Source organism: Saimiri boliviensis, chromosome 12, assembly GCF_048565385.1.
Source record: "Saimiri boliviensis isolate mSaiBol1 chromosome 12, mSaiBol1.pri, whole genome shotgun sequence".
NCBI classification, from domain to species: Eukaryota; Metazoa; Chordata; class Mammalia; order Primates; family Cebidae; genus Saimiri; species Saimiri boliviensis.
In genome coordinates, this window is record NC_133460.1 from 42,596,923 (window position 1) to 43,098,436 (window position 501,514).

The 501,514-nt window shown below is 39.7% G+C and overlaps 2 protein-coding genes, 4 long non-coding RNA genes, 3 other non-coding genes and 2 pseudogenes across 17 annotated transcripts; 6 read left to right on the forward strand and 5 right to left on the reverse strand.

The window, feature by feature from the left end:
- The first annotated feature begins 976 nt into the window (after window positions 1-976).
- Window positions 977-1,095, forward strand: LOC120367419 (5S ribosomal RNA). The gene has a single exon (XR_005581809.1). It is a non-coding gene; the product is annotated as a 5S ribosomal RNA (ribosomal RNA).
- Window positions 1,096-56,629: 55,534 nt separating this feature from the next.
- LOC120367424 (U6 spliceosomal RNA) lies at window positions 56,630-56,737 on the forward strand. The gene has a single exon (XR_005581814.1). It is a non-coding gene; the product is annotated as a U6 spliceosomal RNA (small nuclear RNA).
- Window positions 56,738-75,942: 19,205 nt separating this feature from the next.
- Window positions 75,943-121,603, forward strand: NRBF2 (nuclear receptor binding factor 2). Of its 4 annotated transcripts, none has more exons than XR_012512825.1 (5): window positions 75,943-76,173; window positions 94,217-94,301; window positions 110,306-110,346; window positions 112,893-118,331; window positions 120,181-121,603. XR_012512825.1 is itself a non-coding variant. In XM_039478098.2 (4 exons), the coding sequence occupies exons 1-4, from the start codon at window positions 76,144-76,146 to the stop codon at window positions 113,598-113,600; spliced, it is 864 nt and encodes a 287-aa protein (XP_039334032.1). In that variant the 5' UTR covers window positions 75,943-76,143; the 3' UTR covers window positions 113,601-119,159. The 4 variants fall into 4 exon arrangements, 2 of the variants coding, with proteins under 2 accessions (XP_039334032.1, XP_074238397.1); XR_012512826.1 differs by lacking the exon at window positions 120,181-121,603 and having other exon boundaries at window positions 112,893-117,755; window positions 118,168-119,137; XM_039478098.2 differs by lacking the exon at window positions 120,181-121,603 and having other exon boundaries at window positions 112,893-119,159.
- Window positions 88,613-88,739, reverse strand: LOC120367522 (U4 spliceosomal RNA; annotated as a pseudogene).
- Window positions 121,604-121,611: 8 nt separating the features above from the next.
- Window positions 121,612-134,573, forward strand: LOC141580576 (uncharacterized). Its single transcript, XR_012512827.1, has 2 exons — window positions 121,612-122,888; window positions 126,515-134,573. It is a non-coding gene; the product is annotated as an uncharacterized LOC141580576 (long non-coding RNA).
- Window positions 128,612-462,603, reverse strand: JMJD1C (jumonji domain containing 1C). 6 transcript variants are annotated; one of them, XM_039477778.2, is made up of 26 exons: window positions 446,675-462,603; window positions 359,702-359,866; window positions 232,227-232,340; window positions 186,423-186,528; window positions 182,823-182,947; window positions 181,168-181,311; window positions 180,878-181,070; window positions 179,093-180,771; window positions 173,835-174,007; window positions 171,369-173,575; window positions 165,126-165,327; window positions 162,301-162,515; window positions 160,533-160,685; window positions 155,578-155,667; window positions 154,941-155,068; window positions 154,551-154,764; window positions 152,498-152,712; window positions 151,242-151,520; window positions 147,347-147,515; window positions 146,703-146,793; window positions 145,847-145,977; window positions 144,985-145,107; window positions 139,346-139,485; window positions 137,559-137,735; window positions 129,832-129,963; window positions 128,612-129,522 (listed from the first exon to the last, which is right to left on the reverse strand). In XM_039477778.2, the coding sequence occupies exons 1-26, from the start codon at window positions 446,840-446,842 to the stop codon at window positions 129,433-129,435; spliced, it is 7,623 nt and encodes a 2,540-aa protein (XP_039333712.2). In that variant the 5' UTR covers window positions 446,843-462,603; the 3' UTR covers window positions 128,612-129,432. The 6 variants fall into 6 exon arrangements, with proteins under 6 accessions (XP_039333712.2, XP_074238396.1, XP_074238391.1 ...); XM_074382295.1 differs by lacking the exons at window positions 359,702-359,866; window positions 446,675-462,603 and adding an exon at window positions 313,090-313,120; XM_074382290.1 differs by lacking the exons at window positions 359,702-359,866; window positions 446,675-462,603 and adding an exon at window positions 236,564-240,491.
- On the reverse strand, window positions 141,155-144,975 carry LOC141580578 (uncharacterized). Its single transcript, XR_012512829.1, has 2 exons — window positions 143,388-144,975; window positions 141,155-142,677 (listed from the first exon to the last, which is right to left on the reverse strand). It is a non-coding gene; the product is annotated as an uncharacterized LOC141580578 (long non-coding RNA).
- Window positions 161,165-162,294, reverse strand: LOC141580579 (uncharacterized). Its single transcript, XR_012512830.1, has 2 exons — window positions 162,040-162,294; window positions 161,165-161,319 (listed from the first exon to the last, which is right to left on the reverse strand). It is a non-coding gene; the product is annotated as an uncharacterized LOC141580579 (long non-coding RNA).
- Window positions 264,271-264,387, forward strand: LOC120367524 (U5 spliceosomal RNA). The gene has a single exon (XR_005581892.1). It is a non-coding gene; the product is annotated as a U5 spliceosomal RNA (small nuclear RNA).
- On the reverse strand, window positions 297,647-313,083 carry LOC141580577 (uncharacterized). The gene is made up of 2 exons (XR_012512828.1): window positions 297,969-313,083; window positions 297,647-297,907 (listed from the first exon to the last, which is right to left on the reverse strand). It is a non-coding gene; the product is annotated as an uncharacterized LOC141580577 (long non-coding RNA).
- LOC120367341 (high mobility group protein B1 pseudogene) lies at window positions 363,698-364,278 on the forward strand (annotated as a pseudogene).
- Window positions 462,604-501,514: the final 38,911 nt, after the last annotated feature.

Sequence of the window (501,514 nt, forward strand, 5' to 3'; positions counted from 1 at the left end):
CTACCAAAGGACATTTATCTTTTTTTTTTTTTTTTTTTTTTTTTTTTGAGACAGGATCTCGCTCTGCTACCCAGGCTGGAGTACAGTGACATGATCGTGGCTCACTGTAGCCTCAACATCCCAGGCTCAAGTGACCCTCCCACCTCAGCCTCCCAAGTAGCTGGGACTATAGGCACATGCCACCACACCTGGCAACTTTTTTTTTTTTTTTCTGTACAGACAAGATTTTGCCGTGTTATCCAGGCTGATAACAAACCCCTGTGCTCAAGCAATCCTCTCACCTAGGATGAGAGGATTCGGTGCATGAGCCATGGCACCCAGCCTATCATTTGTTCTTTATATATGTATCAGTATTTTTTCCCATGATTTTGCCATCAACTTTTTTATTCTATTCAAAAGTTTCATGCAATCAAAGTTATAGAAGCTTCCTTTGCATTTTTTTGCACTACTTACAAGTTTAGGAAATCCTTTCCTATTTTAAGCTCTGATAAATATTTACTTAAATTTTTGAGTAATTTTTATCATTTCTTTTTCTATACATAGCTATTTAACTCATCTGAAATTTATTTGGAGTATGTGATATAAAGGTCTGATTCCTATTTTCCCAAATAGTTAATTAATTACCTAAAAAAAAATTTTTTTTAAGAGATGTGGTCTTGTTCTGTCACCCAGCCTGGAGTGCAGTGGTGCAATTATAGCTCATCTCAGCCTCAAACTACAGGGCTCAAGTGATCTCAGCCTCCCAAGTTGCTGGAATTACAAGCATGAGCCACTGTGCCTTGCTAATTGCCCAAAAATATGTTAATAAAACTTTCTGTGAAGAAAACTACTTTGTTGAAGGTGGTTAATGAAGCAAAATTTCAATAAATGAATAAATGTGGCATATATCTAGACAAGAAAATTAAATATTATGGAGTTTTCCATTGATAATTGCTATGTATTATAGACTGAGGACAACTTAAAAAAGAAAAAAGAAATCTACGGCCATACCACCCTGAACACACCCGATCTCATCTGATCTCGGAAGCTAAGCAGCATTGGGCCTGGTTAGTACTTGGGTGGGAGATCGCCTGGGAATACCAGGTGCTGTAGGCATTTTAAGATTTAAAAAATTTTAAAAAAGAAAAAAAGATGCTATGTAAAAGCAATGAAATATCAACAGAATATTTTTTATCTGACAGCAAATAATAGAATATGTCTGGAAAAATTAACAATGAAGGATAAGTTATGAAAAGTGCTAAGCTAAATATTATTAATTACAATTATTAAATATTATGATTTTGGTGGCAAGAATCTAAAGACCAGTAGAATAAAATAGTCTAAAACATATAAAAATTAAGTATATGACAAAGAAAACAAATCAGTAGCAGAAAAGAAGGTTAATTTTTTAAATAAGAGGCAAGTTTCTTTAGGGAAAAGATTTGCTTAATACATTTTGCTAATTATCCCTCTGGGATCAATAACAATAGTAAAATTACAGCCATATATCCTTGGTATACCAACATAAATTCCAGACAAACTGAAGTTTTAAATGCATACTCAGAAATTAAACAATGAAAATAGAAAACGTCAGGAGAATGTTTGCGCAAGTTCAGACCTGGGAGTTATTCTTAAGGAAAAGTGAAACCTACATAACAAACCATTAAGAAATGTAATTACATAAAAATTTAAACTGTCTGTGTGGCATGTGAGACCATACCTGGCTAATTTTTGTATTTTTTGTAGAGACAGGGTCTCTCCATGTTGCCCAGGCTTGTCTCAGTCTCCTGGGCTCAAACCATCAACCTCCGTTGGCCTCCCAAAGTGCCGGGATTACACTCATGAGCCACCACACTCAGCCAAAATGGATCTTTTTTTTTTTTTTTTTTTTTTTTTGAGACGGAGTTTCGCTCTTGTTACCCAGGCTGGAGTGCAATGGCGCGATCTCGGCTCACCACAACCTCCGCCTCCTGGGTTCAGGCAATTCTCCTGTCTCAGCCTCCTGAGTAGCTGGGATTACAGGCACGTGCTACCATGCCCACCTAATTTTTTGTATTTTTAGTGGAGACGGGGTTTCACCATATTGACCAGGATGGTCTTGATCTCTTGACCTCGTGATCCACCCGCCTCGGCCTCCCAAAGTGCTGGGATTATAGGCTTGAGCCACCGCGCCCGGCCTTTAGTCTTTTTTTTAATTGCATTTTAGGTTTTGGGAAACACGTGAAGAACATGCAAGATTGTTGCATAGGTACACACATGGCAGTTTGATTTGCTACCTTCCTCCCCTTCACCTATATCTGGCATTTCTCCCCATGCCATCTCTCCCCAACTCCCCATGCCCCGCTATCCCTCCTCTATGTCCCCCCGACAGACCTCAGTGTGTGATGCTCCCCTCCCTGTGTCCATGTGTTCTCATTGTTCAACACCTACCTATGAGTGAGAACATGCGGTGTTTGACTTTCTGTTCTTGTGTCAGTTTGCTGAGAATGGTGGTTTCCAGGATCTTTTTTTTTTTTAACGCAAAACACTACCAAATAGTGTTTTGTATTAAATAGATAATATGAATAGCCATATAACTATTAAGAAAGTTTAATTCATAATTTTAAAACTCCCAAAAAAGAAATAACCAGACACAGATGGTTTCACTGGAAATTGCAATCTTGTGCATTCCCAAGAGAAATGAAAATTTCTTTTCACACAAAAACCTGTACATGAATGTTTATAGCAGATTTATCCATAATAACCAAAACTGGAAACAACTCAGCTGTCTTTAAATGAGTAAATGCTTAAACAAACTGCAGTATATTCATACCTTGGAAAACTTCTCAGCAATTTGAAATAAATTATGGTTACACACAATATTTGAACAAATATCCAGAGAATTATATTCGGTGAAAAAGAAGCCAAACAAAAAGGTTACATACTATATTATTTTATTTATGTAATATTCTTGAAATGACATTATAGAAATAGAGAAAAGGGCTGGGCACGGTGGCTCAAGCCTGTAATCCCAGCACTTTGGGAGGCCAAGACAGGTGGATCACAAGGTCAAGAGATCGAGACTATCCTGGTCAACATGGTGAAACCCTGTCTCTACTAAAAATACAAAAATTAGCTGGGCATGGTGGTGCATGCCTGTAGTCCCAGCTAATCAGGAGGCTGAGGCAGGAGAATTGCTTGAACCCAGGAGACGGAGGTTGCGGTGAGCCGAGATCGCACCATGGCACTCCGGCCTCGGTAACAAGAGTGAAACTCCATCTCAAAAAAAAAAAAAAAAAAGAAAAAGAAATAGAGAAAAAATAGTAATTGCCAGGGATTAATGATATGGAGGGGCTGAGGAGGGAAGTGGGTGTGTCTATAAAATAACAACATGAGGGATTCCTGTGGTAATAGAAATGTTCTGTATCTTGACTGTATTAATGTCAGTATCCTTGTTTTGATGTTGTACTATGGTTTTGCGATACATTACTATTGGGGAAAACTGGGTAAATTTTACACAGAATCTCTCTATTATTGTTTATAATTGCCTGTGAATCCATATAAAATTGTCTCAAAATAAAAAGGTTAATTTGTTTAAACGTACATAATTTATGATTCCACTTACATGAAGTTTCAGAATAGGTAAAGTTAGCCTATGGCGATAGAAATCACATCCATATTGCTTCTGATTGGAGGGGAGAGATGAATGGATTGGGAAGAGGTACAAGGGAACTTTCTGTTTTCAAGAAAAACAAATGAATATTGGTAATAACAGTGAGCTTTGTGGCATTTTATCTTTCCCTAGACCCATCCCTTACTCTCCAGTTAAGCAATATCCTTAAAAATAATAGCCCACATTCTTGGTAACGTAAAGAACAGACAGACCTCACTTGAAAAAAATTGTCTTTATATGATCTGTCTGATGGCTTCCCAAAAGACCCACTCAAAAGGCTTATCTTTATTTTGCCTAATTGAGTAACTAAATATTAAATCCACTACCCACGTGTCATTTGTCAAATATATTTCCAGGCAAACGTTTTAGTTGCTGCCTGAGACAATGGATAACATTTGTAGCAAACAATACATTAATCAAAATCTTGAGAAGAAAGCCAGGAGAATGAGATTTACATATGGGCTTTGATTACTTCTGGGAATCTAGATGTCCACATGCATATCCAAGGCAATGTACATACTCAGAAAAGACCAGAGAAAGCCCTAAGACCTTCTCTCTGACTGACCTCATGGCTGTGCACAAGCAGGAAGTGAAGGCAAATGCAGAGTCATCGATTGTCTGGCTGAGTGTTGGAAGGCATGCCCCCAAACATACACATGGCCCTTCCACAAAGTCTGGAAGAGTTTTAAATTCCATGCATCTAAGGCAACTGTTCAATCGTTAGCCGACTACTAAACTAATAGAACAGAGACAGCATTGGCCACACATAGCAAAAAATGCAGACTTGGTTCAGTAAAGTCACTAAACACACAACTACAACTACAACAAGCAGTGGCAAAAATAAACCTTAAGAAGGAGGTCGAATCTGATTTCCAGAGTTGCCACATTATATTATTCAAAATATCCAGTTTTCAACAAAGAAAAACAGTAATGAGGCATTCAAAGGAACAAGAAGGTATGGTCCACAAACAGGGAAAAAAAAAAAAGACATCAGTAAAAATTATGGAACAAGAAAGTATAGTCCATCTACAGGAAAAAAAAAAAAGAAGAAGAAGAAGAAAGAATTCAGTAAAAGTTGTATCTGAGAAAACCCAAATGCTGAATTTACTAGCCAAGGAACTTAAACCACCTGTTTTAAATATGTTCAAAGAGCTCAAGGAAACCAGGTATAAAAAACTAAAAGGTTTAATGATGCCTGATCAAATAGAGAATATCACTAAAGAGATACAAACTTTTAAAAAATGGAAATGTGGGGTTGAAAATACAATAACTGAAGTGAAAATTTCATTAGAAAGACTCATCAGCATATTCAGGCAGGAAGAAGGAAGATTCCATGAACTTTAAGGTAGATCAGTTAATATTATCCAGTTTGAGGAACAAAAAGAGTGAAGAAAACTGAACAGAGCCTAAGAGATCTGTGGTACACCATCAGGCATCCCAATACATGTAAAACACAAGTTCCAGGAAAGAGGAAAGAAAGATAAAGACGGAGAGAATGTTTAAATAAATAATAGTTGAAAACTTCCCACATTTGACATAAGACATAAATCTACACATCCAAGCAACAAACTTCAAACAGGATAAACTCAAATTCACACCAAGATACATCATAAACTGTCAAAAGACAAAGAAAGGATCTTGAAAGCAGCAACAGAGAAAGTGATTCAACATGTAACAAAGCATCCTCAATATGATTAATGGCTGATTTGTCATCAGACATCATTTAAGTCAGAAAGCAAGGGATAATATTGAAAGGGCTGAAAGAAAAAAAAAAAAAAAAAAAAAAAAAAAAAAAAACTGTCAACCAGGCACAGTGGCTCACACCTGTAATGCCAGCAATTTGGGAGACTGAGGTGAGTGGATCACTTGAGGCCAGGAGTTGAGGAGTTAAAACCAGCCTGGCTAACACGGTAAAACCCCGAGTCAACTAAAAAAAATAAAAAATCAAAATTTAGCTGGATGTGGTGGCTCACACCCATATCCCAGCTACTTAGGAGGCTGAGGCATGAGAATTGCTTGAAACTGGGAGGTGGAGGTTGCAGTGAGCCAAGATCCTGTCACTGCACTTCAGCCTGGGGCGACAGAGCAACTTTTTTTTTTTTTTTGAGACAGTCTTGCTCTGTTGCCCAGGCTGAAGTGCAGTGGCACTATCTCAGCTCACTGCAACCTCTGCCTCCCAGATTCAAGCAATTCTCCTGCCTCAGCCTCCAGAGTAGCTGGGACTACAGGCGCACACTGCCACATCCAGCTAATTTTTTTTATTTTAGTAGAGACAGGGTTTCACCATGTTGCTCAGGCTGTTCTGTAACTCCTGAGCTCAGGCAATCTGCCCACCTCAGCCTCCCAAAGTGCTAGGATTACAGGCACTGCATCCAGCCAGACTCTGTCTTTAAAAAAAAAAAAAAAAAAGTTTCCAGAATCTGTTACATAACATTTCCACTCACATTCTGTTGGCCAGAATGTAGCCACATAGCCACACCTAGAATAAGAAAGGCTGGAAAATGCAGAGTTATTTATAACATCAGCAACCATGTTACCAGATAAAAATTCTACTCATTATACTATTGTGAGAGGGTGAATGGATAATTAAGGTCAATTAATGGTCTCTACTGCACCAGGTAACCTGTGTACAAAGGAATGAAGATGAGCCCTAAAATGACAGCTGTAGAGTAGGCCTAGGTAGCTCATTCCTGATTAGAGCAAATGACAGAAGGGGACCAGGGAGATATTTTTAAGGGAAAAATGTAAAGTAGAACTAAGAGATTAGGTGATGTGTGTGGTCCCACTGAGAGGCATTTCATGGTTCTAGTAGAGAGTTTGGAGAAGAATTAGTGATTAATACTTAGAAAATAAAATATATTTTAAAGGCAATCATTAATTTCAGTAATAATAAAATAAAGTTGTATTTAAGGCCAGGCACAGTGGTTCTCGCCTGTAATCTCAGCACTTTGGGAGGCCAAGGTGAGCAGATCACCTGAAGTCAGGAGTTCAAGACCATCCTGACCAACATTGTAAAACCCCATATCCACTAAAAATACAAAAATTAGCCAGGTGTGGTGGCGAGCACCTGTAATTCCAGCTACTAGGGAGGCTGTGACAGGAGAATCAGCTTGAACCCAAGAGGTAGAGGTTGCAGTGAGCCGAGATCGTGCCATTGCACTCCAGCCTGGGCAACAGAGCAAGACTACTTCTCAAAAAAAAAAAAAAAGTTGTATTTAAAAAGAAAATGCATTGTTAGTATGTGTCATGTATTATTTACGTAGTCATAAAAATCAAACACTAAATATGATTTTTAAAAAAACGCTGATGTATGTGTATTAGAAGGAGGCATGTGGGGGTGGCAGGAAGTGTCAAAGAATGCTGCTTTCTAATCTTGCATAGTTCAAAGTCAGTAGACAGTTTCTAAAGCTGAAAATTTAAAAATAAGCTGACTGGGTGTGATGGCTCATGCCTGTGATATCAGCACTTCGGGGGGCTGGGGCAGACGGATCACCTGAGGTCAGGAGTTCGAAATCAGCCTGGTCAACATGGTGAAACCCTGTCTCTACTAAAAATACAAAAATTAGCCAGGCATGGTGATGCACACCTGTAATCCGAGTTGCTCAGGAGGCTGAGGCAGGAGAATCACTTGAAACCGGGAGGCAAAAGTTGCGGTGAGCTGAGATCATGCCATTACACTCCAGCCTGGGCAACAAGAGTGAAACTCCATCTCAAAATATATATATATTAAATTAATATTTAGAAATGGAGGAAAATGGTGAACAAAACAGCTAACAAATTGAAAAGCATTATATTGGATGGGAAGGGATAGGCAATAGTTGTTTTATGTTAACTGCCTTCAACTTGTAAAGCAATGTTTATATGAACAGCATTCGATAAAAATAAAAATCACATTTTTAAAAAGGACTAATAGCAGTTTTTATTTCTAAATCTGTTTCCCAGTCAAAACTTTGTCAGCTTCAGTAGAGAATAATAGTATTCATGCTACATGGATTAGATACCAAACCTGGATTTACTTTTAAAACTCTTCTTCCTCCAATTGTTAAAACCTTTCAAGATCTCGAAAAATAACTTTAGGTGCAGAAGAAACTTTATTGACTGTATTTCTCTGAATGTCTTCAAGTTACCAGTCTATCTTTTTTAGATGTCTTTCTTAATTATTATCTCAACATCAAACTTTCCATTGAATCAAACTCTATGAATAATTCATAGTGGCAAAATAAATGGGATTAGTGCTTCTAGCTTTCGGAGTCTACAAATCTCAGGATCAGGGAGAATGTCGTTTTCCAATGTCAATTCCCCTCAGGAATAACAATCCAGCTTGTGGCCAGCAGATATTCAGAGTCCATTATCCAGTAGTTCTAATTCATGTAGGTCAAGTCACCAAACAGAAAGTCACTTCTCTCATCGACGGCAGCTGGCTTATTTTTGCAGGTTCCAGAGCTTGCCCTATCATCTCCTAACCTATAGCTTTATTTTCAGCAGCCACAACCCTAGTCTCAGATGCTTTGTAGAAACAGCCTCATTATCTGTAGTGTTGTAACAGCAGTTAGAAACCGAATGACATTCAATTAAAATGATATTAGCAGCTCAGGAGTGATTTTGTTTAATTTACTCCTACTCAGATGTAAAAACATTAGCGACTTTTAAAATTGGACCTCATAATGTCTAACTCCTACTCGAATGCAATGAAATTAAAGACTTTGGTGCCTAAATACCGCTTAATTTACTCCTACCCATCTATAATGACATTAAAGATGCTTTAGGGTAGATATTGTTTCCAATCAATTTTATTCAAAAGAAATCTGAGCTCACAGGTAACTATTATTAAGCATATAATAAAATCACACAAGAAATATATCTTTACAATTGGGGATATGATGGTTTCCAGCAATATTAAAAAGTAATCATTTTAATTTAATGCAAGGATATTAAAAAGTAATATCTTAAATACAAGATTTTGTAAAGTTTCCAATTGTTTAAACAAATATGTGATTTCCAGCCTGTTAAAGAAATGTGCATTGTTCCATGTGAGGTTGAAGTAAATTTTATACAATTACGGCATGTGATCGGTTTATGCTTGATGAGAAATTTTAGCTTAAACATGACTTAGAGAAAAGCAATTTTTGCAAATCCAATGTTAATAATTTTTTTAAATTCCTACCTTAGTTTAAAGGATGAAAATTTGTTAACCTTTATTTTCCTGAAAAAGCTATTTTTAAACCCAGCAGGATTTTGAGTCCATGTATGCTTGGAATAGAGTAGGTATTCAATAAATAGTTATTGAAAATTGGAATTAAAACTATCATTCAGAATTGTAGCCAATATTTACAAAGTTCATACTATGTGCCAGATATGATTCTGAGTATTTTAAATGTATTAACTCATTTAATCATTTGAATTAAGTAATATTCCTAGTATACAGATAAAAACAATACAAAGAGGGGTGGATGGATGCTGCTGTTACAATTCTTTAGGTTGTCTTTTGTTTGGGAAGACTTTTAAGCACTTAAAATTTTATACTCTATAATAGGACTTTTCCTTCATAAAATTAATTTTTAAAATGTGATGGCAAAATTTGAAGTATTCAATGAGCACACACTCATATGTATACATAATCATACATGGGATATTGCAGCCCAGAAATACAGCTTTCTTTTACTTTGATATTTAGAAATATTTTATTTGAAAAAAGTTGATAACTTTTTATTTTTGAGATGGTGTCTCACTCTATCACCCAGCCTGGTGTGCAGTGGCGAAATCTCAGCTCACTGCAACCTCCACCTACCGGGTTCAAGCAATTCTCCTGCCTCCGTCTCCCAGGTAGCTGGGATCACAGGCGCCCACCATCATGCCCAGCTAATTTTTGTATTTTTAGTAGAAACGCGGTTTCACCATATTGGCCAGGTTGGTCTCAAACTCTTGGCCTCAGGTGATCCACTCACCTCAGCCTCCCAAAGTGCTAGGGTTATGGCCATGAGCCACCGTGCCCAGCTAAAAATTTGACGATGTTTTAAAAGAACTAACATTAATATTAATGTGCCTAGATGCTCTCAGCAGTTAAAACATCCTGGTCACAGCTCCTGGCTGTGCTCACAGATGCTCGCAGAAACAGAGTAGACATTTTAGTCTCTCCAATAGTACTGCTGTGGCTGAAATGTATGGCTCCTCTCAGGCAGGAGCTAAGGTTAAGTATATCTTAATAATAGATATCAAGGTAAGTTGCATAGCTGCCTGAATTTGAATTCTTGCTCTGCCACTTGTTGGTGATTTGATCTTAGGTAAGATAGTGAATCCTCTCAACCACAGTTTTCTTATCTGTCTATACAGCTATAAACCCCATTGTCTTCTCAAACATACTGCTCATTTTGTATTTCCTATTTTGGCAACTATCATTCAATTCATTTATAATAGCTTGATCCAGACTCTTAGAAGTCATCTTTAATCTCACCCCTTCTTTCTCTCTCTTTTTTGCCACATCCAATGAATCACCAAATCTCCTAAATATGACTCAGAGTGTCTAAGCTTGCAATTAGACAGTATAGAATATGTAAATGATAAAAGGCTGCTATTCACCACATTTATTCTCCTAACATTTATAAAGTGCTAGCTTTTTGCCAGGAGGTGCTAGAATACTGGGAATGCAGAGATGATAATTTCTGAACTCAAGGAGCTTGTGTTCAATAGGAGAGGCACACAGTAAAATTTCAGGTTTCAATATTATATAATAACTTCCTTAACAGTATGGGAATAAGGCCATGCCTTACTGTAGAAAATGTCCATTTGGAGTGCATCTGTCTGCAAGTAACAGAACACCCAACTACAGGGATTGCACCAAATATGGGTTCATTTTTCTCAAATAAAAAAATGTTCAAAGTGTACCAATTTTTTTTTTACTGTGCTTCAAATAAATAGAAAAATAATTATAATATTGATCTTCAACTTTGCCATTCATGCTTCTATGCACATTAGGCTAGGTATTCTACATTGAAAGCATGTGAGTGTCTAGGCCTTTGAATGGCATATGCCATTTCTGGGAAATGTATCTGGAGGCTGAGTATTGCTTTCTACAGATAACTGCCCCCTTTGTTTTAAAAAGAAAAAATGCATATTGAAGTAGTTTCATGATTTGTTTGGCATTACATAGGAAGCACACTGGTGCTAAGTATTTTTTAAATGGTTATGTAAGCAAAGCTGAACTGTAAATCTTAATTCAGGAATATGTATTAAGATTGCGGAATGGGTGTAAGACAATTGGTAGGGGGTAAAAGTGGGTTTGATTTAAACTGATCTTTTATGGCCCTATGATCTATCCTTTACTTGAAAGCTTTTGAAAAGTGGAAAGATCATTTTGTTGCATTTCCCCATTTCTTGTTTTTAAAAGACCAACAAATCTCAAGCCCTATAAATGGCTTGTATTGAACTTTTACATTTGAATTAAAGATTGTTAAACATGAAAAAAAAATGTTCAGAGTTGGGCAGTCCAAGACTGCTGCATTAACTCAAAGAATTCAAGTCCCTAAGATCATTCTAACTTCCTGCTTCACTAGCATGATGGTTAATATTAGATGTCAGCTGGACTGGATGGAGGGCTGCTAGATGACTGGTAAAGTATGGTTTCTGGGTGTGTCTGTAAGGATGTTTCCAGAAGAGATTAACATGTGAGTCAGTGGACTCTCCCTCATTGTGGGTGAGCACCATTCAAATGGCTGCCAGCTCGGCTGAAACAATGCAAGCGGAAGAAAGCCAATTTCCACCTTGCTGAGTTTCCTTACTCCTCCTTCCCAAGAGGGAGGCTTCTCCTCCTCCTGCCCTGGAACATCAGACTCCAAGGTCTTTGGCCTTGGAACTCAAGGACTGACAGCAGCCTCCCAGGGGCTCTCAGGTCTCCACCCTCAGACTAAAGGCTGCACTCACTATAGACTTCTCTGGTTTTGAGGCTTTGGACTTGCACTGAGCTATACTACCAGCTTTTCTCATTCCCCAGTTTGCATATAGGATATTGCGGGACTTTACCTTGCAACCATGTGAGCCAATTATCTATAATATACTCACATATATATGGGTAAAATTTTAAAATATATACATTTATAAAATATATATAAATGCATTATTTATATTATTACATACTTCTATTGGTTCTGCCCCACTGGAGAACCCCAGCTAACACAACTAGGGCATGACTTTCGTCTTCACAGTCAAAAAATGGTTACACCACCTCCAAGTATTGCATTGCTGACCTAGATGGGAAAAAGTTGGAAAAAATCTCCAAACGTCTTTCTCCACATCTTGTAGAAATTCTATGTGACCAATATCCTTTTTAATAAACCAATGTGCTGCTTATAGTAACAACAGTCAGTTTCAGAAGCTGGTGGCTAAAACATCACTGATTTATACCTTTACTAAATTTGATCTAATACTAAACTACCTGATGTGCCTTTGGTACATAAATCACTATTTAAAAGTGAAAACAGTCACAGTGTGGTAGCTCACACCTGTAATCCCAGCACTTTGGGAGGCCAAGGCAGGTGAATCACTTGAGGTCAGGAGTTCCAACACCAGCCTGGCCAACATGGTGAAACCCCGTCTCTGCCAAAAATACAAAATCAGCCCGGCATGGTGGTGGATGCCTGTAGTCCCAGCTACTCGGGAGGCTGAGGCACGAGAATCACTTGAACCCAAGAGTCAGAGGTTGCAGGGAGCCAAGACTGTGCCACTGGACTCCAGCGTGGGTGACACAGTGAGACTCTGTCTCAAAAAAAAAAAAAAAAAAAAAAGTGAATAGAAATAATTTAAAAATAATTTTAAAATAATTCTAAAGTTGTAATATTTTTAGGTAATTATCACATTTACTACAAATCTGTAACCATTTCTTTTTATTTTATACAAAACTTATCTGCATACCAAGCTTGTCTTCAAACTATCTGGATCACTTTTTAATACACAGCTGCTTAATTTTAACATACAACACTCTACGTAGAGCTGCTTAAGAAGGAACTGAATAGCAAATGAAAGTTTCAGAATGGAAGTGTCAGATACAATTGTGACATATCTTCATGGCAAAGTAGGTGCTCATTAGGAACCACAAACATTTAAAATTGAAGGGGAGCAAAGCACAGTGACTAACGCCCGTAATCTCAGCATTTTGGGAGGCCAAGGCAGGAAGATCACTGGAGCCCAGGGGTTGAGGGCAGCCTGGGCAACACAGGGAGACGCCGTCTCTACAAATAATTTAAAAGTTAGCCAGGAGGCCAGGCTTAGTGGCTCACGCCTGTAATCCAAGCACTTTGGAGGCCAAGGTGGGAGGATCACCTGAGGTTGGGAGTTCAAGACCAGCCTGACCAACATGGTGAAACCCCATCTTTACAAAAAAAAATAAAAATGTAAAAAAAATAAAAATAGGCTGGTGCAGTGGCTCACGCCTATAATCCAAGCACTTTGGAGGCCAAGGTGGGTGGATCACCTGAGGTCAGGAGTTCAAGACCAGCCTGACCAACATGGTGAAACCCCTTCTTTAAAAATAAATAAATTAATTAATTAATTAATAATAAAAATTTTAAAAAGTTAGCCAGGCATGGTGGTGCATACTTGTAGACCTAGTTACTCTGGAGGCTGAGGTGGGAGGATCTTGTGAGCTCAAGAGGTCGAGGCTGCAGTGAGCTGTGATCATGCCACTGCACTGCAGTATGGGTGACAGAGTGAGGCCCTGCCACAAAAAAATAAAATAAAATTGAAGGGGCAGTTTTGAGGGAATGGCTGGAAGCTGGGTAATAAACACTGATTTCTGCTTTTGTTTTGTTTTCTTGTTGTTGTTTTTGGTCTGAATTCTAGGCATCTGTCTGTTAAGAAAGACTTTCACACTTGGTATGGGTGGTCATGATCAGCTCCTACAGGACTTCACCTCTGAGCCACATATCCCTTCCTCAGTCTACAGAGGCATGAGTTCTAATTACTCCTCAAACCCACTTCTCCAAGAGGATTTCACAGTCAGATCATATCAGTCATACTACACAAATTTTATGGAAATCCAGTCATTTTCACACAAACCAAAAAATAGACTGAAACAATGTCTTTTGTATAGATGAAACGCATGCTGTGGTCAAGATACAACAGAAAGATATCCTCAAAAAGGAAGGATAATTAGAAAAGAAATCAAGAACTAGTTTTGGCTCTTTTAAGAGTAATGATTTAAGAGTTCTAGAAAAACCATGATTAAGAATGTCAACCAGGCTGGGCACAGTGGTTCACACCTGTAATCCCAGCCAAAGTGGGTGGATCACTTGATTCCAGGAATTTGAGACCAGGCTGGCCAACATGGTGAAATCCCCATTTTGTGTTTTTATATCAAAAATCCAAAAAATTAGTCGGATATGGTGGCACTTGTCTGTGGTCCCAGCTACTTAGGAGGCTGAGCCTGGGAGGTGGAGGTTGCAATGAGCTATGATCATGCCGTTGCACTCCAACCTGAGTGGCAGAGTGAGACCCTGTCTTAAAAAAAAAAAAAGAAAAAAAATGTCAGCCATGAAAGTATGAAAGTACTAGCTGAGCCTGAACCACAGCTGTGAAAAGAAGAAAGACAAAAAAGTCAAAGTGATGTGCAAGAAATTGACTTACAGGATTATATTAGCTACATCACGGAAAATGACATAAATAATCTGTGTTTCCCCATGCCCAAGGAGACAACATTTTAAAAATAATAGTAGCAGTAGTGGTGGTAGCAGTTGCAGCAGTAGCAGCAGTGAGAGTTCCAGCAGTTGTAGTACAATCAGCAGCAGTGGCAGTAGCAGTAGTAATCCATCATGACAATAAGAACCCTATTCCCCCAGCTCTTTGTTCAATCAGTATTTTGGTACCACCAGCCCTCCCTGGAAAGTTCACCCACAATGATTTCTGGGCATTCCCCAGAGGATCTTCCTAAGCTCTTAGCTCTGAAGGTTACCTGCCATTTCCTTCCTGTTATGAAGTGAATGTTTATGCCCTGCCTCCATCAAATTCATATATTGAAGCCCTAACTCCCAATGTGATGGTATTTGGATAAGAGACCTTTGGGAGGTAATTAAATTTAGATGAAGTCATAAGGGTACTATCCCCTTAATGGAATTAGTGTCCTTACAAGAAGAGGAAGAGAGACCAGAATGTGCTCGCTGTCTCACGCTCTCTTGTGCTCTCTCTTTCTCTCTCTCTCTGCTTTCTATGTGAGGACACAGTAAGAAAGCAAGAAGACAGCCTTCTGCAAGCCACGAAGACACCCTCACCAGGAACTGAATTTGTCAGCACCTCAGTCTTGGACTTTCCACCTCCACACGGTGAGAATTAAGTGTCTGAGTGTAAGCCACCCAGGCTGTGGTATTCGGTTACAGCAGCTGCAGCTAACTAGGATACCTCCTCTCTTGCTCCAGCTGCCCATGACCATAGAGAAACCCCAGCTCCTAAAAGCCACAAAAGCCCAGTTGAGAGCTGATGTCCCTGCTGCAGGTGTGCAGACCAGAGCCCCTGGAGTCAGGGTCTTATTCTGTCACAGGAATCCTACCGCAGCACCGCCAAGTGCTCCCTGAAGAGCATGGGGATATTTTTCAGACAATAGCAGTGACTTTCGAATCACATCCCCTCTCCCTAAGAAGCCGGCTCAAGTCCATAGGGCCAGGCCAGAGGACAGTCTGCCCTTCCTCATCTTTGCTCAGCTACAATTTCATGCATCTTTTCACTGTTGTGTCCTGAAACTATCCAAGCACCCGACCTATAAAGGCCCTCAATACGGGAAGCGGGTGTTGAATGAATGGACACACAGGCATTCGTTTTGGGAGGGCGCTCCTTTCTCTCCTAGGGGATTTCTCACTCCCTCATATAAATAAGTTCCTAGTGGGGAGTTTCTTGGGAGGTAATGATCTTTAAGGAGGTAGGGGAATGTGTGTTATTATCCTCATCTCATCGATGGAGAAACTGAGATGCAGAAGGGTTTTAGTGACTTGGCTGGGAACTCCACTGCCTCATTATGTTGACTGAGTGTCTCGCAGTTTTTATGAGTAAAGCATCCCATGCTATTTGCCTTAAACAGCTTTTTAAACTTAGTATTTATTCAGAGTAATGGGGAAAAGTGACCGTCTAGAAGAGATTAACAAACAAGTTCATAGAAAAAAAAAAAAAAGCTTAGTTTTTGGAAGTTGATGACTGGGCTTCCCCCAAAAGAGTGCCTAAGGGCACTCCAGCCATTTACTTGTCCTTACAGTTAGATGAGAGCATAAGCCTAGTAAAATTTCTCACACTGCCTGACTGGGCGAGCTTTTCAAGGAGAAAGGAACTCTCTATTAGCCTCTAGTCTGATTTCTATGCTTGGGCTCTGAATGCTCAATTGTCAGGCAGGATTCTGGGGTGTATAAATATAAAATTATACTGCATAGCAAGAACCATTTAAATAGGTCGGGTTTTGGGTGAGATCCTCAATTATGATCTTCAATTTCTAGTCAAGTGGTTTAGACTTTGGATTTCTAATGCTTTATGGAAATACAAATTTTACATCACAAGTCTGTTTTCTTTTAAAGGGCTTAAAAATTAGATAATTTCAGTATTTTATTTTATGGTTTTATAAATTTATTTTCATGTGACACACAAACAACTACATGTTAGGCTTCACCTCACCAAATAATGTAATAGTTCTATTTTCCTATGAATAATAAAAAAAAAAAAAACACAACCCTTGCACGATACTAGTCATTCAAGAATTCCCTCCCACAAGAGAAGCAGCCTTTTACAGGGTGAGGAGCTCTGTTTCCCTTGTATTCACAGAATGTTAAATCCAGCATCCCATATTGCGTTGGATTTAAGAAGAATGCCCTAGCCAGAGAACTCGGAAGCCTTCTTGATACATTATCCTCAGGAGTTATCACCTGCATGTGAACATCATAAACGGCAGAGATATGCAGGGAGGTTAATGTCAGTCTGGCAATGGCAGACATCAAGCTAAAGTTTTCTGACTCCTTGACCCATGTTATGGTGATCAACGTAGTTACTATTCTGCTAAGCAAAGACACTGTGTTGGTCTATATAATAAACGTAATAGATATCATAAGTCTGCAGCAATTGGGAATGGCTATGAAAAGTCTTATTTTCATAGCTGCCCCATTTGAAGTCATTGTAGGTCGGTGGCCTTTGGCCTCCCGCTGTGGGTCTTCAGAGTCCTCCCACGCCCCAGCTTCCTTTCTTTTCATCTCCTTCCTTCTTGAAAGTCTAAACTCCCATCTTTGAAGACCAACCCTGGCACTATGCTACAGGGAACCCTTGGCTTCCGAATGCATCCGAGACACCAGGAGGGAGCAGCCAGATGACAGAAGACTGTGTCTGTGTGGTGCCCAAACTGCTCAGGCAATTACGCAGATCAGATGCTCGGAGGCTTTGGAGTCAGGAGATAAAGGAACCAGCAAGCAGTTGTTTTGTGCTTTCTTTTTCATTCTTCCTTTTCCAGTGCACATCTTGGAAATGGGAATGGCATAAAGTAAGAGGCAAAAAAGAAAAAGTTGCAACTATCGAGGCAGGGCTGGATTTTTTTCTTTTTCTTTTCTTTTTTTTTTTTTTGACACAGAGTCTCTCTGTTGCCCAGACTGGAGTGCAGAGGCATGATCTAGGCTCACTGCTACCTTCGCCTCCCGGGTTCGAGCAATTCTCGTGCTTCAGCCTCCCGAGTAACTGGGATTACAGGTGCTCACCACCACGCTGGCTAATTTTTGGTTTTTTTGTGTAGAGACGGGGTTTCACCATGTTGGCCAGGATGGTCTCGATCTCTTGACTTTGTGATCCACCCTCCTCAGCTTCCCAAAGTGCTGGGATTACAGGTGTGAGCCACCACACCCAACCAGGGTTGGATTTTTAAAAATCATAACTAAGAGTTTTTGTAGTAAAGTTCCTACTGAGTGGACACTTCCCAAATGTCTCTGTCCGCAACCAGATGTTTTCTCTGCTTTCTCCAAAGTCCCCTGGTGCCATGTTTATGCTTTTATGGCAATTTTTACATTCTTTTTAGAAAAGTCATTTCAGTATATGTTGTAGGTCCCTTGTTAGGCTGTGAGTTTCCTGGGGGAAGGAACCAGAGCCCGTATGTCTTTGTGCTGCCTACCAAGCCCAGGACCATAGCCGTAAATCATAATGAATAGTCGCTGAATTAAGGTTTGCTAGTTTTCTTCAGAATATTTTATTTTGTAAGCAAGTGTGGCTATTTGTGCCACCTGAGCACCACTGTGATTTAGCAAGAGTTGGTAGTAAGTACGGGGGAAAATCTATTGATTTGGGGCTTTAAAGCTAACTCGTTTGGGGAAAATATACTGATTATCTTATGATAAGAGTTAAGAATTGCTTTGTAACTCAGGGAAAGTGTCAATTTTCAATAATAAGTTATTATTTTAAATATTCCTTATGACTACTTCTGGGTAAACTGTAATTAAAAAGTAGGGGCCGGGCGCGGTGGCTCAAGCCTGTAATCCCAGCACTTTGGGAGGCCGAGGCGGGTGGATCACGAGGTCAAGAGATCGAGACCATCCTGGTCAACATGGTGAAACCCCGTCTCTTCTAAAAATACAAAAAATTAGCTGGGCATGGTGACGTGTGCCTGTAATCCCAGCTACTCAAGAGGCTGAGGCAGGAGAATTGCCTGAACCCAGGAGGCGGAGGTTGCGGTGAGCCGAGATAGCGCCATTGCACTCCAGCCTGGGTAACAAGGGCGAAACTCTGTCTCAAAAAAAAAAAAAAAAAAAAAAAAAGTAGGGCAAAGCCATGCGTGATGGTTCACGCCTGTAATCCCAGCACTTTGGGAGGCCAAAGAGAGTGGATCACTTGAGCTCAGGAGTTTGAGACTAGACTGACCAACATGGTGAAAGACTGCCTCCGCTGAAAATACAAAAATTAGCTGGGCGTGGTGGCACGTGTTTATAATCCCAGCTGCTCAGGAGGCTGAAAAAGAAGAACTGCTTGAATCTGGGAGGCAAAGGCTGCAGTGAGCCGAAACTGCGCCACTGCACTCCAGCCTGGGCCACAGAGGGAGACTTCATCTCCCAAAAAAAGGGCGAGGTAGGGGAGTAAAAGGCCAGGAGCAGTGGTTCAGGTGCAGTGGCTCATGCCTATAATCCCAGCACTTTGGGAGGCCAAGGCTAGAGGATTGCTTAAGCCCAGGAGTTCGAGGCCAGCCTGGATGACATAGCGAGACCCCCATCTCTATAAAAATAAAAAAATTAAAAAGAAAAAAAATTAGAGGAAAGGGAGGTAACAATATATGCCTCTTTAAATCCTTTTTAGGAATAGGGAGGACTTTTAACGTAAAATTAAAGTTTTGGAAAATTGGCTGTTAAAAAGTAAAAACTAATTTTTGATCCGCATCAAATTCCACAGGTCTGTGTGATGCCTTGAGAAGTAGAATTCTACTACTCAAAAATGAGCACAAGAATGGTTTCTGTTGAAAATAGGACTCTCAGAAGAAAAGAAGCATTATGTTGAAAGCCTTATTTGCCTGATGCTTCTGAGATAAAGGGAATAAGACAGATTTTGCATCAAAATAAATTGCTATCGAAATTTATTTTACTTTAAGCTGCTGAGTTCAAATGTTTATTACCTTCTCAGTGGAAATTAACTTCCACTGGGAGCAGCCCAGCATCCTGCTAGGCGTAGTAAGGACCCTGGCCCAGAGCAGGTCTTCCTGGGTTTCAGTGCTCATGCACATCACCTCGGATTTTACTGAAATGCAGATTCTAGTTCAGAAGGCTTGGGGTGGGGCCTGAGACTCTGCACGTAACGTCACCAGCACCCAGGTGAAGCCAACCCTAGCTCAGGACCACAGCTTACATTGTGACTGGTGGTCTTCAGGGATTAACTGTAGGGCAGGCAGCTCCCAGTGAGGGTCACTTCCTAATTCAGCCCTTTGGGATGAGAGGCTCACAATTCTTCCAAAGCCTATGTTGTTAGAAAGTTGTTGATCCAGGCAGATCAGTGCCACAGGGAAGACAGAATCCAGAAATGAGCTGAAGTTTAGAAGGTGAAAAAAAACTGTGAATTGTGGTCAGGTACGGTGGCTCACACCTGTAATCCTAGCACTTTGGGTGGCCGAGGTAGGCGGATCACTTGAGGTTAGGAGTTCGAGACCAGCCTGGCCAAGATGGTGAAACCCCATCTCTACCAAAAATACAAAAAAAAAAAAAAAATTAGCCGATGTGGTGGTGTGCACCGGTAATCCCAGCTACTTGGGGTGGCTGAGGCAGGATAATTACTTGAACCCAGGAGGTGGAGGTTGTAGTGAGCTGAGATCGTACCACTGCACTCCAGCCTGGGCGACAGAGTGAGGCTCCAGCTCAAAAAAAAAAAGAAAAAAAAACAACCCTGTGAATTAGAACACACAGGCAATAGAGAAAACCAGAAGTCCAAGACTGTAATTAAAGACCAAAAGAAATACACAGATACGAGAAGGGAACATGGGGGCAATTCTGAAGCTAATGCTTTGTTCTTTGTTGTTGTTGTTGTTGAGATGGAGGCTTCCTCAGTCGCCCAGGCTGGAGTGCAGTGGCGTAATCTCTGCTCACTGCGCGACCTCCGCCTCCCAGGTTCAAGCAATTCTCCTGCCTCAGCCTCCTAAGTAGCTGGGGCTACAGGTGTGTGCCACCACACCCAGCTAATTTTTGTAATTTTAACAGAGATAGGGTTTTCCCGTGTTGGCCAGGCTGATCTTGAATTCCTAAGGTCGGGTAATCTGTCTGCCTTGGCCTCCCAAAGTGCTGGGATTACAGGTGTGAGCCACCGTGCCCGGCCACAATTCAGTTTTAGATCTACAGAGTGCATTCATTTTGTGTGCAGTCTGGCTTGTTTCTCTTGGTCGTAGGCTAGCTTTTAAAAGGGCTCATCTGGGTGAGACAAAAATAATATGGAGGTAATCTGGGCAATGCAAAGCATCTGTATGGGTTCAACAAAATCACTGGGGCCAGGTGTTTTTCTGAATGTAAAGATTTTCGGACTTTGTACTTTATACTATATAACATCCCCAGCATGGCCTGGGGAAAAAACAGCCTATAATCATAATCAAAGGCATTAATATTCTGCAGCAAAACCTGTGAATATACGGTTACACTGAGTGGGGAAAATAAGGACTCTAAATAGCCTCGCATCCATTCAGGGCAGATTTTGTGGCCAAAGGAGTTCAGGTCAAGTCAGGTTTTGTCACCAAATGAGTTACAAAAGTATCCTTTGACTTTCAGTGCTTTGGGAATTTCAGTATTACAGTTTAAGGTAGTGTGCACATCTTTTCCAACTCCTCAGTCTCCTATTAGGGGTGTTCAATCTTCTCCAACAAGGCAATGCTCACACAGTTCTTCCTCTCTTTTTAAAATAAACCTCTTATCTTTTTTCAGTTATACTAAAATGTAAATGACTAACAGCTGGCTCAGATATACTTGCAATTTTTTTTTTTTTTTTTTTTTTTTTTTTTTTTTTTTTTTTGAGACAGAGTTTCGATCTTGTTACCCAGGCTGGAGTGCAATGGTGCGATCTCAGCTCACCGCAACCTCCACCTCCTGGGTTCAGGCAATTCTCCTGCCTCAGCCTCCTGAGTAGCTGGGATTACAGGCACGCGCCACCATGCCCAGCTAATTTTTTGTATTTTTAGTAGAGACGGGGTTTCATCATGTTGACCAGGATGGTCTTGATCTCTTGACCTTGTGATCCACCCGCCTCGGCCTCCCAAGGTGCTGGGATTACAGGCTTGAGCCACCGTGCCCGGCAATACTTGCATTTTTAACAGAGATAAAACTCCATCCTGAGATGGAATTTGGGGCATTAACTAATAATTAATTTGATCTAGGAATTTACCATCCAGCTAGATGCTAATTAAGAAAGAAAAGATTAAGTGGTTCAATTCAATTAACTAAATTGTAGCTAATCAAAGTTGTCTCTTGCCTTTGACTTAATTTACTTTGAAGTAGCCTACAGTTTTAAAAGTCCTTTTGCAGTCATTATCTCATTCCGTGTACATTAGCCTCTAGTTTTTTTTGAGGGGGGAGGAGATGTTGTTGTCTTTTCTTTGAGGAAAATCAGGTTCAAAGGAGTGACTCAACCAAGGTCATGGAGTTGAAAAGAGGCAGAACCAGAAATTAGACCCAAAACTTTGCTCAAATTAAATCCTTTCTATAAACGTTGGTTAGAAAATAAGGCGACAGTGTTTGTTTCCTCCCAGTTGGTGAAATGCAAATGTGAACTTAGATGATGATGATTCACTGTGGAAGCAGTAAAAGATGTAAGAGAAAAATGTATATGTTCTTTTCCAAAGTGATCCCACTTTGATGATAGCTAATAGATCAACTTTGAAGCAAACGTTCCTTGAGGTATTGTTACTGTCTCCACAACGTCTGGTGGTGACAATAAAGTCGTGGACTCTGAACCCCCAAACAAAATTTGCTTGGGTCATATTTATTTTAACCATCTGACATAGGAAGCTTAAAGCGTGGAGGTGGCTAGAGATCAGTTCCACAAACATGCGCTTATTGCACACACTGCCAAGCTAACAGTAGGTGCTCAATAAACATTAGCTGAATGAACATATCCCTTGTGATGACCACATTCCCTCCTGTCATTTTGACTAAGACAGTGGCTCCTCTCCCTCTATTGCTTGAGTAGATACAACATTCGCTAAAACAAATGCCCAATTCAAAGTGTAGGAGTAAGGTTAATTTGCTTTAAGGAACGAATCTGGAAGTTGCTTTCAAAAATAATACCATCTCTATAGGAAAAGCTTCAAGATAAATATAGAGCGTACACAAGCAAAATGGAAGCTAAAGCATATCATCTGTTTCTCTTCTTTAGGAAGTTCCTTATCACTCATATTTCACTTTCTCCGAGAGGAAGTCTCCCTTGATTACACCCGTTGTATTCCTGTTCTACGCCTAGTGGGGTATACTGTAGTAAAATTTTGCTGGGATGCATACCTCACTCTTGGCAACGATACTCCTTTTTATGTTTTACTTAACAAAAGGTGTTCATGAATCAGCTCGAAATCTCAGTTCATATTTAGATGACGCATTTTCTTCAACTGAACAACAGTCCACAGTTACAAATGCCAAACAGGAAGGGCACATCTGCGAAAAAAACAAGCCTCTTAAGCTGGAAGAATGAATAATGATGATGTGTGGGCTGTGCTTTCTATACAGCAAACTCTGAGAAGACCTTTCTGTGAACAGCTATCTGATAACAATTGAAGAGGCTTTGTGCTCCCACCCACCTCCCACTCTCTTTTGTATAAGTAACTCCACAGGGGAAAGGAGATTGGTAGTAAAGATTCCTTGGTCATTAGAAACTCAGGTATCGATTCAGAATCTCCGAATCTCCAAGTAGTCTTTTTTTCATCACTTATAGTTTTGAATATAGAGTAAATCCTTGAGTGTTTTCTTTGGGGATATGAAAGTTGTTTCTACTTTGAGTCTTAAATCCCCAATAGAAGCTTCTAGATAATGAACCAGATACTTAAATAAAATACTGGTTCAGTTAGGATTTAATTAAAGTTTATGGTTATAAAACAATTCCATTTTCATTATAGAAATTATATGTGCAGTTTCGCATTCTTATTTTGCATAAATTTCTGTCATTTTAGAAAATGTATAAATTTGCTTCTAATTTGAATCATCTGTGTGTGTCTTTGTGTGTGCCTGTGCGTGTGCATTTAACAAAATGAGCTTACTGTTCAGTAAAATAATAAAATTTGAGTGTGGCTAAGCAGTCAGCAAATTAGCATGCTTTGTTGCCGGATTTGATTCATGGTAACATTTATAACTAACTTTCTTTAGTTTATAGATCCTTCTCTGTTACTGTCATACAATTGCCATAATCATAAAACCCCTCCTTCCCATACGGAATTCCATTAACAGTTTGGCTACTCTGATTATTGCTGCTGTTTCATCCATCATGAGAAGAGTTTGCTACTGAGGAAGATGCTAACAGTATTAACCCTGGAACCTCCCACCTCCTCCCCCCATCCCCAAACGCAATTAAACCAGCATCACACCAAGACATCACACAAAAAAGATGCCGCCTATTTACATAACACAATGATCAAGTAATAAATCAACATTAATCATGAATGTTGCAACAAGTCACTGAAAATGATGTTTGACCTCACCATGGACTGGACTCATCCATCCATGAACAGCATTTATTTCCAACTGGGAGCAACTTCCCACACCCAAGAACAGGGTCAGGCATTTCGGATATATATGACAGGCAGGTTTGATCTTTCCTTCCGGGTTTCACTTTCCTTTTTTCCTAACTTCATTACCTCCTAATCCTGCAACAGTCTTATCACAGAAATTATTCCATTTCCAATGCCCTGAGTCCAATTGTCCATTTTCTTCCAATCCCTTCTTGATGTCTACTTTCTTATGATGCCACTGATATAAATATAGCTTCAAAGTACTATGTAGTCCTAGGCTTCCTGATTCACTCTACAATATTATGTTTGGACATTTAAGAGAAAAACTGAAGTTAATTATTTGGGGTTACTTCTGGGGAGTGTTTGATGAGAGCTAATTCTCCAGGGCATGGTTCAAGGATTTGCTACAGTAGGAGCTGCCTGTGTGTCACCCCCACCCGTTCTCCCCATCCTTGTCTTCTCCTATAAGCCCCCAGCTGGAAAACTACTCCTGTCTACAGCAGGCCAAACAGCAACGACCTCGCCTTTGGGCTTGGAATGAAGTCATAGTTCAGCTTGCAGCACCCTGAGGCAATCTTGACATCTCTATCACACCATTCGTTTGAGTACATATCCACCAGAGAGAGAGACAGGAGTGAATTTCTCTTCTTCTGGAACTTGCTCTGTGCCTTATCAAGCCTCTGAGCCTTTGCATATGTTGGTTCTTTCTAGAATACCATCCTCCCCTGTCACCAATACTCCCACCTCCATCGTTGTCTGTCACACTTCCAGTCTCCACTCAAGTGAGTGTCAGCCCCTGCAAAGTCATTCCAGTCACCCTCAGGCTGACTTTGACACTCCTCTCTGTGCCCACTGTACTTTGCCCAGACTCCATTTCGGAGCTCATCTCTACTCGCATTTGTGTGTCTGCTCATCACTAGACTGTGAGCTAAGAGAAACCAGGGGCTGTGTCATTTCATTTCTGTATCCCAGAACCTAGCACAATGCCTGTCATGGAAGTGTTTAATGAAAAATTTAATGAATGAATGAGTGAATGAATCACAATTCAACTGAAGCTAAAAGAGCAAACAACTAGGAGGATAATTGGGTTTAAATAATCAACGTTCCTCTATCAAGTCCAAATTAAACTGTCTTGCAGTTGACTTAACTTTTTATTCTGTTCAATTATTCCTCCAAATGTACCTCTCCTTAACCATTTTGATGAACAGAGCAGACAGGTGTTTGATACCAGTTGGTCCCTCATTAGTTTACTGATTAAAATGACAGTATTAAAAGAAACAAGGTATAACTAATTCAGTGTTTTAATAGGAAAAAAGTACATTTGCATACAAAAATCAGCCTATGTCAGACATAAATTATGCACCGTCATACTGATTATCTGCTATGGTCAATGATATGGAAGTTGAAATTGATAGAAATGTGATGTAATATTTAAATTGGTAACTTACACACCCGTATGTTAAATATATACTATTTCCCCCATGACAAACTGATTAAATAACTTAGATAATGTTTTAACATACATCATTATACAAAAAAATTAGAATAAACGATGAATCATTATGTCAACTTGCAATTCAACAGAATAATGTATATTTTTCATGGTTATTAATATTTAATGTCTTTTAGTAAATTAAAAATCAAGCTTAACAAAGGTTAAAAATATCTGATGATACATAAAGGATTGTAAAACTAATATATATTAATGAACCTTTGTATGACTGACTTTTTTTTTTGATTAATCACTCACAGAATTATGTCAAACATATATCAAGACTGGCTGCTTTTTCAGCCAACCTTCCGGCATTTCATTACTATAGTTACCTGATTAATGGATGCAATAATATATATGGCATGATATGATATGTTCACATTAAATTTTAATCAAATATTACTAAATTCAGAAAACATTAAGTAAATCATGACTGATGAGGCAATATTGCTGTACTGTCATATTGATGACTCTGAAACTTCACTACTGAGAGTAACAGATTAAGCACAAGAAGTGAATTTTATGAGGAAACATAAGTATCTCAACTTCCACAGTTGTGTTTTTTAATTGCTTTACGGCCACCAGAGGAGATGTGAGATCCATCAAGTCTATTGGTGTCACAGATCTCATAATTCCCTTTCTTGGTTTCAAAAATCTTATTTGCAGTGATAGAGGGGCCCATTCATTATCTATGGGGGTTTGTTTTTTTTTATCATAGTTTTAAAGTAAAAGCTATTGTTATTCCATTTATATGAGACATCTAAAATAGTCAAATTTCTAGAAACAGAAGAAAATAGAATGGTGGTTGCCAGGCACTGAGGGAGGAGAAAATGGGGAGGTGGTGTTCAATGGGTATAGAGTTTCCGTTTTGCATGATGAAAAAGTTCTGGAGGTCTGTTGCACAACAATGTGAATATACTTCCCACTGCTGAACTGCACAGTTTAAAAATGGTTATGATAGTAAATGTTACGTTATGTGGTTTGTTTTTTGTTTTTGTTTTGAAACGGAGTCTCGCTCTGTCGCCCAAGCTGGAGCATGTGATGCAATCTCAGCTCACTACAGCCTCTATCTCCCAGGTTCAAGAGATTCTCCTCCCCCAGCCTCCTAAGTACCTGGAATTACAGGCACACACCACCACACCTGGCTAATTTTTGTATTTTTAGTAGAGATGGGGTTTCACCATGTTGGCCAGTCTGGTCTCAAACTCCTGACTTCATGTGATCCATCCACTTCAGCTTCCCAAAGTGCTGGGATTACAGCCATGAGCCACTGTGCCCAGTCATGTTATGTGTTTTTAAATCACAATTTATTTTAAGTTGTTGTTTTTTTTATATATATATATATATATAATATAAAATGTAACATATATATCAGGCATCCCCAAACTACGGCCTGCAGGCCACATGCGGCCCCCTGAGGCCATTTATCTGGCCCCCACCCCTCCGCACTTCTGGAAGGGGTACCTCTCTCACTGGTGGTCAGTGAGAGGAGCACAGTATGTGGCGGCCCTCCAACGATCTGAGGGACAGTGAACTGGTCCCCTGTGTAAAAAGTTTGGGGACACCTGATATATATTATATACACACATACACCCCCCATATATATATATATATATATATATATATATATATATATATATGTATACATATACACATATACATATATATGTATATGTATATATACATAATTTTTTTTTTTGAGACAGGGTCTCTGTCACCCAGGCTGGAGTGCAGTGGCACTATCTTGGCTCACTGCAGCCTCTGCCTCCCAGTATCAAGCAGTTTTCTCGCCTCAGCCTCCTGCGTAGCTGGGACTACAGGCACACACCACCACACCCGGTTAATTTTTGTATTTTTTGTAGAGATGTGAGGTTCACCATGTTGGCCAGGCTGGTCTCGAACTCCTGACCTCAGATAATCTGCCTGCCTCAGCCTCCCAAAGTGCTGGGATTGCAGGTGTGAGCCACCTGTGCCTGGCCAAGATGTTGTTGTATTTTAAATAGAACTTAGAACCTAATGCCGACTCCTTAGTCTCGCCAAGTGGGAAAGAAACAAGAACTATCACTTGCTGGTGACAGATGCACCACTTCTGTAGAAGGTAGGTCAAACAGCAGCAGCCTCACCCTAGGGCTTGAAATGAGGTTGCAGTTGACTGCACAGAGCCCAATGTTGGCATTTCCATCACATCACAGTCTTTTTGTCTTTTTGTTAATTAGATAGAGGCAGTAAAGCATGAGGCATTTATGTGCATTATCTTATCTAACCTCACAACAAAGTCACAAAGTGGGCATCTGTATGCCAGTGTCATATATGAGAAAACACGTAACTGGTGAGTGGAAATACAAACTGTTGGCTTTCAGAAGTTGCGTTGTTCTTACTGAGACTACCAGTGCTCTTCCATACCCCTTTCTCCTCATTCATTTTCCTGAACTCCCTGAGGAAAACATAACCCAGCCACTCTTGCTGTCAGGCAGGGACATGTAACCCACGTGGGTTCCTCTGGGTCTGGGGCAGTGAGAAGCCCCCGTGCAACTCTCCAGGTGCTGGGCAACATGGAGAAACCCCATCTCTACTAAAAATACAAAATTAGCCAGGTGTGGTGGCGCATGCCTACAATCCCAGCGACTCTGGAGGCTGAGGCAGGAGAACAGCTTGAACTCGGGAGGCAGAGATTGTGGTGAGCCAAGATCATGCCGTTGCATTCCAGCCTAGGCAACAAGAGCAAGAGCAAAATTCCGGCTCAAAAAAAAAAAAAAAGAAGAAGAAGAAAAGAAAACTATTGCATGTGAAGCCACGAGGACTTCAAGGATTTGTGTTACTTCAGGATTGCATATCCTGGTCTGCCTAATACACTGCTGTAGACTTGGAAAATGGTTGGTTAGAAGGTGCCATGGCCTGCAAGTATTTGTCCATGTAATAATCAAAAATGCTTTTTACCAGCTGGGCCCAATGGCTCACGCCTGTAATCCCAGTACTTCGGGAGGCAGAGGCGGGTGGATCAATTGAGGTCCAGAGTTAGATACCAGCCTGGCCAATATGATGAAACCCCTTCTTTACTGAAAATATAAAACATTAGCTGGGCATGGTGGCTGGTGCCTATAATCCCAGCCTTGGGAGACTGAGGTAGGAGAATCGCTTGAACCCAGGAGGCAGAGGTTGCAGTGAGCCAAGATTGTACCATTGCACTCCCTCCTGGGAGACACAGTGAGACTGCATCTCAAAAAAAAAATGCTTTTTACCTGAACCTTACTGCTCAAGTCCATGTCCATCTTTTACAATCACCTTGCATCCTAATGACAAAACATCTCCCCACCCCCTTCTCCTTTTCCCTTTCCTTCTTCTTTTTTTTTTTTTTTTTTTTTTGAGATGGAGTTTCACTCTTGTTACCCAGGCTGGAGTGCAATGGCGCGATCTCGGCTCACCGCAACCTCTGCCTCCTGGGTTCAGGCAAATCTCCTGCCTCAGCCTCCTGAGTAGCTGGGATTACAGGCACGCACCACCATGCCCAACTAACTTTTTGTATTTTTAGTAGAGACGGGGTTTCACCATGTTGACCAGGATGGCCTCGATCTCTTGACCTCGTGATCCACCCCCCTCAGCCTCCCAAAGCACTGGGATTACAGGCTTGAGCCACCGCGCCCGGCTTCCTTCTTCTTTTTTATTAAGATGAATGGAATCTTGAGTCTCATGTTAGTACAACCTAGAATCAACTGGTTTTACTTTACCCTCCTCATACAGACAGGGGATGGTGTTCTCGACCAAGCATGTCATGTCCTCCAAAGGCCAACCTTACCGCAGTTTTCCTAAAATGGGGAACTCAAACAAATTTTAGGTACTTCACAAATGATTTTTTAGTAGTTACATGTTTATTTGAAAATGTATTAGCCGGGTGCGGTGGCTCAAGCCTGTAATCCCAGCACTTTGGGAGGCGGAGGCGGGTGGATCACGAGGTCGAGAGATCGAGACCATCCTGGTCAACATGGTGAAACCCCGTCTCTACTAAAAATTCAAAAAATTATCTGGGCATGGTGGCACGTGCCTGTAATCCCAGCTACTCAGGAGGCTGAGGCAGGAGAATTGCCTGAACCCAGGAGGCGGAGGTTGCGGTGAGCCGAGATCGCGCCATTGCACTCCAGCCTGGGTAACAAGAGTGAAACTCCGTCTCAAAAAAAAAAAAAAAGAAAAAAAGAAAATGTATTAGAAAAATATGCATAAGTATATAACATATGCATGTGATGCCATGCTTACTGCTGCTTACAACAATGAGATATTTGTGTTTTTAAAGTAAATGTATGTTTTTAGAAAGTAAAAAACAGCAGGGTAGCCTGTGCACTGGTATGGCAAAAATCCTGCAGCCAAGAAAAAGCTGCCAAATGTGGCCCTGAGCCAGGGTGAGATCCCTCTAAGCAGAGTCAGTGCTGGTCATGCCAGGTGGTCAGGTCTCCCTCCTCCCCTCTAGCCTTTGGAGAGTGCAATAAAAGGAACGTGCCCTTGTCTGTGTTTCCTCCCACCACTGGGGCAGATAGGCAAAACCTCCCTTCCCAGGCTTTTCCTCCTAGCACCAAACAGCTGTCCATGAAAGCCCTCAGGTCACCAGACAGAGCTATGAAAGCATCTAAGAGCTGAATTCAATATCAGTCTTTTCTTACTAGAGCTTAATTAAGATCTCTTTATCGGGAATGGAGCTGATTGTTCAGCTGATCCCGTAAGGGACCCTGCTGCATTCTGCTGGCAGAGGGAGGAGGTGCAGGGGCAGAACCCTGGGCTAAGGCTGAGCCTCTGTTGCTCAAACATTGCTATAATGTTTAGCCTGGGTCCCTGCCAGGTTCTCTGGAGGGGGCAAGTCATCCAACTGGGTGCAGTCTGAGCACCTGGGTTCTCTGGCAAAAGGTAGTATAAAAGTGCAGAGATAGGCCAGGCGCAGTGGCTCATGCCTGTAATCCCAGCAATTGGGGAGGCCAAGGAAGGTGAATCACTTGAGATCAGGAGTTTGAGACCAGCCTGTTCAATGTGGTGAAACCCCGTCTCTACTAAAAATACAAATAAATATATATTAGCCAGGGGTGGTGGTGCGTGCCTGTAATCTCAGATACTTGGGAGGCTGAGGAAAGAGAATCGCTTGAACCCAGGTGGTGGAGGTTGTAGTGAGCCAAGATCCCACCACTGCATGCCAGCCTGGGCAGCAGAGTGAGACTCTATCGCCCGCCAAAAAAAATGCAGAGATAGGCAAATTGATCCCATTTCCCATGTGTTTAGGCGTTTAACACAAACTGAAATACTTGAATAGCTTGCTGTAGTCAGAATTCCAAAGACTGCTTTAACATTAGCAGCACTACCTCTGCGCTATACTGTATTTACATAAAGTGCCATCTTGCTTTTTGCACAATTCTCTCCTTCCTTCTGCCTTTAGTTTGACTCAGGGGAATTCACAGCACATTCTGGGTTCTTTCTTTTTATTTTATTTTCTTTCCTTTTTTTTTTTAAAGATGGGGTTTCACCATGTTCGTCGGGCTGGTCTTGAACTCCCAACCTCAGGTGATCCGCCCGCCTTGGCCTCCAAAGTGCTTAGATTACAGGCGTGAGCCACCACCACGCCCGGTCCATTCTGGGTTCTTATCGTCAGTAGAACGAGTTGCAGTTTCCTCACCACCTCAGCCATGTTACCTCCTCCCTCAGCCCTTGGTAATTTGTCAAATGACACTGGCTGGGTCTTGGCTCTGTCTCCCTTTCTCTGGTCTTCCAATAACAATCCATAACTATTCTTTTTCGTGGACCTAAATCAAACAGAATTCAGGCCCAAAATGGAAAAGGAGAAACAGGGTCATGGGACGAGAACATTGATTTCCTCCCATCGGACACCAGCCTCATCCACAGCCAATCACCTGGGCCCCCAGGGTGGGGTGAAGGGGAAGAGAGGAAGCTCTCCTCCCCAACCTAGCTAGTATGGCCCACTGAATTTCTGCCATCATTCATAAAAGTCATCTATAAGCCAGAGGAGTCCCTCTGGAATAAGAAGGGGAAGAAAAAGGCAAGGGAAGCAGCAGGAACAAGAGATGTTTTGTTTGATTGTTTGGACAGGATCTCACTCTGGCCCAGCCTGGAGAGAGGTAACAGGATCACAGCTCATTGCAGTCTTGAATTTCTAGGCTAAAGCCATCCTCCCACCTCAGCCTCCTGAGTAGCTGGGACTACAGGCACCAGCCACTACATCCAGCTAATGCTTTTGTGAGTATTTTTTTGTAGAGTCGAGTCTCACTGTGGTGTCCAGGCTGGTCTCAAACTCCTGGACTCAAGCCATCCTCTTGCCTTGGCCTTCCAAAGTCCTGGAATTATAGGTGTGAGCCACCCCACCCAGCCTAGAAAAGTTTTCCCAAAGGAATTTTCCCAAAATGGAAAAGGGTAGACTGCTAATTTGTTACTCCACTTGGAAGCCTGGAGCGATTGTGAAAGGAGCTATGTGAGCAAGGACATTTTGAATTTGTAGGTGAGCTGGGTATCAAGGTGGAGAATATGTGGCCCGAAGTGGGAAAACAGGAGTCAGACAAAGAGCCGGAGAGAAAACTGATGGAAAACCTCTGGAATCGGTGTGACTTCTGAGCTTGCTTAGGACCTGCTGGGGCAGCATGAATTTCTGCCCAGGCCCTCAGGGACTCTCATGGGGCACCTCGCGTGGTTAGTGGGAGCTGCCGTGGGCACGTGGGCTGGGCCTCCTGTTGTCTCAGCCTGTGCAGCAGAGCTTCCAACAGGAGAGGCAGCCAGCCGAGCGTGGGTGGGCAGACACGCCAGGAACGCCCCAGAGCCACGGCTTCCCTTTGCATCACAATCTCCTGCGACAACCAATTTAGTTCCCACCTGAACTTGGGGTAACACGCCGATTGGTGGATTGATGTGGGACCAGAGGTCTGGACAAGACGTGGGCTCTTCCACTCCACGAGAAAAATGAGTTTATTTTGACACTGATCTGGTACTTCAGGTTCCTTCTTAGTTGGAAGACATCAGCAGTACCATTCCCTGTTGGTGTGGATCTGCTGAGCGTTACCCAAGATACTCAGTGTGTGTGAAGCAGGCATCTGGGCATCCTACCAGCTGTTTCCTGCTCTGACTATGCATGCAGTTCTATTATGTCTCAGAGAATAGATTTTGATCTGTGGCATACCTGAATGAACTACCAATAATCCATGAAATAACCAGAGCTATCATATCAGGTGTGGGTCTATTTTATTTCTGACACATATTTAGTCTGCTTCTAAATCTGCAATTTCATCCTTGCACCTGAACTTTAAAATGAGTAGAAACTAGAGCCTAGACTTCCAAGAATTTATTTATTTATTTAGCAACATACAGCCTGAGAGGTACAAATAGACATTTGTCTGCAAGTCCTATATGAAGTGGTGGAAAAGAAAGAATTGCTGGGCACACCAGCATACAGGGGAATCCCTTTTGTTTAAAAAATGCGTCTTCAAAAGACTCGGCATCCAAGACTCCCTTTGAGGCCGTGGTTGCGTGGGAAGCTCTGTGGGTCCCCCTACAATGACAAAACGGAGGAGCTTGCTTGGATTGGTGCTTCCCTCAAAATGCACAGACAGGGCAAAAACTGCAGACACAAAGCACGGACAGAAGAGAAGTCAGTGTTGAGCAGAGTGTGGGCTGAAGAATCCTGCCTCCTAAGGAGGTGACAGTCAAAGGACGCTGGCTCATCAAGTGTGTCAAAGGCAGCCTTCGGCAGGTAAATAGCAATTAAGCATTTCCCACCCACTCACAAATTCCACGCTGGAAACGCTGGTATTGCAGGCGCCTCTTCCACTATTGGGTCCATTCATAGCCAAGCTCTTTTTAAGAATGAAACAAACTTCTAAGATATCAGACACTATTTCAGGGTGTTTTCAATCATAACTCCAGAAAAACTGTAACTTTTCCTCTTATGCCTTGGCATTTAATCACTGATGCTGGCCTTACTTTGCTTTCAGTAAAATAAGATGAAAAGTCAAACTGTAACTATCGGATCAATGTGCAGTGTAAGAAAACCTAATCAAGCAGGACCTCATTTGAGCAGGACATCAGTTCCCCTAAGCTTTGTACTATTACCTAACACAGAACCAAAGTTTTCTCATTTGGACAAAGTAGGAAACTCTGAAAAGCAGATACAAGAAGATTTTCATATACCTATTACTTTCTAAATTATCTTTAAAATATAGTGCAAAGGCTGGGTGCGGTGGCTCAAACCTGTAATCCCAGCACTTTGGGAGGCCGAGGCGGGTGGATCACGAGGTCGAGAGATCGAGACCATCCTGGTCAACATAGTGAAACCCCGTCTCTACTAAAAATACAAAAAACTAGCTGGGCGTGGTGGCGCGTGCCTGTAATCCCAGCTACTTAGGAGGCTGAGGCAGGAGAATTGCTTGAACCCAGAAGGCGGAGGTTGCGGTGAGCCAAGATCACGCCATTGCACTCCAGCCTGGGTAACAAGAGCAAAACTCCGTCTCAAAAAATAAAAAATAAAAAAATAAAATAAATAAAAAATAAAATATAGTGCAAATCTTAATTCCATTGAAGTAATATTTGATTTGATAAGTAGTGTATCTACCCATGCCACTTAAAATGTTATCTTTCAAACAGTTGATGTCAGAGTCAGTCAATGACATCTATATTAACCAAAAGTTATACTCTATAAGAAAATATAACTTTGCCTGTGAGGCTTCTACTTTAGTTAACGTTGCTTCTTACTGAAGTAAAACAAAAATAGGAGACAGTCTTCTCTTTTTCTCTTGAAACTTCCCAGGGAGGTATAATTGCATAATTTAACCCATTATGCACTAGAGATCTGGGATTTATTTATTTATTTAGAGATGGAGTCTCACTCTGTCACCCAGTCTGGAGTGCAGTGGTGTGAACTCAGCTCACTGCAACCTCTGCCTCCCGGGTTCAAGCGATTCTCCTGCCTCCGCCTCCGGAGTAGCTGGGATTACAGGCACGTGCCACCACAACCGGCTAATTTTTTGTGCTTTTAGTAGAGACAGGGTTTCACGGTGTTAGCCAGGATGGTCTTGATCTCCTGACCTCATGATCTTCCCTCCTCGGCCTCCCAAAGTGCTGGGATTACAGGTGTGAGCCACTGCACCCAGCCATGATCTGGGTTATTTTTAATGGAAAGAGGAAAGGTGGAAAGGAGAAATAGTGAACACCTAGTGATAAAATTAAATAAAACAAACTGTGGTTTTGGGGTTTTGGTCTACAACCAGCCAGACAGTGAGGGAAAGAGAAATCATTGGCAGGTGCTGCATTTTGGATGAAGGTTTTTGCAGGCTGGGTAAGTCAGCCCAGTGCCAGCCTTATGTGTAGGAAGAAGGGCAACCACCTATGTGGCATAATTTGAGGTGTACAACAAGGCCCTGCTGGCCGTAAAATAGCTCTTGCATGAAACTACAATGGCCCAGAATTCTCCTCAACTAGTAAGTGTAAATCAAACAGTTACTCTATGCCCAATGGTGGCTGAACACAAAAGCAAATATGAGATAGTATCCCTGCCTTCAAGACCTAACAATTTTATCAGAGAGAGACAAAAATAAAGTCAATGATATAATATCAAATATATTAAGACAATGTATAGATAAATTTGTGTGATAAAACTTTCAGCTGCTATAGACTTCAGAAAAGGAAGGAAAAAGTGGAGCGATCACGGAAGGCTTTGTCCATGGATGAGTGAGTAGAGGAATAGGATCTTGAAGGATTGCAAGGATTAGAAGAAAGGAAGAAAGATCAGAAAATGCAACAACCCAGAGACACAGGTAAAAGGGGCTTTCTTATGAAAATGAGACACATCTGATTAAAGGAGTGCATTCCAGGCAGTGTCAAGAGATACCTGAATCAACAGAACAGGATCAGATAATGGGAGACCCTCATTTGTTGTCAAAAACCACTTTCACAGCTTTGTCTTTGGTAAAGACTAAGAAATAAATCCTGGCCGGGCGCAGTGGTTCATGCCTGTAATCCCAGCACTTTGGGAGGCCGAGACGGGTGGATCACTAGGTTAAGAGATTGAGACCATCCTGGCCAACATAGTGAAACCCCGTCTCTACTAAAATTACAAAAAAATTAGCTGGGCGTGGTAGCGCACGCCTGTAGCCCTAGCTACTCGGGAGGCTGAGGCAGGTAAATTGCTTGAACACGGGAGGTGGAGGTTGCAGTGAGCCGAGACTGTGCCACTGCACTCCAGCCTGGTGCCTGTCGACACAGCGAGACTCTGTCTCAAAAAGAAAAAAAAGAAATGAATCCTCCTCCCCAGTTACACTTTATATCACCACTCTATTTATTCTTTCATAAGGATTTATTATTATATTCGATTATCTTATTTTTAATTCATTTATTTCTAATACTTCTGGACTTATTTACTAGTTATTGTACATCTCCTGCCTGATACATGTGGACCAATGGAAACTATTCCAGAAGACACTTGGTGGAATTGGATGGAATGGTGTTTAGCTTTTTTTTTTTTTTTTTTTTTTTTTTGGCAGGGGGCAGACAGAGTCTTGCTCTGTCACCCAGGCTGGAGAGCAGTGGTGTGCGATTTTGGCTCACTGCAACCTCCACCTCCTGAGTTCGAGTAATTCTCCCATCTCAGTTTCCCAAGTAGCTGGGATTACAGGCATGCATCACCACACCTGGCTAATTTTTGTAATATTTTTAGTAGAGACTGGGTTTCACCATGTTGGCCAGGCTGGTCTCAAACTCCTGAAGTCAAGTGATCTGTCCTCCTTTGCCTCCCAAAGTGCTGGATTACAGGCGTGAGCCACGGCACCCAGCCAGCTCTCTTTCATTATCTCAAACTCACTGAGTACTTTATGTTCCTGTTAATGACAGAAGGAGCCCAGTCCTGAAGAATCCAGAAGAAAATATTCTTTCTGAGGAGTATGGGATGGGGATCTTTAGGATTAAGGCAAGTCATGTGAAATTTAAAATTGAAAGAGTGCCACAAGGGAGAATTCCATTCATTCATCACAGGGAGGCTGAAACGGGGATCCCTTGAGCTCAGAATTGCAAGTCCAGGCTGAGCAACATAGTGAAATCCTATCTTTAAAAATTAGCTTAGGCCGGGCACGGTGGCTCAAGCCTGTAATCCCAGCACTTTGGGAGGCCGAGGCGGGTGGATCACGAGGTTGAGAGATCGAGACCATCCTGGTCAACATGGTGAAACACCGTCTCTACTAAAAATACAAAACATTAGCTGGGCATGGTGGCGTGTGCCTGTAATCCCAGCTACTCAGGAGGCTGAGGCAGGAGAATTGCCTGAACCAAGGAGGCGGAGGTTGCGGTGAGCCGAGATCGCGCCATTGCACTCCAGCCTGGGTAACAAGAGCGAAACTCCGTCTCCAAAAAAAAAACCAAACATTATATGTTCTCACGCATACATGGAAGCTAAGTTCCGAGTACACAAAGGAGTAAGAATGATACAATGGACTTTGGGGAATTGCAGGAAAGGGTGGGAGTGGGATGAGAGATGACTACACATTGGTTCATCAGGATATTCCCAGAAAAAAAAAGAAGAAGAAGAAAGACTATACATTGGGTGTAGTGTACACTGCTCGGGTAATGGATACACCAAAATCTCAGATATCACCACTAATGAACTTATTCATGTAATTAAACACCACCTATTCCCCAAAAACTTATTGAAATTTTTTTTAATTAAAAAAATAAAAAATAGGCTGAGCACGGTGGCTCACACCTGTAATCCCAGTACTTTGGGAGGCCGAGGCCAGTGGATTATCTGAGGTCAGGAGTTACAGACCATCCTGGCCAACATGGTGAAACCCTGTCTCTACTAAAAATACAAAAAGTTAGGCATGGTGGCTGGCAGCTGTAATCCCAGCTACCCGGGAGACTGAGGCAGGAAAATTTCTTGAACCCAGGAAGCGGAGGTTGCAGTGAGCCAGGATATCATGCCATTGCAATCCAGCCTGGGCAGCAAGAGCAAAACTCCATCTCAAAATAATAATAATAATAATAGGACAATGGGGGGAAAATGTGCTTTCTTTAGGCCCAGAGGGATTTTTTAAAACAATTTAACCTAAACCATTTGCATTAGGAGAAACTTTCCTGAGTAGTCAACATTGTAGAAATATAAAATCAGTATTTTACCTAAAATTAATGTGAAAAGTTTATTAAATACTTAGAAGTACTTGTTACCCACAATACTTCATTCTAGATTATCAAAATGCTCTAACTTGTTCTTACCAACTGAGCTCACACCGGCCAGCTGGCAGAAGTACTCAAAAATCTCCACGAATGCTGGTCACTGAAGACACCTAGAGGACGTATTTAGAAATGACACAAAAACAGGACAGCAAATGTTCAACAGTTCCTGTCTATGTGTTTTAAGGAGCATATTTGTTCAGGATGCCCGGTGGGAGAGGAGAGCAGAGTGGGGAATCAGGCCTTTAGTGCCAAAAAACTGAGAATCAGATTCTTGGCACACGCCAGAGTAATTTTCAGAATGTGCTACATTCGGAAGTTCCATAAGAGCATGTTCTATGATAGTCGTGTTGCGATAGATGAGAATGTGTGTCTCATTGGCTAAAAAAGAACATCATTGAAAACCTATATTGTGATGGACAGTGGTCAAAGAAGCCAGGAAAATCTTTGCTTTGCCCTCGTTTCTAATTTGCTTTCTTGTTGCTCAGTCCTATTTGCACCCATGAATTGTGGAAAATTTTTAAAGTTATGTTTAAGTCATTAAAAACTCTCCTTTGCCGGGCGCGGTGGCTCACGCCTGTAATCCCAGCACTTTGGGAGGCCGAGGCGGGTGGATCACGAGGTCGAGAGATCGAGACCATCCTGGTCAAAATGGTGAAACCCCGTCTCTACTAAAAATATAAAAAAACATTAGCTGGGCGTGGTGGCTCGTGCCTCTAATCCCAGCTACTCAGGAGGCTGAGGCAGGAGAATTGCCTGAGCCCAGGAGGCGGAGGTTGCGGTGAGCCGAGATTGCGCCATTGCACTCCAGCCTGGGTGACAAGAGCGAAACTCCGTCTCAAAAAAAAAAAAAAAAAAAAAAACTCTCCTTTGACCTTGCTCCTCTAGCTCTTCCAATTTTGATGATAGGGTGTCCATTTTAGATCTCTCCTTTCTTCTCATGTGAGCACTCATTGCTATATATTTCCCTCTAGAGACTGCTTTAAATGTGTCCCAGAGATTCTGGTATGTTGTGTCTTCGTTCTCGTTGGTTTCGAAGAACATCTTTATTTCTGCCTTCATTTCATTGTTTATCCAGTCAACATTCAAGAGCAAGTTGTTCAGTTTCCATGAAGCTGTGCGGTTCTGAGTTAGTTTCTGCATTCTGAGTTCTAACTCGATTGCACTGTGGTCTGAGAGACTGTTATGATTTCCCATTCTTTTGCATTTGCTGAGAAGTGATTTATTGCCAATTATGTGGTCGATTTGGAAATGGGGGAGGGACAGGGAGGTGGGAAGGTGGGAAGAGATAGCATGGGGAGAAATGACAGATACAGGTGAGGGGAAGGAAGGCAGCAAACCACACTGCCATGTGTGTACCTATGCAACAATCTTGCATGTTATTCACATGTACCCCCAAACCTAAAATACAATAAAAATAATAATAGGCCAGGCGCGGTGGCTCACGCCTGTAATCCCAGCACTTTGGGAGGCCGAGGCGGGTGGATCACGAGGTCAAGAGATCGAGACCATCCTGGTCAACATGGTGAAACCCCGTCTCTACTAAAAATACAAAAAATTAGCTGGGCATGGTGGTGCGTGCCTGTAATCCCAGCTACTCAGGAGGCTGAGGCAGGAGAATTGCCTGAACCCAGGAGGCGGAGGTTGCGGTGAGCCGAGATCGTGCCATTGCACTCCAGCCTGGGTAACAAGAGCGAAACTCCGTCTCAAAAAAAATAATAATAATAATAATAATAATAATAAAATAAAATAAAATGAAAGGAGAAATTAAAAAAAAAAGTATGAACATCAATAGGGCAGAGCTAATGTTGCACAGGGGAGGGTCTAGGAGGCTTTCCATCCCGCAGGGTCATCATAGCGTGTTACAACTCTTTGTCCTTTAAACTCTGTGTATTTTGTGCTTTCGGCATTTGCTTGCATTTACAGCATTCTCTGTCATACTTACAGCTTTGTGTCTGTATCCACACAGAGAATATTTCTTCTAATAAGATGTAAATTCCTTATAGAAAAAAAAAAAAAACTCTCCTTTGGGCTGAGTGCAATGGCTCATGCCTATAATCCCAGCACTTTGGGAGGCCGAGGCGGGTGGATCACCTGAGGTCAGGAGTTTGAGACCAGCCTGGCCAACATGGTGAAACCCTGTCTCTACTGAAAATACAAAAATTAGCCAGGCGTGGTGCACATGCCCGTAACCCCAGCTACTTAGGAGGCTGAGGCAGGAGAATTGCTTGAGCCTGGGAGGCTCAAGCTGCAGTAAGCTGAGACCACACCACTACACTCCAGCCTGGACAACAGAGCAAGACTCCATCTCCAAAAAAAAACACTTTCCTTTGACTGACCCAAAGCCCCCACTATGGTCTACCCTTTAATAGAAAGGAGAGATGACCCATCTTGTCCCCTTTGGCCCAAAAACCTCCCAGTCCTCTTCCCAGTTAATAGCAAGCTGGTAAGAAAGAGTGTTTTGTTCCTGCTTTAGGAACTAAACTTTTACAATCTGGGTGAGCAGCAATGTGCCATCACAGCAAATGTAACAATCATTTAAAACACAGCTACAGCTATCACAAGAATGACTATTTTTAACACAAAATTCCGTGACCCAGAAAGAAGTTTAAATATTTTAAGCAATATTTATTACAACAAGAATGCAGGCTGTGTCTAGCAGTCCTTGATAATGGAATTTAACCAGGGCCCTCCTGTGGAGTATCACACTACTTTATGAGAAAATTCTCTTTTCCTATGTTACAGAGGTATCAGACCATGTATGTATAAAGGGTATTACTTCAGGAACATCTGCTTTAGTGACCAATTATTGATTTAAAATATATGAGCTTTCCTTATAAGAACTATTTGAAAACTTTAGCTTAAAAGTTTTCATCTCTTTTGTTGGGGTGAGGATCAGGGAACAGAAAGAAGTTTCTTCCCATGTCTGGAAGTACTTACCAATGACAAACTCGAATCTGAGGTTGCATTTTTATGTCCAGACAGGGTGTGGTCGGACATAGACTTGGAACTGGGGAAAATGTGCATTTGGCAATTTTCAACTTTTTTTTCAAGGAGGAAAACAATGAATAAGACTGGTTAGTTTCTGGCTGGGTGTGGTGGCTCACGTCTGTAATTCCAGCACTTTGGGAGACCAAGGTGGGAAGATCACTTGAAGCCAGGAGTTCGGAACCAGCCTGGGCAACAGAGTGAGACCCCCACCTCTACAAAAAAAAGTAACTGGGTGTGGTGGTGTGCGCCTATAGTTCTAGCTACGCTAGAGGCTGAGGTGGGAGGATTGCTTGGGTTTAGGAGGTTGAGTCTGCAGTGAACCATGATTATGCCACTGCCCTCCAGTCTAGGCAACAGAAGGAGACCTTCTCTCAAAAAAAAAAAAAAAAGAAAGAAAGAATTGTTAGTTTTACCAAGGTTAAAAGGAATATTTGCTAATATACATGGGGATGGCATTATTGCTCAAGCTTTACTTGATATGAATAATTATGATTTCCATACATAATATGTTTCAGTCTGGGGCTTGACTAGCACAATTCATTTAAATCCATGTAAAAATAAGCACAATGGAATCTTTTTAGATGGTTAAATTTCATATGATGTTAAAAGATTTTGAATTAAACTTGAAACAAGTAACTATGAATGTGATATTTAATAAGATAGCAGAAATCGCTGGGAGTGTTGACTTAACGCCTGTAATCCCAGCACTTTGGGAGGCCGAGGCCAGTGGATCATGAAGTCAGGCATTCAAGACCAGCCTGGCCAACATAGTGAAACCCAGTCTCTACTAAAAATATAAAAAATTAGCCAGGCATGGTGATGGACATCTGTATCCCAATTACTTGGAAGGCTGAGGCAGGAGAATCACTTGAACCTGGGAGGCGGAGGTTACAGCGAGCTGAGATCACACCACTGCACTCCAGCCCAGGCGACAGTGTGAGACTTCACCTCAAAAAAAAAACAAAAAAACAAAAACCAAAAAGCAGAAATCCAGGAGACTCATAAAAAGTGGAAAAAACAAAGGCCTCATTCAAAACATATAAGCTGGTGTAATTTTTTTCCTCTCTTAAGAAGTAGGGTTGCCGGGCACGGTGGCTCAAGCCTGTAATCCCAGCACTTTGGGAGGCCGAGGCGGGTGGATCACAAGGTCAAGAGATCGAGACCATCCTGGTCAACATGGTGAAACCCCGTCTCTACTAAAAAATACAAAAAAAATTAGCTGGGCATGGTGGTGCGTGCCTATAATCCCAGCTACTCAGGAGGCTGAGGCAGGAGAATTGCCTGAACCCAGGAGGCGGAGGTTGCGGTGAGCCGAGATCGTGCCATTGCACTCCAGCCTGGGTAACAAGAGCGAAACTTCGTCTCAAAAAAAAAAAAAAAAAAAAGAAGTAGGGTCGGGTGCGGTGGTTCACACCTATAAATCCAGAACTTTGGGAGGCCTAGGTAGGTGAATCACCCGAGGTCAGGAGTTCAAGACCAGCCTCACCAACATGGTAAAGTCCCATCTCTACTAAAAATACAAAATTAGCCAGGTGTGGTGGCACATGCCTGTAATTCCAGCTACTCCAGAGGCTGAGGCAGGAGAATCACTTGAATCCCAGAGGGGGAGGTTGCAGTGAGTTGAGCTCTTGCCACTGCACTACAGCCTACAGTTGGGCAACACAGCAGGACTCCATCTCAAAAAAAAAGGCATTTTGTACATCTAGGGCATCTGAGATAACAAATGCTATTTTATTTTGTTTTTAGTAGTCTAAGGGATTTTCTCTAATTGTTTTAAATTTTAAATACATAATAGACCCACATGAGTTCAAATTTTTGGAAGAAGAAGATATGCTATAAAAAATTTTCTGAGAGAGATCCAAGATGGCTGATCACTAGCAGCTCGGGATTGTAGCACCCACTGAAAGCGCAAAGAAGGAGAGGACGCCACACCTTCACATGAATTCTTGTTGCTCACGCACCAGGAGATTCCCAGCGGAGGAGCCCCACGGGTCGCCAGCGCGACTCTTGTGACCGGCGAGGCGGTTTTGCCGGCGCCTCTGAGCGTCGGTTCTCGGTGCAGAGTCGGAAAAGCACCATCAATCTTAACACCGCTGATTTAGTCGGTGCAGTGGGTTGCTCAGATTTTGGCGCTGAGAATCAGTAAGTCGGACGTCCACTCAGAAACCCAATTACAAAGACGGTAATTATAAAGACCACAGATGGATAAATCTACAACGAAGGGAAGAAAACGGTCAAAAAAGGCTGAGAATACCCAAGATCAGAACGCCTCTTCCTCAGCAGGGGATCCTAGTTCCTCATCAGCAACGAAACAAGGCTTGATGGAGAACGAGTGTGTTCCAATTACAGAAGCAGGCTTCAAAACGTGGATAATAAGAAACTTCTGTGAATTAAAAGAACTTGTTATAACACAATCTAAAGAAACTAAGAACTTTGAAAAAAGGTTTGACGAAATGTCAACAAGAATACAAAATTTAGAGAGGAAAATAAGTGAATTGATGGAGCTGAAAAACACAATACGAGAACTACGTGAAGTATGCACAAGTTTTAACAGCCGAATTGATCAAGCAGAAGAAAGGATATCAGAGGTCGAAGATCAACTCAATGAAATAAAACAAGAAGACAAGACGAGAGAAAAAAGGATAAAAAGGAACGAGCAAAGTCTCCAAGAAATATGGGACTATGTGAAAAGACCTAATCTACGCTTGATAGGTGTACCTGAATGTGACGAAGAGAATGAATCCAAGCTGGAAAATATGCTTCAGGATATTATTCAGGAAAATTTTCCCAACCTAGTAAGGCAGGATAATATTCAACTCCAGGTAATACAGAGAACACCACAAAGATATTCCTCAAGAAGAGCAACTCCAAGGCACATAATCGTCAGATTTACCAGGGTTGAAATGAAGGAGAAAATATTAAGGGCAGCCAAAGAGAAAGGTCAGGTTACTCACAAAGGGAATCCTATCAGACTTACAGCAGATCTCTCAGCAGAAACCCTACAAGCCAGAAGAGAGTGGGGGCCAATATTCAACATCCTTAAAGAAAAGAACTTTCAACCCAGAATTTCACATCCAGCCAAGCTAAGCTTCACATGTGAAGGAAAAATAAAGTTTTTTGTGAATAAGCAAGCACTCAGAGATTTCATCACCACCAGGCCTGCTTTGCAAGAGCTTCTGAAAGAACCACTACACATATGAAAGGAACAAACAGTATCAGCCTTTCTAAAAAAATTATCAAAAAGAGCATCAATATAATGAAGAATTTACATCAACTAATGGACAAAATAGCCAGCTAATGACAGTATTAAACTCACATATATTATTATTAATTCTAAATTTAAATTGACTAAATCCCCCAATCCAAAGACAGGCAATTTGAATAAAAAACTAAAACCCATCAGTATGCTGCATCCAGATCCATCTCACATTCAAGGATACACAAAGACTCTAAACAAGGGATGGAGAAAGATTTACCAACCAAACAGAGAGCTAAAATAAATAAATAAAAAGCAGAAGTTACAATTAAGCAACAAAGATCAAAAGAAGCAAAGAAGGACATTATATAATGATAAAAGGATCAATGCAACAACAAGAAGAGCTAAAGATCCTAAATATATACGCACCCAATACAGGAATACCTAGACATACAGGACTTATAAAGAGACTTAGACTCCCACATAATAATAGTGGGAGACTTCAACATTAATATTAGACAGATCAATGAGACAGAAAATTAACAACGATATTCAGGTCTTGAACTCAGATCTGGAACAAGTAAATGTAATTAACATTTATAGAACTCTCCACTTTAAATATACAAAATATACACTCTTATCAGTACCACATCATATCAATTTAGAAGTTTAAATGAAATCTTGGTTGGCTCCTTGTTTGTTATTCTCTTCCCTCATTTTCTTTCATGTCTCCATTATTAAGGACAATTATAGGCATACCCATATTTAGACTGCATTCTAGCCTGGGCAATAAAGCAATACCCCCATCCTCTCTCCCTCTTCCTCTTTCTCTTTCTTCCTCTTCTTTATTCTAAAAAAAAAAAAAAAAAAAAAAAAAAAAAAAAATTTTCTTCCCACTTCTGTCCCTTAGCAACCAGTTTCCTGACTCAGAAACAACCAATCTTATCCGCTTTTTATGTATTATTTATTTTATACATAAACAAACACACACACATACACACACATCATCTTTCTCTTGCTTTTTGTGCTCTTGTGAGCATTCTAAACATTGTATTCTGTCCCTTGCTTTTTCCACTTAACATATGTGCAAACAAGGCTGGGCGTGGTGGCTCACGCCTGTAATCCAAGCACTTTGAAGGCCAAGGTGGGCAGATCACCTGAGGTCGGGAGTTCAAGACCAGCCTGACCAACATGGTGAAACCCCGTCTTTAAAAAAAAAAAAAGTAGATTTAAAAAAAAAGCATATGTGCAAATGTGAAGTACATACACCTCTCTCACTCTTTCATTCTTTCCTTTTTCTTCTTTTAGAAATGGTGTCTCACTCTTTTACCTCGACTGGATTCAGACTCCTAGGCTTAAGTGATCCTCCTGCTTCAGCCTCGCAAGTAGCTGGATTACAGGTGCATGTCCCAGCTCTCATTATTTTTGTATAGCCACACAGTATTCCATTATATGGGTGTACCATACTTTATTTAATGAGTCCTCTATTAGTGGATCTTCGAAAGTTGTTTTTAAATTTTATTTCCAATCTTTGTTATTACAAGATTGGCATCGTAAATAATTTTGTGTGCATACATTCCTTGCAGTAGAATTCTGAGTCAAAGGACATGTGCATTTGTCATTTTGCTAGATACTGCCAAATTTTCTCCAAAGAGGTTGAGCCATTTAAACTGCACCAGCATTGTACAGAGGTCCCTGTTTCCTCATTCTCCCCTTTAAAAAAATATTCGCCAGCCGGGCGCGGTGGCTCAAGCCTGTAATCCCAGCACTTTGGGAGGCCGAGGCGGGTGGATCACGAGGTCGAGAGATCGAGACCATACATGGTGAAACCCCGTCTCTACTAAAAATACAAAAAAGTAATAATAAATAAAAAATAAATTTTAAAAAATGCAATCCCATATGTTGGAATGTATAAAACCCATGACTTCAGGCCGGGTGTGGTGGCTCATGCCTGTAATCCCAGCAATATACAAGGCCAAGGCAGGTGGATCACTTGAGCTCAAGAATTTAAGACCAGCCTAGCCAACATAACAAAACCCCATCTCTACAAAAAATACAACAAATTAGCCAGGCGTCGTGGTGCCCACCTGTAATCCTAGCTACTCAGGAGGCTGAGACAGAAGAATCACTTGAACCCAGAAGGCGGACATTTCAGTGAACCGAGATTGTGCCTCTGCACTCCAGCCTGGATGACAGAGCGAAGCTCCATCTCAAATAAATAAATAAAGCCCATGACTTCATGCATGTGTATACTCATTGTAGAACTGTTCAGGTTTCTGCCCTAGAAACAGGAATTCTGACAAATTTTATTTTGCCTGATGCTCATTTTTTTAAAAAACAGTGTATTTTTAGATATATATGCTGCATAATCAAGTATATTCCTAACATAAGAGAATTTCTAATTTGATATGCTGTCAGTGAGAATCTAATTCTTCTGCTTGCAAGTTTATATGCTTGAAATTGGAAGAATTTTTAACAGATTAGCTTCTGGTTCTACATGTTTCAAACATTGTATTTCCCCAACTTTTTTTTTTTTTTTTTTTTTTTTTTTGCAACAGAGCCTTGCTCTGTCACCCAGGCTGGAGTTCGGTGGTGTGACTCAGCTCACTGCAACCTCTGCCTCCGGGGTTTCAGTGATTCTCTCTCATGCCTCAGCCTCCTGAGGAACTGGGACTACAGATGTGCGCCACCATGACCAGCCCATTTTTTTGGTTTTTTTTTTTTTTTTTTTTTTTTGAGGCGGAGTTTCGCTCGTTACCCAGGCTGGAGTGCAATGGCGCCATCTCGGCTCACCGCAACCTCCGCCTCCCGGGTTCAGGCAATTCTCCTGCCTCAGCCTCCTAAGTAGCTGGGATCACAGGCACGCACCACCATGCCCAGCTAATTTTTTGTATTTTTTTTTAGTAGAGACGGGGTTTCACCTCGTTGACCAGGATGGTCTCGATCTCTTGACCTCGTGATCCACCCGCCTTGGCCTCCCAAAGTGCTGGGATTACAGGCTTGAGCCCCGTGCCCGGCTTTTTTGGTATTTTTTGTAGAGACAGGGTTTCACCATGTTGGCCAGGCTGGTCTCAACTCCTGGGCTGAAGTGATCTGCCCCTCTCAGCCTCCCAAAGTGCTAGGATTACAGTTGTGAGCCTCCATGCCAGGCCCCCAATTTTATATACTCACAGAGCAGAAAGCCATAGACATGTTAATGTTATGATATGACCCTGCACCTTCATGTCACAACCCTGGGTGAGATGGTGCAGAAACAGAAGTACTATTCTTGAAATTCCTTCTAAACTGGTATGACCACACTGGTACCACCAAATCCAAACTAAGTGTTTGTAACTCAACTTTCTTGAACTGGATTCCAAAATGCAAAAAGATATGTGATGGGGCTGGGCGAGGTAGCTCATGCCTATAATCCCAGCTCTTTGGGAGGTGGATCACAAGATCAGGAGATTGAGACTATCCTGGCTAATATGGCGAAACCCCATTTCTACTAAAAATACAAAAAATTAGTCAGGCATAGTGGTGCATGCCTGTAGTCCCAGCTACTCAGGAGACTGAGGCAGAAGAATCCCTTGAACCCGGGAGGTGGAGGCTGCAGTGAGCCCAAATTGTGCCACTGCACTCCAGCCTGGGTGACAGAGAGGGATTCTCTCTGAAAGAAAGAGACAGAAAAAAAAAAAAAAGAAAGAAAGAGAAAGAGAGAGAGAGAGAGAGAAAAGAAAGAAAGAAAGAAGAAGGAAAGAAAGAAAGAAAGAAAAAGAAAGAAAGGAAATGTGATTAAAAGGAAGTTAGAAGGCTGGGCGCAGTGGTTCACGCCTATAATCCCAGCACTTTGGGAGGCCTAGGTGGGTGGATCACGAGGTCAAGAGATTGAGACCATCTGGTCAACATGGTGAAACCCCGTCTCTACTAAAAATACAAAAATTAGCTGGGCATGGTGGCGCGTGCCTGTAATCCCAGCTACTCGTGAAGCTAAGGCAGGAGAATTGCTTGAACCCAGGAGGCGGAGGTTGCGGTGAGCCGAGATCACGCCGTTGCACTCCAGCCTGGGTAACAAGAGTGAAACTCTGTCTCAAAAAAAGAAAAAAAAAAAAAGAAAAGAAAGAGTGAAAAGACACAGTGGTCTCAACTGACTGCAGTAAAAAATAGTTTGCATGCAGAGGTAGTATCAGAATGGAAAATTTAAAAAAAAAATTAGTTTGCAAATTATACAGAATTACATGACCCTGAGAACTCATGGCTAGAATTCCTTGTAGGTTGTTGGAAGGAGTAGGTGCCAGTGAAAAGCCTTATGTCCTATGCTTCATTCTCTTCACAGAAAATTCTTCTCCACAAGGCAATAAAGTGTTTTAAGAGGAAGATAGGGTTTGCTGTATCAAATGCTGCCAGTGTGACATAGCTAGTCTAGAGTTAGAACCTGAGCAATGCCATTTTATAAAAGACAAAGCTGTTTTTGAAATAAGTTGTAACAGCTGCCCCATTCTCCTCACAATAACTGCTGGCCTTGGCTTCTGTAAATACAACTGTTAGTTTACTTTGCAAAATGCAAAATGGTAAAGCAGCTTATCAGTAACTGCCAGAGTTGCTAGTCTTTGCTTACTGATAATAACCAGAATAGGCATCCCCATCTAATTCCATCCTGGCTCCTGCAGCTTGTAATAAGTGGCTAAGATCTGCTATTTCTACCTTAACTCAGACAATGTGCAAACTAACGCTTATCTTGACTTCTGTAAGCCACTTAGGTAACAATCCAAGTGACAACAAGTCCTCTAGCCCACACCCTCCTTCCTGCCTGGGAAGTGATTTACAGAATCCCCTGGCCCTCAGAATGTCTGAATCCCTTCACCTCTACTCCCACCCCACACCCTCACCCCCAAAAGTGAGCATAAAAGGGTCTTGTCACCCTCCTTTCGGGGCCACGGGTTGGAGAGACACGAGTCCTCCGTGGCTGCCGGCAACAATAAACCCTGCGATTTGGCATACTTTTGTCTTGGTGTTGACTCTCTATGCTCGGTCCAGTACAACACCAAGAAGTATAATAGGATAAAGACTGGCACAAAACTATTGGATATGGCAATGGGTCTTTAGTGACCTTGAAAATCGTGATTCCATTCGAAGATACAGAAGCCGCCGGGCGTGGTGGCTCACGCCTGTAATCCCTGCACTTTCAGAGTCCGAGGCGGGTGGATCACGAGGTCAAGAGATCGAGACCATCCTGGTCAACATGGTGAAACCCCGTCTCTACTAAAAATACAAAAAATTAGCTGAGCATGGTGTCGCATGCCTGTAATCCCAGCTACGCAGGAGGCTGAGGCAGGAGAATTGCCTGAACCCAGGAGGTGGAGGTTGCGGTGAGCCGAGATCACGCCATTGCACTCCAGCCTGGGTAACAAGTGAAACTCCATCTCAAAAAAAAAAAAAAAAAAAAAAAAAAAAAAAAAAAAAAGGAAGATACAGAAGTCATCTTCAAATAGATTAAGGAAAGAATGGGAGATTAGAAAGATAAAACAATGACAACATGCAAAAACTTCCCTTTGGCTATGGTCTTTCTGTACTTATAGAGAAAGATCTCCAGGATTTATTGTTTAGTGAAAGGTAGAGAATAGTGTGTACACTATACTACTCTTGCTGTACGGATTGATATGTGTATCTCTCAATGCCCATAGAAGATGCCTCCAGAGAGGGAAATTGACCTTTGGATTTTTTTTTTTTTTTTTTTTTTTGAGACAGAGTTTCACTCTTGTTACCCAGGCTGGAGTGCAATGGCGCGATCTCGGCTCACCGCAACCTCCGCCTCCTGGGCTCAGGCAATTCTCCTGCCTCACTCAGCCTCCTAAGTAGCTGGGATTACAGGCACGCGCCACCATGCCCAGCTAGTTTTTTGTATTTTTAGTAGAGACGGGGTTTCACCATGTTGACCAGGATGGTCTCGATCTCTCGACCTCGTGATCCACCCGTCTTGGCCTCCCAATGTGCTGGGATTACAGGCTTGAGCCACCGCACCCGGCGACCTTTGGAATTTTTAAAGCATGTGAATGTATTATCTATTCAAAACATAATTTTTAGCCAGGTGCAGTGGCTTTTAACTGCCTGATGTGTTCACCTTGCATGCTGCCCAGACAGAGCCAATTTATCGGGAATTGCAATAGTGAAAGAGTAATTCCTGGTTTTATTATTATTCAATTCAGTCTCCCCCAGCAATGGGGATCCGAGTTTTTAAGTACAGCTTGGTGAGCTGGCGGCGGAAGCCAGTGAGCTGGGAGTGCTGATTGGTTGGGTTGGAGATGAAGTCATAGGAAGTCGAAGCTGTCTTCTTGTGCTGAGTCAGTTCCTGGGGGTGGGAGTGTCACAAGATCAGATGAGCCAGTTTATCAGTCTGGGTAGTACAGTGATCCATCAAGTACAGGATCTGCAAAATATCTCAAGCACTAATTTTAGGCTTTCCAATAGTGATGTTATTCCTAGGAGCAAGTTGGGAGGGTCAGAATTTGTAGCCTCCAGCTGCATGACTCCTAAACCAGGATTTTTAATCCTTTGGCTAATTTGTTCGTCCTATAAAAGCAGACTAGTCCCCAGGCAAGAAAGGAATTTGTTTTCAGTAAGGGTGTTTACTTTAAACAGTATTGGACCAGCGATGTAGCCCACACCTATAATCCCAGCACTTTGGGAGGTGGAGGTGAGGTCAGGAGTTTGAGACTGGCCTAGCCAACATGGTGAAACCCCATCTCTACTAAAAATACAAAATTAGCCGGGTGTGGTGGTGCATGCCTGTAATCCCAGCTACTTGGGAGGCTGAGGCAGGAGAATCGCTTTAACCTGTGAGGCGGAGGTTGCAGCAAGCTGAGATCCTGCCATTGCATTCCAGCCTGGGCGACAAGAGCAAAACTGCATCTCAAATAATAATAATAATAATAATAAACTGCAAACTATAAAGTTTACAGTTCCTCCCAAAGTTAGTTCAGCCTACACTCAGGAAGGAACAGAGACAGCTTGGAAGTTAGAAGCAAGGTGGAGTTGGGGGCCGGGCACGGTGCTTCATCCCTGTAATCCCAGAACTTTGGGAGGATGAGGTGGGAGGATTACTTGAGGTCAGGAGTTCAAGACAAGCCTGTCCAATATGGTGAAATCCCATCTCTACTGAAAATATAAAAATTAGCCAGGCATGGTATTGGGTCCCTATAATTCCAGCTACTCTGGAAGCTTAAGCAGGAGAATCACTTGAACCCAGGAGGCAGAGATTGCAGTAAGCTGAGATGGCGCCACTGTTCCCAGCCTGGGCAACGCAGAAAGATCAAGCTGCAACTATATTTACTGGGTCAGAGAGGGAACTATGAGAAAATTATTTTCTTTTTGAGATGGAGTCTTGCTCTGTCGCCCAGGCTAGAGTACAGTGTCATGATCTCAGCTTACTGCAATTTATGCCTCTCAGGTTTAAGCCATTGTCCTGCCTCAGCCTCCCCTGTAGCTGGGATTACAGGTGTGTGCCACCACACCCAGCTAATTTTTGTATTTCTAGTAGAGACGGGCTTTCACCATGTTTGCCAGGCTGGTCTTGAATTCTTGACCTTGTGATCTGCCTGCCTCGGCCTCCCAAAGTGTTGGGATTACAGGCGTGAGCCACCTCATCTGTCCTTAAATTTTTGGTTTTTTTTGTTTTGTTTTTTTGAGACAGTTTCACTCTTGTTACCCGGGCTGGAGTGCAATGGCGCCATCTCGGCTCACCGCAACCTCCGCCTCCTGGGTTCAGGCGATTCTCCTGCCTCAGCCTTCTGAGTAGCTGGGATTACAGGCACGTGCCACCATGCCCAGCTAATGTTTTGTATTTTTAGTAGAGACGGGGTTTCACCAAGTTGACCAGGATGGTCTCGATCTCTTGACCTCATGATCCGCCCTCCTCGGCCTCCCAAAGTGCTGGGATTACAGGCGTGAGCCACCGCGCCCAGCCCTAAATTTTTGTTTTTTAAGCCTCCTGAGGAGCTAGGACTACAGGCACCTGCCACTGCCCCTGGCTAAATTTTGTATTTTTAGTAGAGACAGGGTTTCACCATGTTGGCCAGGCTGGTCTTGAATTCTGGGAAAACTCAGTTTATTATTTACAGTTTAAACAAAGACAATAACAGCACTTCCCCAGTATTTTGTTATGGTTGCCCTCACACATTGACATACAACCCTTCCTCGGTCTTCTCATAGTGTGCCTTAGAACCTTGACCACGCCGGGCGCGGTGACTCAAGCCTGTAATCCCAGCACTTTGGGAGGCCGAGGCGGGTGGATCACGAGGTCAAGAGATCAAGACCATCCTGGTCAACATGGTGAAACTCCGTCTCTACTAAAAATACAAAAAATTAGCTGGGCATGGTGGCGCGTGCCTGTAATCCCAGCTACTCGGGAGGCTGAGGCAGGAGAATTGCCTGAACCCAGGAGGCGGAGGTTGCGGTGAGCCGAGATCGCGCCATTGCACTCCAGCCTGGGTAACAAGAGCGAAACTCTGTCTCAAAAAAAAAAAAAAAAAAGAACCTTGACCACATGATATTGTAGTTATCTGTTTTGGCCTTTGTGTCTTCCTTTAGACTAGAAGCCATCCAAGAGCAAGGATTTGTCTAGCCTCTTCACCACCATAGCCCTAGCACCTGCATAGCAGCTAGCACGTTGTATAGAAGAAAAAAAAAAGGCCGGCGTGGTGGCTCACGCCTGTAATCCAAATACTTTGGAGGCCAAGGCACATGGATCACCTGAGGTCGGGAGTTCAGGACCAGCGTGACCAACATGGTGAAACCCCGTCTTTACATAAATTTTTAAAAACTAAATAATTTTAAAAGAAATTAAAAGAAAAAGTTTTTCTTTCTACTCACACCCAACACAAAACACTTCTGTGAAGAGATGTGTGGGTTTTTTCACCACACACCAAGCAGTTCTCCAGCACATGCCAGCTGATGTCCTATAATTCAGTTCCATCCTGACACTGCCTACCTGGAGATTGGGTCAAATCCCACAGGTTAAGGATTCAGTCCCAAAAGGCTGCCCTGCTTTAGACACCATTCCCCAGTCCCAGATTTTGACCTGTGTATCCGGCTGACTGATTGCAAATTGGGGTTTCCATAATCCTCCTTCTCCAGGATTTGGCTTAATGGTTTACATAATAAAGGGTACAGGGCTGGGTGCAGTGACTCAGGCTTGTATTCCCAGCACTTTGGAGCTCTTGAGGCCAGGAGTTAGAGACCAGCCCGGACAACGAAGGGAAACTCTGTCTTTACTAAAAAAACAAAAATTAGCTAGACGTCGTGGCACACACCTGTAATCCCAGCTACTTAGGAGACTGAGGCAGGAGAATTATTTGAATCTGGGAGGCAGAGGCTGCAGTGAACCGAGGTAACACCACTGCATTCCAGCCTAGGCAACCAGAGCGAGACTATGTTTCAAAAAAAAAAAGAGAAAAAAACAGATAAAGGATGCAGATGAACAGCAAGATGAAAAGATGCATAGAATATGAGATGGGGAGGGATGCAGAGACACCTTCCTAGTGTAACTGCACAAGGGGTTTGTTCACCTTGCCCGCGGCGCAGGCAGATCGATTCAAGACAAGAGAATTGCAACAGACAGAGTAATTCATGCAGAGTTGGTTGTGCGGGAGACCCGAGTTTTATTATTACTTAAATCAGTCTCTCCGAGCATTTGGGGATCAGAGTTTTTAAGGACAACTTGGTGGGTGCAGGGATGCCAGTGAGCCAGGAGTGCTAACGGTTGGGGATGAAATCATAGGGACTCGAAGCTGTCTTCTTGTACTCAGTCAGTTCCTGGGTGGGAACCACAAGATCAGATGAGCCAGTTTATCCATCTGGGTGGTGCCAGCTGATCCATCAAGTGCCGGGGTCTGCAAAATATCTCAAGCATTGATCTTAGGTGGCAGATCACTTGAGGTTCAAGACCAGACTGGCCAACATGGTAAAAACCTGTCTCTACTAAAAATACAAAAATTAGCCAGGCGAGGTGGCTCACGCCTGTAATCCAAGCACTTTGGAGGCCAAGGCGGGTAGATTACCTGAGGTCGGGCGTTCAAGACCAGTCTGACCAACACAGTGAAACCCCGTCTTAAAAAAAAAAAAAATACAAAAATTAGCCAGGCACGATGGTGGGCACCTGTAATCCCAGCTACTTGGGAGGCTGGGGCAGAAGAATCGCTTTAACCTGGGAGGCAGAGGTTGCAGTGAGCTAAGATCATGCCATTACACTCCAGCCTGGGAAACAATACCAAAACTCTGTCTCAAAAAAAAGAAAAACAAACAAAAAAAGAAACGGGAAGTGTGAGATCACTTTTTTGGTTTTCTTTTTTTTTTTTTTTTTTTTTTTTGAGATGGAGTTTCGCTCTTGTTACCCAGGCTGGAGTGCAATGGCGCGATCTCAGCTCACCGCAACCTCCGCCTCCTGGGTTCAGGCAATTCTCCTGCCTCAGCCTCCTGAGTAGTTGGGATTATAGGCACACGCCACCATGCCCAGCTAATTTTTTGTATTTCTTTAGTACAGAGGGGGTTTCACTATGTTGTCCAGGATGGTCTCGATCTCTTGACCTCGTGATCCACCCGCCTTGGCATCCCAAAGTGCTGGGATTACAGGCTTGAGCCACCGCACCCAGCCTGGTTTTTGAGACACTGTCTCACTCTGTTGTCCAGGCTGTAGTGCAAAGGCATGACCACCACACCCAGCTGTTTTTTAAGTTTTATGTAGGGATGTGGTCTTTCTCCTGTTCCTGATTGATTTTTCCTGTCACCAGCTCTAAAGGCTGAAAGGTAGAGACCAGGTACCAGCAAGGCTGGTTTATCCTGGTCTTTCTTTTTGGCTTGCAGACAGCGGCTTTCTGGCTGTCTCCTCACATGGCCTTCTTTGTGAAACCACCTTTGCAAAATTACGACAATAAGAGAAATCTGACAAAGTTGCCTCCATCTTGCTTCTGACATCCGAGCTATCCTTGGTCATTCCTGGGCACAGGCCAAGTTCTATTTCGGAGCAATTTAGTTTAACTTTGAAGTAAGGAGGACCATAGTCCCTCCCTAAAATGAATCCAATCCCTATTCAGGGGCTGAAACCAACTTCTCGCAAGACTAATTAAAGGCCACAAGATTAGGATTGAGGGAATGATGTGAAATTAGCTAAAATGTCCGTATAGTTCCTGTAATCCCTTACGGTTCAGGGGTACCACCATGTGGTACAAGATCACAAGACTTATGACTTCCCCAGTTGCTCCTATGGATAACATCACTATTGTAGAACCTAAGATTGTTTTGTTTTTTTGAGACAGTCTTTCACTCTTGTTGCCCAGGCTGGAATGCAATGGCGTGATCTCCGCTCACCGCAACATCTGCCTCCCAGGTTCAAGCTATTCTCCTGCCTTAGCCTCCCAAGTAGCTGGGATTACAGGCGTGCACCACCATGCCCAGCTAATTTTTTATATTTTTAGTAGAGACAGGGTTTCTCCGTGTTGGTCAGGCTAGTCTTGAACTCCCAACTTCAGGTGATCCTCCCACCTCGGCCTCCCAAAGTGCTGAGATTACAGGCGTGAGCCACCACACTCAGCCTAAAATTGATTTTTTGAGATATTTTCCAGACTGACTTCACCCAGGCCCATGACTGACAACTCAGCTGGTCCCGTGGCCTCACTGACGGACTCAGCATATAAAGACCATTTTCTACACCCCTGTGATTTCATCCCCAACCAGGTAGGAGCATCTACTCCCTAGGTCCCTCTTCCCCTCACCCCCACCAAATTGTCCATAAAAATCCTAACCTCTGAGCATTTGGGGAGACTGATTTGAGTAATAATGTTATGTTCTGCATGGCCAGCCTCATGTTGATTAAACTCTTTCTCTACCGCAATAGCATGGTCTCACAGAACTAGTTTTCTCTTTGCAGTGGGCAAGAAGAACCCATAAGGTAATTACATCTGTGCAGACATACCCCTGGTGTCTCTACCTCTTTTTTTTTTTTTTTTTTTTTTGAGACAGGGTCTTACTCTGTTACCTAGGCTGGAGTGCAGTGGTGTGATCTTGGCTCACTACAACCTCTGCCTCCCAGGTTCAAGCAATTCTCCTGCCTCAGTCTCCTGAGTAGCTAGGACTACAGGCATCTGCCACTGCACCTGGCTAATTTTTGTATTTTTAGTAGAGACAGGGTTTCCCCATGTTGGCCACATTGGTCTTGAACTCCTGACCTCAGGCGATCCACTGAGGTGGGAAATGCTGGGATTACAGGCTTGAGCCACCTCTCAGAGCCTCTCTACATCTTTTTTTTTTTTTTTTTTTGAGACGGAGTCTTGCTCTGTCGTCAGGCTGGAGTGCAGTGGCGTAATCTCGGCTCACTGCAACCTCTGCCTCTTGGGTTCAAGCAATTCATCCGCTTCAGCCTCCTAAGTAGCTGGGACCACAGGCACATGCCACCACACCTGGCTAATTTTTTTTGTATTTTTTTAGTAGGGATGGGGTTTCACTATGTTGGCCAGGATGGTCTCAATCTCTTGACCTTGTGATCCGCCCACCTCAGCCTCCCAAAGTGCTGGGATTACAGGCACGAGCCACCACACCCAGCCCTCTTTACATCTTCTTACACCACCTTTATTGGATTAGGGCCCCACCCTTATGACCTCATTTAAACTTAATTATCTCCTTAAAAGCCCTATCTCCAAAAATGGTCATATTAGTAGTTAAGACTTCAACCTATGAATTTTGGGAAAACATAATTCAATTCATTAACAGGTTAGGTTTCCAGAAAGAAATCTCATCTGAGGCAAGGCTTGAAGTTTGTATGAAATTAGCCAGGTAAAGAGTGGGGAATGATGGGTGTGGTGGCTCATGCCTGTAATCCCAGCACTTTGGGAGGCTGAGATGAGAGGATCTCTTGAGGCCAGGAGTTCAAGACCAGCCTGGTCAACATGGTGAGACCTCCCCGCCATCTCTAAATTAAAATTAAAAAAGAGTGGGGCAAAGGTGCTCACTTTGGCAGCATATATACTAAAAACTGGAATGATACAGAGCAGATTAGCATGGCCCCTGTGCAAGGATGACATGCAAATTTTTGTGAAGCAATTAAATTTAAAGACAAAAATAAAGCATGGGGAAAAGAGTGCTTCAGACTGCAGGTAAAGGCTGGTCAAAGGCCAGGGGACAAGAAAGTATGGCATATCAGAAAACCAAAAGTATTTCTAGATGATTCCAGAGAGATCCACAGAGAACCTTGGAAGGCCTTGGAAGTCTTGATAGAATTGGGGCTTTGTCTCAGGGCAATAGGAAGCCAGCAAAACTGTAAGCAGTAGACTGATAGAACCATATCTGTATTGATCACTTTAGCTTTAACGTGGAGAGTGAAGTGAAAAATAGTAAAATTGGAAATAGAATGACAAGTTAGGAGGTTTTTATAATAAAATGGGGAGGATGGGAATAGAGAGAAGTATACAGAATTGAGAAATCTTCAGCACCTAGAATTGGCAGGACTTGCTAATGGGCTAGAAAATAAGGAATAAACTGAGCATGATGCTTAGGTTTCTGAGTTAAGCCAGTGGTTGGGCAGTTAGTGACATGCCCTGAGAAAGGAAACAAAAAAGCAGATGATCAGGGGGAGTGGTGAATGGTAAACTCAGTGTTCAATACAGTACATTGAGTTGTAGATTTGTGAGTCATACAATTAAGGATATTCACAGCCTTATCAGCTAGCTATTTTCATTCCTGTTTTAGAAATAAAAAGCAACAGGCCAGGTGCAGTGGCTCATACCTGTAATTCCAGAACTTTGGGAGGCTGAGGCACATGGATCATCTAAGGTCAGGAGTTTGAGACCAGCCTGACCAACATAGTGAAACTTTGTCTCTATTAAAAATATAAAAATTAGTTGCGCATAAGGCCCGGCACAGTGGCTCATGTTTATAATCCCAGCACTTTGGATTGCCAACGCGGGCAGATCACCTGAGGTCAGGAGTTTGAGACCAGCCTGGCCAACAGGGAGAAACCCTGTCTCTACTAAAACTATAAAAAGTTAGCCAGGCTTCGTGGTGGGCATCTGTAATCCCAGCTACTTGGGAGACTGAGAGGCAAGAGAATCGCTTGAATCTGGGAGACGGAGGTTACAGTGAGCCGAAATTGTGCTATTGCACTCCAGTCTGGGCAACAAGAGTGAAACTCCATCTCAAAAATAAAATAAAATAAAATAAAAAGCAACAATAACTGACATTTCGAGACATTAGTGAAATGGGATCCATGCCCAGGTTCATCAGACTCTGAGGGCTATGCTTTTTCAACTACAGTCCACAAAATTTTGCCCAAAACTCCATCAGTCAGATATATTTCAGAATTCGGAATTTGCTGATTTTGGAAACATAATGTAGTGCCTATATTCTATATTACAGAACAGGGACTGGGAAAGTATCTCACAATCAAACAAATTGATAAATCTCTAATGATTCATGTGAATATTCGTAAGTGGGGTAAAAGAGGATCAAAAACAGTCTTGTGATAGTTCAGGATGACTTTGCCATTTAATGAGTATATAGAAATTTCACCAGCCTGGTCAATATAGTGAGACCCCATTGTTACAAAAAAAATTTTTTTTTTTTTTTTTTGAGACGGAGTTTCACTCTTGTTACCCAGGCTGGAGTGCAATGGCGCGATCTCGGCTCACCGCAACCTCCGCCTCCTGGGTTCAGGCAATTCTCCTGCCTCAGCCTCCTGAGTAGCTGGAATTACAGGCACGTGCCACCATGCCCAGCTAATTTTTTGCACCTTTAGTAGAGACGGGGTTTCACCATGTTGACCAGGATGGTCTCGATCTCTTGACCTCGTGATCCACCCGCCTCGGCCTCCCAAAGTGCTGGGATTACAGGCTTGAGCCACCGCGCCCAGCCTGCTACAAAAAATTTAAAAATTAGCTGGGAGTGGTGGTGCATGCCTGTAGTCCCCGATACTCAGGAGGCTGAGGTGGGGGATCACTTGAGCCTGGGAGGTAAAGGATGCAATAAGTCGTGATTGTGCCACTGCACACCAGCCTGTGAGACAGAGCAAGACCCTATCGCAAAAAAAAAAAAAAAAAAAAAAAAATTTAGGCCAGGTGTGGCGGTAATCCCAACACTTTGGGAGTTCAAGGGAGTGATCAGGAGTCTGAGACCAACCTGGCCAACATGGTAAAACTCCGTCTCTACTACAAATACAAAAGTTAGCCAGAAGCGGTGTTGCAACACCTCTAGTCCCAGCTCCTGGGGTGGCTAAGCACGAGAATTGAACCTGGGAGGCAAACACTGCAGTGAGCCAAGATCATGCCGCTGCACTCCAGCTTGGGTAACAGAGCAAGGTTCTGTCTCAAAAAAAAAAATTTAGTTTCAGGATATATTGGATTTGGGAATTGTGGATAAATGATAAATGCACACTTTCTTGGATAATGCTGTAGATAGAGGTAAAAAAAAATAGAGTTTCAAGAAGAAAGTGGTGGTTTTTGTTTTGTTTGGTTTTGTTTTTCAGGATAAGTACAAGATTATTATTATTATTATTATTGAAAGTGGTGTTAAATATTACTGAGAGATGAAGGACAAGAATTGAAGAAAGGTCATCAAACTTGGTGATCAGGAGCTTAATAGAGATATTGTCAGAAGCACACTCCTTAAGTATATAAAGTAATGAGAGCAGAAGTCAGCCTTTTTTTTTTTTTTTTTGAGGCAGAGTTTTGTTCTGTCGCCAGGAGCCAGGCTGCAGTGCAGTGGTGCAATCTCGGCTCACTGCAACCTCCAGCTCCTGGGTTCAAGCAGTTCTCCTACTTCAGCCACCTGAGTAGCTGGGCATGGGCCCAGCTAATTTTTGTATTTTTTAGTAGAGACGGGATTTCACCATGTTGGCCAGGATAGTCTCCATCTCTTGACCTTGTGATCTGCCCACCTCAGCCTCCCAAATTGTTGGGATTTCAAGTGTGAGCCACCAGGCCCAGCAGAAGTCAGCTTTTAAGAGGGTTAAAGAGTAAGACAATAACCCTTTTAAGAGGGTTAAAGAGTAAGACATATTCATGCCCAGAAAATGGTTAATTTAAAAAGACAAAGAATATAAAGTATTGACAACCACTTAAAGCAAGTGGCATTTATATTCACTGCTGGTGGTAGTGCGTTTTGGAAAATTGTTTGGCAATCTCTGCTATATGCATAACCCCTGATGCACCAATTCTAGCCTATGTAAGTGCTCAGCAAAATGCATGCACATGAACTCAAGGAAACATCTACAGGAATGTTCACATCAGCTTTGTTTTGGAATAGTGGTGGGTATTCATTACATTATATTTCTTTTTTTTCTTTCTTTCTTTCTTTTCTTTTTTTAACTCAAACATGGCAGCATAGTTCTCCTAGATCATTATATTGTAAATCAAATTAACTACAAATAAATAAAATGCACCATACATGAACCACTGACAACCACTGGTCATGAACCAAGGATTTTAATTTATTCCAAACTGTGTGGTGAGGTTCATAAGAAAAGGTGAAGAATGTAAGTCCTTAATGAGAATGCACCTATCCAAAAAGGGATTAGGCCAGGTGCAGTGGCTCACAAACTGTAATCCCAGCACTTTGGGAGGCCAAGGCAGGCAGATCACTTGAGGCCAGGAGTTTGAGACTAGCCTGGCCAACATGGTGAAACCCTGTCTCTACTAAAAATACAACAATCAGCCAGGCATGGTGGCACGCACCCGTAATCCCAGCTACTAGGGAGGCTGTGGCAAGAAAATCTCTTGAACCTGGGAGGCGGAGGTTGAAGTAAACTGAGACAGTGCCACTGCACTCCAGCCTGGGTGACAGAGTGAGATTCTGTCCCAAAAAAGTGGGGGGAGGGAGTTAATTATGCATACATTTACAAAATAAACATCTGTCAAAGCCAGCCAAGAATATTTGCTCCATGATGCTGGAAAACGTCTAAAGAGTTCTGCAAATCATTTCAATATTGTGACCAAAACTTTTCCAATTGGTCCATTTCTCCAATTACTTTGCTGCCTTCCCCAAAACCCTGAACTGGAAAAAAAAAAAAAAAAAAAAGAGTATGATATACATGACAATCATGCTGGGAAAGTCAGAGCCCTGCAGATTTTAGAACTGGCAAAGGAGAACTCAGTGTAGAATAACCCGTGTCTGGCCAAAGCTGAAGCCTGGCCAACCTCCCTGGATGCTGTGAAAATTCTTTGGCCACAGTTCTGATGTCCTAACATCTGAGGTTGCATCATTCTTCCCGTAGTTGCTTCTGGTCTGAATATCAACAGCATATGATGAAAACATGTCAGGGTAGAGGCAAAAGGTATTTGTCATATTTTTTTTTTCTTGCTTTCTCTTCCTTCCTTTTTTCCACAGAAAAGTGGAGAAAATATTTTAAAAGACCACCTCAGAAATCAAGAAGACAGTGAAAATGAAAGGTAGAAAGTTCAATTCATGGTAAAATTCTTATTTTTCCTGTGCTGTTTGGCCTGATCCTTCCCTTTCCTGAAGCCCTCATATGGCTTCCCAGGATTGTCAAATAGATATTTCCTGTGCTAGTACGGCTCAGGAGGGACAGCGGCAGGCAGCATGGAACACAGGAGAAACAGAATAGATTAACAGTGGATTGAAGAATCTTGGCAACTGTGGAAAATACTTTTTTTTTTTGGAGACGGAGTTTCGCTCTTGTTACCCAGGCTGGAGTGCAATGGCGTGATCTCGGCTCACCGCAACCTCCGCCTCCTGGGTTGAGGCAATTCTCCTGCCTCAGCCTCCTGAGTAGCTGGGATTACAGGCACGTGCCACCATGCCCAGCTAATTTTTTTGTATTTTTAGTAGAAACAGGGTTTCACCATGTGGACCAGGATGGTCTCGATCCTTCGACCTCGTGATCCACTTGCCTCGGCCTCCCAAAGTGCTGGGATTACGGGCTTGAGCCACCGCGCCCGGCCTGAAAATACTTTTAAAAGGAGGCTGAAGGCAAATTTCTCTTAGAAAACTAAAGAACCGAGGCAGGGCACAGTAGCTCACATCTGTAATCCCAGCAGTTTGGGAGGCTGAGGCAGGCAGATCACTTGAGGTCAGGAGTTTGAGACCACCCTGGCCAACATGGTGAAACTCCATCTCTTCTAAAAATCCAAAAATTAGCCAGACGTGGTGGCAGGTGCCTGTAATTCCAGCAACTCAGGAGGCTGAAGCAGGAGAATTGCTTGAACCTGGGAGGCAGAGGTTGCAGTGAGCCCAGATGGCACAACTGCACTCTGGCCTGGGAAACAGAGAGAGGCTCCGTCTCAAAAAAAGAAAAAGAAAAGAAAACTTAAGAGCAGTTGTTGAATTTATGCCTTATGATTTCAATCATTTCTCTCTCTCTCTCTCTTTTTTTTTTTTTAAAGATGGGGTTTCACCATGATGGCCAGGCTGGTCTTGAACTCCTGACCTCAGGTGATCCACCCAACTCGGCCTCCAAAAGTGCTAGGATTACAGGCATGAGCCACTGCACCCAGTTGATTTCAATCATTTCTAAGTGTCCTCTCACTGACATTTACTTAAGGTCATCATACTCTACCATCTTTTAATATCTCATGATTCTCTTGATCCTTTCCCAGTATATGACCACTCTTTTTGAAATGAAGTCCAGATTGACTAGCATTTTGCCTCAAAGGATCAGAGGAAGAGATAGAGCTGGAAATTTGAGGTCTGTATAATTGGGGGTAGTGAATAAAATGAGTGGAAAGGATTTGATCAGGATGTCTCAGTGTTCTGAAGTACCTAGAAAGAAAGTGTAGGTGAAAAGGATTTCCTTCGTGCCCAACCCAGCATAGATCAACAGGTGAGTTATAGTTTATAGATAGAAAAAAGACAGGCCTACTGGTACACCAGAAGCTGCACAGTCCAAGGACATTAGGATTCTGGAGTGCTGGCTTCAGCTTCCTTATTTGAGAAACACTAACCTAATACGAAGTTGATTGAATCATTGCCTTTCTGCATTTATTTGACTGCCTTTTCCCAAGTGTCAGCTTACTGAATAAAAAACCTACCCTGAAATTCTGCTTTCCTTGGCCTCTCCTCTGTTGAACTTGGTTGAATAGAATGCCTGACTCCTGCCTAACTTGGCTTTGTTCACCTTGGCTTAGGCTGAAGCAACTGGACAAGTTGGCTCAGAGTCTGAGGAGTTAGAGCCTGCTGACCTCACAGCTACCCTCCCACTTCTCACATGGCCAGTTCCTGCCCAGTCTGGTTTGTGAACAGTTCTTGGCAAATACCCTGGAGGAGAATAGCGCCACTAACAATAGCAACTCTCTTTTTAGCCTGAACCTCTTAGTACTCAGGACTGTGAATCTAGGGAAACCAAAAATAACATATGTAATTGCAGTGGGTTACCCTAACTGTCTACTTCTAGTCTTAACAACATCCAGTTATTCCAGTAGATATTTAGCTGCTTGTCGTGGAAAAATAGCTGGGCTTATAGCCAGGCAGAGCTAGTTTCAAGACCTAGCCCAGCCATTTACTAATTTTGTGACATTGGCCAAGTTCCTAATTTGAGCCCGTTAGAATTGAAAGAGGGAATGTACATGTAAGTGCTTGGAAACGTCCAAAGTATTATACATCACAAAGTTAAACCATTAGTACTGGGAAATAGGGATAATTTGACTGTTTCAGGAAACAGAGTAATTTAAACATTCAAAAAGCACTTGAAGCAGCCTGAAGCAAGATGGAGCTTACTAGTTGACACCAGTCTTAAAAATAAACAACTAAACTATACTGTAGTTAAAGGCACTCTTCCCTTTTATTCATGATGAAGTTGGAAGTGGGGAAGGACTTACCAGATCCATTCATATCAAGGAATGACACAGAAGGAAGATGGGCCCTCACACCTAGTAAGTAGAGGAAAGGTGGTCATTGCTTACATGCCAGCTATGCTGGCAAACTGGTTTTCTCTGAAGTTAAGCCCTTGTTTTTGTCATTTAGAATTTTATTTTATATATAATAAAACGGGTTGGTTCCTCAGACTTAGGCATATTTTTTTTCCTGTATCACTCTTGTGCCTATATAAAAAGGAAAACAGGCCAGTCACAGTGGCTCATACCTGTAATCCCAGCACATTGGGAGGCCTAGACAGGCGGATTGCTTGAGCTCAGGAGTTCAAGACCAGCCTAGGCAGCATGGTAAAAACCCATCTTTACCCTAAAAATACAAAAATTAGCCTGGAGAGATAGTACAAGCCTGTAGTCTCAGCTACTCGGAGGCTGAGGTGGGAGGATCACTTGAGCCCAGATGGTTGCATCATCAGTAAGCCAAGATTGAGCAATAGCATTTCAGCCTGGGTGACAGAGCAAGACCTGTTTGGAAAAAAAAAAAAAAAAAAAAAAAGATACTCCTCCAAGTCCAGATCCCTATGGTGGCTTCCTGCTTTAGTTGTTCTTTTTTTTTTTTTTTTTTTTTTTTTTTGAGACGGAGTTTCGCTCTTGTTACCCAGGCTGGAGTGCAATGGCGCGATCTCGACTCACCGCAACCTCCGCCTCCTGGGTTCAGGCAATTCTCCTGCCTCAGCCTCCTGAGTAGCTGGGATTACAGGCACGCGCCACCATGCCCAGCTAATTTTTTGTATTTTTAGTAGAGACGGGGTTTCACCATGTTGACCAGGATGATCTCGATCTCTTGACCTCGTGATCCACCCGCCTCGGCCTCCCAAAGTGCTGGGATTACAGGCGTGAGCCACCGCGGCCAGCCCTAGTTGTTCTTTAACAGGCTCAGCTGCAAAGATTACCATGTACCCCATTGGTCTCATGTCCCAGTACAATGATCTCTAGCCCCTGGCTACCCTCTGCTATCTCCAGAGAGCCCCAGGTTGCTGCCCTCTATAGTCATAGACATGATGTCCACCTCTCTACGGTGTAGTGGGGCCACTGTTCTTGTAGTCACACTGGCTCTGCAGTAGCTTAAGAGCCTATCCTGCTGTGGTATCTTACTTGCAGAATCTGTACTAGTTTGTAGAGCAGCTTTCCAATCCCAACGGTGAAATGTCCTAGAATCTTTTATGGTGGGATTGTGCCTGAAGCTCTTGCGAGTGGAGAAGCTGTGGCTGCTGCCTCCTGGGCTTGTTCTTTTTTAAATTTATTTATTCATTTTTTAGAGACCGTGTCTGGCTCTGTCACCCAGGCTGGAGTGCAGTGGCCCAATTATAGCTCATGGCAGCCTCAAACTCCTGGGTTCAAGCAATCCTCCCACCTTGGCCTCCCAAAGTGCTGGAATTACAGTTATAAGCTACCATGCTTATCCCTTTTAATAATTTCTTTTTTTTTTTTGAAACAGAGTTTCGCTCTTGTTACCCAGGCTGGAGTGCAATGGCGCGATCTCGGCTCACCGCAACCTCCGCCTCCTGGGTTCAGGCAATTCTCCTGCCTCAGCCTCCTGAGTAGCTGGGATTACAGGCACGCCCCACCATGCCCAGCTAATGTTTTGTATTTTTAGTAGAGACGGTGTTTCACCATGTTGACCAGAATGGTCTTGATCTCTCGACCTCGTGATCCACCCGCCTCGGCCTCCCAAAGTGCTGGGATTACAAGCTTGAGCCACCGCGCCCGGCCCCCTTTTAACAATTTCTAATGGTATTCTGGCTAAGGACTGGCAGGAAGGTAATTTTCAGATTTACTTATCTTCATTTGTCCTGCTGCTACCTTCACACATCCTCCTGTAACGGAGGATTCTCCAGTTTAGAGTTCTGTGTTCTGTACCTTCCCCGTGCTTCCTATCTTTCCATCTGGGTGTCAGCACTGACCTGGGAAACTCTCTATCATCCCATTCATTTATGTAGCCTTTACTCTATTATTATTATTATTATTATTATTATTATTTTCAGATCCAGACCTACAGATGCAGCCTTTACTCTGTAAGGTTGAAAGGAGAGACGGCCGGGCGCGGTGGCTCAAGCCTGTAATCCCAGCACTTTGGGAGGCCGAGGCGGGATCACGAGGTCGAGAGATCGAGACCATCCTGGTCAACATGGTGAAACCCCGTATCTGCTAAAGATACAAAAAATTGGCTGGGCGTGGTGGCGCATGCCTGTAATCCCAGCTACTCAGGAGGCTGAGGGAGGAGAATTGCCTGAACCAGGAGGCGGAGGTTGCGGTGAGCCGAAATAGCGCCATTGCACTCCAGCCTGGGTAACAAGAGCGAAACTCCGTCTCAAAAAAAAAAAAAAAATTTAAATAAATAAATAATTAATTAATTAAAAAAGAAACCAGGATGCACAGCAGGAGGTGAGCAGCAGACAAGCAAGCATTACCACCTGAGCCCTGTCAGATTGGCAGCATTAAATTCTCACAGGAACACAAACCCTGTTGTGAACTGCACATGATCTATGTTGCTGAGGGGTCGAGGTTGCTGGCTCCTTATGAAAATCTAATGCCTGATGATCTGAAGTGGGCAGTTTGATCCCAAAACTACCCCCCAACCCTGGTCTGTGGAGAAATTGTCTTCCACAAAACTAGTCCCTGATGATGTCAAAAAGGTTGGGAACCACTGCTACAGAGCATTTAAGGGGAATGATAATCTTGTAACAGGGTCTATGTAATTATGAGGCAATAGGCAGCAAGTAACTATGAGGCAGCAGGTTAGGGAGAGCAAGCTGACCTAATAATTCATGCTGAATGTGCTGTAAACCTGGTTTATTTTTGTTTTTTCCCCTTTCTTCTTCCCTGATTAATTTGTAAAGTTTATAGGCATAATTTCAGTAAGAAGGCCCTCACCAGATATGAGCCCCTCAACCTTCGACTACCCAGCCTCTAAGACTGCAAGAAATAAATCCCTGTTCTTTACAAATTACCTAGTCTCAGTAGTCTGTTACAGCAGCACAAAATAGGCTAATACAGTAAGTTTATAATCTCTTCCCTTAATAGCCTGGCCAGGTCCAGCATGCTCTTCTCAGTCTGTGACTGACTGGCCAACAGCATGACATCAAATGGCAGAGGATGGCACTGATGGGTGCTATGCCCATCTTCACCATTTGGACATGGTTGTAAAATTCTATCCTTTCTCCTCTTTTGCTGATCCTGATGAAGTGGTTCTCAAACATCAGTGTGTTTGGCATGTACCTGAATATATTGCACTTCCCTTCCTTGCTGAGTAGTTGCTGAAGTTGCCCTTAGAGATATTAAACAAGCCCACTGTGCAGCAGCCACTGTGGACTGAGTAGTCCAATCACATGGATTCACTGCTCATGGTTATCGTTTCTCCCTTCCCTCCCCCTCCCCTCCCCTCCCCTTTTCTTTTCTCTTTGAGATGGAGTTTTACTCTTGTTGCCCAGGCTGGAGTGCCATGGTGCAATCTCAGCTCACCAGAACCTCCGCCTCCAGGTTCAAGTGATTCTCCTCCCTCAGCCTCCTGAGTAGCTGGGATGACAGGCATGAACCACCACACCCAGCTAATTTTGTATTTTTAGTAGAGACAGGTTTCTCTATGTTGGTCAGGTTGGTCTTGAACTCCCAACCTCAGATGATCTGCCAGCCTTGGCCTCCCAAAGGTGCTGGGATTATAGGCATGAGCCGCCACACCCACCCATGGTTATTGTTTTTCAAGAAAGTTCTGCCTCTGAATTCTATCCTCTTGAGGAGTCTGCAATAGTTTTCCATGCCACATAACAAAGCCACAAACTTAGCAACTTAAGACAACACACATGTATTACCTCATAATTGTCATGGTTTTGACAGGTCTTCTGCTCAAGATCTCACAAGGCTGCAGGCAAGGCATGGGCCAGGGCTGGGTCTCAACTGAAGCCTGGGGTGAAGACTGGGGACCCCTGCTGTGTCGATAACAACTTGAACATTACAAAACATTAAATTTTCCTCTTTGAGATATTCTGTCAAGTACCGCAAATACCAGTGAAACTACTGATACCAGCTAGTCTGAAGGACCCCACAAGCTCACATGGCTTTTGAAAAAATTCATTTCTTTGATGTTGTAGAATTTGCAGTCGCTTCCTTTCTCAAAGCTGGTAACAGAGCACCCTCTCTTCAGGAAGATTCTAGCCCCTCTTTTTTAAAATTTTTAATTATTTATTTATTATTATTATTTTTTCTTGTGACACAGCCCTCAGGAGGTCCTGAGAACATATGTCCCCCCTCTTTTTCTTTTTTTTTGAGACGGAGTTTCGCTCTTGTCACCCAGGCTGGAGTGCAATGGCGCGATCTCGGCTCACCGCCACCTCCGCCTCCTGGGTTCAGGCAATTCTCCTGCCTCAGCCTCCTGAGTAGCTGGGATTACAGGCACGTGCCACCATGCCCAGCTAATTTTTTTGTATTTTTAGTAGAGACGGGGTTTCACCATGTTGACCAGGATAGTCTCGATCTCTTGACCTCGTGATCCACCCGCCTTGGCCTCCCAAAGTTCTGGGATTACAGGCTTGAGCCACCGCGCCCGGCCTTTTTCTTTTTTTTAATGAGACGGGGTTTCACCATGTTGGCCAGGCTGGTCTCGAACTCTTGACCTCAGGTGATCCGCCCATCTCAACCTCCCAAAGTACTGGGATTACAGGCAGGAGCCACTGTGCCAGCTCTAGCCCCTCTTTTAAGAGATTGTACCTGACTCAAGAGAATCTCTTTTTTGATTAACTTAATCAAGAAGCCACTTGCTTATCTATTTGCAAACAGGACACTGTGTATTATGCTAACTGATGTCAGCTAAAGAATAATGAGGTTCATAAGACTGGAAAGAAAAGATTTCTTTCTTTTTTCTTTTGAGTTGGAGCTTATTCTGTTGCCCAGGTTGGAGTGCAGTGGTGTGATCTCCTCTCACTGCAAACTTCGCCTCCTGGGCTCAAGCGATTCTCCTATATCAGCCTCCCAAGTAGCTGGAATTATAAGCATGTACCACCACGCCCAGCTAATTTTGTATTTTCAGTAGAGACAGGGTTTCTCCATGTTGGCCAGGCTGGTCTCAAACTCCTGACCTCAGGTGATCCAGCCACCTTGGCCTACCAAAATTCTGGGATTACAGATGTCAGCCTCTGCACCTGGCTGAAAAGATTCATTTCTCATAAATGGTTGCAGCCTGCAGAGTGGCCATTCCAACAGGCTGGGAAATGTAGTCTCTGAATAGAAGTTCTGCACTTCAAAGGAAGGGCAAAAGGAGTAAGAGTTGGCCAGGCACGGTGGCTCACACCTGTAGTCCTAGCACTTTGGAAGGCTGAGGTGGGTGGATCACAAGGTGGAGAGATGGAGACCATCCTGGTCAACATGGTGAAACCCTGTCTCTACTAAAAATACAAAAAATTAGCTGGGCATGGTGGCACATGCCTGTAATCCCAGCTACTCAGGAGGCTGAGGCAGGAGAATTGCCTGAGCCCAGGAGGCGGAGGTTGCGGTGAGCCGAGATCACGCCATTGCACTCCAGCCTGGGTAACAAGAGTGAAACTCCGTCTCAAAAAAAAATAAAATAGGCCGGGCGCGGTGGCTCAAGCCTGTAATCCCAGCACTTTGGGAGGCCGAGGTGGGTGGATCACGAGGTCAAGAGATCGAGACCATCCCGGTCAACATGGTAGAAACCCCGCCTCTACTAAAAATACAAAAAATTTAGCTGGGCATGGTGGCACGTGCCTGTAATCCCAGCTACTCAGGAGGCTGAGGCAGGAGAATTGCCTGAACCCAGGAGGCGGAGGTTGCGGTGAGCCGAGATCGCGCCATTGCACTCCAGCCTGGGTAACAAGAGCGAAACTCTGTCTCAAAAATAAATAAATAAAAAATAAAAAATAAAATAAACAAAATAAAATAAAATAAAAAGGAGTAAGAAATTATGCTGAACTGAGTGGCCAAATACACATATTTAATAGCTACAGGAGGAGTCATAAATATTTATGAAAAGAGAAACATACACAAGGGCAACTGAGCTTCATGACTCTTCATGGAGGCATGGAGGCATGGGTGGAGTTTTCAGCTCTCTGATGTCAAAAGGTGAAGCATTGGACGCTAACGGTACTCAGTGTGCATCCTCTCTAGACTGGCCAGAACCACTCCATGGTCAGTGGTCTATTATCAAGAAGGAATGCTGGTCAGTTGTTGTGTCTGATTGTTGTGTTGAAAACACAAGAAGGGGCGGAGTGAGTTTTTCTGTTTAACCCCTAGGGAAGAAAGCTTAATGGTGATTAGCAAGGGAGAGGGTATAATGAGGCATTTATGTCCAACCTCCCAACCCATCATGGCCAGGAACTCTGTTTTTAAGTTTTCTCTGGGGTCTCCTTGGCCAAGAGGGAGTCAGATCAGTTGGTTGAGGGCCTCAGGATTTTATTTTTTTCACCTCTTTTCTCATCACACCTCAGGCCTGCTGTCTCTGAGAGGTAGGTGGTAGTGTCGATGCTTACTGTGGGATGGGGCCAAACCGCAGCTCAAGGATAACGTTTGCCTCATACTACTGCTCAGGGTCTGGTTTTTAGGTCTCCACTGAAAGAATTAGAAGATGTAGTCAGTGAATTCCGGACATATAAGTCTCCCACAAACTGTCATTCATTCTCCCCGAGTCTCCTCTGTACTAATCCTACCTCCACCAGACCTGAGGCCCAGCTCAAATGGCACCAACTCCATGGTCTTCTCTGGCTCAACATCTAAAAGAAACCTCTGCTCCCTTAGTACTATCTTTACTCCTCTTGGACATTGCTTTTTGCCCTTTTTTATAATTCCATACCTCAAACGGGCACTCAACAATACCCACAAAATAAAGTTTCTCTGGCTGACTTTCTCACTTTGAGTGGAAAAGTTTAGTGTAAAGTGTTAAGTTTAGGGTAAAGCTGCTTCTTACATGTTTTAAGTGTGGCCTCTATACCTAGTGAACTGTAACCTCACTGGATGTGTAAACACACTGTAACACGCTCTTGTAACAAGTAGCTGAATCTCAGCCAATTACAGTAGCCATACTTCAACCATTCACAGGTGGCCAACTGTTCAAATTTGAATTGTGTTCAAGCTTTAACCAATCCACCTGTTTCTGTACCTCCCTCCTATTTTCTGTATATCACTTTCCTTTTATTGTCCAAAAATTTTCTCCCACCGTACAGCAGTAGTAGAGTCTCTCTGTATTTATTTTGAATCATGGGGTCTGCTTGATTCAAGAACCTTTCTTTGCTCAATTAAATTGTTTTAACTTTTCTTAAGTTTTTTGTTAATGTTTTTAGATAAACTCTATCCCCTATATTCTCTGTTAATAATTTTATTTTATGCTTCATTTTTTAAAAACCACTAATAGGGCCGGGAGCAGGAGAACTGCTTGAACCCAGGAGGCGGAGGTTGCAGTGAGCCAAGATCATGCGCTCTAGCCTGGGCAACAGAGAAAGACTCTGTCTAAAAAAAAAAGAAAAAAAAAAAAACCATTATGAGATATGTATAATTTTTTGTGTGTTTTGCTCATCAGCTATTAGTGTATTTTATGTGTGGCCAAAGTTAATTCTTTTTTCAGTGTGGCCCAGGGAAGCCAAAAGATTGGACACCCCTGACCTAGACCTTTCCTGAGCTTCAGTTTACGTATCTTTTTTTTTCTTTTTTTCTTTCAGTCTTGTATATCTAACTGCCTACCTCACATATCCACTCAGATATGTGAAAACAATTAATAGGGACGCTATTAGGCTGAGGTTGCTCCAGTCTTGGGTTCCTGCTTAAGCAAACTAAAACACAATTCAGTGTAAACACTAAGACAAAATGACTGGACGTGGTGGCTCATGCCAGTAATCCCAGCACTTTGGAAGGCCAAGAAGGGTGGATCACCTGAGGTCAGGAGATTGAAACCAGCTGGGCCAACATGGCAAAACCCTGTCTCTCCTAGAGATACAAAAATTAACCGGGTACACTAGGGGGTGCCTATAATCCCAGCTACTGGGGAGGCTGATGCAGGAGAATTGCTTGAACCTGGAAGGCAGAGGTTGCAGTGAGCTGAGATCACAACATTGCACTCCAGCCCAGGTGACAAGAGCAAAACTCCATCTCAAAAACAACAACAACAACAAAAAATAAACAGTAAGACAAAAAACAAACAGACAAAAAATCCAGTAAGACAAAACTTACCCGGTTAGAAACCACCAACCAATCTCTCACTAGGAACTCTCCACTGGACCACACCCAAAGAGGGCAAAGGCTTAGCTACAGCCAATCAAGTAATTATTTCCACGTTTAGCCAATAAAGTTCACTGCCTCTGCTGCTGGTGGGGAGCTCTCTGAACTTTTGAGCGCTGCCTGATTCACGAGTCCTTCTTTGCTTCAATAAATTCTTCTAAATTTAATTCATCTGAAGTTTCTCTATTAACAGATGTTGGCTGGGTGCAGAGGCTCACGTCTGTAATCCCAGCACTTTGGGAGTCCAAGGAGGGTGGATCACCTGAGGCCAGGAGTTTGAAACCAGCTGGGCCAACATGGTGAAACCCCATCGCTATTAAAAATATGAAAATTAGCTAGGCAAGGTGGCATATGCCTGTAGTCTCAGCTACTCAGGAAGCCGAGGCAGAAGAATCCCTTGAACCTGGGAGGTGAAGGTTGCAGTGAGCTGAGATCGCACCACTGCGCTGCAACCTGGGTGACAGAGCAAGACTCCATTTCAAAAACAAAAACAGATGTTAAATTTTTCATTTGTATGTGCCAGATATTTTGTATTAGTCTTTCCAGATCCGGTTTCTACCTCTCACTACCCTATTCCCTGCTCTTGGAGGCTGATTTTTAAGAATTACATCAGTGGACTCCCTTGTCTTCTTGCTTCGGCTTGGGTTTGGCCAATGGAGGTCAGAGGAAGAGGAAATAAGGTTATTTCCCTGGGTGCTCCCTGCAAGCAAGGTCACCTCAGGATAAAGTGTCCTTGATTGATGTCAGTGTTTCTTCAGAGTATAAATTTTTCTCATCTCAGCTTTCCCTCTTATTCATTTCTCTTTTTTTTTTTTTTTTTTTTTTGGAGACAGAGTCTTGCTCTATCTCCCAAGGTGGACTGCAGTGGTGTGATTTGGCTCACTGCAACCTCCGCCTCCCAGGTTCAAGTGATTCTCGTGTCTCAACCTCCAGAGTAGCTGGGAATATAGGCATGTGCCACCATGCCTGGCTAATTTTTGTATTTTTGATAGAGATGAGGTTTCACCATGTTGGCCAGGCTGATCTTGAACTCCTGGCCTCAAGTGATCTGCCTGCATCGGCCTCCCAAGGTGCTGGGATTAAAGGTGTGAGACACTGCACCCAGCTCCTCCTATTTCTTTCTTTATAGCCCAGGAGTTATTGCTTTTTCTCATGTAACTACCTAAACTCGGGCCACACCTTTGTAAGTAGTCCCTTTGTTAAAACTCTTCTGGGATTATTTTGAGTATGTCATTGATTTGCCTTAGATACAATGCCTCTGGTAGTCTGAATAATGGTCCCCAAAATATCCAGGTCCTAATCTGTGGAAGCTGAGAATGTTACCTTATCTGGCTAAGGGACTTTGTAGATGTGATTAAGTTAATCTTGAGATAGGAAGACTATCCTTAATTATTTGATGGGCCCAATGTATTCACAGGGTCCTCACTAGAGGGAGGCAGGATTTTAAGAGGAAATGACATGACAAAAGCAGAAAGAGCATTGAAGATGCTGTGCTGCTAACTCTGAAGATGGAAGAAGGGGCTGTGAGCTAAGGAATGCAAAGAATGTAGCTCCAGAGGCTGGAAAAGAAGGGGGCGAGGCCTTACTGTATACCTTGGTTTTGGCGCTATGAAATTATTTTGGACTTCTAGCCTTCACATTTCTGCTGTTTTTTTTTTTTTTTTTTGAGACGGAGTTTCGCTCTTGTTACCCAGGCTGGAGTGCAATGGCGCGATCTCGGCTCACCGCAACCTCCGCCTCCTGGGTTCAAGCAATTCTCCTGCCTCAGCCTCCTGAGTAGCTGGGATTACAGGCATGTGCCACCATGCCCAGCTAATTTTTTGTATTTTTAGTAGAGACGGGGTTTCACCATGTATGGTCTCGATCTCTCGACCTCGTGATCCACCCGCCTCGGCCTCCCAAAGTGCTGGGATTACAGGCTTGAGCCACCGCGCCCGGCCACATTTCTGCTGTTTTAATCCACTAAATGTGTAGTAACTTCTTACAGCAGCCATAGGAAATTAATACAGTGCCCAAAATAGAACTTTCGATACTCTGTGCAAACTGGCTCCTATCTTGTCCACTTGGTTGTTTAATTTTTTTAATTTTGGAGACACAGCCTCTCTCTGTCACCCAGGCTGGAGTGCAGTGGTGTGACTGATCTCAGCTCACTGCAACCTCCGCCTCCCAGGTTCAAGCAATTCTGCTGCCTCAGCCTCCCCAGTAGCTGGGATTACAGGTACATACCACCACGCTTGGCTGAGTTTTTGTGTTTTTAGTAGAGATAAGGTTTCACCATGTTGGCTAGGCTGGACTCGAACTCCTGACCTCAAGTGATTTGCCCTCCGCAGCCTCCCAAAGTGTTGGGATTACAGGTGTGAGCCACTGTGCCAGGCCACTTGGTTGTTTGAACAAAAGATTTTATTCTTCCATTTTCTGTATGCTTTATTTCCAATCCATCACCAAGTGCTTTCAATTCCATGCTCAAAACTATATCTTGAATATCTCTACTTCTCTTCTAAAGTTTCTGGCACATGGCAGAAACACAATAACCATGTAAACAGTTGATGCATGACTGAATCTTCCTTACTTCCATTCCAGTCTAAGCTTCAATAATTAGTCAATCAACTGGCTTGTCTTGGTTCTTTTCCCTTAGGCCTCCTACAATCTGTTCTTCGAATTGCAGGGAAATTAATCTTTTCAAAACTGTAAATTAAAGCAGATTATTCTGTGGCTTAAAATCCTTTTACTTATTTCCCAATGGACTTTGAGTCAAATTCAAATGCTTCATTGTGCACTACAAAGGCCACCTATGTTTTGGAAGTCGCCTATCTGTCTTCTTTTGCCTCTCTCTTGCATCCTAACAATGCTGCAGCTTTCCCCCTGCCCCCCACCGCCTTTAGAGTAGAGACGTAAGACATTTCCTTTGTTGAGAAAGGTCTTTGTTTAACTGGAATTTCAAGGTTTCATCTTAAAGATCACGCCCTTAGCCAGGTGCGGTAGTTTACGACCATAATCCCATTAGTTTGGGAGGTCCAGGAAAGCGAATCGTTTGAGCTCACTTGAGCTCAAGAGTTCAAGACCGGCTGGGCGCGGTGGCTCAAGCCTGTAATCCCAGCACTTTGGGAGGCCGAGGCGGGTGGATCACGAGGTCAAAAGATCGAGACCATCCTGATCAACATGGTGAAACCCCGTCTCTACTAAAAATACAAAAAATTAGCTGGGCATGGTGGCGCATGCCTGTAATCCCAACTACTCAGGAGGCTGAGACAGGAGAATTGCCTGAACCCGGGAGGCGGAGGTTGCGGTGAGCCGAGATCGTGCCATTGCACTCCAGCCTGGGTAACAAGAGCGAAACTCCGTCTCAAAAAAAAAAAAAAAAAAAGAGTTCAAGACCAGCATAGGCAACGTGGCGAAACCCCATCTCTACAAAAAAAAAAAAAAAAAATTAGCCTGGCTTGGGCACCTGTAGTTCCTAGCTTCTTAGGAGGCGGAGGTGGGAGGATCCCCTGGGGGAAGGGTGGGTAGAGGGAGGATGCAGTGAGCGGATCTCATCAGTAAGACTCCTTCTCAAAAAAAAAAAAAAAAAATCACGCCCCCCTGAGAGGCTTTTCTTTACCACCCAACTCCACCTTGATTACTCACTGTCACAGCTCCCTATGTATTGCCTTTCCAGCGTAAATCGCAACTGTTTGTCAGTGAATTCCATGACAGAAAGAACCTAGCTTTTGGTTTGGCACATAATTGTTAAAGAAATCGAGTACTATATTTGGCTAGGCCGAAATTATTTTGCTTATCAGTTTGTGAGCAACTTGAGGGCAGAGTCCTGAATTATTCGAGTTTGTTGACCTCTAGGGGGGTTAGTCCAGTACATGGTCTAGAATTGCTCATATCTGCCTTTTCAAAAATGAATCAAATACAAGGATAAAGATGTGGACAGGAACGCAAGAAAGGGAGCAACGAAGATGAGTAGTTTCAGGGAAAAGTCAATGTAGAAGGAAACTTGAGAAACGAATTGCAGAAGGCAGCCACTTCAAGTCATCAACGAGGCTGTACCTCCTCACGAGACGTCAAAGGAGACGTCAAGAAACTCAACCAATGCTTCTCGCGAGAGGAAAGATTGACCGCTCGCAAGCGTACGTCAGCTGGTGCCCCGCCTTCCCTGGGCCCCACCCACTCCCTGTCCTCCCACCTCGAACCAGCCATTTGGGCGTGTGACGTCATGGCGCTGTGCGTGGCCGTGGCGGCGGCGTAGGGGGCGGGTCCGCGACGCAGCGCAGGAGGAGGAAGTGGTGAGGTTGTTGCTCCCTCTGCGCCCACCACTGGCTCTTGGGGCGCAGAGAGGGGCCGCGGTATCCGCGGCTGCGTCGAGCTACCTTGCAGTTCCCTCCATGTTCCCCGGCGCTACCGCTTCCCTTCCTAAGGCCACCGCTTGCCCCGGGGTCTATGGAAGTAATGGAAGGACCCCTCAACCTGGTGAGTGTCCCACAGCGTCTGTCGTGGGTGCCTTCGCCTCAGGAGCCCGGCCACGTCCCCGGCGCGTCGGCTAACCTTTGAGGCCTGGGGGTTGGTTTGGCAGAGGTGGGCGGTTTGGCAGGGGTGGGCGGTTTGGCAGGGGTGGTCGCAGAGGCTCTGAGTGGGTGCTAGGCAGGCCCTGGCCGAACTGCGGCTCCAGACCAGCCACTTCAGACTTTGCCTTCCTGGGGGATCCCTGGGAAGCTCTTGGCGCCCCCTGCCGCGGGGCTCTGGGCGAGGGGATGCCACCAACTGGGGCTGCCACCTCCTCTCTGGCTGGGGGAAGTCCTCCTAACGCCACGTAGCCACCCTCCCTACAGCCTGGAGAGGCACTGAAGCCGGCCAAGGCAGAGATGGTGTGTGATACTGATTTTAAGTTCAAACAGGAGGGCCTAAAACGCCCCGCTTTGGAGAGAGGAATGAAGAGCCTCCTCACCCCTCACTTCTCTCTCATTTCTCACATATATTCACATGCATAAAGTGAGTCTTCTCCCAACTATATTAGAGGGAGCTGGGGAAAAACACAGCCATTGTTGTTGATTGATGCCTAAATTGATAAATCTGAGCTAAAAAAAAAAAAAAATCCTATTTTTAGCTCAGATTTATCAATTTAGGCATCATTAAAGTGTAATAGGTGTTTGCTGTTCTCAGGAAAATGGCTGATAACCTGTTTACTTATGTTTTAAGGCGTTTCAGGTGTTGCAATTAGAAAAAAGCAGAACCCCACTAACAACAGGAAACAGGAATTCTTTCCAGACTGGCCACAGCATCTTTTAGTTTCTCAGAGAGGTTACCCATTTTGGATTCAAAAGTTAGGTTACTAAGGTTGCACACAGGAAGAACTTTTAAGTCGCAGGTTTACAATTCATTTGCGATGGTGGGATTGAAAAAAAGCACTATAGAGGATTCTTCTCTCTCAGAACTCTGAGCCCTAGTAAAGCAGTAGAGCCTGGTGGCTTAAGATTATAGGTTCTGAAGCTATGCTACTTGGATTTGAATTCTAACCTTGTCACTTGATAGCTATGTTACCTTGGGCGAACTACTTGACCTCACTCTGCTTCAGATTTGTTGTCCGGATTAAAGGAGTAAATAGGTGTAAAGCACTTAGAACTGTAATAAGTACATAGTACAGTGTAAGAGTTAGCGATTATAGCCAGACCATAAGCCCTTAATTTAAAATCTATTTGTAGAATAAAGGTTTGAAATTGAGCTTTAAAAGTGTAAGATTATTGGACCAAATCACTGGTTCCCGGTTAGCTGCTGTGAGGAGCCCCTCCCAGTTTTAAGTTGGGCCTTGTCCCAGGTGGTAAGAGTTATTTACGCTTAATAACTTTTACCTGTAGAATTGGACTACATTTGTGAGGTTTTTTTTGAGACGGAGTTTCGCTCTTGTTACCCAGGCTGGAGTGCAATGGCGTGATCTCGGCTCACCACAACCTCCGCCTCCTGGGCTCAGGCAATTCTCTTGCCTCAGCCTCCTGAGTAGCTGGGATTACAGGCACGCGCCACCATGCCCAGCTGATTTTTTTATATTTTTAGTAGAGACGGGGTTTCACCATGTTGACCAGGATGGTCTCGATTTCTTGACCTCGTGATCCACCCGCCTCGGCCTCCCAAAGTGCTGGGATAACAGGCTTGAGCCACCGCGCCCGGCGTTTTTTTTTTTCTTTTTTTTCTTTTTCTTTTTTTTTTTTAAATAGAGACGGGGTTTCACCCTGTTAGCCAGGATGGTCTCGATCTTCTGACCTCGTGATTCACCCGACTCAGCCTCCCAAAGTGCTGGGATTACAGGCGTGAGCCACCGCGCCCGGCAATTTCTATTTGTTTTTAAGACTAGTCAAGTGCAGTAGTGAGAAGCGGGGAAAGAGTAGAGCAAGGAGTTCGATCTGTAACTGACTGAACAATCAGTTGAGATAGCTCACCACCTTTGGACCAGCCATTTGTGAGTTGTTGTTAAACCAGGGAACTGGCCAGGCACCGCAGCGTGGCTCATGCCTGTAATCCCAGCACTTTGGGACACCGAGACGGGTGGATCAGGAGCTCAGGAGTTTTACACCAGCCTGGGCAACATGGTGAAACCTGATCTCGACAAAAACAAAAAAAAATACAAAAATAACCTGGCGTGGTGACGCCTGCCTGCCTGCCGTCCCAGCCCCGGAGGCTGAGGTGGGAGGACCACTTGAGTCCAGAGGTGGAGGTTGCAGCAAGCCGAGATCGTGCCACTGCACTCCAACCTGGGCGACAGAGAGACTCTGACTCTAACCAGGGAACTGTCTTGCACTTTTCTTTTTTCTTTTTATTTGTTTATTTTTTTTAAGATGGGGTTCCACCATAATGGCCAGGCTGGTCTTGAACTGCTGACCTCAGGTGATCCACCCACCTCGGCCTCCCAAGTGCTAGGATTACAGGCGTAAGCCACTGCACCTGGCCTTCTTTTTTCTTTTTTATTTTTTGTTTGTTTCTTTTTTTATTTATCAACCCTTCTTGAATACCAAACTTTGTTGTTGTTGTTTTTATTTATTTTTTTGAGATGGAATTTTCCTGTTGTTACCCAGACTGGAGTGCAATGGCACGATCTCGGCTCACCGCAACCTCCGCCTCCTGGGTTCAAGCAATTCTCCTGCCTCAGCCTCCTGAGTAGCTGGGACTACGGGCACGCACCATCATGCCCAGCTAATTTTTTTTTTTTTTTTGAGATGGAGTTTCGCCCTTGTTACCCAGGCTGGAGTGCAATGGCCCAATCTCGGCTCACTGCAACCTCCGCCTCCTGGGTTCAGGCAATTCTCCTGCCTCAGTTTCCTGAGTAGCTGGGATTACAGGCACGCGCCACCATGCCCAGCTAATTTTTTGTATTTTTAGTAGAGACGGGGTTTCACCATGTTGACCAGGATGGTCTTGATCTCTCGACCTCGCAATCCACCCGCCTCGGCCTCCCAAAGTGCTGGGATTACAGGCTTGCGCCACCGCGCCCGGCCTAATTTTTTTTGTATTTTTAGTACAGACGGGGTTTCACCTTGTTGACAAGGATGGTCTCGATCTCTTGATCTCGTGATCCTCCCAAAGTGCTGGGATTATAGGTGTGAACCACTGCGCCCAGCCCAACTTTTCTTGTTTTTTTTTTTTTTTGAGATGGAGTTTCACTCTTGTTACCCAGGCTGGAGTGCAATGGCGTGATCTCCGCTCACCGCAGTCTCCGCCTCCTGGGTTCAGGCAATTCTCCTGCCTCAGCCTCCTGGCGTGAGCCACCACGCCCGGCCCTTTTCTTGTTTTTAAGACGACATGTAGTTTGCAATGAAATATAATGGATGTCTCAATACTGAAACTTCATAGGAGTGTTCCTAGAAGTAATCAGCTGTTTACAAAGTGCTTCAGCATTCAGGTGTCCTTGCAAAATGATCATTGGTTCAGTTCCAGTAGTTTCACTTTATTTGGCTGCAGCATAACCCCAGCCAACTGCTCCACGAGTGTGTGGTGTTTTGTGAGAAGACTGGAACTGGGTGACAGTTGCAGATGGAACTGCAGAATCACTACCAGTTTAGGAAAAATTAGTTAAATGGTGGCAAGACTGTTTAAATTCTTCTTTTTTCTTTCTTTTTTTTTTTTTTTTTGAGACGGAGTTTCGCTCTTGTTACCCAGGCTGGAGTGCAATGGCGCGATCTCGGCTCACCGCAACCTCCGCCTCCTGGGCTCAGGCAATTCTCCTGCCTCAGCCTCCTGAGTAGCTGGGATTATAGGCACGCGCCACCACGCCCAGCTAATTTTTTGAATTTTTAGTAGAGACTGGGTTTCACCATGTTGACCAGGATGGTCTTGATCTCTCAACTTCGTGATCCACCCGCCTCCGCCTCCCAAAGTGCTGGGATTACAGGCTTGAGCCACCGCGCCCGGCTTTTTTTTTTTTTTTTAAGATGGGGTTTCACCATGTTGGTCAGCCTGGTCTTGAACTCCTGACCTCAGGTAATCTGCCTGCCTGGCCTCCAAAGTGCTTGGATTACAGGCGTGAGCCACCACACCTGGCCTAAATTCTTTTTATAAAACTGAGTGAATGTCAACAGAGTCTTTTTTTTTTTTTTTTTTTGAGACGGAGTTTCGCTCTTGTTACCCAGGCTGGAGTGCAATGGCGTGATCTCAGCTCACCGCAACCTCCGCCTCCTGGGTTCAGGCAATTCTCCTGCCTCAGCCTCCTGAGTAGCTGGGATTACAGGCACACGCCACCATGCCCAGCTAATTTTTTGTATTTTTAGTAGAGACGGGGTTTCACCATGTTGACCAGGATGGTCTTGATCTCTTGACCTCATGATCCACCCGCCTCGGCCTCCCAAAGTGCTGGGATTACAGGCTTGAGCCACCGCGCCCGGCCCCAACAGAGTCTTTTAAGCAGGCTAGGATAACTACGAATTCCAGCCATAAAATTTATGTGGGCAAATATCAGAAATTTGGCACCTTGAATTCTTTTTTTTGCGACGGAGTTTCGCTCTTGTTACCCAGGCTGGTGCAATGGTGCGATCTCGGCTCACCGCAACCTCTGTCTCCTGGGTTCAAGCAATTCTCCTGCCTCAGCCTCCCGAGTAGCTGGGACTACAGGCGTGCGCCACCATGCCCAGCTAATTTTTGTATTTTTGGTAGAGACGGGGTTTCACCATGTTGACCAGGATGGTTTCGATCTCTTGACCTCATGATCCACCCGCCTTGGCCTCCCAAAGTGCTGGGATTACAGGCATGAGCCACCGCGCCCAGCCACCTTGAATTCTTGAACCATTTGAAGCTTCAAAGATCTGATTTCCAGCATAATTGTTTATTCGAAGATAACAATAGAACAGACATTGACAGTTAACTTGATTGAGGACCAGTTACAGCCTCTGGCATTCAGAATTGTCACTCAGTTTTTTTTTTTTTTTTTTTTTTTTTTGAGACTGAGTTTCGCTCTCGTTACCCAGGCTGGAGTGCAATGGCGTGATCTCGGCTCACCGCAACCTCCGCCTCCTGGGTTCAGGCAATTCTCCTGCCTCAGCTTCCTGAGTGGCTGGGATTACAGACACGTGCCACCATGCCCAGCTAATTTTTTGCACCTTTAGTAGAGACGGGGTTTCACCATGTTGACCAGGTTGGTCTCGATCTCTCGACCTTGTGATCCACCCGCCTCGGCCTCCCAAAGTGCTGGGATTACAGGCTTGAGCCACCGCGCCCGGCATCACTCAGTTTTATAATATGGGGTTTTTTGGAAAATTCTGACATTCTTTTATGTCAATGAACACCTAATATCTAGTTGACTCAAGATGAGAGAGAGTCCTCAGTGCTATAATTTGAATGCCTTTGAGAATTCCGTTAGTATTATACAAGCTTTTTTTTTTTAATTCTCAGAGTTGCTAATGCATTAAGCTTTGTCTAATGACATCATAGTGTATTCCAAATTCATTGTATATAAGGACTCATGGTACATGGATTTGTAATCATGTGTCCTCAGAGCATCCTCAGAACTTAGTAAGATGTGTTTTCCAGTTTTACAGATAAATAAGCCTAAATGGAGAGAATTAGGTAATTACTTAGGTCAGTGACTTAAATACATTATGAATCACGACTTGTTTTGATATCAAGACCTCTTGATAGTAATACTGCCAGATTGTACTCATGTTCATTTCAATGTGGTTCTCATCTATTACTGAACTGTAGATTCTGTGTTAGCATTTAGTACCTCTGCTCCAGTATTGATCCTCAGAAATTCCTCACAGTGAATTTTTAATATCTGGAAGAGACTAGTTTGAAATATTCATTTTAATATGTACCACAGATAATGCATTCTAATTCTCTGGTTGAAGTTTGTCAAAAGAAAAATTATACTTAAGAAAAGAATAGCTAGTCTTTGCACTCTGAATAAGTTTGTTTCATTAAGGGTTTTTGGTCAATTTTTCTTTTCTTTCTTTTTTTTTTTTTTTTAAGAGTGGGTTTTACCATGTTAGCCAGGATGGTCTCGATCTCTTGACTTCATGATCTGCCCTTCTGGGCCTCCCAAAGTGCTGGGATTACAGGCATGAGCCACCATGCCTGGCCTTGTCTATTTTTCTTTTAAGAGGCAGAGTCTTACTCTTTCGCCCACACTCAAGGGATCCTCCTGCCTTAGCCCTCCCCAGTAGCTGGGACTACAGGTTTGTACCACCATGCCCAGCTAATTTTTAAAAAAAACTTTCTGTAGACATGGAGTCTTGCTGTGTTGCCCACGCTGATCTTGAACTCCTGGCCTCAAGCAGTCTTCCTGCCTCAACCTCCCAAAGTGTTGGAATTGCAGGGTGTGCCACTCTGCCCAGCCTGTCAATTTTAAATAGGAAAAAATTATGACTTATAATTACTTAGTGTATATTTAGGTATGTATTTCCACATACTTTGTCAGTGTGACTGTTGGTAACAAATGTCAAAACTTGTGTGAAATAATTTCTAGTTCTTTGGTTTGCTGCTGATTTGGAAAGTGACGTTAGACCTTCATTTGTATGCTCATGTTTTGCTTTCCTCTGCTGCAAAGACAGGGTCCATGTGACTGCCTGGCCACAAACATTTTCTATGTGTTTAGCCCTTAAGAGTGCTGAGAATGTTTGAGTAACAGCTTCCCTCCAGAGTGGTCAGTTTGTTTTTTTTTTTTTTTTTTTTGAAACGGAGTTTTGCTCTTGTTACCCAGGCTGGAGTGCAATGGCACGCGCCACCACGCCCAGCTAGTTTTCTGTATTTTTAGTAGAGATGGGGTTTCACCATGTTGACCAGGATGGTCTCGATCTCTTGACCTCGTGATCCACCCACCTCGGCCTCCCAAAGTGCTGGGATTACAGGCTTGAGCCACCGCACCTGGCTTAGAGTGGTCAGTTTTTAAATCACTTGAGGGAGTTAATGAAGCAAGTCTTTTGCATTCCAGCTTCTGTTAGAAAAGTAATCAGGTATCATGGTCCAAGGAATGGCCATGTACATGCCTGGAGCCCTTATAACTATCCCTTGTTAATTATGTTGGCTTTAAAATCTTCAAGGTAAAAAGAGGCAGTTTGAACCCCTTGTTTGTTGCCCTGAAAAATTCCAAGGAAAATTTCTTTGCCACAAGCTGGGCATAATGGAAGCACTCTGGAAAAAGGAGGTAGAGAGCACTAAGATATCCAGCAATTATTGCTGAGTGATGGGATTGGCATTGGACATGTCATGTGTATTTTTAATCTTTTCCTCTTAATAGCTAAATATGAGATATTCCTCCCATTTTACAGATGAAGACTTTGAAATGCTGGGTCAGTGGTGATAGTGGGATTTGAAAGGAAGATTAGGTTGGGTATGGTGTCTCACATCTGTAATTTGAGGACTTTGGGAGGCCAAGGCAGGTGGATCACATGAGGTCAGGATTTTGAGACCAACCTGGGCAACATGCTAAAACCCTGTCTTTACTAAAAATACAGTTAGCCAGGTGTGATGTCGCATGCCTGTAATCCTAGCTACTCGGGAGGCTGAGGCAGGAGAATCACTTGAATCTGGGAGGCAGAGGTTGCAGTGAGCAGAGAGGACACCATTGCACTCCAGCCTGGGCAAAAAGGGCGAAATGACATCTTAAGAAAAAGAAAGATTCAAAGTAGAATATTGAGCTTTCTATAAATCAGTGTTTATGTGTTTTGATTGTGGTCCACAAAGAAATTTTTGCAGAATGACAACACAGAGTATTACTGTAGAGCTGCTCCATTGTAGAAAATGGCTCCTGGAATTGTGCAAAACTGCAGGGCTCTCATAAATTTCACCAAAAACAAAACTTTTTGCTGTATGTGATGAACTCTACTATTTACAATTAGATATATATATTTTTTTGAGACGGAGTTTTGCTCTTGTTGCCCAGGCTGGAGTTCAACCTCCGCCTCCCAGGTTCAAGGGATTCTCCTGCCTCAGCCTCCTGAGTAGCTGGGATTACAGGCATGCACCACCACACCCAGCTAATTTTTGTATTTTTAGTAGAGATGCAGTTTTTCCATGTTGATCTGGCTGGTCTCAAACTCCGGACCTCAGGTAATCCACCTGCCTCAGTCTCCCAAAGTGCTGGGATTAGAGGCTTGAGCCATTGTGCCTGGTTTACAGTTACATATTTTTCTTTTTTTTGGTAGAAAGTGATTAAAGAGAGAGAGAAACAGGAGGAGAGAGAAATGGCCAACTCTCACACTGAGAGAATCCAGAAAGATGGAATCTAGGAGAGGAAAGCAGCTTCCACACTGAGTGGAAGGGAAGAGAGAGAGAGATGGAGTTTAGAAGGGGAAGACAGGCTTCCACGAGGGAGTGCGGAAGGGGACTCCAGAGGGGAAATCCAGGATAGAGAAAAATGGCTTCCACAGGAGTGTCCGTGGAAGGAGATCCAAACATGGAGTCCAAAGGGGTGTGGAAGAAGGGGACTTTTAACCTGGGAGGAACCCCCACCTTCTCTAAGACCCCAGACCAATGAAAAGAGTTCCTTAGAACTTCCACTGGAGTGATTGACTTTTTGTTTCTTCTTGTGCCCGTGAAATTTAAACATTAACTTAAAAAAATTTTTTTTTTATTTTAATTTTTTTTTTTTTTTTAAATACGGGGTTTCACCATGATGGCCAGATTGGTCTTGAACTTCTGACTTCAGGCAATCCACCCACCTCGGCCTCCCAAAGTGCTAGGTTTGCAGGCGTGAGCCACCATGCCCTGCACCATTAACTGTTAAATCTCCCAGATGGAGAGAGGTGGGAGGGGGTCATGTCGCTGGGAAGTCCTTGCCCTTAAAACTGCGCCCCCTTGTGGACCCATTCCCCCTTCTCCCCCTTCAAACAGGAAAGCTCAATTTCTGTTTGGAACACGGGCGTCAATCCTCTAACTACTTCCTGCTGAGATGGGGCCTAGAATGGGCCCTGCAGTTGAGGTTTCCTCCAGAGGGGAGCTTTTCAAGGGTGCAGGTTGATCTAGAGGTCCACAATAGAGCCCACAAGCCAAGGACATCTGGGGTTCCACCAGCAGGATTATTTGTGACCTTATGGTTCTAGAAGAAATGAATGTGACAAAGTGGTTAAAGATGAGAGGCCCAGAGGCCAACAAATATAGAATGGTTATAAATGAGCCTAGGAGAGAATAGAGCCAGGACAGCCAGTTGTTAAGCCTCACAATACTGTTTCTGGAAGATTTTTAGCCCTGTGTTTGATTGATTCCTGGGTTCTGTGTTCAAAACAACATTTACCTGGTTTATAAAATAGCAGCATTTTTCCTAGAAAGAGGCAGGTTCCTTTCCCACTATGAAAAAGATGATGAGAGTTTGAGAGAGAGCAAAGTTGAGGGTTATAGTCCTTTTAATGCCAGGATATAAATTAGGCTTATGAGTGGTTGCTTCCCTGAAGATCTTGTTGGAAAAACATGTAGATTTTCTTTTTCTTTTTTTTTTTTTTGAGATGGAATTTCGCCCTTGTTACCCAGGCTGGAGTGCAATGGCGCGATCTCGGCTCACCGCAACCTCCACCTCCTGGGTTCGGGCAATTCTCCTGCCTCAGCCTCCTGAGTAGCTGGGATTACAGGCACGCGCCACCACGCCCAGCTAATTTTTGTATTTTTAGTAGAGACGGGGTTTCACCATGTTGATCAGGATGGTCTCGATCTCTTGACCTTATTTATGATCCACCCGCCTCGGCCTCCCAAAGTGCTGGGATTACAGGCTTGAGCCACCGCGCCCGGCCAACATGTAGATTTTCTAATGGCTCACAGGTGGATGAAGGGTAATCTCCGGGAACTTCAGCCTGCAGAGTGGAGGGTCTGACTTTCCCCAGGAAGTATCCAAGGCTTCAGCTGAGTGTGATGAATCCACGAGTCTATTTCCACTACCTTAACTAGGTTTTGAAGTCATTGTCTTCACCTGTACCCCTTCCCTGGCTTTACCCCTTTTCTGGCTGTACTACTCTTCTGGCTGGCTCTTCAAAATGTAATATTGGGGTTAAGAGTGCCCTCAGCTCCCCTGAGAGGACGTTTCTCCAGGTTCTTGGTCTCCTGCCCTCTCAAGAATGAGAGAGGGAACCATGACACAGCGCGCAGTAAATGCCTGATTCAAAAATGTAGAAAGTGATTTATTTAAAGAGAAACAGGAGAAGGAGAGAGAAGGAAACAACTAACTCTCACACTGAGTGAGAGAATCCAGAAAGATGGAATCCAGGAGAGGAAAGCAGCTTTCACACTGAGTGGAAGGCAATAGAGAGAGATGGAGTTTAGGAGGGGAAGACAGGCTTCCATGAGAGAGTGTGGAAGGGGACTCCAGAGGGGAAATCCAGGATAGAGAAAAATGGCTTCTGTGAGTGTTCGTGGAAGGGGATCCAAACACGGAGTCCCTACAGTTACATGTTTTAAAAATACTAGTTGTGGCTGAGCACAGTCACCCAGCCATTGGGAGGCTGAGGTGGGCGGATCACGAGGTCGAGAGATTAAGACAATCCTGGCCAACATGGTGAAATACGGTCTCTACTAAAAATAACAAAAATTAGCTGGGCATGGTGGCACTTGCCTGTAGTCACCGCTACTCAGGAGGCTGAGGCAGGAGAATCCCTTCAACCTGGGAGCCGGAGGTTACAGTGAGCCAAGATCCTGCCACTGCACTCCAGGCTGGCGACAGAGTGAGACTCCATTTCAAAAATAAATATCCAGTTTCAGCTTTCTGCATTAAAAAAGAATTAACAAAAAAATAAAAATGCTAGTTGTAACCTGCTAAATGGACTTCACAACCAATTAGTGGGTTGCATCATGTAATCTGGAAGAGACTGCATTAGATTCTCTCTGTCCTCATAGCAAATGGTGACAGTTCTGGAAAAAAAAAAAAAAAAAAAGCTAAACTAAAGGTTAAAGGAAGCAAAAAGATGCAGGCTGACCTGCATATGGGAGAAGTTGATCTTTAGACTTAAAAAGAGGTCTTCCTGGGGCTGGGCGCTGTGGGTCAACGCTTGTAATCCCAGCACTTGGGAGGCTGAGGCAGGTGGATCACAAGATCAGGAGTTTGAGACCAGCTTGGGCAACATGGCAAAACCCCATAACTACTAAAAATATAAAAATTAGCCTGGGTGTGGCGGCTCATGCCTGTAATCCCAGCACTTTGGGAGGCTGAGGCAGGTAAATCACCTGAGGTTAGGAGTTTGAGACCAGCCTGGACAATGTGGTGAAACCCATCTTTACTAAAAACAAAAATTAACCAGGTGTGGTGGCAGGCGCCTGTAATCCCACCTACATGGGAGGAGGAGGCAGGAGAATTGCTTGAACCTGCCAAGATCATGCCATTGCACTCCAGCCCGGTTACCGAGTGAAACTTCCTATCAAAAAACAAAACAAAGATTAGCCAGGCATAGTGGCTCATGCCTGTAGTCACAGCTGCTTGGGAGGCTAAGGAAGGAGAATCGCTTGAACCCCAGACACGGAGTTTGCAGCGAGTCAAGTGCACACCACTGCACTGTAGCTCTGAGTGACAGAGCAAGACTTCATCTCAAAAAAAAAAAAAAAAGGATTATTTCCTGGAATTCTCTAAGAGTTATCTTGAGCAGTTATCTTCAATATAATTGCATTATATTTGTAAGACAGTCAATTCAGTGCTTATTGATTTGAGATATTGTGTGCTACTTGTTTGTAGGAGACTCACACTGATTGGGAAAGGGAGAGTGAGTGAGGTTTCTCTTTCAACTGAAGACTCTACCGTAAAGTCAGGTATATATTAGATTTTACTTTGGGGACTTTTCAGTACGTACTGTGTTCATGTGGTGTTCTTTGTCTTTTCCTCTTTACGAAACAGCTTTCCCCAAGGACACAGAAATAAATCGAGAGTTATAGAAAGTAGTAACGTTTTCTTTTGGGAAAGAAGGTAGTATTGAACATGTATTTTTTTTCTTTTTTTTTTTTTTTAAATCAGTCTCTGTAGAGACTGTCAAAAATTCAGTGCCGACTATATTTCAAGGCATCATGGGCGGGGTATTGGGAAAAGTTTTCTTTTTTTTTTTTTTTTTTGTTTTTTTTGAGACAGAGTTTCGCTCTTGTTACCCAGGCTGGAGTGCAATGGCGTGATCTCGGCTCACCGCAACCTCCGCCTCCTGGGTTCAGGCAATTCTTCTGCCTCAGCCTCCTGAGTAGCTGGGATTACAGGCACGCGCCACCATGCCCAGCTAATTTTTTTTTTTTTTTTTTTTTGAGACGGAGTTTCACTCTCGTTACCCAGGCTGGAGTGCAATGGCACGATCTCAGCTCACCGCAACCTCCGCCTCCTGGGTTCAAGCAATTCTCCTGCCTCAGCCTCCTGAGTAGCTGGGATTACAGGCACGTGCCACCATGCCCAGCTAATTTTTTTTTGTATTTTTAGTAGAGACGGGGTTTCACCATGTTGACTAGGATGGTCTTGATTTCTTGACCTTGTGATCCACCCGCCTCGGCCTCCCAAAGTGCTGGGATTACAGGCTTGAGCCACCGCGCCCGGCAAGGGAAAAGTTTTCAATTAGCAATAATCGTGCCTTGGATAAACCTCATTGGCTATGATACTGCCACTGTGCAAAGCTGAACATGTATTTTTTTCTCTCCTTTTATTTTTATTTATTTATTTATTTTGAAACGGAGTTTCGCTCTTGTTAGCCAGGCTAGAGTGCAATGGTGCGATCTCGGCTCACCACAACCTCTGCCTCCTGGTTCAGGCAATTCTCCTGCGTCAGCCTCCTGAGTAGCTGGGATTACAGGCACGCGCCACCATACACAGCTAATTTTTTGTATTTTTAGTAGAGACGGGGTTTCACCATGTTGACCAGGATGGTCTCTATCTCTTGACCTTGTGATCCACCCGCCTCAGCCTCCCAAAGTGCTGGGATTACAGGCGTGAGCCACCGTGCCTGACCCAGAATAAATGTTTTTTGTTTTTTTTTTTGAGACGGAGTTTCGCTCTTGTTTCCCAGGCTGGAGTGCAATGGCGCGATCTCGGCTCACCGCAACCTCTGCCTCCTGGGTTCAGGCAAATCTCCTGCCTCAGCCTCCTGAGTAGCTGGGATTACAGGCACGTGCCACCATGCCCAGCTAATTTTTTGTATTTTTTTTTTTTTTTTTTTGTAGAGACGGGGTTTCACCATGTTGACCAGGATGGTCTCGATCTCTTGACCTCGTGGTCCACCTGCCTTGGCCTCCCAAAGTGCTGGGATTACAGGCTTGAGCCACCGCACCCGGCACATTTTTTTTTTTTTAAGACAGGGTTTCACCATGTTGGTCAGGCTGGTCTTGAACTCCCAACCTCAGGTGATCGGCCCGCCTTGGCCTCCAAAGTGCTTGGATTACAGGCATGATCCACCACGCCCGGCCTGGACTCTACATTTTAAGGGAGTTGGGAGAGCCATGAGGACCTGCTCTCACTGTTTGAGAACTTTTTATTTTTTTAGTGTTAATAATTCTGTCATCACAGGTTTGAAGTTTAATTATGGAACTACATAAATATCCATAGCATAAGGTAGAAAGTGATTGAGCTCGTCAGGGATACACACAGATAGAAAACAGTGTTAGAATGAAGTAACCTCAAGTAGCATCTCATCCCTGCTTCTTAGAGGGTATCCATGAGCCAGCCAGCAACTTTGGCTTTAACTGGGTGGAATCTCAAGCTCTATTTTTCTTTTTCTTTCTTTCTTTTCTTTTTTTTTTTTTTTGAGAAGGAATTTCACTCTTGTTGCCCAGGCTGGAGTACACTGGTGCTGTCTTGGCTCACTGCAACCTCTGCCTCTCAGGTTCAAGTGATTCTCCTGCCTAGGCCTCTGAAAGTGCCGGGATTATAGGCGTGAGCCACCACCTCCGGCCTTTTAGAATCTGTATTTTAACCAGATGATTTGTATTTTCTTTTTTTTTTTTTTTGATACAGTTTCACTCTTGTTACCCAGGCTGGAGTGCAATGGCACGATCTTGGCTCACCACAACCTCCGCCTCCTGGGTTCAGGCAATTCTCCTGCCTCCGCCTTCTGAGTAGCTGGGATTACAGGCACGCGCCACCATGCCCAGCTAATTTTTTGTATTTTTAGTAGAGACGAGTTTCACCATGTTGACCGAGATGGTCTTGATCTCTCGACCTCGTGATCCACCCGCCTCGGCCTCCCAAAGTGCTGGGATTACAGGCTTGAGCCACCGCGCCCGGCCTTGATTTGTATTTTCGTTAAACCTAGAGTCTTAACTGATTTAATGCCACTTGTTTTAACAGTATCAAAACATGTTCATTAGAGAAATTAGATTAATTATAACTGCTTGAACATACTAGCTTTCTTCTTAATGTACATTCTCTTCCCAAAAGATTTGTATAATTTGTGGGTACTAGAAAATGCTCATGTGTTCAGAATGTATTTTTTGCTCAGTCCAAGGCTAAAATTTGTCCATTATTTTAAGCCTCCAGCCATTTCTTTCTTTTTTTTTTGAGGCAGAGTCTTGCTCTGTTGCCCAGGTTGGAGTTCAGTGGCAGAATCTCAGTTCATTGCAACCTCCACCTCCCAGGCCCAGGGAATTCTTATGCCTCAGCCACTCGAGTAGCTGGGATTACAGGCATGTGCCAACTCGCCTGGCTAATTTTCGTACTTTTAGTTGAGATGGGGTTTCACCGTGTTCGCCAGGCTGATCTTGAACTCCTGGCCTTGAGTGATCTGCCCTCCTTGGCCTCCCAAAATGCTGGGATTACAGTCGTGAGCCGCTGTGCCCAGCCCTACCCAGTTATTTCTTGTAACCTATTATTGTTCCCAGGAATATGTTAAGACTTAGAGAAAAGTTTAATTACTATTTGAAGAATAAAAAGTCTCTGAAATCCTCTAATTGAAAGGGACGAATCTTATCTTTAAGATTGTTGCTTGTATGCTGGGCGCGGTGGCTCAAGCCTGTAATCCCAGCACTTTGGGAGGCCGAGGCGGGTGGATCACGAGGTCAAGAGATTGAGACCATCCTGGTCAACATGGTGAAACCCCGTCTCTACTAAAGGTGCAAAAAATTAGCTGGGCATGGTGGCACGTGTCTGTAATCCCAGCCACTCAGGAGGCTGAGGCAGGAGAATTGCTTGAACCCAGGAGGCGGAGGTTGCGGTGAGCCGGGATCGCGCCATTGCACTCCAGCCTGGGTAACAAGAGCGACACTCCGTCTCAAAAAAAAAAAAAAAAATATTGTTGCTTGTTTCTTACAGAAATGGAAGTGGCTCACAGCAGTGCATTGCTGGAAGTGCTGTTTTCTACTTTTGTTTTCACCTGTGTTTTATACTGAGTATGATTTGCAAACATACCCAGAATATTTATAGTTTGAATTGCAAAAGTGATTCTGTGAAGTATTTTTATGCAGCATAAAAGGAACATGTGTTTAAAAAGCATCCAGGACGAATCATTTTTCAGCTAACTGACAGAACAGATAAGCTTTTCACTTTTTTTTTCTTTTTTTGAGATGAAGCCTCACTCTGTTGCCCAGTATAATAATGTGATGTCGGCTCACTGCAACCTCTGCCTGCCTCCTAGGTTCAAGCGATTCTCCCACCGCAGCCTCCTGAGTATCTGGGATTACAGGCACCCACCATCATTCCTGGCTAATTTTTTATTTTTTATTTTTAAAGATGGGGTTTCACCATGTTGGTCAGGCTGGTCTTGAACTCCTCACCTCAGGTGATCCGCCCACCTTGGCCTCGAAAGTGCTTGGATTACAGGCGTGAGCCACCACACCTGGCCAATTTTTGTATTTTTATAGAGACAGGAATTCACCATGTTAGCCAGGCTGGTTGCAAACTCCTGACCTCAGGTGATCCACCCCCACCTGCCTTGGCCTCCCCAAGTGCTGGGATTACAGGCATGAGCCACCACACCCAACTTTTTTTTTTTTTGAGACGATCTCTGTCACCCAGGCTGGAGTGCAGTGGTGAGATCACAGCTCAGTGCAGCCTCAATTTCCCAGGCTCAAGTGATCCTTTCACCTCAGTCTCCTGAGTAGCTGGGACTACAGGCAGGAGTGCCACACCTGGCTAATTATTGTATTTTTTGTAGAGATGGGTTTTCACTATATTGCCCAGGCTGGTCTCGAACTCCTGAGCTCAAGCTATCTGCCTGCCTCAGCCTCCTAAAGTGCTCAGATTACTGGCATGAGCGACTGCACCCGGCCACTTTTCACCTTTTTTTTTTTTTTTTTAAAGACAGGGTTTCTCCATGTTGGTCAGGCTGGTCTCGAACTCCTGACCTCAGGTGATTTGCCTGCCTCGGCCTCCCAAAGTGCTGGGATCACAGGCGTGAGCCACCATACCCGGCCCACTTTTCACCTTTTTTAAGTAATATTAAAAAGTATATATATGTAAAGTTTACCCTCTTAACTATTTTTAAGTGAGCAGTTTAGTAGCGTTAAGTATATTCATATTGTTGTACAACAAATCTCAAGAATTTTTTCATCTTGAAAAACAAACTATATCATTTGAATACCTACTCCCCATTTTAGAGTTGTTCCACCTTTCAACTTCCCTGTTTTTATGAGTTCGACTACTTTAGATACCCCAGTAAATCGATTTGTATAGTATTTGTCCTTTTATCATTGGGTTAGTTTACTCAGTCTAATGTCCTCACAGTTCATCCATGATGTAATATCAGAATTACCTTCCTTTTAAAGACAGTAATATTCCTGTGTTTAATACTGACTGCATTTATCCATCCTTGTGTTGATGGACATGTGGATTGCTTGCACCTTTTGGCTGTTGTAAATAAGGCTGTTATGAAAATGGGTGTGCAGTGCTTTTCAGTTTTTTGTGAAGCTGTGAAGCTTTGCTAAATCATGTGTGAGTTTGTTATTGAGGAAAACGTTACATGAGGTAGAAAACTTGAGCTAATCTCTGCTTTTTTCCTTGCTGGTTAAATGTATAAGCTTAATGGAAGTTACGTGACCACCACCAATCTAGGGCCTCCTTATGTAAGCACAAGAAAAGCATTCACAAAGTCATAGTTGAAGCAACTGAAATAATGTGTATTAAAGCTTGCTGTCTTTTTTTTTTTGAGATGGCGTTTTGCTCTTGTCACCCAAGCTGGAGAGCAATGGAGCAATCTCGCCTCCCTGCAACCTCTGCCTCCCAGGTTCAAGCAGTTCTGCTGCCTCAGCCTCCTGAGTAGCTGGGATTACAGGCGCCCGCCATCATGCCTGGCTAATTTTTGTGTTTTTAGTAGAGATAGGGTTTCACCATGTTGGCTCAGCTTGTCTTAAACTTCTGACCTCAGGTAATCTGTCCGCCTCAGCCTCCCAAAGTGCTGGGATTACAGGCTTGAGCCATTGGACCTGGCTTTAAAGTTCTTTTGAAATTCTTAAAGTGTAAGGAGGCCAGTGACTGCTTATTTAATCAATTTTCCTTTGCAATTCAAGAGCAGTTACATTATTTGCTGTTAGAACTTCTGATTTTTTTGACTTTGTTCTTTTGATAGTTATATCTTTAAAAAAATCTTTGTAATATTAGATGTTTTGAGGAAAGTATTGTGAATTCATCTACTATACAATGTCCAAATTTTTTATTTTAAAAACAATAACTTTTAGTATTGGAAGAATGAGATGTTACAAGAGAAGCTTAGATTTGCTACATGATGAGTGATTTTCTGATTATAGTTTTTTAAACTATACAGGCTACTGAAAGTATCTACAAAATAGCTCTTGTTTTGAAAGGAGCTTGTTAAAAATCAAGAAAGTAGACATTTTGAATAACAATCTATGTAACTTTTGGTTAATCTCCAAAGAGTGGAAAAATGTGAGTCACTGAAGGAGTTAAGTGCCTGGTGTTAACCTTCAGAGGGCTTATTGGTAGAACTCAAAGAAAAAGAAGTTGGCATTCCTTTCAGATGCTGCAGTTCTAGGCTCTACCCATTCCATTTATCCAACTCTACGCATTACGTTTATCTAACTACAGATAGAGCTGCAATAATGGTTTGATACGTGGCAACAAAAGGTATTTTTATCTTCTTAAAAGGTAGTTGCTTTTGAAAAGAAATCATGTTTTATGATCCAGAGTACCTAAGGGATGTTTGTCTTCTAGGCTCATCAACAGAGCAGACGAGCAGACCGTTTATTAGCTGCAGGCAAATACGAAGAGGCTATTTCTTGTCACAAAAAGGCTGCCGGTGAGTATTCTTTTTAAGTACTCAGTGTAAAACTGAAGAGCAAAAACCAAACAAACAAAAAAACTGAACAGCAGTCACAATAGTAATGGTGTGTGTTGCTCTTCATACGCAGGACTGGTACTGCTGACCCACTGGAATGTCAGTCTTGGTTATTTTGCTTTTTTTTTTTTTAAGTTATCATTAATCTTTATTGTGAAGATTGGTGATAATGTAACAAAGTGCTTAATATCTGGCATATAATAGTTGCCAAATAAATGGTGGCTATTCATTATGTTGCCTTTGTCCTTGTGAACAACCAGTCAAAATTTATCTCCAAGGCCTGAGGCTAAATATAACTAGAGTCAATGGATTGTTATAATATTAGTAAATTTTAGGTGGCACTTTTTTTTGGGAAACTCCGCAATTTATTTAAGAGGAATGTCCAGTGGGACAAGAAAGTCCTTTTTAGATGGTAAAGGGAAAACTACAAAACTTTCTGCTTCAATATTAGAAATTTTCTCTAGCTCAGTCTCCAAGAAACCTTCAAATTTTCAACAATATGAAATCAATTCATAGCTGCTAGGTATCAGCCTACTTAAAGTAATGTTAATTTTACTCTTAGCAAGTATCATGAGAACATTTTTTGAAGGAATTTTGAGCTGGAGATCATGCATTTGCATTATATTCATTCATTTATTCAACAAATGTTTATTGAGCACCTGAATCCAAGCAGGATTCCAGGTTACAGAGGATGCAGAATGAACCAAACCTGTATGGGGCCTGCAATTAAATAGCCGTGTGACCTTGGACAAGCCCCTTACCCTGCATGGACTTTACTCTCCACATCTTTAAAATAAGCTGGCTGAACTACATTATCTCCAGAGATCCTCCCAGATGTATCATTCTGTGCCTGTCCTTAATGCATTCTTCTTTTTTTTTTTTTTTTTTTTTTTTTTTTGAGACGGAGTTTCGCTCTTGTTACCCAGGCTAGAGTGCAATGGCGCGATCTCGGCTCACCGCAACCTCCGCCTCCTGGGTTCAGGCAATTCTCCTGCCTCTGCCTCCTGAGTAGCTGGGATTACAGGCACACGCCACCATGCCCAGCTCATTTTTTGTATTTTTAGCAGAGACGGGGTTTCACCATGTTGACCAGGATAGTCTCGATCTCTTGACCTCGTGATCCACCCGCCTCGGCCTCCCAAAGTGCTGGGATTACAGGCTTGAGCCACCGCGCCCGGCCGGCTAATGCATTCTTTTTTTTTTTTTTTTATTGCATTTTAGGTTTTGGGGTACATGTGATGAACATGCAGGATTGTTGCATAGGTACACACTTGGCAGTGTGGTTTGCTGCCTTCCGTCCCCTCACCTGTATCTGTCATTTCTCCCCATGCTATCTCTTCCCACCTCCCCACCCCCCCGTCCCTCCCCCATTTCCCCCCAACGGACCCCAGTGTGTAGTGCTCCCCTCCCTGTGTCCATATGTTCTCATTGTTCAACACCCGCCTATGAGTGAGAATATACGGTGTTTGATTTTCTGCTCTTGTGTCAGTTTGCTGAGAATGATGGTTTCCAGGTTCATCCATGTCCCTACAAAGGACGTGAACTCATTGTTTTTGATGGCTGCGTAATATTCCATGGTGTATATGTACCACATTTTCCCTAACCAGTCTATCATCGTTGGGCATTTGGGTTGGTTCCAGGTCTTTGCTATTGTAAACAGTGCTGCAATGAACATTCGTGTGCACGTGTCCTTGTAGTAGAATGATTTATAATCCTTTGGATATATACCCAGTAATGGGATTGCTGGGTCAAATGGGATTTCTATTTTTAGGTCCTTGAGGAATCGCCACACTGTCTTCCACAATGGTTGAATTAATTTACATTCCCACCAGCAGTGTAAAAGTGTTCCTATTTCTCCACATCCTCTCCAGCATCTGTTGTTTCCCGATTTTTTAATGATCGCCATTCTAATTGGTGTGAGATGGTATCTCAATGTGGTTTTGATTTGCATTTCTCTGATGACCAGTGATGATGAGCCTTTTTTCATATGTTTGTTGGCCTCCTGTATGTCTTCTTTTGTAAAGTATCTGTTCATATCCTTCGCCCATTTTTGAATGGGCTTGTTTGTTTTTTTCTTGTAGATCTGCTTTAGTTCTTTGTAAATTCTGGATATCAGTCCCTTGTCAGATGGGTAGGCTGCAAAAATTTTTTCCCATTCTGTTGGTTGCCGATTCACTCTACTGACTGTTTCTTTTGCCGTGCAGAAGCTGTGGAGTTTGATTAGGTCCCATTTGTCTATTTTGGCTTTTGTTGCCATTGCTTTTGGCGTTTTGGTCATGAAGTTCTTGCCTAAACCTATGTCCTGAATGGTTTTGCCTAGATTTTCTTCTAAGGTTTTTACGGTATTAGGTCTGATGTTTAAGTCTTTAATCCATCTGGAGTTAATTTTGGTGTAAGGTGTCAGGAAGGGGTCCTGTTTCTGCTTTCTGCACATGGCTAGCCAGTTTTCCCAACACCATTTATTAAACAGGGAGTCCTTTCCCCATTGCTTGTTTTTGTCAGGTTTGTCGAAGATCAGATGGTTGTGGGTATGTTGTATTTCCTCTGAGACCTCTGTTCTGTTCCATTGGTCTATATCTCTGTTTTGGTACCAGTACCATGCTGTTTTGATTACTGTAGCCTTGTAGTATAGTTTGAAGTCCGGTAGTGTGATGCCTCCTGCTTTGTTCTTTTTGCTTAGAATTGACTTGGCTATGCGGGCTCTCTTTTGGTTCCATATGAAGTTTAAGGTGTTTTTTTCCAGTTCTGTGAAGAAGGTCATTGGTAGCTTGATGGGAATAGCGTTGAATCTGTAAATTACTTTGGGCAGTATGGCCATTTTCACGATGTTGATTCTTCCTAACCATGAACATGGAATGTTTCTCCATCTGTTTGTATCCTCTCTTATTTCGTTGAGCAATGGCTTGTAGTTCTCCTTGAAGAGGTCCTTTACGTTCCTTGTTAGTTGTATTCCTAGGTACTTTATTCTCTTTGTAGCAATTGTGAATGGCAGTTCGTTCTTGATTTGGCTCTCTTGGAGTCTATTACTGGTGTATAGGAATGCTTGTGATTTTTGCACGTTGATTTTGTATCCTGAGACTTTGCTGAAGTTGTTTATCAGTTTCAGGAGATTTTGGGCTGAGATGATGGGGTCTTCCAGATATACAATCATGTCACTGCAAATAGAGACAATTTGATTTCCTCCTTTCCAATTTGGATAGCCTTTATTTCTTTTTCTTGCCTGATTGCTCTGGCTAGAACTTCCAGTACTATATTGAATAGGAGTGGTGAGAGAGGGCACCCTTCTCTAGTGCCAGATTTCAAAGGGAATGCTTCCAGTTTTTGCCCATTCAGTATGATATTGGCTGTTGGTTTGTCGTAAATAGATTTTATTGTTTTGAGATACGTTCCGTCAATACCTAGTTTATTGAGGGTTTTTAGCATAAAGGGTTGTTGAATTTTGTCAAAAGCCTTCTCTGCATCAATTGAGATAATCATGTGGTTTTTGTCTTTGGTTCTGTTTATGTGGTGGATTACGTTTATGGACTTGCGTATGTTGAACCAGCCTTGCATCCCCGGGATGAATCCTACTTGATCATGGTGGATGAGCTTTTTGATATGCTGTTGCAATCGGTTTGCCAGTATTTTATTGAAGATTTTTGCATCTATGTTCATCATGGATATTGGCCTGAAATTTTCTTTTCTTGTTGAGTCTCTGCCGGGTTTTGGTATCAGGATGATGTTTGTCTCGTAAAATGATTTGGGAAGGATTCCCTCTTTTTGGATTGCCTGGAATAGTTTCAGAAGGAATGGTATCAGCTCCTCTTTGTATGTCTGGTAGAATTCAGCTGTGAACCCATCTGGACCTGGGCTTTTTTTGGGTGGTAGGCTCTTTATTGCTGCCTCGACTTCAGACCATGTTATTGGTCTATTCAGGGTTTCGGCTTCTTCCAGGTTTAGGCTTGGGAGGATGCAGGTGTCCAGGAATTTATCCATTTCTTCCAGGTTTACTAGTTTATGTGCATAGAGTTGTTTGTAATAGTCTCTGATGATGGTTTGGATTTCTGTGGAATCTGTGGTGATATCCCCTTTATCGTTTTTTATTGCATCAATTTGGTTATTCTCTCTTTTTTTTTTTATTAATCTGGCTAGTGGTCTGTCTATTTTGTTGATCTTTTCAAAGAACCAGCTCCTGGATTTATTGATTTTTTGAAGAGTTTTTTGTGTGTCTATTTCCTTCAGTTCTGCTCTGATCTTAGTTATTTCCTGTCTTCTGCTAGGTTTTGAGTTTTTTTGATCTTGCTCCTCTAGCTCTTTCAATTTTGATGATAGGGTGTCCATTTTAGATCTCTCCTTTCTTATGTGGGCACTCATTGCTATATATTTTCCTCTAGAGACTGCTTTAAATGTGTCCCAGAGATTCTGGTATGTTGTGTCTTCGTTCTCATTGGTTTCGAAGAACATCTTTATTTCTGCCTTCATTTCATTGTTTATCCAGTCAACATTCAAGAGCAAGTTGTTCAGTTTCCATGAAGCTGTGCGGTTCTGAGTTAGTTTCTGCATTCTGAGTTCTAACTCGATTGCACTGTGGTCTGAGAGACTGTTTGTTATGATTTCTGTTCTTTTGCATTTGCTGAGGAGTGATTTATTGCCAATTATGTGGTCAGTTTTAGAGTAGGTGTGATGTGGTGCTGAGAAGAATGTATATTCTGTGGATTTGGGGTGGAGAGTTCTGTAAATGTCTATTAGATTTGCTTGTTCCAGGTCTGTATTCAGGTCCTGGATATCCTTGTTGATTTTCTGTCTGGATGATCTGTCTAATATTGACAATGGGGTGTTAAAGTCTCCCACTATTATTGTGTGGGAGTCTAAGTCTCTTTGTAAGTCATTAAGAACTTGCCTTATGTATCTGGGTGCTCCTGTATTGGGTGCGTATATATTTAGGATCGTTAGCTCTTCTTGTTGCAGTGATCCTTTTACCATTATGTAATGTCCTTCTTTGTCTCTTTTGATCTTTGTTGCTTTAAAGTCTATTTTATCAGAGATGAGAATTGCAACTCCTGCCTTTTTTTGCTCTCCATTTGCTTGGTAGATCTTCCTCCATCCCTTTATTTTGAGCCTTTGTGTATCCTTGCATGTAAGTTGGGTTTCCTGGATACAGCACACTGATGGGTTTTGACTTTTTATCCAATTTGCCAGTCTGTGTCTTTTGATTGGGGCATTTAGTCCATTGACATTTAGGGATAGTATTGTTATGTGTGAATTTGATACTGTCATTTTGATACTACCTGGCTGTTTTGATGGTTAGTTGATGCAGATTCTTGATTGTGTTGATGCTCTTTTACCATTTGGTGTGTTTTTGGAGTGGCTGGTACTGCTTGTTCCTTTATATGTGTAGAGCCTCTTTCAGGAGTTCTTGTAGAGCAGGTTTGGTGGTGATGAAATCTCTGAGTGCTTGCTTGTTCACAAAGGATTTTATTTTTCCTTCACTTATGAAGCTTAGTTTGGCTGGATAGGAGATTCTGGGTTGAAAGTTCTTTTCTTTAAGGATGTTGAATATTGGCCCCCAATCTCTTCTGGCTTGTAGGGTTTCTGCTGAGAGATCTGCTGTGAGTCTAATGGGCTTCCCTTTGTGGGTAACCCGACCTTTCTCTCTGGCTGCCCTTAGCATTTTCTCTTTCATTTCAACCCTGGTGAATCTGATGATTATGTGCCTTGGGGTTGCTCTTCTTGAGGAATATCTCTGTGGTGTTCTCTGTATTTCCTGGATTTGAATATTGGTCTGCCTTGCTAGGTTGGGGAAGTTTTCCTGGATAATATCCTGAAGAGTATTTTCCAGCTTGGATTCATTCTCTTCATCACATTCAGGTACACCTATCAGACGTAGATTAGGTCTTTTCACATAGTCCCACATTTCTTGAAGATTTTGTTCATTCCTTTTTGCACTTTTTTGTCTGTTCTTGCCTTCTCTTTTTATTTCATTGAGTTGATCTTCGACATGTGATATCCTTTCTTCTGCTTGGTCAATTCGGCTGTTGAAGCTTGTGCATGCTTCACGAAGTTCTCGTGTTGCGTTTTTCAGCTCCATCAATTCACTTATACTCCTCTCTGTGCTGTCCATTCTCGTCAGCAGTTCGTCCAATCTTTTTTCAAGGTTCCTATTTTCTTTGCGTTGGGTTAGAACGTGTTCTTTTAGCTCATTGTTACTACCCACCTTCTGAAGTCTGATTCTGTCATTTCATCACCCTCCTTCTCCATCCGGTCTGGTTCCCTTGCTGGTGAGGAGTTGTGATCCCTTTTAGGAGGAGAGGTGTTCTGGTTTCGGGAGTTTTCATCCTTTCTGTGCTGGTTTTTTCCCATTTTTGTGAGTTTATCCACCTGTTGTCTGTCTCTGTCCCAGGGAGTTGGGGCTGTATGAGTTTCCGTTGCACTACTGCCTTTTTTGATTTTTCTTTCAGGTCGGACCCGCCCAGCTAGCAGCACGCCTAGCCACTGCCTGCCCGCAGGGGCTTTGCTGAGCTGCTGTGGGCTCCGCCCAGCTGCCCTGAGCTCTTCCCTGTAGTCCTTTTTATATGGGCGTAGTTAGAACTGTCTCGGCAATGGTGGCCCCGCCTCTGTTATGGCGGACTCTCTCTGTTGTGGCAGGTTGCCTCGGCAACGGCGGGTTGCCTCGGCAAGGGCAGCCTGCCTCCGTAGCGGTGGAGAGTCTCAGTAATGGCGGAAGCCCCTCCCCCACGGAGCCGGACCGTCCTGGTTCAGCTGTGCTTGGTTTGGAGGGCTCAACCCAGAGGGTTTCCAATTACTGTTTTTGTTTTCGTTGTTGTTGGCGGTGGAGGGGTGGGACCAACCGAGCCTGATCACCTGGCTCCCTGACTCAGAGTCTTTTCTTTTAAGTTGAACGACCCCGCGTTCTGGTAGCCTGCTGAAAAGGCGCCGGGATCTCCCGTGCTGCGACTCGCGGAGTCGGCTCGAACTGCGGCGCTGGCTCCTGGCGGATTTTTTGCCTAGGAATCTCCTGGCCTGACTCGCTATTTCAGATGAGTGGACAACTCTGCCGTCTCAGGGCTCTGCTCGCCAGCTAAGAGGGCTCCCAGACCAGTGGCTTTTGTACGGAGAACCGCGGCAACAGGGAGTGGTCACAGCAGCCGCGCGGGCGGAATCAGCCCCGCAGGGGCCAAAACAGCTGCACCGGCTGGGACTGCGACGCTGGCGACCCCTCTGCCTGGGTATCTCCTGGTCTGTGGGCAATAAGAGTTCGTCTGGAAATGCGGGGTCCACTCACCCTCTGCACCTTCACTGGGAGCTGAAGTCCTGAGCTGTTCTTAGGCGGCCATCTTCCCAGCATTCTCAGTCTTGGTTATTTTTCAAGTGAATGTATTGGATTTCCCAGCTCTTCCTAATTCAATCTTCTTTCTAAACCATGAAGATGGCATACATGTGATAAGTGTTAAACAATTCCTAGACACAGCTTTCTGATCCTAAAGATCCCTAAAACAGGAGCTGATTGTAACAGGTCTGCCATTTTATCTTAGATATTGTAAAAAAGGAGTTGGCCATTTTAGGTTCTAAAAATAATAAGTAATTCAATACCAACCAATTCATTTTCACTGAGTTTCTGTTTTCTAACATGCTGATAATGCAAAACTTACTACAGACTTTTGTTACCTAAAATCCGAGAAAATTTTTCCTGTGGTCTTTTTTTAGCTTCCCTTCTGAGTATATCATTTCTTTTTTATTTTTTCATGAGGACTCTCAGTAACTGAATATATCATCTCTACACGCGTGCTTATAGTAACATGCTGATGATAGCTTTCATTTTGGTATGAATTTTAGAATTGTTGGCTTCTTATCAAAGACCTAATTTTACCATAGTCAGTCAAGCAACCTAGCATATGTTGAACTCAGAAATAGATCTTGGGGGCCTGTTTTGCTTAGACCAGTTTCTGTTGGCTGAGTAACCAAAAAGCTTTGGGTCCTTGTTAGTGTAGTGGTAAGTATAAAAATAAAAATTAAAAAATCTTTGGGGAAGGGATGTTTTACTCATGCTGCATCCAAAATTAGTGCAGGTCACCTTTCTTTTTTCTTTTTTTTTTTCCTTTTCTTTTTGCATGCACTTAGGGCATATGTGCAGGTCACCTTTCTTAGGGCAAACCCTGAAGTCTGCTGGCAGGCAGAGCCATATTTTGTGACAGAGGCTGCCCCAATGTATTTACTGCAGAAATACAGACTGCAAGGTGGGCAGTAGTTTGGATAAGTCTTCTTACTACAGTGACTTTTGCCTACAAGTTGGTAATTTTCAAAGAAAATTTTAAATGTATGGGTTTTTGTTTTTGTTTTTTTGAGACAGAATCTTGCTTTGTCACCGAGGCTGGAGTGCAGTGGCACAGTCTGGGCTCACTACAACCTCCACCTCCCAGGTTTGAGTGGTTCTCCTGCCTCAGCCTCTTGAGTAGCTGGGACTACAGGTGCCCACCACCACACCTGGCTAATTTTCATATTTTTAGTTGAGATGGGGTTTCACTATCTTGGCCAGGCTGGTCTTGAATTCCTGACCTTGTCATCCACCAGCCTTGTCCTCCCAAAGTGCTGGGATTACAGGCATGAGCCACTGAACCTGCCCCCTCCCCCCCGCCTTTTTTTTTTTTTTTTTAAATAGAAATAGTTTTGCCCCTGAAGTGTACTGGAGGTGTCTGCTCCAGGGCCAAGCACATAGCAGATATCCCGTAAATCTTTGGGTGATTTTTTTATAATTGCATTTTACGTTTTGGGTACATGTGAAGAACATGCAAGATCGTTGCATAGGTACACACATGGCAGCATGATTTGCTGCCTTCCTCCCCATCACCTATATCTGCCATTTCTCCCCATGCTACTTTCCCTAACTCCCCACCCACCACTGTCCCTCCTCTATTTCCACCCAACAGACCCAGTGTGTGCTGCTCCCCTCCCTGTGTCCATGTGTTCTCATTGTTCAACACCCACCTGTGAGTGAGAAAATGAGGTATTTGATTTTCTGTTCTTGTGTCAGTTTACTGAGAATGATGGTTTCCAGATTCATCCATGTCCCTACAAAGGACACGAGCTCATCGTTTTTGATGGCTGCATAATATTCCATGATGTATATGTACCACATTTTCCCTATCCAGTCTATCATCGTTGGGCATTTGGGTTGGTTCCAGGTCTTTGCTATTGTAAACAGTGCTGCAATGAACATTCGTGTGCACGTGTCCTTGTAGTAGAATGATTTATAGTCCTTTGGATATATACCCAGTAATGGGATTGCTGGGTCAAATGGAATTTCTATTTCTAGGTCCTTGAGGAATTGCCACACTGTCTTCCACAATGGTTGAACTAATTTACACTTCCACCAACAGTGTAAAAGTGTTCCTATTTCTCCACATCCTCTCCAGCATCTGTTGTCTCCAGATTTTTTAATGATTGCCGTTCTAACTGGAGTGAGATGGTATCTCAGTGCTCAAGAAGTTTTGATTTGCATTTCTCTAATGACCAGTGATGATGAGCATTTTTTCATATATTTGTTGGCCTCATGTTTGTCTTCTTTTGTAAAGTGTCTGTTCATATCCTTCGCCCACTTTTGAATGGGCTTGTTTGTTTTTTTTCTTGTAAATCTGTTTTAGTTCTTTATAAATTCTAGATATCAGTCCTTTATTAGATGAGTAGACAGCAAAAATTTTTTCCCATTGTGTTGGTTTCTGATTCACTCTAATAACCATTTCTTTTGCCGTGTAGAAGCTGTGGAGTTTCATTAGGTCCCATTTGTCTATATTGGCTCTTGTTGCCGATGCTTTTGGTGTTTTGGTCATGAAGTCCTTGCCTATGCCTATGTCCTGAATGGTTTTGCCTAGATTTTTTTCTTCTAGGGTTTTTATGGTGTTAGGTCTTATGTTTAAGTCTTGGAAATACATTTGGAGTTAATTTTAGTGTAAGGTGTCAGGAAGGGGTCCAGTTTCTGCTTTCTGCACATGGCTAGCCAGTTTTCCCAACACCATTTATTAAACAGGGAATCCTTTCCCCATTGCTTTTGTCAGGTTTGTCAAAGATCAGCTGGTTGTAGATATGGTGTGTTTCCTCTGAGGCCTCTGTTCTGTTCCATTGGTCTGTATCTCTGTTTTGGTACCAGTGCTATGCTGTTTTGATTACTGTAGCCTAGTAGTATAGTTTGAAGTCCAGTAGTGTGATGCCTCCCGCTTTGTTCTTTTTGCTTAGAATTGACTTGGCTATGCGGGCTCTCTTTTGGTTCCATATGAAGTTTAAGGTGTTTTTTTCCAGTTCTGTGAAGAAGGTCATTGGTAGCTTGATGGAGATAGCGTTGAATCTGTTTTTTGTTTTGTTTTTTCTTTTTTTAAGATGGGGTTTCACCATGATGGCCAATCTGGTCTTGAACTCCTGACCTCAGGTTATCCACCCACCTCGGCATCCCAGAGTGCTAGGATTACAGGCATGAGCCACCTCGCCCAGTCTCTTTGGGTGTTTTTATGGTGAGCTTTATGAGAGCTTTGTAACAGCATTAAATATGTCAACTAGTGTTCTTTAAATCTTCCCTAAACCATATTTTGTTATGAGTCAGATGAATAAATCTGTAATCACTGCAAAGACGATGTACTATGTTTATTTAAGAAAGTCATGTTTTATATGAATGCCCCAGTGAAACAATACCCTGTGTAACCCAAAATGGTCATGGTTACATATGTATAACTATGTTAAGTGGAGTAACAGCGTATTTTATGGACTGAGCTATGGGATGTTATGAGTATATAAAGGGAAGAAAGTTTTAGTCCTAACCTAATCCTTGTCTTTGAAGACTTAAAACTAATCTTGGCCTTCAGGTACCTCTCCCACCCCCAGTCTAAATTCTATGACATTCTCAGGAGTAGAAAAATAAGGTAGTCTATTAGATCCCATTAGCTTCAATTATGGAGGTAGAACTTAATGTGATTAGTAAATCCCACTGAGTTGTTGGGGGTTTGTTTAAACATGTGTTATGTTTTAGAATGTCTGAGTTGAAAATTGATATGGTGGAAATGAGCTCACTTTTTGAAACTGACTTACATCTAGGGCTTATAACTGGTCTTAGAAGGTATGGATGTAGGTGTATTCTGAAAGGAAGCAACTTATTTGGAAATAATTTTAGAGATGTGAGAAGGAAAGATCAACATCTGAGAAAGACTAATAGGATGGAAAAGCTGAAGTGAGAGAATTTAAGGGCAAACAGGGGAGGGGGCCTGTGTGTCCAGTTGTCAGAGATCAGAGGAGATTCTGAGACTTAAAAACTTACCCTAAAATTACATGGCTAAGGACTTTATGGCCTCTTTGTAGTGTTTGTATTATAAATGTGTTGAAATAAGTTGCTTGATGTCTCTTTCCTTTTGAGGAAAGGTAGGATTTACTCTTTAGGTGGACAGTGGCTGAATTAATTGAAAGTGTGAGCATTCATGCCACATAAGCACATCAGGAAGGAAAAAAGCTGTCTAAATCTGGCAGGAGGTGGGGAAGGGAAGGTGTCTACATTCTCCTATTCCATGTTTAAAAAGGTAAGTTTAAGAAGCCACAGACTCCCAGAGATTGTACTGCTTTAAACCCTTGATTAGTGGCTGTAACTTGATTGGTGTAATTTTCTTTTAACCCTTCTCATGCATTCCAGTTCCCTAAGTGAATTTCTCTTCGTTCATACACAACAAAAGATCAAAAGCTTAAACAAGTAAGTTAATAGCCATTGACAGTGCTTAGAACTCAAAATGAACATTTCAGAAGATGATCAGGCCCCAGAGTCAGTATTTGTATGGATTTGATCAATACTTTGGTTGAAAACAAATGTTAAGCCTTTTGAAACTGCGGTAACATGAAAATGATTCTAGATCTGATCAATCCTTATCATTCAGAGGCAGTATGTTGCTGCACCTTGTGTGCTTTGGTACTAGTTTAACAGATTCCTGATAGAAGAGAAATATGTGTTAGCATTTTTTGTTTTTTGGGTTTTTTTTTGAGATGGAGTCTTTTTTTTTCTTTTTCTTTTTCTTTTTTCTTTTTTTTTTTGACCCACCACTGATGAGATGGAGTCTTGCTTTGTTGCCCAGGCTGCAGTCCAGTGGCATGGTTTCACCTCACTGCAACCTCTGCCTCCAGGCCCAGGCGATTCTCCTGCCACAGTCTCCCGAGTAGCTGGGAACTGCAGGCATGCACCACCATACCCAGCTAAGTTTTGTATTTTTTAGTAGAGATGGCATTTCACTATGTTGGCCAGGCTGGTTTCAAACTCCTCAGGTAATCTGCCCGCCTCGGCCTCCCAAAGTGTTGGGATTACAGGCGTGAGCCACTGTGCCTGGCCAGACGTTATGATTTTAAAACATTCTTGATATTTCCTTAGTTCCTTTATTCTATCACTTGCTTAATATCTGCTTTAAATTTTAGCCTCATGTCATAATTAAAGTAAGTAGTTTAACCGGAATTGTTAGCAGTTTTTGAGATAGACACTGTTTCTAGATTTCTGTTGCTATACTTTTGTTTCTATTGTAAGTCTGTGGAGGAAATCCATGAACATGGAATCAGATTTTTTTTTTTTTTTTTTTGAGATGGAATTTCGCTCTTGTTACCCAGGCTGGAGTGCAATGGCGCGGTCTCGGCTCACCGCAACCTCCGCCTCCTGGGTTCAGGCAACTCTCCAGCCTCAGCTTCCTGAGTGGCTGGGACCACAGGCATGTGCCACCATGCCCAGCCAATTTTTGTATCCCTAGTAGAGACAGTTTCACCATGTTGACCAGGACGGTCTCGATCTCTTGACCTCGTGGCCCACCCGCCTCAGCCTCCCAAAGTGCTGGGATTACAGGCTTGAGCCACCGTGCCCAGCCGGAATCAGATTTAAAATATTTTTTTTCTTTAAAAATAACTTTAAAATGCACCATTTGTAAGGTTTAAACATGGGGAGTACTTCAAATGACAGTGTGATTCTTGTTGAATTCTTTCTGCTTTGGGATATCCTTTGGTAACTTCCTTTGTCAAATACAATTTTTTTTTTTTTTTTTGAGACAGAGTCTCGCACTGTCACCCAGGCTTGAGTACAGTGGTGTGATCTCCCTGGCTCACTGCAGCCTCCATCTCCCAGGTTCAAGCGATTCTCCTGCCTCAGCCTCCTGAGTAGCTGGGATTACAGACACACGCCACCACACCCAAATAATTTGTATTTTTTTTAGTGGAGACAGGATTTCAGGCTGGTCTCGAATCCCTTACCTCATGATCCACTTGACTTGGCCTCCCAAAGTGCTGGGATTACAGGTGTGTGAGCCACCGTACCCAGCCTTTCATATATTTAAGGTTCTACAAAGGGAGGCCCTTCAGTTGGCTTAAGCTTGGTTTTGTGAAATCTGTTCCCTTTGTTAAGAAAGTGGATTTGGCCAGGCGCGGTGGCTCAAGCCTGTAATCCCAGCACTTTGGGAGGCCGAGGTGGGTGGATCATGAGGTCGAGAGATCGAGACCATCCTGGTCAACATGGTGAAACCCCGTCTCTACTAAAAATACAAAAAATTAGCTGGGCATGGTGGTGCATGCCTGTAATCCCAGCTACTCAGGAGGCTGAGGCAAGAGAATTGCTTGAACTCAGGGGGCGGAGGTTGCAGTGAGCCGAGATCGCGCCATTGCACTCCAGCCTGGGTAACAAGAGCGAAACTCCGTCTCAAAATAAATAAATAAATAAATAAGAAAGTGGATTTAAAGCAAACAGGGAGACAAATACAGGCAAGTTGGAAGGGGTGTCTGAGAACATTTGTCAACAATGTATTGGAACATGAGCAGAGCAGTTAGAATGTCTCCACAGATTTAAACATGAACAAAAGGAAAAGAAATAGTATGCAGCTATACAGACTTAGTATAGGAATGAAAGACAAGAAAGGGTTGTGGAGCAAATGTAATTATTTATGGTGAGCATGACTGGAGCAAAGACTATTCGATCAACTCTTTTTTTTTTTTTTTTTTTTTAATCTTTTTAACTTGATACAGGGTCTCACTATGTTACCTAGGCTAGTCTCGAACTCCTGGGCTCAAGCAGTCCTTCAGCCTCAGCCTCCCAAAGTGCTAGCCACCATGCCTGGCCCCACCTCTCTTTTTTCTTGGAGAGGGAGCATGTATTCCAGCAGTCCTAACCTTTTTGCCACCGGGGACCAATTCTGTGGAAGACAGTTTTCCACAGACCTTGGATGAGGAACTCACCATAATATACAATCAGTAGGAGCGCTGAGCTTGTTTTCCTGCAGCTAGACAGTCCCATCTGGGCATGATGGGAGACTGCAACAGATTATCAGGCATTACGTTATCATAAGGAAAATGCAACCTAGATCCCTTGCATGTGCACTTCACCAGTAGGGTTTGTGCTGCTATGAGACTCTAATGCTGCCGCTGATCTGATGGGAAGCGCAGCTCAGGCGGTAATGCAAGCAATGGGAGCAACTGTAAAAACAGATGAAGCTTTGCTGGCTTGCCTGCTGCTCACTTGCTGTGTGTGTGGCCCAGTTCCTAACAAGCCACAAGCAAGTATCAGCCTGGGGGTTTGGGACCCCTGATCTAATTAATCTCTACCTCAAGGACTACGATAGAACCTAGCAGGCAAGAACTCTTAAATTATGACATCAAAATTACTAAATTACTTGGATCAAGACTGGACAGAAAGCAATTCCTTGTAGTATCTGCAGAAAGGCAAAAGAGGAACTTAATGTAGGGATGAGAGATGCCAAAAATGTTTATAGCAAGCAAGATAAACATGGAGATTTATTATGGACAAGTCTTTATTAGTGACGCAGAACTTGTTATTTATACCTAACCTTGTTCCAGAAAGGTTACAAAATGTCTTAAAGAGGAATGTATAACGGAATATCAAATGTAATGAGAGATACATAGATAAGGAAATCCATAGAGAAAATGGGAAAGGACTAGTAATACCGTTCACAAAATGTACCATTAGTTCTGGCAATTTTTTTTTTTTTTTTTAAGAACTTGCCTTATGTTTTCTGGCAGTCATCCTAAAGAGGGAAAATAAGAATTTTTACATTGGCTATTAAAATTCAAACATGGTCACCAAGGATCTGATTCTGAGATCAGAGAGAGAAGTTTATTGAAGTTCATCATCAGTGACATAATGTCCTCAATAACTTCCTCACAGTAAATATGTCAGCAAGTTCTTAGGGATTTTAACCCTAAAGCTGCTGGCCTGGCTCAGAGACAGTATTCATTAAAAGTGATTCTATAGGAGTCCAAAATGATAGGTTCCAGGTATTCAGGTGGATATAAAGTCATTGATAATCTCATGATATTTTTGTGAGTATAATGAGTAATAGGGTTTTGATAGGTTCTTGTTTGATTTTAATCTTCCATAAACCTGTTTTTCTCATTAGGCCATCTTCGGTTTCTGAATTATAAAATCTACAGGAGTTTTAAATAACAAAACTTTCAAGAATGGGTAGGGAATATTTTCATTTTATTGCCACTGACATCATTTTGGGGAAAAAAAAGCTTATTTTTAAAAAAAAATCCCCGGCTGGGCGCAGTGGCTCAAGCCTGTAATTCCAGCACTTTGGGAGGCCAAGGCAGGTGGATCACGAGGTCAAGAGATCGAAACCATCCTGGTCAACATGATGAAACCCTGTCTCTACTAAAAATACAAAAAAATTAGCTGGGCATGGTGGCGCGTGCCTGTAATCCCAGCTACTTAGGAGGCTGAGGCAGGAGAATCGCCTGAACCCAGGAGGCGGAGGTTGCAGTGAGCCAAGATTGCGCCATTGCACTCCAGCCTGGGTAACGAGAGTGAAACTCCGTCTCAAAAAAAAAAAAAAAAAAAAAAAAAATCCCCAATTATAGCAGAATTATTTATCAGACTGGTTTTCTTTGTCATATGAGGACTATTAAAACTCTTCCTTTTATCTGTTAATTACAAAATGATGACACATATTGACTTGATTTTTTTTTTTTTTTTTTTTTAACAGCATATCTTTCTGAAGCCATGAAGCTGACACAATCTGAGCAGGTGAGACATGTTCCTAATATTTGCAACAAGGGTTAGAAAGGTTTTCTTCGCCGGGCGCGGTGGCTCAAGCCTGTAATCCCAGCACTTTGGGAGGCCGAGGTGGGTGGATCACAAGGTCGAGAGATCGAGACCATCCTGGTCAACATGGTGAAATCCCGCCTCTACTAAAAATACGAAAAATTAACTGGGCATGGTGGCGCGTGCCTGTAATCCCAGCTACTCAGGAGGCTGAGACAGGAGAATTGCCTGAACCCAGGAGGTGGAGGTTGCGGTGAGCCGAGATCGCGCCATTGCACTCCAGCCTGGGTAACAAGAGCGAAACTCCGTCTCAAAAAAAAAAAAAAAAAAAGAAAGGTTTTCTTGTAGAGACTTGAATTGTTATAAAGCATTGTGTCCCTCTCAAAATGCTATGGTCAAAAATATATAAAATGGGCAAAGAGTACTTCAGAAAGGAAATTAAAACTAAATGAACTGCATTTGATGTCCCAGACATAGAATGCAGAAACTTCTTTTTTTTCTAGTGGTTACTCACAGATTGCCCAGATGTATCTTTTAGAGAGACCTCTTAGGACCCCTGATCATTAGCTCTAACATGATCATTAGCTCACAGTCAGTAAACAGGCCTGGCCAAGAGGAAACCAGTTGGACTACTTTTTGCTTGTCAAAGATAATTTCAATCTGACCAGCTCCTCACTTGCCTTTGCTTGAATTCTTTTTATTTACTATTTTTATTTTTTGTATTTTATTTATATTTTTAAATCTTTGCTTGAATTCTTAAGCAGTTCAGGTACTTTTAAATTTGTTTCATCAATTTTTTTTTTTTTTTTTAAAGGTGGGGTTTCACCATGTTGGTCAGGCTGGTCTTTTTTTTTTTTGAGACGGAGTTTCGCTCTTGTTACCCAGGCTGGAGTGCAATGACATGATCTCGGCTCACCGCAACCTCCGCCTCCTGGGTTCAGGCAATTCTCCTGCCTCAGCCTCCTGAGTAGCTGGGATTACAGGCACGCGCCACCATGCCCAGCTAATTTTTTGTATTTTTAGTAGAGACGGGGTTTCACCATGTTGACCAGGATGGTCTCGATCTCTTGACCTCGTGATCCACCCGCCTCGGCCTCCCAAAGTGCTGGGATTACAGGCTTGAGCCACCACGCCCGGCCAGGCTGGTCTTAAACTCCCAACCTCACGTGATCTGCCTGCCTTGGCCTCCAAAGTGCTTGGATTACAGGCATGAGTCACTACGCCTGGCCTCATCAATTGTTTTAAGTTGTCTTCTGTGTTTGAGGAGGACCTGCCAAGTATTTCAAGATACATTTATTCATAAGACTGGGCATGGTGGCCCATGCCTGTAATCTCAATACTTGTGGAGGCCAAGGCAGGGGATCACTTAAGCCTAGGAGTTTGAGACCAGCCTGGGCAACATAGTGAGACCCCATCTCTACAAAAATTTTAGAAACTATCTGGGCATGGTGGCACATGCTTGTAGTTCTAGCTACTTGGTAGGATGAGGTGGGAGGATCACTTGAACACCTAAGTTCAAGGCTCGAGTGAGCTATGACTGTGCCATTGCACTTGAACCATGTCTCTAAAATAAATACATACAAAATATCTTCTTAAAAACTTTATTGTGGGCTGGGCGCGGTGGCTCAAGCCTGTAATCCCAGCACTTTGGGAGGCCGAGGCGGGTGGATCACGAGATCGAGAGATCGAGACCATCCTGGTCAACATGATGAAACCCCGTCTCTACTAAAAATACAAAAAAATTAGCTGGGCATGGTGGCACGTGCCTGTAACCCCAGCTACTCAGGAGGCTGAGGCAGGAGAATTGCCTGAACCCGGGAGGCGGAGGTTGCGGTGAGCCGAGATCGCGCCATTGCACTCCAGCCTGGGTAACAAGAGCGAAACTCTGTCTCAAAAAAAAAACAAAAAAACTTTATTGTAAGCCGGGCGTGGTGGCTCATGCCTGTAATCCCAGCACTTTGGGAGGCTCAAGTGGGCGGATCACCTGAGGTCAAGAGTTCGAGACCAGCCTGACCAATATGGTGAAACCCCATCTTTTTAAAAAAAAAAAAAAGAAAAAAAGAAAAAAAAACTTTATTATAAAAGTATCAGTTAAAGAAACGATTTCTGTGAGGTGTATCAGTGGCAGGGAAAGCCATTAGTTTCTCAGACTGAACCAACGGACTTTGAAGTTGTGTTCTATCCCTTTCACTGCCTTTGAAAGTATAGAATCTGCTCGTGATAACAGGCTTGTATTAAGCTATCTAAACATCCTGTTGATAGAAAGACTTTCTTTATAGCTGTTGGTAGAATTAGTATGTCTACAGAGGAAAGATTTCTAATTTTAAGTTGAGTACAAATGGCATTACACATGGGGTCAGGCACATTGAGGAAAATGTTAAGTTTTATTCAATTGCAAACATATTCATAAGTTGTAAGTGTTGTTGGTTTATTCAGAAAGGAGGAATTTGGAGTAGTATGTGTTGGACATTACTAAGACACTTACAATGGTAAATTCTTCAAATTTTACCTTTCCTTCTGTGTAATAGGCTCATCTTTCACTGGAATTGCAAAGGGATAGCCACATGAAACAGCTCCTCCTCATCCAAGAGAGATGGAAAAGGGCCCAGCGTGAAGAAAGATTGAAAGCCCAGCAGAACACAGACAAGGATGTAGCTGCCCATCTTCAGGCATCTCACAAACCCTCTGCAGAGGATGCAGAGGGCCAGAGCCCCCTTTCTCAGAAGTACAGCCCTTCCACAGAGAAACGCCTGCCTGAGATTCAGGGGATCTTTGACAGGGATCCAGACACACTACTGTATTTACTTCAGCAAAAGAGTGAGCCAGTGGAGCCATGTATTGGAAGCAAAGCCCCAAAAGATGATAAAACAATTATAGAGGAGCAGGCAACCAAAATTGCAGATTTGAAGAGACATGTGGAATTCCTTGTGGCTGAGAATGAAAGATTAAGGAAAGAAAATAAACAACTAAAGGCTGAAATGGCCAGACTTCTAAAAGGTCCAATAGAAAAGGAGCTGGATGTAGATGCTGATTTTGTAGAAACTTCAGAGTTATGGAGCTTGCCACCACATTCAGAAACTGCTACAGCCTCCTCAACCTGGCAGAAGTTTGCAGCAAATACCGGGAAAGCCAAGGACATTCCAATCCCCAATCTTCCTCCCTTGGATTTTCCATCTCCAGAACTTCCCCTTATGGAGCTCTCTGAGGATATTCTGAAAGGATTTATGAATAATTGAATGGAAGGCCACAGAAGAGGAGGGGAGAAGAGGAAATAATACAGTAATCGTTAATCCAGCAAAACAAAAGAAAAGGGAAAAACCACATAGAAGGGTCATCCCGGAAATGCTTGTCATCTGGCAGACTGTGAGAAGAGGCACTGCCAGGACTTGGGAAACAGTCACTGTGAAATGTGTCTCGTATCTGATTCACTGACTTGTGCTAATGATTCCGACTTGGCAGACACTAAACTCATGGAGGGTTCACTTTCTCCTGATACAAACCAAATGGCTACCTGGAATAATTTTTTTCAAGCAACAATTATTTTTCTTATCTTCAGGGTTAAAATGTTTAAAAGTATGTTATGCGTAATTAATCTATAATGCCATAAATGATAATGCAAAACCTAAATAATACGGTGGCCCGAGGGGCTGCCTTCTATTTGAAACAAGCTTTCTATCATGCATTGACTGTGTGCATTTTATTAATGCACATTTTGTTTGTTTAAATAAGGTGTGTAAGATACACACCCTTCTAGATGAAACTATATGTGCCACACTTTGCACTACTCATAATGATAACCTCAAGACTATCAGGAGAAATATTTAAATTTCCATTTTATGAAGAAAGGAACCAAATTATTATGCTTTTTAAAACAAATTACCAGTTTACATAATTAATCAGGGTGCATTTTAAGTTCTAACTTTGTTTATTGTATAATGCATCATTTGAAAATACCGAGGAAATACCCTTTGTTTTTAATGATGCAAGAGTGGGAGTAATGCTAGTTGGCAGTATTTGATTGTAAAAAATCAATAAAGTAATTACGTTTTATACCTTTGTTGAATGTGGTTGATAGTTAAAAAGCAAAACACTGATTGGCTTCTCTTTCTGCGTTGTAAACTTTGAACAGATGCGGTTAGATGATTACTTTTTTGCGTCACGGATTTTTTTTTTCAGTATGGCGTTGTCCATTTTCCCTTCTCTGTCACTAGGGTGATGGAGAGTCCAGAAGTTCCTGAGGTTTAAATGTGTTGTTTCCAACCTTTTTCCTGACCGCCACATGGAAGATGCTTAGGGCTGCTCTAGGCTGGAGGCAGCTGTCCCTTGGGCACCTGCCACCGTGGCAGAGCATAGTGTGGGGAAGCACTGCTTTGGATTCTCTCTACCAAGCTGGATGATATTCCATGAGAAGTAAGGGGAAGAGGACAGTACAAGCAAAACATTTGGGTGCAAGCTGCTGGGTGTGTTTAAAGCTTGGAATTGTTGTGTGGAATTACAGAAATGAGATAAATATATTGCCTCCTCTGAGGACAGTTGGGTTAGGCTCACACGTCTAGTGATCAAACTAGTAGAAATAGGGCCAGGCATGGTGGCTCCTACCTGTAATCCCAGCATTTTGGGAGTCTGAGGTAGGAGGGTCATTTGAGCCCAAGAGTTTGAGACCAGCCTGGACAACACAGTCAGACCCTGTTTCTACCCAAAAAATTTGAGCTAGGTGAATGGTGCGCACCTGTAGCTGTGGTTAGTCTAGAGGCAGAGATAGGAGGATGACTCCATCCTGGGAGGTTAAGGCCGTCGTCACACCACTGCATTCCAGCCTGGACAGCAGAGTGAGATTCTGTCTCAAAGAATCTTTAACAGTAGAAGTGACCATGCAGAAATCATATTTTTTCTTGTCTGATCTTGCTGCAGATGGAACAAAAAATAAACTAGCCTGTTTTGTTATACTTTCTTAAAAGTTACGTTAATTTGCTGGGCATGGTGGCTCACTCCTGTAAATCCCAGCACTTCGTGAGGCTGAGGCAGATGGATCACCTGAAATCTGGAGTTCGAGACCAGCCTGGCCAATATGGCAAAACCCCATCTCTACAATACAAAAATTAGCAGGGTCTGGTGGCATGTGCCTGTAATCCCTGCTACTTGGTAGGCTGAAGCAGGACAATCACTTGAACCCAGGAGGAGGCGCAGGTTGCAGTGAGCAGACATTGAGCCATTGCACTCCAGCCTGGGCAACAGACCTGGACTCTGTCTCAACAAATGTTAATTTGTTTATCCCAGTGGTTTCCCCCGTGCCCACCCCATGTTTGGTTGACTAGAATTTCTGTTCTGCTGAAAATCTCAGTGTTTTAATATCCCAGACTCTGAGGACATTTTACTTACTTACCCTTGCTCGTAAAACTAGACATTTAAAAGCTTGTGCCAAAAATAGTCATGCGTTGCTTAACAAGGATGTGTTCTGAGAGATGTGTCATTAGGTGAACATCCTAGAGTGGATTTACACAAACCCTAGAAGGCATAGCCTACTCCAGACCTAGGCGGTGAGTCTTGCTGCTGGGCTACAAACCTGTGCCGCATGGGACTGGACTGACTAGGCAGTTGTAACACAATGGTATTTGTGTATCTAAGCATAAAGGAATGGTCTTTACCTGTCATGTGGCCCGTCATTGAAATGTTATGTGGCACATGACTGAATTTTTGTTAGCCTACCCGTTTCTCTCTGAAAGATGAGCTCTGTTACATTTTGTTACATTTGACAAGAAATCCCTTTTATTTTTTCGAGATGGAGTCTTACTCTGTCACCCAGGCTGGAGTGCGATGGCGCTCTCTCGGCTCACTGCAGCCTCTTCCTCCTGGGTTCGCAAGATTCTCCTGCCTCAGCCTCCCGAGTAGCTGGGACTACAAGCATGTGCCACTATGCCCGGCTAATTTTTTATATTTTTACCCTTTTCTGTGCATTTCTTTAACATATTAATTTGGACTAATTTTACTGTTCTGTTGTCTTTGAAGCTCCTGTTCATGGTATTTAATAGGCTCATCTAATTTGGTTCTTAAGTTTTGTTTTAGAATCTGTTTTTAGGCTTTATGTGCCTTTTGACCAGGACTATGTGGTACTTTTGCAGCATCCTACCTAGCATCATGTCTTCTATAGAGTAGATACTAACTCAAATCCAAAAAACTCCAAAACCCCACTTGTTTCATTCGTTCTTAAGACCTAGCCTCTAGACTCACTGCCCCTCTCCTGGTTGGGGTTGTTAGGTTTTCTCATGTCTTTGTCTAAAATAAAGCACTGAAAGGGATGTGAGAATAGCTTGCTTCCTCTAAATAGTGCATGTGTAGGAAGTTCAGCAGGCTCTTGTCCTTCATTCAGTGGTGGCCTCTTGCTGTTGAATCCAGATAACTAGCTGGGGACTAAGAAGTCCAGAAAAGACCAGGTGTGGTGGTTTGTGCCTGTAATCCTAGCAATTTGGGAGGCTGAGATGGGAGGATTACTTGAGTACAGGAGTTCAAGGCCAGGCTGGGCAACATGGTGAGACCTTGTTTCCACATTAAAAAAAAAAAAAATTGGTATACGGTGCATGCTGGTAGTCCTAGCTACTTGGGATGCTGTGGTGGGAGGATCATTTGAACCCATGAGTTCAAGGCGGCAGTGAGCTCTTACGCCACTGCACTCCAGCCTGAGCAACAAGCAAGACCTTGTCTCAATCAGCCCAGAAAGCCTAGCTCTGAGTTCTCATTGTCATCTTTTCACAAACTAACAACAAAAGAAATATGTATTTTTTGAGACCTTGAACCTCTGCTTCCCAGGTTCAAGTGATTCTCCTGCATCAGCCTCCTGAGTAGCTGGGATTATAGGTGCATACCACCACGCCTGGCTCATTTTTGTATTTTTAGTAGAGATGGGGATTTTCCATGTTGGTCAGGCTGCTCTTGAATTCCTGACTTCGTGATTTGCCCACTCAGCCTCCCAAAGTGCTGGGGTTACAGGCATGAGCCACCATGCCTGGCCCAAAAGAAACATGTATTTCATAAATAGTGTGTAGTAACAATTTTAGCTTTACCACAGGTAATCCATACTACCCTAGAAAGCATGTTTAAGAGAAAGGGGGATGGGAGGAATAATGTTTTCAAAATCATGTCTATTCCAGGTGTTTTATCAAGGTTATTGGAATAATGAAAATGTTTTGTCTATAGGCAAGTCAATTCAAAATGTTAAGTACGTTATCTTTCTGCTTTTAGAACTCTGTGGGGACCTTTTTGTTGGAATATATTTCGGATGTTACTATCGTTAGAGTCTTTAAGCAATGTTATTTTATATATAAACCACCTGAGGCCCAGAAGGTTATGAGTTCCATGAAGCGATGTACCAGACTGGGAGCAGAGCCAGGAGCAAGGTATGGCCTTACTACCATTGAGACTGGACTGCATTTACTGGGCCATACTGGGGCTGGGTTGTCTAGCTTTCCTACTGTGCCAAGGGACCTGGTTTTCATGTACACGATACCCCACCGTACCTCCGCTACTCTGCTACCCAAGGAGGCATTGGAGACTGTGATATTGTGATCTATAAGAAGTAACTGTTGCTGTTTGTCTCTGGTTCCTGGCACAGAGCTTTAAGTCTCCTGTAATTTCCTGGCTGGTAGGAGCTTTTGTTCTAATACCAATGACTCAGTGGGCTCCTGGACAGGGACTGGTCACCAGAAAAATCAACCCAGGATTAGAAGCTTAGAACTTACAGCCCCACCCCCAATCCTTTGGAATGGGGAGAGAGACTGCAGATTGAGTTACAATTGATTATGCCCATAGGATGAAGCCTCCATAAAAATTCCTGAACTACAGGATTCTGAGCGTCCATGCGACTGATCATGTGGAGCTGGTGTGCCCTGAGAGGACACAGAAGCCCGTGTGCCCCTGCTCCAAGTCTGTCTCCCATCTAGCTGTTGTGAGAAGTACTTTTATAATGGTTAAACGTAAGTAAGGTGTTTCCCAAAGCCGTTCTAACAAATGATTGAATCCAAAGGTGTAGGGCGGTGGGGAGTGCTGTGGGAACCTCCAGTTTACAACTGGTTGGTCAGAATAACAGGTCAAACCTGGGACTTGTGATGGGGTCTGAGTGAAGGGCAGTCATGGGACTGAGCCCTTAACCTTCAGGTGGGTAAAGTCAAGAGTTGAGATTCACCTATCAGAATTGATGTGGGAAAAAAACGCACATCAAGTGTTGTAAGTGAAGTACTGAGAGTGAGTTGAGAGAGAATAAAAGTGTTAGTTTTTCTTTCTTTTTTTAAAAAGACCATTTTATTTTTTGAGACGGTCTCACTGTCACCCAGGCTAAAGTGCAGTGGGTCAGTCATGGTTCACTGCAGCCTTGAACTCCTGGGCTCAAGGGATCCTCCCACCTCAGCCTCCTGCTGCCACACCTAATTTTTAAATTTTTTGTAGAGATGGGATTTCACTATGTTGCCCAGGCTGGTGTTTTTTTTTTTTTTTTTTTTGGTCTGTCATATTCCAGTTTGTTTGTTTGTTTATTCTTTTGAGGTAGAGTTTTTAGCTCTTGTCACCCAGGCTGGAGTGGAGTGGCGTTATCTTGGCTCACCACAACCTCCGCCTCCCAGGTTCAAGCGATTCTCCTGCCTCAGCCTCCCAAGTAGCTGGGATTATAGGCATGCACCACTATGCCCGGCTAATTTTGTGTTTTTAGTAGAGACGGGGTTTCTCCATGTTGGTCAGGCTGGTCTCAAGCTCCTGACCTCAGGTGATCCGCCCGCCTCGGCCTCCTACAGTGCTGGGATTACAGGCGTGAGCCACCGCGCTTGCTGTGGTTTTTCTTTATTCACAGACCGTCTTGTGAGAGTTGAGTTTGTCCTTTACACTCAATAGAAAAAAGCTTCATGCCCATTTTTAATGGTAACCCTTCATTTGTGAGCAGTTGTGGTTAGAATCTTGTTTGAAAATGATTAGGATGGCCGGGCACGGTGGCTCACGCCTGTAATCCCAGCACTTTGGGAGGCCGAGGCGGGTGGATCACGAGGTTAAGAGATCGAGACCATCCCGGTCAACATGGTGAAACCCTGTCTCTACTAAAAATACTAAAAATTAGCTGGGCATGGTGGCGTGTGCCTGTAATCCCAGCTACTCAGGAGGCTGAGGCAGGAGAATTGCTTGAACCCAGGAGGTGGAGGTTGCGGTGAGCCGAGATCGCACCATTGCACTCCGGCTTGGGCAACAAGAGCAAAACTCCGTCTCAAAAAAAAAAAAAAAAAAAAAAATGATTAAGATGAATGCATGTGTGAGGCATCTGCCACAGGGTGTTTATAACCTATTTGAAGAGTCAAGATGTAAGCTAATAGCAGCTATTATTCATTGATTCATTCCAGATCATAGGTTATGTAAAGACCAAAGTGTTTAATTTTAACATCATTATATTGTGTCATAATCCCAGTGTAGCCTAATCAAAGATCTCTGGGAGTGCATGGCGTGGCTGTTTAAAAAAGTAAAGGGTCCTCAGATTGTGTATCCCAAGTGCAAGTTTGTCCTTTTAAGAGCTACTGCTAGCCAACACTGCCATCTGGTGGACTGTAGGAAAATGTTCTGGTTCTTGTTGGGTCCATTAGCCCGGAACGGTGTCCAGACTCAAAGCTAGGCCGTGCCAGTCACCGACGTGGAAGAAGGAATCTGTTGAGGTCTTACTTGACTTCCTGTCTAGAACAGATATGCAAAACCAATTCAAAAAGAAAGTGTCTTTAAGAGGCCTGGGCGAGGTTAGTGCAGGCGGGGACCGTAGTCCTGTACACTAATTTCCTGTCTGGTATGACCTTTCAGGTTTTGCTGCCTGAAGAAGCGAAGAACCTTCTCAAGAATGTTGACCCTCAGTGGTCCTGGAAGTCCCTGTGGGCTAGGTTGAAAGCTATCATTAGCAAGCCTTGCTCTAGCTGGGGAGAAGGGTTTGCTCATCTGGAGAATTTGACAGTCAAAGCAGGCCTGACCAATCCCAAACTATTTCACTTTTTTTTTTTTTTTGACACAGTCTCATTCCATTACCCAGGCTGGAGTGCAGTGGTGTGATCTCAGCTAACTTCAGCCTCCGCCTCTTGGGTTCAAGTGATTCTCCTGCCTCAGTCTCCCAAGTTGCTGCAATTACAGGTGCTCACACCCTGCTAACTTTTGTATTTATTAGTAGAGATGAGGTTTCACCATGTTGGCCAGGCTGGTCTCGAACTCCTGACTCAAGTGATCCACCCACCTCAGCCTCTCAAAGTGCTGGGATTACAAGCATGAGCCACCACGCCTGACCTCCCAATTTCTTTAGAGAAGAATGAACTTGATCCTGAAATACCACAGGGGGATAAATCAGTTTAAAAAAAAAAAAAAAGATGTTTGCTCAGTACCTGGGAAGGAGGTGTGATGGACCACAAAGAATTAAACAAAAAAACCTAAGGACACCAGTCCTTAGGCTGGGTGCGGTGGCTCATGCTTGTAATTTCAGCCCTTTGGGAGGCTGAGGCAGGTGGATCATTTAAGGTCAGGAGTTCAAGACCATCCTGGCCAACATGGTGAAACCCCATCTCTACTAGAAATACAAAAATTGGCTGAGTGGTAGTGGTGCCCACCTGTAGTCCCAGCTACTCAGGAGACTGAGGCAGGAGAATTGCTTGAACCCAGGAGGCAGAGGCTGCGGTGAGCTGAGATCATGCCACTGCACTCCAGCCTGGGTGACAGAATGAGACAATAGCTTAAAAAAAAAAAAAAAAGTTGGATGCTAGTAAATATCTCATAGTAAGAGTGGTTTATAAACATCTTGCCTTATGCCACTACAAATACAAAGTGGCTGGCATACTTCTCACTTTTGTGGAAGTATCAGGGATCAAAGGATGGGGAAATGGCTTTCTAGGTATTTCTAGAACAGCAGGAACAAAGGCATGGAATTAGAAATAGGGAGATGAGTAAGCTTGGTCAGAATCATATAATTGTAGAACAATATGGGTGAAATTTGAGAGAGGCTTAAGTAGATTAGCCTTTTACTTCCTTCCTACAGGTGAAGGGGCCAGGATCAGGTTCTGGTCTTGAGGAATGGAAAATACTTGGAATAGGCCCTCAAAGTTAGAGCCAACAGAATCCAAGTGAAGGCAAGTTGAGTGTTTGCAGTCTTAGCCTGTTTCTCTGTTGTGGGCACATGACATTAGAAAGAAAGTGGGACGGGCAATCCAGATACGACAGAAGGATAAAGGGTGAAGGAATCAAGAATACAAATTTGCCAAACACAGATTTCAGGATATACAGGAAGACAAAGGAGACAGGTTAATTAGGGAGTGGAATAGGATCGAGGGACCAGTGCCTCCTAAGGGATGCCCAAAGGTGGTTTCCAGAAAGAGGGAGGAAAGGGAGTTTGTCATCTGAGAAAGTTTGTCATTCTTGACTTGGTTGATTTGAAGAACCAAACAACGATTTTAGGCTTCCTCCAATTAAATTCCCTAAAGAAAAGTCTTGCTATTCAGAGTGTTATTAAATCCCAGGTTCTCCGTGCCACTAATAGATCTTTTTGGAGGGCCTGAGATCAGATTATTTCCCTATTCTTAGAAGGAAATGGCTGTTTAGGGAAGGCCAGATGTTAACAGATTGAAGAGAAGGATATTAAACATGCCATTAAGCTGGTAACTGCAAAAGAAAAAAAGTTCAACATCACCACAATCCTTCGGTTTCAGTGTTAAAACGTAAGTAAAACTCTGGAGGCAGCAAGATGGTAAGTGGGGCAAGGGGGTCATAGACCAGTTTTGATCCTTAGGTAAGTTTCATTTATTTGAAATACCCACACTTGGGGCACTGTGGTAAATTCCAGAAGGGCACTTGTAGTTGGTTGAATACAGTACTTGAGGTATTGGTTGGATTTTTGAAATGTAGGCTCATTTATTGTAAGGCTGGCAACAAACAATAGGCTCACAATTCAAAATGGAGGGAGAGAGACTTACATTGCTTGTCCATGGTTCTGTGATGGAATACACAGAAAAGAGTTGTGAGAAGTAAGCCAATAACTGTGATCACCTCTGGGTGGGAAAATTAAGAGGCGTCCCCACTCCAGGTACCCTCCCTATATAGCTGGGATTACAGGCACGCGCCACCATGCCCAGCTAATGTTTTGTATTTTTAGTAGAGACGGGTTTCACCATGTTGACCAGGAGATCTTGATCTCTTGACCTTGTGATTTACCCACCTCGGCCTCCCAAAGTGCTGGGATTACAGGCTTGAGCCACCGCGCCCAGCCTGAAAATGGCACCTCTTGAACCAAGCTGCAGGGAAACACATAAAACACAGGCACACACCTCCAATAGACACCAGCTAAACGTCTTTCACAGTGGTGGTGAACTATATCCATCCACGTTTCCTTTCCCTGAGTCCAGATAGCTCACCTTCCAGATAACCCACCTTTCCTTTCCCTCTATTCCAGATAGCCCAGCTTCCACAGGAATTCCAAATCACAAACTGCAACCCTTCTGAGGCCCACTTCCACAAGCACGTTTTGAGTCTTCTTCAAGGTAAAGTGCCATATTGATTTGTGGTGTTTATATATTTCTTAAATGTTTAACATGCGTAAACCTACTGTTTTTAAATGTGTCACTGGTGAAGTTTTTTTTTTTTTTTTTTTTTTTTGAGACAGAGTTTCGCTCTTGTTACCCAGGCTGGAGTGCAATGGCGCGATCTCGGCTCACCGCAACCTCCACCTCCTGGGTTCAAGCAATTCTCCTGCCTCAGCTTCCCAAGTAGCTGGGATTACAGGCACGCACCACCATGCCCAGCTAATTTTTGTATTTTTAGTAGAGACGGGGTTTCACCATGTTGACCAGGATGGTTTCGATCTCTTGACCTTGTGATCCACCCGCCTCGGCCTCCCAAAGTGCTGGGATTACAGGCGTGAGCCACCGTGCCTGGCCTACTGGTGAAGTTTTAAAGTGCTATGCCTTAAAATAATTTTTCATATAAACCCTATGGTTTGTATTTGTGGGACTTTTCATAGTGCCGTGATTTTTAGAAACTAAAATGGAATTCAGTTTCCTGAAAGATTGTATAAGCTGGTCTTTTCCCTTTCTTTTTTTTTTTTTAATAGATGTGGTTTTACCATGTTGGTCAGGCTGGTCTTGAACTCCTGACCTCAGGTGATCCGCCCGCCTTGGCCTCCAAAGTGCTTGGATTACAAGCATGAGCCACCACACCCGGCTGGTCTTTTTCCTTTCTATATTTAATGTTTGCTTAACAAAATATTAATTTTCTTGTTCAACATAATTTGATTCTACAAAACAGCAGTAAATTCTAGTTATTCAAAAATTTGGGGAATGAGTCCCCACATATGGATTACACAATCCCAAATAAATTAGGAGATAAAATAAATGTATTAGGTTGGCTATAAATCCAGTTTACTGATTTTTTTTTTTTTTTTTTTTTTTTTTGAGACAGTGTCTGGCTCTGTCACCTATGCTGGAGAGCAGTGGTGTGATTTTGGCTCACTGCAACCTCTGTCTCTGGGGTTCAAGTGATTTTCCTGCCTCCCAAGTACCTGGGATTACAGGTGCATGCCACCACGCCCAGCTAACTTTTGGATTTTTAGTAGAGATGTTTCACCATGTTGGCCAGGCTGGTCTAGAACTCCTGGCCTCAAGTAATCTGCCTGTCTCAGCCTCTCAAAGTGCTGGGATTACAGACATGAGCCACCAAACCTGGCCTCAGTTCACTGATTAAGAAAAATGCCTCAGGCGAGCCGGGCGTGGTGGCTCAAGCCTGTAATCCCAGCACTTTGGGAGGCCGAGGCGGGTAGATCACGAGGTCAAGAGATCGAGACCATCCTGGTCAACATGGTGAGACCCCGTCTCTGCTAAAAATACAAAAAATTAGCTGGGCATGGTGGCGCATGCCTGTAATCCCAGCTACTCGGGAGGCTGAGGCAGGAGAATTGCCTGAACCCAGGAGGCAGAGGTTGTGGTGAGCCGAGATCGTGCCATTGCACTCCAGCCTGGGTAACAAGAGCGAAACTCCGTCTCAGGAAAAAAAAAAAAAAAAAGAAAAATGCCTCAGGCTACCACAGTATCTTCTAGATGTTTAATGTGAAAATAGTGTGATTATATTTTATCTATAGAATGGGGGAGATGAGACTACACTGACTTGCCTATGACATCCTGGTAGTTGTTTACTGGACAACTTTGTTAGGAATTTGTCTATTTGACATTTACCTCTTATAAAGTCCATTCCAAGAAGCAGCTCCTTCCCTGCTACCCTTCTAGAACTAGAATTGAAGAGTGAATGACTTTGTAAATCACTCTTGAAAAGTGTATGGAAATCTCTAATGGTGAATGTGTTTATGCAAAAAGGCTGAAAGGAAAACTAGGTATGTACACATTTGCTCTGGCCTTTTTGTTACTTGGAAGCATTTGTTTTTTTGAGACAGTCTTGCTCTGTCTGCCATGCTGGAGGGCAGTGGTAGAATCTTGGCTCACTGCAACGTCTGCCTCCTGGGTTCAAGTGAGTCTCCTGCCTCAGGCTCCCGAGTAGCTGGGATTATAGGCCGCACTACTACGCCTGGCTAATTTTTGTATTTTTAGTAGAGATAGGGTTTCACCATGTTGGTGAGACTGGTTTCAAACTCCTGACCTCAGGTTATCCACCACACCCAACCCAAGATAGTTCTTACATTTATGTAGAGCATGGCAAGTGCAGCTGGGAATAGCGATCCCTAAGTCCGCTCTATCGTGAATGTCTTCCACTTACTAAAGCAAACCTGTATCACCTACCTTAAACTGTTGTTTCCATATTCCACAGTAGCCCCACCTGTCAGTGAACATCCTTAATATGCTGCCAGAGGACCACAGTGGCTCTCCTTGGGGAAGTAGTCCGCACCTGATCTTATACTTCCTTCCCGTTTTTCTTCTGTTTTTTTTTGAGACAGAGTCTTGCTCTGTCACCCAGGCTGGAGTGCAGTGGCACAATCTCGGCTCACTGCAACCTCTGCCTCCGAGGTTCAAGCAGTTCTCATCCCTCAGTCTACAGAGTAGCTAAGACTACAGGCCTGTGCTACCAGGCCCAGCTAATTTCTGTTTTTAGTAGAGAAGGGGTTTCACCATGTTGGCCAGGCTAGTCTCAAACTTCTGGTCTCAAGTAATCTGCCCACCTTGGTCTCCCAAAGTGCTGGGATTACAAGCATGAGCTACCATGCTCAGCCTCCCATCTGTTTGTTTACTCATCCAGCTCTCCACATTTTTCGTCATCTGCAAACTTTGGGTCAAAGACTGTGAGGTAGTGTTGGCCTCTGTCCTCCTAATGCCCTTCCTCTCAAAATGGAGTCCAGTTGACCCACCCATACAACACATGTCCTTGGTATACCCCCAACTGGCCCCAGGGCTGAGGTCTTTTTCACAGACAAGACACAGAAAGGACAATCCTGTTTCAGCTGCAGCCAGTTGTGAATACCACCCCAGCCAAGAAAGGGAACTAACTTACAAGGCATGCAGCCAGTGACCCGGAGCCTGCCAACATGTTATTTTTATTTAAAAGTCAATTTTCATTAAAAGAACCAAACTGATAACTGTGGGAGCCAAAGTACTTTGTATACTACTCACATTTGCTGTATTTTTATATGGTTTCAAAGCATATCTATCTAGATTTACATAATAATTGCATAACCAGGCCATGCCATAACTTTTGCAGTTGGTAAGATCGGAGTCTGCATCCTGGTGACAGGCTGGGCAGCATATATAACCCTGTCTTGGCCAACTTGCTATCCTGATTCATACTGAATATTGTATTGAACAGAGTAGCTAGCTGGGTGCGGTGCCTCACATTTGTAATCCCAGCACTTCTGGGGGCAAAGGTGGGCAGGTCACCTGAGGTCAAGAGTTTGAGACCAGCCTGGCCAACCTGGTGAAACCCTTTCCCTACTAAAAACATAAAAACTATCTGGGCGTGATGGCATGGGCCTGTAATTGCAGCTACTTGGGAGGTTGAGGCAGGAGAATCACTTGAACCTGGGAGACGGAGGTTGCAGTGAGCTGAGATTGTGCCAATGCACTCCAGCGTGGGTGGCAAGAGCAAACTACATCTCAAAACACACACACAGAGCAACAACAAAACAGCAAAATGAATACAGAATAACTAAATCACTTTTTCCTCTCCCAAGGCTGACTGCTGGTCTCATTTGTGAAAGCATCTTTGAGAGGCTGGCATCTAGAAATAGAACATGTTGAATCCATCTATCAATCTACAGTATCTATGCACAGAGCGAAGTAAAGGTATGACAGCACTTTCCTGAAGCTTATTAATTTTACCCAGATGTTATTAAACCCATATACCATCTACCAAAAGGAGAAGTGACAGGAAACCAGACAGATTTGTCTGAGTATTACAGTCCCCAGATGCATGGTAGAAGATAAATGGATTTGAATCCATGTAATTGATTATTCACGAAAAGAAATCCATATTCCAGTAAAAACTATTAGGGCCAGGTGTGGTGGCTTACACTTATAATCTCAGCACTTTGGGAGGCTGAAGTAGGAGGATCGCTTGAGCTCTGGAGATAGAGACCAGCCTTGGCAACATAGACCTCATCTCTACTAAAAAATAAACATTTTAAAAATTATGCCTGTAATCCCAGCACTTTGGGAGGCCAAGACAGGCAGATCACAAGGTCAGGAGTTTGAGACCAGCTCGGCCAACACAGTGAGACCCCATCTCTACTAAAGACACAAAAAATTAGCCAGGTGAGGTGGCATGTGCCTGTAGTCCCAGCTACTCGGGAGGCTGAGGTAGAAGAATCACTTGAACCTGGGAGGTGGAGGCTGCAGTAAGCTGAGATTGTGCCATTGAACTCCAACCTGGGTGACAAAGTAAGACTCCATCTAAATAAAAAAAAAGTAGCTGAGCATAGTTATGTATGCCTGTAGTCCCAGCTACTTGGGAGGCTGAGGGAGGAGGATCACTTGAGCCCAGGAGTTCAGAGCTACAGTGAGTTATGATTGCACCATTGCACTACAGCCTGGACAACAGTGAGACTGTCTCAAAAAACATTATAGACTAGAATGGGAAAGAACTAAAAAGTATTTACTACAACTTTCCCTTTAAAAAGGTTCTTTGATGTTTCCCAAGTTATTGTACAAATTTAAGATTTCACCACCATACCACTGTCTGGAGAAAGCTGACATTCAGACATACTCATAAATGAGGAGTATCAGAGCCAACCAAAATGATGGAGAGAAAAAGGTCAGAGGAATTCCTCCAGTAATTAGGGAGCAATCAGTAATCAATTCCCCAGCCTTCCAAAAAGCCTACAAATGTCTTTAAGGATATAAGCATTATGGTCATCTGTCTTCACCCCAGACTTAAAAAGAATCAGGTTAGTAGTGTGGAATTCAGACTATGGACAGAATACTCTCATTAGGTGGGTTTGTACTGAAAGCAGCACATTGCCTGGCTTTATCTTCATTAGCTTCAGCTATTCTGAATAAGTTGTAAATATGGTTTAAAAAGGTGGCTCATGCAAGAGCAAGAGAAGCAAAAGCTTTTGAAGAAAAACCACCACCACAGACTTTGGGATCCTGGCAGGCTTTAGGGGACCAGCAGGTGGTACTCTACTAACACCTTGGCTTTAACTTAATTTTGTATCAAATTAAATCGGATGGAACATATGAAACATTAGGCAAAAGAAACCACTTCATCAGCTGAGGCACATTTGGTAAAATGGTATTACAAAAATCAAAACCTCACAAAAGAAGGTTCACAAAATCATTTGAAATATTCCTCAGGCCAATTTTTCTTTCCAGCCAAGTAGTCATCCATTCTATGAAAGTGTAGGTAATTAATGTGAAACGTAATTGTTCACATTCCTGGCTGAACCTTTCCTGAAATGGAAGGTGGAGTAACAGATTACATGGAGCTAAAGGATGGTGATACATAAGGAAAAAGAACAAGCAACTTGCAAGGAGTTACAACTTGGGCTCCCACTTTTTTCTTTTAAGCTAATGTTTTCAGATGAGAAGGAAAGGCTATCCTCTGAATATCCTGCAGGTGTCAGTGGAGGCCTACATCTTTCCAGTAACTTAAAGGGTTAGGGCTATGTAAGCCTGAAGCAACCAACTGCCAAGAGCAGCCAGCTATTAAAACCAAGACTTCAAACTAAAACAACTTGCTAGGGTCATACTTATACCCAGAATGACTGACTTCAGGCCCTTCTCTGCCCCCAGTGGTATGCTTGTCAAAAGAGGGAGAACTCTGGAAAAAGTCAATTTTTGATAAAGTCCTTTTAATGGAAAATGTAAAACCCCTTTCAACTTCAATGTACAAAGCCATATGTAACACTTGCACTTTAACAAAAGCAAGCCAATGTTTTAAAAAAATACATCATTAAATGTATATATGTATATATTTACATAGCATATTAAGTTTAATATTTAGCTTTAAAAGTTCACATAAATTTTACCAAAATGAGACAATTTTAAATAAATTACACCTTTTGAAAATGTTTAATTGTACAGTCAATAGCTTCAACAAAATATTGAAGTGTCTGTATTTAGTATCTACTTTATATACTTTATACTTTACAAATTTTACAATTATTTGGCAGTAATTTTCTGATTATGACATGACTGCTGTGCGATTCAGCAATTTCCCAGATGCAGGCAATAGCTGGTGTTTGTGTCCTATTCTCACAGTAACTGTCTCAATGTAGTGAAAAATATCAGTAATTTTAGTAAACTGTACAAGGTCACATTTACACTTGATCAACAATATAGCATAGAATTTTTTTTATTTTTTACCAAAAATAAATACATCATTTTAAATCTGGCATTTTCACAAACATCATGTACATTATAATACAAAACAGCTATATAGTGCTGCTTTTAAAATTCTGCTTGTCTACAACATTGAATCACAGGAGCTGTGACATACGCTATACTGCTGCGGTGTCAGTAACAAGTCATTACTACAAAGAGAATTTCTTGGCACTGATGGTTTTATGAAACTTAAGTCAATGTGCATACATATCATTCAAGGTTAAGTAATCCCAGTTCAATGACCTAAAAATATCAAACTGGATCACACTTAATTTTCTTCCATATCCACTACTTCATCCTCATGTATCTTCAAGGCTCTCACCATTTCTTTGACTGCATGATACAAAATATTTTTAACCTGAAAAAGATGTTAATATTTCTAATCACTTCAGTTGGACAGAAATTAACAAATGACAACTTCCAGATTAAAAAAAAACAATTTTAATGAGGACCTAGGATAGCCAAATATAAGAATAATGTTTAAAAGTGTTAAGGCAAAAGTTAAAATAAGGGACAATATAATTCATACAATTAAATACATGTTGGTGTTAATCTTTGGTTGTTACCCTAATGTGACCAACTAGGCACTGACTGCCTGTTATACATGTATCATATTTCTAAACAAAAGCCTACAGAACAGGACCTAGTTAAAACACCCATCTCTTACCTGTAGTTTATCATCATAATTGATTTCTTCCTTCAAAAGTCTCAGTTCCTGTGTTAAATGAAATGACTCTACAAGATGTTCTGGAGACACGAAGTCTTCAGTTACCTGAATACAGCTGTGAAAATTCTGAACCTATCCCCAAAAGAAAAACAGTGAAATATAAATTTTAAAAGGTGCGGAGCAAAGAAAAGCCAAGTTATTTAAAATCAATAAACATGAGACAGTTCTGCTGGAGAATTTACTTTCTCCAAAACATCGAATGGATTTTAAAGCAGAAGACCACATTTTATGAGAAAGTTATGTCACTGAAAAGCTTCATGTAAAGTGACTTTGTAAATGGAATATTTTTAAATGATAAAAAGAAAATAACTTTTCCAGGAATCCTTTGGAGAGGCTGATAATCAGATATTAAATTATCAATTGTGCCAAGGTGGACTTTTAAAAAAATGTGTTACTTTTAAAAACTAACTTGAAAGAATTTACGAGGCAGTCTATCTGAGTGTGTTTATCGTTGCTCCATTGGCTTTCAGGATTTTGGTCATTTCACTGTTAACTCTTACATCAGAGAACAAAGAAAAGGAAATGAAACTTGGTTAGGAACTGGGATGGAAAATGTAGTTCCAGATAGGTCTACTGACCTCAACTGAGTTTCAGACATATCCCAGGATTTTGGTTATCCGTGCCTTTCTTTTGTGACTTTCTTTCAAATTAGCCAATTAAAGATACTCCTTCAATTACTAGTGACATCAGTACAACAGTTTTTCCACAGTGTTCTCTCTCCTGACTAAACAGTTTTCCCAAGAAGCCAGTCAGTAGTCTTATCTGTTACTTGTTCAGCATTTACAAACTGACTTTGGACTTGACTATTTCTTAGAGCTGCTTTCTATTAATGCTCAGTAAAACAACAGAGGAAGGCCCAAGCTGATACAATCTGGGATTTTCGGTGTTTCTAGATTGTCTTCTAGTGATATTTTAAAACGTCACAAAAATTCCTGGGAAAGGAGAAATAATTGAAAAACTAAGCATTTAAAGTTACTCTAATTTTAAGTATGCAAAATAAATTTTTGGGAGGAGTGAGATGGAGATAGTAAGTGGGAAATGGAGACTGTGGGAAAAAAAATCTAATTGATGATAGGGTGATGGAATTCCAGAGGGGCTAGAATTCCTCCTCTGGGCATAATGACCACCTGAACAGCTGCTGAAGTCTGCAGAGTTCTTTAACTCAAGCACTGTGCCTCTATTGATAACTTGGTAGCATAGTAAAGTAAACATTCTTTCTTTAATCATTAGGCTGGTTCCTCTGGAGGATGAACATAGTGGATGCCTCACATTTTCAGCATTTCTGTACAGTCTCACTGGCTCTTCATAATGTGTCTGTAGAACAGATGCTCTATTTCACAGAGCAGGAAACTATGGATGAGATGTTCAGCGCCTGTCCCAAGACAAATCAGCCAATAAATGGCAAGTCAACAGGAGCCCAACTCCTGTGATGTCTTGTCTAATAGATGCTTTACAGTCCTACTTATTAACTCTCATACAGCATACACAGTCTCCAAATACCCTCTCTCTCCTTACGTCTTTCATTAATCTGAACTTAAGGAGACTTAAGTCTTTCCAAAGTTTTAGCATGAAAAAAACCTCTTGGTAGATCTAGCTCTAGCATGTCCTAAAATCACTTGTAGCTCCAAATTTTATACTTGGTTTAAAAAAAAAAAAAATTCTCTTTACTGATATTCTCACTTTGTTCATCCATCATTTTCCTGGTTTCCGTTAGCTTTGAGCATATTTAAGACAGTTGTCTAGTAAGTTCAATGTCTGGGCTTCCTGGGGAAGGTTTTTGCCAATTTATTTTCTCTTTGAATAGGCCGTACTTTCCTCTTTCTGTGTATGCCTTGTACTTTTTTGTTGGAAACCGGGCATTTGAACGTAACAATGTGTTAATTCCGGTAATCATATTCTTTCCCTGCCTCAGGGTGTGCTGTTGTTGATTCATCCATTTGTTTAGTGACTTTTCCAAACTGTTTTTGCAAAGGCAGTATTCCTTGTTGGTGTGGTCACTGAATTCTCTGTTCCAGTATCTCATTAGTCAGCCAGTGACCTAACAGAGATTTCCTTAAATGTCAAAAATCAGCTGCCCTTTTCTTCATTAAGCTCTTGGATGCTGTATAAGTTTTGGATTAGATTCCAGAATTCTGAAAAAATTCATTCTGTCATGTCTTTGCCAGCTTACGGTTGTTTTAAAATGGCTTTCACAACAGTGACCTTTATTAGTGCTTTCAAGATGCTGCTAGGTTTCCTAATGACCCCTACCTGATATATTTTATATAAAGGCTTGAGGGTTAGTTTGAAGGACCAAGGTTCAGTTTTAAAGCAGAATACAACTAAACTTCTCATTCTGATTATTCCTTTTCTTTGCCACGTTTGAGTCATTTATATTTCACTTCCTTGACATTGTCTTATTCATACTTGCCTTAAAGCATCAGTTATAAGTAATGCTAAGAAAATATAATTTGTATTCATAGTAGGAAGGTTATTCTCTTAACACTGTCATTGCTACTATTCAGGTTCTTCATGAGAAGTTAGTGTGGAAAGATTTTGTCAAGAAGACCTTTTGATCATATGAATACGAAGAATTACAACTTTAAAATTTTATAAACTCATGATAAATGACCAAATGCAATAAATTAAACTTAGTATTTTGGGGCAAATTTTGCTAAAGATTTTGTGTTAACTTAAAAAAAACACTGTTGCTGTTTTTAAGTAAAGGCCACTCTAAACCTTGGAATACTACAGCTGAGACAAAATAAATCCTGGAGGTCAGGGTCACTGATCTATGGAGGGATGTACAGGAGTTTCACAGACTGAGTCCCAGTTACCAAGAGAAGATTTCTAAGTCTCCAATTCTAGAATAGTTCTTACCATATAAAGAGGGGTGTGGCTATGCTGCTTTCTTTCAGCTTGCTAAGATTATACGTCTGAGTTTCCTCGAACAGACAGCCCACTCTTCTCTCAATTTGGCTCTGGCAGTGGTCATTGTTGACAGGCCAAAGAACAGAATGTTGTTTCTTCCCTAGCACTGCTGGCCTTTGTCATGTGGTATCACTTGGTTGAAAATATTTTGATAGGTGCCTTGGGTTTGCAAAAGATTCCTATTTGTGTGGTTTCTAAAGTGTAGTCCCTGGACAGTAAAATCAACATTTCCTGGAAACCTGTTAGAAATCTATAGTTTCAGGTCCCTCCCCAGACCCACTGAAATCAGAAACTCTGGTGGCAGAATATAGCAATCTGTTTTATCAAGCCCTCCATGAAATTCTAACATATGCTAAAGTGTTCTTTATATTCTCACTTTGTCAGAACACTTTAGCATACGTTAGAATTTAGAGTCTGGAATTATTTTGAGGGCCACCTGTAGTCTACTGGAAGTATTGAAGCCATGAACAGTTTTCAGAACTTCTAAGACCTGTATTACTACAGGTTGTAAGTAATAATGCATCTCAAACCCAAGTTAATATTGTAAACACTTATTACTTCCCTTGAATTTTCTCTTAAAACTGCATTACCACCAGTCGTGAATTGTGGACAAGATCCTTTCAACAGAGTTTAGAGAGCTGTGCTGTTGTCATCACACCACACAGGGGAGGGAAAGTAGAAATTCCCTTTTGTATAGCTGGCAATTTCTGTGCCAAAATATGTAGCAAAGAAGTTAGATCGTGTTTTGGATCACTCAGCAATTTAGTGGCAGATCTCAGAATAATCTGTCAGTCTAGGTCATATATGCTGCCTTAGTGTATTCAGATACAACATTTTTTTTTCATAGATGTAATCTTTCTAAAATCTATGTAAATTTTCTAACTATCTCAAAGAAAATCTGTATAGTCATAAAGTGCGTTCCAACCTAAGTAAACTTTTAGAAGTGGCCAGAGAAAGTACATATTATGGGAAGAAGTAAAAATTTATATGTTTTACAAAAAGCCCAATACATATAAATTATAGAAAGCCATAAATTTGTTTTCATCTACCCTTGTGTAAAAACATGTTGTTATTGAGAATGTATTTTCAGGCCTTCAGAATAGAGACTTAATACAAACATTAAATGCATTATTCTAGGCATGGAAAGAGCAATGAAAATATGAATCTCTTACTTCATTATGCTTACATACTAGTTGGGGGTTAAGACAATATGCAAAGTGAGAAAATTATAAAGCATATTTGAAAGTGATAACTGAAATGGAGAAAAATAAAACAGGAAAGAGGACAAAGTTGGGGGACACAATTTGCAGCTTTAAACTAGGTGTCAGGGAAGACCTCACCAAGAAGGTGAAATTTAAGCAAAGACTAGAAATTGTGAAGAAGCAGGTCTTACAGATAGCTGAAAGAAAAAGGATTCCAAGCAAAAAAGATGAACAAGCACAGAAGCCCCGGGGAGGAAACATCCTTGGTGTGTGTGAAAGCAGCAAAGAGGGCAGGATGGCTAGAAAGGGACTAGAAGAGTACGAGAGGAAGGCCGTGAAACAGGAGGGAAGTGTGGGCGTGTGCAGAGGGGTGTAAATGACCTGACTTTTTATCACGGTCACTTTGAGCCTACTGAAAGACCATTCTTCCCAAAAAAGTAGCAGCGAGACAAGTATAAGCACGGAATCTCTTTGGGGTAACAATGATTGCAACTGGGGGAAAAATGTGAGATACTGAATTTTCACTGTGAACTTTTTACACTTTTGAATTTTTCTGTTTATGTATTACATATTAAAAAGAAAAATATTACAAAGTAGTCTTTCAACAAATAGTACTGGAACAGCCAAATGTCCATATGCAAAAGATTAAACCTCAATCCATACTAATCACTACATACAAAGATGAACTAAATTACATACCCAAATGTAAGTCCTCAAACTATAATGGTTCCACAAGAAAATGTAGAAGAAAATCTTAGTGATCATGGGCTAGGCAACAATCTTGTAGATACTACGAAAATATGATCCATAAAAGAGAAACTCATCAACTGGACCTCATCAAAATGAAAAAACCAACCAGGTAGGTTGGCTTATGCCTACATAATCCCACACTTTGGAAGGCCAAGTTGGCAGGAGGATTGCCTGAGCTCAAGAGTTTGAGACCAGCCTGAGCAACATAGCAAGACCCCATCTCGACAAAAAATGTAAATCAGCTGGGCATGGTGGTGCATATCTACAGTACTAGCTACTCAGGAGGCTGTGGTGGGAGGATCACTTGAACCAGGAATTTGAGATTACAGCGAGCTACAACTGTGCTACTGCACTCTTATCTGGGCAATAGCAAGACCTTGTCTTTTAAAAAATGGAAAAATGAAAAAAAAAAAAAAAAAGTCCGCTCTTTGAAAAGAGAAGCTACAGGGAAGGAAAATATATTTGTAAAATACGTATCAGATAAAAGACTTGTATCTGAAATATGCAAGAAATACTCAAAACTCAGTAAGAAAAAAAGCAGCTAAATAGACAAAATATTTGAACATATTTAACCAAAGTAGACATACAGATGGCAAATTAAGATATAAAAAGATGCTCAATGTTTAGTCATTAAGAAAGTACAAAGTAAAACCACCACAAGACACCACTGTACACTTATTAGAATGGTCTAAAAACAAAACTGACAGTAACATGCACTAGTTAGGAAGCAGAGGAAATGAAACTCACAGAACCCTGCATTGGGAAATGAAACAGAACAATCAATTTAGAGAACAGTCTGGCAGCTTCTTAAATTTAATCATACAATATAATATCACCAGGCAATCCCACCATTCAGTATTTATTTAACAGAAATAAAAATCTATGTTCACATAAAACCGTATATATGAATGTTTATGACAGCTTTATCTATTATTGCCCCGAACAGGAAACAACCCAAATGTACTTCAGCTGGCGAATGCATAGATTTAAAAAATGAAAAAAATATTCATATGACAACTACCCAGCAATAAAAAAAAGAATCAACTGATAAACACAACAATAGGGATGAACCGCAGACGCATTAAGAAAAGCCAGACTTAAAGGGTACATACTGTGTGTTTCCAAATTTATGGCATACTCATAAAAGAGGAACTATAGGGACAAAAAAGCAGGTTAGTTGCAGGAACTTTGGGTGGGAAGAGAGGCTGACTATAGAAGTGCAAGAGGGAATTTTTTTAGGAGTGATGACATTGTTCTATATTTTGTTTGTGTTGTTACCTAACTATGCATTTGCTGAAACTCACAGAACTGTACATTAAATAAGGTAAATTTTACTATATGCAAATTATATCTCAATTTATAAAAAACAACTGCATTACCTAGCTTAACTTCATTCATTTACAAGTGAATACAGATTACCTGTTTTTTGCTAAGAGGCTAGAAGTCAAAGAAATGGTGTATAGGGTGAATCCCAGTTAAATAGGAATCATAAATAATATGACATCTCAAATAATCATAAGTCCATGGGAAAATATAAGCATTTAATCTAAATACATTTTTTTCTCTATCACAAAGAAAAAGGTACATATATTATTATGACATTTGTATTTTACTCCTGTATCATAATGCCATTTGAGATCTAATAATAATAAATCTGATCCTGAATCTGACACATTCTAAAACCTAAGCAACTATTACCACCTAAGTAGTAGTTGTATGGAATGGGTCATAAATGCTGAACAGTCAATGACTATACTTATATAAAATGTGAGAAACTTTTCTTGATAAACTAATATACATCAGCTACATCTCAACTATTGAGGAGTGGAAAAGGTGGAGAACCAATTCTTGAGGCAAGTCAGCTTTCTGAGTTTTTTTCTGGTTTCCCTGGTCACCTTGTTAATACAAGGGCTAACCTGGGTTGTGGCAGCCCCATTCCACCGATAGGAATCCCCTTGTATACTTTTAATAACCATAATAATCCCATAACCCACCCCACCTATTCTATGCCATTTTTCCAGGTGCTGGAAAAATTAGGTATTTTATAATTTTTAAAAAACATTTTAAGATTCTGCTTTCATAGAATTAGGTATTTTAAATTAGGCATTTATTTTTGTTTTTCTGTTTTGTGGACAGTTATATAAATTACATACCATCTTTCTTTAGACGGGCCCTTGCTATACTAGCATGCTACAGAGATAGGAGGTATGCTTCAAGCTTGATACAAGGTCTGTATACTGTGCTGTGAAATCAGAGACAGTATACAAATAGAAATCTGACTCATGTTATTAAAACAACTTAAATTTTTTTTTTTTTTTTTTTTTTGAGATGGAGTTTCCTTCTTTGTTACCCAGGCTGGAGTGCAATGGCACGATCTCGGCTCACCGCAACCTCCGCCTCCTGGGTACAGGCAATTCTCCTGCCTCAGCCTCCTGAGTAGCTGGGATTACAGGCACATGCCACCATGCCCAGCTAATTTTTTTTTGTATTTTTAGTAGAGACGGGGTTTCACCATGTTGACCAGGATGGTCTCGATCTCTTGACCTCGTGATCTACCTGCCTTGGCCTCCCAAAGTGCTGGGATTACAGGCGTGAGCCACTGCGCCCGGCAACAACTTAAAATCTTAAGGTAATTATGTCAGATTGCTTCAAGCACTGGGATGTCATTTTAATAAAGGCAGACTGGTGCAGGTAATTCTCTTATTTGTGTCGTCTTTCATTTATATCTAACTAAGACCAATTTCTTTTTCAAAAGTAGTTCTTTCAATCAATAAAAGACATGTTAGAAGTTAAGTTTGTATATACCTGATGAAGGGCTCCTGCTGGCAAAATAATAGCATCACCAAGGAACTGAATAAGAGTACAGGTTCTGACTCCATATTCTTCAAGCAGCCTTTGGCGGAGCTTTTTGTTCACATACCAACTTTGGTCACGTATTGGATCATGTTCTGGTAGAACTTCAAGGCCTTGTTCTTTTGAAATCTGAAATATAAATTTAAACACCCCAATTTAAGTAAGGAAATGGTAAATCCTGTTCAGTTAAATTTCAATTTGATTTGCGATAACAAGAGTCTTTCATTTTCGGAATCAATGCAACAACTGAATGAGCTTCTTCAGTTAAAAAATAACATTCTGGCCGGGTGCGGTGGCTCAAGCCTGTAATCCCAGCACTTTGGGAGGCCGAGGCGGGTGGATCACGAGGTCGAGAGATCGGGACCATCCTGGTCAACATGGTGAAACCCCGTCTCTACTAAAAATACAAAAAATTAGCTGGGCATGGTGGCGTGTGCCTGTAATCCCAGCTACTCAGGAGGCTGAGGCAGGAGAATTGCCTGAACCCGGGAGGCGGAGGTTGCGGTGAGCCGAGATTGCACCATTGCACTCCAGCCTGGGTAACAAGAGCGAAACTCCGTCTCAAAAAATAAATAAATAAAAATAACATTCTGCAATACTTTGGAAAGCCCAAGAATAACAATACAGCAATACGGAAATGCTGTTATTAGAATATCTACTACTTCCTTCTCACCACCTCCTTCCATCATGAAGTTTTTTCCATCTGTCTGGTTTCCTTCCTTACAATTGTTTCCAAAGTCTAGCACATGGACGAAGAACAAGGTAGTTGTTTCTTTACCAAAAGCCAAATCATTCATATGTATGGATTTCATAAACATTTACTGATCCCTTTTTAAGGTAAGTATAAACACAAATACCTTTACATGGCTACCATTCTAACCCTTGAAAAATCAATTTCAAAGGACTCTTTAATCAATGAAATAATCTGCTTTAGAAGGCACAAATTATCATATTTCAGAGACAGAACTTATATCCTTTCAGAAAGATGATGTATCAGCACTGAAGATTTCTTAAAAGAAATCTCCAGCTGGGCATAGGGGCTCATGCCTGTAATCTAAGTACTTTGGAGGCCAAGGTGGGCGGATCACCTGAGGTCGGGAGTTAAAGACCAGCCTGATCAACAAGGTGAAATCCCGTCTTTATTAAAAAAAAAAAAATTAAAAAAAATCTCCATAATTATTAAGTTTAAAAAATATCTGAGCAAAGGGTCTGAACCAATTATTTCAGGTTGATGGATATTTTTCTTTCAGAGTATATGACAACTACAGTCAAGGTATGATTACTCAAAATTTGAGTCTACTTAAATAAGTATCATAGTATCAGATGTGATACAGTAGAGTCATTCTCTAGGTCAGCAGCCACAAATATCCATCAGATTCAAAGAAAATAAAGATCCTACCTTCTTTAGGTGTTTCTATGAAACATTAGCTTATATATCCTGCAACTTCAGATAGCTTTTTGCCACCCATCTAATATCTGGCTCATCAACAGATTAGTCCTTTATTATCAGGGAATGGAGGAGCACTACTGACTGACAAATCGCCATTCAAAACCCTCAACATGAAACCGACTTTCAAAGAGGAGAGCAAGAGAAAGAGGCTTTTGACTTTCAGCAAAAACTGCCATCTACCTTGAAGTAAAAATCATGCAATGATCTTATATTGCTGAAAGCCAGGCGAAGTTATGCTAATAAATCCTTGCACGAGGTGAAGAGATGTTATTTGCAAACAAAATTATACCTTTTGAAGAAATTCTCTTATCTTGTCAACATCTTTCCCAGCATAAATATGCCACAGAGCACCAGGTATTTCACTTGAGTCCTTCAGTCTTTTCCTTAAAATGTCATCCAAATCTTCTTCCTCAAATTTCTTGAGTATTCCTGAAACAAAGGAGCACATTTTCAAATTGTGAGTGAAGACTACCAGAAAGCTAAGTCTCTAAAGTTGATCTATCAGAGCAGCAGAGTGCCTGACTAGGGTCAGTACTTTTTTTGTTGTTGTTCACCCAGGCAGGAGTGTAGTGGTGTGATCTTGACTCACTGCAACCTCTGCCTTCCAGGTTCAAGCAACTCTCCTGCCTCAGCCTCTCCGGTAGCTGGGACTAAGATACGGGCTGCTACACTTGACTGTTTTTTTGTATTTTAGTAGAGGTGGGGTTTCATCATGTTGCCCAGGCTGGCCTTGAACTCCTGAGCTCAGGTGGTCCACCCACCTCGGCCTCCCAAAGTCCTAGGATTACAGGCATGTGCCACCGTGCCTGGCCAGATCAGTACTCTTAAAAAGGAGTCAAACCTAGTTATATGTTCATAACTTTTAGGACTATAAGAATAGTTAAGTGAGTACAAAGCAATAGGGATTTTCCCAGTTTGTTTTCTGCAAACGAAGATGTAGGAAACGGGAAATTTAACAGCTACTATGTAAATTTAACCACCTTCTTCCCTGTCCCAAGGGAGTGGTCCTAACAATGATTTGTACTCATAGCATTTCCCAACTTAGAAAGGTCTTTTTTTTTTGAGACAGAGTTTCGCTCTTGTTACCCAGGCTGGAGTGCAATGGCGCGATCTCGGCTCACCGCAACCTCCGCCTCCTGGGTTCAGGCAATTCTCCTGCCTCAGCCTCCTGAGTAGCTGGGATTATAGGCACGCACCACCATGCCCAGCTAATTTTTTTTGTATTTTTAGTAGAGATGGGGTTTCACCATGTTGACCAGGTTGGTCTCGATCTCTCGACCTCGTGATCCACCCACCTCGGCCTCCCAAAGTGCTGGGATTACAGGCTTGAGCCACCACGCCCGGCTTTTTTTTTTTTTTTTTTGAGGCGGAGTTTCACTCTTGTTACCCAGGCTGGAGTGCAATGGCGCGATCTCGGCTCACTGCAACCTCCGCCTCCTGGGTTCAGGCAATGCTCCTGCCTCAGCCTCCTGAGTAGCTGGGATTACAGGCACACGCCACCATGCCCAGCTAATTTTTTGTATTTTTAGTAGAGACGGGGTTTCACCATGTTGACCAGGATGATCTTGATCTCTTGACCTTGTGATCCACCCGCCTCGGCCTCCCAAAGTGCTGGGATTACAGGCTTGAGCCACCGCGCCCAGCACAAAGGTCTTTTATGGTCACTGTTTATTAGTTGGCCCCTATACCTACTGAAGAGAAAGGGATAACCTCTATTTTATGCCTGAGTAAAAAGTTTTCATGGTGAAATCATTACTGTGACTAATAAATGGCAGGGCAAAATGTACTCTGATTGATTTCTAGGGGATCTCATATTTGATAATGGTTAATCTGTAATCAAATGCAAATGCTTCATGAACAAAACTGTGGTCTTGAGGAGAATCCAGCCATTCTTCTAAAATACAAACTAAAATCCCTACGCATGTAAGTATGTGCACAAAAAACTTTGGAAGTGTATAAGCAAAAGTAGTAACTGTGGTTGTCTCTAAGTATAGGACCACAGGAAGATCCTTTCTTAAAAACTGAGTTTATGATAGTGAACATTTAAATAAAGGTTCTTTTAAAAAATTTTGTATACATTTAAGGGGTACGACGGCTATTTTGTTACATGGATATACTACCTACTAGTGGTGATGTCTTAGCTTGTAGTTATCATCACCTAAATAATGTAACATTGTATCCACTAAGTAATTTCTCATCACCCACCCCTCTCTTAACCACCCTCCTCTGAGTCTCCAGTATCTATCAGGGATAAGGATCAACCTAAGTTTCCATCAATAAAGAAGGACTGGATAAAGAAAATGTGAGGTATGTACACAGTAGAATGCTATTTAGCCATAAAAATGAAATCATTACTGGGTAAGGTGGCTCACACCCGTAACCCCAGCAGTTTGAGGCTGAGGCAGAGGATCACTTGAGCCCAGGAATTTGAGAACAGCCTCAGCAACATAGTAAAACCCCATCTTGCCGGGCGCGGTGGCTCAAGCCTGTAACCCCAGCACTTTGGGAGGCCGAGGCGGGTGGATCACAAGGTCAAGAGATCGAGACCATCCTGGTCAACATGGTGAAACCCTGTCTCTACTAAAAATACAAAAAATTAGCTGGGCATGGTGGCGGGTGCCTGTAATCCCAGCTACTCAGGAGGCTGAGGCAGGAGAATTGCCTGAACCCAGGAGGCGGAGGTTGCAGTGAGCCGAGATCGTGCCACTGTACTCTAGCCTGGGTAACAAGAGCGAAATTCCGTCTCAAAAAAAAAAAAAAAAAAAAAAACAACAACAACAACAAAAAAAACCCCATCTTTACAAAAAAATTTTTAAAAATTAGCCAGGCATGGTGGCACCTGCCTGTAGTCCCAGTTACTCCAGTGTCTGAGGTGGGAGGACTGTTTGAGTCCAGGAGGTTGAGGCTGTAGTGAGCCGAGATTGTGCCACTGCACTCCAGCCTGGACAGTAGAGCAAGGAGACCCTGTCTTTAAAAAACAAACAAACAGAAAAACAAACCCAAAAAACATGTCTTTTGCAGCAACATGGATGGAACTAGAAGCCATTATCTTGAGCAAAACAACTTAGAAAGTCAAGTACCACATGTTCTCACTTGTAGAAAAAAAAATTTTTTAAAGAAAGCTATTACCTGCTACAAAGTACACATTAAGCAGATGTTTCCTAACTTGACAGTAATCTCATTTTTATATCCAACCTTAGCTGTAAGCATTTTTGTTTTTTGAGACGGTCTCCTTCTCTCACACAGCTGCAAGCATTTCTTATTGAAACATTTAGTAAGTCTTTACTATGTGTCAGCTACTGTCCTAGGAAGTTGGGGATTAGGGTTAAGAAAGATCCATTCAAGAGCTCATGGAGCTAAAGAGGGTCCTAGTAAGTCTAGGCAAATAAACATCACAATGTGATAAGGGCAATCACATCAGTAAAGCCCTCTACTGTTATATCGGTGACGAAGTTTTTTCCCAGTCCATGGTAAAACAAGAAAATTAAGGACAATGTAGAAAGTTGATTATAAAAAAAATCATCCTTTACTCTGATACTTTTCTCTTTTTAGTTTTATGAGATGGAGTTTTGGTCTGACACTCAGGCTGGAGTAGAGTGGCATGATCTCGGCTCACTGCAACTTCTGCCTCTCAGGTTCAAGCTGTTCTCCTGCCTCAGCCTCCCAAGTAGCTGGGACTACAGGCACCTGCCACCACACCTGGCTAATTTTTGTATTTTTAGTAGAGACAGGGTTTCAACATGTTGACCAGAATGGTCTCGATCTCTTGACCTCGTGATCCACCCGCCTCGGCCTCCCAAAGTGCTGGGATTACAGGCTTGAGCTGCCGCGCCCGGCCTTTTAATGAAGACTTCTAAGGTGAATGATAATCTGAGTTACATTTGGAAGAATGAATAAAGGAGTTTGCCAGGAAGACTTGGAGGTAAGAGACGCATTGCAGGTGAAGAAAAAAAAGCCTGTTCTTTATTTCTCAGTTTGTTTTAAACATTAATAACCCTAAAATGTTGCTTTGTGACCACCTATAAAAAGAGACAAAAACTTTTTAGATGAAGAGAGCCAAAGGATTATTTAAAATACTGAAATTCGGCCAGGTGCAGTGGCTCACGCCTGTAATCCCAGCACTTTGGGAGGCCTAGGTGGGCGGATCACAAGGTCAAGAGATTGAGACCATCCTGGCCAACATAGTGAAACCCTGTCTCTACTAAAAATACAAAAATTAGCCGGGCATGGTGGCATGTGCCTGTGGTCCCAGCTACTCAGGAGGCTGAGGCGGAAGAATTGCTTGAACCAGGAGGCAGAGGTTGCAGTGAGCCGAGATTGCGCCACTGCACTCCAGCCTGGCGACAGAGCAAGATTCCGTCTCAAAAATAAAATAAAATATTGAAACTCTCCTGAAATTTTTGCAAAAGAAATATGCTAGAAACAGAAGCTGGGGGATATGCATAAACAAAGATAAGGAAGAAAGTTCTAGCTTTTAAGGACATGAATGAATAGTAATGGAGCAAAGCAGGTTAACTTCTGTATTGTACTTCTAACTCCTATATTGTAATTTCTAAGTGCTACAGTGAAAGATCTGAACAAACTATAATGAGACACAAAGGCTGTAACTCCATGGCATCACAGGAGATTAGAAAGGATAAATAATCTGAACCACACGGGTCACACTTCTGTGGCAATACTCAGACTATAACTCAAGTGTGCCCACTGACTCTTAAATCTCTGGGGGATGGAGGTGTTTACCTATTACAGTCAATAGTGTTATTTAAGAAAGCTGAGTAGCATAATGTAAAAATGAGTTTCTACAGTTTTGAAGGATTTTAGGTTGTGTATTATAAAATTATCAAAAGTACACAAACGTGGAGTGAATACTATAATGAATGCCATGTCCCCAGCACCTAACCATTAAACTATAGAACCATTCTGGGATCCAGATATACAACTGATGATCTATTTCATGGTTGATGTCATGTACAGAATTTCACAGAAAGTTCATGTGAAGTAGAAAAGGTACAGAACATCTGAAACTCCAAAAAAAAGTCTCTAACTCCATAATGTGCCAGAATCAGAAGTGGTATCACATCAGTAAAGAACTATATTCAAAGAGGTAGTGATTAATGGTGCCATTTATTACAGACAGGGGTGAGTATTAAATGAACCAGAAAGATACTCTGAATTATCCAAATGTGTGTTGAGTGGCAGCAATAGCAATAGTAATTTTAGACTGGTATAGAACAAGACTGCAATGAGTTGAAATGTCAAAGGAAAGTGACAGAGATGGTAAAATATTTCTTAGAGGGTAGGAGCAATAGCATGAAAAGGTTTAAAGGATGTTTACTTTCAAGAAAGCAAAGATATTCTTAGACTCTACTTCTACGGTAAAGAGGAAAAAGCCAATGGAGAAGAAAAGGTTAAAGACCTATGATTGTATCTATGTCTTTATAAAGAACGGAGTAACTGACAGGGCATGGTTTCAGAAAGAAATTCAAGAGACAGAAATGAAAACCTATGTATTGGATAGAAAAAGGTTACTTCCACTTAAAAGACCCCCTTCTTCCTCTTTTTAGTAGAGGGGAAAAAAGAATGCTTGAGGCACAAACCATGTTTTAATCATCTTTAGAGCCCTAGGACTTAGTTTCTATTCTTCAATAAATGTTTAAAAGTAAGCTTAACAGTGTATTTTCATTGACACAATACTTAATGATAGAAAAGAAGTTAAAATATTAACTTTTAAAATTAAAATTTCATTTACATAGAAAAATAGGAAAATTATTCAGTCTTAAAGTAGTAATGGCTAAAATGCCCCTATATCCATTGCAATTATTTTTGAAATCTTTGCTGTTAACGCAGAAGCTGATATTCTGGACAGTATCAGTGAATGTGATTATTCAACTGTTATTCCAAAGACTATTATTCTTTAAGTTTCTTTACCTGCTTTTGAGAGAATGCCATTTCCTTTTGCTATGCCAACATAGACTAGAATATTTACAACATCAGAAACTTCAATATGGAGATTTGTCGTTCCTATATCATGATCTTTAGCAGCAACTACACCTGTGTATAAAACAAAATTTTACTTGACAAAATAATAGTAATCAGATATTCCCCCAAATGAACTCCATATAATTTGTTAATTTGAGTTTTAGTTTCCTTATTACAAAACCTGTTCCAAAAGCCACAATCTATAAAACACCCTATTATTTCAATAATTATGTTTGTATTATAATAAAATGTCCTATGGTTAAAAATCAAATTAATAAAAAAATTAGCAGGTACTTAACTATATATTGGCTGTTAATTCCTAACATGTTGCTTAATATAAAAAAGGGTTTCTATGGATTATTAAAAGAACAGATTTAGTAGAAACTAAAAATCATTAGACAATTTATAAGAACAGAACTTTTTATTTTATTATTTTTATTTTTTTGCTCTGTCACCAGGCTGGAGTGCAGTGGCACGATCTCGGCTCACTGTAACCTCCAACTCCTGGGTTCAAGCAATTCTCCTGCCTCAGCCTCCCAAGAGCTGGGACTACAGGCAAGTACTACCACGCCAGGCTAATTTTTGTATTTTTTGCAGGCCCAGCTGTTGAAATTTTCGTATTTTTAGTAGAGACGGGATTTCATCATGTTGGCCAGGATGGTCTCCATCTCTTGAGCTTGTGATCTGCCCCCACTCAGCCTCCCTAAGTGCTGGGATTACAGGTGTGAGTCACCACGCCCGGCCTTAAACAGAAATGCTTAAAAATCCAATATAATTCCTACTTGGGAGAAATATAAATATATATACCTACCATAGGCACTGCACAACCTGGGTCCTAGATCAGGACGTACAAAAAATCCTGGCAAATGAGAGGCCAAATTGAATTTTCCTTCTGGATTACAATATTCTGGCAATGGTAGACTTTTTAAAAGATCTTCGTATCTGAAGAATAACAACATTGCCTTCTTATAAATAAAAGACTTGCATTGGTAAGTATTTTCACATACATAATTTTCAAGTTGTTCAAAACACCAGACTGCCTTTCCGTAAGACAGGTAACAATCTTCCTTGAATCAAGTGATACTATAATAGCAATTCCGCTTCTCTAATCATTAAAACTTCCAACAGAAGGGAGGTCCTAAACAGGGTCCTCTGTTCTTTAACATGAACATTCTTTCCTTCACTGTCCTAATACAAAGGCATCTCCCATGCTGAGGCTACCGACTGAGTTTTGTTATCAATCGATCAGTCAGTCAGAGAGGGTCTTGCTCTGTACCCCAGGCTGGAATGCAGTGGCATGATCTCAGCTCTCTGCAGCCTCTACCACCTCAGCTCCAACAATCTTTTCAACTTGGCCTTCTGAGTAGCTGGGACTACAGGTGCCTGCCACCATGCTCGGCTAATTTTTGCATTTTTTGTAGAGATGAGGTTTTGTCATATTGGCTAGACTGGTCTCCAACTCTTGGACTCAAGGGATCTGCTCACCTTGGCCTCCCAAAGTGCTGGGATTACAGGCGTGAGCCACTATGACTGCTCAGCCTTAAGTTATTTATTTTTAACTGAGGAAGAAAAGGTCTACAGGTCACATTTACAGTTACTTATCCTATCTATGGGATAGTCTCAGCTCAATCTCACAAAGTCAAGAGTCAAAATGAAAAGTTTCAAACCTTGTTGGCATCATAGTCTTGAAGTCTTCTCCTGAAGGCCAATCTTTCAATTTTAAAACAACTGTTTCTCCACTTTTGTTTTTCTGCCGTTCTATAAGGAATGCAGTTAATTACTAAAAGGGTAATTTCTGTCTTTTTACTGACATTTGGAGAGAAAGAAATGTAAATGAATGATTTGATTGTTGCACATTACATGCTTAATGAAAGCTTGCTTATTGACTTATTACTTATGTAGTATTAAAACCTTTGTTGCTTTTATACATCAACAGAATTCATTCAATTACTCACTTGTAATATCTCAAATTGTTTTTAAAAATCTTGGTAACATCACAATCATACATTTACACTTTTAATTTTCAAAGTATTTTACATAAATAATTCAATTTTCACAAGCTTATGGAACTGCCAAACATTTCTCCACAAATAAGATAAAACGGTATAAACCGCATCTTTAAGGTCAAAAGAAATTAGTGTTAGAGACAGGGATTAGGACCCAGTATTTTGTTTCCAATTACTATTTTCTTTTTTTTAGACAACAACGTAAAATACATCTTTCAAAGACTAAAAATCTGTTAAGTTACATTTGGAATTTATCACTTTGAAGGAGTACAGCAGAGAAAATAGTAAAATTAAAACGAACGTACTTGAAACTTCTTCAAAACCATCCCAGAATTCCTTAACATTGGCATTTGAAATGATACTATCTTTGCAGTTCAGGAGATCAGCTTGGTGGTCTCCAAAATCAAGACTAATTGATTCCGCCTTCCATAGGCTAATGTTCATTTTCTTATGCACACCAGAAACCACTGCAGGCTTATAAATAAATAAATAACAGTTAAAAGATATACAGACTTTTTTTTTTTTTTTGAGACAGTCTCCCTCTCTTACCCAGGCTGGAGGGCAGTGGCCTGATCATACCTTAGTGTAAGCCTTTGGACTCAAGTAATCCTTTCACTTCAGCCCCTTCAGTAGCTTCAACTATTAAATTTCAAGCCTAATGAGTGATTCTCTGAAAGTTAATGTCTCCTTTGAAATTACATAAATTCAAATTCCCTCAAAGCTTTCTTACACTTGCTGGTGGCGTAGGGGAGGAAGGGGATGGAGATGTCCTCTCCACTCAAATTCCCTAAAAGCTTTCTAATAACCCGGCAAGATTAATAACTTCTAAAACTACAGTAAATGATATAAAAATATATCTAAGATCATCTGATGTATTATTCTCAGGTTTAAAAAACAATCCTGGCCGGGCGCGGTGGCTCAAGCCTGTAATCCCAGCACTTTGGGAGGCCGAGGCGGGTGGATCACGAGGTCGAGAGATCGAGACCATCCTGGTCAACATGGTGAAACCCCGTCTCTACTAAAAATAAAAAAAATTAGCTGGGCATGGTGGCGCGTGCCTGTAATCCCAGCTACTCGGGAGGCTGAGGCAGGAGAATTGCCTGAACCCAGGAGGCGGAGGTTGTGGTGAGCCGAGATCGCGCCATTGCACTCCAGCCTGGGTAACAAGAGCGAAACTCTGTCTCAAAAAAAAAAAATAAAATAAACAATCCTTTATTCTAACAAACCAGAAAATAGAGAACACAGTAAGCTAAGCTGTGACTTAAAAGGCTGAGTGTGGCAGTGCATTCCTGTAGTCCCAGCTACTGCAAGGCTGAGGTGGGAGGACTGCTTGAGCCTAAGAGTTTGTGTTCTGCCTAAGACGACATAGCAAAAGCCTGTCTCCACAGGGAAAAAAACATTTAGTGATTATTAGTATTTTTTTTTCTTTTTCTTTCTTCTTCTTTTTTTTTTTAGTTACTGTGCCATCTGGATAGCCTTGCTGTAGATTATTAGTATTCTTAAACTTGTAAGATAATTAAAATTTAGGAACCACAAAAGCAGAATATCTACTTAGAGATTTTTTTTTTTAATCACAAAAGACATCTCAAAAAAGAAAAAAACACCCTAAATTCTGGTTTACTACATGGTTCAATGTTTCATTAAACATTTTTTTTTTTTTTTTTTTTTGAGATGGAGTTTCGCTCGTTACCCAGGCTGGAGTGCAATGGCGCGATCTCGGCTCACCGCAACCTCCGCCTCCTGGGTTCAGGCAATTCTCCTGCCTCAGCCTCCTGAGTAGCTGGGATTACAGGCACACGCCACCATGCCCAGCTAATTTTTTGTATTTTTAGTAGAGACAGGGTTTCACCATGTTGACCAGGATGGTCTCGATCTCTTGACCTCGTGAGCCTCCCAAAGTGCTGGGATTACAGGCTTGAGCCACCGCGCCCGGCCTCATTAAACATTTTTTTTAATGAGCTAATAATATATACAACTTTAAAGATAGGTCCAGGTATTAGTTAACTCCTGCTGACAATTCACATATTAATTCCTAGTGCCTACTACCTATCCAATAATATTCCTGCTATTCAGTCTTATGCTACCATTTCTTATTGTAATCAGCAACTTGTTAAAATCTATTTTTTTTTTTTTTTTTCAGACAGAGTCTCGTTCTGTCACCAGGAGTCAGGCTGGAGTGCAGTGGCGTGATCTTGGCTCACTGCAACCTCTGCCTCCTGGGTTCAAGCAATTCTTCTGCCTCAGCCTCCCGAGTAGCTGGGAATACAGGCACGTGCTACCACGTCCAGCTAATTTTTATATTTTAGTAGAGACAAGGTTTCATCATATTGGCCAGGATGGTCTCGATCTCTTGACCTCATGATCCACCCACCTCGGCCTCCCAAAGTGCTGGGATTACAGGCATGAGCCACGGCACCCAGCCCAAAAGTTAAGTAATCTTCTTTTTAAAAAGATAAGGGTTAAGCTAATTAGTATATTAATTCAAAGCAGAATTCTCAGGCTATCACAATGATCTTCTTTTTTTTGGAGACAGGTTTTCACTTTGTTGCCTAGGCTGAAGCATAGTGGCACAATCACAGCTCACCACAACCTGGACCTCCTGGGCTAAAGCAATCTTCCTGCCTCAGCCTCCCAAGTGGCTGGGACTACAGGAATGAACCACCACGTCTGGCTGATTTTTGGTAGAAATGGAGGTCTCACTATGTTGCCTAGGCTGCATTCAATCTTCCTGCCTTGGCCCCCAAAATGTTGGGATTATAGGCATGAGCCACAGCACCAGGCCTTTAAGGATTAGACTCCTTGGCACTGGTTTTATTCTCTTCTAATTCAACTTCTAATCCACCTTGCTGTCAGTTATTATAAAATGTCAATTTAGTTATACAGATTCTACAATTAAAACTATCACCTACAGTATAAGATTAAAACTCTTCAGTACGATATATAAGGGCATCTCATAATCACTCCTCTAGCCATCTCCTTATACCACTCTCTCCCATTAGCCCTCATTTATGTTGCCGATAATCACACCTACTCAGAGAGTTCCTTAAACACCTGATGTTTTTGTATATGTCAAGCCTCTTGTCCATCTAGAAAAAACTTCACTTAACTTGTAAAGAATCAATTTAGACCAGCCTTTTTGAAGTAGTAATTTCCTAGCTTTGAGATTTCCTTTTCTGGGTTCTCATAGGGCCTTGAACAAAGTTCTTAAAACAACATAATTATGAAAACAATTATTTGTTTGATTCTTTTGTACCTCAAAAGCCCACACAAATTAAATAAAATTTCAGCCCAGTAATGTGATCAGGGCTTCAAGAAGACCCAGGTAAAAAAGACATGCTACAACTTGTGTATGTGCAATGCACAGAATGTATTTCTTTTCTGGGGACATAGACTCAGCTTTCATTAGATTTTGAAAGGGGTTAGTTATCTAAAAACATCAAGAAGCATTGCACCAAAACGGTTCTTACTCATTTGTACATAGCTTACTCATTTTTATATTCTTAATGCCTATAACACAGACTGGATCTTATTAGATGCTCAATAACAGTTGAATGAACAAAGTAAACATTTTCCAGAAAACAAGAAATTTAACAAAATGATATACTGTAATACAAATACTTAAATTTGTTGATAATTTTTGCATTAATGTAAATTGCAATCTGAAATGTGTATCAAACATTATCAAAACTTTTGTCTAACAGAAAATAATTTATATTAGCAAATGAAATAATGCAGTTTGTCATTCAAGATTTGATGAACTTAATTTGTAAGTAAATGGTCTATATATAAATATTAAAGACAGAAACACCTATATAGGTTCATGAAAAAATGCTAATATTAACATTTTAATAGTAGAAATGGATCTACTAACTGGACTAAAATACCAATCTAAAAAAGAGGAGAAAGGAACTAAATTTTGCAAATATAAGGTGTTACTACATGTCTGTTCTCTGATAGATCAAAAAATAACATAAAACATTCAATGTTCCCCTGTTAATTCATATTAAATCTGACCAAAAACAGGAATTGAGAAACAATCATTCTAACAATCTTTTTGGTACTTTTGATATCTTATTGCCCTCCAAAATGTGTTAAGTACTATTTCTTCTCCCCTCTATTTCTATACCTAAGGAGGGAATCATTCTATTTAATAAGCTTCAGTTCCAGCAAGAGTGTTCTTAATCAGCCTAAAATACACACCTGTCCTTGTTTCCAACATTCTTTGAAAAGTTTCCAGTTATTGCTATTCTTATAATCCTTAAGCCATAAAATATGCTTCTCACAGATCCAAGAATGTGGTATATCGCTGTACAATTTATTATTTTCATCCACTGCAGATATTCTGCTTTCTTCAGGCTCTTCTTTAAGCTCTGGTTTTACATTTATCTTGGAGGTTTTACTTGGTGGAATTTTGTTTTCAACAACTGAAGCAATTATGTCATCAAGAATGTTAGGCATACTCCGTCCACTTTTGCTACTCTATTAAGGAAAAACAAACAAAAATCTGTTTTTGACAGAAAGCATATACATTTTCCTCCCACAGACTTGTTTTTTTAAAAATACCCCTATACTCCAGAATACGCAGTTATCTTAGTAGATATTACTTCCTATATTCCCGACAAAATGCAAACCAGAAGTTTGATTGTGTGAAAACTGCCAGGTCTACAGAACTTAGAAGTACAGCCTTTCTGCCTTTTACATTATTATAGGCCTGGGACAGAGAATACAGGTAGGTGGCACTCCCGTGTGTGTGTGTGTGTGTGTGTGTGTGTGTGTGTGTATAAAAGTATATGGGGGGGGGCAACCATGCCTGTGAGTCTTACTCTGTCGCCCTTGCTAGAGTAGAGTGACATGATCTCCGATCACTACAACCTCTGCCTCCCAGGTTCATGTGATTCTCCTACCTCAGCCTCAGGAGTAGTTGGGATTACAAGCACATGCCACCACACCTGGCTAACTTTTGTATTTTTAGTAGAAATAGTGTTTCACTATGTTGGCCAGGCTGGTCCCGAACCCCTGACTTCAGGTGACCTGTCCACCTCAGCCTTCCAAAGTGCTGGGATTACCAGCATAAGCCACCGCGCCCAGTTCCCATATACTTTTGAAAGCAATTATACTGCTCTTCTTTTTTCCTAGTAAATAATTAAAGCAAAATTTCTAATTATTTTAAGTAACGTATAACATTCACTGCATGTGGGTTTTTCCCTTCACTAAGAGTTTCCAAATTCTAAAGGGGTATCTTAGGGCTCTTCTGGTATCAAAGAGCCCCCTCCTCCACCTTAATGCCGGCTTTCAAGGTAAAGAGAGTTATAATGCAAATAGAAACATGCCTAGCAATTTGGTACACTTGATTTCATCTGCATATTGGTAGTTCAGAGCCAAAAACCAAGTCTCCAAATCATATCTATTTAAAATTTTTGCCCACATTAAAAGCAAAAATTTGGCATCACACTCACTGGGGCTCCCATTGAATATACTGGGGCAAAGGCAATGCCAGCATCTGTAGAGCCCACACGTAGCTTTCCAGCTGTTGTAGTCAGCAAATCCCGTAAGGTTGAGCCTTGTTCATTATTCTGGGACACAAGAGGTGATGTTCTGCCATTTGGAGATTCAGAGTTGTCTTGTTCTCTCTCTTCTTTAATTTGTTTTTCAAGGGTAAGTTCTTTGTTTTCTGAAATAAAAAATTCCACAGATTTTTGTTTTGTTTTGTTTGAGATGGAGTCTTGCTCTGTCACCCAGGCTGGAGTGCAGTGGCGTGACCTCGGCTCATTGAAACCTCTGCCTCCCAGGTTCAAACGATTCACCTGTTTCAGCTTCCCAAGTAGCTGGGACTACAGGCATGCGTCCCCACACCCGGCTAATTTTTCTGTATTTTTAGTAGAGATGGGGTTTCACTATGTTGGTTGGGATGGTCTTGAACACCTGACCTCAAATGATCTGCCCACCTTGGCCTCCAAAAGTGCTGGGATTACAGGTGTGAACCACCATGCACCACTGCTACTAATTTTAATTCTATTAAGCATGGTGCTAAAGTAGAGACACAACTGGCCCCCTGCATTGTCTAGTGGAAGATAAAAACTGAAGGCAGCATTGTGATTTATTCAGCTAAACACAAACTTGAGGATGAGTTAGACCCTTCAAAATGGATTCAAACAATTTAAATATAAAAAGACCTTTCTCGATATTTAAGATAAGTTTACACCTGTCGCAAATGAAAAACACTATGGCAAAGACAGGTAGAAAATACAGGTAAGTTGGCTGGGCATGGTGGCTCACACCTGTAATCCCAGCACTTTGGGAGGTCAAGGTGGGCAGATCACTTGAGGTCAGGAGTTCGAGACCAGCCTGGCCAACACGCTGAAACCCCATCTCTACTAAAAATTAAAAAATTAGCTGGGTATTGTGTCACATGCCTGCAATCCCAGCTACATGGGAGGCTGAGGCACAAGAATTGCTGTAACCCAGGAGGTGGAGGCAGTGGCTGCAGTGAGCTGAGATCGTGCCACTTTACTCCAGCCTGGGCATAGAGTGAGACTCTGTTTCCAAAAAAAAAAAAAAAAAAAAAAAAAAAAAAATACAGGTAAATTACACATCTAGTGCTCTGGTGGCTTTATCAATATGCTCATCCACAAGCAATTCTGTAACTAACTTCCATATGTAGTCAAAGGAAGGCTATGGCTGGGTGTGGTGGCTCACATCTGTAATCCCACCACTCTGGGAAGACGAGGTAGGTAGATTGCTTGAGCCCAGCAGTTCAAGAACAGTCTGGGCAACATGGCAAAACTTCGTGTCCACAAAAAAAAAAAAAAAAAAAAAATTTGGCCAGGCATGGTGGTTCACGCCTGCAATCCCAGCACTTTGGGAGGCCAAGGCAGATGGATTACCTGAGATCATGAGTTTTGAGACCAGCCTGGCCAACATGGTTGAAGCACTGTCTCTTCTAAAAACAAAAAATTAGCTGGGCATGGTGGTGCATGCCTTTAGTCTTAGCTACTCGGGAGGCTGAGGCAGGAGAATCGCTTAAACCTGGGAGGTGGAGGTTGTAGTGAGCTGAGATCGTGCCATTGCACTTCCGACTGGGCAACAGGAGCGAAACTCCATCCCCTAACCTCCCAAAAAGAAAAAATTAGGCATGGTGTCACATGCCTGTAGTCCCTGCTATTTGGGAGGCCAAACTGGGAGGATCACCTGAGCCTGAGAGGTCAAGGCTGCAGTGAGCCATGATTGTGCCACTGCACTCCAGCCTGGGTGATAGTCTCAAAACCAAGAAAACAACAACAAAAAGGCTAGTTCCTAATAAGACAAAATGTTTACAGCGAATCTAAGCCATAATTCAAGCAAAAGACCAAAGTAAATTATTTACCTTAACATTAACAGTACCTGTACAATAGTACATTGTTGGTTAGAAATACTATACTCCTTTACTCCTTGGAAACCTGGATAGTATAAGTTAAAAAAAAAAAGAAATACTATACTCTCACACATACCTAGATAATCAATGATGTTTACCTTTTTTTTCCTCTCTGGCTTTTTGCTCTGCAAGATCTGCTAACCAGTGCAGTGGTGACTGGGATTCTGGAGGAGTTAACTTGTTATCTGTGCCTACATCACTCTCTGGGCTGCTGCTGCCATTTTTCTCAGACTTCTGAGGAGTATTTTGCTGCTGAGACTCAGGCATGCACAGAGAAATTTTATTACCATGATTAAGAACATTCTGTAATACCTACAAAGGTAGAACAATTTCATTTTTAAACACTTTCTTCAATTATTCAATTAGTAGCATAGATATAAGAAATTTACACACACAGAAAACATAAGTCATACACAAGTCCTATATCAAATTTCAAATACGTATCTTTAGCCATAGATTTTATTTGAATAATCAGATTCTTTACTCACTTGAGATACACCATTCATTGCAGGAAAATTTCCAACTTGTAAATTCTGTTTGTTAGTACAATGACAATGAGATTTAATACCATATTTTTCCCTAAGAGTGTGCATGGCATCTAGAAGATCTGTCAAAACTACAAAATAAAATGGTGGTTAATAAAAAGATTACCACTAGTTGTTAATGCTGTAAAAATTTTTTCTTACAATACTTTATAATATGGAACAATGGAAGTTTTCTTGTGCCCTTTAAATTTCTTCCATTTTTCTCCATTCTCTTCCATCTATTACAGATTTGATTATTCAACCAAATTTATGTTCTCTATTCTTTTCTCTTACCTCTATTAAAAATCAGATATGCTCAAAATCTGTAAAAAGCGTTCACTGGAAATCTAATAGGACTTTTCATTACACTCTAGCTTTCCCCTTTTAATGGTGAACTTTCTTTATAACTGAGGCTTGGACTTATCTTCTGGGGTTTATTACACAGAGGATTTCCAATAACTGAGCAAGATAATTAATCACTACTAGTTAAACCTTCTCTCTCTCCATCTGGTTATACTTCTAGATACTCCCTTAAGTGTTCCTTTAATCTGGAGCAACCAAGAGCAGTTATATTACATGAAGAAGGTATATTTATACTTACTAGAACCAGGTATAATTTGGGTTGGCATTAAATGTTTGTGATCATGAGGCTGTCCCTTCACACACTTCATCCAAGCATATAATTCTTTATCTGTAAGATAATACGCCTTGTTGTATCACACTCATGGTTTCATAATTATAAATTGATGGTGTAAAGAATTTAACGATTATATAAAATGTCTCAGTGGCTAGAGTTACAGCCAATGAGGAAAAAAAAATTAAAAAAAGAAAATGTCAATGATATGCTTTAGAAGTTTGCTTCTTAAAGAAGTCAGGAAAAACAGTTCCACCATTCCCTGAATTTTGTAAAAACAGTGATATAAAATGGATATAATAGCCTTTTCTAAAATTACCAGTTATTATCGTTATTAGTCACCTCCATCTGCTCTGTAGCTAATCTCCTTTTATCTCATAGCTGTTTTCTGTGCCAAACAGAATTTTTGCCTGATCCTAGTACATCAGACTGACACAGTTTGAGATGACTATTAATTCATTTTCCTCTTATGATTCAAAGACATGTAGAGGAACATGAGACATGTGAAAAAGCTGGTACCATATAGTTATTAATTGCTATTGCTCACTTCAAGTAAGGTTTCATCCCTAAAGTTGTAAGCAATTAAGGCATAGCATAGGGCATAACATAAAGATTAAACGTGTTTGATACCCTGATCTCAAGAACTTTCTCTATAAATTTAGTGACAGACAGCTACTTTATGAGGTAGCCATAACACCTTCAGTGTCGCAAGACTCAATAAATTCAGCATTAAAAAATCTAGAACTAGGCTAGGCACGGTGGCTCACACCTGTAATCCCAGCATTTTGGGAGGCCAAGGAAGACAGATCACGAGGTCAGGAGTTCAAGACCAGCCTGGTCAACATGGTGAAACCCCATCTCAACTAATAATACAAAAATTAGGGGGGTGTGGTAGCACATGCCTATAATCCCAGTTACTTGGGAGGCTGAAGCAGGATAATCACTTAAATGGGGTGGGGCCGGGGGCCGAGGCTGCAGTGAGCTGAGATTGCACCATTGTACCCTAGCCTGGGCGACAGAGCAAGAAAGACTCCATCTCAAAAAAAAAAAAGAAAAAGAAAAAGAAAAAAAAAATCTAGGACTACTATTTCATAAAAATATACATTAAATAAAATTCATACCAAGTCTAAAACTAGTTACCTTTAAAAACTGACTTTCCTCTGCAAAACCTACGTAACTTGCAAACATTTTATCTATTGCTTATATTTTAGAAATTTATGTTGATTACCACTATATGAAGCTATATATTAAACCTACTCGGCTGGGTGCAGTGGCTAACGCCTGTAATCCCAACACTTTAGGAGGCTGAGGCAGGCGGATCACGAGGTCAAGAGATCGAGAGCATCCTGGGCAACATGGTGAAACCCTGTCTCTACTAAAAATAGAAATATCAGCTGGGCATGGTGGTGGGTTCCTGTAGGCCAAGCTCCTCAGGAGGCTGAGGCAGGAGAATCGCTTGAACCCAGTAGGCAGAGGTTGCAGTGAGCTGAGATTGTGCCACTACACTTCAGCCTGGTGACAGAGCAAGACTCAGTCTCAAAAAATAAAAATTCTACTAAATCTGAGTTTTACCACAATATTTAACAATAAAATAGATACATAGGTAGCACAGATAATAACCCAAGGTGTAAGTTACACTTGAAAGAATGATATGGTAACTAACAGACTATACTTTCAAAATTAATACTACTATGCAAATAGCAGGCTGGGCATGGTGGCTCATGCTTGTAATCCCAGCACTTTGGGAAGCCAAGGTGGGCGGGTCAACTGAGGTCAGGAGTTCGAGACAGCATGGCCAACATGGTAGAACCCCATTTCTACTAAAAATACAAAATTAACTGGGCATGGTGGCCCATGCCTGTAAGCCCAGCTACTGAGGAGGCTGAGGCAGGAGAATTACTTGAACCTAGGAGGCCGAGATCACGCCCCTGCATTCTAACCTGGGCAACAAGAGTGAAACTCCGTTTCAACAACATAAAAAGAAAAAAAGAAAATGAAAATCAGCAGCAATATCACAATTTAGTTTTAATATAAATACTCTTTATCTTACAAAAAGAGTTTACAGTAACTCATGTATACATACATACATACAACACAGCAAAATAGAGTAAATTAAAATTAACTTTTTTAATTTGGCAAAGGAAAACCAAAAGTACTATGAAATCAGGAAAAAGGAATTTGAAATGCATGTCATGTGGTCAAGTTTTATAACAACTGAAAATGTCAAAATACATTTATTACTGTTTCATATTTTACTAATAATAGCATATTTACTGCACATCCCAGAAACACTTAGCTATGTATGTTCAGCTACACTTCCACATTTGCTCAGGTTTCTTTGGTAATAAAGGGTAAGAGACTTTGGTAATTCTATCAGTAGAACATGGTGATTGTTAATCATGTTTCATCTACCTGGTATACTACTCTGAAAAAAGAGCTGCCTGAAATGAAAATGACATTCACTACTTTGAGACAATCTATGCTAAGTACTTCTAATGCTTCCACAATTCTAATCCTCTTATTGCATCAGAAGTCTACTCCTAACAAAAACTCAATACCAGTTTTAGGTAGTCACTTCCAAAATTGCCTTGGATAATCTTTCTAAAACATTTCTGACTCATGTAATTACTTCCTTTTTTTTTTTTTTCTTTTTTTTCCTGATACTGTCTCACTCTGTCACCCAGGCTGGAGTGCAATGGCACCATCTCGGCTCACTGCAACCTCCACCTCCCAGGTTCAAGCGATTCTCCTGCCTCAGCCTCCTGAGTAGCTGGAATTACAGGCGCGTGCTACTGCGCCCAGGTAATTTTTGTATTTTTTTTTTTTTGAGATGGAGTTTCACTCGTTACCCAGGCTGCAATGCAATGGCGCCATCTCGGCTAACCGCAACCTCCGTCTCCTAGGTTCAAGCAATTCTCCTGCCTCAGCCTCCCGTGTAGCTGGGACTACAGGCGTGCGCCACCATGCCCAGCTAATTTTTGTATTTTTAGTAGTGACGGGGTTTTACCATGTTGACCAGGATGGTCTCGATCTGTTGACCTCGTGATCCACCCGTCTCGGTCTCTCAAAGTGCTGGGATTACAGGCGTGAGCCACTGTGCCCAGCCTTAATTTTTGTATTTTTAGTAGAGACGGGGTTTCAACATTTTGGCCAGGCTGGTCTCAAACTCCTGACCTTGTGATCCATTCGACTCGGCCTCCCAAAGTGCTGGGATTACAGGTGTGAGCCACAGCACCCGGCCATTACTTCCTTTTTGAGACAGGGTCTCACTGTGTTGCCCAGGGTGGAGTGCAATGATGTAATCACATCTCACTGCAGCCTCCATCTCCTAGGCTCAGGTGATTCTCCCACCTCAGCCTCCCAGGAAGCTGGGACTATAGGCACATATCAGCATGCCTAGCTGATTTTTTTTTTTTGTGTATATATATATATATATATATATATATATATATTTTTTTTTTTTTTTTTTTTTTTTTTTTTTTTTTTGGTAGAGATAGGTTTTTGCCATGTTGCCCAAACTGGTCTTGAACACCTGGGCTCAAGCAATTTTTGAAGGCCTGCCCTGGCATCTCAAAGTACTGGGATTACAGGCATGAGCCACCATACCTGGCCCACTTCTTTTTTAAAACTTTGTATTACTTCTAGCTGTATCAACAAAGATAACACTTTCTGTGACATTTATTTACCTAGAAATTAGAAATAATTGAAAAGCTGTTTCCAAATTACAAAGATTTATTTTCTAAAAACTGGAGTCAGCCTGGGTGACAAGATGAAACCCTCTCTCTAAGAAAAATACAAAAAAAAATTAGCCAGGTATGCTGGTATGTGCCTGTAGTCCCAGCTACTCAGGAGACTGAGGTAGAAGGATCACTTGAGCCCAGGAGTTCAAAGCTGCAGTGGGCTGAGACTGTACCACAGTATTCCAGCCTGGATGACAAGGTGAGACTCTGTCTCCAAACAAAACAGAAAAATGGGGATAAATGGGGAGGGTGGCAGCATATTCTTCAACATTTTTATTTGTACACTACAGATTAATATTTAGAAAACTCAACTTATATTTACACTAATAAGTACTCAACTGTGACTTATATGGTATGACACTGTAATTCACAGGTCCTAGAAGGGCTTCAGGCTTCTACACACTGCAGTCTTTTAAAAAAAATTTTAAAGAGAGACAGAGTCTTGCTCTTCTCCCTACACTGGAGTACAGTGGTACAATCAAAGCTCAGTGTAACCTTGAACCCCTGGGCTCAAGTGATCCTCCGGTCTATGCCTCCCAAAGCACTGGGATTATAAGCATGAGCCACAATGCCTGGCCCACACAATGAAATCAAAGCAACAAGGCCTAACCTAAATTTGGGCTACATTAAGGAACTGACTGAAATGAGAAGATGGATACTCTCAAGAGGCTGATGGGTATAGATGCAATTTAATTCTAGAAAATACAACCATTAATAAACTGTGATTACGTCTCCTCTTAAAAACAAACTAAAAAAAATTCCTTACTACACTATTAAGGAAGTTAGGAGCCGGGCACGGTGGCTCAAGCCTGTAATCCCAGCACACTGGGAGGCCGAGGCGGGTGGATCACGAGGTCAAGAGATCGAGACCATCCAGGTCAACATGGTGAAACTCCGTCTCTACTAAAATACAAAAAATTAGCTGGGCATGGTGGCGCGTGCCTGTAATCCCAGCTACTCAGGAGGCTGAGGTAGGAGAATTGCCTGAACCCAGGAGGCGGAGGTTGCGATGAGCCGAGATCGCGCCATTGCACTCCAGCCTGGGTAATAAGAGCGAAACTCCGTCTCAAAAAAAAAAAAAAAAAAGGAAGTTAGGAATAGAAAAATCATCTCATGTTCTAGATTAGTGATCCTAAAAAAAATTATTAAAAAACTTCTATTTATATAAACTTATATACCAACCTCTAGAACTCTTCCTTTCCTTTGCCTTGTAACAATCTAAGCAGACCACAAATCCACATTTTTGGCAGACCCAGTGAATGTTAAACAATGTTGCTTCACATGCATCACACATCTCCCGGACTCCTCTCACTGCTCTTTTCCAGGCAATTTTGGCTGAAATACAGAAAAAACAAAAAATTTAAAGGCAAACATGCTCTTTTCCAAGATAATTTTGGCTGAAATACAGAAGAAATAAAAATATAAAGGCAAATGAAGAACTTTCTAGGCTATATTAACTAAGGACCAAGAGATTTCTTGAAGTAATTAGTAGTTCTCTTCAGAAGACTCACAAATGATCATAAGCGACTAATAAAAATGGCTTATATCTAAGGCAGCGTTTCTCAACTCTGGCACTTTTGACATTTTCGGTTGAATAATTCTTTGTTTTGAGGGATTATTCTGTGCACTGCAGGGTGTTCAGAGGCATCTGTACCCTCTACCTGCTAGATGCTTGGCAGCATATCCTTAACTCCCTCAGTTATGCAACCAAAAATGTCTCCAGTCATTGCTAAGTGTTCCCTGAGAGGCAAAACAAGTCATTTTAAAGAAGGGAAGGAAAAGAAGCTAATATTTAGAGCATCTACTATGTGAGGTCCTATTAAGTACTTTACATAAGTTAACATAATTAACATAACTACTTTTTTTTTTTTTTTTTTTGAGACGGAGTTTTGCTCGTTACCCAGGCTGGAGTGCAATGGCGCGATCTCGGCTTACCACAACCTCCGCCTCCTGGGTTCAGGCAATTCTCCTGCCTCAGCCTCCCGAGTAGCTGGGATTACAGGCACGCGCCACCAGGCCCAGCTAATTTTTTGTATTTTTAGTAGAGACGGGGTTTCACCATGTTGACCAGGTTGGTCTCGATCTCTTGACCTTGTGATCCGCCCGCCTCGGCCTCCCAAAGTGCTGGGATTACAGGCGTGAACCATCGCGCCCGGCCCAACATAACTACTTTCTAAATAAATTAATGAAATAGTTATCCTTCCAATTTTATAGACCTGCCTGATATCCAGAGAGGTTATTTGCCAAAGGTAACAGTTAAACAGGAAGTAAAGCTGAGATTCCAACACAAATAATTGAGGTAGATTATGTCTTTATAGGCCAAACACTGAAATTTTACAACAATGCATCCAAAGTAGGTTTAACACATTAATTTATGTTGCAATGGGAGAAATAGCAAAATACTATTGTGATTTCATAAATGGTTAACTGACTCAATTCACCTTCTATAGGAAAACACATGTAACCTTAAATACATATGGGTGGCAGGCGCGGTGGCTCAAGTCTGTAATCCCAGCACTTCGGGAGGCCGAGGCGGGCGGATCATGAGGTCAAGAGGTCGAGACCATCCTGGCCAACATGGCGAAACCCCGTCTCTACTAAAAATACACAAAAAAATTAGCTGGGCGTGGTGGGCGTGCGCCTGTAGTCCCAGCTACCCGGGACGCTGAGGCAGGAGAATTGCTTGAACCTGGGAGGTGGAGGTTGCAGTGAACCGAGATTGCCAGTGCACTCCAGCTTGGTGCCTGGTGACACAGCGAGACTCTGTCTCAAAAACAAAAAAACAAAAAATAAAAAAACATATTGGTACATTCATTTGTAAGAAGGTATCATTATCATAATTAAAAATCAGCATGATAAGATTATGGATTTCTTTCATAGATCAAACATAATTCAAAGAGAAATCTTAAAATAAAATTTGTACAGTTCATATTATATTTAACTTCCTTACCATCCTTTTTCACCCAAGACAAAGCTGTTTTTTCAGATGTTACTAATTGACAGAACTTATCACCTATTATATCCAAGATATATTTAGAAGTTTCTATATCTAGTTCATCATCTTCATAATTTTCATGTGTCCACAAACTCATAGCTTCATCATCATATTGGTCAGGAGAAGAGAAACCATCTATTCTAACTACTCCGTTTTTACTAAATGACAACCTGAAATATTAAAACATAAAAGCATTAGGTGCCAACATATTAAAAAAACATAAGTCCAGTTTTTAAAGTTGTAAATTTATAATTGTTTATACTGCATTTTAAAATATGAATTACATTGAAAACAGGAACACAGGTTAATTCTTCACACACTAATATTTGAATTAATTTAAAAAACTAATAGGTGTTATGCAAATAGCAATAAGTAGTGCCAGTCTTTGGTTATTTCAAGAAATAAAATCACATATACTTAATTACTTAACTCCAACAAAATAAAACTGTTTAAGTGTTTGATGAGTAACAAGAGTAAAAATGTGGGCCCAATGTTGCCCAGAGCAATGCTATTATTTTATATATAACCTAAATCAGGAATCATTAAAGCTGAAACGGCCTAAATCACCTGAAGACTTTGACCAGGAGGACTTTAAAAATGCCAACTACAGACACATTTTCATTCATTGACACATTATTAAAGTGATTTAGGAGACCAAGACTGAAATTCTTAATAGTTTTATAGGAAGTGCATTAATGTGCTTACTTGCTCTGGGCTTCTGATGTCCAAATAACTACTCTATTCAGAGAAGTTTATGGTAAATGGAAGGCAAAACTACCATTTTCTTACTGGCTGGTGGTTATTTCTCAATTATCTTGTACTTAACTCTCTTTACTCTCAAATAGGTGATGTCTAAAATACAAGTCATACTGTATTTTTCATATGAACAGCAACACTTCTTTTATTCCTATTTTTTCTCTTTATTATCAAAGTTTCCTTCTTTTTAAATGAAATTTCTCCTTTTGTCATACGCCAGCATGTTATTTTGACTTTATGTTACAATCTTTGCCTGAACATTTCTTTCCTTCAGACCTAGATTTTCTTATCACCTCAAACCCACTTTGCTTTTGACTCCTTTTTTCATTTTTTCTGCACTTCCATATGTATTACCTCCTATAATCATTCCCTGAAGTTGTCTGTCCTTTGGGGACTGCTGGCTACAAAGGAAGAAAGATGACTTGGTCCATTCTTATCAATACGTATTTTTGGATGTCTATACTTGGCTACCAGCATATTGTACTAAGCAGAATAAAGTGTCTCAACTTCTTAGGAAGATAATTACAGCTAACAATAGAGCATTTCATATGTGCATGGGACTACCTTAAGGACCCGGGATACTTTATCTCATTTAACCTTCATTATACCTCTCTTAGGTAGGTACTAACATTTACATTTTGCAGATGAGACAGGCTTAGTTGTAGTCCTACCATAGTTAATAAACTCATATCGGAACTAAGGGACAGAGATGGAATTTACAACTAGAAATGACTGACTCTCGAGTGTGACATGTTAATTAGTCTTTACTGTCTGGGTTATCCAACTATTTTTCCCCCCACCACCAACTATTCTTTATTTGAACTCTTACAAGTCCACCTTTAAGTTTTTAACTTTAAAATATTACTTGGTAATATCGATATTAAATTACTATATAGATTAACAACTATTAAGAGGTTTTCGTATTTTACTACAGTAACGTTAAAATATGACAGGGTACTAAAAAAATCCTCCTTGCCATTTTGTAACTTGTTTTTTGAGATAGAGCTTCACTTTTGTTGCAGCAATGGCACAATCTCGGCTCACTGCAACCACCACCTCCTAGGTTGAAGCTATTCTCCTTCCTCAGCCTCCCGAGTAGCTGGGATTACACTTATGCACCACCATGTATGGCTAATTTTGTATTTTTAGTAGAGACAAGAGTTTCTCCATGTTGGTCAGGCTGGTCTCAAACCTCCGACCCCAGGTGATCCATCTGCCTTGGCCTCCCAAATTGCTGGGATTACAGGCATGAGCCACTGTACCTGGACATTTTATAACTTATAATTACAGCTACAAATGTTTCATGTATGTTTGACAAAAGTATGGATACCACAATGTAATGCAATGGCTTCAGTTTAACTGCCTAGATTGTTTACCTAGATTTAAAGTCTGTGACTATTAGCTAAAGCACAGAGAGAAATACTTACTTATTTTGGCCAAAGTATAAAACATTTTTTAAAATCCTTAAATAAAAAACTGTTATTTCCTATCATGTTCTTTAAAAAAAAATCATTTTCTTTTTTTTTTTTTGAGACGGAGTTTCGCTCATTACCCAGGCTGGAGTGCAATGGCGTGATCTTGGCTCACCGCAACCTCCGCCTTCTGGGTTCAAGCACTTCTCACGTGCGCCACCGTGCTCAGCTAATTTTTTTGTATGTTTAGTAGAGACGGGGTTTCACCATGTTGACCAGGATGGTCTCGATCTCTTGACCTCGTGATCCACCCGCCTCGGACTCCCAAAGTGCTGGGATTACAGGCGTGAGCCACCGCGCCCGGCCCCATTTTCTTATTAAGAATAAATCTCAGAATAGAAAGGTCATACGAAACATGAGTAATAATGTATTTAGTGTAATAGTTAGAAACTGTTAAAATTTAGTACAAAAATGTTTAATGCTCTTTTATAGTGTTTCAGAAACACAGAGACTCAAAGATTCATCCCCCCATCCAAAAGGGACACTCAGAATTATCATTTCCAATATAAAATTAATAAATTATTTTTTTCATAATTTCATATTTTCACTTACCGTCTAAAGTAGTAAAATCTACAAAATACCGGTGAGTGAGCTGGTTCTTCTCCTTTTTTACTGCGAATAAGTCTGCATTCTCGGCACTTTTGTAAATTAGGCCCTATCTCACAGCAGGAGTCATCCTGTAAAAAGGATTCCCCAGTTTGCTTCAGCTTCTTGACTTTACGCCAATCTTTTAACACTGAACGAGGAATGCCAGCTGTAAAATCAGTAGGAGAGTTTTAGCAAGATTATGCTTTGTAGAAAGTTAAACTCCTTGAGATGAAATTCATTCAAGATGAAATACAACTGTGATAATACAGTAAGACTGTAGTGAAGAAGTAAGACATTAAGAGCTCTAGGTACCAACTAATGACTAAAAAGTTGGCAGCAGCATTTCTATTTACTTACTATCCAATTCCACTAACCAAATGAACCACTCTTATGTCAGTGTACTGAAAATGCAGAACCAAGTTTTCCAGCTGCCTGAACTCTTTAAATCTTAAATATTCATATAGTATAATAGCAAACATGAAAATTATTTATATATTGTGTATATCAATAAGTGAAAATACAGTCCTTCTATACCAAAAGTTGGTTTATGTAGAAGAAAGCTCTTTCAAGATCCACACCAAGGACGTAAAGATCAAAGGTTTATTTACTTAGAAACTACAGGCTGGTTTCAACATATTTCTATTGAAATATATAATTAGATTTTCCAGGGTAGTGTGGCTCATTAAGACAAGTGGTAACTGTATAAAACCTGTATTTGGGAGAAGAGGTGCTAAAATATTTCTCCTAACATCTTTCCTTTATTATAATGCCCTGTGCATTAAATATCAGCATACTGATGGTGGCAGTATCTTTTAGAAAAATAAAAGAGTTTGAAGAAAGTAAAGGAAAAATAAATTAACTTGGCTACCTCTATTGATGAAGGACAAAAAGACATCAAAAACGTGAAAACGACAAAACTCTAATGAACTATCCAGTCTAATATGTGGAAAAAAAAAAAAACTAATTTACTGACTTATGCTTAATAAGTGTAACACTAGCTGAAGTAATCATCATCTAGAGAGTAGGAAGAATTTCTAGACTGAGAGGATCTTCAAAAATTAAATGTTTATTAAAATTTTTAAAAACATATTCACTTCAAAGCAACCTATGTTGGGGTCCAGGTGCAGTGGCTCACGCCTGTAATCCCAAAACTTTGGGAGGCAGAGGCAGGCAGATCACTTGAGGCCAGGAGTTCAAGATCAGTCTGGTCAACATAGTGAAACCCTGTCTCTACTAAAAATACAAAAATTAACCAGGTGTGGTATCACACGACTGTAATTCCAGCTACTGGGAGGCTGAGGCATGAGAATTGCTTGAACCCAGCAAAGGAAGGTGCAGTGGGGCAAGATCACATCACTGCATTCCAGCCTGGGTGATGGAGAAAGTATTTTTTTTTCCTGTTTAAAAAAATATGTAAACAAAATAAAAGCAAGCTATGTTGGGATCAGCAGTTATTTGTTGGCTCTAACTTTTAAGTGTACTTACTGCACCCATATAATGTATCTATATGTCAGACATTAGATTTACATAGTTTGCTATTTCTGTCATGCTGAAAGAATAAACTGTATTTCCTACCCTGTGTTTTCTAATCATGCCCAATGTGTGGGTCAGAGGTACAGCAATTCTCCTGAGACTACATACTTCCTGCAGAAACTTAGAAAGTACTGTGTTTAAATAAACTATAAGGAGTGGCCCATTTGAAATCAGGTCCAATTATTAAGCACCTCTAGAACTGCTGCCTCGTTCTTTACAATTATGTGTTTTCCCCTCTTCTGTCTCTTACGTAGGGCAAGGAACCATTTGGCTTAATCCACTAGAGAAACACCCATGTGTATAACCTCATACCACATCTCCCATTTATGGTATAAACCCATTTCCAGAAGACTTACAAAAAGGTTTCTGATTTCCTCTATTGTGCAAAAGACAGATTCTTCCTACGAACTGTGTAAAATATTCAGAGCTTTTACAAGTCAGAATGAATGACAGAATTGTTATAATGCTGATAAATTTTTATTTGGTATACTTTCTTCTAGTCATCTATTTACTTTCAATTTATGACACAGAATAAACTAAATACAGTCAATTTCTATTTTTATTATATGCCTTTAATTCCAGATAATGGAACAGTTCAGAGTATGGATCACCATACCACTGTGAACAACTTAGATAATACTATAGAAAAGAATCAGACATTTAAAAGCAAATCTCAATTATGTGACACAAAATAGGCACTTAAAGCTTTTTTCCCAATGAAAGAATAAATGAGCACAAAGACATTAAGGACACATTCATATGGAGAGATTTAGATGTTATAATTTTTGCTTCTAGACGAGGTCACACATGACTGTAGCTATCTGTACAACAGCTGTAGTATTTGTACAATAAATTTTTATTGTATAAATACAATAATTTTATTATGCAAATACTACAATAATTGTATTGTTCAAATACTATGTAGTATTTTTCAAATACTATGTACAAATACTATGTAATATTTGTACAACAGCTGTAGTATTTGTACAATAAATAAACCTTAATCCTTCAATTCCATATATATAATTTACTGACGATATGTAAAATGTAAGTTTGAGATCAAGACACTTAGTCAACAAAAAATACCTAACCCAATGGATAATTGTTCACTTATAATAAGAACCTTAGTTCTCGATTAGCAAATCCATAAATAGCTGCTCTAACAGAAAACTGGGAAGGAAGAAAATAAGAGCCAAAATATATGCCGAACATTAATCTCTGATATGCCACCCCCTTGAAAACATATTTTTTTGGAGATACGGAAATTGCTGTGATGATAAACCACTGGTTTTGTGTATCAAAGAATTTATATATTTAAATATAGTGGCAATTTCAGATTATAAAATTAAATGCAAAAATTAGATAAAACATAAGATAAAAGTAAATAAAACATAAACATTAGTGGAAGAAAAGCAGCTGACTTTTAATTCAGAAACAGATAGCAGATGGGAAAACATTCCGAAATAGCAGGTACAACAAAATCTGTATCTCACTTTATAATGTACTAAAGAAACACTATTATACATGTATGTGTGTTTAAAATATATAATTATACATGTATAATGATGTATGTAATCATATTACATAGTTGAGGTGTAAGCCTAACTCATTCTTTTTGATTGGCCATGACTGATGACAATTCTACTAAACATTAGAAGGAAAATGGACATATTTAATCCATGAAGTAGATAATTCACTCATATTTAGAAGTTCCCTGACTTACGAAAACTCCCAAATTCAAGAACTTTCCTATGCTCAGGAGGCTCAGGAGGCTGAGGCAGGAGGACTGCCTGAGCCCAACAGGTTGCTGTGTACTATGGCTGCACCTGTGAATAACCACTGCACTCCAGTCTGGGCAATACAGGGAGATTCTGTCTCTAAAAAATATTTAAGAAAAAAAAACTTTTCTAGGCAGCCTAGAACAAAAGTCAGTCAACTCTGCCCACAATTAACTATGGTATCTAATGTTGACTTAATATTACTTTGGAATTGGTGAACAAATGAGTCATAAAATAGTCTCTCTAAAGCTACATGCTAATCACCAAGCAGGCAAGATTTGACTAAACATTACAACCTGGTGAAGGGTAGAGGGGAGGCACTCAATCTGGCCCTTGTCTTAGAACTCTTACTTATGAATATGTATATTCATCTCAAGATGAAAACAGAGTATGTATTTCACTAAGACTTAATTTTATAAATATAACTTCACAAGAGTTTTCTAGGTATTAAAACCTGGAAGGTTTTAATAATAGGAATCTGCTATTAATTTAAGTTTAACTCAAGTATTTGAACACCCAACACCAAAGGAAATGTCATATAAGACAGAAGAGAAATAATTAAACTGCTCACACTAAGCCTATTATGAATTCATTGGGGCAGTGAGGGAATAAGGGGAACACGTAAGAAAAAGCAACACTGTGTATAATCCAATATTCAAGTAAATGGCAGGTATCCTTCGATGTTAATCCCCCTCTCTGTCTTCTGACTATGCTTGCATTTCAGTCTGTCAGTCTCTGGCTCTAGTTGAGTTTGTCCTTTGTTCTTTCACTTTCTGACTGTCCTTTTCTATGATTCCATCCTCCTGTTTTCCTCTCCTTCACTTTGCCTCTGGTTTCCACACAGGCATGTGGGAAAACCTCATTCAGTTAAAAGGCACAAATGAGAGCCTTCAAGCATCCGAATGCTTGTGAAAGTACTTCTTGAGTGTCCACATTGTCACAGATATTTCATATATTGTATGTGGATGAACACACGGATATAGTGAAACTAAGTGCTTTCTGCATTGTGCAACATACCTAAAAAGAAATAAGCAAACTGAGAAAAACTACTTCTAGAGCAAAATAATATAGAAATACTTTATAGTGAATATTACTGTTAAGTATCCCTTATTTTTTCCAGCTGTAGTCACAAAGGAAATATAATCAGTTTTGAAGCTATTACTTAATATGGCAATTCTTTAACATCAAATTAAAAACACAAAACCACAAGCCACCCCTTATATTTAACTTTTACCCATTGTTAAGGACTATTTGAATGAGAAGCATTAAATAGATGGTAGTTGCCATAAGCTTCCCATTTTTGTCACCAGATGTTATAAAAGTGAAATACAGGCCACATTCATATTACTCTGAAGTAGGACTGACCCTCCGTAACTGTGGTTTCCAAACCCATGGGTTCAACCTACCATGGATCAAAATACTCAGGGAAAAAAAACATCCTACAAAGTTCAAAAAAACACAAACTTTAACTTGTCATGTGCAGAGTACTATGTTCAATCATGCCTGAATGAAGTGATGTGTGGGCACTGTGTTAGGCATTACAAGTAATCTAGAGATGATTTAAAGTATATGGGAGGATGTGTGTAGGCTACATGCAAATATAGTCATACACTGTTAGGCAATTTCCACATTGTGGGAACTGCATAGAATGTACTTACACAAACCTATCATACAAACCTGTACAGTATGTTACTATATATACTGTAGATAATTGTAACACAGAGTATTTATGTATCTAAACATAGAAAAAGTATAGTAAGAACACAGTCTTATAATCTGATATGAGACTACTGTCATATATACATTCCATCTTTTTTTTGGGGGGGTGGTGGGGAAACAGGGTCTTGCTCTGTTACCCAGGCTGGAGTGCAGTGGTGCAATCATGGCTCATTGCAGCCTCAACCACCCCAGCTTAAGTGATTTTCCCACCTCAACTTACCAAAGTGCTGGGATTACAGGAGTGAGCCACTGTGCCCAGCTGTGCATTTTGTCACTGATTGAGAAGTTATTATGTAGCATACGACTGTACTATGCTATTTTATATAATGGATGTGCACATCTGTGAATTTTGGTATCCATGGAAGGGTCCTGGAACCAATCCCTGACAGGTATACCTAGGGACAACTGTAATTCTCTTCTAGAAATTTGCAATTATGTATAGGTGAGTAGAATTTCTTTCCCAACTACATCTTGTTGTAGGTAAATATCTTAGCTGATATTATGAATCCACTTTTGGTGCAACAGCCTTAACTGCATTTTGAAAATTCTTAGAAATGGCCAAAATTACAAGTAACTACTAATTTGCACATTGGGTTATACAAATTACCTGTAATGACTGTCACATAAAAACATATATTTATACAAGTCTTTTAAAAATGAAGGAATACGTGTTCTCTCATTTCCTCTTAAAGGGTACTCACTTGTGAAATGTACAAATGAGATCAATAAGCATATACATAAAGCCAAGGCATGCAGTGAGGACAAACAATGCCTTTATGCTCACTAATCTTTTTTTTTTTTTGAGACAGAGTCTCGCTCCATTGCCAGATACCAGACTGGAGTGCAGTGGCCCAATCTCGGCTCACTGCAACCTCCGCCTCCTGGGTTCAAGCAATTCTCCTGCCTCAGCCTCCTGAGTAGCTGGGATTACAGGCGCGTGCCACCACGCCCACCTAATTTTTGTATTTTTGGTAGAGACAGGGTTTCACCATGTTGGCCAGGATGGTCTCGATCTTTTAACCTTGTGTTCTGCCCGCCTCAGCCTCCCAAAGTGCTGGGATTACAGGCATGAACCACCAGGCCCAGCCTAAACTCACTAATCTTTAAAGAAGCACACTAATACAGCTAAAACATTCAGCCCATTTTACCTGAGACAAAAGAAAAGTAAATGACTTACTATTACTGTTGCTTTGCAACTTCAATTTACTTTTTTCTTTGGCACTCCTGCTGAGAACTCCATTGGGTTTCAAATCTTCTTCTATTTCACCTTTTCTCTTCTGCAAATCATTTTGCTTCTTTTTGTAAGTTGGCTTAGGTTGCCTTTTAGTCCTTTGCTCTGACTTGCTTTCACTTTCATCTGAGTCTCCACTTTCAGAGCCAGATTCATAAGTTCTTTTGGCTTTTCTCCTATTGACTTTATCATCTTTTATATATTTATCAACTACGATCTTACTATCTACACTATTTTGTATATCACTAGATGTAGAAGCTATTAAGTTGACAGAACATGGCTTAATAATTTCTGATACAGAATTCCCTGAATTTTCTATTTTATTAGTATTTTTATCTTCTTCTGAATGTCTGGTGAGCCAGGCCTTTTTCAGTTTAGTATGGTAGTTTGGTTGACTTGTCTGGGAAGCTTGCCCATTTCCTACAGAGTTTGCTTTGTTAATTGTACTACAGATTACAGTGCTATCCAGAGGAAGGGAGGCTAAAGATGTCTGATTTTTTACAGCATTAGATTCAGTCTCACTAACATTACTACTTTTATACTGAGCTGCAGCCAATGCTGCCTTGTGCTTTTTCAAATGGATAAAATCAGTTGTGCCTGATAACCCAGAACTGGGTTGAACAACACTTTCTGTCTTACTACTGGCTAGTATAACTGGAGCTGTGGTGCTGACCTTGCATTCTTGTGTTTGAGCCCCTGGCTGACTGACACTTTTTGAAGATGTACATTCTGATGATGTAGAGGCCAAAATGGTATTTGATAAAGATGAAGTTACTTCTGAACCACCCCAGCTGGAAACACTGGTAGTAGCAGCAACAGATGTGATTACATCCGTTTTGGTATTACACATTGTATTTACAGCAGACATGACTGAACTGGGAACACTGCCCTGTGAGACAGCCTGAAAGTTTTTTTCAGATTTTGTGTGAACACTGTCTGAATTCACATTTGGCAAAATGATTCTTCCAGTTTCTCCAGCTTCTGCTGGTTTGAGGCAATCTGTTTTATGTGCCCCAGCTGAAGATCTTTCACTAACTCGATCTTTAGAAGTTAACTGCATTGCTGGCATGCTATCAGTTTTTGTACTAGAAGATGGACGCACAATGACAGATGCCATAGCAGCCTGTAACTTTCCGCTGCTTTTCTCCACATGCCATTCGGTTTTCTCTTTGCTGAGGTTATTATTAGGTCTCCACATCTCTGTCAAACTCTGTTCTGAAGAACTCTTAAAATTTGCCTGAGAATCTTTTGGCTCGGGTATTAGAGTTGGAGGCTTCTGTGATTCTTGAACTTTCCCACCAGCATTTACTGGCATCACTGGAGTTAAAGTTGGAGGGGAAAGGCTACTATAGCTGCCTTCCTTTCTTTCCAGGCTGTGATGGATTGGTGGGTGAAATACTGGTGCTCTATGTAATGCAGGCATACTGCGGAGTGTATTTGTAGAAGAAACTGTCAAATGGGTAGGACTCCCACAATCATTTCTGAAGGCTGTTACTGAGTGAGATGCAATCTGATGCGGAAGATGCTCTGGTATCTTGCCTACTAAACCTTCACTTTCTGGTTGGTGTTTAATCAAAGGTGGAGGCTTTGAAAGAGATGTTATAAATGAAGTCAGAGTTTGAGGATTAGCTGCTGCCACTGCAAGGGCATTACTCTGTTTATCACTGTAAATATTTGAAACTTCTTTGGATGGGTATGATCTTGGTGGTTCATTGACCACACTATTAGACAATGTAGTGAAATAGTTACTTTGGGGTAAACTCTGAGGCACTGAGTGCTTCATTTTATAAAGATCTGATACTGAGCGTTCTATATCTGTATCTTGTTTGATGACATGGCTTTTAGGACTGGAAGATGATGATGCCACTCTAGAATAATTCTCTCTTTCACCCTCAAGTCCCTTGATTTTAGCTGTAAAGGGAGCAACATCAATACTTTCTTGAAGAATTCGACAGTGTTCCTCTTTGTATTTGTTTAATCTCTCTCCAGTCTCCTGGGGTGGCCTCTGTAATTGATTTAATACTGGATCCACAAAATGCCTATGTAAGTGACAATCTTTTCCAGTCTGTGACCGATTTAGATCCAGGTCATTTTTTGTTGATGTGGATGCAAGAGACCGTAGTGGTTCCATAAAAGCGTTCCTTTCTAATTCTCTGTAAAGAAAATACACAAAGATTTCTGTAACCACTTTTTCTTGAAAAATAAAAAGATAGCTTCTATGCAGTATCATTCTGTTATGAAAGTAAAAGACAACTTTGCATGTACTCTAATATTATAATACATTCAAAGAAATATCAAAACAGAACAAAGCCTAATCTTAAGATACGTGTTAACTTAAAACTGTTTAAAATGTGAATTAAGAAAATTATGAAAAACAAGGTATTCATCATTTTTAAGCATTAGTGAACTTACTCCTTATGATGATCTGCTAAAGTTTTTGTCAATGGTGGACTGGAATGGGCTGTAATTTTAAGAGGCCGATGAGGCTCTGCACTGGAAGGTCTGACAGGAATGTGACTAAGTAATCCAATACCATCTGCTGAGGTCACAGGGGTGGGCTGATGTAGCCAAGGACTGGGAGAATTCTATTAAAAAAACAACAACAACAACCTAGACTTCAGTTACTAGAAAAAGCTAAACATTGTGTCACACAAGAACTGGGTATGATCTTGGTGGTTTATTAGTTCATTCAAATAGCAGTTTATTTGGGAAACTTGTAACTTTTTCTAAATACACCTTATGAGAAATATTCAGATAAATAACATAATTATATAGATTTTTCCATATCCTATAGAGAAGTAATCAGTATTAGAGAATAATTGTCATCTTACTAAAAACAGATCTTAAAATCAGTGCCTTTAACTTACTATAAATGCCTATACAGAACCTAACTTATACAATTTCCTAAGATTCTAACAGCAAAAGAATATGTTGCTAATAGCAAAAAACAATTATTACTAAAATACATTTCACCAGAAATAGAAATTATAATCAAATTCATTTGTCATAAAAAATAAATAACTTTTCCAATGCAACAATGCATTGATAATTGGCAGATAATTACATTTAAAAACCCAAAAGCACTCCTCATTTCACTCTAAGCTATAAACATGGCTGGACCATTAAACTTAGGAGAGGTAGAGGTCTAACAAAGTTAATTTTATACATCAATATGCTGCCTGTCTCATAACTGAATATAAGGTGACAGCAACCTCTACACTGAGACATACAGTTACCTGATAACATGCTTACAGGTTGTTTCTATACTGTGACTCACTGACATTCTTCCAGAACATGTTTTATGAGTTTGTTAATAGGATGACAGTCAAATAGCAGGAAAATACAACCTCCTTTGTATTTTCTCTAATTTATTCCCTAACAAGGGAATACACTTTACTTCTCAAACTAATGCAAAAGCAATATATCACACAAAAAATATACTGCTATGAAATTAAAAACATACACTATAACCATAAACACCACACAACAGAAAAATACATAAATATACACATACAGATCAAATATGTGTTTTAAACAGCCTCAGTTCTACAAGATCCAGAAACCTTTTTTTTTTTTTTTTTGAGACGGAGTTTCGCTCTTGTTACCCAGGCTGGAGTGCAATGGCGCGATCTCGGCTCACCACAACCTCCGCCTCCTGGGTTCAGGCAATTCTCCTGCCTCAGCCTCCTGAGTAGCTGGGATTACAGGCATGCACCACCATGCCCAGCTAATTTTTTTGTATTTTTAGTAGAGACGGGGTTTCACCATGTTGACCAGGATGGTCTCCATCTCTTGACCTCATGATCCACCCGCCTCGGCCTCCCAAAGTGCTGGGATTATAGGCTTGAGCCACTGCGCCCGGCCCAAGATCCAGAAATCTTAAACAGCAATCAATTACAGCAGTGACAACAAAGTTTTGCTATATAAAATACCATTCAAAATTATTTGTTAATAATAGTATCTTATGCTTGTATTGTTTCTTCACTTTTGGTCACAATAGTAGGGGGGGTAAGAGATTTTCATTTTTTACTCAAAATGTTATTCGAATTTACTCCTTTATGTTATGATTTTATATAACAAATGGAAATTCGATACACTTGTTTTTAGGTGAACACATTTATGACCAGTTAATAAAATATTTTATTTACTTATAAACACAGAGGCTAGACAGTCAAGGTCTAAGTCCATATACATGTGACACCTTACTGAGTAATGCTCCCTTCCAAGCCATTTTTAAGTTACTTAAATCTGTTTTACAGAGTTTGGATACTAAGGAAAGACACAAATCTGTTAGCCAGCTCTTGGCTCCCCTGTGTTCCCCTAGCTAGCCTATCTTTGTGCAGCTGCAGCTACATTAACGTCATGAGAGTGAAGGTCAGAATAAAAATGTGAGTTCAATAATAAAAATAGAAACCTTGAATGAAAAATGTGAGCGCACTTGGGCCACCAGGCCTGCCTTCTATTCAGGTAAAGAGGATAATATAGTCATTAGTGATTCTTCACTGAGTTTAACTATGTAACGTAAAGGTTGTAGTATGATTCCCATCTACCAAAAGAAGAATGGAACCCTCTAAAATGGTAATGGGAAGCTTGTGATCAATGGAAGCACAATTCTGGAACTGAGATCTTGTCAAACTCAAATGTGGTGATGCTGGTGCAGAATAAACTGTGGGAATCACCGGTAAGACCTCATTAAAGGCCAAAGGTCATATGAAAGTGGAGCCAAAAGGAGTCCATATTGCAAAGGAGTAAACCACAGGAAACACTTTCAAAATTGTTAGACACGTGTCTTGTATCATCAATCACTTGGTGCTACTTATCATCAAAGTTCATCCATCAAATACATGGCTGGGCATGGTGGCTCATGCCTGTAATTTCAGCATTTTGGGAGGCCAAAGCGGGTGGATCACTTGAGGTCAGGAGTTCGAGACAAGCCTGGCCAACATGGCCAAACCCTGTCTGTATTAAAAACACAAAAAACCCAGCTGGGTGTGGTGGTACACACCAGTAGTTCCAGCTACTCGGGAGACTGAGGCAGGAGAATCACCTGAACCTGGGAGGTGGAGGTTGCAGTGAACTAAGATCATACCACTGTACTCCAGCCTGGGCAACAGAGCAAGACTCCATCTCAAAAAAAACAAAAAAAGAGTTCATCCATCACAAATGGTAATGATAGACTCATGGCCACAGTCTACCCAAAACATAATGGTTCCTCTGACAAACTTTTGGCATGATGAACACCATGCTTTTACCTACTGGCACCGCTAATGTTGTATGTAAAAAATATTATCCCTGAGTAAAAAAGAAAGTCACTAGAATTGTCTTCTAAATCACCACCCCCAACTGTAATCTCACTTAACTTTAGAAAGTCTGAGAAGATGATATTAAAGTGTTAAAAAACACCCAGGTGAGGTGGAGGTTGCAGAGAGCTGAGATCATGCCAAGGCACTCCAGCCTGCACGACAGAACAAGACACTTTCTCAAAAAACAAACAAACAAACAAAAAAAACAAAAACCACCCATGTTCACTGTAGCATTGTTCACCACAGCCAAGAAGTGAAAGCAAGTGTCCACTGAAAGATGAATGGATAAAGAAAATAGGGCACGTGCATACAGTGGAATATTATACAGCCTTAAATAAGAAAATCCTGTCACATGTTGCAACATGGATGAACCTCAAGAATATTGTACTAAGCTACATAAGCCAGTAACAAAAGGATAGACATTCTATGATTCTACTTTGAGAAAATATCAAAGTCATGAAAACCACAGAAACAGAAGAAAGGTGGTTGCCAAGGTCTGGTGGGGAAGGGGAATTAGTGTTTAAGGGGAATTAGTGTTTAATGATTATAGTTTCAGTTTTACCAAATGAAAAAGTTTTAGAGACCTGCTACACAATGTGACCATACTTAACACTACTGAATTGTACATTTAAAAATGATTAAAATGGTACATTTAATGTAATTTATGTGTATATATTTTAACCACAAAAACAAAGTGTTAGAAAGAGATTCTGGGAGATACTTGAAGAGCATCCTAGGAAGTACAAAGGATAAGGTTGTCTCCTGGGAGTTCAAAAGTGATATCCATTTTTCCATTTTTTTTTTTTTTTTTTTCTGAGACAGAGGCTCGCCCCGTCACCTAGGCTGGAGTGCAATGGTGCATCTTGGCTCACTGCAACCTCCACTTCCCAGATTCAACCATTTCTCCTGCCTCAGCCTCCCAAGTAGCTGGGACTACAGACACATGCCACCACGCCTGGCTTAATTTTTGTATCTTTAATAGAGATGGGGTTTCGCCATGATGGTCGGGCTCGAACTCCTGACCTCGTGATCTGCCTGCCTTGGCCTCCCAAAGTTCTGGGATTACAGGCGTGAGCCACTGCGCCCGGCCCCATTTTTCCATTTTTTATGTTGGGGCTGGTATTCCTCTCAACAACCATTTTTTAGTATAAAAATGAATTTGTGATAGAAACCACATAGCTCATGGAGTAAGAGCCTTATACCACTACCTTTAGGAATACTGTGTTAGGCAGACAAAATCTCAGCTGCAGTTTTACCCCCGAATACTGGGAATCTGCAACCTTGAGCACCCTTAAGGGAACAAGGGAGTTAAACAGTCAAACAATATACTATGCCATTAATATACAAATATAGATCTGGAGAATATAACAATTTGTTTTGAAGAATAATTTGGCTGGTGCAGTGGCTCACGCCTGTAATCCCAGCATTTTGGAGGCCAAGGTGGAACATCTGAGGTCAGCAGTTCGGGACCAGTCTGACCAATGTGCAGAAACCCCATCTCTACTTAAAAACAACAACAACAAAAAACAGTATTACTAGCCAGATCATCTAGTCGAACTCCATTTGACTAGATGGTGCATGCCTGTAATCCCAGCTACTCTGGTGGCTGAGGCAAGGAGAATTGCTTGAACCTGGGAGGCAGGGGTTGCAGTGAGCTGAGATCACGCCATTGCCCTCCAGCCTGGGCAACAAGAGCAAAACTCCAACTCAAAAAAAAGAATAATTTGATAATATATACCAAAAGCCTTACAATTTTATATAAATTTTAGAAATTTCACTTCTGGGAATTTGACTGAGCAAATAACTATGAAAATATACCAAAAATTTAAATCTATAATAAATATTACAATCCAAAAAGTTTTACTTCTCTAAACTAAGTCATTTTCTTTTTTTTTTTTTTTTTCTGAGACAGAGTTTCGTTCTTATTGCCCAAGCTGGAGTGCAATGGCACAAGCTCAGCTCACTGCAACCTCCACCTCGCAAGTTCAAGCAACTCTCCTGCCTCAGCCTCCCAAGTTGCTGGGATATGCGCCACCACACCCAGCTAGTTTTTTGTATTTTTAGTAGAAACGGTGTTTCACGGTATTAGCCAAGCTGGTCTCGAAATCTTGACCTCAGGTGCTGGGATTACAGGCATGAGCCACCACTCCAAGCCTAAACTACTCTTTATACAAATAAATAGGCTTTTCTGAGGTTTCAGCTACTCCTCTGAGGTTACAAAGCATATGGAAAAACAACTGTTTGAAAAATTCTAACATATTTTATAATAGGAAATGACCTAAAAAATAAATGGAATATTGAAAAAGCACTTGTACATGCTCATTAATAAATATATATTGGTATGTGGCAAACCACAGTATAACTTACCCTCCTTAATGAAGCCTCAGCATTAACTGCATTTTCTGGGTGAACCCACTTAGAAGAAGGCAAACCAAGTCCTGAGTATGCATGTGTTCCATTTGGATACTGCCAAATAATTGGATAAAGTCCAAGCTGATTATATGAAGCAGAAGGATGGGCTTGTCCAAGAAGATGAGGTGATTGGTGCTGTAACAACTGTTGTTGTTGCTGGTGTGCTAGTGCTAAGTGGCTCAAGCTGCTGGCATGAGCACTCTCTAGTCGTGGGTGGCCACCAAGTAAGGAGGCAGTAGGCACTCCAGGTAACACAGTGGGAAGTAAATGAGGATGATGAACAGCATGGTGTGGACCACTAGTCAGAGGGTGAGTGTTAATGGTAGGTAATGGAGTTTGACTAGATGATCCGGCTAGTAAGTGGGGTGCAGGAGTTAAGGCAGGATGATGGGTACCTGGATTTATACAGGTTCTATGAGATGAGGAGTGAAGAGGAAAGGGATGCTGGCTTAGGAAAGGTGAAATATGATTTGCTCCTGTTTCTGACCCAATAAGTGCAGGATCTCTGTAAACTGTAAAATGCTCATTTTTATCAATGATAAGAGGACTCTTTGTAGTTTCTAATGTACTGCTTCGAGTAGGAATTGGATGAAAACTGCATCTTGATAGCTCATGTTCTATCTTATTTGCCAGTCTTCTTTCACCAGTAACTTGGTTGTTCACATAAGTGGCCTTAGACTTTACAGAATCAGGAGAATGAGTTATTTTGGGTTTAACAACTTCAGGTGAGGGACTGGATTTTATCTTGTGAGTATCTACTGAAGTATTAAGTTTAGATTTTATAGTCTCTGGAGGTGAACTTCGCTTATGTAGCTTATCTTCCATGACAGAAACTGCACTTAAAGGAGAAATATAAGAGACATACTTCTCTTTTTCCATGTTCAAGTGATCATTTCCTGAAGAAGCATTTATAAGACTTGATTGGGTTAAATCCACTTTAACTACATCACTGACCCAGCTCTGATCAGAATCTTGTTTTGCTATTTCCAAGAATTTTGCATTTGCAATAGAGTGTTTTGAATCACTAACGTTAGGATCCATTTTCTGAAGTGTCTGAAGGCCAAAGGTACTTGAGTTTTCCTGAACCACCTTTTCTAAATTATTGTCATTTGTAATATCAATAACACATTTTGGTGTGGGTGGTCTGGATACAAACTTCTCCTTTGGTAGTAATTCCACTGTACGTGTTTTTTCCATATTGCATTCCTGAGGAAGTAAATCATTAGGATTATGATCAGAAGGTGTGGACTGTTCTGATGAATGGATAATCATATCTTCTTGAAGCTGAGTGTCAATAGGCTTCCGCTTTTCTGCTTCTTCATGTTTTTTATCTTCCTGTATTTGATCCCAGGGAGGCTGGTTACCTTTTAGGGTCTCTTCTCCTGACTTCTCATTATTATGGGGTTTTCCTTCATCTCCATTTATTTTTGAAGTATTTTTATTTGTCAATTCATTCTCTGGCTTCTGTTCTGAGGAATTATCTATTATTCTCTTATTTGAATTTTCTGAGTCACTGCTCTCAGAAAAGTCTGAAATATTGTCAGTTCGAAGTCTTTTCATATTTAGTTTCTTTTCATCTTCCTCAGGTTTCCTTCTTTTATTCATCAAGTGTTTGTTTTTACCTTTAGGATTTTCTGTAGGATTAAAAAAAGAAGAGTCTTATTTTTCATACTAAATAAGCATACTTTAAAATGTATTTTTGTTTTATTCATTCCCTTAAAGAAAAAAAGTGGGTCCTACCTCCTCGTGATATATAATCATATTTTTCCTCCTTCATCTTCTCTTCGTCTGGTATACTGCTATCTGAGCCCTTCCTCTTATTTGGACGGATACTTCTTTGTTGCTGTTGCTGGTGTGTATTCTGTTTTGGTACAGCAGCTTGTGAGTTCATTGCTGGTCTGGGACTATTTGCTTGGGCACGTGTGTAGTGACTCTAAAAGTAACCAATTAACAGTAATTGTTTACTACCTGGTTTTTACTAGCCTAAGGAAAAATATTTTACAGAAATTCATCCCTAATCACATACATACGTGAACAGCGTTGATGTTTTGATTGGCACGAGACCTGCGCCGTGATGTAATGCCAATATTTTCACCTTTTAACAAAGAGTGAACAACATCATCTAGAAAGGTCATTTGAACCATAGAAGGATCGACATTCTGTGGTTCTAGTACCTAATCCACAAAACAAAACAAAAACAAACATTAAATCTAATGAGCTTATCAAATATTTGGTATAATTATTTTTTACTCAATAGAAATGTTTAGAAATCAGCTTGGTATCCCTAATTAAGAAGATTGTTATAATACTTTACTGTCATCACTTAAGACAAAATTACCTTTTTAACCTTCTGAAACTCACCATTTCAACTACTAACCAAGAATTAAAAAGCAAATATATACCCTGCAAGATGCATCTTGAAAAACAAGGATAAGAATTAATCAAGAATATAGATGCCAACAATGTTACTACAAAACAAAGACATAGATGCCAAGATATGAAATGTATTTTAAAAATAGGAAGTAATTTTCAAAAAGCAGTCGTAAAATAAATGTCAGAGGTAGACTTAAGAAAAAGACAAAAATTGTGCAAGTGAATAATTTTTAAAATGTGATTAAAGAAAACTATTTTAACAATCCAAGGTTAAAATGTGATTAAAGAAAACTATTTTAACAATGCAAGGCACTTTTGTACATTTTTGAGAGATAACAGTTTGTCACTGTTTTTACTGAAAAGATCAAACGTAATTAAATAATAATACTTATTTAGCATTTATCTACATTTTAATCAAAGTATTTGAATTATTTATAAAGGAACTCTAGAGACATCCTCCACAATCCTATCAGGCAGAAAGTATAAATATCTAATTTTTTCTATATAAAGAGCAGCTTTAAAAGTGAACATTTTTTGCATTAAGTAAAAAAGAAAAAAATATGAAATATCAAGGCTTTCAGACTGGTAGTTAAAACTCCATAGGAAAGCCAGGCCCAGTGGCTCATGCCTGCATTCCCAGCACTTTGGGAGGCCGAGGCAGGTGAGTCACAAGGTCAGGAGTTTAAGATCAGCCTCGCCAAGATGGTGAAACCCCATCTCTACTAAAAATACAAAAATTCGCAGAACATGGTGGCGGGTGCCTACAATCCCAGCTACTTGGGAGGCAGTGAGCCAAGATAGTGCCATTGCACTCCAGCCTAGCGACAGAGCAAGACTACATAAAAAAAACTCCATATGAAACTTGTAATACTTAAGATTAAGCATAAAAGTTAACTGAGCATACCAACACTGACATCTGATGTGAGAAGAACTGTAGTGTGTGTTTAAGTTTTCACTGATGACAATAAACTATTTGGGAAGTATTTTTAATACTGTAGGGACAGAAAAATTGAAACCCTGAGAAAGAAAATTACAGCTAATCTAAGGATTTTAAAAAGACTAATCAATTAAAAGAGTTTGATGCCTCTATTTTAGAAACTGATTTTATCAGTGTTGAAATAAATTTAGCATCGCTGTCTCCCTATGATCTGAAATGACCTCTATGTAATATCAGATACATTTAAACTTACAGTACATGACTAAAAACCCTAGAGATCAAACTTACTTAGTATAAAACTGTTGATTTATTTTGGGAGGCACAGACTATCTGAACTTTTTAAATCTCTACAAAAACATTCGTTGAACTATTTACCTGATCATTCATAACGATCATGGTGCGGGTGAAGAGATCATGATGAGTAATTATGCCAGTAAACCACTGGGTGGCAGAGTCTTGTCTATATACTCTCACTCTGTATCCATTTAAGGAATAAGGACCTTTAAAGAAACACAAGAAATAGAAATATCTTAAATGGAGACATTTTCATTTAATAACTGCCTTTTAGAAGAAACATGAAATGTATAATAAGTAATATATCCAACTGTTAGTTTTCAAAAAAAAGTTTTAGAAGTAAATAAATATCCTTTCAAATGAATCATTCTGAAGTTACTGTATATACTGCACTAGACTTACATACTTCCTCATTCAATAGATATGAAATACTTCAAGAGGGAATGAAGGTTTTTAGGATCATGAGTTAGTAAGAGAACAGTTCAAAATGCAAAGTTACAGTGGTGTAGAATGTAGTAAGGTTACAAAGCTACTTAGTTACGACTGCAGTAGATGACTGCATGGTTGAAATAGAAAAGTTAACTTGCAACTTGGTTTGAGTCTTCTAGTTGTCAAAACTACCATAAACAACTACAAACTACAAATTATTTGTCTGTAACAGCTAGGAAAAGCTGCTAAAAGTCTTTAAAAAAAGAGACTGGCTCCAAAAACAGACTAATACAATAAATAAATAAAAAAGATATTGGCTAAGTGAATTTAAACATATAGCACTAAAAATTTTTAAAGAAACATGGTACCCTTTTGTGTTAAACTCACTTTTTTTTTTCTTTTTTTGAGACAGAGTTTCGCTCTCATTGCCCAGGCTCGAGTGCAATGGTGTGATCTTAGCTCACCACAACCTCCACCTCCCAGGTTCAAATGATTTTCCTGCCTCAGCCTGAGGAGCTGGGTTTACAGGCATGTGCCATCATGCCCAGCTAATTCTTTTTTTGTATTTTTAGTAGAGACAAGGTTTCACCATGTTGGCCAGGATGGTCGTGAACTCCTGACCTTGTGATCTACCCACCTCAGCCTCCCAAAGTACTGGGATTATAGGCATGAGCCACCACGTCTGGCTAAACTCACTTTTTCAAAGAATATTCTTGTATAGATATCCATTATAAACTAAGGTAAAAAGTATTAAAGATATTTATCTGCAGATATTCCTATATGCCTAAAACAACTCACTTGGCTGGACGCAGGGGCTCAAACCTATAATCCCAGAACTTTGGGAGGTGAGGCAGGCAGATCACAAGGTTAGGAAATTGAGACCATCCTGGCTAACATGGCAAAACCCAATCTCTACTAAAATACAAAAAATGAGCTGGGTGTGGTGGTGCATGCCTGTAGTCCCAGCTACTAGGGAGGCTGAGGCAGGGGAATTGCTAGCACCGGAGAGGGTGGAGACTGCAGTGAGCCAAGATCACACCACTAAAAAAAAAGGCACTCTACAGAAGAGGATAGTGTGATAAAAATAATCTTTAATTCACAAGTATTAAAATGGTATCAAATACTTTAAAGTTTAATGAAGAACTGTAAGGTAAAAAACTGCTGTACCTTAATAATTTACAAAGAAAGTGCTTTCAAAATTTTCAAGAGCTTATTTAATTCTCCCTCTTAAGTATTGTTAGCCCTTTTACAAAAATTGAGGAAGTGAGAGGTTGACTCAAAATCAGGCAAAATTTTAAGTCGAAGATCTGGGACTGAATTAATTTTTCTGATGTTCTTTCTTCTAGAGTTATAACAGATTCAACAATTAATACTTTGCCAGTTTAAAATATACATGCATATATAAATCAATGAACTGTAGAAAGTATTCCATATGACGTGTAAATTAAACATATTCATCTAGAGAAAAGTGAAGATGTTGACTGTCTATAATTTAAGGGAGGTTGGGGGGTAAACATTATTTTGTAGCCATATCAATTATGCAAACTTCAGTCTTTTTTAACTGTAGAAGAATAAGACTCCATATTATTTTTTCTAATAACTCCAAATATGATCAGCTTTCAATTCCCATGAACAAACGGTTTACACTGGTTTGTTCTCACTACTTAACACAGTTTAGAGTCATCCACACACAATTCTGCATAGGATGAATAGGGACTATATTGCCCCTTAATATTTTCTCCTCTAAGGATACAATGCAGAAACAAGATATTATTTTTTAAAAACTCACCCTGGTTTCTTCAACAAATAAATTGTAAGGAAAGAGAACAAAAAGATCAACAATGGGGATGTACCAAATAATCACAATGTGTGGACCTTTTCTGAATCCCTTAAGTTTTAAAAATAAATAAAACCTGTTAAAATCTTTGACATTTATGAGACAAACAAAAACCTGAACTACCAAGTATTTTTAATTTAAAAACTATTTTTTTTTTCCAGAATAATGTTCCAGCATTGTTTTGTTTTAAGAAATGGATAGAGCCGGGTACGGTGGCTCAAGCCTGTAATCCCAGCACTTTGGGAGGCCGAGGCGGGTGGATCACGAGGTCAAGAGATCAAGACCATCCTGGTCAACATGGTGAAACCCCGTCTCTACTAAAAATACAAAAAATTAGCTGGGCATCGTGGCACATGCCTGTAATCCCAGCTACTCAGGAGGCTGAGGCAGGAGAATTGCCTGAACCCAGGAGGCGGAGGTTGCAGTGAGCCGAGATCGTGCCATTGCACTCCAGCCTGGGTAACAAGGATGAAACTCCCTCCCCCTCCCCCAAAAAAAGAAATGGATAGAATAGTGTGATGTCTGAAATTTGACAGAAAGGGGTAATGGATGGCGCAGGATCAGCCACGATTAGATAGTTGTTGGGGCTGGGAGACAGGTGAATGCAAATTCACTGAAATATTCTATTTTTGTGTGTGTTTGAAATTCTCCACAGAAAAGTTTAAAGAATATTTAGCCTAGGAAGAATTAAATATGTAGATGATCCACTACCATACATACCGATATAAAGCAAACAGTTTTGAGATTATCTGTTGATGCTTAATGGCATGGAAGTTGAGGGTTGAGATAAATATGGGAATTTAACAAAAAAATTCCATTGACAAAAACATTTGACAACTTATCAACAGTTCATGCCATATTGTCTCACTTTCCATTCAATTTCACAAAAGGCTTGTATTTATAATACATGATTTTACTGAGAGAAATAGAAATTGCTAAAAATTATCAAACCCCTGGTTTGAAGGTCACATGTTGTAACATACTAAACACAGAAAACAGGAAGTAAGACTAGTAAATTTAAATTTCTGAAAAAGGTGCACTGAAATAGGCCACTTTTATCACACATGAAGACCATTCTTCAAAGGAAATCAATTGCAGCCACCCTCTACTACAAACAATGCTTCCTTCTCCAGGAAAGACACACCTAAAGAATTCCACAGTATGCAGTTTTCTGTCAACAAAACACTCATGTGGCTATAATTTCATGACAGGCATTTAGCTCAAATAAGTTATAAACTCATGAAACTATCGATTTTCTATCAAAATTATGACTGTTATTATTTTCCTGGATGTATATAACTCAAAATATTGGACTGAGCCTTCTATTTATATTGCATACAATTGAACAACCAAAGACAAATAGGGTAAGTTGCCTAGATCCAAAAAAATTTAATGCATAACTTCAAAATAATTACCTTGCATAAAAATCTCCTGAACCTTTTGTTCCTTTACCCAGACTTTCACTTCCTCGTGAAGTTGCGGGTTGTCCCTGAGAACTGGGTTTAGGCTGTCTATGTCGTCCTAGAATTATAGATTAAAAGAAAGGTCCATGTTACGCTCTCCTACTATTAATGTTACCAACTTTCCCTCCTGTATGTTCTAAGGACTGAAGAAAATTCCTCTGATCTAAATGTATGCAAAAACACAAATTCCTAAATTATAGTTCAATGGCAACTGTGTAACAAAAGAGGGTAAGAAATTAATCTGTGATAAGATTTGACCCCTGACAACAATGTCCTAAAGTCAAAGTCTGAAATTAATGCGTTTTCTAACTTTTAAAGTATAGCTTTCTTCAAGTCATCTTTTTAAGGAATCACTATTAGAAGCAATATACAAATCAAATAACATCAGGTCATTTAAGGGTGATGACAAAAGCACTGCGGTGAACATTTTAATGACAATGATATATACACAGATGACTTACTGGCCTTCCTGTAATACTTAACCACTAGAGTTTGAAACTATTTTTATTCTGTCCTGATGTAAATGTCATCAAATTCAGTTCTACTCATAGTCATCTGACCAGTAACTTCACTGCTAAAAATTTTATTTCTTAGCCGGGCGCGGTGGCTCAAGCCTGTAATCCCAGCACTTTGGGAGGCCGAGGCGGGTGGATCACGAGGTCGAGAGTTCAAGACCATCCTGGTCGACATGGTGAAACCCCGTCTCTACTAAAAATACAAAAAATCAGCTGGGCATGGTGACGTGTGCCTGTAATCCCAGCTACTCAGGAGGCTGAGGCAGGAGAATTGCCTGAACCCAGGAGGCGGAGGTTGTGGTGAGCCGAGATCGCGCCATTGCACTCCAGCCTGGGTAACAAGAGCGAAACTCCATCTCAAAAAAAAAAAAAAAAAAAAAAAAAATTTTATTTCTTGAAACTAGTACCAAAACATCCAGACAATTAAAATTACATTATTAACGGTATTACCCTCATTATCACTGTGGATCTAGAAATAGAAACAACTGATTCTCTCTCATTGGAGATGTGAATCACATAGTTACAGGATTTCCCACAATTTGCTGGTCTCCCACTGGACTCTGACATTCTGTTCTCTCAGTCTCTCCCTCTCTCTCTCTGTCAAAGTACCTCTGCTGCTCCTGCACTTGAGGTTAGCTGCAGGAACACTAGAATAGCAGGAAAGAACAAAGCAGCACTGTCAAATGGCAGCTATTTTAAAAGTGGACAGGCAGATCACGGAAACCAGTAAATAGAAAGCAACTAAATGAAGGGAACTGTATCTGACAAATAATAACATTTTGGCAAGTTTGAAAAGCAAAAAGGTGGCTGAAGTATAAAAAATAAAAATAAAAAAACCCTAATCAAGTAGGTCACACTTGACTCTTCTTTAATATTTATCGGGTAAAGTGTTTCCTTCTCATACTGCTTTTAAGGCACTAATCTGATTTTTTAGAATAGAAATTTTTAGCGTATATTGTGGTAAATATTCTATCTGATACGCATTTAAACATAGAGAAAACCAACAGGCCAAAGTAAGGGCCTTTAAATTTATTAACTATGTTCCTTGGAAAATATATAAATAAAAGTACTGCTTTATAGCAGAAGAAAATACTAGAGTGAAAAAATGTCATACAAAGAAGTAGGCAAAATCTGTCATTTGGGAGAAAAAAATGGGCATTAACATGTCTGTCTTTACTTCGCAAAGAAACTTTCTGGCAATCTCCTTTCTCTGCCCCCTCCACCCCCCAGTAATATATTGTACACTTAATCTCATGTTTTTAAGAATTTTTTAAAAATCATAGTAAGTCCTGTCAGACTCTAACCCTCTTAATGCACACCAGCTGACAGTCTAGTCTATAACAAACAGAACATAGGAAACTTTTTTTTTTTTTTTAATGGAGTTTTGGTCTTGTTGCCCAGGCTAGAATGCAATGGCGTGATCTCAGCTCACTGCAACCTCCCTCTCTCAGGTTCAACCAATTCTCCGGTCTCAGCCTCCCAAGTAGCTGGGATTATAGGCACATGCCACCACAACCAGCTAATTTTTGTATTTTTATTGGTCAGGCTGGTCTCAAACTCCTGACCTCAGGTGATCTGCCTGCCTTAGCCTCCCAAAGTGCTAGGATTACAGACATGAGTCACCATGCCTGGCCCATAGAAAACTGTTTTATAAGGAACACCATTGCTATTTTCAGACATCGCTGACAGCAAGTTCCTTTAAAATTTTTCCCACTTTAAAATTTCCATCCATATCCACCCATATAATACTTTTCCCATAATATAGGGAGTTATAAACTGTTTTTGTTGTTGTTGTTGTTGTTGTTTCTGGAGACGCAGTCTCACTCTCACCCAGCTTGGAGTGTACTGGCATGATCCTGGCTCACTGCAACCTTCACCTCCCAGACTCAAGCGATTCTCTTGCCTCAGCCTCCTGAGTAGCAGGAATTACAGGTGTACACCACCACATCCAGCTAATTTTTGTATTTTTAGTAAAGACAGGGTTTCACCACGTTGACCAGGCTGGCCGCAAACTCCTCAACTCAAGCAATCTGCCCACTTTGGCCTTCCCAAAGTGTTGAGATTACAGGCATGAGCCAGTGCACCCAGCTATAAACTGTTTTAAAGAAGCACTGCCAACACCTTGCAGACAAGTACAGTTTATAAAACCAGTTGCCTAAGTTGAAATTTTACAACTTATAACTACTGAGATATAACATTTATATTTTATTTCTTCAATAGGTTTAAACAATAGGCTATAAAACCAGTTGCCTATCTTGAAATTTTACAATTTATAACTACTAGGATATATAATCTAGTTCTTCAACATTTATTTTTAAATATTTTTTCAACAGGTTAAAATAATGGGCTGTGTTTACAAGATCATTAAACAATATACAAATATTTTCCCAACAATAAACCATTAATTTTCTAGTGGAAATAGCACACCATTAAAAACTGTTAATGTGAGTCTCTTTACTGACATGACCTTATATAAGTTCAAATTCTGGTCTCTCAATCTCCTCATCCATAAAGCAGTTACTAGTATTTGCCTTTTTTTCTATCTTAATGTTTTAATAATAATTTTTCTTATGTAAAAAATTAGCTTTCTTAAAACATCTAATTCTGAAATTATCCCAATGTACTGCCTGATTTATGACAGGCATTGTTGTTGCTGAAGTCCTTCCTCCCCGTCCTCTACATATAGTACTTTGTAAGTTACAGGCATTTCTATTACATCATCATTCCTATTTTAAAGAGAACTGTTAGCCAGGTGTGGTGGGTGGCTCACGCCTGTAACCCCAGTACTCTGGGAGGCTAAGGTGGGCAATTCACCTGAGGTCAGAAGTTTGAGACCAGCCTGACCATCATGGAGAAACCCGGTCTCTATTAAAAATACAAAATTAGCCAGGTGTGGTTGTGGGCTCCAGGTGTTTGGTCTCTCATTCTCTTAAGAATGGGAGGGGGGGCCGGGTGAGGTGGCTCAAGCCTGTAATCCCAGCACTTTGGGAGGCCGAGGCAGGTGGATCACGAGGTCAAGAGATCGAGACCATCCTGGTCAACATGGTGAAACCCCGTCACTACTAAAAATACAAAAAATTAGCTGGGCATGGTGGTGTGTGCCTGTAATCCAAGCTACTCAGGAGGCTGAGGCAGGAGAATTGCTTGAACCCAGGAGGCGGAGGTTGCGGTGAGCCGAGATCGTGCCATTGCACTCCAGCCTGGGTAACAAGAGTGAAACTCCGTCTCAAAAAAAAAAAAAAAAAAGAATGGGAGAGGGGACCACGGCGGGTGCGCTCGTAAAGTAAATGCCGGACCCAAAAAGTTTTTGTAGAAAAGTGATTTATTTAGGTATAGAAAGAGAAAAACGAAAAGAAGACAGAAAGCCTTCACGAAGAGTGTGTGGTGGGGGACCCCAGAGGGAAAATACACCCGGATGAGAGAGACAGGGACTTTTAACCTGGGAGGAAATCCCACCTTCTCCAAGTCCCCTGGGCAATGAAAAGAGTTCTTTTAAACTTCTGCTGGAGTGATTGACTTTTGATCTTTTTCTGTGCCCGTAAAAATCAAAACAAAGACCGTTAAGCCTCCTGGACAGAGGAGAGGGGAGGGAGTCATTGGGAAGTTCTTGCCCTTGAAACTACGGCCCCTTGTGGACCCGGAAAGAAAACACATTCTGTCATGGTGGCACATGCCTATAATCTTGGCTACTCAGGAGGCTGAGGGAGGAGAATCTCTTAAACCCGGGAGGCGGAGGTTGTGGTAAGCCGAGACTGCGCCATTGCACTCCAGACTGGGCACTGGAATAACCTCCAGCAAACGACGAATGAAAAAAAATCGGTTCACTAAGATCTGCTTTATTAGAAACATATAGAGAACACATATAAAGTTTAAAAACCAACTTAAATGAGGTTTGAGACTATACTGTTCACTTGTGTGTTGTTCCTACTTTTGCAAAGACAGAAATAAACTCTAATTGAACATTAGTGGGACACTTCAATGTACTGATACACAAAAATAGCTAACATAAGGCTGGGCACAGTGGCTCACAACTATAATCCAGCACTTTGTTTGGGAGGCCAAGGCAGATGGATCACCTGAGGGCTCAATACCAGCCTGGTCAACATGGGGAAACCTCATCTCTACTAAAAGTACAAAAATTAGCCAGGCAGAGTGGTACATACAGAGGCAGGAGAATTGCTTGAACCTAGAAGGTGGAGGAAGCAGTGAGTAGAGATAGCGCCACTGCACTCCAGCCTAGGCAACAAGAGTGAGACTCCATTTCAATACTACTACTACTACTACTACTACTAATAATAATAAAAGCTAAGGTAATTGTCCATTTACTGTGGCAGACACTGTGCTGGGTACTTTCCAAACAGTATCAATTTTTGTAACAACTTTGTGAACTGAAATACATCGTATGCTCAGAGAGGCCATGGTTACTAACAGGAAGTGATAGAGCTGGTATCTGAATCTAGTTCTGTGACTCCAGAGCTCAGGTTCTTCTCCATCCCGCACACACACACATTCACGCTCTCTGATTAGCACGAACAAAAAAAATGAAAGTATATTATCTTTGCCTTTTAAAATTTGACACATTTCGTTATATAAGCGGTAAAAGGCAACATTACCTTGAGTGAGGTTGACTCAAGAGCAAAGAACTGAAAGACCATGGGTGGAAGATACCTTTCTATAAATTTCTAACACTGGTTATGTGACATTTCATATGTAGAAATAGCCAAATACTCACCAAAGAAAGGAGACTTAGGGTGGCAAACTTAATGCAATCTTATAATCAGAAAGTGTAAGAGAAGAAACATCACTTTGGCAATGTACCTTAGTCATGATCTACAAATATCCAAATGCTGTTTTTTTCTAGGTTAACACTGTGCTGAATGACTATATGGATGATCAAAATACAGGTATTCTTTTCATGTGTACAGAAGGGGATAATGAGGCTGGGTTTGGTGGCTCACATCTATAATCCCACCACTTCAGGAGGCCAGGGTGGGAGGATTCCTTGAGTCCAGGAGTTCAAGACCAGCCTGGGCAACATGGCGAGGTGCCACTGTTACAAAAAATTTAAATATTAGCCAGGCATGGTGGGGTGGTGCGCCTGTAGTCCCAACTACTTGGGAGGCTGAGGTGGGATGATCACTTGAGACCAAGAATTCAATGCAGCAGTGAGCTATGATCATGCCACTGTACTTCAGCACTTTGGGAGGCCAAGGTGGGTGGATCGCCTGAGGTCAAGAGTTTGAGAGCAGCATAATCAACATAGTAAAATCCCGTCTCTACTAAAAAATACAAAAAAAATTAGTTGGGTGTGGTGGCACACGCCTGTAATCCCAGCTACTTGGCAGGCTGAGGCAGGAGAATCCCTTGAATCTGGGAGCGGAAATTGCACCACTGCACTCTAGCCTGGGGGAGAGAGTGAGACTCTCAATAAAATGATTAAAATCAGGCTGGAGTGTGTATTTTGACAGTATGACTACTGTACTAATGTAATTTTAAGTGATTATGTACTTTTTTTTTAATTAAAAAAATTTTTTTAGAGACAGGGTTTCTCCATGTTGGTCAGGCTGGTCTCGAGCTCCCGATCTCAGGTGATCCACTTGCCTCAGCCTCCCAGTGCTGGGATTACAGGTGTAAGCCACCATGCCCAGCCTGATTATGTACTTTCTACTAAATTTGAAAGAAAAAAAAAATAACCGTCTAGGTAGTATAAAATATAACCTCAGAACACTAAAGTATTCAGATATGCCTGGCTAGGTTTAACACCACCAGTATTATAAAAGTTTTAAAAATAAATATAACTAATTTCCTAAGATAATAAGGTAGAGTGCTCCTTGCCAGTTCAAGAAATAGATTATTTATGTCACAGGTAGTCTCATTTGACTGCCAAAAAGCTAACAAAGGGTAGTTACTTTCTAAGTGACGGAGAAGACTGGCTTAATAATGTAACAGATTTGCTCTAAAGTCTCAACTGATGTCTAGAGTAGCACTTTCATTTTAAGATGTGAGAAATATCACAAAACGGGAGCAGTTTCTCCTCCTTTGGACCATTTCTGATAGATAATGACTGAATTCTCACTTTCAAATTGTTACCGATATGTGACTTATTAATGAAACGATTTTCCTCTCTGCTATAAAACTTCTGACCTTTGTGGTGACATCCAATGTGCTTTCTTAAATTCCATTCCATTACATAAATTCCCCCATAAAAACCATCTTTGATGGTATAAGAGTTACAATGAAAGCAATTATTTTGTATGCTGAACATCATATGAAGTGATTGGACAAGTTTTGCCTTACCAGTTTCACCAGAGCCATAAATTCATGGTTTAGCAAAACTACAAATAATTGCTTGTTCTTTGATCTCTGAGATGGCTGGCCAACAGTTTTAAAAAATGAATGTTAAGTCCACAAGAGTGACATTAATTTTTACCATACCACGTCTTGTATAACTTATAAAATAATCCGTTGTTAATAAAGATTTGCTGGGACAGGAAATCTAAAGTTTGAAAGTTGCTACAGGGGTGCTCAAAAAGCTGTCTATACCACATGGAGTTTAACTAAATGAAGGTACCACTGAAGGCTTCCATGTATTTTCATGATTTACAGTAAGGGCTGGCAAACATGTTTTTGTAAATGGCCAGAAAGTAAATATATTAGGCTTTGTGGGGCATACCATTTGTCACAACTACTCAACTCTGCTGTTATAGCAGAAAAGTAGCTACAAAATAACATAAAAATACACAAATGAACAAGCATGGCTATGTTCTAGTTCAATAAATGTTTCTGTATTAACATTCTATGAAATTTGAATTTCACAGAATGTTTAAGTGTCATGACGTATTCTCCTTTTGAATTTTTTTCAACAGTTAATGTAAAAGTAACTGGACACAGTGGTTTGTACCTCTAATCCTACCTACTCAGGAGGCTGAGGTAGGAGGATCCATTGAGCCCAGAAGTTTAAGGCCACAGTGACCTATGATCAGTAGTCACTGTATTCTACCCTGGGTGGCAAAGGGAGATCCTGTCTCTAAAAAAGGAATAGACAAAAACAAGAGGCAGACTGGATTTAGCCTGCAGGTATAGTTTGCCTTTGCCTGATTAAAAAAAACAAAATAAAACAACCAGTGTGAAGCAAGATTAAAAAACTTCTACATCAATGTATCAAATACACTTTTAAATATACTAATGCAGCTGGGTGTGGTGGCTCATGCCTGAATAGCACTTTGGGAGGCCAAGTCTGGTAGATCATCTCAGGTCAGGAGTTTCAGGAGTTCAAGACCAGCCTGCCCAAGATGGAGAAGCCACGTCTCTACTAAAAATATAAAATTAGCTGGGCATAGTGGTGCACGCCTGTAATCACAGCTACCTGGGAGGCTGAGGCAGGAGAATCGGTTGAACCCAGGAGGCAGAGGCTGTGAGCTGAGATCTCACCACTGCACTCCAGCTTGGGCAACAAAAGCGAAACTCCGTCTCAAAAAAAAAAAAAAAAAAATTAGGCAGTTTGATCTAATTGACTGCAAACTCTTATTTCCACAAATGCCTGAATTATATACAATCATGAGCACAGGAAATTAAATCAATGTGAAATCCTTTGCATTAGTAATTAAAGATAAAAATATCTTAAGGTAAATATAGGTTTTTAAACTTTCACAAGTAAATGAGTTTCCCTGATGTATTTCTGGACAATGCTTACCCTTCCAAATGATTTAAAGGTACATAATTTAGGAAAAATGATCTACTTTGTAAAGTAAGATTTCCTCCTTTAGGTCTCAATGACTATTATATAAAGAGGTTGGTGCCATCTTCTTTTCTGGTCTCCCAAGTACAATAAAAATGAATATACACATTGAAAAATAATAGATATTATAAAGATAGTTTTTCAATATTTGTCTCATATACCTTATTAAGAATACGAGAGATTAATCTCTTAAACTGTCTGTATGTATGCGTGTGTTATATGTAAATAATTTTACAAAAACAAACATATTAAAAGACTTCACATAATTAAAAGCAAAGAATAATTAAGTATCTGTATACAAAATTCCATCATTTGATTAGTTGTGGTTAATTCAGAAGTCTAGAATCCAGATTACAATTTCAACTAAAGCAGTAAAATGTCTACGTTTCCGAAACATAATTATATATGAAGATTCAGATGGGGCTACTCTGGGCACACTGCCTATGGGGTAGCCCTGCTCCACATGAGGCAGTTAAAAAAATTAAAAACACTGAGATGGTAGGAGGAAATAGGACAACAATTTATATTATCCGTATAATTCTTTTCTCATTCATACAATCAAGAATATATAATATGCTTATTACTCCTAAATTATTTATATTCTGAAACTACATGATGAGATAAATTTAGTTTCTGAATACAACTGATGCAAGTAGTAGTCAATACAATAAAATTCTACTTTCATTTATTTTAACTGGAAATAGTCTAGAAATGGAAGTGACACTCAGAAAATGTGAATGATGTTTAAATTAATTTATTTGCTACAAAAGGATGGTTGTACCATGGGAAAACAGCAAACACTAACGTTTTGATCTATTCAATTTTTGCTTTCAAATAATATTCTTTGCATTACAGTTTTATCTTTATTTAGAAACAAAGTTATGAATGACTTTGATCCTACATTGATCTAAAGAAAGCAATTTCAGTGAAAGGCTATTTTAAAAAATTAGAAATAGGTTTAGGTTTTTTCTTCCCCAAAATATAACACGCTGGTAAACATATTAATCAGATATTTAGGCCTAAGTGGAACTGGTACCTTGAAGTGAAGCTTAAGACAATGTCCAACATGGCCGGGCATGGTGGCTCATGCCTGTAATCCCAGCACTTAGGGAGGCAGAGGCCAGTGAATCACCCGAAGTCAGGAGTTCGAGACCAACCTGGCCAACAGGGTGAAACCCTGTCTCTACTAAAAATACAAAAATTAGCCGAGTGTGGTGGCAGGCACCTATAATCGCAGCTACTCAGGAGGCTGAGGCAGGAAAATCACTTGAAAACGGGAGGTGGAGGTTGCAGTGAGTCAAGATTGTGCCTGGGCGACAAAGCAAGATTCCGTCTCAAAAAAAAAAAAGGAAAAGAAAGAAAAAAATAGCCATGGTGGTACACCCCTGTGGTCTTAGCTATTTGGGAGGCTGAGACTGAGGGATTACTTGAGCCTGGTAGGTCAAGGCTGCAAGACTCTTAAAAAAAAAATAAAATAAAATAAAAGACAACGTCTAATATGTCCATGGGCAAATCATTGTTTGTCTACACATAAAATGAAAATAGGCCGGGTGCAGTGGCTCCCGCCTATAATCCAGGCACTTTGGGAGGCCAAAGCAGGTGGATGAACTGAGGTCAGGAGTTCAAGACCCGCCTGGCCAACATGGTGAAACCCTGTCTTTATAAAAAATACAAGAATTAGGCCGGGCATGGGAAGCCAAGACAGGCAGATCATGTGAGGTCGGGAGTTTGAGACTAGCCTGACCAACATGGAGAAACCCTGTCTCTACTTAAAATACAAAATCAGCTGGGCATGGTGGCACATGCCTGTACTGCCAGCTACCAGAAAGGCTGAGGCAGGAGAATCGCTTAAACCTGGGAGGCAGAGGTTATAGTAAGCCATGATCATGCCATTGCAATCCAGCCTGGGCAACAACAACGAAATTCTGTCTCAAAAGCAACCGCAACCGCAACCACCACCACCACCACCACCACCACCACCACCACCACCACCACCACTCACCACCTCTTTATCCTGTGCTTTTTATCAGTTTTCAATACCATTCATTTTCACAGCATCAATATTTAATCATAAGAACTTAATAAACATATTAACTTATATAATATGCAGAAAGCTCCACAAACATTACAGGATCCAAGAGCTAAATTTTTTGTCCATTTCATAAAATGACAACTGTAAATACAATTGGAGCTTTCACTGCATTCGCAATGGTAATTACTTAAGCTCTGTCTCTATTAAGATTATAAAAACTTAGCTGGGTGTGATGGTACACATTTGTAATCCCAGCTACTTGAGAGCCTGAGGCATGAGAATCATTTGAACCCAGGAAGTGGAAATTACAGTGAGACAAGATCATGTTACTGCACTCCAGCCTAGGTGACAGAATGAGACTCTTTCATAAATAAATAAATAAATAAATAAAAATGTGACCACTACAGACTGCCACAAAATTGTCTCCAAATGCTAGTGGGAAAAAGGTTTTCTACCATGTAAGGTTAATGGAATGCTGTTTCTAATTATTTCTAAAGAAATTCTGAGTCTGTACTGTCAATCTTGGTGACATGATTCTGTATAACACATAATATAACAAAACCTAAAGTTACCAGATTTTAGGCAAAATTCTAAATTACTATAACTTTTAAGGAACTACTTGATTCCCTGTATATACACCAAATAAGAATAGTTTAGAGCCAAGCACTTTGGACAGTAGACACCAAAATCCCCACACCTAAAAAACCTTTAAACTATGCAAGCAAGACCTTAATGTACACATCAGAATTAAGTTGGTAGTACAGGATTCACTCAAGTATGATCCTAAATTTCTGTGATTACTTTGATTTTCTAAATAAGATGGGTAAACAGTTCAGAGAACAAAACTGACTTCAATGGCAATTAAGCCTAGCTTTTTACATAGCAAGCTTTAAAGGCAACGACTTACCACAATTAGCCTGGTGTCCTTAAGAATTTGTTGCCAAACACAATAGAAAGCACTGACCAGTTGCAGAAATCAATGAGCAGGCCTAAGGTCTGCATGGAATCAAAAGGTGGCAGGGCTTATACAGAAACTGCAAGTATATAAAACAAGGAAGCAGGCTGGGCATGGTGGCTCATGCCTGTAATTCTAGCACTTTGGGAGACCCGTGCCAGGCGGTCACTTAAAGTCAGGAGTTCGAAACCAGCTTGGGCAACATGGTGAAACCCCATCTCTACTAAAAACACATAAATTAGCCAGACATGGTAGCACACGCACAACTGTATTTTGAGTATTTTATACTCAAAAAGTATAAAATCGGCCGGGCACGGTGGCTCAAGCCTGTAATCCCAGCACTTTGGGAGGCCGAGGCGGGTGGATCACGAGGTCAAGAGATCGAGACCATCCTGGTCAACATGGTGAAACCCCGTCTCTACTAAAAATACAAAAAAACTAGCTGGGCGTGGTGGCGCATGCCTGTAATCCGAGCTACTTAGGAGGCTGAGGCAGAAGAATTGCCTGAGACCAGGAGGCGGAGGCTGAGGTGAGCCGAGATTGCGCCATTGGAGTAACAAGAGCAAAACTCCATTTCAAAAAAAAAAAAAGTATAAAATCAAACAAAACAAGAAAACAGGCTATCTCCTTTACTATGACAAGAGTCTTGCTCTTGTCACCCAGGCTGGAGTGCAATGGCTCGATCTAGGTTCACTGCAACCTCCGCCTCCTGGGTTTAAACGATTCTCCCACCTCAGCCTCCTGAATAGCTGGGATTACAGATGCCTGCCAACATGCTCAACTAATGTTCTGTATTTTTAGTAGAGATGAGGTTTCACCATGCTGGCCAAGCTGGTCTCAAACTCCTAACCTCAGGTGATCCACCCACCTTGGCCTCCCAAAGTGCTGGAATTACAGGCATGAGCCACTGTGCCCGGCCTCCTTTACTCTTAAGGGCTTATTTTTATACTGCTTGTTCTAAAATTTTTTTATCATAGTCTTAACAATCATCTTCTCAATACATTACTATAATGTGAAGTCATCCCCTTTCTAGAACAAGTTCGTCTTTCCAAAGTTGTCCTGATTAAAATAACCACTGATCTTTTAAAATTGTTTTAAAAGTTTCAGAAAAGCAATTTTATTAGGCACATGAATGCTAAAAAATTTTTTATATCTGGTCCTTTATAATGACAACATAATTCATGTTCTTTATGAAAAGAAATAAAAATGCAAAACTGGTATTGGTTAATAATTCATTTCAGAGAATGAGTATACAACCTGCAGCTTGCTCCCAGATTATTAACTATTATGAATGAAAAAAACTTTCATAGTCCTTTTTTAAAAATAAAAAAAATTTTTTCCTTGCAGATTCATCAGGAAAAAAATTTCATAGTCCTAAGAATCTACCTACAAGTTTGCTGTCACTTTAAGCAACTGACCGTTATATATCCAGGTATTTCAGAGATCTCTCCTTGGACCATCCATTTGGCATTGCTTGCAACTATTTACATCATTAGTAAGGAGGAAATAATAAAGTTTAAAAAAAAGTATATATCATGAGAAATGATAAAAATGATGAAAAAGTTCTGAATTTTAAAGTCTCAATTTTTTTTTTTTTTTTTTGAGACGGAGTTTCGCTCTTGTTACCCAGGCTGGAGTGCAATGGCGCGATCTCGGCTCACCGCAACCTCCGCCTCCTGGGCTCAGGCAATTCTCCTGTCTCAGCCTCCTAAGTAGCGGGGATTACAGGCACGCGCCACCACGCCCAGCTAGTTTTTTGTATTTTTAGTAGAGACGGGGTTTCACCATGTTGACCACGATGGTCTCGATCTCTTGACCTCGTGATCCACCCGCCTCGGCCTCTCAAAGTGCTGGGATTACAGGCTTGAGCCACCGCACCCGGCCCAAAGTCTCAATATTTTAATGTTATGTACAAACTTACATGATGTTTCTATGGACTCATGATTTTTCAAATTGAAATGACTGCATGAAATGATATTCCCATATTTTCATTACTTGGTATATATAAATTCACCACTGAATTAATTTCAAAGTTCACTTTCTGCTTACTTTTAAGTTTTCCTCTTCAAATTTTTGGCAAACCACAATTCTTGGAAACTCATTGCAAACTTCATTTAAAGTGAAAAGGAAAACTACAATGCTGTCTACTTCCACTGAATGTTTTAAGTTATTCTCTCTCTCAGCTAATTTTGACATTTTATCTAGAAAAGTTACTCTGACCTGAAGGCTTTCACAAAAATTATCAATACAAAAACAAGCAAGCACACACACTACAATTTAATGGAATCTCAATGCTGAAAAGGTTGCCACAGTTTCAGTTAAACCTTCACAGTTAAAAATGTGCCCAATTAACCTGTATAGACTAAAATATGCTTAACTATATAGACTAAAATATGCACCACTGTTTCCAAACTCTTAACAGCATGTTGATAACTTGATTTACTTATTAAGCATGTTTTCCTCAGGATAAGAGAGTATAGTCATTTTAACTCTTAGAAAAGCACTGTCTTTAACATTAGCACTGATAAAATTAAACTTAAAAAAAAAAAATTTAAACTTCACATGTACCACCACCCAAAAAAACAAATTTTTTGTGTGCAGAGGGAGAAGGTGGGGGGGGATACACATATGTATATTAATAACATATTAATAACTTGATTACATATACACACCAAGATATACACCAGATATTAACAGTAATTTATTTAGCTCAGTTATGAATAATCTACTGTGCTATGCTTTCACGTATTTTTCTGGAATTTTATTTTGCAACGACCATGTGTGGCTTTTATAACAAGAAACATAAATTACTTTTAAGATGAAAAAGACTGATGCCAACAATTTATTCATACTAATTTCCTTTGTTACCAACTTTCAACAAAAAATGCAATATAATCTGATCGTTAAATATGATAAGCATACCCCACAGAAACTTACCTAATTTAGAAATTTTGTTGGTAATGATAGAGTAAGAGAAATTATTCTTTGCAATCTCTAAACTACTCATATTATAATATGGACTTAATCACTTGAGATCCAGAGTTACGAGAAATCTAACTCTATGGGTAACATGATAGAGTCTGGTTTAGAGTCTTCTTGAATACAAGTGTACTACCACCACTTTGGGAGGCCCAGACAGGTGAATTGCTGAGCCCAGGACTTTGACACCAGCCTGGGCAACATGGCAAGACCCGTCTCTACAAAAAATTAGTCACACGTGATGATGCATGCCTGTAGTCCCAGCTACTTGAGAAGCTGAAGGTGGGAGGATCACTTGACCCTGGGAGGTGGAGGTTACAGTAAGCCAAGATTATACTACTGCACTCCAGGCTGATCAACAGAGAGAAACCCTGCAAAAAAAAAAAAAAAAAAAAAAAAACCAAAAAGTCCAAAACAAATAAACAAAAAGCCCTCCCTATCCTATAAAAAGAAAAAAACCTTTTAATATGTTAATACTTAAATTTTTAGATTTGCTAAAAAAAGGTCTATAAAAAGGAGTTACTTAATGCAATTTTCAGCTGGGTGTGGCAGTTCATGCCTGTAATCCTAGCACTTTGGGAGGCTGAGGTGAGAGAATCACTTGAGGTCAGGAGTTCAAGACAACCTAGGAAACATAGTGAGACCCTGTCTCTACTTTAAGTAATAAAAAAATTAAAAAATAACAATGCTATTCTATTAGTATGACATTGATTGTACCAGGTATTACTCAAATGAAATTCTTATAAAACCTTTACTAGTCGTAACAATAAAAATTTCAATTCTGTAATACATTTTTGATGAACTAAGTCATAAAATTCAAATTTAACTGCGTTAGAGGGCATACATTTTCTTAACTTATTAACAAATTTGGTATGAAGAAACATATCACATAGTATGTATTTGATGATGAACATTCTAGGAAAAAAAAATACAACAAACACATTTAAGAAACAGACTTTAACTCAGAAAGCACCAAGTAAAATAAATCACATTTTATATTTATTTTAAAAACTTGATGCAGCATTTCAGATATTGTGCTAGAGGACTAAATGCCTTATTTTGTAAGTATTCTGCCAATCTAAATTAACAATTTAAGAAAATCACTTGGGTGTAGTGGCTCATATCTGCAATCCCAGCACTTTGGGAGGCTGAGGTGGGTGGCTTGCCTGAGGTCAGGAGTTTGAGAACAGCCTGGTCAACATAGTCTCTACTAAAAAACACAAAATATTAGCTGGGCGTGGTGGCGGGTACCTATAATCTCAGCTACTAGGGAGACTGAGGCAGGAGAATCACTTGAACCCAGGAGGCAGAAGTTGCAATGAGTCAAGATCACGCCACTGTACTCCAGCCTGGGCAATAAGAGCAAAACTCCATCACACACACACACACACACACACACACACACACACAAACACAAACACACACACACACACACACACACACGAAGAAAGAAAGAAAATCAACATGAACACAAAACCAAAATTCAGTCAATTCTCTATTATTCACAGAAAGATTACTTATCTATTTAAGAGTTAAGCATATTTACTTGCCACTGTAAATTAAAAGTTTTTAAAAAATTGTCACGAGAAGCACTTTCACAAATAACTTCATTTAATCCTAACAATGCTTCTGCTATTTTTATATTATTCTTCCATTTTATAGATGAAGAAGATTAGGTAATTTCTCCACTTACACAGGTAGAAGGCAAATCAGCAAGACCCTTCCCACATATCATTTTCCCTATTCATGTATCTGCATAATCAAAATTTTGAATGCTCTCTGCTAGGTTTTCAGTAACTTACCTATATTATTAACCATATAGTCATATAAAGAAAAAGAAGCCCCAACTTATCCACTTATTTTATTTATTTATTTTTTATTTTTTTTGAGACGGAGTTTCGCTCTTGTTACCCAGGCTGGAGTGCAATGGCGCAATCTCTGCTCATCGCAACCTCCGCCTCCTGGGTTCAGGCAATTCTCCTGCCTCAGCCTCCTGAGCAGCTGGGATTACAGGCACATGCCACTATGCCCAGCTAATTTTTTGTATTTTTAGTAGAGACGGGGTTTCACCATGTTGACCAGGATGGTCTCGATCTCTTGACCTCGTGATCCACCTGCCTTGGCCTCCCAAAGTACTGGGATTACAGGCTTGAGTCACTGCGCCTGGCTTATTGTTATTTTTAAAAATAGAAAATGACGTAGCTAAATTAAAACCAGGTTAGAAGAGTATGGTATTCCAGGACTGGAAACGGACAGCATAAACAGACCATATAATTTACCAATATCCTCAAGAATAATTTCAGAATTGGATATACTATCTTAATATACAAGTCCTATTACATTAAATCACAATAAACACTACATATCTTGCTTTATCTGTTCGGTTACAGCAACATTACATTGGCTATTAACTAGCTTTTTTATCAATTAAAAATAACCACTAATAGGGTTTCTCAGCTGATCATCCAACTGAAATCTATCTTTCCTAACAATATTCCCTTGATTAAACTTGATCCAGACCTGTGATATTCCTGCATTTTAACTACAGTTTTCTAAGTGTCATTGGAGTAAGGTCCTCTATCTCAGAATCACCAGAGTAAAAAATCAGATAAATTAAGAAAACAATTTACCACTTGAAGAAAAATGTGTTTCCTTCTAAAGCCACATGTTAATATTCTTTGTGATACTTTTAATAATAGTTTTGAACTTTTTATGGCAGTTCAAAAGTCTAGAAGGCAATTTTTCTTTCAAGCTATTTATTGGCATGACTTTTACACAGTTGAGTCATCAGAGTTTAACCTACTGAGTCACCTGCTTACAGCATCTGCCAAACACAATTTACTAACTTCGGCTTCCTCAAACTTACAACTGAAACAAACTCAGGAAGGCCTGGGAACTGTTTAATATTTTCAAAATAGTAACTGAAAATATTCCTCCAGCACAACCCAAGCTTTAAGAAGTAAAAAATTCCTGGGAAGCAGGGGAGTGAATTCAATCACAAAAAATAAGTAAAATTATAAACTTGCATAAAGTATTGTACTAAAAATTCCTATGCACAAACTAATACTGAGGCTAGGCATGGTGGCTCATGCTTGTTATACCAGCACTTTGAGAAGGTGAGGCAGGAGGACCACTTGAGGCCAGGAGTTTAAGACCAGCCTGGGCAACACAAAGAAACCCTGTCTCTAAAATGTATATATATAACTAATGTTGAGATTATACATATACGTACATATATATATATATATATATATATATATATAATCATGTCAATGATAATTCATATAGAATGAACACTCGTTTTAAAAAAATTATTTAAAATATAAAGTACAATGAATCTAACTTCCAAATTAATACCACATCAAAGCTTTTGGGGCTGTCTTTCACTTTTAGCGTATAGTGCTATGTAAATGATAAATCTATAAATGAACTATAGCACCATACTTCTCTTTTCTCAGAAAGAACTAAAACAATCCAGTACAAATTGGAATGATCAGCAAGACTTGCTAAGACTTGCCCAGTGACTTAGTCTTTTATGACACCTATTTTAGTCCAACTGTTTCTTTCACTGTGGACTACATACAGCAATTACAAATACAGGTTATATCCAATATGCTTGAAGCAAGAAGTGTTTCAGATTTCAGATTTCTGAAAATTTTTTAACATTTGCATTATGCTTACTAGCTGAGCATACCTAATGAGAAAATATGAATTCTTCTGAGTGTTTCAGATTTTTTTTTTTTTTTTTTTTTTTTTCGGATTTCAGATTTGTGGATTAGGGATACTTAACCTGTACATTAGAAATGTGTTAAATTATACAAAAAGGAAAAAAGGCAGCTGGGTACAGTGGTTCATGCCTGAAATCCCAGCAGTTTGGGAGACTGAGGCGGGTAGATCACAAGGTGAGGAGCTAGAGACCAGCCTGGCCAACACAGGGAAACCCTGTCTCGACTAAAAACAAACAAACAAACAAACAAAAACAAACAAACAAACAAAAAATTAGCCAGGTGTGGTGGTAGGCACCTGTAATCCCAGCTACTTGGGAGGCTGAGGCCCAAGGATCACTTGAACCTGAAAGGTGGAGGTTTCAGTGATCTAAGATTGTGCCACTGCACCCTAGCCTGTACACAATGCAAGACTCTCTCAAAAAACAACAACAAAAAAGGCAGGTAGCTACAACTATAATTCTAATGTATCATAATTAAAAAGCACATTAATCACTTAGAATTGTTAAGGAAGGTATTATCCATAATGTTCTTTACAATGACTTCCAGCATTTTTTAATTTTATTGCTCCTAGAAGGGTACGTTTTATGTAGTTAGAAAATTTAATTAGAAAAAGGGGAAGAGAACATAAACTGAATGAAGCATATTAAATGCTTATTGTCTTTAAAAAAGGAGTTAATTTACTGAAATTCTATTAATTCAGAATAAAAGTATTTCAAGTTCATTAAATAACATGCTAAACATACGGTTTTTAAATTAATACTCATGGTTATCTTTATATTATGATGCAGTTATAATTGATGTAAACTGTTACCACTCTAACAAATTGTTCCAGAGACAAAATTTGAGTTGTAACTGCTTTTTAGTTTCCTCTGTAACCTCATGCTGTCAAGCTGCCAATCTACCATCATCACTTTTTAAAGTGTTGGCTTTTCATATGCTATCGTTAAAAAAACTAGATTTGAAAGCTTGTTGGAATTATCTTTGAAATAGTCTAAGTGTGGGACTAAGAGGCTCTCATTACTAAAATTTATTAGGAATACATTTCATTCAACAAGATTTTGAACACCTGGTATCAATTACTGTGCCAAGGGGCTGGCAATATATATAAGACAAAGTTTCTGACCTCAAGGATCTTACAGTACAGTGGAATAGAGACAGACACACAAATATAATACAGATTAAGGTATCTTTGTATCCTCTATATAGGATACAAAGGTGAGATAAAATGGGTAGGGGTGATCTAGTTAGGTGTATCAGGAAAGGATTTTACAGAGAAGGAACTATTTGAGACTTAAGAAAAGCAGTAGGTTTTTGAGTTGGAACTTCAAAAACACAAGGGCATCTGCCAAACATTGAGAGATCAGAAAAGAAGGGCTTTCTAGACAGAAGAATAATTCATATGCAAGAATAGATGGGTGATTCAGTATGGAATACAAGGATGACTGTAAGTATACTGGTATGGATCAAATGAGGACAGCGAAGTAGGTGAGGAAGAAAACTAAAAAGACTCTAGTTTGGAGTGTTCTGTAACAGTCTAGGCAGCTAAGGATGGGAACCTTACTATAGAGAAGCAGGGACAGATTAAGTAGAGTTAAAGAGGCAGAATCAGTAATTCTGGGAGACTAAAAGGCCAACAGAGGGACCTAAAACATCCCTACTTGGTTTTTATGTTTGTTTTTTTTGAGACCGACTCTTGCTCTGTCACAAAGCCTGAAGTGCTGTAGCACAATTTCAGCTCACTGCAATCTCTGCTTCTCAGGTTCAAGTGGTTCTCCTGCCTCAGCCTCCCAAGTAGCTAGGACTACAGGAATGCACCACCAGGCACAGCTAATTTTTGTATTTTTAGTAGAGACAGGGTTTCTCCATGTTGGCCAAGCTGGTCTTGAACTCTTGACCTCAGGCGATTTGCCTGACTTGGCCTCCCAAAGTGCTGGAATTACAGGTGAGAGCTACTGTGCCCGGCCCTACATGTTGATTTGAGTGACAAACTGGGATAGATGTTGAGTATCTATCTATGGAATACAAAATGATGAGGAAGAAAAACAAAAACAAGGTCTGATGATTGAATGCGAATAGAGTAAACAGACAGTAGAATACATGGGTTTTGCCTTTTCAATGATATCTACTCTGAACATCCTATTAAAAACCTGCTTCTCCCTTCCCCAATCCCTAGTGACCTTGCACTGCTTTATGTTTTCATTTTGTCATAGCATTTTATTACTTGTAAATCACACTTTATAATTTACTTAATACTCTTGTTATCTACCTGGCCTCCTCCAGAATTTTAACTCCTCGGGGGCAGGAATTTTTGTATGAATACTGCCTGGCACATAGAAGATGCTTAGTAAACAGTTATTAAATAACAGTACAGCAGAGAGGTCTAGAGTTCTGGATTCAGAAGATGGGGTTTTAAAAGACCGTGGAAATGTGACACAGCTTAGGGTGAGTAGTGAAACAGAAAAATACCAAAAAGGAAAACTATAGAAAATAAGGAGCACTACAGAAAACCACATAAATGGCCGGGCGCGTGGCTCAGGCCTGTAATCCCAACACTTTGGGAGGCTGAGGCGGGTGATCACTTGAGGTCAAGAGTTCAAGACCAGCCTGGTCAACAAAGTGAAACCCCATGTCTACTAAAAATACAAAAAAATTAGCTGGATGTGGTGGTGGGCGCTGTAATCCCTGCTACTCGGGAAGCTGAGGCAGGAGAATTGCTTGAACCTGAAAGGCAGAGGTTGCAGTGAGCCGAGATCGAGCCATTGCACTCCAGTCTAGGTGACAAGAACAAAATTCTGTCTCAAAAACAAATTCACATAAACATTAAATGTTCTACAGAGAGAACAAACATACAGCAAAGAATGATAAAGAATAGGAAAACCTGAAGAGAAGTATCAGAGAAGCAACAGTAACAAAGAATTTCCAAAAGGACAGTGATCCAGTGGTTTTTTTTTTTTTTTTTTTTGAGATGGAGTCTCGCTTTGTCACCCAGGCTGGAGTGTAGTGGTGCGATCTCAGCTTACTGGAATCTGTTTCCTGGGTTCAAGCAATTCTCCTGCCTCAGCCTCCGGAGTATCTGGGACTACAGGCACCCACCACCAGGCCTGACTAATTTTTTTTTTTTTTTTTTTTTTTGGTATTTTTAGTACAGATGAGGTTTCACCGTGATAGCCAGGATGGTCTTGAACTCCTGACCTCAGGTGATCCACCTGCCTTGGCCTCCCAAAGTGCTGGGATTACAGGCGTGAGCCACCTTGCCTGGCCTGATCCAGTATTAAACGCAAAGGTTCAGTAGGACGGTGATGCACACTTGAATATTCAATGCAGTAACTAAGAGATTATTAACCATCTTTGCAACATCAGTTTTGTGAAGTGGACGCAGAAGCCAGGCTGCAATAATTGAAGATATTACCGAGAAGTAAGAAAGTATAGATACAATGGTTTACATTATAAGAAGTCCAGCTATGAAGGAATGGAGTTAAGATAACAAGGCCATAACTAGAATGGGTGTGACAACTTTTATTTTTTATATTAAAGGGTTGAGTTTATATACGAAAAAAGCAATGAAATAAAAATAGGCTTAAGATTTGGTAAACTGAGTAAAGTATCTGTGAAGACAGGTTCTAGAATACAAAGGTATTATTAGCTTTTTAAAATATAAGGCAAAGAGAGGAACAATTCCAAAAGACTACAAAACACAATAAATTGAGGGTATCATTAGTGGGATATACTCAATTTATATCCTAAGGATAAAAACAACTGGCACAAAAAACTGTTTTCACCAATTATACCATGGGCTATAACCTTAATGTTGTTATTCTAAGTCTAGTGGTTATATAATGTCAGACAAAGCAAATGAGTAAGCTTATGATATTCTATCATTCCTGGTATTGCTGAAAAGTGACAATATTATAAAACATAATTACTGTGATTGATGAGACTCAACTATAACTGTTTTAATTTATGCACACACACACTTAGACATTTAGGGACAAAATAATACAGTATGTGAGATCTGCTTTGAAATACGGATGCGACTTATGAAGGGATTACATCCTGATAAACCCATCCTAAACTGAAAATATTAAGTTAAAAGCTCAGGAACATACTGAATGTTCCTTCTTCACCCTTGTGAAGTCAAAAAGTCCTAAGTCAAACCATCATATGCAGGGCAACACCTATAACAGAAGAGTAAAATGCATCTATAATAGACTCAGTACAATGAAACAATACTGGCCACATTGATAACTGTTAAAGCTCCATGCTATATGGAAGCACATTTTACCATTCTATGGCTACACAGGTTTAAAATTACTTACTTTTTTTTATTTTTAATTTTTTAATTTTTTAAATTTTTTTATTTTTTATTTATTTATTTTTTTGAGATGGAGTTTCGTTCTTGTTACCCAGGCTGGAGTGCAATGGCGCGATCTCAGCTCACGGCAACCTCCGCCTCCTGGGTTCAGGCAATTCTCCTGCCTCAGCCTCCTGAGTAGCTGGGATTACAGGCATGCACCACCATGCCCAGCTAATTTTTGTATTTTTTTTCGTAGAGACGAGGTTTCACCATGTTTACCAGGATGGTCTCGATCTCTTGACCTCGTGAGCCACCCGCCTTGGCCTCCCAAAGTGCTGGGATTACAGGCTTGAGCCACCGCGCCCGGCCTAAAATTACTTATATAAGGAGAAAAGTTTTATCACATCACTTTTCTGCTCAAAATGCATCAAAGGATTCCACCCAAGCTTAATCAGAATAAAACATAAAGCCTACAAAGCCCAATTTAATCTACCCTTATAACCTTTCTGACACCATTTTCTACTAATCTTCACATATATTTTTTCAGTTTTCTTGCTTTAGGGCTTATCATTTTCTGTTCCAACTGACACTTCCTATCCCTTTCCAGGCTTACTTTTCTGGACAGTACAAATGTCTTCTAATATACTTGTTATTTTGTTTGCTATCTTTTTCCACTAGAAGGTAAGTTACAGCAGGCAACAATTTTTTGTTGTTTTCTTCATGGTTGTACCCTAAATAGCTAAAATACGTGTGTGAGACGTAGCAGGTATCTAATACATATTTGTAAACCTGAAGTAGTAGAAGTAAAAACAGACATATCTCTAAGACAAGAGGACAGCAGGTAAGGAGAGGTACAAAAATAGGTATGAGAACAGGAAGTTAATGGGGTTCCTGCTTATAACCTCAATTTCCTTTGTGCAACAGGAGAAAGATCATCTATTAAGAGAAAAGGAGGAAGTTGAATAGAGTAGTGATAATTTGGAATAATTAGGAAACAGAAGCTCACAGGACCATGAAAAGAATGCCAAATGATATACCAAGGGCTTGGGTGATATCGGAAACAATACAATTTGCACCAAAATACATAGATGTCATTTTCTGTGCAGTATTCAGCACTTAGGGGCAAAGCCGTTGAAAAGAATTTTCTACAACGCAAATCGTATATATATTCACTGTCCCACATATGATAATTTGGGCATTTGAAATGCTACCTGAGTGACTGAAGAACTTATTTTTTAAATTTAATTTAATTTTACATTTATTTTTATTTTTTGGAGATGGGAGTTTTTTGCTCTTGTTGCCCAATCTGAAGTTTAATGCGCAATCTTAGCTCACTGCTACCTCCGCCTCGTGGATGTGAGCAATTCTTCTGCCTCAGCCTCCTGAGTAGCTGGAATTACAGGCATGTGCCACCATACCTGGTTAATTTTGCATTTTTAGTAGAGACGAGGCTTCTCCATGTTGGTCAGGCTGGTCTCAAACTCCTCACCTCAGGTGATCCGCCTGCCTCAGCCTCCCAAAGTGCTGGGATTATAGGCATGAGTCACCATGCCCAGCCTTTAATTTATATTTAAATAGCCACATATGACTAGTGGCTACCAGTAATGGACAGGGCAGGTCTAGGATACATGAAAAAAGCAGGATGAGCGCAGTGGCTCACGCCTGCAATCCCAGCGCTTCCGAAGGCTGAGGTGGGTAGATCATCTGAGGTCAGGAGTTTGAGACCAGCCTGGCCAACATGGTGAAACCCTGTCTCTTCTAAAAATAAAAAAATCAGCTAGGCATGGTAGCACACGCCTGGAGTCCCAGCAACCTGAAAGGCTGAGACAGGAAAATCACTTGAACCCGGGAGGCGGAGGTTGTAGTGAGCCGAGATTACACCACTGCACTGCAGCCTGGGCAACAGAGTGAGACTTTGCCTCAAAAACAAAAAACAAAATTACTTCTAATGAGTCTCTTGAAAGCACACTATCAGAAACTGAGATTTACCCAAACAGACCTATTTATTTTCGTAACTCTGATGATATATGTTCTCCTTATTACAAAAAATTTAGAGTAAAAAGTACTTTCATATATTACCATATACAATGACAATGGTATCATACCTAATTTATAGATAAAAAAGATGTAAGTGGTTAAATGGTTATATGCCTTGCATAGCATTTCAGATAGTAAGCAACAAAATTGGGAATGGAGTCCAAGATGGACTGTTGTTCTACTATCAATTTCTGAGACTTTAATAGATGTAAACTGTGACTTCCCTCAAAGAGCCCAAACACACAAAGATAAATTTTATATACATATATATATGACTAGGTAAGTATCTTACATACAATAAGGAAAGGACAGTCTCTTCAATAAATGGAGTGAGGGAGACTGGATAACCACATACAGAAGAACCAAACTAGACCCTTACCTCTCACCATATACGAAATGTGAATCAAAAGCAATTAAGGACAGACCTAAGACCTGAAACTGTGAAACTACTAGATGACAACATTGAGAAAGTGCTCCAAGACACTGGTCTGGGAAAAGGTTTTGCTCTGTAGGACTTCAAAGGCACAGGCAACCAAAGCAAAAAAAGACAAATGGGATTACATCAAGTTAACTTATACACTGTTGGTGGAAATATAAATTAGTTATTATGAAAAACGGTATGGAAACTTCTCAAAAAACTAAAAATATAACTAGTATATGATCCAGTGGTTCCACTACTGGGTAAATATCCAAAAGAAAGAAAATCAATATATCAAAGAGACAACTGCACTTCTGTGTTTACTGCAGCACTATTTACAATAATGAAAATATGGACTCCACCTAAGGGCCCATCCACTGATGAATGGATGAATGATATAGGAAATGTGGTTACATACATAATGAATATTGTTCTGCCATAAGAAGAATGAAATCTTGTTATGTGCCACAACATGGATGAAAGTGGAGGTCATTATGTTAAATGAAATAAAGGACAGGAAGATAAATATCACATGTTGGCAGTCATATGTGGGAGGTTAACGAATGGATTCTTGGCTGGGCATGGTGGCTCATGCCTGAAATACCAGCACTTTGGGAGGCCGAGGTGGGTGAATCAGCTGAGATCAGAACACCTGACTGAACAACATGGTGAAACCCCAACTCTACTAAAAATTTAGACAAAAATTAGCTCAGTGTGGTGGTGGGCGCCTGTAATCCCAGCTACTCAGGAGGCTGAGACAGGAGAATTGCTTCAACTTGAGAGATGGAAGTTACAGTCATCTGAGATCAAATCATACAGTTCAGCATGGGTAACACAGCAAGACTTCATGTCATCTCAAGAAAAAACAAAACAACAACAAAAAAAGCAGATGCTTGAAGATAGAGAGTAGATTGGTGGTTACCAGAGACCTGTTAGGGTTGGGGGAGGGAAGATGAAGAGTTTGATTAATGGACACAAATATACAATTAGATAGAAGAAATAAAACCTATGGTTTATAGATCAATAGGGTGACTATACATAACAACAATCTATTGTATATTTCCAAATAGGCAGAAGAGAATAACTTGTTTACGGCATAAAGACAAGTATTTAAGATGATGGACATCCCAATTACAATGATTTGATCTTTAGAAATTATATAAATGTATTAAATTGTCACATGTATCCCCCAATACATATAAATCTATTATGTGTCGGCAATTTTATTTTATTTTATTTTTTTTAAGAAACAGGGTTGACCAAGCACAGTGGCTCATGCCTTGTAACCCCAGCATTTTGGGAGGCCAAGTGGGGTGGATCACCTGAGGTCAGGAGTTCGAGATCAGCCTGATCAACAATGGAGAAACCCCGTTTCTACTAAAATTACAAAATTAGCCGGGTGCTGTGGTGTGTGCCTGTAATCCCAGCTACTCCGAAGGCCAAGGCAGGAGAATCGCTTGAACCCGGGAGGCAGAGGTTGCGGTGAGCTGAGATCATGCCACTGTACTCCAGCCTGGGCAACAAGAGCAAAACTCTGCCTCAAAAAAAAAAAAAGAAAAGAAAAAGAAAAGAAACAGGGTTTCCCTCTGTCACCCAGCCTGGCATGTAATGGCATGTTCATAGCTCACCATGGCCTCCAATTCCTGGAGCTCAAGTGATCCTCCCGCCTCAGTTTTCTTAGTAGCTGAGACTACAGGCACATACCAAAATTAGCCATGCCTGGCAGATTTTATTTTTGTAGAAACAAGGTCTTGCTATGTTGCCCAGGCTGGTCTTGAACTCTTGGCCTCAAGCAATCCTCCTGCATTGGCTCCTAAAGTGGTAGGATTATAGGCTCGAGCCACTGCACCAAGCCAAAACATTTTTAAAATATAAATACAGATAAGTACGTATATTTACAGATAAGACAAAATGAGGAAAAGATACCTTAGAAGTGATCAAGACTAATAAAAACAAATCAGCAGTTCAACACTCATTTATAGTGCTGGTAGTGGATATCACTAATAAACTGCACATTCTTTCTTAGCCAGGGTAGAGCCTCACAATGCTTCCCAACACTAACAATACGCCAAGCATATGCTACCACTAATGTAAATTTTCCTGACTGATATATATACAATAAATATTAAGAAAAATTCTTAATAATGGGTTTTGTTAAGCACTGAGAGGAACTGTTAATATATGATAGAACTTAATGACTTTGAAAAATGATATGGATGTGAGAGAAACAGGTTAGAAATTCATCCTTCTGAGGTGGGTTAGGTATGGTGTTTTTGGCTTTTATTTTATTTTATTTTTTTGAGACGGAGTTTCGCTCTTGTTACCCAGGCTGGAGTGCAATGGCGCGATCTCGGCTCACCGCAACCTCCGCCTCCTGGGCTCAGGCAATTCTCCTGCCTCAGCCTCCTAAGTAGCTGGGATTACAGGCATGCGCCACCACACCCAGCTAGTTTTTTGTATTTTTAGTAGAGATGGGGTTTCACCATGTTGACCAGGATGGTCTCGATCTCTCGACCTCGTGATCCACCCACCTCGGCCTCCCAAAGTGCTGGGATTACAGGCTTGAGCCACCGCGCCCGGCTGGCTTTTATTTTTGTTTTAAGAGACAGGATCTTACTCCGTTACTCTGGCTTGAGTGTAGTGGCACAATCATAGCTCACTACCGCCTCAGTCTCCTGGGCTCAAGCAATCCTCCCACCTGAGCCTCCAGAGTAGCTGGGACTACAGGTGTGTGCCACCATACCTGATTAAATTTTTATTTTTATTTTTAGAGACAGGGTCTTGCTATATTGCCCAGACTAATATCAAACTCCTAGCCTCAAGTGATCCTCCTGCTTCAGCCTCCCAAAGTACTGGGATTATAAGTATAAGCCACCACAACCAGCCTAGGTGTAACCCACGGTAACAAGCCTAGGAATTGTGTGGGGTTTTTTTCTTATTTATTTTATATTTTTAGAGACAAGGTTTCACTATTTTGGCCAGACTGGTCTTAAACTCCTCACCTTGTGATCCACCTGCCTTGGCTTCCCAAAGTGCTGGGATTATAGGCATGAGCCACCATGCATGGCCTGGAATTGTATTTTTGAAGTCCACACACTGGTTAATGTTTTGGGCCTTTAAGCTTGAAGACTTTATATACAGAAAGAGATCTCATATATATATCTAGTTGTTGATTCATTCTGGTTATACAGAATTCAACATTTACAAAAATGTCTATTCCATAAATGGCAAAAGGGAAAAGGGCTGTCAATTGGGAATTAGTTCCATATTTCGTACTGGACTCTCAGGCAAAGAGCATCCGAAAAAGCACTGGGTATTTTTGTTGTTATTGTGGTTTTTGCTTTTTACTGTGCAATGCATTTATTTTAAAATTCCCTTATCACTTTACACAATTGACAGATACACTGGAATATATCAGTATTCCTATTTAAGTGCAAATGTGTCAGAAAGACTCCTCATTTATGATTAACTGTTTATTAAATAACTAGGTCTAGACATATCTGAGAATGTTTGAGTGAAGCAATTTGAAGAAGCAATTAGAAGAATTTCATCTGGAATTAGACTGGATTGAAAGGAGTTTTTGAACAGCCAAGAGAAAACACCATAGTATCTAAAGACTCAGGAGGAAACAGATTATAACCATTCAGAAAGGAAAGACAGATACTATTCTTTCTCATATTTAGGATGCTGAAAGTACCTGGTATGCCACATAAATACTTTGCTGTATAATGCCCACTTCTCAGTCAACTTAGCAAGACTGTTTTAAAGGCTTCCACTTGGGTGGCGAAGGCGGGCGGATCACAAGGTCAGGAGTTTGAGACCAGCCTGGCCAACATGGTGAAACCCTGCCTCTACTAAAAATACAAAAATTAGCCAGGTGTGGTGGTGCACGCCTGTAATCCCAGCTACTTAGGAGGCTGAAGCAGAAAAATTGTTTGAACAAAGGAGGTGGAGGTTGCAGTGAACCAAGATCATGACACTGCACTCCAGCCTGGGTGATAGAGCAAGTCTTTGTCTTGAATAAAATAAATAAATAAAGGCTTCCACTTTCCCAGTTGTTTTAATGTCTATATATTCCAATGGTTCTAAATAAAAGGCTGAAAGGGGGTTGGAAATGGGGCAGGGATTCCATTAATGACTGGGAGAAAGTGCTGACACGAGGTACAGATTCTCACCACGCTGCAATGCATAACAAAACTAAGAATCAAATATGAATAGCAATATAAAAATATATTTTAAAAAATATGAGCCGGGCTCAGTGGTTGAAGCCTGTAATCCCAGCACTTTGGGAGGCCTAGGCGGGTGGATCACGAGGTCAAGAAATCGAGACCGTCCTGGTCAACATAGTGAAACACCGTCTCTTCTAAAAATACAAAAATTAGCTGGGCATGGTGGTGCGTGCCTGTAATCCCAGCTACTCAGGAGGCTGAGGCAGGAGAATTGCCTGAACCCAGGAGGCGGAGGTTGCGGTGAGCCGAGATCACACCACTGCACTCCAGCCTGGGTAACAAGAGAGAAACTCCGTCTCAAAAAAAAAAAAAAAAAAAAAAAAAAAAGAATAGCAGTCATGCCTGTTAATTTTAAGTGTCAACCTGGCTAGGATATGTTGCTCAGTGGTCTGGTCAAACATCATTCTAGATGTTGCTCTGGAAGTATTTTTAGATGTGATTACCATTTAATCAGTAGACTCTGAGTAAAGTAGATTACCACTAACACTATGGATAGGTTTAATCCAATCAGGTGAAGGCCTTAAGAAAAAAAGACTGAGGTCTCTCAAGGGAAAACAGATTCTGCCTTCATACTACCTTAGGACTGAAGACTGCAGCATTAAGTCTTGTCTGAACTATTAGCCTGCTGGTCTACCATGTGGAATTTGGACTTGCTAGGCTCCCCCAATTCCAAGAGTCAATTTAATAAAAATCTCCCCTTTCTCAACTTCTATACACAAACATACATACAACCCCACTTGCCACACCCCATAATGGTTCTGTATGAAGAGAACTCTAATACAGCACTCTGCTAAGACACACTACTATAGAACCCTAGACTTCTGAGAAATAAAGAAACAGGCAACCATATGATATTCCTGTATCAGCTGATTCTACATTGCAGAATACTAAGCATCCAGCTCTATTTCAAAACTTCTGGCATGTTACTGTAATTATATTTATGACCTGAAAGATAACTGAGTATTTTAAGTCTTTGAATTCAGTTAGAGCAAAGTGACTGGCACACAGCAATAAATGAATGACTATATGTTACAGTTCAACAATCACAGGGATCTTCTTTTTCCTTGAATCTTAAAAACATACATTCCCGGCTGGGCATGGTGGCTCACACTTGTAATCCCAGCACTTTGGGAAGCTGAGGTGGGCAGATCACAAGGTAAGGAGTTCAAGACCAGCCTGTCCAATATGGTGAAACTCCATTTCCACTAAAAAATACAAAATAATTGCTCAGTATGGTGGTGCACGCCTGTAGTTCCAGCTACTCAGGATGCTGAGGAAGGAGAATGGCTTGAATCCAGGAGGTGGAGGCTGCAGTGAGCGGAGATCGTGCCTCTGCACTCCAGCCTGGGCGATGGAGACTCTGCCTCAAAAAACAAAACAAAAAAAACCCCACACATTCCCTGCAAGACAGGTGTTATGCCTAATAATTTACAAGGCAAGAGTTATACTCAAGACATTGATACCAAAGACTTCAAAAAATTTCAACAAGGGCCGGGCGCGGTGGCTCAAGCCTGTAATCCCAGCACTTTGGGAGGCCGAGGCGGGTGGATCACGAGGTCAAGAGATCGAGACCAACGTGGTCAACATGGTGAAACCCCGTCTCTACTAAAAATACAAAAAATTAGCTGGGCATGGTGGCGTGTGCCTGTAATCCCAGCTACTCAGGAGGCTGAGGCAGGAGAATTGCCTGAACCCGGGAGGTGGAGCTTGCGGTGAGCTGAGATTGCGCCATTGCACTCCAGCCTGGGTAACAAGAGTAAAACTCCGTCTCAAAAAATAAAATAAAATAAAATAAAATAAAAATTTTCAACAAAACAAAATAGTAAACTTTAATGATTTATCTTAGGGTCAGCAATTATTTGAACAAATTATTCAGCTGTAGAAACATGGGGAAAAAAAGTACCCCATGTAATCAAACCAGTGTGATACTTGCCTAAGAACAGATACATAGACCAAGGGAACAGAATAGAGAGCACAGAAATAAACTGTTACAAAAATGGTCAACTCATTTCAAGGGTGGAAAGAGCAATCGATGTGGAAAAAACTTTTCAAGAAGTGGTGCTAGGGAAACTAGATATTCACATGCAGAACAAAGAAAATGAACCCTTAGATTACACCATATTTAAAAAAAATGAGGCCGGGCGTGGTGGCTCATGCCTGTAATCCGAACACTTTGGAGGCTGAGGTGGATGGACCACTTGAGGTCAGGAGTTTGAGATCAGCCTGGCCAACATGGTGAAACCCCATCTGTATTAAAAATACAAAAAAGTTAGCCAAGCATGGTGGCAGGCACCTGTAATTCAGCTACTCAGGAGTCTGAGGCAGAATTGCTCGAACCCAGGAGGCACAGGCTATAGTGAGCTGAGATTGGCCACTGCACTGCAGCCTGGGCGACAGAGCAATACTTTGTCAAAAAACAAAACAAAACAAAAAAACAACCCTCAAAATGGATCAAAGACCTAAAAGAAAAAACTAAAACTATAAAACTCTTTGAGAAAAACACAAGGGAAAATCTTCATGACACTGGATTTGGCAGTAATTTCTTGGATATAACCCAAAGCACAGACAACCAAAGTAGATAAATTAGACTTCACATAAAAAAAAAAAAAAATTGTATGTTAAAGAACACTATGAAAAGAGAGCCAAGGACAACCTACAGAATGGGAGAATATACTTCCAAAACATATTCCTAATAAAAGACTGAAATCCAGAATATATAAAGCACTCCAACTCACCAACAAGAAAACCCAATCAAATGATAAAATGGGAAAAGGACTTGAATGGACATTTCTTCAAAGATATACTTATAACCAAAAAAGCACAGGAAAAGATGCTCAACTTTACTAATCAATAGGGAAAAGCAAATCAAAACCACAATGAGATACCACCTCACAACCATTAGCATGGCTATTATCAAGAAAATGAAAAACAACAAGTACTGGCGCAGCCGTGGAAGAAACTGGAACCCGTATGTTGTTAGTGAGAACAAAAAATGGTTTTCCATTGTGGAAAAGTTTGGCTATTCCTCAAAAAACTAAACATGGAATTACTGTATGACCCAGCAATCTACTCGTTCGTATGTAACCAAAACAATGGATAGGAAGAACTCAGATATTTGTATACCACTGTTTATAGCAGCATTATTCACACAATTGTCAAAGGTTGGAATACATCAACAGAGCAATGAATTTTAAAATGTGGCTTACACATACAAAGGAATATTATTCAGCCATAAAAAAATAAATTCTAACACATGCTACAACATGGATGAAACCTGAAAACACTATGGTAAGATAAGCCTGAACATTACATGATTTCACTTATGTCTGGTACCTAAAATAGGTAAATTCATATGCACAGGAAAACAGAAGGTTTACCAGGAGTTAAGGGAGGGCAGGACTGGGAAATCAGAAGTTACTGTTTGATGAATACAGAGTTTCTGTTTGGGATGATGACAAAGTTCTGGAAATGGACAGTGGTAATTGTTGCACAATATTGTGAATGCACATAATGCCACTGAATTGTAAACTTAAACGGTTAATTTTCTTTTTTTTTTTTTTTGAGATGGAGTTTTGCTCTTGTTGCCCAGGCTGGAGAGGAATGGCACCATCTTAGCTCACCCCAAGCTCCACCTCCCAGGTTCAAGCTATTCTCCTGCCTCAGCCTCTCGAGTGGCTGGGATTACTGACATGCACAACCATGCCCAGCTCATTCTGCATTTTTAGTAGAGACAGGGTTTCTCCATGTTGGTCAGACTGCTCTCGAACTCCCTCCTGGTCTCCCCCCGCCTCAGCCTCCCGAAGTGTTGGGATTACAGGTGTGAGCCACCATGCCCAGCAAATGGTTAAAATTTTAAGTTTCACTGTTGGCTTCTTTTTAACAAATGCTTACTATTCCTCTACTCAATGAGGGTGAGACCAGTCAATGGCTGACCCAATTAAATATGGTTAAAAAGGTTCTCTATCTAGTCACCATTCCAACTTTCCAGGAAGATGGTATGGTTAGAGTTTATGGAAATGACCCATTCAACAGGCATTCTGCTTATTCCCTTGCCTTACGTAAATTTTTTTTTTTTTTTTGAGATAAGAGTTTCACTCTTGTTGCCCAGGCTGGTGTGCAATGGCATGATCTCGGCTCACTGCAACCTCTGCCTTACAGGTTCACGTGATTCTCTTGCCACAGCCTCCCATGTAACTGCGATTACAGGCATGTGCCCGGCTAATTTTGTATTTTTAGTAGAGGAGGGGTTTCTCCATGTTGGTCAGGCTGGTCTTGAACTCCCAACCTCAGGTGATCCACCCGCCTCAGCTTCCCAAAGTGTTGGGATTACAGGTGTGAGCCACAGCGCCCAGTCTAGAAAACATCTTAATACGGATTCTCCGCTGAGGAAACAAATTAATCTAAAAAAAATGCACAGATCTGGGGTGTAGCTTGATACCAGTGTGTAAAGTCTAGGGCAAGAAAATTCAGGAAAACTTAAGTCTTTTACTTAGAAAACGTATTAACTATAAGAAAAATAAAGTCTCGCACAAAAGAGAATGATGTGTAAATAGGAGACACTTCCCACTGGATGGCTCACAAAGGCAGGCAGTGTGCTGGCGGGCGCGGTGGCTCATGCCTGTAATCCCAGCACTTTGGGAGGCTGAGGCAAGCGGATCACCTGAGGTTGAGTTCGAGACTAGCCTGACCAACACGGAGAAACCCCGTCTCTACTACAAATACAAAAAATAGCCGGACGTGGTGGCACATGTCTGTAATCCCAGCTACTTGGAGACTGAGGCAGGAGAATCGCTTGAACCTGGGAGGTGCAGGGTGCAGTAAGCTGAGATCACACCATTGTACTCTGGCCTGGGCAGTAACAGTGAACCTCTGTCTCAAAGAAACAAACAAACAAACAAACAAACAAAAGGCAGGCAGTATGAAAGAAGTAGTATCTTCGAATCTAAAATATGGGGTTCAGGTTGTGTGTGTGTTTTTTTGAGACAAGGTCTCATTCTGTCACCCAGGCTAGACTGCAATGACAGATCTCAGCTCATTGCAGCCTTAACCTTCCAGGCATAAGCAATCCTTCTATCCTCTGCCTCCCAAGAAGCTGGGACTACAGGTACCCAGCAAAAGTTTTTGTTTTGTTTTTGGGTTTTTTTTTGGTACTGGTTGAGACAGTTTTGCCATGCTGCCCAAGCTGGTCTTGAGCTCCTGAGCTCAAGTGATCCGCCCACCTGAGCCTCCCTAAGTGCTGGGATTACAAGTATGTGTTACTATGCCTCACAAGCTCCCTGTTTTTTGTTTTTTTGTTTTTTTTTTTACAAGATAGGGTCTCACTCTGTCACCCAGGCCCAAGTGCAGTGAGAGGAGATCATGGCTCACTACAGCTTCAACATCCTGGGCTCAAGCGATCTTCCTGCCTTAGCCTCCCGAGTATCTGGGACTACACATGTGCAACACCATACCCAGCTAATTTCATTTTTTTGTAGAGAGGGGTTCCCCCATGTTACACAGTCTCAAATTCCTGGGCTCAAGCAATCCTCCCTCCTTGGCCTCCCAAAGTGTTCGGATTACAGGTGTGAGCCACCACAACCAACCCAGGTTCTTTTGTGACTATCACAAGCTGTGTAAACCTAGATGCCAAGTCACAACTGAGCTAAACCTCACTTTCTTTGCCTTCCATAGAAAATTACTACCATATATTCTCTTCCTTACTTGTATTTCTTTCTGCTTTTCCTTTCTACTTTTCATTACCTTACTCCATCTATCTGTAAAATTATAGAATGCTAAAAGGTCTTGTAAAGGACCAGGGACAAGTAGGTGAATTGATACTGACACACATATGTCAAATGGAAACTTCTTAGGAGAAGCAATACCTATGAGTTAGCAGAATAAACCTGTTAAAAAAGGAGATTCTGGGGAAGGAAGAAAAGGGAATATGTGACTTTAGTATCTGACTTTCTAGTTCCCAATTCCAGTCTGAGTAAAGTTTAGCTGTACTTTCTTGCTATGGATGTACCATAACATTGCCTGCTGTACCATCCAATATCCACACCCTTTTAAAATTTAATCTAGTTTACATAGTTTCTATGTTTGCTTCCTTCTCATTTTTAAGTTAGACTTTCTCAAAGAGCTGTGTTGATTAATAAATTAATACGTATCCTGAAAGCACAACGCAAATTAAGAAAACAATACATTTTCCTCATACAGCTACCATAAGAACTAAAATAATGCACAAGAAAATATTTTAAGAATGATCAAATTCCCAAAATTAAATTCTAATTCTAATAAAATATTACTGTTATACTGAGGAATAAAACTATAATTCTGAGATTTTAAATAATATGACTGTGCTTTAGTAAGATTATGCAATTAAGAAAAAGAATGAATCAGGGGCCGGGCGTGGTGGCTCAAGCCTGTAATCCCAGTACTTTGGGAGGCCGAGGCGGGTGGATCACGAGGTCAAGAGATCGAGACCATCTTGGTCAACATGGTGAAACCCCGTCTCTACTAAAAATACAAAAAAAAAATTAGCTGGGCATGGTGGCACGTGCCTGTAATCCCAGCTACTCAGGAGGCTGAGGCAGGAGAATTGCCTGAACCCAGGAGGCAGAGGTTGCGGTGAGCCGAGACTGCGCCATTGCACTCCAGCCTGGGTAACAAGAGCGAAACTCCGTCTCAAAAAAAAAAAAAAAAAAAGAAAAAGAATAAATCAATCCTATTATCTTACTTTGATTAGAAAAAGGAAACCAGAAAATCTTTCTCAATGGTAACTAGTGATAGCTTAGAGTCTACAAGCATAATTTCATATACTTTAAATTCATGGCAGCAGCCACAAGAAATTTAAAAGGAGACTGGCAGATTTTTCAGCATATGATCATAGCAGATTTGGGACCAGGAAAGAACTACTGCAGTGACTTATGAATGTTTTTAATCTGAATATTGCAGAATAGCTCATACTTGGGCCAAATTTCAGTCAAAATAACATGTTCCCAAATTCCAAGGACGTATTTTCAACACATCAAGTTTTGCAACCAAGTTTTACAAATCAAGAGCCTTTTTTTTTTTTTTTTTTTTTTTTTTTTTTAAAGATGGGGTTTCACCATGATGGTCAGGCTGGTCTTGAACTCCTGGTCTCAGGTGATCCACCCACCTCAGCCTCCCAAAGTACTAGGATTACAGGCATAAGCCATCGTGCCCAATCCCCCCCCTTTTTTTTTAATAGCAGTTATGCACTGGGATAATTTATGGGACCTTAATAAGCATGTTTCATTACTATTTTTTGAAATTATAGCTACGTAAAATCACAGAGGTAAGTAATGAAATACTTAAATAGAATACAGAGCAAAATTACTGAATATTAAAACATGATATACCAACTTTATATTAAAAATAATTTTTAAAAAATAAGGAAGTATATTGACTCTGCTTTAGCTGCTGGTTCCCCTTTTCTTGTCCATCCTACTATAGAGGCTTCAGCTTCGCTGTACTATTGCAAGCTGTCACATTTGACTTGAAATGGAATAAGGCCAAATATTACAAAATAGCTGTTTCCTGTTCTGGCCTCATCTTCTAGACCACCCCCAGGCTATGCCTGCCCATAGATGCTCATCCTACCAAGCCAATAATCTCCTAGTAGTCAGTTAATAATTATGTACTTTGAATACTCTTGGCACAGTATATATGCTATAATTGTTCTCATTTTACTGATTTTATGTCAACAAGGCACCTCTAAATTTCAATGAAATGTTAAAATGAAGGCAAAGTGAAATGGAAAGGGGAGATGTACATGAAAACTCAGGGAGTAACTGGGAATGTGTTAGAAGCCAGCCAAAACATAATCCAGAAATAGATATAGAAAAAGAGAATAATAGCCAGACACAGTGGCTCACACCTGTAATCCCAACACTTCGGGAGGCTGAGGTGGGAAGATTACTTGAGGTTAGGTGTTCAACACCATCCTGGCCAACACCGGTGAAACCATGTTCTCCACTCAAAATACAAAATTTAGCTGGGTGTGGTGGCTCAAGCCTGTACTCCCAACTACTGAGGAGACCGAGGTGGGAGAATCACTTGAATGAGGGAGGCAGAGGTTTGCAGTGAGCCAAGATTGCCACTGTACTGCGGCCTGGGTGACAGACCGAAACTTCACTTCAAAAAAAAAAAAAAAAAAAAAAAAAATTGGAAAGTGCTGAGTAAGTACTATTAATCCAAATGATCCTGGTTTTCCAAATCTGCAGAACATCTAATTTGCATCTGGCACTCTAAATGAAAAGTTCTTCTAAGACAAACCTAGCGTTACGTTGAATGCCTCTTATCTGAAAGACTAAAATAATTTAGGGCTTGATTAGTTTAATGTTGACAAGAAAAGGTTGTTTTTTTCCACCTTTAATAAGTTCACAGAGCTAGTGTACTCACTGCTACAAAGGTCATTTAGTCCAACTCTTTTACTTAATGCTTAGAGGACTTCCAGACCTTAGTATTACAGCTACAAAGCGTCTTCCCAGAGACAAAGAAAAATTTTGTACCTTACTCAATATCACTTCTACTTTCTGAGAGAAAAATAACTATCAGCAACAAGCAGAATACACGACTTTCCCTGTGGAAAAAAGGTAAGGGTGTACTCTAAAGGATAACACCATAATACAGTTTTATAGTCATATTTTCTAATATCATTTTCTTAAAATAATAGTTTTAAGAAGTCATAATGAAATCTTACCTACTTATCCTTCATAAAAGGAGAAGAAAAACACACTACTACAAAAACATGTCCTATTATACACTGACAATGGGTTATAGTGAGAGCTGAAAAAGTGTGTTTAGCACCAGCTGGAGAAAAAATGCTAAGAGTTCTAGGGAAGACTAGTAAAAAAGACTGTTAAAAGTAAGCAGCAGATGGTGGCAGAGAAATAGCCAATGAGTATGTGAATGGTAGAAAGAGAAAGAAGTTTCAAATATCTACCAAAAAGGTTTAAGATACCGTCTATGAAAAGGGAAATTTGGCCGGACGCCATTGCACTCTAGCCTGGGCAACAAGAGCAAAACTCTGTCTAAAAAAAAAAGGGGAGAGTGGGGAGACAGACTTACAAAATGTCTTTTATTGAGGAGTTTCTGTATTATAAACTCTTTAAATGTATCATTTCATTTAATCTTCCTAACAACCCTGAGGTAGATAGTTTATATTTATAAATGAGGAAACCACTTATTCAAGAGCAGTTGAGACTTTCCCAATGTCAAATAGCCAGCAAATAGTAAAGCTAAGGTTTGAAACTAAGTTTGCTTCAACTGATGTCAAAATTCATGCTCTCAACCATTATGCTACAATGAATCTGTACGACAAAAGGCTCTAGTGAAGACACAATCAATTAGCTGCTTCTGATACTGATTGATTGATTGATTGATTGAGCCGGAGTTTCACTCTTGTTACCCAGGTTGGAGTGCAATGGCGCAATCTCGGCTCACCGCAACCTCCGCCTCCTGGGTTCAGGCAATTCTCCTGCCTCAGCCTCCTGAGTGGTGGGACAGGCATGCGCCACCATGTCCAGCTAATGTTTTGTATTTTTAGTAGAGACGGGGTTTCACCATGTTGACCAGGATGGTCTCGATCTCTTGACCTCGTGATCCACCCGCCTCCGCCTCCCAAAGTGCTGGGATTACAGGCTTGAGCCACCGCGCCTGGCTTTTTTTTTTTTTTTTTTAAAGGGCCAGCAGCCTATCAAGCTGAGAGCCTCAGGGGCTGATAGCTTTCCAGGCTGAAGGCCAGGAAATCGTTTTTTATGTTAGGTCTTATCATAGATTATAAATTCCTTGAAAATAAAATAAAGATCATTACTTACACGACTTTTATTAACTTTTTTTTTTTTTTAAGACGGAGTTTCGCTCTTGTGGCCCAGGCTGGAATGCAATGGTGCAACCTTTGCTTACTGCAACCTCCGCCTCCCGGGTTCAAGCAATTCTCCTGCCTCAGCCTCCTGAGAAGCTGGGATTATAGGCAATTCCACCACACCCAGCTAATTTTTTAAAAAACTTTTTTTAGTAGAGATGGGGTTTCTCCAGGTTGGTCAGGCTGGTCTTGAACTCCTGACCTCAAATGATCTGCCCACCTCAGCCTCCCAAAGGGCTGGGATTATAGGTGTGAGGCACCATGCCCAGAGACTTTTATCAACTTTTAAAAATCATTAAACAACCAGCAGCGAGCTGTAAAATTGGTAAGAAGTAATGCTAGAGCAGTGACATGATACCAGAAAAAGAACAAATCTGAAAGGAATTGTAGGACAAAAATAATTACGTAAGTATACTAATAAGTACCGTATCAGGTTAAATTCCCATTCATATTATAGAAATGTTACAGTTTTAAAATAATCTAAAGTGATATGTCTGTACTATAAGCTGAAGTGAAGGTAAAGAAAAGTTTGAAAAAGTCAAGTCCCTTCCCAACCATACAAAGTAACTATAACAGGACGTTCTGTTTACTTATTTCTGCAAACCACTGGTGATATCATATTACCCTGAGAAATAAATCTGCTTATAAACAAACTTCTATCAACAAGATTTCAAACTTTGAGAATGAACCACTTATGTCAAATATTTATTTCAACAGAGTATAACATTTCTCTAGTAACAACCAAACAACTAGTTAAATTGTACACCTTGGCTGACTCTGGGCTAGAAGTTCACCTTACTACCATTATTCCCATCCTGGTTGTGAAACAATTCCAAATGCCACAGGACAATAACACAAATTTAGGAGGAAAAAAAATACTTGCCTCTGGTACACTCCACTACCTTAACTATTAACTTATCCTAGGCAACTGTTTGAACTATTTTTAGTAAACCACGTATGTTGAGCAAACAATTGCCATAGGAATATTCAGAAACCACAGCCAATACATTTATATGATCAATTGTGAAAGAATTATGAGTTCCAGTGAACTCAAACTGGAAAAAAAACTTTATCATTGAAACACTACAGAAATAGATAAACAATCTGGCACAGTCCAAACACATTCGCTTACTAGATGATATATGACTCTTCTCTGGTTAAGTCTTTAAGCAATCTTTAGTCCAAGTACTCAGAAAACACTCAGTTTTGTTCTAACCAATTCCCTTCAACTGGCAATTCGCAGCACAATAGTATTGTATCTAGTAGTTAGTAAAGTACTGTAGTTCAATGTCTATATTCTACTGTATAGAATATAGACACTGTAGTATTAATGTAGTATTAATGATAGAACTGTAGTATTAATAGTTTTATCTCTAAAGTTTTATCAGCTCATTATGATATAGAACTTTTATTTTTTTGAGACGGAGTTTCGCTCTTGTTGTCCAGTCTGGAGTGCAATGGCGCAATCTTGGCTCTACAACCTACCCTCTTGAGTTCAAGTGATTCTTCTGCCTCAATCTCCCGAGTAGCTGGGATACAGAATTTCTAATGGAATCATTCCTTTAGGTCTAGGATTTATGATTCTACCTTATTTTAGGGAGAACATCTCATTACTACAATAAATTTTAACATACTATAAGAGAAATACGGGGTATAATTTTGGACAAGCACGTTCAGCATCAAATCTTTAATGGTTTTAAGTAGTGACCTTTGTTTTATTTATTACATTTAAAAGCAAAGAGGATTGTGATGCCTAAAAAATACTGGACTAGCCGGGCGCGGTGGCTCAAGCCTGTAATCCCAGCACTTTGGGAGGCTGAGGCGGGTGGATCACGAGGTCGAGAGATCGAGACCATCTTGGTCAACATGGTGAAACCCCGTCTCTACTAAAGATACAAAAAATTAGCTGGGCATGGTGGCACGAGCCTGTAATCCCAGCTACTCAGGAGGCTGAGGCAGGAGAATTGCCTGAGCCCAGGAGGCGGAGGTTGCGGTGAGCCGAGATCGCGCCATTGCACTCCAGCCTGGGTAACAAGAGCGAAACTCCGTCTCAAAAAAAAAAAAAAAAATACTGGACTAACAAGCCATACCAAACCAGATTAATTGATATGAATCATGTACAACTTTCAGGTAAGAAATAATCTCTTCCACATCCTCTATGAAGCAACCGAAACCTGAAAACTTCAGGTTCAAGATAAAATGATTTCAAAATCATGCTAAAAGTTAAATATTCCATTTCATTATCAAAATTTGTATGTGAATGTGATCAAAACTGTAATCAAAATTTTATGGGCAGTTTTTTTGAACATCTATAATCATACTCCAAAGTAAAGCAACAATACCACGGAATTACAGTAACAACAACAAGAAAACTATTAAAAGTATCTTTAAAAAGCAATAATTTGGCCGGGCGCAGTGGCTCAAGCCTGTAATCCCAGCACTTTGGGAGGCCGAGGCTGGTGGATCATGAGGTCAAGAGATCAAGACCATCCTGGTCAACATGGTGAAACCCCGTCTCTACTAAAAATACAAAAAATTAGCTGGGCATGGTGGTGTGTGCCTGTAATCCCAGCTACTCAGGAGGCTGAGGCAAGAGAATTGCCTGAACCCAGGAGGCGGAGGTTGTGGTGAGCCAAGATCGTGCCATTGCACTCCAGCCTGGGTAACAAGAGAGAAACTCTGTCTCAAAGAAAAAAAAAAAGTAAAATAAAAATAAAAAGCAATAATTTATTTTCTCCTCCTTCTTCTCAGCCAGCTAAAAGACATAGTACGATCTACAGATTTCCCCACTACTTCCTCTCCCTTTTTCCTTCCCCCTCTACTTCAAATAAAGTTAACTGTAGCCAGGCATGATCAGGAAACTTAAAAGGAGGAAGCAGAAACTTGTTTGTGTGCACAGGGAAGGAAAAAGACACGTAACAATACCATAGCACGCTGCTTCAGTAACCTAATTAATATATATCCATTTTACTGTCTGAAAATGTTGGTTCAATTTCTCTTTTTAGTCATGTTTCTTTCCAAAATACTACAAACTATAATACATAATGATTGCACCCTGGAATACTCAACTAAATGTCACCTACAAAGTTGCCCTGGGCCAGGTGCAGTGGCTCACACCTGTAATCCCAGCACTTTGGGAGGCCAAGGCAGGTGGATCATCTGAGGTCAGGAGTTCTAGACCAGTCTGGTCAATATGGTGAAACACTGTCTCTTCTGAAAATACAAAAATAGGCCAGGCGTGGTGGCGCACACCTGTAATCCCAGCTACTTGGGGGGCTAAGGTAGGGAGAATCACTTGAACCTGGGAAGGGGAGGTTGCAGTGAGCTGAGATCTTGCCACAGCACTCCAGCCTGGGCGACAGAGCAAGACCCTGCCTCAAATTAAAAAAAAGAAAGCTGACCAGGCTAACTAACTTAATACTTGCTATCTCATATTCAATACACTGAAAGCATTCAGAGAAAAGAGTAGGATTCAAACCAATGACTTAGAAGTGAAAGGGCCTGTTATAATCCAGACTCATCTGTTTCCTAACCATTACATTACTTTATCTTTGTAATTTAATGAAAACTAAGGCTGTGCAACTGCAAAGGAAACTAAAGAAAAACATACTGCTACTGAATAAAATGCTGAGAAATCAAGGAGAAAGGTGGTAGATTGAGAATTCCCAGAGAAAACATTTAATTAGATTCACAGCAAATCATTAGATTCACACAAATCATCATTTGTGGAAATTTTTAAAAACTGCGCATACCTACCACTCTAGACTTAAAAACAATATACAAAAAGGCCATTTCCAAAGAAGAGAATTTCCCCCTTCCTACTCAAAAAGTTTATAAAGGATAATTAGCATCCATATTCAAAAGAAACTGCCTCATGAAATTTTTAAAAATGAAAAAGAAACGAGCTCAATTAAAAAGCTTATTCAAGTGTATCCAAACTCCCTTTGACTTACAGAGGGTTATCTAAGGCTGACATAGGTCAAGGCACTATTTACAAAATCTATGCCAGTAACAGCTGCCATTTTAAGAAGCCAAGGAATTTAATGTACTGCTTGGACAACTGGTTAAAAATAATCAATCTGTTATAAAGCCACTCTAATTATATGAACTCTAATTGTTTTTCTTCTTTCTAAAACATTTCTGTAGTTCACAAATTTATTTAAATAAATAAATTTAACCATCTTAGGTATCTGTAGTAAATTTTCATTCAAAATGATAAAATAAATATTTATCAGTTGGGCGTGGTGCCTCACGCCTGTAATCCCAGCACTTTGGGAGGCCTAGGCAGGCAGATCATGAGGTCAAGAGACGCAGACCATCCTAGCTAACATGGTGAAACCTTGTCTCTACTAAAAATACAAAAAATTAGGTGAGTGTAGTGGCAAGCGCCCATAGTCCTAGCTACTCAGAAGGCTGAGGTAGGAGAATCACGTGAACCTGGGAGGTAGAGGTTGTAGTGAGCAGAGATTGCACCACTGCACTCCAGTCCAGCCTGGATGACAGAGCAAGACTCCATCTCAAAATAAAAGAAGATAAAATAAAATAAAATAAAATAAAATAAATAAATAAATGTCTATCATGTACACACGGGAGAAAATATATTTATAACCTGATCTTATTAAAAAACCGTAACTATAAAAAATGCACAGCCAGGTGTGGTGGCTCACACCTGTAATCCCAGCACTTTGGGAGGCCAAGGCAGGTGGATCACTTGAGGTTGGGAGTTCAAGATTAACCTGGCCAACATGGTGAAACCCAGTCTCTATTTTTTTTTAAAAAAAAAAGGAAAAAAAAAAAAAGAGTAAAAAGAAAAAAAAAACACACAGAAAACTACTATAAACCAGTTAAGTCTAAAATTTGCAAGAAATTCTAAAACTAAGGTTTGCTAGATCCTAAATCAAATGCTATCATGTTAATTCCTTCTGATTTCTTTGAACTCAGAATTCACATTTTTAGAAATACAACGGTTAAAATGTCAAGTCAATCACCTTACTGCTGGAAGATATGGTATCCTTTCAGGCAAGAAGGATGACTTAGTATATATACTAGCAGAGCAGATTAAATAGTTTACTAACAGAGACAATCATACAATTCACCAAACATCTGTAAGACTTTAGCTCTTATGCCTCTGAAACTGTTTTGCAAAGTTAGAGTACCTCCCCCATGTTCCCCCAGCACATTCTTTCAATCATTGTAATTTTCAAAAACATGTCGAGTTTTATGCCACCTGGCAAGTTTATTTACAAAAGTAATTTCTACATGACGATTTTTACTTTTCTAAACCAAATCCAAGCTGAAACTTCCAAATGTGCTAATAATACAATCACAGAATTAAAACATTAAGACTTGGGAGGTTCCTTTGATTTCACCTAGATTCACCTACTCTGACTGGGAGAAATGAAAAGGTCTACAGTAAACTAAATGGTATTCACAATTAAAAACAAAATAAAACCCCAGGGGAAAGCTTTAACACCTTCACTATTAAACTGAGATTTGCTATGAAATAAGTATAAACAAAGTACAAAAGCTTACAATACAAAAAAACTAGGCCCTTTAAAGAAATAAGAAAAATCAAATGGAAAGACAAAAGCACTTCTATATAGACTTCAAAACAGGAAATAATGTTTACACTAAATGAACTATCATCTCATTTTTGTGGACCTAATAGAACTATTCTAATTCCCTAAGTATTAGAATTCCATGTACAACAAATCACTGCTCATTAACACAAGCTCTTCTTCTCTCCATGGAAATAATAGCTCTACATTTAATTTTTGAAAAACAGTAGCAAGTCTGAAATAGTATTAAGTTTTTACTCCATTAGGAAACATTTAAACTAGTTCATGTATCCTTTCTTTCAATGCAATTACTGTATTATTTTAAAATATCTGAATAAAAAGAAACTTATAATACATATATTTAATTCAACCTAAGATCTAAACATAGATCTGGGCACGGTGGCTCATTCCTGTAATCCCAACACTTTGGGAGGCCAAGGTGGGCAAATCACTTGAGGTCAAGAGTTGGGGATCAATCTGGCCAACGTGGTGAAACCCCGTCTCTACTAAAAATACAAAAATTAGCTGGGAGCAGTGGTGCGCACCTGACGTACCAGCTGCTCAAGAGGCTGAGGCATGAGAATCGCTTCAACCCAGGAGTGGAGGTTGCAGCGAGCCAACATTGTGACACTGTACTCCAGCCTGGGTGAAAAAGTGAGACTCCATCTCGGGGAGAAAAAAAGAAAACACACACACACACACACACACACACACACACACTCACTCACACTTCTGTGAGTTTTACTTATACCTGAAAAAATTAACTGATACTTTCAATAGAAAATCCTAAAAAATATTTAGCTTAATACTTTTGACGAGTTTCTTCACACAATTAAAGTCTAGTAGTCAACTGGAAAATGTTTTCTTAATTAAATGTATTTGTTGGGGGTGGGGGGGGTCTTTAAAAAGATAAATAAATGTATTTGTAGTTAAATTATAATAATGGAGAACTAAAATTTGTAAGTAAAATATTTCAATTAATGACAACCTAAAAAAAATTCCCCTTTAAAAAAATGAACTGCTATTATGCTAAACTGGTAAGTACACATAAGCACTCATCTCATTTAATTATATTAATTACCCAATTCTTAACCTTTAGAGGTGAAGACAATTTATACTAATATTTAACCAATTATTTTCTAATGACTATTATTTAGAATGTTATACTTTATTTTGCTTACTTCTGTATTCCTAGCAACTGCCTGGCTCATAGTAGGTTCTCAGTATATATTGTTAGTTGAATAAATAAATCATTTATCCTATAAGCAAAATCAATTGCATTCATTGGGTTTTTTCCACTAGAAGTCATATGAAATGATACTTAAAGAATACTGTTTAAAGCATGTTTGAATATCAACAAAGTTTAATTAAGTTAAAATTTTAAAAGTAATCTAAAATTTCTTACCTGGTAGGGCTGAAAGGCACTATCTTCAGTTAAAAAATCCAGTTGCTTATCTACAAGGAATTCTACTGCAGTGACTGAACTGGGTATACTTCTTTCAACCAGAGGTTTGAAAGTCTGCCAAGAAAAAAAAATTTCTAATGATGATTTTCTGGGTGGTATCCTGAAAATATTAAGGAATACATATCAAGTATCAATGTCATTATCACTACAGACTTAGGATGCCAGTTAATATTAATTATCATATCACAAACTAAAGCTTTTATCTACACCATAGGATATTTGTGTTTATTTTAAAGGAACAAACTAGATCTACATGTGATATGAATATATTTGAGTATACGAAGTCCCAACTGTTTACTTTTTAAAAGGGATGCAATAAAATATGCACGTGTGTAAAAACGTCTGCTTAATAAGAGAAATTGCTTTTGAAACAGTAAACTAGGTTGATAGCATATTTACCCCTGCCTTTTTTTTAAACTGTATTATTTCTTATTACAGAGTAGTTATTTCAATGTACAATTTTTGTCTAGCTCATTCACATTAAGCAGATTTTAAAGGATCAGGAAGCATCTGGTCTTTTAACTCCACCCCTTTTACTCCCACCCCCACCCCTGCACCAAGCACAAATAAAAATCCTGCAGCTTTGGTGAGAGCAGCATGGAGGAAGGGAGAAGAGAAAGAGGTCAGTAGGAAGTACTACACAAAACCCTATTTGCAGTCAGGTACAAATCTCCACTACTTCTTTTAAAAAAGTCAATCCAAGGTCATTTGATTCCTTTAAGAAGACACCTTTCACATATTGGGATTTTACTCGTATCTTGGGTAGGGGTGACAGGGACGGAGCCAGGGAAGAAAAGAGAGAGGAAGGAAATAGGGATGTCTTGTATACGTTTCTTTATGACTATCACACTCAGTTTCAAAGTAGATCAATATTAAATAAAAAACAAGTGTCTTATATTCATGTACTATTCTAAAAACTTGAAAACAAAATTCCACCATTTTAAAAACAGAGTGGCTTTACTATAAAAAAATTTTTTTCAGACAATTGGGGAAAAAAGTTCAGAAAATGGTATCAATAGCCAACTCAGTTTCTAAGTTACTTATATCTCATGAAGAAATCTTTCTAGCTACAGGGTAATTTGTGTTACCATTTCCACACAAAACAAAGCTTTTGATATAGACAGCACAAATTCCCAGGTGTTTCAAAATCACTGTGTTTCCCCTTTCTCTTATTATGTCTTTAAAAATACATAACATAGGCCGGGCGCGGTGGCTCACGCCTGTAATCTCAGCACTTTGGGAGGCCAAGGCGGGTGGATCACAAGGTCAAGAGATCGAGACCGTCCTGGTCAACATGGTGAAACCCCGTCTTTATTAAAAATACAAAAAATTAGCTGGGCATGGTGGCACATGCCTGTAATCCCAGCTACACAGGAGGCTGAGGCAGGAGAATTGCCTGAACCCAGGAGGCGGAGGTTGTGGTGAGCCGAGATTGCACCATTGCACTCCAGCCTGGGTAACAAGAGCAAAACTCCGTCTCAAAAAAAAAAAAAAAATACATAACATCTTAATAACAATAAACATACTGCAGGGAGAAACTCAAGATCTTCGGTTTGGAGTGGCTTTTAGGGGGTTAATTTCTCTATTTAAGAAATTCCTAAGAAGAATTTCAGGTTGACTCACTGCAATCTGTAACAATGTTTTAAAGTCAAAAATTTAATATAAAATTTAAGCAAGACTTATTTCCACACTGTCTACATCATAAAGTTACAAATATTTTTTTCTTAATTAAAATAACATGAAAAAAGTTATCTTACATTCTCACTTATTTTCAATATTTAAGATTAGAAAATCTAATCACAGTAACATCCTCTCTCCTAAATCCTAGGCTAACCTTCTAAGCACCTTATTATTATCAAAAGTATCTGTATTTGGGTGAGAAATCACATTTTCAAAATTCAAAATCCTCACATTATTTACCTATTTTCTTTTAGGGTTCTCATTTAACACTTTTATTTACATAAAATCCTACAGGATTTCATAAAATCGTATTTATTATTTTACTTAACAAGTGACAAAAAGTTTATAATGAATTTAAGAGCATTCATTGTATTTAGGCTTTAAAAGTGTCCACCACTATGTGATCGATTGACACGAAATATGTAACATGAACAGAAATATTATTCGGCTGATCTCTACTGTAAAAAATGTTTTTTTCATATATCTCTGTCAGTTTAGTTTTAAGTAAACTAGAAACACTGTCATCTTCTCAAGAGGACTTTTAATCCTTGAACATTATGAAATAATCTATTTCTTTTCAAACAATACCATGTCAGGTCAACCCATGAAGGTTAACAAAAAGGTCCACAAAAGGTATTATCTAAGTGGCTAAAGATACAATTCAATTAAGTAGGATTTGAAAAAAAAGTAAAGTTCTCCTTTTGGAGTGCCTCTTTCTTAGGCAAATAATACAGGTGGCTTGCATTTCCTATGAGTCCTAGTCATTTTATAATATGAAAAACATTCTCCTGAAGAGAGCTCTGCTTTTCAAGGTAGAGTTCTAAGGATAAATTTCAACAAGCCAACCTATAATTTAAATTATTCTAAGTTAATTAGAAAAAAAAAGGATTTTGAAGTTAAAAAAAATTGTCACATTTTAAAATACCTCATTGAAAGCCAAGTAAAATTTGGCTACCAGAAATGTAAGAAAACTAGTTGACAATGATCAAAATTGAATAATCTTACAAGGACATGAGTACTTACAATCATTTACAAATGGAGGTCCAAAGTATATCACGCTTCTTAAATAGCAAATAAAAAGTACTGATAAATACTTTCATAGTATTTGTTAAAGAAATGTTTCAATATTTATTAAATGAGCAACAGTGAATACGTGTGACTGCTCTACTTTAAAGAAAAATGAAAGGCAAACAATATATGAAGTGATATTTTTAAATTAAAATAATTAAAATTTTAATTTAAAATAAAATATTAAAATAAATAATTAAAATACACTCTGGTTTTTTAAACTGACAAACCAATCATTCACTGCTGTTAATTTTTGTATTAGTTTAATATATTTCAAAGAACTATTGTAAGTTTTAAAATAATAACATATTTAAATAAAAACAAATAGATCCTACGGCTGGCATGATGAATTTGTAGTAAATAGTTCATGGGTCTAGGTACACTGGAATGTAAAGACACTAGAACTCAGGCATAACTAATTCAACACTCTAAAGATGATCATTCTATGAGGAACTTCCACAGTCTAAAGGGAAGCAATGAGCTGACATCTGATGAAAGTCAGAGCAGAATATGGCCCTAATCACAAAAGACTAGTATTTAAATACTGTAAAAACACTAAATGTTCAGTTGAAACAAAAGACTTTTTCAGTTTTATTAATGGATTGAGGGTGTTTTCTAAGGTCATTTATCAGTGTTAAACATACTTTAAAAATAGTCTACGGCCCAAATAAACATAGTTGAGAGTCTGCATTTCTAGTAGGGCCTACCAAACTATAGGAAGAATGCTTAGAACAACTGTATCCTGTTTGGGGCTCCATGCTGCACCACATTCCATTCACATGAGGAAGAGGCGAACAGATGAGCCCTCCCCGAAAAACATTTTTAAAATAAATCAGCTACAGCTCTTAAACACAACTCAGCTGCTCAAACAAACGATGTTAAAGCTCACCGTTTCACATTTAACAGGAAATTCAAGGAGCTTATGTCTGCAGTCTTAGTTTCTAACAATCTCTGGTGAACAGTTAACGATTCCAAGTTGTAAAAAATCAGGCTTATTAACTGCAAAAATACTAATATAAATCTCACCAAAGGTAAATACTAAAGCAGAAAACAGTCTGAGCAACATTTCAGAAGTTTTAGAAGATTTAGTTTACCGGGAAAAAAAAAAAAAAAAAAAAGACTGCAGTGACTTGAAAGAACAAAGTCCAAATTCCCACCCAAGCAGGTCTATTGAAAAACACGATACTGTTAGAAAACAAGTTGGGGGTGGGGAAGGGAATAACCAAAAGAAAAAAAAAAAACAACCTCACAAAATAAATACCACCCTCCTCTTGAAACACTAGTCTGAAAACCCTAATTTGAAGCACTTCTGCCATAATACTCTAGTTTTTAAATTAACATTTATAATTATTAAATGACTACAAACACAATAAACCTTTTTAAACAAATAAAAGTTTAAAATTCTTAAAACTAAAAACATTTGAGGCCAGATCTAGAAAAGGCAGTGACCTTAATTCCTCAGGCTGAGAAGAAAAACCAAATGTAAATTAAGACAAAAGAAAAAGGAAGCAGAAAAATACAAACCGTACTTTGTTCTTGAGAATTTTAAAGTATCTTTAAATCTCAGAAATCCACAAGACTTTAAAGGTCAGTAAGTATTGCTGAAATTTCCAATTTGTTCTTGAAGAGTATTTATCTAGTGTAAATACTTCTTTAGTCTTCAAAAATCACAGGCAAATGGCTCTCAAACCAAGCATTTCTGAGCTCACTTGCAGCGGCGTCATTGTATAGGAAGAAAAGCCAAGACCACAGAACGAAGAAGGAGCTGCAACCTAACAAGTCTCCGACGAGCAAATGACGATTTTCTGTCTGCTCTGGCTCAGCCCTGGCAGTGGTGAGGATTACAACTCGCTCTTTGTCATCAGCGCTGTGGTGTTAACGACTAAGAAATCCTGCAGCTGAAGCACTACTGCATCCTCCGATCTGGGTCAGGATAATTTCTCCCGAGGTCGCTTATATAACCAGTAAGATACTCCAAATAAAGAGAACAGCCATCCATCAGCTGGAAAAAGCCTTTCCCACTGTACTCTGTCTGCGTGGAAACCAGTGCAGTAGCTTCCAACAGTGCAGACACCCAAATGAGAACGAGTACTTGGCTTAGGGCACACTGAGAGAAGGGAAGAGGCGGTGCTCTGTAAACTGTAACTAATCCCCCGTCACAGGTGCTGATGGAGTCACTTCCAGCACGAGTCACATTACTGGTGATTACTCATTTGGCTGCGGCCATAGAGACTGGCTCATAATTTTAACAACAGACAAAGACAGACTAGTGGCGAGACTGAAAGCTCAAGTTTACTGTCTCCTTCATAAAGCAAATGCAAATAGTAAGTTTCTGCTTTCCAGATTTACCAAGGTGAGAAAGTGCAAAAAAGAATTAACATGTGACTATCTCTCAAGTTGGCAAAAATAAAGCATCAAATGTACTTTGTATGTTTTTAGGCAGGGATTTATTTAATATAACCAATTTGCCCTGAAAATATTTAAAACTTCAAAATAAATCAATTTAAAATGTTTTTAGACAATAATCACAACGACCTCAGAGGCATTTTACTCAAAAGAAAAACTGGTAATATTTATTTTGTTAGATTTGAAAATACTCTTCAACCATTTGCACTCATTAGAAAAAACAATTTAACCTAGACAGTTCTAAGATACTTACAATTTGAAAGCATAAAATATATTTATCAAGTGTGTTATACAATATAGCCTTTTTTTAATGAGTAGTATGAATTTTTTTTTTGAGTAGTATAGTCTCTTAACATCCATCTTAATTCTAGAGTTCTGCTGTCCGATGTTGTCCATAACGGTAGTGACTAACCATATGTGGCAAATGAGCACCTGAAATATGGTTAATGAGAATTGACTTGTGTGCTCTATGTATAAAATACACACTGAATATTTTTCAAAATGTAAGCTGTATCTCATGAAAAAGTTATTTTGATTTGTTAAAATAATATTTTGATATGCTAGGTTAAATATAATACTGTAAAATTAATCTGTGTCAAAATTTTGATGGAAAGACTTAATTTAAAATCACACATGAGGCTGACTTACGCCTATAATCCCAGCACTTTGGGAGGCTGAGGTGGGTGGACCATGAGGTCAGGAAATCGAGATCATCCTGGCCAACGTGATGAAACCCCGTTCTCTACTAAAATACAAAAATTTAGCTGGGTATGGTGTCACATGCTTGTAGTCCCAGCTACTTAGGAGGTTGAGGAAGGAGAATTGCTTGAACCTGGGAGGTGGAGGTTGCGGTGAGGTGAGATCCCGCCATTGCACTTCAGCCTGGGCAACAAGAGCAAAACTCCATCTCAAAAACAAAAAAACAAAAAACAAATCATACATGTAAGCTCACAGTTTATTTCTATTGGACAAGAATGCTTTAATAGTAAGTTCTCTATTTTATTTTTTGGGGGGACGTAGTCTTGCTCTGTCACCCAGGCTGGAGTGCAGTGGCATGATCTCAACTCACTGCAACCTCCACCTCCTGGGTTCAAGTGATTCTCCTGCCTGAGCCTCCCGAGAAGCTGGTATTACAGGGGTGTGCCACCAAGCCCGGCTAATTTTTGTATTGTTAGTAGACACAAGGTTTCACCATGTTGACCAGGCTGGTCTCTGAACTCCTGACCTCAGGTGATTGACCACCTTGGCTTCCCAAAGTGCTGGGATTACAGGTATGAGCCACTCTGTCTGGCCTTTTTTTTTTTTTTTTTTTTTTAAAGACAGGATTTAGCTCTATTGCTCAGGCTGTAATACAGTGGCATGATCTTAGCTCACTGCAATCTCTGGCTCCCAGGCTCAAATGATCCTCCCACCTGAGCCTCCCATGTAGATGGGACTACAGGTAGGCATCACCATGCCTAGCTGTTTGTATTTTTTTGTAGAGACAGGGTTTCACCAGGTTACCGAGGATGGTCTTGAACTCCTGAACTCAAGCAATCCATCTGTCTCAGTTTCCCAAAGTGCTGGGATTTCAAGCATGAGTCACCTTCCCAGGCCTTATCTTGATTTCATAGCAAAGACGTATGTGATAATGTGAGACTAACTTTGGCAAACTACTTGACAAATCAAGGAGCAGAAATGGAATGGAATAGAAATTTGTGGCTCTGTGTAAAACATCAGGTATTATCTGTTAATTTGTCAGTATAATTAAATTTTAACCTTTAGAGTATCCAGTGAAAATCTGTAAGTTTCTGACTTACAGAAGGAAAGGTGGTCATATACTCAGCCAACCATGCTTCTGTATTAAAATTTAATTGAAATGGTTTTATTGCAGAAACTACATGATGAAAGGAATTATATATGGTAACATGCACTGAAACTTTAAAAATATACTCGTAAGTGCAAGAAAATATTTAATCTATTTTTAAAGGATGTATGTAAATAGTCTCCTCTTTTTCTCTCTCTCTCGGGAGACAGAATCTCACAGTTGCCCCGGCTGGAGTGCAGTCTCGCGATCTCGGCTCACTGCAACTTCTGCCTCCAGGGAGATTCAAGCATTTCTCTTCCTCCAGAGTAGCTGGGACTACAGGCACATACCACCACACCCAGCTAATTTTTGTATTTTTCATAGAGATAGGGGTGTCATCATGTTGACCAGGCTAGTCTTGAACTCCTGGTCTTAAGTGATCCACTGGTCTTGGCCTCCTAAAGTGCTGGGATTACAGGCGTAAGCCACCATGCCCAGATGTAACAATCTTTTATTATAAATATATCCCCATGGAGAAATCTCAATTTCAGTAAATCTAACAATTCATACTAATTTACTTTTTAATTATTTTTGAGAAGGATTTTTACTCTTCTTTCCCAGGCGGGAATGCAATGGTGCAATCTCAGCTCACTGCAATGTCTGCCTCCTGGATTCAAGCAATTCTCCTGCCTCAGCCTCCTGAGTAGCTGGGATTACAAGCATGTGCCACCACGCTCTGCTAACTTTGTCTTCATACTGATTTTTTAAATTCATACCACATACATAATCCTTTTATACCTACTCCAAAAGTATCACTTTCATGTCACAGAAATTATCAGGTAAACTACTGAAAAGAGGCTAGGAGCGGTGGTGGGTGGATCACTTGAGGTCAAGAGTTTGAAAACAGCCTGGTCAACATGGCAAACCCTGTTTCTACTAAAAATACAAAAACTAGCCAGGGCATGGTGTTGAACCTGTAGTCCTAGCTACTCTGGAGGCTGAGGCAGGAGAATTCCTCGAACTCAGGAGGTCTGAGGCTGCAGTGAGCCAAGATCGTACCACTGCACTCTGCCCTGGGCGACAGAGAGAGACTCGGTCTCAAAAAAAGAAAAGAAAAAAACTACTAAAAACAAGTGTATGATGGACTTGCACTTATAAAAAGAATGAAAAGAGGCTGGTCCAAAGGTAGTGACTTATCTCAACTGATTGTTCAGTCAGTTACAGATCGAACTCCTTGTTCTACTCTTTCGCCCCCTCTCACTACTGCACTTGACTAGTCAAAAAAAAAAAAAAAAAAAAGAATGAAGAGATGGGCAATGATTAGTCTAAGACTGTGAGTAAAATATGGCTTGATTTTATAGAACACGGGTGGTGCTAAAATTCTTATATTTTCTTTGTAGAATATGGATGATGCTAAAAGGTAACTTTATTTTATTTTCTGAGATGGAGTTTCACTCCTTCTTGCTCAGGCTGGAGCTCAATGGCGCAACCTGACCTCACTGCACCTTTTGCCTCCCAGGTTCAAGCAATTCTGTCCCAGCCTCCCAAGTAGAATTGCTTGGGAGGTGCACGCCACCACACCCAGCTAATTTTGTATTTTTAGTAGAAAGGAGGTTTCACCATGTTGCCCAGGCTGGTCTCAAACTCCTGACCTCAGGTTATCCGCACACCTCGGCCTCTCAAAGTGCTGGGATTATAGGTGTGAGCCACCACACCTGGCCAAGGTAACTTTACAACCAAGTGTTTTTAATATTGTCAAGTGGGTATTAAATCACATATAACATCCTAATAATTCATTCGTAATTAATCACTGAGACATAAAATAAAAAGAATATATGGAAATAAAAGAACTCACAATGTCATGTTACCAAACACTGCTTCTCAAGTACTGTTAGTCCCTTACACAATCACGTAGCACACAGAAGTACACTTAGCTAAACCATACAATTGCCTCAATAATAATACATTCTTAGTAACACAAATGTACTAATTTTTAGTAAAATAAAATTAACACTGGGCATGGTGGCTCATGCCTGTAATCCCAGCACTTTGGAAGGCTGAGGTGGACAGATCAGCTGAGGTTGGGAGGTCAAGACCAGCCTGATCAACATGGAGAAAACTCGTCTCTGCTAAAAATACAAAATTAGCCAGGTGCGGTGGTATATGTCTGTAATCCCAGCTACTCAGGAGGCTGAGACAGGAGACTTGCTTGAACCTGGGAGGTGGAGGCTGCAGTGAGCCAAGATCATGCCATTGCACTCCAGCCTGGGCAACAAGAGCGAAACTCCACCTAAAAAAAAAAAAAAAAAAAGTGTGGCCTGGCACAGTTGCTCAAGCTTGTAATCCCAGCACTTTGGGAGGCCAAAGCGGGTGGATCACAAGGTCAAGAGATCAAGATCATCCTGGTCAACATGGTGAAACCCCGCCTCTACTAAAAATACAAAAAATTAGCTGGGCATAGTGGTGCATGCCTGTCATCCCAGCTACTCAGGAGGCTGAGGCAGGAGAATTGCCTGAACCCAGGAGGCGAATGTTGTGGTGAGCCGAGATCACGCCATTGCACTCCAGCCTGGGTAACAAGAGCGAAACTCCGTCTCAAAAAAAAAAAAAAAGTAATTAACAATACTGAAGCCAGGCGCAGTGGTTCATGCCTGTACTCTCAGCACTTTGGGAGGCCGAGGCAGGTGGATCACCTGAGGTCAGGAGTTTGAGACCAGCCTAACAAACATGGAGAAACCCCATCTCTACTAAAAATACAAAATTAGCCAGGCATGGTGGCACATGCCTGTTATCCCAGCCACTCGGGAGGCTGAAGGAGGAGAATCGCTTGAACCTGGGAGGCGAAGGTTGTGGCAAGCCAAGATTGTGCCGTTGCACTCTAGCCTGGGCAATAAGAGCGAAACTCCATCTCAACAAAAAAACAACTGAAAAACCAAACATTCATTTTTAAAAAGTATTTCATACTACATCATGGTTGATTAAAATAAGACTAACTTCTCCACTATTATAAACACTACAGAATCAATGGCAGAGTCAGAACTAGTTGGTAACAATGAATTCCTCTTAAATATTTAAAATGGGCTAGACATATATATATATACATACATACATATATATATATATATATATATATATATATATATATATGGAGGGAGAGACAGCGAGTGAGCGAGAGACTGTGTCTCATTCTGTTATCCAAGTCAGAGTACAGTGGAGCTATCAGCTCACTGTAGCCTCAAACTCCTGGGCTCATGCCATCCTCCTGCCTCAGTCTCCTGAGCAGCTGGGACTACAAGTACATGCCACTACATCTGGCTAGTCTAAATATATTAATGTGTCTGTTCTGGCATTAACTGGTCTGGTACTCTGGCAAACTTTTAACAAAAACAAAAATAATGAAGTAATGACATAGAGAACCCACTTCATATCAAGCATAAATTGCTGGTTTTACATCAAGTCTCCTTAATGCACTCCTGTTCTTACAACTCATTAGGAATGGTAAATCCCACCTTTCACTCATTTTAGTCCTTTAAATTGGTTGTTCTTACAGCTTATACCTTCCTTACTGGTCTGAGGTAAAAAGGTTAAAGTGACTGTTAATTTTTCCTTTTGTTGGGAGGTAAGGAAGAGAGTAATAGCCCTTTTCTGGCTGCTAAAACAGGCTAGGGGAAGAGGAAACTACTCCAGTTACTGCCCAGAAATACACCTCTCTAACTTCCTTCCTTTTTAGCTGGTTTCTAGGTTACAAGCTGAATAAATCAACAGAGGTCAGAAAGTAAACAGAGGCTAAAAGGAAGGCAACACTGTCTGCCTATCCAAAGAAAATCTATTCCTTCCAATAATGTGAAAATCTTACATGTACAATTTAAAGAGTTAAAATAAACATTTTGGTTCCATTTATCTTGGGCCATGAAAAGAATAATCTCTCATCTTTATACCTGTAGAAGCCTAAACAAACCACTGGATTTTTAAAAAATTATACAGACTTAAAAAAGCAAAAACTCCTGCAAGTTCAATGATCTAGGAATCTAAGTATTTTTTAAGACATATGGATAGGAAAAGAAGACAAACAACAGTAAAAGAGAAATTCAACTCAATATGAACTTACAAGAAAGGTGACTAAATTCATGAAAGTATTTTTCAATATGCCATGTTGTAAAATCTATGAAAATACACAAAAATGTAACTCCTACATCATCGTAATGTCCAAAGGATCAAATTTTTAACATTAGGTCTCAAGCACTGGCTCACACCTATAATCCCAGCACTTTGGGAGGTGGAGGCAGGTGGATCACTTGACACCACGTGTTCAAGATCAGCCTGGGCAACATGGTGAAACCCTGTCTCTACAAAAAATAAATAAAAATAGCCAGGTGTGGCCGGATGCAGTGGCTTACGCCTGTAATCCCAGCAGTTTGGGAGGCCAAAGGGGGTGGATCATGAGGTCAAGAGGTCGAGACCATTCTAGCCAACATGGTGAAACCCCATCTCTATTAGTAAAAAATACAAAAATTAGCTGTGCATGGTGGCGTACCTGTAGTCCCAGCTATTTGGGAGGCTGAGGCAGGAGAATTGCTTGAACCCGGGAGGGAGAGGTTGCAGTGAGCCAAGATTGTGCCACTGCACTCCAGTCCAGCAACAGAGCAAGACTCCATCTCCCAAAAAAAAAAAAAAAAAAGCCAGGTGTGGTGGCACACACCTGTGGTCCCAGATACTCAGGAGGCTAAGGTAGGAGGATGGCTTGCGCTCGGGAGCCTGAGGTTCCAGGGAGCTGAGACTGTACCACTGTACTCCAGTCTGGGTGAACCAGTGAGACTCTGTCTCAAAAAAAAAAAAGGAAAAAAAAGTATTTAACATTAATAATGCCATGCAGATCGTCCATGTAATGCAAAACTTGTGTATCACAGTTTCAAGCCTCCAATAATTTTTAAGTTCTAAAGCAGGCATCCCCAAACTTTTTACACAGGGGGCCAGTTCACTGTACCTCAGACCGTTGGAGGGCCGCCACATACTGTGCTCCTCTCACTGACCACCAATGAAAGAGGTGCCCTTTCCTGAGGTGTGGTGGGGGGCCAGATAAATGGCCTCAGGGGACCGCAGTTTGGGGATGCCTGTTATAAAGGATTTATAGGAGGTGTGAAACTTATCTTATGACTTTTTAAACTTGCCTTCCTCCAGCAAACATTGTAGCACATTCATTCAATCAGTATGGAATGGCTTCTACATGCAAGGCACCATGCTCTGGCCCAGGGTATGCAATAGTGAGGAAAAGACAACCAAATTCTTACCCTAGCACAGTCTACAGTCTTTCAGAAGGAAACAGAAATTAATAGAGTAATCAAACAAATCAAGCAGCAATCATACAAGCAGACATGGTGGTATGCCCCTGGAATCCCAGCTACTTAGGAGGTGAAATGAGAGGATGGCCTGAGTCCAGGGAGTGGGAGACCACCCTGGGCTATATAGCAAGACCCTGTCTCTAAATATATATATATATTTTTAAAAAGGAAATACAAAATTTATTTCTACTTCAATGTTAGAAATTAATACTCTCATTTCTACAGATTAAAAAAATGGACATTCAGAGTTTAAGTGACTTTGCTTGTCAAAAATCTTGTTTATGGAAGTGCTGAGACCAGAACTTGGATTTCCTAATTCACAGCTGAATGATTTTTACATTGTAAGATGGTGTGAAAGCACTGTATTTGTTTTCATGCTTGCTGGCATGGGTGGCAGAGAGCAAAGTGTTTTGCTATCTGCTAAATTAAACTTTAAACTTTGAACTTCGAATGGAGAAAAATGAAGCCTGTCTAGAAGAAATTGCAAAGTCACAAAGTACAAAGGAAAAGAAGTATGACATAATAAAGTATATATTTTTAATTTGCTTTACTGACACTTATGTCACCTTTAACAAAGGAGAAATAAGCAGGACTAGAAAGAAAAAAATCAATTCAACAAAAGGTTTTTGTTCTTGTTTTTTTTTTTAAATCAGAGTCCTGCTAAAGGGTTTTTTAAGCTATGGTCAGAAAAAGAAGACTGGGAAAGATGATAAAACACTAATATTTGGAAGAAAAGCAAAGCTTATTTAATTACTTTTCTTTCTGTCAAAAAAAGTGATTTTTACTATGGAAAATATAAACTAGAGATTTAAAAAAATAACCTAAAGATTAAATGGTATTTAGAAGATCTTTTTTGTTTTCAAAAATATAGTTTTCTTTATAAGTAACATAATTATATTTGAGAAAATTCGTAAAAGAAATGCATGAAAAAGATCCCATATTCTTATCCTTAGTGAGCCCAGGTATTTAACTACTTAAATGGATTTTCAGTCCTTTTTTTCCCTACAAGCATATCAATATTCAGGATGCATGCAAAATTTAAGTTGCTCATTTTATTTAATAATCTTCTCATGTTCTTACACTGCCATCATTTTAAGTAACTACTTAATAAATAAGCATGAGTTTATTAAAGCATTAGTATTGCCGGGCGCGGTGACTCAAGCCTGTGATCCCAGCACTTTGGGAGGCCCAGGCTGGTGGATAACGAGGTCGAGAGATCAAGACAATCCTGGTCAACATGGTGAAACCCCGTCTCTACTAAAAATACAAAAAACTAGCTGGGCGTGGTGGCGCGAGCCTGTAATCCCAGCTACTCAGGAGGCTGAGGCAGAATTGCCTGAGCCCGGGAGGCGGAGGTTGCGGTGAGCCGAGATCGCGCCATTGCACTCCAGCCTGGGTAACAAGAGCGAAACTCTGTCTCAAAACAACAACAACAAAACCAAAACAAAACAAAACAAAAAAAAGCATTAGTATTATTATTCATTCTCTTAATGTTGAATGCTTAAGCTGCTTTTAATTTTGTATTATAAACAATAATATGAACATCTCCATGTTTTTATGTTGGGATTATAGGCGGGAGCCACCTTGCCTAGTCGACCATTTACCTTTTTTTTTTTTTTTTTTTTTTTTTTTGAGACGGAGTTTCGCTCTTGTTACCCAGGCTGGAGTGCAATGGCGCGATCGGCTCACCGCAACCTCCGCCTCCCGGGTTCAGGCAATTCTCCTGCCTCAGCCTCCTGAGTAGCTGGGATTACAGGCACGTGCCACCATGCCCAGCTAATTTTTGTATTTTTTAGTAGAGATGGGGTTTCACCATGTTGACCAGGATGGTCTCGATCTCTCGACCTCGTGATCCACCCGCCTCGGCCTCCCAAAGTGCTGGGATTACAGGCGTAAGCCAGTGCGCATGGCGATCGTTTACCTCTTAAGGAGAAAAATGTACATAAAATTTTGCAGGAATGAGAAGTAACATACTATTAAATCAACCCAACTGTAAATGCAATGTATGTACTAAAATGGTAATAATCATAAAAATCACAGGATAAAATGAAGTGAAAATAAAATGTCTTCAGTCTTGAATGCTGTCAAGCTCACCATCCTCAAGGAATAGGACATATGACATTACGTTTGTATATGACTGATTTCCTGGCCTTTTTTGGTCAAAAGCTAATAAAATGTATCTTCCAATTTTTCCTTCATTTCCTTGTTTTTACTCTTAGAAATTTGAATAAGACATCATTTTTTAAACTGTTTTTTGTTTTCATTTCCATATGGCAAACATCTGTTTCTTGTGCAGTATAAGTCAACAAGGCTCTACAATTATTTTCCCATTACCTCCTTGTTTGTTAAAAACTGATGATGTCAGCAACAATCTGGAAGCTGAATTTTTCAATGGATAAATAAGATTCACAATTTCCATTAAGTATATGATACAGTAGCGATGTTTGCATATTTAAAAGATTAACACATTTAGGTGACAATGATCACTTATTTAAAGTAATATTTAGACTCAAAAATCTAGTAAGGTAATAAAGTAATCGAAGTTTCTACCATATTTCCTTAAGTATTGGTAATTTATGCCAATATTTTGACAGGAGTAAAATATCAAAGTACTGATATACTCTGTAAGACTAGATTGAAAGAGATAACTTTATTTTGTTTCAATTACAAATGATGATTCATTTAAAATTAATTTTTTTCCCTTCTAGAATGCTGTGGGTTAACAAAGTTATATCCTAAAAAAGTACAGGGAAAACAAATATATTAATCTCCTCTCAGGTCAGTAATTACTAATAAAATTTTGATATACTTCTTCCTTATGAAGACCCTCCCCACTAAAGTTCTAGGTTTTCTTAATCCAGGTCAGTTTCATTGAAGACCTGTCCTTCTAAAGGGATGAGACAAGAGTCCCAGATCTAACTGGGAAAGAAAAAAGTTAAGGCCCACTAATGATGCCCAATAGCCTTACAAGTTCATCCCTGTAGAGACAGGAAAATGTCATAGACTCTTCATGAATAATATTTATTCCAGAGTTGTAGTTTCCTACAAAGTTTCAAATAGTCTGTCAGTAGTCTGAGCAAATAAACTTCTTTGTAGGACTCATGTGAATTTAGTAGTGTTTTACAGCTTGGGTAACAGTTGCTTTTTCTTTGGGGATCTAAAAGCTTCCTCTATTAGCAACTTGACCACCTGCTTTCTGAGGTATTTTTTTTTTTAAAAAGAGTCTCTCCCTGTCACCCAGGCTGGAGTGCAACAGTGCAATCTCAGCTCACTGCAACCTCCGCCTGCTGGGTTCAAAGGATTCTCCTGCCTTAGCCTCCCGAGTAGCTGGGATTACAGGCACCCGCCACCATGCCTAGGTAATTTTTGTATTTTTAGTAGAGACAGAGGTTTCACCATGTTAGCCAGGCTGGTCTTGAACTCCTGACTTCATGATCTGCCCACCTCAGCCTCCTAAAGTGCTGGGATTACAGGCGTGAGCCACCACACCAGGTCTTTCTGAGCTTCTTAACAGAACTAGTCTTCTCCATTTCAGGAATTCTCAGAATCATTCTTCCTGCTTCCTGTCACATTTAGGTTAAACAATATTTTAAATCTGTGCTGTATTCTACTTGGCATTGGAGAACGTACTTTAAAAGTTACATAATTCTGTGTAAAAAACAAAATTACACTGGATTTTGTCATTGAAATATGCATGTTCCTGCTCTGACAAGAAAAGCAAAATGCTACATAGAGAAGTAATTGTTCATGAACTAGGTTTGTCAACAGAGCCAACTTAAAATGTCTGTATACTTTTGTCAGGAAAACGCTAATTTTCTTTTTTTTCCCTTTTTTTCTTTTTGAGACAGAGTCTTGCTGTCACCCAGGTTGGAGTGCAGTGGTGCAATCCTGACTCACTGCAAATTCTACCTCTGGGTTCAAGCTATTCTCATGCCTCAGGCTCCTGGGATTACAGGTGCATGTCACCATGCTCGGCTAATTTTTTGTATTTTTAGTAGAGACGGGGTTTCACCATGTTAGGCAGGCTGGTCTTTAACTTCTGACCTCAAGTGAACCATATGCCTTGGCCTACCAAAGTACTGGGATTATAGGCATGAGCCACCCACACCTGGCCTGGAATTTTCTTTATGCTTCTCTTACAGTGGTGAATTAGACTGAGTATTGTTATGGTTCTCTATGTTCATTACTGTCATTCATTCATAAAGAATCCTAATATAATTCTTCCAGAGCTTGATGTTGAAGACTAAGAGTGGCATTAGCCAAGGCCTAGAACCAATGGTTCTCACAGGGTAACCCTTGACCAACAGCATCTGCAGAAACACCAATGAACTACAGTAATTCTTAACTTTGTCCACAGATTCTTGTGAATAACATATAATGAAGCCAATTTTACTATAGGCTGATATGAACAAGCATTAAGTCCTATGCCATATTTCTTTCTGGTGACAAAAACATCACTAAACTTCTAAATGAAGACTCAAAGTATTCAGTATTTAACACTTAAATAAATGTGAGCTATACATACATTTAAGAAAGATAAATAAAAACAAAGTAATTATTTACCCAATTATTACAGTTCAGAAGTTGCGAGTGGCCAGAACTTATCCTAGAAGCTCACCGTTCACAAGGCCAGAACCCCTCTCTCTCTCTCTCTCTCTCTCTCACACACACACACACACACACACACACACACACACACAAAATGGGACAAATTAGACAAGTTAATTGAATTAGCTTGCACATCTTTGGGATTTGGGACGAAACCAGAGTATCCTGAGGAAACCCACACAGACATGGAAATAAAGTGCAAATTCCTCTCGGACAGTGGAGAGCCACGGACATAACCAGTCTGTGACCAAACTGGGCCTACACTGTTAACAAAATGTCGAGTTATCTTGTAGGTATAATGGAGCCCCAAACTGCAAGCCACGTAGCATGCACGATAGAAAAGGCTTTAATGCCTTAACAACACCTAGAACCAATAATTCCTCTCCTCAGAACCAAGAAGACTGGGATAGGAGCAGAACTTCAATGTCAGAACTCTTCTGGAAGTGAGGGGTCAATTGGCCTAAAAGATTCAGGGCTAGAACTGGCCTCAATATAACTTACAAATGGCAAAATTTGAAGCCCTCCAATCAGATCCTGCTAATCCAACATTTCTTTCTTTCTTTCTTTTCTTTTTTTTTTGAGATGGAGTCTTGCTCTGTAGCCCAGGCTGGAGTGCAGTGGCGTAGTCTCGGCTCACTGCAACCTCCACCTCCCGGGTCCCTATTCAAGCAATTCTCCTACCCCAGCCTCCCAAGTAGCTGGGATTACTGGCATAAGCCACCATGCCCAGCTAATTTTTGTATTTTTTAGTAGAGACAGGGTTTGACCATGTTGGCCAGTCTGGTCTTGAACTCCTGACCGAGTGATCCGCCTTCCTCAGCCTCCCAAAGTGCTGGGATTACACGAGTGAGCCACTATGCCCGGCCTAATCCAACATTTCTAAATCTTTTTCCTTTCCCTCTGAATCCATAAACTTGCCCCAGATCCCAAATCAGGAAGAAGATTTGAGTCTGACTCTTGTCTCCTCCTTCCTAGCCAGTTTTGCAATAAGCCTTTCTTCTACTGGCTGGGCAGAGTGGCTCAAGTCTCTAATCCCAGCACTTTGGGAAGCAGAGGCAGTTGAAATGCTTGAGCCCAGGAGTTGAAGACCAGCCTGGGCAACATAGGAAGATCCCCATTTTTACAAAAAAATATGAAAATTAGCTGAGTATGGTGGTGTGTACCTCTAGTCCAAGCTACTCAGGAGGCTGAGGTAGGAGAATCACCTGTGCCCAGAAGTTTGAGGCTGCAGTGAGCTATGATCACATCACTGCACTCCAAACTGGGCAACACCATGGGACTCTGTCTCAGAAACAAAAAAACAAAAAACAAAAACACCCTTTCTTTTCTCCAAAGCCAGTGCCATAGTTATTGGCTTCTGTGCATACTGGACAGCAAGCCCATTTGCTTAAGAGCAGCCCCAGCTAGGAATTTGTATTTTTTATAATCAATGAAATAATAAAATGACATCATTCAAGGACCTGTTGTAATTAACAATGCATATTCCTTGCTCTAAACCAGATTTACTGAATCAGAAATTCTAGAAGTGGGGTCCAGCAATCTGTGCTTTAACAAATTCTTAGGTCATTCTGATACACTATCAACTTTGAGAATCAGTGGCTTATAGCAACTGTTAAACATTCTGGAATCAAAGACCCTTTTGAGAATCTGATGAAAGCTGTAGCTACATGTGACACAAACTATTTTGCTCCACAATTTCAGAAGTTTCAAGATCATCTGGAGAACATTCTAAGAATGTACTTTCTGAGCATTACTCTGTAACTTACACTGAGGGTGGAGCCCAGGAATCCTTAGTTTTAAAAAGCTCTCTGGGTTAGTTCTGAGGTTCAATCACCTTTAGGAACCATTGCTTCAACCATTGCAACCACGAATATGGTTAAGAACACGGGCGTAGAATGAATATATCTCAGAGCAGAGCACCTCGGTCCAGAACTTAAACATTCCCTTAACAGATCAGTTTCACGGTCACTTTCCTCACTCAATATCCTACTTTCTCAGGAACACAGGACCTTTAAATAATTTACCAAGAGCTTACACTGGAAAGCTGCCCATTCTCAGCATGCGGCTCTTTGAACCACATAGAGGCCCTTTAAACTTTACCCAATTATACACACCAGGTTTTCAAATACAAAAAAACCTACGGCCATTAAGAGAATAAGCTCTTTGGTATTCTGCAGAAAGATATTTATTTAAAGGTATCCTGGATTTCTAAAAAAATCAAGCAGCTAAATTAGCACCCTGGGAAAGTGGCAATGCTGCCTCCCCAGACTACATAGAAAGAGAATGTAAGTAAAAATGGTAAACAGCATAACCTCAAAGGTAGTTCATTCTTGATGCTTAAAAAAGATGAAGACTCAATCATTGATCCCAACTTTCTATGCATACTAAGAGTAACAAAGAGAAAGTGCCTCAAAAGACATAAGGAACCAGAAGTATAGTTAATCATTCAACAAAAAAATTTCTCAGCCTTGGCAACATAGGAAAACCCCTTCTTTAAATAAATAAATAAATAAATAAATAAGCTGGGCATGGTGGTGTATGCCTGTGATTCCATCTACTTAGGAGGCTAAGGTGGCAGGATTGCTTAGGCCCAGAAGTTAGAGGCTGTAGTGAATTGGGATCATGCCACGCGCCTGGGTGACTGAGTGAGAGCCTGTCTCAAGAACAAAACAAAAAATTTCAAGACTGATTTAAACTGCCTGCGAAGCAGCAAAATAAATTTAATGAGTCACAGGAATTAAGAAACCCTGAATGGCCAGGCGCGGTGGCTCAAGCCTGTAATCCCAGCACTTTGGGAGGCCGAGGCGGGTGGATCATGAGGTCAAGAGATCGAGACCATCCCGGTCAACATGGTGAAACCCCGTCTCTACTAAAAATACAAAAAATTAGCTGGGCATGGTGGCGCGTGCCTGTAATCCCAGCTACTCAGGAGGCTGAGGCAGGAGAACTGCCTGAACCCAGGAGGCAGAGGTTGCGGTGAGCCGAGATCGTGCCATTGCACTCCAGCCTGGGTAACAAGAGCGAAAACTCTGTCTCAAAAAAAAAGAAACCCTGAATGAGTTGTCGTAAGGTTGTGGCCCAAGGAGGTGAAGCCCTAAAATTATGCCATAGGCTTTTCTTTTTTTGAGATGGAGTCTCTCTGTTGCCAGGTTGGAGTGCAGTGGTGTGATATTGGTTGCTCAATGCAACCTCCACCTCCTGGGTTCAAGGGATTCTCCCGTCTCATCCTCCTGAGTAATTGGGATTACAGGGCAGGCCACCACATCCAGCTAACTTTTGTATTTTTAGTAGAGACGGGGTTTCACCATGTTGGCCAGGCTGGTCTCGAACTCCCGATCTCAGATGATCTGCCTGCCTTAGCCTCCCAAAGTGCTGGGATTACAAGTGTGAGCCACTGTGTGCCATAGGCTTTTCTATCACATATTATCAACTACAACAGATAGTTTTCATTTAATTGTTTCAGCTTTATTGAGGTATAATTGACAAAATTGTCTCAATTTAAAATGTACAATATGATGATTTGATATATCTATATACTGCCAAATGATTAACCCACTCAAGTTAGTTAATACCTCTGTGATATATCACTTAGTTTTTTGGGGGCAGGCTGAGAATACAAGCATAAAATATAGTATTGTTAACTACTGTTACCATGCTGTGTATTTCATTTCCTTTTTTTTTTTTTTTTTGAGAGAGTCTCACTCTGTTCCCCAGGCTAGAGTACAGTGGTGTGCCATCTCAGCTCACCACAACTTCTACCTCCCAGGTACAAGTGATTCTCCTGCCTCATGCTCCCGATGGGACTACTGGGGCACACCACAATGCCCAGCTAATTTCTCTATTTTTAGTAGAGACAGGGTTTCACTATGTTGGCCAGGATGGTCTCCAAATCCTGACCTTGTGATCCGCCCACCTCGGCCTCCCAAAGTGCTGGGATTACAGGCATGAGCCACCATGCTGGGCCAAACTTATTCATCTTAACTGAAAGTTTGTACCCTTTGACCAACATCCAACCATTTCCCTCACCCCCATGCAATGACCATCCCACTTTGTTTCTATCGTAAATTTTACCTTTTTAGATTTCACATATAAGTGAGATTATACAGTATTTGCCTTTCTCTGTCTGGCTTATTTCTCTTAACACAATGCCTTAAGTATTTTAATTTTTTTTTTTTTTTTTTTTGAGAGTAAGGTTAGGTGTCCTATGTTGAGATATAAAAGGTATATATAAGGGCAGCCATAGTGGCCTGTTATCTCACACCTGCTACACATCACTTTGGGAGGCCAAGGTGGGTGATCCCATGAGCCCAGGAGTCCAAGACCAGCCTGGGCAATACAGGGAGGCCTTGTCTCTAAAAAAATTAAAATGTTAGTCTAAGTGTGGTGGCACACACCTGTGGTCCCAGCTACTCGGGAGGCTGAGGTGGAAGAACTGCTTGAGCCCAGGAGATCGAGGCTGTTAGTGAGCCATGATCATAACACTGTACTCCAACCAGACATACAGCAAGAAGGAAGGAAAGAAGGAGGGAAGGAGGGAGGGCGGCAGGGAGAGGAAGGAAGGAAGGAAGGAAGGAAGGAAGGAAGGAAGGAAGGAAGGAAGGAAGGAAGGAGGAAGGGAAGGAAGGAAGTCAGTTTTTCAGTTGTAGTGAACCAAGCTCTCAAAGTACACAGAAGAAAACAACAAAGAAAGTATACAAAGAGTTAAAACTTAAGGTGCTCATCTTTGGAAGAATATATTCAATTTACTAGTTTTCAAAGATAATGTATAAAATTCAGGCTGGGCACAGTGGCTCATGCCTATAACCCCAGCAATTTGGAAGGCCAAAGCAGGAGGATCACTTGATACCAGGAATTTGAGACCAGTCTGGGTAACAAAGTGAGACCTCATCTCTACAAAAATTTTTTAAAAAATTGGCAGGATGTGGTGGCACACACCTGTGATCCCAGCTAATCAGGAGGCTGAGGCAGGATAATTGCTTGTGCTTAGGACATTGAGGCTGCAGTGACCTATGATCATGCTACTGCACTCCTGGATGACAGAGTAATAACCTGTCTCCATAAATGAATGAAAGAATGAATAAATTAATTAATAAAAAATGCTTTCGGCAGTAGCGAATCAAGCTCTCAAGGTACATACAAGTTCATGGCCATTAATTAGTCATTTAGTTAACAAACATTTATAAAGCACCTGTGATGTGCTAGCCAATGTGTTGGGTGTTACATACCAGAAGGTAAAAATCATCAACATTTTGTTTTGCCCTACAACTATCTTGAATAACAAAAAAATTAACTTCTCTTGTACAATGAAATTTATCAAGAGTGAAAGTTAAATCTCCTAGTTAGGGTCTAAAATGCTACTATTTAAGTATGTTGTAATACATATTCCCAACCCTACCTCCACAGGCACATATTAGTGTAATATGTGGTAAAACCAGCTTGTCAGCTTTTGATGCAAAAAAGGATTAGGAAGTTTTATTCATTAAACAAATATTCACTTAAATATTTAAAGTGTGTTAAACATTGTCACAGAGATTTTAGGTGATGCAAAGATGAAGCTAAACAGGCACTCAGTAAGAGACAACACTGTTCTGTGGTATGAAAGTTAAAGCTGTTGTTCCAAGTATGTGAAGTACCAGTCTCAATATATTAAGATAATTTCAGGCCGGGCGCGGTGGCTCAAGCCTGTAATCCCAGCACTTTGGGAGGCCGAGGCGGGTGGATCACGAGGTCAAGAGATCGAGACCATCCTGGTCAACATAGTGAAACCCCGTCTCTACTAAAAATACAAAAAATTAGCTGGGCATGGTGGCACGTGCCTGTAATCCCAGCTACTCAGGAGGCTGAGGCAGGAGAATTGCCTGAACCCAGGGGGCGGAGGTTGCGGTGAGCCGAGATTGCGCCATTGCACTCCAGCCTGGGTAACAGGAGCGAAACTCCGTCTCAAAAAAAAAAAAAAAAAAAACAAGATAATTTCAAATGAAAATTAAAGACATACCATTCAGAAAGACATAAACATTAGAAAATAAAGCCAAGTGATTTAGATAGTGAAGGTCCATTTATAATCGTTATGTTATGAATGGCTAAAACACATAGAAATGTTTAGTTTAAAACCTTCATTATACTTTAATATACTGGAAAAATTTCATACATCTTATTCTAGAGCAGAAGATCTTATCCTGAGTTTTCTTAAAAAGCATTCAAGGGAAAAAAAGAAAAAGCATTCAAGGAGTCTAAGAATACTCTGTAATTATTTGCAAAAATTTATAAATATGTGTTCTTTTACCCCTGAAAAAAAAAAAGGTTAGATTTTCATAGGAGTTCCTCAACCAAAAGATTTAGTTAGTAGTCTGAAAAATAAACTATGGCCAATATCTGCAAGTTATGAATTTTGGCTCAACGTTAGGGAATGTCTTGTAACAATTTTAGCTGCCGAGTAATGGGATGTCTTATAAAGCAGCAGTTTCTCAGAAAAAGCATTCATGCAGAGGTTATTTACTTACATAGGACGCTGTGGTTTGAGAGATTAGGGGAGCACTTTCAAAACTGTCAGGGCTTTGATTTAAAAAGGTATTTGTTTAGAAATTTTAACTCATATTTGAAAACAAGTGTTCTGGCTGGGCTTGGCAGCTCAAGCCTGTAATCCTACCATTTTGGGAGGCAGAGGCAGGCAGATGACTTGAGGCCAGCCAACATAGTGAAACCCCATCTCTATTAAAAATACAAAATAGCCAGGCATGGTGGCACATGCCTATAATCCCAGCTACACAGGAGGCAGAGACATGAGAATCATTTGAACCCAGGAGGCAGAGGTCTCAGTGAGCCAAGATCATGCCAATGCACTCCAGCATAGGTGACAGAGCAACACTGTCTCAAACCCCCATACCAAAAAAAAAAAAAAAAAAAAAAGGAAATAAAATGTTCCAATGAAAAGTATCAGTGGCTAAAATAATTGTTAAAGAAGAATTATTGGATAATACCCAATTCTATTCTAGAGTACGAGAAAACAAATGGGATATCGTAAGATATGGTTAGAACAGACAGCAAGCAACCTGTCGATGATACCCATTATGGCTTCGTTATGTCCACTGCTGAAGAAACAAAGATGAAAGGCATGACTGCTCAGCAACCCTCTTATGAATTAAAATTTGTGACCACACTTTTTCACTCCTGCAAAAGTAACCACTGATTGATTTTAGGGCCCTTCTTTGAGCCCCTTCCTATATCCAACTCTGGTTCTCACAGTATCAGCGGGGAAAACTATCACATATCGTCATGCCTTGGTCTACATGGGGGGATTGGCTCAGGATCACCTACGTATACTACCAAAGTCTACACATACTGAAGTCTTGTAGTCAGCCCTGTGGAACCTGCATACAAAATGACAGTCAAACATAAACACGAGTGTTGCATCCTATAAATACTGTGTTTTCTTTCTTTTTTTTCTTTGAAGCAGTCTTGCTTTGTCGCCCAGGCTGGAAAGTAGTGGCATAATCATAGCTCATCGCAAACTCAGATCCTGGGCTCAAGGGATCCTCCCACCTCAGCTTCCTAAGCAGCTGGGACCACAGCCATGTATCACCATGACTGACTTATTCATTCATTCATTCATTCATTCATTCATTTTTGGAGACAGTCTCACTCTGTCACCTAGGCTGGAGTGCAGTGGCATGATCTCAGCTCACTGCAACCTCCACCTCCTATGTTCAAGTGATTCTCCTGCCTCAGTCTCCTAAGTAGCTGAGACCACAGACATGCACCACTACACCTGGCTAATTTTTGTATTTTTGGTAGAGAAGGGGTTTCACCATGTTGGCCAGGGTGGTCTCAAACTTCTGACCTCAAATGATCCACCTACCTCAGCCTCCCAAAGTGCTGGGATTACAGGCGTAAGCCACCACATCCAGCCTAATTATTAAATTTTTTGTAGAGACAGGTTCTCACTTTGTTGCCCAGGCTAATACTGAATTTTCTATCCATGTTTTGTTGCAGCTGTGGAACCCACAGACACAGAGGGCCAACTGTATGTACTTAAAAACACCCCTGTATGAGTGTATCTATACAGTTCAAACCGGTATTGTTCAAGAGTCAACTGCAGGTGGAATTATATACTATGTAGCCTTTTCAAATTGGCTTCTCTCACCTAGTAAAATGCATTTAAGTTTTCTCGTTGTCTTTTCATGGCTTGATAGTAAATTTATTTTTAGGAATGAGTAATATTTCAATGTCTGAATGTATCACAGCTTCTTTATTCACATACTGAAGGACATCTTGGATGCTTCCAAGTCTTAGCAATTACGAAAATAAAGCTGCTATAAAAAATCCATGTTCAGGTTTTGGGGTGGACGTGTTTTCAACTCATTTGAGTAAATATCAATGAATAACTGCTGTATCTTATGGTAGGAACATATTTAGTTTGGGATGAAAACTGTCCACTCTCTTCCAAAGTGGTTGTACCATTTTGCATTCTCACCAGCAAAGAATGAGAGTTCTTGTTGCTCCACATCTTTGTCAACATTTATACATCTTAGTCCACATTTAATGTTGTTGATGTTTTCCATTTTAGCCATTCTAGTAGATATCTAGTGGCAGCTCACTGTTTTAATTTGCAATTTGTTAATGACATATAATGTACAGTTTCTTTTCATATGTTTATTTGTGATCTGTATACCTTCCTTGGTAAGTGTTGTCTGTTCAGGTCTACTGCCCATTTTTATGTCAGGTTGTTCATGTTTTTAATGTTGAGTTTTAAGAATCTGTTTATTTCAAGGCTAAGTACAGTGGCTCACACCTGTAATCCCAGAACTTTGGGAAGCCAAAGAGGGTGGATCACTTGAGGCCAGGAGTTTGAGACCAGCCTGGCCAACATGGCAAAACCCCATCTCTACTTAAAATACAAAAATTAGCAGGACCTAGTGGCGCATGCCTATAATCCCAGCTACGTGGGAGGCTGAGGTTGCAGTGAGCCAAGATCTTACACTAGTACACTCCAGCCCGGGTGACAAAGTGAGACTCTGTCTTTAAAAAAAAAACAAAAACAAAAACAAAAAACTGCATATGTTAGTAGTCGTTTATAAAATCTAACGTCTTTTGCAAAGATTTTCTTCAGGCTTGTTTTCTCATTCTTTCAATATCCTTAGTTCTTGCCATATATTTTAAATTGATTTAATAATTCTATAATCCCAGTATTCTATTTTTTTTTAAATGGGGTTTTGCTCTTGTTGCCCAGGCTGGAGTGTAATGGCATGATCTTGGCTCACTGCAACCTCTGCCTCCTGGTTTCAAGCGATTCTCCTGCTTTAGCCTCCCGAGTAGCTGGAATTACAGGCATGCACCATCGCATCCAGCTAATTTGTTTTTTTCTTTTTAGTAGAGACGGGGTTTCACCATATTGGTCAGGCTGGTCTGAAGCTCCTGACCTCGGGTGATCCAACCGCCTCAGCCTCCCAAACTGCTGGGATTACAAGCATGAGCCACGGTACCAGCTAGAATCCCATTATTTTAATATGGGTTATGGGCAAATCATCTGAGGTCAGGAGTTCTAGACCAGCCTGGCCAACATGATGAAATCCCATCTCTACAAAAAACACAAAAATTAGCCAGGTGTGGTGGCGCTTGCTTGTAATCCCAGCTACTTGGGAGGCTGAGGCAGGAGAATCACTTGAACTCAGGAGGCTGAGGTTGCAGTGAGACGAGATCATGCCACTGCACTCTAGCCTGGGTGACAGAGTGAGACTTTGTCTCCCCAAAAAAAAAAAAAAAAAAAAAAAAAAAAAAAAGGCCTACGACCAACCTAGCCAACTATTTTCCCCAGGATGATCACACATTCCAATTCCCATTACCAGAGATAATCACTTCTATTATCGTTATTCTAAAATCAGTCTCAAAGAATAAATGACTTCCTCAACCTTTTCTTGGTTTGGTGGTCTCAATGCCACCAAAACCTTAACTGAAATAAACCATGGCCACTCCATTTTATATTCATTCTTCTAGCCATCAAATGAACCGATGAATAGATGTAAGTTGTGTGCAGAACCAAACAAACCCCTCTGCTCTCATAGAGCTTTTATTCCAGCGGGGTAGATAAAGAATATATCACTACCTTCCTGGCCATATTCTGATGATGAGATCTCTCCTATTTCTTCTTTTTTTTTTTTTTTGATACGGAGTTTTGCTCTTGTTACCCAGGCTGAAGTGCAATGGCATGACCTCGGCTCACCGCAGCCTCCGCCTCCTGGGTTCAAGCAATTCTCCTGCCTCAGCCTCCCGAGTAGCTGGGACTATAGGCATGCGTCACCATGCCCAGCTAATTTTTGTATTTTTAGTAGAGATGGGGTTTCACCATGTTGACCAGGATGGTCTCGATCTCTTGACCTCTTGATCCACCCACTTCGGCCTCCCAAAGTGCTGGGATTATAGGCGTGAGCCACCACGCCCGGCCTTTCTCTCCTATTTCTTCTACTTGCCACTTATATTCATTGTTACCACTCTCTCAAGTACATCAAGTAAGACAGAAATATGTAATATTTGTTTTTCCTTCATCAAAAATATACGATCAACACACTCATTATCATAAAATAGGGCCTTAAGATAAAATCTTCAGGTCCTACTACTTTTATAATCACCCATAATCTAGCTTTCTAATTCTGCATTCCTTTGAAACTCCTCTCTCAAAGTAATGGCCCACTTATTGCTAAAATTCAGTCCTCCACCCTCCTTAAGACAGAGGCATTCACATTAATGATAGCCTATGTTATAAAATGCTTATTCGTCCTTCAACTTTGAAAATACCATATTCTGGGGCTTTCTCTTCTATTTCTCTAACATTTTTAAAATCTTCCCAGCTGGCTCCACTTCTTCACAATCCTTAAATGTGGCTGTGGCTCAATATTAAGCTAATCACTTTGAAGTCTAACTGATCATCTCATGGCTTTAAATAGTATCTGTCATATCTAGGTCCTTTTTCTGACCTTTCTCATGTACTAATTCAGTTATTTTGATTTCTTAATTGGCCTTCTGGCATTTAATCCGACTCTTCCAACTGATCTTAAAAGACAAATTTAACTAAATAATTCCCTTATTCAAAGCACTTTATTAAATTTTGAAAGATATCCTAATCATATTCACCTTTCAGATGAACACTTCAGCAATTCAACCCTTTCCTTTTTCCAGATTCATATTTCACTACGGCCATTTTTGTAATTATGCATATCTCACATTCTTAAATGTCTTCTATTCTTTCATATTTATTCTCCTCTGATTTAGCTTAAGATGCTTCCCTTTTTCTGTTACAGTTCATTCAATTTTTTTACTGTTGTTGAGATGGAGTCTCGCTCTGTTGCCAGGCTGGAGTGCAGTGGCACGATCTCGGCTCAATGCAACCTCTGCCTCCTGGGTTCAAGCACTTCTCCAGCCTCAGCCTCCAGAGTAGCTGGGACTACAGGCACGTGTCACAATGCCCAGCTAATTTTTATATTTTTAGTAGAGACGGGGTTTCACCATGTTGGCCAGAATGGTCTCAATCTCCTAACTTCGATCCGTCTGCCTTGGCCTGCCAAAGTGCTGGGATTACAGGCACAAGCCACTATGCTCGGCTCAATGTTTCCAAGTCCTAGTTGAAACACAGTTTTGTATGATTTCTGTAACTCACCATTCAAAATAATCATTTTCTGCTTTATATACCCACTGTTGTTTGTTTGGACTTGTACCACAACACAGTAAAGATAGTTTTAACTTATTATTTATGCATTTATGTCTCCACAAAACTTTGAGCTCCAGGAAGACATAGATTTCTTCAATTCTGTTTTTGTATTTTCCATAGTATCTAAGATCAAAGCCTATCATTAAATATTTCTAAAGAAGTTCTAAAATTGAGGGTCATTAGGGAAAACACCTTCCATCAGCTCCTAGGAAATTAATTTTAAAAGGCAGTATTGAAAATGTAGAACTAAATTGTTGCAGCCAGTCTACAGTTTTTTATGAGGAAATTATGTAAGAAGTGCCACAACCATCTTAGGTCATCAAATTTAAAAACAGGAATTAGCCGTTAAAGATTCTTTCTGAAGTAGTTTAAAAAAAAAAAAGTTAGCATTTAGGTTTCTTTTTTTGGGTTTTTTTTTTTTTTTTTTTTTTGGTATCTCTCTGTGTCATTTGGGCTAAAGTACAGTGGCTCAATCATGGCTCACTGCCTCACTGCAGCCTTGAACTCCTGAGCTCAAGTGATCCTTCCACCTTAGCCTCCCTGAATATACTAGAATACAGACATGTGCCATTGTGCCCAGCTGATTTTTTATTTTTTGTAGAGACAGGGTCTTACCCAGGTTGGTCCTGAACTACTGGCCTGAGGTGATACTCCGGCCTCAGCCTCTCAAAGTCACAGGTGGGAGCCACCACACCTGGCCTGCATTTAGAATTCTGAGAGCAATCACAAATATTAGCTGCAAATGTTAACAAATTACAATTACTGTTTTAAGCCTATGAGTTCTGCCTTCACTGGCTACTTTGTTGCTATGATTCTACACAGGCTCACCAGAGAACCTGCTGATCAAGTAAGAGGTCTCTCTCAAGAAGTATTAACTAGATTTTGAATTGTTTTATAACCAAGTTTCCTTTCAAAAAGAAAAAGGTAAAATTTACTTCCAAATGGTCAGAGACAATGTTTTTTTTAACATTTTGGTCAAGAAAAATTTGGTAGATACAACTGATTCTTGTTATTCATCCTAGTTATGCTGTGTAAAGTCAATTCAAACTTTGAATTAGTAAATACTGAGCTACTGCTCTTAAGGGAAATGTAAGGTAGGCTACAATGAGCCTCTGGTCACTTTTTTTGTTAATCGTATTTATCCATAAACATGTTTTATGTGTGATTCCTATTTAAACACACCAAATATGTATCTTTTATTTTTCTTTTTTTAAATGGAGTTTCACTCTTGTTGCCAGACTGGTGTGCAATGCTGGGATCTTGGCTCACTGCAACCTCCACCTGTCAGGTTCAAGCAATTCTCCTGCCTCAGCCTCCCGATTAGCTGGGATTACAGGTGCTCACCACCATGTCTAGTTAATTTTTTGTATTTTTAGTAGAGAGAGGGTTTCACCATGTTGGCCAGGCTGGTCTGGAACTCCTGACCTGAGTTAATTCACCCACCTTAGCCTCCCAACATACTGAGATTAAAGGCATGAGCCACCATGCCCAGGTATATCGTTGATTCAGTAATACTGAGATCACAGACAACAGCACTATTAACTGATGCGTAAATAAAACTTATCTAACACATGTATTTTCCACGAAAGGCATATCATCACAGCCTTCTTGCAGTTAAAAAACATTAGGCAGTACTCGGCACTACGTTTAGGGAGCATTTTAAACAGCAAAATCACTAACCCAAACCAGAAAAACACAAAAATACAAAAAATATGACATTAAATAGACCATTAAAAGGACGCTTGTTTTGCAGTATGAGATCTGAAACAAAAAGGCAGAACACCACCTGTTCCATTTCAGCTGGAAATGTATATATGGGTGACTCAAATTTTTCTCCACTCTGCGTAAGTCTATGAATGGCCAAGAAAGTGCCATTTTGGGTTACAAATAATTTTTAGTGAGTAGGCAGATTTACAATTACAGAATCTGCACCATAATGAGGATCAGCTATATTTTCTACATGCTAGTAAGACTAGTTATCTAGCGGTAAAAGATAAAATAGTCTCTCCTGTTTGACAGCATGAAGATTTTAAAAGAAAAGCAGGTGGAAGAGGACAGTTTTTTAATTTAAAGCCAAAATCTCTATTTTACTCGTAAGTTCCCATTTTAAGATTTTCATAAATCAGATTATACATTTCTTCGAAGTACCTGTTACTATACAATTATTCCCTTCCTGAACCATATCTGTTTATTTCACCACTTAGATTGAGAGTTTCTCAAAATTAGGAACCAGTCATCTCCTTTGTCATCTCTTCTCATCATCATCCCCAGGATCCTGAAAAGCATAGGCAGTTACTAGTGTTGACAGTGAAGTGTTTATTTAAAAACATTACCAGGGCTTATAAACCAGAAAAAGTATAGCAAAAAAGAGAGAGTTACGTTGTTGGAAAACTAAGTGAAAGTAAGAAAGGCTATGCATTTTTCTCTCCACTTTTATTTTTCGTGAAAGTAAGAAACGCTATGCATTTTTCTCTCCACTTTTTTCTTTAACACTCCATTGTCAATATTAAATCATCCACTTTTTATTCTTTTCATTGAGACTTAGAATTGTCACAAAATGCACAAGGTTGGAGGCCCACAATGAAATGGACTATCTTGCTACTTGGTGAGGAATTTACCAGGAATCCTTGTGAACTGATAAAAGCCTGCTGATCCCAGAAGTAAGCAATGTGTGATCATGAAGAGAAACAGGAAAGGCCAGGCACAGTGGCTCACACCTGTAATCTCAGCACTTTGGGAGGCTGAGGCAGGCAAATGACCTGAGGTCGGCAGTTTGAGACCAGCATGACCAACATGGAGAAACCCTATCTCTACTAAAAATACAAAATCAGCCGGGAGTGGTGGCGCATGCCTATAATCCCAGCAATTTGGGAGGCTGAGGTAGGATAATCACTTTCCTGGGAGGCGGAAGTTGTAGTGAGCCAGGATCACCCCATTGCACTCCAGCCTGGGCAACAAGAGCAAAACTCCATCTCAAAAAAAAATAGCCGGGCATGATGGTACATGGCTGTAGTCCTTGTAGGTATACTACTCCCTACTCGGGAGGCTGAGGTACAAGAATTGCTTGAACCCAGGAGGTAGAGGTTGCAGTGAGCTGAGATGGCTACACAGGTGACAGAGTGAGATGCTATCTCAAAAATAAATAAATAAAAATAGAATCGGCTAGTACATATTAATCATTTAAATGAAAGTAAGTTTAAAAACTGTAATATGAACTACAGTGTAAATTAAAGTAGTATAAATTAAATTGTCAATTTTTAAAATAAAACATATCGAAGGACTGTAATAACAGAAAATTCAGACAGAAGACAGCAAACGCATTTTAGATGTAAATATATGTATTTTATAGATTTAGTATATAAGATGAATAAAAATAATTACATATAAAAACCACATTGTTTGCTCAGTTTTCTCTTCATAATGAATAAATCTTTCAGCTTTTACTAAAGATTTCCATGAAGAGGAACAATTATGAGTTTATAACTGAATTTCTTGATGTCCTGCTTAGGCAGGGCTCATTAAAAAACAAAAACAAAAACACCACATTGTGTATAAATATATAGCAAGCATCAGTCACTCAATTATTCATTCATTACACATTCAATTAAGGTCTTTAATCAACAATTTAATCCTGAAAACTTCTTTGGCCTTCAACTTTCTCATCTACAAAATGATCTGCCTCTGATATAAACATTTAACTCTGATTGGCTTAAGTACTACCTGAATTTAGTGGGAAACACAGTGTAGTTTGGAAAGTATTTCAGCTATGAATATGGCACAATACCCTATCATAAAAGTGAAAACTGTATTAATTTAGAAAAAAACTAAACAGGCATATATGATTTTCATGTATGCCTGTTTATTCACATTTTCATATTTAAGAGCCCAGTAGAATGATGTTGGCCAGTCCATTTCAGAAAATGAGAGCATTCTTTTTTCTCTTTTTTGAGGCAGAGTCTGGCTCTGTCGCTCGGGCTGAAGTGTGGTAGCCTTATCTCAGCTCACTGCAACCTCTGCCTCCTGGGTTCAAGTGATTTTCCTGCCTCAGCCTCCTGAGGAGCCGATATTACAGTCATGTGCCACCACACACAGCTTTTTTTTTTTTTTTTTTTTTGAGACAGAGTTTCACTCTTGTTGCCCAGGCTGGAGTGCAAAGGTGTGATCTCAGCTCACTGCAACCTCCACCTCCTGGGTTCAAGCAATTCTCGTGCCTCAGCTTCCCAAGTAGCTGGGATTACAGGTGCCTGCCACCACGCCCGGCTATTGTCTTGGTATTTTTAGTAGAGATGGGGTTTCTCCATGTTTGGGTCAGGCTGGTCTCAAACTCCCAACTTCAGGTGATCCACCCACCTTGGCCTCCCACCACCACACTCAGTCAATTTTTTTTTTTTTTTTTTTTTTTTTTTTAACAGGGACTAGCTCTCCAGACTGGTCTGGAAACCCTAAGCTCATGTGATCCTCCTGCCTGGGCACCTCAAATGCTAGGATTACAGGCATGAACACTAATACCTGGCCAAAAGAACTTAAACTGTAACATCAGCTAGAAAGGAGATTGAGACTGTAGGGAAAACAAAATAAATAAGGAAAAAGGAAAAGGTGAGAAAACAAGGGAATGAGTAAAACGCTGAAAAGAAGACATTAAATTGGAATGTTATAAAAATGTGAAATATTTTCATTTACATCCTAGGGTTGCTGTAATGAAGTACTTACTACAAACATTCATGGGTAGCTTAAACAACAAATTGATTTCCTCATAGTTCTGGAGGCTACAAGTCCAAAATCAAGGTGTCAATGGATAGTGGTGGTGGCCCATCTGTAATGGCTGATCAGAGGACATCAGCTGCAGTGCGGGGCTGTGTGCTCTGCACAGGCAGGGGGTGGGGTGCCAGGAACAGGTGATTCCAGTGGGAGCCCCATTCCCTACTGAGTTGGTGGGGCAGAAACTCATGCTCCCAGGTGCAGCTGCAGCTGTCCAGCTGAGGCTCCAGACCCAGGCATCCCTGTGCTCTCGGGGGCCTCAGAAGCCCACTGCCACGGGCTTGGAAGTGCATGTTCCTACTCTCTGGCCTCTCTCCGCTCCCAGCACCCGTTCTGCAGCATAGCAAAGTTGTGAACATGCCCTGACAGCTGAGCCCAAGTGCTGTTGCAACCAGGGTTGATGTGCATGCGCTTAGAGTCCCTGCTGCCTTGGCCCCCTCTAGACTTTGGGTGCCAAGGAACACAGGAGGGAGGTCAACGGTATAAGGGTGGCTTGCATGGGCCTGTGGGCGTCTCTCAGCATGGAAAACCTGGACATCTTGGACGGCATGTATGAACCATGGATGGTGGCGGGACCAGACAAGTTCCTAGAAGGGAAGGGCAGGTCCCGGGTGAAACCCCACCTACAAGCCAGGGACAACCTGAAGCCTGGGGGCCAGGCTGCCAGTTCCAGGTAGAGTCTCCAGCCCAGAGTGAGAACTTCCTTAATGCCTTTTAGCCAGTCAGATAGTGCTTATCCAGGCCCAACCATGCTCCCTTCTGAGCCCATAAAAACCCTGCACTCAGACAGACTTAGAGACTCATTGGGACTACTTGTCTGCAGATAGGAGCTACCCACTTCAGGTCTCCTCTCTGCTGAGAGCTATTCTGTCACTCCTCTCCACCTTGCTCACCACCCTCCAGTTGTCCACATAACCTCATTCTTCCTGGATGCAGGGCAAGAATTCCAGACTCACCAAATGGCAGGAGCAAAAGGAGCTGTAACAGATTCCTGGCTGGCTTACCAAGGTGTGAGTGGTGACATGCTCTCGGACTGTGGGAGTGAAGAGTGGCAAACTTTCTGGAGGCCCAAACCTCAGGATTCCCCAAGCCAGAGCTGCTGTAACACTATATTCCTCCTGCCCTCCACCAGGTAGCCACCCTATGGGATGAGAAGCAGCAGCAGGGCCAGGCCAGCCCACAAGTTGCCAGTTGGAGTGGGATGGCAAGACTGAAAGAGCTGTAATACAAATGGGCTGAAAACAGCTGCCCCATCCCTACCCCAAGAAGCTAACCCTCCCCCTCCACTCACTGCACTGCAGGTAACAAGAAAGAGAGAAGAGCTGTAGCCCTACTGAGAGCCCAGACTTCACGACTCCCCAAGTCAGGGCTATGACACTGGTGACCCCTTTGGGGCTCTGCAATTCCTGGCATCTCTGAGCTTTCAGGTGACACCACATTCCCCCCATCCAGACATGGGTGCCCACAGTGACAGCCACTTGAGGTACATCTGATTCAAGTAAAGCCTTACAATGGGGCTGGCACCTGTACCAGTACCTGGAGCTGCCTGACCCACCACAGCAGCCAGTATGCCTGGCTGTATACAGTGGCCAGACCTTGAACTTGTTCATTCACACTCCCCTCACTGCTCTGCTCCTGGCTTGCCCTTGGTAGGTGTGAGATCAAGGCCAGTGGTGTGAACCAAGTTCAGCCTGCCAGGCTAAGTGGGCAGAAAGGGCCCAGCAGGAATGAGCAAAATTCAAGCATTGGTGTCACTGGCCACAGAGTTTCCAGCTGACGAAGTGACACCAGTAGAATCATGTCTCCTCTGAAACCTGTACCAGAGCCCTTCCTTGCCTCTCCTAGCTTCCAGTGGTCTGCTGGCAACCTTTTGTAATCCTTAGCTTGCAGGAGCATCACGCCGATCTCTGCCACTGTTGTCACATGGTTTCTACACTGTGTATCTCCGTATCTATATTCTGTCTTATAAGAAACCCTGGGCTGGGCACTGTGGCTCACGCCTGTAATCCCAGCACTTTGGGAGGCCGATGTGGGTGGATCACAAGGTCAGGAGATCGAGACCATCCTGGCCAACATGGCGAAACCTCGTCTCTTAAAAAAAAAAAAAAGAAAGAAAGAAAAAACCCTGGATTAAGGGCAACTCTGATGACCTCATCTTAATTTGATTTTATCTTCAAAAACCCTACTTCTTATTAAGGTTACATTCACAAGTACTATATACCACAAGTATTAGATTTTCGACATATCTTTTTAGGGAAAACATTTCAACCCATAACATATCCTTTCCAAATACCTGCATATTTAAGATGTCCTCCCTACATCAGTAAAAGACAGAATGCCACATACATTCTAATTTTTTTAAAAAATTTTATTCATGAATTTACATATTTAATAAACATTATTACTAAGTCTACATTAAGCACCATGCTAGAAACTATATGATATGAGCCAGGAGTGGTGGCTGATGCCTGTAATCCCAGCACTTTGGGAGGCTGAGGTGGTGGATAACCTCATGTCAGGAGTTCCAGACCAGCTTAGCCAATGTGGTGAGAGCCCATCTCTACTTAAAATACAAAAAATTAGCTGGGTGTGGTGGTGGGTGCCTATAATCTCAGCTATGCAGGAGGTTGAGGCAGGAGGATGGCTTGAATCCAGAAGGCAAAGGTTGCAGTGAGCCAAGGTCATGCCATTGCACTCCGGCTTGGGCAACAAGAGCAAGACTCCATTTCAAAAAAAAAAAAAAGAAACTATACGATATGAAAAGAGTTTAGAAATAAAGATGATATATGAATTATTATATCCTTAAACATTACAACTGATTTTTTTTTTTTTTTTTTTTTTTTGAGACGGCGTCTTGCTCTATTGCCCAAGCTGAAGTGTAGTGGCATGATCTTGGCTAACTGCAACCTCTACCTCCTGGTCAAGCGATTCTCATTCCTCAGACTCTGGAGCATCTGGGATTACAGATCTGTGCCACCACACCCAGGTAATTTTTGTATTTTTTGTAGAGATGGGGTTTCACCACGTTGGCAAGGCTGGTCTCAAATATCTAGCCTTCAGTGATCTGCCCACCTCGGCCTTCCAAAGTACTGGGATTACAGGTGTGATCCACCACACCTGGCCTAGATTTTTTATTACAGTTTATCAGCAAGGCCATTTTAAAATGGTTAATTCACAACAAAACAGAGCTTACCTAGGGCACAAACAATAGAGCAAAACAAATATTGCAAATGCTGCACAAATAATGTTAATCTTGTTACTGTTGCCCATAATTTTTGTATAAAAACTGCTACTCTTAATTTATAATCTCTTTGGCAAAAACATAAAAATGATTTGAAGATAAACAAACTGGTTTAATTCCTATGAATTCCAAGAAAATCTAGAAGAATGTCCTTATCCTCGTGTTCAAATTTCAAGACTCGGAGGCAAAATCATCTTTGCAAGAAACAGTGAAAGCCTTTCAAGGAATCCAGTCTTCATGAATTTTCAGTTTTTTAATGGATGATCAGGTCTTTAAACTATGCCCCTTATAATGAAGATGATGATCCTATGCTTAAGTCACTTCCAACAAATAAGACTGTAGGATAAATTCCTTAGAAGTAGAATGTCTGAGTTGATTAGTATGTACAATTAGAATTGCTCATGATCTGTATTTTCTAGAAAAACAGTAAACAACCACACTACTTGAATACTGACTCCACTAGGCAGTTATCACACTAAAGTGAATATAGCCTTCAACCAAATATTTAAGTGAATACACTCAGGCGGTCTGGTAAGGAAGCTTGGTCACAGTACTAGTAAGGCCAAGGTCAAGGGCACTATCTCACATAGAGCTTTGTAGGTTGAGTTCAGAGCCACAAACTATTCTCTCATAGGAAGTCAGCCCGGTTATGAAAAGCACAATAAAATTAGAGATGAAATATTTGTACAAAAGGAAAGGGAGGCTATCCTTGTCTGTGCAGATACAAATAAAAAAGATTTACACATTTTCTAAGTTTGCTACTTTAGCTTGAAAAAAATGTTCCATCACAGGAAGATTATTTTTTTTGAGACGGAGTTTCACTCTTGTTACCCAGGCTGGAGTGCAATGGCGCAATCTTGGCTCACCGCAACCTCCGCCTCCTGGGTTCAGGCAATTCTCCTGCCTCAGCCTCCTGAGTAGCTGGGATTACAGGCACGTGCCACCATGCCCAGCTGAGTTTTTGTATCTTTAGTAGAAACGGGGTTTCACCATGTTGACCAGGATGGTCTCGATCTCTTGACCTCGTGATCCACCCGCCTCAGCCTCCCAAAGTGCTGGGATTACAGACTTGAGCCACCACGCCTGGCCCTGGAAGATTTTTTTAATCGAACCATCCCTACTATATGAACAAAATCTTTGCAATTTTTTTTCTCTGAATCTTCATATCATGTAAACAGCAGAGAATTACTTTTAGGGTTAAATTTGAAACCTAACAGAAATTCATTAAGAGGCCGGGAGTGATGGCTGACACCTGTAACCTCAGCACTTTGGGAGGTGGAGCACAAGGCAGGTGGATCTCATGAGGCCAAGAGTTCTAGACCAGCCTGGCCAAATTCGTGGAACCCCGTCTCTACTATAAGTACAAAAATTATCCGGGCATGGTGGCATGCACCCATAGTCCCAGCTACTTGAGGAGCTGAGGCACAAGAATCACTTGAACCTGAGAGGTGGAGGTTGCAGTGAGATGACATGCCACCACTGCACTCCAGCTTGGGTGACAGAGTGAGTCTCTGCCTCAAAAATAAATAAATAAATAAATTCATTAAGAGAAAACCATCTATGGATGTTGCATATTCAATGTAAAGGCCTTGGCATATTTTCTCAGGTTTCTTAATCACATATGCCAGGAAGGGCAATAAAGGAAAATGCATGAGAATCTTTTTTTGAGACAGTGTCTACTCTGTCACCCAAGCTGTAGTGCAATGGCATGACCTTGGCTCACTGCAACTTCTGCCTTCTGGGCTCAAGTGATCCTCCTGCTTCAGCCTCCCAAATAGCTGGAACTATAGGCATGCATCATCATGGCTGGCTAATTTCTGTATTCTTTGTAGAGATGGGGTTTTGCCATATTGCCCAGGCTGGTCTTGAACTCCTGGCCTCAAGCAATCCTTCCACCTCAGCCTGCCAAAGTTCAGGGATTACAGGCATGAGCCACACCCAGCCTCTAAGAATCTCTCTCACATGAGCAGGGTACAAAATTCAAAAATATGAAGAAAAATCCCAGTTACCCTTTTACTCTAGGACATACACCTAGTTTATCACACAGGCAACAAGTTTTAACAAGTTTTCTTCCACAGATATATACATATTCAAGCACACATACATGCACACTTAAGCTATAGATTACAAATAAAACAAATGGCTAATCATTCTAGGCAAACTCACACGGGAAAAGAAAACCAAACACTGCATGTTCTAACTCATAAATGGGAGTTGAGCAATGAGAACAAATGGATACAGGGAGGGCAACATCACACACTGGGGCCTGTCAGGGAGTGGGGAACAAGCGGAGGGATAACATTAGGACAAATAACTAATCCATGCAGGGAATAATACCTAGATGATGGATTGATAGGTTCATCAAACCACCATGATACATGTGTACGTATGTAACAAACCTGCACGTTCTGCACATGTATCCCAGAAAGTAAAATTTAAAATAAAACATTTTCACAATTAAAAAAAAAAAAGAAAGAAAGAAATCAAATTGTTAAAGCAATTCTGTTTTTTTCTACACTTAAAAAAACTTACTATAAGGCCAGGCACACTGGCTCATGCCTGTAATTCTAGCACTTTGGGAGGCCAAGGCAGGTGAATCATGAGGTCAGGATTTCAAGACCAGCCTGACCAACATGGCGAAACTCTGTCTCTACTAAAAATACAAAAATTAGCTGAGCATGCACCCGTAATCCCAGCTATTCAGGAGGCTGAGGCAGGAAAATCACTTGAACCAGGGAGGCAAAGGTTGCAGTGAGCCGAGACTGCGCCACTGCACTCCAGCCTGGGTGACAATGTGAGGCTCAGACTAAAAAAAATAAATAATAAATAAAATAAAATAAACAGATGAAAAAGAACTTACCATAACTTGGAAACCAAACCATTCCCTGTGAGTACATATAGAGTTACTTCATTCTTTTAAATGGCTGGCTGCATTCTAGTTCACTGGATGGATGTAACATAATTTATTAAATATTTTATTTCCTTGAGACAGGTTCTCGCACTGTTGCCCAGGCTGGAGTGCAGTGGTGGGATCATCACTCACTGCAGCCTCGACCTCCTGGGTTCAAGCAATTCCTTCCACCTAAGCCTCTTGAGTAGCTGGGACTACTGACATGAGCCATGCACTCGGTTTATTTAACAGATACTTAGGTTGTTTCCCATCTTCTAATACATACAAGAAGAAGCCCTGTACTCAAGTCATTTCCCACAAAAAACACAAAAGCATGTAGACTGGACAATAAGTTACTAGAAGAAAAATGCGCCTGAGTAATGAATATATATAATTAGAAATGCATTCCACAAGCTTTCTATCATCTGTTTATACTCAACCACCAGCAATGAATGAGAGTGGCAGTCTTTCCACACTCTTTTCAAGAACATGTGTTCAAAACATCTGATCTTTGCTAATCTGATATTTGAAAAATAGAAAAAAAGTACCCCATTATAGCTTTATCATGCATGAGAGCCATTTATAAAAGGTAAGTTGTATGTTTATCTTCATAGACAGCTAAGATTAAAGAAAAAGTGAAAGAAACCTTTACAACATCTTGGAACTACATTTTTACTTCAACTATGAATCATATACGAATATCAAAATCTTGTCAACATTCAAAATGTTTACCAAGTTGTGACTGTTGCAGTCTGACCACTAGTCCTAGACCCAGAGAGTAATTAGTGAAAATTCTAGCAAGAGCTGGACTTAGTAATGAGGCCATTGCAAGGTCAGGTCTTATTTGGAATTAGCCAAAATTCTAGCCTCTTAAAAAGTCGATTCAGTCATAATCAAATAATTACCCTTAAGAAACAAACCAAGAGCGATAAATATCCACATCTTCCTAGAGTTTACATACACATATAGAAACTACTTTTTCTGAGACAGTCTTACTCTGTGGCCTATCACAGCTCATTGTAACATCGAACTCTTGGGCTCAAGCAATTTTCCCACTACAGCCTCTCAAGTAGCTGGGACTACAGGCATGTACCACCACATTCAGCTAGAAACTTTCTTGAAACTCAAAGAAAGTAATGGGGGAAAAAACGTGTTGTAATAGTCACTAGCATGTTTTAATATATTTTATTCAATCTCTCATTGACTAGTTCTTGAACTAATGATTTAAAAATCTTTGGCTCTAAGATCTTTCAACAATTAATCTGACTTTAAAATGCTTCTATGTATTGTAAGTCATTCAGGGAAGAGAGGTATTCTTCTAACTTACTGAAAAAGACTTTGCTTGTGTTTTTTTTTTTTCCCTTTTTTTTTTGAGACGACATTATTCTGTCACTCAGGCTGGAGTACAGTGATGCAAACTCAGGTCACTGCAGCCTTTGCCTCCCCGGTTCCAGTGTTTCTCCTGCCTCCGCCTCCTGGGTAGCTGGAATTACAGGCACACGCCACCATGCCCAACTAAGTTTTGTATTTTCAGTAGAGACAGGGTTTCACCATGTTGGGCAGGCTGGTCTCAAACTCCTGACCTCAGATGATCTACCCGCCTCAGTCTCCCAAAGTGCTAGGATTACAGGTGTGAGCCACCACACCCTGCCTGCTTGTGCTTTTAATCAATACCAATGCTAAATGACAATCTCATGTATAATGTGCATATTTGATTCACATCATGTTATTTTTCGTACTGCTATGCTGCTCTGTAAGCACACAGACATTTCATGCATCTCAGATCAATAACATAAAAACTATCTGGATATAGGTTTTAAAAAATATTTCTTCTTTCTCTCTTGTTACAGTAATAAAGCAGCTCATTACCCCAGAAAGCTATCAATAACAGCTTATCTTTGCCAAGCAAAAAATTACCAAGATTCATGTTTATCATTAATATGTCCAGATACTCTAAATTCTTACTAAGAGTTTTTCTGATAACAATGTAATAGTTTCAGAGGGAACAGTAAGAAGATTCCTGAGAAGCCAGTGTCTGTTACATACTTGATGTCAGACACAAATACTCTTACAACACTTATCTTACTCTACCTTGAATTATAGTAATTAATGGACAAAGTCTGAGCAAGGACTCTGCCTTACTCATCTTTGTATTCGTGGCAGTATCTTCCTATCAGAGTATTCTTCTTACAGTTAGTACTCTATATAATATCTTAATTGTTATGACCCCAAAATGGGACAAAAGACACAACTTTCGAACTTCTGAAAATCATTAAATATGAATAATAGTTGGTTACTGCTTCTGCCATTATCAGAAATGCAATCAAGATAACTCACTGGATATCAGAAGGCATTGGTAACAGAAGTTTGGGCATAAGGCTGTCTCTCTCTACTTTTCAGACACAGGCATGCCCAGATTGCTGATTACATCTTAGAGAAAGAAGACTTAAGATTCACAGCCAGGAATTTTAAAAAACAAAGCAAAATAAAAAAACACCAAAAAAACCCCAGCTGCCTGTTAAAATTCAAAATGGAAAAGGACTCGAGAAGAAATAAAAGTCACAACATTTAAACATTCATTTTTTTTTTTTTTTTTTTAAGAGAGGGTTTCACCATGTTGGTCAGGCTGGTCTTGAACTCCCAACCTCAGGTGATACGCCCGCCTTGGCCTCCAAAGTACTTGGATTACAGGCATGAGCCACCACGCCAGGCCTAAACATTCATATTAATAAACTCTTGTTTTTTGGGTTGTCAGGAATAATTCAAAATATAAGATTACTTTGCCTAAAATGCAAATCAACTTTTAATGTCGGTAGAATTTGACACAGTAAGAATAATTATGACAATAATCTGTATAGTAAAAACACTTGGAACTGGGTTGACGTGGAAAAACTCAAATAAAGCCACATAAAAGATCAGATGGCAACTGCTTTTACTCTGTTTTAATCTGAATGCAAAGTCTAGGATTTGAAAGTATAGTCCATTGTAAAACTTAAATATATATGTATATGTATGTGTGTGTGTTTACACACACAGCAAACTGGTATATAGTAAAAAAGGAAAGTGCTTCTATTCCTTTTTTTTGAGACAGAGTCTTGCTTTGTCGCCCAGGCTGAAGTGCAGTAGTACAACCTCGCCTCACTGCAACCTCTGCCTCCCAGGTTCAAACAATTCTCCTGCCTCAGCCTCCTGAGTAGCTGGGATTACAGGTGTGCACTAGCACACTTGGCAAATTTTGTATTTTTAGTAGAGATGGGGTTTCAACATGTTGGCCAGGCTGGTCTAAAACTCCTGACTTTGTGACGCTCCCACCTCGGCCTCCCACAGTACTAGGATTATAGTGGCAAGCCACCAAGCTTGGCCTTCCATTCCATCGTTAAATTAATGTCTTTTTATTAAGACATCTTTTGTAGTGACCAAGCTGTTAATCAAAATAGGCTTTTTTTTTTTTTTTTTTGAGGCAAAGTCTCGCTCTGTTTCCAACGATGGAGTACAGTGGCACCATCTCCGCTCACCGCGACCTGTGCCTCCCAGGTTCAAGCAATTCTCCTGCCTCTCAGTCTCCTGAGTAGCTGGGATTCAGGTGAATACCACCATGCGTGGCTAACATTTATATTTTTAGGGCTTCACCATGTTGGTCGGGCTTCACCATGTTGATCAGGCTGGTCTCGAACTCGTGACCTCATAATCTGCTCACCGCTGGGATTACAGGCGTGAGTCACCACACCCAGCCGAAATGTTTTTATGTATAATAAATCAGCTGGGTGTGGTGGCTCATGCCTATAATCCCAGCACTTTGGGAAGCTGCAGTGGGTGGATCACCTGAGGTCAGGAGTTTGAGACCAGCCTGGCCAACACAGCAAAACCCCATCTCTACTAAAAATACAAAATTAGCCAGGCATGGTGGCAGATGCCTATAATTCCAGCTATTCGGGAGGCTGAGACAGGAGAACTGCTTGAACCCAGGAGGTAGAGGTTGCAGTGAGCTGAGATGGTACCACCGCACTCCAGTGTGGGCGACAGAGCAAGACTCCATCTCAAAATAAAATAAAATAAATCAAACCACAGCCAAAGTTAAGATTCAAATCATGACAAGAAATCTCTATCCAAATTCACAAATCAAAGGGTATAGTGGCTCATGCCTGTAATCCCACCACATTGGGAGGCCAGAAGGTATAGATTGCTTGAGCCCAGAAGCTTGAGACCAGCCTAAGCAATAAAGCAAAACGCAAAAATTAGCCAGGAGTGGTCGTGTGCACCTGTAGCCTCAGCTTGGGAGGCTGAGGTGGGAGAATCATCTGAGCATGCGAGGGTCAAGGCTGCAGTGAGTTGTAATCACACCACTGTACTTCAGCCTGGGTGACCTTTTCTTAAAAAAACAAAAAACCAACCCCCCACCCACACACACACACGTGACAGTTTTTCTTTCTTTTTTTTTTTTTTTTTTTTTTTGAGACGGAGTTTTGCTCTTGTTACCCAGGCTGGAGTGCAATGGCGCGATCTCGGCTCACCGCAACCTCCGCCTCCTGGGTTCAGGCAATTCTCCTGCCTCAGCCTCCTGAGTAGCTGGGATTACAGGCACGTGCCACCATGCCCAGCTAATTTTTAGTATTTTTAGTAGAGACGGGGTTTCACCATGTTGACCAGGATGGTCTCGATCTCTTGACCTCGTGATCCACCCACCTCGGACTCCCAGAGTGCTGGGATTACAGGCTTGAGCCACTGCAACCGGCCGCACGTGACAGTTTTTCTACTTCAATTATCAAATTAACAAGAAAATAGCTATTAGCTGCTTGACACATCCAATTAAAGAATGACTAGGACACCAGGTGCCCAGGTGCAGTGGCTCACAACTGTAATCCCAGCACTTGGGGAGGCTGACGCAGGAGGATCACTTGAAGCCAGGAATTCAAGAACAGCCTGGACAAAGGTGCAAGACCCCATCTCTACCAAAAAAGTATTTTAAAATATTAGCCGGGTATGGTGGCATGGGCCTGTAGTCCCAGCTACTTGGGAGGCTGAAGTGGGAGGACATCTTGAGCCCAGGAGTTAAAAGTTTCAGTGAGCAGTCGGGCGTAGTAGCTCATGCCTGTAATCCCAGCACTTTGGGAGGCCAAGGCGGTCCAATCACCAGGTCAGGAGATCAAGACCATTCTGGCCAACATGGTGAAACCCTGCCTCTACTAAAAATACCAAAAAAATTAGCTCGGCATGGTGGTGTGCGCCTGCAGTCCCTGCTACTTGGGAGGGTGAGGCAGGATAGTTGCTTGAGCCCAGGAGGCAGAGGTTGCAGTGAGCCAAGATCACACCACTGCATACCAGCCTGGGAACAGAATGAGACTCTATCTCAAAAAAAAAAAAAAAGTTGCAATGAGCTATAATTCTACCACTGCACTGTGGCCTGGATGACATGGTAAGACTCTCTGGCTCTCTCTTTGGAGGCAGGGTCTTGCAGTCTCAACTTCCCAGGCTCCAGAGATCCTCCCACCTCAATCCTCAAGTAGCTGGGAATACAGGCAAGCACCACTATGCTGGCTAATCTGTGAGTGTGTATGTATGTATACATGAAACAGAGTCTTACTCTGTTGCCCAGGCTGGAGTGCAGCGGCACAATCTCATTCACTGCAGCCTTTAACTCTGGGCTCAAGTGATCCTCCCTCCTCAACCTTCTGAGTAGCTGGGACTATAGACGTGCACCAACTAATTTTTGTATTTTTTGTATAGTTGGAGTTTCACATTGTTGCCCAGGCTGAACTCAAAAGTCCTGGGCACAAGCAATCTGCACAGTTTGGCCTCCTAAAATACTGGGATTAGAAGTGTGAGCTACCATGCTGGCAGAGACTGCATCTCTCAAAGAAAGAAAAGAAAACACTTTGTTATTAGTTTATCACGTTTCCTTCCTTCTTTCCTCCCCTCCCCCCTTCTTTCTTTCTTTTTTGAGACTTGAGTCTTGCTCTGTCACCTAAGCTGGAGTGCCCTGGTGTGATCTCGGCTCACCGTTACCTCTGCCTCCCAGGCTCAAGCAGTTCTGCCTCAGCCTCCAGAGTAGCTGGAATTATAGGCATATGCTACGAAGCCGGGCTAAATTTTGTATTTTTAGTAGAGATGGAATTTCACCATGTTGGCCAGACTGGTCTCGAACTATTGGCCTCACATGATCTGCCCACCATAGCCTCCCAAAGTACTGGGATTACAGGTATGAACCACAGTGCCCAGCCGACAAAGTCTTGACATAACTTTTAATTTTTGGACCCTATGGTCTCATCAATATAGATCCTCAAACTCCAGAAACTCATAATTCTGAAGGCTAAAAGTCTAAGATTAAGGTGGTTATCAGATAAAACTAGATTTATGAAAGAAAAAATACATGACTGTGACATCACTTAAAAAATTTAAAGAAATATATATACCTGGGCTTATCCCACATTTTAGCTTGAGAGTCTAAATATTTTAAAAATAAAAATATACAAATACAATGACCTTATTTTTAAGAGTTCCCACTATTAAGTCTGTAGGAAAAGTATAAAAATGTTAAATATCAATAACCTATTAATAACACCAGATGTATTACTGAGATAATAGAAAGACGTTTTCAAAATTTTCCAAATATTCAAATAAATACAATGATAAATAAATCTTACAGGTAGTTTTACTGCCATATAAAACAAAAGTATCTATAACATGTTTATTAGGATCAACATTAAGTTTGGTCAATCATATTTCTCTTCATTTTACTAAGGTTAGACATCCTGGAGTTAACTTCATTTACTTTACTGAAAGATCTTTCTCAAAGGGATATTGCTATGCTTGTATGTGAACTGCACTGTAACATACATAATTTAATTAAAAATAATTTTCCTGGTATTTCTTCTTAAGCATCTATCTAAAAAGAAGGTATTTAAATGCAAAATTTCTTCATTTAGATTCTTTTACAGTGGTTGGTGTTTCAACAAGTAATTCTGCAGATTCATCCAAAATTTCCTAATAAATCTCTTAAAAAAAACAAAACAAAACTTTGCTCCTATTTTAAAAAGAAAGCATGAATGCTGAGATTTACAAAAATAGTTAATAGAATCACTGAATCACTTATTTTAAAAACATATATGGAACACCTAGATATTATGCATTTTAGGATATTTCAATGCTTCATCATAAATATCACATATATTAAAAATAAGTAGGTCAATTTAAAAGTAGGTTTAGGTTTCCGGGTTAAGATGGCGAATCACATATGTCTATGCAATTTCAGTCCCTCATGAAACCCTACTAAAAACTACATCAGGAGAAATCTTTAAGAAAGAAAAATACCTCACAAGGATAGGGGAAAAGTGGGTAGAAACAGAAAAAGCAATGTCAATTTGTTAGAAAGCTGAATTCCAGCCTGATAAAGCAGCTGAGAACCAACACACTGTATACCACAGAATCTTATAAAGACATAATAAATGATAGCACCAGGTAAGATTGGAACTGAGGGCTAAGGAAGCAGAGGACTAAAAAGCAAGGATTTCAGTGACAGCCATTTAAGAAAAAAATTAGATCCTTCAATCCCTTCCATAACTACATATACCAGAGAGATTCACTGTTTTAGAAGTTCATTCTCTGCAGAATTTAAAACAAAAGGTCTCAATACAGAGAAAACCCAAACTCATTTCTGTGCTTCTTCATCATATCCAAACCAAAATTGGGAAATTAAGCTGGATGTGGTGGCTCACACTTGTAATCTTAGCACTTTGGGAACTGGAAGCAGGCGAATCACTTGAGGTCAGGAGTTTGAGACGAACCTGGCCAAAATGGTGTAACTATGTCTCTATTAAAAATAAAAAAAAGAATCAGCTGGATGTAGTGGTAGATGCCTGTAATACCAGCTACTCAGGAGGCTGAGGCAGAATTGCTTTAACCCAGTAGGCAGAAAGTTACAGTGAGCCAAGATCCTGCCATTGTACTCCAGCCTGGGCGACAGAACGAGACTGTCTTTTTTTTTTAAAAAAAGGAAATTAAATGACTGTATTCATACTAATATCTAAAGAACGTCAGCTATCTTTCCCCACTCTGTACCCAGAATTCTTGCACACAGATTCTTACCATCTATGTAAGAGATGGATTCTTCCCTGGGGAAAGTAACCAGTCTGACACATGTTATCGTAAAAGTCTAGTATACTGGAATCTGACCCACAAAATAAGCTTCCTAGATCACCATCCACTAAAGTTCAAAACAGACAAACCCTATCCATCCTAGCCAGTGATTATTTGGTATCTGTGGAAAGCCTCTAAATTTAAAGGGCCCATGAACACAGAGGGAGACAAAAGAATAAGAGGAACATATAGGAAACAGAAACATGCATAGACTCTAAGACATTAACAAAACCAACATTTATTTTTATTTTATTTATTTATTTTTTGAGACGGAGTTTCGCTCTTGTTACCCAGGCTGGAGTGCAATGGCGCGATCTCGGCTCACCGCAACCTCCGCCTCCTGGGTTCAGGCAATTCTCCTGCCTCAGCCTCCTGAGTAGCTGGGATTACAGGCACGTGCCACCATGCCCAGCTAATTTTTTGTATTTTTAGTAGAGACGAGGTTTCACCATGTTGACCAGGATGGTCTCAATCTCTCGACCTCGTGATCCACCTGCCTCGGCCTCCCAAAGTGCTGGGATTACAGGCTTGAGCCACCGTGCCTGGCAAAACCAACATTTATATTATCAGAAAAAAGTTATTTCATGTAAGAAACAAAAATAAGGCCGGGCGCGGTGGCTCACGCCTATAATCCCAGCACTTTGGGAGGCCGAGGCGGGTGGATCACGAGGTCAAGAGATCGAGACCATCCTGGTCAACATGGTGAAACCCCATCTCTACTAAAAATACAAAAACTAGCTGGGCATGGTGGCGCACGCCTGTAATCCCAGCTACTCGGAAGACTGAGGCAAGAGAATTGCCTGAACCCAGGAGGCGGAGGTTGCGGTGAGCCGAGATCGCGCCATTGCACTCCAGCATGGGTAACAAGAGTGAAACTCTGTCTCAAAAAAAAAAAAAAAAAAAAAAAAAAGAAACAGAAATAAGCTGCTATAGAAAAAAGAGTTGGGAGCTTAAAAGGAAATTTAAGGAAATCTCCCAGAAAGAAGAACAAAAAGAGAGAAACAGAAATAAGACAGAAAATTAGAAAGCAAAAAAGAACAGAGAACCACCATTTAAAGAGAGAATAGAAAAAAAAAAAAAGGACGAAAAACTGTCATCAAAAAGAAACAGAAACAACTAAAGAAAATTTTCAAGGACTGAAGAAGTTGCCAGATTAAAAGGGCCTAAGACAACAGATAAAAATAGATGTACATAAAGAAATATCACAGTAAAATTTCAGAATCATGGGGAAAAAGAGAAGATTCTACAAACTTCTAGAAAGAAAAAGTGATCAAGGATCAGAATACAGAACGGCCTCAGGCTTCTCAAAAGCAGGTTTGTAAGCTTTTACAATGGTCCACCTTCAAAATAGTAACTTCCAAACTAAACTAAAATTTCACAGCCAGGCAAACTATTTAAGATAGACCAAACAACAACAACAACAACAAACAAACAAACTAAAAACCCAAAAAACTCAAGTACCGTGTATCAAAAAGCTACTCAGAATGTGCTCCACCAAAGGGACAGAGTAAACTAAGAGGAGACATAAATATCAACACAGTATAAAGAATAAAGCAGCTGGGCACACTGGCTCTCATCTGTAATCCCAGCAGTTTGGGAGGCCGAGGGGGGTGGATTACCCAAGGTCTGGAGTTCAAGACGAGCCTGACCAACATGGTTAAACCCTAGCTCTACTAAAAATGCTAAAATATGGCCAGGCATGGTGGCAAATGCCTGTGATGGCAGTTACTCAGGAGGCTGAGGCAGGAGAATCACTTTTAATGAGGGTCGGGGGTTGAGGAGGGAGCAAGGGCAGGGGACGGAGGTTGCAGTGAGCCAAGATTGCACCACTGTACTCCAGCCTGGGCAACAAGAGTGAAATTCCGTCTCAAAAAAAACCAAACAAACAAAAAACAAAGAAAGATAGACACTGAGGTCTATTACCAGTAAGATCTCTGCCTCTGAACCTTCTTTGTAACTGGACGGTATTACTAGTTTTAATTTCTTAAACATACTTGGCTTGTCCTGATCATGTGGTAATGAAGCTTATGTCCTGTCCTCTATGCTGTGCTAACTCTATCAAATGAGGGAAAACTTTTGACTCCAGAAAACTGTTCTGCTTTCACTTACTTCTGAGAGCAAGAGGGAGAGAATTAGGAAATAAAGAGTAGCATATTGTTTTGTTTTGTTTTTTGAGATGGAGTCTTGCTATCACCAGGCTAGAGTGCAGTGGCGCAATGTCAGCTCACTGCAACCTCCACCTCCTGGGTTCAAGTGATTCTCCTGCCTCTCCCTCGAGAGTAGCTGGAACTCAGGCGTATGCCACCACTCCCAGCTAATTTTTTGTACTTTTAAGTAGAGACGAGGTTTCACCATATTGCCAGGATGGTCTCGATCTTCTGATCTCGTGATTCACCCACCTCGGCCTCCCACAGTGCTGGGATTACAAACATAAGCCACCATGTCTGGCCAACTCTGTCTCAAAAATAAAAATAAAACAAAACACAATGATGCCTGCTATGGCTGATTATAGCTAACAGAGAGTTGCAGGTTAAAGCCAGCATCTTACACACAAAAAAAGAAATTTTAAAGTACTGGAAAAGAAGAAAAAAACTGTCATTAGGCAAAAAGTCAAAGATAATTTCTGGTCAAATCATAAGAACATTTATAAGAATTCAGCAAGCCTACTACACAAAAGATCACTTCACAAAAATTAACTGCATTTCTCTATATCAATATTTATCAAAAAATGCAGAGTTCGGTGGCTCAAGCCTGTAATCCCAGCACTTTGGGAGGCCGAGGCGGGTGGATCACAAGGTCGAGAGATCGAGACCATCCTGGTCAACATGGTGAAACCCCGTCTCTACTAAAAATACAAAAAATTAGCTGGGCATCGTGGATCGTGCCTGTAATCCCAGCTACTCAGGAGGCTGAGGCAGGAGAATTGCCTGAACCCAGGAGGCGGAGGTTGCGGTGAGCCGAGATCGCGCCATTGCACTCCAGCCTGGGTAACAAGAGTGAAACTCCGTCTCAAAAAAAAAAAAAAAAAAAAAATGCAGAGTTTACTCATAATAGCAATAATCAATATCAGATCACAGGCATTAATCAATAAAAACTTGCAAATTTTATGGAAAAAAGTGTAAACTCTAACTAATAGCATAATAAAAGACGCCAAACAAATGGAGACATAAATGCAATATTCATGGATGAAAAGAATATAGTAAGCAGACATTTTCCCTAAAATGATATATAATATAAATTCAATACCATTACGAAAAATTCACAAAGGGCTTCCTTCTTTTATATATTAGGCTAATCTTGAAAACTGCCAAGAATAGCTGAGATAGAACTTCAAGACAACAAATTGGGAACAACTGCCTTGTCAGACAGCAAGACCTACAGTTACAATATTTAAGATATTGTTCGGCCCTGGATCCAAGATGGCAGAATAGGAGCAGCTCAGGATTGCAGCTCCCAGGGAAAGCTCAGAGGGTGAGTGGACGCCACATTTCCAGATGGATTTTTATTGCACACAGACCATGAGATTCCCAGGTGGAGGAGCCCCACGGGTCACCAGCGTGGCTCTTTTTACCGGCGCGGCTCTTCTGCATACAAAATACATGGGTCCGGTGGCCATTTTAGCTGGCTATTGGAGCTCCAGGAAGGCAGAGTCACCCATTCATCTGATTAAAAAGGAGACTGAAACAGGGAGCAAGGCCAGGAGATTACGAGGCAAAAAAGCGCCACGAACCTCATCTGGTGCAGTGGGGTGCCGCACGTGAAATCACACAGATTCCGGCGCCTTTTCAACAGGTGACTGGAACACCTGGGAGACAGTCCACTGTTCAACTAAAAACAAAAAAAGGCTATGAGGCAGGGAGCCAGGTGATCAGGCTCAGCTGGTCCCACACCCACAAAAAAACAGCAATCGGAAACGCTCTGCATGGAGTTTCACAGCAAGCATAGCTGAACCCCAGATGGTCCAACTCTGTGGTGGAGAGGCGTCTCTGCTATTACAGAGGCAGTCCACCACTATGTAAGCAGTTTGGAGGCAGTTCTAACTACACCTGAATAAACAAGACTGCAGGGAAGTTCATATGGCAGCTGGGAGGAGCCCACAGCAGCTCAGCAAAGCCTCTGTAGGCAGACAGTGACCAGGCTGCTTACTTGCTGAGCAGGGCAGCCATGAAAAAAGGCAGCAGCACAACAGAAACTCATAAATAAAGCCCTAACTCCCTGGAACAGAGCACCTGGGGGGGATAAAAAAAGGGAGTTTATGAGTTCAGCTGCAGCAGACCTAAATGTACCTGCCCAGCAATTCTGAATGAACAATGGAGCTCACAGCGCAGCACTTGAGCTCCAATAAAGAACAGACTGTCTCATCAAGCAGCTCCCTGACCCCCGTATATCCAAAGAGTCACCTAATAAAGGAGAGCTCAGACTAACATTTGGTGGGTATCCTTCTGGGACAAAGATAGCAGAGGAAGAAACTGGCAGCAACCCTTACTATTCTGCAGCCGCTGCAGGTGACCCCCAAGCAAGCAGGGCCTGGAGTGGACCTCAGCAGTTCTACAGGAGAAGGGCCAGACTGTTAGAAGGAAAACTAAGAAACAGAAAGAAGTAACTTCATCATCAACAAACTGGATGTCCACTCAAGAGACCCAATCTGAAAGTCAACAACTACAAAGACGACAAGTGCATAAATCCACAAAGATGGGAAGAAACCAGTGCAAAAAGGATGAAAACACTCAAACCAAAACGCCTCTCCTCCTACAAGGGATCGCAATTCCTCACCAGCAAGGGAACAAGGCTGGATGGAGAATGAGTCTGATGAATTGACAGAATCAGGCTTCAAAAGGTGGGTAATAGGAAACTTCTGTGAGCTAAAAGAACATGTTCTAACCCAATGCAAAGAAACTAAGAACCTTGAAAAAACATTTGACAAAATGCTAACGAGAATGGACAACATAGAGAGGAATGTAAGTGAATTGATGGAGCTGAAAAACACAACACGAGAACTTTGCGAAGCATGCACAAGTTTCAACAGCCTAATTGACCAAGCAGAAGAAAGGATATCAGAGGTCAAAGATCAACTCAATGAAATAAAAGGAGAAGGCAAGAATAGAGAAAAAAGGGTAAAAAGGAATGAACAGTCTCCAAGAAATGTGGGACTATGTGAAAAGACCTAATCTAAGTTTGATAGGTGTACCTGAATGTGATGAAGAGAATGAATCCAAGTTGGAAAATACTCTTCAGGATATTATCCAGAAAAACTTCCCCAACCTAGCAAGGCAGGCCAATATTCAAGCCCAGGAAATACAGAGAACACTACAAAGATATTCTTCAAGAAGAGCAACCCCAAGGCACATAATCATCAGATTCACCAGGGTTGAAATGAAGGAGAAAATGCTGAGGGCAGCCAGACAGAAAGGTCAGATTACCCACAAAGGGAAGGCCATCAGACTCACAGCAGATCTCTCAGCAGAAACCCTACATGCCGGAAGAGATTGGGGGCCAATATTCAACATCCTTAAAGAAAAGAACTTTCAACCCAGAATTTCATATCCAGCCAAACTAACCTTCACAAATGAAGGAAAAATAAAATCCTTTGCGAACAAGCAAGTACTCAGAGATTTCATCACCACCAGGCCTGCTTTACAAGAGCTCCTGAAAGAGGCACTAAACATAGAAAGGAACAACCAGTACCAGCCACTCCAAAAACATACCAAATGGTAAAGAGCATCAACACAATGAAGAAACTGAACCAACTAACGGGCAAAACAGCCAGCTAGCATCAAAATGGTAGTATCAAATTCACACATAACAATACTAACCCTAAATGTAAATGGGCTAAATGCCCCAATCAAAAGACACAGACTGGCAAATTGGATAAAAAGCCAAAACCCATTGGTGTGCTGTATGCAGGAAACCCATCTCACATGCAAGGATACACAAAGTCTCAAAATAAAGCGATGGAGGAAGATTTACCAAGCAAATGGAGAGCAAAAAAAAGCAGAAGGTGCAATTTTCATCTCTGATATAATAGACTAAACCAACAAAGATCAAAAGAGACAAAGAAGGACATTACATAATGGTAAAAGGATCAATGCAACAAGAAGAGCTAATGATCCTAAATATATACGCATCCAATACAGGAGCACCCAGATACATATGGCAAGTTCTTAATGACTTACAAAGAGAATCAGACTCCCACACAGTAACACTGGGAGACTTTAACACCCCATTGTCAATATTAGTCAGACCAATGAGACAGAAAATTAACAAGGATATCAAGGACTTGAGCTCAGACTCAGACCAGGCAAAACTAATAGACATTTACAGAACTCTCCACCCCAAATCCACAGAATATATGTTCTTCTCAGCACCACATCAAACCTACTCTAAAATGGACCACATAATTGGAAGTAAATCACTCCTCAGCAAATGCAAAACAATGGAAATCATAACAAATAGTCTCTCAGACCACAGTGCAATCAAGTTAGAACTCAGAATTCAGAAACTAACTCAGAACCGCACAGCCTCATGGAAATGGAACAACTAGCTCTTGAATGTTGACTGGATAAACAATGAAATGAAGGCAGAAATAAAGATGTTCTTCGAAACCAATGAGAATGAAGACACAACATACCAGAATCTCTGGGAAACATTTAAAGCAGTGTCCAGAGGAAAATACATAGCAATAAATGCCCACATGAGAAGCAAGGAGAGATCTAAAATCGACACCCTATCGTCAAAATTGAAAGACCTAGAGGAGCAAGATAAAAAAAACTCAAATCCTAGCAGAAGACAAGAAATAACTAAGATCAGAGCAGAACTGAAGGAGATAGAGACACGAAAAACACTTCAAAAAAAATCAATAAATATAGCAGCTGGTTTTTCAAAAAGATCAACAAAATAGACAGACCACTAGCCAGAATAGTAAAAAAGAAAAGAGAGAATAATCAAATAGAAGCAATAAAAAACGATAAAGGGGATATCACCACAGATTCCACAGAAATACAAACCGTCATCAGAGATTATTACAAACAACTCTATGAACATAAACTAGTAAACCTGAAAAAAATGGAAAAATTCCTGGACACTTGCCTCCTCCCAAGACTAAACCAGGAAGCAGTCAAAACCCTGAAGAGACAAATAACAAGGTCTGAAGTTGAGGCAGCAATTACAAGTCTACCACCCAAAAAAAGCCCAGATCCAGATGGGTTCACATCTGAATTCTACCTGACATACAAAGAGGAGCTGGTACCATTCACTTGAAACTATTCCAAACAATCCAAAAAGAGGGAATCCTTTCCAAATCATTTTATAAGACAAACAACATCCTGATACCAAAACCTGGCAGAGACTTAGCAAGAAAAGAAAACTTCAGGCCAATATGCATGATGAACATAGATACAAAAATCATCAATAAAATACTGGCAAACTGATTGCAACAGCATATCAAAAAGCTTATCCACCATGATCAAGTAGGATTCATCCCAGGGATGCAAGGCTGGTTCAACGTATGCAAGTCTATACACATAATTCACCACATAAACAGAACCAAAGACAAAACCCACATGATTATTTCAATTGATGCAGAGAAAGCTTTTGACAAAATTCAACAGCCCTTTATGCTAAAAACCCTCAATAGTTTATTGAGATATTTTTTGAGATATGTTCTAGGTATTGACAGAACATATCTCAAAATAATAAAAGCTATTTACGAAAAACCCAACAGCCAATATCATACTGAATGGGCAAAAACTGGAAGTATTCCCTTTGAAATCTGGCACTAGACAGGGATGCCCTCTCTTGCCACAACTATTCAATATAGTACAGGTAGTGCTCGACTTACGACCATAGTCGGGACCGTGGAACGGTTGGTAACACGATTTGGTCGTAAGTTGAGTAGGCTATATGTACAGTTGAAATGGTACACACGGAGATGGTAGTGCTGCCAGAAGCTGGTCCGCACTGTCGTAGGCCCAGCTGGGCAACATTTGCACTGCCAGACGCAGAGCAGTCGTGGCTAGCGACTGTGGTCATAAAGTCAAATGGTCTTAAGTTGCATAGATTGTAAGTCCATCAATACCTGTACTGTAAGTTCTAGCCAGAGCAATCAGGTAAGAAAAAGAAATAAAGGGTATTCAAATAGGAAAGGAGGAAGTGAAATTGCCTCTATTTGCAGATGACATGGTTGTATATATAGAAGACCCCATCATCTCAGCCCAAAATCTCCTGAAACTGATAAGGAACTTCAGCAAAGTCTCAGGATATAAAATCAATGTGCAAAAATCACAAGCATTCCTATATACCAATAACAGACTTAAAGAGAGCCAAATCAAGAACGAACTGCCATTCATAATTGCTACAAAGAAAATAAAATACCTAGGAATAACTAACAAGGAACGTAAAGGACCTCTTCAAGGAGAACTATAAACCACTGCTCAATGAAATAGGACAGGACACAAACAGATGGAGAAATATTCCATGTTCATGGTTAGGAAGAATCAATATCGTAAAAATGGCCATATGCCCAAAGTAATTCACAGATTCACTGCTATCCCCACCAAGCTACCAATGACCTTCTTCACAGAACTGGAAAAAACACCTTAAACTTCATATGGAACCAAAAGAGAGCCCACATAGAAGTCAATTCTAAGCAAAAAGAACAAAGCAGGAGGCATCACACTACCAGACTTCGGCTACAGTAATCAAAACAGCATGATACTAGTACCAAAATAGGGATACAGACCAATGGAACAGAACAGAGGTCTCAGAGGAAATACAACATACCCACAACCATCTGATCTTCGACAAACCTGACAAAAACAAGCAATGGGGAAAGGACTCCCTGTTTAATAAATGGTGTTGGGAAAACTGGCTAGCCATGTGCAGAAAGCAGAAACTGGACCCCTTCCTGATAACTTACGCTAAAATTAACTCCAGATGGATTAAAGACTTAAACATAAGACCTAACACCATAAAAACCCTAGAAAAAAATCTAGGCAAAACCATTCAGGACATAGGCGTAGGCAAGGACTTCATGACCAAAACACCAAAAGCATTGGCAACAAAAGCCAAAATAGACAAATGGGACCTAATCAAACTCCACAGCTTCTGCATGGCAAAAGAAACCATCATTAGAGTGAATCGGCAACCAACAGAATGGGAAAAAATTTTTGCATCTACCCATCCGACAAAGGGCTGATATCCAGAATTTACAAAGAACTAAAACAGATTTACAAGAAAAAAACAAGCCCATTCAAAAGTGGGTGAAGGATATGAACTGACACTTTACAAAAGAAGACATACATGAGGCCAACAAACTTATGAAAAAATGCTCATCATCACTAGTCATTAGAGAAATGCAAATCAAAACTGCATTGAGGATTAAGATACCATGTGACACCAGTGAGAATGGCGATCATTAAAAAATCTGGAAACAACAGATGCTGGAGAGGATGTGGAGAAATAGGAACACTTTTACACTATTGGTGGGAGTGTAAATTAGTTCAACCGTTGTGGAAGACAGTGTGGCGATTCCTCAAGGACCTAGAAATAGAAATTCCATTTGACCCAGCAATCCCATTACTGGGTATATATCCAAAGGATTATAAATTATTCTACTATAAGGACACATGCACACGAATGTTCACTGCAGCACTGTTTACAATAGCAAAGACCTGGAATCAACCCAAATGCCCCTTGATAATAGACTGGACTGAGAAAATGTGCATGGAATACTATGCAGCCATAAAAAACGATGAGTTCGTGTCCTTTGCAGAGACATGAATGAACCTGGAAACCATCATTCTCAGCAAACTTACACAAGAGCAGAAAATCAAACACCAGATGTTCGCACTCATAGGCGGGTGTTGAACAATGAGAACACATGGACACAGGAAGTGGAGCATCACACACTGGGGTCTGTCGGGGGGAAACAGGGAAGGGACAGTGGGGGGTGGGGAGTTGGAGAGAGATAGCATGGGGAGAAATGCCAGATATAGGTGATGGGGAGGAAGGCAGCAAATCACATGGCCATGTGTGCACCTATGTAACAATTTTGCATGTTCTTCACATGTACCCCAAAACCTAAAATGCAATTAAAAAAATAAAATAAAAATAAATAAATAAATAATGAAATAAATAAATAAAAGTTTACCATTTAAAAAAAAAGATATTGTACTACTGGTACAAGAAAGGCAATTGGAACAGTGGTACAGATTAAACGAATCCAACAGATCCATTCATTGAAGGGAAGATACTACTTAAAGAGTTTGCATTAGATTACTGTTTAAGAATGCGCAGATTACTTAGTAAGTGCTGCTTAGAAACTTAACACACTACATGGGAAAAAATTTGATTCTTACTTCACAAGATACGAAAAATTCACTTGATAAATTGACTATTCTAAATTTTAAAACTTTTAGTCACTAAAACTTGCTAACATGGAGCAATGGCCTGCTGGGAAATGATATATACAATTTAGAACCAATGACGAATTACTATCTAACTATAACAACAAACCCTACAAATCTTTTTTTTTTTTTTTTTTTTTTTTTTGAGACAGAGTTTCACTCTTGTTATCCAGGCTGGAGTGCAATGGCACGATCTCGGCTCACCGCAACCTCCGCCTCCTGGGTTCAGGCAATTCTTCTGCCTCAGCCTCCCAAGTAGCTGGGATTACAGGCACGTGCCACCATGCCCAGCTAATTTTTTGTATTTTTAGTAGAGACGGAGTTTCACCATGTTGACCAAGATGGTCTCGATCTCTTGACCTCGTGATCTACCCGCCTCGGCCTCCCAAAGTGCTGGGATTACAGGCTTGAGCCACCGCGCCCAGCCCAAATCATTTTTTTTTAAATGCAACATTCTATTTAACAGTGGGAGAAAATAATGAACAGTCGCTGAAAACAGACAAAGCCCAAATGGTCAACAAATGTAGAAAAAGATGTACAACTTCACTGGTCATCAAAGAAGGACAAATAAACTCGACATTAATATACTATTTTATACTTATGAGACTAACAGCAATTACAAAGAATGAAAATACTAAACATTGATAAAGATGTTAAAAAATACAAACTTTCGCCGCGCGTGGTGGCTCAAGCCTGTAATCCCAGCACTTTGGGAGGCCGAGGTGGGCAGATCACAAGGTCAAAAGATTGAGACCATCCTGGTCAACATGGTGAAACCCTGTCTCTACTAAAAATACAAAAAATTAGCTGGGCATGGCGGCGTGCGCCTGTAGTCCCAGCTACTTGGGAGGCTGTAGCAAGAGAACTGCTTGAACCCAGGAGGCGGAGGTTGCAGTAAGCCGAGATTGTGCCACTGCACTCCAGCCTAGTGCCTGGTGACAGAGTGAGACTCTGTCTCAAAAAAAAAAAACAAAAAACAAAAAAAACAAACTTTCAAAAAAAGGTGATGGGAAAATATATGAAGAAAAATACATAGGAGAGATGTATGGTAATGTCTAGTTAATGCGTAAGTATGATCTAAACTCAGTAATTCCAGCTGGGTGCAGTGGCTCAGCACCTTGGAAGGCTGAGGCAGGTGAATCACCTGAGGTTAGTCATTTGAGACCAGCCTGGCCAACATGGTGAAATCCTGTCTCTACTAAAAATACAAAAATTAGCTAAGTGTGGTGGTGGGCACCTATAACCCCAGCTACTCAGGAGGCTGAAGCAGGAGAATCACTTGAATCCAAGAGGTGGAGGTTGCAGTGAGCCCAGATGGCACCACTGCACTCCAACCTGGGCAACAGAGTGAGACTCTGTCTCAATCAATCAACAGAATATAAACTCAGTAGCTCTACTTTCAAAAATATACTCTCCATCTTCTTGTAATAGTGAGTTCTAATGAGATAAAGGAAAAAGAGAACATATATTTATACACTCTCTCTCTCTCTCTTTCTCCTCTCTCTCTCCAATAATCTTCACATGTCCATCATGAAGAAAAGTAAAAAACAATTACTCCAGGCCAGGTGCGGTGGTTCACGCCTGTAATCCCAGCACTTTGGTAGGCCAAGGCAGGTGGATCATGAGGTCAAGAGATCGAGACCATTCTGGCCAACATGGTGAAAACCCGTCTCTACTAAAAATACAAAAAAATTAGCTGGGCGTGGTGGCGCACACCTGTAGTCCCAGCTACTCAGGATGCTGAGGCACGAGAACTGCTTCAACCAGGGAGGCGGAGGTTGCAGTGAGCTGAGGTCGTGCCACTGTGCTCCAGCCTGGCACCTGGTGATGGAGTGAGACTGTTTAAAAAAAAAAAAATTACTCCAACAATGTGTCTAAAAAGAAAAACCAAGAAACCTACAAGTAATTACAAAGAAGTATGGATAAATGTATTCTGACAGAATCATATAACTGAAAACTATACATAAGTTAAAACACATGAAACCAGGAGGTGGAGGTTGCTGTGGGCAGAGATCGCACCACTGCACTCCAGCCTGGGTGACAGAGCGAGACTCCATCTCAAAAAACAAACAAAAAACCAACAAAAGGGAAATTTCTGGTTAATTATTTTTATTCCTGGCTTTTAAAATAACTATAAGAAGATATTAAATGTTACTTTATTTTTAATACAATAAACACAATAACCAAATTCTATAACAAAAAATATGTGAATGGCCACTTTCAGAAGATATAAATTTTATAAAAGTGTTAATACTACCTTACCCTTTCACCAGAAAGGTAAAAGAGAGCTCATGGATTTGCACTGTCTTTAACACACAGTATTATCATATTTTTTCAAAAACGTTTTTGTGTAATATTTCTTTTTTATGACTAAAAATTTTATTTAGTGCAAATATATATACATATATATTTAAATATTATATATACACTTAAAAAAAAAACAGATGGGGTCTTATTACATTGCTCAGATAGGAGTACAATGACTACTGCAAAGGCGTGATTCTACAGCCTCAAATTCCTGGCCTCAGGCAATTCTCCCGCCTCACTCTGCAGGAGTTGGGATTATAGGCATGTGACACTGCTCTCAGCAATATAACAGTATTTCATAATGTGCATTTTCCTGACCACTAATGATGCTGAATACCTTTTAATATGTTTATTAGCCACACAGTATTTCCCTTTTTGTGAAATGTCTTTTCACGCATCCCCTCCTTTATTCCCTTTATCCTGTTGTGCTGTTTGTGCATTACTCACTATAGAAATCATTTAATATCCTCTTAAAGCACGTCTAGATTAAGAAAAAATAATCAGGAGGCTGAGGCAGGAGAACTGCTTGAACCTGGGAGGTGGAGGTTACAGTGAGCTGAGAGCAGGCTGCTGGGTGACAGAGTAAGACGGTCTCAAAAAAAAAAAGGAAAAAGAAGAAAAGAAAAAACCATAGAAGTTAGTCTTATCAATTTTTTTAAAACCAATATTTATTAAGACATTTTGAGGCTGGGCACAGTGACTCATGTCTTTAGTCTTAGCACTTTGGGAGGCTGAGGCAGGCAGATCGCTTAAGCCTAGGAGTTTGAGATCAGTACATGGTGAAACCTCGTCTCTACAAATAATACAAAAATTATCCAAGAGGGATGGTACACGTGTAGTCCCAGCTCCTCAAGAGTCTCAGGAAGATTGCTTGAGCATGGGAGGCAGAGGTTTGCAGTGAACCATGATCATACCACTGCACTCTAGCCTGGGTGACAGAGCCAGTCTAGAAACAAAAAGACATTTTGAATCTTGTTTTCAAAAAAAATTGCCTACTTCGTAGCCTAAATGTTCACATCTATTTTTGAAAAGTCTTAAATTTCTCTTTTTGAAATTGAGATCTGTATCCATCAGTTTCTTACAAATTCATCTAATTATTGTATATGTTTGGGAGGATCTAATTTCATCTTCCATAAGCATACTGGTTTTTTTCCATCTAAATTTAATGAACAGTCCCTCCTTTATAAACTGATCCGTCGTTTCACCTCTTACATAAATCAAAATTCTACAGCAGGCCAGACACAGTGGCTCACGCTTGCAATCCAGCACTTCAGGAGGCTAAGGCAGGCAGATTACCTGACGTCAGGAGTTTGGGACCAGCCTAGCCAACATTGTGAAACACTGCTTCTATGAAAAACATGAAAAAGTTAGCTGGGTATGGTGGTGTGTGCCTGTAATCCCAGCTACTCAGAGGCTGTGGCAAGAAAATGAACCTGGGAGGCAGAATTTGCAGTAAGCTGAGATTGTGCTACTGCACTCCAGCCTGGGCAACAGAGCAGGACTCTTTCTCAAAATAATAATAATAATCTACAGCATATGATGTTCTATTAAGTGGAATATTCTATGAAAAACTTACCTATTCCTGTGACAATGTCACAGTGTTTTTAATTATTCAAGCTTCACAGTAGTCCTGATATTTGTTAAATGAACATCAACACCTGGATTTTCTTCCCCAGGAGTACCTTTGTCCTTCTGAGTAAAACTGAGTAAAGTTAACTTTCAAAAAAATTTCCGTTAGGATTTTGACTGAAATTATATTATATATACACAAATGAATCTGAGAAGGAACTGCTGTTTTAGTAAATGTTCCTGTAACATAGTATGAATGTTTTATAATTGCTTCTGTATCAGTCTTGAAAATTTTTTGCTAAATACATTCCAAAGTATTTGTCTCTGATTACCTAATAAAATTATAAATTGTAATTGTTATTTAATTATACTTAGAATTGGTAAGTCCTGTGCCTTTGGATGAGCCACCATGCCTAGCCTAATTTCAGATGTTATTAAATTAGCAGCACACTTTTACCTTAAATAATTACTTTGTCAATTTTTTTTTGTTATTTCCATAGGTTTATGGGGAACAGGTGGCATGCAGTTACATGAAGAAATTATTTAGTGGTGATTTGTGGGATTCTGTTGCACTCACTACAAGAGCAGTATGCATTGAACTCAATTTGTTATCTTTTATCACTCAACTCCCTCCCACCATTTCCCTGTCCTCCACCCAGGCCCCAAAGTCCATTGTATCATTCTTATGCCTTTGCAAACACATAGCTTAGCTCCCACTTACCAGACAGAACATACAATGTTTGCTTTTATTCCTGAGTTACTTCACTTAGAGTAATACTCCCCAGTTCCATCGAGGTTGCTGTGAATACCACTAATTCTTTCCTTTTTTATGGTTAAGTAGTATTCCATAGTGTGTGTGTATTATATATACGTATATAAAAATATATATATAAAATACACACACACGGTATATATATATTTATATATATATTAAATATACACACACAGTATATATATATGTGTATGTTTGTATATATAATATACATACACACACGATATATATATATACACACCATAGTGTGTGTTTGTGTGTGTATATATATATACACATACACACATGGTGTATCGATATATATATATACACCATAGTGTGTGTGTGTATATATATATAAACATACACACATGGTGTATATATATATATATATTACACACACACGCACGCGCACACACACACGGTCTTGGTCATGAAATCTTTGACTAAGCCAATTGTGTGTATTTTATATATATTACACACAATATAATGTTATATATCACTCACTCACACACACACAAACTATATTTTCCAATCATTTACAGTAGGCTTCATTATTTTGTAAAGATTAAAAGTTTTGTTCTTTTCAAGTGATTCTCCTGCCTCAGTCTACCAAGTAGCTGGGACTACAGGTATGCGCCACCATGCCCAGCTAATTTTCAACTTTTATTCATGGAGGTACATGTGCAAGTTTGCTACTTGGGTATAATTATGTGTTGCTGAAGTTTGGGGTACAAATGATCTCATCACCCAGGTACTGAGCATAGTACCCAACATTTTTAAACACTTGTCCCTCTTCCTACCTCCCCCATCTAGCAGTCCCCAGTGTGTACTGCTGCCATCTTTTATGTCCATGAGTACCAGATATTTAGCTCTTACTTATGAGTGAGAACATGCAGTATTTAGTTGTGTTCTCGTGTTAATTTGCTTAGTGTAAGTCTTCATCTATTATAACATTCCTTGTGCCAAAAGAACCTTAACATTTCTTATAGTTCATGTCTGCTAATGATGAATCCACTCAGCTTTTATTTGCCTAGAAAAGTTTATTTCTCTTCACTTCTGAAGGTTATATTTGCTGTGTAAGAAATTCTAATGGCGCCGGGCACAGTGGCTCAAGCCTATAATCCAAACACTTTGGGAGGCCAAGGCAGGGGGCGTCATGAGGTCAAGAGATCGAGACCCATTCTGGCCAACATGGTGAAACCCCATCTCTACTAAAAATACAAAAAAATTAGCTGGGCGTGGTAGTGTGCGCCTATAGTCCCAGCTACCTGGGAGGCTGAGGCAGGAGAATTACTTGAACCTGGGAGGTGGAGGTTGCAGTGAGCTGAGATTGTGCCACTGCACTCCAGCCTGACGACTGTCAACAGAGTGAGACTCTGTCTCAAAAAAAAAAAAGAAAAGAAATTCTAATGGCTAGGTATGATGGCTCATGCCTGTAATATGAGCACTTTGGGAGGCTGAGATGGGCAGAGTGCATGAGCCCAGAAGTATAAGACCAGCCCTGGCAAAATAGTGAGACCCCGTCTCCTTAAAAAATAAACAAATTAGCCAGGCATGATGGTGCACACCTGTAGTTCCATCTGCTTGGGAGGCTAATGTGGGAGGATCGCTTGAGCCTGAGAGTGTGAAGCTGCAATGAGACATGGTTGCATGACTGCACTCCAGCCTCGGCTACAGGGCAAGACCCTATCTCAAAAGCAAACACACAAACAAAAATTTGTTGAGTTGTTTTCACGTAGCACTTCAAACTTGTCATTCCATTGCATTTGGCCTGAATTTTTTTTGTTGCTGTTTTTTTTTTTTTTGAGACGAAGTCTTGCTCTGTCACCCAGGCTAGAGTGCAGAGGGGTGATCTTGGCTCACTGCAACCTCTGCCTCCCGGGTTCAAGTGATTCTCTTGCCTCAGCCTCCCGAGTAGCTGAGACTACACGCACCCACCACCATGCTTGGCTAATTTTTTGTATTTTAGCAGAGACAGCGTTTCACCATGTTGGCCAGGATGGTCTCAATATCCTGACCTAGTGATCCACCCACCTTGGTCTCCCAAAGTGCTGGGATTACAGGCATGAACCACTGTGCCCAGACAAAAATTTTTTGATTAGTTAGAAGTACACATTAATTCTCATATCTGTTTCTCTGAAAGTAATGTGTCTTAATTCATTTGCTCCTTTTTGCATTTTATACTTGTCACTCACTGCTTTTCAGGTATTTGGTTATGATGTGACTTGATACGTGTTTTTTGGTTTGTTTTGTGTGTATTCCTCTTGCTTGTGATTCTTTTTTCTTATTCTGTATACAATGCACTTTTTTTGTTGTTGTTTTTTTGAAATGGAGTTTCGCTTTTGTCTCCCAGGCTGGAATGCAATGGCATAATCCCTGCTCACTGCAACCTCTGCCTCCCAGATTCAAGCAATTCTCTTGACTCAGCGTCCCAAGTAGCTGGGATTACAGATGCCCATTACCACATCTGGCTAATTTTTGTATTTTTAGTGGAGATGGGGTTGCAACATATTGGCTGGTCTTGAACTCTGGACCTGAGGTGATCTGCCCCCCTCAGCCTCCCAAAGTGCTGCGATTACAGGTGTGACCCACCATGCCCGAGCCACCATGCCTGGCTATTCATATATTTTTATCTAGTAATGTGGTATTCTGCTACATGCATAGAATTGTATTGATCAAGTGAAGGTATATAGAGTATCCACCACCTTGAGTACTTATCATTTCTTTTTCCTTTTTTTTTTTTTTTTTTTTGAGATGGAGTCTCATTTTGTTGCCCAGGCTGGAGCCCAGTGGCAGGATCTCAGCTCACTGCAAAATCCGGCCCCTGGGTTCCAGCGATTCTTATGTCTCAGCCTCTCGAATAGGTGGGATTACAGGTGCATGCCATCCGCCTGGCTGATTTTTTTTATTTTAGCAGAGATGGGATTTTGCCATGTTGGTCAGGCTGGTTTTCAACTCCTGACCTCAAGTGATCCACCCACCTTGGACTCTCAAAGTGCTGGGATTACAGGCGTAAACCACCGTGCCAAGGGATCCACCCACCTTGGACTCTCAAAGTGCTGGGATTACAGGCGTAAACCACCGTGCCAAGCCAGTATTTATCATTTCTATGTGCTGGGAACATTTAAGTCCTCTCTTATAGCTATTTTGAAATATAAAATGCATTAACTATAGCCATCCTGCTCTGCTATAGAACACTTTACTTCTTCTATTTGAATGTATGTCTCTACTGATTAATCAACATCTCTTATCCTCCCAAACCTACTACACACACACACACATCGTTCCCACTATTTGCGATGCTTTAAGCTTCTTGAATCTGCGTGTTTATAATGTCCTTCCAAATCTGAAAACATTTTTTACATTATTTAATCAAATATTTTCACTGGCTGCCTCCTTGTCCTTGTACCCTCTCCCTATACCAGAACGCCAATGGTGCATACATACATATTTGATATCATTCCACAGGCCACTGAAATTCTATTCAGTGTTCCCCTTGCCACCCCCATCTTATCTATTCTATCTGTGCTTCATTTTGCATTGCTTCTATCACTACATTAAAGGTCACTGATCTTTTTTCTTTTGTGACAGGGTCTTGCTCTGTCACCCAGATTAGAGTGTAGTGGCAAGATCACAGCTCACTGCAGCCCCAACCTCCAAGGTTCAAGTGATCCTCCCACCTCAGTCACCCAAATAGCTGAAAGTATAGGCATGCACCACCATGCTCAGCTAATTTTTAAATTTTTTTGTAGAGATGGTATCTCCTTATGTTGCCCAGGCTGGTCTTGAACTCCTAGACACAAGGAATCATCCCACCCTGGCCTCCCAAAATGTTGGGATTACATGTGTCAGCCACCATGCCCAGCCTGATCTTTTCTTTTTTCTCTCTCTTTTAAAAAAAATATGTATTTTATTGCACTTTAGGTTCTGGGATACATGTGCAGAACATGCAGGACTGTTGCATAGGTACATACATGGCAATGTGGTTTGCTGCCTCCATTCCCCCGTCACCTATATCCGGCATTTCTTCCCATGTTATCCTTCCCCCAGCTTGATCTTTTCTTTTGCCATGTCCAATATCTTGAAATCACCACCCAGAGGGTGGTGGCTCATGCCTGTAATCCTCCCACTTTAGGAAGTCGAGGTGGGTGGACCATGAGGTCAGGAGTTCAAGACCAGCCTGGACAACATGGTGAAACCCCGGCTCTACTAAAAATACAAAAATTAGCCAGGTATGGTGGTGGGCACCTGTAATCCCAGCTACCTGGAAGGCTGAGGCAGTAGAACTGCTTCAACCCAGGAGATGGAGATTGCTGTGAGCCGAGATCATACCACTGCACTACAGCCTGGGTGACAGAGCAAGACTCCATCTCAAGGGGCAGGGGAAAGAGGGGAAGAAATCACCATCCAGTGATTTCATTTCAGTTGTGCTGTTTATCTGTATATGTTCAAGTCTTTTTTATATTTTATATTTCTGTTATGTTAATATTTTCCTTTAAATCCATGAGTATACTGAGTATAATTATGCCCTTTCCTGCCATTTCCTTCATTCTGTCATTATTGCATTTGTTTCTGTTGTTTGCCTCTTTGAAGATTCTGTTACTGGTTCACAAGTATAGGAACTGATAATACAGGTCCAGAACTCTTACATAAATTCAACATGGCTGGGACATCAATGCTTGTGATTTGTCTCAACAAACTGGAATTTAAAAAAAATGTTTCATCAGCACAGATAATTTAAAAAGTACTTACCTAGACTTTAAGGTTCAGGGTTAATATGGACGTATTTTCTCCATTCTTTGGTTAGAATTCTTCACCTTGTTTTTTAAAGAAACCAAAATTTCACCAAGGCATTTCACCATCTTTACTCATCTCTTTCAACGTTTCCTTAAATTGTCTGCTTGTTTCACTACTTCATCAAAACTTATTTTTAATATTAAGGTTTGAAAAATCTTCTGATATCAGTATTTTTGATAACAATTTTTGTTATGGCTTTAATTATAAATGACAGTTTAGTGGGATTTAAAATCTAAGTTCTCTTCAAACCTTAAAAAATGCTAATACAACTTCTGCTTAAATTAAAGATTTATTGCTGAAAAGTGTAATGCCAATCGAATTCTTCTTTACTGTGACTTTTTTTCCCCCCTCATCTCTGCAAGTCTGCAGCATTTTCTTTATCTCTGGCAGTCTTATATTTTAACTTTCATGTATTTTGTGTTTTTTTCTTCTCTCTTGACTCTTTGTGAGCCCCTTTTAATTCTGAGATTTCTCACCTCTCTCTTTTCTCTCTCAATTAAATTCTAGAAACTCATTCCTTTTATCCCTTTTAGTATTTTATTCTCTATTTAAAAAAAAAAAAATCCTTCCCTTCTTAGATTCCTGTCTTCTGGGTGTCAATAACTTTGTTTCTGTATTCAATAGCTGTCAATTTTTCTTTTATAGTTTGTTTCCTTGTCCTTCTATGCCCGTGAGATATTCTCTTTGATCTTCCAGTTAATAATTGTGTTCTTCAAATAGATCAATTGTTACTCATCCTTTTCTTCTTTCTTCGTTTTTTTTGGTGACAGCCTTGCTTTGTTGCCCAGGTTGGAGTGCAGTGGTGCTATCTTGGCTCACTGCAACCTCTGCCTCCTGGGTTCAATAATTCTCATGCCTCAGCCTCTTGAGTAGCTGGGACTACAGGAGTGCACCACCACACCCAACTAATTTTTTATTTTCTTTTTTTCTTGAGATGGAGTCTTGCTCTGTCCCCCAGGCTAGAGTGCAGTAGCGCGATCTCAGCTCACTACAACCTCTGCCTCCCAGGTTCAAACAATTCTCCTGCCTCAGCTTCCTGGGTACCTAGGATTACAGGCACACACCACCACATCCAGCTAATTTTTTTGTATTTTTAGTAGAGATGGGGTTTTACCATGTTGGCCAGGCTGGTTTTGAACTTCTGACCTCAGGTGATCCACCTGTCTCAGCCTCCCAAAATGCTGGGATTATAGGCCATGAGACACCATGCCTGGCTCAACTAACTTTTATATTTTTAGTAGAGATGGTGTTTCACCATGTGGGCCAGGATGGTCTTGGAACTCCTGGCCTCAAGTGATCTGCCCACCTCAGCTTCCCAAAGTGCTGGGATTACAGGAGTAACCACTATGCCCAGCCTCTCTTATGTTTTTTATTATGTTTTTGATATTGAGTAATTTTTTTCTTTTATATTTTGTTTCATATTCTTAGTACCTTCCTCTAATATTTTTAATATGTTTATGAGGATTTTATATTCATCATTTGTCTAATCTAGTATTTCACTACTAATGGCATCTGTAATCCAGTATATTATTTTTCTTTCCTTTTGAATGTTTTATTTGGTCTGTATGCTCATTTTCTTCTAGGAAAATACATTCAAGCAACATATATAGAGCATGCCAGCCCACAATCACTTGTCAGCCCCACTGAGCTCAAGATATACAGGTGGGAAATACCTAAGGTGGAATATTCCAGGCTGTGGAAAACTAAAATCTCTCACCTTTTCTCAAAAAAATTTCTTGGGAAAGTAGCTTCACTTTTTTTTTTTTTTTTTTTTTTTTTTTTTAGATGTTAAAGCATCTAAATGGAGACTCTCCTTAGGCTATTGTGATAATATGAAATACGTATTTTATAAGCTATATATAGTCAGCCTGATTAAAGATAAAATGAGTATCTCTTTAACCCAAGACATACTTACACATGTAACAGCTTACTGTTGGTACTGAGCCATATTTAAAAAAAAAAAAAAAAAAAAAGAAAGAAATATGTATTTGGTTTTTCTCTCCATTTCCTGACATACAGCTTCTAAAATCATTGTAGACAGAGGCACCAGAACAATCTTTTGTTCTAATACTTGCCCTTCGACTCCTGGTTCCTGATACAGAGCTCCTAAATCCCTTGGAATTTCCTGGGGGACAGAAGACTCTTCTGTTCTAATGAGGCAACCCTGGTGGGCTCCTAGATAGCCTCAGGATGGTGCTTGTTACCAATGGACTAACCAAGTATTTAGAAAGCTGGAAAGTTCATAACCTCCAGGGAGAGGAGAGGGGCTGAACTGAGTTGATCAACAGTGGCCAATGATGTAATCAATGATGCCTATGTAATGAAGTCTCCACAAAACAGGGTTTGAATGAGCTTCCACAACAGTGTACAAGAAGACATCTACATGCCAGGAGGGTGGCACAGACAAACTCCATAGAGACGAAAGTTCCTGTTCTCTGGACCCTTCCAGATCCCATCCCATGTATCTTCTTCATCTGGCTATTCATTTGTATCCGTTAAAATATTATTTTTAATAAATTGGTAAACGTTAAGTAGTAACTGACGTCTGTGAATTGCTCTAGCAAATTAACTGAACCTAAGAAGGAACTGGTTTATAGATGATCAGCGAATTTTACAGCTGGTCAGTCAGAATTATAGGTGACAACCTACTACTTGTGATTGTCATCTCAAGTGGGAGACAGTCTTATGAGACCGAGCCCTCCATCAGTGGGATCTGATGCTAGCTGTACGTAGACAGTATGAAAAAATAATTCAATTAGAGGACATCTAGCTCGTGTCTTGTGGAGAACTTCCAGGTGTGTAAAGAAATACCCCCACACATCTGGTGTCAGAAGTGCTGTGCTGAGTAGGTGTCAAAAGTGCTTTGTTGAGTAGACAGTGGGAAAAACAATTTGGTTTGGTTTTTTCTGTATTTCTTACCAACTAAAGTATATTAGCACTGAGAACCTGCTGGGCAAGAAGTAGGGAAGCAAAAGTTCATTTTTTTTTTTTTTTTAATCCACTCAGAAGCAAAGGGCTTCTGCACTATCCTGAATTAACTCCTAAGAATACCAAAGGTCTGAAACTTTCCAAGTGTAGGGGGTGGTTAGGCACCTTTGCTTCAAAAGAGTGAAGAACTTCAATAGGTCCTTTCCTATTTTTTCTTCTGAGAGCCAAGAGAATGCCTTCTGACCTGGGACAAAGTTTCTATTCAAACACATCAGTTCAAAACAGACTTTCTTCCACCAACCTAGGGGATTTCTCACATTTGCTCAGAACATTTAGTTTTCCCTTTTAACTCTGCTGAAGCTGATCTTGGATGAGGAAGCCTAGTCATACTTCTTCAAAGTTTTTTAAGGAATCTGAACCAGTTCATTCATTGTAATGATGAAATATTTTCTTATTTGAGTATATTAAGAGGATTCTCCCCCAAAGCTTTCAAAACAGTTCCTTGTATTTTCCTGGCTATTCTTTTTTTCTTACATGTTTATTTTCTCTCTCATGTTGAGCAAGCTCTTTTCAAATGTTGAGCATGCCTTGGTTATCAATTTACATAAAAGAGAAAAGAACAATATAATTAAAATGAGTTGCCGGGCACAGTGGCTCACACCTGTAACCCCAGCATTTTGGGAGGCCGAGGTGGGTGGATCAGGAGGTCACGAGTTCGAGACCAGTCTGGGAAGCATGGCAAAACCCCATCTCTTCTAAAAACACAAAAAATTAACCAGACATGGTGGTGTATGCCTGTAATCCTTGCTACTTGGGAGGCTGGCTCAGGAGAATCACTTGAACCCAGGAGGCTGCAGTGAGCCAAGTTCAAAACACTGCATTCCAGCCTGGGAAATAAAGCAAGCCTCTGTCTCAAAATAAAGAAATAAAAATAAAATGAGTGGGTGTCAGTTCACTGAGGATTTTGTTAGTGTCTCACATAAGGACTCTAACTTTTCAGAATTTTTTTTCTCTGAAAAATTCAAATTTCTACAAAGAAGAACTCCCCCTCCAAACTCTTTTACTTAGAAGGTATATGCCAACCTGCAATATATTATGCAAGCATGAGAAGGAAAGTGACTTAGGTGGAGGCAACTCAGCACGATGATTTTTAAAGCTGCTAAGTTGGAAAATACAAAACGTAAGAAATTAAAACAGAACAGGATTTCTTAACTTTTTACATTTACTTGAACTGTTAAAAATTTTCTAAGTTTTTTTTTTTTTTTTTTTTTTTTTTTTTGAGACGGAGTTTCGCTCCTGTTGCCCAGGCTGGAGTGCAATGGCTTGATTGCTCACCACAATCTCTGCCTCCTGGGTTCAAGCAATTCTCCTGTCTCAGCCTCCCAAGCAGCTGGGATTACAGGCATGTGCCACCATGCCCACCTAATTTTTTTGTACTTTATAGTAGAGACGGGGTTTCTCCATGTTGGTCAGGCTGGTATCAAACTCCTGACCTCAGGTGATCTGCCTGCCTCAGTCTCCCAAACTGCTGGGATTACAGGCGTGAGCCACCATGCAGACCTTTTTTTTTTTTTTAAAAAAAAAATAAGAGTTTCACTCTGTTGCCCAGGCTGGATTGCAATGGCCCAATCTCTGCTTACTGCAACCTCTGCTTCCCAAGTAGTTAGGATTACTGGCGCCCACCACCATGCCCAGGTAATTGTATTTTTAGTAGAGACTGGGTTTCACCATATTGGCTAGGCTGGTTTTGAACTGCTGACCTTGTGATCTGCTCGCCTTGGCGTCCCAAAGTGTTATGATTACAAGCGTGAGCCACCAAAAGTTTTCTAAGTTTGTTAAGGCACAGTTGAGAGAAGAACAGACTCTATATCAAATGTTAATATTAATGTAATTAATATATATTGATATATGTTAAATATAATTGTTTACATATCTAGTCATAAATACAGAGGCAGAGTTTTGAAAAATATTTTATATAAAAATTTAACATACATACATAGATATATATGAAAATTAGATAATGTTGAACAAAAATTGAGAGGAGAGAATAGGACAGAACTGTCTCCTTGGGCAAGACCCAAGAAGTGTTTGGGAGAGTAAAGTCAACAAACTATACTGATAGCTATGAAGGACAGGTGGTGCCGAAGCTGAAACACAAGAAAAAGTTTGTTGGCTATAACAAACTAATTAAGTCTAGAAACAGCACTGGTACCAGGTGCTGTGGTTAAAGATTGTAATCCCAGCACTTCTGGGAGGCCAAGGTGGATAAATCACTTGTAACATCAGGAGTTCAAGCCCAACCTGGCCAACATGGTGAAATCATCTCTACTAAAAATACAAAAGTATGGTCGTGCACACCTGTAATCCTAGGCACTTGGGAGGCTGAGGCAGAAGAATCACTTAGACCCAGGAGGCAGAGGTTGCAGTGAACCGAGGCGCAGTGACATGCCTGTAATCCCTGCTATTTTGGAAGCTGAGACAGGATAATCACTTGAACCCAGGAGGAGGAGGCTGTAGGGAGCAGAGATCGCACCACTGCACTCTAGCCTGGGTGACAGAGCAAGACTCTGTCTCAAAAAACTTAAGTAAATAAATAGGCTGATTATCTCTTATGATCAAGAAGGCCAAAATCACATGGTCTGCAAGCTGGAGAAACAGGAAAGCCAGTGGTGTTAAGTCTTGGTCCAAGTCTGAGGAATGAAGAACCAGGAGCACCCACCACATCTGAGGGCAGAAAAAGGTTGTTCCAGCTCAGAAAGAGCCAATTCATCCCTCGTCTGCCTTTTGTGTTGTTACTGTTCTATTTGGGCCACCAAAGGATGGACAGTATCTGCCCACATTGATAAGGGTGGTCTTCTCTACTCAGTCTACTAGCTCAAATGCTAATCTTTTATGGAAACACCCTCACGGACACAGTCAGAAATAGCACCTTACCAGTGTCTGGGCAACCAGTGGCCCAGTCATTCTCACGCATAAAATTAACCATTACAGTCCTCAAACAACACTATCTCGTATATCCTCAAAACAGAGAAACCAAGGTTCAGAAAAGTTACTACTGTCAGAAAAGTAAGTAAATGGCTGAACCCGAAATCAAACTCTGTCTAAATCAAGAGCTCAAACCCAACTACCAACTAAGATTCTGTGGAGGAGATAATAGTACAAAATTGGGCCCCTGCTTCAAGCAAGTTCTTGCAGACAGAGATCAGATTGACAGACATCAAACAATACAACACTGTATTATTCTATATTGACTACAACTAATAAACAAAGAAGCCTATAGGAAAGAAGCATTTCGAATTAAACAGATTCCCTCATTCAGTGAATGCTTCCTAAGAACGTGACATGTGACAAGCACTGGTAATCACAAACACAAAGCAGTGTGTTAACAAAATTCCTACCTATGGAGCTCACAATCCTGTGTGAGTGTAGAAATGATAATAAACAAGTAAACACATATGTCAGATGGTGATGGACGATTTAGAGAAAAATAAGCATTTTCAAAAGAAAAGAGGTTTCCAGGGTGGTGTTTTACATTGAATAGTCACTGTATGCAAGTCTAATCAGAGAATGTTTAATAGAAAAGATAAGCCTTAAATTGGGCTTTGAGCTAGACTCTGAGTTAAATTGTAAACTGCAGGAGTCATGAAATCCTTGGCTTGCTTCATACAAATCACAGATTTTGACTGTCAGCTGGCTATCTACCTAAAGCCATCATAGGTGACCTTTACCCTCATAAAATGACAAAGATATATAGTCTAATTCTTAATATTACAAACTCAAGACACCTGATTTTGTAAGCTTACTGACACTAGATCTCCTCTTAGGGACAAACTTACTAATCAAGCTCATAGACACTGATATATAAACCAGAATACAAATTTATTACTTTAAAGTGATAATTATTAGCCATTAATTAGTATAGAAAGTATGGGGATAAATAATACAAACTTTTCCTTAGGAAAGCTAAATCAAAGTATTACTTGATAAAACACAAATGATGTAAAACAGGGAAATAATATTCCTGTCACCCAGGATGGAAACAGCGGGAACATCACAGCTTACTGCAGCCTCAACCTCCATGCTGAAGCAATATATCCATTTCAGCTTCCTGAGTAGCTGAGACCACAGGCACATACCACCCCACCCTGCTAATTCCTCCAACAGTGTTTAAATGAGAAATGTCAACTTCTGGCTCTTTGGACCTCACTTTTCCGTATCTATAGCCTAAAATGAACTTCTTTTTTCTTTCCTTCTAACTCCCAAAAAGGAATAAATACAACTGATTAGATATCTACTTACTAAATTCAATTATGTTTTAGTGCCATCTCTCAAATCCCTTATGTACTTGATATCCAGTTAATTTATAATATAACTGATAACACTTAATTTACCCAAAAATATTTCATTTACTCTGGAGACAGTTAAACACAATGCTTTTAAGAATAAACTATTCATTTAAGTCTCAGTGAACTATCTTATTTCCAACTTTTTAGGGGTCATATAGTTGTTTCCATATCTCTCCAATGTCTTAATGCATATATTCTATGTAGATCAACATACTTATATTTATTCCAAGTATATATTAACTGCTAAGTCCATTATAACACAGTTCACTGAATTATCAAAAATTAACTTAAATGACAACAGCAATATAATGAAGACAAAGATGCACATACGAGCATAGTATGTTTTAGAACAACTAAGAACACATTTCATTTAGTCAAGTATCCATATAGAGGAACAATGGGCAACATAAATAGGTGACAAATAAGAAATGACATTTGTAATTGACAGGGAAGTGTAACAATTTTGAGAAATTTAACAACACAGTGAAAGCCATGTTTAAAGATGATAAAATGGCCAAGCGCTGTGGCTCACGCCTGTAATCCCAGCACCTTGGGAGGCTGAGCAGGTGGATCATTTGAGGTCATGAGTTGAAGACCAGCCTGGCCAACATGGTGAAACCCAATCTCTACTAAAAATACAAAAAAATTAACTGGGCATGGTGGCATATGCCTGTAGTCCCAGCTACTCAGGAGGCTAGGCAGGAGAATTGCTTGAACCCAGAAGACAAGAGGCTGCAGTGAGCTGAGATTGCACCACTACACTCGAGCTGCGAGACAAGAGTAAGACTCCACTTCAAAATAATAAAGATGATAAAATATGGTAGCAATTTATTACAGTGGCTAGGAATCAATAATGTTATGAGATAATACCCATGAAGCCTGTAATTGCACTTTGGGAGACTGAGGCAGGAAGATTGCTTGAGCCCAGGAGTTTGAGATTAGCCTAGGCAACATAGTTAAGACACCAGCTGTACAAAAAAATACAAAAATCAGCCCAGTGTGGTAGCACACATCTGTAGTACCAGCCACTGAGGAGGTTGATGCAAGAGAATCGCTTGAGCCCAGGAGGTTGAGGCTACAGTGAGCTGTGATCATATCACTGCACTCCAGCATGAGCCACAGATTGAGGCCCTGCCTCAAAAAAAAACAAAACAACAAAAAAAAAAGAAACTATGATCTGAAAAGGGACAACTGTTATGAGAACACAGTAATAATATCTGAAGATAAAGATATGTTTCTATGTAAATATGCTTCACCTTCATTCCAATGCTTTACTTCATTAATTTAAATAAGCCTACACAGGTTTTATGTGCTGAAATTCAATTTCTTTCTTTCTTTCTTTCTTTTTTTTTTGGAGACTGAGTTTCACTCTTACCACCCAGGCTGGAGTGCAGTGGTGTGATCTCAGCTCACTGCAAACTCCGCCTGCTGGGTTCAAGCAATTCTCCTGCCTCAGCCTCTGGAGTAGCTGGGATTACAGGCACCCGCCACCACACCTAATTTTTTTGGGGGGGAGGGGGGTATTTTTTACTAGAGACAGAGTGTCTTCATGTTGGCCAGTGTGGTCTCTGACTCCTGACCTCAGGCAACCCACCTACCTCAGCCTCCCAAAGTGCTGGGATTACAGGCATGAGCCACCACGCCCGGCCAACTCTAGCCCTCTTAACTTCTAAGTTAAGAAATGCTTTGTAAAATCATAGAAAATCCACCATTGAGCCAAGTACAGTAACCTATGCCTTTAATCCCAGAACTCTGGGAGGCCAAGGCAGGTGGATCACTTGAGGTCACTAGTTTGAGACCAGCAGGGTCAATATGGTGAAACCCCATCTCTACTAAAAATACAAACATTAGCCAGGCATGGTGGTGTATGCCTATAATCCTAGCTACTCAAGGGGCTGAGGGAGAATTGCTTGAACCTGGGAGGCAGACGTTGCAGTGGGGTAAGATTGTCCCATTGCACTCCAACCTGGGTGACAGAGTAAGACAAGAAAGAACGGACATATGGACATACGGACGGAAGGAAAATCCACCATTGTTCCTCACAATAATCTACTAACAGTGGCAATCTTGTTCCTTGAGGAATCTTCATATAGATTACAGATTCCCTCATTCTTCCTACCCACATAAGAGAGAGCAAGTTGATGAGCCAGAAAATGTGTGAACATGCTCTCGTGCCTTTTTCTCCCAAAGAGAAGGTGTATTTAGTCACATTCTGTTATTACTAGTAAGAAAATAAGAAAACTCTTCACATTCACAAAGTATTTGATAATCTAACATTGTAAACAAAAACCACTTCATATTCATTATATTAATAACCATAAAAACCTCAAGATGAAGGTGCGGAAAAGTAAAACTATAAGAGGTTAAATAACATATAAGCTCATAAACTCCATAAGGAAAGCTGGGACTAAAATCCATGTCAGTCAACCACAAACCCAAGTGTTCCTTTTACAGAGGTAAAAATTAAAGACCAACATAAATAAACAGAAATACTATTTCTAAAGAGTTTATCTTAAGCTTTTTAGAGCAGATCTGAATATCATCAGTTTTAGAAGACAGAGTCTCACTTTGTCACTCAGGCTGGAGTGCACTGGTGCGATCAGACCCATGCTTATGGTAAACAAACAAAACAATATTTCCATTACCATTCTATGAGCTAATACATATATCACTTTACTAACTGCCTCATAGATCTAGCCAGCACAATAGGGAGAGGATGGTACTGTATACATCAAAGTAAAGGAGCAAAACGAAAGATTCACTAAAGAGACTTGTTGCACTAAGGCAAATACAGACATTTTACAAAACAGTGCTGTGAGCAATTATATACTAGCTATATCCTGTATTTTTCTTTAAACTATTTCTCATTCTTAGATATAAGATCAAGGAAAGTGAGAGAGATAAATTAAAAAAAAAAATAGACCCTCAACTAAACCTTGAAAAAAGTAACACTTGCATATTCACAGTATGAGAAGATGGTGGAGGAATAAACAAAACACACTATAGGCTGAGATAATGACCAGAGTAGATGTAAAAACAAGAAATATATTAAGTAGATAGGTTTAGGCCAGGTGGGCTGGCTCACACCTATAATCCCAGCACTTTCAGAGGCAGAGATGGGAGGATCGCTTGAGTCTAGGAGTTCAAGACCAGCCTGGGCAACATAGTGACACCACCATCTCTGACATTTTAAAAAATATTCCATATAGGCCAAGCGCGGTGGCTCACACCTGTAATCCCAGCACTTTGAGAGGTTAAGGCAGGCAGATCACTTGAGGTCAGGAGCTGAGGACCAGCCTGGCCAACATAGTGAAACCCCATCTTTACTAAAAATACAAAAATTAGCTGGATGTGGTGGCACACACCTGTAGTCCCAACTACTTGAGAGGCTTGAGGCAGGAGAATCATTTGAACCCAGGAGGCAGAAGCTGCAGTGACCTGAGATCATGCCAGTGCACTCCAGCCTGAGTGACAGAGCGAGACTTCATCTCAAAAAATAAATAGGCAGAGTGTGGTGGCTCACACCTGAGGCCAGGAGTTCAAGACTAGCCTGGCCAACATGGTGAAACCCCGTCTCTACCAAACATATAAAAATTAGCTGGATGTGGTGGCGCATGTCTATAATCCCAGCTACTCAGGAGGCTGAGGCATGAGAATTGCTTGAACCTGGCAGGTGGAGATTACAGTGAGCCAAGATTGCACCACTGCACTCCAGCTTGAACAATAAGAGCGAAACCCAGTCCCCCCCAAAAAAATTAAAATAAGTAAATTATATATAGAGATTGAGCACCCCAATCTGAAAATCTGATGTCTGAGCACTAACGTGACACCACAAGTAGAAATTTCCACATCAGACCTCATGTGACAGGTCACAGACAAAATGCAGGCATACAACACACAGTTTATTCAGCAACCCTGAGGGAAAAAAGACCCTCTTAGCCCCACTGAGCTGCAATGTATTATTTCTGAATGTGCCCAGATTATCTCACACACACAGGCACATAAGGCTGCCCAAAATGGCACATATGAAGGCAGGACATGACAGTGACAGGCCCCACATGGAGCCAAGAGGTATGTGCACTGCTCACTGTGTTTTTTTTAGTTATTTTCTGCTCTGTGGTGTGAAGACATTATTGAAAATTTTCAATAAGTCCTGCAGATCTTCCTATGGGTAACCGTTATTTAAAAAAAGAAAATGCATTTATATCACAGAAAGTCAAGCTGTTAGGGAAACTGGACAGCAATGTAACTGTGATATGTCTTACAAAACAGTATGGTGTTGGCATTACCACCATATATTAATATAATGTGAAGAAACAAAAGGATAGGCCAGGCACAGTCGCTCACGCCTGTAATCACAGCACTTGCGGAGGCTGAAGCAGGTGGATCACCTGAGGTTAAGAGTTCGAGACCAGCCTGGCCAACATGGTGAAACCCCAACTGTACTAAAAATACAAAAACTAAGCTGGGCATGGTGGCGCACACCTGTAATCCCAGCTACTTGGGAGTCTGAGGCAGGAGAATCGCTTAAACCCAGGAGGTAGAAGTTGCAGTGAGCCAAAATCAAGCCACTGCCCTCCAGCCTAGGTGACAAAAGCAAGACTCAGTCTTAAAAAGAAAAGAAGAGAAACAAATGGATAGTTACATGCTGAAACTGATAACGAGAGTGAGATACACTGTGTAAAACTAACGAAGATCTCAATTGTGTATTAAAAGAATGAATCCAACAGTGTCACAGTGAATAAATGCCACTTAATGGTATTCTTATCATGACACAAGCAAATATCCATCAGGATGAACTGAAAATTGAAGGGAACTACGAATATTCAATAGGTGGATTGCACAAATTTATGAAAAGACACACGAGTGCATTTTTAAAAGTTTGTGGTGATAAAGCATCTGCTGATCATGAAGCAGTGGAGAAATTCTTTGACAAATTAGCCAAGGTCATTGCTTATGAAAATCTGATGCCAAAACAAATCTGTAATACTGATGAAACATCGATATTGTGGTGCTACTGCCCTAGAAAGACACTGACTACGGCTGATGAGACAGACTCTACAGGAATTAAGGATGACAAGGACAGAGTAACAGTGCTGGGATATGTTAACACACTAGGCACACACAAATGTACACTTCCCATGATAGGCAAAAGCTTGTGTCCTCCCTGTTTTCAAGGAGTGAATTTCTTACTAGCCCATATTAAGCTAACAAAAAGGCATGTGTTACCAGGGACATCTCTTTTCACTGATTTTACAAACATTTTGTACCAGTAGCTCACATTCACTGCAGAGATGCTGGACTGAATCATGACTGCAAAATTTTCTTATTCCTTGACAACTGTTCTGCTTATCCTTCACCTGAAATTCTCATTAAAAATCATGTTCATGTCCTGTACTTTCCCCCAAATGTGACTTCATTAATTCAGCCATGTGACCAGGGTATCCTTCTATCAATAACAAGTAAATATAAACACACTGTCTTGAACAGTAAGCTAATAGTAGTAAAACAGAATTATAGGTGTGGAAGGTTTTCAAAAAAGGTTTAGCATGAAGGATGCCATAAATGCTGTTGCCACCACTTTGAACACAGTTACTAAAATGCAGTTGTATGTGCCTGTGACTATATTCAGTGATGATGGTGAACAAGGTGATAACTCTGAAAAATTCTATTATGTCAAGTAAGAAAAAAGTGTGCAACCTTCTTACATATGCACATCAAACAAATACCACCAGAGTCCATCAGTAAGCTAAAGGAAATAGACAACAAAGAAGACTTCAACATTGATAATGATATTCTAATTGTTCATTCATTAACCAATAATGAAATAGCCAAAATGGTTCTGAATTAAAGTGATTATAGTAAGTGACAATGAAGATGACATTGTTAAACACTGCAGAAAAAGTGCCTATAGATGACATGGTAAAAATGTGTGATGGGCTTACTGAAGGACTAAAGCTTTGTGCATTCATAACAGAACAAGAAATCATGTCAGTTTATAAAATCAAAGAGAGACCTCTAAGACAAAAACCATTGTTAATGAGGCAAATGACACTGAAGAAAACATTTTAAAAAGCCATCTAACAGAATACCTCCTCATCACTTAGACGTCCCTCAAATGCTTCTAAGTTTTCTTCTCACCTAAAAAAAAAAAATACTGCGTACAGTAACCTTTTAATCAAAACACAGCATCAGAGGAGAAGACTGAAAGCCTGTTGTCTGTTGTTGCTGTTAATATTTGATACAGGTATCCTGGTAATGCTACTGTGCTTATTAGTTACAGTGAACACATTATTTCTTCATTGCACTAATGTTTCATATTTTTACTGCTCAGTAATCTGTGAATAAGAAAATGATTACTTATCAATACCACATAATTTCAGATTCAAAAATGGTGACAACCATGACTGTCCACGCAAGTGGCTGCAATGGTGTTAATTTTGCTTTCTACTGTACACAAACTTCATCTTGTGCGCAGAATTATTTAAAATTTCATTTAAAATTACCATCAGGCTATGCATATAAGGTGTATATAAAACAAATACATTTTATGTTTAGACTTAGGTCACCTCCCCAACATATCTCAAGTACATAAAAATACTCCAAAACCTGAAAAATCCAAAACACTTCTGGCCTCAAGCATTGTGAATAAGGGCTACTCAACCTGCATTTAAAAATAACAGGTTTTGGCCGGGCACAGGGGCTCACGTCTGCAATCTTAGCACTTTGGGAGGCCAAGACAGGCAGATGACTTGAGCTAAGGAACTAAAGACCAGCCTGGACAACATGGTGAAACCCTGTCTCTATAAAATGCTCTTTTAAAAACTGGCTGGGTGTGATGGCCTGCACCTGTAGTCCCAGCTCCTTGGGAGGCTGAGGCAGGAGAATCATTTTAGCCCCAAAAGTGGAGGACAAAGTGAACCGAGATGGTACTATTACACTTCAGCCTGGGTGACGAGCATGAATTCCATCTCGGAAAAAAAAAAAAAAAAAAAAACATTTTAGTTTATGCTAAGACACGGACTAATGAAGTATAGCCTAGGTTGGCTGGTGACTTCATTTGTTTGTCTGGTATCATTAATAAAGCATATACACAGACAGACAATATACACATAAAAAGATTTTGTCAATACATATGCCTTACAACTCTGCTTCTACTCTGATCATCAACTCAGCTTAAGTGTAAAATCTGAAGTAAAGTACAGTCACGTGCTGAATTATGACATTTCAGTCAACAACGGACCGCATAATTTTAAGCCATAAAATTATAATGGAGCTAAAAAACTTCCTATCATCTGGTGACACTGTACAGCCATTATAACACTATAGTGCAAATATTTTTTTAAAATTAAATTTAGTGGGCCAGGCATAACAGCTCACAATTGTAATCCCAGATCTTTGGGAGACTTAGGTGTGTGGATAACTTGAGCTCAGCAGTTCAAGACCAGCCTGGGTAAAAAGGCAAAACCCTGTATCTACATAAATTACAAAGATTAGTCGGTGTGGTAGTGAGTGCCTGTAGCCCAAGTTACTTGAGAGGCTAAAGTGGGAGGATCACTTGGGCCCAGGAGGTCAAGGCTGCAGTGAGCCAAGATAGCACCACTATACTCCAACCCTGGGCAGCAGAGTTGAGACCCTGTCTCAAGAAACAAAACCAAAAGAAACAAATTTAGTGTAGCCTAGGCATACAGCATTTGTAAAGTCTACAGTAGTATACAGTAATGTTCTTGGCCTTCACATTCTCTCCTCATTCATTCACTGACACGCCTACAGCAACTTCTAGTCCTGCAAGCTCCATTCATAGTAAGTAACCTGTATAGTATTCCTTTTACCTTTTATACCATATTTTTTCTGTACCTTTTCTGTTTAGATACATAAATACTTCCCACTGTTTTACAATTGCCTAAAATATTCAGTAAAGTAACATGCTATACAGGTTTGTAGCCTCAGAACAACAGGCCACACCATACAGCCTAAGTATATAGTAGGTTATACCATCTTGGTTTGTGTAAGAACACTCCGTGATGGTCACACAAGAAAGAAATCAGCTAAGGACACATTTCTCAGAATGTATCCCCCTCCATTAAAAGATGCATGGCTACTTGTAAAAGAGAACTGAAAAAACCTTCGTGACCACAGGTCAAGCAAAGAGTTCTTAGGTATGAAGCCCAAATCTGATCTATGAAAGAAATAAAAACATAAACTTCATCATAAGATCCTTATTCCTTTCAAGATCCTTTGCTACAGACTGGTAGAAGGTCATGTATCTGAAAGAGGACTTATATTCAAAGTTGAAAAGAAACCATTAAAAATCAAAAATAAGAAAAATAACAACAAAAAATGATTTGAATAAGCATGTCTCCAAAAAAGAAAAAGTAAAAAAGTTCACCAACAGTACTCAACACCTGTTACCACAAGGCAAAAAAAATTTTAAATCAATGATGTACTACTACATATCTACTGGTAAGTCTTTAAACAATAAAAGTCAAACCTAACGATGACAAGTTCTGGTGAGGATGCAGATAAACTAGAACTCTCAAACATTTCAGGTGGAAATTAAATATAGTACAGATACTATGGAAAACAGGTACAGCGACTAGGAAAGCAGTTTGACAGCTGCTATTTACATAATTAAACAGACTCTTAAAATATGATTCAGCAATGCCCCTCCTAGGTATCTGCCCAAGTAAAATTAAAATGTATGTTCATACAAAAGTCTGTTATGAATGTTTTTAGGAGAATGATTCAAAAGCACCCAAAAGTAGAATGGGTATCTGTCAACGGGTGAATGGATAATTTAACGATGGTATATCCATACAACACTCATTATTAAAAGAAACAAGCTACCAATATATGGAACAGCATGAATGAAATCTCAAAATGATTATGCTGAATGAAAGCAGCCAGCTTTGAAAGGTTACATACTTTATCATTACATTTATACAATGATCTGCTAAGTGCAAGAACTAGCCAGAGGTTGGGAGTGTGGAGAAAAAATTTAAGGTGAGAGAACTAGTTTGTATTCTGATTTGGCAGTTGTTACCTGAGTCTATGAATTTGCCCAAACTCACAAAATTATACATGGGAAAATAAATGAATTTTACTGTACACAAGTTTTTATAAATTGAGTAAGTTTTTCTCCAGAAATAATACTCAAGTACAACTCTTAACAGAGGTTAACTTTAAAATAAACATTAAAGAGGATTTATTTAACTCCTTATGACTTTCTATGTTTTTCACAAATCATACAGCAGATATTTTTTTGATTTTATAATAAGTAAATGGAGTCTCACTATCTTGCCCAGGCTGGAATGCAGTGGTGCAATTACAGAACACTACAGCCTTGAACTCGTGGCCTCAAGAGATTCTCCTGCTTTAGTTGCCCAAGCTGGGACTATGGCTGTGTGCTACTCTCTCTGCCCAGTGGGAAATAAATGATTTTTTAAAGTGGGATTAGATACTACAAGTTACAGAGATTTCTCTGAGTAGCTCAGAAGCAACTAAAATGATGTCATAAAAAGAGAAAAAAATAAGATAAATTAAATGAAAAGGAGACACTAAAGCCTATGAGTGAAAATAGTTTTGTTAAATCAAACTAAAATCTGGCTTGAAAAAGGCCCTTATTGCATACTTAGGTTCTTATATATGAACTGCAACCTAGCTTACTCTCACTCAGCAATATGCTTCACCTAGCAAACTTACTCTCACCTAGTAAACTCTCACTCAGCAATATGCTTCTGTAACAATAGCTAAGTCTCAGCCAACCATAGCAGCCATACTTCAACCACTCACAAGCAACCAAGTGTTCAAATCAAGTTCACTTTGCCAAATAAGGCAAATAAACTAACCAATCTACTTCTCTACTTTATACTTCTTTTTTCTATACATCACTTTTCTTTTTCTGTCCATAAATTCTCTAAGACTATGCAGTAGTACCACACAGCCTCTCTGAATCTGTTCTGAGAGCTACTCGATTTGTGAATCATTTTTCCTTGCTCAGTTAAACTGTAAAATTTGTCTAAAGTTTTTCTTTTAACAGCCTATTGGTCTGTCTGCTTTGCTACTTTTTTTTTTTTTTTTTTTTTGAGACGTAGTCTTGCTCTGTTGCCCAGGCTAGAGTGCAGTGGCAAGATCATGGCTCACTGCAACCTCCGCCTCCTGGGTTAAAACGATTCTCCTGCCTCAGCCCCTTGTAGCTGGAATTAAAGGCACCCGCCACCATGCTGGGCTAATTTTTGTATTTTTAGTAGAGACAGGGTTTCAGTATCTCAGCCAGGCTGGTCTCAAACTCCTATCTCATGATCTACCCACCTTGGTCTCTCAAAGTGCTGGGATTACAGGCATGAGCCACCATACCCAATCACTACTATTTTTAAAAGCCTTATTGTATCATTCAGCGTCACACCATAATTTAGCTCAACCAAAATGTCATTTTAAAAGCTAGTCTTAAAATTCATCTGCTAGTGACTAATACAGTTTTGGGAAAAAGTAAAAGTCCTAAAATTTGAGGACTTGGGTCCCCACCCCACCCTGCCCACCCATGATACATATTTTCACACCAAAAGTAGAGCTGGCCCCTCAGGGATGACTTTTTTTTTTTTTTTTTTTTTTTAAATACTCAGTGTACTCTTGTCCACCAGGCTGGAGTGCAATGGCGCAATCTCGGCTCACTGCAACCTCCACCTCCCAGGTTCAAGCAATTCTCTTGTCTCAGCCTCCCCAGCAGCTGGGACTACATGTGCATGCCAACAGGCTGGGCTAATTTTTATATTTTTAGTAGAGACAGGGTTCCACTATGTTGGCCAGGCTGCCCTCAAACTCCTGACCTCAGGTGATCTGCCCGCCTAGGCCACCCAAAGTGCTGTAATTACAGGTGTGAGCCACTGCACCCGGCCAGGGATGACATTTTTAATGAAGTTTCACTATTCTACAGTACAGAACAAATGAAAAGAATATTCTTTTTTCTTTTCCTTTTTGAGATGGAGTCTCACTCTGTCACCCAGGCTAGAGTCCAGTGTCGTGATCTCAGCTCACTGCAACCTCCACCTCCCAACTTGAAGTGATTCTCCTGTCTGTGCTAGATCACAGGCACCTGTCATCATGCCCAGCTAATTTTTATATTTTTAGCAGAGACGGGGTTTCACATGTTGGCAAGACTGGTCTCTAACTCCCGACCCTCAAATAATCAGCCTATCTTAAACTCCCAAAGTGTTGGGATTATAAGCACGAGCTATCACACCCAGCCCAAAAAGAATATTCTTATACAGGTATATAATTATTTTTATCTAATTTATGATATGTTTTTCCCCATACATGAATATTCAATTGGAAACAAACTAAATGTGTTTTCTTCTCTTTTTTTGAGATGGAGTCTTGCTCTGCTGCCCAAAATGGAGTGCACTGGCACGATCTCAGATCACTGCAATCTCCACCTTCCGGGTTCTAGTGATTCTCCTGCCTCAGCCTCCCAAGTGGCTGGGACTACAGGCGCACACCACCACACCAGGCTAATTTTTGTATTTTTTAGTAGAGACGGGGCTTCACCATGTTGGCCAATCTGGTCTTGAACTCCTGACCTCCTGATCCACCCACCTTGGCCTCCCAAAGTGCTTAGATTACAGCCATGAGCCACCATATCTGGCCATAAATGTGTTTTCTATCCCTTTCCCCCACTACCCTGTCCCTATCTCCCTACTCAAAGACATCTCATCAGAAAACACACTCATAAATTTAATCATAATTACTGATTTCCTAACTACCCTTTTTGATTGACTTTAAATTTAATAGTTATATTACCTGTAAAGTACCAAAAACACAGAAGAAATGCTAAATATAAGGTTAAAAAAGTCCTACAATAAAGTGATACATATACATACACTTTCTAAGTTTTAAGGCTGTCAGACTTAAAAGAGCTTCTGAAGCTGTATTAAGAAAATGTTAATAATTTATACAACTATAAATGAAAAATGAGACTTAGTGGGAGTTAGCTGAGGTTGCTCACTTATCTCTAGTAAAACATTAACCTCTGTGAGGCCCCAGAAGTTCTCTTTAAAGTACAGCAACTACAAAGCTAAAACTGCCTGTGATTAATATGCACATTACAAGGAATATAATTTAAATCAGAGACTTCCATTTTCATCATAGCAGCTTTTCAGATGCACTAGCTAAAAACACACAATTGAATACAGAAAATATATAACAAAGATGGAAAACACCATATAAAATCTCAGCTCTTCCTAGCATAAAGCAACAAAAGAAAATACTAGAAATAGTTAAAACCCAGCAATTATTCCAGGCAGTTTTCTTCAGTTTGCAAATTTAATCATGGGATAGATTAAATGTGTCCCTTAAGTATAAAAAAGTGAATTCCTGTCACATCCAACTTTATGCCTCTTAGAAAATTTTTCAAAGAAGAAATTACAGGCAGGCATAGTGACTCACACCTATAATCCCAACACTTTGGGAGGCCAAGGCAGGTGGATCACTTGAGGTCAGGAGTTTGAGACCAGCTTGGCTAACATGGTGAAACCCACTCTCTACTAAAAATTTGCCAGGTGTGGTGGGTGCCTGAAATCCCAGCTACTTGGGAGGCTGAGGCAGAAGAATCGCTTGAACCGAGGAGGCGAAGGTTGCTGTAAGCCGAGATCTTGCCACAGCACTCCAGCCTGGGCGACAGAGCAAGGCTCCATCCCCAAAAATAAATAAATAAATAAATAAATAAATTACTGCAGAGTGAAGTAGATCATGTCTCCAATCCCAGCACTTTGGAAGGGCAAGGTGGGCAAATCAGTTGAGGTCAAGAGTTGGAGACCAGCCTGGACAACATGGTAAAACCCCACCTCTACTAAAAATAGAAAAATTAGCTAGGTGTGGTGGCACACGCTTATAATCCCAGATACCTGGGAAGCTGAGGTGGGAGGATCAGTCGAAACCAGGAGGCAGAGGCTGCAGTGAACTGAGATTGCACCACTATCCACCAGCCTGTGCAACAGAACAAGACTCTGTCTCAAAAAAAAAAAAAGAAAGACCGCCGGGCGCGGTGGCTCAAGCCTGTAATCCCAGCACTTTGGGAGGCTGAGGCGGGTGGATCACGAGGTCAACAGATCGAGACCATCCTGGTCAACATGGTGAAACCCCGTCTCTACTAAAAATACTAAAAAAAAATTAGTTGGGCATGGTGGCGTGTGCCTGTAATCCCAGCTACTCAGGAGGCTGAGGCAGGAGAATTGCCTGAATCCAGGAGGCGGAGCTTGCGGTGAGCCGAGATCGTGCCATTGCACTCCAGACTGGGCAACAAGAGCGAAACTCTGTCTCAAAAAAAAAAAAAAAAAAAGAAAGAAAGAAAGAAAAAAAAACTACATTTATTCCTATGAGCTCAAGGTATTTAGCCTGAACTCAGTATATTAAAATATTTAAAGGTTTATCAAAAGAAAATTAAAATCTGAAAAATCTACTCATTTATTTTTTATTTATTTATTTTTTTTTTTTGAGACAGAGTTTCGCTCTTGTTACCCAGGCTGGAGTGCAATGGCACGATCTCGGCTCACCGCAACCTCCGCCTCCTGGGTTCAAGCAATTCTCCTGCCTCAGCCTCCTGAGTAGCTGGGATTACAGGCACGTGCCACCATGCCCAGCTAATTTTTTTGTATCTTTAGTAGAGACGGGGTTTCACCATGTTGACCAGGATGGTCTCGATCGCTTGACCTCGTGATCCACCCGCCTCAGCCTCCCAACATGCTGGGATTACAGGCTTGAGCCACCGCGCCCGGCTTACTCATTTATTTTTTAAGCAAAGATTGCTTACCAATGATAAGAAACCAATCAGGGCTGGGCGCGATGGGCTCACGCCTGTAATCCCAGCACTTTAGGAGGCCGAGGCAGGCGGATCATCCGAGGTCAGGAGTTTGAGACCAGGCTGCCTGTCCAACATGGTGAAATCCAGCCTCTACTAAAAAAATACAAAAATTAGCCAGCATGGTTGCACACACCAGTAATCCCAGCTACTCAAGAGGCTGAGGCAGGAGAACCACTTAAATCCGGGAGGCAGAGGCTGCAGTGATCCAAGATCCAGCCATTGAACTCCAGCCTGGCTGACAAGAGTGAGACTCAGTCTCCAAAAAAGAAAAGAAAAGAAAAGAAAGCATTTAAATGTCATCAAGACATCAAAAAGTCCTGCCATTTGACCAGGACAGATATCTTTTTTTTTTTTTTTTTTTGAGACGGAGTTTCACTCTTGTTTCCCAGGCTGGAGTGCAATGGCGCGATCTCGGCTCACCGCAACCTCCGCCTCCTGGGCTCAGGCAATTCTCCTGCCTCAGCCTCCTGAGTAGCTGGGATTACAGGCACGCGTCACCATGCCCAGCTAATTTTTTGCACTTTTAGTAGAGACGGGGTTTCACCATGTTGACCAGGATGGTCTCGATCTCTCGACCTCGTGATCCACCCGCCTCGGCCTCCCAAAGTGCTGGGATTACAGGCTTGAGCCACCGCGCCCGGCCTAGATATCTTAAAGATACCTTAAGCAGGTATCACTGAGTCAACTATGAGAATGGATAATGTCACTTCTCCATTCCATGAGGCTATGAAGATGCACTAGCTACCTGAACTAAAACTGGCTCTAAGTTACAACATAATTAACAAGAAAGCTTTACTTAATCCATATATTCATATTAACAAATAGTCTATTTGGCCACTCAAAAACAGTAAATCCATATGCCAGTTGCTTATCTCATGAATCATGTCGTCCTATCTGTAAAATGGAGATAATAAGGATGTAGTGAAGATTCAGGTAGATAAACTCATATGAAGGTGATAGATAAAGTTTGGATGTCTATCCCTTCCAAATCTCATACTGAAACTTGATCCCCAATGTTAGACATGGGGTCTAATGGAAGGTGTTTGGGTCATGGGGGTATATCCTTGAATAGCTTTGTGCCCTTTTCAAGATACTGAGTAAGTTCTCTATCAGTTTCCAGGAAAACTGACTGTTAAAAAGATCCTGGAAGGGGCAAGGTGGCTCATGCCTGAAATCCCAGCACGTTGGGAGTCCAAGGCGCGTAGATCACCTGAAGTCAGGAGTTTGAAATCAGCCTGGTCAACATGGTAAAACCCTGTCTCTACTAAAAATAGAAAAATTAGCTGGGCGTGGTGGCAGGTGCCTGTAATACCAGCTACTTGGGAGGCAGAGGTGAGGCAGGAGAATCACTTGAAACCAGAAGGCAGAGGTTACGGCCTAGGCAACAGAGTGAGATTCTGTCTAAAAAAAAAAAAGCCTGGTATCTTCCTTCTCTCTCCCTATGTGATGCCTGCTCCCCTTTGCTTTCCACCATAAATGGAAGCTCCCCGAAGCCCTCACCAGAAGCAAATGCTGGTATCATGCTTCTTCTACAGTCTGTACAACCATGAGCCAAACAAACTTGTTTTCTTTTACAAATTACCCAGTCTCAGGTATTGCTTTCTTTTCTTTTCCTTTCTTTCTGTCTTTCAATCTTTGTTTCTTTTTTTTGAGACAAAGTGTTGCTCTATGACCCAAGTTGGGGTGCAGTGGCACAATCTCGGCTCACTGAAACCTCCACCTCCTGGACTGAAGTGATTCTTCTGCCTCAGTCTCCCAAGTAGCTGGGACTACAGGTACATGCCACCAAGCCCGGCTAATTTTTGTACTTTTAGTAGAGACAGGGTTTCACCATATTGGCCAGGCTGGTCTCAAACTCCTGACCTGTGATCCACCCACGTCGGCCTCCCAAAGTGCTGGGATTACAAGCATGAGCCACTGCACTCAGCCCAGTATTTCTTTTAAAGCAATGCAAAGTGGACTAAGACAGTGTTTTACACAACACCTAGTATAGACCAAAAATCTGTTAACAGGATTTATCAATACCAGTTTTGCATTGTCATATACTCTGTTTCAGTGATGTTCACGATATTGTGCTCCAGTACTTGGGAAAAGGGAAGTAAAAAATATAAGGAAAACAGCTGGGAATGGTGGCTCACGCCTGTAATCCTAGCACTTTGGGAAGCCAAGGTGGGCGGATCACGAGCTCAGGACTTCAAGACCAGCCTGGCCAACAAAGTGAAACCCTGTCTCTTTAAAAAAGAAAAAGGAAAAAGAAAAAAACAAACAAAAAAAAAAAACAAAAAAAAAACTATACATGTAAAACATAATCCCTGTCCTCAAAGTGCTTATAGAAGAGTAGGGTAGCTAGGCATGTATTAGAAATAACTGTATCTCAGTCGGGCACAGTGGCTCACGCCTGTAATCCAAGCACTTGGGAGGCCAAGGTGGGTAGATCACGAGGTCTGCAGTTCAAGACCAGCCTAATCAACATGGTGAAACCCTGTCTCTACAAAAAATACAAAACTCAGCTGGGCATGGTAGCATGTACCTATAATCCCAGCTACTCAGGAGGCTGAGGCAGGAGAATCGTTTGAACATGGGAGGCAGAGGTTGCGGTGAGCCAAGATCATGCCAATGCACTCTACCCTGGGTGACAGAGGGAGACTCTGTAGAAAGAAAAAGAAAAAGAAATCTCAAGGCCTCATGTTGAAATTTTTTATAAAAAGCATTAGACTTACAAAGAGGAGTCTCTGATTGCAACCAATGGAATCCTTAAAATGAAGAAACATATATGAGTTAACCCCAGATTTTTAGGGATTTAATGAGCAGAAATAGATGAAAAGACTTCATAGGTGGGGGAAAAGTATGAATAAAAGAATGGACATGTAAAAACATGTAGTATTTTCCAGAAGTGCTAAACAGTTAGGTACAGATAAAATACAGCACTGAGGAAAGAGTAAATAGTGATGAATTCTGTAATACTGTAAATTTACTAAAGGAATAATTCAAAGATGTGTGACATTACAGATTGCTCTAAATAAACTTTTTTTAAAAAAATTTAAGCTGGGCGTGATAGCTCAAGCCTGTAATCACAGCACTTTGTGAGGCCAAGGCAGGCGGGTTACGAGATCAGGAGTTTGAGACCAGCCTGACCAATATGGTGAAACCCCAACTCTACTAAAAATACAAAAACTAGCCAGGTGTGGTGGCATGTGCCCGTAATCCCATGTACTCAGGAGGCTGAGCAGGAGAATCGCATGAACCCTGGAAGTGGAGGTGGAGGTTGTGGTGAGCTGAGATCGTGCCACTGCACTCCAGCCTTGGCAACAGAGCGAGACTCCAACTCAAAACAAAAAACAAACAAACAAACAAAAACTTTAGAAAAAAACAACAACAAAGTATTTACTGTAACTTTTTTTTTCTTTGAGATGAGTCCGATCCAAAGTGCTGGGATTATAGGAGTAAGCCACAGCACCCGGCCTGTAACCGTTAATACACTAACCATTCAGATATAATCTAATGTGAGTAATTCCAATATATGTATTAAATTTGTATAAAACAAATTTGAGGTCTATTATAATTCCTAGACATCATTAATTTCATTTACTTCAAAATTGTCAGAAAAATATAGGAATGGTATATAGACTTTTCTTTTACCCTGAAAGCATTTGCTGAATGGGGACAAATGAAACAAAGTTTATAGAGCCTTGTGGGGAAACAAGAATAGAACACAAAAACACAGTCTAGTCACATAAAGAAGACTAACAAGAAACCTATGCTTCGCTAACCTGGAACCTCAAAGCGCTAACTACTCATTGAGGTTAAGAGAGGTAGACCTACCCCAACTCTTTTTATCTTCACAGGTCTATAAAGAAAGCTAGGTTAGTACTGAGAAAATATGGCTTTTAAAAAAAATCTGGCCCAGGCGTGCAGTGGCTCATGCCTATAACCCCAGCACTTTGGGAGGCTGAGGCAGGTGGATCACCAGGTCAGGAGTTCAAGATCAGCCTAGCCAATATTGTGAAACCCTGTCTGTATTAAAAATAAAAAATTAGCTGGGCATGGTGGCAGATAATCCCAGCTACTGAGGAGGCTGAGGCAGAAGAATCAGTGGAACCTGGGAGGCAGAGGTTGCAGTGAGCTGAGATCATGCCACTACACTCCAGCCTGGGTGACAGAGCGAGACTCCATTTCAAAAAAAAAAAAAAAAAAAAAAAATCCTTGAAAGCTGTAACCACAAACCAGTTCCAATATAAATTTGTGCACATCATCTTAGTGATACAAAAAACTTCAAGCTTTCAATTTAATGTAGCCCAAGGCCACCAGTGCCATTTCCCCAGATACGTAGCAGACAGAACATCAATTCTCTCTAGAGAGACCTACCTCCATTCTAGACCTAAATCATTCTCAAAAATCTCCCCTAACCATCTTGTCCTAGAGCAAGGAGGGGTGAGAATAAAAAAATAAACACAAGGAAAAAAGGTCACACAACTGAGAACCAACGATGAGAGAAAACAAAAAAAATTTTAGACATACGAATCAGCAGATGCAGATTAAGTACTGTATGTTTAAAGAAATAAAAGGTAAGTTTAGAAATATGTGCAGAAACATGAGGTCAAGAGATCGAGACCAACCTGGCCAACATGGTGAAACCTCGTCTCTACTAAAAATAAAATATTAGCTGGGCATGATGGCACGTGCCTGTAGTCCCAGCTACTCGGGGAACTGGGGCAGGAGAATCTCTTGATTCTGGGAGGCAGAGGCTGCAGTGAGCCGAGATCTCGCCACTGCACTCTAGTAGACTGGAGACAGAGCAAGACTCTGTCTAAAAAAAAAAAAAAGGAAGAAAATGTGTGGAAACAAAAAATTATTTTTTAAATGAGCAAGTAAAATTGGAAAAGAACTACAGAGAGCTTCTAAAAATGAAATCAACTAATAGAAACACATTAAAAAAGCAATGAATGAATATACACAGAGGTCCTAAAAATGAAAAAGACTAAAAGAAACATATCAAAAAAGCAACGAAAGAATAAAAGTTTACTAGATACCAATTAAAAAAATAAGTAAACTGAAAGTCGAGCCAGCCCTTTGGGAGGCGAGGCGGGAGGATCACTCAAGGCCAGGAGTTGGAGACCAGCTTGGCCAAAATGGTGAAACCCCACCTCTACTATAAATACAAAAATTAGCTGGGCGTGATGGCATGCACCTATAATTACAGCTAGTCAGGAGGCTGAGGCATGAGAACCACTTGAACCCAGGAGATGGAGGTTGCGGTGGGCCAAGACAGAGCCACTACACTCCAGATTAGGTGATGGAGTGAGACTCGGTCTCAAACAAACAAAAAAAAATTTTAACTGGAAGTCAGGTCAGAGGAAACACAGCACAGAGACAAAGCAATAAAACAGTAAAAAATATATATATACAGTTGACCCCTGAACAAGAGAGGTTTGAGATGCATAGGTATACTTACACACAGATTGTTTTTAAACATGAATCAAAAATACAGTGTTCATGGGTTGTGAAATCTCTGTATACAGATGGCTGACTTTTCATATGTGTGTTTTCTACGGAAACTACTTTGGGACTTGAGTATAGTGGAATCTGGTAAAAGTAGGTTGGTGGTCCTGGAACCAACCCCCTACACGTATTAAGGGACAACTATGTAAATGTTCAAGTGACTGTGATGAAACCTAACTTAAAGCTATTCTGAGTTCCACTAATGGAGGAAAGCTACTACTCACAATACTCAACAAAACCAATCCTGACTGTATTCATGGAACATACAGTCTAGGAGGACAGACTGACAGTCCTCAAACAACACAAAATACGTTAAATTTCACCTGTGGTAAAGTTAGAAAAATTTATTAAGTACTTTCCTCAATCAAGACCATGGGTGTAGAGAGCCCTTCCATGAAGACATAAAGGAGTATCTGAACTGAGTCAAATTAACTAGGAAAGCATTCTCAGCAGAAAGAACAGTATGTGCAATGGAACTAGGCAGAAGAAAATACAGCATATATATAAACGTGTGTGTGTGTGTGTGTGTGTGTGTGTGTGTGTGTGTGTGTATATATATATATTTTTTTTTTATTTTTTTTTATTTTTTTTTTTTTAGACGGAGTTTCGCAATTGTTGCCCAGGCTGGAGTGCAATGGCAATCTCGGCTCACTGAAACCTCTGCCTCCTGGGTTCAAGTGATCCTCCTGCCTCAGCCACCTGAGTAGCTGGGATTACAGGCACACACCACCACACCCAGCTAATTTTTTGTATTTTTAGTAGAGATGGGGTTTCACCATGTTAGCAAGGCTGGTCTCAAATACTTGACCTCAAATGATCCACCCACTTCGGCCTCCCAAAGTGCTGGGATTACAGGCATGAATCACCATGCTTGGCCAAAGAAATCCTTTTCTAAATCCATTACTGAGTTTGGTTTGTTTTGAGACGTAGTCTCATTCTGTAGCCCAGGCTGGAGTGCAGTGGTACAATCTTGGCTCACTGCAACCTCCACCTCTCAGGTCCCGGTTCAAGCAATTCTCCTGCCTCAGCTTCCCAAGTAGCTGGTATTACAGGCACGTGCCACCATGCTCAGCTAATTTTTGTATTTTTAGTAGAGACAGGTTTCACCATGTTGGCCAGGCTGGTCTTGAAATCCTGACCTCGTGACCTGCTCACCTAAGCCTTCCAGAGTGCTGGGATTACAGGCATGAGCCACTGCAGCCAGCCCACTGTTTTGTTTTTTTTGAGAGAGAGTTTAGCTCTCATTGTCCCAGCTGGAGAGCAATGGCACCATCTTGGCTCACTGCACCCTCCATCTCACGGGTTTAAGCAATTCTTCTGCCTCAGCCTCCCAAGTAGCTGGGGTTACAGGCATGAACCATCACGCTTGGCTAATTTTGTATTTTTAGTAGAGATGGGGTTTCTCCATATTGGTCAAGCTGGTCTCAAAGTCCTGACCCCAGCGGATCCAACCTCCCAGCCTCCCAAAGTGCTGGGATTATAGATGTGAGCCACCGTGCCCGGCTGAGTTGGTATTTTCATAGTAATCAAGCATTTAACTCCAAAGGTTAAGTAAAATATAAATAATTATCCACAACTACAACAAATTAAGAAGGTCATTATGAATCAACTGTCCCCACAATTAACAACTCTCATCACTAAGAGAAGCATAGCCACTACTTTTTAATCTAATTGTGTATTTTTCTTAACCTAAAATTATTCATTTTTTAATTGTCTGAACATACTATTTAACTTTTTAAGTTTATGAATGTAGTGTATTTACTGTCTAGCTGAATTTATCTTATTAATCATTTCTTCAGTTTAACCAATTTTTCGTATTTTTTATTTTTGAAGCTCTGGATTTAACAAGTGTATCCTTTTTTATTACAACTTAGATAAGCATGCTAAACTGACTTTTACATAAATTTGTATATTTCACTTTAGCTTTAAAAATATCTTTTCTTTTTTAATCACCTTTCATATTTATTTTCTTTTATCTGTATTGTTCAGAGTATTTTCTACTTAAATTTTCTACTGCTTTAGTTTATTCTGTTTATTTAAAAAATTTTTAATATATCAGAATTAAAAATAGCAGCTAGGTTGGTGGCTCATGCCTGTAATCCCAGCACTTTGGGAAGTCAAGGCAGGTAGGTTGCTTGAGCTCAGAATTCAAGACCAGCCTGAGCAACGAGGTGAGACCCCATCTCTACGTTAAAAAAAAAAAAAATCTAGGCATGGTGGTGTCCACCCATGGTCCCAGAGGCAGGAGGATTGCTGGAGCCTGGGGAGTAAAGGCTGCAGTGAGCCAAGACTGTACCACTGCACTCCAGCCTGCATGCCACAGTGACACCCTGTCTCAGGGGAAAAAAATAAACAAATAAATAAAAATAGATGCCTTTCAGCACAATGTTGAGTAAGATAGAGATTTTGTTTACACAAAAAAAGCAAGTGATTCTCTAACCTCTCTCACTTATGCTGCCATGTTCCAACTTATCTACTTTTTTTTGTTTTTTAACATTTTGAAATAATAGATTTATAAGAAACTACATTAAAAAAAAAAAAAGGTTCAAGGAGGCCCCTGAGGACCATCACTTTGTTTCAAGATGTTATGCAAAGGTCATATCTTGCATAGTTATAGTATAATGTCTAAACCAATAAATTAACATTAGTACAAACCACAAAGCTTATTTCCACTTCACCAGTTTACATTTTCTCATTTGTGTGCATATGTGTGTGCATGGCTGTGCAGTTCCATGCAATTTTATAGTATGTGCAGATTCATTTAATCACCATCATGACCAAAACCATAATAGAGAATTATTCCATCACCACAAGGATCCCTATTGCCTTTATTTATAAAGATCTTAAACAGAGCCTAAATTTATTTACATGACACAGACCAGAAAGCTAACTCTTGGTAGAGAAAAATCTGCGCATTCTGTGAAAGAGGAAACAACAGCAAAAAGTTGGGAAGTTGGAAAAGAGAACTTTTCCAGTAACAGTTGTGTGAGAGAGTTGCTCTTGGTTACAAAGAAAGATATGCAAAGAAGATTTCATAGAAGTTTTATTCTATGATGTTTTCCATAGTTACTTACTGAAAAAAACAAAAAAAGGTATGCTCATGCACATTTATCTTAGATCATATTTAACAATGAGATGGGCGCCCAGTGAGAAAGCAAGCAGGTCCAACTTTATTTGGACTACACAATAATGAAGTTACATGGCTAGCTGTATTCAAAAGCCCAAATAAACCATAATCAAGCTGAAATAGCAGGCCACTGCATCACTATTTCTCTAAAATAAATTCATCTGGTGTTCCAAAATTACTCATATGTTCTTCAAATAAATTATATTTAAATGAAGACTTCTTGTACTCCAACAAGAGGAAAAATTGAGCTTACATACCAATTACCAATTATATTACATGAAAAATCATAAAATAGTGTTAGGGTTACACAATCTACATAGCAGTAAATGGCAGTGCTAAATTACAGTAACAAAAGGGACTGCAAAAGATTTAATCCAGACCCGTATGTAACACAGCTACCTATACATTACTGATCACGAACTACTTCATCTACTACAAAGTAGAAGACAAACTTTGCCTGCAAACACAACATATATCGAGATACTAGATATTTCCTGGCATTACTCACTAAAAAGTGGGACACAGAGACATCTGAAATACAAATATTTCTTAATCTGTAATGATTTCTTCACCATAAAAAAAAAAGGACCTCCTCTCTTCACTCTGAAAGTGAATTACTTTGATATAGTTTACCTCCAGACCCTCAATGAAAAACAAAAAAGATCTGAGAAAGCATTCTTTCAGTCCCTGAAATCCCTAGCAGACTGGACCCTCAAGGTGAGCACAGGCATCTTTGGGCTTACCGGGTTTAAAAGATATTACAATGGTTTGGACTGTTACTTTTCATTGTTCATCTATCTGCATTTCGACTTTACAATCGTAAGATATCAAACTTCCACTTCATTCACAAAGCTGTATATGTATATAATTTCTTTAGTTTAAAACAAGATTTTTGGTAAGTATTTATGTTTACCCAAAAAAAGGAAAAGTAAGCAGAGGAGAGAAAGGGAGGGCAAGTCTGAAAAAAACATGTAACAAAAGTGGGCAAAGGAAATGAATAGACACTTTTCAAAAGAAGACATATATGAGGCCAACAAACATATGAAAAAATGCTCATCATCACTGGTCATTAGAGAAATGCAAATCAAAACCACATTGAGATATAATCTCACACCAGTTAGAATGGTGATCATTAAAAAATCTGGAGACAACAGATGCTAGAGAGGATGTGGAGAAACAGGAACACTCTTACACACTTGGTGGGAGTGTAAATTATTTCAACCATTGTGGAAGACAGTGTGGCGATTTCTCAAGAATCTAGAAATAGAAATTCCATCTGACCTAGCAATCCCACTACTGGGTAGATACCCAAAGAACTATAAATCGTTCTACTATAAAGACACATGCACACGTATGTTCATCACGGCACTGTTCACAATAGCAAAGACCTGGAACCAACCCAAATGCCCATGAATGATAGAATGGACAAGGAAAATGTGGCACATATACATCATGGAATACTATGCAACCATAAAAAAATGATGACTTTATGTGTTTTGTAGGGATGTGGATGAATCTGGAAATCATCATTCTCCGCAAACTGACACCAGAACAGAGTATCAACACTGCATGTTCTCACTCATAGGCAGGAGTTGAACACATGGATAAAGGGAGGGGAGCATCACACACTGGGGTCTGTTGGGGGAACTAGGTGAGGGACAGCAGTGGGTAGGGAGGATGGGAAGGGATAACATGGGGAGAAATGCCAGACACAGGTGACAGGGGGATGGAGGCAGCAAACCACATTGCCATCTATGTACCTACGGAACAATTCTGCATGATCTGCACATGTACCCCAGAATCGAAACTACACTAAAAAATACATATGTGTGTGTCTATATATATATGTGACATATAACAAATGTGTTAGCTAAGGATACCCCAGGAAATACAATAAGAGTATGAGAGAAGATTTTCACTTTTAACTTTATAGTATTCACAATTACTCAATATGCAGTTGATTCTGACTTTAGCAAGTTAATTAACTACCTTATGTCTGTTTATTCATCTATAAACAAGAATAATAGTATCTACCTCAAAAGAATAATGTAAAGCACTGAGAAAAATACCTGGAACGTGGTATACCTTCAAAAATTAACTAGCATCAATAATTTACTGATATTATGAAATATATTTTTAAAAACACAAATATATTTTTAAATGGTAAATATAAATGTGCTTTAAAAGAGTATCAAAAGAGATTTGGACTTACTTTTCATAAAACTCTTCACAATTGCAGTTACCTATTTGTGTTAGACAGCAAAGATTCATAGTACCTACATAATGCTTAGCTCATAGTAAACATTCAAATACACTTAACAAATGAAAAAAAAAATCTTTCAACACAGATATGATGTTGTGTTTAAAACAGACACACACACACACACACAAACTCTTCAGTGTTTTTAGACCTGGTTAAACTCATAGCCAAAACAGACTCCCCCCACCAGCCCCCAAGAACTTAAAAAAAAAAAAAAAAAAAAAAAAAAACCTCTCAAATTAGAACACATGTAGACATGACAACTCTATTATTTCTGGACAGAATCAACACCCTTCATATTTATTTTAAATAGCTTGCTGTTCTTGACTGTTGTGAATTACAGTAATGAAAAAGTGAAAATCCCTAGCAATTCCAAGTACAACAAAAGAGATGAACAGATATAGGAAATATGTATGATGAAAAGGTCAATGAATCAAAGAAATGACTCCAAAGCATCATCTATTTTAGGATATGAAAAATTTTCACAGATTATAACCACAGAAAACTCAACTACGGCTTAAGAAACAGACAAAACCAGAAAAGCTCTACAAGATCATGGAAATCCTGAGAAAAACTAAACATTCTGTTAAATTCTAGTAAATGGCAACTAATTGTCATGTTTGGATAAAATAATGAAATGTGACATAACAATTTAAGAAACTGGGTAAAAAAAAAAAAAATCTGCATCTTGATGTGGTACTGTGTGCCTGTAGTCTCAGCTATTCACAAGGCTGAGGCCAGGAGTTCTGGTCCAGCCTGGGCAATATAGCAAGATCCTGTCTCTTTAATATAATTAAGATATAATATAGATTAGGGTTAGAATAGGGGGAAAAAGGAAAAACAAAAAAATTAACTATGAAAATTCAGTAATATGGTTTTTATTAGGATTTAGATCCTAATAAAATCACAACAAAAACAAGATTTTAAAACAGAAAAAAACTGCATAAAGATTTGAACATATGGCAGTAGAAAAGTGGGGTGGGGTCCCCCCAGGCAAGTTTCAACCCAATAGAAGAGACTGCAATACCTCCATACACCAGAGGCTGTTAAAAGGCAGTCTGGAAAGGAGGCCAGCTAAAACTACCTAGTTCAAAATACTACCTTAAGTTCCACAACATACACTCACACTTACAACAGTTTTGATTAGTAACCATCAGGTTGGATCTGAGGACCCTCAGAAAATGAAGATTAAAACAGTTTTGATTAGTAACCATCAGGTTGGATCTGAGGATCCTCAGAAAATGAAGATGACAGAAAATCTAACTTAACCATGTTGGACCTTCAAAATAATGAACTCCTACAACTTGCACCAGAGCCTGGAAATTGTGTGAATTTAAAAACATTACTACCAGACAGAAATCCATTTCATATTCTTTCAGCAGTCATACTAATAAAAGGAACATCTGCTGTATTAGAATATTTGAGAGCCTGAATTCCCATTTAAATTGTAGTTATTTTATAATCTTAGTATTGTCAATTCTTAGAAAGAAACAGTTTGTTTTAGTATCACATCTTGAAGATGACTGCTATTATAATTTCCCACTGTTACCTAGCCATTGGTATAACTGGCCTGGGCCACAGTCACTGTCACCACTATTTTTACATTCACAGCTATTTAGCATTTGTAAGATGTTGTGCACATTAACCATGGTAATAAATAAACCACATGTTATATTCCTACATTTGTTCTGGATGTTTTGCAGAGAATTTATCCTAATTACTTCCATTTTCTTAAAATACAGTAGTTTCTTCAAAAGTAGATTTTTAAAAATATGATTTAATATTTTTATAATGACAAAACATTTTTACAGAACTGGTTTTATTTCCCTCATTTTTTTTTGTATTCCATATAATGTGACCAATTTACCTGAATATGACTATCCGATTTCTAACTTTTTATTAGATATAAAATTGAATTCAATTTTATTGAATACTGTTCTTTGACATTTAAATAAAAATAACACTTTTCACTACCCATAACAGAAATTTTGTGGTCTCAGTACAAGTTTTAACTTTGTTTTAATCTGTTGAAATGTTCCTTTTCTAGCTATTGAGTTGGTCCTTTCCATCTGTTTCATGAAGTCATTTTATCAGTTACTAATATCACAGAAATGCTAATCAAGATACTGTTATTAAAGAAAATACTGAAAGTTGTTCTAATTGCTCTCACAATTTAGAATTTGAAACTCTTGTAAGAATGGCTTGGTATTGTTTTCATATGGTAATCCAGTACTTTCAGACTCAAGAGAATAAAGACTGGATCTGCTTATTTTCCTGACAGTCAGTGTTAGCTGGCTAAGTCATAGCTACTTGGGAGGCTGAGGTGAGAGGATCACTTGAGCCCAGGAGTTTGAGGTTATGGGGAGCTATAATCATGCCACTTCATTTTGGCCTGGGTGACAGAGTAAGACTCTGTCTTCAAATAAATAAAATCTTAAAATGTACTTTGTTTAAACATGTAGTAAGCAGGTATTGTATACCTAATCTACTCTGTGGGTATGTTTCAATCCAACCTTATATGTCCTTATATGTCCAGCACCTTAATTTTAAAATTTGGCTTACAACCTTAGTAAGATTAAACTTGCAGTCATGCAGTAATTTCCTAAAAGGAAACTTGACATCGGTATGTTTAACTTAATGAAAATCCAGCATAAACATTTTTGTTCATACCAAAATGATCAGAAATCACTAATTAGAATAGTTATCAGATAGGCAGGTGGATAAATAGCTTTTGGATAATGAAAGCATGCTTATGTTATTAAAAAATTATTAATAATCAATATATATATTACATATTCACCATAAAAGTTACATGTTTCAAATATATTTAAACCTGATTTTAAAAGCACAGTTTCTTTTTTTATTTCTGAGACAGAGTCCCACTCTGTCACTCAGGCTGGAGTGTAGTAGGTGTGATCTTGGCTCACAGCAACCTCTGCCTCCTGGGATTAAGCGATTCTCCTGCCTCTGCCTCCCATGTAGCTGGGATTACAGGCATGAGCCACCAGTACCGGGCTTAAAAAGTACAGTTTCTATTACATACTTCTAACTGTCTTTCATGATCTTCATGATCAAAAATGAACTGTTTCAAATATTAACTTTGGCTGGTTTTAAATTTATTTTTTAATAACTAAACTTTTATTTTAAACTTAACTAGGCCAGGTGCGGTGTTTTATACCTGTAATCCCAGCACTTTGGGAGGCCAAGGCAGGCAGATCACCTGAGGTCAGGAGTTGGAAACCGGCCTGGCCAAGATAGTGAAAACCCGTCTCTACTAAAAATACAAAAATTAGCTGGATGTGGTGGTGCATGCCTGTAATCCCAGCTACTTGGGAGGCTGAGGCAGGAGAATCATTTGAATCCAGGAGGCAAAGGTTGCAGTGAGCTGAGACTGTACCATTGCACTCCAGCCTAGGCAACAGGCAACAAGAGTGAGACTCCATCTCAAAATAAATAACTTCATACTTGTATAGCTAGAACTTGGCATACATGAAATACAAAATAGAAACAAAAGTCAGACAAACAGCAGAAATTTCTCTGGAGTTTGACAAATAATTCAATTGAAAGCAATTAAAATTAAAAACTGGCTTCCTCTCATCTTTAAGGCATATCTTAAGTTGATGACTCAGTAAGAATATCCTAATCCAGAGGTTGCAGTGAGCTGAGATCGTCCCACTGCACTCTAGCCTGGGTGACATAGCAAGACTGTCTCAACAAAGGAAAAAGGGGGAAAAAAAGAATATCCAACTCCTCAAAATTTGATTCACTCAAGAAATATGGAAAGCAAAGTACAATAGAGCAGAAAAAAATCTAAATCTACTTTTTAAATGTACTTAATTCTGGAAAACAATTTAAGAGGATATTCAGAATCATGCTTCACTTCCTTTTTTCACGCAACTTTAGAAACACTGGCTTTTTTAAAATCACTAGCCTGGGCCGGGCAAGGTGGCTCACACCTGTAATCCCAGCACTTTGGGAGGCAGAGGTGGGTGGATCACCTGAAGTCAGGAGTTGGAGACCAGCCTGGCCAGCATAGTGAAACCTCATCTCTACTAAAAATGCAAAAATTAGCTGGTCATGGAGGCACATGCCTGTAATCCCAGCTAGTAGTGGGGGCTGAGGCAGGAGGATCACTTGAACCTGCGAGGCAGAGGTTGCAATGAGCTGAGATTGTACCACTGCACTCCAGCCTAGGCAACAGAGCAAGACTCCATCTCAAAAAAAAATAAATAAATAAAAATCACTAGTTTGAAAGAAGGGGTTTAACCCTAAAATCAAGAAATCCCTTTTAATTCATAATTAAAGTATCTTTTATTCATTATCTATTCAACAGCTAATAGTATCAGGTATTCAGCCTCTACTGAATACATTTAAGTGCATAATTCTTGCCATCATATAGGCAAAAAGTTAGCTGTAAATCACAATAATTTAAAGAGTTTCTCGTGTGTGTGTGTGTGTGTGTGTGTGTGTGTGTGTGTGTGTGTGTATGTGTGTAGACAGGGTCTCACTCTGCTGGAGTGCAGTGGCACAATGATACCTCACTGCAGCCTCAGCCTCCAAAGCTGAAGTGATCCTCCCGCCTCAGCCTTCCAAGCAGTTGGGACTACAGGTGGTCACCACTACACCTGGCTAATTTTTGTATTTTTTAGTAGAGATGAAGTTTCACCATATTGCTTGAGCTAGTCTCAAAGTCCTGAGATCAAGCAATGTGCCTGCCTTGGCCTCTCAAAGTGCTGGGACTACAGGCATGAGCCACCATGCCTGGCCTAGTGTATTGTATTTATATACAATTCCTAAAATATGATCAGTGCTCAGAAGACTGAGAATCCCTGACTAAGCATTCACAATTAAGCATGAGGCACTAAAAGGCTATTGAAAAACTTTGTGAATGACAGTAGCTTGGTGAATATTACTGTAAGGCACTTAGTACCAGTATTTATTATTGTTCTTTTCTCTGGGACCTTCACTTGCCCTGAGGTAACAATTCTCTAATCATTTCATGGGGTATGTACCTGGCTGACATGAAATAAATGGGGCTGAAAAGAACCACTTAGAAAAAGGATTTTCATTTAATGCTCTTGTCCCACCAGAAATTCTGATGTGTCAAATCTTAAAGCCAGAACCTCTACTGTTCAGATATTTGAGAAAATATACTGTAATTAGTGGAGAGGTTAGCTTGCTAACTGTGAGAAGCGTGAGGAATGTACAGGGAGTCTACTTCTCTTCTCTTCACACAATTTTTCAATCAATTCCTGCATTATCAGTTCCCACCATCACTTCTACCATGTAAAGCAACTGAAGCTTCCATTTTTGAAGCTTTCTGACATCTGCTAGCATTCTCCTCTAATGACATTTAGATTTCAGGTTTCTCTTTTTTTTTTTTTTTTTTTGAGACGGAGTTTCGCTCTTGTTACCCAGGCTGGAGTGCAATGGCGCGATCTCGGCTCACCGCAACCTCCGCCTCCTGGGTTCAGGCAATTCTCCTGCCTCAGCCTCCTGAGTAGCTGGGATTACAGGCACGTGCCACCATGCCCAGCTAACTTTTTGTATTTTTAGTAGAGACGGGGTTTCACCATGTTGACCAGGATGGTCTCGATCTCTTGACCTCGTGATCCACCGGCCTCGGCCTCCCAAAGTGCTGGGATTACAGGCTTGAGCCACCGCGCCCGGCCTCAGGTTTTTCTTTTATGAGACAGAATCTCACTCTGTCACCCAGACTGGAGTGCACAGGCATAAACATGGCTGACCATAATCTCTACTTCCCAGACTCAAGTGATCCTCCCTCTCTGGCCCCCAGCCTCCCAGGTAGCTGGGAATACAGGTACACGCCACTATGCCGGGCTAATTATTTTTTCTTTTTCTTTTTTTTTTTTTTTTTTTTTTTTTTTTTTTCTTTCTTTTTTTGAGACAGAGTCTAACTCTGTCACCCACACTGGAGTGCAGTGGCTCACTACAACCTCCACCTCCCAACTCAAATGATTCGCCTGCCTCAGCCTCCCAAGTAGCTGGGATTACAGCCATGCGCCACCATTCTTGGCTAATTTTTTTTCTTTTTTTTTCTAAGTAGAGACAGTTTCACCATGTTGGCCAGTCTGGTCCTGAACTCCTGACCTCAAGTGATCCGCCCACTTTGGCCTCCCAAAGTGCTGGGATTACAGATTTGAGCCACTGCACTCAGCCTGCCTGGTTAATTTTTAACTTTTATATAGAGACGAGGACTTACTATGTTGCCTGGTCTTCAATTTCTGGACTCAAGCGATTCTCCTACCTTCACTTCCCAAAGTGCTGGGATTGGAGTGGACAAGAGGTAAAATTAAAACAAAACAAAAACAAAGTGCTGAAATTCTAGGCATGAACCACAGTGTATGGCCCAGTTTTCTTTGTTAAATTGGTCACTAATTCTCACCCACTCCCTACATTCTAAAAATATATTACCATCTCCTCACCATTATCTCTTACTCTGTTCATCCTTTTTTCTTGTTTCTATCTTGGTGCAAGTTTGGAGGAATCAAAAATAAGCGTATGTTTTCTGTTTGGTTTTTGAGACAGGCTCTTACTCTGTTGTCCAGGCTGGATCACACCTCACTGCAGCCTCAAACTCCGGGCCTCAAGAAATCCTCCCACCTCAGTCTCAGTAGCTGGGACTACAGGTAGGCACCAATACATCTGGCCAATTTTTTGGAGATGGGGTTTCATCATGTTGCTCAGCCTGCTCTTGAACTCTTGGACTCAAGTGATTTGCCTGCCTCAGCCTCCCAAAGTGCTGGGAGTACAGATGTGAGCAACCACACCTGGCCAAGCACATGTTTCACAGGACACATTTATCCAAGTCTCACCTAGATCAAACAAAGGGATAAATTACAAGATAATGTATTACTAACTTCTCTCTAATCCCGTCATATTGCAGCTACAGTAATCTGCTAAAAATACAGAACTGATGATTTAACCCTGATAATTTTTGTTCAATGGCTTTTGATTCCCTACAGGGGTGAAATTTCCAAAATGTTATTGTAACACAAGACCCTTTGTGACTTCATGTCTGTTTACTTTTTTTTTTTTTTTTTTTTTTTGAGATGGAGTTTTGCTCTTGTTGCCCAGGCTGGAGTGTAATGGCACAATCTCAGCTCACCGCAATCTCCACCTCCCTGGTTCAAGTGATTTTCCTGCCTAAGCCTCCCCAGTAGCTGGAATTACAGGCATGTGCCACCATGCCCGGCTAATTTTCTACATTTAGTAGAGACGGGGTTTCTCCATGTTGGTCAGGCTGGTCTCCAACTCCTAAACACAGGTGATCTGCCCATCTCAGTCTCCCAAAGTGCTGGGATTATAGGCGTGAGCCACCTTGCCCAGCCCCTACTTACTCTTTTCTACTCCATCTTTTGCCACTCCATCACAATTATGCTACCTGTGTTCCACCTTGGCCCAAGACCTTGGGATTTCTCAGTCAGGACCTGTTTTCTCATAAAATGTCTTCCAAACTTATTTGATCAGAAAATGCTAATTCAGCAGTGAAAACAATAGCAAGCCTCATCCTCCTCTGTGTAGCTTTTCCTTAGCTAAGCCAGACACTTCCTCTTCATTTGTCCCATTTTTATAAACTTTTTATTTTATAAATAAATGTTTCATTTTCTACTCATGCATCCCTCTCTTCTTACTCCCTATATCTTCTGGACACAAAACTTTTCATTTATTCTCATTTGTATCTCCAAATCTTAAATTGTCTGATCAGGAATAAACTAAATTAAAATTAGGTTGTTTTCCTTTCTAAGACTTTTCCTGAAACTAGGTTGACTAAAAAATATAAATGCTTTTCCACGATTATTCTCAGTAAGGCCAGGTATAAGCTCCACTAGAGGAGAAAAGCAAAAGTATTATGCTCAAGATAGACTATTTTGGTTCCATTTCCACTCTCAGCTGTGCTACTAATTAAAATGAATATAAATTTAAACAAATCAACTAATGTAATTATCTCAGGCCTTTCTTTTCTTACCGGAAAAAAGAGGGCATTAAACTGGATGATGACAATAATATAATAACTACAAGCTTTTAGAAAAGTGCTTTGTATATGGCATTAATACAGTGGAAGATCAACCTTACAGAAAGAAGTCTGGCTTCTGCCCTCAGCCACTGGGAAACAATCAGTAGGCCTCTGGTATGTCTTGCCTGATACAAGTGTTTTTGTTTGTTTGGGGGCTTTGGCCGTTAGACTATCTAACAATATTATTTATAATGGAAAGGACCCAGAATTCCATAATGAAATAGGAACAGACTGTGCATGAAAATGCCACCAAATAAAAATATCATTATAATGAGCACATAGACCCTACTACATAATAGTACATAGTATGGCTCTGGGCCACAGAGTAATAGCTGTGACCTCCGGAGAAAGGAAAACTAAAGCTAACAGTTTGACACTATGGAAGCAGCAAAAGACTAAAGGTCAGCCACGTGGATAGTATGTGTTCAAGCCCCAATACAAACAATGAACACCAAAGGATTTGCTGAGATTCCTTGTTTGCCAATATTCTGTGAGTACCATCATACACAATGATTGTAATGAGCTAATATTGTATACGATACCACAGAAAGAGAGAGGGCAACCAGAAACTACATTTAGACTCCTTTTGGACACTGCACCCTATGTCTCTCTTCCCTTGGTTGATTTAAATGTATATCATTTCCCTGTAACAAACTACAGCCATGAGTATAACATTTTCAATGAGTTCTATGAGTTCTTCTAGCAAATTATCAAACCTGAAGTTGGTTTTTGGAATCCCTCAAGCTTGCAATAGTATCAGAAGTGGGAACAAGAATGACATTAACTTGCTGAAGCTGACTCACTGAATAAAGAGAAAGAATGGGGGATGACAAACCTTTGATTCCTGGGTGGCTACAAGGTCACACATGGTATAAAACTGATTACAGCTGTGCTATAATCAGTTACTGGAGGTAAACATTACCAATGGAATTTACAAATAATAGATCCAACTGCAGATGTATTACAATCAATTAATAGAAATGAAAGTTACCAGTGGAACTTAGAAATGATGGCTCCAACTCCTAGGGACTTGATTCCCTGGATACATTAAAAAAGTTAACATAAACAATAAATAAGATTACTACAAAATCTCTTGATTATTGTTATCTGGAACAGCAAAATAAAAAGAAAGGCAAATCCTGCCAGGCACGATGGTTCACGCCTGTAATCCCACACTTTGGGAGGCCAAGGCGGGCGGATCACCTTAGGTCAAGAGTTTAAGACCAGACTGACCAGCATGGTGAAACCTGTTTCTACTAAAAATACAACAAATTAGCTGGGCACGGGGGCAAGCACCTGTAATTCCAGCTACTTGGGAGGCTGAGGAAGGGAATAGCTAAAACCTAGGAGGTGGAGGTTGCAATGAGCCCAGATCACACCACTGCACTCCAGCCTGGGCGACAGAACGAGACTCCATTTCAAGAAAATAAAAAAGAAAAGAAATGCAAATCCTAATGCTTGGGCAAGCCTGCTTTTTGGCCAGATCCAATTATAGCCAGCAGTCACAGACCAAATGCCATAGGTAAAAGTCTTGCCAAAAGAACAGACAATAAAGATTTGTAAGACAGTGGAAAAAAGAGGAGAGACAAGAGACAAGTCCCAGCTGGGTGTAAATCTTCTGTTTGTTTGTTTTTTGTGGGTGTAAATCTTTAAACAGTTACTAAGAAATGGGATGAATAAAATATTGAAGTCAAAACAAAGGTCACACTGCAGCAATCTCAGAGGTTGAGTGAAGCAACAGGAGTCCATATTGGTCTCCCTGCATTGTAGAGCCCTAAACAAATCTGTTTTATTCACCCTGGTTTTTATGTTTTTGGACTTTTTTTTTTTTTTTTTTTTTTTTTGAGATGGAGTTTCATTCTTGTTGTCCAGGCTGGAGTGCAATGGCATGATCTCAGCTCACTGCAACCTCTGCCTCTCAGGTTCAAGTGATTTTCCTGCCTCAGTCTCTTGAGCAGTTGGGATTACAGGCATGTGCCACCATTCCTGGCTAATTCTTTTTAGTAGAGACGGGGTTTCTCCATGTTGGTCAGTAAGGCTGCTCTTGAACTCCTTACCTCAGGTGATCCGCCTGCCTCACCTCCCAAAGTGCTGGGATTACAGGTGTGAGCCACTGTGCCTGGCAATTCACCACAGTTTGAGGAAACTTTAAAAACTGAAAGGCAAAAATGACTAAGAAAAACCTAACTTCAACGTGCCTAAGCCAATGCTTCTGTATTGTAATTAAAATAAGGCCTGAAAAGAAGGCCTGGATCCCTTGCCAGTCCCTAGCTGAGAACCCAGAGTCAAATGCTTTTTAATGGACAAAATGGTTAAGCATAGATAGGTATCCATGGGAGACCCATGAACAGAACTTATAAACCTGTTGGTGAAGTCCTAACAGGAGCTACAGTTATACTGGAAAGACATAAGAACACAAGAGTTTATGGGATTAAAGTAAAAGTTTGGATTATTTCATGATGTCTGAACACACTTCATATATGTCTCCTTTACCTGAATGCATTATGGAGTTATTTATTATGTCTGACTGGGGAATGTTTCCCATACTAAGTATCGTAAAACAGAATACATATAAATCTTCCTATCAAGCAACACTTATAGGACATGCTAAATGAAAACCAGTGAAAATGCAGAGCCCACCCGAATTAATTTCAAATAGTATAAAATAGAAGCCGGGCAAATTCTTTGTACAACAGTCCTGTGTGGAACACAGACTGGACCCAAAACTTTCAATTTGAGGGACAATCAGTTTACTATAGGGCACTAACTGACCCTGCAAACCTGAAATATATATACTGTCCTGGGAAATATTCAAGAAACATTCTAATGGGAAAGCAGTACCCAGAAGAGTTCTATAATTAAATTGGAATGGTCTGTGCAGGAAAATGCTATCAAACATCATATTTGCAAGCATGGAGACCCTACTATGTACACAGTGGAAACCAGTCTTAGCATAAGCCTGTGAACTGAGACAAGGAAAGTAGCTTTGTTCTTAACTGACTTGGAACTCAGAAACAACTAAGGGCCCACTTTATCTATCCAAGAAAATATACAGTATCTAGGTAAAGGTCAATTCTGTTGAAGAGGCATAGCCAATTCCTCTGCAATTCTTAAAAAATTTGTTCTGTAATAAAAGCGTTACACTGTGACATAACACACTACGACATAACAGTGACATTGCTGGTAAGATTCATTTACCTTATGTAAATCCTTTTTTTTTGGCTTTGAGACAGAGTCGCTTGGCTGCCCAGGGTGAAGTGCAGTGTTGTGATCTTGGCTCACTGCAACATCCATCCCCCAGGTTCAAGTGATTTTCCTGCCTCAGCCTCCCAAGTAGCTGGGACTACAGTAGAGACAGGGGCTTGCCATGTTGGCCAGGCTGATCTTGAGCACCTGACCTCAGGTGATCTGCTTATCTTGGCTTCCCAGAGTGCTGGGATTACAGGCATGAGCCATTGCCTTATATAAATAAATCTTATAATATTGATATTGATCATCTAATGTATCAGGAAATTTAGGTAAAGCCTCCTCAAGGATGTAATAATGATGGAAAATGAATAGCTTAATGAAGAATTAGGTAACCATCATCTCTCTCTCTCTCTCTCTCTCTCTCTCTCTCCCCTTGACCCCCTCCCCATCGTTCCCCCTCCTTTTCTCTCTCTCCCTCTCTCCCCTCCCCCTCTCCCTTTCTCTTTCACTTTCTCTGAGACAGAATTTTACTCTGCTGCCCAGGCTGGAGTACAGTAGTACAATCTCAGCTCACTGCAACCTCCGCCTCCCAGGTTCAACATATTCTCCTGTCTCAGCCTCCCAAGTAGCTGGGATTACAGACGTGCACCACCACACCTGGCTAATTTTTGTGTTTTTAGTAGAGATGGGGTTTCAACGTGTTGGCCAGGCTGCTCTCAAATTCCTGACCTCAAGTGATCCACCTGCCTCGGCCTCGCAAAGTGCTGGGATTATAGGCATGGGCCACCGTGTCCAGCCCATCAACTAATTTCTATGGTAATAGTCCTGCACAGATTTTTCTTAAGATACAAAAAAAAGGAATGCTGGGAAGATGGCCGCCTAAGAACAGCTCAGGACTTCAGCTCCCAGTGAAGGTGCAGAGGGTGAGTGGACACCGCATTTCCAGACGAACTCTTATTGCCCACAGACCAGGAGATACCCAGGCAGAGGGGTCGCCAGCATCGCAGTCCCAGCCGGTGCGGCTCTTTTGGCCCCGGCGGGGCTGATTCCGCCCGCGCGGCTGCTGTGACCACTCCCTGTTGCTGCGGTTCTCCGTACAAAAGCCACTGGTCTGGGAGCCCTCTTAGCTGGCGAGCAGAGCCCTGAGACGGCAGAGTTGCCCACTCATCTGAAATAGCGAGTCAGGCCAGGAGATTCCTAGGCAAAAAATCCGCCAGCGCCGCAGTTCCAGCCGACTCAGCGAGTCGCACGCAGCACGGCAGATCCGGGCGCCTTTTCAACAAGCACCGGAACGCGGGGTCGTGCAACTTAAAAGAAAAGACTCTGAGTCAGGGAGCCAGGTGATCAGGCTCGGTTGGTCCCACCCCTCCACCCCCAACAACAACCAAAACAAAAACAGTAATTGGAAACCCTCTGGGTTGAGCCCTCCAAACCAAGCACAGCTGAACCAGGACGGTCCGGCTCCGTGGGGGAGGGGCTTCCGCTATTACTGAGACTCTACACCGCTACGGAGGCAGGCTGCCGTTGCCGAGGCAACCTGCCACAACAGAGAGAGTCCGCCATAACAGAGGCGGGGCCACCATTGCCGAGACAGTTCTAACTACGCCCATATAAAAAGGACTACAGGGAAGAGCTCAGGGCAGCTGGGCGGAGCCCACAGCAGCTCAGCAAAGCCCCTGCGGGCAGGCAGAGGCTAGGCCTGCTGCTAGCTGGGCGGGTCCGACTTGAAAGAAAAATCAAAAAAGGCAGTAGTGCTAGGGAAACGCATAAAGCTCCAACTCCCTGGGACAGAGAAAGACAACAGGTGGATAAACCCACAAAATGGGAAGAAATCAGCGCAAAAAGGATGAAAACTCCCGAAACCAGAACACCTCTCCTCCTAAAAGGGATCACAACTCCTCACCAGCAAGGGAACCAGACCGGATGGAGAAGGAGGGTGATGAAATGACAGAATCAGACTTCAGAAGGTGGGTAGTAAGAAACTACAATGAGCTAAAAGAACATGTTCTAACCCATCGCAAAGAAAATAGGAACCTTGAAAAAAGATTGGACGAACTGCTGACGAGAATGGACAGCATAGAGAGGAGTATAAGTGAATTGATGGAGCTGAAAAACGCAACACGAGAACTTCGTGAAGCATGCACAAGCTTCAACAGCCGAATTGACCAAGCAGAAGAAAGGATATCAGCGGTCGAAGATCAACTCAATGAAATAAAAAGAGAAGGCAAGAACAGAGAAAAAAGCGCAAAAAGGAATGAACAAAATCTTCAAGAAATGTGGGACTATGTGAAAAGACCTAATCTACGTCTGATAGGTGTACCTGAATGTGATGAAGAGAATGAATCCAAGCTGGAAAATACTCTTCAGGATATTATCCAGGAAAACTTCCCTAACCTAGCAAGGCAGACCAATATTCAAATCCAGGAAATACAGAGAACACCACAGAGATATTCCTCAAGAAGAGCAACCCCAAGGCACATAATCGTCAGATTCACCAGGGTTGAAATGAAAGAGAAAATGCAGCCAGAGAGAAAGGTCGGGTTACCCACAAAGGGAAGCCCATTAGATTCACAGCAGATCTCTCAGCAGAAACCCTACAAGCCAGAAGAGATTGGGGGCCAATATTCAACATCCTTAAAGAAAAGAACTTTCAACCCAGAATCTCCTATCCAGCCAAACTAAGCTTCATAAGTGAAGGAAAAATAAAATCCTTTGTGAACAAGCAAGCACTCAGAGATTTCATCACCACCAAACCTGCTCTACAAGAACTCCTAAAAGAGGCTCTACACATATAAAGGAACAACCAGTACCAGCCACTCCAAAAACACACCAAATGGTAAAAAAGCATCAACACAATCAAGAATCTGCATCAACTAACCAACAAAACAGCCAGGTAGCATCAAAATGACAGCATCAAATTCACACATAACAATACTATCCCTAAATGTCAATGGACTAAATGCCCCAATCAAAAGACACAGACTGGCAAATTGGATAAAAAGCCAAAACCCATCAGTGTGCTGTATCCAGGAAACCCATCTTACATGCAAGGATACACAAAGGCTCAAAATAAAGGGATGGAGGAAGATCTACCAAGCAAATGGAGAGCAAAAAAAGACAGGAGTTGCAATTCTCATCTCTGATAAAATAGACTTTAAAGCAACAAAGATCAAAAGAGACAAAGAAGGACATTACATAATGGTAAAAGGATCACTGCAACAAGAAGAGCTAACGATCCTAAATATATATGCACCCAATACAGGAGCACCCAGATACATAAGGCAAGTTCTTAGTGACTTACAAAGAGACTTAGACTCCCACACAATAATAGTGGGAGACTTTAACACCCCATTGTCAATATTAGACAGATCAACCAGACAGAAAATCAACAAGGATATCCAGGACCTGAATACAGACCTGGAACAAGCAAACCTAATAGACATTTACAGAACTCTCCACCCCAAATCCACAGAATATACATTCTTCTCAGCACCACATCACACCTACTCTAAAATTGACCACATAATTGGCAATAAATCACTCCTCAGCAAATGCAAAAGAACAGAAATCATAACAAACAGTCTCTCAGACCACAGTGCAATCGAGTTAGAACTCAGAATGCAGAAACTAACTCAGAACCGCACAGCTTCATGGAAACTGAACAACTTGCTCTTGAATGTTGACTGGATAAACAATGAAATGAAGGCAGAAATAAAGATGTTCTTCGAAACCAATGAGAATGAAGACACAACATACCAGAACCTCTGGGACACATTTAAAGCAGTCTCTAGAGGAAAATATATAGCAATGAGTGCCCACATGAGAAGAAAGGAGAGATCTAAAATGGACACCCTATCATCAAAATTGAAAGAGCTAGAGGAGCAAGATCAAAAAAACTCAAAACCTAGCAGAAGACAGGAAATAACTAAGATCAGAGCAGAACTGAAGGAAATAGACACACAAAAAACTCTTCAAAAAATCAATAAATCCAGGAGCTGGTTTTTTGAAAAGATCAACAAAATAGACAGACCACTAGCCAGATTAATAAAAAAGAAAAGAGAGAATAACCAAATTGATGCAATAAAAAACGATAAAGGGGATATCACCACAGATTCCACAGAAATCCAAACCATCATCAGAGATTATTACAAACAACTCTATGCACATAAACTAGTAAACCTGGAAGAAATGGATAAATTCCTGGACACCTGCAACCTCCCAAGCCTAAACCTGGAAGAAGCCGAAACCCTGAATAGACCAATAACATGGTCTGAAGTCGAGGCAGCAATAAAGAGCCTACCACCCCAAAAAAGCCCAGGTCCAGATGGGTTCACAGCTGAATTCTACCAGACATACAAGGAGGAGCTGATACCATTCCTTCTGAAACTATTCCAGACAATCCAAAAACAGGGAATCCTTCCCAAATCATTTTACGAGACAAACATCATCCTGATACCAAAACCCGGCAGAGACTCAACAAGAAAAGAAAATTTCAGGCCAATATCCATGATGAACATAGATGCAAAAATCTTCAATAAAATACTGGCAAACCGATTGCAACAGCATATCAAAAAGCTCATCCACCATGATCAAGTAGGATTCATCCCGGGGATGCAAGGCTGGTTCAACATACGCAAGTCCATCAACGTAATTCACCACATAAACAGAACCAAAGACAAAAACCACATGATTATCTCGATTGATGCAGAGAAGGCTTTTGACAAAATTCAACAACCCTTTATGCTAAAAACCCTCAATAAACTAGGTATTGACGGAACGTATCTCAAAACAATAAAATCTATTTACGACAAACCAACAGCCAATATCATACTGAATGGGCAAAAACTGGAAGCATTCCCTTTGAAATCTGGCACTAGACAAGGATGCCCTCTCTCACCACTCCTATTCAATATAGTACTGGAAGTTCTAGCCAGAGCAATCAGGCAAGAAAAAGAAATAAAGGGTATCCAAATTGGAAAGGAGGAAATCAAATTATCTCTATTTGCAGATGACATGATTGTATATCAGGAAGACCCCATCATCTCAGCCCAAAATCTCCTGAAACTGATAAACAACTTCAGCAAAGTCTCAGGATACAAAATCAACGTGCAAAAATCACAAGCATTCCTATACACCAGTAATAGACTTCAAGAGAGCCAAATCAAGAACGAACTGCCATTCACAATTGCTACAAAGAGAATAAAGTACCTAGGAATACAACTAACGAGGAACATAAAGGACCTCTTCAAGGAGAACTACAAGCCATTGCTCAACGAAATAAGAGAGGATACAAACAGATGGAGAAACATTCCATGTTCATGGTTAGGAAGAATCAACATCGTGAAAATGGCCATACTGCCCAAAGTAATTTACAGATTCAACGCTATTCCCATCAAGCTACCAATGACCTTCTTCACAGAACTGGAGAAAAACACCTTAAACTTCATATGGAACCAAAAGAGAGCCCGCATAGCCAAGTCAATTCTAAGCAAAAAGAACAAAGCAGGAGGCATCACACTACCGGACTTCAAACTATACTACAAGGCTACAGTAATCAAAACAGCATGGTACTGGTACCAAAACAGAGATATAGACCAATGGAACAGAACAGAGGTCTCACAGGAAATACAACATACCCACAACCATCTGATCTTCGACAAACCTGACAAAAACAAGCAATGGGGAAAGGACTCCCTGTTTAATAAATGGTGTTGGGAAAACTGGCTAGCCATGTGCAGAAAGCAGAAACAGGACCCCTTCCTGACACCTTACACCAAAATTAACTCCAGATGGATTAAAGACTTAAACATCAGACCTAATACCATAAAAACCTTAGAAGAAAATCTAGGCAAAAACCATTCAGGACATAGGTGTAGGCAAGGACTTCATGACCAAAACGCCAAAAGCAATGGCAACAAAAGCCAAAATAGACAAATGGGACCTAATCAAATTCCACAGCTTCTGCACGGCAAAAGAAACAGTCAGTAGAGTGAATCGGCAACCAACAGAATGGGAAAAAATTTTTGCAGCCTACCCATCTGACAAGGGGCTGATATCCAGAATTTACAAAGAACTAAAGCAGATCTACAAGAAAAAAACAAACAAGCCCATTCATAAATGGGCAAAGGATATGAACAGATACTTTACAAAAGAAGACATACAGGAGGCCAACAAACATATGAAAAAATGCTCATCATCACTGGTCATCAGAGAAATGCAAATCAAAACCACATTGAGATACCATCTCACACCAGTTAGAATGGCGATCATTAAAAAATCTGGAAACAACAGATGCTGGAGAGGATGTGGAGAAATAGGAACACTTTTACACTGTTGGTGGGAATGTAAATTAATTCAACCATTGTGGAAGACAGTGTGGCGATTCCTCAAGGACCTAAAAATAGAAATCCCATTTGACCCAGCAATCCCATTACTGGGTATATATCCAAAGGATTATAAATCATTCTACTACAAGGACACGTGCCCACGAATGTTCATTGCAGCACTGTTTACAATAGCAAAGACCTGGAACCAACCCAAATGACCAGCGATGAAAGACTGGATCGGGAAAATGTGGTACATATACACCATGGAATATTACGCAGCCATCAAAAATGATGAGTTCACGTCCTTTGTAGGGACATGGATGAACCTGGAAACCATCATTCTCAGCAAACTGACACAAGAGCAGAAAATCAAACACCGTATATTCTCACTCATAGGCGGGTGTTGAACAATGAGAACATATGGACACAGGGAGGGGAGCACTACACACTGGGGTCCGTTGGGGGGAAATGGGGGAGGGGCGGGGGGGTGGGAAGGTGGGAAGAGATAGCATGGGGAGAAATGACAGATACAGGTGAGGGGACGGAAGGCAGCAAACCACACTGCTATGTGTGTACCTATGCAACAATCTTGCATGTTCATCACATGTACCCCAAAACCTAAAATACAAAAAAAAAAAGATACAAAAAAAATGGTCGATCAAGGGGAAAATCAGTAATTAAATAAGTACAAGAAAATGATATATACAATGGCTACATAAATTAGACTGGCTGTTTACTTAAATGTATACCTATTCAACACTGGCTCCTCTCAATATTAGGCATATTCAGAGGGTTACTGTTGCAACGTCTGTCACCTAAATACTAAATGTAGATGTTCAAATATATTCATTTTGCTGTAAGACTGGAGGCCAAAGGCCAGGGTATAGCCTATATTCCAAAGAATAAAAAGATGTCTGGCCTTCCATCTTGGCAACTGAGAGATAATCTCCAGGGCTCTAGAATGTCTTGCTTCATAGGAGTACCTGCTTGACAGGAGTATTTTTGTTTGTCTGAAGGCTTTGGCCACTGGACAGTTTAACAATGTAATTTACGATGGGAGCTTCAGGCATTTCAGTATCAGTTCTGATCTCCAGATGAAGTGAGAACTAAAGTTATTAGTCTGATCTCCCAGAGACCAAAGCTATGCCATGCAGACAGTATGTGATTCTGAGCCCCAGTAAAACTGGAAAAGTAAAGACTCAGATTAGTTTCTCCACTGACAATACTCACACACTGTGGACATAACGAGATAATGCTAGACATGACTGCACAGGGAGAAGAAGACAAAAGTCTCACATTTAGATTCCTCCTGGATTCTGTACCCTAAGCATCTCTTCCCCTGGCTGGTTTTAATTTGTATACTTTTTCTGCAATAAACTGTAGGCATGGGACGGGCGCGGTGGCTCACTCCTATAATCCCAGCACTTTGGGAGGCTGAGGTGGGCTGATCGCGAGGTCAGGAGATCAAGAACATCCGGGCCAACATGGTAAAACCTTGTCTCTACTAAAAATACATAAATTAGCTGGGCATGGTGGCATGCACCTGTAGTCCCAGCTACTCAAGAGGCTGAGGCCGGATACTCACTCACTTGAACCCAGGAGGTGGAGGCTGCAGTGAGCCAAGATCGCACCACTGCACTCCAGTCTGGCAACACAGCGAGACTCCATCTTAAAAATTAATTAATTAATTAAACGGTAGGCATAAATTTAACAGGTCTCAGTGAGTTATCAATCTTCCAGTGATTTATTAACCCTGAGGATGGCTTCCAGAATGCCTCAAACTTGCAACTACTGCCAGAAGTGAGGGTGTTGTTCTCTTATGGAGGTTTCTCTCAAAGTGTACACCTATCTAAACTCACTGCTGTGCTATACTGAGGTTTTATTTATATATTGTCTTGCTTAATCTTCACTACTCTTGTGTGGCAGATATTTCTATTATGAATACAGTGAGACCTACAGAGTATAAATAACTTACTTTCACCCAGACCTTAGCAGTAAATGGAAGAATCAGGATTTGAACGAAAAAATATGCCACAAAGTCTATGTCTTTAAGGCATATTACACTGCCTTCCTTGATAACTGCTATGCTGGGATTTTTTTTTTCCCTCAATTCTAACATTCTTTAAGTCTATAATATCTAAGGTCACATAAAACCATGCAAATCTACAAAGTAAACAAGTAATTAAGGTAGACTTAAGCCTTAAATAATCTTCATTATATTTTACTTTGTTATGATGTAAGCTGCCATTTTTATTAAGTGTTAATTCTTTATGTATTAAGGAAAGATTTTTTTAAATGCTGCATTAGCAAAACACAAACAGTACCTAACAAAGTGTATTAACAGAAATGTAAAACAAGTTTGCTAAAATAACTCATTTGAAGAAAACTACCTCCAAAATATAAAACACAGAATAACAAATTATATGAAATTTCCAGTTTGCTAGAAAATAACAGTTGCTTTTAGGGAAAAGATAATTTTGCAAAATTCCACTATTGTAAGGAAATCACTTTGATTACTTTATAAGTAATCAGCCTGTTGCCCAGGCTGCAGTGCAGTGGCATAATCACAGCTCACCACAGCCTTGTACTCTTGGATTCAAGCAATCCTGCAACCTCAGCTGCCTGAGTAGCTGGGACTACAAGGCTTGGGCCATTACACTAGGCTAATTTTTTTTTTTTCCCCTTTGGTAGGGATGGGGGTATCATTATGTTGCCCTGACTGCTCCTGAACTCCCAGACTCAAGCAATTCTCCTGCCTCAACCTCCCAAAATGGTGAGATTACTGGCCATGAGCCACTGTCCCCAGCCTATGATACTTCTTAAATACATAATTCTAGCGCTGATATAATTAAGATTTACGGTTTTCATTTAAATTTTATTTCTCTACATTTTCCTAAAGTATGTGTAATTTATCACTTTTAAAGCTGCATAATATGCCAAAATATAAACAGCATTCACAAATTGTTGAACATCAAGGTTGTTCCATTATTTTCTTCTTTAATAAGACTGCAATAAACATCTTTCTTCACATAATATTATGTCTTTCATTTTTTGTAATCTGCAGCTCCCACCAGTGTCTGGTTCATATGAGGCATGTGACAAACGTTAGCTGAACTGAATACAGTTTTTAAAAACCTTTTTGAAGCACAGTTTCATAAGACTAGAATTAATGAATCAAAGAGTATGAACTTCTTATGGTTCTTACAACATAATACTTTACAAAAGAACACTGTTATTTTATAATCCATAAGATATTGAGTGTGTGTACTCGTCCACTGCAATATACGCCACTATTAAATTTTATCATTTAAAAAGCTTAATATTTTATTACGTATAATTTGATCTCTTAAAGTGCTTTACCTTGTAGAGAAATAATCCTGAAGTTAGCATATTCTGTCATTATTTCCATTTCATTATTTAACAAAGCACAAAAAGACTATACAACTGTTAATTCTAATTGTGAAATTATATATATGTAAAATTATATATATGTAAAAACTCTAAATGAAAATACTCAAAAGCTCATTTCTGATTTGGAACATGGCGTATTTTCACATTTTAGTAAAATTTGCTTGAGGCTATAATCTAGACCAATTTTGGCAATATAACTGTTGGAATACAAAGGTAATCTTGTCCCAAAGAGCAGAGAACTCTATTTTCCTTTGAGAGGGTTTCTTTTGGAACAGACAGTAACTAAAAAGCATTCTCACTAAAAGAGTAATTTAAAATAAATAAATTGCTAAGAGTGTACATGTTTATGATGTAATTACAATTCCTGGTTGAACCAGAATTACCTATCTATGAAGGAAAAGCTACACAGAGAAATAGTCTGAGTTTCCTAAAACTCAATTCAGAAATTCAGGTAAATTATCAAAGACTTGAATATTTAAGTCAATTGTGAGGACGTCTATTTCTTCCTTTAACATCTTTAAAATAACACATTTCAGGTAATTTTACATTTTTCCACTTGGCAATTTCAGAAATCAAATTTGTATCGAATTAGAATGGGCATTATAAGCTTTTTAGTATTTGTGTTTTATTATGTATTGATATGTTTAAAACTGGTAACTCAGTTTTACCACAATTGGGTGATTTTGCCTTCCTGTCCTATGATATTATCATGTTAATAGCCAGAAAACTTGTGATAACTCCCAGTAGGGTTCTTTTTCACTACCTGGGTTACAGCACATTCATCACTTTAAATAAATAATTTACTTTACTTACTTTCTAAGATGGGTAAAGCACTGTGCTAGACTCCAGGGAACCACACATAGATGACTAAGACACGACTCCTGTCCTCAAAGAACTTACAATCTATTAAGGGAAGACAGACATGCAAACAAATAGGTATAATACACAGCAGAATGTGCTGATTGTTAAAACAGAGGTACAAAACAAAGTTCTATAAAAGCACAAGATGGTTATATAGGAGCACTGGTTGGGGTGATCTGGAAGGCTGGGCCAGCAGAAAAGTAGTAGAAAACTCTGCCCCTTAGAAAATACAGCAGTGTTACAGCCCACCTGGGTTAGGGTCGAAGCCCCACTCCCCACAGAAGGTTTTCCTAAAGGAGATGGAGCCAGGGCCCTAACCCAGTTAGGTAGGTGATTCGTTGATTTCAATTATGAATGCCAACACTTTCCTTCCCTGGTGCAGATAAATGTGCTTTCGCAAGTATTTTACTTTATTAAAAAGTAAATAAAATTTAACAATCTATTAAGTAACTTACATGAAGATGCAAGTTACCTTAGCCTACAGCATTAGAATGCCCTCAAGTGGTACTCTGATTATACAGGACCAAGCAAAAATATAGACACCACTTCAGCATTGTGCATGTGGTGCTCCCATAAATGTTTTGCTACTGATATCCTAGAAAGAAAGATGAACCAGACAATTCCAGAAGTAGCCTGGGTATTATACTATCCATATTTTGTTGACGATGCAATTACGTTAAACTTTTAAAAATACACTTTAAAATATGTTAATGAGACAACAGGATTTGTTTTTGTCTTGTCATGATATCAAGAACCAGCAGGTATACTGCTGGTTTCCACTAATTTCTAGGTATAAGAGGTAGACAAGATAACATAATCAATATGTAATATTTAACAGGTACCACACGAGGAGTGAAACAACTAGAAAGAGGATAATAAATACAAACATGTTTAAATACAAAAGAACATAAAGCAAGTATCATGTGCACATAAACAGAAACATTAAATTTGTAAAAAATTAAAGACAAAGTATTAGTTTCTACTGTATTTCATTTTACTGCCATCTCATATACAGATCCCTCAAATTTCTCAAATCTGTAGATACAGTATTTCATTATGCTGTAGGAATTTTTAAATGCTGAACTTCATAATTGCTGTTAATAGACATCCTTAGAAAAGCTTAATTTTAATGAACAGAAAAGGAAACAACAGAATCTCAGTAATATCTACTATATATAAACGAATGTTTGCAAAATGCTTATGAAACTTAAATTGACTATTTTCTTAAGTATTATAGACAAGCATTCCCACTCCACTTGCTTATTAATTTTTTACAATCTTCTAAAACAAAAGAAAGAAAAAAAGGAAGTAAGGAGGGTAGGCAAGCACACATTACCTGACTATTGGAATTAATGACGATATCCCATTGTATAGACTTTAAACATACAGTTCAAAAAGACTTGCTATCAAACAATTAGCTGAGCAAACTATGAAACAAATATGACAAAAAGTTATAATATTTGTAATAATATAAAGAAAGCTGATAACAAATATAAAACATAAAACCCTAATAAGTACTAAAGAATAACAATTCACTAAAAATATAATTTGCTCATAAACATGAAAAAAAAGAACCATATTAAAGGAATGCAAACTCAAACAACGAATATTACTTCAAAATATCCAATTAGCAGAGAAAGAATAACGTTTAATGCTGCATCCCCTTAGGATGTAAAATTCCTCCTGTTTTGGCCAAACATCTGTGTTTTAAAACAAAATAAACAAAATAAATACTGCTTACAAGGGTGTGATGAGATAAAAACACCCCAACACTGACTGGGGACAATGGCAGTCAGTACAATCTTTAGACAATTTGTGAAGAGTAACAGGAGATAGATTTTTGTGGCTTTCAAGTTCATACCCTGTGATCATTAATTCTACTACTATAAATATAAATTTTTAAAAATCAGAGAGGCAGATAAAGGCTTACAATAGTATTTATCCCAGTTATTTATAATGCTCCCTAAAACTGCAAACAACTACAATGCCAAACATTTAGGAAATGGTTCATTATAACGGTAAATATTATGCAGCCATTAAAAATGATCTTAAATTACTACTCAGGAGGAGAAATGTAGAGGATAGACGTTAAGCAAAAAAAGCAGGATCTACAATTTTAATTCAGTCTTAGCTAAAACTGTTTAAAAGAAGGCAGAGATTTTGTACTCTGCTAATTTGTCAAATTCATTTATTAGTTCTAATAGGCTTTGTTATTGTCAAGTCTTTACGATTTTCTACATATAAGATCATATCACAGACATAATTTTACTTCTTTCCAATTTAAATGCTTTAAATGTCTTTTTCTGGTCTAATTTCTGGACTATGACTTCAAATACTATGTTGAATGGACAAGACAAAAGCAGGGATTCCTTGTCTTATTCCTGATCTTGGAGAAAAAAACCTTCAGTCCTGCACCACTGACTAGGACATTGCCTAAGTAACATGATATGAAATCAACACATAAAAATCAGTTTGCTTTCTTTCCTTTTTTTTTTTTTCTTGAGGCAAGGTCTTGGTTTGTCACCCAGGGTGGAGTGTACTGGTGTAAAGAGCTCACTGCAGCCTTGAAGTCCTGGGCTCAAGGGATCCTCCCACCTCAGCTTCCCAAGTAGCTAGGACTACAGGCTCATGCCTGGCTAGTTTCTATATGACTATAATGAATAACCTGAAAATGAAATAACAAAAAATTCCATTTGCAAGAGCATCAAAAAATAAATTACCTAGGAGGTGAAATAAATACACACTGAAACTACAAAACACAACTAAACAAAATTAAAGAAAATACAAGCAGGTAAAAAGGCACCCCTGTCCAAGGACTAGAAGACTTTAATATTTATACGTGTGTGTGTAGTTTTAGAGACAAGATCTCACTCTGTTACCCAGGCTTGAGAGCAGTAACACAAATGGCTCACTGCAGCCATCAACTCCTGGGCATATGCAATCCTTCCACCTTAGCTTCTCAAGTAGCTGAGCCTACAGGCATGAGCCATCACACTCGGCTTATTTTATTTTTTTGCAGAGAAGGGCTTGCCGTGTTGTTCAGCCTGGTCTTGAGCTCCCGGCCTCAAGCAATCCTCTCACCTTTGCTTCCCAAAGAGCTGGGATTATAGGTGTAAGCCACAGCACCCAGCCCTTAATATTAAGATGTCTACCACCAAAATCCATCTACAGATTCAGTGCAATACCCATCAAAATCCAAGTGACGTTTTTCTGGTGAAAAAGAAAACTCCCTCCTAAAGTTCATAGGCAATCTCAAGGAATTCTCAACAGCCAAAACTATCCTGAAAAAAATAAAGTTGACGGAAAAACATTTCCTGATTTCACAATGTACTACAAAGCAACAATATTGGTATCACAGTAAGAACAGACATATAGACCAATGGAATGGAACAGAAAGCCTAGAAACAAATCCTTGCATATACAGTCAAAATATTTTCTACAAGGGTGGCAAAGACCATTCATTGGGGCAAAGGCAGTCTTTCAACAAATAAAAACAGACAAGTTGGGCTTCATCAAAATTTAAAAGTTTTGTGCAGCAAAGGCCATTGCTAAGAGAGTAAAAAGGCAACCTGTAAAATGAGAGAAAATGTTACCAAATCAAGTATCTAATAAGGGAGTAATATCAAGAATACATAGAGAAATCCTAAAACTCAACAACAACAACAACAACAACAACAACAACAACAACAACAACAACAGGATCCAATTAAAAGCAGGCAAATAATTTGAATAGGTATTTCTCAAAAGACATACAAATGGCCAATAAACATGTGAGAAGATGCTCAACATCACATTAAGCATTAGAGAAATATAAAACAAAACCACACCACAATGAGATGCCATTTCATACCTACTGAGAATACAAAAAAAAAAAAAAAAAAAGAAAGAAAGAACATAAGCTGGCACGGTGGCTCATGCCTGTAATCCCAGCACATTGGGAGGCCAAGGCGGGCGGATCACGAGGTCAAAATATGGAGACCATCCTGGCCAACGTGGTGAAAAAAAATGTATTAAAATATTTAATAACGGGTAATTCTTCTTGGTTTGTTGATCAGTGAATTACTGTGGGTTGCAGTGGGCCAAGATCATGCCACTGCACTCCAGCCTGGGCAACAAAGCGAGACTCCATCTCAAAAAAAAAATTCTTTTTTTAGCTAGGCATGGTGGTACACATCTTAGTCCTAGCTACTGGGGAGGCCAAGGTGGGATGATTTTTTTGAGCTCAGAAGTTCAGGGCTGCAGTGAGATGTGATCACACCACTGCATTCCAACCTGGGTGAAAAAGTGAGACCTTGTCCAAATAAATACATAAATAGTACGGCCAAAAAAAAAAAAAAGAGAGAGAACCAGAGTAATATGCTTTATTTAAAAAAAAATCAAAAAGTATAATATATGTATTACTATATATACAATATATACAATTTATCTCTTAGTGATAGGACTAAAGATGATAATTTCTTACCACAGCATTTTTCAAATTTTTCACCACATACATTTTTTGGTCTAAGATAAAAATTTTTTTAAAAGTTGGTGATTATTTAAGTAGGCCTAATTTCAAGGCTAAGAGGTTTTCAACAGAAACAACTTTGTAAAATTATGACAGAATTATCATTAAGCAGTACTTCCCAGTAGAAATTTTAAAATTCTCTCTAAAATCAGTATTTTATGAATACAAAGCAGAAATTCTCAATCTTAACTGCCTTCAAGAAAGGGCAAACCTTTTCTAAAGTTTCATTAATTTTTTAACTATGATATTGACGTACAGTTTTTCATACTCTTGATGCTGTTTCCTGCTTTTGAGAATTCTCATATAAAATTCACCAATATGTTATAATTATTCATAAATACTCACAAAATTTTATCCAGTTTTTGGGTTAAGGTCTATAAAATTAAAATAATGCTAGTAATCGTTTAAAGTTTTACACGAAGAATTCAACATACTCATTACATACTTTTTAAATCCTACTATGGATAAAATTTTCCTCTTTAGTTTGCTTTGCAAACTTTCCTATCAAAACTACAGGTCAGACAGATATTATTTTAACCTTTCAATACTGTTTAAAAATTTAAAAGGAACTACCCTAACTCATTAGTTATACTAAAGACCTGCAATAATGTTTCAGTGGCTTTTCAGGTATTTCTTTGATAGTATCCTAAGAAGAAAACTTTTATAAATATTGCAAATTTGTTACATGCTAGATGCTCTGCCAGAAAACAGGGATAACAATGTTTAAATGAATATGGTTCTTTTCTTAATACAATTTAATGATCTTGTTTACTTCCTTTTTTTTTTTCCTTAAATAAAACTCTTCAACCTACCAGGGAATTTGCTGAAAATTATATTTTCTTAAATGAAACATATCCTGATAAGAAGTAATTTAATCCATTAATTGAATATATAATTACACATTAAACCTCTATCACCCACAAAGACTTACTGATTAACAAATCAAGAAGAATTACTCATTACTAAATGTTTTAATACAGTGTGTTCCATCTTCTACTTAACAAAGTTTCATTCAGCAAAGTTGTTCCGCATGACATATAGTCAACTATCTCTCAGGTGACTTTCACCCAATTTATAAACTTATTTATGAACTACATAAGCTGACAGAATACTAATAAAGAGACACATAAAGCTGTTTTAACAAAATGAAGGCAGTATCTTGAAATCTCCGCAAGATACGCCAGAAACTCTTCAGAAATATCAACTTACAAATCACTAAGATGAATCTAAACTTTTATTCAATTCTTGGTCTTAAATTTTTATTTATTTATTTGTTTCTAGAGATAGGGGTCTCACTGTCACCCCAGCTGGAGTGCAGTGGTGTGACAGTAACTCACATAGTCTTGGTCTTGGGCTCAAGTGATCCTCCCACCTCAGCTTCCCAAGTAGCTGGGACTACAGGTATGTGCCAACAAACCCAGCTAATTTTTTGGGGGTGGGGGTAAAGATGGGGTCTCGCTTTGTTGTCTAAGCTGATCTCCAACTCCTGGCTTGAAGCAATCATCCTGCCTCAGCCTCCCTAAGCGCTAGTTTTACAGGCATCAGTCACCACACCTGGCCATTGTTTTGTTGTTGTTTTTTGTTTTTAACAAACAAACAAAAATGCTTAATGAAACAGGAATAGATCTTACCAATGCAGGCCACTGAATCTGTTTGCTCTTTGATCCCTGAGTCTGGCTAGGGTCATTCCTTTTGGCCCAGATTAAGTGGTATTCCACCAAGAAAGTTGAAAAATCTTCATAAACTTTAACCCACTCTCGTTTATCCCATTCAAGATCATCAAATTCCACATACACCTATGAAAACAAAAACACAAAATTCAATAAGCAAAATAAAAGAGTGGTATATCTTTTTTACTGACACATAATAATTGTACATATTTATGGGGTACATACGATATCTTGATACATGCACACAATGTGTAATGATCAAATAAGGGTAATTAGAATATCCACCATCTCAAATATTTATTATTTATCTGTGATAGAAGCATTTCAAATCCTCTCTTCTAGCTATTTTGAAAAATACAATAAATTACTGATAACGATAGTTACCATACTGTGCTATCAAACACTAACACTCATTCTAATTGTAGAAAGCAGAAAAGGGAACTCTAGTGCACTGTTGGTGGGAATGTAACTTAGTACATTCAATACGGAGAACAGTATGGAAGTTCCTCAAAAAACTAAAAGTAGATCTACCATAAGATCTGGTAATCCCACTGCTGGGTAAATATCCACAAGAAAGGAACACATATTGAAGAGATAGCTGCACATCATTGTTTATTGCAACACTATTTCCAATAGCAAGGATATGGAATCAACCTAAGTATCTATCAACATAGGAATGGACAAAGAAAATGTGGTGTGTGTATATATATATATATATATATATATATATATACACACAATAGGATACAATTAGGTCATTAAAAAGAACAAAATATTGTCATCTGCAGCAGTATGAATGAAACTGGAGGTAATTATGTTATATGAAATAAGCAAGGTACAGAAAGACAGATATCACACGTTCACACTCATATGTAAGAGCCAAAATTTGGATCTTGGCCCAGAATGGTGGCTCATGCCTGTAATCCCAGCACTTGTGAGAGGCAAGAGATGGGAGGATCACCTGAGCCCAAGACTTCAAGACCAGCCTTGACAACATAGTGAATTCCTGACTCTAACAAAAGAGAAAAGTAAAAAACTTAGCTGGACATAATGGCACATGCCTGTAGTCCCAGCTACTCAGGAAGCTGAAACGGGAAGATCACTTGAGCCCAGGAATTTGAGGCTTCAGTGAGCTATGATCGCTACAGTCTGCGATGATCGTGCCACTGCACTGCAGCCCAGGTGACAGAGTGAGACCCTGCCTACTTAAAAAACAAACAAAAAGCGGATCTCATGGAGATAGAGGGTAGAACGATGATGTTCAGAGGCTAGAATGGGTGAAGGGGGGAGATGAAAAGGGGTTGGTTAATGAGTATAACATTTAAAATATGTATATTTTTTAATTTAAAATATATTTATATTTTAATATATATATAACATTTAAAATATGAAGTTGAATTAGAAAGGACATTACTTCCTGTTTATTTTTCTTAAATAAAACTCTTCAAATGACCAGAGAATTGATTAACAAATTAATTCTTTAACTTAACATTTTTCATAAAACCATCATTTAACTTTCCTTAATCAGATTATGTCCCTTACTTATGACAGGGAGATAAACCATAACTATATTGAGAAAGGCAATTTACAGTGTTGATTAGTAAAGACTGGTTCATTATCTTCTAAATGTACACTAATAATGATGTTTATATTGATGATTCTAGAAGCAGAGGTTAGAAAATGTCTTTAAAGAGTAAACAGTATTTCAGATTTTGCAAAACAGATGGTTTCTATCATAATTACTTCTGTCTCTGCCACAGACAACCACAGACAATATGTAAACAATTAAGCTTGACTTTATTCTAATAAAACACTACTTTCAAAGGTAGCCAATGGTATACACATGGCTCAACGTATGAAATTCAATTAATATAATATACCACACATTAACAGAATAAAGAGAAAAAATCATCTTTAATGATGCTGAAAAAGCATCTGGTCAAATTTCACAGCTTTTCATGATTAAAAATACCCAACAAACTAGGAACAGAAGGAAAATATCTAAATATAAAAAGGTCAGTATGAAAAACTCACTGCTAACATCATACACAACAGTAAAAAATCAAACGTATTTCCTCTAAGATGGGAACAAGACAAGGATGTCACAATTTGGAAAACCAAAACTGACTCTTACAGGCCATTCATCATTCAGCCTTTTCCTCCACCCCTACTTGCATTCTTTTGCATTCATTCCCAAGATTAGCTATTCACAGAATTGTCTTTCCAACTTATTAGTTACGTTGGAAGCAGTCTTCTCATTGCTTATATTTTTATCCTAATTCTGCCATCTATCTTCTCCTCCCTTATAGATAAAGACTTTCTATTTCCACTTACTTGAATCATGGCTGTTCTTTTGGCCCAGCTCAAGTTCTTCAATGATGTTTATGTCCTCCTACCTCAACTCCAACTTAGCTTTGAACTTCTACTCCAATTATTTTTCACAGCTTACACTGTATGAGTATATAAGCAAAGAGCATCTTCTGTCTCTATATATGTACATATATACACACATACATATACATATATATATATATATATATATATATATATTTTTTTTTTTTTTTTTTTTTTTTAATTTTTAAGATGGATTCTAGCTCTGTCACCCAGGCTGAAGTACAGTGGCACAATCCTGGCTCACTGCAACCTCCACCTCCCAGGGTCAAGCAACTCTCCTGACTCAGCCTCCCAAGTAGCTGGGATTACAGGCGCCTGAAACCACATCCAGCTACTTTTTGTATTTTTAGTAGAGACGGGGTTTCATCATGTTGTCCAGACTGGTCTCCAACTCCTGATCTTGTGATCCATCTGCCTTGGCCTCCCAAAGTGCTGGGATTACAAGCGTGAGCCACCTCGCCTGGCCTACCATCCTATATTTTTAAGTGTAATGAAAATATCTTTAAATTATGCATGTAAACTCACTTAAGGTAGAGCTGGCTTTCATTTATTTTTAGTGCCCAGTACAGTACTGCATACATATAAAGTTTTCAATTAACATTAAAAATCACCTGACTCTTGGACTCAATCGTGGTCTTTTAAAAATGAAAGCAGGCCAGGCGCAGTGGCTCATGCCTGTAATCCCAGGGCTTTGGGAAGCTGAGGCAGGTGGATTGCCTTAGGTCAGGAGTTCGAGACCAGCCTGGCCAACACAGTGAAACCCCGTCTCTACTAAAAACACAAAAATCTGGCTGGGTGTGGTGGCAGGTGCCTGTAGTCCCAGGTACTCAGGAGGCTGCGGCAGCAGAATTGCTTGAACACGGGAGGGTGGAGATCATGCCACTGAACTCCAGCCTGGGCAACAGGAGTGAAACTCCATCTCAAAAAAAAAAGGAAGCAACCTGGTAAAACGTAAGTCTGACTGGTGGTGTTTGTTCTGATGCACACTAGGAAGCTTGTTTCAAAAACAAAAAGAAGACTTATCTATTAGAATATCCACTAATGATATCCATTAAAGCTGATATATTAGAATGGGGAAAGAGAAACATGCCCTGGTCAAGGAGTTGACATCTGTCTCTAGTTAGCTGTCCATACCAAGTCAGTGAAGAAATCCAAGTCAAGGAAGAAGCCAACGAAACAGTTGCCTTTTTCTAATAAAACTCATCCTTAAGGGGTTGAGCTGATGTCCAGCTGATATTACACAAAGGTTTCAAACTATACCAAGTTCTCCAGTACTTGAAATCTGTTCTCTTATTTACATACTAAATTTTGGTATAAGAGCTCTGGTAAACCCTAGGAAACTGGAACAGGGACAGTTTTCAGGAAAACCTGCACACTAATTTTGCTTTTCCTTCACAGACAATGATACGGTAATGCTGAAAAAATATTTTAGTTAAAAACCTAAAGAGCCGGGCTGCGTCTGGCTCCCGATCTCACAGCCATTGCAGTACACTGAGCTCCATAGAGACAGCACCAAGGCAAGTGAGAGCCAGACGGGCACTGGGCGACTCTGTGCCTCGCTGAGGAAAAATAAACATGGGCAAAGGAGATTGTAAGAAACCGAGAGGCAAAATGTCATCATATGCATTTTTTGTGCAAACTTGTCGGGAGGAACATAAGAAGCACTACCCAGATGTTTCAGTCAACTTCTCAGAGTTTTCTAGTAAGTGCTCAGAGAGGTGGAAGACCATGTCTGCTAAAGAGAAAGGAAAACCTATATTCCTCCTAAAGGGGAGACAAAAAAGAAGTTCAAGGATTCCAATGCAACCAAGAGGCCTCCTTTGGCCTTTTTCCTGTTCTGCTCTAAGTACTGTCCAAAAATCAAAGGAGAAAATCCTGGCCTGTCCATTGGTAATGTTGTGAAGAAACTGGGAGACATGTGGAATAACACTGCTGCAGATGACAAGCAGCCTTATGAAAAGAAGGCTGCGAAGCTGAAGGAAAAATACAAAAAGGATATTGCTGCATATCGAGCTAAAGGAAAGCCTGATGCAGCAAAAAAGGGAGTTGCCAAGGCTGAAAAAAGCAAGAAAAAGGAAGAGGAGGAAGATGAGGAAGATGAAGAGGATGAGGAGGAAGAAGAAGAAGATGATGCTGATGAGTAAGTTGGTTCTATCGCAGTTTATTTTTCTTGTCTATAAAGCATTTAACCTCCCTGTACACAACTCACTCCTTTTAAAGAAAAAAACTGAAATGTAAGGCTGTTTAAGATTTGCTTTTAAACTGTGTCTTTTTTTTTGTATAGTTAACAGACTACCAAATGTGTCTTTAGATAGCCCTATCCTGGTGGTATTTTCAATAGCCACTAACCTTGCCTGGTACAGTATGGGGGTTGTAAATTGGCATGGAAATTTAAAGCAGGTTCTTGTTGGTAAACAGCACAAATTAGTTATATATGGGGATGGTAATTTTTTCATCTTCAGTTGTCTCTGATACAGCTTATATGAAATAATTGTTGTTCTGTTAACTGAATGCCACTCTGTAATTGCAAAAAAAAAAAAAAAAAAAAGTTGCAGCTGTTTTGTTGATATTCTAAATGCTTCTAAGTAAATACAATTTTTTTTTTTTACTTAAAAAAAAACCTAAAGAACCAAGAGGTTTGTTGACACTTTCCTAAACTGAAGATATAAATCAATGTACATTTTTCCGAATGCAAAGCCCTAAGTTTTCTGCATGGTGAGCTTTCCAAATCCACTTTATATTCCATAAACAGTGCTACCAGCAGTTTTCAGAACTTGTTAGAAACACTGGGGACAAAAGACACTTTTTTTTTGTCCCCAATGTTTCTAACAAGTTCTGCTTCTTCCCCTTTGCTGTATAGCCAATTCATCTTCAGATGAGATTATCAAGAACAGTGAAGGGTCTGGAATTTAATTATATACAGACAACTAAACACACACACACACACACACACACACACACACACACCCCACCCCCACCAGCCACCCCCCATATATATTATTGTTTCACAGATTCTGGCAGAAAACGTAAGACTCCTGGGACTTCATAAGTTAGAGCAAAACCAGCAATCAGACTATCATGATGATGCTTGTGCCAGCTTCTCATGATTGTTAAGTCCCATGGGAAGGATGCAAAGGGCCAGAATGGAAACCTGAACACATAGTAAGTTATCTTACAGAAGAGAAGAGAGTGGAACTCACCACTTAGACAGTAAATCCAAGAGAGCCTGCTCTTTGTTTAAGGGAGGTTATTACTTAATCCCTCACAGCTGGCTGCTCAATACACACACAACTCTGAGAAATGATCCAGGCTAAGAGCACTTAGAGTCTTGTATTCTAACACATCCAGCAAGAAAGTGCAGAGACACACAGTGCCCATAGTGGACTGTCTATACCAACACAGATAAAATTTTTTATCAGGCTGGACTGAATAAGAAACTAACCTACCCTTACTGTGTATGAGTGTTTATGTGGGGTGAGGAATGGTGTGGGAGTAGTTTCTTTCCATTAGTTTACAAACTGCCAGTTCATGCATTTTTAGTTAATTATACAGTAACTTAATATTAACTCCTTCCTCATTCCCCTACGTTGGGTCCTTCTGAATGCTTAATTCCATCTTACTAACTAGACCAAAGGGTCCTTGGCAAGAATTGATACACTTTCTGTGGTGGCTCACACCTGTAATCCCAGCACTTTGGGAGGCAAAGGTGGGTGGATCACTTGAGGTCAGGAGTTCGAGACCAGACTGGGCAACATGGTGAAACTCTGTTGCTACTAAAAATACAGAAAACATTAGCTGGGTGTGGTGGCACATGCCTGTAATCCCAGCTACTCAGGAGGCTTATTCAGGGAGGTCAGAACCTTCGAGGCTGAACCTGGTAGGTGGAGGTTGCAGTGAGCCAAGATCACAGCACTGCACTCCAGCCTGGGTGACAAAGTAAGGTTCTGTCTCAAACAAAAAAAAAAAAAAAAAAAAAAAAAAAAAGAAAGAAAAGAAAAGGAATTAGTATGCCTTTTACCTTTTTTGCATCTCTAGAATGGCAGTTGTTGCAGCAAACTAAAGCTCCCGATACAGTTTCAGATAATCAGCACTGAGCAAAACACATCTCAAGTACAATTAAATGACTAACTCGTAAAAACCAAAAATTTTATTTATTTATTTATTTATTTTTTAGAGATGGGGTCTCTGTATGCTGCCCAGGCTGGAGTGCAGTGGCTAGTCACAGGGGCAATCCTACTACTCTTCAGCAGGGGAGTTTTAACCTGCTCCGTTTACAACCTGGGCTGGTTCGCCCCTCCTTAGGCAACCAGGTGGCCCCCTGCTCCTGGGAGGTCACCATATTGATGCCGAACTTAATGCAGAAACCCAACTGGCATAGTGCACTACAGTCTAGAACTCCTGGGCTCAAGTGATCCTCCCACCTCAGCCTCACGAGTAGCTGGGACTACAGGCACACGCCACTGCATCTGGCAAAAACCAAAAATTTAAAATACAATAGATGTATCTAGTAATAAATCACTGTGCTCATAATTATCTAGAGAAAAAGTAACATTTCATTCAGTAAATATTTCTAACTGCACATCAGAGCCAATCGCTATGAACACTGGGAGTTCAGGGAATAATGATCATTCACATATACACATGCATGTATGTGTGTGCCTATGTGTGTATGAAGTTAACAGCCATGGGTACTGATTATTATTATAAGAATTAAGATGATGGGAGAAAAAAGTCAAGCAAAATAATCCACTAAAAATAATTACTTCAAAAGAAAAACAAAAATAATTATTTTATAGTGGACAAGCGGGTAAATAGCCAAATATATAAGAATCATTTTTCCCCCCAAGACAGAGTCTTGCTCTGTCACCCAGGCTGGAGTGCAGTAGCATGATCCTGACTCACTGCAACCTCCGCCACCTGGGTTCAAGCCATTCTCCTGCCTCGGCCTCCCATCTCTAGGTAGTATACATGTTTTCTACAACAGATGTCAACATACTGGCAGTTTTGTCTAAATATAAATATAAATATATATATATATATAATGCTAAGTAATACTAAGCATTAAAAGAAGAGCTATCAGCTGGGCATAGTGGCTCACGTCTATAATTCCAGCACTTTGGGAAGCCAAAGAAGAACTGCTTGAGCCCAGAAGTCCAAAACCAGTCTGGGTGACAGAGCGAGATCCTATCTCAAAAACAAACAAACAAAAAAAGAGCTATCAGACTGTCAGAGGAACCATTTGCAAGAAGAAAAATCAACAGTCATGTAATTCCATTTCTACTATTTTACAAATTTAAATTAATCTAACCCCTGAACTCTGTTTTGTTTTTGTTTTTGTTTTTGAAACAAAGTCTCATTCTATCACCAGGTTGGATTGCAGTGGCATGATCTTGGTTCACTGCAACCTCTGCCTCCTGGGATTAAGCAATTCTTCTGCCTCAGCCTCCCGAATAGCTGGGACTACAGGCGCATGCCACCATGCCCAGCTAATTTTTTTTTTTTTAAGTAGAGACGGGGTTGCACTATGTTGGCCAGGATAGTCTCGATCTCTTGACCTCGTGATCTGCCTGCCTCGGCCTCCCAAAGTGCTGGGATTACAGGCGTAAGCCACCGCGCCTGGCCACCCTTGAACTCTTTAAGCATTATTAGTTACTACAAGAATGTTTCCTTTTCTTCCACATAGCTGATTGCTTCAAAGTGGAAAATGTATTCTGGTTACTTAGTTTGGAGAACTATATTATTAAAATTATATACATCAATGTAATAATAATAGAACTAAGAATTATTTTAGTCTAAATTATAATTTCAGCTCTGCCACTTTTTAATTTTAGAACTTCTAAATAATCCACAATCTTTATCTGCAATGTTACATTTGTAAGAAAAATATGTTTTTTCACATGTTTACTTGGATATACACAGTAAAAACATCAGTTATATAAAAGTTTGAAGAAGATGTTTCAGATTAGCTTTATGCAACACTCTACAAGCAAACCTCAGAGGTACTGCAAGTTTGGTTTCAGACTACTGCAATATAGCAAATGAATACCAAAATGAAGTGAATCACATTAGTTTTTTGGTTTTCCAGTAAGGGTTTGGTTCTTGACCAATGTGAAAGAAACCAAATATTATAATAAAGCAAGTCACATAAATTTGTTGATTTCCCATTGCATACAAAATTATATTTTTAATATATTAAATGTATAATAGCATTATGATTGTGGTACCTCCTGCCTGTAATCCCCACTTTGGAAGGCTGAGGCGGGAGGATCACTTAAACTCAGAAGTTCAAGACCAGCTCAGGCAACATAGTAAGACCTCGTCTTTACGAAAATGAAAAGATTACCCAGCCATGGTGGCATGTGTCTATGGTCCCAGATACTCGGGAGGCTGAAATGGGAGGGTGGCTTCAGGCAGGGAGGTTGAGGCTGCTGTGAGCCATGATCACACCACTGCACTCCAGCCTAGGTGACAGAGCAAAACCCAGTATCAAAATATAAACATAAAAAACGATTTACACATCTTAACTTTTACGTTTTTGTGCTAAAAAATGGTAACAATCATCTGGACCTTCAGTGAGTCCTTGCATCTTTTTGCCAATAAAGAGTCTTGACTCAAGTGTTTTTGGCTGCTGATTGCTCAGGGTGGTGGTAGCTGAAGGAGCGGTATTTGTGACAATTTCTTAAAGTAAGACAACGATAAAGTTCCCCACATCTACTAATTCTTCCCTTCATGAAAGATTTCCCTAGGGCATGCAATATTGTTGGCCATTTTACTCACAGCTGAACCTCATTTGAAACTGGAGTCAATCCTCTCACAAGCTGAGGATCCATTATCACCAAAGGTTATGTAGTATTCAGTTCTATCTCAAAAAACTATGTTCTTTGAGCATTCCTAAGAAACAATGCTTCATTCATTCAAGTTCAATCATGAGATTACAGCAATTCAGTCACATCTTCAGGCTCTAGTTTTAATTTGAAATCTCTTGATATATATACCACATCTGCTGTGACTCCCCCCATGAAAGTCTTGAACACCTGGATGTTGATACTTTGACCTCCTCCCATAAATCATGAATATTCTTAATGGCAAATGAATATCAAATGGTATCTAGAATGATTCCTTTCCAAAAGGTTTTCAATTTACTTTGCCCATATCCATCAGAGGAATCACCACCTCTGGCATATAAAGCTTTACAAAATGTATTTCTTAAATGGTAAGACTTGAAAATCAAAATTATTCCTTAATTCATGGGCTGCAGAATATAACTTGTACTTGCAGGCATGAAAACATTAATCTCCGTCGGAGCTTTTGGGTAAACAGATGTACTGTCAGTGAGCAGTAATACTTTGAAACGAGTATTTTTCTTTGAGTAGTGTATTTTAACAGTGGGCTTAAAATATTCAGAAAAACCTGCTATAAACAGATGTGTTCTCATCCAGGCCTTGTTGTTCCATTTACAGAGCACCTGCAGAGTATATTTAAAATAATTCTTAAGGGCCCTAGGATTTTTGGAATGGTCAATAAGCACCGACTTTAACAAAAAGTCACCCGTTATTTTATGCCCTAACAAGAGATTCGGCCTGTGCATTAAGATTTCTCCATATCAGGCGGAGGTTGCGGTGAGCCGAGATCACGCCATTGCACTCCAGGCTGGGTAACAAGAGCAAAACTCCGTCTCAAAAAAAAAAAAAAAAAAAAAAAAAGATTTCTCCATATCAACAACAATGTTTCATTTTCTTATTATCCCTCTGTTTACTGAAGTAGCACTTTTAATTTCTTCAAAAGTTGTTCTTTGGCAATAACAACTTGACTGTGTGGTGCTACAGGCCTAGCTTTTTGCTGTCTTGGCTTTTACATGCCTTCCTCACTAACCTTAATCATTTCTAGCTTTTTGATTTCAAGTTAGAGATGTGTGACTATTCCTTTCACTTGAAAACATAAAGGCCACTATAGGATTCTTAATTACACTAATTTCAATACTCTTGCATCTGACGGAATAGGGAGGTCCAAGAAGAGAGGAAGAGACAAGGAATGAATGATTAGTAGAGCAGTCAGAACACACACAGCATTAACGGATTAAGTTTGCCTTCTTATATAGGTGTGGCTTCTGGTGCCCCAAAAGAATTACAATACTAACATCAAAGATGACTGATGATTACATGAACATAAGAGATGTAATAATAATAATGTTTGAAATATTGCTATAATTATTAAAATGAAGACATTTTCCCACATGTGGTTGGAAAAATGAAACCGACAGACTTAACAGATGCAAAGTTGTCACAAATCCCACACCTTCCCTGTCCTTCCCCTGGCTTTTTTCTTTGTTTGTTTTTTTAAGAGATAGGGTCTTGCTCTGCCACCCAGGCTGGAGTATAGTGTAAAATAGCTCTCTGCAGCCTCCAACTCCTGGGCTCAATCAATCCTACCACCATGGCCTCACAAGCCTCTGGGACTACAGGCACGTGTTACCATGTCCTGGCTACAACTTTCTTTTTAAATTTATTTCAAACATGGGGTCTTGCTATATTGCTCAGGCTAGTCTCAAACTCCTCGTCTCAAGCAATCCTCTCACCTCAACCTCCCAAGTAACTGGGATTACAGGTGCATGCCACTGCACCTATCATAAAACCTCAAATTTGTTTAAAACAATTCTGCATCTGCTAAGTGCAATAAAGCAAACAACGATAAAAAAATGTATATATACTTAGCTGGGTGTGGTGGCTCACGCCTGTAATCTCAGCACTTTGAGAGGCTAAGGCGGAGAGATCACAAGGTGAGGAGTTCAAGACCAGCCTGACCAACATGGTGAAACCCCATCTCTACTAAAAATGCAAAAATCAGCTGGGCATGGTGGCGAGCATCTGTAATCCCAGCTACTCAGTAGGCTGAGGCAGGAGAATCGCTTGAACCCTGGAGGTTGCAGTGAGCCAATATCGTGCCACTGCACTCCAGTCTGGGTGACAGAGACTCCACCTCAAAAAAAAAAAAAAGTATATATACATATATATAGGTTTGTATAACTCAGCATAATCTAGATCTTCATGTGAACAGTAGTATTTTAAGACAATAAAAAGTAAAAACAAATGAAGAAATATTTTAAAAATGTTTTCAGTGTATATACGGTGAAAACTACAATACACTGATCAAGGAAACCTAAGTCTTAAATACATACACTGTGCTCACAAATGAAAAGCTGAAGGAGGGGAAAAAAAAAAGTCAGCCAAAATAATATACCAAGCAATTTTATCCTTCATAAATGAAGGGGAAATAGAAACTATTTCCCAAACAAGTAAAAGCAAGAAAATTCATCATCACCAGACCAGATCTATAAGAAATGCTTAAAGGAGTCTGATACTGGGGAAATAATGATATCTATCATCATGAAAACACGCAGAATATAAACCCCACTGGTAGAGCAATTACAAACAAAAAGCCTCAAATGATACCACTATAGAAAACCACCAAACACAATGTTAAGAAGAGAGAAAAGAACAATGACAATACAAAACAACCAGAAAATAATTAATAAAATCACAGGAATAAACCCTCGCATGTTAATAATAATCCTGATTGTAAGCAGGTTAAAGTGTCCATATAAAAGATACAGACTAATTAAATTAATTTAAAATAATGGCACAACTATATGCTGCCCACAAGAAACTCATCTCTACTATAAAGGTGCATATAGACGGAAAGAAAAGGAATACAAAAGACATTCCATGAAATAGAAACCAAAAGTGGGGAGAACTAGCTATAATTAAACAGACTTTAAGTCAAAGCAGTAAAAAGAGACAAAGAAGGTAATTATATAAAGAGACTGATCCAGCAAGAAAATATAACAATTCTAAACATATGTGTACCAAACAGCAAAGGATCCAGATGTACAAAGCAAATACTATTAGACCTCAATGGAGTCCAGGTGTGGTAGCTCACATCTGCGGTGGCTCAATCCCGGCACTTTGGGGGGCAGAGGTGAGCACAACACCTGAGGTCAGGAGTTTGAGACCAGCCTTGCCAACATGGTGAAACCCTGTCTCTACTAAAAATATAAAAATTAGCCAAGTGGGGTGCACACTTGTAATCCCAGCTACTCAGAAGGCTGAGGCAGGAGAATGGCTTGAATCCAAAAGACAGAGGTTGCAGTGAGCCAAGATCACACCAGTATACTCCAGCATGAGTGAGAGGGTAAGACCCTGTCTTTAAAAAAAAAAAAAAAAAAAAAAAAAGGAAAGAAAGAGTGTAATAATAATTGGGGTTTGCAACAATCCACTCTCTGCATTACACAGATCATCTAGTCAACCGGACAGAAATTTTTTCTTTTTTTCAAAAACTCACTGCATGCTAACAGACAGAAAATCAGGAAAGAACCATTAGTTTAAACTACATATTAGATCAAATGGACCTAACGAATATTTATAGAACATTTCACCCGACAGCTATAGAATACACATTCTTCTCACTAGCCAATGGAAGATTCTCCAGGAGAGATCATACGTTTGGACACAAGTCAAGTCTCAACAAATTTTTAAAAATCAAAATTTTATCAAATCTCTCAGATCACAATGAAATAAAATTAGAAACCAGTAGTGAGAGGAACTTTGGAAAAGTATAACAAATACATGGAAAGTAAACTGTATGCTCCTAAATGACGATTGAGTCAACAAAAAAATTAAGGATGGAATCAAATGTAGCTTTACAATAAATAAAAATCAAATAAATACATACAAACACCTAGAGAATACAGAAAAAGTAGTGCTAAAAGAGAAGTTTGTAACTAATAAATACCTATATCCAAAAAGTAACAAAATTTAAAATAAACCGTCAAACCATGCATCTCATGGAAACAGAAAAGCAAGAACAAAGCAAATCTGAAATTAATAGAAGAAACAATGAAGATCACAAAGAAACAAATGCAACAGATACTAACAAAATAATACAAAGGATCAATGAAATACTGTTTTTTGAAAAGATAAACAAAATCAATTAAATGCTTTTGAGACTAAACAACAACAACAAGAAGACAGGATACCCAGATAAACAAAATCAGAAATGAAAATGGAGAAATTACAACTGATACCACAGAAATACAAAAGATCATCAGAGACTATTATGAACAACTATACACAAAGAAATTGAAAAATCTTGAAGAAATGGATAAATTCCTGTACATATACAACCACCAATACTGAATCAGAGAGAAACAGAAAATCTAAACAAACTAAAAACAAGTAATGAATAAAATTAGTAGTAAAAAATATCTCCTAAAAAAGAACAGTTGGCTGGGTGCTGTGGCTCACGCCTGTAATCCCAGCACTTTAGGAGGCCAAGGAGGGTGGATCACGAGGTCAAGAGATCAAGACCATCCTGGTCAACATGGCGAAACTCCGTCTCTACTAAAAATACAAAAAATTAGCTGGGAATGGTGGCGCGTGCCTATAATCCCAGCTACTCAGGAGGCTGAGGCAGGAGAACTGCCTGAACCCAGGAGACAGAGGTTGCGGTGAGCCGAGATCACGCCATTGCACTCCAGCCTGGATAACAAGAGCGAAACTCTTTTCACATAGTCCCACATTTCTTGGAGACTGTTCATTCCTTTTTACCCTTTTTTCTCTATTCTTGCCTTCTCCTTTTATTTCATTGAGTTGATCTTTGACCTCTGATATCCTTTCTTCTGCTTGGTCAATTAGGCTGTTGAAACTTGTGCATGCTTCGCGAAGTTCTTGTGCTGTGTTTTTCAGTTCCATCAATTCACTTACATTCCTCTCTATGTTGTCCATCCTCGTTAGCATTTTGTCAAATGTCTTTTCAAGGTTCTTAGTTTCTTTGCATTGGGTTAGAACATGTTCTTTTAGTTCACTGAAGTTTCTTATTACCCACCTTCTGAAGTCTCATTCTGTCATTTGATGGAGAATGACACTCATTCTCCATTCAGCCTTGTTCCCTTGCTGGTGAGGAGTTGTGATTCCTTGTAGGAGGAGAGTTGTTCTGATTTCGGGTGTTTTCATCGTTTTTGCACTGGTTTCTTCACATTATTGTGGGTTTATCCACCTACTGTCTTTGTAGTTGCAGACTTTCAGATTGGGTCTCTGAGTGAACTTCCAATTTGTTGATGATGAAGTTATTTCTGTTTCTTAGTTTTCCTTCTAACAGTCTGGCCCTTCTCCTGTAGAACTGCTGAGGTCCACTCCAGGCCCTGCTTGCCTGGGGATCACTTGTAGCAGCTGCAAACAGCAAGGGTTGCTACCAGTTTCTTCTTCTGCTATCTTTGTCCCAGAAGGATACCTGCCAAATGTCAGTCTGTTCTCTCCTTTATTAGGTGACTCTTTGGATATACGGCGGTCAGGGCACTGCTTGAGGAGACAGTCTGTCCTTTTTTCGAGCTCAAGTGCTGCGCTGTGAGCTCTGTTGTTCATTCAGAGTTGCTGGGTAGGTACAATTAGGTCTGCTGCAGCAGAACTCATAAACTCCGTTTTTTCTCCCCATCCAGGTGCTCTGTCCCAGGGTGTTAGGGCTTTATTTATGAGTTTCCGTTGTGCTGCTGCCTTTTTTTTCCCCCCCAGGCTGCCCTGTGCAGTGAGGAGGCAGCCCCTTGGGCTGCCCTGCCCAGCCTAGTCACTGCCTGCAGAGGCTTTGCTGAGCTGCTGTGGGCTCCACCAAGCTGCTGTGTGATCTTCCCTGCAGTCCTTTTTATATGGGTGTAGTTAGAACTTAGGCAAAGAATTCTTAGAAATGAGATCAAAAGTACAATCCATAAAATAGAAAATGTTATGTTAGATATCACCAAAATTAGAAATATTTTACTCTGTGAAAATCAATGTTAATAAAATGAAGACAAGCCACAAACTCGAAGAAAATATTTACAAATTATGTCCTTCACAAAAGACTTGTATCGAGAATGTATAAAATACTTTCAAAACTCAGTGAAAGGAAAAAAAAGGAATCCAAAAATATGGGCAAAAGATTTGAACATGCACTTCACCAAAGACAAATAAGCACATCAGATATTCTAAATCATTAATTGGAGAAATACAAATAAAGACCACAATGAGATACTACTACGTATCTATTAGAATACTAAATTTTTTTTTTTTTTTTGAGACGGAGTGTCGCTTTTTTGTTACCCAGGCTGGAGTGCAATGGCACGATCTCGGCTCGCCACAACCTCCGCCTACTGGGTTCAAGCAATTCTCCTGCCTCAGCCTCCTGAGTAGCTGGGATTACAGGCACGCACCACCATGCCCAGCTAATTTTTTGTATTTTTAGTAGAGATGGGGTTTCACCATGTTGACCAGGATGGTCTCGATCTCTTGACCTCGTGATCCACCCGCCTCGGCCTCCCAAAGTGCTGGGATTATAGGCGTGAGCCACCGCGCCCGGCCCTAGAATACTAAAATTTTTTAAACTTCCCAGAAGGATGGGAAGGATACAAAGAAACTAATCCTGGATACTGGTGGGAATGAAAAATGATAAACTATTTAAGAAAAGTAATTCTAGACTTAGATATTCACCCATGTGAAATAACCTACATTTACACAAAAACCTGTAGGTGAATGTTTAAAGCAGGTTTACTTTTAATAGACAGAAGCTGGAAAAAAACCAAATGTCCCCAAAATGAAGCTGGACAAATAAACTGTAGCAGATAACAAACTACTTCTCAGCAATAAACAAAAATAAACTATTGATATATGAAACAATAAAGATGAATGTCTAATGTGTTACTATAATTAAAAGAAGCCTGACTCAAATCTATATCTGTATGATTCTATTCATGAGGCACCCAGAAAAAGACAAGAAAATCTAACAAACTACATCGTTGTTTAGGGTTAAGATAAAGACACCTGAAGGTTTGACTACAAAGAAATGGTAGCAAAAGTAATTTTGTAGGGCAGTGATTGCACTGTTCTATAGCTTAACCGTGGCAATGTTTCTGCATTTGTCCTAATTTACTTATTTTTATTTATTAATTTTTTAATTTTTTGATACAAAGTCTCACTCTTAGCCAGGATGGAGTGGAATGGCACCATCTTGGCTCACTGCAACCTCTGCCTCCCAGGTTCAAGCAATTCTCCTGACTCAGCCTCCCAAGTAGCTGGGATTACAGGTGTCTGCCACCATGCCCAGCTAATTTTTGTATTTTTAGTAGAGACAGGGTTTCACCATGTTGGCCAGGCTGGTCTCGAACTCCTGACCTCAGGTGATCCACCCACCTGAGCCTCCCAAAGTGCTAGAATTATAGAATTACAGGCATGAGCCACTGCATCCAGCCTGTCCTCATTTATAAACTGTTAAAAATTAAGTAAATTTTACACTAATTAAAAACAAACTAAATGTGTAAGTAGAGAATTTAACTCCTATATAAAAGTATAGGAGGGAGAATGAGCATGATTTTTTAAAAAACCATGCCACTCCCTTCCCCCAAAGGCAATGATGATACACACTGATACACACACACACACACACACACACACACACACACACACACACACAGAGAGAGAGAGAGAGAGAGAGAGAGAGAGAGAGACACTATGCCAAGATTACACCATACAGTCTAAATCTTGAGTGCCTTTGGGAATAAAGAGTAGAAGAATGAGACAACGAAAAGATAGACTCTATATCCTAACATGCTGTGGGCCAGAGGTTACTACACTTATACCCCATTATCATGGCACAAATTGGTTCCCAGATCCTATTTCCTTAAGAGATACAGAAGAATAGCCTTGTTAGTTCTCTGACATATTCACCTCCACCTTTCCTTTTTTTTTTTTTTTTTCTTTCTTTCTTGAAAAAGGCAAATGTAGGAGTAAAGGTAGGGGTGAGAGAGAAGCTATAGAAACGCAGAAAATTCACCGCTTTGGCCTCACAAAGTGCTGGGATTACAGGTATGAGCCACTGCGCCCGGCCTCTTTTCCTCTCTTGAAGTAGATTTTTGGGGCAATGATTTTTTTTTTTAAACCTCCCTTCCATTCTATTCTAAGTATTTGAAGGTATACATTTCTCTTTAATTCCAGTTGATAATGAACTGGCATATTCTAATTTGCTCTATTTTCATTATGATTCAGTTCAAAATTACTTTTAATATTCCTTGTGATTACTTTGGCCCACAGTTGTTGAGAAGTATTGTGTTTAATGTAAAAATATTTGGGTTTCTTTCTAGACACTGTACTTTATGTTTCTGTTTATAGAGTGGGATCTTACTATGTTACCCAGTCGGATCTTGAACTCTTGGCTTCAAGCAAGGCCTCCCCACCTAGGCCTTCTGTACTGTTACTGATCTCTCATTTAATTCCATTGTGGTCCAAGAATATACTCTTGTATTAATTCTGTCTGTTTCAATGTATTTAGGCTTGTTTCATGGCCCAGCATAGAGTCTGTCTTGATGAACATACCATGTGCACTTAAAGAGTGTGCATTATGAAGCTTTAGGGGATTGTTTTATAAATATTTCCTATATTCTGAATGTTTATGTCCTCCACTAAAATTTGCATGTAAAAACCTAGTCACCATTGGGATGGTATTAAGAGGTGGGATGTTCAGGAGGTGACTAAGACACAAGAGCAGAGCCTTAATGTATGGAATTATACCCTAATAAAAGAAGCTGGTTGTGAATTCTAGACTAGCCTCACCAAAATGGAGAAACCCTGTCTCTACCAAAAATACAAAATTATCCAGGTGTGGTGGTGGGCACCTGTAAACCCAGCTACTCGGGAGGCTGAGGCAGGTGAATCTCTTGAACCCAGGAGATAGAGGTTGCAGTGTGCTGAAACTGCGCCATCACACTCCAGCCTGAGTGATAAGAGACTCTGTCTCAAAAAAATGAGTAGAAGTAAATCTAAACCTAAAGGTTTTAATTAAAATAATTTGTACTGACACCTCTATATCACACAGATGAAATAGAAATCTTCTTTTAAAACTTTTTCTACATAGAGATTATGGGATCTTGGCTATTATGCTACCATTTGAGAATGTAAATGAAAAGATGTAAATGTAGAATTTATGTGCAAAAAATTATTAAGAAAATATAATGGTTCCTGCAATTGTAAATTTCATTCTTGATACTATCAAGTTCCCAAAAGATACATGAAACTGAATTACATCCAAAGTTATATATTGTCCTACAGTTATGTCACCATATCTGTAAATATTCTAAGCTCTATGTTTTCACAATAAATTCAGAGGTATAATTTTTTATATTAATGTATGCCAAATAGCATTCATAGTTGTCAGAAAGGCTAATCTTTCTTTCTTATTTTTCTGAGACGGAGTTTCGCTTTTGTTGCCCAGGCTGGAAAGCAATGGCACAATCTCAGCATGATCTTGGCTCACTGCAACCTCTGCCTCCCGACTTAAAGTGATTCTCCTGCCTCAGCCTCCCGAGTAGCTGGGATTGCAGACATGCACCACCACACCTGACTAATTTTGTATTTTTAGTAGAGACAAGGTGTCTTTATGTTGGTCTGGTCTCAAACTCTTGACCTCAGGTGATCTGCTCACCTCAGCCTCCCAAAGTGCTGAGATTACAGGCATGAGCCACCACATCTGGCAGAAGGACTAAGCTTTCTAAAGACCAAAGCACCAAAGCAAAAAATAATGAATTGAATGGTCAGTGTTCAATGTGTGATATAAAAGTAAGCCTTTATTTGCATTGCCACAATTAATACAACAAATATAGAAATTTAAATTGCAGTTGTACAATGTGGCCGATGTATAATTTAAGACAAGTTTTGACAGCCTGAAACAATAGAATACATATACTTAGCCTAAATTCATTTGAAAGTTTGTTAACAGTGCTGGTTCAAGAGAAAAAGAACATGAGCTACAAATACAGCCCAATATGTAATTTTATTTTATTTTTACTTTTAATTTTTTGAGAAAGAGTCTCACTCTGTAGTCCAAGATAGAATGTAATGGCACGATCTTGGTTCACTGCAATCTCTGCCTCCCAGGCTCAAGCGATTCTCGTGCCTCAGCCCCCCAAGTAGTTGGGACTACAGCATGCCCAGCTACGTTTTTGTATTTTAGTAGAAATGGGGTTTCACCATGTTGCCCAGGGTGGTCTTGAACTCCTGAGCTCAGCAAATCCGCCTGCCTCAGCATCCCGAAGTGCTGGGATTACAGGTGTTAACCACCGTGCCCAGCCATAATATTTAATTTTAAATGTTCTATTTGCCAATGTTTAAAAAGTGAAAAGAAGTGTGGAACTTACTATATTTACTGTAAGTAACATTTCAACATATAATCAGAACAAAAATTGTTAATGCGATACTTTACATTCTTCTATTCATATTAAGTCTTCAAAAATCACTGTATATTTTACTCTTAGCTCACAATTCAGACTAGCTATATTTCAAGTGCTCAATAGCCACATATAGCTAGAGGTGAGTCTACTGGACAGTGAAGATTCAGACTTTCTGAAAGAATGTATAAAGTCTATCTTAAAAAATCTGTCATACGTTTTTGTTACAGTTGAGTTTTGTTTTGTTTTGTTTGAGACAGAATCTTGCTCAGTCACCCAGGCTGAAGAGCAGTGATGCAATCTCGGCTCACTGTAACAACCTCCACCTCACGAGTTCAAGCGAGTCTCCTGACTCAGTCTCCTGAGTAGCTTGGATTATAGGCATGCACCACCACGCCTGGCTAAATTTTGTATTTTTAGTAGAGACTGGGTTTCACCATGTTGGTCAGGCTGGTCTCAAACTCCTGACCTTGTGATCCATCCGCCCCAGCCTCCCAAAGTGCTAGGATTACAGGCATGAGCCTCCACACTCGGCCCCACAATTGGGCTTTTAATAAACATTGAGAGTTTTATCAAAACCTGGAGAAGAAATTTTATATTACAGCATGTATGTATATGTAAGCATACGTATATGTAAACACATATACATACGTAAGCAATATGTGCTTACAAATACATATATTACAGCATATATGTATATGCTTACATATATACATGTATATGTATTAGAAGGTAAAGTTAAGTTCTTCTTTATAGCATGTGTTTTAATGAATAACCAACTCATTTCTACGAGGATGTAGACTGATGGGAAGTATCTTCCATAAAAGATTTTGTCTGCCCCAACATAAAGTAAGTAAGCTGTATCACCGAATGCTATACCCAAAATTGTAGCTATTAAAATTTAGCCTGTATACTTACCATACAACCCAGCAATTCTACTCCCAGATATGTACCAAAGAGGTATTTCCATATATAATTTTGTACTCACGTGTCCAAAAAAGCATTATTCATAATTGGCAAAAGGTAGGAAAAAACTGATGAATGGATAGTGAAATACGGTATTGTCATATCATGGAATGTCTAAAATGAACTTGTGATTTACAAAACAACACAATGAATCTCAAAAAAAAAATCGTATTACGCTAAGAAAAAGAAGACAGACACAAAAAACTAGATTTTGTAATTCTATACATTTTAAATACTAGAAAAGGCTTAAAACTATCTTGACAGAAAACAGATCCAGGGCCGGGAATGGAGACTTACGGCAAAGAGACATGAGAGAGCATGTCTCACTGCAGCCTCAGACTCCTAGGCTCAAGTGAGTCTCCTGCCTTGGCATCCCAAGTATCTGGGACTACAGGTGCACACCACCATGCCTGAATAATTTTTTTTACTTGTTAAATGTAGACATAGTGTCTTGTAACATTGCCCAGGTTGGTCTGGAATTCCTGGCCTCAAGCAATTCTCCTTAAAGTGCTAGCATTACAGATACAAGCCACTATGCCAGCTTTTACTGACCTTTTGATTAGAGATAATGACTAATACATTACTTACGGATCCATTTCACATTGTGTTTTACAGTCTTAATGGAAATTTCATGAATGTATTTTACATTTAACCTGCAATATAATAAGAGTTTGCAAATATATTATCTCATTCTTTCACCATAAGCTTATAGGGGTTGGGGAGTGGATGCTATTTTAACATAAGAAAACTAACATCATAAAGGCTAAATTCTCAAGGCTCTTTATGTAGTATTTTGGACTAAAACTGAAAACAGGAACATCAGTGAAGACATCATGCCTTGTATTACACACCTCATTCTGATACTATTTTTTTCTTTTTTAATTTGTTTTCTACTGAGATTATTTTTTAAAGGGAGATTTATATAAGCCAATTTTAACAGTTTAATTTTTTTAATTGCCCAATGAGCTATTTTAGTTAACAGTCTCTCACCCTCCTTATCCTCCAATGTTTTCTTGCTTATTTTGGCAAAACAAAACCATCCTTTGTTGTATCATGTTTTATTGCTGAGACTAAAATGTGGCACCACTAATTACAAACATCTTTGAAAACACCACCAATATTAAAGGAGTTCCAATTGCAGCTAAAGATTACCATGTAGCGTATTTTCTTGATTATGCTAGAATATCAAAATTCTGTCCTGTAACATTTTAAAACTTAAGCCCTGAAATCCTACCAAAATGACCTATGGGATAATATCAGCGAAAATCCACTATTCTCTCAATCTGTTCTCTGAATTTTGTAGCTTTTGCCATCTTGCCTGGCTCCTCCCCAAGGATACTGTTTATGGCTGGAACTCTCTAAACTTACAACTCTCTTCCCTTCTAAATTCCTTATCCTACAAGGCTTGGAGCCTATTTACTCCTCACTGCACAGATCATTCTCCCTCTGATCTTCCCATCTTATCTCAACCACTAGCCTTCCAAGTTTACACTTTGTCCAGAGCCTCAATTTCAAACAATTCACTCTCAACATCCATCTCCCATGTTTCCAGGTCAACTCTTTCATATTCTGGCTTAACCAATTTCTCAACCCCTGGTTTAACCAATTTCTCAAACTGAACTAAGACCTACAACTTTTCACTGTCCTATGACACAACAAACTTCCATGATAAAATATATACATCTAGAAAAGCAATTTACAAAAATGCTGTTGAAAACTGTCCATGAGTGGTACACGAATTTTTCTTTGTTTTCCTAAATCTTCCAAGAGTAAAGATACATACTACTTTCTATATAAAACTAAAGATTTTTAAAAAGTGAAAGTCATGACCGAAAAAATTACATAAAATTACAGTTAAGAACAAAATTAGCTCCAAACAATTATTCTTATCTTTCCCTTCATCTCAATTTTCTTCCTGGTAAACCGTTTCTTAGCTGTATGGGCTGAACTTTTATTAAGAAAACTAAGAACAGCTTAACTTATTATATTACATGGAGGTAGGAGAAGGGGTAAGAGGAAGATTTTATTAGAGTATGCAAAACTAAAACATAAAAAAAATCAGTCATGGCCAGGAGCCGTGGCTCACGCCTGTAATCCCAGCACTTTGGGAGACCAACGCAGGTGGATTACTTAAGGTCATTAGTTTGAGACCAGCCTGGCCAACAAAACCCTGTCTCTACTAAAAATACAAAAATTAGCCAGGTGTGGTGGCATGCACCTGTTCCAGCTAGTTAGGAGGCTGAGGCACAATAATCACCTGTGAACTTGGGAGGCAGAGATTGCAGTGATCTGAAATCACGCCACTGCACTCCAGCTGGGGTGACAGAGTGATGCTCCGTCTCCCAAAAAAAAAAAAAAAAAAAAAAAATCAGCCAAGTCAACATTTTCCAAAATGTAGATATTAAAACGAATGTCGTAGAGTCTTTAAAAAAAAATGCCGAGGGCCTAGGATAGCCCTAAAATAATACTGACTGCTTCATGAATATCATCATTTAAATATTTTGGACATCCCTATAAATTATACACAGTTGACATCATTTTAGAAATAAAGGAGGAGGCTTACAGGATTAAGTAACTTGTCCAATGTCACATAAATAAAAACTAGCAAACTAGATGTTGTATACCATCTGTCTCTTGCAGGTAACAATATGGTATATGTACAGCAGAAAATTTTGTAAAGCAATGATAAAAACCGCATTTATGATGATGTAACTTTTATAAAATTTAAATGTATATTATTTTCAGGTTTAAAAGGTGCTAGTAATAATAAAAATGATTTTATATATTAATGATTACACAAATATGTTTACCTTGGAAAACTATATGCATTTTCCAAAACAAATCTTCCTACTGTAACTTACCTTCAAGATTTTAAAAAATGAAACCTTTTTTTTTTTTCTTAATCAGAAGGTCATTCCTCTCAAGCTCTTTGTTAGCATTTATTAGTTTATTTTCTTTTTCTTTTTTGAGACAGAATCTCATTCTGTTGCCAAGGCTGGAGGGTAATGGCATGATTTTGTCTTACTGCAACCTCCACTTCTCAGCTTCAAGCAATTCTCCTGCCTCAGCCTCCAAAGTAGCTGAGATTACAGGCACTTGCCACCATTCCTGGCTAATTTTTGTATTTTTAGTAGAGAAGGGATTTCACCATGTTGGCCAGGCTGGTCTTGAACTTCTTATCTCAAGTGACCCACCCACCTGAGCCTCCCAAAGTGCTGGGATTACAGGCATGAGCAACTGCACCCAGCCTTCAAATGAAACATATGAAAGAGCTTATCTGAAAGTGAATTAGGAAGTTTCCCATAGAGATCAACTTTCTTTTTATTTATAGAATATTTAAACTCAATGAAAAAACATCAGAAGTATGTTTCATTATTTGTCAAGATAGAATGTTGCTATATAAGTTCTATAGAGCATACATTTTCCCATAAAATTTATGGAAATCATAAATAATTACAGTGGGGTATAGGAGTAAAAACTCTAATTAAAGATGTTGAACCTTTCTACCAAAATGCTTTTCACAGTAGATACATTATTTACATATATAATTCCTCGTTTCAGTTATAGATCAATCTTCTGAATTCAATGTACCTTTTATAAAACTGAAATCAAACATACTAGTCCCAACATGTAAGTTTCATTTCAACGAATGCTGTGATGTTTAAAATAATACTTTTGGCTAGTCACAGTGGCTCACACCAGTAATAACAGCACTTTGGGAGGCTGAGGCAGGCGGATCTCGAGGTCAAGAGATTAAGACCATCCTGGCCAACATGATAAAACCCTGTTTCTACCAAAAATACAAAAATCAGCTGGGTGTGGTGGTGCGTGCCTATAGTCCCAGCTAATCAGGAGGCTGAAGCAGGAGAATCGCTCAAATCCAGGAGGTGGAGGTTGCGTGTGAGCCAAGATCACGCCACTGCACTCCAGCACAGTGACAGAGCAAGACTCCGTCCCTACCCCTTCCCCCAAAAACGCTTTTATAGTATACAGATACAATGTTATGAGATTACAAACCTTTTTTTCAATCAAATATGCATTTTTAATTGGCCATTTAATGGAAATATGGGCTTTTAAAAGTAATTCCTGAAATAATTTCAAACTTAGAGAACATATGCAAGTATAAAAAGCTCCCTTATCTCTACCACCCAGATTCCCACTGCTAGCCTCACACATTTGCTCCACGTTTTCTCTGTCATCTATCTACACAGACACTCATTATCATTAGTCTTTTTCTCAACAATTTGAAAATAGCTTCAGGTCCATTTTGTGCTGCTATAACAAAGATGGGGTAATTTATAAAGATCAGAAATTTATGTTTCACAGTTCCAGAGGATAAGAAACCAAGATCAAGGTACCAACAGGTTTGATGTCTGATAAGGACTACTCTCTGCTTCCAAGATGGTATCTTGCTGGTAAGAGGAGGAATGCTGAGTGCTTACCTGGCCAGAAGCCTCTTCTGCAAGGTCACTACCTCCAACCACAGGTAAGAGTCCTCAAAGCCTATTCAACTCATGGCCCCACCTCCTTATGCCATCACACTGACCATTAAGCTTTTTGTTAGTGGTCTCACTTTGTGGCCCAGGCTGGTGTGCAGTGGCACAACAACAGCTCATTGCAGCCTTGATCTCTCAGGCTCAAGGGATCCTCCCACCTCAGTCTCCAATTAGCTAGCTGGGGCTACAGGCACACATCACCATGCACGGATGTATACGTATATATTCACTATATATAAGCAGTCCTCTTGCCTTGACCTCCCAAAGTACTGCAATTATGGGCATGACCCACTGTACCTGGTCTTGGTTATTATGCTTGAACATCTGAATTTTGGAGGGAAAACATTCAAACCATAGCAAATACTCTAGTTTCTATTTCTCCAAAATAAGGACTGCCTCCACTACACAACCCTTCCAATGGAGAAATCAATGTCAATACAGTATGCTGTCCAATCCACAGACCCCACCCAAGCTTCTACAACTGTGCCCACCAACATTTCTTTTCCTGTGTCTAGGACCTCCCAAGAACATACATTGCATTATGTCGCTTCAGTCTCCCATCATCTGGAACAATTCTCAGTCTTTTCCTATTATTTTCTGACAGATTTATTTATCTGAGAACAATTCTCAGTCTTTTCCTATTTTTTTCTGACATATTTATTTATTTGAGATTTACTTATTATCACTCTATCACTCAAGCTACAGTACAGTGGTACAATCACAGCTGATTACAGCCTCAAATTCTTGGGCCCAAGCAATCTTCCTGCCTCAGCCACCTTAGTGGCTTACAGGCAATGTGCTACCACACACCAGGGCAATTTTAAAATATTTTTTTGTAAATATGGAGTCTTGCTACATTGCCTAGGCTGGCAATTGAACTGCTGGCCTCAAGCGATTCCCCCTACCTCAGCCTCCCAAAGTATGAGCCACTGTTCCTTGCTCATAATAGTGTTAAAACAGGATGTCTTCGTTCTGTGTCTATCTGATGTTCACTCAGGCTAGACTGAGACCACGGTTTCTGGCAGGGAAGTCCCAGAAGTGCTGCAGTGTTCTTCTCAGTACACTGCATGGGACTCAGTTTCAACTCTTCTCCACTGGTGACAGATAACTCATTACCTGGCCACACTGGTATCTGCTGGCTTTTCCCACCAGAAAATCTTCATTTTCTCCTTTGTAATTGATAAATGTCCTGAAGAAAGGTATCCACTCTCATTCCTCATCAAATCTCCACCTACCACCCTGAGCCTCCATTTATAGCTCACTCCTGAATAAACCCCACTATGGTGATTTATAAATGGTGATTTCCATTTTCATCATTCCTAATCTATTAGTACACATTCTACTGTAAAGAGCTTTCCCTTCTCCACTATTATTTTCTCTGCATTCATCACTGATTTCTTCATCTACATCAGTATGGAATCAACTTATGGGTTCCTATTTTACTCACTTGGTGGTAATCTGCCAATAACATTCTTTGTGTTGCTGCTCAAATTGTTCTACATTTGGCCAGCAAGAGCTCCTTCCACTTGTTTTCCATGTCTTTGACCGCCTGTCAATCTATGATCACTTTTTCACTTCCTAGAACAACAAAATGATGATTCCAGGATCATCTCAAACATTCACTGGTCCAACCTTATTTAGAAGACAAGATCTAGGAGATAGTTGTGCTCATTGATACTGGGATACCATTGCATCTAGATACTCAACAGACAGAACTAGAAAATGTATCTGTGTTTATATGCACAAATACCTACCTACTATATGCACACACATACAACTATCTTTGTTATCTAACCATATATATATTTTTAAAAATGAGTTCACAGTAATACTTCCAATTAAAATCCAATACCTCAGAGTTCTTTCTAGCTTTCCCTCTTCCATATTTGTATCTTCTCCAAGAAACCTGGCTTTCCCTGCCAGGCACAGTGGCTCATGCCTGTAATCTCAGCACTTTGGGAGGCTGAGGCGGGTGGATCACCTGAGCTCAGAAGTACAAAACCAGCCTAGCCAACATAGCAAAAATACAAATTTTGCTGGGCATGGTGGTACAAGCCTGTAATCACAGCTACTCAGGAAGCTGGCTTTAAAAAATAACAGTAATAATAATAATCCCCACTCCACCTGCCCCAGCCCCACCCCACCTCAAAAAAGAGGGCTAACTTTAATTCCATCGTCTTCAATATATGTAATTTGCTGGTATCACCTCCAAAAGGAAGAGATGCAGATCATAGGCTCCCAGTCTCAACAATGAAACATATTTACACATGTTGGAGAGGATCAAAAAGCAGGAAGAGTTGACCTTAAGAAGAAGATAGCACTTTCCTCTGAAACCAGAAACACTGGAACTTTGCAGCTGGGTACTGGAGCACTCAGAATGACAATCTTCACTCTGAGAAAGCAACACCTTTCCTTGGAGAATGCCCACTGCCATGCCCACTCTCACACCTTATCAGCTGCTTTCAGAGGGGGCTGCCATCTTTGGGTTTGATGAAGACAACTTTCCTGGCCTTGATGAGCACAGCTGCACACCCAGGAGCAACCTCCAGAATCCCAGACCAGGGAGTGACCAGGGCCAGCACTGCCTGGGGGGGTCCCAGCTCACACCCTGAGCCAGCACCACCCCTAGGCTCCAAGGCCACAGGAGAGTTAGGGTGGGTGCTCCAGGCCATGCCTTGTGGGGCTTGGCTGGGATGTGTACTCACTGGCCCACAGGCAAGCCCTTTGGTCACTGGCAGAGAGAGCCAAAGTAAGAGCCCTTTTATTCTTTTCCCCCTTTTAAAGATTTATTTCATACCTATTATATGACACAGCATGTTTTAAATACTGATACAGAAATCTTTAGTAAGAAAGAGCAAAGACAAAAGAGTTTATCTTATTAGAAACAAGATACACTATCACTTAGTCTTCAATAATTAAACACTTTAAATTTCATAATTTCAAATAAAATTCATGAAACAATCAGAAGAATAATTTTAACAGACAATTTTTTCAAGTAGACATGACTGATGTAAATTGTTTATTAGGTATAAATTTTGCAAACATTACTTATGTTAGCATTTACAGTAGAGATGGAGAGTACTGCACATTTTCCAAACTACACAGTGAGAACCACCTATAGTGTGGTGGAACTTGCAGCCCTTTCCAAGACCATGATGCTTGCAGCTTGCAGATGTCAGGCCTCAAATATTTCCTGGTGTTTCTGGACTGGTTTAGTGATCCACTGGGTATAAAGGATTTCTTCTGATAATCGATCAATGAGTATGACCTCAAATAAATTGTATGTACAGTCTTCACCAGTTCAGTAATAATTTAGAACTGTCAGAATCCGACAGTGGTTTCCAAGATGCTCCTTGGCTGCAGACTTAAGACTCTGGGCAAACTTTAACTGGTTTTAACACCATGATGGACAGTCTTGCCAAAGGCTGCACCCCACAGGAACTGTGTATTTACAGGCACCATGGTGCACACAAAGCCTATGACATAACCTTCCTTGGCATGTATATCAAGTTCGTGCACATTAATGGGCCCAATAGAGCCCAGGGCTTTGTGGAGTACGAAGAACTGGCAGAAGTGCCAGCAGGAAACACTCAGAAGAAGCACATTATATCAGATTGCTTCTTCCTCCAGATATCTCATAGATGCATTTGTGTGAACCCATTTTGGATTACCTGATAGTTAATGACACATGAAAAGGAAGGCAAAAGTAATTTTACTGTTAAATACTGTGTTTTTTGTTGCTTTTTGTTTTTCTTTTTCAAACGAGCCAGGCTCTTGCTATGTTGTCCAGGCTGGTCTCAAACTACTCGCCTCCAGCAATCCTCTCAACTCAGCTTCTTGAGTTACTAGAATACAGGCAAAAGCCACCACATCCAGTTTAGGAGGAGGAAAACAATTTTAATTCTGAAACGGATTTTGAGTTGCTGAGGGAGACTGCAAATATAAAAAGCTAAACCTTGAGCCAGGTGCTGTGGCTCATGCCTGTAATCCCAGCACTTTGGCAGGCCAAGGCAGGCAGATCATGAGGTCAGGAGATCAAGAACATCCTGGTCAACATGGTGAAACCCCGTCTCTACTAAAAATACAACAATTAGCTGGGCGTGATGGCACGTGCCTGTAATCCCAGCTACTTGAGAGGCGGAAGCAAGAGAATTACTTGAACCCTGAAGGCAGAGGTTGAAGTGGGCCGAGGCTGCGCCACTGTACGCCAGCCTGGCAACAGAGCATGACTCCGTCTCCAAAAAAAAAAAAAAAAAAAACCTAAACCTTTCTCAGAATGACATTCTAAAATACAAGCTACACAAACTAGACCAGTATTTCCTCCAAATCCCTTCTTACTGAGAAGAGTGGAAGTGGCAGGGCAGATTCATTCAACCTCTTATACAAGGACACTAACACCATTCACAAGGATAGAGCACTGGGTAGATACTAGAATTCCAACATACACATTTGAGAGGGAGGGGAAGAAAAAAAATTAGACCACAGCAACACAAGGGGAAAGAATGTACTAAGTCTCAAAGGTTCACAGCTTGCTTACTACCTGCATATTTTTGGAGTAAGAAATAATATTCCAAGTTGTCAATAAGGAAATCTATGATAAATTCCATATATTCCTAAATTATATAGTTAAATAATTCCCTTTTTATTTTCATAGTCTTTTCAAGTAACTTACATTTCTACCACCACAGCAAAAGAGAAAATACTATAAAAGTACTATCACCTAACATTAAAATTCCCTTTCTCCTCTAGCAAAGGAGAAAGGGTTAGCTCCCTCCTAATAGTAACAGCTGCAGACAGATGGACAGTCTACCAAAATGCAAAAGAGAATAACTAACTAGCTGATTTTTAAATACTAGAATCCCTAATTTAAAAACTCATAACAATTCTTGTGTCCTTGTGTGGTTGTGGTGCACATCTAAGGAGAGAGCCTCCTCTTATGGTCTGTACAGGTGCTCTTCGCAGGCATAAACCTTTACTCTTTAGTAGAGCCTATGATTTCAGAAGGTCAATAACATGTTAGTGCACAAAACAAGCCTCACCAAATATAAGAAATTTGAAATTATATCAAGTATCTTTTGCAACTACTACAGTATAAAACTAGAAATCAATAAAGAAAAATTTCAATAAATTTATAAATACATGAAAACATGGACATTAATTTCTTTAAAATTAAAAAGAAAATTTTAAACTAACTTGAGGGGGGAAAAACCATGAAAACAAAACATTATCAAACTATACAGAATATAGCAACAGTGTTCTAAAAGGAAACTTTACAGCAATGATACATCATAAAAGAAAGATCTCAAGTAACCTAATGTTACACTTACTAGAAAAATACAAATAAAATAGTTGATTTTTTGAAAAGATTAACCTCTATCTAGACAAAAAAAAGAGAGAATACTCCAAATAAATAAAAGTCAGAAATGAGACTGATTTAAAACTGATACCACAGAAATACAAAGCATCATGAGAAGATTATGAACAACTATACACCAACCAACTGCATAACTTAGAAGAAACAGATAAATTCTTAAACATACAAAATCTACCAAGACTGAGATTCTGAGAAGACCACTAATGACGAAAGAGACTGTCGTCATTACCATTTAACATAATGCTAGAAATTAACACAAATTTAACCAGGAAATGCCCATTAATTTAATACAAATTAATTACAAACTTAACCATTAATTACCATTTAACATAGTGCTAGAAATCCTTGCCATGGCAAATTAGGCAAGGAAAAAAAATAATAAAAAGCATCCAAATAGGAAAGAAAGGAATGAAATCCAGAATCTACAGAAACTCAAGCAACTAGACAAGAAAAAACAACCCCACTAAAAGGTGGGTAAATAGCCAACCTCGGCAACATGGCAAGACCATGTTTCTCCAAAATATATAAAAATTAGCTATGCATGGTGGCATACGCCTGTAGTACCAGCTACTTGGAAGGCTGAGGTGGGAGAACTGCTTGAGCTTAGGAGGTTGGGGCTATACTGAACCATGTTCACACCACTGCACTCCAGCCTAGTGACAGAACACCACTCTGTCTCCAAAATAAAAAAGTGGGCAAGAAAAGCCTGGTGGTTAGATGGGTTGTGCCATATGGCCTTGGGTGCTGCCAACAGTGGGTGACCTATGGGTATGCAGGTGACCTGGCAAGGCACTCCAAATCCTCTTTGCCAAGAATAAGCATTCATCTCCCTTCTCTCTCACACCCACCGTGATTTCTTGTTTTCATGCAGGTATATGAACAGTTAATATCAAACTGTATTGGCGTATTATGATGCCGTCCTGTACCAGCCTGGCTACTGTAATCCCCAGCAGTGAAGTGAAATACTCAAGGCTCTTTAGCACAGACTATGGCTAACCCCGACCTTCAGTTTAAGGAAAGCCCTCCTTACACTTTTCACTGTGCTGATATGGTACCTTTCTCATTATCTTATTCTCCCTTCTGCTGTCAGGCTACATCAGCAATGATGTTTGTAGAGTTTAATCACAGGCCTAAATTAGACATGTATGCAACTCTAATGTGTGCAAAACGATACTGGAAGAGAACAATTTCTAATAAGCAATTTTGGACATGAAGAAAAATGTTTCCTAGAAAATATATATCAAAGAATCACGGAAGATTCAAGTGTAAAAGTTTAACAATTGATCCATCAATATGTGTCCATATCAAAGTCCAGAAGTTATTATTTATAAGGTGGTTTAATGGCATGAAAAAAGAAAAAAGGCTACACCAAGAGGCAATTTTATTTTCCTACAAGTAATGTTAAACCTTTTCATTATCAATAAATTTCTTTTTTTTTAGGTAGGCTAGTGTAACTAATCCAACACTAGATTTATTTTTTTTAAGCAAAATAATATGGAAAAATATTCTTAGGAATAAAATGATAAAAACTCAATAATACAGCACAACCAGGTACTCATAGCTGGGATAAACAACCGTAACTTATAATATTAACCAAGAACTAAAGTAAAACTGATAAAATGTCTTCAAATATATTCCATAGACTCTATCCTTACACTTCAGTCAAGACACTTGTTTACAAAAGTCAAATTGTGAAATGAATGTAGAACTCAAAGAAGAATGACTAATATGTTGGATGATAAGGAGCATAAGGTTTCAATAGATTGAAACGATGGGTAAAATAATATTAAAATAACAGTGGTAGCTGAATTTAGTTAAAAAAAAAAAAGGAAGTTTAATCTAAAGCCAAATATTAGGGAAAGCTGATTAATATGCTAAATAAACAAAGATAAGCTATGACCAAAAGGTTCAAAAATTGAGTAGGGGTAAAGTAGGGCTAACAGGAAGATTGACCGTAGTCTACTTAAGCAGTAGCTAGACTCACAGATTTCTTCCTGACTCTAGCCTAGCAACTGTCTCCTTTCCCATTACGGTAGGAAAAAAAGGTTTATTTCTTAGAGACGGTTATCAGAGGGTCCCTGGACCAAGAAGCATATTAAAGCAGGTTGAGGCACAGATTACCATTGAAACAGAAGAAGGACTAAGTGAAAGGTGACATAATGAAATATGTCTAGGACTAGACCCTCCTTTCATCCTCAGTCTTCTTCCCTCATAGGGCGTAACTCTGAAAGCTAGACAAAACACTGAGACTTTTTTTGGGAAACCTAACCATTTTAAAAGATCTAAATACACAGACATTAGGTTCTCCCATGGAAATGACCAGATATCAGACACATAAGATGACATCCAACAAAGTCCACCCACATACTGAGAACTTCCACTGTACTTTTTTAGTGTTACTCTATTACATATGAGTAGTCAAAAAGAACTGTCAGAAATTTCATGTGAGGAAAACATTAAGATGTAAAATACAGATTAAAACATATACAGAGAAAAACATGACAGGAAGAAAACAGAACAAAGAGAATAAAACCTTTAAAACATATTTTCAATGAGGTAAGAGGAAAATACCATAATCAAAAGGAAAAGGATGCTATCAAAATATAATGATTTGGAGGGGAAAAAAAAAAAACAGAAAAAAGACTTTAGCAAATTAAATTATGATAGCACAAATTAAAAATACAATAGGTTTAGAAAAGGAAGGTGGAAAATTTCCCCACTAATCAGCACATAAAGGATATAGGAGACAAAGGGGAAAATTGGATTGGTATGGTTCAATATCCCAACACAAGTTTCAGGAAAGAGAAAAATAACGGAGAAAAGACAGAACCTTAGAAACAATTCAGAAAAACTTTTCAGAACTAAAACTCATAAATTTCAAAACTTAAAAGCAACTCCTCAAAAGCTAAGTACAACAGATAAAAATCAATGTACATCTAGAAATGTCACTATAAAATTTCTAAGCAGAGATGCAAGATGAGATCCGCAAGTTTTGTTTACATTAAAGATCAAAAATCAGAATGGCATGTGACTGACTTTTCAAAAGCAAATTCAGAAACTAGAAGTCACAATTAATTCTGAGGAAAAATTATTTCTAATCTTTCACCTAGAAAGCTATATCTAGTCAGGTCTGAGTCAAGTCTGAGGGCAAAATTAAGATACTTTCAGATGAATAGGCCATCAAGTACATCCTAAAGGTAGTTCTTTTAGGGAAAAAAAGAAAAAAAAAGTAAGATATATTCCATCAACACAAGAGAATAAACTAAGACAAGAAATCCAGGAAAAGAATCCAGCAAAAGAGAGAGGCAAGGAAATCACCAGGATGATAGTAACATAAAATCAAGAGGTCTGGAGGGCCAGTACAGATATAAAGGACTGAGGAAAGATTTGATAAAGAAGATAAAATTGACAGGATACCTAATATACAAACCTGAATGTACTGAAATGATTTTACATAACTTGGGGAGTATCTGATTAATTAGTGGCAAGTACATATCATTATTTTTCAAAAAAAATTAAAAGTCAACATATAATAAGTAGCTAACCAAAAACTGTGCTGATATTTTAGAAATAAAACTTTTAAATGTTTGCTTTAATGTTCTCTCTTAAGTCTCATGCAGGTTAATTTTACAAATTACTAATGCTTAATAAGTAATAGCATTTCAAAAGCACAGTAATTACAAACCACTTGTAACTGAAATCTTACTACATACATAAACAATTTCCATACACAAAAAACTCTAGGAGGGATGGAATTGGCAACCAAAATGAGTGACCGAGGCCAAAGTCTCAACCAGTCAAGGTTTATTAAGCCAGCTTTAGGGCCCATTCACGAAAAACCAACATATATGTAACTGCTTTTCCAAAGAGATTTTCAGGAGGTTTCCTATTTATGCATTTCGTTAAAGTGAGGAAGGCATGTAGGAAGAGGAGCAAGTAGGCAGTCAGGAGAATGGTTAAATTCCTGTGAGACTTTAATTAGTATCCAGTAAAAACTATATTTTACATAAGATTAGGTTAATTGAAGGAAAAAGTGAGTAAAAGAAGAATCAATTATTCAGACATCTCTGGGTCAGTGGAAGAATGACTGTTCTTGTCTCTGTTCTGGACCTAGGAAGACAAGCTTGTAAATGACATCATCACTGTAGCACAGTACAGACCTTAGTTTTAGGAGCTTGACTTAGATTGCAGTCCTGAAGTTATAACTGGCATGTTTCTGTTTGTGGGAGACCAGCAAAGCATTTGCTTTTCAATGATCTGTGGGGGTACTCTTTCATAGATGCCTTTTACGTTTACAGGGGGATCTGGTTAATGCGTAATGTTGGTAACAACTACTCTTTTCTATTGCATGACTCAGACTCCAGGATTAACTTTCTTTTTGCATAAGGATTCTAGGGGTCTTGGGATTTTAAATTTTCCTTTACAGAATCAAGTCTAGGCTGCTCAGCCACACAGTACCTGGCACACAGGAAGTAATCAATAAATATATTTTTGAATAAATAAAAAGATCAGATAAGGAAGTGTCTTCTCTGGATATTGAAAGATCTCACTCCCCTTTCTAAATGCCCAGAAGAATTGTCAATTATCTATTACAGAAACCAATGACAAGCAGACCCTAGGTATTCCTACTTTAAAATATTGTAACCATTTATGGAGAAAGACAAGTAAATCCTGTTACTAATCACTCTATGTCCCATTTAATGAAGAAGTTTTGGACTTTTGGTCCTCAGAGCAATGAAAAAATACATTTCTGTTGTTTCCATCCACCAGATTTATCATGATTTGTTATGGCAGCCCTAGGAATCTAATACAATAAATTTCACAGACATTATACTCAGTGTAAAAAGCCACTGAATGATTCCATCTCTATTAAGTTAAACAACAGGCAAATCTCATCTTTGGTGATAGAACTGAGATTCATAGAACAAAGGGGTGGCATAAACTAGGTAGAGGTACCAGGTTAGCTACAGTGAGTGAGAAACAGTTTTTATTTTGATCTAAGTGGTTAGTTACATGAGTAGATACAAATGTGTTACTGATTTTATTTTTTTGAGATGGAGTCTTGCTCTTGTTGTTCAGGCTGGAGTGCAGTGGCGTGATCTCGGCTCACTGCAACCTCCATCTCCCAAGTTCAAGCCATTCTCCTGCCTCAGCCTCCTGAATAGCTGGGATTACAGGTGCCTGCCACCACGCCCAGCTAACTTTTGTACTTTTAGCAGAGACGGGGTTTCGTCATATTGGCCAGGATTGTGTCTAACTCCTGACAGTGATCTGCCCCCTTTGGCCTCTCAGAGTGCTGGGATTACAGGAGTGAGCCACTGTGCCAGGCCTGATTTTTTTTTTTTTTTTTAATAGAGACAGGATCTTGCCATGTTGCCCAGACAGGTCTCAAACTCCTGATAACTCCAGAACTCAAGCTATCTGCCCACCCTGGCCTCCCATAGTGCTGGGATTACAGGTGTGAGCCACTGTGCTCAGCCTTCCCCTACCCGCCTCAGCCCCCGGTGACAAGGGTCTCTCTATGTTGCTCAGACTAGCCTCAAACTCCTGGTCTCAAGTGATCCTCCTCAGCCTCCCACAATCTTGGGATTAAGACTTGAACCACCACGCCCAGCCAAAAATGCGGGTTTTTTTGTTTTTGTTTTTGTTTTTGAGACGGAGTTTTGCTCTTGTTACCCAGGCTAGAGTGCAATGGCGCGATCTCGGCTCAACGCAACCTCCGCCTCCCGGGTTCAGGCAATTCTCCTGCCTCAGCCTCCTGAGTAGCTGGGATTACAGGCACGCGCCACCATGCCCAGCTAATTTTTTGTATTTTTAGTAGAGACAGGGTTTCACCATGTTGACCAAGATGGTTTCGATCTCTTACCTCATGATCCACCCGCCTCGGCCTCCCAAAGGGCTGGGATTACAGGCTTGGGTCATCACGCCCAGCCTCCAAAAATGTGTTTTTAAAAAACACAAGGAACTATGTACAATTGACCCTGGAACAATTCAGGGGTTAGGACCGAGGACACCCTGCTCAGTCAAAAAGCTGAGTGTAATTTTTAACTCCCCATAAAATTAACTACAAATGACCTACTGTTATCTGGAAGTCTTACCAATGACACAGTCCATTAACAAATACTTTGTATGTCTATTATATACTGTATTCTTACAATAAAGTAAGCTAGAGAAAAAAGTTATTAAGAGAATTATAAGGCAGAGAAAATACACCTACAGTACTATACTTATCAATCCCTAAATTTCTGCCCCATGGTATTATTCAAGGTTTGTGAAATTGCACTAAACATCTTTTAAAATCATGCAAGGACTGTGAGAGACCACTTTTTTTTCTTTTTTCTTTTCTGAGATGGAGTTTCACTCTTTTTGCCCTGGCTGGAATGCAATGGCAAATCCTCAGCTCACCATAACCTCTGCCTCTTGGGTTCAAGAGATTCTCCTACCTCGACCTCCCGAGTAGCTGGGATTACAGGCAGGCACATTTATACTTTTAGTAGAGATGGTCATGTTGGACAGGCTGGTCTTGAACTCTCGACCTAGGTGATCCACCCACCTTGGCCTCCCAAAATGCTGGAATTATCGGTGTGAGCCACCGGGCACAGCGAAGAGATCATTTCTTACTGTAACGTGTTATTTAGTGGAGAGGTGAACTGCTTACATAGAGATACCAGTACCACACTGGGTTTTAAGCAGACATTCACAACATTTGAACTCACCATAGTAAAAACAGGAGGTGGCTAAAAAATTATCACAGCATTTACTAAAGTTAATTTTATGCAGTTATGAGTTAATAGTGTATCTTTGTTTATATTTCGCTGTCCTGTAAATAGCGCCACGTCACGTCTGTGTGTGGATTAAAGTTCTGATAATTTTTTTTTAATTTTTATTTTTAAACTCTTTGCCTTACGGTCTAGCATGTGAAATACTGATAAATTTTAACTTTTTAAATAGATTTGTATACATTTTATGGTACTAAATGATAAAACTAGATGTACATGTTTTATGCATTTATGACATACCTAACATTTTCTTAAATTTTTTGCTATTTCTAGGCTACATGCTTCACCTGAGTTTTTTCAAAATGTTACAAATCTCTATTTTGCAATGTATTTAAAGTATCTGCATATAAATTGACTCTTCAAGTTCAAACACACGTGTTCAAGTGTTAACTGCACTTAAGAACAATGTATAAGGCTCCAAGTTCAAACCCACATGTTCAAGTGTCAACAGCACTTAAGAACAGTGTTATGAGGCTGAGCGTGATGGCTCATGCCTATAATCCCAGCACTTATGGAGGCCAAGGCAGGTGTATCATGAGGTCAGGAGATAGAGACCATCCTGGCCAACATGGAGAAACCCCATCTCTACTAAAAATACAAAAGTTAGCTGGGTGTGGTGGCCTGTGCCTGTAAACCCAGCCACTCAGGAGGCTGAGGCAGGAGAACCACTTGAACTAGGTACTCGGAGTTTGCAGTGAGCTGAGATCACGCCACAGCATTCCAGCCTGGGCGACAGAGCAAAAGTCCGTCTCAAAAAAAAAAAAAGCATAGTGTAGGAGGGATTCTCATGGAAAAACTAAGTAGTTTAGTGTACATTAAGACTTAAGCCAGCTGGGTGTCAGTGGCTCACACCTGTAATCCCAGTACTCTGGGAGGCCAAGGCAGGCAGATTACAAGGTCAGGAGTTCAAGACCAGCCTTGCCAATATGGTGAAACCACATCTTTACTAAAAATACAAAAATTAGCTTAGCGTGGTGGCACGCACCTGTAGTCTCAGCTACTCGGAGGCTGAGGCAGGAGAATGGCTTGAACCCAGGAGGTAGAGGTTGCAGTAAGCTGAGACCGCGCCACTGTACTCCAGGCTGGGTGATAGAGCAAGATTCTATCTCAAAAAAAAAAAAAAAAAAGACTTAAGCCATTTTAATTAGGCAGATAGATACACAACACAATTTATAAATTTTAGGATGGTCTCCTCTACCAAAGCGTATGTATATGTGTGTATCTCTTAAAGAGGTACTAGGAAAAGAGGTCAAAGAGAAGCAACCCTCACTATTTTGAAGAGACAGAAATGTTTGAACTTTAACTGGCCTGCTGTTGAATACTAGGAAGAGGTTATTATTCTCTTCATGTTTTGCTATCTTAAATATATGGTATTCATGGTAAATTCACCTCTGTTAAATAACATTCTTAAAATGTATGACATTATAATTTAATATGTATAGATTTTAAGACAGGTTTCCTGAGTAGAATTACAAAACAGAGACACAATCTCACATTGTAGGAAAATTGTAGGCAACTACTGGGAAGCAGGAAGTCTTAAATACTTTGCTAAACTACTTTCTGGTGCGGGAAAGACACTTCATAGCTATCTCATGCTGCCAGGTAACTTTTCCTGAGTTTAACTAGGAGACAAAAAACGGTTATCAAGTGATAAATAAGATAATGGAAAAGGTTTCCTGCCGTCACCACCCCGCCCCTTGGTAAGAAGTCTAAATAAAGCAAATATTTTAACTTTAGGAAGTATTTAAACTTTTCTCCCTGGATTTCTCCCTCAATTAAAATTAAAAGCTGAATGAAAGAGTCACAAATGTTTGTGGTAAAAATTAGAGAATTTCAAAATTGCAAACGCTGAAAAATATCAGATGAACCAAAGAAGATAAAAGGTTACTTGATTCTATTTAAATGTGAAAAAGAACCACAGTGAATAGTAACTGATAAATACTGAAAGAATGAAGAATACCTGGTTTTACAAAGATACCTGAATTTCTGAAAAGTATGCTATCAATACTGTGTATTTTGTATTAAGAACTAAGAAAATGGAATCTAATAAACAGTCAAGTTTCTCATTTTTTTTTAACTTTAAAATGTGTATTTGGTGCTGTGTGCTATAGATTCTAATTTTAAAATCTCAATTTAGAGATCTCAAGTCTAACCAGATCACCATAAGGCTAGAGTTTGTTTCCTCATCATTTTCTCAACTCTCATAATGTGCGCACTGTACTCAAAAGGTAACTGTGATCGCAGTTATTTAGACATACAAGAAAAATCTAAACGCAAGAAAATCCTCCTATTAAAATGTATATTAAAAATTTATTCTGGCTGGGCACGGTGGCTCAAGCCTGTAATCCCAGCACTTTGGGAGGCCGAGGCGGGTGGATCACGAGGTCAAGAGATCGAGACCATCCTGGTCAACATGGTGAAACCCCGTCTCTACTAAAAATACAAAAAATTAGCTGGGCATGGTGGCACGTGCCTGTAATCCCAGCTACTCTGGAGGCTGAGGCAGGAGAATTGCCTGAACCCAGGAGGCGGAGGTTGCGGTGAGCCGAGATCGCGCCATTGCACTCCAGCCTGGGAAACAAGAGCGAAACTCCGTCTCAAAAAAAAAAACAAAAAACATTTATTCTGGGTCAGGCACGGTGGCTCATGCCTGTAATCCCAGCACTCTGGGAGGCTGAGGAGTGTGGATCACTTGAGGTCAGGAGTTCAAGACCAGCCTGGCCAACATGGTGAAACCTTGTCTTTGCTAAAAATACCAAAAAAAAAAAAAAAAAAAAAAATTAGCCAGACGTGGTGGCAGGCACCTGCAGTCTCAGCTACTCAGGTGGCTGAGACAGTAGAATCGCTTGAGCCTGGAGGCGGAGGCTGCAGTGAGCTGAGATCGGGCCACTGCACTCCAGCCCAGGCAACAGAGTGAGCCTCTGTCTCAAAAAAAAAAAAGTATTCCAACACAGCTGTCCTGGATGAACTGACAAACAACAGATTCGTATTCCCAACAAGACCTTAAAAGTGAATTGAATTTAAGTGCATTTTTGCCTTATGTGCTGTGACAACTCTGCAACTCATCACAGAACATAAAGCAAAATCCTCTTCAGGATACAACTCCACTGACTTTGGATGTGACTAATAAAATTTTTCCTTATATACAATGACTTTACTATTAATATATAATATCACGGGCATTATAGATCATATATACCTCATTAGGATTAAATCTATACATTTTAGTGTCATTATCTATTCATTTTTTAAAAGCTACCAGTTTACTAAATTATGGAATCCTTCCCATCTAATAAAACCTTGTTAGAAGCTACCAACAGGAAAGATTAACTATTATGTAACAATAATAAACAATTATCAATTATGCTTCCTTTAAAGCTTTTATGTATTAACACATGAAACTAGTTCTCACTTGTAATACAAATGGTATTACAAGCCATCAGTTCAGTTCATGTGGATTCAGCAAAACTTTATTATAGGTCTTTGATTTTTAATTTTTAATTTAACATATTCTTGGAACTCCTGATACTGAATATGAGCTTTAAAAAAATATTTTTTTTTAAGGTGATACAGCCAAAACTTTCTATAATTCTCTGGCAGAACTAATTCAGTATATAAATCTAAGACATACAAATCAGTTACAAAACTTAAAAACAAAAATATGTAAGATCATTTTCCTTAAACTTTCCTTAAAATCTTTCTTCCCATAACCTAACACAATGAAAAGCAACTGCAATGCCCTACAGAAAATAAGCACCTGCAGGAAAAGATACAGTCTGGCAACTGCTGATACTATCAATTCATCACTTCATTCTTAAACATTAAGGCAACTCCTTCCCCTTCCTGTACACTCAATCCATGAAGTTAAAGAAAACAGAGCTTACAGTGTTTTTGCTGAACTCCCACAACTACACAGCTGAACCCATTTCATTCTCTAAAAAAATACTGTCCTTCAGAGAAGAGGCTTTAAAGTGGATTCACGCAGTATCCTGCTCTTAGCTAGAAGTTCCAGATAGGATTAAATGCTCTGTGATGCATTTAATCCCTATCAAAAAGTCAAGTCTATATCAAAAAATTAAAAAGCCAACCAAAGAAGATACTTGTGATTAAATAAGAACACTAATATAAGAGAAACTTATAACAATGTTTAAACTGTACAAGGAAAATGTGATCATGGAAAAAATAACACACATCAAACCCTAATAACAATTAACTACATAGCCAAAAATATTTTAAGTCTCAAAGTAAAACGTAATTCACACAACAATAAGCATTTACCTTAGAAAACTAATAGTGAACATTTAAAAGTCAGATGAATTGCAATCCATAATTGCAGGAAAAATCTATCTCATTTTATCAATGTTTTTCAATGTGTTCTTCATATTTTAGAAAGTATGTGATATTATAAAAAAGAATTTAAACATTTCTTTGGCACATTACTAAAGCATGAAAGGCCTGTCAAATAACAAGGGGAAAGCTGTCTTGTTGGCTGATCATGCTGTGCTGGCAATTTCTCAAACATCTGCTAAAGGTCAGATTTCCATTGCATGGAACCAATCAATGGAACTACACAATTCTCCTACCACTTTAAGAAGCTAAACAAAAAACACTGTTTTACATAAGTAATGAAATATAAATTAGCTTTGTAATAAATTATAGCAAAGTCTACCCCCACCACAGAATTCACACATTTCAAAAATGCTTATAAAATTCTATTTGCATTTTAACCTAACGTGTTTACTGTATTCACCAAATACATATGTAAAACTCTACTTTTCCTTTGGTAAAAACTAATAATAAGTTTTTCAATTTCACACTGAAAAAAGTGCTGCATGTTCAAATTAAATTTTAAGGATGATTTTAACAGTAAATATTTATGATTTTTTATAAGTCTGAAAACATCTAACAGTGAGTCTCTAAGACAGGCGTTCCCAAACTTTCTACATGGCGGGGGGTGGGGGTGGGGAGGGCAGTTCACTGTCCCTCAGACCGTTGGAGGGATGCCACATACTGTGCTCCTCTCACTGACCACCAATGAAAGAGGTGCCCCTTCCTGAAGCGGCGTGGGGCCGAATAAATGGCCTGAGAGGGCCGTAGTTTGGGGATGCCTGCTCTAAGAAGACAGAGAAAATCACTCTGCAACTAATTCACATTATCAGATGTACCAGATGACTGAGTTTACACAAGAAGCTACATTGTTAAAATTAAACTTGTCACAGGATCATGGTGAATTTTCTGTGATCAAAATGATGTTACCTACTTCAAAAAAAAGTTTTTATCCAAATCAACTTGAAAACATTTCACAGTCTACACCTCGGGGAAACTTGGCCAATTATTTAAACAAGTAATTGAATGCAACAGGTTATCACAGAATTGAAAATAAACAAATACTATAAGAAGCATGCTCAATGTACATACATAGATGACATTATTACTATATTGAGTTTTTAAGAGCAGAAATATTAAAGCTAAATTTAAAAGTTAAAATGTTTTTTCCTTCAAAGTGCCAACCTATGTAGTTAAATACTCAAATAGTTAAATACTCAAACTTTTAGTTAAGTACAGTATGGCTATACAGTGATGATAAAGATTTAAAATATGTCCCTTTTTATAAGCCCTCCCAATTACAAATGAACAATTTTAAATTCTGGATTTAAACACTTTGCCAAACGGGCCTCATAAAATTAGTGAGCAAAAGGTGAACAATCAAGTGACTACACGAAGTCTTGTTTAAAAAAAAAAAAAAAAGGCTTACTGTTAACATTTTCATAACATAGTAATCTTGTGCCTCATTTAAAAAGGTTAAAGCTGACTAGGAAACGGATAATAAAACTGTCTCTGTGATTATGCTATATTCTACAGAAGTTCCATCATATTGGATATGTTAAATATTTCCTTCCAAACAATGAAAAAATAGAGAATTTACTTCTAATGAAATTTGTATTAAGAAAGTTAGGTCATAAACAATCCACTCCCTTAAGGAATACTGCAAGGCAACTGAAATAAGCCAGTAATTGTCAACAATTAGACCAGTATCATTTTCCTGTGCAACACAGACAAGTTTTTATTTTTCAATGAACTCAACTATTTGAGGGAATAATTTTGCTCTAATAACCCTAACAACTTTATAGAGGCTTAAAATTTAATTCTAAAGAAAGATCAACATTGGGACTATGTTAAATATTTTCCAAGAATATTCTCATCCTAGAAAGATAAATAACCTTTAGCTTTTAAGGGACCTAATCAAAATCTTATTCTGTTTTATTCAGTTACAGCAGTAGCTCATTAATTTAGGTATGCATCAGAATCTAACTGAGGGCTTTTAAAGCAGACTGCTTAGCCATACCACTATAGTTTGATTGATTCAGAAGATCTGAGGCAGGATCAGATAATTTGCATTTCAAACAAGTTCCCAAGTAATGCTGATGCTAACTGGTTTGGGACCACACTCTAAAAATTACTATTCTGTACTAGAGGATACTTATAAAATGCATCCTGACAAAATATGTAATCTATCCTGCATATGGTTTTGAAATTAATCTTCCTTTAACAACATTTAAGAGGCAGTAGGTAGTTATTCCCCATGAAATTATCCCATGATTTTCCACTGCCAGTAACATCCAAATTTATTGTATCTGGTACTGAAGGTACAACAATTAAAACGATTAGACTTGTGGTCTCAATTTTCCTTTATGGTTCAAAGGAAAGTATACCTTCACAGTTTTTCTTAAAGCCATGCCAAAACCAGTCAATATTTTCTATGCATTTGCTGTGTATCAGATGTTATCATGAACTGAGTTACAAACAGTAAGTCTTACAGAAGCAAAATACTAAAAATAAATAAAAATAGTAAGGCCACCCACTAAAAGGACAGACATATAAACACATAATAAAAATACCATGTGGGAGTTTCTGCTTCCTATGTATTTCAGAACAGCACCACAATTCCCATGATAATTAAAGATTTATGTAAGGGGCCAGGCATGGTGGCTCACGCCTGTAACCCCAGCACTTTGGAAGGCTGAGGCAGATGGATCACGAGGTGAGATTGAGAGCATCCTAGCTAACATGGTGAAACCCTGCATCTACTAAAAATATAAAAAATTAGGCCGGCATGGAGGCATGCACGGACTCAGGAGGCTGAGGCAGGAGAATTGCTTGAACCTGAGAGGCAGAGGTTGCAGTAAGCCGAGATCTTGCCACTGCACTCCAGCCTGAGCGACAGAGACTCTGTCTCAAAGAAACAACAAAAAAACAAAACCTGCCAGCTCTTTACAAAAAATCTAGATAAAATATAATTTAAGTTTGTGGGTTTTAAAGTCATGTACTACCAAGACAGACAAGAATTACTGAGCCAAGACCTGAAAAGGTGAGAAACCTAGGGAGATAAATAAGCAAAGCACTATCAGCTACTTTTATTGGGTTGAAAGGCCAAGCAATACACTTGCTGGCTTCTACAAAATAGAGCCACAGAATAGATCTAACAAAATCCAAACCTAGGATCTGCACTCCAGCTTTGAGTAATCTGTGGCTTAGAAAACCCCAAATCACACTAAGAAATGGATAGTTAATCAGACTATCCCTATCACCAGGCACCTGGATGAAAGAAATAAAAATCCTCTATGGCAAATAAATACATAAATAAATAAATCACCTCAGACATCAATTTAAACTAATTTTTCAAATGAAGGGCCCAGCACACAATCAAAGATAAACAAATATATGAGAAAATATGGTGACATGAAGAAAAACCAGCAGAATCAATAAACAACGAAATTTATAAGTATTTCTGTAAAATCAAATGCCAACACAAGTACCACATACCAAAATTTGTGAACACAGTGTAAGAATAAAGCAGAAAATTTAAAGGCTCAAATGGACAAGGGCTGGGCATGAGGGCTCACCATGAGGGCTCACACCCTGTAATCCCAGCTCTTTGGGAGGCAGAAGGAAGTGCTGCCTGGATCACTTGAATTTTGTAGTTCAAAACTAGCCAGGACAACATGGCAAAACCCCATCTCCACATAAAATACAAAAATTAGCCCAGCATGATGGTGCAGGCCATTAGTCCCAGGTATGCTGGGGGCTGAGGCAGGAGGATCACCTGAGCCCGGGAATTCAAGGTGGTAATGAGTCACGTTTGCACCATCCTGGATGACAAAGCAAGACCCAGTCTCAAAAAAAGGAGGCTGCGAAAGAATGAGTTAAGAATCTAACAAAATTAGAATGAGAACCGCAAAACAGACAAACTTCATGAAAGTAGAAGGAAAGAAAGAGCAGAACAGAAATCCGCAAAGTACAAAACAAACATTGTATAATGAAGACTGAAAAACCAAAACACTAACTTTTGAAATATAAATGAAACTGATAACTTTCTGGTGAGACTAACAAAAAAAAACAAAAACAAAAAACAAAAAACAGCAAGGCAAAAAAAAAAAAAAGACACTGCAGCATATCATACAGACATTGCTTATAAGATGCAAACTTAGAGATGGCAAAACTATACAACAAAGCAAGAGAATTACTGCCATAAAATAAGGTTGGCAATTATCTCTAGGTAGAAGAAGAGTTGTGATGACTGGGAAGTTGAACTGGTGGAGATTCTGAGTGCTGGCAATGTTCTAGTTCTTGATCTGGGGAATGGTTACACTGGTGTTCTTCAGAATAATTAATTGAGCTATACATTTCTACTTTGTGGCCTTTTTCTGTTATTACTATGAACTGCTCTGTTGCTTCCCCCCAATTCATATAGTAAAGTTCTAATACCTGATGTGACTATAGTTGGAGATAGGACCTTTAAAGGGATAATTAAGAATAAATGAGTTCATATGGGTAAAAGTGAAATCTGATTAAGACCAATGTCCTTATAAGAGGAAGAAATATCAGAGCTTCACCTCCTCTTTCCTCCTCTCACCCTGTCACACACACACAGGACGATGTGAGGACATTGCGTGGGGGGGAAAAAGCCTTCTGCAACCCAGGAAGAGAGCCCACACTAGAAACCAACCCTGAGGGCACTATGATCTTTAACTTTTGGCCTCTAGAATGCTGAGAAAATAATTTCTGTTTTTAAGCTACCTGTCTATGGTATTTTCTATGGAAACCCTAGCAGACTAATTCAGTCCCATTTCACTTTTTTTTTTTTTTTGAGACGGAGTTTCGCTCGATACCCAGGCTGGAGTGCAATGGCGCGATCTCGGCTCACCGCAACCTCCGCCTCCTGGGTTCAAGCAACTCTCCTGCCTCAGCCTCCTGAGTAGCTGGGATTACAGGCACGCGCCACCATGCTCAGCTAATTTTTCGTATTTTTAGTAGAGACGGGGTTTCACCATGATGACCAGGATGGTCTCGATCTCTCGACCTCGTGATCCACCCACCTCGGCCTCCCAAAGTGCTGGGATTACAGGCTTGAGCCACCGCGCCCGGCCCCATTTCACTTTTTAAAAGATTAAAAATACCAGGTGATAAATGTAAAAATAAAAATACAATGTAACATTTTTTGAGATCATAGAGGACACAGAGGCCATTTATTATAAAAACAATGTATATTTAAAAAGAAGGGGCCAGGCATGGTGGCTCCCATCTGTAATCCCCGAACTTTGGGAGGCCGAGGGGAGCAAATCACCTGAGGTTGAGAGTTCAAGACCAGCCTGGCCAACATGGTGAAACCCCGTCTCTACTAAAAATGCAAAAATTAGCCAGGGGTGGTAGTGCACACCTGTAATCCCAGCTACTTGGGAGGCTGAGGCAAGAGAATCACCTGAACCCAGGAGGCGGAGGTTATAGTGAGCTGAGATCACCCCACTGAACTCTAGCCTGGGCAACAGAGCAGGGCTCCAACTCATTTTAAAAAAAGAAGAAGAAGGAACACTTGACATTTGCTTATGTTAATATAGCAACTAATGTATCTATTTTACCTTTTTCACACTTGCACTTACAAGATTCCCTCTATCTTATATTTTCTACTCAGCCTAAGCACTTTTCTTCAGGCCATTAATTCTAATCATCGATTTTCAAAGCAAGAGTCTCTCCTGTAGACCCACTCAATGAAGGTTAAATGTACTGGAGTTCCAAACTATATGATATTTTTTTCATAAAGAGCAGGAGGACAGTAACATGCTTCCTGAATTTGATTATCATAAAAATAGTGAAATTTGAGAACATTTAAATAATGGCCACAGAAAATATAGTCAATGGATGATACAGACTTTGCCATTCCATACTAACTAGAGGGCAGTTTAGTGAAAAGGTATTCACATGTACTTTTTTTTAAATTGTGGTAAGATGCATAATAAAGAACATCATTTTAACCATTTTTAAGTATACAATTTAATGGCACTAATTACTTTCACACCCTTATGCAACTATCACCACAGTTTCTAAAACTTTTTCTTGAGGTGAAGTTTCGCTCTTGTCTTCTAGACTGGGGTGCAATGGCATGGTATCGGCTCACTGCAGCCTCTGCCTCCCAGGTTCAAGCAATTCTCCAGCCTCAGCCTCCCAAGTAGCTGGGATTACAAACGTGTGACACCGTGCCCGGCTGATTTTTGTATTTTTAGTAGAAACAGGTTTCAACACATTGGCCAGGCTGTTCTCAAACTCCTGACCTGAGGTGATCCACCTGCCTCAGCCTTCCAAGTGCTGGGATTACAGGGATCACCTGGCCCAAAATTTTCCCATCATCCCAAATAGGAACTCTGCATCTATTAAGCATTAACTCCTCATTCTCATCTTCGCTCATCCCCTGGTAATCACTAATTTACTGTCTCTATGAATTTGCCTATTCTAGATATAAGTGAAATCATATATCTATCCTTTTGTGTCTGGCTTATTTCACATAGTACAGTGTTTTTAAGGATTATCCATGTTGTATCATGCCTCAGAACTTCACTCCTTTTTAAGCACCAATAATATTCTACTATATTATATATCCATTTCACTTTATCAATTCATCTGTTGCTGGACATCTTGGTTATTTCCGCTTTTTGTCTATTTTGAATAAAGCTACTGGCATACAAATTATCTGTTTGAGTCCATGCTTTCAGTTCTTTTGGATAAATACGTAGAAATGGAATTGCTGAGTCATACGGTAAATGGAATCATGTTTAGCTTTTCGAGGAATTGCCAAGCTGTTTTCAACAGTGGTTAAACAATTGTACATTCCCACCATCGATATATGAAGGTTCCAATGTCTCTAATTCTCTCCAACACTTTATAATTTTCCATTTTTTACATTTTTTTAAAATTATAGTCACACTAGTAAGTTTGAAGCTCACAGTGGTTTTGATTTACATTTGCATAAAGATACTGAGGATCTTGCCCTGTTTAACTGCCATTTTTATATATTTGCAGAAATTTCTATTTAAGTCCTTTTCCCGTTTTAAAATTGGGTTGTTTTTCTGTTGTTGAGTTTTAGAAGTTCTTCATATATTCTGGATATTAAACCATTATAAGACATATGATTATATGTATTTTTTAAGTTTAAAAAAATTGATTTTTAGAAATAAGGTCTTACTGTCAACATTATCACAGTTCACTGTAACCTCCTGGACGGAAGCGACTGAAGGTGTAATCTCCTGCACCTCAGCCTCCTGAGTAGCAGCTGGGACTACACGCACATACCACCATGCCCAGCTTTCTTTCTTTCTTTTTTTTTTTTTTTAAGGGACAGTGTCTCGTGTTGCCCAGGCTGGTCTTGTACTCCTGATCTCAAGTAATACTCCTGCCATGGCCTCCTAAAGTGCTGGGATTACAGGTGTGAGCTACTGCACATGGCCTGTATTTTTGAAGTGAAGGATAAAATGACACTTCATATAAAACTATTGTTTATATGAAAAGATCAGTGTCATTTTAAAGTAGTTTGCTCAATGTCATCTTTAAGTTACGTAAAAACCATTCTTTCTTTTCTCTCTCTCGTGTGTGTGTGTGTGTGTGTGTGTGTGTGTGTGTGAGAGAGAGAGAGAGAGAGAGAGAGAAAGAGAGAGAGAGAGAGAGAGAGAGACAGGATTTCATTCTGTTGCCTGTGCTATAGTGCAATGGTGCAACTGTGGCTCACTGCAGGCTCAACCTCCTGAGCTCAAGCAATCCTCCTACCTTAGCCTCCCAAGTAGCTGGGATTACAGGTATGAGCCAACATTCCTGGCCCAAAACCCATTATTTTAAATAACCTAGATCCATCATTCAGATCTGAACACCATGATAAAAGTGGAAAAGATGGGAACCCTGAAGTAGAATATACGTATAAATACAGATAAAATTTTGAACAACTGCAAATAATATATTTTTTAAACTGAAATGAAACTATTAATACTGTATCCTTAAATTACAAAAAAAAAATTTTTTTAACTAAATTTTGATATAGTCAGGCATTCAGGGGAGGCCAGAAAGCCAAAATTTTTATATGAATTTTAAAACACAGTATAAAATTCAGTGGTAGTTTAGATCTTATGAGATTAAAAGTGTCTATACAATCTACTAAGAAATAAGGAGGGATGAAATCGCTCTCCTAAATTCTCTAAACCATATCCAAACTGCACATCACATGACAAATAAAATCTTAGTCAAAACTGAAAAGGCTGGGCTCAGTGGCTCATGTCCGTAATCCCAGGACTTTGGAAGGCCGAGGTGGGCAGATCGCTGGACCCCCAGGAGTTCAAGACCAGCCTGGGCAATGTGGTGAGACCCCCATTCCTAAAAAAAATACAAAAATTAGCCAGTATGGTGGTGCGCAACTGTAGTCTCAGCTACTTGGGAGGTTGAGGTGGGAGGATTGCTTAGACCTAGGAAGAGAAGGTGGCAGTGAATCGAGATTGTACTACTGCACTCCAGCCTGGGCAAAAGAGCAACACCCTGTTTCAAAAAACCACCAAGATAAAACACTAATTAAACATTTCATATGACTGAATACTCTGCAAATACATCCTCCTCAACTGAAATATAATCTATGAGAGTGTTCTTGAATTTAAGAGATTTCCAAAGGCCAAGGATACAGCCCTACTGAATGTCAATGTTTACTATGTAAGTTAGGAAAAACACACATACAGACATTAAGTTTAAAAACAAATTTTAAGACATTTTTGTAGGCATTATTTTTCTACATTGTTCTTCTGCACTTTTAAATTTTTCAGTAAGATGTAAAAGGACACGACACAATGCATTTAAGAATTTCTTAGGCCGGGCACGGTAGCTCATGGCTGTAAAAAATACCAGCACTTTGGAGGCTGAGGCGGGCAGATCACCTGAGGTAGAGAGTTTCAGACCAGCCTGACCAATATGGAGAAACCCCATCTCTACTAAAAATACAAAAAATTAGCCAGGCATAGTGGCACATGCCTGTAATCCCAGTTACTTGGGAGGCTGAGGCAGAAGGATTGCTTGAACCCAGGAGGCAGACGTTGTGGTGAGCCAAGACTGAGCAACAAGAGCAAAACTATGTCTCAATCAAGACTGTAATTCTAGAACTTCAGGAGGCGAAGACATAAGAACTGCTTGAGGACAGAGGTTTGAGACCAACCTGGGCAACACAGCAACACCCTCTCTCTAAAAAGAATTTAAAAATCAGCCACGTGTAGTGGTGCATACCTGTAGTCCTAGCTACTTAGGAGGCTGACAGCAGGATCCCTGGAACCCAGGAGTTCAAGGCTATAGTGAGCCATGAATGCCACTGCCCTCAAGCCTGGGCTACAGAGCAAAACTCTATAAAAAAAAAAAAAATTCTTGGCCAGGCGCGGTGGCTCAAGCCTGTAATCCCAGCACTTTGGGAGGCTGAGGCGGGTGGCTCATGAGGTCAAGAGATCGAGACCATCCTGGTCAACATGGTGAAACCCTGTCTCTACTAAAAATACAAAAAATTACCTGGGCATGGTGGCATGTGCCTGTAATCCCAGCTACTTGGCAGGCTGAGGCAGGAGAATTGCCTGAACCCAGGAGGCGGAGGTTGCGATGAGCCGAGATTGCGCCATTGCACTCCAGCCTGGGTACAAGAGCAAAACTCCGTCTCAAAAAAAAAAAAAAAAAAAAATTCTTAAACTTAAGAGGACATATTATTATTATGCACTAGATATAAAAAGACAATGAAGTCATCCCCAACATGTACCTTAGCCATAGGGTACTTACTATCCTTACAAAAATCTCATTTCACTAGAAAAAAAAATGAAAAGGGTATCTAAAGTTTTCCTTTTCACCACTAGTTTTAAAAAAGTCTTACTGTATCTAACGTTAAGATAATATTTTCTCCAAAAGAGAAAAAGATAGAAAATTTGTAATATACTTGGCTTCACCTCCATTACTTATTTAGCATAGTTAAAAATATACTATAGTTAAAACTACCCATCAGATGTTTTAATATTCCCTTTGCTTCTACTATTTCCTTAAAACGTACAGATTCAAAAATAACTTTAAGACATCATTATGTAAGTAATACCAGCCAAACTTACAACAGCATTTGCTACACACAAGTCTTTAAAATATATTAAGACAGTGATCAAGTACTTAACCAAGCATCACAGATTTTATGAAGAAACTCAAGAGAGACAGAGACTAAAAAAAGTCACCTTAAAAATAGGAAAACATTTTTCTTTTCACAGTAAAGACGCTACCTCAATTACCTTTTTTTAAAATGAAATTCTCCTTTGCAAATATATACTTACCTACTAAGAATATTCATTGTAACTCTGATTTCAATAATTACACAGTGCCAGTAGTGTAAAGAACATTTTTCTCTAAAGTTAACTTGTATTGCTATTGACAAAAGATTAATTAACTGAATTTTACAAATTATTTCACAAAGATTACAAAAGACTCATTCACTGTAAAACATTCACTACTCCTTGAAATGTGGGAACAGTATTCAACATATCAAAGAAACCAACTGAATGTTTCTATAGTTCTGATCCTTAAAATTCCTTTCTTGATGTAGAAGGAACTAAATATGCACAGAAGCAGGGCTTTGGAACAGATGAGAAACTTTTCAAGGGCTACAAGCAGAAACATGTACTGGAACAAAACCATTCTTCAGTTGAAGTTATCAGTGATTATGATTATCTCACCAGTTAGACAATGGAAACAAAACATACAAGAAAATTAAGAACAATTTTTAAAAGGGGGGGAAACAAGAAAGGCAAGAAACTAAAACTCAAAATGCTAACTGTTGAATACCATGTATTTTATCTTTCCCTTATCCTTGACTTTTATCTAAGTACTTCTGAAATACTTCTAATATTCTTATTTAAACCTCAATCTAACAAGAAAAAAAATACTTACTCAAGGTAAGCCAGGTTATGTAGCTATACAAAGAACCAGAAAATCTTTGTGACTTAAAATTTACTTCTTCAGGCGGTCCATTGCTTACTGACAGGTCTTTCTTAACTCCGGGGGAATAATCACCTCAAAATACTGCCTCAGGATCCAAGGACCGAAAAAAAGAAAAAGACGGCTTTGAAGATCTAATATTGGTACTTAAATACTGCAGCAATATTAAGATGCACAATTTTCTTTCATGCCTCGGTTTTTCTCACAACTCACTTATTGGCCAGAATTAGTCACAGCCCCTAACATGAAGGATGCAAACAAAAAACTGTTTGGCAAACAGCATTAATGACCAACACAGAGGCATAAAAAGACTTGCTTTGACACAATGTTACATAGGCTTTCAAATTCAAGGCAAAATTTAAAGCAGCCTTCAAGAAAAACATTGTGAGCCAAGGTTTTTCTTATTCTAAAAAAACATTTGCCAGTTGAGAAAGCAGCACACTGGCATCTCAGACAAGTATGAATACTCAGCACAATCAAAGTAAAAAACCCAAAGCAAAAAGAAGAATCTTTCGTCACTATGCCTCTTAATTATTATAGCACTCTATTTCTAAAATTAAGAATATTTATGATTTCAGTATCTATAACTGAACGTTTCAACAGCATTTAAATTCACCCACTCAATTTCCTCTCAAGAGACCATCCATTTATATTTAACAAACCTATTCAGAGTTCCTACTGCAAGCTACTTGCTATCCTAGTCATTGTAAACAGGAAAATAAGCTTTTATCTAAGGACTAAAAATTCTAACCCATTCTGAATATACAGATTCAATATTAAGAATAAAAATCATGTTTATTCATGCACCTTTTTTTTTTTTTTTGGAGACACAGTTTTGCTCTTGTTGCCCAGGCTGGAGTGCAATGGCACAATCTTGGCTCACCACAACCTTCACCTCCTGGGTTCAAAAGATTCTCCTGCCTCAGCCTTCAGAGTAGCTGGGATTACAGGCATGTGCCACCATGTCTGGTTAATTTTATATTTTTAGTAGAGATTGGGTTTCTCCACGTTGGTCAAGCTGATCCCGAACTCCCAACCTCAGGTGATCTGCCCATCTCGGCCTCCTAAAGTGCTGGGAATAGAGGTGTGAGTCACCATGCCCAGTCTCATGCACAATTTCTAAAGACTTTTTTTTTTTTTTAAGTTGGTATGGTTCCAAGACAACTCAATGGAGGAAAGAAGAGTCTCTTCAATAGTACCAGGACAACTGGATTTTCACATACAAAAAAATAAAGTTGGGACCTTACTTCACACTATATACAAAACTAACTCAAAACAAATCAGAGACCAGTATGTAAGACCTAAAACTATGAAACTCTTCGAAGAAAACATATAAGAATATCTTTGTCACACTGAGTTGGGCAATGGTTTCTTAGATGTGACACCGAAAGCACAAGCAACAAAAGAGAAAATAAACTGGTCTTCATCAAAATCAAGAGAGTGAAAAGACATTATCTGATAAGGAATTTGTCTTAACAACATGCTACAACATGAATAAATCTTGAGAACATTGTATTAACTGAAAGCTAGATGCAAAAGGGCACAGATTATATTATTTCATTTATATGGAATGTCTACAACAGACATATCCATAGAGACAGAGAGTAGATGAGTGGTTTCAAGAAGCTGGAAGTGGCAGGAAGAGGAGCAGAATGACTGCTAAAGGATAGCAGGTTTCTTTCAGGGATGTTCTAAAATTTGATAGTGGACATGGTTGCACAACTCCGTGGTATACTACAAATCAATGAATTTTGTAAGGTTGAATTTTATGTTATGTAAATTATATCTCAATAAAACTATCTATATTTATTTATCTTAAAGACAAGAGCTCACTCACCGGAGAGCAGTGACATGATCACAAGTCACTGCATCCTAGAATTCCTAGGTTCATGAGATCCTCCCACCTCAGCCTCCTGAGCAGCTGGGATTACAAGGTGTGCAACACCACGCCAGCTAATTTTTGTTTTGTTTTATTTGGTGAAGTAAACTCCTGGGTTCATGTGATCCTCCCAACTCGCCTCCCAAAATGTTATGAGTATAGATGTGATCCACTGACCCTGGCAAAACTAATTTTTTAAAAGAAAAGTCATGCCTTAATTTTAAAAAAGAATAGTTATGCCTTGATTTAGAAAACATGACAATGGCTTAACACCTATATTAGTTAGGTAACGATAAAACCAGTGCAGATGGTGATAATAAGCAAACAAATTCAGGAATTATAGATTTTATAACCAAGCATATCTACTGACCTGTGAAAGGAGGGAATGACAGAGTATGAACAATAAAATATTTTAACATATACTGACTTACAAACATTAATCACTTCTCCTGCCTTCAAAACATTTGAAGGGGACAAGAATCATCTCATTCAAAAAGAACAACTTAATTATTGAGGAACTTAAGAGAATAAAAGCTAAGGGAAAAAGTAAGATTAATGTATTGAAATATGTAAGAATGACATATTGTAATTTATGCTTTCAGAAGGGGCACAGTTATGGAAAATGAGGAGGCCAACCTATGGGAGTAACAGAAGGCTCCAAAAGTATGGCAGTTGCTGAGGTAGGGACTTCAAGTTGTAAACACAGTATCCATCTACTTCTGCTTTCTTACTAAAAGAACACTGATTTTGCTAGGGGCAATACTGGACTATCCTTTTTTTGGGGGGGAGGGGGAACTCTTGCTTTGTCATCCAGGCTCGAGTGCAGTGGCGTGATCTTGGCTCACTGCAACCTCCGTCTCCCAGGTTCAACCAATTCTCCTGACTCCACCATGAGTAGTTGGGATTACAGGCGCATACCACCACGCCTGGCTAATTTTTGTATTTTTAGTAGATATGGGGTTTCATCATGATGGCCAGGCTGGTCTCGAACTCCTGACCTCAAGTCATCCACTTGCCTCAGCCTCCCAAAGTGCTGGGATTACACGTATGAGCCACCGCTCCTGGCCAGACTATAATAAAATTTTTAAGGTTCTAGAAGAGACAGACGGTAATACAACATAATTCTGTTAAGTAAGATATAATATTTGAGATGACCTGGGATGAGTTTTAGAAAGCCACCTGACTAGGGGCAAACAAAGGTGATATTGTAACCCAGGGTCCCCAGGTTTTTGGGTAAGCACTGTGAAAATGTACTTACTTATGGCTGGGTGTGGTGGCACATGCCTATAATTCCAGCACTTTGGGAGGCCAAGGCCAGAGGATCAGGAGGAAAAGAGATCGAGATCATCCTGGCCAAAATGGTGAAACCCCATCTAGACTAAAAATACAAAAATTAGCTGGGCATGGTGGTGCATGCCTGTAGTTCCAGCTACTCAGGAGGCTGAGGCCAGAGAATCGCTTGAACCCAGGAGGCAGAGATTGCAGTGAGCCGAGATCGCACCACTGCACTCCAGCCTGGTGAAAGAGTGAGACTCGGTCTCAAAAAAAACAAAAAAAGAAAAGGAAAAAGTACTCACTTGTAACTGTTGCACCTTGAGTTCTTGTTGCTTCAAGAAGTTCCAGAAAGAAGCTCAGCCCATTAATTGGGTCCAGAGATGGTAAAACTGGAGATGAACTTTTGGCAAACTATCCTCCCTATCATATTAAGATCCCTGCCCAGGAAGGGGCTTATGTGCCATTTCCTACACATCTGATGTATGTAAAAGCCTGATAAATGACTGTGCCTGCACTGCCTTTATTCCACCTATAATACAATGACTCCGCTAACTAGCCCAATAAAAGCCAGGTGTTCACTTTTGTTTGGGGAGGCACTGCCTTTGGAAGCATCCCCTGGTGTCCTCCTTACTTGGTGCCGTAATAAAATCCCTGTTAAATCCTGCTTGGTTGTGGTCACTGGACTGTCACCCACCAAATGACTGAACCCACCCATTGGGTGCATGACAACATGAGCCTTCTTGCCCTTTTCTGCTTCCTCCTCCTTCCTGTCTGAAGCTGAACTAAGGAATACAACAGCACCAGCTATATTGTAACTATGAGGAAAAGACCAAGAGAACAGCCCTGTCTTCAACAGCCCTGGCATCCTTAAATGATCACATCAACTCTGGAATGTCTACTTCTGGACGTAGAAGGAAAACCTTATCTATTTTGTTAAACCACTGTTATTTGGCATTGAGGAAAAAGCAGCATGAGACAAAAACTTGAAAAGATTGGATACGAGTTCAAAATAACAAAAACACAGGGACCTAGAACAGCATACATTATTATGTTTATTTTACAGAACTTTGGGATTACACCTAAAAACAGAAATTCATAGACTGATTACCTACGATGACAACCACAATGCTATGAATATACCTTAGGCTAACTTTCAAGACTAACGGAATGTTTTCTTCACACAGGAGATCTCAGTAAAGATGATGCTTTCATTTACTGTCCTGAGCTCTTCTTTACTGTCAGCCTACCGTGGGTTATAAACACAATCAAAATAATCTGTTTTCCTATATACATGGATCTCAAACAAGGGTTTTATTTATTTAGGTATCAGGAATTTGAGATATAGCATCGATGGCTTAACTTCAACATCAGGAATAACTAATAATTCAATTATGTCATTCACAAATCATGATGGTAGTATTCCTATCTTATCAATAATGATAAATCTCAAACTCAAACTCCACTCAAAATCTCAAACTCAAACAATATACTCTTTCTTTTCTTTACTTTTCTGTATTTTGAGACAGGGTCTCACTTTGATGCTCAGGCTGGAGTGCAAGGGTGTGATCATGGCTCACTGCAATCTCGACCTCTGGCACTCAAGTGATCCTCCCACCTCAGTCTCTCAAGTAGCTGACACTATGCATGTACCACCACACTCAGCTAATTATTTTTTTGTACAGATAGGGTCCCAATATGTTGCCCAGGCTGGTCTTGAATTCCTAGCCTGAAGCAATCCTCCCACCTCATTCTCCCAAAGTGCTAGGATTATGGGTGTGAGCCATTGCATCTAGCCAATGTAAATTAACTGAGTTCCAAAAAAGGGAAAATTGAGGTAACAATCTAGAGAGGGCATGCTCTGACTAAAGTAGGAATCTTTTCACCTCTAGCTAAATGCTGAAATGCAAACAAAATGTTATTACAGTATAAACTTCTCAAGAGAAATCCAAAATCCAGTTTTTATGTTTCATGTCACAAAATTTAAATTGTCATATAAAACAACAAAACACTTCCATAAGCCAGTATTTTGCAGCTTTGGGGCTAACATCTATTGGGTACCCAATACATACATTTTATTTAAATTTTAATAACAAAAATCTAAAGTTTAATAAGCAGATTTCTGTTTTCAGTGAGATGAATTAGCAGAGTTGGCATTTATGTTTCTGCCTGAAACAACAAAAAACCTGGAAAAACAGATGAAACAAAAATTTTTAAATGCAACATGTTAACAAAGGGCAATGGACGAGGAAATGGAAAACACATTACATAAGCTTTGTGATCATACCAGTACTAACTGAAGAGAGTTTCCAAAGTATCACGCAAAGAAGGGGGAAATCACATTGGACTCAGGAACCTTTGTAAGTCAAGAAGATAAGGCTAGAAAGCAGCCCAGGGAGGCTAAGACTCTGGAGTTCTCAAGACACAATACAGAGCGATATAAACTACTGATAGAAAAATATTTCCAGAGGAGGTTCTCTCTAAGCAATGAGATAAAGATTGACCAACCTGGGCCAGGCATAGTGGTTTGCACCAGTAACCTTAGCACTCTGGAAGGCCAAGGTGGAAGGATCACTGAAGCCCAGGACTTCAAGACCAGCCTGGGCAACAAAGTCAGAGCCCGTCTATGAAATAAAAAGACTGACCAAGCCTATGTGCTTTTAAGAGACTACACAAAGGTGAATGAAACAAATTGAAAGGATTAGAGGGTGAAATTCCCTAAGTTCACCTGAGCTTGGAACAGTTCCTGTTCCCGACAGCTGGAGTGATTAACTTCATAATTTACAGGGCATTGAAAATGCTAAGAATTTGTAATGGACAAAAAATTGCCCTAGACTAAAATCTGCTCTGATGCCCTCCTCACACTTCCTCATACCAATAGCATAGCTTTAGAACACCAATTAAAATCTCACATTGTCTATGAAATATTTTTTGTCTCTATTGAACAATGCATTCAAGTATTTGCATTTGGAATAAATCATTTCCTGACCTGTAATCTTCTCATATAAATTACCTTTTATCATTCAGCTGAGGTTGTAACTTGCATTCCTTACAGTGCCTTACAGATCAACTTGCTGTTTTCTGTATACATGCCATTATGTAACACACTGCTATTTTAGTGAGGTTCACTGTCATTCCACAAACTCAACAAAATCTCCTGCTTGAACAATTGCTAGTTTTGGCTTCTTTTTTCTGGAAAAAAAAACGGTTTTACTTTTAATAGACTGAATAATTGAAAATTAAGAGGAAATGACTGGATAAATCAAATAAGTAGAACAGGGACAAAATTAGTATTTAACTTGGAAAGATTACAGTAAACAGATTGTAACAACAAATAGTTCAAGGAATGGAAAATGAAAAACTGGGAGAAGAAATTTTTAATTTCTGAGGATTAATGTGTGTTTCTAAGTTTTAGAATAGTCTATTGGCTCACAATGTCCTATGTGGTGACTCTCGAATACAAGTTGAAAATGACATAAGAGTGTGCCAATGTCAGGTATGGGCTCAAATCTGTAAATTCCAGCACTTTGGGAGGCCGAGGCGCATGGATTGCTTGAGGTCAGGAGTTTGAGACCAGTCTGGTCAACACAGTAAAACACTGTCTCTACTAAAAATAGAAAAATTAGCTGGCGTGGTGGCACGCGCCTGTAATCCCAGCTACTCTGGAGGCTGAGATATGAGAAATGCTTGAATTCAGGAGACAGAGGTTGCAGTGAGCCAAGATCACGCCACTGCACTCCAGCCTGCTCAATGGAGCAAGACTCTGTCTCAAACAAACGAAAAAAGAGTGTGGCAAAATACTTGAGTACTCTAAATAAATATCCAATGTGGTGGAAAGGTTAGATTCTATATTCAAAGGCAAAACCCTGAGATATTTTCACCTTATAGTTTTATATCAACAGTGCTTTGGAAGGCATTAATATCCATAAAAAAGTAAAAAGAAGCAAACTCGATATGCAATATGTAATCATAGGCCTTGGGAGAGTATTACCTATGGAGGGGCGAGGTGTTAGAGTATTAAAAATGTCTATTTAAGTAGTAGCCAAATTCAACACAAGTAAGTTTCAGTTCTTTTTCACAAACTGCAAATTTCTGTAAGCTAACCATAAATATTCAGCTGAGTACAACCAGAATAATGATTCTTTAATTACCTTATGTTAATGGAACAGTTTCACAGGTGCCACACTGAGATAAACAATGACTCCAGCTCTTAAATTCTCCAAGGTAAAATCATTCTTAAAATCACAAATCTAATTTTTCTGAAACTACTTACTAGCTGTCTTGCGGTAGTGGTGTGGCCTTTTCCTCTACCATGATTTCAGACTTATATCCTTTCATCCCTAAAAATCAGTACTTTGATATTTGAACAGCAGATTATACTAACCTACTATCCTCAACCAGTCATCCACCACACTCACTCATACCTTAACATGTTATTCATCATTCCATTCAGTATTATTTATTTCTGTCCTAGTTTCTGTTCCATTATCATTTCTGGTGATTTCAGTATCCACAGTGACGACCGTTTTAATTGTTCAATATCTCATTTCTTTGATTTCCCCTTGTTCAATAATTTTGTTCAGACCCTATCTCAACCACTGATTTACCAGAGCATACTCTAGACCAGAGGATCTTTTACCTTACTCAAGCAATATGAACCTATGAACCATCTTTTCAGAAATAAGAAACCCTGTCTTAGACCCCTATCTTGGCCCCAAATAGCAATCCCTCAAAAATCTTGATTTCAAACATCTTTCTCTCTCTCATACCCCTACCTTCTATTTCTCCATTTAATATTCAAGTTCCCCTGGATTCAAGATTCATTGATCTCAACACAGTTTCATTAATTTCTCATTTTCTCACTTTTTTGCTACCAAATATAAAATCCTAGGTCTATCATTAGAATAATTCATTTGCCCTTCTCTGAATGTATCTTAGTTTTCCAGCCAAACTCCAATCATCAATAAATCCAACTCTCTGCCTACTTCATTTCTGTATCTAATCAATCAGCTGAACATAGCTGGAGATGAGTGGCTGTACAGAAATGAATGATGAATTTCTCAAAGATTAACAATGTCAGTTAAAAAATCACGATCAAGGGCTAGGCATGGTGGCTCACGCCTGTAATCCCAGCACTTTGGGAGGCCAAGGCGAGTGGATCACGAGGTCAAGAGATAGAGACCTTCCTGGTCAACATGGTGAAACCCCGTCTCTACTAAAAATACAAAAAATTAGCTGGGCATGGTGGCGCATGCCTGTAGTCCCAGCTACTGGGGAGGCTGAGGCAGGAGAATTGCCTGAACCCAGGAGGCGGAGGTTGCAGTGAGCTGAGATCACGCCATTGCACTCCAGCCTGGGTAACAAGAGCGAAACTCTGTCTAAAAAAAAAAAAAAAAAATCACGATCATGTTGTCAGTTTTTGCTGTACATAACTTGTTTCATTCAATCTCTATTCTCCTAGATGACTATTTCACAACTTCTCAAATCCTAATACCATCAGCTGCTATTTAACTAAAAAGCAGAACCAAGTCACTTAAACCGGGAGGCGGAGGTTGCAGTGAGCTGAGACCGCGCCACTATACTCCAGCCTAGCAACAGAGCAAGACATCATCTCCAAAAAAAAAAAAAAAAAAACAAAAAGCAAAGAAAAGCAAAACAGAACCAATCAGATTTCCACAAGCTCTCATCTCTTTGTCACTACGTATCTACCTACAGCATCTCTTCCTTTTTTCCTGTTACTAGGAGTAAGTTTATGGTACTAAGGCCAACTCTGCTTCTGCCTAAGGACAGTTCTAACAATTCTTCCTTAGTTGCATCATCAACTTAATCCTATCTCTGAATTGTTTCCATCAGCAGACAAATATGGTATATTGTCTTCCATTCCATTATAAAATCCCACCTTCCTCCTAATGCTCTGCTCCTTTTGTTTTTCCAAATGCCAAGTTTATAATTTGTCTCTAATCTACTACCTCCAGTTGTCTATTAAACTTACTTCATCAGGCTTTTATTCCCACTATTACACTGAAACTGCTGATCAAGATTACCAATGACTGATTATCTGAAAGTGAATTGTAGATTCTCAGCCTTTAACTTACTTCACTCAGCAGCATTTGACGGAACTGGTAATCCCTTCTCTTTGAAACACTTATTCCACTAAACTTTCTGAATATTGCTTCTGAATTTCATACCTCCCTGCCCCTTCTTTCTCACCTACCTAATCTTTAAAAACTGCCCCAGGGTTTAATACTTAGATATGTTTATCTTTATTCACTCTACATCAACTCATCCAGTCTAACAGCTTTAAATGCCATTTATATAATGACTCCTCCAGATTCTCCAGCTTAGACCTCTCCCTTGAACTAATAAACATACTTTGAGTAACTCCCTGTCCAAATAAGTACCCCAAACTTAACGTATCTAAAAACAAGATTCCTAATCCCCGGTATTATTACCACCATCACCACCACTCTGCAAAATGTCTGCTCCTCCAGTCAATCCTCATCTGAAAAAAAATGTTAACTCTATCTTTTGCAGGAGCCAAAAGCCCAAGAACCCATCTTTAACCCTGTCTCTCACATCAGATGCAATTCAGCAACCCACTCTTAACAGTTGTGTTGGAAATAAATAAGAATCTGAGAATTTTTCACCACGTCTATCATTGCTATCACCGTGATCTAATGCTACCACAGAATCATTACAATTGCCTCGTAACTGCTCTCTCTGTTTCTGCCTCACCCCATACCCCAACAGTCCACTATCAACAAAGAAAGTAGAGGGATCCTTTTAAAACCACCTCGCTCATGTCTTCACATCTCAGGCAGAATAAAATCTTAATCCTTAATGGTCTATAAGGTCCTTCACAAACTATCCCGTTTCCCTCTGATCTCCTCTTCTCTCCCACTTTTCACTCCTCTCTTATCATACCACATTCACTGTTCCTCAAATATGTAGGCTTATTCCTAATCTCAGGGGTTCTGTACTTACTCTTCCTTATGCCTGCAATTCTTACTCCAGACATCTACATGACTAGCTAGCTACCTTGTTTCCCTCAGGTTTTCACTCAAAAGTCACCTTCTCGGAAAGGCATTCTCTGGCTATCTTATCTAAAATGTCACCTCTATCCCCTCAACATTCATGCTATTATTTTCCTTTCTGGCACTTATCTCTATCTTACATACCATTCATCATTTTCATTTATCTTCTTATCTTTTGTCTCTCCTTCCATAAACTGATTTCCATAAGGGCAGCAATTTGGTTCACTTTGTTCACTACTGTATTCCCAGTGCCTGATATGTACCTGGCATGCAATAAGTATTTGCTGAATGGATTTTTAAATCTAGGATTGCCTCCTCACACTTCAATCTTTTAACTGCTATCCAACATCTGTCAAAGACTAAATAACACTGATATTTGAAGAAGCATGTGTGAAAACGGTCTTCAAATACCACAGAATAAAGTATTAATACCTATTAGTACTATTCAAAATTCTATCATGTTTAAAGCCATATTTTTAGATCTCACTAGCTTTCTTCTCTGTAGAAACAACAGGAAGTTACTGTGTAATGCTCTGTCCCTAGCTTTCACTGAAAATTATTTTTTAAAAGCCATATAAAGAACACCTCCATATAAACCACAAAACCATTATAAACATCACTATTAATTATGATATTTAATACTAAAGAAAAAATACATTCTTTTTTAACTCAGAGCCAGGAAAAAAAACATCTCTTAGAACTCCACACAAGTGACAAATTTCAGAATTAAACACTTACTTCTTTATGCATCTAAGCTGTGGAGGATATTTCTACTGAACTAACTCCGTTTACCTGGATGTTTTTTTTGTTTTTTTTGTTTTTTTTTTTTGAGACGGAGTTTCGCTCTTGTTACCCAGGCTGGTGTGCAATGGCGCGATCTCGGCTCACCGCAACCTCCGCCTCCTGGGCTCAGGCAATTCTCCTGCCTCAGCCTCCTGAGTAGCTGGGATTACAGGCATGTGCCACCATGCCCAGCTAATTTTTTTTGTATTTTTAGTAGAGACGGGGTTTCACCATGTTGACCAGGATGGTCTCGATCTCTTGACCTCGTGATCCACCCGCCTCAGCCTCCCAAAGTGCTGGGATTACAGGCTTGAGCCACCGCGCCCGGCCTACCTGGATGTTTTTTAAGGCCTTATTTCCATTTTATCAATCTTATTCATAGTTATCCTTCATAAAAGTCACCTAAAATTATTTTATTTAGGTAAATAATTGACAAATAGACCGTATAATTCTCGAATACTATCATACACAACATGTGTATCACACACAAAAAAATCACTTGTTATATTGCGATGAAATCACTTCACTGACATATACACTGCACTCTTTCTAGTCTATTGTCTATTTTTTTTTAAAGTAATTTGACATAACACAGTTAACTAGGAACTAACTTATTTCTCTATCAGTTGCAAGAACGATGAAACCTACCAATAAGAGAAAAGTGAGTATGCAGCAAAGGAATGAGATACATTGATGCCTAAGGCAACAGTGAGATATGAAAGCAATCTTAATCTATAGACAGTGTAAAGAGACTGAGAAATGTAGGTACATTACTGAAAACGAATCGGAATTAATGATGGACACTTTTTTGGTATCTACTGCCCACTTTGAAGGCCAAGGTGGGTAGATCACCTGAGGTCAAGAGTTTGAGACCAACCTGGCCAACATGGTGAAACCCAGTCTCTATTGAAAATACAAAAATTAGCTGAACATAGTGGTGGGCACCAGTCTGTAATTCCAGCTACTCAGGAGGCTGAGGCAGGAGAACCGCTTGAACCTTGGAGGCGGAGGTTGCAGTAAGCTGAGATCACACCACTGCACTCCAGCCTGGGTGAGGTGACAAGAGCAAGACTCTGTCTCAAGAAAAAAAAATTAAGGAAGTTACTCAAATTAGTAAGAAAATTCTGCAGACAATTTCAATAAATATCCAAGCATTCACATCTCCTTTATAAAATCTCAAATGATTCTAATTACATTGTTTTGCCTTCAGAAGTTTCTAATCAACAAAATTCAAACACATTCTCTGAGCTTCCACCAAATAATGGTAGATATACAGCCTTTACAAAAAGTTTCTATGATCCACCTCTTAGAAACCCAGGAGACAACTGACTCTGAGAAGAGACAGAACTACCAGATTGCTTCTGGATATTTTAATTGCAGGTATCTTCCTTGAAGATTGAGCCTCAAGGTTACTGACCTTTATTACTGTGCTGTCTACTGAAGTCTACCTAACACCAACTGTGCACAACCAAGTTTAGTAAAGGAAACATAAAAAGGCACCGTAGTAACTGCTTCATACAATTTCACTGAATTCATGTAACAACCCTTTTAGGTAAAACAGTACCTATTTATAGATTTTAAAAAACATGGTTCAGAGACATTGAATCACACAAGTAACAGTAATGAAGATAACCTACTAACACAAACAAGTAAAAGGAAAAGTGTTTGAGGTCAGGGAAAACTTCCTGGAAGAATTATGCCTTAAAAGGACAGTAAGAATTAACTAGGCACAGAGTAGGTGAAATGGCAAAGGGACTGTAGGAAAAAGGGACAAACAGAAAAAGGCAGTGTGTAAAACAGTACTGTATATACAAACGAAATTAAAGCTCTCTTAAATCCATAGATTTAGAAGACCCCCCTTTTTTACATGGTTTAGACTGAGTCTTTACAGTCACCTCATTCTGTAACTCCTAAAGGTGTCACCAGGACCCAGTATAACACAAAAGAAAGTGGACTCTGGAGTCATAGGACCTGGGTTCAAATACCAATTATCAGTTATACTATGCATGAGCTTGAGAAATTCTTCTAGCCTCTTTATTCCTCAGTTTCCAGATCTATAAAGTGAATAAAATAATAGCAATGAACTTACAAAGTTTCCATGGGGACAAAATAAGTTAATGTATATAAAGTGCTTAAGATTAAGACAATGTGTAGCATACAGCAAGTACTATATTAATGGAAACTAATACCAACTATTCCTCCCTTCTTCCTGCATTAGATCCTAAGTCCTTCTCAAAATTATCTCATTTTGAATTCTCTTCTCTCTGGGTATTCTCAAGCTTTACTTAAATGTCCTCTTTTCGGCTTTACTTTTCCAAGCATCACCCAATTTTCAACAAAATCACATTATAACCAGCTGTTAGCAAAAAGGGCTAACTCCAATATATGGTGGGAGTGAAGAAAACTCTGACTTCGGTCCCTTTGTACTGCCACACTCTCTTCCTTTATTTTTATTCTCATTATTCAACTACTTTCAGTTCTCTGGCCTCAGTTACTCTATGGCTATTATAATCACCTTAATAAATACCTTTGTATTCTGCTCCTCTCAATCCTCTTCTCAATGTTAACAGCTTAGGTGTTTTTGAAGCAGGGGAGAGCCAAGTGAGTAACATCTACCAGACATTTAAATATTCAAGAATATTCATATAGCACCTGTTATTTGTTAAACACTATTCTGTGGACTACACATCTAAGATGTTAAATGTACATACTGATGACTAGTCAAAGTAACTGCTGACATCTTAAGCAAGAAAGTCAGACCTGGTAAAATGATATACAGACAAGCAACCAAAAATACTGTCCAAAGATTCAGGAAGGCTGATCAGGAGAGTTGAGTTTTGCCATTAAAGGTTAAAAAGTATAGTGAACAAGTACAGAAGTAGAATGCCCTAGATCGTCAGGGAGAAAAAAAGTAAACAATTTTTAAACCTGGGTATATATCAGGTTGATATCAGTTACTCTTAATAAACCTAGGATACCAGAGAACTTACAACACAGTTTAAACTATATTACATGCACACACAAAATATATTAAAGACAGTTTTGAACATATATGAAGGATGTATGTGTAGTCATATTTATTCTTTTGAATTTGACTCCAAAGAGCCATTAAACTTAAAATTTCTAAAAAGAAGAGACTTACTTCATTATATCATCTGTAACTTCTAGCAATGCAGCAGAATGTTATGTATTTAATGCACATAAAATAAATGACTTATAATTGAAAATGTAACCAACCAGAAAATGGAGAAAAAGTTTTAAAGATGGCATAAAAATGTGCCAAGTGTTTCTATTTCATACCATACATTTCTTGTCTCCAGGCAAAAATTCACATTATTCTCTCTCTGGATTGTAGCCTATTCATCAAACACAAACAACTCTTACCCATCCTTTATATAATCCAGCTTCTCCATTAAGCCTTCCTGTCATAGAAACTATAATAATGCCACACTTTCATAATGTTCCTTCTCTTAATATCGGTAGCACTTATTACCACATAATCCAATCCTTAATTATTCAGGAGCTTTCTTCCTCCTAACACCAAATACATAATGTCTTTACCAATACCATTTCTCTGACTCTCTGATATCAACGAGGTGCTCTACAATTCAATTCCATTCTGACACTAACTACCCAGAGTTAGCATCAGACTCTACAGATTTAAGTCTCACAAGACTGCTGTTACCTCATAACACCAGTCACAAGCATGGAGTTCCCCAATCTTCTGACTGATCAACTGACCAGCAATAAATTAGGGGCTCCCATGACCCCTCCTCAGGTTTGGTAATTTGGTGCAATAACTGACAGAACTCAGGAAAGCATTTTACTTACTAGATTATTACAAAGGACATAACCCAAGAACCACCAAATAGAAGAAACGCATAGGGTGAGGTAGGAAATAAGGGAGCTTCCATACCCTCTCAGCTCTCCTAATTCCATCATTTACAGGATTCTGTTTTTGTTTGTCTGTTGTTTTGTGTGTGTGTTTGTTTTGTTCTGTTTTTAACACAGGGTCTCACTCTGTCACCAAGGCTGGAGTGCAGTGGCAGGATCTTGGCTCACTGTAACCTCTGCTTCCTGTGTCAAGCAATTCTCCAGCCTCAGCCTCTTAAGTAACTAGGACTACAGGTGTGAGCCATGACACCCTGCTAATTTTTGTACTAGTTGTAGAAATGGGATTTTGTCATGTTGCCCAGGCTGGTCTCAAAGTCCTCAGCTCAAAGCACCCACCCATCTTGGCCTTCCAAAGTAATGGGATAACAGGCGTGAGCCACCCATCCCAGCCTTTTTTATAGAGGTTTAGTTATGCTACTGGTAATTGACTCTATCTCCAGTCACTCTCCCCTCCCCACAGGTTAGGACATGAAGATGAGAATGTTCCAAGTTTGGAATCAAGATTTGGTCTTTCTGGTGACCAGTTCACATCCTGAAGTTACCCAGAAGCCCACCAAGGGCTGCCTCATAGAACAAATGACACTCCTATCACCCGTATCACTCAGGAAATTCCAAGGATATCAGAAGCTCTCTGCCAGGAACTGGGAACAAGTAACAAACATATTTCTAAATACACTACAACTGTATACAGTAGTATGAATCAACTGCTGAATACATACATTCATCACCTCTCTCCATTAGAAGTAGAAATTTCTTGAGAATGGGTCTACGTCTTAAATGCTGTTAGCCTACAACACTGACCACACGCTTAATCAATAATTGATATTTATGTATTCAAAACATTTACTGAGAGTCAATTCATAACAGTGACTTATGAGTCATTTAAACTATATTACATGCACACACAAAATATATTACGTGTAATAAGTACTATAGATATTCAGAGAAGGAACATTATGAAAGTGTGGCATTAAAGTTTCTATGATAGGAAAGCTTAATGGAGAAGTTGGATTATATAAAGGATGGGTAACAGTTTTCTGATTTCATATATGCATATTACAGTTCTCTTTTCTTGGGTTTACTAGTTTTTTTCAAAATAAAAATAACACATCTCAAAGAATTAATAAATTTCAAAAAAATTCTAGCACATTTCTATCTAATTAAACAAATAATTATTGGATACCTAGTATCTTTTTTTGAGACAGAATTTCACCTTTGTTGCCCAGGATGAAGTGCAATGGTACAATCTCAGCTCACTGCAACCTCCGCCTCCCAGGTTCAAACAATTCTCCTGCCTCAACCTCCCAACTAGGTGGATTATAGGTGTCCACCACCATGCCCAGCTAATTTTTTGTGAATACCTACTGTCCAGCTAATTTTTTGTGAATACCTACTATCTACTAAACAATGTTCTCAATATTGGGAATACAGTTTATCAAAGACCACAAAAGTCCATTTAATGGAACAATTTAATTCTAATGCCGAAAAGGTACAATGTTTAGTATTGCAGAAATAAGAGACAAGGGCCAGCCAGGTGCAGTGGCTCCCACTTGTAATCCCAGCACTTTGGGAAGCTGAGCAGGGAGGATCACCTGAGGCCAGGAGTTCAAGATCAGCATGGACAGCACAGTGTCACCCAGTCTCCACAGTTTTTTTTTTTTTTTTAATTAGCTGAGTGTGGTAGTATACATCTGTAGTCTCAGCTACTCGGGAGGATCACCTAGGTCCAGAAATGTAAGACAACAGTAAGCTATGATCACACCATGGTACTCCAACTTGGGTAACAGAACAAGAACCAGTCTTTAAAATAAATAATTTTTATTTTTGAACATTTCAACATAAATACCTGAAAGAAGTGGAGTCATGTGGATATCTTTGGAAAAAATATTCTAGACAGAGAAACAAGTGCAAAGGCCATACAGGGAGACCAGACCTGGCATGTTCAAGGAACAGCAAGAAGGCCAATGTGGCTGGAAAAAAAATACCCAAGTAAGAGAGTAATAGAAAACAATGTCAGTGTGGAATGACTACAAAGCAAGATATCATGCAGAGTCTCTCAGGTCTTATTAAGGACTTCAGCTTTTATTCTTAAGGAATTTAGAAGCCTTTGGAGGCATCTGACCATAGAAGTAACATAATCTAACTGCTTGCTATAGGTACTATAGACTTCTGTGGGTACTAGTTAGGAGGCAGTTAGATATCTAGTTATAAGTAACTAGGTAAGTGGCTACTAGAAACAGACTCAAGAGACTCGGAAGAGGAAAATCTAAGCAAAAGATAATAGCAGTTTGAACTAGTGTAATGGTAATAGAAAAGATGACGTGTTAGAATTTGAATTTCATTTTATTTATTTATTTTTGAAAGACAGAGTCTCACTCTCATTACCCAGGCTGGAGTGCAGTGGCATGATCTGGCCTTACTGTAGCCTCAACCTCCCAGGCTCAGTTGATTCTCCCACCTCAGCCTCCCAAGAGGCTGGGTCTACAGGTGTGTACCACCACACCTGGCTAATTCTTTACATTTTTAGTAGAGACAGGTTTTCACCATTTTGCCCAGGCTGGTCTTATATTCCTGGACTCAAGCAATCTATCCACCCTGGCCTCCCAGAGTGCTGATATTACAGATGTGAGCTATTGCACCCTGCCTGGGATCTGAATATATTTTATAGATGGAATCAGCAAGACTTTGCTGACAGTTTGGATATGGGATGTGAGAGAAAGGAGTCCAAGACGAATGCAAGTGACCTAAACTAGAAGGATGGAGTTGCTATTTACTGGATGATGATGACTCAAAGCAGAGCAGGTTAGTATCAGGAGCTCAGCTGTGGACATATTAAGTCTCAGATGCCTATTAGACATCCAAATACAGACAATGAATAGGCTATTCCAGTAAGAGTCTGAGATTTAGGAGAAAGATCCAAACAAGGACATAAATATAGAAGTCTACGGCATACAGATAGTTTTAAAGGTTATAGGAATACATATGACCAAGAACAAGAACGTAGATTAAAAAAGACGTCCAAGAAATTGGCCCCTAAAGGACTGTAGATATGAGGAATACCTTCCAAGGAGAGGCAAGAAAGACAGACAGGAGAAAAACCAAGTGACCATAAAGTCCTAGGATGCAAAATAAACAAAGTACTTGGAGGAAAAGAAGGCAATTAACCATATTAAATGCTGCTGATAGGCCCAGTAAAATGAAGACTGGGAAACAATACTTGATTTTAAAAAGAGGAGGTCACCTGCAACCTGGATCACAGCAGTTTCCTTGGAGTAAAGGGGCAAAAGCCTTTCTAGAGCAGGTGTTAAAGTCATAATAAGAGTTAAGAAACTGGGGACAGTCTGTATAATACCAGTCACATTACAAGGCTAAAGAAGGCAAAGATAGGCTGGGCGCAGTGGCTCACACCTGTAATCCCAGCACTTTGGGAGGCTGAGGCAGGTGGATCACAAGGTCAGGAGATCAAGACCATCCTGGCCAACATGGTGAAACCCTGTCTTTACTAAATATACAAAAAAATTAACCGGGCATGGTGGTGCATGCCTATAGTCCCAGCTACTTGGGAAACTGAGGCAGGAGAATTGCTTAAAACCAGAAAATGAAATCCCAGTGAGCTGGGATACCACTGCACTCCAGCCATAAGAGTGAGACTCCGTCTCAAAAAAAAAATAAAAATAAAATTTAAAAAAAGCCAAAGATAGAGACTACTTTCCTTACAAACTAGAGATTCCAATTTATCAGGAATCACCTGTAAATTTCTATCTTTGCAACACATTCTGTTATTATATTTATGTTTCAGGTTATCTGTGAGGGATAGGTATAATTCTAAGGACAAAATACCTGTAAGCATTTTATAATCAGAAAAAAGGTGACAAAACAGCATTTAAATACAAATTCATCTTCTCAAGAGACTCTTAAGAGGAAGGAACAGTAAGTGTTAATAGTCACATTTTTATCAAGCAAGTTTCTCAAGCTTGAACTCACACAACAGCCTCCCACAGAGCACAGCACATCACAAAAGCACTCAAAGGTTTATAGCTTCCCTGACCTCAATTCAGTTCTTCTCCATGTTCCCACATTATTTCCACCAAGCTTCTCAGAAACCTCCTCTTTATCACCAGAGTAAAAAGCAGGCTACAGTATCCGGAAAATTTTGAAACAGAGGAAGAAAAAAACTATTAAAGGTACAAAATGGTAATGCATCTAGATTCCGCTTCATTTTTATTTTTGTCTGTAATAAACTTCAACATATACCAGAACTCTTCCATTTCCCAATGAACAACTAAAGTGAGCAGTCGAATTTCACTAAGCTTATATATTTTCCTTCGTATCTGCTGGGTACTCTAATGAGAATGATAATATTCCAAATTATTTAGGACAAAAATAATAAAGGTAACAGTTTATAGCCTGAAGGGATCAAATCTTATTTTCTAAGGTTCTGTGGCATCGATATTGAAACTAAAAATAATCAGCAGTATAAGTACATTGTCCATCTAATTGGGATATGTTAAGCATGGGGGAAGGTGAAAGGCAAAAAAATAATAATAATAATAAAGAGAAAAAAGGAACACTTTAAAGACAAGATATAAGGATTTTAAGTGCTTCCATTCACTATTCATTAGTGAAAATCAGAACTCTTTTAAAAAAATAAGAAAAAATCTTCCTAGGCTGGGCGTGGTGGCTAACACCTGTAATCCAGCATTTTAAAGGGAGGCCAAGGCAGGGGGATCACTTGAGGTCAGGAGTTCAAGACCAGCCTGGCCAAAATGGCAAACTCCGTCTCTACTAAAAACACAAATATTAGCTGGATATGGTGGCACACACCTGTAATCTCAGTACTTGGGAGGCTGAGGCAGGAAAATCACTGGAACCCAGGAGTCAAAGGTTGCAGTGAGCTGAGACTGCAACCACTGCACTCCAGCCTGGGTGACAGAGCAAGACTCTATCTCAAAAAAATAGAAAGAAAAAACATCCTTGAAATAGTCTAACAAAGTATTGTCAAAACCTGGATTACTGCTTTTCTGTCCTATGTAAAAAATAATAAAAAGGACATAATAGACAATAAATTAATACCTAAAGTACCTATCCTCTTCCCATCTTTTGTGTATTATTGAATTTAGTAAAACTAAACTACTTTATTTTAATCTTATTTTATTCTAGACAGAGTCTCACTCTGTCAGCCAGGCTGGAGTGCAGTGGTGCAATCTCTCACTGCAACCTCTGCCTCCTGGGTTCATGGGATTCTCCTGCCTCAGACTCTCAAGTAGCTGGGATTACAGGTGCACGCCACCACACCCAGCTAAATTTTGTATTTTTAGTAAAGACAGGGTTTCATCATGTTGGCCAGGCTGGTCTCAAACTCCTGACCGCAAGTGATTCACCCGTCTTGGAGTCCCAAAGTGCTGGAAACACGGGAGTAAGCCACTGCACCCCATCTCAATACATTTTAAGATACCACAAGTACCTTGGCCAAGAATTAAGAAAGTATAACCATTTGTTGTCTGAAGTGGATATATTCTAACCTGTTATTTCCTCAACACTACCAACATTACCTGAAGGAAATACCTAAGAAAAAGTCAGTTTGCTATTCTCCAAATTTTAATCCTTGCTAAAGTAGAGTTCTAGAGAATAAAATCACTCTCTGAAATTTGACACAGGAGAAAAATCATTTGAGAATGAAGCCTGTTGTAGAGAATTAAAAGAACTTTACAGAAGGTCTACACATATATCATGCTGTAACACACTGTGATTTTATTGAATAGATACAGCATTTTGAAAAAGCAGTGTTTAAAAGGAATTGATACTTCAGCAGGCTGGGTGCGGTGGCTCACGCCTGTAATCCCAGCACTATGGCAGGCTGAGGTGGGCAGATCACGAGGTAAGAATTTAAGACCAGCCTGGTCAACATGGCGAAACCCCATCTCCACTAAAAACACAAAAATTAGCCAGGTGTGGTGGTATGCGCCTGTAATCCCAGCTACTCAAGAGGCTGAGACAGGAGAAGCACTTGAACCCAGGAGACAGAGGTTGCAGTGAGCCAAGATTGTACCACGGCACTCTAGCCTGGGAATGACAGGGCAAAACTCCGTCTTACACATACACACTATATATATATATATAAATTTAAAGGATCCTAATATACACTTGCTTTATATAGTAAATAATATCACTAAAATGTTTCTTTAATCTGTATTTTGAATGAGAAATTTTTGTTATAGTTTCACTTGAAGATGAACTGGTACACACTTAATCTCAAAGTGAAATTCTGTAAAATAAATATATTTCCACTGATTACAATGATAAAACAAAAGACATGATAAGAAAATAACATCTTGAACAGTTTACTAAAACTTTAGGCAAGATTTAAGAAGCTGGTAACATTCTTATTTCACTTTTTCTTTACAAGATTCTTCATACACATAAGGTCTACTGTAACTTTGTTAAGCCTATGAATGAAAAAAGCTGCCAAGCTATTACATGAGCTAAAAATATATAAAGGGAAAAGATTACATTATTTTTATCCCAAAAGTTGTGTCTGGAGAAACCAATGAGTAAAAGATATGTATTAATGATTCAGGCATATATCAATATACACTTAAGTGTCAAAATATATAATGTCTAAGAAAAAAACCTAACAAACACAGTACCGGTATGAAGGAAATCTTATCCACTGCAGAACATTAAAAAATTCAAACATGAATAGCTGGAGGAATATTACAAGTTATTTGAAGTGCGGACTCAGTAACAAAAAGATATTTACACTTCCTAAATAAAACTGCACATAACTCCAAGCAAAGTTAGGCCAGGTGTGGTGGCTCTTGCCTGTAATCCCAGCATTTTGGGAGGCCAAGGTGGGAAGGTCACTTGAGGCCAGGAGTTTGAGACTAGCCTGGGCAACACAGGGATGCTCCAACTTCAAAAAAAATTTAAAAATTAGTCAGGCATGGTGGTACACGCCTGAGGACCCAGCAACTTGGGAGGCAGAGATGGGAGGATCATTTGGGCCCAGGAAGTCCAGGTTGCAGTGAGATGTGATTGTGCCACTGCACTCCAGCATGGGTGACAGAGTAAGACTCTGTCTCAAAAAAAAAAAAAAAAGGGGCAAAATTAGACCAGGGTATTTGTGTGAGGAAGGGAAATAAATAATGAAAGGCATCACAAAGTATTTTTTAATGAAATGCAGAAAGTCAGGTGCAGACGTAAACATCTGTAGTCCCTGCTAGTAGGGAGACTGTGGCAGGAGGATCATTTGAGGCCAAGAAAGTATAAATGGATATTCATACACTGATGTTCACAACCGCATTATTACCATTATTACTACGACTCTGTCTGTGAATAGCCAAGGGACTACTGCCTGGGCAAAATAGTGCAATCCTGTCTCTTAAAAAGAGAAAGTAAAAAAAAAAAAAAAAAAAAAAAAAATTACATATCATAATTGAGATTTACTGCTGGAATGCAAGGATGGTTCAAACACAAAGGTCAATAAATATAATAGATTCATAGACTAAAGGGAAAAAAATCTTACGCTCATCTCAATTGATGCAGATGAAGCACGTGACAAAATTCAACGTTTTTTCATAAAACACTCTACAAACTAGGAAAAAAACGAAAATACAACATAATGAAGCCCATGTATGAACATCCACAGCTAACATCATATTCAATAGTGAAACATTTAAAAGTTTTTTCTCTAAGATCAAGAGCAAGACAAGGATACCTGTTGTTGCCACTTCTATGCAACACAGTATTGGAAGTCCTAGTCAGAAACTTAGATAAGGCATTCAAATTGGAAAGGAAGAAGTAAAATTATTTCTGTTCAAAGATGACATAACTTGTTATCTACAAAACCCTAACAATTTCACACACATAGTAAACAAACTCTTAGAACTGATAAATTTAGCAAAGTTACAGGATACAAAATCAACAAACATAAATCAGCTGTGCTTCTATAAACCAACAATGGACAATCTGAAAAGAAAATTATGAAAGCAATTCTATTTACAATAACATAAAAAAAATACTAAGAAACCAAGGAGACAAATGACTGGTACATTACAAAATACTGAAGGAAATTAAAGACACAAATAAATGTAAAGACATCTGCGTTTGTGGATTAGAAAATTTGATACGGTTAAAACATCAGCATCACACAAAGCAATCTACATATTCAATACATATAAATCCCTATTTATATCCCCAAATTTTATGCAGAAATAGAAAAATCAATTCTGAATTGAATCAATTCAATTCTGCAGAAATACAAAAATCAACTCTGAATTCTGAATTGAATCCACATGGAATTGCAGCAGACCCCTAATAGCCAAAACAATACTGGAAAAGAACAAAATTGAATAATTCACATTCCCGATTTCAAACTTACTACAAACCCAGAGTAATAAAAAATGCTGCAGGACTGGGATAAAGACAGATATACTGTTGGTCCTCTGCATTTACAGAGTGCATTCATGAATTCAACCAACAGATCAAAAATATTAGGAAAAAAATTAAAAAAATACATAAATTTGAAAAAATATAGCATAACAACTATTTACAGTGTTTACACTGCATTGGGTATTATAAATACTATATAATATTTACATTGTATTAGGTATTATAAGTATTCTAGAGATTACTCAAAGTATACACAAAGACATAGGAAGGTTACATGCAAATACTATGCCACCTTAAGGTTGATAAGGCACTTGACTATCCATGGATTTGGGGATTCTAATCCATACCCCACAGATACTGAGAGACAATTGTATAGATGAATACAACAGAGAGACCAGAGACAACCCCCTGCATATATGGCCAGATAATTTTTGAAAAAGGTGCCAAAACTATTCAATGGGGAAAAGACAGTCTTTTCAATGAATGGTGCTGAGAAAACAAGATTAACAGATGTAAGAAAATAAAGCTGGACCCTTATCTTATACTGTAAAGCAAAAGTCAATTAAAACTGGATCAAAGAACTAAACCAAGATCTGAAACTACAGAAGACTTAGAAGCAAATGTAGATGGGAAGGCTTCAATGACATTAGATTTGGCAGCAACTTCTGGGAAATGACACCAAAAGCACCGACAACAAAAGAAAATAAGAGATGGATACATTGAACTACATCCAAATTTAAAATTTTTCTGTGCATCAGAAGACATTATTATCAAGAATGTGAAAAGGCAACTGACAGACTAGAGAATATATCTCTAATCGTTCATCTGATAAGGTACTAATATCCAGAATACATAAAGAACTATAACAAAGCAAAACAAAACACTGAATCAAAACTGGAGAAATGTTTGGAGACATACAAATTGTCAATACACACATGAAAAGATGCTCAAAATCACTTATTACTGGGAAAATTAGCATAATGAAATACCATTTCATACCCATTAGGATGGCTATTTTCAAACAAACAACTCCTAGGAAATAGTAAATGTTGACTAGTGTGGAGAGAAACTGGAATCCATGTCCATTACTGTTGAGAACATTTAATGGTGTATCCACTCTGGAAAACTGTACAGTGGGTCCTCATAAAACGAAACATAAAATTACCACATGATCCAGCAATTCCAATTCTGGGTACATACCCAAAGGATGTAAAAAGCAAGGATTTAAGTAGATACGTATACACTGATGTTCATAAGAGCACTATTCACAATAGCCAAAAGGTAGAAGCAATCCGAGTATCCATCATCAAATGAATGAACAAAATGTGGTATATACATGCAATGGAGTATTACTCAGCCATAAAAAGAAATAAAATTATGATACTTGCTACAACATAAACCTTGAAGACATTATGCTAAGTTAAAATAAACCAGCCACAAAAGTACAAATATTATATGACTTCACTTTTATGAAACACAGGCAAATTCACAGAGACATTATACAGCAAGTTTCTGTTTGCGATGATAAACTTCCGACAATGGACATCACTAATAATTTCAAAATAATGTGAATGTACTTAAACTGTACACTTAAAATGGTTAAAATGTGCGGGCACGGTGGCTCTCGCCTGTAATCCCAGAACTTTGGGAGGCCGAGGCAGGCGGATCACAAGGTCAGGAGATCGAGACCATCCAGGCCAACATGACGAAACCCCATCTCTTCTGTACTAAAAATACAAAAATTAGCTGGGTGTGGTGGCACAAACCTGTAATCCTAGCTACTTGGGAGGCTGAAGCAGGAGAACTGCTTGAACCAGAGAGTCGGAGGTTGCAGTGAGCAGAGACTGCACCACTGCACTACAGCTTGGCAACAGAGAATGAGCTGGGCACGGTGGCTTATGCCTGTAATCCCAGGACTTTGGGAGGCCAAGGCAGGCAGATCACTTGAGGTCAAAAGTTTGAGACTAGCCTGGCCAACATAGCAAAACTCAATCTCTACTAAAAATTCAGAAATTAGCTGGGTGTGGTGGCAGGTGCGTGTAATCCCAGCTACTCGTGAGTCTGAGACATGAAAATCACTTGAACCCAGGAGGCAAAGGTTGTAGTGACCCAAGATGGTGCCCCTGCACTCCAGCCTGGGTGACAAAGGCTGTCACCTTGTCTCAAACAAAACAAAACAAAACAAAAATGGTTAAAATGTTAAGTCTTCTGTTATGTATATTTTACCAAAATAAGAAAAAAATTTAAAAGAATGTCCGTTATTCAAAATGAAGAGTAATGAACAGATCTGCCTTACCTATAAGATTCTATTAAAACTGCATTAAAACACTGATCTTGTGGTTCAAGAAACAGAAAGATAAATGGAATACAATAGAAAGTCCACAAATATTCCTAAAACATATCAAAAGACAAAGACATTTTATATTATTGGAGAAAAAGTGAATGTTTTAAAATATGATTTCAAATTAGAAAATTTCTTAAGCTGAAACAATGTCTGATATCAAAGGAAAAAGTTTACTGATCCTCTGTGCCTGTCAAGCAAAGCCATAGAAAAGAATGTACTGTAAGTAGTTAAAAAGGGCAAGAGAGTAGGAAAAAACTTGTATGTGAAAAAGAAACAATTTTTTTTTGAGGCAGAGTCTTACACTCTGTTGCCCAGGCTGGAGTGTGTGTAGTGGCGCTATCTCAGCTCCCTGCAACCTCTGCCTCTTGGGTTCAAGTGATTTTCCTGCTGCAGCCTCCCAAACAGCTGGGACTACAGGCATGTGCCAACACACGCAGCTAATTTTTGTATTTTTAGTAGAGACAGGGTTCACCATTTTGGCCAGGCTAGGTCTTTAACTCCTGATCTCAGGTGATCCACCCACCTCGATCTCCCAAAGTGCTAGGATTACAGGCTTAAGCCACCACACCCGGCCTCCAATTCTTTTTATTTCTATCATGTCCATTTTTTTTCTCTTATACTAGTCAGAAAATTACACGTTTTTAATTTTTAATTCTTTTAATGGTTACTGTAGAATAGCTGTATCGGCCAGACATGGTGGCTCACACCTGTAATCTCAACACTTTGGGAGGTCAAGACAGGTGGATCTCCTGTGGTCAGAAGTTCGAGACCAGCCTGGCTAACGTGCTGAAACCCCGTCTCTACTAAAAATACAAAAATTAGCCAGCTGTGGTGGTGTACACCTGTAGTCCCAGCTACTCTAGAGGCTGAGGCAGCAGAATCACTTGAACCCAGGAGGCAGAGGTTGCAGTGAGCCAAGATCACACCACTGCACTCCAACCTGGACAAGAGCAAAACTCCGCCTAAAAAAGAGAGAGAACAGCTGTATCCAATGAAACTTTCTGCAATGATGGAAATTTTCAATATCTGTACGAAGACTGTGGACATTAACCGTGTGTGTCAACCAAGCATGTAAAATGCAATAGAGCTCTAAAAGGAGAAATTGTTTTTTTTTTTTTTCTTTTTGAGACTGAGTCTTGCTCTGTCACCCAGGCTGGAGTGCAGTGGCATGCTCTCAGCTCACTGCAACCTCCACCTCTCTGGTTCAGGATCCTTATGCCTCAGCCTCCAGAATAACTGGGATTACAGGCTAACACCACCATACCCAGCTAATTGGTTTTTTGTAACAGAGTCTCACTCTGTTGCCCAAGCTGGAGTGCAGTGGTATGATCTCAGTTCACTGCAACCTCCACCTCCCAGGTTCAAGCAATTCTCCTATCTTATGCCTTAGTCTCCTTAGTAGCTGGGACTACAGGCGTGTGCCAACACATTCAGTTAATTTTTGCATTTTTAGTAGAAACAGGGTTTTACCATGCTAACCAGGCTGGTCTTGAACTCCTGACCTCAAGTGATCCACTCACCTTAGTCTCCCAAAGTGCAGAGATTACAGGCATGAGCTACTGTACCCAGCCTGATTTTTAATTTTATTAAAGTGCCACATATAAGTAGTGGCTACCATACTGAAATGTACAGCTCTATAATTCCCCACATAATTAATATGGCTGATTGTATCCTCATGGTATAGTTTAACATGTTCCTCTACCTCCATATGCCCTGTAAACTGTTGTCAGAATCTAGAAGCTTGATTATATTCAGCTTCAATTCCTTTTGGCAAAAATACTTCATAAGTTGGACTGTGTACTTCCTACTGTATCGTTATCAGAACAACTATAACCTGGTTATTTTCCTTTTGATGAGGCTCGGCTTGATTACACATGCATGGGAAGAATAAGACTGTGATTCTGTTCATATCTTTTATTTTTAACAAAAAACTGATGAAAACATAAAAAATTAACAAAATTTTTTTATTTAAAAGAGATACAGAATAAACTAGAATGACACGGCAGGGATAGGAGTGAGATTATTCTAAATATATTTTCTTACGTTGTTGTGGTACTGAATCAAAAAAGTTAATGAATTTTAGTACAGATTCTTGTTCTATACTTCATATCTAAGATTACAGTATCTGGGTATGAGGTCTAGAAAAAACCCATTTAAACATGTTACCTCCACAATTCTGCAAGTTAAAGCTTAACCCTATCCACTGGGACACTGCAATGAATACAAGAAATAAAAGGTTGACAAGCATGAACTTTAGTCATATTTATTTTTAGTTTCTTCTCCATTAGGTTCCACTGATCACTAAACAGATACATAGTTGAATATTATTTTAATCTCTTGTAGAATTACCCTCATCAAATGATACTTCATAATGACACACTGGATTCTTATTTACCAGGAAAGAGCTCTTCATTTGCTATTTCCCTTGTATTAAGCTACCAGATTCAGATTCGTTGTTGTTGAGACGGAGTCTCCCTCTGTCACCAGGCTGGAGTGCGGTGGCACAATCTCAGTTCACTGCAACCTGACTTCCTGGTTGAAGCAATTCTCCTGCCTGAGCCTCCCGAGTAGCTAGGTCTACAGGCACATGCCACCACCATTGGCTAATTTTTTTTCTTTTTCTTTTTTTTTTTTTTTTTTGTATTTTAGGACAGGGTTTCACCATATTAGCCAGGATGGTCTCGATCTCCTGACCTCATGATCCACCTGCCTTGGCCTCCCAAAATGCTGGGATTACAGGTGTGAGCCACCACACCCAGCACGATTTTTTTAATTAGACAAAAGTTTCTCTCTTTAAAAATGGCTTATTTCCTTCTCTCTGAAAAAAGAACTGTGTAACCTCATTTTCTGGCCCATGAAATCATTATTAAATAAAACTCATAAAATCAATGGTGTTCTAATTAAAGGGGATGAAAATGAGAATTCAGTACTCTCAGGTCTCTTCCTTATCTCCTATACCTTCTGGACACTTAGTTTTCCAAGATATCAAAGAAAGCAATCCAAAAAGGTAGTAGAACTTAGTGAAAAATACTCTGAAAATAAAGGCTATTTTAATTTATCACAATTCTTAATTTGCTCTTAACACTGAGAAATTCAGAGGCAAATTTAATGCAATATTATATTAACTATTTATAAGCATATTTGCTTGTTTCCTTGTTATATATAATGGTTCAAGGGGCCTTAAGAATTATTTCTATTATATAACTGTGTATATGTTCGTATATTTCAAAACCATTATGGAAAAATGAAATACAAATAGTCTATACTCATATATGCAACTTACTCTCTTTATTCAGATGAACAATGTAAAGTAAAATGGTTTCCCTTAAAATGGTTCACTTTGGTATTAAGATATGATCAGAGATTTTGAAAGTCAAGGCAATAAAACATTTTTAGGCATAGTGGAAACACTCTAAAATAAGCTCTACATAGTTTTATAAATGCGATTTTAAAGAAGAAAAAGAACACACACCAAATAATCATACGATGTTATTCAACACACTGTATTAGTTCATCAACTTTAAATTCTTATACAAATATTTTACCCAGTCCTGCATTGCATCAATGTTAAGATTCCATCTATGGAATCACAATATAGGGAGGAAATAATTTCTATGTTAAATATACATAAAGCCATTTTATATTAAATAACAACACATTAACATACTGCTTCCTTCTTTGATATTCTTCTGGGCCTAAAGAGTTCTGAATCTTAAACTCATAACTTTAACAGATGGATCAGATGTTTCAGCTCCTAAGTGTCAGTTTTTCACAAGAAATGAATTAGTCACACAGACCTCTTCTAGCTTTGAAAACTTCTAAACTCTATTCTAGGAATGCTGACTATTTCTACTGCCATGTTAACATTTTCTGGCATGTTACATGTAACCTTCTACGTTCAAAACACATAATTTTCATAAGCAAAATAGCCACAAAGAAAATAATGGAAGAAATCTGAAATAATGAAGAAGCCAAATTCAACTTAAAATTGAACTGTTTACTACTTAAGAGAATCAGATGAGCAGATACCTTCACCAACGTTTTCAGGGCAACAAAATCCATTAAAGGGGTTAGTTAAGATACAAATTTAAACTTCTCAAAATACTACTAAGATATTATTTGCCTTTTCCATTCATTCTTTCATCAATGTACACATCAGTAGGCTACCTGTACTATATGTATTATCAATGCTAACAGATAACCAGAATGTGGGCCTGTACACTCTAGTGTTTTAAAAACTTTTGTTTAGTTTTTAATACAATAAGTATCAATAGATATAACCCAAATACATCAAGCAAGGAAAGTTTTGAACTAGTGGGTACAAATGGCAAAGAATGGAGACAGGAAGGCAGGTTCCAATTTAAAGGAAGAAATCTATACAACTGAGTAAATCCCTACATTCAAGATGGAAAAAACATTAAACATGAAGGTGTTTTTAAGCCCAGATGAGACTTCAAATTAAATCTCAAAATGGCAGCCGGTTTCACATGAAGATAATAAATTACACTTTAAACACATTATATCAAACCCAAGTATAGATCGTACCATTGCATCCCAGCCTGGGCAAAAAGAGCAAAACTCCATCTCCAAAAAAAAAAAAAAAAATTAGTAAACACCAATTGTAAAACTAAAAGTATACAATCCTTACAAATTTCATTGTCAGATTAAGAATTTTGCATCTAATAAAAGTCTAAAGCCAGATGCCATGGCTCATACCTCTTATCCCAACACCAGGAGTCCAACACAGGACGACTGCTTGAGCCCAGATGTTTGAGACCAGCCTGGGTAACACAGTGAGACTCTATCTCTACAAAAAGTAAAATAAATTAGCCAGGCATGGTGGTTCACACCTGTAGTCCCACCACTTGTGGGACTAAGGTGGGAGGATCTCTTGAGCCCGGAGGTCAAGGCTGCGATGAGCCATAATCCTGTCACTGTACTCCAGCCTGGGCAACAGAGTGAGACCCTGTCTTAAAAAAAAAAAAAGAAAAGAAAAAGAAAAAGTCTGCTAAAAACCACACTGGAAAACTATGTGAAATTAGGCAGACATATGATCACTATCAAATCTTCAAACAAATAAAATCAACAATATTTGTTGCCATTAAATCTACGCCACTAAAAATCGTATCCGCATTCAAATAACAATCCCTCATCCAAACTCTTCAAACTAAACATATTTTGTTATTAAAAATTTACTGGATTTCTATAAAGTAAAATATAGCATATTTTTTCCTTTTTTTTGAGACAGAGTCACACTCTCTCACTCTGTTGCCCAGGCAAGAGGGCAGCGGCATGATCATGGCTCAACGCACCCTTGACCTCTCAGGTTCAAGCCATCCTCCCACCTCAATACCCAAAGGATCTAGGACCACAGAGGACGCCACCATGCCTGGCTACTTTTTTGTATTTTTAGTAGAGACGGGATTTCACCATGTTTCCCAGGCTGGTCTTGAAGTGCTCAGCTTAAGTCATCTGCCTGCCTTGGCCTCCCAAAGTGCTGGGATTACAAATTTGAGCCATCGCACCTGGCCTATAGCATATATTATGGTAGTTGATTATGGTAATATAATACAAGTCCTAGGCAATATATAACACCTCTGAAGGATTTAGAACAGAACCCTAAAAGTTAAGCACATTAATATCACTATAACCCCTGGCTGAAAAAATAAAATTCTAATCTTACTTTATTTGTATCAAATTATATATGTTATTATGCAAGAAATATGTCTGCTAACACGGTGTGCTAAAAATAATTTAACTTCAAAGATATCCATGTCCTAATCCCAGGAACCTGCAACTGTTACATTACAAGGAGAATTAAGGTTTACATGGAATTACGATTGTTAACAGACAGCAAGATTATCCTGGATTATGTCAACTGACCCAGTGTAATCACCAGGGCACTTAAAAGTGTAAAAGGGAAGCAGGAGAGTCAGAAGGAGATACTAGAGAAAAAATGGTGAGCTACAACTTGGTTGGCTTTTAAGAGGGAGAAAGGGGGCCATGAGTCAAGGAATGTGGATATCTTCTAAAAATGAGAAAAGGAAAGAAAATAAACCTCTCCTAGAATAAACAGTGTGCCACAACCTTGATTTTAGCCCAGCAAGATCTATGTCTTCTCTGTGATCTCTAGAACTGCAAAATAATAAGCATAAAGGTTATGCTAATTAGTTAAAACAATGACAGAAATTTAATGCACAGGGCAATTCCTCATACATAAGACCCGTAATAAGAATGACTATCTTTAAGACACAGTATTCTCTCAACTATTTTCAAGTTCTTACTGTTATCCTTCCAAATCATGTGCCACAGGTGTATCTAGCCAGGACTTCTACTATACTTACAGGTTTTTAATTATATGTATTTGTAGCTTTAAAAAAAAAAAAAATCACAAACTAGCCTCTTCAACATTTTCCATATAATTTCATTATATACATATACACACAGACAGAGACACACACACACGTATATATATATATTTAAATTTAGAGACAGGGTCTCACTCTGTTGCCCAGACTGGAATGCAGTGGCATAATCTTGGCTCACTGCAGTCTCAACCTCACAGCATTCAGGTGATCCTCCCACCTCGGCCTCCCCAATAGGTGGGACTACAGGCATGCAGCACTATACCCGGCTAATTTCTGTATTTTTTGAAGAGACAGGGTTTCACCATGTTGCCCGGGCTGGTTTCAAACTCCTGCACTCAAGTATCTTCTCATGCCAGTCTCCCAAAGTGTTGAGGATTACAGGCATGACCCACTGTGCCCAGCCTAATTTCACATAACTTAAAATACACTCTGCAGTAACAAAAGTCCAACAGGAATATTACATTATGTTAATGCCAAACTGTTCCAAGTTTCATATAAGAAATGTGAATGTAAGAAAGTTTGGAAATAAATCTAAAATAATAGATTCTAAGCTAAAGAAACTAAATTAGTAATATTCAAATTTTCAAGTAAAGACTTAGATAAAGGAAAATTTATCAAGAGTTCACACATAGCTACGGTTCAACATAAATTTTTCTTTTTTTGATAAAATTTACATAGAGTGAAATGCAAAGATAGTGTCGATTCAGTAAGTTTTGACAAATATTTATACCTGTGTAACCAACAATCAGGATAGGAAACATTTCCATCACCTGAAGAAATTCTTCCCTATCCTTTCCAGTCGATCCCTACCATCCACAATTTATTCTTTAATACCCAGCTTAATATCTTACCATTTACTAACATGTAAACTTGCTCTTTACATCATTTAAATTATCAACTAAGAAAACAATTAAGTCATTTATATACACATATATATATTTTTTTCTGTTCTTTTTTTTAGAGATAGGGGGTCTCACCTATGTTGCCCAGGCTAAACTCCAAGTCCTGGGCTCTAGCTATCCTTTCATCTCAGCCTTTTACACAAACAAAATACAAGTAGTTACTGAATAAAACTGCCATAATTTCTAGAACCATTAACATCAACCATTAAGGAAGATTATACATTTTTGTACAAAAATAACCAGCCAAAACCTTCAAAACAACCTCTCTTCTGCTTACTTCCTGTTAGAACCACCTATTAGCACAACACACCTATTCTGCAATATCGAATCAACATTAATACATACCACATTAACCGTATTATTGACTACAGTGACGAAAACCCATAAAAAAACACCCTCGGAAACTATTAAAATAGGTAGGTACCCGTACAGATATTACAGTGAATTTGGAATTTTAAGTTTGCACGCATACAAAGGGAAAAAATATTCCTAAATTTGAAATTTTCAGTGAATAAGTGGCTCAGGACACTAACTGAATTTCATAGATAATGTATACATAAATCAACCTTGGGAAGTCTAGTCTACGTCTTGTCTCTACTCCGCCCCTTACGTTCAAGCTGTCCCTCAGTGAGAATGCACTTGGAACACAATAGAGCACATTCCAGCTCAAAATCATGCACATATCTACACTACTCAAAGAAAACACTGGCAATGTCACATGTAAGGAAAAGAAAGCAAAGAAAAAGATACTATATTCTGCATGGTATTTAACATTTTAATTGACAACATTTTTCTTATTTAAAATCGTCTAAAACCCAGAAACATCTTGACTCCAAAGCACTATACGTTCCTAACCAAAAAAAGCACATTGGGAACAGAGAGAGAGAGAGAGATTACCCTCCACATCAAATACTTTCACTTTTATCCTTTCCGGTTAGACAGTCAAGTTATCTACCAAGAGAAAGATAAATCGCCGCACAGCCAAAGCCAGGACCTCTGCCTCTAAAACACATAGGAATCCCCGGGCTGTATGGGAATGTCTTTTCCCTTTTCTCTCTCCCCTTTAGCAACCTTATACGGTAAGTTTTAAGTCTTGAGCTACAGCACTATGAAGACTTTTCCAAGAAAAGAGAGGCCAGGGAAGCTAGCCACCTATCGCCACCAGTGGTCCGCCCCCTACCCCACCTGCCCGCGCGGCGCTCAGATCGCAGCTCCGCCTTTCGGGGAGGTCTCCGCGGTCGCCCAGGCGCCACAGCGGGGAGCCGCGGTCGACTCCTCCGGGATGGGGGCCAGGACGGCCTTCATGGTTGCCCCGGGAGTCCAGCTCCCACACTGCCTCCGCAGGGAAAGCCACCCGTAGAGAGGCAGGACCCGGGCAAGGGCTGCGGGCAAACGCGCGGAGGGCTCAGCAGAGGGGCGTGACAGCCAGTTGGCCGGGCTGAGCCAGGTGTCACAGGGACGCCCTCAAGGTACGGGTGGTGGTGTGGGGGGCGGGGGGCGCTCGCTCTCTTACCGCTAGGTCCGGATGGCGGCTGTCCCTGTGTGACACGGCTCGGATGACCCCCGCTCGCCAGCTTCGCCGGCCGCGTCCGCTCTCCCAGCGCTCCTGACGCGCCTCGTCGCCGACCGCTACACACAGGAACCGCTTCCCCACCAGCTCCGGCCGCGTCTCCACCGCCATAACTGTCGCTGCCGATGCGGCCGCTGCCTCCTCCAGTGCGAGGGAAACGGTGAGACCTCGCTCCTATCGGCCGCTCATACTAAAGAGGGCGGACCGGGGCACGGCAGCGGTTCCGCGAACGAGCGCAGACTCCGGGCGCACCGGCCCCCCTGTCCAGGACACAGCGACCTCGGTCCCCCCCAAACACTCCTCTAGACTGCCAGATTCGCAGCTCTGGGCGGCAGCGCCACACAAAAAAACTGACAGAAATCCGTAAACGGCCCTCTCTAAGGCCCCAGGCAGCCGAGCCGCCGCCGCCACCGTGCCGCGGCCAGTCCTGCTCCGTCTCCCTCCTCCGGCAGCGGCGGCGCGCCGCGCGTCTCCTTCCGCCGGCGCGGGCGGGGCAGGAGCCGCGGGAGGGTCGGCGGAACCACCGCAGACTGAAAGTAGTGCCCGGCCCGACGACGGCTGCGGCTCCGGGACCAAGAAATGAAGAGGGCCGCGTGGAAGTCAGCGACAGCTACACCAAGCTTTTGGGGGTCTACCTTTCTATTCGTTGCTCCCTCAGAGGTGGAGGTGAAGGGAAAGTGAAGTGTAGAGGTTCCACTTGGATCACAAAATAAACTCCAGGGCTGACGCCTCACCGCCGGCGCGATGCTGCTCAGAGCACACAGCGCCCGCCGCCTGAGTTAGCGTGAATTAGCAGTACCAGCGGCAGAGCAGGACAACACTTACACTGAAATCTAAGTCCCAAAGTCACAGCAGAACCAACTGTTCATGACTTCAAGGGAAAACGAAGGGGAATTGTCATCCTTTCATTCTTGTCATCTGCGGCGATACCAATTACATGTTTAAGCTATTCAGAGATTCAAATTCGTCACTGCTTTATTATAAGAACAGCAAATGCTCCGTGGCGGGCCGTTGTAAACGTCCTGAAATTTCACGAACCGTGTCTGCGCCAATTTTGGTACTTTTAGTACTAGTACCTACCTCAAACACACTGATCAGATAATAAAAGCATAGAAAATCCCCAGATTCAGTTATTAGAAAATACCATGGAAAGAAAAGAATTTTAGCCAATCACAGTTCAAGAAAATAACTATTTCCCATCCAATTACAATAGGACTCCCTAACCCACACATACACAGAGATCTCTTAACTCTAAACGATCACTTTTCTTTAAACAATTTCTTTGTTACAGATCACACCTCCCTACGAATGTCAGTGAGGAGTTCGATTTCAGGCACACTTTATAATGCTTTTTCATATGTAGTTTTAAAAATCTCAGTTGTGGTTTTTCAGTGGCATTAGTGATTACAGTCAACTTCAAAATTCTTCTAGTCCAATAAAATATTCTAAATTTCAGTTTCTTAAAGATTTTCCTGAATCTCTACTAAAAAGAAAAAGTTAACAGAGTTTACACTAGTAATCCGAATGTTTAAAATAAACATTAGGCTTTTATCTGTTTTCTCTAGAACACTCAAGCCGGGCAGTTTGAAGTGGAGAAACATGACCACCACTAATAGGTTAGAAACCAAACTTATAAGGAAGATGGATTTTAATAATCATGGTCAAATTTTGCTAAAGACAAAACATAGAACTGTAATAAATAAAAAAGGCAAAACATATCCAAAAATGCATATTGTCGAGAGAAAAACTTAATTTTCCTTGGGCAATTTTATTTCCAAGTCCACTTTTTCAGTGTACACTGTATAATACTTAGCAAATTATCTTAAGAATTACAGGTGAAGATATCTAAGCCCCAAAGTCAATGTAGATTAAGAAGCCCGTAAAGTGACTTGGTGACAATAATCCAACATATGTAAGGATAAAACAGCAGGGAGATCAACATCCAGATACCAAGTCATTAATGATCTGCTTATGACCATGGGCATGATGCAACTGTAAAAATGCAAAAATGCCTGAATCCTAATTTTCAGTGACATCCTAGGGGCAACTGAAAAATACAAATGAAGTCATTTGAGAAAAATATGCAAATTCAACAATTATTACATAAATCTCACTCAACAAATTACATTCTTAAGAGTATAGGTTGCTGGCTGCCTTACATAAAACTGCCAGTTGTTTTCAATTTTGTAGGCAAACAGCTCTAAATGGGCCCCTAGGAACTCCCACTACATGTTGAATTCCAGTATTTTCAGTCATCTGAAAAGCACATAATCCAACAAATCAATCAAAACATTTCATGTACAGAAACAAAAGTTTTTCAGGAGGGCATATATCCCCATATTTTAATCAAATATGTTAATATTCTTAGAACAACAGTCCAAAGTTTGTTCTACTAATACCCTGACTACAGCCAATGCCTAGAGTATACACTAATTTGTGGATATCTTGTTGTTGGAAAAACTTAAAGTACATATTTTAAAATGTAGAATAAAAAGTCCTTAAAGATGTTTTGTTTATTTGCTGGTGTTTTTAGCTTTGTTTGTATCAAGGACTATTTGTATTATTTTATTTTTGCAAGGAAATCATAACTTTGTAAATAACAAAGAATTTACAATTTTTTTCAAGTGGTTTTGAAACTTTAGAATATTTGTTTCTCAAGTTAATGTTTTCCTACCTTCTTTACCTCCATAAAGATACTCGAAAACAGAAGAGTAATGGTATTTGTTCTCATTATACAGGCAAAAAGAATGACAGTGAAGTACATAAAATAACTAAGTTTACAGAAGCTGAAAATTAGAAATATAAATAAGATTTTCTGGTCTTTCTATCCTCACATGTAAATATGTGCATTAAATATGCCTATACAGACATCAATTCAGGCAAACCTCATACATCAAATACCTTAATCTACACCAAAGATTGGGAGATTTGATTTTTTTCCTTTTTAGAAATTCACAAAAATTTTTTCATAAAAACAGTTTGGGCAGGGTGGTGGCATGTGCCTGCTGTCCCAGCTTCTCTGGAGGCTGAAACTGGAAGATCTCTTGAGCCCAGGACTTCTAGTTCAGGTTGGGCAACATGATGAGACCCTGTCTCTATAAAACATTTTCAAAATTACAAAATAACAAACTATGTCATTTGTTTAAACAAAAACTGAGTTATAAAGGAAGAAAATATATTCACTGCAATAAGAACCATAATTATCTACTTAATTATCAGTGATTAACAGTTCATGAAGTTTAGTTTGAATAAGCAAAAGCCTAGTAATTATAGGTTTTTTAACTTTTTGACTTGGCATAGTTGTGGAAAGGGTCAATCATCTGCTCTCATACATACTAATATTTTATGCCAACATACATGTCTACTTTAAATATCACAGATATAGCTCAGACAGATAAAAAGTTTAAAACGTCTTTTGTAATAATATTAGCCACCATTTATAGAACACTTACTACATGTCAGATGGTACACTAAGTACACATGTAATCTCACTTTGAGGATGAGGAAAATGAGGTTTAGAGAAGTTTAGTAACTTCAGTAACCTGCCTAAGAATACACATTAAGAAACTGATTTTCAGGCCAGGCGCGGTGGCTCAAGCCTGTAATCCCCAGCACTTTGGGAGGCCGAAGCGGGTGGATCACGAGGTCAAGAGATCGAGACCATCCTGGTCAACGTGGTGAAACCCTGTGTCTACTAAAAATACAAAAATTAGCTGGGCATGGTGGCGCATGCCTGTAATCCCAGCTACTCAGGAGGTTGAGGCAGGAGAATTGCCTGAACCCAGGAGGCGGAGGTTGCAGTGAGCCGAGATCGCGCCATTGCACTCCAGCATGGGTAACGAGCGAAACTCCGTCTCAAAAAACAAAAAAACAAAAAAACAAAAAAAAACTGGTTTTCAAAACCAGCTCTTGTGATAACAAAGGCTCCATGCTATTAACTATTATACTAGAAGTCACTTAAAAGAAACCTGAAGATCAGTTATCAAGTTGTTTCATCCTTATTTACATTTTACTCATATTGATGTTTTCTGTATTTATTTAGCACTATATGGGTCACATCCTGCAAGGTTATGGAGACACGACCTTTATCCTTCAGAAGCTCACAGTCTATCTGGAAAGAGAGACAATAGAAATGCTTTGGTTTACTTATTTAAGGAACTATCAATAGAATTACATCCAAATTAAATGCATTTTAACAAATATTTTTCAAATCTATTATAACTTTTATGAATTGTCAAATGTAAATAATGGACTGAGTTTATGCAGTCTTAGATTATATATATACATAGATACAGCTAAGAATCATGCAAGGCACTATTAAAATTAAGGAAACCAAGAGTTTCAACTGAATTATGCACATGGAAGACCAAGAATAAATGGAATATAAATTTGTTACCATGTTTTTTTTTTAATTAAACCTGAATTTAGGGTTGTATACTCTAAGCATTTATTTAAAATGAATTCCCCAATCACATTTATGATAATGATAAATTAACTCAAAAATCAAAATATCACTTCTTCAAGGAAACCATCCCTGATTCTCCAACTAAGTAGGATTCCCCAATAACAGATGTTTAAAACATGCCTTGTCTTAGTACTATCACAACTGTACTTATACCATTTATTGTATAATTGATCATTTATATTTTTTCCCTTTATAGGATATATAAGCTCCATAAGGCATCTTTGTCTTGTTCATAACTATACTCCTAGCAGCTAGTAGCCCTTGCTGAGAGACGATAATACATGTTACAGCATGAATTAATGAATGAATATAGCAAAATGTACCTTTTTCTAAATCTGACCCAACTAAGAGGAACTTAGAATCTCAAACATAAATAAGAGTTCTTGTTCTTGCTACAGGGTTATTCATCATCTTCAAAATAATGTCTTACATATATTATCTCATTTCATCATGGAGGTACAATGTTAAGCCTTCGAAAACATGCTTCAACAGAAAAGCAAAGTTTTCCCTGGGAAAATTTCTAAAGAACAGATACAGAGGAAGAGTTACAATTCACAAGAAAAACATTCATTTCGTTACAAAACTACCAATTTAATACAAACCCAAAAATGATCCTATGAGTATATATTCAAAACACTAGTCTATTCTTAGTCTTCTAAAAAGAACAGTCTCAAATAACATCCTTGATGGAGACATTATACAAACATAATTTTCTGACTATCTTCTTGATGCCATGGAAGGAGGAAAAGAGCAGAAAGAAAGGAAGATAGAAAAGAAGAAATGAAGGAAGAAGTGAAGCAATCTCTCTATTGTGCCTTCTAATTGTACATTATATACATCTATTATCCAGTTTCCAGTTTAAATTCTGGCTGCACAGGAACCTACCACTTCAACATTTCTCTTCTCTATTAAAAATTAGACAAGGTTGATTCTGAATGATTAAAAATTAAAAATTTAGAAAGAATACACTAAGCATTAGAAAATTCCTAATCTGCTGAGTGAGGAACTACAAGAAATAAAGAAATGGAAAGTTGCCACTGAGCACACAGTTAAGAGTCTTCCTGGGATGTCCCATAGCACTTTTTCTCTGTTCATCATCCCTCTCATAAATACTCCAGCTATTAACTACCATTAAAATATGCAAGTTTTCACTTTGCAAACAGGTTAAGTTCCAAAAGGGTCGTGTTCCTATTAATCTTACAAGCTTTCACTATTGTTACAAGTTAATACAAGCAGAGTAAAAGTCAGTCTTCTGTTTATATATATGAAAGTTCATTAACTAAAAGAGGTTCTAAACTTGTATTAAAACTGTAAATAAAGGAAAGCCAATGTAAAATCTAAACTTAAAAGTAATACCAATTCAAAATTTCAGCATGCTAACCATATATTCCATCTATGTTCTTCTCCACCAATGAAGCTAGGTATTATATAATGAAGGAACTTTATGATCAAGAATACACATAATTTAGCAAGCAAAGTATACTTTCCTGTCACATGTAGGTTCAAACCCCCAAAACGTTAAAGGATTGACAAAAGTAATCTTGCTTAGCAAAACAAATATTGTTAGTCAGAAAGACTTCACTATTTGTTATTTCTCAAAGGTCTCACAGAATATATACACATCAATGATTAATACTAATATTACTACATACTACTAATTAATTACTAATATTAATACTAATATAATACAAACCAAAGTACTTCCCAATTAAATAACACTTTTTAAACATCACTGTAAACTGCTTCTTTCCTCTGCTCTCCACATTTGCTCATAAAACCATTATACCAAAATGAATAGGTCAGGGACGGCAGCTCTAGCTTGTAATCCCAGCACACTGGGAAGCTAACGGGGGCAGATCATATTAAGTCAGGAGTTCAAGATCAGCCTGATCACCATGGTAAAATGCCTTCTCTACTAAAAATACAAAAATTAGCTGGGTATGGTGCACACGGCTGTAGTGAAGCAGAGGCTTCAGAGGACTGACACTGCACCGCAACCTTCGCAACCTCGGTGACAGAAGACTCAGTCTGGAAAAAAAAAAAAAAAGCAAAAACAAACAAATAGTCTATCAAAACTAATTTGAAAAGGAAGAATTTCTGTGATGCTCTATTACAAATAAACTTCTGAATTGACACTTTTTAACCTTATATACCTTTATATTCATCTATAATTGATAAAAATCCTATCTCAACTATATTAATATATAATAATTTCAACTATTCTAGCTATAAAAAATTATCTTAAAAGCAACTGCTTGATTTGCTTTTATATATAAACTTGCATGGATGCTTCTTCCCCCCACTTGCAATTTCTTTTTGTTTTATTTATTTATTTTTGAGACACAATCTCGCTGTGTTGCCCAGGTTGGAGTGCAATGGTGCTATCTCGGCTCACTGCAACCTCTGCCTCCTGAGTAGCTTGGATTAAAGGCATGCGCCACCACACCCGGCTAATTTTTGTATTTTTAGTAGAGATAGGGTTTCGTCATGTTGGCCAAGCTGGTCTCGAACTCCTGACCTCAAGTGATCTGCCCACCTCAGCCTCCGGAAGTGCTGGGATTACAGGGATGAGCCACCATGCCCAGCCCTGCAATTTCTTTTTATAGTCACAAGTTTTAAAATTTCATATATAGCCAAATATGCTAATATCTTTATGTTGCAGTATGAAGGCATGCTTAAAAAATGCTCCATGTAGGTATTATTTGGTATTTTAAGAATTTTATAATTCAAGTTTTTTTTTTATTTATTTTTTTTGAGACAGAATCTTGCTCTGTCACTAGGCTGTGCAGTGGCATAACCTCAGCTCACTGCAACCTCCATGTCGCAGGTTCAAGTGATTTTCCTGCCTCAGCTTCCTCAATGGCTGGGACTACAGGCACATGTCACCACACCCAGCTAATTTTTGTATTTTTAGTAGAGATGTGGTTTCACCATGTTGGCCAGGATGGTCTTGATCTCTTGAGATTGTGATCCACCCGCCTTGGTCTCCCCAAGTGCTAGGATTACAGGTGTGAGCCACTGCACCCAGCCTAATTCAAATTTTTATAATAAAAATTTTAAATCTGTTAATGTATCTGTTAATTATAAAATAAATACAAAATAGAGATATAATACTTCCTATAAAACTAATAAAGATGAAAAAGAAAAAACACGAAGTAGGGCAAGGATATAGTAAAACAAATACTCTGTTGTAGAAGTAATACACATTTAGTTTAAAAAAAAAACTTTTTTTTTTTTTTTTTTTGAGACAGTCTCACTCTGTCGTTCAGGCTGGAGTGCAGTGGTGCAATCTTGGCTTACTGCAACCTCTGCCTCCCAAGTTCAAGTGATTCTCCTGCCTCAGCCTCCCAAGATCTGGGATTACAGGCATGCACCACCATACTGGCTAATTTTTGTATTTTTTCAGTAGAGACGAGGTTTCACCATGTTGGCCAGGCTGGTCTCCAACTCCTGACCTCAAGTGATCCTCCCACCTCAGCATCCCAAAGTGCTGGGATTACAGGCATGAGCCACTGCGCCCAGCCAGGTAAAAAAAAAAAACTTCTGGGAATTACAGTTCACTTATTGCATAGAAACTGGACTTGGCTTTACATTCTTAATGGACTTTTACTTTTCCTCAAGATATGAACTTATTCTCTTGAATCTGAATTTTCTTTCACTACTTAAATCATGTATGTGTATCTGGTAAAAATCATGACCAACTTTTTGTTGGACTGCATACAGTAAATTGAAATACACACTTGGTATACTAAAAAAAAAAAAGAAAAGAAAACTTCTGGGATGCAATCTGATCATCTTTACTGAGAACAGCCTTTAACAAATCATACCATTTGACTCAGTAATTCCACTCCTTGGAAATCACCCTCAGTGAACAGACTAAGGATAACAAAATATGGAAAAAGTATGTTATATGCTTTGGTAATGGCTGAGAGGTTCTCCTCAATCGCTAAAACGAGTGGGAGTGGAAGAGTGCTCACTCATGCTGGAATACAGTGGTGAAATCATGACTCACTGCAGCCTTAACCTCCTGGGCTCAAGAGATCCTCTCGCCTCAGCCTCCTGAGTAGCTGGGACCACAGACATGTACTACCACGCCCAGCTCATATTTTTTATTATTTTGTAGAGATGGGGGTCTCACTATTTTGCTAGGCTTGTCTCGAATTCTGGCTTTAGGCAATCCTCTAGCCTTACCCTCCCAAAGTGCTGGGATTACAGGCATGAGCCACCATGCTCAGCCCAAAACAATTCATTAAAGGGAGCAAAATAAAATCAAAGAGAAGACTGAAGGTAATGGGTTCAAAAGTCCCAAATGATGTAGTCCAGTCAGCCTACTCTCAAATGATTAAAAAAAGAATGAGAAATAATGTAATAAGGAAAATGTGACAAATAGTTAAATGAACAAATTACAGCAAATCTAATGAATGCTGATAGAAGTTGGAATACTGCTTACCCATATGGCTGGGTAGTATTGACTATGAAGTGGTATGAAGGTGCTGGAAATCCCCTATATCTTCATCATATAGTGATGGTTAAACCAGTATAAAATATAAAGATAAATAATCATTCTAAACATAATTATCCTTTCCTTTACGGTTATAATTAAAAATCACATCATTATTACCTGTGTCATATATAGAGTTATTATTTCTCCCTCATATGTTCAGTTCCATTAGGAGTACTACATTTATGAACCCTGGACAGCTAAGGATACTCTGCATTTTACAAATTTCTTTTATGCCTTAAAAAAAAAAAAATCCATCGGAAAACATACTTCCTAGAGGGAACAGAAATAGCCTTCAATTTGGTCTACATTATCACCAGTGAAAACTATGTTTTACTTAGTAAGGAAGACCTAATTCCCTGAAAATAATTAACTCTACCTTAAACAGTTCAGGTACTTGTCAAAATGGCTCCCAAAGATATTCCTTTTAATATAGGATATGAAAACAATTCCTAATAAATTCCTGCAAAATTCGATGATGTATGTACTTCTGAGAGACAGACAGGAAAGTATTCTGAGACCAAAACAATAGAGGTCTACTCTGGGAGTAGCAGGATTGTCAAGAATAGAGGAAAACAGAGCCTGCCTAAGACTAATACTGGTCTAGGACAAAAGAGAAAGCTCAACTCCTAACACCACAAAGCTAACCAGTATCCAAGGCACCATGCCCACCACAACAATACAAACCAGCTCCAAGTAATACATAAGTAAGAGCATTCTACTATTAGAGAAATAGCAAAAGAACAGAGAGAGACTTGCTCTGAAGTTCAGGTGCATAGGTAAGGCTAATAGGTAAATGTGGAGTAAAAACATTGGTCAAAACTTTCTAGCAAATCAACCCTCATCTTAAGTACTAGGTGACAACAGAAAATTTTAAAGCTGATAATGGGCTGGTAGCAGTGGCTCATGCCTATAATCCCAGCACTTTGGGAGGCTGAGGCAAGAGGATCACTTGAGGCCAGTAGATCAAAGCAGCAGAAAGAAATCTCTGGATGATAAGGGGAAAATATGCAAACTACCAATAAAAGGAATGAGAAAGGTGATATCACTGCAAATTCTACAAATTATAAGAATAAAAGAGAAAGTATAAAACACTTTATATTAAAAAATTCAATAATTTACATGAAACAGACAAATTGCTGAGACACAAACTGCAGAGCTCTCTCAAAAAGACACAGACTGGCTGGGCATGGTGGCTCATGCCTATAATCCCAGCACTTTGGGAGGCCAAGGCAGGTGGATCACAAGGTCAAGAGATCCAGACCATCCTGGCCAACATGGTGAAACCCTACCTCTACTAAAAATACAAAAATGAGCTGGGCATGGTGGCGTGTGCCTGTAGTCCCAGCTACTCAGGAGGCTGAGGCAGGAGAATTGCTTGAACCGAGGAGGCGAAGGTTGTGGTGAGCCAAGATCGAGCTATTACACTCCAGCCTGGGTAACAAGAGCGAAACTGCATCTCAAAAAAAAAAAGACACAGACTGAAGACCTAAATAAATGGAGAGATATACCATGTCCATGCATCATAAGATTCAGTGTTAATAAGATTCTAATTCTCTCCAAATTGATATACAAACTTAAAGCAATACCAATCAAAATGACAGTATTACAATATTAATTTTTTTTGTTGACACCAACAAGCTGATTCTAAACCCAAATAAGGTAAGATGAAGAAACTAAAACAGCCAAAATAATTTTAGAAACAAAAAATTGGAAGACTCATACTATCTTAAGACTTACTATACAGCTTGAGTAATCAACTCAACATAATGTTAGCAAAAAGACACATAGATGAATGGAACAAAATAAGAGAGTCTAGAAACAGACCCATACTTATATGGTCAATTGTTTTTTCAATAAAGGTACAAATGCAATTCAACAGAGAAAGGACGGTCTCTTCAACAAATGGTACTGGAACAGTTTGTCATCCATATGTCAAAAAAAAAATCAACCTCGACCCATACTTCACAACATATACTGAAATTAACTGAAAATGGAACATAGCTCTCAATGTAAAATATAAAGTTAAAAAACTTTCCGAAGAAAACAAGAGGAAAAATTTTATGATACTGGGATAGGCAAAACTTTCTCACCTATAACACCAAAAAAGCATGATTCATAAAACTAAAAATTAAACATAATTGAAATTAAAAACTTCTGCTCTCCAAAGGTCACAGAGTGAGGTAAAATATTTGCAAAATGCATATCTGATAAAGGATTGATACCTAGAATATTCAAAGTTCTTTTTTTTTTTTTTTTTTTTTAATGGAGTTTTGTTCTTATTGCCCAAGCTGGAATGCAATGGTGTGATCTCGGCTCACTGTAACCTCCATCTCCTGGGTTCAAGCAATTCTCCTGCCTCAGCCTCCTGAGCAGCTGGATTTACAGGCGCTCGCCACCAAGCCCAGCTAATTTTTTATATTCTTAGTAGAAACAGGGTTTCACCATGTTCCCTAAGCTGGTCTCTAACTCCTGACCTCAGGTAATCCACCTACCTCAGCCTCCCAAAGTGCTGGGATTACAGGTGTGAGCCACTGCACCTAGCCAGAGATTTCAAAACTCAATAATTAAAGAAAAAAAATTTTTTTTTAATTGGGCAAAATATTTCAACAAACACATCACCAAATAAGATATCCAAGTGACAAGCACAAGAAAAGACATTCTAATTATCAGAAAAACGCAAATTAAAACCCAATGAGATACCAAGTGTAAAGGAAGATGAGGAACAATCAAAACTCTCATACAGTACTGACCAGGAGTGTCTGCCACTTTGCAAAAGAGTTTGGCTGTTTCTAATAAAGTTAAACATATACTTTTCATATGACCTAGTAATCCCACTTTTAAATATTTACCCAAGTGAAATGAAAACCTATGTTCCTACAAAAACATACCTCTATACCCAAATGTATATAGCCACTTCATTCATAATTGTCAAACACTGCAAACAACCAAAAATGTCCCTCGACTGGGGAACAGGCAAACTATGGAGTGCTACTCAACAATAAATGAACAATATGGACGAAGATCTACATTTGGGGGATTCCCAAAGCCACCCCTGGAACTCACCAGAAGGACTCATAAAACTCAAAAGAAACATTATACTCTTGTTTACTGTTAAGTACACCAAAACGGTAACAGATTAAAATCAGCAAAGGGAAGAGGGGCATAGGAGACAGCAAGCACAAGCTTCCAGTTGTCCTCTCCCAGTGCAGTCATGCAGGCAGAGCTTATTCCTCCCAGCAACATGTGACAACATGCAGGAAGTACTGGCAACTGGGAAGTTCACCTAAGGCTTAGTATTTAGGGCTTTTACTGGGGCTATCTGCATGGCTGACTTTAGTCTCCAGACCTTCCAGAGGTCAAGCTGTTAACCACATGTTGCATACCTACAATCATAGCTAGTTGTGAGGTTGAGGCCAGAGGATCCGTTGAGCCCAAGTGTTCAAGGTTATAGTGAGCTATGATCCTGCCACTGCACTCTAACCTCCAACAGAGTAAGACTGTCTCAAAACCATCAAACAAAAACCACTAGCAAAGAAAACTTTTTGGTCTTAATATCAGCAAGAGTTGTTCTATTCCCTAGCAGGTGTTTAGTTTTTATTAGATAGATACTGAATTATACCACTGACCCAGTTTTCTATGTAGGCTGTTAGAACACTTTATGCCATACACTTTTTATGTATTAATTTTTTCAGCTTTTTTGTTCCAAAACTTTTCAAACATTCATGAGAGAGAGAAAGAAGAATGAATACCCATGTACCCATCATGCAATACTGACAATTTGCCAATCTTACTTCTTCACTCTCTTGCTCTCTCGTTTTTTTTTCCTTTGGCTGGAATGTTTTAAAGCAAATCCCAGTGCCATATCATTTCACCCACAAATAGTAAAAAAAATACCATTATCTGTTAAAGACTTTTCTTTAAAGTAACCCTACAATATCATTATCACATTTTACAAAACAAGCAATACTTTTTCAGTATCATCTAATAAGTAGTCCATATTCAAATTTCAATTACCTCAAAAATGAAATTTCTGCCATTAGTTTGTGTAAACCAGAAACTAAATAAGAACCACACATTGCATCTGGTGGATAAGTCTTTTTTTTTTTTTTTTTTTCAATTTTTTTTTTTTTTTAAGACGGGGTTTCACCATGTTGGTCAGGCTGGTCTTGAACTCCCAACCTCAGGTGATCCGCCCGCTTTGGCATCCAAAGTGCTTGGATTACAGGTGTGAGCCACCACGCCCGGCCGGATAAGTCTTTTTAAATCTCATTTAATCTTGAGTTAAATCATTTGTCCTGGAGAATTTATCATATCCTAAATTCAGCTAACTGTTCCCTCATGGTGTTAAACTTACTGATCTATTCCCCATATTTCCTGTAAAGTGGGTAGTAAGATCTAGGTCTAGAGACATGATTCAATTTCAATTTTTTGGCAAAAATAGTCAACAGGTGATACACATTTCTAATTCATACATTAGGACACACATAATGTCTTGCTGTCCCACTTAGAGTGGCACAGAAATAGCAGAACTTTTTTTTTTTTTTTTTTGAGACAGAGTTTCGCTCTTGTTACCCAGGCTGGAGTGCAATGGCGTGATCTTGGCTCACCGCAACCTCCGCCTCCTGGGTTCAGGCAATTCTCCTGCCTCAGCCTCCTGAGTAGCTGGGATTACAGGCACGTGCCGCCATGCCCAGCTAATTTTTTGTATTTTTAGTAAAGACGGGGTTTCACTATGTTGACCGGGATGGTCTCGATCTCTTGACCTCGTGATCCACCCGTCTCGGCCTCCCAAAGTGCTAGGATTACAGGCTTGAGCCACCACGCCCGGCAGAACTTCTTAAATTTAACTAATGATATATAAGACCCAGACTTCCACTTTGAAGGATTCAGACAATGATACCAGTAAACAAAAAAAAGAGAAGAGATTTTTGGAAAGACTAAATACTATCAGTGGATTTCTTTAGGTGATAGAATTGCCAAATACGTATTTTTTAATTTGTTCCAGTTTTCTGGATTGTCTAAATATGGTACTGTGAAATACCATTATAAAAGCATGATTATCTATTACTGCGACAATTTCTTAAAATCTTTAAAAAATAATATTAAAAAAAATAATTGTAGTATATAGTTGTAGTCCAGAGTTTGTCAGATGAGACAACAATGTTCTCTGGCTATAAAAGGTTTTAATACTGTTGGAAAGGGTTCCCATTTTGACAAGATGCTAATGACCTACAAAGCCCATCTTTTGCAACCCTATATAGGTATCCTAAAAACATTTGATGGGAGCAGTAATGAATCTTCCAAAAACAGTCTAAACTCGAGTTTGCTTGATTTTCTTTTTTCTTTCTTTCTTCCTTTTTTTTTTTTTTTTTTTTTTTTGAGACTGTATCATTTTGTTTCTCAGACAGTGGTACAATCATAGCTCACTGTACTTCAAACTCTTTGGCTCAAGTGATCCTTGCACATTGGCCTCACAAAGCACTGAGATCCTAGGAATGACACACCACTCCTGGAGTAAACTCTTGTTTTATAAAACCAGCAGAACTCCAAGGACTGGCACCCTAGAATGTTAGCAATGAAAGCTGTGAGCACAGTGGTTACAGGACCAATGCATTTAAAGCTTCCTTCAGTGCATGTTACTGACAGTTTTTTTAAAAATCCTGTTTATTCATCACAGCCAGTTTGAATGCCCATAGATAGAGGCACCATTTCTGACAGAAAGCACTGTAGAATTCAAACTTATTTTTCTTGTATCACTCAGTTAAAAAAAAAAAAATGAAATGGCAAATGAGATAGCCCAGAACTATGGCTATTGCTGTAAAGCAAGAAAAGTTCCTTTTTGTGACTATCAATAATAGTTCTCTCCTTACTTTCATTCTATAGCCACAGAATATTAATTTTCTGGAGAAGAAATGGTAAGCATTTTCATTTCCTAGCATATAATTCATATTTACATGTAAGATAAATATGTTTAATATAACCATATTATGGACTCATCAGAACTAAGGCTCATATTTATAAATTTTACAAATGCCACCCATGTGTTGACATTATAAAATTAGGTTAAACATCTAGATAGAATCCTCAAATGCTTTCACTAAATTCAACTTTTAACTGTTGAGAAGTAAACTACAAGCATTTTTCTTCAGGAACTAAATAGGATTTCCTTATATTATAGGTACTGTTAATAAACGATATGACATCCCTTCTAGACTTAAATTGATAAATAGTTATAGAACGAAACAGTTTTTGAACGTGTTTAGATAAAATTTTTGGATTGGAAAAAAAACTGATACCTTATAGTTAAGTTTTTTTTTTTTTTAAGTTCACTTGGAAATTACAGTGATATTAACAGAATGTGACAGTATGTCCAAACCCATTTATTGCAACTATGGTATCTACTAGATAGAATATTTTTATCTTTAAAAGAGTGGGCACATTTCCTTTTATAAAAAATTGATTTTTTTTTTTTTTTTGCTTTTTTTTCTTTTAAAAATAAGAGCATTACTCACACTGACTGAACAAACAGCCTTTCTTAATTCTGTGGCTTTGAGACTTCACTTAGAAGCTTTACTTAACAAAAGACATTTCTGAATAAACCACAGTCAATTACAGATTATCCAAATGTAGCTTATTAACTGTATATTTCAAATGTCTTCTTCTGCCACCTAGCACATTTTTGGATCTCTTCCATAACCTCACTTAGCGATAGAAACAGGTCTTTCAGGCCGGGCGCGGTGGCTCAGCCTGTAATCCCAGCACTTTGGGAGGCCGAGGCGGGTGGATCACGAGGTCGAGAGATCGAGACCATCCTGGTCAAAATGGTGAAACCCCGTCTCTACTAAAAATACAAAAAACTAGCTGGGCGTGGTGGTGCGTGCCTGTAATCCCAGCTACTTAGGAGGCTGAGGCAGGAGAATTGCCTGAGCCCAGGAGGCGGAGGTTGCGGTGAGCCGAGATCGCGCCATTGCACTCCAGCCTGGGTAACGAGAGCGAAACTCCATCTCAAAAAAAAAAAAAAAAAAAAGAAACAGGTCTTTCAGAAATAAATTAATCTGCAGTTTATTCAGACCATTTTGAGGACTGAAAACAGTAAAAATGAGGAGAGAAAACAGACACCAAAAACCACGTAGTAAAACACACAGGGAGGAAGAGGAAGCCAGACATGGTGGATGATACCTGTAATGCCAGCACTTTGGGAGGCTGAGGAAAGTGGATCACCTGACGTCAGAAGTTCAAGACTAGCCTGGACAACATGGTGAAACATCGTCTCTACTAAAAATACAAAACTTAGCCCAGCATGGTGGCACGTACCTGTAGTCCCTGCTACTCAGGAGGGTGAGGCAGGAGAATCTCTTGAACCCAGGAGATGGAGGTAGCAGTGAGCTGCGATCTTGCCACTACACTCCAGCCTGGGCAACAAAGCAAGACTTCATCTCAAAAAAAAAGAGAGAGAGAGAGAGACAGAGGTCAGGCATGGTGGCTCACACCTGTAATCCCAGCATTTTGGGAGGTAAAGGTGGGCAGATCACCTGAGGTCGGGAGTTTGAGACCAGTCTGACAAACATGGAGAAACTCCGTCTTGAGGGGAAAAAAAAGAGCGCAACCTTGAATTACATTGCCTGACTTCTAATCCTAGTTCCACCATTTACTAGTTGTATTACCATGCAAGTCACTTGATCTCTCTGTGCTTTCTTATCTGTAAAATAGGAATGATAATCCCTACATGAAGAAGCTACTGTGGGTGAGGATCACATAATACATAATATATGCAGAGAACATAGTTGAGCAAAGGAAACACTCAATTAGCTATTGCCAAGAAAGGTAATAGCCCATTTGCTTATTTTTTTAAAAAAAAAAAATCAATGAAATCCTTCCCAATGTTTTAAAATAAACTCCCTAATTACTATGCATCATTAATCTAATCAATTATGACCATTTAAAAAAATCTCCAATACCTCTAGTCTAGATAATCATCATTATAAAGGAACTCATCTCAAATTATAAAATCTAATGTAAAGTAACTATATGTAAATCAAAACAGTCTTTAAAACTGGTCAACTGGATTGTTCATCATTCATCACGAAAACAAGTAATTATCTAAGAATTTTACTAATTTAAGTTCCTTCATGAAAACTAACAGAATTTCAAGAGGATATAACACTATTTTCAGTTACAGATAAAATATCAAAGATTAAAAGAATCCAATTATTTCTACAAAGTATTTACCACATACCACAACATTAGCTTCCAAGTGAGCTGTGTGTATGTCTAGATCAGGCATCCCCAAACTTTTTACACAGGGGGCCAGTTCACTGTCCCTCAGACCGTTGGAGGGCTGCCACATACTGTGCTCCTCTCACTGACCACTAATGAAAGAGGTGCCCCTTCCTGAAGTGCGGCAGGGGCCAGATAAATGGCCTCAGGGGGCCGCATGCAGCCCGCGGGCCATAGTTCGGGGACACCTGGTCTAGATCATGAAATATTAGCCTTTGCACCAGGGACATTTTAGGAAACATAAGTTTTGGGGAGGGGGAGGCTGTCCTCTGTGCATTTTTGTGAGGTTGAACAGCACCCCTGCCTCTACCAATTAGATTTCAGCAGCACCTACCTCCCCAACCCTCACCCTCCACATGACAACCAAATGTGACTTCAGACATTGCCAAATGATGATTGCTGTACTTTGAGAGGAAATTTCTTTTGTTTTTAACAAAGTAGCCTTATAATAACAACCAAGTTTCCTCCCATCCCTCTCCCTTTTGTCATTTCTTGAAAACCTCACAAAAAGATGGATTATCTTTTCCAAATGTATTTTAGTATCTTGATTATACTTGCAAATGATATTGCTGCTGGCTATTTTACATATACCTGATTCTCTGCAGAACCCAAAGGAATGTAATTAATTTCTCAAAGATGCATGTATACATTTTAACTGTGATTCGTTTTAAATTTGTCCTTTCCTCATTAGGATTAAAAATTTTAATTAATTATATCTTCCTTTTAAACCAGACACATTATGTTGCCAGTCACTAGCACAGTACTTCAATAAATGCACTGCTAAAACTTATCAGCATGTAATATCTACTAGGCCTCCGAGAAGCATTTAACATGAATTTAGTCCTAACAATAACCTTAATTGGTATTATATCTACATTTTCAGGTGAGGAAACTGACGCTAAGAAAGAATAACATGCCTAAGTTATGAACATGACTTCATAGTGATATGAAGTGACAGAGCCAGAACTGGATTGCAAACCTCCAAAGGCAGTGTTGACATTCACTAGCTGGGCATGCTGGCTCACTCCTGTAATCCCAGCACTTTGGGAGACCAAGGTGGGAGGACTGCTTGAGACCAGGAATTTAAGATGAGCCTGGGCAATATAGTGAGACTCTATCTCTACAAAAAAATAAAAATAAACAAATGAATAATAATTAAAAATAAACAAATTCACAACACCAGAATGATCCTAAGAACCACCATTTCAAAAACTAATCATTGTACTTCTTATTTTTTGAGATCATACTGCTTTCCTCATTGAATAATTTTTCAATATGTGTGTAACTTTTCTAAATGAACAAAACCCCTTTTCCCACTATTTATACCCTCCCACTTCAGAACAAGAACAGCACTTATTTGAACTTCAATAGTGGCCTTTGTGATAGAATTTGTAGTTGAACTTGAGATTTTGTGAAAAAAATAAGAGTTGAAAATATAAGATTGTGATGATCAAATGAGTAAAAGAAATGACAACCTTACTTTTACTGCCTCTTAACTTAAAAAAAAAATGGCAAGAATAGATAAGGAGACTACCCATGCCAATTCATTTATCTAAAATTGATTATGAGTACTGTACATTTAATTTCTATTGAACTTTGATTCTGAAATAATGACATATTTCTGACAATGGTCAGATTCAAAGAGAAAAGGGGGGGAGGGGGGAGGGAGGGAAGGAAGGAAACACTCGACTTTCCTCAGTTTTCCTGATTCCACTACTGCAAGGCCCTAGAGGCTCCTTCTGACACTAGAACAAGCTAGGGTTCGTGCTGCTCTCCCCTCCCCTAATTCACTGGAGGAGTGAACTATGATTTGGTATCATGGGTTTAAAAAAAAAAAAATCCAGAAATAGCTGTATACACACTAAAGGGACGGTAACAACACTAGCCTCATAACGATTAAATGAAATAATTCATGAAAACATTCAAAACAACTAACACAGTGCCAGGTACATAATAAGTACAGAGTAAATGCTAGGTGTTTATTGTTTTTTTTGTTTTTGTTTTTGAAAGGAAATGCTAGTAGGAAAACTTTTAAAATACAGATGAAAGTATCTATGGCTCTAAGTGAAATACTTTCTGTGCTCTCCTCTTTCTACACCTATTCTTTCAACATCCCCTTGGTATCATGTTGTGCTCAGAGAATGCAAGCCTTTCTTGCAATCTCAATTTCTACCTCACAAGTCTTTATTTGGACAAAACAGTAGCGGGGGGGGGGGGGGACACAGTGTAGAAAAGAAAGAGAAAAGATCCCTTCTCTCCTTCAATGCTTTGTTTCTTTTTCTGAGCATGTGATAGTTCAATGTAGAATAATGAGTGACTTTATAACCTAGAAATATAATTCTCACAATTAACAAAAAGGTATTAAAAACATATCCAAATTTACTCCATTTTGAGTTAAGAGAACTCATATTTGGAAAAGCATCACTGTGCTTGTTTCATTTCCAGGACTGGACAAGAAGCATTTGAAACAGTGCCTGGGGACCTTTGGCACAACACCCAGCACAGGGTAATTTTAAGTAACAGTGCTATATGAATGAACTAATATTTTGCTCTCTCTAACCAGCAATTAAATCTATTAACTTATTCAGCAAATACTTGCGAAGAACCTACTGTATGCCAGATAGTGTTGCGCTGTACAGGGATCCAAAAGGGAACAGGAAATACATGGCCTCTGTTCCCACCAAGTTGACAGCATAGTAGGGACAAGGCAAACAAAAAGGGCCTATATAATTTAGAATTACAAAGTGAGAAATCCAACACAAGATATTAAATGGATGGATGGCAACACACAGAAGGGGCAACTAATCTAGGATTAGAGTCAGGAGAGTAGTCAGAGAAGAAGTGATAGATGTGACAAAGCCTGAAGAAAAATGAAGTCAACCAAAGAGGTAGAGAAGGGGAAGGTAAAGGGTTTCAGGCAAATGTTAAAAACAGAAAACTTGAGAGAGCATTGCCACATTTGAGGACGTCTGAGAAATCAGAGTATGATTGAAGTTTAGAACATTTAAGGGACAGTAGGGGCAGGGAAGATTGGGAGACAGAAGCAGCATGGGTAGAGAGAATGGTGAGAGCTGAGGGTGGATATTTTAGCAGGGACCAATTGACCATGACCTGGTAAAAAGCAATTTGTGAAGCTCTATTTTAGACTAAAGGCAACTGAAGGCATTTAAGGACTTTAAAAGCAAGGAAGTAAAGGAATCAGCATTTAGAATAATTAATCTACCTGTGGCATGGAAAACGGATAGAGAGAAATAATTAAGTCTGTTGAAATAAATAAGCTTAATTTTTCTCTTTTTGTAACTTTAATCCTTCCTCCTCTAATGGTACCTTACTATAGGCAATTAAAAATGTTTATGCCTCTCTCATCTAAAAAACAACAAACCTACCTACTCCATTAACTGCCTATTACCCTGCAGTTACCATTCTCTCTCTTAACTTATAGTACATTTCTTGATAGTGAACTGCATGACTTTCTCCAAATCACTCCAAATAACTGCATGGTTTACTCCTTACTTTCCTCAGAAATCTACTCTAATATTTCACTAAAATGGGGCTCTCTGAGCCCTTTACATAAAATAGCGACCCCTTGCACACCTGTGGCATTCCCTATCCCTTATCATCATCAGACACTATGGACAAGGCACTACACTAAGAACTTTATGTGATTTCTATCATAAACAGTAATGATATGGATGAAGAAAGTGAGGCTTAAAAGCTAACTTGCCAAAGGTCACAACATTTGCTAAATGTTGCAGCCAGCAATCAGATTCAGGTAAGTTCACAGTTGGCATCACAAAATTGAAGGAAGACAAAGATAACAGCTTCAATTTTACTTTTTCTTTCTTCTTTTTTTTTTTTTTTTTCAAAGATGGGGTTTCTCCATGTTGGTCAGGCTGGTCTCGAACTCCTGACCTCAGGTGATCCACCCACCTCGGCCTCCCAAAGTGCTGGGATTACAGGCGTGAGCCACCACGCTCAGCCTCTATTTTACTTTCTCTCTGATAAGAAGACAAGGTCATCTGTTACAAATAAGAGGAAGGTATGATACAGGAAATCTGAAGAGAATAAAGGAAGTCTAAAATAGCCTCATGAAAAGTGGAAGAGAGAATGGATTAGGAAGTGTTAAAGGACTACCAGGCAAAATTAAGGACCAAGCTGAAATTAGAAGATATAAATTTATAGTGACAACAACCTGTGTACTTTTTCATCAGGACCAAAGATGAAGGGGGCAAATAAAGCATGTAGATAGACTAGTGATTCTCAACACAGGAGGGCTAGGGTGAACAATTCGTCCCCTTGGGACATTTGGCAATGTCTGGAAATAATTTTGGTTGTCACAATCTGCAAGAAAGGAGTTGCTACTGGCATCCAGTGGATAAAGGCCAGGATGCTGCTAAACATTCCATAATGCCACGGACAGCACTCTACAACAGAGAATTATTTGGATCCAAAATGTTAATAGTGCTGATGCTGAGAAATCCTGACTGATCCAGGTTGGCAGATTTCCTAGGCACATAAATGGGAAAACAGAGAGACAAGAGAACGAAAAGACACTGATCAGAGTTAAGGCAACAGACCATGAAGGTATGTAAGGCAAAAATTTAATATGTGAGAGGCCTGACAGATCAATGAGGAAGACAAAGTGGCCTCTGTGTTTGAAATGTTCGAATGGCTGACATGTCATCAATGAGCGATCACTCTTAGGACATTACTACATCCATCCACGAATAATGTGATAGACTTTGCAGCTTTCAACGCTGAGTGACAAAGAAACTATCATTTACTGTGAAGTTGTATGAACCAAGCAGGATGCTAGTATTGTTCACATTTGTTATTTCATTATTCCTCATGTAGTACTTGTAAGAAAGGTATATTATTCTGATTTCATAAAGAAGACACTGCGACACAGAGAGATGAAAGTTAGTGTATATGGTCATACAATGTGGATGACAGAGCTGGATTCACTCCAGAACAAGAGCCACGACTTACAAAAAAAATAGGGTGGGGAAAGAGACTGGCCCACAGGTTTACAAACAACTGTTTGAACACAAAGTACACATGGCCTCAGTACATTACAGTCACACCATGGATTTGTGTATGCAAATACCTCTTACTTTAAATGAAGACCCTCCTAATATGTGCTCTTATTTCAAACAAAATGGTGATCTATCAGACCAGAAGAGTTTATCCATGTGGAGCCTCCCCAGAACTGGGAAAACAGTATTTGTACATGTTTTTAAAATATCAATGTTCTTAAGCTACCTTTCTTAGATTAAGACCAGTTTGGGAAATAAATATGATGCTTCTTTTTCTTAGGTAAAATACATAACATACATTAGAGAAAAAGAAAATCAACAAGACTTTAACATTTCTTGAAAACCCATTTAGTCCAGGTTCTTTTCAAAATGAGTTGAAAATGAATCTTAAAAAAAAAAAAAAAAAAAAACTGTACTATATTTAAAGATAACACTACTGACACTACAGGAGGGACATGTTCTCAGCATTGATTGAATCCATTTAATTGAAAAGATAGCAATAAAGAGAAAATAAAAATAGTTCTAGATGACATATCATATACAAGTAAGCTGAGATTAACTCTATCTTTCCCATTATTTGGCAACTGAAGATAAGTTATAGTATGGCATAAAACAGCCTAACTTAATGATGCTATGGGAAGTCGAAAGTGCAGGGGGTGTTTGAGGGGAGTTTGAGGGTGCTGGTAATGTGCTGTTTCTTATTCTGGGTGCTGCATATATAAGTGCATTCAGTTTTTTAAAATTCACTGAGATATATCTTTAACATTATCATGTGTTACATGATGACATTTTTTGGTCAATGACAGATGGCATATAAGACAATGGTCCCATAAGATTATACTGGAGCTGAATAATTCCAATCACCTGGTGATGTCGTAGCTGCCATTACATCCTAGCAGAGTACATTACTCATGTATTTGTGGTGATGCTGAGGTAAACAAATCTACTGTTTTGCTAGTTATTTAAAAAGTTAAAAAATGAGGCCAGGCGCAGTAGCTCACACCTGTAATCCCAGCACTTTGGGAGGCCAAGGCGAGTGGATCACCTGAGGTCAGGAGTTCGAGACCAGCCTGGTCAACACGGCAAAACTCTGTCTCTACTAAAGCTACAAAAATTAGCTGAGGGTGGTGGTGGGTGCCTGTAATCCCAGCTACTCAGGAGGGTAAGGCAGGACAATCGCTTGAACCTGGGAGGTGGAGGTTGCAGTGAGCAGAGATCTCGCCACTGCATTCCAGCCTGGGTGACAAGAGTGAGACTCTATCTCAAAAAAAAAAAAAAAAAAAAAAAAGGAAAAAATTAGAGTATAAGCTACAGCAGCAGGAGTCACGACAAGTCAAGCATTTAGAAGGTTCTTCCACTCTTTCACTGAGTATAGGCTGAAAGAAGTCGAGCTGAAACTGTAACTAAAGGACACATTATGCTTCTGGAAAAATCTCAAGGGAAAGTACTGCAAGCAAGAGGAGTAGCTGTTGGATGAGGGTCTAAAAGGAATGAGTGGAGAGATTCAACACTGGAATTACAAGCGTGCACCACCAAGCCCAGCTGATTTTTGTATGTTTAATAGAAGCAGGGTTTCATCATATTGGCCAGGCTAGTCTTGAACTTCTTTTTTTTTTTTTTTTTTTTTTTTTTTTTTGCGACGGAGTTTTGCTCTTGTTGCCCAGGCTGGAGTGCAATGGCGCGATCTCGGCTCACCGCAACCTCCACCTCCTGGGTTCAGGCAATTCTCCTGCCTCAGCCTCCTGAGTAGCTGGGATTACAGGCATGCGCCACCATGCCCAGCTAATTTTTTTTTTAGTATTTTTAGTAGAGACAGGGTTTCACCATGTTGACCAGGATGGTCTCGATCTCTTGACCTCGTGATCCACCCGCCTCGGCCTCCCAAAGTGCTGGGATTACAGGCTTGAGCCACCGCGCCTGGCCTAGTCTTGAACTTCTAACCTCAAGTGATCTGCCCACCTCGGCCTCCCAAAGTGCTGGGATTACAGGTGTGAGCTGCCGGGCCAGGCCTACTTTTCCATGTTCTATACCAGGGGTCCCCAACCTCCCGACTATGGACCAGTACTGGTCCATGGCTTGTTAGAAATCAGACTGCACAGCAGGAGGTGAGCTGCCTGTGAGGGAGCATTACTGCCTGAGCTCTGTCTCCTGTCAAATCAGCATCCCCATTAGATTCTCACAGGAGCACAAACCCTATTGTAAACCAAGCATGCAAAGGATCTAGGTTGCAAGCTCCTTATAAGAATCTAATGCCTAATGATCTGAGGTGGAACAGCTTCATCCCAAAACTATTCACCCCACCCCAGTCCTTGGAAAAACTGTCTTCCAAGAAACTGGACCCTGGTCCCAAAAAGGCTGGGGTCCACTGTTCTATACCTCAAATGTACAAGCTGTCTGCATCCTGAGCCTTGCACACGCTACTTCCTTTATGAGAATGCACTTTCCCAGGCTCTTGACCTACTGGGCTCATTCTCAACCTTTAGGCCTCAGCTAAACTGCCGCCTCTTCATAAGCCCTTCATGGACACCCTCACAGAAAGTGACTCTTCACTTATTCTTTCTTTCTTGTCCCTCTATTTATTTCCTTCACAGGACTTAGCACAATCTATAATTATTTATTTACTTGCTTATTATCTGTCTTTTTCATAAGAGTGAATAAAAGCTTCCGGAGGGAAGGGACTTTGTCTTGTTTAATGACTAACTTCCAATATGAGTGTTCAATAAACATCTGCTGAATGCATGAATAAAGGAGGCATTAATAACAACAATTGTGATGACAGAAATAACAGTTAACCTTTACTGAGCACTTACCATGCACCAGGCACTTTAATGAGCAAACTATAGATAGCTCATTTAATCCATGCAACAACTCTATGTGCTAAGTATTAGTTTAACAACCTTAGAAATAAGAAAACTGAGATGATGAGTTGTTATCTTGCCCAGTAGTCATACAACTTAGTGTGTAGGCAAGATAATCAAGGTAATCTCTTCAAGGTGGCCTAAAAGTTGGCAAAGAATGAAGATGGCAGAGATAGGGCAAACAGAAATAGTTATTTTACTTAACTGCTTTGCTTCCAGCTTTTCTAGTACCTTCCTCATCTCAGATTTTACTGTTATAGCTTTTCTTTTTCCATCACCGCCCCCCCGGCAATTATTTTTAAATACTGACTCTTTTCTCCTTGCTATTTAATCTGATTCAAAATAATTTCATGGGGCCATTTTAACATTTACATGTAATATTTTAATATAAAACAATTAGAATTCACCATGATATTACATAAAGACCTACCACTTTATTTTATAATAAGATGTAATCTGCACCAATAACTCTTGATCCCCCTTTTTGTCTTGCACAGTGACTCTCATAAAGCAGTCAGCTCAGTTGTAGACTGTTTTGAATAAAAAGAAAATGAAGAAAAGGAAAAGCTTCCTCCTCCTTCCTTTCTCTCTATCACCTAAGAAGGTAGGTAAGATTATAAAATACTACCCAAGCCTATCTTTAAGAGCCCTTCTTTATTGTGGATGAAAATTTGCTTTGAATTAAGAAACTTTAATTATGCCTTGGTATTGCTCAATTTCATACTGTTACCACATAATCCCTCCTAGTTGTTCCCGTAACACGATTTTATCTACAACCTTCCTCCGGGGGAAAAGCAGGTTTGGGCTCCTCGCTCTTTCCAGACAAACATGGCAACCTTCAGAGAGCTTTCTAAGCTTTTGAATCAGACAGCTGCTGCTACACTTCCAGTGGAATCCCAAGAGGAAATTTTCTTGCCAACTTCAGAAACAGCTATTTGTCAGCACAAAAGAGAATTCATTCTAAACTAAGAGGGGGCAGGGGGGGCAATGCAACCTAGCAGAAATTCCTTTTCCTTAGAGAAATTTTTCCTTTAAACAACATATAGAGTAAATTATAACTTTTGCTTTCTTCTTTCTCTCTTTCTTTTGAGACAAGATCTCACTTTGTCACCCAGGCTGGAGTAAAGCGTGATCTCAGCTCACTGCACCCTTGATCTCCTGGGCTCAAGAATCCTCCTGCCTCAGCCCCACAAGTAGCCACCTTGCCTGGCTAATTTTTTGTATTTTTTCTAATATGAAAAAAGTTGATGAAATTAATCATGGGAGGGAAAATTTTAATCTACAATAAAGATTTAAAAGATTATAAAGAAATGGTCAGGCGAGGTGACTCATGCCTGTAATCCTAGCTAGGAGGCCAAGGCTGGTGGATCACTTGGGGTCTGGGGTTAAAGACCAGCCTGGCCAACATGGCAAAACCCCGTCTCTACTAAAAATACAAAAATTAGCCACCTGTGGTGACGCAGGCCTGTAGTCCCAGCTGCTTAGGGGGCTGAGGCACAAGAATCACCTGAACCCAGGAGGCGGAAGTAGCAGTAGGCAGAGATCGCGCCCACTGGACTCCAGCCTGGGTGACAGAGTGAGACTCTGTTTCAAAAAAATACAAAATAAATAAAAATAAAAGATTGTAAAGGAAAAAAGCACATTAATAAATACAAACAGTCACTAAAAATACAAGAAAAGGAAAAAGAAAACAAATTATACTTTTTAATATGCCAACTTCTAAGTGGCAAGTTCAAAGTGTGGATGCAGGTCAAAGCAACTGAAAATAATTCACACAAATAACCCACCACAGTTTTGCCTGAATAACCCCAACATGAACTTAAAATCTTCACTGTTAGTTATGATGTACTGACTAAAATGAGTCTATATCTTCAAGGTAAGTGTCAGGTGAAATTGTTAGCTTAAGTGGGGGAAATAGAAGGATGACTAATTTTCAATTGCCTGGATTTCTTTATTTCTTTCCATTTCTCTCCTTATGTTACCCTTTCCCTTATCATCTTTTTTCAACACCATTCGTAATTCAAGCAAAATCTTTGAGTATGGAGACTTGACAAAATAATATAATTATAGTATAAAGATACTATTAAAATCTAAATCAACATATATTTAAGAATCACAGGCTATTTTTAAGTAGATGGGAACATAATTCCTAATTTTTTATTTTATTTTATTTTATTTTATTTTTTGAGACAGAGTTTCATCACTCTGGTTGCCCAGGCTGGTGTGCAATGGTGCAATCTCAGCTCACTGCAACCTCCGCCTCCTTGGTTCAAGTGACTCTCCTGCCTCAGCCGCATGAGTAGCTGTGATTACAGGCATCAGCCACCACGCCCTGCTAAATTTTGTATTTTTAATAGAGAGGGGATTTCACCATGTTGGCCAGGCTGGTCTCAAACTCCTGACCTTGGGTGATCCACCTGCCTCAGCCTTCCAAAGTGCTGGGATTACAGGTGTGAGCCACTGCATCTGGACAACTCCTAATTTTTGAAAGTATATTTTATTAGATAATAAATTCAACAGCACCTAAAACAGAAACCTAAACTTGTTCTGTTCTTGCACATAAATTAACTTAGGGATCAGCCATTTTCACAGACCAGATGAGTGGCCATTTTACAAATAGAGGTAATAAATTCACATAAAATTAGAAAAACAAATCTCTCAAATAATTCTAAGAATGTTTTCTTTCCAATCCAGATCGCTGATCACATTTTAAAAAAGGAAAGAAAAAATGCGAGAAATCATGGAATCTTTTCTTTCTGTAGATGGCAGGAAGTAGGGTATATGATGACTATGTAGCCTGACTCAGAATTACTTTTCAAAGTTTGGAAAGTTATTAATCTATAGCAAAGAGTTATAAAGCTTTATTATTAAGTAAGTTTCTAGGTTCAAAAAGTGCTACAAATCATTTAAGTTAAAAAGTCATCATATTCCGTATATTAAGAAGCAAAGATATTTAAATTACTTCTTTTTATATTGTGGAAAGAAATTAGAACAATGTGGTAGCAAATAAGTAAAAATTATTTTTAAAATTTCAGTAGCCTATCATGAGTAAAAGTTATAAACTGTCATAACTTCTTTGTGATTTGGCAGTATCATAAGAAAAATCTAAAAGCATACTCTTTAAGCAATCTGCCTTTTAGAAATCTTGTCCTATCAAAATACATGGACAAATGCAGAAGACTACACACAGAGTAATATTCTTTGCGACACTGTTATTGTGTTATTACTGACAGAGAAAACCTAAAGAGAAGCAAAATGTATGCTGACAAATATCATAAATTTATTGATGAGGAAATTGAGGCTCACACTGGTCAAGTCAATAGTACAGAGACAAAGGCATAACACAGTATGATCTGAATAGGCTCCTCTAAAAAGTATCTTCATTTTATTCCTCAAAGCTGAGGTCAGGTATCTTGAGAATACCTCAGATCAGTTATCTTGGCCTCCTCGATGCCCCACTTCCCTCTGTATGTGAGGAGGACATTCCTATAAGCTTCCATACCAAAAGTCAAACAATTAAGTATTTATAATGCTGTACTTTTATTAACAAAGACAGAGACTATGTTTTATATCTATTCCTGCAAGTGCTAAGCACAGTGTTAATGCATTTTTTTTTAAACTTCTTTCTTCAACTGAAAAGCCGAGCAGCAATGAGTGCCTCAAGCACATAGAATGTGGTCTCTACATACCATTTCTCACTCAAATCATTTATGAGATAATCCTGGGGTCATCTCAAAAAACAAGGAAGCTAGTAAAGAGTACTAAAGTAATGCCAAGAGGATATAGGAGCCAATCTGGAGACTTTCACTGGCCAGTGTGAGTATCAATAAGGAGACTAATGAACTGAAATGTCAAATATTTTGTACTCATGAATTCATTAAAAAAAAACTAAAAATAATTCACTGATCACCTTTGGAGGACTCTAAGAAAATAGTTCATTAGTCTGAAAATTGATAGGCCATGCACAATGGCTCATGCCTGTAATCACAGTACTTTGGGAGGCCAAAGTGGGCAGATCATCTGAGGTCAGGAGTTTGAGACTAGCCTGGCCAACATGGTGAAACCCTGTCTATACTAAAAATACAAAAATTAGTAGGCCATGGTGGCAGGCGCCTGTAATCCCGGCTACTTGGGATAGTGAGGCAGTACCATCGCTTGAATCAAGGAGGTAGAGGTTGCAGTGAGCTGGGATTGCGCCACTGCACTCCAGCCGGGGCAACCAGAGAGAAACTCTCATCTCAAAACAATTTTTTTTTTAATTGATAAAGGGAAAAAACAGTAAATGAAGTATCCTTCCTTTACTATTTAAAGTATACCTCTGGCTGGGCGCGGTGGCTCAAGCCTGTAATCCCAGCACTTTGGGAGGCTGAGGCAGGTGGATCACAAGGTCAAGAGATCGAGACCATCCTGGTCAACAAGGTGAAACCCCGTCTCTACTAAAACTTCAAAAAATTAGCTGGGCATGGTGGCACGTGCCTGTAATCCCAGCTAAACAGGAGGCTGAGGCAGGAGAATTGCCTGAACCCAGGAGGCGGAGGTTGCGTGAGCCGAGATCATGCCATTGCACTCCAGCCTGGGTAACAAAAGCGAAACTCCGTCTCAAAAAAATAAATAAATAAATAAATAAAAATAAAGTATACCTCAGGGTAACGAAGAGTGAACTGATGAAAAGTTCTCTATTTTAAAATATTTTAGCAATTAAACAAAGAAGAAATTATATTAAAAAAGGACATCAACATTTTTCAACCCATGGATCTAAGCAATGACCATCAGTTGCTACTAACAGACATATGTCCCTCTGATGGATATACACAGTATCACTTATGAGGCAACTGTGCTAAAAAAAATAACTCAAACCTGAATCTGTTCAAGCCTCTAAAACCAATTACTGATTTGTAAGAAACATAGGAGAAGAGGAACATGTTACATACACAGCTATGTAATCAGCAAAATCAAGACTGAGGAAAACTGCAGAATAACTTATTTTTTTCAACCAAAAAAGTACAAGAAAATAAGAGAAAGGGAAGAGAGGACAGAGAAGGGGGAGAAGAGAGAAGAAATTTTAGAAATTTAAAAAATTTGAGACCAGGATACTTTGATCTCAACTCAAACTATTTTTAAAAAGAGAAAAATAAAATAAAATAATTGGGGAAATATAAAAACGACCTAGGAGTAGCTCTCCTCTTCCAAGTCATCTCCCGCAATAACACACAATATGATCTCTGACTTTTCCCCACTCTCTTCTTCCAAAGGTCTCTGGCTAACTTCTAAACACTTGCATACTGTGGGACAGTCCCTTGAATTCAAAGACATGGAACTCCACTAACCTCACTCCATGCCACTTGAGTCTTCTTCAACTTTCCTCCCTGTTTCATTATTTCTTCTGAGCTGTGATAGCCTCAATTTCTGTCCCAAATCATTTGTAGCTCCTTCTACAAATGAAGACTGTTATGACCCCACCTAATACCATGTGATTTTCATACCTATAGTCAGTTTATATTTTCCTGCTCAATTCTTAGGTTTGGCCATATGACTTGCCTAGAACAGTGAAATGTGACCAGAAAAGTGACATGCCAGTTCTGAGCAGAGGCTTTAAATGCATGTTCTCACTAGTTCTGTTGCTTTTTCCTTTGGTTATAATAAAAACAACATGTCCCAAATAAGGGTTGTTTCTTTAGTCTGAATACTGGAATGAAAATAGAGGTCAGGCAGAGCCCCAGCCAATTATAACGCATAACACATGAAAGAAAGAAAACTTTGTTATTGCACATGTTATCTGAACATGTTAGTGCAGCATAACCTGGCAAAAATACCTAAGGATAAAAAGGGAATGAGAAAAATGTTACATTATTCACAGAAGATTTTTTCCAAAAGTAGCACCTAACTTCTTTTCCTTTAGAACTTGATTAATCTTAGTTTACTGGAAAAAAAAAAATCTCCCAAAAGAAATGAAAACATATGGCCACAAAAATTTGTACGTATAGGTTCACAGCAGCATTATTCATAACAGCCAAAAAATGGCAACAACCCAAATATCCATCAACTGATGATATAAAATGTATATGTATACAATGGAATATTCAGTAATAAAATGAAGTACCAATAATGCTACAACTTCTTGCAACATGAAAGAAGCCAGTCACAAAAAGCCCGCCTATTATATGATTCCACTTATATGAAATGTCCAGGACAAATATATAGAGACAGAAAAGATTTTAGTGTTTGCCTCAGCTGGATGAGTTGAAGGAAATGGGCAGTGACTGCCAAAAGACATGGAGTTTCTTTTAGGGGTGATGAAGAATTTCAAATTGACTGCGGTAATGGCTGCAGAGCTTTGTGAACATGCTAAAAACCATAGAACTTTGTACTTTAATTGGGTGAATTACATGGTATGTGAATTATGCCTCAATAAAGCTATTACTTTAAAAGTCTATGAATGAATGGTTTTAGAAAGTTAAGAAAATTATAAAGGAAGTAACAAGTCGATCTTCTGCTCTAAAGTTGTTCAAGCTTTCTTTGCAAACTGGGAGTAAAAACCTGCCTAAAAAGCCCTAAATACCTGGAAAACAGTAGGCAAGTAGCTAACTTCAGAAAAAAACATCAGGATAAAAGCTCAGATAAATTTTGTTTGAAAATGGATCCCAAATATAACCTTCAGATGATGCGGTCTAAGAAAACCAAATCCTTCAGAAAACAAAGAAAAGACAATGCAGAAACCTTTGCTAAATGTCAAAGCAATCAATCACATGAGTTGTTCTACATAAAGGTGTGGTAAAGTTATATTCCATCGTGGACAGATGAAGGACATACATATCAAAGAGTGATACAGTTTTTGTAATAAAAATATCATGAGCATATACTACAGCAATGAAATCAGGAGTCAGATACTGACAGTTTCTCCTCAATAAGTATATGACTAAAAATACAGCAAGTCACTAATCTAATGAAAACAGAGAATGAAGACCAAGAGCAGTAGGTTTGAGGATGGGAGTGAATCATGTAGTCTGCGTTAAGAAGATGAATTATCAACATGCTGTACAGTCATAAAAGTGACCATTTTTCTGCCTTTAATATTCTCATCACCCAAGAAACAAAGGGCTTCAGATAACTTTACATATCTGAAAAAAATCCCTTATCTGATTACTATTAAAACTTGTTTTAGGCCGGGCGCGGTGGCTCAAGCCTGTAATCCCAGCACTTTGGGAGGCCGAGGCGGGTGGATCACGAGGTCAAGAGATCGAGATCAACGTGGTCAACATGGTGAAACCCCGTCTCTACTAAAAATACAAAAAATTAGCTGGGCATGGTGGTGCGTGCCTGTAATCCCAGCTACTCAGGAGGCTGAGGCAGGAGAATTGCCTGAACCCAGGAGGCGGAGGTTGCGGTGAGCTGAAATCACGCCATTGCACTCCAGCCTGGGTAACAAGAGCGAAACTCCGTCTCAAAAAAAAAAAAAAAAAAAAAAAAAAACTTGTTTTATTTTTGGCACTAGTGAAAAAAAGCTACTTTCACATTTTCCACTTCCAAAACGTATAATTTTTAACCTTCCTAAACAATGTAAATTATATTTAATTTTGTCTTTTCTTAACTAAACAATATCATCACTTTAAATATCATTACTATATAGCAATGCCTTCAGGAGTCAATGAAGTGTAAGTGTGGGACTCTGATCCTACACCCCCTACCAAAAAACCTGGAAAATGTAATTCCAAATTATGAAACCTGAATAAAAACAGATTAAAAAGAGATATATCATTCAAGTTTTCTAGGACCCTTAAGCTATTTTTTTTTAATTGTGTTAAGCCCACTTAAAACAAGATCTACCTTCTTAACAAATGTTTAAGTATACAATATAGTGTTATGGTTAACTATAGCACACTGTCACACAGATATCTAGAACTTGTTTATCTTGCATAATTGAATCTTTATGTCCACTGAACAACAACTCTTCAAAATTCCACCTCCCTTGAGCCCCTGGGAACCACCATTCTACCCTCTGCTACTATGACTTTGACTATTGTAGATTCTTCTTATCAATAAAATCATACAGTATTTGCCCTTCTAATTGGCTTATTTCACTGAAACAATATCCTCAAAGTTCATCTGCGTTGTCAAACAGAACAGGAATTCCTTCTTTTTCTAAGCCTGAATAATATTCCATTGTATGTATATACCACATTTCCTTTATTCATCAATGGACAGCTAGGTTGTTTCCACATCTGAATAGAGATGCAATAAACACAGGCATACTAATATCTCTTCAAGATCCTGATTTCAATTCTTTTGGATAAATATTCAGAAGCAGGATTGCTGGATTATATGGTAGTTCTCTTTTTAATTCTCTGAGTAACCGTCATACTATTTTCCATAGCAGCTGCACCATTTTGCATTCCCAAACCCGGTAAGTAGACAAGGGTTCCAATTTTTCCACATCCTCACGCTTGTTATATTTTCTTTTTTGATAATAGCTGTTTTTAGTGGATGCACTAAAAAGCAGACAACAAAACTTCTCAACTTGTGTAAAATGTATAGGCAAGACTGATTAGAGACCAATACACTAACGTAGATTATGGCCTATATGTCAACTGAAAAAAATTTACATTCTAGTCTCCATATCAAAGATATAATGGAAAAATAACAGTTCAGAGAATACTGAAGAGTATCCTGTCAGCCATGTCTGAAAAGGTTATACACCCAAATACTAAGAAAAAAAGAAAAACCAAACAATTAAAAACAAATTCAGAATTGAATCTCATTATCTCAAGCCCTGTTCATTAAGGATTTATATATTCAAATGTCTGAACTTTATTTTATGCAAGTATTTAAAAAGCAAACTTATAAACATACACAACATCAAATAAAACATGTTAAAATATTTCAGAAGAAAATCATTATTGAATAAACCCTCATTTTAGGTAAAGTTACGTACTTTAAAATGGTTTGCATGACATTTACAAATCATTTTTACCTATTATAATGCTATTGCCTCAAAAAACTCTACTAACACTCAGGAGTCTACTTTGTACCTACACTAAACTTACTCATATTAAATAGATCAGCCTTGAATTAAGTCATATTTTAAGGTCTTACTAGGGGTAAATGTATATAACCTACTGAGAGGCCTGGCATATAATTCATGTGTTATTTAGAAGTGTCCATAATAAATACTTGTTTAACTGTAGGGCCAGGCACGGTGGCTCATGCCTATAACCTCAGCACTGTGGGAGGCTGCTTGAGCCCAGGAGTTCAAGATCAGTTTGGTAACATGGTGAAACGCCATCTCTACAAAAAATACAAAATTAGCCAGGTGTGGTTGTGCACACTTGGAGTCCCAGCCACTTGGGAGGCTGAGGTGGGAGGATCACTTGAGCCTGGAAAGGGGAGCTTGCAACGAGCCAAGACCATGCCACCTTATTTCAGCCTAAGCAACAGAGGGAGACCCTGTCTCCAAAAAAAAAAAAAACACAAAGAACTGTGACAGGGTATGGGAGCTCACATTTGTAATCCCAGCACTTTGGGAGGCTAAGGTGGGTGGATCACTTGAGGTCAGGAGTTCGAGACCAGCCTGGCCAACACGGCAAAACCTTATCTCTACTAAAAATACAAAAAGTAGCCAAGTGTCATGGCGCATGCCTGTAATCCCAGCTACTCGAGAGGCTGAGGTAGGAGAATCACCTGAACCAGGGGGGCAGAGGGTGCAGTGACCTGAGATCGTGCCACTGCACTCCAGCCTGGGCAACAGAGCAAGACTCTGTCTTGATCGATAAATAAATAAATGTTTAACTATAGAAGGTAGCTTGGTTAAAAACAACATAAAACAGTCATGATAATGCACTTTTCAAATGTTTCTCCTCTGTATATCACCTTAGAATTATCACACATATGAACTATTACATTCATATAAGATAGACTTCATAATTCCCATTTTATGAATGAGGACACAAAGACATAAAAACTGAATAAAGTGCCCAAGATTACCAGTCCTTAAGAGGTAGGATCACATCTTGAACCCAGGTCTCTGGATCATGAACCTGCAAGACACTGTAGCTGATTCAGGACACATGAATGTCCATATTTTCAGCTCATTTTGGTGCCATTTTATTGAATGCTATGAACAGAGTTTATAATATTTTAGTTATATGAATTGGAAAGGCATGGAATTTCACAATCATGTAAATTTTACAGTAGCTACAAAGGTGTTTTAAGAAGACAAAGAATGATTCACTAAAAAAGATTGCGGAAAAAGATACTGATGTTAATTGTGCTTTTATTTCACAGTTAAAAACTTTCTTGCTAATTGTGTCACATTTTTCAGCCTTTCCCCCATACTTTTCAAAGGTACTAAATCTATGATCCTGTTCAAATTTTGTAAATTTTGTTTCATTAAGAATAATACTACTGTTTCTGCCACATAATTGCTTTATTAATTCTCCAGCAAAATCATCACCTAGGAACAAACAGATAATGGTCCTGAGAGAGAAAAGGAGGGAGAGAAGAAGGGAGACAGGGACAGGGTAAAGACTTCATTTTGGTATTTAAAATACAGTCAATTTTATCATTTTTCTAATGGTAGTAAATAAGACTACACTATAATTTCTAAGGAAAATATTTTCCTTCCTGTGTTGAAATAACATGCCAAATGGCTACCAAGGAAATATACTTATTTATATACATTTCTATATTGATTCCAATTGTAAAACATGTTGCAATAAAATGGAATAAAATAAAAATAAAATGATGACAGAGCAAGACTCCATCTCAAAAAAAAACCTGCCAGCTCTTTAATTCGCCTTTCACCCACAACTGCAAATATAGTATATTCTTTGTTTAACTCTGTATTTCTTGGAATTAAAGGAAAGGGAATCAATTTTTTTTCTTTCGAGACAAGAGTATCACTCTGTCACCCAGGCTGAAGTGAAGTGGTATAATCTCGGCTCACTGTAATCTCTGCCTCCTGGGTTCAAGCAACTCTCCTGCCTCAGCCTCCCGAGTAGCTAGAACTACAAGTGCGTGCCACCACACCCAGTTAACTTTTTTATTTTTAGTAGAGAGAAGGTTTCACCATGGCCAGGCTGGTCTCAAACTCCCGACCTTGTGATCCACCTGCCTCAGCCTCCCAAAGTGCTGGGATTACAGGCGTGAGCTACCATGCCCAGCCAATTATTTTTATTTTATTTTATTTTACTTAATTTTATTTTATTTTTTGGATACAGGGTTTCACTCTACCTTGGAATCAATTCTTATGGATAAAAAGATCAAACTTTGAATCCAAAATCTAGACTATTCCAAGAAACATGAGCTGCACAGCTCTAGATAACAGCAATAAAAACAGAATAATGAATAACAATTACTGAGCACATACTATATATCACCCAATATGCCAAGTGCTTCAAATGATCTTCACAATAACTCCTGGAAGTAGATATTATTATTATACCCATTTTGCATATGGGGAGACTGAGTCTTAGAGCTAAGTGATCCATGCAAAAAAACTTAGCTCTTAAGTAACACACAAAGGAAGATTTGAAGACAAAGGGCCTGAGAAATATGCTTAGGCTTTTAATGTTCCAAAAGCTCTCAACCTAAAGGCCACAGTCCATTTTTAATACTTCCAAAATCTAAATGAAACAATAATTTAAATGCAAAATTCCCTAACTAAAATTGTAGGGTTTTTTAGGGGGGTTGTGGGGGCTTTTAGTTCAACTTAGGTCAATTCAGTATAGATACTACATGCTACCCTAATTAAAATCTTTTGCTAAAAACGAGAGGCAAATTATTTTTTTTAAACTTTTTTTTTTTTTTTTTAAATAGAGAAGAGGTTTCACCATGTTGGTCAGGCTGGTCTTGAACTCCTGACCTCATGATCCACCCGCCTTGGCCTCCCAAAGTGCTGGGATTACAGGCATGAGCCGCAGTGCCCAGCCAATGGAGGCAAGTTAATAATTAAAGGTTTTGAGCAAAAATATTTTCATAATGTGGAATTCATAGTGGAAAAAATTTAAGAGATCCTTTCTGTGAAAAGTTTGGGAGACAATGGACTATATGACCTGCATGATCTATGACAGATCTAATATATAAGTTTCTGCTAAAGGCTTCTATACCAGAAATGTGCCTGCCCTACCCTTATTCCTGTCCCTTACTCCCTCTGAATCCCACATTCACAACCCACCAGCAGCTTTTTATTCTTACAGGGAAGCCTAAGAAACTGAAATTGGCTCTCACTGGCATATGCTGAAAATGCTAAAGCTGACTCAACATTATTCTCTGCTGTGAATCCTGTGCATTTTTTTCTCTCATTTATCTGGTTTCTTCCCTTGACTTTCAGATTCTCCTACTTGTCCATTAATTTTGACAACTTTCATAGTTCTGCTCCTTCAACTCCTAACATCTCCTGGTGACTGCTTGGCGTATGATCATTGAGTCTCTGTCCTAGCCTCCTCTGGAATATGGGTCATTTTGATGGGTTAAGTATCTAACCAACAGAGTCCACAAGCTCGTGTTTCATGGGCACTGTTTTCTCTATTCTGCTTCCTTGCTCATTCCACTTGATCTGCTACAAGCCACATTCTGCCATGACACCCTTTAATTGATCACTCTGTTATGGCTGATTGGGGTTGAGGTATATTCCATAAAATGCTATGGGTGGCCTATAGACAAAAAGTGTAATATCATATCTAATGAATAAAGTCATTGCTTGTTTCTGTACTTTTCTGGCCATGCAAATTCCTAAAGGATGTGATTTAGGAAATATATAGGTACACAGACTACAATAATAAAACAGGGCAGACAACATTCCTGCTCTAATAGAGCTTATATTCCAAGTGGAGAGGAAACAGAAAACAAGAACAACCAGTAGTGAGTATAATGCAGACAGCTGCAATAGGATGACCCAGAAGCAATTAGGTGGTTAGGTAACACTGGGTAATAAATTAAGGAGTCACCATGGAATCTGAATAGCATTAAGAAGCCAATGTAGGTAAGACAGCTGCTTACTCTGGAGCAGGGAAAAGCAGAATCAATGATCCTAAGGCAAAAAGTAGGATGACAGGTTTATAGAAACAGAAAAACGGCCAAAGAGACAAACTTAGGGGGCCAGAAGGATAGGGATATTAAGATGAATTTGTAAAGGCAAGCAGGGACCAGCTCACACAGGGCTTTGTGGGCAAACATGAAATTTAATCTAAGTGCAAGGAAAGCCATCGGAGGGAGTTTTAAGTACTTCTCTCATTTGTGTACTAAAAATGCCACTCTGCTTGCTATGCAGATTTTAACAAGTCAAGAATAGAAAAAAGGGGACCAGGCACCAGGGCGGCTCACACCTATAACCCCGGCACTTTGGGAGGCCTTGGCAGGCAGATCACTTGAAGCCAGGAGTTCAACACCAGCCTGTCTCTGCAAAAAATGAAAATAAATCGTTAGCTGAGCATGGTGGTACAAGCCTGCAATCCCAGCTACCCAGGAGGCTGAGACAGGGAGGATCACTTGAGCTTAGGAGTTTGAGGGGAGCTATGATCATATCACTTATCTCCATTTAAAAAAGCTTCCTGGAGTGATTTTTAGCAAGGCATACATGTTCTTCTTAGAACTAGGCATAAAAAGAAGGGAGGATGCTAAATAACATAAAGGAATTTTATGGTAAGATGTTTGAAAATGCAAGGTTTTAGAGACTGATTAAGTATTTTCAAGGGTTTTAACTGAATAGGGCTGGAAGCTTCATAGCAGAGCAGAAGTTCACAACTTGAGATTCTGTAATAATGGCTCTGATTATTCAACCATATAGCTAATTTGAAATCTAATTATAGTGGGCTTTTTAAAAAATTACTGCATCCTGCCCAGAGATTCTCATTTAGTTGGTCTGGGGTAGAAACTAAGAATGTTTGTTCAAGAAGCATCACAGATGATGTGAGTATAGTTGTACAAACAATTTCAAGATAAATAGTGTAGAGACACTTTTGAGAATGCAAAATAAACAGGATGCAAATTGAGCTTTTAAACACAAAATAGATAGCTCCCCTCCCCCTGCAGTACTACCCGCTGTCAACACACACATAATCTAAAACAACAGGCCTGAGATAAAGTCTTGGAGGTGGGATTCAGAATCAAAGGCCTGGCATCCATGAAAAGGCAAACGTGTACAATTTCTCCCCCTGCCAAAATTTTACTTAGTCTTTCTTCTCTCCAATAAGAACTTACTGGTAACCACACATTCTCAACAATATAGCAGTACCTTCTAATTAATAGTTGCTAATTTGGGAGGTAAGAAAATTTTTATCTGGATTTCTTTAATAATCAATGAGACCAAAAACACTTTCTAAGTGTGACATGCCAAAATTTAACATGCGAGTGTACTCAGTGTTCCTCCTCTACTCATTCTGCCCTTCTAAAGAGGAAAGATTTGCTGGGACTAAGTGGATCAACATAATAAAGAAGAAAATGTTGAAGAGAAGAGACCTTGTTGGCTGGGATTTAGGGAGAAAGCTTTAGAGTTTGACCAGTGAGAAGCTCCTGGGTGGCAAGAATAAAAGAAAAGAGAAAAGGAACTTGTAAAAAAAATACTAATGTGGGCCGGGCGCGGTGGCTCAAGCCTGTAATCCCAGCACTTTGGGAGGCCGAGGCGGGTGGATCACGAGGTCAAGAGATCGAGACCATACTGGTCAACATGGTGAAACCCCGTCTCTACTAAAAATACAAAAAAATTAGCTGGGCATGGTGGCGCATGTCTGTAATCCCAGCTACTGAGGAGGCTGAGGCAGGAGAATTGCCTGAACCCAGGAGGCGGAGGTTGCGGTGAGCCGAGATCGCGCCATTGCACTCCAGCCTGGGTAACAAGAGTGAAACTCTGTCTCAAAAAAAAAAAAAAAAAAAAAAAAAAAAAAATACTAATGTGGTTATGAATTCAGTTCCTTTTAATACACTCTTTGAAGACAAATAGAATTCCTTTTTAATTCTTGAATTGCTTCTTGAACAAGCCCCCAGTTCAAATCTTGCACTATGTACTTTTCTGGATTACCTGGGATTATGTCCAGGCCATTTTCCTGGCCACCTGGAATAGCCTAGCTACTTTTGTAAATTTTCTGTTGATATCCTTTACACATGTTTTTCTTCTGAGATTTACTTATTTTTTAATAAAATGTATTTCTTAAGGCTGTTTTAGGTTTGAAGCCAAACTGAGTGAAAAGTACAGTTCCCATTTACCACCTGTCCCTACACAGACACAACCTCCCCCAATATCAGAATCCCACACAAGAGTGGTATATTTGTTACCATCAATGAACCTACAGTGACACAATATTATCAACCAAAGTCCATAGTTAACATTAGGGTTCACTCTTCATGTTGTACATTCTTCCATTTTTGATGTATAATGACACATATCCACTATGACAGTACTGTTACATAATAGCTTTGCTGCCCTAAACATCCTGTTTTTACTATTCATCCCTCTGTCCCCTGTAACCCATAATAATGACTAATCTTTTTACAGTCTCCATAGTTTCCACCTTTTCTAGATGTCATACAATCATAATGTGTAGTCTTTTCACATTGGTTTCAGTTACTAATATGAATTTCAGGTTCCTCCATGTCTCTTCATGGATTGATAGCTCATTTTTTTCTAGTGCTAATATTTCATTGTCTAAACGTACCTTAATTCACTTATCCATTTGCCAGTTAAAAGGCATCTTGGTTACTTCCAAGTTGTGACAATTATGAATACAACTGTTATAAACATTTGTGTGCAGGTTTTTGTGTGGTCATGTTTCAATTCATTTGGGAAAATACTGAGAAGTATGATTGCTGGGTTAAATGGTTAAGAGTATGTTTAAAAAGTTTTGTTACAAACTGCCAAACCTTGTCTTTAAAAGTGGCTGTGCCAGCCGGGTACAATGGCTCACACCTGTAATCCCAGCACTTTGGGAGGCTGAGGCAGGTGGATTACCTGAGGTCAGGAGTTCGAGACCAGCCTGGCCAACATGGTGAAACCCTGTCTCCACTAAAATCACAAAAAATTAACCAGGCATGGTGGTGGGCACCTGCAATCCCAGCTACTCAGGAGGCTGAGGCCAGAGAATCACATGAACCCGGAAAATGGAGGTTGTAGTAAGCTGAGATTGCACCACCCCTGCCTGGACAACAAAGCAAGAGTCCCTCTCAAAAAAAAAAACAAAAAACAAAAACAACAACAACAACAACAACAACAAAAAGGCCAGGTGCAGTGGCTCATGGCTGTAATCCCAGCACCTTGGAAGGCTGAGGCGGGCAGATCACGAGGTTAAGAGATCGAGACCATTCTGGCCAAAATGGTGAAACCCCGTCTCTACTAAAAATACAAAAATTAGCTGGGCATGGTGGCACATGCCTGTAGTCCTAGCAACTTGGGAGGCTGAGGCAGGAGAATTGTTTGAACCCAGGAGGTGGAAGTTGCAGTGAGCTGAGATCGCACCACTGCACTCCAGCCTGGCGCCTGGTGATGGAGCAAGACTCTGAATTTAAAAAAAAAAAAAAAAAAGAAAGAAAGAAAAGAAAAAGAAAGTGGCTATGCCATTTTGCATTTCCACCAGCAATGGATGAGTTCCTATTGTTTCATGTACTGGCCAGCATTTTGTGTCATCAGGGTTCTGGATTTTGGGCATCCTAATAGGTATATGGTGGTATCTCACATTGTTTTAATTTGCGTTTTCCTGACAACATACGATGTGGTACATATATATTTTCACATGTTTACTTGCCATCTACAAATCTTTGGTGAGGTGTCTGTTAAGGTATTTAGCTCATTTTTAAATCAGATTGTTTATATTCTTACTGTTGAGGTTGATTACTCGTATATTTTAAGTAGTAGTTATTTATCAAATATACTTTTCGCAAATATTTTCCTCCCAGCCTGTGGCTTGTCCTTTAATTTTCTTCACAGTGTCTTCTACAGAGAGAAAAAAATTTAATGAAAGTACAGCTTATCAAGTCTTATCAATGGCTTTCTGGATTCTACACCAAAGACACAATCGTGGATTGTACCCAGCCTGGTGTAAGGTCTGTGTCTAGAATGATTTCTTTTTTACTTGAATGTCGGGTTATTTCAACGTTATTTTTTGAAAATATTGTATCTTTTTTCCATTGTACTGCCTTTATTCCTTTGTCAAAGACCATTTGACTATATTTACACGGGTCTATGTCTGGGCTTTATTGTGTTCCACTGATCTATTTGTCTCTTCTTTCACTAGTGCCATACTGCCTTGATAATTACAGTCTTGAACTTGGGCAGTGTCAATTCGCCAACTTTGTTCTTTTCCTTTAATATTGTGTTGACTGTTCTGGATCTTCTGCCTCTCCATGTAAACTTTAGGGTCAGTTTCTCAATAGCCACAAAGTAAATTAGTGGGACTTTGACTGCGATTGCATTGAATCTAAAGATCAAGTTGGGAGAAACTGTCATTCTGATGATGTTGTGTTTTCCTCTCCATGAACACGGAATATTTCTACATTTATTTAGTTGTTCTGTTTTCTTCCATCAGTTTTGTAGGTTTCTTCACATAGATCTTGTACATATTTTTTTAGATTTATACCTCCAAATTTCATTCTGGGGGTTGCTAATGTAAATGGTATTGTGTTTTTAATTTCAAATTCCACTTGTTCACTGCTGGCAATATAAGAAAGTGACCGTGGTTTATAAGTTCCAGAAGTAATTTTCTTGATTCTTTTGAATTTTCTAGATAATGATGTCACCTGTGAACAAAGACAGTTTACTTCTTCCCTCTCAATCTATATACCTTTCATTTCCATTTTCAGTCTTATTTCATCAGTTAGGACACATTGATGCTGAAAAGCAATGGTGAGAGGGGACATTCTTGCCTTGTGCTTAATCTTAGCAGGAAAGCTTCCAGTTTCTCAATATTAACTATGAAATCAGCTGTAGGGTTTTTGTAAATGTTCTTTATCAAGGTAAGAAACTTCCTTTCTATTCCTAATTTACTGAAAGTCTTAATAACGAATCAGTGTTGGATTTTTATCATCTGTTATTTCTACATCTATTGATACAATCTTGTGATTTTCCTTCTTTAGCCTGTTAATGTGCCGGATTACATTAATTGATTATCCAATATTAAGCCAGCTTGGCATACCAGGGATAAAACCCACTTGGTTGTGGCATATAATTTTTCATACATTTTTGGATCAAATTTGCTAACATTTTCTGGAGTATTTTTGCATCTCTGTTTGTAAGAGATGTTAGTATATACTTTGCTTTTCTTGCAATATGTTTACATGTTTTCTGAATTAGGATAATGCTGGTCTCATAGAATGAATTAAGATGTATCTCCCCTACTTCTGTCTTTTGGAAAACATTGTAAATAATTGGCATAATTTTTTCCTTTGGGTTTCCAGTGAACCCATCTGGACCTGGTACTTTCTGTTTAGGAAGATTATTAATTGTAGATTCAGCTTCTTTGCTAGATACAGGCCTATTCAGATTGTCTATTTCTTCTTCAGTGACTTTTGGCAGATTGTACCTTTCGAATAACTGGTCCATTTTATCTAAGTTATGAAATTTATAAGCACAGGGTCAGTCATAATATGCCTTTATTATCTCTTTAATGTCCATGAGATCTGTAAAGATACCCGTTTTTCATTTCTGACATTAGTAATTTCTATCCTTGCTTTTTAGCTGGTCTGGCTAAAGGATTATCCATTTTATTGATCTTATTATAGAATCAGTTTATTTTATTGGTTTTCTCTAAGGGTTCCCTGATTTTCATTTCATTAATTTCTGCTCTAACTTTTATTATATTTCTTTTCTTCTACTTATTTTGGATTTGATGTGCTCTTCTTTTTCTGTTTCCTAAAGCAGAACTTTAGATTACTGATTTTGGATCTTTCACCTTTTCTGATAAATGCATTAAATCCCCTAAATTTCCCTCTAAGCTCTGGTTTCACTAAATTTCACAAATTTTGATAAACTGTATTTTCATTTGGATTTATTTCAAAATGCTTTTAAATTTTCTTGAGATTTCTTCTTTGACCTATGTATTATTTAGAAGTGTACTGCTTAATCTTCCACATATTTTGGGATTTTCCAGGTATCTTTTAGTTACTGGTTTCTATTTAATTTTATTTTGCCCTGAGAGCAGATACGGCATGACTTCTAGTTTGTTAAGGTTTGTTTTATGGCCTAGAATGAAGTTCATCTTGGAGAATGTTCCACGTGACCTTGAGAAGAATGTGTAATCTGCTGTTGTTTGGTGAAGTAGTCTACAGATGTCAATTATAGCCAGTTGTTTGATAGTGCTATTAAGTTCAACTATGTCCTTATTGATATTTTGTCTACTGGAGTTGTCAATTTCTGATACAGGGTGTTGAAGTGTCCAATTATAATAGTACATTCATATATTTCTCATTGCAGTTCTATCAGTTTTTGCCTCACACATTCTGATGCTCTGTTGTTAGGCATACAGATATTAAGGATCATTATATCTTTTTGGATTACTTATCCCTTTGCATTAGGTAATGTCCTATTTATCACGAATAACATACAGTGCTCTAAAGTCTACTATTAATATAGCTACTCTCCGTTTCTTTTGGTTCATGTTAGCATGATATATCCTTCTCCATTCCTTTAATCTTTGTGTCTTTACGGTGGGTTTCCAGTCAATAACATATAGTTGGGTCTTGCTTTTTAATCCACTCTACTAATCTCTGTCCTTTAATTGGTACATTTAAACCATAGATGTTTAAGGTGATTATTGATATAGTCTGGACTAATATCTATCATATCTGTTACTGGCTTCTGTCTGTGGCCCTTGTTTTTTTGTTCCTATTTCTTTCACACTTTTTCTGCCTTTTGTGGTTTTAACTGAGCATGTTAAATGATTTTGTTTTCTCCCTTTTCTTGACATATCGACTATACAGTTGACTCTTCAACATGGGTTTGAACTGCATGGGTCCTCTTATTTGCATATTTCTTTTAACAAAATGCAGATAGAAAATACAGTATTGAGCCAGGCGCAGTGGCTCACACCTGTAATCCCAGCACTTTGGGAGGCTGAGGTTGGCAGATCACAAGGTCAGGAGTTTGAGACCAGCCTAGCCAACATGGTGAAACTCTATCTCTACTAAAAATATAAAAATTAGCTGGGTGCGGTGGCAGGCTCCTGTAATCCCTGCTACTTTGGAGGCTGAGGCAAGAGAATTGCTTGAACCCAGTAGGCAGAGGTTGCAATGAGCTGAGATCACACCACTGTACTCCAGCCTGGGTGACAGAGCCAGACTCCACCTTGAAAAAAAAAAAAATACAGTATGCATGGGATGTGAAAACTGCATACATACGGGACCAACATGTGTACACACAAGTTCAACAGGGCCATCTGCATGACTTGAATATGTGTGGATTTTGGTATACTCAGGAAGTCCTGGAATCAATTGCCCATGTATACTGAAGAATAACTGTTCTCCCCTTCTTTCTTTCCCCTTCCCCTTCCTTTTTAATTTTTACTTCTCTTAGTGGTTTCCCTGGAGTTCGTAATAAATATTTACAACTAATCCAAGTCTACTTTCAAATAATGCTATACCACTTCATAAGCAGTCCAATTACCTTATAATAACGAAATAGTCCTAAATCCGCTCTTCCATCTGTTGCATCACTGCTGTCATTCATTTCATTTATACCTAAGTACATACATATATACACACACATACACAAACCCATGGAAGCATAATCGAATACACGGTCGCTGTTACCATTTTAACAAACTGTTATCTGTTAGACCAATTATGAATAAGGAAAATATAAGTTTTTAAGATCCAAGCTTCTGACCTGTATTATTTTCCTTCTCTCTGAAAAACCTTTTTTTTTTTTTTACATATTTCTTGCAAATCAGTTTTTCAATAAATTCCCTCAATTTTCACATTCTGAATAAGTCTTTATTCTTTCTTCACTTTGGAAAAATAACATGTCAGGATACAAAATTCTAGGTGAGGGCCTCTTTCTCTCAACACTAAATATTTAACTCAATTCTCATTTTGCTTGCATGATTTCTGAGGAGAAGCTGGATGTAATTCTTATCTTTGTTTCTTTATAGGTAAAGTATTTTTCCTCCCCCGATTTCTTTCAAGATGGTTCCTTTATCTTTGATTTTGTAAAGTTTGAATATGGTATGGCTAAGCGTAGGTTTTTGGCATTTATCATCTTTGGTGTTCTCTTGAGCTTCCTAGATCTGTAGTTTGATATTTGACACTCAACTGGGGGAATTCTCAGTTATTACTTAAAATATTGCTTCTGTTCCTTTCTTTTTTCCTGCTCCTTGGTATTTCTATTATGTATATTTTGCACCTTTGGCAGTTGTCTCACAGTTCTTGGACATTCTGTTCTGAGGGAGTTTTTCTCCATCATTTTCTTCTTGCTTTTCAGTTTTGGAAGCTTCTTGTAATATCCTCAAGCTCAGAGATTTTTAAAAGTCCAGTAAAGTAATGAGCCTATCAATGAAATTCTTCATTTGTTACAATATTTTTTACTACAGTGTTTTCTTTTTTATTCTTTCTTAAAATTTCCATCTCTCTGCTTATACTATCCATCTGTTCTCGCACATTGTCTACTTTTTCCATTAAAGCCCTCTGCATGTTAATCATATATTTTTAATTCCTGGCCTAGAAATAAAGCCACATACTTACAGCCATCTAATCCTTGGCAAAGTCAACAAAAATAAGCAAGAGGAAAGGACTCGCTATTCAATAAATGGTGCAGGGATAGCTGCCAAGCCATATGCAGGAGAATGAAACTGGATCCCTACCTTTACCATATACAAAAATTAACATAAGATGGATTTAAGACTTCAGTGTAAGACCTCAAACTACAAGAATCCTAGAAGAGAACGCAGGAAACACCATTTAGGGCACTGATGCTTTGGGAAAGTTTCTATGATTAAGTTCTCAAAAGCAACGACAACAACAAAAAAAAAATTGACAATTCAGATCTAGCTAAATTAAAGAGCTTCTGCACAGTGGAAAACACTATCACGTTAGAAAACAGACAACCTACAGAATGGGGAAAAGTATTCATAAACTATCTATCTGACAAAGGTCTCATATCCAGAAGTGATAATGAACTTAAACAATTGAAGCAAAAAATAACCCCATTTAAAAATGGGCAAAAACACATGACCAGATACTTCTCAAAAAAGAACATACAAGCAGCCCACAAACATATCAAAAAAGAGGCTCAACATCACTAATTATCAGAGAAATGCAAATCAAAATCCCAATGAGTTATCATCTCACATCAGTCAAAGTGGCTATTACTAAAAAGTCAAAAAACAACAGATGTTGGCAAGGCGATAGAGAAAACATCCTTTATACGTTGTTGGTGGGAATGTCAATTAGGTCAGCCACTGTGGAAAGCAATCTGGAGACTACTGAAAGAACTTTAAAAGAACTACTGTTTGTCCCAGCAATCCCATTACCAGGTATACAACCAAAAGAAAACGTTGTACCATAAAGATACATGCATTCACATATTCATCACAGCACTATTCCCAACAGCAAAGACATGGAATTAACCTAGGTGCCCATCAACAGGGAATTAGATGAAGAAAATGTGGTATACACACACACACACACGCACACACACACACACACACACACACACACACACCATGGAATACTATGCAGACTAACAAAAGAATGAAATCATGTCCTTTTGCAGCAACACGGATGGAGCTGGAGGTCATTATCCTAAGCAAATTAAGATAGGAACAGAAAAGCAAATACTGCATGCCCTCACTTATAAGTAGGAGCTAAACACTGGGTACTCACGGACATAAAGATGCCAACAATAGATAATGGAAACTACTAGAGGAGGAAGGGAGGCAGGGGGCAGAAGGGAGGAAAAATTGTGGGGTAAAGTCAGTACCTCAGTGATGGGATCATTCATACCCAAACCTCAGCATCATGCAACATATCTAGGTAACAAACCACACATACGTATCCCAGAATCTAAAATAAAAGTTTTTTTAAAAGTAAAAATAAATTAAAAATCAATTTCTGGTCTGATATTTCCAACATTCCTGCTATATCTGGCAATGGTTCTGATGTTTGGTTCGGTTTCTTCAAACTGTAGTTTTTGTCTGTTACTATGCCTGTAACTTTTTGTTAAAGGTGGACATAATACACTAAGTATTTAAATTTCTAAAAAGCTACAGTAAACAGGAATTTAGTAATGCAGTGGTAGGGTGACGGGGGAGGAGAAGCGTTCTATAGTCCTAGGATTAGGTCTCAGTCCTCAAGTGACCCTGTTCCTCTAGACTGTGAACTTCCACCAGTGCTTCTCAGGTTTTTTCCTCCCTTCAAATGGAACAGGATGGCTGGAGAGGGCTGAAGTTATTTCCTTTCCCCCAAGTGGAAGACTAGAGGGAACTGGAGTTAGGAATTTCCTTTTCTCCACGTAGAGGTCTAGAGTGATTGGAGCTGCATTTTTCCCAGCCCCCAGTTAGGTTAGGCTCTAAGAGAAATAATTTCTCCTGAGGGCAGGCCTTGTTAAGAACAAAATACCTGAGGTGTATTTCAAAATGTTTTACTTCTCCCTTCTTCTGCTGAATGTATAAGAGAATTTTTCTCGAATACTTACTGTGAGGACCTGGTAGAGCTCCAGGAAGTAAATCTCACAAATATATGGGGGCTTCCTTACGACTGGCTCTCCCTGGAGTTTTTACGTCTCAGGGTTGTCCACACTGAGCCTCCAATAACTCCTTTATTACAGCTCAGGTTTTCCTACCCAGGTACTGGTTCCCTCAGAGGTTTCTGATGCTGGTTTCTGCTTTAGTAGTTGTGATCCTCTGTATCCACCTGTCTGTCTCTCCAATTTTGAGGATTGTGATTTGCCCTATGACTTTACTTCTCTGAGGAATCTAACAACTCTTGTCTATTCTTCAGTTTGTTCAACTATTTATTTATTGTCAGGTCCAAGTGGCAGTTACTGAGCTTCTTACATGCTGTACTGGAAATCAGAAGTCTTCAGAGATTATTTCTTAATGGTTTTTAAGAATGCTTTATATATAAAGATGTACGAAGATATACACCCAAAAACCAGACAAAAAAGTCTTTGTCAGGTTTTACAAATATTTTTCCTAGTTTGCCATCTGTCTTTCAACCTTGTTTATATTAATTTTGTAGGCACAGGAGTTGGAATTCTTATATACTCAAATCAATGATTATGGTTTCTAATTTTATGACAGAAAGGTCCTTCTGCTATCAAGAATATACCTTCATCTATTTTTTTGTTTTGTTTTGCTTTATGGTACTTTCATTTTTTCCATTTCCATTTCTTACCCATCAGAATTTTTTTTCTTCAGTTTTTATTAAATGGCTGGCTGGTTGTCACAACATCATTTACTGAATAATTCCATCATGTTCCAAAAACCATAAAATGCTGTCTTTATCCTAGACTAAATATCTATTAATACTTGGGTATGTTTCTGGACTTCACTTTGAGGAGAAAAAAAACCTGAGAACAGAGACCGCCTGTGAAGGGAACTGGGTAGCTGGAAACAGGGAAGAAAAAAAGACTAATTTTTCACTGTTCCCTTTTCAACTTATTCCATGTGCTTTGAATTTTTACTCAAAACATCAATAAAAATTTATTGAAGTTCTGCTTACTAGACATGATGGAATTATCGAATATTTCAGATTTGGCAATTGAAACCACAACCACAACCATATGCACCTGAATACCTGAAATATTAAACTTATCTTGAGCTTAAAACCTTGATTTAATCTATTCTATTTTAAATAAATAGTAAAAGCACCTTAAACTAGATGTTTCTCTGCCACTTAACATGGCCAAACACGAAACCATATTTCACCCTGAAGGAAAAACAAAAGCTTCTGTCTAAATCCTTAACTGTTATAGTTAAGGCCACTATTGCAAATGTATAAGAATCTCCGAAAACGTCAATTTCTTACTGTGTATATCCCAGATCGAGCCATCACAGATGTATTTTACTTTTTGTGTTGTCAGCTAATCACCATCTTTTTCTGTCAATTCCTATAGTGAATACTTAATCAGAACCTAATCTTTTTATTCTAATGCTATCTGATCATTTTATTTTCAATTATCATTTCCTTGTCATTCAACTTCAATATCAGAAGCCAAACTTAACCTCTGTTGTAACCATAATTCCATAAGTAGACTGCCTGAGAGAAAAGACGTATTCACCTAGCAAAAGATGGAAAAAGAACAGCTTTCTTCTGTTACGTCAGTAATCCTCTCTCTCTCCCACTATTTTCTAAACAACTATGAAAGATAGACTGATTTAGTAATTTTGGCCTTTCTCCAAGTAAATATATTTTTAGCCACTGAAAATCCTCTCCCAATAGAAATGGGAAGGTGGCCTAGTATTCAGTCTCATTAGCAGTCTCATTAATAATTACAGAGATCAGATATTATCTTTGTACCCTCTAATTCTATTCTCGCTACCTGCTCTCCTAGGTACTTTGCTACTCTCTGTTGCTTTGTTAATAAATGAACTACTTTAACATGCAGAAGATGCACATTTCTCATGTCTCCTAGGAAAACTATTTTTATTTTTTAATTTTAATTTTAATTTTTTTTTTTTTTTTGAAACAACACTCTTGTTGCCCAGGCTGGAGTGCAGTGGCGCAATCTTGGCTCACCGCAACCTCCACCTACCAGGTTCAAGCAATTCTCCTGCCTCAGCCTCTCAAGTAGCTGGGACTACAGGCACACGCCGCCATGCCTGGCTAATTTTTTGTATTTTAACAGACACAGGGTTTTACAGTGTTGCCCAGGCTGGTCGCGAACTTCTGAGCTCAGGCAACCCACCTGCCTTGGCCTCCCGAAGTGCTGGGATTACAGGCGTGAGCCACCACACCAGGCCAGAAAACTAATATTTAAAAGAGAAAGCAATGCTTTTAACAGTCTAATTACCTGTTGGTTTTTAAACCCCTTATGTTTGATCACCATAACAGGATCATCCCCATATTCAACAGGAAACATACAGTGTGATTTACCAAACATCACATTACTGGGAGTAGAATTAGGTCTACTGAGAGAATGTCCTCTGCCCTAAATATACTGCCTTCCTCAGAGAAGAAAAGTGTCTTTTCAGAGCAAAATGAAGGATGTGCTTTATATAGCACAATGTATGAATATTACTGATATATGTATAAAATCAAAATCAAGTTCAGTACTTAAAGAAAAAATCTTTTATCTTCTTTGTAAGAAATGATTTCAAGCATGCCAAGAGACCACACTATAAATATTCTAGGCAGAAGGTACTATATTTCCTTTTCTCCCAGTGCCCCTAGCGTCTTACCTTATACAGTGAAGTACTTATCTAATGGCAACTTTTTTTTTTTGAGACAGTCTCGGTCTGCCACCCAAGCTGGAGTGCAGTGGTGCAATCTTGGCCCAATGCAACCTCCATCCACCTCCCAGGTTCAGGCGATTCTCCTGCCTCAGCCTGCCAAGTAGCTGGGATTACAGGTATGCACCACAATGCCCAGCTATTTTTTGTATTTTTAGTAGAGATGAAGTCTTGCCACATTGGCCAGGCTGGCCTCGAACTCTTGGCCTCAAGTCAGCCTCCCAAAGTGCTGGGATTACTGGCATGAGCTACCGCATCCAGCAAAATGGCCACTTACTTCTTAACAGAGCTCAACTATCTGCTAATAAGTTTAGCAGACTTCTTTGTATCTGAGTCACAGTCCAATACACAGAAATTACAAACACCCTCCACAAAAATCCTGGCACTTGTCATGAGACTCTCCTCAGCTGACGTTACTCTTACTTTAGATCAACAGTTCTCAACCATATCAGACTCAATGTGCATAAAATATGTTCCAACTTCTGCTTTACCACCCTGAAACAAAGTAACAATATTCCTACAGTTTCAAACAAATCCATATACTCTAAATAAGAGTGGAAAAGAGAAATGAAAATGATTTCTAAAAATAAATATTTTGATGTGGGGCAAAACTACACTAGAAAACTTAAAGAAGTAACTAGTAGCTGAACATGACATCTATGAATGCAGAGCTGTTTCTTATACAATTTTCCAAAACTGTAAACAACTCTTGGTCAAGTTGTGAACAAAACAATCTTCCTTCAATTGACATAATGGTTGCATGTGGAAACAGACGCTGGAAAATTCAGTCTCAGTTAAAGTCATCAGTTTACATGTAAAATGGAGGTTCCAGGCTTCGATAATTACAAATATTACACGAATATCGGGCAAGATATTCCTAAATCATACAGGACATGGGGACACTTTGTTCAGGACTGTCCCATATCTCTCTGGCCTCCACTCATCAAATGCAAATGGTTAGCCCCAATCATTACAACCTAAAAAAATGCCTTCCAATATCCCCCCAGAGGGCAACACCAGGCTAGATCCACTGCCTTAAACACAATTCTGCAGTCTAACCCAGTATAATGTAAAGAAGCTTGGTAAGCATGAATTGGATCTCCAGTTCTGTTACCAATGACCTATGTGATCACTGGCCAGTGAATTAACTTCTCTAAACCTCACTTTCCATGGTACCAAAAGGGAATAAACACCATCTGGCTTTTTAAGTTGTCAGAATGACTCAAGGACACGTGTATAGCACATGGTAGGTGGTTTCCAACCCATGGCCTATTGAGATGTGAAAAAAGGCACTGTTCCAGGTAAATAGAAAGCAGCAAAAAAGTAACCTAAATGTGGAAGAGGCAGAAGATATAATAAGCATACAAAATGAAATTTAACACACAGTAGTCTAGGGACATTTCAGAGAGCAGCCAGCAGTCCTATCTCAGCAACCCCTGAAGGCATTAATGTACTAGGATTAGCTGAAATAATTAATATTCACAATGATGACCTCCAAAGTAAAAAGGCAAGAAAGACATAAATTTTAAGAGACTTCAAATGTATGTAGCTGAATTATTTTTAAGTCTGATGCTTAAAGAGAGTGAATGTATTTCACAAACATTACTCAAATTTTTATTGGGCATTTGCTCTTAGGCTAGATAGTTGGAAAACACAAAGAAATCTAATACACCACACCTGTTCTCAAACATTTTACCATTCAGTACATTAGACACGGTAAAGGCAGAATGACACAGATAAGAAATAGAAATTCAAGCAATAAATTATGGGGACACAGAGAAAATTATGAATAATTGTCCCTAAGGAAAACCAGGGACATCTTCATGGCATAGGCCACTGAAAAATGAGGGCTCTGATAGGTACAAAAAGGGAAGTGTTAAGGGAAAAATAAAATATGGACAAAAGCGCTGAGCAAGAAAATACAGGTTGGTTCAGAGAAGAGAGGTAGGGAAAAGGTACATTAGGAGTTGGGGGTGAAGGTAGAAAAAGTACAGGCTGTAAAGCTATTAAGCTCTTTAAGGGCCTCTGTTCATGAAGGGATTTGAATGATATTTAAATTCATTTGAGTTTTATTGAACAAGAGAGTTCGACAAAAACTGTTGCTTATGCGGTAAACCTGATACTCAAATATTGCTGAATAATGGCCAAAAATAAAAGACTCAGAGTACATGCAATTACTGAGATTCCTGAAATTAAAAAAATATATTCTTGACATGAATTAATAAGCAAAAAGAACCTAACCCAAGAGTTGAAAGTAGCTTCTGAGCTTGTTTCTTAAATAATCAAAATATTACCCAATTTATTGACTGAGAACTGAAAATAATTTAGGATAATCTGTTGTGTCCTTTGATATTCTTCCATGCAAGTACAAGTATTTCCTAGACATTATTTAGCAATGGCTCACATCACCCCTGAAAGGCAAGAAACAGGCTACGGTATTATTATCCCCTTTTTATCACAGGGAAACTGAGTAACAAGAAGAAGAAATTACAGATGGTCACAAAAGCCATCATATTTTCTAGGACTTTAAAGGCTTCAAGCCTACAATCATCTTTTATTCTTTGCACTATCTGAATACTAGAATTATTTTACTATCGTCTTAACTGGAAAAAAGAAAAATATCTAAACTTTAAGATCATTTTCTCAATTTGGTACTGTCACACACACAAAAAAGTTTTAGAAGGCTACCCCTTGAAATGATTTTTTTTTTTTTTTTTTTTTTTTTTACAATTCTATCCTTGAAATGATATTTGCAAGAACACCAACCTCCAAAAAGTGACAGTTGTAAATATAACAGCAGGACAGGTCAGGAATCCTAGGCCCAGCTTTTACTCTGAACATCTGGCAGGCCTCAGGGAAATAATGGAGATTTGTGTCTGTAAAACAGCCTTTGCAGATGCTCTGATGAAAAGGTGCCCTAAGAGGCCCAGAACAGTAGTTATCTCTACACCCACTACCGCAAACATGAAATCGAATGCTCTCCTCTGTCCCTCCCTGCATTGCACCATGAGACTCGTGGCACACACGGAGGTCTGTGCAAGAACCTAAGTTCCCCTTAAAACGTGGTACTGTAAGGATGCCCTTGTTGCTGGGCTTCCGTCAACCGTGAGGGTACCGGATGCGGCCAAGCACACCTCAAAGACTTGGCTCTCCAAAACCAAGGCCTGGTCGAGAGGGTTTTGTTGGACACCGAATTCCTGCTAATACCTCAGTTTTCACACAGGCACTGCCAATCCCTACCCTCCGGTACCCTTCCTCAGCCTCCCGCCCCCGTCTCGCC

Bases quoted from the DNA above. Each gene is read 5' to 3' on its own strand.
- NRBF2 (XM_039478098.2), top strand. From the start codon at position 76,144: ATGGAAGTAATGGAAGGACCCCTCAACCTG. The intron at 76,174-94,216 runs GTGAGTGTCCCA...TTTGTCTTCTAG, and splicing joins TGGAAGGACCCCTCAACCTG to GCTCATCAACAGAGCAGACG. The intron at 110,347-112,892 runs GTGAGACATGTT...TCTGTGTAATAG, and splicing joins AGCTGACACAATCTGAGCAG to GCTCATCTTTCACTGGAATT.
- JMJD1C (XM_039477778.2), bottom strand. From the start codon at position 446,842: ATGGCGGTGGAGACGCGGCCGGAGCTGGTGGGGAAGCGGTTCCTGTGT. The intron at 155,069-155,577 runs GTAAGTATAAAT...TTTATTTTGTAG, and splicing joins CCAAATTATACCTGGTTCTA to TTTTGACAGATCTTCTAGAT. The intron at 137,736-139,345 runs GTATAATTTTGT...TTTATATTTCAG, and splicing joins TAAGAGAATTTCTTCAAAAG to ATTTCAAAAGAACAAGGCCT.